The sequence below is a fragment of the Linepithema humile genome, chromosome 1, assembly GCF_040581485.1.
Source record: "Linepithema humile isolate Giens D197 chromosome 1, Lhum_UNIL_v1.0, whole genome shotgun sequence".
NCBI lineage: Eukaryota > Metazoa > Arthropoda > Insecta > Hymenoptera > Formicidae > Linepithema > Linepithema humile.
Genome location: NC_090128.1, coordinates 33,086,962 through 33,577,879, shown reverse-complemented (window position 1 = coordinate 33,577,879; position 490,918 = coordinate 33,086,962). Strand labels below are relative to the sequence as shown.

Genomic DNA, 490,918 nt, shown 5'->3' with positions numbered 1-490,918 from the left:
GTAGAAGTATATTAACACGTATATTGCTGTGTTCAAATTTCCAATCTTCATTTCGTAATATCATTTCTAAATAATTAACATTAATGTAATAATCTTCACAGCAAGTTAAGTATTCTAAAAATATATGATCAGATGTTGCTCTCCATTTTTCCCATACATAGTGCCAAATAGTGAGGTTCGCTGACTTCAAACCATTACAATACACCCATTCTTTTCGTGCCGATTGCGTGATAGGACTGCGTTATAAAAAAAAGCGTATTTTTTATAAAAATGTAACTCATATTTTGTATTTTAATAATAAAGTAATTCAGTCTAGTGTTATGATGCAGCAAAACTTGTTTATAGAAATATCGTGGTTTTAAAACAACTTACTATTCTTGTGTTGAACTATTTTTTGATCTGAACTTTTTTCAATTCAAAAGAAGCTGTTTTTATGCGTTCAAGTTCATAGAGAATACATGCCCATTTTATGGCTTCTTCTCTTAAATACTTATTAAAATCATCTTTGTTCGGTATTTCATAATATGTTATATTTTTCAAAAGTCTGTTCAATATATTTCTTATATCTGCCTAAAAATTGTTAAATTGTTAAATATGATCTTCAAATTCATTGTTATTTACGAAACATATTGTGTGTGTGTGTGTGTGTAAGGGGGAGATATTTACATGTACAATGTGTCCCGTATCGATAAAAATCTTAATACTAAAATGTCGAGGCTATAATAAAATAGTTTTTTAATGGAAAGTGTTTAAAGTTGATCAATAGAGGTGCCTCATTTTTTATTATACATAAAATTAAAAGCAAGTTGATAGGTGAAGGTACTTTCATTACTATACGATGCAACATGCCTCAACGCATGAATTTGGAACAATCTAATTCATCAAAAAAACTTTGTAAGATATTTTATTCATACAATTTGTATTTTGCGTCAATATAAAAGTTACGGGGTCTGAAATCATTATTAACAATTTAATAATGTCGTCCCTAACGCAACCGACAGTTTGAAAGTGCGGTCGCTATAAACAGACTGAGCAGTCTTGTAAGGAATCTCCTGCAGATTGAACAGTGTATGCTCAACCAAATTACATTGTTAACATGTAAGTAAAAAGGTTGGTTTGCAGACCTTACTAATATACATACCCTGTTGATTGGTTCTTTAAGTGACTTTGAATAAAACACAACGCTCTACAACTTTGAATGCTTCCTATTTAGAAACTATTATAGCTATTATAACTATTATAACTATTATATCTTCGACATTTTGATATTAGGATTTTCATCTCAAAATGATCTCAGAAACGTACCATTATCGTACAATGCGCTCAATGCGAGACACCCTGTATGCACATTTATTTGAATTTTTTTTATATATAGTGTTTTAATACTTAACTCCTCATAAAAATTTATCATTACTTACCCTTACATTTTTAGCATGATTTATAATTGGAAAAATAGAAATCAAGTGTTCAAAAGCTTTAATCATAGGATACCATACTATATAATTCGTATCTCGTGATAAAAAGCTTGTGATATTCCAAAACATATTTATGCCAAATTGTCTGTTTATGAAAGAGTCGAACGCATCATCTATGATTTGGGACCGAGTGAGAGCAGATATTTTGGTATAATTCTCAGAATTTAAGTATCTCGCGAGTTTAAACCAGTTTTCACGATTATATCTAACACGATAATTTCCTATTATACACAAAAAGTTTCTTATTATTAAAGTTTTTGTTAGAATTTATTAAGAAATAATTTCTAACATAGTTTTTTTCGAAACAATTCCTCAAATAATTTATTTTTTTATCAAATGTTTTCAACAATTTCTTTTAAGAAATGTTTATTGTAAATTATTGATTACAATGTAATTTGTAATGATAATTTAATTAATTTTTGAGATTTTAACTGCGGAAGAAATTTCGCAGCAATCTTAAGTAACAGTGATTGCATGTATACAATCGTCAGTTTTGAATAATATGTAAAAATGCTTATAATTAACAGAAAATGAAAAAGTCAAAATTAAAATGTTGTAAAATCTCAGTTATATAAAATAAAGAATGACACATAATATAAATCTAATGTTTTATATTTACCAGATTGTTGTAGGTTCATTACAAGCCAATCATTTTTGTCAAACTTTTGGATTATTTGTATTTTTTGTTTTTGTTTTAGCCAATAGAAATCAAAATAACTTTTTTTCTTAAAGTTTATGATCGATTTCGTCTTATATGAAATTAATATTGGATATGGTACTTCAAGATTGGTAAAATTACTTATTGACATATCTGATTACTGTTATATTACTTGAATAATATGGTTTGACGTACAGTATAGGACAGTACAGTTTTTCCCTAATCCAAATAGTCATAAATTCTTTTATATTAAATATGAGTTTGTTATCACTATCATTATCTGAAGCAGATTGCATATTGTCCCATAATTGATCAAAATTTATCATATATGACTGATTATATCTGTAAAATGGAAAACTTATTCTTAAGAGCATACACTGTAAGAACTTTTATTAGCAAACACAAAATTATTATTTAATTTATTCAATAGTTAATTTTTATTTTTGTTTAATTATACAGATTGCAAATAGTGGAAAAGCAACATCATCAGATTTTCTCCATGTCGTAGAGAATGATTCTCAATTTTTAATAAAATCTAAACCTATAAGTGAAATATTTATAAATAATTGAGAATTAGCGTATACGCTAATTCTCAATTATTAACCAATAAATAAAATCTGAAATCTTAATTGTCAATGATCTCATATGTGGACGTATCTCGAGCACTTATTGTCTTATAACGTAAAAAAATTCTTTTCTCAAATATATGTATGTCAATTATTGTGTTTGTTTAGTTGTAACATTTAAAAAAATTAAAATAGAGCAATACTTTTAATCTTTTATAACTTTTATGACGTTTATAAATTTTTTGACCTAAAAAACTATTTTTTTGTCTATATTTACTCAATAAATGCTCAAATCTATTTGGATTTGTGAACTTCACTGTATGTAACTGCTCATAACGATTGTGATATAATGACTATAGCTTGCGCTATGTGTCAAATAAGCAACTTATATAATATACAGCTTATATAAAATTTATTTATATAAGCTTATTTAAAAACAAAATTCTAAAAAAATACTCTTTTTGTATATTATGTATTGTATAGAGCAAACATAAGTAAAGAAAAAAAGATTAATTTTTTTGTTACATTGGTTCATTGCAGAGTTGTATTTATAGTTTAACGATTTCAGCCATAAAAACATAAAAATTTGTTGATATAAAAGTGAGAATAAATAGCTGAGAAAATTTATTTCTGAATTTGAATTATTCTAAAATTGTTCTACTACGCCTATATATCGAGACTAATAATTGCACTATATATAAATTGTAGAAATTATTTCTAGATGAATTCTAGAGATATTTTGCTATCTAAACAGGTAGGTATACGTAAAACAATAAAAAAACGAATATTTGTTTTCGGAATTAGAAATAGTCTCTTTTCATCTAGCCTAATATTGAAAATGGATTAAACTTTTTCCTAATAACATTGTTGATAGAAATTGTTAAAGCATTTTACTTGCCTACCTTTACAATTACGTTTTTATAATTTATTTTACAATTATAATATTATTATTAAATTTAGATCTGTATGAAAAATAAAATTACTTTATTTGGCTTTGTTTTGAATATTAGTTCAGAGAATATTAGTTTTTAAAAGACTATCAAAATTTAACCGTTTAAATTTGAAAAACTCATTACTTAGTTAACATTGATAAGAATAATATTTTAATTTTGAGAATCAATTATATGTTAATTACAAATTTGTAAATAGAAGATAGCTCGATAGATATTTGAAGCAGTTTATATTGTCTGACAGTAAAATTTGAAATATGTAATTTTTTTTCCAAATGTTTAATTTTTCTACGCAATTATTATCTATCAATAAATTCTAAAAAGTATTACTTACATCATGTTTTTATATGTGCGAATACCAGTCCAAAACGATTTATCAGATACTAAGAAATGTAATATGCGCCATATATTGGATGCTGTAATAATTAAAATAATAAAATACTTCTGAAGTATGAAAGTACTCAAGTTGTTGACGCGAAAATTTCTATGTTTCATATGAAAACTATAGTTTTGTCTACGTAAAAACATATTAAATTAAGTACATTAATCTCATTTTCGAGAAGCAAAATATACGAATTAAATAGGAAATTATTGAAGGAAAGAATAAAGAATAAAAAAAAATATCAAAGAAATTTCGCATCAACAACCAGTGATGGCTCGATAAGCTATTATCATATAAATTTGATAGATTATCATACGAGTCTTTCTCTTATATATACATATATGACGTATTAAGTAGTTTGAGATATATTTTCTTTTACTTTTAGAACAAAATTTATATACACATATAAATAAATTGTATTTTAAACAATCTGTATTTGAGTTTTTTTTTTAAATATTTCTTGACTTTTTGATAGATTTTTATAATTATGTATAATTATATGTATAATTATCGATAATTTTAAATTCTATTTACATTAATCATATATAGTTTTGTAGTTATAATGACTTAAACTTACATTTGATGGAATGTGGAGATGACGTAAATGAATTAATTGTAGGATCGTTTTCATCGTCTAATAGAATATTGTTCGTAACAGCAACAGTATTCAAACAAAAAGATTCTTGTTGAGTTTGAACGATAAATAACTCCATTACACTGTTATTCATAATCTGGAAAGTTTTATATGATAAAATACATATTTAATCGAAAGAGAATTGTATTTGCATATTAGCAATACGCATTTAACGCTGATGACCGCTGTTATTAAAAACTTGTGATTCCTTTCATAAAATTGAAAAAAATAATAAATAATTAGTAATATAAAACAACCTGATCTAAGATATATGCTCCAACAAATATAACGAAACCTTCTTTTGACCACAGAAACAAATCATCGAACCAAGCAGATGTCATTTGACGTGCTATTAAGTTTGACACTTGCATTTTGCGTTTGTAGGAATCTAATGATTTATTATAAATAATATCTTCTTGTCTAAAAATTATTTTCAAGTAGAATTATACAATTTATATGTATATCATAATTATAGTACTAGTTATTACAAATAATCAAATAAACAATTAATTTTAATTAAAATTTAAAAGATTGTTAAAGCTAAATTTATAATAAAGTAAAAACTTAATATTTAAAAAATCTTGTGTTTTTATATATTTTCAGTAAAAAACATATTTTACTTTTTTTATGATATAGTATGGTAATATTTGTTGACTTCCATACACTTATATTTTAGAAAAAAGACAAAAGCAGTATTTCGAGCATTTGTGCATAAATAAGACCATGCGTAAAAAAGCGCGTAAGTATGGAAATGAAAAGAAATTTGATGGATTTTTTTTAGTATCATTGATGCAGAGTAAATCTAATTTTTTATCTAAAAATTAGAGTATGGATTCTTTCAAAAGGCGTGATGCAAGTAATAATATAGTACACATTATTTTTTTTTAATTGACTTACTAATTGACGAAAAAATGTGTACATTTTTCAATTTTGAAATTATATAAATAAATTAATTGTTTTTTTTTTAGCTCTAAATGTCGTTCTTAGTACCGAATATTACCGTTGTGGAATGAGTCCCCATGTCTCAACACTATGGTATGGTAAACCCTTAATTGCAACATAATCTATTTTTGGTAGTTTTGATGAATATTTATGTTTCAAGACAAACATAAATTGTTCGATAATGCCACGTGCATACTGTGTAAGTGCAATCTTTTCTGTTGCATTTTTACATAAAAATGTGATATTCGATATTAAAGAAAAAGTGTATAAATTAAATGTAATTATCACAATTGTTAAATGTTGAACGGGCATAAATGGTGATTCGTAAAATGTGTCCACATCATGTTGCTTTTCTCTTCATATTCTGTTGTTTGTATGGGCATATTTGATAAAACTATATAGTTTCGATGATGCTTAATAGAAATGTTAAAGGTGACGTTGTATGCTGATGCGTACCAACAGGGAAATATTTGTGAGGCTTTCATTATCTCAACACCTGTTGCAGTCAATCTATTTCATGTTAAATATATAATTTATATAAAAATTTTAATATATTTTGACTAAAAATTGACTATTTTAACTTACATTTTATCTCATTTTTTGCTGAGTAAATGGCTGAAAATGTTTTCATCATCATGTATGACATCGACGTATATCATCCGCAAAATGTATATATCAGGAAATGAAGTTACTGATAAGATAAAATTAAGTTCAATGTATGCTTCATCGATAAATAAATATTCCGTAACATTAATTGTGTAATTATTACTGTTATTAATCAGGTCAATGTTAAGTATGCCGAAAGGCCTTGAAGGTATCATTATATTTGTTGTTGGACGTGTTAAATAAAAGGTGATATTGCATTCTTCGAGAAGAACATTTTTGTTGAAGTTTAGATATACTTTGACATTATAATGCTTTGGTAATATAAGAGTTTTACTTGATAAATAATAATTATTTATAGTATTATTTTTTATAGCTTCAACAGTAGAAAAAATTATTGCAATTAATATTACTCTGACAATAAAGAAAACATGTCGGAATGCCATTTTAATTTCTTGGTAAAATATCTGCAAGAAAAATTTCTTGATTAAGAAAAGACATATATTTGACACACAATATTTAACTTCTATATCATAAAAGGAAGCAAATGTAACAACAATTGCCACTAGTACTAAAAAAATGTACAATTTTTATGAAAAATATTCAAAATAAGAAAAGAAATATTTTCTAATATGGTAATGGTTCACTTTAAATTACACCTACATAAGTTTTATTTCTACTAAATTTTATAAACATAAAATTATATACTTGAAGTTTAGGCTCGCAAAATTTAAATCGATGGAGCAGAAGGAGGATCTCAAGCCAAAGAAGATTGTAGTTCTTGATATCTTTTATTATAACCAATGTTTTTCGTAAGCAGCAAACGTTTCGCTAATCATTCAGTCATCTTCAGTACTATCGTTACAAATCTGCTTGTTAGAAGACTGTAGATTCAATTCGTCATTATTAAAACTCTTTTGGAAGTGAAGTCACGTATGTGATTGCGAGAAAATCTTATTTATGTAGGTATTAGTCGAATGTCACCATGTTCTCAACTGTCCTGTCATCAGTTAGTCTTCTAACAAACAGATTTGTAACGGTGGCACTGAAGATGGCTGAATGATTAGCCGAAACGTTTGCTGCTTACGAAAAACATTGGTTATAATAAAAGATATCAAGAACTACAATCTTCTTTGGCTTGAGATCCTTCTTCTGCTCCATCGGAATAAAATTATGTGTATAATTAATGATTTTTTCGGTATAAAACAGAAACTATATATAATTATATTTTACGTAGTCTGCATTATGTCGCGCTTACTTCCCTAACAGCACATGTAGATACTGAGAACAATCTGAGAATATTGCAGAAGTATAATTGTAATATTCTCAGAACATTCTCAAATGTACTGCAATGTACGTAGTACGTTCTAGGAATCATCGTATGTCCGCGGTACCATCTTCCATAGAATTTCGCAGGAAGGTCTATAGTTTAAAGACAGTATCAAGATGGGATAAAAATGGGAATGTTGCAGTAGATCACATATACATGCACACATTTACACAGCCAAGCGCTGAAACACGCGCGCGTTCATATATTGTATAGGATAAATTAGATTAGGTTAATTAATCAGTCAATTTCTTATTAATTAATATTTTTATTTCAAAATTACGACCGTAAGCGTAAAAATATTTACATAAAATTTACAATATAAAATAAAGTTCTAGAAGCCTAAGCTAGAGAACTTCAAAGGAACGATACTGCGAACTGAAAACAGTTTTATGTTAAATCATCTTTTTAAGACATTGTTTAAAAAATAATTAAGAAAATGTATTATATATTTAACCAAGAACCAAAGAGGTGAGAGGCAATTATAATGCAAGTTTACGAACATAACCTTAAAATATTTTAAGCAAAATAATTTAACAAATACATAAAAAATAATAAAAATATTACAAAAATTATATACAAACACTATCTAATTCTTACACTTTATTTACTATTTTGTGAAATAAAACTTAAAGGAAAAAAGGATTACCTTCGATATCAGTAAAACCTCGGATACGTGGTGTCACTTGATGCCGGGCAAGCGGGAAAAGGAATTACGTATGTAAATGGCGCAGGTTAGTGCTGGTCTCGTCAAACCTGATAGCGTTTTCGATTATACAGGATTTGAACGACCCAGGGTTGGTTAATGACGTCATTGCAACCTCTCCACCAATGAAAGACTTGCATTTATAGTAAAATAATGATTGATCAACCCTGGGTCGTTCAAATCCTGTATAATCGAAAACGCTATGAGATTATACGCGCGCGATAGAAGTGTGTACGTATCACTTCCGTACGTTTGAGTCAAACCTGAGATTATACGTGTGCGAAAGAAGTGCGTACGTATCACTTCCGTACGTTTGAATCAAACCTGAGATTATACTTGTGCGAAAGAAAACCGAATAATACTGCAAAAGATATTATAGGATTGATCTCAGTATTTAACGGATAATCACAGTAGAATGAGTATGAAAATGGGATGATACACAGGATATCGTGTGCTGTTAGGGTTATTATATTGTGATCTTTTTATAAAAACGCATCAGAAAAAATCAACTAAAATCGAAAATCAAAAAACGAAATTAACAGAGAATGTGAAAAATATTTTCTTAAGCAACTTTTACTTGTAACATAATCTGCCTTTATACTTAAGCTGCAACAAAATTTTTTAAAATTTTTTAAGAATATCCCAGTAAACATCGAAATCTTGTAGACATCGAAAAGATATTTTATTCAAGATGTCTTCAAGATATTTCTAAAAGATATCTAGAAGTTATTTAAAAGATGTCTAAAAAAGTTTCGTTGAAGATATCTTTATAGAATATCTAAAAGATATCTATAGACATCTAAAAGATCTCTTAAAAGATATCTTTAATATATTTTTAATAGACATATTAAAGATATCTAAATGATTTCTCTTAAAATATGTCTTTAAGGCGTTTCTAAAAGATATCTATTATATCTTAAAGACATCTAAAAATATGTCTTTAAATTATTATTTCTAGTAAACAAAATATAATTAAGTGTTATATAATACAGATCATACGTATAATACAATAGATGTGTTGCTCTAATTATTAAAATTATGCGGGCATAACATTTATTTTGATTCCGATTCTGGTTCCGATTTCCAATTTTGAGGTGGCGCGCGACGGTGCCACGATGGTTCGGTCTCTATTTCCGCCGACCACGATCCTAGGCGGACGCGTATTCGATAGAGAACAAAAGTAATTTTCTTTTTTAACATAACTTTTGTAAGACATTTTATAGAATTATATTTCATTTTTATAATATTTGTTAAATATTCATAAAATTACACACACATACACACACACACACACACCATATTCACAAATTTGAGGTTATATCTTGTACAATGCCAAAGCCGCATAGCAAATTGTAAGCCTTGTTCATTTTGTCTCTCGAGGACTGCTCGGAGTTTTACATTACATTGATTGCTTACATTTTAATTTACTACGCAGCTTTAGTATTGTACAAGATATAACATCAAATTTGTGAATATGGTGTGTGTGTGTGTGTGTGTGTGTGTGTGTGTGTGTGTGTGTGTGTGTATACGTGTACATATGTATAATTTTATGAATATATTTAACAAATATTATAAAAATCAAAGTCCCCTTAATCATATTTTGTTGTTATAGTACAACACAACATGGCTAATGTCAATATGAGAGTATTCTTTGACATCGAAGTGGGTGGATTGCCTATGGTCTGAATAGTCTTAGAGCTTTTCTCAGTTATCTATCCTATAACGTACGAAAATTTTTGCGCTTTGTGTAGTAGAGAAAAAGGACTGGAAAAACAACATACAAACCGTTGCATTATAAAGGCATTGTATTTCATAAAGTTGTGAAGGATTTTTTAATTCAAGGTGGAGATTTTTCAATAGATAATGGAACAAGTGGCGAATCAATTTATGGTGAAACATTTGCAGGTAATTTTATTATTTTAATACCGTAGACTTGATTTAATGTATGAATTTACAAAGAATACAATTAAAGTATATTATCTTTGATTACTACTTAAAAATTGCAATTTTTGTAGATAAAAATTTTATCGTGAAACATAATAAGCCATTTTTATTATCAATGGCAAACCGTGGTAGAAATACTAATGGATCATAGTTTTTTATGTAAGTGCTTTGAAATAATATTTAAAAATACTATATTTTTAAACTGTTAGTTGCATTGTTATTTAAATTTATAATCTGTGAAGTTTAATAGTGTATATATCTGTTAAATATCAATTAGTAATTAATATCAATTAGTAATCAATTATAAAAATTACAAAGTATAATTTATTGTTGCACGATATTATGTCTGTTTATGTATGTAGTAAACTTTGCAGGCATCTTAAGAAACAAGATATTCAACATGGTTATAATTATATAAGTTCCAACTGCTCTTAACAAATGACTGTTACCACAGTTTTGATAAATACGTTTTGGACACACTATATAATCGCTCTTCCTAACAACCGTTGCTCTCCAACAGTCATGACAAATAAAAGCTGTTTTTGGGATCTTCTTTTCCAGTCGTTCTTCAGACGCTCTACATTTTCATCACAAGAAAAAAATATTTTAGTATCGAGAAACAAAGGTATTTATATATGTATAAAGTTTAAAAAATTCTATTGTCATGGATATTATAAAATAAATATTATATATATAAATATTACATCTATATATGCAGTCTGTTTCACAAAAGCGTGTACAGAGAAACTCGAAAACGATTTGGGATAATGAATTAAAATTGAATATTTAACTTAATTGAAAAGAAAAACACAGATTGGCCATGATATAGATTATGACGCTTTATTAATAAATTGTCCTATCACCTCCATTATCAATAATTGCCTGGCATCTCCGAGGTATACTCCGAGGTATACTTTCTGCCAATGTTATAGCACAATTTTAAGACAAATATTTCTATATAAATTTAATCTGTCGAACTAACTGCTTAACAGTATAAATATTCTTCCCTCGGAGCTTAAACTTGCACGATTAATAGAAGAATTTGCCAAAAAAAAGCTTCATCCGAAAAAATAACATTGTCCTAATCACGGTCCAAATTTTCTTTCGCCCAAGCGAGCCTTTTCTCGACGTAGTTTGCAGACAGTAGCGGTTTCTTCACTGTCCTACGAAATTTCACACTATGAGCCTGTAAACGCCTTCTTGTAGTATCACATGACACTTTTTTGCACAAAGCCGTTTGTCCGCTATGCAATAATAAACGGGGATTCTTTTGAAACATCTTTAAAATCATTGCGTCTTACTTTTTCATTGTTTTTTGCACAGAGTCACGATCCAGCAGGTCAACAACGTTTTTTACATCGAAATAGCGTTTCATTCACTTATTTACAAATGTCTTCAATTTTTTTCATGTACTTGGAAACCGTTCCGTATGTCACTTTTGGTCCTTTCTATGAAATTAAAAAAATACACTCAACCGCAAAAAAACGGGCCATTCAATCTTAACACAATTTTTTGATATTTTTGATATTTTTGAAAAGTTGAAAGAAAAATTTCTCTTTAAACTATTGCGTTGCTCTGGGGAATCGATTGTCTGACACAAAAATATATGAGTATTTGACTGTATATGTACATGTATATACCAAAAAATATTATTTAATTCCTCTATAAAACAAAAAAATAGTTTTCGATTTTTTTATTACTCAGTTCTATTGGTTACATTGTTTTAATAAAAAATATTTCTACTTGAATATATTTAGCAATAATAAAAAATAATTTTTATTATGTATTTTCTCGCTTCTGACATTACAATCTGAAACAGTTGTGATGAATGAACAAGAGACTGTTATATTTAATGAGAGAACTTTAACTTTTTTAACTTTAACTTTTTTTTATGAGAGAAGAATTTTAACGATTTGTTGAAAAATTAATTTTGGAAAAATTTTTATTTTGTAAACACACGGTATGAAACATTTTAATTTTGTAAATACTCTTTTAAGAAATATTGTGATATGCCGAAGAGGAAAAACTATGAACATTTGAGTCGTTCCCAACAATGGCGTCGACGACAAGAAATAGACAAGAAGTTTACAATTAATGAAACAAATAATAAAGAAATTGAGAATGAGAATCCTCAAGGAGAGTCTCACAAAAATATTGATATTCGTAACATTTCGATGGAGAATGATGTATCTCAAGATGTTGAAGATTTTGGGATTGATTCTTATTCTGAAGATTCTGACGTGGAGTCAGATTTAGATGATAAACATAACGATGAAGTTTTGAATTGTTATCCACAAAAAGAAGCAACACTACGAGAATTTCTACGGAGTTGGAGTATTGAAAATAATATTACTCATGTAGCCATTACTAAATTGCTAAAAGGTCTCAAAGCTTATGAACATGAAGATCTTCCAACTGAAGCTCGAACGTTGTTGCAAACACCACAAACAACATCAATGATTAATACTGCTTCTGGAACTTATTATTACCACGGATTGAAAAGAGCATTGGAAGATCATTTGAAACACACTAGATCTGTTAATATTGAAAATCCAATCAGGATCAATTTAGGCATTGACGGTTTACCACTGGCAAAAAGTTCCAAAGCACAGTTTTGGCCACTTTTAGGACAAATTGTTCACATAGATTATAGAGAAGAACCTTTTGTCATTGGAGTTTATCATGGATATTGTAAACCTGGAAAACCTGATGAAATTATTGATAATTTTATTGAAGAATATACTGAAATTGAAGAAGAAGGATTTAATTATGAAGGAAAAAATTATGAAATTTTGATAAATACCGTAATATGCGACGCCCCGGCAAGAGCATTTATGAAATGTATAAAAAGCCATACCGGATATTATGGATGTGATAAATGTGAAGAAGAAGGTGAATGGATAAATGGTCGGATGTTATTTTTAAACAAAAATGCTCCATTACGTACTGACGAAACATTTTTGTTGCGGCAAAATGAAGATCATCATTTAGATAATTCACCTTTTGAAAGCATAGCCTTGAAAATGGTTACACAATTTCCTTTAGACTACATGCATCTGGTTTGTCTTGGTGTAATGAAAAAACTTACAAAATTATGGATTACAGGTATAAGGAATGTTAAACTGTCTGCTTCTGAAATTCATAAATTGTCAGATGATTTGAAACAGTTAATACCGTATATACCTAAAGAATTTTCAAGAAAACCGAGAGGATTGAATGAATTGGATCGCTGGAAAGCGACGGAATTCAGATTGTTTCTTCTATACACAGGCTTGGTAACTTTGACGTCATATTTACCAAATGATTACCTGAGGCATTTTTATGTTTTACATTGTGCAATTAGTATTTTGTGTAATCCTACTGATTGCAAGTATAATAACAAATATGCAAATGAATTGCTAATACACTTTGTACAAGCATACAAGCTTTTGTATGGTGAACAATACATTACTTACAATGTACATAACTTGATACATTTGCACAAAGATGTTCAAAACTATGGATGTTTAGATATGTTCAGTGCGTTTCCATTTGAAAATTATTTTAAAGAAATGAAGAAGATGCTTCGAAAAAGTGCACAACCTTTACAACAATTACACAGACGTTTAATGGAAAAATCATACAATGGAAGAGATATTAGATATGAGTATCAACAATATCCCATTCTTCTGAATTCCAGGAATAAAGAATTATTATTTGGATGTACATATTCCTACCGGGAAATAAAATTCAAAAATTTTTCATTGTCTTGTATAAGAGAAGCTGACGCTTATTGTTATATTGATCATAAGCATATTGTCATGATTGAATATATTGGTAAAAGAAATGGAGAAATAGTAATAGTTGGAAAAACATTATAAAATTCATCGAATATTCCTTTATATCCATGCGATTCACGACAGTTAGGAATTCACATCGGAAATATATGGTCCGAAATTGGCATATATCCAGTCAGTAAAATAAGCGCTAAAGCAATGCGACTTCCTTACAAAGAAACTTTTTGTATAATTCCCATTATACATACTGATAATTGAAGTAAGCAATTGCTGTAAAATAAAAAAATATTTATAATAAATAATTATATTACATAAATAATATCAATGATAATTATATATATATATATGATGCTAATGATGTCACGAAAGATAATTTCTAATTTTTGAAAATATTTAAAAATTTTTTAATTTATTATAAATTTATAGTAAATTTTATCGTTATTAAAAATTCTAAGCACAACAATATTTTAGAAAATAAAATAATGTTTTAATTATATATTAAGAAGATTACTCCTTCTATTTATCTCTTTAAATACTTACTATTACTCAATCAATATTTTATTTTAGATGTATTGCGTTGTATTTTGGGACCAATATTGCCAAATTGTTCCTAACTGTTGGATAAACTTTTTGCAAAAAACATTTGCATATCCATCATCTAAATATAATATGACTAATGCAATAAAAAAAAGCTGAAGCCTGGAAATGATTGGAACGTTTCCAATTATCATAAAATTTTGGGACCTTATGATACTTACGATAAAGCTCGAGAAATAGAAAAGTCATGCATTAACATCTCGACTTCAGATGAAGTTCAATTAGCTACATTAAATGATTCTGAAAAAAACCAAACATTACCTGCAAAACGTTTGATAAAACAAAGACAATTTTATGGCGATTCTTCTGACGATGACAATCATAATCGTAAGTTATTGGATAACATAAATTAATAAATATTAATAGATAAATATATATAATTAAGAAATATTATATAAATATTGAACTAAATTAAAATATTGAATAAATATATATAATTAAGAAATATTATGTAAATATTGAACTAAATTGAAATATTGAATTAAGAAATATAAATATTGAAGAGTCATAAATTTATTTACAAAAAAATTTTATGTATATTATACAGCAAGTGCTTCCAAAAGAAACAAAACAATAGAATTACCGCCAGGAAATTATAAAAATCGCTGGGGAAATGCTACACCTAAACAACTTGAAGGAGCACCGGCTAATCCAGAATATAATAAGAAGCAAGTGAGTATTAAAAATAATAATGAATAATATGGATTAATAATTCTTTACATTGATACGTAGAGAAATAATGAATAATAAATAAAAAATAATTATATATATATTACAAAATATGTATACATTATATATTTAGATATATATATATAAATAGATTTTTATTTTGAATTACTCAGGACCTCATATGTGATAAAACCTCAAGTGTTAACAAAGACAAGCCAATCATTTCTGATGTTCCTTCATCTTTGAAGGACCATCTATTTTCGCTTCAAGTTTTCCACGAAGAGAATGAAAGTGAAGAAATGGAAATAAATGATGATATTGCTGACTGTTATCGAGAAATCGGTAGTAACGAGGAAAATTCTAATTATAATATAGAAATTGACAATGATGATAAAGAAGCTGAAGACGAAACTATCGGTAACTTTTTATGGAATAATATAGTATAATACAAGTCAGTAATTAATAAAGAAATTAAATAAAGTATGATTATTGTTATTTGTTACAGATGCAGAAGTGAATCTTCCAATAGTGACAGTGAATATGAATGAAGAAATACATGCATCTCTGAGTAAGTAGCATTATTTTCTGAAACAGTTCAAGAAATTGAAACAAGAACTGCAAATAATATATATCAATTGTATATTTTATTGTATCATTGTTCTCTTAAACACTGCAAATAATATACACAAGTTGTACGTTTTAGTACATTGTAGTATTATAATCTTTTATATATAATATTTTTATTTTCTTTGAAAAATATTTTTATTGTATTGTATATTGTACCATTATAGCATTATAAATTATAGTATTATTATTATATTATAGTATTATTATTGTATTTTAAAATTATTTATAACATTGCAAAAATTTGCATCTCTTCTGATAATGATTATATTAAATTTTGAATAGTAAAATATTAATAGTTTTTTTGTTTCAGATTCTTTAAGTGAAAAGCTAAATATTTTATATGAAGGCTTTGAACAATTAAGAAAAGAGATAAAACAAGAAGCAGCTAAAAATAGTTCCAAACTGAGTGCAATACTTGCTATTTTAAGAGATAAATTTCCAGCAAACGAAGGAATTGATGAAGTTACTATGGATTTGATGCCTCAATTTCCTTTGACATCAATTGAACAATACCTAGAATTCAATGAAACATTAAAAAATAATGAAGCATTTCGTAAATGTTTTGTAAGTATCACATTATTCATATAAATCAATCAATGGATTAATTTAGAAATGATAAATATCAAAGAGTCAAGAATACTTGTAAATAATGTTTTAATAATAGCACTTACAGACAATATTTTTTGTAGGACAAAAGAATTAAATGTATTGGTGGTGACTCCATACAAAAAATGGTTTCCAATATTCTAACAAACTGTATATCATTTGACCTTGGTCATAAGCTATCTTGGACCGGTGCAAAAAATACGATTGCAATAGAAAATTCTACTTTTGCAAACATCATAGTTGGTAAGTGGTACATACTTTTGCATACAGTAAGAAATTATCTATATGAGCTTTCAAATTTTTGCAAATGTTATTTTTTAAACAAATGAAGAGGAAAAGAGGGAATCTTGAGCCCAAGAATTTTTAGTTGTTATTCTTTTAAAAATTTATGTAATATTCGAGTAACATTTCGTATAGGTTTTGGTTAAAATTTAACCATTTTTAGTACATCTTAAGCAAGATTCAATCCATTATTTATTATATATTGCGACGTGAACTAGCCTCGGAATCACGCCAGATCCGAGGGAGCACGCCCAATGGAAATCGGTACTCGAGGCATCGGCAATAACTGCTCAACTCGGTAACTTACGGTATCAGAAACAGATGCTTAATTCGGTAACTCGCGGTACTCCACGCTCGTCGGGAGCAAGGTAACTCGCGAAATCGGCACTAACTGCACGATTCGGTAACTCGCGGTACTCCACACAATTCGGGAGCAAGGTAACTCACGCGATAACGGTAACCGGAAATGGGCGCCAGGTGCGAATAATCGCACCGCGGTATCGGTAACTTTAATAGTTCTCAAAATTTGCTCGGCCGCTCCCCGCTCAGTATGGCAGAGGGGCGCAGTTCTTTTACTTAACGTAGATATCTGGAGTGAGAGGTGAACACAAGGACAACTCAATCATTAATATTTAACAATAATGTATTTCCATAATTCGGTTACAAGGGTAAAGATGCGTAGATCGTTCGGCCTGAGCCGATACGGCGGAAATAGTCTAGTACGGTAGTAAGGTAATTCGCTCAATCAATCGATAACGAGAACCAATTTCGGTAACCATATGAAATCTCGGAAACGCGATCACGATAATTCGCAGCTGATCCGACGATATTTGACAAAACAAATGACTTGTATTACGACCATCCGATACGGTCGGTGAAGGCCAAATAAATATACTTTGAACGACGGTAGCCTAACGGCCAGAAATGCGATGTCGCGGAACGGCTATTTTCGCGGGCTTTCACGTTTCTCGCCGAGACGCTAACGTGGCGGTAACAGCGGTCTCGCGGAGAACGCTCCCGAGCAAAATCCGTCCGCGGACATCCGCCCACGGTACTTTCGGTACGGTGATAACGCGACAAAAAACGGTAACAAAACGATATCGTAAGGAAGACTGTAGCAATTAATCAGTATCCTACAAAAAGAAACGGTAACGGAAAAACGGTAGCAATTAGTCAGTATTCTACAAAAAGAAACGGTAACGGGAAGACGATACGGTAACGAAACGAACGGCAAACGAAACGGCAACGAGAAAGAGACTGTCGGCGCTTAACTCACGCAAGACGGAGAGACTTTTACGCGATATCCGGAGCCGGCTGGACACGCGGTAATTGAGCGTCAATACGCGCTCACGGTATCAAAAATCTCGGTTAGTTGTGTGAGAGACACTAAATACAAAACAGACTCACGCTACCAGCCATAACCGGACGGAACTCTACGGCTACCCGAGAGGCGGCTTACATCGAGTTGACGTCTTCGGCGTCTTCGGCGTCGTGGGGTTGAGTCCTCGTGTTCGTCCTCACGCACTCGCGGCACACCGAACAGTGACTCTTCTCGGTTCTGCCTCTAGGTCCTTCCAGATTCGCGTCGCCTTCCTGCGCATCCTGCCGATTTTCCGAAAAGGGGGGCCCCTGAGAACCGCCCACAGTTCATCCAGGGCGCCCCCTTCCGCTCACTGTGGTTTCCTCAGGTCTTTCGGCTGATAGTGTGTCGGTAAGTCGATGTTCCCGGAAGAGACTGGTTAGGCTGGCCGGGCCATACTCCGGTCCTTCCGGGTGCAGCATCTTCGGGGTCCTCGAAGCCGTCTGCAGCCGGGCGAGGTCCGCTGCTGCGTGTCTTTGTGTTGCTTTTGACTTTGTGGCTGAAACCAAAGCGGAGTTAGAGAGGGCTTGGATGGCGGAGGCGACGGAATCGCGGTACCTGACCTTTTTCGTGGGGTCACTAACGCGTGGCCCCTGCGGATGATCCCCCGGTGTCCGGCTTCCCTGGCGATGCTGTCTTCGCCCTGAGGCACAAAACACGCAACGCCGCCCGCACGGGGTCTCGCCTTACAACTCAAAAACAGTATTGCGGTACAAAAACAGGAATTACAATACAAACGACGCGCAAAAATGGTGGAGTCTCGCGGGTTGCTCTCTCCACGCGAGGAGCAACACCAGGGCTCCTTGCTCCCTCGGCCGGGCTATCGCCCTTGTGACGGCGCTCGAAAAGCGTCACGTCACAATATATATAATATTTGTAAGAGCCACGTAATGCAACATATCAAATCTTTAAAATACTTTCATTTATTTAATTAATTAGTACTCATTGTGTTGTGATTATTTTATGATTTCATACATATTTTTTACAAAACAATCTTTTAATTATTCCAATTGTTAAATGACAATGTATTATTTACGGCTTTTACAAATAATTATATATATAATAAATAATGGATTTAATATTGCTTAAGATGTACTGATGGTTAAATTTTAATCGAAACTGGAATATTAAATAAATTTTTAAAAGAATAATAACTAAAAATTCTTTGGCTCAAGATTCTCTTTTTTCCTCTTCATTTGTTTAAAATTACATGAGTCTTGGTTTTAACATTGTTATTTTTTATTTTATATTCTTTGTGAATGCACGTATGAAAATACTCATTGACATTTATAATGTATAAAAATTATATAGAAGTACAACTTGCTAGCTATTTTTTAGAATAGTAATATTTTTATTTATATAAATAGAAATTATACTATGACTTTGCGTTTGCGATACTAATTTATTATTATTTTAATTTACTTTGTATATTTTATTTTACAACGAACTTTTAAAATTTTGTCAACCGATATGCGTTAGCCTTGCGGAACATACTTGTTTTTATTATTGCATGTTTCTTTTGTAACGTTTGTTTATTTATTTTGATATTATCACTGAAGATGGCCGAAATAAATGTGCCGAAACGTATGAACTGACAATTTAGTTACTTATTATTTTTTGAGCATCTAACACCCGGCTCTGGGTCAATACAGCCAATTTATTTTTTAATAATTTTTTATTATGATGGCCCATGATTGACTTTTCTTTTATAATTTATTTATTACGCTAGCTCTAAAATGCGGGATACTACTTTTTTAGATTTTATTCGTTATTCCTTTGGTTATCATATTTGTTTTGAATTGAAGAATTGTATGAAATTGTTTAAATCTATTGTAAACATACGTAATCGTATTTGGTTTCTTAAAAACTGCATTTATCACAAGATCATACCACCTCATCTTTTCTATGCGCAATCGAAACATTTAGTATTTTATAATATTAGGCAACAAAAAAGATATACACAATTTGGTCTAGTGTATGCGAACAAAATATTAAGATTAGAACTCAACGACTCTTATTCATATCTAAGAACTCTAAGAAAGAGAATGTATGACACTCATAAGCGCCTTTCTAATCTTTTACCTTTGAACATAGTTTGTAATTTCTTCAACAGACAGGAGAGACGTGCCGAAAGAATTAGATTTATGGAAAACAAAAAACTTAACAATAAATTACGTTGGTTAGTACAGAAACACAATAGGAATCGGAAGATCCAAATTAAACCTATCAACTACTCCCTCCACACATCCGAGGACAAACATAATATTACTAATGTTTTTATTCCACCTGACTCCTTTACATTAGAAACCACATTAAACAAAACACAGGACAAATGGTTTTACAACCTCTCTGGATATCCGATTCCTACTGAAACAATATTACTTTTACAACTAGGACATCGTTTTAATCTGCCAATGACCAATAGAGAAATTACGTCTTTCGAATTCATTAAAAGCATTGAAAGAAATCTAGAGAGATGCGATGAAGACTTACAAGTTGCCGTTAGAAACGAATCCATCCAGATTATCAACAATTTAGATAAAGTTAACAACAACAATAACCATATTCAAAAAATGCTATTCAACTGGCTCTTTCACACAAAAAAGTTTATTAGGGAAAACAAAAACATTTTATTTACCAGAGCCGATAAGGGCAATTCCACAGTTGCATTAAACATAGTTGATTATAATAACAAAGTACTCTCTCTACTTTCTGACAGTTCTACATATGATATTGTGAAAAAAGATCCTACCAGAAAGATTACTGACGGGTTACGCACTCTCTTGTCCGGATGGAAAAAAAGAAAACTTATCGATGAGTATACATATAAAAAAATCATGACCACCGATGGCATTTTACCTAGAGTTTATGGGTTGCCAAAGATTCATAAATCTGGCTGTCCTTTGAGATTAATTGTCTCATCTGTTAACAGCCTCCTGCATTCTCTCGCGGTTTACTTACACAACATAATATATAAAAGTTTACCGCGTCCTGAGAGCAACATTACTAATAGCTTCGATCTGGTGAATAAATTGAAAGATGTAACACTCGATCCGAGTTGCATTCTTGCCTCTCTGGACGTTGTTTCTCTTTTTACTAATATCCCTTCTGAGGCTGTTAACATTAGTTTGACCAAGAGATGGGACCTTATAAAAAAGTATACTCATCTAAACAAAAATGATTTTATGACTGCGGTGAATTTGGTTTTGAACTCCACGTTTTTTACGTTTAATCAAACTATTTATAGACAAATTTTTGGCACACCCATGGGCTCCCCTTTGTCACCTGTCTTGGCCGACATTGTTATGCAGGACTTGGAGGGGGAGGCGATTGGTCGATTAACTTGTAATTTGAGGTTTTACTATAGATATGTAGACGACATTTTATTATCAGCGGATGGGGATGAATTTGAGAATATTCTTAACGTTTTTAACTCAATACACGAGAGACTAAACTTTACTTTGGAAACTAGTACGGACAACCAGATTAGCTTTTTAAATATTTTAATCATTAACGATAACAACAGACTTATTTTTGATATATACCATAAACCTACTTTCTCTGGAAGATACCTAAATTTCCATTCCCAACATCCTTTGATACATAAACAGGGTGTCATTATAAATCTAGTAGATAAAATTTTTCGACTATCACATCCTAAATTTCAACAAAAAAATTTAAAACACACAATTTCGATTTTGCTAAATAATTGCTACCCTTTAGAATTTATTTTTTCTACTATTAATAAAAGGATTCAATTCTTACTACATAATAATAAAAATAATACATCTCAATTTAAAGAGAGAGGAACCAAATTTTTTATAATTCCATATGTCAACAATATTTCCGAAAAACTTACGTCCATTTCTAAAAAATACAATTTTAATACTGCCTACTATTGTAATAACCGATTAGACAAATTTATAAAAACTGGCAAAGATTTTCTTGATCCTATGCAACAAAGCGGAGTGGTTTATAAAATTTCGTGTCATGATTGTGATGCCTCTTATGTAGGCCAAACAAAGAGACAACTTCGAACTAGAATCAAAGAGCATCGCAATGACATTAATAAAAGATCTGGTTCTCCCTCTACCATTTCGAGCCACAGATTAGAACACAATCATGATTTTGAATGGGATCAAATCGAGGTTTTAGATAGAGAACCATCTTATAGCAAAAGGTTAATTTCAGAAATGTTACACATAAAAAAACAACAGAATAGCCTTAATAAACAAAGTGACACGGATTTCCTTCCTAACTTTTACCTACCCATCCTTCGCAAATTTCCCTCCTTTTAGACTCTTCTTAGATCCCCCTCCTTTTCTCCCCTCTTCCATATTCCTTACTTCCCTTCCCCCTATTCCTCTAATAGATCGGCCCCTAGTCCTTCTACCAAAATTTTTGCTCATTTCAATTTCATCATTCATTCATCTGACATATATCCGAATTGACATATCAAAGTTTTATTCCATCCTTAAGGACTTCAACTTCCTAATGGGACACCAAAACATTTTATCAAACTTTATAATCTTTGGACCTTCTTATATTCAACTGATATTATGATCAAAGGTAAATGTTGCTCTGTTTTTCTTGCAAATTATGTGACTAACGTCTTTCCATTCGTGTGTTGGGTTAAATTCGTTTCACATTTTTATAATAGTCTCTATTTTATTTCTTTTATTCATAATTTTCATAGATTGACCGACCACTCGTCGACTTCTTATTTTCTTGCAATCCGTTAAGCATAGTGAAGGGGTGGCAAAAAGAAAAATGTCTTCAGAGCGTTGCTGTTGCATGTCGCATATTAGAACATATTGACTTATAATTGGTTCGAATTTTGAAGACACATTTACTTCTACATTTTATCATGGACACTCAAGTAAGACCTTCTAACCTGCATTTATTATACTATGACTTTGCGTTTGCGATACTAATTCATTATTATTTTAATTTACTTTGTATATTTTATTTTACAACGAACTTTTAAAATTTTGTCAACCGATATGCGTTAGCCTTGCGGAACATACTTGTTTTTATTATTGCATGTTTCTTTTGTAACGTTTGTTTATTTATTTTGATATTATCACTGAAGATGGCCGAAATAAATGTGCCGAAACGTATGAACTGACAATTTAGTTACTTATTATTTTTTGAGCATCTAACACCCGGCTCTGGGTCAATACAGCCAATTTATTTTTTAATAATTTTTTATTATGATGGCCCATGATTGACTTTTCTTTTATAATTTATAAATAGAAATCTTCCTCAACCCCATATTTCATGTTGTTCAACCATATTTATCTACTAATATAAATATGTATATATTTGCAGCGGCTGTAAGTTTTACAAAAGGCAAAGGACCTGACTGCACCGTTACATCCATTGTAAAACATATCAAGAGCTGGTTACAACATGCTGGTGATAAGATGAGATATAGAATGAAAAAACAACAATAGAGGACTGCTTCATCAATATTCTCGATTGAAATACATTTGGCGTCATCTTTCATATATGTATATTTGCTATTAATAAAATATACTGTGTTAATAAAATATCAAGTGAAAAAATTGTTTTCAAGTTTCTCTATCAGAGAAACATAATATGACAATGTTAAGTATATTAATTAAAAGTTGCAGTTTAGAGCAATTTGCACTTATAATTAATATACTTAACATTGTCGTGCTATGTTTCTATCCATTTTTCCAATATAGATTTTAAGATCTCTCAAAAAGATATCTAAAAGATATATTCAAGACATCTAAAAAGACATATAAAAGATATCTAAAAGATATTTAAAAGATATCGAAAAGAGATCTGTAAGATGTCTTCGAGACATCTTTTAGAATCTGCAAGATATCTAAAAGACAACTCTAGATATCTGAAAGATATCTTAAACTGTTGCATAAGATATCTTTTAGATTCCTAAAAGATATCTTTTCGTTAAAAATGTAAGACATCTCAAGACATAGCAAGATATCTTTTAGGGATCTAAAAGATATCTTTTTGTTCATTTGGGTATTGATTACCTCACGAATTACAAAAACCACCAAAATTTTAAAAATTTTTGAAGTTTTCAGATTTTAATTGGATTTACCGAAATCCAGTAAATTGTAGTCTGTAAAATTGAAGGTCCACTGTATTTTGATGTTTGTAATACTTATTTCTTGAAAAGATTGATTATGTTTTATAATACAATAAAAAAGTTTTTAAAAGAGTACATGTGCCGCCATAAATATGACGATAATATTCGTCAATATATATTTTTAAAAATAATTAATGTAAAAAAGTCTAGTGATTGACAAAATTAAATAAATTTAATAGGAGCGTAAAGAGCCACAATGTAGGTTCGTCGTGCGAAGGTTACTTATATTCATTTAAAATTATTTACATTACAAACGTTTTTGCCTGACATCAAGCAGGTTTCTTCAGTGTACAATATTAAAACGAAAGAATCACTCGCAATGATTACATAGCTAATAATATGTGGAAGAAGTATTTAAAATCCATTTTAACCAAAATGTTGTTTGATACAATAACAAAGTTAGGTTAGTAATAATTGCATGATGACAGTAAATTCAACCACGCAGAAGGAACGAGGTGGAAGAGTAGAAAACTATTCGTGTTAGCAAGTTAACAGTTGAAATCTTAACGTCCCGGTAAAAAATTTCTCATACATAATTAGACAAAAATAGTACATATCTAATTATACAAAAATATATACCGAATTTGTCCATACATAAATAGATACATGTATGATACATGTATGTATATGTATGTACATCTATGTAGATACATGTATCTATTTATGTATGGACAAATTCGGTATATATTTTTGTATAATTAGATATGTACTATTTTTGTCTAATTATGTATGAGAAATTTTTTACCGGGACGTTAAGATTTCAACTGTTAACTTGCTAACACGAATAGTTTTCTACTCTTCCACCTCGTTCCTTCTGCGTGGTTGAATTTACTGTCATCATGCAATTATTACTAACCTAACTTTGTTATTGTATCAAACAACATTTTGGTTAAAATGGATTTTAAATACTTCTTCCACATATTATTAGCTATGTAATCATTGCGAGTGATTCTTTCGTTTTAATATTGTACACTGAAGAAACCTGCTTGATGTCAGGCAAAAACGTTTGTAATGTAAATAATTTTAAATGAATATAAGTAACCTTCGCACGACGAACCTACATTGTGGCTCTTTACGCTCCTATTAAATTTATTTAATTTTGTCAATCACTAGACTTTTTTACATTAATTATTTTTAAAAATATATATTGACGAATATTATCGTCATATTTATGGCGGCACATGTACTCTTTTAAAAACTTTTTTATTGTATTATAAAACATAATCAATCTTTTCAAGAAATAAGTATTACAAACATCAAAATACAGTGGACCTTCAATTTTACAGACTACAATTTACTGGATTTCGGTAAATCCAATTAAAATCTGAAAACTTCAAAAATTTTTAAAATTTTGGTGGTTTTTGTAATTCGTGAGGTAATCAATACCCAAATGAACAAAAAGATATCTTTTAGATCCCTAAAAGATATCTTGCTATGTCTTGAGATGTCTTACATTTTTAACGAAAAGATATCTTTTAGGAATCTAAAAGATATCTTATGCAACAGTTTAAGATATCTTTCAGATATCTAGAGTTGTCTTTTAGATATCTTGCAGATTCTAAAAGATGTCTCGAAGACATCTTACAGATCTCTTTTCGATATCTTTTAAATATCTTTTAGATATCTTTTATATGTCTTTTTAGATGTCTTGAATATATCTTTTAGATATCTTTTTGAGAGATCTTAAAATCTATATTGGAAAAATGGATAGAAACATAGCACGACAATGTTAAGTATATTAATTATAAGTGCAAATTGCTCTAAACTGCAACTTTTAATTAATATACTTAACATTGTCATATTATGTTTCTCTGATAGAGAAACTTGAAAACAATTTTTTCACTTGATATTTTATTAACACAGTATATTTTATTAATAGCAAATATACATATATGAAAGATGACGCCAAATGTATTTCAATCGAGAATATTGATGAAGCAGTCCTCTATTGTTGTTTTTTCATTCTATATCTCATCTTATCACCAGCATGTTGTAACCAGCTCTTGATATGTTTTACAATGGATGTAACGGTGCAGTCAGGTCCTTTGCCTTTTGTAAAACTTACAGCCGCTGCAAATATATACATATTTATATTAGTAGATAAATATGGTTGAACAACATGAAATATGGGGTTGAGGAAGATTTCTATTTATAAATTATAAAAGAAAAGTCAATCATGGGCCATCATAATAAAAAATTATTAAAAAATAAATTGGCTGTATTGACCCAGAGCCGGGTGTTAGATGCTCAAAAAATAATAAGTAACTAAATTGTCAGTTCATACGTTTCGGCACATTTATTTCGGCCATCTTCAGTGATAATATCAAAATAAATAAACAAACGTTACAAAAGAAACATGCAATAATAAAAACAAGTATGTTCCGCAAGGCTAACGCATATCGGTTGACAAAATTTTAAAAGTTCGTTGTAAAATAAAATATACAAAGTAAATTAAAATAATAATAAATTAGTATCGCAAACGCAAAGTCATAGTATAATTTCTATTTATATAAATAAAAATATTACTATTCTAAAAAATAGCTAGCAAGTTGTACTTCTATATAATTTTTATACATTATAAATGTCAATGAGTATTTTCATACGTGCATTCACAAAGAATATAAAATAAAAAATAACAATGTTAAAACCAAGACTCATGTAATTTTAAACAAATGAAGAGGAAAAAAGAGAATCTTGAGCCAAAGAATTTTTAGTTATTATTCTTTTAAAAATTTATTTAATATTCCAGTTTCGATTAAAATTTAACCATCAGTACATCTTAAGCAATATTAAATCCATTATTTATTATATATATAATTATTTGTAAAAGCCGTAAATAATACATTGTCATTTAACAATTGGAATAATTAAAAGATTGTTTTGTAAAAAATATGTATGAAATCATAAAATAATCACAACACAATGAGTACTAATTAATTAAATAAATGAAAGTATTTTAAAGATTTGATATGTTGCATTACGTGGCTCTTACAAATATTATATATATTGTGACGTGACGCTTTTCGAGCGCCGTCACAAGGGCGATAGCCCGGCCGAGGGAACAAGGAGCCCTGGTGTTGCTCCTCGCGTGGAGAGAGCAACCCGCGAGACTCCACCATTTTTGCGCGTCGTTTGTATTGTAATTCCTGTTTTTGTACCGTAATACTGTTTTTGAGTTGTAAGGCGAGACCCCGTGCGGGCGGCGTTGCGTGTTTTGTGCCTCAGGGCGAAGACAGCATCGCCAGGGAAGCCGGACACCGGGGGATCATCCGCAGGGGCCACGCGTTAGTGACCCCACGAAAAAGGTCAGGTACCGCGATTCCGTCGCCTCCGCCATCCAAGCCCTCTCTAACTCCGCTTTGGTTTCAGCCACAAAGTCAAAAGCAACACAAAGACACGCAGCAGCGGACCTCGCCCGGCTGCAGACGGCTTCGAGGACCCCGAAGATGCTGCACCCGGAAGGACCGGAGTATGGCCCGGCCAGCCTAACCAGTCTCTTCCGGGAACATCGACTTACCGACACACTATCAGCCGAAAGACCTGAGGAAACCACAGTGAGCGGAAGGGGGCGCCCTGGATGAACTGTGGGCGGTTCTCAGGGGCCCCCCTTTTCGGAAAATCGGCAGGATGCGCAGGAAGGCGACGCGAATCTGGAAGGACCTAGAGGCAGAACCGAGAAGAGTCACTGTTCGGTGTGCCGCGAGTGCGTGAGGACGAACACGAGGACTCAACCCCACGACGCCGAAGACGCCGAAGACGTCAACTCGATGTAAGCCGCCTCTCGGGTAGCCGTAGAGTTCCGTCCGGTTATGGCTGGTAGCGTGAGTCTGTTTTGTATTTAGTGTCTCTCACACAACTAACCGAGATTTTTGATACCGTGAGCGCGTATTGACGCTCAATTACCGCGTGTCCAGCCGGCTCCGGATATCGCGTAAAAGTCTCTCCGTCTTGCGTGAGTTAAGCGCCGACAGTCTCTTTCTCGTTGCCGTTTCGTTTGCCGTTCGTTTCGTTACCGTATCGTCTTCCCGTTACCGTTTCTTTTTGTAGAATACTGACTAATTGCTACCGTTTTTCCGTTACCGTTTCTTTTTGTAGGATACTGATTAATTGCTACAGTCTTCCTTACGATATCGTTTTGTTACCGTTTTTTGTCGCGTTATCACCGTACCGAAAGTACCGTGGGCGGATGTCCGCGGACGGATTTTGCTCGGGAGCGTTCTCCGCGAGACCGCTGTTACCGCCACGTTAGCGTCTCGGCGAGAAACGTGAAAGCCCGCGAAAATAGCCGTTCCGCGACATCGCATTTCTGGCCGTTAGGCTACCGTCGTTCAAAGTATATTTATTTGGCCTTCACCGACCGTATCGGATGGTCGTAATACAAGTCATTTGTTTTGTCAAATATCGTCGGATCAGCTGCGAATTATCGTGATCGCGTTTCCGAGATTTCATATGGTTACCGAAATTGGTTCTCGTTATCGATTGATTGAGCGAATTACCTTACTACCGTACTAGACTATTTCCGCCGTATCGGCTCAGGCCGAACGATCTACGCATCTTTACCCTTGTAACCGAATTATGGAAATACATTATTGTTAAATATTAATGATTGAGTTGTCCTTGTGTTCACCTCTCACTCCAGATATCTACGTTAAGTAAAAGAACTGCGCCCCTCTGCCATACTGAGCGGGGAGCGGCCGAGCAAATTTTGAGAACTATTAAAGTTACCGATACCGCGGTGCGATTATTCGCACCTGGCGCCCATTTCCGGTTACCGTTATCGCGTGAGTTACCTTGCTCCCGAATTGTGTGGAGTACCGCGAGTTACCGAATCGTGCAGTTAGTGCCGATTTCGCGAGTTACCTTGCTCCCGACGAGCGTGGAGTACCGCGAGTTACCGAATTAAGCATCTGTTTCTGATACCGTAAGTTACCGAGTTGAGCAGTTATTGCCGATGCCTCGAGTACCGATTTCCATTGGGCGTGCTCCCTCGGATCTGGCGTGATTCCGAGGCTAGTTCACGTCGCAATATATAATAAATAATGGATTGAATCTTGCTTAAGATGTACTAAAAATGGTTAAATTTTAACCAAAACCTATACGAAATGTTACTCGAATATTACATAAATTTTTAAAAGAATAACAACTAAAAATTCTTGGGCTCAAGATTCCCTCTTTTCCTCTTCATTTGTTTAAAAAATAACATTTGCAAAAATTTGAAAGCTCATATAGATAATTTCTTACTGTATGCAAAAGTATGTACCACTTACCAACTATGATGTTTGCAAAAGTAGAATTTTCTATTGCAATCGTATTTTTTGCACCGGTCCAAGATAGCTTATGACCAAGGTCAAATGATATACAGTTTGTTAGAATATTGGAAACCATTTTTTGTATGGAGTCACCACCAATACATTTAATTCTTTTGTCCTACAAAAAATATTGTCTGTAAGTGCTATTATTAAAACATTATTTACAAGTATTCTTGACTCTTTGATATTTATCATTTCTAAATTAATCCATTGATTGATTTATATGAATAATGTGATACTTACAAAACATTTACGAAATGCTTCATTATTTTTTAATGTTTCATTGAATTCTAGGTATTGTTCAATTGATGTCAAAGGAAATTGAGGCATCAAATCCATAGTAACTTCATCAATTCCTTCGTTTGCTGGAAATTTATCTCTTAAAATAGCAAGTATTGCACTCAGTTTGGAACTATTTTTAGCTGCTTCTTGTTTTATCTCTTTTCTTAATTGTTCAAAGCCTTCATATAAAATATTTAGCTTTTCACTTAAAGAATCTGAAACAAAAAAACTATTAATATTTTACTATTCAAAATTTAATATAATCATTATCAGAAGAGATGCAAATTTTTGCAATGTTATAAATAATTTTAAAATACAATAATAATACTATAATATAATAATAATACTATAATTTATAATGCTATAATGGTACAATATACAATACAATAAAAATATTTTTCAAAGAAAATAAAAATATTATATATAAAAGATTATAATACTACAATGTACTAAAACGTACAACTTGTGTATATTATTTGCAGTGTTTAAGAGAACAATGATACAATAAAATATACAATTGATATATATTATTTGCAGTTCTTGTTTCAATTTCTTGAACTGTTTCAGAAAATAATGCTACTTACTCAGAGATGCATGTATTTCTTCATTCATATTCACTGTCACTATTGGAAGATTCACTTCTGCATCTGTAACAAATAACAATAATCATACTTTATTTAATTTCTTTATTAATTACTGACTTGTATTATACTATATTATTCCATAAAAAGTTACCGATAGTTTCGTCTTCAGCTTCTTTATCATCATTGTCAATTTCTATATTATAATTAGAATTTTCCTCGTTACTACCGATTTCTCGATAACAGTCAGCAATATCATCATTTATTTCCATTTCTTCACTTTCATTCTCTTCGTGGAAAACTTGAAGCGAAAATAGATGGTCCTTCAAAGATGAAGGAACATCAGAAATGATTGGCTTGTCTTTGTTAACACTTGAGGTTTTATCACATATGAGGTCCTGAGTAATTCAAAATAAAAATCTATTTATATATATATATCTAAATATATAATGTATACATATTTTGTAATATATATATAATTATTTTTTATTTATTATTCATTATTTCTCTACGTATCAATGTAAAGAATTATTAATCCATATTATTCATTATTATTTTTAATACTCACTTGCTTCTTATTATATTCTGGATTAGCCGGTGCTCCTTCAAGTTGTTTAGGTGTAGCATTTCCCCAGCGATTTTTATAATTTCCTGGCGGTAATTCTATTGTTTTGTTTCTTTTGGAAGCACTTGCTGTATAATATACATAAAATTTTTTTGTAAATAAATTTATGACTCTTCAATATTTATATTTCTTAATTCAATATTTCAATTTAGTTCAATATTTACATAATATTTCTTAATTATATATATTTATTCAATATTTTAATTTAGTTCAATATTTATATAATATTTCTTAATTATATATATTTATCTATTAATATTTATTAATTTATGTTATCCAATAACTTACGATTATGATTGTCATCGTCAGAAGAATCGCCATAAAATTGTCTTTGTTTTATCAAACGTTTTGCAGGTAATGTTTGGTTTTTTTCAGAATCATTTAATGTAGCTAATTGAACTTCATCTGAAGTCGAGATGTTAATGCATGACTTTTCTATTTCTCGAGCTTTATCGTAAGTATCATAAGGTCCCAAAATTTTATGATAATTGGAAACGTTCCAATCATTTCCAGGCTTCAGCTTTTTTTTATTGCATTAGTCATATTATATTTAGATGATGGATATGCAAATGTTTTTTGCAAAAAGTTTATCCAACAGTTAGGAACAATTTGGCAATATTGGTCCCAAAATACAACGCAATACATCTAAAATAAAATATTGATTGAGTAATAGTAAGTATTTAAAGAGATAAATAGAAGGAGTAATCTTCTTAATATATAATTAAAACATTATTTTATTTTCTAAAATATTGTTGTGCTTAGAATTTTTAATAACGATAAAATTTACTATAAATTTATAATAAATTAAAAAATTTTTAAATATTTTCAAAAATTAGAAATTATCTTTCGTGACATCATTAGCATCATATATATATATATAATTATCATTGATATTATTTATGTAATATAATTATTTATTATAAATATTTTTTTATTTTACAGCAATTGCTTACTTCAATTATCAGTATGTATAATGGGAATTATACAAAAAGTTTCTTTGTAAGGAAGTCGCATTGCTTTAGCGCTTATTTTACTGACTGGATATATGCCAATTTCGGACCATATATTTCCGATGTGAATTCCTAACTGTCGTGAATCGCATGGATATAAAGGAATATTCGATGAATTTTATAATGTTTTTCCAACTATTACTATTTCTCCATTTCTTTTACCAATATATTCAATCATGACAATATGCTTATGATCAATATAACAATAAGCGTCAGCTTCTCTTATACAAGACAATGAAAAATTTTTGAATTTTATTTCCCGGTAGGAATATGTACATCCAAATAATAATTCTTTATTCCTGGAATTCAGAAGAATGGGATATTGTTGATACTCATATCTAATATCTCTTCCATTGTATGATTTTTCCATTAAACGTCTGTGTAATTGTTGTAAAGGTTGTGCACTTTTTCGAAGCATCTTCTTCATTTCTTTAAAATAATTTTCAAATGGAAACGCACTGAACATATCTAAACATCCATAGTTTTGAACATCTTTGTGCAAATGTATCAAGTTATGTACATTGTAAGTAATGTATTGTTCACCATACAAAAGCTTGTATGCTTGTACAAAGTGTATTAGCAATTCATTTGCATATTTGTTATTATACTTGCAATCAGTAGGATTACACAAAATACTAATTGCACAATGTAAAACATAAAAATGCCTCAGGTAATCATTTGGTAAATATGACGTCAAAGTTACCAAGCCTGTGTATAGAAGAAACAATCTGAATTCCGTCGATTTCCAGCGATCCAATTCATTCAATCCTCTCGGTTTTCTTGAAAATTCTTTAGGTATATACGGTATTAACTGTTTCAAATCATCTGACAATTTATGAATTTCAGAAGCAGACAGTTTAACATTCCTTATACCTGTAATCCATAATTTTGTAAGTTTTTTCATTACACCAAGACAAACCAGATGCATGTAGTCTAAAGGAAATTGTGTAACCATTTTCAAGGCTATGTTTTCAAAAGGTGAATTATCTAAATGATGATCTTCATTTTGCCGCAACAAAAATGTTTCGTCAGTACGTAATGGAGCATTTTTGTTTAAAAATAACATCCGACCATTTATCCATTCACCTTCTTCTTCACATTTATCACATCCATAATATCCGGTATGGCTTTTTATACATTTCATAAATGCTCTTGCCGGGGCGTCGCATATTACGGTATTTATCAAAATTTCATAATTTTTTCCTTCATAATTAAATCCTTCTTCTTCAATTTCAGTATATTCTTCAATAAAATTATCAATAATTTCATCAGGTTTTCCAGGTTTACAATATCCATGATAAACTCCAATGACAAAAGGTTCTTCTCTATAATCTATGTGAACAATTTGTCCTAAAAGTGGCCAAAACTGTGCTTTGGAACTTTTTGCCAGTGGTAAACCGTCAATGCCTAAATTGATCCTGATTGGATTTTCAATATTAACAGATCTAGTGTGTTTCAAATGATCTTCCAATGCTCTTTTCAATCCGTGGTAATAATAAGTTCCAGAAGCAGTATTAATCATTGATGTTGTTTGTGGTGTTTGCAACAACGTTCGAGCTTCAGTTGGAAGATCTTCATGTTCATAAGCTTTGAGACCTTTTAGCAATTTAGTAATGGCTACATGAGTAATATTATTTTCAATACTCCAACTCCGTAGAAATTCTCGTAGTGTTGCTTCTTTTTGTGGATAACAATTCAAAACTTCATCGTTATGTTTATCATCTAAATCTGACTCCACGTCAGAATCTTCAGAATAAGAATCAATCCCAAAATCTTCAACATCTTGAGATACATCATTCTCCATCGAAATGTTACGAATATCAATATTTTTGTGAGACTCTCCTTGAGGATTCTCATTCTCAATTTCTTTATTATTTGTTTCATTAATTGTAAACTTCTTGTCTATTTCTTGTCGTCGACGCCATTGTTGGGAACGACTCAAATGTTCATAGTTTTTCCTCTTCGGCATATCACAATATTTCTTAAAAGAGTATTTACAAAATTAAAATGTTTCATACCGTGTGTTTACAAAATAAAAATTTTTCCAAAATTAATTTTTCAACAAATCGTTAAAATTCTTCTCTCATAAAAAAAAGTTAAAGTTAAAAAAGTTAAAGTTCTCTCATTAAATATAACAGTCTCTTGTTCATTCATCACAACTGTTTCAGATTGTAATGTCAGAAGCGAGAAAATACATAATAAAAATTATTTTTTATTATTGCTAAATATATTCAAGTAAAAATATTTTTTATTAAAACAATGTAATCAATAGAACTGAGTAATAAAAAAATCGAAAACTATTTTTTTGTTTTATAGAGGAATTAAATAATATTTTTTGGTATATACATGTACATATACAGTCAAATACTCATATATTTTTGTGTCAGACAATCGATTCCCCAGAGCAACGCAATAGTTTAAAGAGAAATTTTCTTTCAACTTTTCAAAAATATCAAAAATATCAAAAAATTGTGTTAAGATTGAATGGCCCGTTTTTTTGCGGTTGAGTGTATTTTTTTAATTTCATAGAAAGGACCAAAAATGACATACGGAACGGTTTCCAAGTACATGAAAAAAATTGAAGACATTTGTAAATAAGTGAATGAAACGCTATTTCGATGTAAAAAACGTTGTTGACCTGCTGGATCGTGACTCTGTGCAAAAAACAATGAAAAAGTAAGACGCAATGATTTTAAAGATGTTTCAAAAGAATCCCCGTTTATTATTGCATAGCGGACAAACGGCTTTGTGCAAAAAAGTGTCATGTGATACTACAAGAAGGCGTTTACAGGCTCATAGTGTGAAATTTCGTAGGACAGTGAAGAAACCGCTACTGTCTGCAAACTACGTCGAGAAAAGGCTCGCTTGGGCGAAAGAAAATTTGGACCGTGATTAGGACAATGTTATTTTTTCGGATGAAGCTTTTTTTTTGGCAAATTCTTCTATTTATCGTGCAAGTTTAAGCTCCGAGGGAAGAATATTTATACTGTTAAGCAGTTAGTTCGACAGATTAAATTTATATAGAAATATTTGTCTTAAAATTGTGCTATAACATTGGCAGAAAGTATACCTCGGAGTATACCTCGGAGATGCCAGGCAATTATTGATAATGGAGGTGATAGGACAATTTATTAATAAAGCGTCATAATCTATATCATGGCCAATCTGTGTTTTTCTTTTCAATTAAGTTAAATATTCAATTTTAATTCATTATCCCAAATCGTTTTCGAGTTTCTCTGTACACGCTTTTGTGAAACAGACTGCATATATAGATGTAATATTTATATATATAATATTTATTTTATAATATCCATGACAATAGAATTTTTTAAACTTTATACATATATAAATACCTTTGTTTCTCGATACTAAAATATTTTTTTCTTGTGATGAAAATGTAGAGCGTCTGAAGAACGACTGGAAAAGAAGATCCCAAAAACAGCTTTTATTTGTCATGACTGTTGGAGAGCAACGGTTGTTAGGAAGAGCGATTATATAGTGTGTCCAAAACGTATTTATCAAAACTGTGGTAACAGTCATTTGTTAAGAGCAGTTGGAACTTATATAATTATAACCATGTTGAATATCTTGTTTCTTAAGATGCCTGCAAAGTTTACTACATACATAAACAGACATAATATCGTGCAACAATAAATTATACTTTGTAATTTTTATAATTGATTACTAATTGATATTAATTACTAATTGATATTTAACAGATATATACACTATTAAACTTCACAGATTATAAATTTAAATAACAATGCAACTAACAGTTTAAAAATATAGTATTTTTAAATATTATTTCAAAGCACTTACATAAAAAACTATGATCCATTAGTATTTCTACCACGGTTTGCCATTGATAATAAAAATGGCTTATTATGTTTCACGATAAAATTTTTATCTACAAAAATTGCAATTTTTAAGTAGTAATCAAAGATAATATACTTTAATTGTATTCTTTGTAAATTCATACATTAAATCAAGTCTACGGTATTAAAATAATAAAATTACCTGCAAATGTTTCACCATAAATTGATTCGCCACTTGTTCCATTATCTATTGAAAAATCTCCACCTTGAATTAAAAAATCCTTCACAACTTTATGAAATACAATGCCTTTATAATGCAACGGTTTGTATGTTGTTTTTCCAGTCCTTTTTCTCTACTACACAAAGCGCAAAAATTTTCGTACGTTATAGGATAGATAACTGAGAAAAGCTCTAAGACTATTCAGACCATAGGCAATCCACCCACTTCGATGTCAAAGAATACTCTCATATTGACATTAGCCATGTTGTGTTGTACTATAACAACAAAATATGATTAAGGGGACTTTGATTTTTATAATATTTGTTAAATATATTCATAAAATTATACATATGTACACGTATACACACACACACACACACACACACACACACACACACACACACACCATATTCACAAATTTGATGTTATATCTTGTACAATACTAAAGCTGCGTAGTAAATTAAAATGTAAGCAATCAATGTAATGTAAAACTCCGAGCAGTCCTCGAGAGACAAAATGAACAAGGCTTACAATTTGCTATGCGGCTTTGGCATTGTACAAGATATAACCTCAAATTTGTGAATATGGTGTGTGTGTGTGTGTGTATGTGTGTGTAATTTTATGAATATTTAACAAATATTATAAAAATGAAATATAATTCTATAAAATGTCTTACAAAAGTTATGTTAAAAAAGAAAATTACTTTTGTTCTCTATCGAATACGCGTCCGCCTAGGATCGTGGTCGGCGGAAATAGAGACCGAACCATCGTGGCACCGTCGCGCGCCACCTCGAAATTGGAAATCGGAACCAGAATCGGAATTAAAATAAATGTTATGCCCGCATAATTTTAATAATTAGAGCAACACATCTATTGTATTATACGTATGATCTGTATTATATAACACTTAATTATATTTTGTTTACTAGAAATAATAATTTAAAGACATATTTTTAGATGTCTTTAAGATATAATAGATATCTTTTAGAAACGCCTTAAAGACATATTTTAAGAGAAATCATTTAGATATCTTTAATATGTCTATTAAAAATATATTAAAGATATCTTTTAAGAGATCTTTTAGATGTCTATAGATATCTTTTAGATATTCTATAAAGATATCTTCAACGAAACTTTTTTAGACATCTTTTAAATAACTTCTAGATATCTTTTAGAAATATCTTGAAGACATCTTGAATAAAATATCTTTTCGATGTCTACAAGATTTCGATGTTTACTGGGTTGTTCCCTTCTATTAGTCTATAAAGTCGAATGTCTACTGTTATTGATTTCTAATATACAACATGTATTTAATTAATAAATTTTACATTAAAAAAATCAATAGTTAATGTTATACGTATTTTAGCTCACTTAGTATAAAATATAAACAAAAAAAAGTTTTTTTTAATGTTAAAATTGTTATTAACGTTAAAAGAAGTAATTTTGTTTTAATAAAGCTATTATTGTCATGCATTGAAAATTGTCACACAGTTTTTATGATAAATACTTTGCGATAACTCACCTATATTTATTAGTATTGTATGTCAATTAGAATACAATATTTTGTAACAAATAATAATTTGTTACAATATTACTGTGAACACTGTCTCGAATCACGATCTCACTATTTCGAACAGTCATCTGATACTAACTGTAAGAAGGATATTGGCTCATATTATAAACACATAATGTGATACAATCTATTTTTAGGGCCACGGACAAAGACACACTTTACTAATCAATAAGAAGTAAACAACTTTTGATATATAATTCGTTAAACTTGAACAAATATAAATAGTAAATTTTTAAATTCTTTTTATTTATTGTTATACGAAATTTGAGAAAAATGATCTTAGGATCTGCTAATAATGAGTGATATTGGTTGGTCTTAGACGCCCTGTATCATTTATTGATATCAAAAACATTGATAAAATGTGATAACTACTATAAAGATTATGCTTAATATGCTTTTATCTTATTATTGTGTGCAGACAAGCAAATCTTGCTCTTAACGAAACTGTTGCACGGTCGTTCAAAATTAGAAGTAGCATGTTACTATTGGAAGTATTCCGATATCAGATATAGACAAATGCATATAGCGTTAGTACACGTGTGCAGTGGCGTAGCTAGGAAAGAGTTTCGGGGAGGGCTATAGCTTTAATTTGTTACAAATTATCACTATTAATTAGACACATCTGCACGGTATATTACCCACACTTAGCGCGACCCAGAGCCAACGACGGGGACGTGATGGGTTCTGGCTCCATTTTACTTTTTTTTTGTTTTTGAGTAATTTTATTTTTTTTTATTTTTTATTTATTATTTTTATCTTTTTTTTGTTTTATATTTATATATATATATATATATATATATTTTTTTTTTTAATATAATTTTTATGCTATGCTCACGACTTTGTTCATTTGAGTTTGATTTTAAAAACCAAATTTTATATTTAAATTAAAACAAAATTGTAATAGAACTGTGAATGTTTTTTAACATTGAAATTTTTAACATTTAACAAAAAAATTTAAACGTAGAATGCCAATTTTTATATATTATACTCGTGTGAAGTTAATGTTATTACAATCTATAATTGTATTCGACGATTCTTTTTAGTTAAAAATTTATTAAGCAAAATGTCATCATCGACATGTAGTTCCCGATGAATGCTCATTAAAGCAAGACCACTAAGTCTCGTTTGTCCAGTACTATTTCTTAAATAGGTTTTTAATCTTTTTAATGTTGAGAAGCTGCGTTCGACTGTTGCTGTAGAAATCGCTAAAGTTGCTAATATTTGCAGTAGTGTGTGCAAATTGGGCAAAAGTCATTGTCGGATCTTTATTGTATAAAAATATTAGATTTTATTTCCACGGAAATAAAATAACTATAATAAATAATAGTCGGAAACTATATTAAACTATAATAAAATAAGTCGGAAAAAATATAAACTCGATGAACTGTAAAGGTAGTAAAAGATTTTGACGACTGGACTACGAAGGAAAGCGAGGCATACGTTTCTGAGTGAAGCATATTAAATGCGTGAAACAGCATATATGACAGAAATTCACTTTTGTGATCAGCTATGAAATTATTAAAATTATTAAGAATTTCGGGGGGGGCTGCAGCCCCCACAGCCCCCCCCCTGGCTACGCCACTGCACGTGTGCATCGATATACACAATTGCGTGCGAAATTGCAAAACGCTTTTCGTCTACCGCAGCACGTACGCCTCTAACAATCCATAAGCGCATTGCACTTTTTGCCCTAGTATGGTAAAGAAATAACACAAAAGGAACGCCGAAACGACTGCCTTTCGCTCGTTTGGAAAGGAAAAAAAACCATCACTAAAATGCAGAATTTTTTAATCATAGAAGCAGAGCATACATGAACTAGTGCATTATTTTTCTAACAATAAATCGAAAGAATTTGGTTGGCAACGTTATCAAAGTATTGTTTAGATACTAGAGTTAAATTTAAAAGCTATCTTCAATATGTTATTAGTCAAATCTGTTTCCTGGCGCTTCGGAACCGTGGAAAGGGCGGAGGGGACAGAGGGGGCGATTGTCCACCCAGAGATAATTCAGAGGAGGCTACGCCCCGCTGAAATTTTTCTGTTTTCTTCAGGTATTTCATGACCGAAAATATTGAGCATCAAATTTTGTTATATTTACATCAAAGCATATTTACATCAAAGATAGAAAAATGAGTTTTTTTTTCTTTTCTTTTTCTTTTTCCTTTTTTTTTACTACTTACTCGTTCAATTAAAGTACACTATATAACGAAGAAAATTAAGCGCATTAAGTTAATTGCAGCAAAAAATCTGTGCATATTTTTCGCACATTTATACTATCCACTGAGTGGCCTATTGTATGGTGTTTGAATGGAATTATATACATATACATATACATATTATGAATGTATTATGTATCCTCTTTATAAATTTTGCCCCCTCAGATGAAAAATACTTCCGCGACGCCTGTCTGTTTCCATATAAAACAAAAAGTTATCACACTTTATTATACATTTTATTGGGCGCAAAAGACAGCAATGTCATTGGCACTAACTATGCATTCACAGTCTCATATTTCCGGTTGACATTGTATCCAAGAAATTCAATGTTACAGTCAAACAGTCGTACTAACGTTTTGATAAATGCAATTTTCCGTCAGATACGGAGAAAGAGACGAAGAGTTCGATGCGCGCATGCACGTATGACGATTGAGTACGTTGTCAACGCAATTGCTTCTACTAGATTAGAAATCAATTTGCAATGTTTTCAATGGAATCGCGTTTGTGCAGAACTCTTACAATTTGGAGAAATGATTAAAGTAAGCTTCTTTTGCGATCAGTCAAGCTGTAATAATTATTATAATCACTAAAAATATCTTGTAATAACCAACAGAAAAAGCGTTATTTTATAACAAGATATATTATGTATCAAAAAAATTATTTTAAAAAAGTAAGAAAAATGTATTAAGAAACAACTATACAATTACTATATTTATTAAACATAATGCTTTTATATTATTTATTAAATGTTTAAATCAATAAATATTCTTTAAAAAAATACAATTTATCAAAGTGTAAAAATAAATAGGTACATCTGAATTTTGTAACGTTAAATCAGGAAATTTCTATAAAAAAAGTATTAGTTTTTAGGTAAAAAAAAATAATTAAATTAAAAAATTCTATGCATTACAATGTTTATTATCCGGTATAAAAAAATATCACAATATCTTATCTTATAATACAATGCTCATAAACCGTGAACAAAATTCACTAGGCAATCAATGAATGCAGTGATACCAATAATGTATTTTGTGTGGTAAATCGCAAACATAATAAATAATCACATCGGAGGAAGCGTAGTTATCAATGAAGTTTTACATTTCATCATAAAATAATCTCAGTACATAATAAAATTAAGGCTCCAAAATTAACAAAGCAATGTATTAATTTTTGATAATGAAATCTATAGTTTTTGTTTTTAAATAAAACATGTATCATATTACAGTTTTGATTCGTTTGCAATTTTTTTTTCATATTTCATGCTTAATCTAAAATATATATATATACATCATGCTTAATCTAAAATATATATATACATATATATGCTCTATATTCTAAGTCGAGAAAAAATATATATTATTTGTAAAAAAACTGTACTTTAAAACTATGTTTATATAATATAAAATTTTACATTTATTATGTATATGCATATAAGTACGTATATGTGTACTCACACACATTTTGTAAGGAAATATATATGTATACGTATTACATACGCGCGTAAACGCATACACATATACATGTATCATGTAAAGCGTATTATTATAAACTTAAAAGTTAATCTTAGAGCTTAATGTCGCCATTAGATTGTTCACTGATGTAACATTGTAAGTAGATGCTTGCTGTGCATCTTTTCTAGCTATGACTAAATTAAGAGATATGTTTGTTATGTCGTTCAATGTTGAGAATTTAGTGTTTTTTACTCTATTATCAATGTCATAAACATTTTCAATCGGCTTCTGCTGGTTTTCTTCGCTCGACAATGCCTTCTGCTGATTTTCTTCGTTCCATCGCTTTATGTAGTACTTCTTCATTGATATCCAAAGTGGATTGATAATGTTTTCAATCGGCTGCGCTACTGGAACGTTTCGTTTAAACGCTTCTAACTGATGTTTCTTAGCAAAAGTTGCATTCTTTCTTCGCAAAAGTGTACGCTTTCCATAATGTTTAATTATTTTGTGGACCCGTTCTCGGTGCATATGATAATCCCATTTCAGCGAAAATCCTTTTCCTGAAAAGATAATTTTGTCGTAAAAAATAATTCATCAAAATAGAACAAAACGGTTTAAAACACAAATACTTATTTCATATAATAAATAAATTCTTATAAAGATTAAATGTTTTCATAATCATACATCTTTAAAGCATATATGTAGTACAAATATAAAATAATTATACATATATGTTATAGACGCATATACGGATTATACTTATATGTAAGTAATTATGTGAAAAATGCATTGATTTTTGACTTGTTCAATTTAAATATTATAAATAAACTATAAAACAATAAAAATGTAATTGTAAAATAATTAGAGAATCTAATTAAAAAAAAAATATTTTTGGCGAGTTGAAATCTTTCCAATCTAATGGAAAGTGGGAAAAATTAATAGAAGTATATATATGTATTATCTTTTTCTTTTATCACCCCAGATATGTATAAGTAATATTTTAAATAGATTTCCACACACAATATATTAAGTTCATGGTAATTAATAATATTGAAAATTGAGAACCTGCAAAACCGGTTATTAGTTGCTTATTAATCTTCTTTATTTTAACACTTATACGTTTTGGTCAATTTTTTGACCATCTTCAATACATTATTCTAAATTTGATACTAATTCCATCAATCTTTTAATTATATAAGTCAAAAATAAAATTTTATTTTATAAACATATCTCAAATTTTAACAAACCTGAATCCTAATTAATATTGATTTCATTTATAATTACATATAATCAATCATTAACATAATTAACTAAAATAGTTAACTAAAATATCGTACAATTAATATTAATCTATATTTTTGTTTAATGTTTTTATCTATATTAATTTTTGTCTGTAAACATACCTCTGAGAATGCGAAGCCAAATTCACACTTGACTATTTTTAATGTGTACAGTAAGACCTACTGCGGACAACTGTGTTTAACATTTCATAATAACGTTGGTAGACTAAAAGAGGAAAGGAAAAAAGGAGAATTGGAAGGGGGACAAATGAGAAAAAAAAATCAGAAAGAGATTAAGGTGATTGAATTTTATAACTTTGGAAGTAAACTGGAGTACCGACAAATAAGAATTTGGAAGGAGATCAATGTCACTCTGTTTATTAAGTTTGCAGTTTTATCTTTTTATATGCAACATTTTGGATGTGAGTCTTTTATAATAGGATTTTTCATCGTCAAGTATCTCAACTTTGTTCCAATTGAATTAGTGGTTTAATTCTAATCTATGATTGGATATCACTGATGGCGACAAACTCTTTTTTATATCATTTTATGTTCCCGGATTCTTGTCCCTAATTGTCTCTTTCGCTGTTATATGTCGCTTCACAATTGTTGCACGAAATCTTGTAAACTACTCCGCTATAGAGCATTCTATCCAATTTATCTTTCTGTGTCTTAATGAATTTTGTGTCGTTATTGTGAGAGAAAGCTAATTTGAACTCATGTACTTTTGTTATCTTATGAAATTTTTCTGAGACACCTTTCACGTATGGTATGATAAAAAATTTTCTTTCAGAACTCCCCTCTCTATGTTTATCATTATTAATATTGCCTTTATGAAATATGTATTTTAATTTTTCTTTTATACTGAATTCAATTGTTACAGATTTTTTATTCCTATCATAAAAGAATGCAATTCACAATTGAGATAAAAGAAAGTGCTTATCTGAATTATTTGTGATTGGTTTAAGAAACCATCATTTTCTGGGGGGTTCTTAAATTTCTTTTCACAACACCCGATTATCCAAATTTAATGACCATATGTAATTATAAACGAAGTAGTCAACATTAATGTAGGATTCGTGTTCGTTAAAATTTGAGGTATGTTCATAAAATAAAATTTTATTCGTGACTTATATAATTAAAAGATTGATGGAATTTGTATATCAAAAGTAGGATAAGAACTATGTACTGAAGAAAATCAGAAGATTGACCGAAAGGTGTTAAAATAAAGATTAATAAGCAACCAACAACCGGCTTTGGCTCCAGATCTTCAACTTTCAATATTATTAATATTTTAGAGTTTAATTTTTAATAAATCGATCGATGTATTCAATTGCATCAATAAATCATGATTTATCTATGATTAAAGGAAAATAAGTGACTTTTGATTCATTTTACAATAAGTAAATAAAATGTACTTACCGCATTTCTTACATATTATCGACTCCTTCGGCAAATGGAAACGCTCATAGTGACGCCTAGCATTAAAAAACCTGTTAAAGATCCACAAGCACTTTACACATTGATATTGCTGTTTCTTGAGTATTTTTATTGTGGAAGTATTAACTGGATTGTTTTTATCTGAAAAATACAATTGTTATATATATTAGTACATTTGTGTCAAAAATCAATAATAGAGAAATCAATAGTTTCTCATAATTTCTAAAACAATGAATATCTGAAACAGAATTGAGACCGACTCTGCATTTTATATTATAGAACATAGAATGCGACAACACTCGTAAAACGAATATTTTACACGCTAGTTAATTAGAATCTCACTTTTTCGGAAAAAAATATACACGAAAATGATTCACACAGTATTAGATTATCATCATGTTAGTCGTTTCAATGTAGCCTAAAACTCTATGACATCCCTATGCAATTTTCATATGAGCATCCCTCATCAATATCATAGTGGAGAAAGAAAAAAAAGTGTTTTTGAAAAGCGTCTCTGACGCCTTTATGTAGCAAAAGAGAACGCTCTTGGATAACGTTGCTCCTTTTTACAAAAAATCAGACACACTTTCGCAGAGCGTCTTTTAAGGTTTGTCGCGTCGCAATACCCCAACATGCTCCTACTCGCTCCTACTCGCTCCAATACGCTTCAATCTATAGTATATACGTAACGTAAACTACTTTAGAAATACTCCTGTGCAAGGACATAGCTCGCGCGCGCGTCCGCGCTTCTCCCTCTAAAGCCAATCTTATCTTAATGTATCTTTTGTCTTGGATGAAAAGCGCAAGATAAAGTCGATATAAGTCCTTTGAATCGTATTGACAATTGTGATTGCAATTGACTGCGCCAATATATTACAAATCCAATTAATTTATTGTTAATTTTGTTATCAAATGCTCGATATGTTTTATTATTAAGTGTAACTTTATTTCATTTCACAATCCCGATGTTTGCTTATTATTTTGCTACGTAACTACATGACCGGATATAGCACGAAAATGTGTGTATTACGTAAATTACATATTAATGTAAATTTCGTAAAATTAACTGCTTATATATGCCACTAAAATATTCTCAGCTCGCTCAATTCTCAATTCAACTGTGATAAGATGAGCGTACAACGTAATGAATAAATACTATGAATATTACACTAAATATTATGAATATTATATTATATCACGCACACACACATACCGCATTTTGCTCGTGGTTTCGCCATTGTTATATTTCACGGTTCACAATCGAATATGAATACGTATAATCACGTTGCTCCATCAAAATCCTCTTACGAACTAAAGTATTGACTGCAGAAAACGCGTTAAAAGCGTGTAGTTTTCTCCCCACTCTTGGTCCTTTTGCGTTAGACTTCTTTCAATCAAAAGCCTGCCGCGTTTTGTCGGTTCCTTTGATTGTTAATTTGTTATGAAATCGGCGTTTTGATCTTGTTTGGTCGGTAAAACACTGAGCAAAACAAATATAGCGGTGCACACACGCATATCTTCTATTCATGACAAAATGGTTCCCGACATTAGGGTCTTCGCAGAATGAGTTATTTATAGGAAACTGACAAGACAAACTGACAGTGATTTATGACTTAATAAGGGTCAAATAAGGACTGGTCTATAATGTACTCCTTGCTCTCTGTTTTTCATATTCTTTTGCTTTTTATGTATTGTATTTGTCGCATGGAGTCAAGAAATTGCGATTTAAGAAAAAGCGCATTTTAACGGCCGGTTTATAAGCACAATATGCAAACGAAGGCAAATATGCGCGGATGCAATTAACGCTGATTATTATTCGGGAATGGTGTCTCTTATCGAAATTCTCTTGGTGTTACCTCTCAGCAGACAGAAACCGTTTAAAATGCATAGCATCTGTTGACCAAATAGCATCGAAAGTGTTTCGAGAACATCGCGGATGTTACATAGGAAATCTGTGAGTACATGCGATGCGGCGATTCGTGAAATTGACAACGATAACCATTGAATAGCATCGCCTAGCTGCCTTGCATGAAAAGTAGCGCTTGATTTTGCTGATAATAGAACGCGTCGCAAATACCTTTACATATAAAACATAAAATTATTGCAATTGCAAGTAACAAATTATAAAATTATAAATTGCTATTTAATTTTTTCTTTATATATTATCACTTTTATAAATCAGTCTGTTAGTGTTACCAAAGTTGTAAACTGATTTTGGAGTAATGCATGCGTAACACATAATTACAGATATTATAATTACACATAATTACGGAATACTACATAATTTTGACTTTAAAAATATTGTTCACATGTATTGCGATTTATATATTAACTGAATTTAAAGCTATGAAAAAAATAATCGAAATATGAAATATAAATTTTGTGCAATAATTATTGAGAAATTAATTAAAAAGAATTGATGACTAAGCACACGTTTTATGCGGGAAGATTGTGAGATGTACATATGTTCTAGGCGTGTCAGCGGCGAGTATGGCAACGAAAAGTTCGATGTGTGGCGAGGGATAACATAGATATTGTTAAAAACAGAAAAAAAATTTAGGATCTCTCTGTAATTGCGCAATCGAGTAATTCGGATTTTTCATTATGCAGCGAGAAGAACCGCAATTATCCACGGACTCGCTTTCCCGCGCAGCATTTATCAAGTGCGCAACGAGAAACGGTTGATTTCCCAAGCGAGTTTGCATCTACAATCGCGCATGCAAGCGTAGTATTTTGCCCATATTCGTGCAAATATTGTGATAGTAAGCGTTCATAGTTATCTCTTTGATCCACTAGTCATACAGCAGCTCTTATTGTTAATATATAATAGTAATGATTATTTTTACAACTTGGAACTAATAACTTTTTTTGTTGCCACTGTCTCTCGGCTGAAAATATTAAAATATTATTTCACCGAATAATCGATTGAAAGAAAATGCTGAAAATGTGTGGTCATCGGTCCATTTGTGAGCGTTAGTGAGCCAGGAATGAAAAATGTGCGGCTATTCTTATCAGTGCGCCATAATGTAACGGACGTGTTCGGATGCATGTGGAAAACGTTCTCAGCCATTTCCTTGGAAGGAATATAGCGGCGAAGGATTCGCTGCGGGTTGGTACGAAAGAATTATTATGCGAAAAGTTCCGTGTTCCTCGTTTCTTCCCTGATGGACGATTAAAAGTTCCATCCGAGTCGAATTTACAAATTCCTTCGGGAGCCTTCTCGTCGGAGCGTCGGCATTAGAGTTCTCGCCGCCGTCCAGCTCCGAAATTAACCAACCTCCACTAAGTCGTCCAGCTCCGAATTAGAATTTAAATCCGCGGAAACCGCCCGCATCTAATAGCGTGCTTTCTTTTGACCGTGATTAAGAGTCGGAACACTGATCCAGCGTATCTTTAACCCATTGTTATTTACAGTTTTTGTAATGAAATTACTTGCACGAGATATTTTTACACTCCAACATTACATCCTTATCATCAGTATTTTATTTCATATTTTTTGATGAAATAAAAATTGATATTATTTTTTTTTATTTATATAATTTTATTAATATTATTTTAAATCCTATAGAAAAATAAAAAATAGTTATTGTACATTTGTAATAGATTAATATCGTTAGTTTGAGAGAATATTCAAACCCCCCAATAAATGCTAGAAATTAGAAAGTCAGTAATAGAAATAATTAAAATAAATTTTTAATTGAAATAAAAGTTTTGCAAAAAACTATCACCAATTAAATATCAATTAAATATAAAATGTGTTATTATAAAATAACGTTGTTATATTTTTGTTGATTCGTACAATTTAACTTTAAACTCATAATTTTTACTTTCTCATACAAAAATCTGTTTACGTAAACAAACAAATAATGTTTTATATTATTTACTCATGTTTAGCAATGTAATCATAATTCACGATTCTTGTGATTAAAATTTGAATATGATCACGTGATTATTGCATGACCGTGACGTCACGATATCTATTTTGCAGCAGCGTAGGATTATATCGACAAGGATAATATCGAATGTATGTCGGTGGTGCGCAAATTCTTTTGTACGAAGTAAATCCATATAATTCATATCGAGAGAATCAAATTCAGCGACAAGCTGAATGTTCGTGGAATTATTAATTAGCGGTATAGTGGTAATTATTAATCTTTCGATATTCACATAACCAATTGCATTTATCCCATCATATAGGATATATCTTATTTAAATATTCGCATTTGCGAGCATTCGCAAAATTGCTATGTTTTTTGAAATTTTTAAATGTGTATATTTTTATCATGATTCACAAATAGTCGTTATTCCAGTTTTGAATAGATATTTGAACATAATCACATGATCTGATCAAGTGACGTCACAAGTGCCGTTTAGTACACGGTAAGATGGCGAGTGTTTCGTACGCGAGTGAGTATCGTCTTGTATTATGCACGTGTTTTCTCTTGTTCGGAGAGAATTATGTGCGCAAACAAGTGTCGGTAGTGTTGAACTGGGCGATGAGCGATCGCCTTCGCGTATTAATTACTGCGTGCGGTCACGATTACTAATCTTTCGACGCTCGTATATCCAATTGCACCGACCTGTCGCGTTGAAGGCAATGGCGAAAGCAACGGTGCGAAGTTGCTCCGTCTTTCGAACTTCTTAAGTGTATCTCGGGAGTGTCGATCAAATCGGGCGAGTATCGTGTTTCGCGTTAGAAAGTGCATCGCGTTTGTACGGTTTGGGACTGCTGCGTGAATTGATTGATATTGAAAGCGCCGCACAAAAACATGCATTTGGAGCGATTGATGGACGCCGAATTGCAACGGCGAGATGCCAACTAGTGAGTTTTGATATTATAATACAATGATTAACTGCGATGAAAAATATATATTTCGATTTCAAGGTTACATTCTTTACAAAAAGTTACATTCGTTTTTCTAATTATGAAGAATGCAATTCGATGTAAACATTCGTGCACACTCGATGATCAAGAGTGTTTGTCAGGGTTGCCCGCCGTCGATCGCAGGGCCGATGGACGCGCCGCGTAGTACGAGCGAAGAGGTGAGAGAGAACGCGAGGGGAGTCGAACGCGCATGCGGTTAAACATCAGCGGGTCGTCGCGGATGGATCGTGACGGTAGCCGGCAGTCGAAGCCGGTCGCTCGTCGTGTGAGCGTTGCGTAGTTGGCGGTTCTCGCGCAGCTGATTGACGCGAACTATCATCCGTTGTCGCGTTTTAGAAACGTTTGGTTCCATCACGGTTGAAACGCGCGTTCGCGACTTGTGCTTTATTGGTGCGCGGTCCGCAGTTGTGTCCAGTGTCAAGTGTGTGATAGATAAGGAGCACGACAGAGAGATAAAACTGCGTCCGTTCAATTCAAGCGACTTCGCAGCGACGTCGGTGAGTCAAATGTATTCATTGATTGTACCGTCATTCAAAACATTCCAGATATTTTCTGTTATTACACAACTTTTTATCCTTGAAATTTTTTGGTCATTTGTATCCTTCTGTTTCCTGTGTTTTCTCTTGTTGTTTTCAAGGTCTCGTTTATTGTTCCGGAAACAAATGTGTCAGAGCTAGAGAACTAATTTTACTTCGATTTTACGTCAGACTTTTGTTAAAATTTACTTTATATTAGGTTATAAAATAGAACTGCAAGATTATTCCAAACATACATTTTTCTCTTAAAATAGAATTTTATAGAATATTTTTATCATGCATAATTATATTTGTTTTTAAATTAGCATAACCACGTATTATAATCGTTTAATGTGAAAATATCGGTGACATAGTTCTTGCTGTTCGTTCATTTGAAAAGTATAGTATTTTTTACACGATCGAGTGGATCTAAAGCGAAAGCTACGGCGAAAGTCAACTTGTCGCGGTCTGAAAACGCAATGCTACGTACGATCAACCCTTATGTCACGCTGCATATAACATCGCAAGCATGCAAGCTTCGAGCGCACCTGTTTATGTAGGTCGCGTATAATGCGTTATCGTTTGGATGTCAAAAGTAGCTCGTGGATAGGAAATTTTCTATGATTTTATGTCTCTTATCGAATGATCCTTGAACGAGATGGAAATCCAGTGGCTCTTGAATGAGATCTCTGAATGAGAGGGGCAGAAAGTGTTTGAATGCTGCGTTAAATCCGTCGTTGAAAAAAATCGAGAAGAGATATTCGGAAAAGTGAAAGAAGTTTCACTATTTTTAGTTACAAAATTCCTGATTTTTTTAATTAATCGTCCGTAAACGAATTTACCTGGAATGTTTTCAACATTACACAATTGCTTGCATGTTCATGTTATAGAAATGAAAACATTTCTTAAACTTTTTGTGATTATAAAAACACTAATCAATTTAAGATATTTTTTGAACAATGAAGAAAAATGCAAATTAAGAATAATATCAATTATAAACAATTGCTACAAATGGTTAATTAATTTAAAATATAAATGTATTTTAATTAAAAATTAATACAAACAAAAATTCTTATATATATATATATAAAATTTTTCATTGATTAATATAAATAATGTATATATACAAGATAATTTTAATAAATTGTTTATATTTGCCATTATTCCCATATTATGATAAATAACAATTGTGTGATTGCTGTGTCGTTTTACGAAATATATGAAATTGAAATATAAAGGAGCAAAAGCGAAATATAGTTTACGTAAGATAGTTTAAAAAACGTTAGATATAAATGTTTGCATCAAACGATAACTATGTCTCTCCTGAAAATACTATTTAATTTCTTTGAAATTTTATTTCTGACTGATAAGATAGCGTATTATTGATTTGATACACATATTGATTGATAAAATATCATAAAATATGGGAAATATAATATATATCTATATATATATTATAGGGGATTGAAGATACGCAATATAGGTAAGTCTTTAGCTCTAGTATAACGATTGAACGCACACGACGAAAGGCTTCGATCGAATTTATGAAACGTGGCGCGGAATGTTGCCTATTATACTTTGATAGTGAATACATTGTATTACATGAAAATCAGTAATTTTCATAATCAATAATGCTATTATTTCAAAATCTATATGCTGCCAACTTGTGTTCTATTGAAAACATGGGGCGCATATGTAACACAGTATTATTCACGTGTCCGCTGTTTTCTATTTTCAATTTGTGTTTATTGCTTGCAAAGAAACGAAGAAACATAAATTACTTGTGCGATTAGTACTGGATTTTCTCATTTAATTTATTTAAAAAATGATTTATTTTAATTAATTAATTTTAATAGAAATTAAAACAAATAAAATTTTACTTTTAACTTTAATTCAGATAAAGCTTTTGTTTTTTTGCACTTTCTTTATTCGATTGCATATTATATTATTTTGAAATAATGTTCTTATTTTATAGAATATTACACTTGACTGTTACTTTCTCAGCGATAATGTAACTATTTAAAAAATGATAATAGTATAAAGAATCTCATTGGAAATTCTTCGTTTCTTTTTTATTTCTTGCGCGGATATATGCAAACATAATATTTAGATAAAGACGTTTAAGCTGCGTGTATGGTAGTGAAAAATTAGAATGGCTCCAGGTACGATCGTAAAGAAAGTCGTGAAACAATTCTAACGACCGACATGCTCGAACTTTACCTCTCCGCGCCAGCACGTTCATGACCTACTGTCGTTGATGCTCGTACACAGTACTATTATGTTGCGTTGGTGGGAAAATAAAAAGGACTGAATAAAATACACACAAGCTTGATGATTAATGAGGAATCGTTAATTTTACTCCTTCTTTCATACGGTCTTAACTTTCGAAATTTTTGAAATGTGGCACACATTATGTTTATATCGCATTTAAAATCTTGCTTTTTCCACATAAATTTCAATCTCGGATCTAACACTTGGATATAGTGGACGATAAAGAATGGGAGCAGTCGATTAATTACGTTGATGAGCCATTTCATTCAATTAGAGCGTGTTAAATACAATATAACGACGACTATATGCAACGTTCATGCATATCGCGTTGCGAGGTGCTGATTATGCTACATTTTATGTCAACGAGATGCGAATTGCCGAATTTTCCTTGTAAAATTCGTCAAAATATTGTATATATTGTAGTGCAGAAATGTTAGAGAAATCCATGCAAATCGTTTGATTATTATGCATAGCTCGCGCAATGCGTCCACTACGATTGCATGCCCTTTAGGATTAATCGTAAGTGCACTCGCGTGAAAAACGCCACGTGGACAACACAATCGCGCGGCAATTTCCAACTCCTGCATATTTATTCGAGCGGCATTTAATTAATAGCAGGCGTTTAATTAATCTAAGTGGACTCGGAAACACGTGGAGTGCAGTCAGACGAGGCGAAGGAGTACGATAAAAGCACGGCTAAATTTTCTCAATTACGCACGGCGTGCACGCTCTTTTGAAAGTTCATTGCTACGATAATCCCGGAAATAACTGCTGGCCAGCCGATCGCAATTAATTCGCGGCAAGAGCAGAGAGCGTAACCTCACGGGATAAAAACAAAGTTCGTGCCCCGCTTACGAATTTATTCGGCCAGATTGTTTACGGTGATATTTTAAGGGCAAATGGCAAAAAAAAAAAAATTTGTTGATATCGCGGCTACGACACTGGAGAAGATAAAAAACACATATTGTGATAGAACGTAAGTAAGGACAGTGCCAAGTTCGCTGCTGCCGCTGAGCTTCATTCAATTTTAGAAATTGAGGCACAATGCATCTTTAATTAAATCTCCGGTCGGCCGACGTTTTCAGATTGAAATATATTTCACAAATATCTCGGCTATATTCCGCCCCACAAAAGATAGGATCGCGATTCTGATAATCGTCTTTCGTTGCGGACGCGATTAAAATCGGGATCACGAACCTTGATTATACGCACGGCAAGTCTGCTTGACCTTACGTAGTGAGAATCTTCGCAAATTAGATTTGAAGTCGCAGGTGCTGTAATTTAAAAATTCATTTCCAGCGATCTTTCTAGGTAATTATTAGAGTGCTCCCGTTTTAATCATTGATGAGTGAAATTATTAAACCAAACGAGCTAGCAGTTTCGAGATCGGTTTTTTTTTGGGGGGGGGGAGGGGTCGGCTTGCTTTATAATAATAGCATCATGAGAATAGTAGAATAGTACGTAGTAGTACAATTTAGACGAATAATAGGTAGTTTTGTCGCAGTCTTCAATTGTCGTCGCACGTAACATGATTTTGCGGCGTAGAAAGACGAGATATGCGTCGGAAGCGTCGTTTTCCATTGAACGTTTTCTTCATGCACTAGAAATTCTAAATGCACAGTCGGAGTTTGTGGGAATTTCGAAGCGGATTCCCGTGTAGAAGGTACAACAACTTCATTTTCCTCTTTTCGTTCACGATGTGGCTTAGGTGCATATGTGTATACCTGTTCGTAACAGTTTGTTCTGATACAGCCGCATGCTGAACTATTACCCTCCAGCCTCTCCCTCTTCTCCGTTCTCGCCCCTCGGGCATCTTTAGTTTCTCTGAGTTTATACCATTTCCGCTTTTCCATCCCGATACCTGATGATTCGTACACGATAATGTCCCTCGTCACGATCGTCCTGCATGTTAAGCGAGTCTTGACTAATGATAAAGATGGATGTATGAGGTGGATTGCAAATTATACATCTCGGACTGGCGAAGCGTCCTTGCGGACAATAATGATTGGTTGCGTATCGATATGCATATGTATTTTCCGCGAAACTTTCATTGATTTCAATGCAAACAAAAAACATCGCTTTACTGGATTTCATGCACGACAAAATCAAATATCTTTTTCTAGGCTGCGATTTTGCGTGAATTTATGGAAGAACTGTCATAATACACGTGTATTAATGATTAATTGATACTTTGGATAATATCACTGTAATTAATACCAATATGTGTTAACAATTATTTTTTATAATACTAATCTTAAACATTTTATTGCTACTAAAATAATTACGTGATATTTTTGAAAGTTTTGCATGTACTCCTTTTTGAGACATGATGAGAGTATTGAGCGAGAGATAAAAAAGAAGCGGTGAGGTGAATCAAATTTTGTGTAACCAATCATTCGTCGCGGACTTCCAATAATCCATGGGCAATATATCCGGTCGAACAACGAAGCTGCGCGAGATATCCGAGTGGGCAAATATCTAGTCCCCATTCCGGATCCGATCGAACTTTAAAAACGACAGTTCGAGGGGTTTCCTCCATGTATGTATTTGCGTGTACGTGTGCGAGGAGAAGGGGCGTGTGGGAAATACAGCGAATTACAGCTATTCGACCCGGAGCGTACGACACAGCGCGTGCAAGTACAACGGTATGCTGTCTGATAATTTAAAATTTAAATGTTGTGTGCTCAATGCACTGTAAATATGACATCGGTGGCCTTTTGTGGCTGGCAAGTGCTCTCTCCGTCTGCGTATAATATATGAATATTGCAAACGCAAACTCTGGGATGATTTCTTTCTTCATTAAGACGCATGCGTTATTTATGAGCGATAATGTCTTAATCTTTTAAATTTACCGAGGTTTGTTTGCATTTTGTTCATGTCATTGAGAAAATCAGAACGAGTATATTTGCGTAAAATTATTAACATTTGACATCTCTATAACAATTTTTAGCCAATTTATATTTTCTTGCTCATTCCATCAAGAAAAGTTTTAAAGCAATGGTATTTCAAAGTGAAATTTTCAACTCATTTTCACATGCAGACATAGTCAAGACTTTTTAAAATTGAGAAAGTAATTGTTTAAATAATTTAATAATATTTAACAGACGATGCAAAAGTGTAATTATTCTTTAAATAAGCAAATTTTTAACTTTATCAAAGAAAATATTATTTAAATTATCCGACATCCTTTTTAGTAAAACATATCAAGTGGTAAAATTGAAGATATATACAAGATATTTACTAATGTTTCCTGCTATATATTGATTCAAGCATAGAATTGAGGAAGTACCTTCACTTTTCTTCAATGCGCCTTCCAGCTGTTACATGAAAGTCGATAAGCACTACATAATTATTACATTTCTATTCCAATAGCATATACCTTACGGTACTTTGATTTATATAGAATTTTAATTAAAGATTTTTTATTAGAGATTCTTTTATAAAAAATTGCGTGTTCGAGTAATCTCGCGGAATAAATCCAAATATTAATAAATCTATTTCAGTTTAACAATGGAAAAGATTATTGCTGTTTTCATTGAATTTTCTCTTGTATTGATGAATCGCGATACGCGCTCTTAAGAAAGAGAGAAAGAGAGGGGGGGGGGGAAGCTTCGCTTGTAGTGCCTTAAGCGTCATTCATACGTAAACTGCTCGTTATGTGATACATTCTTGCTTGACGATTTCCTGCTTCCCGAGAAACTCTAAATCCCTTCGTTCAAAGAATCAATTTTGTCCCACATTCCCGCAGGTCGTATTTTACGGATTACCGTTCAGCTTTTTGCTCCATCGTTCTTCTCTTCTCTGCCGATAGCAGTTGCGTGTCTTGGGCAATGAAACAGTCAGGGAGTGCAAAGGATTATATCGAGGACCACACCGGGCGTTTGCAAATGCGGATGTACTAGTGTGTTGAGGGTCCTTTTGTCTGCGGTACCGATCACGAATGAGATGAACGTCGTTCCTATGCAAGGATCGATCGATTTGTTCTTTGGTGCAAATGCGGCTTAACGGAGATTGCTTACGGTTCTGGGAGAATCCCATCCGGTTGCATAGTAACTCGATAAACATGTGGTTAGACCGGTTGTCCAGATCGCTTTGGTTCTTGCTTACCTCTTCTCTCTCTCTCTCTCCGTTCTTCTCTTTCCTTCTCTCTCTGCTCCTCTCTTTCTCTTTTATCAACTCTTCTCTTTTACCCCCTCTTTTTCCGGCTTCTTCTTCCCTAACCATCTTTTCAGCCTCCTTCGGGTTTCTTCCATTGGATTCTCGATAAACATTCTACCTGAGCCACATACTAAACGCGAAGAAAACAGAGATTTTGAATGTTTACAAATGGCGTTTCCTAAGTGTGAGATGACCATGTTTCATTTTTATCTTAAGTAAGATGCTGTTCTTCTACTACAAATTAGTGCTTGAAAATTTTTTAAATTGTCAAGCAATTCGGACAATTCGCTTAATATTTCGATATAAAACATTAAATAATTCGTATTTTTCGAGTTTTTGTGTATGCCATTGCTTTTATGGTAGCTGAAATTAATTAATTTAACTAATTAATTGTTTTAGATGTTAGCGAAAAATTGGTGATCAAAATTATACACCAATGTTTACTAATTCTAGGACATTGCTGTAGAATTAAAAAGTTTTTTAAAATAATATTCATTGATGCATTTAATGCATTTTTTCTCATTTTTTAATTAATTTCTGGATGTATAATCAATGTACGATACTAAACATCTTATGTACGAAGTTTAAGAAGTCTTTTGCAGCATAAAAAAATTCTTTCTTTGAACTTTATCGAGAATTGGATTTGAATCTTTATCAATGTATCTGATTATTTTTTATTCACAACTTTTTTATTCTCAAATATTTCAATTTACGAACGACGGTCTTCGGAGTGCACATATAGATATTTATAATATATTTTTGTTATACCAATGATATCTTGTACTACCAATGTCTATAAATTCTCCGAGGTACCAGATAATACTTTCCAGGAGTTTATCTCCAGAGTGTCGATAAAGCTCTGAAAGACTGTAGGTGTGTGACTTATACCCAGTGCTCTGACTGTTAAGCATATTGATTAGCTATCGTATCGCGAGTCGCGCGTATTAGTTTGTCATTCTTTACCGCACTTCATATAACTGGGTTATCGATCGCATCGGCCATATAAAGATATCTTTGAAATACTTTAAATCAAACGTATAGTGGTCTTTTGATTTATGTACGTATATTCGCTTTTCAGAGAGTGGCATATCGTACATTATGTTTGATATTTTGGTAGTGTTAAATATTTTGACGTTTCCAAATTTTAATCTTCACATGCGTTTATATTTAAAGAGATTTTATTGCTCTAAATTTAGTAATTAAAAAAAGTTTATTTGTTTAATAAAATAGTAAGTTTTATGCATGTAAATTTAGCTACGTTTTATGGACGAAAGCCGGTGCAATTTTGTGCGTTTTGTGAGAGGTAAATTTGCATGGTGCTTGTGTACAATAATTACATGTAATTATCATACATATGAATTCTCGGCTTTATTATCTATCTCTAATTGAGAACTTTACCATCCTATCGCAGCAAATGTATCACATTAAAACGAAGTCGCGTGCACGGCTATTTTTTTTTTGTTCGGAATATGATTTGTATCAACGACATTTTTTCACGCGACTGAGTTTATGAGAAACTATTGAGTTGATTCATAAATAAGTAATTTATTTTTTCTAAGAATCTCACGGCACTAATCTCACTTTAGGATTTTTACATTTGTTAGCACATAGTAAAGGATTTCTCGGTTACAAAATCAATTTTATATTAAGATTTATTGTAAAGTTTTTTGTAAAAATATAAATATTTTTAAAGATAACGAAACTTATTTATGAATTGACTCAATAGTTAATATATTTCTCGAGCAAAGTTTTCGACAAAAATTTTATATAATCGAAGCGTTCGACGGGAAAAAGCATGAATCAGAATTTGCTTCTCTTGAAAAATAAATTTTGACCAACAAAAGAGTTTGTTTCTCTTCGCTATTGATTTCTAAAGAATATTTTATAAAAAATTCCGCTAAATTATTTATCTAATTATACCCGCCATTACTTCTCGTAATTAAAATACCTGTTTTGTGTAAATATTGTTTTATGGGGCGTTTTTTCAAAATGAGAAGTGTACCAAACTGTATGAAACAGTACCGACCGCTAACTGACCTAGCGGTCCATTTCACTTCACACATATTGTAGAAATGTAATTGCGTGGCGTTGCGTTCGATCAAGTATAATCGAATCCGAGAGACACAATAGCCAAGAAAAAGGAAACGACATAGTCTGTGGTGGGTCGACGACCTTGTTAGACGTAGACGAGTAGTCGCAATGAATACCTCTTCACGGACCGCTCTCGGCTGTAATGATCATTGTCCGCTTCCCGCTGGGCCGCTACCAATATCCTTATTATCGGTCCGGCGCTTCCCCAGGCGTGACATGATACGCGTCCAGAAATTATACCGCCTCGCAGTATTATCGTCGCGTATGCGTGCGCGGCCGATTGCACGGCTGCAAACGCGCCTGTTCGCAGAACTGCGCGGTGAACTTTATAATTAGCAAAGTACAGTAATCAATGGCCTGCGGTTTATGTCGCACCGGCGCGACACATCGCCGCTATATTGTTTCGCCTGATTTAATCTTGGAGCTATTGAATTATAAGCAACGAGCAACTTAAACGAGTAGCTTAAAATATTGATCGCGACGCGTCAATGTATACGCGCTAAGAAAACAATGGCTCTCTTGTCAATGTACTTTAATCGATTGTCGATTGTCACGTTACGTAGCTTAGCGAACTAGATTACACAGACGCGTATTTCTCTCCGTAATAAAAATGTTGTCGTGTTCGGCTGCAACAGCTGTTTCGTGACTATGGCGCGCATTCGAGTCGCGTCGATTTTTACAGTTAAAAAGATCTCGTTTCGCTTGGACGGCGTTTCGCTTATATTACGGTGCGCGTTGCCATGATGCGTTACCGGCAAAACGACCGGAATCATTACCTAACGAGGCTATCGTTTATCTCTTAAAGTATGCAAATGTTTACATTTATTCCCATTACGTCGAGAAATATTGCATCGAGAGACTCTCATTTGTGTCTACTCATATATCGATAAATGTTCGCAGCTGCTCTCAAGTGCACAATATATTCATTTGGATAATGTCGCAATTTTAGCAGTTAAAATTTTCTTTTTTTACGTACGTCATATATTTTGTATTTTATTTAAAAGCACATATTCGCTTTGTATAATTATTAGATATTATATACTTGATTTAACATTTAAATTTTTTAATTATTTATAATTAATGAGTACATATGTTTATTTATTTATATGATATTTGTGTATCTAAAGATTTTTTCTCAAGAACGATAAAAAAAAAAAGAGACGCGATCGAAGAGAATTCTCATAGTCCATGTCCTGCCTCCCGTTGTTGGTCCATTCGTTCTTAACAGGTAAAATCCAATTTTCTATCTACTAGTAGCATCTCGCGTACCTTCGAATTCAGTCTGCATTCCTTTTTTTCCCCGGCCGATCTTTCTCCTCGAACGAATTCAATTCCAGACCGTTAAACTTTTGTCATTGCGAATCGACGAGCGTTAACCATCTCCGAAGCGGGCCATTTAATTCTAGAACAAGCTTTTCGAAATGCATCCCGGTTTAAATGCAACTTTTTGCAGTGGGGAGTAAGAACAGCTGGAAAACATCGTTCAATTAGACACACTTGATGAGTGCATCGATACTATCGCATGTTCTGAATTAAATTCATGCTCGTAACGTTATTCGAGAAAAAAGAATATTAATATCAATGTGTATCATATTTAATATAAAATGAGGAGTTTGAATTTTTTCATCGTGAGAAAACAGTTACGTTTTCTTATCTCTCGCGCTTTTGCAAACGAAAAGCTGGCTATGTACCCGTACACATTATTGATAAGAAATATCAGATAAATCCGGAGTACGAAGAGATAGATGAGCTCGTAGCATGTGATTACGATTGACTTTATCATGATTGACGCTGTAATCAATAACTTCTTCGTTTTTCCCCGTCTATCTATCCACACTGCATTACGCTTAGATCCTGTTCGGCGGGACGGACTGCATTCAGCTGCGAGCCGCTCTTATAAGGACATGTACTGAGATTTCTCTTTTCGATGCGGCCATACGATAATGGTAATTAATTGGGTTAATAGAGGCTCTTAATTTCAGAGTATGCCGTCGATCGATATTCTCCATTACGGCGTTGAAATTTTTAAATCCGACGCATTTTGCGATGAAAGGAAAAATATGTTCTATTAAAAAAGTTACTCATTCGATCGCGGAAATTTGACGTCAAAATAGTCTGAAAACTATCGATTTTTCTAATAATATTCTTGGATGTGAGCATTGAATGAAATTTTCGAAAAAAGTTTAAAAATTTGTTTTGAACAGAAAGTTACTTAATATAATTGAAGGCAGCATATTTTCCTATAAAATTCTACCACGACAATGTATGCGCGGTTTTTCGTTTGGTTAAGATCGTTTATCCGGCTATAAGATTTCTAACATTTTTCAAGGCGCAGGGACTTGTCAAGCTTATCAAGGAAGTCACGAAACGTTGGCTCGAGCTAACAGGAAGTTAAGCATGATTGAACGTAGCTCGAGATGAAAGCGCGTCGCGAGATAATAATTACAAAAAAGATTGCGATGCAAGCGATCGGTAACGTGATGAATGCTCCAACTTAGAGATAATTATGTATCCAATTTTGTCCGTTTTCCGTGACTAGAAGATTTCGATTTTGATTTTTTTTCAGTGGCTAAATAATTTTGATGATACGCGCGCCGCCCGGCCCCGTTTCTCTGCTGCGGAACAGATGGAATTTTAAACGTAGAATATCGGTCCGGGCCGTTGCCCCGACCGGCTACACATCTTTCGGTATAATGGGCACTCATTTATAATACATTCGCGGATCTATTGCCATAATTTATGTGGGTTCTTATAATGGATGAAGAAGCAGCCGCGCGCCAGCGCGATCTTGCCCGATTTCGAAGAACAAGGAGAGAGAGAGAGAGAGAGAGAGAGATCGATCGCGGCCCAGTTTACATGTCCGGCTTGTGCGCGCGCGCGCACGATCACGTTCGATCCGATCCCATACAATCCGGTACACATAACGAGATTGCTATCGGTCTGTCCTTATCCCCCGTCACAGCCGATGCGACGCTGTATACACACCGTACGGGAAACTTTATCCCTATTTTTATGCCACTCGGCGAACGATGAAAGTTATATCGCGGGACTGTGCGCGCGACACTCGTATAAATTTTTCTTCGGTCTCGTCCTACGCAGGTACGCGGTCGATGGCATCCCCGTGTGAGTGCCTCGCTGTTGTTACCTTGCATTGATTTCCAACTGTTCCAAACTTTCTGAATGCGCCTGTGAGCGAGCGGAGAAGAGAAACGGCGTCGAACGGGGCAGAGACGGGGAGAGACAGAGGAATAAAATGACGAACGTAGATGGAATGCGAATTTACCTCTGTTCTTTGTGTGTGTGTGTATGTGTGTGTATGTGCCGTGCCACCTTTCTCCACCTCCTTCCGGAAGTTTAAATTTTACATCGCGCTATACATCACTCACTTGCATGGTCTATTGTTCCACTCTCAGATAATGCAGCGTTATTATCAGCAGTACCATTTATTTTTTTCTGGCGATAATGAGCACGAGACGCGATTCAGCTCGCGCATTGTTCACGGCACTTGAGAACAAAATTATTACTCGGTGCATATGCAGGTGGCTATATCGCTGGGGGAGGGGGGAGGTATAATGTATTGCTTTTCGGGTGAAAGATATTGTTAATTATTTATCGCCGTCAAAAGGATAAAATTCGAAAATAGCCGAACAACACTGAATACGATTTCATGCGTATTCATACGAGATAAATAACTTGTTTGATTAACTTTCCAATAAAACACGTCGAACAATTTATATTATATTATTTTAAAGAATCGTAAATCAGTGTACAAATATTAATAAAGCAATATTAATATTTCCATAATTTAATATCCGGAACTGATATTCTCATTGAGATTCAAAAGGAAAAAGGTTAATGTTGGTCGATATGCCAAATTGTAATATTTCATTGATATGTTTCGTTATTAATCCATGCATAGAGGCAACACGCGATACATCATTGGTCGATCAATATATTAAACTAAATTAAAGCATAATTGCGGGGAATTTGAAATTGTGTTCAATTATAACGTCATTTGCACTGGACATTCGTCGCTTATAAAATTTTGAATCGTGAGGTGCATTATTCCCCTGCATTTTGTAATTTTAACTACAAATTTAATACAGAAGGATCACGCATTAATACTAATCAAAAATTCCGTTAAATAATTAGAGGTAACGGCAGTGATGGATGCGCGTCCATTATGCGAATCGCGAAAGCGCAGCCGACTCATTTGTAATTCCGCTACACGCTTGCGCGCGTAATCCATGCGACACGGAATCACAGTAAATATGAATGAAAAATTACAACTCGCAAATGTCTTTCGCTACCGTCATTGATGAACGTACTCGACCGAAAACGTTGCGGTTTCGAGCGACAGTCTAACGGGCACACGATTCACGCAAAATGAAATTTTCAGCGCAACGACTCCAAAATCGGACATAATAATGACATGTTAAAATCGAGTATCTAATAGAAAAAACACATATAGACGTATTTGCAGACGTATGATTTTTTAAATGAGTTCCATATATAAAAATAGCTGAAAATAGAAGAAGTATTTTTTGATGTGTGCTTTATTTCTCGAGCTTAAAGATTAGTGTAATTTTCTGAAGCTAATGTATAAGATAAAAAATTTTCATGGCAGAAGCAATTATCATTAATCAAAAGTTATTACTAAAAAATATATATTCTTATTATGAAAATTTAAACAAAAGCTATTTTTCTATTGTTATCACATTTTTAATAGATTTTTTAAATCAATGCAGCAACTTTTTAATGTGTTAAAATACAAAATAGATTTTTTACATTCTTTTTATTTTTTCTTCATGTCTGTTGTGAGTATTATTTTTAGATTGCGAAAATTATATTATAAAATAAACTTGCATATACGTGAAATATGTTAAGAAAGTAATGAGACTAAATTTTACATGTTTAGATGGTTTTTTTTTTTTAGTTTTATAAACTTGATTACACATGATATTGTCCCATATGTTTCTTTCCTATTTTAGGCACCAAAATATGCACTTGCAAAAATGATTGTAAAACTACACATATTTAAGTTAGCGAGTTAAATTTGCACAGAAGAGCGGAAGTAAGATGTAGTTCTCGGCACGATGCAGGCTTGTTTTTGCAATATTGCCAGATTTTGAAAAAAAAATTTTGTTTTCTTACTTTTCTAAGACACTTTGTATAAGGCATATATAAAATTATACGTATCTCTTTTATCTTGAGCTATTTGGAGAAGGTTAGCGATGGATATTTTGTTGCCAAACGAAACCGGAAGCTTTTCACTAATACCACGAGTACATACGACGGTGAATGCGTCCGCAGGTTAGAAATCCGATCGAACGGAACGTCAATCGATCATTCTCACGTGCATCAGTCACGGACTGAGCTCAGATAGGATAAGACATCGATCGTCATCCAATGCGCGGTGATCGACCTTTGATGTATGCTCGTTACGTCACGTGGTGGTATGCGTGATAATTCTCCCAAAGGGATTGCATAGCAGCAGTTGATATTCGACTTCATAATCAAATATACATATAGTTACGGCCGGAATGAGATCGCAAAATGAATCATATTAAAGTTGGGAAATCGCCCAAAAGAAAAAAAAAAAGAAAGGTAGGTATATAGCGACTGAGAGTAAAAATAATTGCTTCTCGGTTCACACCAGATGGAGTAAAGTGAAATTAATGGAAGTAAAGCTGAGTTTTTAATTTAAAACTTGATTCACTCTTTAATCTTATTCATCTTGGTCTTAAATTCAAGGAGGACACCTGAGGGATCTCCGAGGAATAGCGAGGAATAAAGTTAATCTTCTGATTCCTGAAACTTTTATATTTTTTTTTTTTTAATCGGATTTCTACTCGATTAGATTGCGAAGTTGATACTCGCGGACGTTTGCTTGGCTTGGCGTCGCTGATTTCATTGCGAGCGGTTTCATCTTTAACCTTTACCTTTACTATGTGCCATCAATTTACTCGTTTGCTAGATGCTTGCGCAATGATCGGACGAAGGTGAAACACCGCGGCGTATTAATAATATTACCCGGTACTCGTTTAGCGAAACGATCGTGCGGCGCGGCCACGCAATTACGTGCGTTGTCTTACGATTTGTAATTCATCACCGTGCGTGTTTTTCTCAAGGAAAAACTTTTACGATTTCCAATGTTTTACCTCCTCTTTCTTGTTTTACCTCCTGTTTCTCATGAATGACGCAGCGCGGCATTTAACCGCAACTTTATTTATGCAATTGCACCTGGCATCTTTTCTCTTAGCTCTTAATTAACCTACACCTGTGCTTTCTTTATTTCTATATTAATTCTTATTCTTATTCTTTCTGATTCTTATTGTATACATTATTATTTTCTTTATATAGCAAAAGCATTTGTACAGTTATTTAGATATATTATATGTAACTTTGAATATATTTATATACAGTACATTGATTTTTAAAATTAAATAACTTTAAAGATTTTAAAATTACTAAAAATTAAAATTTTAATTAAATTTTAATGTGTGTCAATGCATTGGCCATTAGCATCGGCATTGGCCTAGTGGCGAACTAGTGACATTTAAGGCATCTATTGTCAGTGAAAGGTTAGCATCAGGTAGCACGATTACCGTGTTAATCGATCCTTGTGCATTGAATAACATTTTTGAGCCAACTCTAACATTAAAGTTAATCCTGAACTTTTGGAAATAATCGGCAATATGTTATCAAAATTGTTAACCATTAATAGAACATTTGTAAATAGAGATGGGGTGTGAATTAAGAAGAAGACGAAGAGAGATGCCAAAGATAATTGAAGTCGGGATCGAAAAGAGGCGTGGGATGATGAGACACCGTTGAATTGCTGAGCCAAATAAGTCACGCGCGTGCTTCAGAATCGAGATTCGGATCTTTCTTCGTCGACTTTCACGGAAGTGAATTATGATTCCTACTAAAAGAGATCTTGATTGGTTTCGACGAACGTGACGAATTGCGAGCATCGGGAGATTTCGAAAGATTGATTTATCGCAACTTTCCTGGCACGTAATCGCCAGATTGTGATCGCTAATTCGGAACACCGGCTTCGACCGGATTACTTGTCGTCGATCCGATTTATTTTTATGCGTTTGCACGGCGTGTAATCTTTCTCCATGATCTCGCGACTGGATCTTTTTTTTCGCGACGCGATAATTTCGCCGGCCGTAGGTCGGTTTACTTAGGCGGAAATAAAATACAGCGAATTGGTCTTCCGACTTTCCTTTCCTTCCATTTTTCTCATTTCTTTATTGACTTTCATAAATAAAATTGCTTTGTGTCACAAAGAGCCATTTTTGAGATTTTCATGCATATAGAATGTGCCAGGACTGTAAAGGTGTTAGCTTCTCTAAATGAAGGAGGAATCCTATGTAGGAATAGCTAGTCGTTACAACAGAGCCAGGGATCAGCCAACGGTTGGCCAGTCAATGGCCAAAAATCTGTTACTAGGCCCATATTGGACCATTCGTAAAACTCTACATGGGAACTTTACCTGTTCGAGGTGTGTCGAAGTTTTCTCTTTCTTTCTTTATATATATGGCGTAATTTTCTCAATTTTATTAATACAATAGAACAGATAGTGTATTTTCTCAATCTTTGCTTGCATTTATATAATAAAAAATCGAAGAATATATTTTAAAAATTAGCCTTTTTCTATCCGCATTGTGTGGCAATATTTACAATACAAATAAATAAACAAAGAGCGTGCAATAAATTAAAATTTTATAGTTATTAGAGAACAGATCGCACAAAAGATGAAACACTACAAAACTGCAATTATTTTTATTTTTGTAACATTGAAATCGTAATTCTGGAAACATGGTTATAAAGAAATATGAATTTCGTTTGTCGAATTTAATTACATTATAATATAAAATTTGTTGCATTAAATTAAGTGAGAACGGAGATTGTAATAAATCTGTATTTAGAAGTTAATGATCAATTTATTTTTTCGTGATATATTTTATAATTATTCTTCACAATAAATATTTTATAATAAAAGAGATGGGTGGTAGAAATACATTGCACACACACACATGTATACGTGGCTAAGTTTCTTATGGAATAATACATGCAATAAAAGCTGTCTTATACTATAATGTCCTCGAAAGAGGACGAATACAGGAGATCGCGTAAAGTGCTACACGCGGTGCTATATTCCTTGCATCTTACATGCACGTTACATTAACGTTAATATCAGAGGAGTGTCTAAACTGAAAAGTGCAGAATAAAATATATCGCTTTACGAGAAGATTACGCGGAATTGGCGCGTTGTGACGCGCTAGTAAAGTTTTATGCGGCGGCAGTCATTAAATCCGAAGCGCGCCCACCCTCTTACTCTACTATCTTCCTCATCCCTTGTCCACCGAAATCCGCTCTATCGTAAAACTGACGCGGATAATTACAAGTTCCGGGCGTAAATGGAACCAGACGGCCGACTACCGGAAAGTTGCGAACTTCGCTCGCGTAACACATTCCAAGCGGGGTTTACCGGGCACAAAAATGCAGTTTGCACTCTTTTTTTGAAATCGTCGTGCGGATTCCGAGTCGCTGACCTGTCCTGGTAGAAAAGCTTTTCTTTCGGTCTGCTCGGTCTTTAGGTATCTGCGCGAAAGTTCGTTTAGGAATTCTTTGAAACCGAATCATATATATATAGAAATTAGAACTTTCTTTGTGCTCACGCTATTTGCAATATTTACAATTTTTATTCCATTTTATTCTAAACTATTTTTTATACCCATTTACTTAAATAACTTAATCTAGCCCTTTATTTTTGTTTTTCACGTACTTTCTATTTTTCAAGAGCAAAGTAAACTTTCCAGTTAATTTTCTAATAATATTTAAGAAGCATTTTTTATATAACTAATTGTATGATTTAATAATATATCATGCTTGTAAAGAATAAAAAGTATTGATTAGTCGCTTATCATGAAATGTTTGTATGGATGCGAACACATCGAACATCATCAATACATCCGATTGTACGCATTACATTCTTTTCTGTTAGATCGTGATGAGAAGACTTATCAATCGTGCATCAATTTCGATCGATCGCGAAGACACGCGAACATGATAAATTTGCGCTACAATTGACGAAGCCGATGATAATAAATTGAGAGCGACGGAATTTCGTTTGTTTAACGATTGCGCGCGTGTTCCGCCTGAGACGAATTTATGTCGTTTATACGAGTCACGTCGGTGCATTTCTATTTGACTTTACGGCTTTGCCGAAACGGCACCGATCGCCGAGGCGAGGATTTGCCATCCACCCGTCGCCACGAACCGCCGGTTTAGGCGAGACCCACTTTTTTTATATTGCCGCCGCGGCTGCGGTCGCGTTGCTGCTAAATCTAATCGAGTCCGCGTTATAAAGTTGGCGCGCAAGTAAATCGAATCGTTGTACTTTCGTAGCGATTGCGTTTGCTACTTTTACAGCAGATATTTAATTAAATAAATTTAAAACGGTACATTTTTAACTCCCTAGAACTATTCTCACGCGGCAGAACAGTTTTAGAAAACAAAACTGGAATATTTTATCTCTTGAAATGTATATTGGCTGTTTAATGAATCTTTTCTCATTAATGAACTTATGTATATGCGGCATTCTTCTTTTCCATTGTAAAATTAAATCGCCCGATGTTTGGCGTAGAGCTATTAAGAGAAATAATTCCGCGCGCAAAGGAACAAATCTTCCAATTACACCTTCTCGACTTCCAGAGTCGAGCTATCGAATCAACCTTCCATTCGACAAGCTCTTTCTATCGGAAGAAATTGAAGACAAATCGATAGCGCGATCCGAATCGTTTAAGCAACCGTGACGGTCTATCTCGCGATTAATGACTTTTCCTGGACAATTGCCATCAAGCGATTGCAATCGGCCGCCGGTCCTTTTAACACTATCTATATGTATGCGCATACGCTTGTGCAATGTATGCGTACGGGACACATGGATGTTCCCGTTTGTATAAACGCGCGCGCGCGCGCCCCTTCGCTATGCATGCTGTTGGTTATACATATATACGTACGTGTGTGACTTGGTTAACGTGTGTGGCGGCTACGATTCACGTAGACAAGAGACAATGGCATTGTGCGTATATACTGGCTAGGGGTATATCTGTCCTAGTAGGTAAATAATTGCACGATGGCGAACGGCTATTGTCTAGAGCCTATCGGCATGTTGCCGGTGGAAGTGGGACAGATATATAGACGACGCTCTCGATGCTTAGCCGCACGTTTGATCGACGTCGCGAAGTCACGTTGTCCGAGCTAGTGTCGGTTTCGAAAGCCGCTTCCTCTCTTTGCTAGTGTTTTTTTTTTAACGATAATAGAGGAAAATAAGGTTTAACAAAAATTGAAACCTGCATCACAGTCGGGGAGTTCTTTGGGCGGTTCCGTCCGACCTTTGGTCGGCCATTCCGAAGGATTAGAATCAGGATGCGTCGCAGACGCAGAAAGAGGAGAAACGAAATGAGAGGAGCTCTCTGCTACCTGAATAGCCGCGGTATGAGTTTCGTTTTCCACCATTTTCTTCGCAACTCGCCTTGCATTCTCTTTTTCACGTAACTTTCTTTTTCTTTTTTCTCCCGCCGTTGCTGCCGTCACCGCTTTCTCTTCTTCTGCTTCTCTCCTCTTTCTCCCCTTGCACTTTCATCCTCCATTTACGTCCCACTGAGCCGCTCCGCTCGTTCACCACCTACTCCATCCGCGCCTACCGCATCGCCATTAATGGTTTCCGCTTCCGCTGTCTCAATCTCGCATTTTCCGTGCTCTCTGTGATATCCGTTCTCTTCCGCGCCGGACCTCTCTTCGGGTTTTCCACCCGTGGCGTCTGCATCTCCGCTCGTTGCGCCCGACTCGGGAACTCGCCGCGCCATAGATCTAACGAGTTTCCTAAAGGGTCGGTTTCCAGGTCAATAATAATGTAGGCCGTTGAATTCCGTCGCGATCGCGGATGATTATCGCGCTAGCTTTGGCCGCTCGGCAGCGACCCAGCCAAATTCCTTCCGCCGTCATTGTCCGCCGTAACGGGGGAAGTGTGGCGGAATAAATAACCGTCGGCGCGAGATGGCCTTTTTCACGGCATCCAGTCTCCGTAAATTACCGGAGCGGCGTTACCCGTACCGAGTCCAGCGTTTTAATTAACCCCGACGATTCTTTATGCTGAAAAAAACCCGGGACGGGTCCGAGGATTCATTATCGGCGCGGGACGAACGCGCTGCAAAAATCTGATCTAGTTCCGCGCACCCGAAAACTCGAACGTTTCCATGGAAGACACTGATGGATTCGATCTGCTATCGTCCGGCAGCGAAAATGTTCCCACTTCGAATTCGTCGGGCATTTGCATTACGACTAAATACTTTATGCGATGCAGTTTTTAAAAGTATGTTAATTGAAATTTTTTTTACAATTAAAATTGATATTTAGACGTTACCAGTGCATTATCAGCGTGATTCGTAACTGCGCAAACTACAATTTACGGTTAATCTTTCAATTTTTGGCAAGATTGTAGATTGTATGATGGTTATGCACTTGCTCAAATATTTGATCGCGCGCTGTTTACGCAATCTCAACACCTGATAACGCGCAAGAATTAATTCACAGCGACTAAACAATCTTCTAGCCGCTGACCTTAGTTTGACAGCAACCGCAGTATCTAGTCATTAACATTCAAGAAGTGCGGTTTCTAGTTCCAAGACCCGCGCCAAATCAAATCAACCCTTCGCGCGCCCTTCCACCTTCCTTTTTGGAGCATCCAACGGGGGATACTACACGGATAAGTGCTAAAACCAACTTTTGTTCCGTCGACGAGACGGGGAGGGAGTTTTATGGAGAAGAACGGGGGGAGAAGAGGCGGCCGAGGGACGAAATAAAACGGAACGGCTCGGCAGCCGGAAGTAGCGCGGCTGCTACCTCTGTCTTCGTCTCGCGCGTCTCACCGACTCACTCGCTCGCGCGGGACCGCGTTTTCTCGAAGGGTTCGCGTTATCCATACGAGTTTGCCCGCTCCCCACAGTTACTCGGATGATAAAGTGCTCCCGGATACCGGATCTTCGGCGGATACGATATCCTCCTCGATATCGCGGGAGAACCTCGTTTTTGAAGCGACGCACGGACGGCGATGTGCGGCGCCGCAACAATTTCTGCCGGCGAAATTGCGCCGCATAGTGCCATTCCGTAGTTTCGATCTAACCTCGCCGCAGTCGTACGTTATGCGTTAATTATTTTTTTTTTTTGTTTTTATAATTATATCTTGTTTATTTATTTTCATGAAATTTTATGATTTCCAGAGAATAAACATAATGTGCGTGCGCGAAGCGTAGATAATTAAAGAAGAAAATAAACGAATGTTATAATTTTTTAGTCGCGCATTTTTTAAATCACGAAATTATCTTGGCGCGTGGGATATAAATGGCCGTCGACAAGATTGATACAGCAAAGAGCGGCAGTACGACAGTTTAGTGATGGACAAAGCGGTGTCGATAAATAAAAGCGATAACACCACGATTAAATGTTCTTTATGACAGTAGAATCGATTTGTAAAATAGTAATTGCACGCCCCGCGCATTTTTATCCGAATCCTATAGCCATATATTGCGAAACTGATAGTTATTTGCCATCTATGCGTGCCATTTTCCATGCTTATTTTTTAAATAGCGAACGTTCCGCACGTAACAATGCAAGCATTTTATATTGGTATGTTTGCTATCCCCTCTTTTTTTTTCTCTTTCTCGCTTGTTGTATCTTTGTATGTACATTTTTCTCGTGGATTTGTATTTTATGCATTTCGCTCGCATTGCGTTCATTGTTTTCAGATACACCTGCAGCCAAAATATATAGCGCATAAATGGCTCGTTAGTTTGTAATGTATTTATAAACTTTTGTTATAAGCGCTTATTCCTTTACGTAAGCGTGGAGTTTTCTTGCGCAGAAAATAACTAAGTTAAAAAAAAGTCTATAAGCTGACTTATCGTGACTAATTGACTTTGAAATGAAAGTGAAAGCGTATAATGAAAGGCACGTAAATAGTTTTTTACTTTTTTCGTGAAATGCTCTATTTATTTTTTTCGGTGCTACACTTTTTATGACTCATTTGCACAAAGAATTGCGTTATAACTGCTTTATTTGCCGTCGTAAAAAGAGTTCTTTTTTATTACACAACGAATTATATTCTTAAAAAAAAATTTTGTTTTACATTTGTCTTGAAAAAAAGTCAAGGATATTTGTCGGACACCCGAAAGGAAGGTTTTCTTAACCGAAAATTTTTGTTTTCACACGTGTATGCTTTTGCCTGTTTCGAATTTTGTATATGTAGGTAGAGAAGCATGAATGCGAATGACAGATGAAGAATGCGTCTCGGATGCAATTGTGATAGTGAGGTCGCGTGTTTTCCGAAAGGATGCCTATTCAGTCTTCCTTTATGTCACCTCTATCCCGTCCTGCGTCCCTGAGCGCCTGCCCTTTTTGGTTCCTTCCTTGCGGTACATCGCTGAAATTTATGGACTATTCGCAGCGAACGCGAGGAGTGAGAGGAGCGGGGGCGGAGGGGGTTGAGGGGGTGGAGGACAGGCGGAGGGCTGGTTCGATAAATCGCTGCTCGTAAAACGTCTTCCCGACTGTCGCGAGAGGGACGAGCAGCGCGGAGGTGGCGGAGGGGCCGGGGGGTTGTGATCTACGTCCGATGGCGGAATTTTTGTCGGATGCAGACTGCTCCTGCCTGTTGTGAATGGTTATAGCGGGGTTCTCTCCTTTTCCGAGAGAAAACGGCGGCAGGACGCCTTGGACCGTGAAAAGAAATCGCGACCAATTCTTTAAAGGGGAAAATGACGCGGATGCTGCGTGCCTTTTGCGAAAAACGCCGCGTACGGGAATCTTGCAGAGATTCAAACTATGCCTTGAGCGTGACGGTGCGCGAGAGATAGACAGACATAGAGAGAGAGAGAGAGAGAGAGAGAGAGAGAAAGAGCCGGAGGGCGAAGGGGGGAGGGGAAAATTTTCGCATTTTGATGAGAGGTTAACGAATATCGATGATACCTGCACCGCATCCGCTATCACGTAATTAGATTCTTGGCGTTCCTTGTTGAGCAAAGTATAATAAGGTTACTAACCACTTCTTATTTGAAGGCAACTTTATATGTTTCCCAATTCTTCTCATTCCGCTAAGCGTGTTTGAATCGCTCTTTCAAAATCTTTTCTGTTTCGTCTTAACAGGATAAATCTTATACAATTTATGGTCGTAAAAATAAGATTGGAAGTTCTTTTCTCCCGGCATCTTTAACCTTTTTGCTGCTAATTACATTTTTCCTCCACTATCCGCTACAAATTGAAAGTCGTTATTTAATCAATAATAGCGCAATATACTAACTAGGGCGAACAAATTATCTGCTTTGCCGCTGAAAGCATTGAGTGTACGCAATCAAAAGTTTTTATATGTGCGTGAACTAAAGTCAGTTTATTCGACCAAGGCACAGGAGCATCGAGTAAATATGTATGTATAGTCGACTTATGTAGCGAAGAAGTTAATGCTATTTATCTTACCTAATGACACATTAATTGCGTTCTTATTTGTGCAGTTGCATCGTTGCGCGTGTTCGGTCCGCGTCGTCCTTTCGACGGCAAAAGTATCTGGGTTGAACTAAGCTGAGAGAGAAAGAGAGAGAGAGAAAGAGAGGAGAGAAGCGCTTGGAAAGGCAGACGAGATAATTGGAACAATTAGAAGCGCGTGTAAGCGAATAGCATCTTATACGGTTCTACGACTGACCGCGATAACCGCAATAAGATCGACCGAGGGCGAACGAATTATCTCGCAGTTCGCGCTAAATAATTGGCGCGCATTATCCTAATCGAGGCGCTCGTAATTCTTCCATCTGTATCCCGCGAAAAGACGAGCCGCGTTTCTGCAAAGCACGTGCGACAAGTAATCTGCAAGTTCCGCGCGTGCAACGAGTAATAGCTCTCGTACAGATAAATCGTAAATGAGAAAGAATTAAGTAGTTACTGTACAAATCGATTCTCTTTTACCTTCGGTGAGCCACTTTCTTCTCTTTAATTAATTGTCTTAATAATTAATAAGGGAAGAAGCATTTATAGGCTAAATAAAAGAGTAGATATCTCGGATGTTTTACGAGCGAGTTTTTTCGTTAATTCCTTGTGCAGAACGAGCGTTTCAGCTGTCATGGCGGCCGCATGCCGGTCAACGATGCAACGCGGAAGTGCCGTTCACGGAAATATATTCGGCGTTAACCTGTCGGCGGGAATATTGCACGGGCGGTGAGAAATTTGCCATTGCACACAGGCTTACGCAAGGACATGGAACTTTATGCGCTGCAGCGCGAGCATAAATCCAAGTTTGCCAGCGAGCCCTTCGGCCTCTGTTCGTATTAGGTGCCTGCCAAGCGGATATCTATGTGCCAGCATCGTCCGCGTACATATGTACTCGCTCCTTAGCTGTTCTCTTTTCGATAACATCGATTCCGGCGCCGGCTTCGCCGCCGGTCCACCCTCTCCAGATATCCGATTGTCCCGTCTAAGACAGCTCGACACGGTTTTTTGTCCGACTTTACATCCGTGTCTCTCACGCGGTATCACTCTGCGATAACGCAGTATTGTCCGCAGACTTTATCGGCTCAATCAAAAGAGGCGGTTGCTCAAGATATTCAGTTATTTGTGTGTAAGATATTCAATTGTTGATATTCCGTTGTCGTGTCTCATTCTGCAATTAAATTTCGCTAGTTTGTGTCTAATTCTGCAAATAATTAATATTATTATATTAAGAACTTTCTTCAAATAATTCTGAACGTGTTTTTGTCATTTTATGTCGAATTTGTAGTTACGGTTCTCTTTACTTTTTTTTCGATTTGGAACAATAACTCTAAACTTATCAGATTCGATTCTTTCTCTCGTGGTGACAGTTTTGTTTTCGGAATCGAATAGTCTGTGACATGACAAATTTATTTGTCCACGGCAATCGATAGATGCACCTCTAAATTTTTTTCGTTCACTATCTAAATCGTTAATGTTTCGATTAAAAGCCTGTATGCCGTTCGTAAATATATTTATCCGCGCGAGCGGATGCCAGTGCACGTCGATGCCCCCACGTCTGCACAGCAACGTTGATTCGTTTAGCGCCGCGCCAGTGTTAATTGAAATGCGATACTGTAATAGCTAGACAATGTCGCACCATTATCGGAAAATGTTGAATGTACGAATCCCTTGCCATTAATTCCGTTGATTGCTCTCTTCGAAACTCGGTTACGGTGTGGACTTATCAATGAGACGGTTATTGACTGACCCGTGTCGGTGCCCTTCCGGCGAAACGCTTCGCAACCTTCGCTCGCAAGGGCCCTCCAATATCCCAACGTCGGCCATCTTGGGTTATGATGTCAGAAGCGAGGAAATTGCGAGGAAATACACACGAGTAACTCTTGCAATTTACGTCCACGCAAAATGGCTTTCACGTGGAAACGTAGGATGATTAAATGTGACTGCACCTGTCAAAATAGTTCAGATCCTAGACGCGGTATGGTAAATTGCATTTCACATGTTCTGACATCGTGTTCCTAGACAACTGACGTAAGTCAGGGATTTTTTAGGGCTTTCCGTCGCCGCATTGCGCACGGAATTTTCGTTATTAGCCGACATTCTGCGATAGTTAGGAAAAGAGGGTAACTACTTATCTCTAGCCTGATTCGAAGCACATCCGTCCGGAATTCGCGGACTTCGCGTTCATTTAGTCCGATTTACGTTCCCGAACTATTACGAACTCTAACGTTAAGTTTTGCAGAGACCGACCTATATTCGGAGTTCTCGTTACGCAAACCGCGGCTCAGTAGTTAGGATCGTCGACGGTTCGTTCTTCCCCGCTCACGAATTCCCTGTCCTTGAATGTTTCACAAACGAGTTTCTAGTTTACTCTTCATCCTTCTTTTGTAAAATTATATTTGGCCTCATTCATTATTTTATTATTTACAAACGGATGAATTCTGTCGAATTAATTCCGAATGATTAATTTAGTACGTACACGCATTAATTGCATAATATTAAATTAATTATGCACATGTATAACAGCATTGTTTGAAGAAAATTTGAAGAGAATAAAATACGCGGTATATCAATTCTTAGAACACCGTAAACTCGGCTTTTCGTACCGTGTCACGGATAGTGGCTGATGTTGGCCGTGATAATTCCGGGTGGGTTGATGGCCGATAAATCGCCGGTGATTTAAACGCGCACTCAAGTAATTGGCGAAACGCCGAGTAGACACGACAAATACGCGCATCGATCGACTTTTGGTCGCTCTGATCAATGTGACTCAAATTATTCGATGTGGCTGACGCTCGGTTGCACTTGCGTGGGTGCTACGGCAAACAGAGGGTACGCTATCATACGTTGATACACGCCGATTGTGTGCTATCTACACAATATACTCTGTTCTGGATAACGGAAATCAGTAACCAACGCGTTTCACGAATATATGTATTTATTTTTCGAGCGATGGATTTTTGGATTATTGGATTACCAGAAATTATCTGATTCTCAAATTGTTATTGCTATATCGATTCCTTTTAAACGTTTATATCTTTTACTTTCAAATTTCAGCATTTTGGCATTTTCGATCTTTTAATTTTGTAAAACTTTTAAATTTATTGATTATCCGACGGAGTGATATATGTGCATAGAAAAAAACGATAGGGAAAACGATATTTCATCGTGTCACGTATCATTACGTCGCTATAGTTTTACGATCGCTCCGTTGCCAGAATATAATGCTCGGCAGGCATATAAACCCGCTTAGAAAACTTTCCAAAGCCGCGTTTTGACAGTCAGCTAAAGCGCGATTTGTTGGGGCCTGCGCAGGAAACGTTAAGCTTGCGTGTCGTCGGTTCGTGCATACGCGACTACGAGCGCATAAACCGCGCAGCGTTTTGTCGTAGCTAGCCGTCGGCTAATCTCAGTTCGCTATTATTATTATCACCGCGAGCCAGCGCAGGCCATTAATTTAATTCTTATTAATTCTTTTTTACCTGTTAACACATTCAATAGAACATTAAAGATAATCTTTATATTTGTAGCAGACGTCGATTTAATCTTTTTCAATCTTCATTATCGTTTGATAGACACTTACTTTTTATTGCCGCACTTATCGGACAAAAGTTCACATAAACTTTATAAGGTTTTGTTTTTTTATATTTCTAACATTATTCTGATGTTGTCTAAAAAAATTTTATATCTCACAGAGTAAATCTACATTACTTATAATTACAATTTTGTGAATTTTTTTACAAAATAAATAATGATTTTATTATAAATAATGTCTATAAGTGATACAAGAATGAAGATATAATGAATGGACTGAGAACTAGGTTTATGCCATTAAAAGTCGCCGTCTTTTCTTCTGAAACGTTCTGTTCTTCTACAATGTCTTGGTAGAATTGTGTTTACTCGATTGCCCCCCTGTCAGTTCGTCACAGCATTTATATAGTATTCGGAAAATAACGTTTGATTATTTCTACTAAAGAAACACCGAAAGTTTTTTTTATTCGGACGTGAAAAAGTCAGCAGAATCTCTTTGCAAAGACCCGACAAAGGAGCCGACAGCTTTGTTTTTATCGTGCGTTATCTGCGTGCAAGATTTGACAAATATTGTCGCAGATCCTATAACTTTATATTTTTTGTTGCGACTAAAATAAAATATAATTCATCATTCGAGTGTGATCGGTTATAATTATAGTCGATTAACGGGAAACTATGTAACTGCGTGTATAGTTCTGCGTTGCGTTAATGGTGCGCGGACCCTCGAGACGGTGACTCGTTGCGCAGCGCATCGAATGACAGAGCGTCGGTGTACCGCGATTGCCTGACGGATAGTCGCGTCAAAACAGTCACCCGTGCGGTTTAGGCAGTCACGTGTGTCCCGTTTGCTGACACCTGTCGCAGACCAACACATAGCGTGCGCTTACCCGAGTAATGGGATCACATTCATGGAACAGGAAGTCGTGAGAATTTATAAGGCTCGAAAATCCGTCTGAATGATATATACATCGGCGAAGTAACTCCGATGATATATTCTTATGTAGCGCTATATATAATAATAGTCGTAATGGAGATAATTTGTACCCATTATTAAGTTCACTGTCCGACTTACAATTAGCGTCGGAGAGACAGGAGAATTTAGAGTCACTTATATATTGAGGAACATTATCTGTCAGAGTCAGAGAAGCTACGCAGAGAGATGGGTTGGACAGTTGATGCGATAATTTGACCGCGTTTTAATTTAGATGTGCTTCACCAAAGATTTGAAGTAGTATTTAATTAATGAATTCCAATCATCATAATTTCTTTAATTATTTGATTTTTTATATATTATGTTATTTTTTAGTTTAATTTTTTCTTTTTATAAAATTTGATTAAATATTCTAGATTTTTATTTTAGGACCGTGACGTTTGCGTTAAGCTATTCTCATAAAATTAACATTTACCGCTGATGGTTTTATCATTTTTATTTTAAAATAAATCGCACTTATGATTCTATAAAGAAAATTATTTCGAGTTTTCACTTAAATGAAAGTGGCGAGTATTTAAATTACTCGTGCCGTGTCGCGGCAGTGTTGTTGCGTTCAGTAAAACGATTTTTCAGATCTTCTGCTTTCAATTTTACGACAGTCTGGACAAACATCAATACCTCGTCGATCCATCCGTTGACCGACGATAAACATTTTACGCGACACGAGAAGCTCGTTCTATCGCAGGTTGCGCTTCATCTACCGTGTTTTTCGATGTTACGGAACTTTTTCATCTCACCTATTGCAAAAGGCAGAGAGATCGCGCGACTTCATTACTTCTACTTCATCGACCTCGCGTTTACGACAAATTGAATCGCGTGTGTTCATTAGTTTAATGAACACAACGGTCGATAGAGATGTTTGAAATACTTGTAATCGCGGAAATATAATTTTGATCTTTGATAAGTGCTTCAATATTAGCAGCAATATACATATCACAGCGAAATACACGTATATATAGTATATACATATTAACGGTTATTGCGAATGTGCGATGGATTTTTGCAAAATATTATATTAAAATATTAATATTATAGCTGAAATGCAATTTTGATTTTTACAGTTTAACTAAATATACGCTACATTGCGTATGTAGATTAATGTAAGCAAATATGTATACGCAGGCGAATACACACGAGAACGAATTAACGGTCATGGCGGATGCGGACAGCTAATATTTTTGCAAAATACTAATATTATAAGAGGAAAAGGACAGGTTTGCGATTGACGCGATTAAAATTATAGCGCAGCTATGTAAACCTTGTATACCTTGTACAATTTTTTTTTTCTTTTTGCACATGGAAGAGAGCAGTTTATTACCTTCCTACGGACGCAAATAACGCGTTTGTCGAGCGTCAGTTTCCTCGTTGTTCGCATATCACGGTCCCGGGGCATCTCTAGTAGCCGCGCGGAAAATAACATACAAAGCCGGACGAAACAGTTGTGCGGTTTCCGCGGCTCGACTCCGCTGATCCCACTTCCGCTGGCTTTGAAGCGCGCTGTGTTTCAGGCAGGTAGGTCCTCTCTCACACTCCCCTGTTCGGCCTGCAAACGGCCAACATGCCGCGGCAACTGCACAGGGGACTCTTATCGGGGGCGTTACCGAATTATCACGTCGGCAGCGAGTTAACGCTTCGACTTCCCGACTTGCCGAGGAGTTTGCAAGTCCCGCGAGGATCAATACCACTCCGCGGTCGTTATTAAATCGCCCGACATTACGAGCCGCCCTCGTGAGTCAAGGTGCAGCTCACCCACTTGGACACACACACACACATACACACACATATGTACACGAGCGTTTCTTAGTATACATCGTATGCGCCGAGACGAAATACGGGCACTCGAAATTGAATGTAATATATATACGTATCGTGTTTTGGCGAGTACGCGTACGCGCGGGGTATGTTTTCGGAAAACCGGATTGAAGTCTTTCCGTACATTTCTCGATTCGTGCTCGGAGGAGCAGGGTTCTCATTAAGACGACTCGGAGGAATGCACACGAGACACGTCGGACTATAAAAGCGGGGAAGCTGAAGTCGAAGCGAACCTCTCTCAAGTCGGAAGAAATCATTACGAGTGCATTGGCACCGCGCGGGTCAGCGCGCTCATCGCATTTTATCCGTAATGAAGAACTATCGTGGGAGCGACGAGTTTAGATGGGTTTCTTATTATACTGTAAAGTGCGTCTCTTCAAAAACAAGCAATGACAGAGAAGGCAACAAGAACTGGAAGCGCGGTTGTCGGAGCGCAAGAGAATCACTAATCATCATCAATCAATATGTAAAAACGTTTCGGTCACAGTTTCGGTCACAGTTTCGAGTTTATTTTAGTTTGATAAAATACAAGAACGGAAAGAAGACTCAAACAATCGGTGGAACAAAGACTGTATTCACTGACCGTCTGCATGGTTAGATTTGCATGAGCACAACCGACCGTTTGAGTTAAACTATATTTATTTTTTTGTATTTTCTGTGTTATTAGTTTGAAAAGCTTTTCTTTCTTTTATTGTATTTTGTCAGAGAGTCTGAAAGTGTGTTTTTTTTTGCATATTGATTGATGGCAGCTAATGGTTTTTACGATAACTATTGTTCTAATCTAAGTCGAAAGATTTGGTTGAAAGTAGTATTCGTTTTTTATACTCGCGCTTGTGTGCCACTTTACGAAAAATATGTAAACTTTATAAAATAATAATTGGAGAAGAGAAGTGAATGGCGGTGAGTAATTTCTTCGTCAGCAAAATAACTCACGGCCACTCGGGATCGTTTCTTCGCAAAGAACCGCAATTTGCAGTTACTTATCTTGCGTTTTTCCCGACTAAATTGCGGGGAAAGAGGCAGTCCAGCTTCTCCGCGATTGCATCGCGGTCCGACGAGCATTATGACTGCAAGTAGCGAGATACGAATCGAGTGAAAGATGGGTGGGGCACGCGCGGGGGTTCGAGGAAATCAAACGTTCGAACTGTCTTGGACTTGTTCGCGGTCGGTAACAGGCGCTGTTCTTCAGGTTCGAAACGCTAAAGCTATTTCCAATGAGAGGGCTCGGCGCAACGGCACGAAAAGGAGATTCCACAACCGCGAGATTGCCCGTTCCGCCTGCGAAAATCCGATACACGCATTCCCGACGGGAGCTTCCGCCCATTCTACGAGTCATTCTCCTTACCTCGAGAGCTGTCGTTGTGGATGTAAAGCGCTTCGCGGATAAAAAAAAAGAAGTTGTGTTAGTGCTTCCCGCGATTCGGGATAAGCACTCATCGACATTGGAATCCAATTGCTGCGGGTTGCGGGCGGATATCGATCTTTGACGCCTTAACTCTTCGCAACGTGAGATAAGTGCTTGTTGAATGCAACTGTCGAAGAACTTTGGAGAGATGCGAAATCGCGATGTCAGCCATAGCGCTTCGTGAGATATATAAATCTGAAATATTATTCGAAAAAATTTTATCAAATTATACAAGAGTAAATTGTTAATTTTACATTTTTGTCATTTTATCAGATCTATATTGATGTGCCATGCAGAAATTACAGTTTAATCGTGGAAAATATGCAATATACGTTGGATTGAATAAATCGGAGCTGCGAGAGAATTGAATGTTAAATAACCGAGCTTTATACCTCGCAATAGTTCGCCATATGAGCGAGGGGGGAAAAAAACGCGGTAACACCGGATCGCAATATCTCGCGATATAAATGCAATGTAAAAATATAAAAATAGCAGTACAAAAATGGCGTAATACAATATGCGATACAAAGTATGATCTGGTGGGCATACGGTGCCGCATTCGCTCTGTCTCTGATATTTTCACACCGCGCACTCGAATCCTTTTATAAATATTGAATGCTGCGTATCGGAGAGCGGCGATGTTATCGCTGATATAAAATGGCAGCACAGCGGTAGAGCACCCGCGACTCGTAAAACTTCGGTTTACGTGTTCGTGCAAGTTCATTTTGCTGCCGCGAGTTAAGTGTGCTTATACAGCTTTGTCGATGTCGAAGGTGAAAAGTTTTACCCGTTGAAGTTCACCGAAGAAATGTTGATTTTAGTGGAATTTTCGAGCGGGGATTGTGTAACGTTCCCGTTCGTCGTCGGTAAAAATCGGACAGCGCGCAACTGGCGCGCAAAAGTGCTCCAACAATTTTCGCCGTAATTTTATGTACCCGAGCGGGAACGGATTTCGAAAGTCAAAGTACGCCGCGAGCGACCGCGCTTGTTAATGGGCGGAGAAAAAGAATTTTCGCGTTGAAAGCGCTCGCGAAATTGCATTTGCGCAATCAGATTTCGGCTCTGTAACGCGATTAAGCCCGACCAAATGCGTCGGGCATGCCCTGCGGAGGATATCGCGCTTGAATTTGTCGGTGATCGGCTGACGCTCTCATCCAGAATAATCGTCTATATTGTTTGCGCCATTATTAACCATTGAATGGGACAAAATACGGTTTCACATAACGCGAGCGCTTTAATTACTCGCAATGCTATTAGATGCGCCATATCGTACACCTTTCTCGCGCGTTAAATTACTTCGATTGCATATTATATTGCGAGCGGCAATATTATACGCGTGAAAATAAAATAAAATATTAATTACACAAATACAAATTTATACGATATTTGCACTTATGTTTATTATGATAACTGAAGTGTCGTGAGTGAAAACCAGATAAGTAACATTTTTTGCAAAATAAACGTGAATGTGAAATGAATATGAATAAATCAAGCAAGAGACGAAGAAAGTATTCTAATGTCATTTTGATGTATTTGACACTTGACCGTTAAGTATTTAAACTTTAGCTTAATTAAATTAATCTTAAGCTGTGTAAATTTTGTATTATTTCCATTTATTTTTATTTTATGTGTCTCGCTTTGTTGATACAACGTTTCTTTAGTTTTTATTATTTTTTTTATTTATTGACCTCTTTTGGAGAAGATTAATGCACAACACATTTTATTTGGGACAACCGGTATCTCTTAGAAGGTCGGAGAAAGTTCAAATAACTGTGCAGCGTGTAATTATTTTTGTGTTTTTATGTTTAACTTTGTAACCCATTGTTTGTTACAATATTTTTGTATTTAATTTTTATGAACGGGTTTTAATGCCAATTCTATTGTATTGATCTTTTTTTTGTCGTTATTTACAACCACTATAAATTAATAGACTCTTATTGACTTCTAAAATGTTTTAGTTAAGCGCGTAATTTTCTTCAAAAAAGGTCAATCGTAAACAAAAAATAATAAAGACTAAAGAAAGACGTATCAATAAAGTGAGACACATAAAATTAAAATAAATGGAAATAGAAAATTTATACAGTTGAAGCTTAATTTAATTGTTTTGAAGCTTAATTTAATTAAGCTGAAGTTTAAATACTTAACGGTCAAGTGTCAAAAACGTTAAAATAATGTTAGAATACATTCTTCGACTTTCATTAACTTCTAAATTGTTTTAGTAAAATGGTTAGGTATTTATTGCTGCCAGCGGTAATAAAATTGTTGTAAACACGATTTTACGAAATATCTAAAAAAATCAGGTTATTTCGAATTTCACAGGTCATCTTGTCGTAAAATTAGTTCGGTCGTTGTAAAATTAGTCGATTCACAACACATCTATATTTGTTCGCTTTAAAATAAAGGACATTAGTGCCAGCTATCGATAATAATTCATTCCGTTGAATGATTGATCTGTGTGGATTTTACACTTAACTTTACAATTACTTTTTGTGTTTACAATATTCTTCTTGTTCACTTTACGTGTACTGCTCTTTCGGTGTTGTGATCATGAATATCCATTTCAAGTGATTTATAGTGTGTTTTTATCTGTTGTTTGTATCAAATCGAAGCCCCATGAAAAATTACTCCACTCAGATATGTCAGCCTTCTTATCGGCTAAGTCCCAAATCGATTTGTAAACTTCCCGAAACTCATTCCGTCAGCCGCCGGCCCGCAAATTGAGCGGTTTGTTTTGGGCTGGCAAGCTGGACTCAAAGATTCTAAAAAGCCTATGGTGGAACGATATAGATGTCCATCGTTTGTCTAGTTAAAAGAAGAAATTTTCTTGCCCCTCTCGACATGTTGGCGAACACCGGGAAATTTCGTTATTGCCGCGGGAACTTTTAACCGGGAAAAGTTACGCGAGTCAGTTTTTTAGTTTCGTACCTCTCGTCCCGGAAAGTTTCATTACATTATTTCGGAAACAGACGTCCGAGATCTCTGTTGCGAATAAAACTTTCGATATTTTCATGTCAATTAGAGACTGTTTAAATTGCTCGTGATATTCAAAGAATGTAATGACTATTTCATGTTGAAAACATTTGGAGAACTCCCGCAGAAAGCGATGAACAAACGAATTTCAGCCATTTATATAATTATGAACAAATTTACAAGTTACTAATTACGAGTAATTTAAATGTTCTGTTTAATTTAGTATTTTATAAATGCTCATACAATCTTTCTTTGAAGCAGATGTCGACAATGACATCGGAATTCAATTGCACGCTTTAATTGATCGTGTTTACGCAACGGTGTTTCCCATTAGACATGTATGGGACAATTAAAGTTAATGCGAGAACAAATGTTTGCGCTGCCTCGCGCTATCGTCGACTGCCGTCGACGCGCAGTCGAGATCGAGGCGTTCCAGAATCAGCATGACACTCTTCCAGATATTTGACTCGAATTCGAGGCACGTAGGAGACGCGTCGCCAGCCAACCTTGACAGCGAGCGTGGATGGAAGATCCTACGGGAACGGTGTGACGTTTATCTGTGTGCGTCGCGGAAACATGGTAAATTATGTCGATTGGGTGTGTTGCTGTATTCCGTCTGATCCCGCCTATCGATACCGGTGCCGAATCGACAACGAAAACGCGTATCCGTGTCCTCGCGAAGGTGTGGGAGAATCGCTGCTTCATTCCTTGCGCTTCTCGCTTCGCGTCGAAGCCCGAGACAGATTGTCTGTCTCGACGGGAAATCACATGCACATGCACGAGGAGGAATTTCGTACCTGTAGATTTGAGAGTTTGGTTTATCTTTGGAAATCTCGGATTTTAGTGTACGGTAGTGGATATGTTGTGCGCAGAAATAGAATTAAACGTGTATTTTTTTGCGATCTTTACGTGTGCTATATTATGATGGTATCAAACTTTAAATTAAATTTAATTAAATTGTAAATTTAATTTAATTTAATAAATTACTTGTATTTAATTTAATTTTTATTAAAGTAAGCACTACAGTTAGTTAGTCGATCATTAAATATTCTCTGTTTTAACTTTCCATATTAGAAATCTTAATGAATGAAATATATCTATAGATTTCTATAGATTAATTTATGGCACAGGAAAATTGATCGGCCAAATAGCAATATGTTATTACGCAATAAAATTGACTATCTGTATAAACCGAAACAAATTGCTACGCTTAAAATCGTGAATCTTACCAGAAGGCAGGCAAGAGGCTGTTTGCTGAATACGCGAGAAACTCCGCGGCAAAATCGAAGGTCGATAGAGAAGCGATAGAGTGGAAGGGACGGGGGTGAGAGTACGATTTACGTTTTACGGAGTTAATTGAATAGATTTCCTTTCTCTCTCCCACGTACGTATATTCCCTCTCTCGATCGCGTACACATACATATACACGCGCACACATACAGATTGTACTCTGTCGTAAGATCGTTCGCTACGATGTGAGAGGACACAGCCTATGGAAGCGCAAAATGGTTATTATCTCCAGGACCGCAGACATAGCTGGCTGAGCTTCTGATTTACGAGGTGCCCTCTCGACTTAATCCGCACATCGACTACTCTCGTCCGACCCCCGCAATCAGCGGAATAGACCCTCGACGTTCAACTCTATCGGCGAAATTAACGCAGACGAAAGACGCCCGTTTTGAGATAAAGATCCGCGATGGGGACTTAAGCGGCCAGTAGGAGAAATAAAAGTGATCTTGGTACATTCGGCAGCTGATTAGGATTCCCGCGAGTTCTCTTGATACGATCGCACGAAACAGGATACTTTGCACTTAATTATTATCGATTTACTTTGTTCTCTCGTCCTCGAAATTGTATCATATTCGAGAAAATTAATTTTATATAGGAAATTTTGATTTTACAGCGTTGCACATGTTCTCTTAATAATTAATTGAAGTTAATTCAGATAACGATTTAATTCAGATTTCTATAACGACGTGCTTAAGAGAGCAACGTCACATTCGCCTGGCGTGATAAGTAAAGCTGCTGCGTTTGAGACTGCAGTAAACAGTAAACAGTTCGTTACAACCGTGAAACTTAAACATGTTATTGCGCGCGTGTGCACTAAATTTAACCGCGCTGCAAATTTTCCGCGCCGGCACGGCGCAATTTGTCAGTGCTTAGAGATACGCAGAATTCTCAGTGTGGCATCGCGAAACGACCGCGCCACGTCCCGGTATCTCACGATTATGCCGAGTTCTCGGCTTCGCGACGTCGTAAGTACCCATTACACAGTAATCTGCTCCAAGAACGTGAGGAAGTTTGTGACGTGGAAGCCCGCGGGATGAGAAATGAAAAAATGGATGAGAAAAATTGCGCGTCTCGATCTACGTAACATATTTGGACGTTTCCTTCTGCTCCTTAAATTGAGGCTTTCGACCCTTTCGGCTGGCGTCTTGCTCTCGAGGCAAGATCTAAGAGCGACTTGGTGCAACGTATCGCCGTGGCTAATAGCATCGACTGCGGTAGCAGCAGCACCTACTACTACTCACCTATCGGAATGGCATTTCCTTCGGGAACGGAAAAGGATACGCCTTAATGGCCGACTAGACTCGAATGCCAATGATCTTAAAGGCACGTGTACAAAGACTGCTATGCATCAAGTGTAGCGGTGCCGTTAAATAAAGTTTGATATCAAAGTGGAAATATACGCAGTTAATGCGGTAAAAAAAGATTATTTAATCTTGTGCACGATAGTTATTTTTAATATTTAGTTAAAAATTTTAGATATTTTTTGATTTTTATTTATTTTAAATATTTAATTTTAAGTTTAATTTACTATTAAAACTTGGAAGATATTTGTCGAAAGATCACGCGTGCTTTTCCGTCTCCGAGCATTTCCAAAACTCTCGTACGATTAAGTTTTCGAATTTTCACGCTTATGCGCACGTATGCAAGCGCGAGCTTGCAATAGCGAGCGCCAATAGCAGTGGCAGAATAGGCGGTTCTTGAGACGCACTCGTGCACGCACACAAACGTTGTTGCTTAATCTCGCTAGGAATGCGCGGAGACGTTCTGGAAGGATGCATCTGTTAAGACGCTTCGTTGGTGTTGGTTTCGGTTTAGGGTTGCTGGAAGCGGCGACTATGGTGGGGTCCTGCTGGATCCCTCGGCCGCATATCAAGCAGCTTCAGGCATGGCGCAAGATTAATGCGAGCTCGTCCCGATGGTCGTTACGGACCTAAGACGATTACATCCTCCTTAAGTTCAGGAGCCGTCGTCTCTGCCGTCTTAATCGTCCGGGCTGTCGTATATACGCCGTTCTAATTAGTTAATCCACCTTACCTGCGCGTCAGCGTCACCGTCGTCTCGTACTCGCCACCCCGTGTAGCAGATGTTAACAGCGAAACGCGCACCAATTAGAAAGCCGTGACCTGTTACGACAGTTTAGGAATTTCCTATATTACGCGTTACGCATCTTTCGCCATGACGCGCCGCGTCAATATTTATTTGCAGTCAATTGAAACGTGTATCATCTCGTCGAGGTGTCGTTAACTAGTGAGTGAAGTAGGTGTTCGCGATTTTGCTCGCTTTGCTGCTGATGACCTGAATATACATATACGATATATTGCGAATTGCTTGTTCAAATGAATATCTTTTTGAATGTGCATATTTTTGGATAGACATTATAAAATATATACTTGGATTTTTTTACCATGTACGAAAGAACTTAATTTTCTAATTAAATAATTAAGAATGGCTGTTGAGAACCAGAGCATTATAAACGTCGTGCGAAAAAAAAATTTATTTTTAAAACGGTGATATTTTTCAAGCGTTCTGATTTTCTTTTTCTGTGCGACTCCGTGGAATCTTTCTAATGTGTTAGAAAATATCCGAAGTGGTAGTAAGTAATTTATATGTAATCTGAAAAAATAAGTGTTTATTGCAATCCTTAAATATCGAAAAATACTTTGTTAAAGGTGTTTTGAAAGTCACTGACCCACTTTTCAACACTCCATTGTCTCTTATGTACGTTGATCTTCTCCGCTTTCTTTGTTTTTCTTGTCTCTGTTTGTCCTTACTTTGCTTTTTCTCCAAATTTCTTCGTATTTTTAGGATTTTGTAAAATTGACTGAATTGACAAAAATCTTTTCGAGGCAAACTTTAAAGAAAAATAAATGTATCCTTAATCCGAACGTTTGTAATAAACGGCGATTTTTGACAAAAAATACTTTTACATAAAACTGAAGGTACAATACTTAAATTGGCGCTTACATGCAATAAAGCACAATACATTGTAATGTATAAAATATTGCAGGATGCTCTTCCACTGGTGTCCGGACTCTCAGACTTTTTCTATAGAGAATCTTGTATACTCTTTCACTTTCGCTTCTCTAATGCTGCGCATTACATACACATACACATATAGTAGTGCTTATTTTCGACGCTCGTATGCATGCATTTATCTGATATACAATATGTATTGATAAAAATTTTTGTTTGTGATCACGGCGTAAAAGTTTTGCTTTATTTTGTCTTTTTATTTCCTTTTTCTGAGTCTCGTCTGGTCAATTTAGCGATTGTTGTTTTTGCGATAATTTTTAGCATAATTTAAGGTGCATTTTCTAACTGACATTACTTGAATTTTAGATCATCCATTAGGTTCAACCATTAGATCAACCATTAGGATCATTCTTTTCACTTTCTTCTTTTTATGTTTGTCCGTGCCTATATATTTTCTTTATTCTTTATTCCGTGGCACTTTAACAATGCAAGTTTCCACGACTGTCATTAATTTTGTTTTTATGGCATAACTATTTTTATTCAAGAGGATTGGAACGGGAATCGAAGTGCTGCGTTATTATTTTATAAGAACCATAAATAAATCACTCAAAAAAATATTTCGCTGATGTAGTTAGATTTCTAGATATCGCAACAAGAATGTATCACTATTTTTCGTATCTGTGAAAACATTGTTTGTCACATATAGAATTTATAGCAGTAATGTTCTAGCAATAGCTTCTGAAAAATTTAGGTACCATTGCTAAATGTTATTCATTGCATGATCTAACATGTGATTGATCTTATATAGATAGGCGCTTTAGAGAAACTTTCTTTTTAAAGTTCACAAACAATACAGATATATATTCTAGATATATATTTCTGTCATCTAAACTGATTAAGTAATTACATATGCAATATCACAACAGTTGCTAATCATTTATCTGTTTTAGTTAATTTTTTACGCCTAGAAAATTTTAGCTATTATTGTGAGATCATTTTTTTGAGTGATGAATTTTTATTTTACGTAGCGCACTCAGATTCTTAATAATTAATTCTCTTCTTACTCGTCGGACTTTTTATTGCGTATTAATTACGGATTGCGTATTAATTACGTATTAAAATCGAACTTTCATGCGTTAATCGACGAGCGAGAAGATGCACTCGCTGCGCAGTGAAGAATGTATACGCGGGATAAATTTATGGCGCTTTCGCTAAACAGATGTATTGCGTGTTGTTGCGCGAGCACGGAAGTGTCTCAGGAATGGCTCGCTTTCCTGCAATTTTTAGTTTTCATCTAGTCGAGATATGTGGCGCCCTGACCTCCTCTATCTTGTGCGCGATGGCGGTAGCGATACGGCGATATTTGTTTCGTTCAACTTATCCTCCTCAAGCGCGCAACGTTGAGAGGCGCGCGCGTCTCATACTTTGCAAATTTTCTATTCTCACGGAGTGATCGATGCCTTGATAATACCCTCTTTCGCACGAACTCGTACAACTGATAAAAAAACTTAGACAAAGAAGGACATGATGGAGCGGAATAAGGAATAGGATCAGCGAAGTTTTTCCCTGCAAAGGGGCTAGAAAAATCGAATTTGCCGGTTATAACGAAGGATTTACGTGCAGGATTCGGCCTTGGCGATATATGCGATGCACGTGACGCATACATCGCCTTGCCGAATCGCGTAGGAATGAATATAAAGGGATCTCGACAACGGGTTACCTCATGTTGAGAATTCAAACGGTTCCAAAACGGTAAAAAAGTTCAATTAATTAAATTCCAAAGTGACTTATTATCGATTGATAAAGCGCGAGGAAAAGGAGCGCTAAAGAAACGCGCTAGGAGAAAACGCTTCGTACGAAAGCGAGCAAAGCGCAATTTTCTCGCGTTTCTACCATTTCTCGTTTTCGCGTGGCGAAAATTTATAACGGTGCATAAAACACTTGTAAAAAAAAAGAAAGAGAGGGGAAATTTACTATTAACGTAAATCCGCGGTACAAAGCAGGCGCTATTTTTAACCGAGGTTTTATCGTTCTATCAGCCACAGTGCCAACTCATCCACTATTCATCCTGATATTCATCCCGGCGAGAGAAAATGCGGTACACACGGCTCGCTTAAGTTCCCGACGCGGGATAGGGTTTCCTCCGTTTGTCCGTCGTCTGTTCGTCGTCTGCGAAACTGCAGACGTCGGGCGGGCGCCACGAGACGCGCCACGAGAACTACGGCCGTTACCGCTTTTTCCCAGGGACGATGACTGAAGTACGTGAGAATTGCACCTGGTGGAGATGCAGCGCGCGTCTCGCCTGCGATTCCGATTAAAACTTTATGAACGCCCGCCGTGAAACGGTCCGGGCGACGTGTCGGGGTCGGCTGTGAAATTCCCCGAGGCGCTTCGACCTGCGCGCGCTCGACTTAAGCATTTTTGCCACGACGCGAAAGACGCTTTATCTCCTCGGCCGTCGTTCTCGCTTATTCGCCACTCATCTCTGTCCGTTTATATGTATCGCGAAGAGAGCATCGCGATCACTCTCGCGAGTGCGATATCGGTCGCGACGAATCGCGGGTCGACATCCGGGGGGTGAAGTCAGACATTTTGCGACGTTTGACGAGTCGCCGTTCCCGCCGACTCGCCGCGGGGCGACGATATTTTTATTCCCGCGTATATCTTAGGTCCGAGGGAAGGGGCGATGTATACGTAGGTATGCGTTACCTGTCATGAAGATATCCCACCGGGGAAATAGCATCTCCACCCATTACGCGGGAACACGGATAGATTAGGTGTACCTTGTTCGTCTTCCAACGACCGAAACTCCCCCTCGTTCTTCATCCGCTTTGGCTCGCTTCGCGCATCTTTCTCCGCAGCCAGCAGCACGCGCGTTCCTATCTTATCCTCGCTTTTTCACAACTTTATGCCTCCCGCTCGCGTACGCGCCTGCTCGCAAACGACGCATGCAGTTTTTCTTTCCGGAGTGACGCCTCGCGCGCCCGCGGGACACGAATTTTTCTTTATGCCGTTTCGCATTCGCGTTGCCGCGATCTCGCTTTCCCGACGGCGGTCTTCCTGCGCCGCAGCCTGCAAGTCGCAATTAATTTTCCGTCTGCGCGAGTACGCGGCCTTCGCGCGTCGTCCTCCCGACGGCGATAAATCAAGCAACGGAGTTTCAATTTGGCGCAACGAGCCGTGGCCACGCTGAGAATTCTCATTACGAAACGCATGTCGTTAATCAATGAAATCGGTCGCCCCTGCGTCCCAGGCGGAAAAACGCTTCGGGTTTTGTACATCGTCACGATGTGTATTCAATGCGATGTGATGGATGTGCACTTATTTCACGCCGCTTGACGATTTCCGAGGTCGTGTGAAACGGTCGCGTTAGGAAGATATCCTCATCGTAATTCGATGCAAATCTCTTTGTTAATAAACGACGTAATTTATACCTTTGCTTGCTTCGAAAAATTTGTATATAAGTTCGTGATGTAAGCTTCAGCTATATTATGCGGTTTTTAAAAGAAGTTATACTAAAAATTAAAAAAATTCGTATCATATAGTGATAACTATGCAGGAAAAGCGTGTGAGAACATGCCATTGGGCGCATAGTTTCGATATTGCGACAACGGATTTTGCGGCGCGCATTGTTTAACCTCGATATCGGCGGCGGTGCGAAGAGGTCAAAAAGTTTCGCACGTAGCGCAGTGTCAGTCGAGTAACGAGGCCGTTTGCGCCCGCTTGCTCGCGCGCTCGTACGACGATCGGGATGGGTTACTCGGCATTTTGCTTACAAGACACGTAGCGTCGGCAGGGGTTATCGAAAATTTAATAACGTACGGATTAATAATGCCGGTGTTGCCGCGCGCGGCAGTTGTGAGAGACGGGACACACTGCGCCGCGCACACCGCGCTTAGTCGGTGGAGCAATCGGGCTAATAACGCACCGGTTGGAACGCGGTCGGATAAATTAAATTAATCATGCATCAGGAGTCGGACCGTTCGATCGTACATTGACCGGATAAGCCGCGCTAAATCTCTTCTTCGCCGGGCATAGCTGATTGAAATGAGAAAGCTCTTGCGGTACTGCGCATGGAATTTATATCGGTCAGTAATTCCTATTTTGATATTTAGGTCACTCGGTTACTGATCTAAAATTTGACTAAAGATCTTTTATATTATAATATAATTTTATTATAATGATATGTCGCGAAAGGTCTTTTTATTAATGTTATTATGTGTCAATTTTAATAATTAATTTATATCAAATACAGTGCAATTTCTTTTTAAAAAATGCTGAAATATTAAATTTTTTATATAAAATAGATTTTTATATAAAATATTTTTATATTAAAAAAATTGTATATAAATAATAATTTTATATTTTTTATATAAAATATATTTTTTTGCAAGTAGATTTTTAACAATCATAAATTTTGGAAGTCTTTTAAAGCGAGCTCAAACTTTGTAATTGGACAAGATATAATGTTAGCTAACTTCTCAGCATAGTAAATCATCGGGGAGAGTCACGCTGTGTGGGTGATAGTTGCGAAAAAGATATTCCGCTGGTCATTAACGTCCGAGCAGGAACTTCTCCATCCGGCAGTCGTTATCACCATTCGGAGGCTCGCTTCTGCTATTTTCGTGGATGCGCTGTTACGCTCGCCGCGAGAATATAGCATTTAAAGTGCTTAAGTTTTGCAGCAATTTCAACTTTAACCACAACTTGTTCAAGCTCCGCGGACGTGAATCTCTCATGAGAACCACCGATACAAATCTCATATTAGAGCGAAGAAAGTGCGACAGTAGCTATTGAGTTTACGATCATTATGTCGTAAAAAGTCATATCATATAATCATAAAAAGTAATCACGTGAATTTCCCTAGAAATTAGAACGCCGGCGGTAGAGTTCCAATTTTCAATTACCATACAGTTACAAGCCAAAAGTCATTTCTGACTGGCGCTTAGTGGTAATTCGGTTTTAACATTTCCCTTTTGTTGTTAATTTCGAAAACACAATTTTCTAGCAAAGTTAACATTCTGTAATTTGGATTTTTAATTATACCAGAAAGCGTGTGACAAATGTGTTTTTATTTAGCAAACAAGTGGAGCCAGCCAACTACAAACCTGTTATTTATTAGTCCATCTGATAACGGTCGACGAAAAGGGAAAAAGCAATTTCACGTGGTAGGAATGTAGGTTGTGAAAATGAACGAGGTTTACATATATATTGCTGCACCGGCCTCGGCGCTTCCGGTTCGGCAGCAAAGTTATCTACGAAAATTTTAATTGGACAGCGCGCGTATATGAATATCGCGTATATGAATAACGTCAAACTAATGAGGTAATCTATTCGTCTCGCTGAAAGAATCCACGTGCCTTTTAGCTTAATTGTTTCTCCGAGGCTTGCCTGCTTGCGCTAATACTATTAGCTCCTTATAGTCTTAACCATTAGAAGCTGGTTCCGGCAGGAGGGATGATAAGGATACCCGGCGTCTAGGCAGAGACAATGGCGCGTTGTACCGAAAGGAAATAAGAACGTCTGACTTTTTCAGTCGCTCGATTAGTCTTTTCGCTACTGAGTTTATTTCTTCCAATCACGCGATGGAGAGAAGTGTACGGTGTACGCGTAGAAGACAAATATTGTTTTTATTTTTAGTACAATTGTAGCGCAAATAATATTAAAATTAGTGATATTTTTTTTTAAAGCATTTTTTTCCTTTACTGATGCAGATATTTTTTCTTTATCGTGTGTCTTGATTGAAATCGACACGTCGGCTTTCGATGTGATAGCAATCTACAAGATTGCACAAGTTTGACAATCTGTGGCTCCTTTAATTGGTCATCGTAGTAAATCTGTGCAACCCGACGATCATTTAATATAATGTCCACTGTGCTAACCGAACGCGGTCACGTTTTCAACAAGACAAGCTATCGACTGAGGCCTTGGAGGGCGTCCAGCGTCGAGTCACTTCTTGAGACATTCCAATTGTTCCAAGTTCCATTACTGTTCAGGGTTCGGACACATTGCGCGCGGAGGGGCTTGTAACCCGATTCGTCCCGGCTATGGAGGATCTTTAGCTATCGGGTCTTTTCACGGCCCGACAAAAACGAACGTGTCGCGACTCAAGATCGCACGAATCCTTGCGGGACTCGTGCGTTGCTCGAATTACACGGAATTCTTAAACTCGCCCGAGGTCACTACGAAGGTGGCGTGGCGGTGTAATTACAAAAACGCGATACAGCGGTAATTAACAAGAAATTGCGCCGCGATGTTGGAGTTAAATGAGATATCGTTTTTCGTGCTCACATTGTGCCATTTGTGTGGTGCATTTCGGTTTTTAACGGAATACTGTTTTCAGCAGCTACGAGTAAAATGAGGATTTTTTTTTTCCAGAAAAAATTTTTTATTGAAACGGATTATTATAATCTAATCTGGAATAATTTTCTGATATATTTATTTCACAGAAAATGGAGAGAAGAGTCTTGTTATTTTCGCAAAAATCTACCATTACTATAATAAACGTATTTAAAATACTTTTGAAAGACAGATTTACTGAAAATATTGCCAGGTGTCAGGTGAAATTGGAACATCACAAAGAAAGTGTGAAATGTGAAATTTAAACAAAATTATTTGTTGAAATAAATTTAATTCAATTCGAAATATAGATGCATCGAACCATACAATTATTAGATTCTGATGTAGAAGTGTACATATTGACGCATCATGATATTTTTTGTTATTCTACCAAATTGTATTAATATTAGCATTAATATTGTGACATATTGAACATCGAAATTATATGTAACTCGTGCCGAAATAGTATTAATTTTGAATTTACGATAAATATATTATATATTCAATTCGGTGATTGCTTCGAAACTGCACACGTGTTTGTTTGTCCACAAGCGACAATGATGGAATATGAATGTCGCTTAATGGAGTAGAAAATTGATTACTACCGATCATATAATGGATCGTATAGATTGTGACGGAACGGAGCGGAGAGCTTCGCAGGAGAGCGAACATATGAACCGATCGTTATTAATCTGCGGGAACAAGGTGGAGCTTCTAATCTGTCCCTACCGCGGCACGTTTACGGCGTAGATTTAATCTGCATCGGATTTAATTAAAATCAAGTGCTTCCACAGTGGCATACTCTCGTTGACAATTGCATGCAGATTGGATTAAGCTTGGAATTAGAATGGAGGGCGAATTCACGCTGCCGCGCAAACCCAGGAGTGCACATTTGTCCATATTAATATTCGAATACGTGAAACTGGGGCGAATCACGTTGTAAATTTTCGCGATAGTGATTGTCAATGGCGGTGAGATAATTTGCTACGAGTTCGGATTGCTATCAGTCTCTCCGTGCGGAGTATCTCTAATTTATTTAATTGTCATGCATCTCTGTCTCTCGTTGATTACACGCCAAAGCCGTTTTAATGCCCTTTATAATTGTTCGCGGTTAACGGTGTCTTGGATTTTCCTCATTGGCGCGGGTCGCTTCGCTCTCGCGGGCCGCTTCTTCGAGAGATTCCCGATGACGTTTTCGTGGCCGCAAACGTCGCCACTTACGCGACATTTAGCGATCAAAGTTTCCTTGAACTCGAAACTTTCAAACGATTTGCCCGTACCTAATCGGAACTTTCATTTCTGTTGCAGATCGCGGCGGCTGCCGGTTTGGAAATCTTGGAGATCTCTCGCTTTCCCGTGCGTATCCCCGGCGTACGTGGCAGGTCGAAGTTTTCGCCGATAATCCGACTTAGCATCTGCCGCTTAACAAGGCGAGTATAATTATCGGGGATACGAGGAGGACCGTTTCGTGAGCAGATATCCGCCCCGTGAGGAGCACTCCCGGATAGCCCTGGCTCTGCTTCCTAAGGTACGTATCTCGAGTCTGCCGTTCTCTTGATTGCATCCATGGATAACCGTGCCAGATACGAAGTCGTCTTTGTAAGGTATCACACCGATCGAATCTCCGCCAAGACTCGCTAAGACGCCACCGTGTTATCTACGATAATAAAACTTATCTAGGATGACGTCACGTCTATAGATAGCGAAATTGAGATTGAAGATAAGAGACGTGACGTAAGTATATTGTTAACGGGTGCATCTTGTTACAGATGACTTTGAATACTTAATTTATTAATAACGAACAAGTTTGGTGGGAAAAGTTTCTCATAAACATTTGTGCATGACATATTGACCTAATTTTTCAAAATATTATAATCTCTTTGACCTGTGAATGCATTTCTGATAGCGTAAGTGTGATAAGACATGCGCCGGTTTTGTTCTCGCCGAGCACATAGAATCGCTGGTGTGTGCTAGGATAAAAAGGCATTATCATTTTTTTTTCGCCAGACCGTATCTTTGAGCTGTGTGACGAACCCGAGCTTTACAAATAGAGGGAAAAAAGATTTATGCACTCGTTACCCGTGAACGAATGTATGAAAAATGCATGACGCCGAAAGAATCGTTATGCTAATTCGCGAGGAATACGACGCTTTTGGTACGGCTGTACGCAATCTATACGTTATACGTACTTTCACAGACGTATCATTCATGCATACACATGTCTATTGTAATCAAAGCTGTCCATTAGATCGACGCGGCGAGCCGTTTCTTCGTTTGCTCGATCCATTTCCATCGCGTGTCACTTTGGATTCCGCTGATAGAGAAGTTTCCAAACCCGATTTCAGGTTGCAGCCAGTCGTAATAGGGATAACTATGCGTAATGACGACATAAATTTGCAGTCCGTTAACTCGGTATACGTCTTGGGTAATTAATTATGGATAATGGATAATGGGTTTGCGAATTATATTTTATATCACCCGACACTTCGCGCCGGCGATAAGCAGTGGTAAATGGCATTTTTACATTACTCCCTTGGCACAGTCAAGCTCTCTCTTCGCTCTTGATATATGCGTTTTCAGCGTTACATTCGGTCGCATTTCACAACGAAATTTTTTATTCGTTTGTGAATATTTGAGTTCTCATATATGCGACGCACGTGACGCAGCATTAAAAAAGCTGTTTTCTAGTCGGAAGATTTGTCAAGGTTTTACGATTTTATGCTACGCAAAGGTTTATATTCAATTATTACTAACCAGCGGATTAGAATTAAAAAAAATTATAGTTTCAAAATTTTTAATCATGCAACGAAAAAATATTTACATTATTTATTTCAATATAGCGCGAATATTTGTACCAATTTTTACCTTTATTTATTTTATTACAAAATTTTGTTATTTTTTTTATTATAAAAATAATTTTTTTAATTGCTGATACCAAATTTTATAAGATAATTTAATGATTATAGTACTTAATTCGGAGATATACGAGTATATATCGCTGATTTTTGACCAGCCGCGACTGTGATTCATATTATTTGTTCACCGTTATTGCTTATTATGCATGAGTATATTATGCATGACGTGGAACACGAAAGGGGCGATCGATCGCTTTTGTAACTCAAGCATGTAGGCCTTGAAACTTCTAGACTTCCTTTTCGCTCCTCGCGATTTAAGTTGGTACTTGGCGAGACTAATGATTCTTTAATTATCCACTTTTAATTGCGAATGCTCCTTGTTACTGAAACGCATGCATTATATACGTGTAACGCATGTTACATCCGTTTTCATGATACCATCTACAATACATTTTCTCGCTGCATCCTAATGAAATATAAATATCAAAAGTGCACGCACGCGTTTATTAAACATTGAAATATATAGCGACAAAAATATAAAATATACATAACCTTTTTGCGATAGACTTTCTTCACGTTTGTGTTAACAATCGCTTTTAAAATAATATTTATAGTTAATTAAAAAATCATTTTTTTTTTACTTAGGTGAATCGAGTGCGACTTTGAACGTTTAATTGTTTAATTTGGTTAAAACATTTTTATACTAAATTGTATACGTATCGGTTAAATTTGTTTGTAGCAATGAATTTGTCGAACGTAAATATGAATTTTTTTTTTTTAGTTTAGTTCAGTTTAGTTCTAAAATCGCTATCCGCGCCAATATAGGCACTGTGAGAATATAATAAAGAAAAATTTCCGCCTCGGTCCATGGCATCGGCACCAATGTATAATCGATTTTATGATGCGACTTGATTATAATCTCGAGCGATTTTACGATGCAGGTGGTCTAGCTGAATTATCGCTTGGATTTTTTGTGGTCCACGATAATTAGATTTATTTAATGTTTTAAGAGTTATAATATATCGAATTTTTTAACTGTTAATTAATTTTTGATTCGCTTTGATGCATGGTATATGATTAAAGCGTAATTATTCGGGCTATGCATTATTAATATCCGTCACGTACATTAATGACAATTTATTTGCGTATAATATCTATATCTTTTTCAGAGGAACTATAATAAATATATTTATTCGTGATATTACCTTGTATTACTGCTTTGTTCAAATCAATTGGACGGGTGAAAATAGTGAAACAGAAATGGGAAATATTTTTCTCATTTTTAGTCACATTCTGATACGATGTGGGGGATCAAATTTCTATGCAATTGTTACGTTACTAATTATAATATTTGATAAATTATCATTTATTATCGCGGGTTATTATCATAATTATGTTTATATTTAAATATGTTAATAATAATGTTTGAATATTATATATAAATGGAAGATGAATGATACCATAGAAATTGTATCAAAGCAGTATATATAATTTGCAATATTCTATTAACGTTTTCTCAATAGTAATTCTATTACCGCGATTTTTCTCAATATGTATGCTTTTATTTTTTACTTACGCAAAACGTTCACTTTGGAACGTTTTGTCGCAAGTTAGTCTCTCGAAAAAAAACCTAAATCGTTCTAATTTCAAATTTAAATTATCGTCTCTCGTTTTATGCGGAAGGATTCAAATTGAAAGTACTTTTTGAGCGTGAAGTCGTGACGCGGAACAATGAGGCGTTGTGTGCGTGCGCGCTTCTTTTCACTGGAATGCTGTGAGTGACCCGAGAGTGACGGAATTGTTCGCACTTTATTCCCCATTCCATTATTCGCGGATCGTGGAAATCTCATGCATCACAAAAGAACGACCGACCAATGAATTTACCTTGCGTACCAGTCCGCCTACGTATTACTAATTCATCATTCTTCGATGTGCTCCAATCCTCTCTCGCGCGAAATTGCAAAAGTCCTAAATACATGCATTCGAAATGCGACACAATGTTGAAATTGGAAGGGAAAATTCCATTTACTGGAATAATAATTACTTTACACAGTACAGAGTTTTATAAAATAAAACAATAAAAAATAACATATAAAAATTGTTGGCATAATAAAAGCTCTGTATGAAAAATTATTTCGTACATTAACGAATTAATTACAATATAATTATAATACTTAATTAGAATTAATCTGCATGATCGATATCATTATCATTGACTTCACCTCTCTATCTGATTAGGCGTTAATTTCCGAGCCGTATGATTCATTCCTTTTACTTTTTACATCTGTCATATTTTATTACCGAGCTCTTCGAGCACTTTCATTTGTCCACTCATCAATTTCACGTCCGTCGTCTGATGTCTCGTTCGAGGAGGCGGACACGAATAAGCGGAAGTGATTCCGGCGAGACGGTGAAATGGGTGACGGAGACTTCGCTTCGTGAGTTTCGATTATCCGCCACTGTAAATTCGTGAGGATATGTCGCAAATGTACAACGTACTATCGATTCTTTGCGGCCGAAAAGTGCTTTCATTCCGATTAATTATTTCGCTGACTATAATTTTACGCGCGTGTCGAGTGGCGACTTAATCTACCTATTTATATAACAGTATATTCACTTTTGCGCGTCACTCATTTCCATTTTCCTTCTCACAAATTCAAGTGATGTCTAATATATTAATCAAACGAGATGCTCACGTGAAGCATACACGCGAGTAATATTTAAAATCTTCTATGTTCTCAAGCGGTAAAATATATATTTTCTCAATTAATATTCAGACGTTTGACAAAATGAGGGGTACGCTGGACTTTTGGAGAGGATTATTCATTGTCTTTTTACCTGTGCTTAAAATTCTTGAAGCGCGACGACAGCGAAATTAGATGGCTGAATCAAAAATCGCGTGAGCGGAATAAGAATGTTTATGCAAATCTGCTTAAAAGCGAGCGCAATTAGCCGCCTTTCGGCATTGCAGTCATGCCGGCCAATTAATAAGCCGCAACGCTGCTTGCAATGCGTCGCCCTCGGCCGCGTCTCGTCTCGGTTTTATATTAGTTGTACGTAGCGATAGAGCCATTTGCGTGGCTAACGACGTAGTTATGTGTTCGTTGCGTTTCAATCCGTTATTGCACCGTCGTTTGATTAATATAAAGGACGCAATCGATGAAAGCGACTACTGCCGCAGGATTGCAATTGCGCGTAATGGCGAGCGGCGCAATTAAACATACTCCAAGGGCTTCTGAGAGGAGTGCGATAATTCTCTGTAAAGGATACAGTTGTGAAAAATACAACCGTGCGTGTTTCAATCTGTTATTGCAAGCGCCGTTTGATTAATACAAAAGATACGTTCGACGGTAGAATGACCGCCGCGGAATTGCGCTTAATAGCGGCGTGGCGCAATTAACATACGAAGAAAGAGAGTGGCCGTAAAAAGAGTTACGAGTCATTGGCCGCTACGTAATTGCTTCTGAATAGTCTCGATCGTTCATTCTCACGATATACCGCAATATCTATAACGTGTAATTACATCGTTTTATTGTGACTATGAAGAAACTTGAACGCGGTATGAAGTGAAAAGGTGTATACAAACGCGCGTAAATCCGTCCATAAAAACTTTAACGCACTATGCAGTGCGCGTTACTTCCGACTTCGTCGTGCAATTAAAAAGAGTCTATTTGCCGAAAATGGCAGACGTATCGAAAGATAACGAACGGACTAACGGTTACACGCCAACGATAACGTTATAACGATGAGCGTTACGCCGTGTGCATGCTAACGATAGCACTCGCGCGCGCGCATAGTAATTATTATTTCCGACCTAAGGTTATGTTGCCAATTAGTTTTTATCGTTGCGCGAGCCTGTATCGCGAATTTTGCGATTAAACGAACCGTTAACAATGATGAAATCGCACCGACACGCCTGCTGTACGTGTGAAAAACCTGAGTTAAACTTCATAGCGGTGTTATTTTTTACCTGAGTGATTTTATTAATATATTTTATATTTTTGTTTTGCAAATGTATTTTCGAAAGCTTTGAACGTTGAACATATAAAAATTGAGACAATGGGTTTAGATTTCCAAGCTCTGCTTTTGCAATAGCGAAACGCGGTAATGTCGTACGCGAACTATAAAAAAAGGAGTGCGAATGACCGGCCTGTCCATTTGTACAATTATTTCCCGCCACGGTGAATTAAATTACACGTCGCGTATGCTGTGGAATTTAAACGAATTTCAATACGCCGCAAAAGCGAAAATAGCGTGGATTCCCGAGTCGAAATTTAGCGTCTCTTTTAATGCTCATACAGCCTATATGAACCTATTTTTACGGAATTAGAACCTAGAACTCCTCTTTTAAAACTTGATCTCCTATAATTTGACGGTGAAATACTACTTTAAACCTATAGAGCTTCACAAAATAGATTGTATTACTGCGAGAACTCCTCCATTAAACCTTGAACTTTTATCTAGTATATAATATTGTTAGTTTTTGAAGAAAATCTTATCTCTCTAAAACCACTTTTCTCTAAGAGTCGAAAAAATTAATAAAATGCATATAAATAATAATAAATTAAAGATTTTCATTACATGCTCTAATTATTAATATAAAAAGAAATAAATGCAATATTTTTTTATTCAAGTTCTTTTTTATTAATAGGCAAAGCAACAAATGCTTGCTCTTTTAATTTTACATAAATACAAGTTGTTGTTGTCAGTGCTTCAACTGAAATAGCTTTCACGATATTTGTTGCGTGACATTTGTGTAAAAATGACTCACTTGTATATATAAAATGATCACCTTGCGCAACAAATACTTCATCGCTAACAAATTCTCGAATAATTACATAATGTTGACTATCGCATTCACATACAGCTCGCATACAATTACAATTTAACAGCTTGATAAAACAGTATATCGATGCAAACTTTATTTGATTATTATCCAGATACTGTACAACAGAAGAGTGCGTTTGTAAATTGTCTTTATACATTTCAGATATATATAGATAATTTTCTTTTAAAAATCTAAAATATTGCCATATTGAAATGTTATTAATTACTAAGCCAGTACGTTGAATTGCATTAAAAATATAATCTGGTACTTCTTCCACAATTTTATAAACACCTACGCTATAACAATGTTCGTGTATTCGTTCTATTATTTTTACTTGTCTTTTTTTTCGCAAACAAAAATCTCGAATATTACCATGAGGTAGTGACTCTATAAAACGTACCATTTTTATATATTGATATTGTGATTGTGCTATTTGGCTATCAATGTGGCTTGTTCCATGTATTAATTTTAACAGCTTTCCATTTAAGCTCTCATATTCATAGCATGTGTTGGCCCACAACAGTCCAAGATTCTTTACACAATCTGGTAAATGCAATAGTTGATGTAAGTTAATAGAACAAAATTCAATACCATATAAAAATTGAAATTCTCTTACGAATCTATGTAATAAGTCTCGTGCTATTTCTATCATATGGTTAGTAATCGAGTCTGAACTTAAAATAGCTAATGCTACTATCAATCTTAAAAAATGTTCAAAATAATCTAAACGCATGATTCCTTCAAAGATAGGTATAGAATAATAGAAACAAAACATCTTTAGTTCTGACGCTTTCCAATGAATCAAATCTGCAACTGAACGTGGCATACGATGAATAAATTTTGGTGGTTTGATAGCTATTAATCGACTATTTACTTCATTAATAACAGCGTGCAATGAAAAAACACAATTCTTATACTTAGCATCAGATACTAATGTTAAAATTTTTTTAATGGTACCACCATCAGCACAGTGCATACGATCTATACCTATACCTTTAATGAAATCTGGCATAATTTTTGAAAAGGCACTATAGCCTTTTACTCCCATAATTGGGTGATCTGGCGTCGCTAAATTCGCATATTCAATAGTTTGTTCTGAGGTTCGTAATTCTATTTGATTTTCATATGGATATACATGAAGGAAACCTTTTGAGATTGGAACTCTCTGACCTTTACATAAACATGATGGACAACCAAAATCGCCGTTGAATTGAATAAAATTTAAACATTCGCTTTTTGCGGGAAGATCACATATTCCCATTAGAGATACTCCTCTAACAATAATGTTGTTGTTGTTAGGAAGATTAATTTCGATTCCATTAGCAATTTCTTCTAATTCTGGTCGAAACTTGTAAATAAAAGAATTCATGTGTGGTTTTTTATCGTCAAACCAGTAACCTAAAAGTAGAGTATTTTCTCTTTTTTTACGTTCGTTAAATGATAATTCATTAATTGTTAAGTATACAGGCCATAAACTAATTTTTGATGACTTAAACACTGGTATACCATCAGTATACCAACTAAAAGAAATATTGTGAGGATTAGACAAGAAACCATTATTAATCCATGCTTGATATAATTGTCCATCATAAATATCTGTGATAACATCGGGAGAAGGTATTGGTTTTTGAAATCGCCATTGAAGTTTTTCATAAAAACCATTCCTCATGTACATTTCTTTCAGCTGATTCACAATAGGTAATTGAGCAAAATAAGAATTTTTTTTTCTCGGGCATGATGGACACTCATCATACAATGTTCTTAATTCTCGAGTACAAAAGTTACAGTAATAATTTTTAATAATATTAGTTTCACTAAGATGAAAATATTTTCGAAATTTATACAAACTATTTTTTTTTTAAATTTTCCTGTAAGCAATGCAATTGTAGAGCCAAAATGATATCTTCTATGCATGTCATTGTCAGATTATGGTGTAAAAGAAGAGTTAAAATTATTAACATGCTTCCTCTAACAGTTATTCCGGCACCACGATATAACGGTTGATCATCATTTCCGATATCGTTATTATAGAGTATCTGTTCTTCGTCATCTTGTTCTTCATTACTTGAATCACTATATTCTTTCTTCACTTATATAAAAATTTTCTTGTTCTATTCGATTGCGCTCTTCTTCATTTTCTAAATAATCTGCGTAATCATTATCGCTACTCTCGTTGCTGCTTTCTAAAGTTGCGTTGTTTAGATTTTGATCACACAATTGATTGCTATAAGAAATTAAATTTTTTAAGTCATAAAAATTTATTACAATGTACATAATCATTGCAGCAATATGTTTTGTACATATTTTGTACACGAAAAAAAAAAGATTTACAAAATAATACAATAGCAAAAAATTAATTATTACATGAAATCAAAAATAAAATAATAAAAATACTTTACTAAGCTATCAAAATTCTTATTGTGTTTACAAAACGTTTTGTTTTAATGTTAACAAAACTTCAGTAGATTCAACAAATTTTTCTTACTGGCTACACAATAAAAAAATTTTTTCCGTATATTACTTTAGTTACATAATATTTGCATGTCTCAATGAGAATATAAAAGCATATTTTATTCAACCATAATTTTTTATTGCAAACTTTATAATAATAACTAAATTAAAAAATAACTTACCAATTTAGATTATCCACATTTTCATCGTTAATGTTATAAAAAATTTTGTTGAGTCGATTACGTTGTTGTCTTATACCCACTTCTTGCAGCGATTTATACGACATATTGTTTAAATATGTATTTTTTAATAATACAACAATAGTGCCAGTCTGTTTTTGCACTAAATAAGCACAAAATATATCAAGAGACACGGTAGTGTCTCGCGCCAAGTTCACGCGTAGCGCAAGACCGACCGTGTCTCTTTATAAGATATACAGTGAAATGTGTGCCACGTTAGGTTAGGAGACTGCGCGGCGTGCCCCCGCAACAGACTTTGTGCGCGTGGAAGAAGAAGATTCCCCGAACGCGGCGTTGTAGATATTCTCATTTGCCGCCTTTTTCGACCCATTCTTTTCTGGCAGTTTTGCCATTGAACATTTTTGATAGATCCTGCGCGAAAATGTGACCGAAATTTTTGGTTAGTTATTCATATTTATAGTGATTTAATAAGAGTTGATTTATATGAACGTTTTATTTATACGAACTGTGCAAATGCGCGCGCGTATAGAAACATGCCCTAGCCTAAAGTGACGCAATCACGGTGAGCCGGTGAGCTTTAGCAATTGCTGTGCAAGTCTCGTAATACTAAGTGTTTGTAGTGTGTTTATGAATACATAATTCACTGTTTTGTTAATAAAGTGCAATGCCACGTCCAAAAAAACAATTTGCGCTTATCTGGTGGCTTTCCAGTGGCCAAACAGATGTCGTGTCCTTATCAATTATTCCAAAAAAATTTCGACAAGTCAATGCAATCGCCACACTTGTTTGGAAAGATTTTAAGACAAAAGCAGAAACAAAGGAAGAAGCCAAAGTGATTGCTATAAACAGTAAGTATTTATTATTTTGTTTAATTAAACTTTTTTGGTTATGTAATTGTGTTTTTTGGTTATGTAATTGTGTTCTTGCTATTTAATCTTCTGCACTGCAACCTTTGAAAATCCAGGCGAAATTTTCATCGTCATTGTTTAATTTCTTTTATTTTTTTCTACTTTTATTAAAAAACGACTTAAACATTTCACTTATACATATTACTTGTACATTAAATGAGACATTTCAATATTTCAAAAATTTTTCAGATTTTTTTAAAGCTTAGAGCAATAAATAATATAGCCTGGGAATAAGAAGGCACAGATTGCGCCCCGGCCACGTTAGTAAAAAATAATCTTGCCGGCAAAAAATTCATTTTTATAATCTTTTTTTTAAATTGTTAAATTACTAATGTTTAACATACATTTTTTGTTATATATATTTGCCAGTTGTTATTAGCTAAAACTACATAATAAAATAATAAAATATATTAAAATGTTAACATAATAAAATAAATTAAAATAGTAAAAAAATTCAACATTTTTGGAAAAAAAATCGATTATTTTATATTACTTAATGAACTTGTATATATAATAAACAGTTTGCCTTTATAAAAAATACAAAATTTTTAATTTTAATCTTAACTAATAATATGTATGTACAAAAAAATTTGATTTTTAAATATACAATTTAAATATATAAAAATAAAAATATAGATAAATATAAAAATGTAAAAATAAATGTAAATGTATAAAATATATAATTATAAATATATAAAAAAATAAAAAAACTAATATTATGTATATAACCAATATTATATATACAATAAAATGTAGGCATTTTCTTTGTATTAGTTATTTTATCTTTCGTTACCGGGTCTGTGCCCGCCTTTTTCTTCCGCGTGAGTATTGTTATGATCACGTGAGATGGGGCCGCGAGTCAATCGTGCGACAGAGAAGGAACAGTCGAGTCGCTCACGGATCCTAAGAAATAAAGCATTAAGAACGCCCTGAATATTGTAGTGTACGAATTGTAAACTGAGTGCCTACAAAAATGAATATATTCTATCTTATCAATTTATTTTTTTTAGGCGATGAAAATGAACTTCACCGACAAATAATAACAAGTTGTGGAGATATTCATGATTCATCAAAACAAATTTTCTCCGCAGAAGTATTAAACAAACAAAAAACCATTTCCAAAAATCAGACTGTGACAAAAAATATAAAAAAATCCGTTAAAAAAAGAGTTGAAGAAAACATTCGAAAGAGTGATCCTATATTCAACATTGAAAATACTGAGCCCAAATGTTTGCAAAAATTGATTACACCATCAGTTTCATATCATGATATGAATCATGTTTTACCATCATTGTCTTCATGTACCACTAAATTTGATCTATCTCAATGCAATAATAATGATAATCCAAAACGTTCATGTCAACCATTGCAATGTTACTCAAGTATGAATTCATGTTCAAGAGAACAATATTCTACATCAGTACCAGTTACTACAACATCCACAAATTTATTTCCTTCAACTACTATTTTACGAAAAACAAGTTTTCAGTTTTCACCAAATTTGACATCAAATTACAGTCAATCTAAAAGTCTATTACCAAATAAAACACAAAATAAAATCATCTCACCAATCTCTAAGCATTCTACACTTCCAAATTCTTTTCCATCAACATCTGCTAATTCTGAACCAGAACTTATTAAACAAAATGTGAATAAATTATGCACAACAACAGAAACTTCTGATGAAGAAAAAAGTCTCGAAGGAGATGAGTTAAATAATGAAAACAATTCTGTTTTCAGTTCTAATACTTCGGATGATGAAAACAATAATGTTGGTTCTGAAATTTTTTCTCAAATTAAATTAGGAATAGGTAAGTGTTTAAAATTTATCTTAATAACAACTTTATCATATAATGCAAAAATAATGCAACTGTTTGAGTAACATTTATCACATTTGTTTGCGATTCAAATACAATAAATTTGATACAAAAAATTATGTAAGAGAAAATCATCATTGCTATTTTACACTTTACACTAAAAAATTTTTTAAATAGAATTGATTATTATTAGAATGTGTTGAGCTTATGGAAGAGTCTTATATACTGTTAAATATTACGTGATGTCATAATATTATATATAATTAAAATTATTTTTTGGTTACGGTAACACACAGAGATATTTACTTTCAACAACAATTATTGAAAGCAATGATTGCATCGCACGAAAATCGATTAAAAATGAATATAAATTCTGAAAAAACATTTCCGGTAACGCACATGCATTATAATAGTTAACATTTAAATAAAAATGAAAAGTTATACAAGCAATATACAAGTAATATGTAATTGCATTTTGATTGTTGCTTTGTTAAATGATATAATATTATCAGACGTTTTGGTCTCAATTCGACCTTCTCAAACAGACCTTTTTCAGTGTCTGTTTAATTAACAAAAATTGGAATTATAAAACGCAAAATTTGAATGAGTCAAAAAAGTTATCAGATATTTAGTCATAAGTTGCACTGATAAATTTTTTAAATAGATATATTCAAATTTATCTTCAGACAGAAATACTTATACAGAAAAAGGTCCAAATTAAGACTGAAACGTTTGATAATATTGTATCACTTAATAAAGCAATAATCAAAATACAACCACATTATGCATATTGCTCGTATAGTTTTTCATTTTTATTTGAATTTTAACGAGTACATCTAAAATAGTTAACATTTAATAAAAAAATTAATTTAAAAAAATTTTTTTACGTTGAATCTTTTTTAGATATCATATCACTATTTTGAAGAAGGAAACGGAAAGGTATTAATATTAATAAAAGTTGGAAATGCAACGAATCAAATATTTTACTTTATAATTAAACATTATAATAACTTTTATAGGTCGAAATCGCACCAAATTGTGGTTTTTATTTATCAAAAACGCGAGCATCAATGATTGAGCTTGAAGCGCTAACTCGGAATGATTGGAAAATATTGGTTCGAGAGACACTTTTAGATGTTTATGGTGCAAGTATTGTAAACTATTCGGCAACTGGGAAAAGAGGCTCTCGACCAGGAATAGATTACAAACTATTTAAAGGATTACATGGTATGCATGATTTTAAAAAATGATTAAGAAATGATTTTTAAAAATCTGAAAACTTTTTGCTAAAAATTGAATGTTATATTAATATATTTTATTGTTTTTTTTTTGTAGAATGGGTAAATCAAAAATCATCAAAACCTGTTTCGACAAAAATGCTTATTGATTATATTAATAAAATGGCGTCAAATAAAAGAAAATATCAAAAATCTACAGAATCGCATCTAAAAAACAAAACTCAACAAGTAAAAAGAAAAAAGAAAATATCTGAATCACCATACAAAACAACTATACAAGACCAACGTCCATGTACTAGTAGAAATCATTACGAATCACAAACTGACCGTATAGGTAAATATTTTATTTTATTGAAATAGTTTTTCCCCATTTTATTATTCTTACTTCTTTTTATTTTAATATTATTGTTATTAATTTACTGTCTAGATAATCTAATGTCACCAAACAACAGAGAAATAAACAATCCATTTTATGGAGATCAAGAAAACATGACAAGACGCTCGGTGAATATTTTTGGAACAGGTAAAAGTCAAGAAAACAATTTACAAATATAATATATATAATATATAATATATAAAATTATTAAATATAAAATTATTATTTATAAAACTAAATTTAACTTTTTAGTATCGACAGATGTATTTCAAGAAAAAGATAACTACACGTTAACATCTCTGTAATTAAAAATACGATTTTTAATGAAAGTTTGAAATGTAACAAATCGATTATTTTTTTTATTTTTGCAAAAATACGATTAAAAACGTCCGAACTTGTGTTAACTATACTTAATATATTCTTAACTATATGTATTCTTAACTATATACTTAATAAATAATATTTAATTCAATAAATATTATGTAATGTTTTTAATATATTATTTTATATTTAATATCTTAATTTAATATTTTAAATATAATCACAAAGGTATATGGATTTTCAGCACTAGTTTTATGATATTATCAAGAAATTCTAATGATTGCAAAAATCTTCACAATAATAAAGAAAATTACTAATTATATAATTTTAATTAATGATAATTTTTAATAGCATACAATTTTTAAAAATATCAGAAATCAATACTCAATAGTTGAATTTTGATATTATATTTTGATATTATCAAGAAATTTCTAATAATTACAAATTTTCAAAAGATAATAAAATTCAACTAAATGGTATTGATTGATGATATTTTTAAATTGTATGCTATTAAAAATTATCGTTAATCAAAATTATAGTTAGTATTTTTCTTTATTGTAAACATTTGCAATCATTAGAATTTCTTGATAATATCATAAAAGTAGTGCTGGCAAAAAGAAATCTATATATTTTCAGGGTCTAAAGCGGGTCAATGGAGGGTTTTAACTAAACCCTACTTTGAAGCTTTAGCAGGAAAAAAGGAAATTTCGGACATATTGTAGCGCCAAAGTAGGTGCTATTATATACATACGATACAATGCATAACATCTACTTTGACTCTCTTATGCTACCTCAAAATAAAAGATTAAGGTTCAATATAGGTGCTAAATTTCGACTCGGGTTATATACGCCGGACGCGATGTCAACCTTTGTACTTTACATCGTCATACCGCCGCGGATCCGCAAAATTACGAGCGTTATCGAGATATTAAGCGGGACGCGCGTTTGTCGAACCAGGACCGAGCGCACACATGTTAACTCTTTAAAATTAATCCGCGCGACAAATTTCACATCGGTTCCCCGACGATGTCGTATTTATACAGCGCGCTATCATCGGAACGTTACTGGTTGCGGCAAAACAGATATCGGCGCGGCACAATGATGACGATTAATATTGAGTTATACGAAGTCCATATTGAAACGTCATGGTTGATTGTAATATTGAAACAACGGCGTCGCATTTTACGACCCTTGTGTACGGAACGAAAATTGCAGATAAAGAATTAAACCGCGCGTGCATATAAATGGATAGATTTTATTTGTTCAGGATGCCATAAATTAATACGACGTTTTTTTTTCTTTCTTTTATCGATTCGTGCTACTTTGCGCCTGTTTGTGATACCTCCCGGTCTGTCCAGTGGATGTTGGAACCGAGACATTGGCGACAGCTGTCGATAATCGCCGCTTCTCGTTATGCTGAGAGTTTCCTCGGTTCGTTCAGGTTTTCTTTTCATCCTCTTTTGCTGTCACTGTCTGACATTCATGTCGACATTGATACCCCGTTAAAAATTACGCGACATTTTATCAACTTAGATAAGTTTATTTTTTCTTATTTTTTTTTTAGCTGGTTGGTCGTCTCTTTGACTATTCGCTCGAATCGCACGATTTACTTAGTTTTTTTATTAGTATTAGAAACAATTGTATTATCGATCAAACGTTTGTACACAAAATTTTTTTAAGCTCTGCCGATTTACTTCGCGATCGTCGACATGTACTCAAAATAACTGTGTTAGTGTCTCTCCTTTCACAGGTAAGATTCTTAGAAGTTACGACGTTTAGCAGGCTCTAATTGAGTATGCAAATTAGAATGGCGGTGTAGCGGTTATTAGACTTTCTCCCGCAAAGTTTCAGCTATTTGAGCTGTTCGATGTAAGAAGCTTATTTCTATTCTGCACGTAAATGTCCGATAGATCCATCTTGTTTCCTCGAAGATCTATTATATGTATATAGATTATGGATATAATATTATGTCAATAGTTTGCAACTGGATTCGATATGCGAATATCTCCCTCGCTTCCGACGTCGAGGGCGAAGAACGCGATAACATGTAGGGTTGAACGAGGAAAATCAAATCTCCTGGGGTCCATAGAAGAGAGCGGAGAGCGTCGGTTGTCACGTCCCAGCGAGGTCAGGGTCGCCTTTTCATTGTCGATAAAGTTGCATAAACGCTGTCACTTTTTCCCTTGTCGGCTTCTTCGTATTCTGCATGATCCGTTTAAAATTTTAAGACGCGACGGACAGGAAGTAACCGAAATGAAACTTCCGTTTTAGTGCCGCCATGTTGATCGGCGAAATCGAAATTCCGAGAGAGAACGGTTTGCGCGATTGCATAAAAGATCGCGAGTTCTCGATTGATAAAATATTCTCCGGGAGAAATACATGAATGCTAATAAGAAAATTTTATATTAAATGGGGATATGATGATTTGCTCGCAATAAGAAATAAAAATTAAAAAAAAATTTATCGCTTTCTTTTTAATTTAGATGAGAAATAAAATATTTTATGTAAATAGATTGAGTTTAAACGACGTATATATTGGTTCCGTAATCAGAGCTTTAAATAGTAATAGAAAGTAATTTTACGTCGATCAATTTATTGCTTCATTCCAATCGCATAAATATTAAGTTTCCAAATATTATTCTACTTTGATTTTCAGAATAATTTAAAATTGATCGCTGATCGTAATCACAGCAAGTTTGATTGAAGTAGCAATATCAAGTTTGATTTGTAAATCTTGTTTAAATTTTAAGGCTGCGTAAATCGGTCTCGAAAATCAGCAGCCAGCCTATAAATATCGTCATGCCGTCGTTCATGCGCGCATTGCGTCACGGAGTCGAAATTTTCTCCGGTTTACTCGCTTTTGATAACTATGTACCGTCACAGAACTACGCTTGAGTGGCTTGCCGAGAGAGATAGAGTGAAAGAAGGATAGGTAGATAGAGTGAGTGCGAGCTAGAGAGGCTGCGAGGCGGTTTTCAGCTCGTTGGGCGCTTTTGTGCTCCGAGGTCAAGAGAACAGTGCGGGTAAGATTATCTTCCTCCCCTCATTCTCCTCGCCATCACTTTGCCTTGTGTACAGCAGCCCGGCTGAAGACGACTCCGCTGTTCTTCAGCCATCATTTCTACGGATTCTCATCGCGCTGCCTCTCTTCTCTGCGCTTCTTCCATCATTCTCGAGTCACCGATTTATCCTTACGGTGCCGTATCTTCTTAGACTCATTATCAAGTTCTGCGAGCATCGTTCGCCGCGCCTTTGTTCGGATCGACTGCTCTTCACCCTCACACTCGCGTTTTCCGATCCGTCATACGCAGCCACGCATCGTTTACGGCGCCCATTTGCATTCGCGATTTACGGACGCGAAGTCATCCTCGCTTCTGCGTCCGTCGCTCCTTTTCGCGTCACGCGCAATTTCCACGTTTCACTTTTCATCTTCCGTTCTTATTCTTTCCTTTTCACCCTCGACCTCCTCGCGCGCGACTCGATTTATGAAAGCGGGCGATACGACGGGGGTAAGCTCCACGGTTATTTGCCTCCGGAGACTTATAATGGCCGCTTTACTGCTCTTGTGAATAAGTGCTTCCCACTAAATAACATCCGCGAGAAAAGAGACGGCGCGATGCTCGCGGTCCATTACACGCCCGCACAGCTCTCGCCGGGTTAGACGCGAAACCGCGCGCCAGGAGAGATCCGGTTTAACCTTTTCTTGTCGGACTGCATTTTTACGGAGAGTTAGCGGAAATGCGGTTCGTAGCGAACCCAATGGTGCCATTATGATCAGACGATACGGATGTGTTTGAATGATCTTTCTCGTAAATTTCCTATTGAAATTTATTTAAAGATAACTTGAATTCCTGTATGAATTTCCTGTAATTTTTCTAGGAGTCATAAAAGTCATAAAATTGACAGTTAATCTTTGTGTAATACAGACTATTAATATTTATTTATATAAATAATCTATGAAAGTTTTGAAAAGTCTATTATAAAATCCGTTGAAAGCAAGGAGAATAATTTTAGATCATTTTTTTCTTTTGTGCTAATTATTAATTCCATGTTCTGAATGCTCTTGGTTCAAGTATGTATATTAGGTTAGGTTAGGTAATATTATTCAACCTAAACTATTAATACATGCGCCGAATTTGTGCTGTCCGTTAGCTCCGACAAGACCATGTCTCGTTAGAAATTCGGCAAGTTATGGGCAAAGTACAAGGGCGCGGGAAGGAGAGCGTTTTATCAAACTCCGTTTCAATCTGTATGCTTGACGCATAGTTCACGGGATCACAAACGCGATCCATATTGTCGGAAGGACATGTCCAAGTCCGCGATCCCGACGTTTCACAGACGAAGAGGAAATCACACGGTCTGCGGCTGGTTACACTAGGAAAATCCAATTTGCGATTCCCTCGAACGCCGGCCCGGGATTGTCTTCGCCGCTCTCCCGGCTGTGTAACAATCGTCTCGCCGCGATCTTGGGGAGTTTCGATGCAAGTTGCGCACCATATTGCGAAGTTATGGAATACGGGGTTACGAACGGCGGGGTGACATCATCTATCACGTACTGGGACGCAATTATTCCGACCGAGATTAACCCGAGAGGGAAGGGTCGTTGTGCGCTTGAAGGCGCACCGCCGTCATTTCGTAGCCGCGTGTCTCCCGTGAAAGATGAACGCCGATGATATGGAAATGTCGAATGATATTAATGTCGCTCTCCAGGCATCGAATTTTATAATTAAAGAACATAATGGATACTTTTCTTCGTAGCCTCTCTTGGCGTCACATGACACAATATCCATAAATAACAAGATCCTATTTTTATAACGAAATGAAGGTGCGCAAATATTTTTCACATTTTTTTATATATATATGTAGAATGGCATTAATTCTATTAATGCAGTTTTGATTTAATAATAATTCAATTTAAATTGTTATTATATGCAATTTAATGACCGCAAATGCAAAGGAATTTGCTCGTGAAATGACAACGCGCATTACGCGGCAAGATTAACCAGAGTAAGTGCCGTATGCATTTTCAACGAACATTTCGCGCCGCAAAAGGACTTATGGAGGCAAAAAAACTGGACATTATTCTGAGTTAAAGGCCGACGGAAAAACTGATTGCTCGTTTCAGCCCGATATCTTCGTCGTTCCATAACGATCTTTGTGCATGGCTTTTTGCAGGAATATCGTTTTGTGCCGATAAATCTGCATTACCGTCCCGATTTTGCGGCGTAGTGGGCGATGGCGAAGCCTCAGTCGTCGGGGTCGTTAAGCTTTCCAACGTCGCACGTGTGAGCTTAAAAGTGTTATAAAAACGGCGTTATATTTGATCGATCGCGAAGCATTATTTATCATTACCATAGATGCACAATGCGGTAGTCTGCGGTGAGCCGAGACGCTCAACCTGTCACGACCCAACATAGTCGATTAAACATCGTTACGTGCATCGTCTGAGGATCTGCCAGACGACATTTATCAATACGCGTAAATGAAATTACACAATCAACTCCAACTTCTGCACGTATTCACAAAGTGTTTTTTTTTAACGAACTTACGGAAATGAAAGAAATTGAATTACTTAATAATGTTATTCAAGACGCTTCTGCGCTAATTCTGATAATGGCGGTGTTTTTAATCACTTTGCATAATTGGTAACACGCGAACGACGTATTTGCAGCTTGTTCGCTTGAGAGTCGCGAAAATAATCTTCGCCGACGTTCGCAGATAAAATTTCGACCGTCAGCTAACGACTTTCATTTCCCGCGAGCGGCAATGCGAAAAGTTGATAAAGTCTACGGACTCGTCTGTCATGTCGTATTCCGGTTATGATGATCGAGGATATCCCTGCTCCAACGCCTTCCTTAACGCCGATAATATTTCAATGCTGGGTCAGGTGGCGAGTACGGCGGCCCTGGGAGGGCGAAGGTTAGAAGAAATTGCGGGAACTGTCGATAGTCATTGCCCGGAAAGCTGCCAACGAATCGACCGAGATTAATCGTCGAGCGACGTAAAGCAAAATTTCATCGCGGTCATATCAGCGAGTGTGAACGCGACATAACGTGTATTTATAGGATGCACAAAATTAATAGTAGAACAATATTTTATCGTGAATTGTAGCCGATAGAACATTGTGCTTCTTTTTTGAAAAAAAATCTATCTACCGGAGAATACGTACAAAAATATCGTTTTAAATTAAAATTATATAAACTTTTTAATTAAATTTATATCAAAATATTTATAAAACGTTAGGAAAAATTGTATTTTTTAATATATTAGCGAATACAATTAGAAAGATTAATCTCTACGTACGTAGCATGAAATAGAAATTTTTAATCCATCATACATCATTTCTATCTAATTTTTCAGACATGTCGTATCAAATACAGTATTACGACTTCATTTATAAACTCGTGTGCGTTGCTGTTTTGCTTTTTCATTGGAGATAAGACAGATATTAATTATTACTTGGAGAATAAAAGCGCGGTAATCTCGTGAGATAGCTTTTAATCAATATAATGGAATGCCAAAGAATTCGTTCACGTATATGTGAAAAGATGTTTTTCATTTCGCAAAAATATAGGTACGAATAAATTTTATGATAATTGAAAAACGCATATACAAAAAATATGAATAAAAAGCAATAGCAATATTTTATTGAATATAAAATATTCTAATAATATTAACATTTATTGAAATTGCTTTAGTTTTAATTATATTATTATTCATTCTTTAATTATTATTCATACTTTTTTTGAAGAACAGCTTTTAGCCGATTACTTTAATTATTACATTTCTAGTAATTACCGGCGAGAGAAAATTGCATAGTCATTGAACAGAATTCCATAATCTAATGAAAAATATAGTTCGTGTTAGCGAAGATTGCGTGAACTTTTTCGAGGACGACGCTTTCGCTCGGTTCTCGTCAAATTTCGCCGTAAATAATGCATCATTCGTCGGACCGTTTGGCCGGTTAGAAATATGGCGCGCATAAAAGTGATGTAAGGTCGAGGAGAAACGGCTCGTTCGATCGGCGGCTGCTAGCTCGACGCTTCCTAGGTTGCGTACGATAGAATTCCTGGGATGGGAGGCCCTTCCTTCCTTCCTTCCTTAGAAGGGTTCCTTCTTCGTCGGCGAATTTAACTCGTAGGCGGCAACCGATACGGATCGACGGCTATGATCGTTTCGTCAGACGGGAAAAGGCGTTCGGGGAAGTATGGTAATTTTTTAAAGGAGACAAGCCTACGAGCGAAAAATACTTGAATGGGTTATTTTTCACAGCGGTCACGGGTGACTTTGAAAAAAATACCTCGATCAAGAACGTACATTTTTAACGTAGTTCAATACTTAAATGATGCTTCGTTGATAAATATTTCTATCGTGCTTATCAAAAATGTAATTTGTTAGGAATAATATTTTTTAAAAGCGTAATTAACAGCCTTAACAGTTTTCGCAGAGGAATATTAATTAATCTGAAAATATTTTGTAATGAGAGTGCAGCATATATTTCTTCGAGTGAAACTCACAATTTGCAATTATATTATATTATGTACGAGATACATGAGAAACATACGTACACGAGAGATGTTTAAGTGCTTCGAGGAGTACTTGTTATTAGCGGAGTAATGATTACACGAAGAAACTGCTTTGCTTCTTGCCGAGGCAGCATCTGCAGACAGACTACACAATTTTTGTTGCCCTTGGTAGTCGCGGTGAAGTTGGAAATAAATTGCTTTTACCGCCGGCAAATTTAGTTCCCAACGGCGACCGATGCGGATCGATGCCCATGATCGTTGCACTTGTCGGGACCCTTCGGAAATGTAGTAATTTTTCGCGGAGGGGAAAGCTTGCAGCCAGCCATCGAGTAGAGTCTTCCGAGGCCATTTTTTACGTTACGCGCTGAGCGAGCCGGAATGGAGAGCCTGAAAATATGTTTTCTTTTAAAATAATCGCTTTCTTAATTCTAATCGGGGCGGTTTGTGTTCCATTTTGCAGCGACAATGAATTATATCGCGGCGTAATGCGAACGCGGAAACCCGAGTCGAAATTTAAAACCTACTATAAACCTCATACATGGTTATTTGTGCCTCTAATAATGTTCCTTGACCTACAAGTTCTATCTTGAAAGTGTTATGTCTTCTTTTGACCTTTCTTTAATCTTGTTGTCCTAGAAAACCCTTATTTTTATTGATGTTAAATGTACAATTCCTACTTTTGTTCTTACAACTCCTACCTCTTTTGAATCTCCAAATCTTATCGAAATTTCTAGCAATAAAAATATTAATATTTAATCTATAATTGAGTTCAATTTCTATTGTTTCAGATTAATATAATAAATGTTATAATATAAAATAAATAATAACAAATAAATAGTAAAAAATATTTTTAAAAATTAAGTGCAACTCAGTATTATATTTAGTATTATAAATAACTAAAAATTTATTCGAATAAACAAAAAACAATTGAAATTCAAAATTTTATTTAATATTTTATTACATATTTGACCTATAATTTGAAATTATTTAATATTCTGTTACCACATTTACTTGTATTTAATGCATATCTTAATTTCAATAAGCGCAATACATTAATTATGTAATTTACTTAACTGCAGATAGATGTGTAAGAGATAAGTGAATATTATTTATATAATATTTGCTTATAGTAGCCTATTTACAGTTAAGCAAATTATAATAATTAATATATTGTTTATTGAAATCAAGATCCATACATTAAATGCAAGTAGAGTATATGAGATAATAGATTATTAAGTAATTTTGAATATTTATTTTCTAGAAATACATATTTATAGAACCTGGAGCCTTTTTAGAGGTTCTCAGTAGGTACTCTTTTGAGCTTCCACATGGAAAAAACGGCAATAAGTAACAATTTTTAGTATCAAAGGAGGGCAATAGCCAATGTAATGTTATATCTATATATATGAATTAAAGCTTACATTGGTTCTCCAAATTCGACAAAACTTGTAGGTTTAATCTAGGCTAAAAATTTCGACTCGGGAAGGTGCGCTGTTTTTTCGGGACGATCTCGTAATTTCGCGCACTGCGATCTCGCGCTAATTTAAGACGCGACATTATTGTCGGTGCGTAACTGCGCGCGAAAATATCGCAATATCTATCTACGAATCTTGCTAAATGTCACAATCCATTACTTCGCGCTCCGCTTGACACGTTTGACATCTACTACATTGCCCTCGATATTCCTGATATTCTCGTGTTTCCGACGTGTGATATTCATGGTAGAGTACCTACGAACAATGCTTGCACACCGACAAGGTATTAAACCGCTGTTTGCCTATCGATTACGCTCGCAAATCGCAAATGACATCCGAATCTTTAATTATTTACGGTGTTGCGATGAAAAATGTATTACTCGTCGCAGCATAATGTTCCGACTTATGACATCGGTGCAATGACAATCGACAGTTACGATGGCTCAGCGTGCTGTGCCGTATATACACTGGTTGTACGAGCGTGCTATCGATCGGAAAATAATTTGGACGAAATCTGGATATATTTTTTTCTTCCACGTGATTCGTTACATCATTATTGAGTAACTATTAATTATGAAACAGGCAGATCGGAACAGGCACGTTTTAGCGAAGTTGCCGTAAATTCTGATGCTCAATTATTTCATCCTCGTCAATCTGCGGTTTAACAGATTAAATTCTCGCTGCGACCTCGATGGTGCGCGTGATAAGGTCGATTGACGTCGGCTTAATGTAGCATCCAGGAGAGTATCGACGAATGCACATAAAATTTTTATTCAATTTCATGTCAACTTTCTTTATCCTAAGTGTGGTAAAGTTTTTAACAAAAAGAACTGAGCAATATTCGGCATTTGTTATAAATACACTAAAATAAAAAGAAGTGTGTCAAATTGTAGAATTTATGTCGACGTTATTAGTTGTCTACGTTCATATTCTTCTCTAACAAAAATATAAAAGAACTTATGTAAAATTGCAAGCACGTTAAAATTTTCACTTTGACCTGATTATTGAAAAAAAGCGCTAAAAGTAGATTTAGACAAAAATCGTGCAGGACGTACTGTATCAGAGTATATCAAGCTTTGTATCGAACGAAGTATAAAGTGACATAAGATAGAAGAAAAAGTCGGGGAAGGCGGAGAGGAGGGGGCGACACGGTCTCCGATCGTGATTAAATAAACGTCCCGTTCTACCTGAAGCACAAAGGCGAACCTATTTAAAGGGCCGGCGCACTCGATCGAAACGACTCACAAAGAACACCGGTGTACCGGCGACTCTTTCGCGTGCCTTTTTAATGATTTATTAATTGCTCTCGCGGGAATTTAGAATTTGTATGCATCACGAGGGTAATTGCAAATTCGCCGAGTGTACTCGACTGAGAAACGTGATGTCGAACTTTCTTTGCGCTCGGCCGGAAGTCTCGCTGAGAAGTTCGAACTTCTCGTTTCTTTTTTGTAGGAACGAATTATTTGATTGAGCTTTTACGAGCGCCGCAAAAATGGCGAAAGTAGTGTTGTATACTTTAATTAAATCTGGAAAGATGCATTCCAACTTTGATAAAGTGTAGGTTTCGTAAATCTTCTAAACTTTCTAGTTTTACATATATGCATAGGTGTCTTGAATGTACAGGGTGTTGCATATACATATTGGGCAGTATGACGGGTTGCGCAGCATACTTTGCAGGGATAGGCGCGGTTCAGTGAGTAATGAAATATATATGCTGTCATATATGTATATGTCATTATTCACTGAACCGCGCCTATCCCTGCAAAGTATGCCGCGCAACCCGTCGTACTGCCCAATATGTATATGCAACACCCTGTACATTGTAATAAATTCATAGTAACGGGCAGAATATGACCATGTTTAGCATTCGTAGCGGAAAAACATGCTTCGGTAAACAATCTCGAGTGAGCCGCTGCTATTGTTTTTATTTTTATTTCTAACAGGATTTTTCCTTCTATACATATATGTATATATGCTGTCATTACTTACTGAACCGCGCCTATCCCTGCAAAGTATGCCGCGCAACCCGTCGTACTGCCCAATATGTATATGCAACACCCTGTACATTGTAATAAATTCATAGTAACGGGCCGAATATGACCATGTTTAGCATTCGTAGCGGAAAAACATGCTTCGGTAAACAATCTCGAGTGAGCCGCTGCTATTGTTTTTATTTTTATTTCTAACAGGATTTTTCCTTCTATACATATATGTATATATGCTGTCATTACTTACTGAACCGCGCCTATCCCTGCAAAGTATGCCGCGTAACCCGTCGTACTGCTCAATATGTATATGCAACACCCTGTAAATGTCTCGTAATGAAAGGATACGTCTTTATTACATGTTTCATTAATGAAGTCCTGGCTTCTTCCTGTCCTTAAGCGATGACAACGATCCTCTCGGAGCTGCATACTACTTATCTCGATGTGCATCCAAGTTGAGAGATGCATATTCACAGATTCGCATATTCAATTATCCGTGTTGTGATTTATGGCCGCATTAGCGGAAAGAAAATAAAAGCCAACGTCGCATTTAATCTATGAATCACATCTTCAACGTTTTATATTCATGATCATACGTACTGTAACGAAAGCGACAGTCGTGCACGACCTATGCGTCCACACATAAAAAATATATATATATACACATATGATGAATCTACAAAATATACTACACATGTATATCGGTCCCTCTAATGTTAGCGCAAAGGGCTGCCGCTGAGTTAAAGAGGCTTTCGGCATAGATCAGGGCTCGATAGAAATCTTCGATAAGTAGCTAACGTAATGTTTTTTGGTGTTATTTGTTTCGCCGCGATATCCTTTAAGATTTAACCGCACCAATGAGATCATTTTATGCCATGGTGGGGATTTGATGTTGACGACGGAAAAATCTCCTCTTGAGCTCAATAACTCAGTGGCCTCTGTAGCGAATAGACGATAGATTGATTGTAAGCGAGAATTCAGTGACCGATAGACAAGCATATATTAAAGGCATACGACTCAGGAATAATACCCTAGGCGTTGTCGTGTGCAGTAATTTTGGTAGCCGACTCAGGGAGATGTCCCCAGGCGATGTCGAGCTGCGCGATAATTCACATAATAAAACGTACTTCGATGAACATATAGTGAGATTGAATAAACTTTTACGAATACGAAACTTAAAAAGTGGGTGTATATTATTTGCATCGAAACCTCACGACACGTACAATATAATATATCGCATCTTATAATATATTATACGTGGTATTATACTCGCGCAAGTATTCACGCGGAAAATGCAAGGGGTATTCGCGATGAAAAGTCTCAGAAAGGAATTTGCAATGATAGTTGCCGTCATGCCGGATATAAATGCGAAGTCCGCGCAGCCATAGATCAAAATCGATACCAGGCAGCGACATATGTAATTTCGCTGTGGATATTCGACGAAAAGCGACGTCCATTTAAACCGGGGACCAAACTTTCAAATAGCGATCGCTCGGAAAATCCCCTATCGCTGATTAGACCTATTCTATTCTAAATGAAACGGAGAACGGCCGAGAGACCGCTTGGAGTATCGACGGTCCACAAGCACATCCTTAATTCTGATTAAACGCAATCTTTGCCAGAGCTGCGGCACAATCTCGCCTTACCCCTGGTCTCGCAGCGAACCGACGAAAACTTTTAGAATTCATAGAAGATGAGGGTTCGCGAAATTGAACGGTGCACTCGAGACAATTCGGAACATCATCGATCGAATATTCCGACTAAAACTCTCTCCACTGTTTTTATTACAAGAAAAAATATTTCAATTTCTCTGCGCCATTATGTAGCAAATATCAAATACGACTGTGATTTTAATCAAAATTATTTCAAAATAATACGACATATAAAAGTCTCGTATTTATGACAACTTTTATAATTATATATTTTCATGTTAGAGCAAGTTAAAGGGTCGAGCAGATTATTTTCCAGAATTAAATACATATGTATGTGTTTGATTTAAATTTAAAAAAAATTCCAAAATCTCACATTTTTATAAAATAAATCTACGAATTATTTCCGTCTGAATGCACTTAAAAGATGCATTTAACGCGTCACCGGCTTTTTTTTCGCACGCCGAGCGATTCCGTTCCATCGCTGTGTTGCAATATTGTATCGGCAATCGAACAAATTGCTTCCTTCCATACAGCTGGTTTTCGAATTACGAAGCCCATAAATATGGTCATACCTACGGGGAATTTGTTGGCAGGAATATCGGCTAGCCGCGACCATAACTTATCAGCGCGAACAGAATTCAATCGCCACGAAATAAAACGCCAGATGAGACGATCGTCAGTTGACACTCCGCACAGCTTCGCGCAGGTATTCATCTCAGGAATAAAACTGTTTTCTATAAAAGTGAGCTTTTTATATTGTTTTTTTGTGAACGAGCGTAGGTGGTTTAGAGTTTGATATTGAAAAACATTTTTCGTAGCAGTGACGGAATCGATTCGCATTCTTGACATTTTGAAACTTAAATTTCTCGCTATATATTTATCGTATATTAATGTAATATTTAATTATTTAATAATATATCATTTAATGAAATAAATTATAAGACGCTTTTTAATAGAACTAGAACACACAAGCGCGCATTTTTTCCCGTTATATAACAATTTACATTTTTACGTAGTAACGCGCAACACGAATTGATCAATTGGTAACGTGGAAAAGAGGTCTCGAAACTAAATAACGTGCCTTTTTTAAGATAGGATTTTTTTGCAGTCATGCTGAAAAAATAGTTAATTAAATTTCTAAATCATATAATAAACGATAATATAAAAAAAACATGTGTAATTTTCTGCGTATCACGACATTGGCATCCGATACTTGTATTCATTCGCGCTTCACAACGATACAACAGCCTTACATCATTACACGCTAATCACGCGGCTCGAAGGCCTATAATTTGCGAAGAAAAGCAGCCGTTTTATGGCACATATCGTTTAATCTTGCAGCGTCTTTGATTTGCAAACGATCACTGCTAGCGATTATTTTATTCTGTACGCTTGCCAGTCGCTTCTGTGTTGACAATGTACGGTAAAGTCGCATATACGCTCGCGTATTCCTGCGGCGAGATAATTGACGAAGTTAAGAAAGTACAGATGTATACATAAAAGGTAGAGAGAGTAGCTTAAAAATGATTAATTAAGATTAGATAAACTTCTTGTTGAATCGTTAAAGTGATTTGCAAATATCGAAACATGTTTTAGAATGTGCGAATACATTTGCTAATTTTATTCAGATTAATATTATAATAATTTGCAGTAATTAAATTGATAAAATATATTAAAATTATTTTTTTTGTTTAAATAGTTTTTGAATCAACTTTTGATATCACGAGTTAAAATTGTGACATAAATTGTTTGCTATCCAAAGCATTTTTATTTTATTTAATTCTCAGATTAAATTGTGACAAATTTTATTTAGATACTTGTTCGAATGTTCAAATTTGTGTCATTTTCGTAGTATTCAATCCAGGTCAGAACACCAATCTGGTAAAAATTTGTTTGCATTTGTGGAAATAAAATGATCAATTCCTTAACTGTCATATTTGCTTTTTCGAAGACGATTTCAATTGCAGTTAAATGAAACTGCAGACAAATGCACACATCATTGAATTGCTTATCTTAATTTATGGATAAATATCACATTGTCGTCGACAAATCGTTGCAAATATCATTGCTATAGAATTTCGAAGTAAAGATAATATATATGGTCGTATTTCAGACTTTACTTTATCCGGCAACCAAAGACGCGAAATGCACTTTACGATATATTCTAAGAGATTGGCTTCCGCGATTTCCCGAGAAATTGGAGCCGCAGAAGCCCGAGACGGTCGCGGACGTCCTTTCACGACACAAACTGCGTTTCTTTCGCCGCGGAATAATTCAACGGCGCGAACGTTTCCTCAACAGGTGGACGTGTTTCGCTACTCACAGCTTAATTTCAGAAAGTGCAGAAAACGCGACGTAGCATACGAGCGTTTCGCAGCTTTCCGCGAGGGGATCGCTGGCGCGTTAAGCAATCGCTCGATGGACCAGCCGAAGAAGGCTCTGCTTTCGCGCAAAGGCCATCAAGTGTATATTTCCACTCCTTCTTTACGGTTCACCTTCTCCCTCCTTCCGGCTCACCTTCTCCTACTCCGTTACCTGCCAGGTCGCAGGTGTACGAACCGGCTATCGGCACCGCTCGGCGCCTGTAGAGTCTTTCAGTCACCGCCTGGTCGTCACCAGGTATTCGGCATTTTTTATACGGATTCTTTAATGTGACGTGCTCACGTGGCAAGCATTTTTTGTCGATTCGTACAATGTTATGTTATTTTTAGCCGTTGATCAATAATTTGTTTGTCTTTAATTACATTATAATGATAGCATACGGTATTTATTTTATTTTCGTGTAATATTATTTTATTTACTGATCTCGAAAGAAATTTCGTAGACGAAACCATATGAGAAAAAGTGCTAGCGTGGTGCCTTTCGGTGATAAAGTGATTTTGGATACGCATTCTTATCTTGTATCTCGGTATTGGTGTATACCTGTGCATATGCAAATGAATATTTATATTTATTCATCGTAGGTGCAATGTTTGTATAAAAACGGTAAGTCTTACGGTACATATCTCTGAGAACTATCATTCTGGACTTGAAAGAAAAACTTGAATATTTTTATAGTACTTTATATCGTAAAATCTTGTTAGTCTTTATTATAAATGCAGGATTTCTCGCATAACTGCATAAATAATTTTAATTAATTCTGCTTTTTTCGGATTATGATTAATAAATCAAGTATATGTGTATCTATTTATCACAATTTTTTAATTTTCGGTTATTCTCACTGTAGTTTATCTGAAACTGCTTTCACCAATATGCGCGCTCATATTATTGCACAACAAATAACGACCTTTTCTACTTTTGTAGTTTTGTTATATAATTTGTACAATTCGATATTGCCGCGACAACTTTCGTTCTGTTGCCCACTTTAACACAGCTGCAAATTATCGTTATCCTGGCTAAGTACACGAAACTTGAACCGTGTTGGGCGAATCACGCGAGAAAACGACACGCTTTAAATCAATTTTTATTGCCTTAAGTTTCGGTTCAATCCCAGCGTAGGTAGCGAAAACAGTCGAAAGAAAGCACTCTCACGATCCATTACGAATACTTGGCTATCGTGATTTAATCACGAACAAGATGTACTTTATTCGAAGGCCAGTTATTTAATTATCGAAACCTCGTCACTTTAACAGCAACTGATCGCATACGAAGAAAATTGAACTGGTTCCAAATTTAGATTTGAGCGTTGTCATATTTCTGATAGCAACGATGAGTGGCAGGTTGTCAAAGCTGTTATTGATCACAGTTACAATTTGAGGTGCAAATCATACCGAATAAGAATTGTATCACAAGAATAATTAATGCATTCTAATTACTGAATATTTTCGCACATTATCACGTTTTAACGATCTATTGAAACTTTATTATTTTCAATTATTATTATAACTACAGGAATAGACAGACAAAAGTATTAAGTTATAAGGTTTTAGCTCAGAAGAGTGCGATCTGTTTTACATTTCAGATTAATTTTAAATTAAATGGTATTCGGTTTCGAGAATTAAATTACTCTTTAATAAATTTTTCAATCTGATATATATATATATATATATATATATATATATATATTTCACATTTATATATATATTTTGTTTCTTTTTTTATTTATATATGTGTTATATATGCACTGTAATTTTATATCCTCGAAACCGAGTATGGGTTATCGATATGTTAGCGTATGAATTAAATATATTATCTGATTAAATTTCAATATCGAAACAATCAAACTCGTCGGTTGTTTCTCTTTCTCTCCGACCATCACGCTTCAATATCTCATAAAGAAGTTGGCGAGCGAGTCTGGAAAATCAGCCCCGGCAAAGCCGGAGGAATCCAAGCGGTCTTTACGTGTCTGCCCTTTCTATCGCTACGCGGTTGCTTCCGGTTACGGCGCAACAGACCACGAAGAAACTGCGCGATGCGAGGCAACGAAACGTCGAAGGAAGGAAAAGAAGGCGGAAGAATATCTCAGTAGCCAAGCTCTAGTAGTCAGTCGCGACGTCGATGGCTTATGACCACGTTGCCTTTGAAGCCGTACTAGTAGCAACGAGCGCGATCAGCGTTCCGAATTACGAGCTCCTCGATACGCTTTTATCTTCTTCCGTTTACTTGCTGCAACATCCATTCCTCTTCTCCGCGAGCTTTCTATTTATATCAGAAATATCACTGGAGCACATCGATATCGATTCGTATAATTGAAATAAAGTAGATATTTAATAATAATTGATTAAAAAATTAATAGATGACAAGTTTGACGAATAAGGATACGATTTATATCACGTAAATATAAATTATTAGTCAGATATTAATTACGATTCATATTTTTAACTGTTGAAGTTTTTTTGTGATAAAAATATTAAACGAGATCATTAACGAATCATTTGCTTTAATAAATACTTATTTTCAGTTAAAGTAAAATTTAGTATGATATGATCACTGAATTCTGCGGAAAAATGTAATTACATTACTAAAATGGATTCAGTAACCATTTACTGGCGAGCGGTCGTTCACTTCGCTTATCCCGTTCGTTAAATTCCGTTTGCTGCTGTTCGGCAATCTGTGACGATCTGTAACGAATCCACTCGGATGGAATTTAAATTGAAGCGCAACCATTGGCATCGCGATAAACTCGGGAGCGAACTATGCGCGTAGAGAGATTCTTCCGCGCGCCTTTATTCGCACCACCGTCAAAGTATGCGGCGAGTTATGTGCGAGCGTGTGTCGGTCGAAATCAATCAGATCGATTGAGCGGTACCCGCGAAACCGACCGACGTATCCGACCGCGTTTTCGACCTCCGTGCGAGAGAGCCACTGTTTTCTCTGTGAACGTACCCGGATTTGCCGGGTACGGGCGCATTTCGTCGGCCGTGTTCCGCGGCAGTGATTGCGCTCGCCCGCTGCGAGTCCGTACACCGACGTAGCGATAAATAAGCCGCTTATGCGGTAATCTAATCCCGTAAGTACGGGCTTCTCCTCTCACGGACGCGCATAGCGGTGCGGAATGCGCGTATTCACCGGGTGCCGGGAAAGAGAAAGGACGACGAGCCGGCGAGATTGTCTTGGATAAGAGCGTCGGTGAAATGACGATGACGCCTCGGCGAGATATCCACGACGGGGGGGGAATCGGATAAAGAGGTGGGACGCGAGTAGTTGGTGAGTCGTGGAAACGGATACATATACATACATATATATATATATATATATATATATACACACATATACACCTACCCGACTGTTACACCGGATTTGACTTGATCGCGCGACGACGACGACTCGCGCTTTGATTTCGCGCCGCAGCTTGTTTAGGGAATCTCGCCGGGGGATTCGCGCATTAAATCTCATTCGACGCTTTCCCGTCCCGAATAGCTTTAAGCTATGCAAGTTCCGTACCGTAACTACGCGTAAAGCCCGTACTATTAATACAGGAGATGGGTAGGAATCTGAGATACGGTTGAAATTTAAGACATTCATAATTCAACGCTGACCGACTATATTGCACCTTGGGATCTGAGAACTAATTTACGACCGCTAATTAATAATAATAGCGATTCGCCGTCCTTTCTCGAGAATCGCGCTGGTCGATAGGCGGATAGTGGGGTCAATGCTATTTGCATGCGGAATTAGTTGTCCTTTGTTTTTTTTTCTCTCTTTCTTTTATTCGCGACTGCACTGTGTATGAACGCAGAATTTAGATTGCTTCGTTCGAGCTAAAGCCCCGAGATAGGTACGTGACACGCGTGACTGTTGATTCCGTCTATCGTAAAGTCGCGGTCGCGCTGCAAACTGCGCCATTGCTCGTTTTGACCGCTTCCCGTTGCTAGGCGAGATCACTTAACCTTGCACTTCAGCCACTGGCTTCCTGGCCCTGCGATATTGGCACGGCCAAGCGCAACACAGTCATGAAGCGCGCGCGCGGATATATACTTGTGGCGGGCGGACAGGGAGCAGCGCGAAGCTGCCGTTTCATTACGGGTTTATTACACTACCGAATTAGGTCGAGGCTTTACGAGGCGAACTTTACATCGCGCAGCGGTCTGCGGTAACTTTATGAACATCGTTCATCGAAAAGGACACCGTCCCGCCGGCGGCATGCGCTCGCCGCCGAGAATGCACGTTCGAGAATCTTACTCTCTCTCTAATTTTCCTGAAAAATTATTCCTAAAATTTAGAGAAAGAAAGCCACTGATATAATTATTTTTTTTTTATTATTAATTCTGCTTTTGAGTTATCCGGAAATATCTGCTTTTCTGTCCTTTTATTAATTTGGGGAAAGCACACACTCGCACATCGCACTGCAATGTAGATGGAAAGTTAAAATTAATTAATTTATGCATAACTTAAACTATCGTTGGAGAAATTAGTTCGCGAGACCGTGGAGTGAATAATATTAGTAAATATTACTGATCAATCTTTATTCATCGCACGCGCGTTATCTTCAAACTTAACGGGAATAAAGTTATTATTTATCCCGTTATATAGAATTAGTTATTTTCATTGAAAGTCAGTCATTTTGCAATATTCGTTTACTATCTCGCTTTGATATTGCCTTTTCCTCCTTTGTCGCATCGATTTATGTCGGCCGCGCCGACAAGGCCGAAGTGCTTCATGAATATCTCATTGACACTTTCGCGCACATTTTCCAGCAGATTCCTCAGAATCTCCCGAAATGAGAATAACATTTATGTGAAATACGAAGTGTTTGGCAATAACTCCTAATGCGTAAAATCATATTCAATGCGTAGGAGTGCAACTTGCAGCGCTGCACACTCTATAATTATTCTCATATCACATTGTATCATTATCGTTTTTCACGGTGCAATCGCTGCGTGACGGAAGCGGTTAGTTATCACGATCAATTATTACCGTTTACTAAGTCATCCTGTTAAATCAGGTTTTATAATAGATTCGAGAAATACAAGCCATTATTAATGTTGTATTATGGTTAATTATAATAATTTGCAATTCAGAACATAAGTAACGTAATGACGCATAAAATATTACGTTCACTGCTACTTGATTATCATTAACTTGCAAAATCAAGAAAATCTTTATCACATTTGACAAAAATTATCGTAATATTTATAATTATTTAGACGCAGTACAAATATAGAAATTTTTAAATTAATTTGCTGATTAAATATATATTATTTATTGGCTGCATTCATGAGCGATGAATTATTCATAATATAATTACCATACTATTATATTATTCGTTCTCACCACTGATCAGACTTTATATCATCATTAATATTTATTAGCTTTTATAAATTTTAACTGATGAATTAAATGAAATTGTTAACAAATTAATATATAATTAACTGCATTGTTATATTCTGCTCTAAATATGTCAAGAATGTTTTGTTTTTAATAATTTTTGATATTGCATTGCATTTTGATATTGATATTACATTGCATTATGAGATAGATTTTGAAAGTGGTTGGTTACGAGTTTTAAATTAAAATATCAGCAAAATTGAGAAAGAATTTATTAAAATTGTTTATCATCAAAGTTATCAATTTCCATGAAAATTAGAGATGAAGGGCTTATGAATATCTCTTGTTAGCGAAGATACATATTGGCGTTACACGCGAGATTGCTGGTGATCATTTCAATTAAGCCGTAGATTTATGTCTCGTCTCATTTGTGTCAATGTTCGGGCTTCATCGCCGGAGTTCACAATTACATGCCTACCCAAGCGCGATCAAACTATGAAATAATCCATCCTGGCGATGCCAGATAGCGGACTTTTATCGCGCTTCCAGCTGCGCCGATCGATTCGGAACGGGAAAGTTCCGCTTCTTCGTACCGGCAAACGAGATCATTACGAGAGGTGCTTTACGTAGATTACTCGATTCCCTAAGTAGATTTCTCAAATTAGGCGGTATAATCAGATGGAAGCTACGTACGCGCCCGAACGTCCCCGCCATTCCGTACCTTTATTCCGTACTGTTTTTACAGGTACTTTTTATTATTTTCGTGATTTAACTGGTCGCAACGTCAATTGCTCCCTTAAATTAAAGATCTTCGTAGACGTTTCTTCTCTAGTATGGTTCTTACACAGAAATGTAATCAATGTTACCCGAGATGAAGTACAGATAAATTATTTCATAATCTTTTACGAAAATTAAAAAGAATATTAAAGACAAAAAAAAAAAAAAAGAAAGAGTAAAGTGCAAATTTTGCGACACTTGAAAAATTTATTTCTTTCAGATGAGTTTTATAATTGAATTCAGTACGTATGTATGTATACAGAATGTCGTAAGCACGCGCAAAGTGCATGTTTTATACATTTTTTATTACCGAGATATTCTAAGATAAATTCATGCCGCTTTGCGACATTACTACAGCTTAAGCTTTCTCAGGTTGTTTCACGTAAGAGCATTTGAAATGCAAAGTTGTCCGCGCGCGTCCGGCGTTTACGTGACATACGATATACATGAGCCGCGATTAATCGATAGGAGTAATTTCTCTCACGATGTTTTCCCATTAGGAGAAAAAAAAATTTCCTCGCTCGACCGCGGACTATCGGAAAAAGTCTAAAATACAGTGAAAGGAAGCATCGGAACAAACAGCGGTAGCGGGACGCGTCCGTTCGTCATGGATATAAATTCAGCCACTCAATGTCACGAAGGAAGGAAGAAAGAGAGATAAAAGAAGGGGAAAAAACAGCGCGCGGGTAGGCTTTTTGGATATCTGCCAAAAAGTCCGAACTCGAGTGTGGAACTCCGCAACGGAGTTCGTACACGCCAAAGGACTTTTGCGATGCGCATGCAGCGAAAGAATGCGGACATCGCGATCGTCCCATTTCGGCGATGCCGCAGCCAGCAGCGTCGCGAAGATTGGATTATTATTTTTCGGTAGCCAAATCCTAGTTTACTCTATTTTAGATACGAATTTGGAAAGCTGCATTGAGGATGTCGAGAGAAGAAGTCCTCTAAAAGAAATCTAATTGGAAAGGAGGTTGTTTCGAATCTGTCAACGAGTTCAATAAGTTCTCTAAGAGATAGTTATGAAAGAAGGATAAGAGCATACGTAGGCTAAAAACATGTCGCACACAAACCGTTTGATGTAACGAACACTGGGCCTCATTATGGATACGTACTCATTAGCTGCTGTATATAGAAACGTCGAATAATTTATCGCGCAATGTTATTTCGCCATAAAATACAATACAGACAGGCAGTCTTCCGTCTTTGAAAGATGTAAGAGAAACGTGAGAATAAACGCCTGTAGTATCCAGAGGCTCTTTCGAAAGCTACAGTCGTACGTAGTGTTATCGGTTGACGTATTAGAAATGAGAATGAGGGAAAGTTGAAATTGCTTGCACTTATCGGTGGTCAAGTCGAGGATATTGTTTGCGCGGCAAATGTTTAGAAAAGTTTTTGACGTATCGATAATTTGAAAAGGAAGATTTACACCGGCAAGATATTTTCACAGACTTTATCTGCAGAAAAAAAAGGGCTCTCAACATCGCAATCTCACTAATGACTGTTTTGTTGCGCGTAAAACTGGAACATAAATTATCCCCGGTTGCTCAAAAATGGTTGGCAATGACTGCGGAGATTGATCTGCTTGCATGAAGCGAAGGCGCGCTTCATTATACATTTTTCCGGCGCAGCGAACGAACAAAAGAGAGGAGGACGCTTCTGCTATTTATTCTTATGAAAGAGAACGCAGGGTGGGCAAACATTATTTAAATTGGGCAATCTCTCCGGACGATTATGTCTGCGGTTTCGCTAATTGCACGGCCGTTGCATCGCCATGGTGAAACGTGTCGCGGTACGGAACAAAAAAATTCAGGCACCGCGTGGAAAGCTCCGAAATTCGCGTCGCGAAATGCCCGCCATTAATAAAGCGCAACGGTGGTACTTTCGCGGTTCCGGTGATCATTGGATAATAACGATAATTAGGCGGAATTCATCGCGGACGGTTGTGAACGGCAACGGCGCGAATTCACGAGAGGCTCGTTCAAGAAGAGAGAGATGTCGTTTGACATTTAAATATGACCAGTCGCTTCGAACGCGTGTCCATGATAATTTCTCCTCGCTTGCACAATCGTTCATGGCCGTTTCGCAGTATCCTGGTTGGTCTTTCTCGCGTCGATGGTGTCTTTCTCATCGATTATCTTGTTAGAATAAATTAATGGCTCGCTTGTGAGGAGAGAAAATAATTCTCATTACGTTTGAAGGATTTATAATATTCTTTTTTTTTTGGGGAAAGATAAAAACATTTGCTGATTTGACAGGTAATACGTTAAATTTTGCAATCATTTTGATATCATACGCGTACCGAAAATTCCCCGCTCTGTGGATTAATGTTGCATTATGCATAATATTACACGTGATCCGTATATTTGCAATTCCCTTATCAAATCAATAATACCATTCTACATACGTAATTAAGTTACGCATTTCATATTAACATATGTATAGTATATGTTGCTTTTCTATATTATCAATGCAAGATTATCAACTGTAATTTCATTTCATCCCATTTTCGAAGAACAAATTCCATCCGACGATTGATCAATTGTAATTTTGTGAAGAGCAATCTGCGCAAATAATTAAATTGATAATTTGAATAATAGGTAATTATCGCTGTTAATATAGAAATTGTGTACACGCTTTATTATTACTTCTGTATTAAACTAGATATAATTATATTCCGTGTTTTGTTGTCAGATTGCAATGTGTGATAACGGGATTACGAATGATAAAACCGAATGATAAAACCGAATTTAACGCACGTGTCAGAACCGCCAGCGATCTCATTGCTCGATTCCTACGACCCTCCTCGTTTGTAATGCCTCGCCGATCGATAGATTGAGTACATCCGACTTGAAGTCGTCGTCGTTGTAGTACCAGCTCGCTATTTGCAGTAACGTAAACGTTTGCTCTGGCGACGCGATAACATCGAAGATAACGAGCCCGATCGCAGTTAATGCCCGTCGGAAGCATGTACGTGACTTCGTGACCGATGCCGCTTAATTTCACGGGGCCATCGATCGTCACGCGTAACTATCGGGTCACCGTGTATCCGGTCAAACGAGGGGATACTCGATATCGATTATTGTCGATTGGCACGAAAGTCAATAAATATTTGCCCATGTTCGGGGGCTGTGTATCACGTGCTCGCGTTACAACTCGATTGCATAGCGCTTTTCCGACTAGTACGAAACAAATTTTCAAATGAGCGTATAGCTCACAATACGATCGCTAGTTTTGAGCTCCTTTTTTTTCAATAGTTTTTTTTTTTACCGTTAAACTGTCGGCGGGACAAGGACTCTAATTTTCGCGACAAACGGCTGGCTCGTCGGCTTCGACGCGGTCTCGCGCGACGGATCGTCGGATTTGCGAAAGCTCGCGCGTCTCGTTTTCATAAAACTCGACGGTCTCATAATATGCTAATGCGCGAACTAATAAAAATTCAGTAGTACGACGAAAGTACCGAGAAATTTTATGCGGCGATTGCGGTGCCGGTGGCGGCGGGTACCTTTTCGGGAATGCACAACGCGTCTTGAAGGGGGGTAGTGGCTGCTTAAAGGCTGCTTTTGCATAAGAGAGCGAGAACGGGCGGACGCGGAGAGATGTCAGGTTTTTATGTTAATCCTCACGCGAAGGAACATTTTTGTTTGGCGCAGGGTAATGGAATGGAATAAAGTCGCAGAATTTAAGATGCTCTTCCTTATTTTCTCTTATTTGCGCTGCCGCTTTTTCACTTCGCGCCACTCGTTGACCTTTGAAACTGTGATGAAATTCCGGTGACGTAAAACGGCACGTCTGCATCGTTTGTCGAAATGATCGTACCGCGGTATGCAGCGCGGATTATGTAAAGTTGCCGAAGCGTTTCGAAGGTATCGCCTTAAACTACGAATTTTAATTTCCCAATAATTACACCGTTCGCATTTTAAGTGACGGCTACGGTGAACTCGTCCGCTTTATCACGCGCTATATATCTCGACTTCAATCTTCCTTGACAGCGAATTACACAACCGTATTTTGCAACGACCGAAGAGAAACCACACGCGTTGACGCATCCGCGAAACCCCGCAACATTCCACGCGACACCTCGCTCGAATGTCACTCGAGCGTTCGTGCGAATTATCGCGGAACGCGAGGGCTCGGATCTTGAACTATGCGCGCCGCGCGACGATGATGCGAGAAAGGATGCGAGAGGTCGCCCACGAGAGGGAGGAGAAGGTCTTCTTCGTCGCCATTGGGAAAGTATGCCGTCGAAAGGTCAACGTGTGTTCGCCGCTATGGCACGAGCTATCCGCCGCTTCCTCCTTCCTTGCTTCTTCTCGCTGCATAACCGATCCACAATTATTTTTTAGTATTCAATTATATTTTAGTGTCTAAAACATAACTTATTTGCCATTATATTTGAGTATGCAAAACAGGAAATTGCGGAATGTTTTGCAGTGCAATCCAATTGTTTTATCAACTGCGAGGATCATGTAATTATTATTGAAAAAATACACGAAGAATTTGATGCTGATAAATTTAATTTAAAAGAAATATTCACATATTGTTAAGCTTAAAGTTCTATATATCATACTTTCGTATATTTTTTCTGTTGGAGTAACGATTTTATGCTTCTTCACATGACATTTTTATTTCGCCCGCTGTTCTCTTTTCCTTTACCTCTGTGCGCATTCGGAAGATTTGAGTTTTAGCAGGACGCAAACGATTCCCCTCGCCGGCAATAAAACAGTTTCCCTCTGCTTTCGAGATGTCGACTTGTGCGCATGATGGAGTCCGCGGATTATTTACTCCAGCCACAGAGACACAAAGATTGTACCGACGAGACGAAAGCAAATCTCTTTCTTCCCCCCCCCCCCCGTTTTTTTTCTCCTTTTCTTCTTTTGCTTGATAGTTTGTAGAGGAGAGTCGCATTTTGTTTTGCTTCTTCCCGTGCGCCGAGCGCTTTATGGTTGAACTTTAGAATCTCAATGCACCGCTTTACTTGCAGGTTAATATCTCTCGTCGAATTAGTGTAATGGAATATCGCGGTCACGACGTGATATCGCATCTACATGCAAAAATAAACATTTCAGAACTACGTCGACCGGAACAGAGTTAAATTACAAGAACGTCCCGTTCGATTTCAGTGTCTTTTACGTTAATCCGATTCGCAGATTACATTTTCTTGCGAATCGCTCACAAGCGAATTTTACGATTGAAGTAATACGCGGAGCTCGAATTGAAAATGATTCAACAAAATATTAAATTTCTATTCTATTTCCCGCATTAAAGTTATTCTTCCGCGAAATCAAACCCTACTTGGTATCGACATCCTTTTATAAATGTTCCCACGTCGTCGACACGCAGCGGAATTACTTGGAATATCGCGAGCCATTCGCGTATTCTGGCCGATCGCCAAGGTCGATCGCGCTCGAGTGGATTTACACCGGGAAGCATTCGAAGTCCTTAACGGACTCTTCGCTCTAATCCCACATAGTAGGAAGAAGGCTCGCTAAAGTGCTTACTATCGGTTCTCTGCAAACTGAAACTGTGGGATTTATTTTTCAATATTAGATAACAATTTATATGGAATAAACATATAACGTGAATGATATAAATCAAACTTTTTTACATTTTATATTTGTAATAATTCACATATTTTTCTAAAATGTAAAACTTATGCTTTGATATCTCAAACTTTTATCTTATGCAACGATTCTGTTTTTTTTTTTTTTTTTTTTTGTTTGTAATACGTACGATTTTATTTTACGTTTTGCAACGTATGTTGCCGCCTGTGACGACATTTTCTTAGGAAAGTCATTACGTAAATGCTCGATATCCGGGACGACAGAAGTCTTATTACAGCACGCAGGATCGCGCAATTATCTTCGCGGTTAACGACTCATCGCGGCGCCACTCGATTTCGCAGTCGCGCACAAGTCGCTTTAACTTAATTTCGCGCTCGTCCGCGAAATTAGACTAATCGTCCTGCAATTTGTCGCTCTGTCGCGTGCGATTGGCCAATCCGCCGTCTCTGCCAGTCACGGATTTTCGTGATTTTCTGCACGTCTCTTCGGAACACCGCAATCGCCTTTTACCCAGTCGTAACGATAACCGCGAAACCGCAATGGACCGCGGATTTATTCATGTACGCGGTATAATCCGTGGCGCGAAGCGTCCACTGCGCTCGATAATAATTTCAGCGCGCGCCATTTTTCTGAGGAAACCAGTTTACTTTCGATAATAACTGAAGCGGGAAATGCGCATAATAAGGTAGGTATTACGGTTAGCTCTCGATATTGCCTGGCGTTTTGTATTATTGCGTAGAATTTAATCCGATTCGGATTATGATTTTGCACTGCATTTATCTATAAAAATCTTCTCGGTTTTTTTGGGGGGGAAAGGGAGGGTAAAAATTGCCTTTTTACGATAAAAATCTCTTCTAAAATATTGATCTTAAAAGTCTATGAAAAACAGGAAATTGTACATTATGCAAATTGTATTTGCATAATGAGTCTTATTAACTGGTTCTTGGCATTAAATGCACGAGTTAAGAAAGCGTAGTTTTCTATCAGTTAATTTGAATAATATATTCGCCCGCAAATGTCTGTTTGAAGAAAAAGGATACTTATGTAGATGCATATAAAGATAATTCTCGCCGTTTTAACACGGCCTTTCGTTCACGTCCAGATACTCCCGGTGGAATTTATCGTCGGACCCCTTCCTCGCGCTTTATCACCCCCTTCGCACCGGTAACTTTTCGAAGATAAAAGCAAAGTTTTGCGGGTCTCCGGACGACTCGAGTTTCTGCTCGGTGTCGTCTACTACGCACACGCATAAATCTGCGATCTATATTGCGGTCTCGCGGAACTTATTTCCTTTCGAAAGATATCCGCGGACCGTGCGCGGGGAGGCGCTTCCGTGTGACCAAGGACAATTTTCTCTTTATCGCGCAGACATTGCGAGCAATCGGGATTTTCACGAAGAAGAGTTTCCGCGTGTGTCGGATTATGTGGCAGCTCCTCGCGCGCTGCGCGCCTTCCGGTACACGATAAACGTAATCCAATCTCGCATTTTTTTTTTTCCTTCATCTTTTAATAAGATTTCCGTGCGAGTCGCGAGTAGCACAGACTTCCGTTCTCACGGACGGAGTCGCTAACCAGATAGCGATCTTCAAAACGCGCCTGTCTCCCGGCGCCGTTTTCGCTCTTGTTTCAAGTAAGCGAATCTCAAATCGATTGTGTCGGCAGTCGTTCAGCAGTCGTTCATTCGCGGGGTCTCTGCGAGCGGAAATTACGCCGGCGGTGATAGGAGAAAAAGCGCGGAAATTGCGACAAACAAGACGCCGTCTTGTTTTACATCGCCTTGCGCATGCACGCAGGTGATGAACAACCTCCGCGTAACTCGCGCCGCCACGGGCGAGCGTCCCCTTTCTTCTCGCCTTCCGCGCCGCGTCGTCGTAATATCCCCATAATTCATACGGGAAGAAAGAGTAAAGAGATTACGTCGTCCGAGCGGCGCAGCGTAGAGCAGCTTTCTTCCATAAAGCTGCAGCGCCTCGCTGCAGTTGCAGTTGCATTCACAGTCAATTATAGCCCGAGATGCGCTATCTTGACGAGTGAAAATATAGTCTTGTCATCGCCAAAAATTATGATCCCGACTTCTTCTCTTCGCTTATCGCAGTAAATCATTACAAACTAGATTTTTATGTATCTTTTAAATCGTAAAGATGATTGATATTTCGAAGAAATTATTATGTAAGTGATATGAATGTCTTAAAGATGGTGAATATCTTTTTAATGATAGATTATTTGATTTATTTTTCTTTGTGAAAAATGTCGATCAATAGTTTCCAAGCTGGGAGCAAAAAGAAGATTTCTTTCGCGAAGTAAGCTTCGACACAACTAAATAATATAGATATATATTTTTAAATTGATTTTAAATAGATATTAATACAATTCTATTTTGAAGTTGAATAAAGAAATATGATGTTGAAAATTGAAATAATGATTAATATTGATGATAATTTGTCTCAATATTTTTGAGAGGATCTATATTAGAGTATGTATTTTTAAAAGAATATCTGGAGTTCTGGGATATTTTAATGTATTTTATACGAGGAATTATTTATTAAAGAGAGAAAATAGGAAATTATATAAATATGCAGAATAACGATGGCTTTCCAGAACTATCTAAAGACTTTTCTGGTCATTCCGGATGTGCTATGTTACGTTTCGGTTTGTCCTCGATTGCAAGCTGTATTTCTAGCGAGCTGTATTTCTAGCGAGCTGTATTTCTAGAAAGCGATAAATGACGAATTGGCCATTGCGTCATAATTTCGAAAGCGATTGTTTCCGGTTTTTTCAACCATTACCGAGACAATGCAAGTATAACTCTCCCCTTACACAATGTAATATCTCAATTTCTAAAATCTGTGCGAATTATCCGAGTGACCGGCATTCTGCAGATTACATCCGGCTTTTCAATTCCAATATCGTAATTGCGACATTGTGCAAACACTGCAATTCGATATATTTAAATTCATATTTATTTCCTTGCACAACGCAACTTCCCGCAGTGCTGAGATTAATGATTAATGACAATTTTCACTAGGGGTTATTCAACGTCGGACTGGCACCTCGATACTTTCTAATATAATTACGCGAAGGAAAATCGATGTAACAGGCTGCGCAATTATGCGAATTAAAATCATCAAAATATAACAGAAGTATAATAATTATTATGAAGATTGCTACAAATGTAATTTCAGGCGTAATTTCAGATGTAAGTACATTTTCAATATTAGTCTTCCAGACGGAAGTAGTCGGTTAATTGTTATATATCTGACTTTTCGACGTGATTCTGTGCCGTAGTAATTTGACGTTGATTAAGACAAAGTATCGAGGCGAATGTCTCGAATTTCCTCCGCGTCTCTTCCGATGACAAAGCTAGTTTCGTGCATCAAAGGGCGCATTAGCTTGTAGCACTGTAGATCAGGGAATGAGATGCACCCTGAGCGTCCCTGATTTTCATTTCGCGTGCTCGCCAGCCGTGGAGCTCCACCGAGGTCCTTTACCTCGTCCTGTGCAATCCCTTAAGTGTGACGTAGTTAATCGCTGATGTGATTAAAACAGACACGCTATTCTACAGTAATCTGCTTTTTCACGAATAAGCTGTTATTTTCTTTAAATCATGCATATCAAAGTTATGAACAAGAAAAAGAGAGAGAGAGAGAGAGAGAGAGAGAGAGAGAGAGAGAGAGAAAGAAAGAGAAAGAGAAAGAGAACAAATTACGATAATAATTTTTTATGTTCTCACGTTTTTATATCTAAATTTACTTTTTACAGCAGTAATATGTGTAGAATCTTTAATTCAATACAATTCAAACACTAGGTATTTAAGTTTTTAGCAAACCGTATCCGCTAATCGTATTGATTACGGTACTAAAGTACAAAATTGCAGAGACACAAATGACGTTAATGAATTACTTATTCTTTTAGTCCGCAACAAAATGCGCCAGGTGGAAAAAAGCATTGGTATCAAGAGATGGAACGCGATAAGCGGACTTGCTCATTAAATCGTACAAAGAGCATTGACAAAGCCGCCGCGAGAACGACGAGCCGGCCCTCAAAGACAAGCGTTTTCTCTTTGCGACGATAAGCGCGTCATGTTACCAAATGCGCTACGTAGATCCTGCAACGTGGAAAACACTGCCAGACAATTCCGTACTTCACTAGTCGATTTTTTGTCCATTTCCGTTATCCGGAAGTACCATCGTCCGAACTATTATATGCACTCCCACATACTTTGTGGAAAACGGTAAACTGTAGTTTCTAAAATTAGTTGCAATTACCGGACTTCTAAAATTGTATTTTATAAGTACCGGGCTTCGAAAATGTGTACTGAAGGACTTTCCCGAGCTGGAATCAGTGCTTTCCAATTAACGTGCTACGAAACCGTAATGTACCGTAAATATCGTAAAATGTTTTTCATTGGAGAATTATATCTTTTCACATTTTTTAATGATAAAATTATAACGCAAATTTGCACCGCGAGATTGATTAATAATGTGTAATTATTTTACGCCCTTATTTGTAGATACTCAATTTTCGTAGGTATCTGATTTTTTTGTCAAAAGTCTTCCGTAACTCGCGAAAGCTCGGAAACGCCGCTTTGAACGGGTGGAATGAAGTCTTCTGTAAAATATCTCGACATTTGCTGGAAATATCTGGGAAATGCTCGTTCGCGAGAAAAAAAAAAAGAGTCTTGCCTGCAGGAAATAGCACCGTTCTCGGTCACGGCGATGCGCTCTCGGAAGCAACGTCTCAGGGTCTTAATTAACTCGCTTCATTGGCGAATTCTGCGAACATCCTCTTCTTTTCCTCAACCTCAGTGCCTTATAAATCCCTCTTATATCCCAGGCATTCTTCACCGGCCACTGGAAAGACTTTGCACCGATGGATTCGTCCAGCTTTTCCGCTCAGCCGTTAAATCCATTAACCGCAACCCCTCGCCGTCGGCGGAATAAAAAAGACCCGGCGAGATCACACAGTGGTAGATAGTGGTAGAATTGAGGAATCACACGTGCGTCACGTAGCAGACCGTAGAAGAAACTTCGTTATGAGAGAACTCGTCGTCACGTGACAATCCCTGTCGGCCCGGAGGTTTTCCCGTTTGAAAAGTCCGTGGGACGTCATCTCGTTCCCTCCCTTATTTCCTCTGCCACTTTTATTCGTTCTTCTTCGCATCTTCCTCTCTTGTCCTTTTGTAAGAGACTTTTCAACTGCTCAAATCTTGTTTCGATGAAATTTGCATTGATCGGCTCTCTGATCGTCGAAATGGCATTCTGGAAGTAGAAGTGGTCAGGCGACGAAGAAACTCGAGAAGAAAATAAAACTGAAAAGTTGTTCGTTTAATCTTTTACTGCGTACTTCCGAGATTTATAAAGAAAGGGGACCTGTCTCGGTATCGTTTGGCACTTTCTTTTGTAAAAAGAAAGCAGACGTTCTCAAAGAACGTAAATGGAATAAATGACTTTTTTCCCCCCCTTTCGTAACGAAGATATTGAACATCTCTTTCTTTATTCATTATGAGATATTTTTTTCCTCATGTCGCTTACATTTCGCTGCCTCTAAATAGCTTGTTATAAATTTGCGTTCGTAATGCGGTCAATGTATTATAAATTTGTAGACTCAACGTCCGAGTCATAATGTTGACTGTTCATCATGTGGAACTACATGCAAACGGATCGCTTCAATTTGGTCGAAGCGATTACACAAACGGCGAACTTGCGTAGTTAGCGAATTTTGGAAAATAATATTTGCATAGGAACGTTCCTCGTGCGCGATACATGTGCCCACGCATATCATGTGAAGGAAGTTATCGAAATTTTCTACGTATAACGTTTCGTTACTACCGTGCCCTCGAGCACAGTTATGAAAAACCGACGCGGATCTCTCGTTTTAAAGCGCCACAGTAATTGCACGGTATGAATTAGCGGATATTGTATAGTTTCGCAGAAAAAGAATCGCTCGCACTCGAGATGTATCTGTTGGAAGTTATCATTTTGACGATCGAGTCGAAAATCAACTAAAATAGTAAAGTTGATTCATTTATTATAAGTTACAGAAATATTAATTAATATGCGCGATATTATTATGACGAAACAAATAGCGCGCTGAAATAATGAAAGCACTGGTGCATTATTTTCTATTCTTTCTTTGTTTTATTTTCCGCACAACGCTGAAAATACTTCTCTCGGGATATACATTTACGCGAATTCATAGGTGCTAAATGCGCTACTCGTCTTGCGCGCAAGACAGCAGATCAGTTCTGAGGAAGTAGCTAGAGACGGGCGACAATATCCTTGAAAATTGCTGCCAAGTACGTGTAAGGGCCGCTTCGTGAAACTTGGTGGAAATGAGTATCAATTTGCTGCTATTAAATTTCGTAAGAGAGCCAAGATTCCTCATTTACTTCGTTACATCTTTCAACTCGTTATCGTGAAACGCGTACTGTTTCGAGCTCGTGATTTATAACGGCGCGATGTCGACTTAATTCCATCCGATGAAGAGAAGAAATATGAGATTCGCATCGCTTTAGATATGATATTTGCATCGTTATTTGAAATACATTTTCGCGAAAGATAATACATAAAACAAAAATATAATTCAAATGCTTTTTATTACATGAATTATTTAATAGCTCGTAGTAAAATAAAATAAATAAGGTATAAAATATTTACGAGTATAATCCGATAAATTTGATTTTGCGCGATGGATGGACATTAATAATTAAATAAATTAATTCCAATAGCTTTTAATGAATTAGACCATATTTTTTCAAACTTTTTTTAATTCTTGCTAATTTCAAAAATTACAACGCTTGAAAAGTTGGAAAATCTCGCGATATTTTACAAGTTGTAGAACTGTCTTGGCACTTTTTAAGAGAATAATGAGCAGTTTTGCTCATTATTCTCTTTTCTAACTAACCGAAGTCTCGGTACGTTATTGTGCAGCTTTCGTGTAAGTGTTTGTAATGACCGCGGTTAAGATTATTCAAGCTTTTTTCCAACCTAAGCATTCAGACTTGGTTGCCGTCCCTTTTTTCAAGCGCGCTTGGCAGGAGGTTAATTTCGCTTGACAAAGTGGCAGGACTGGTTGTAGACTGCATCGTTCGTGTCGCGTCGATTGCGTGGAGGGTGCGAGTTCTCATTGCGTTTAAGGGAAAAAGGGGCAACTTGTGCCAGCGTGAGAAAGAGAGAGAGAGAGAGAAAGAGAGTTGAGCGAAATCGCGTAAAAGCAGACGTTGTTTGGCGAAAATTCTCGCACCTCCACCCAGGTCCAGGCGTGCAACTCCGCGACGGTTTTACGAGCTTGTAAATGCTCTCCACTCGAGCCCACGGGTCGGTTCGCTCGAGAGTGCGTAAGGTGAACCGTTCCATGTTACACAGTCTCTACGAACTTCCATTCTCTCGTAATCCACTTACGGAAATTGACTTGCTGTAATCCCGCTGTAATCCGAAAAAAGGCACTTCACTCCGGTTTCATTAAAATCCGGGTCTGTTTACAGCGGTGAATTAAAATGCTCAAAGATCCTCAGATATAACTCGATTTTGAGGTCCCTCCCGAGATGCAAAAAGTTTTAAATCAGAAAAGTTTCGAAGTCTTTAACTCTTTTGTGAGGAAATTGCATGTTTTTCTCGCTCGCGGACTATATTGTGAAATTAAGATCTATGCTAAGTGAGCAAGTATTTTTATCGGCCTCTCTTTTTTTTTTTTTTTTTTTTCCAATTTCGGAGAAACAGTAACGTGGAGCATGTGTTAATTCGTCAAATTCTGAATGGGATAAAAATGTGGACGGAAAAGTAAGTGGCACATTTATATTCGCCCGTCGCGAAAAAAGTCAAATATCATTGTTCTCAATGATTAACGAGAGACCTTTTGAGGATGAGAATATTTTACGCTTGTGTAGTAACTCACCACACCGTCTGTTTATTTTGCCTCGACGAGAGGACCCTCTAATGAACACTCTTGCTGCATGGACCGTCAGCCGCATAATCGTGGCCATTGATCGCGCCCATCGTGCTCCGGCAACGGCAGCCCAGAAAGGATCATGTCCTTGGCATAAGGGCGCGCCATGAAAAACGACATACCTGTCACAACCCCGCTTACCTTAATCGATGGAGTTAGCGGCGTGTTACCGGTAACGCGCGTACAAAAGCGGCCTTTCCGGTATGCGACCGGCGATCAAGCCGCTTCGATAGAACATCGAAGGAGGAGAGAAAACGAGAGAGAGAGAGAGAGAGAGAGAGAGAGAGAGAGAAAAGGACAAAAAAAAGTGCCGAGTGGAAGGAAAGCGATAAAACGGAGCGCGTGAGAGAAAGGCAATCGGATCGGATGTAGGCCTTACAGCGGCGCGAAAGATAGAGCGGAAATAGAGCTCGCCGGGAAAGAGTTTCGTCGAGGCGGCATTCTCAAGGAGCACAATGTCGAATTTACACTGTCGCGCGAGAAAGGCACGGCGAGGACGTTTCATTCATTAGTTTTGACCCGTGGCGTTTACTCAACGTCCGGCCAGGCTCCTTTGTAGCCTGCAGGATCCGGAGGCATCCTTTACTCTCGGACAACACGGGAATGCACGCTCTCTTTCTCTCTTTTTCCTCCCCCACCCTCTACTCCCTCATCTCTTTCCCTCTTTTCTCCGAGGGAAAAAGCTGTGCATAGTTTTTCAGCTGGTTCGATTTATTTTAACGAGAAACCGATGCACACGTGTGTGCAGCAAGAAAACAAACGAGGTTGTTATAGCTAAATTGATTTCTCGAGTGAAAAATACAGGCGTGAAAAATAAAACGAAACCGTTTTTCCGGACGATACGTTTCCACGACTTTGCAACTGATTATATTTAATAATAATACTCAACACACGCGTCACAAAATTTATGAGATTTTCTTTACTGTGAACGTTTCATAAAACGGAAATTTCGACGATTAATAAATCATCTCTGACGTAATATTATTGTGCTGATTTTAATGCGCGCGCACACGCATTACAGAGCGGGTTTCATTAATATCCCCTCCCCGCCCCCTCTTTAATTTTCACGTTAATAGCAAACATAATATTCTAATCGCTGTTGCATTGTTGATATTTGTCGTTGGATTACCAGCATTGTCCGATCTATGCGAACACTCGCGTGTCCCATTCGCTAAGCGTCCCATAAACCGTCGGCAGTTGACAATTGCAGCAAAACGCGTCAAATATAACGCCTCGACTTTTCCGATTGTGCCCTGTTGTTGTCGAGCACAACTGTCCGGGCGGGAAAATATTTTCTCTGTACACATTGCGCGCGCGCGCGCGCGCGCACGTACGTATTGTACGTGTGTACCCGTAGCACGATGAAACGCGAACGATCTTTGTCGTCTCGAAGGCCTGGCGTGCACTGTCCTCCCCCCTCCTGCGCTCGCCGCGCAAAAACATACCTCTCCACTGTTTGCCAGTAGGTACGTACGTGCGGAAGATCGCGAAGTTGCGGAGGTTACCGTTACAAAACGTTCGAGGCTATTAAGCCATCAGCGGCGGGATTTTATCCTCGTTTCCACGACGAAAACGATGCGGACGACGGCGACGACATTACCGTTCTTTCTGCCGGCGTTGACGTTCTGCTTAGACGACTATAACTACTTCACCTTGGGCTCTCCCTCTTTTTCTTTTTCTCTCTTCTCTCTCTCTCTTTCTCTCTCTCTCTCTCTCTCTCTCTCTCTCGTCTTCCTGATACTGTCACAGATGATTTACGACCTCGTCTTTAGCTTATGTCGGAGCTGCTATCAACAGGTATACGAGAATATGATAGAATCAACTTATTGATTTTGATAATGTCATTTTCTGTCATTAGACGCCGCAGAATGATAATCTCATGAGGTTAGACATGAATTAATTAAGGCGTACATAAGACGACATGTAATATTTAATCCTCGTCCGGACAAGCTATTATTACATTGTACTCCGCATATTCCGGAGAATTTGAAACTCTGTATTATATTTCAAATATTTTTGGTAGTAATATAGTGGTACGTTTAATAGTAGAAAAATGTAGAGAAGTTTAAAAAAATATACACATTGTTTTAGAATATTGATAGAATATAGATCGGTATGTCCAACGGGCACACGTTACGCCCGGATGAGGATTAAATGAAAACCAGATAAATGAAACGGGAAGGAAAATTAAAGCAGAGTATATTTTCAACGAGACAGTATCAATATCAGAATTTTCATTATTTTTAACAATAGTAGTAAAACGCGAGAATCAGTGATGGACTTGTTAGGAAACTCGTGTCACTTTTAATAAGATTGTAAATGTGAAACGTGTTAAAGCTACTGCGAAAATTTAATTTCATTTATTTATGCACCGTACCGCTGATATATATCGCCGTTTCGAGCATTTCCACGTGTTGTCGCGACATATGCGCCATTGCGTTTCTGTTCTCTCTGTTTTATCTTTTTCCTGACGATATTATCTGTTATTCAAAGAAGCTCGGAAGGATTTGCACTGCTGACAGGGAAACGTTTGAATTTTTGTTCGCGTATAATCCCTGATATTTCTCTTCTCTTCGTCTTCTCCTTCTCTCTCTCTTTTCTCCCTCTTCGTTTTTTTTCCTTTTTACGTAAAATGGTATGTTTTATTGTTGATTTACAAATCAAGGGCCAAATTTATTCATAGACCAATAGCGAATTAGCATAAATTTTTGTATTAACAGGGTTATTCTCGTTGAATAATTCATGTTAATTGCATTGCATTTAGCTGTTTTCCTCTTAAGTGATCATTTTCTTAACGATTTTCTAATTTTTATTCTTTCTCTACAATATTGCTTTTTCGATAAAGGAGGCAAAAGTCCGAAGTTTAATAAGGAGTTGAGCAATATACAAAGAAACAGTCGCCGCCGTTTTCCGATATCGCGAAGATTTCAGAGAAGTACTCAGAGCGCACGAGAATCCTTGCAGTTTTTGTATTATGTCGAATTTTCTGCGACAATTCCTTAAGGAAAGGAGGTTTTTTTTGCTGCCGATGATAGAGGAGATGCACTTCTGTTTCGCGGGAAGTTATTGTCTCGCAAGCCGATGCAGCTGCATTTCCCATGGTGCCATTGTCCGTCCGAGCGCGGATTATTACTACTGTTTCCTTCAGCGAAACCTGTAATAGCCTGGAAGCGAGGTTACGAGACGCTGAGTCACGGAACGTTTGTGTTGAAGATTGCTCGCGAGATCTTAATGGATGGATTTTCTTAGCGGATTTCCGAACGCGCGATATTTTCAGGGAAAAGGGGATTTCGCGCGCTGGAAGTCAGAATAGAAGGAAAATACGATTATTCGCGTTCATTATCGATTTATGCTAACTCTCCGCTTTGACTCGGAATCGTAGCGCTTCCGAAGAAAACCCGTCGCGGCGGAGGAGATTTCGCCGTCATTTCGGATATTATCGCGAGTTGTTAGCAACGACGACACTCGTATTCCCGCCCGCCGTCATCCTTCTTTATCTCGGCCCACAATTACTCATTGTTCGAAGCGGAATGCATTCGAAGTTTAGTACCGTCACGTCCTTCCGTTTCGCCGACCTCGGCCTTTGTCTCCTTTGGTGACGACGGTGCATTGTGTCAACGCGCGGGCCGGCCCGCGCGTTGACCAGCGCCACTTACGACTACGCGCGCGCGAGCATATCGATACGGCGGCGATGGTGTCATCCGTGTTTGTCGCACTGCGGAAACTTTCGCGGCCCATCGCGGATGCTCGTGAGAAATTATCCTGAGATGCGGAGAGAACGCGAGCCGGTGAATCGTGAACGGAAGTCGATCGTCCCGCGAGATCGAAAACTCGGTAACGAGCCGCCGGCTCTCACGGCGGCCGCAAACGGTTTCACTCTTGATGAAGGAATTCTTCCGTAATTATCGAGTCCACCGGTGATTCATCAAAGAGTTCCGATGAACTCATAGACGTGGTGCGCGATAGTATTGCAGAATCTTTTTTCACTTTTTTTTTTTCTGCAATATTATTTTATTCAATCTAGTCGCTGTTTGAAAACTGAAAAACAAAACGCTGCAACGTAGAACGCAGCGATGCAATTGTATATTTGTATATGTCTATTTTTCTTGACGTTAATTAGTTATATTACGTTGTCTCGTACGTACCGCGCTGTTTACAACCAGGAAGGCATCCCGGCGCAATAAATTTGAGCACTTGTACTCGCGCATATGTGCTATTATTTATTGTATAATTTATTGTTGTCATAGTTAGCGTCCTGCACTTAATGTATGACACGGTATATCGTGTCGCGAGATACTTGGTGAACAGAGGACTGGGTTTCCTCAGTTTATTCGTACCTTAAGTTGGTTGAATTACTTAGCCGCATAATAGCCAGCTTACGTGGTTCGGTGACATTTATCTTGTTATTTAGTATTCCGTTTTTCCCCTCCCCCTCCGTGCACGCTCGTTTATTGTTGCTCTCCGCGGTCAGCCAAAGGGAATATTTACACGAAACTCGGCTCGGTTTACAAGATTGGATAACGAATACCAGTAATTACGCACTCCGCTTAATTAATGACGTATTTTGTCGCAAATTTTACTTCCTAAGTCTTTAATGAATTATTTCCCAAGCTCCTTACTCGCGCGGCATACAGCGCTATTTCCTTAATTAATTTATACGCGCAACAAGCGAGAGAATTTGCCAAGCAACAAAGCACCAAGCACAATATTTGGCGCTCGTGTACTTGCCCACCGAAATGCAATTAACATATCGCTTTGAATTGCCGCATGCTGCGGATTGGAGAAATTCATCAAGGAAAAATACACAACGGTCGCAAACAGCGGTGGTAATAGTTCGCGAGGCAAGCGCACTGTCAACGTGATTTCCGCACAATCTTTTAGTTTGCGCACAACATCAAAATATCAATTTAATCAACGAGATTGGATCTGTACGCTCATGTCGCGAGGAGAACTTTTTAAGGGTAAGCGGCGCTAACTGCTCTCGATTCTTCTCCGTGGTTTCAACTTAATATCGCGTCATCAATTACACACACTATCGTTTATGTGTCGCTATTGACAAAGTGTTCGTGCGCCAAGTAGCAGCTTGTTTTTTTTCCTCGTTCTCTTTCGTTTTCTTGTTCCGCGAGGCGGTTAAATTATTTCGAGCATTGGTGCTTTGATGACGCCTGTGTTATCTCATTTCCATGAATTGCAGTGGATACACGAATGTCCTGAGACACAATGGAGCTGCATCGTCTAGACGGCCGCGTATCCAAATTCACATGCAGGTGTATTCAGGTGCATCGTTGTTGCCGTTGTCTCGCGCGTATGCGTGTGGAGATGCGCACGATATCATGTATGTCGTTAGGCCGCGTTTGCACGCCTAACCTACCCCTTTGTGCCGTGTAGATAAAGCAGGCGACGAGGGATGAAAAGAGATTTCGCGAAAAGAAACTGAGCGCGCGGTATCTTTAGATCGTCGCGTGTGCGGAACGGCCCGTTTCTCCGCATCTTTTAAGCATGACGACGCTGTTGCCGCATGAGTTGACTATTGTATTATTAACAATGAAAATAGACTCGTCACGTTCGTCAGCTATATATATATATACTTGCGATGGTGCTCGACTGTCCACGACAAAATTAATCCAGCTGTTAACCCGAAGCAGGTTCAATCTCTCTCTTCTATGCACGAAAGGCAAACATTTGGAAAGGCAACACGACGATTATTCTGGGTTGTCGCGTGTGGGACTCGAAATAATGTCTTTGATTATAAAATCACTGTTCTCTCTATAGACACAGAGACATGTACCAATAGATTCTGCTAATGACTGATGTATTTAGGGAAACATCTATATTTCAAATCCGTCACCAATATTCTGCGAAATAATGCCGCAGTTCGCGTTCGCTGAACGTTCACGATTCAAATTCTCATTTGCGCGAGAATAAAAATCACTCTCTTTTTTTCTCTTTCTCCTTTCCTATCGAAGCTTCTGATACTGGTTCTTTCCGCACTCTTCGGTTATCTGCGTTTCCAATTAACGCTTGACGTTGCGGACGGCGGCTTTTAGGCGGCCGAGGCGACGTTCCGCTTTCCTCTCACGATTTGCTCGGCAAATTACTTTTTAAGTGTCCTCGTCGGCGTTACCGGATGCCAGTGTCGCTTAATGACTGTTCGATTCGTTAGCATGTCCATGAAGCTAGAAGGGAAGATCGTAAAGTGTCTGGGAGACCTTAGAGTGAATGCTCTATAAAGCGTGAGGAAAATTTAAGAGAGGATATTACACTTCCGAATGCTGAAGGCTTTAAGCGTTGCGGTGACATTTTCCCGCGCATTTTGTTGATTTCATCTAAAATTTAATGTAATGATAAATCGATGTGTTAATCTTCAAGCGGCTATAACGCGCAAACGTTAACTGCAGAGATCCGTATTTCGGGCATTTATCACAGAAATAATCCATTTTTATGCTTCGCTCGTCTGGAGTTCGTAATTAATTCGGCGTGATTGCACGCCCCAGAGGTGAGGCGGTCTTAGCAGTCATAAGCAGACTCCGCTAATCCTCTTAAACGTGAAGAATGGCATCTTACCCGCGCGAGGCGTCTTCAAACGCGCTGACTCGCCGGTGATAAAAAAGCGCCCTCAGAGCCCTTAGGCTCGGCCGGCCGGAATCGTTGCTAGCTCATTGACTCGTTGAATACTCGGCTTGTCTAGTTACGCCGTGGAAGCAATTATCGCGCCCCATTAGTCAGCGCGAAGGAACGAAGAAGGATGTCTTCGAATCAGTGTCAGTCGAGTCGACTTGGCGCGAGCCAACGCCAACGGTCGATCCTGAACTGCAGTCTAATCGCGGATGCGCGGGTTCGCTTTATCGCCGAAAGAGAAAGCAACTGCTTTTAGTGAGCGTGGGACGGCAATGATAATGCCGGTGATGCATTCGCCACGCGATAACGCGATGGACGGAACGTTAGGCGCAGTCGACTCGCAGCACGCACGGCCGCGAACGTATGCCGCGGCGCCTACGCCGTTGTGAAAGTCCCGGATTTCGCATCGATGTGAGTGTGCGTTTTTCGACGTCTGTGGTACAAGGTCGTCCGGTAAGCGAGAGAAACCGAGGCCAAGTTCGCTAAATGTTATCTACGAGGCGAGGTTGATCGACGGAGATATATTTTTATCTTGTACACGTACGTTCTTTTCACGATGAAAATAAACGGCGTCTGTCGTAGAACTCAATTCATATTGCTTGCCGAAATTCGGTAAATAAGTAATATTTACAGAGAAGATTAGAAAGTATTTCTATAATTCTATTTATAAAAGATACAAAGGTTATAGATTTTTTCTAAACTAATCTTTTTTGGAAGAGATGTTTTTTTGAAAGTTGTTTTATGGCTGAATAGGTAATAAGCTATTTTTATAATGGAGATATTTTTACAATATAAGGTTAATCGGTACGTTGAAAATTATGCAAATTAAAGGTTAATCAAAGCAGTAAATTTTGTGTAAGATCAAGTTTAATTGTAATGCATTATATTTAAATGTATCTGAATCTAAATTGGTATCATCATTTTTATTTAATTGTCTGACTCTTCTTTCCTATAAAAAGAACCAATTGTTTTTATCTTTTTTTAAATTTCTTTTTTTTTAATTTCAATGTATTTTGAACATTTTAATTTATAATATATTAAATATTCGATTTTTTTAATGCATTCAACTGATTTGCAACACGCGATAGAATGTTAATTATTGGATCAAGTATGCAATGATTATCGACTTTTAGTGGTTTTTCAGGAATTCTAGTTATCTCATATTTTATTGTCAATCGTGCTTGTACAAAGAGGAAAATTACAGCCATGATAAATTGCATATTAATGGCATATAAATTACAAAATATCGTTTATTTCTTGTAATTGACATAACAACTGTTGTTGATTCTATTATTAATTGCATATAATATTATTTGGATGCAATATATACATTTTCTATATAGAAAAAAGAAATAAAATTATTTATAAAATATGTAACTATAGCGAAGACAAGAAAAATTGTAATGAAAAAATAATGTTTTATTTTCGTAAAAATAATGTTATAATCCCGTGACACATCGGAATCAATAAGATCTTGTTTCGGACGAATATAATTATCAAGTATCGGTTGAAATCAGCTCAAAATAGCGCATTTAATCATATTATGTGTCTGCGATTTATTGTTCTATTATGAGATGATATTTGTCTAGTTCTTTTTGTGTTAAAAATAAAGTCATTAAATTTTTCTAAAATTGTCTTAAATCAGATTTTTTTCATCATTAATACAAATCACGCAAATGTACACATAATTCGGGATGCATAGCGCATTGATACTCGTAATGAAAACACCTCAATTGTTAACAAATGGTCAATAATGATTTTATTCTCTCAAGCTTGAAACTTCACGATGAGTGATTTATCGGTGCTAAATTATATTCGCTTTCGTCCTATTTTCAATTTTTGTGTGCAAATAATATCTCCATATAAAGAAGTAATTTCGTATAAAAATAAATTTATTAATGTCGATAGAATTAATTTTTTTTAGATTTGAAATTATAGATGTTAATAAATTTAAAAGATATGTATATCGGTGCAAAAAAAAACTTTATTTTTTAAATTGATTAATATGAACATAATTAACTCTTTCGCGACCGTTATATATTCAGCTCTGCTCAACGCTTGGAGCCGCTCTATTGAACTGATGTAAACAATGTATGCGCAGTGACTAGCATGATGCGACTACACAATTCTTACGCGTTAAATGTTCATCGAACGATAAGTATTAGGTCGTGTAATATGAAATGTCGGATCTGCCGACTTATACCAAAATATAAGCATAAAAATAACGCGAGCGGCCGCGAAAGTGTTAAAATTAGCGACGCAGCATAAATGACGATTGCCGATTATGTGCAAATCGGTCTACCGCTTTAACTCGACGCGGCCTGATAGCGGTGGAAAGTCAAACAACCGGTACGATACGAAGATTCAAAAGTTCCAGCTTGCGGCGGCGGCGGCGGCTTCTCGGCACCGCGCGAAAGAAGACATTTCGCCCGACTTTTGCCGCGTAATCCCACCGTTATTCATAGCCGCGGCATTATCCGAGTTCCTAAGTAGGATTACCGGAAGGCGGGGTGTTAAACCACCGCCAGCCCATCCTGCGGAATCGTAGAAAAAGCTCCGAGGAAAAACTTCTTAACTGCGCGATCTCGGCTGGAGGCGGTGTGCACAAGCGGCGCCTTCTTGTACTTTCACTCCCGAGTCCCTCCGTCTCCCTCGTTTCCTTTATCCTGCGCGTGGTGGTGATATCCGTGAAACATCACGGTGCGTTATAACTGCCGAGGATTTCTCTCTCGCGCTGCCGCCGCCGTCGTCGTCGTCGCTACCGCCGCTGCTCGGCCATCTCATCAGCGAGGCGGAAATGAAGGGATCGCGTGGGCGAACGCGTGTTGTTGCACGACGATAGGACGGCGAGTCGACAAGCGCGACCGCAATCTCGCCGACGAGGAGATCAGAAGAATTAGCCCGCGACGCGAATGGAGACGTCGCGTTACTCCCGTCGCGAATAAAGCGGACTGTTGAGATCGAAAACTGCGCTCGCACACATATTCCTATACGAAGCATGCTCTTGTCGTTTTATCATCGCGTTTTATCATGCATCCTGTAATTGTGCTTTTTAAAATATTTTATCGTCATTGTGTGTGCTCTCCGCGACTGTGTGATTACACGCGACTTCCATAAAGCGTGCAACGTCCGCTATGAATGGTCACAGAACAATTAAAAGGATTCGATCCGACACGTTGGTCGTTATTTAACCGTCAATTGTGTTTATATCGTTATAAAAAAAAAAAGCATCACGGAAGTCGCGTACAGCGTGACTTCATATATACGACCGTATTGCTAATCTGCGCGGATGTTCGTCAAAAGCGCCAGACACGCGCGTATAACGATGCGAATATTTTGCAGCCATCACAATGCGTGAAGGACATATGACATTGAGGCTGGGAGGGGGGGAGGGAGGGATTCCGAACTAACCTGCCGCAAGAACTTGACGTATTGTTTGTCACGCGTGCGGCGAGCCGTTGACATTAAAGCGTCGCTATTAATGCGCGGAGAGTAATTAGAACGGTTTGTCGAACGCGATGTCACTTCGCGGTCGTATTTTACGACGGAAGTGACGCGTGGATGTCGTAAATGTCGTTAACGTGGCGCGACTAATAAACATAATGTGTTATCACTACTCCAAGTACGACACGCGACTTGTTCGTCGTGATAAAATACGTATCATTTATGAGATACACTTGAGTGTGATTAATCCCAGTTGTAATTTATGGTTGACGATTAACTTGTGAATCGTTCGGAGACATCTTGTTAACGAGTTGACTTTTTTTTGTCTGCGTGAGTTTGTTCACATTTTATAAAGATACTTATTTATGAAAGAAAAAAAATGTATGATGTTTATTGATAATAAAAACTATTGCGCCGTACGGCAGAAATATATTGCTAATTAGTTGTTTTCGTGACTATTTTCGCAGCAATTATATTAATCAAACAATAAATCTAAAAGGTAGAAACATAGTTCTGGTATATCTTTCGAATCCGTTAAGCGTCATTTAGTATCACAATTAATCGACGGTGAATAGCTATGCAGGATGAAAAATAACAGAGTAATTTAACAAAATTGATACGATTGCAATTTGATTTGGCTTAATCTTCTCTATTGAATATAAATTATCTTTAATTGCTATCTATTAGCATCTGTCCTGCTCACTGAGAAAAAAATACTGTTTACGTTCAACAGTTATTTTAATCATTTATATATATTTTATTTCAATATATTTGAAGCGCAAAATCAAATGCAATTATCTGTATTACCGCTCGCTGTTTGCACGGCTTTCAACATATTCATTTATATTGAATGGCGTTTGTTGACACAGGAAACAGTTGTTCTACTCCGTAATACTATTATAATGCTTCGTTACGCGGTTCTCGTATTAAGACGCCGTCGCGAGCTCGCGCAAAGTCGTGAACGGCTGCAAGAAGGTCGCGATCTAGATCTTGACTTTTGCTAAACCAGTTTGCGAGGCCACGGAGTCGCTCGTTGCAAACACGCCCGAGGCTACTGACCCTTCGTGCTCACGAACGCGCTACGAGACCTCGGTGGTGGCTGCGCTTATAAGAGATAATAAAGTCTCAACTTTCTACTCGACCAGAACAATTCTTTTCGAGATCCAAGAATATTTTTTATTAAAAAAAAAAAGAAAACATAAAGAAAGAGAAAAATGAGACAAAAAGTCGTATAGAATGTTGTAAAAAGTTTCAATGCGAATATTACACATAATTCCGTTGAATATATCTGAATCACGCTATGCAAATTTACATGAATCAATGATGGCATATCAAAATAGAAACATACTTTATTATGCCTAATTATTATGCTTCAGCATCATACTTGTTCTACAAATACATTTTTCAAATTGGATGATATGAGATTTTTTGGATTTTCGTTGAAGTTTCGAATATTCTGTCATTTGTATGATTGACGTAACTAAAATGTTATAAAAAAACTGTTTACCATGCACCCGCGAATTTGGCTGCATCATCAAGCGTTCTAGATGGGGACCCTCGCGCGGGGACATGTCGCTAGATTAAGTAATGCATGTCGTCGCCGCATGGCCGGTATTGACTGAATTGACAGTCTTCCGCTTGCGTGCGCGCTGTCCGTCGGTGCGCATCGCTCGTGAGAGAGAGAGAGAGAGAGAGAGAGAGAGAGAGAGAGAGAGAGAGAGAGGGAGAGAGAGGGGGAGAGAGAGAGAGAGAGAGAGAGAGAGAGAGAGAGAGAGAGAGAGGGAGAGAGAGGGGGAGAGAGAGAGAGAGAGAGAGAGAGAGAGAGAGACTGGCACGGAAAATGCGTGTGTTACAATGGCGTTGATAACGAAGATGTCATCTGTCCGAACAAACTGACGTTAGTTGACCCTAGAAAAATTTCGAGCATACGCAACACACGATCTGTTACTTCGCATGTACGTCCTCATTGATTGAAATAGATGGATTGTCATACACACGCACGCCGACGACCAGCTAGTTCATTGATAATACGTCTACATTAGTATGCTGACAATTCTGCACACGTCCCGCGATCGATATTATATGTTGCACTGTGTATCAAAATTAATTTAACATGCACATTAATGTAACACACATACACACACGCGCATCTATAATACGGTCCAATATTATCGGTGCAACGATGTTTATTCCGGCTGGAATACACTGTGATTTTCACTTCTCATTTGGGATTTACAACAGAACAATATTATTTCTATTTTTTTTTCATTTATTATTTGGAATCGCGACCATTAAAGATACTCAGGTTTTTAAATATTCCTCTCGGGGCTGGAATAAACTCGATAGATTCAGATGCGCGGCGTGATTGTTATGATTCGAGCGTTCCTCGACGTCGATAAAAATCGATGGAATCGACATCTCTATTCCGCTCTCACGTCCATGAAATCGGCCTCTGGTCGATGACCATTAAGTTCTTTTTTAGAACGCCAGGTCCTATAAGTCGTGGGATTGGTCGCTCCCATGGAGAGAGAACGGTATACGATCAGAAGGCGTTTTGACCGTCGTGTTTCTCATCCTTATGCCTCGTCAGAAGAGATGCTATTACCCTTCGCTCCAGGATGAGGGTCATGAGGTTAGGTCGATCTTTCTTGCCTCCGCTTCTTTTTCTTCTCCTCTTTCTCTTCCTCCTCCTCCTCCTCCTCCTCCTCCGTCTCTCCCGCCTCTCCTTCTTGCGTTTCGTTCCCACTCTATTGCTCGCCAAAAGCGACGTACGTTAGAAGTAGTTAAAAAGTTTCGCTCTCAATCTCACGATCCATTCTCGCAGTCGTGTGGATGCTGAAGGACGGGTGAGGCGAAGGGGGAGGAAGCGATGAAGAGAACACGGGTGAACGGGCGGCGGAAGGGTATACGGGAATCGGGCATGGAACTCTGAACGCAAACACGACGATTGTATTACATCGAACGTCCCATTTCGACGAGCCATCAGGCATGCATACGAAACTCTTTTAACTTTATACAGCGCACGTTCGTTTTCGACCGGAGCTCGTTTCCATGAAATTTTATCGAGGCCGGCGGTTTTCGAGAGTAATCGAGAATAAAAATCTACGATGGTTTCGACAGAAATATGTATAAACGATTAAATGCGTAGTTAGGGCGCCTTCGCTAAAACAGATCGGTTTTGTTGCACACTGATTTCGCACGCGTAGAAAACTTAATGGTATTCGAAATAGTTTACATGATACAATTCGTGGATAGATCGAAATTTATGTTGAAGGAATTATTAGAGTCGCATCATCGATTAATCGGCAGCTTCCGGCGGTCGATTTGCATATGGCGGATCTAGAATTTATTACAGCAGCATATTCAAATAGGAACGCAACCGACATACCCTACTTCATAAAATATTAAGTTCGGATGATTAATATTCCTAGTTTACCGCTGTCACAGTTAACCCGTTGCATTTTAAGCTCTGAATAATTTATTATGCACCTATACTAAGCGGTTATCACTTATCTTCAAACTTTGATGGACTTTTTACATTTATACCTGGTTTTTATTTATGTAATAATCCGTTACACTTATTATATCTATTATCGCAAAAATACGATAAAATTTTATTCATAATCTCATTAATAATTTGAAAAATAATATTATTAACTTGCTTATATTAAGGGGATGCTGGAGTTACCGGCCGGACATTATATTTTTTCGAACAAGAATATCTTTTTATTGGTTGCATAGAATTGTAAATCCTTTTGCAGGAGTAAAGTGTACACAAAAACGGAATTCGGGCTGCTCGACTTTATTTGGAAAAAAAAGAATTAATAACAAAATTTGTTTCTATTCATTAATTTCTATTCTGCTCTTAGGATAACATATTGTATAGAGCTATCTATTTTCGTTTTTTATAAAAGTTTAACAGTTTTAAGACGCTGAATAAGAGCAGCCCGAATTGCGGACTGCAGAATAGAATGTTACGGAACTATTAAAATTGGGCTGAAAAGTCTAATGTAAAAAATATTCTTGTCCGACTATTTTTACATACGTGTGCGTCCAATATCGGTATAACAGATGAAAAAATAACAGAAGATTAGTTCCAGGATAATATCAGAGGGCACTATACAATAATATGCGAATATATACACGCACCACACATACGCATACACAATACATTCATACTTAGATTATGATTTATGCCGATAATATCACTCTTATTTTTAGTTCCATCGAAATGATGGCGCTTTCGCGTCGGAGTTCGTCAGGCACTCCAGCATCCTCTTAATGTTGAAATGATTGAAAATACGAGTATAATATTAGGTATTTTACAGGAAAAAAAAGCACAGATATGCTTAATTAAAATATATCGCTAGTAGCTCAGTCGCATCGGCACTTGGCGCCAGAATGTATGCAGGAATTTGTTAATTCGAATTGGTTGGCAAGAATTTGCTAATTGGAATGTCGCAGCTTGCCTCCTAATAGAATCAGATTCTCCCGGGATTTCTGGTTCTCGATTCCTTTTGGCGCAACAAAGATATGCACTCTTTATTACGGTGCGCCACCTGGCATCGTCATTTATTGTGCTTTTGATTCTGACGTATTGGAATTTATTGCAGAATTTAAATGTTAAAGTGTCGGGTTTTGTTTGGAGGGATCAAACGATATCTGAATGCATTTGTACCGTCGCTGCACTGATGACTGTGTTAAATGCAAAATAAATCATCCGAGTAGTTTTTAATATGCTATAAAGATTTAAAACAACCACACTGGAAAAAAAGTTTTGTTGTATTATAAGAAATTCTGGTTGATTCTACTAGTACGTTTGTTCAAAAATGGACGAAACAAATTTGTTGTTGGAATTACCAAAAGATTCTGTTAAATTTTATCCTGTTTAAATCTATCAGAATTTCTTGTAAACCTTACTACATCGTGTTGTTAGATTTACAAAACTCTACCAGAATTTCTTGTAAACCTTACCACATTGTGTTGTTAGATTTACAAAACTCTACCAGAATTTCTTGTTAACTTTACTATATCGTTTCGTTAGGTTAACACAACTTTGTAGTTAAAAAACAAGTTCGGATAGGTGTGGTTTTTGTAAAATACTAACAATATATTTTGGTTTACCGAGACGTAAAAACTTATGTATGTCGTAGTCGTTTCCACACATATCCAATAACCTTTCACGACTTACGTTTTTCTCTGCCTTACCATACGTCCACGACAGACGTCTACGACAGACATAAGTGCTTACTTCTCGTTCTCTGCCATCGGCCTAACTAATATTCCGTAATGGATTCCACGACGCGACGTAAAACTTTAGCGAGCTCAGTTGAGACTGTTCCGACTGCTTAACGCCATTGCTTCGCGAAAGATCTAATGCGCGCGATACACGCCGCGAGTAGCGAGGCGCAGTAGCAGTGTAACAAATGAATGCGGCGAACAGTTGATCAACCGTTTAGTGAGTAATGACGAAACTGTTGCAGAGCGCTGCGATTTATGTAAATATAACAAGAAGTTTTGTAGATCCAACAAGAAAATACTTATTCAAATCCTTATAGTAAAGTTAACCAAACGGTGTTGATATAAGGTGTAAAATTTTGTGACGATAACCAGAAATTCTGTTTCGTTCGACTAAAATACAGTCAACCAGAAGAATTTTGTTAATATAATAAAACCATTTTTCTCAGTGCATGATTTTACAATTGAATGCCAAATGTTACGCATTGAAAAAGTAATACGAATAAGAATAATTTCAAATTGTTACATTTATAATAAATCGCTAGTTTTAGACCGCACAATTTTTAATGCAATAATGTGAGATTATATATTTGTTTTTTCATTTGTCTGCAGAATATCGGAGCGATTTGATATTCTACGGAGATGCACTCATCGAACGTAACTAGGTAAGCAAAAATTTGCAAACATATTTTTAACAAACCAAATTATTTAGTTATTTATGAATAATATGTAGTCAAATGAAATTTGCAAGAAACCCACCACAAACGGCTCATTGGAATGCCAATTAATGTTTTCGCGCGATGCGTTATTACGCCCACCGCAAGCGGCCTTAATGAGTAATCAGTTGGACGTACTGCCGATTAATACACCGTCGGTATTATTAGAACGGAATGCGACATATTGATCTCTGAATGTAGGCTCGAGCCCGTGCGTTTCCGTTCAGTCCGCGAATTCTCGCGGCATGCCTTCGACATGTGGAGCGTGAAGATGCCAGCGGCATCACGCAAACACGCGGTCCGTAGCGATTGAAATTAGCCGACCGTCGTGCTTACGGCTAGTTGTCTTGCGAAATATTTGCCTGTGCATACTTTTCATCTCTCGCCACTCGCTCTCTACGTGTCAGAATTTCAATACGTCACTGTCAGAAATAAAAGAGACAACAAACCGCTTTATATGCAATCTCTCATCGTCCTAATCTTATATGTAAATTTTACTATGAAATTTAATGAGATGAATAAAGTGAATAAGATGAATGCCGGTTACGTTGCCTTAAAATTATAAAGGCTCTTATTCCAATTGTTTTATCGGATAAATAAGCTTTTATACGTTGGATTATATAAATACATACATGTATATGTAAATTAATAACCATAAAATCTATTTATAGTTAGGAACATTGGTATCGATATTCGTAAGATAGAAATATCTGTAAATATGGATTACGGATATTGGTAAACTAATAGAATTATCGTATTACTGCAGTTACCATATAATTGCAACTAGAATATAAAGTATTTCAGCATAATTAACGCTTATTAATTATTGAAACTTTCTGCGATTTTAAAATTTTAATATATAATTTAATCATAATTTAGCAAGGTTAAACATTGAAATTGAAAATCCTTATTGTTTCTTTTTTATATAATTTTTTTTTAGATTTGTATGAAATTTTGTAGAAAAATTTCTTGTGTGTACAAGAACATGTTATTGTATTTGCATAAAACAATAAAATACAGTTTCCTAATTAGTGGGCGCGCACTCCATTAGTAAACATTCCAATAATAATTGCATTATGAAGTACTTTTTGTTATGCTGGAGTGGTCAACAAAACTATGATTGCACGTTGAATTTCATGTTTAATTAAATGTATGCTAAATTTTACGTAGATTTTACATCAAACTTCAAGTAAAGTTGATAATTAAAACTGATTTTTGAATGTGCTTCCACATACTGCAACTGACGTTTTCCAATCTCTATGGTGTGGTTTAATTGATTCAGAATAATTACTACTATTGTAACAATTGTTGCAATATTTATTTCGCGTTTTTGGACCAGTACTGAATCAACTTTTTTTTATATATTTATTGACTTCGCAAAATTGTCCACTTTAACTCGCGAGCAAATTTATATCTCAAATAAATGACACTTTTTTTGTTAAACAGTAGATACAAATCAAAATCGTGATGTCAAAATGTGCACGCGATATACGACAAAACGCACATTGCGTGCATTTGTTTTCAGCAGCGTGGAATGTCAATATTTGATTAACTTTTACTGCAATTTTATATTGCTTATGAGATTGTATAATTTATCTTTAAAATATTGTAAACTGTGCGTTGAGGGAGCAATTTTTTTTCTGAGTTTTGTGAGAACTGTCCCAATTCTTTTATTTGCATTCACGAAGTAATCTGTAAAAAATTTTGCACAATTATGTCACCGAAATTTACAGATTTGTACACACTGTATATAGAAATTGTAAAAATTAAAAAGCGACAAGCGTGCTGAAACTGACAACTTTTCGCATACAAGGAAGGTGTTACATTTAATTCCAGAACGCGTACACTTTTTAGTAGAATGCATGCACTTTAAGAAGGAGTTGTCCGGGTTAAATGTTATTCTCACTTTATGTTTATTCGCGCGCTGCTGTCTGCTTGCACAAGAGCTTTGCGATTTAACTTTGGAGTGTTCTATTCTATCGGTAACTTTCGGATAGACCAGTAGTAATGAAGCCGTATAGCTCATGTAAATTTACACCACATCAAAGCAACAGCATACCTTTCCCGAATGAATTCGTGATTGTAAACGAGAGAAGTGTATCTATCATAGCGTGTGATAAACGTGTGATTCAGAGAGTAATTTTTTCCCGAGTTTTTTACTAGGACGTTTCGATTTTTTTCATTTGCAAATTTTTCAGCGACAAATAATATTATCATTAAACGCTCCCTTGCTCGGCGTGCAAATCGTGACGAAAGAATCGGAGTTTATTTATAATTCATATTTTCTTAAATCAATGTAGAAAAGGTGCCATTTGGACTCGCCGTTTAAAAACTAGCGCGATGCCAAATGCAAGCGATAAATTTCCTGGGAAATTGCAAGTTTGCAAAATAATAACGCGCGTGAGCGTAGCGTCGAACCGGGAACGGATGTAAATACTTGCGAAATCGCTTTACCGAAAGAAGAGCTGGCTCGACGCCATACAGTTAACGATCGCACCGGTAATCAGAAACAGATGCAAAGCAGGCAATTAACGGGTACGGTGATCGCCGCGCGGAGGAAAATCGCATCCGCGATTGGCTCGCCGGTGAACGATCTTGGCGAATTCTTTCTGTCGCGCGCACGGGCAGCGCGCATTCGGGTAAATTGCATTTCGATCGACCCAGTTTTTATTTCAATTTGTCGTGAATTTATGTGCGAATTATCGGAGAAAGAACACGGGGGAATCGAGAGGCGGTGGCTGTCGCGGGGGACGGAGCTGGGAGAGAGAAATCGGAAGCAAGGGTGCGGGAAGGAGGGCACGATTTACTCGCGTCGTTTCTCGGCGCTCTCTCGCTAACTACAATTCAATTTGCATTTCATCCAATAAATCGCGCCCCTCGTCGCGATGCCTCCTCGGCACACACGCCGACGTGTTTTCCCGTGAATTCTTCATCTTCTTCCGACGTGGCACGGAATGCGCCGCGCAAAAGGGTCTTCGATACCGACTCCCGTTCTCCCTTCGATAACGAGCGATTTTCTTATTTTCTTTTCCTCCGTGAAATGTCCCGGAAAATCGATAAAATTACTTTTCTTTGTCGTTTGTTTACGAGATTGAAGTAACTGTCGGGTGTTCGACAACGCGTTCGCTTATGATAAGAAACACGAGATTTCTTGACATCTTAGCACGTATATTTTATTTATCAGATCTGATAGGTCGTTAAAGATACTACGTGTATCAAACGCAACCCTCGCTCGCGCGATAACGAGCATCAAGTTTACGCACGCAAGAGCGTGCGTGTTTTAATTGCTATCAACTTTAACAGATAGATATTAGATGATTTTTGTGTGTGTTAAAGTAATTACTCTTACATATAAATATTTAAAAAATTAATTAAAGTATGCAAATAGATAAGGAAATCTCGTAGAATTTACGGCTTGCGTAGCTGGAAGTCTTGAGATTGCATATACATTACGAGCGATAAGTATAAGAACTCGAAGGTTAAATTTCAAATATGGCATATATATAATTAAAGTTACACAATTAAGTAGAAATTTAAAGCTTAACGACAAGGTTATATTAATGATTAAATAACATTATTAGGAGCATGTATCGATGCGAGTGCTATTACGAATATCGCGATATTTCGATCTTTATTTTTACAACACTTCCCAGAATACAGGAGCCTCTTAAACGGCGTACAAATAGTCAGCGTTCATTCTTCGCGTGACATGAGCACGCCTAATACTTCACCGACTTTCCAAGCAACGACCCGTTCTCTACCACTTGTTCAACTATATTGCAATCGTAACCCCTTTCCTCCGTGCGTGCGACACGGAAGAAGATCCACGCCGATAAAAAGCGCCGTTGTGTCGGGGCGCTGCAACAAATGCATCCACCGCCGGTCGATCGCGAATTTTCGTGGCGAACGTTTACCACGTAACGACGTTACGTCAGCCAGGCCCACCAGCGATAAATTAAGGTATCTAGAGACCACAGACTGAAAAGGATTTTTGTTTAAATTAAAGTCTGTCTCTAAAGTCCCTGCAGTTTTTCCGCAATATGAAAAACTGGAAAATAAAATAAAAATAAGATAAAATTGTGCAAAATCGATGAAGTGATAAAAAATAATTTGCCTTCTTTGAGGATATCTCTCTATCGTTATTAACTCGATAATTTATGAATTCACGATCGCGGAATAAACACACGCGGCGAAATCCGCATGAGTATCTTCTCGCAAAATATTTTTCCAAACAGATTCCGCGTAGCAGATTATCAAGCAGCCCAGAAATTTGTCATAAATTTTACTTAGCAGTCACCGTATGAAAAGGAAGAGTAGCTAAGGAGCGCAAAAGACATCGCGTCAACTTTGCGTCTCATCCTTTCAAGCGTTTTCCTTTTGCGAGCGGTGGAAACACGGAGAGATAGCCACGGTACCGGTCATCGTACACGCACCGGAAATATTTCGTCGTCATGCAAGCCGCAATCTAGATTACCGGGAGGCTAGCGCGCCTGGGAAAATGCTGGGACGTTGAAATAGGCAATTTTTCTCTCCCATCACACACAGCGTCGCGGCCACGCGTCGAACATTTGCAAACACGTCGATTCGTCGTTTCGCTCGTGTATCTTTCTCTCTGTCCCTCTTTTTCTCTTCCACTCCACTCCTCTCTCGCGCTCCCACGCTTTCGACGATATGAATTTTCGCATGCGTCGAATCGAAAATTGTTTCTGCCTCCAGCATCTCCTACGCGAACTGGAAAATGTTTTTTACCCCGTTCGACAAAAACGACCGTTTTCTCTGATCCATATATACATGCGTGCATTCGTATCCGGCGCGCGCACGCACGTATCTTCGTGCGAGTGTATCTCGCTTTTTTTTTTCCTTTTTTTGTTATTTTCACTCTCCATCGTCGTAAATCCGAAGAGTACATTTTATATCTCGCGGCGCGTCTACTCCAAGCGGATTTTTTTCGGGCAAATAGACGCGTCGAAAAACGCGCGGATATGCGCGACCGTGTCTACTATACGTGAGTCTCGGGCTTATTGCAAAACTTTACGTTTGGTTTGGCTCGCGGCTTGTATGCACCGCGTGCGTGCGCAGAAGATAACGGAGAACGAGTCGTCGTGATGCCGGCGGTATCACGGTTTCTCTTTGTCTCTTTTCTGTTTTCTTCGAAACGAGTTTTTCCACTTGAGACTCAAAATTTCTGTCTGGAATGCACCTCTGTTTTCGAGATCTATTTGATAAAACATATTTAAGATAATGAAAAATTTTACAATACAATTTATAAAAGTTTTACATTTAATTGCAAGAAACACTAACAAATTTTTAACTTGATGAATGCATATTATAGGATAAGTTCTTTTTAATTGTAAAAGAACTAATTTTATATATATTTTTATTTTTCCATTTATTTCTATAAAACATGAAGCTATACTTTACATAATAAAATAACGAAAAGGAAATGAAAGACGAGACGTAAATTTTCTCATTAGAGTAAATTTTATTTTTCAAGAGCGCACGGGCGACTTACCTACTTTTCTTTATTCAGTGAAGGCGCTATGTCTTTTTCCATCTATCCCTATGTTTCGAATCCTAATTTTAGCATAACAACGGAGGAATGTCACCATAGAGAATTTCTACGGCTTCTTAACGGCAGTAGCTTCGAGGGTGAATTGTACCCTCGACGTGAAATACCAATTTTCCCGGGAAAACCGACATTTTACCCTGTACAGACATATTTGCCTTTTCGTGAATACATCTTATGCGATATGTGAATCTAAATGACAAATGTTTTAAAAATTGATAAATGTGCCCGTTTTATATGCAAAAGTTTCAAAATTTTTTATTATGTAAGATGTAATAAATAAATGATTTTGAGAATACACTTCGAACAGTTAGATATAATTAGATATTCTTTTTGTGTCAATCAAAACTTCTTTTGGTTTATGATAAATTTGATAAAATAGTCATATTTTTGAGAATATTTTACACACTGCTACATGCAATTTTACATAAAATCTATAACACATTCGACAGGTACATGGAAATGTATGATTTATAGTCTATGACTTCTCGGACTTTAGCTAGATTTCCTAGAATATCCTGTTCCTTACATAACATCGTGTTTCTCTCTGCTCCGAAGAGCATTTTCCACCGCGCGCGTTCTTATCTCATATTCCAGCTCAGTTGTTTTAAATCCTTGCAACGTCTTTGCTTTACAAGACTCTTCCGCCACTTGAAGTAGTAATAAAGCGCTGAGTGTGGTTAGTAAAATAATTTTCATTAAAATAAATTAGTGCATAATTATTATACTGTTTATTTAATAATGTTAAGTGAGTAATTTACGCCACAGAACTATTTATCTTTTATATTTTTTAAAACACATTACATGCCGAATTCATCTGTCATAATTGGAACAGCTTCTAAATTGAAAACAAAATTGTTATGCATTTACTTATGTTTGTAATATGTTTGTAGTATGTTTGTAAATTATGTGCGTATATGAAAGGAAAATGATGAGAAAGGGAATTGTAGTTGAGATTGTTTCATCACTTTGCGAGCTATCTCGTTTACTTCGGTGACGTCGCGAAGCTACAATGTGCGCTCTATAGTTTCATTAATCGGTACTCCATTAATCGACGATCCCGATTTAATGCATCGAAAACGGACGCCAGATCAGCGCGACGTCAGGATGCAGTCGTTCTGAAGACAATGCAGGCGCGCGACGATGTAACGGCAATGTTGTGCCAGGCGCTTACCTCGAGAACAATGAAGTTTATGCGATACCGAGTGCCGTTATCTTATGACGTCGCGGAGGATTAAGTTTCAAGCACCGACGGAGCTTGCACTCCGAGCGGCTGGTTATGGTGCACCGTGGCGCGTCCGTGTGTTGGAACACGTTTGCTATACTCACCCGGCTCGCCCTCGCAAATTCTGTCCATGCGCGGTTTCCGACGCGGCACTTGCGATAACAATGTATCCGTACGAGCATGTGCGAATGACGTCATATTAATTTCTTTACTCGTTATCGTCGCGGCCACCGCAATTGGTACTTTAACCGCGGGAAGTATCAGGCTAGATTAAAACCAAAATTTATGTTTGTCAAGATAAAGCTCGTGGAAAAAAAATCCGGAGAATTCGTGAAAAGGTTAATTATATTTCAATCTATGTGAGCGAGAGTACAATAGTATATTGTGTATCAAGTGCGGGAAGTTGGCAATTGCCCACGAGTGGGTAGGGAGGGGAGAATGGTCGCACGAGCCGAAGGCGAGTGCGACCATTCCCTCCCTACCCACGAGTTGGCAATTGCCATCCCGCACTTGATACATATGCTATTTTGTAGTACACGTGCGTCGAAAGTAGCCTATTGTAGTATAAGTGCGGGGTAAGTGTAATGATAAGACGCTTTACCTTACCAGTTTCTTACATGTGTCACTGTGTTGGGCGCAATTGACACAGGGAAGAAGTAATGGCTATTTATTTTCTATCGCGCTGCAAGATGGCGTTGCTTTGTAATGAAATAATAAGTGAAGCGTGCGGTAATTGCGGTATAAAAATACCCGACATTTCCAAAGAATATTCAAATAATTGTGAATTAAAAAAAATACGAACTTTGCATTCTTTTAGATCTTGCAATGTGAGACTCATCTGGAGACAGTATTAGTCGCACGTGATACACACTCAGTTCACGTAAGCTTCTTACCTGCAAGATTGCCGCGCCTTTCTAATACTAGAGATCTCGCCGCGATTATTAAATAAGGCGCGGCGAAAGTGGCGTTGACGCGGATGGTTAGCGAGCGACCGAGGGCAGGAAATCATGCATAATTCAACGGCGAGAACTTCGTCCACGGTGGCACGATGCTCCAGGAGCTCTCCGTGAGTATCGCCGTTGCATCTTTGGCGTGGGGAATAACGGTACTTTGTTCTTTGCCTCTCTCGTCGCGGCCGGTCGTGCCGCTTTGCGGTTCACGTAATCGTACCGACCCATTAACATCGGCCAACTTTTTGCGACATTTCGAGGACTCGAATACTCCGGCTGGGTTGTTGGAGGATGTTTCAGCTGGAAACTCCTGGGAAACTTCTCGAAGAATTTTAATGGCGCAAAGACAAATTGTCGTCCATCGGGCGAATGTTAATCCCGTTGACGTAATTCCACATCGACGAACTTCCGAAATGTTTCCGCAAATTGTGAAGAAACATAACATCGACGGAAGTTTCGGTCTAACAATTAAAACGTTAAATTATTTAATGGCAGAATTTTCGAGTACCTCGCAAACTTTTATTGCGAATTTTATACAAAATCCGGAAGGGAATTTTTTTTTAATATATGACGTGAATATTTGATAAAATAAAATAATTCTATTTTGAAGTTTTACAAAAATATTTATAGAACAGTGCGAAAACAAAATGCGTTGTCGGCATGTGTGACGAGCGATGTCTTTCATTTGGTTATCTGTAAAATCATCTAGATAGCCTATCAGTCAGGAAACACTCGCCGATCTGAAAAATTGGAAAAAAATCACGAGAAACTATAAAAGGGATTTGATTCGTCCGCGTTGTTTTGCCCTGCCACTCGGCGCATGCATTTTCTCGATGCACATCGAACATATTCATCGTGCTTTCATGCGCTTCCGTTGTACCATCCATAAAATCGCGCGACGCAAATACCTTTAGCGCAATCGCACGGAAGAGACAAGGAACGACATTTCCGATATGACACGAAAACGGGAAACGGATCCTGGAAATTCATCCAAATAGAGTCCATATGACCATTAACTAGCGCGTTACATGAAATGCATGAATTTGCTTGTTGTTAAATATCCAAGGTAAAAAAAGGCAAAATTTTTTTAAATATGTTATATTTGCATTTCCTCAGGCATTTGGAAAATTACCACGAAGCAAATAAAATTAGATTTATCTATAGATATAAATTAAGAATATATAAAAGATATCAAATATTTATATTTACATATTGTTTAGATTATGCTACGGAATCGACAGAAAATTATTTAATACTGTAAGCGATAACGAGCGTTTTCGAAAAGTTTGAGCGATAGACGGCGCTTCAGAAACAGAGCGCATATAGAGATGTATTAAACTACGTATTTTGGGCGAAAGAGGGAAGTCCGCTGCCAACACTGACGAAGTGAAGTCAAATACCTTGTACTGGAAGACTTATACCATGAAATATAATATTATCCTGACAGATTAGTTATCTTTATTAAGTACTGATTTCAAATTAATTCACTACAAAATCTCTTACAATGCTGGACACAAAATATGTTTTTTATAGCTTCATTAATTTTATTAATAAACTATACTATTCTATCAATAATTATTTAGTCTATAATAATTGTAGACATTTATCATGTCTTAATGAATGACATTTGAAATCATAACTATTATAAATGATTGACATAATGATTGACAGTCAATATTTCTGGAAATATAATAGAAGTGATAATAATACAATAATTGCCTTTGAATATTAATAACTGTTCTTAAATAAAAAGCTCATATATATCATTATTTTTAATATCAATATATATTTGTAATTATTTGCGAATGATATACGACTCGGAAACGACGTTCAAAGACTTTTAAACTACTCTTAATAAAGTAATTTAACAAAGTACAATAGCTTTAAAAGCGGATGCTTTGCAATCAGGGGCGGATTTCCCATTAGGCTGGACAGGCTATAGCCTAGGGCGGCAGATTTTAGGGGGCGGCAAATTTTTAATTTTTGAATTAAAAAAAAATTTATTAACTTGATTTATTATCTCGATTTATATTCGAAATACATTCTGATTTTTATTAAAATAATCATAATATAAATATGTTCGTGATTATTACTGGTAAAGAGCGTGTAAAGTGCTATTTTTTCCGGCGTTTTCGGCGAAATTTATTTCCTGTTTTTCTCCTCCAATTCTCAACCATTTTTGCTAAAATTTTTTCTTTGAGTTTTTTTAATTTAAAAAATTTTTTTACGTTCTTTACATTTCTGGCTTTATATGCTCGGGGTAATATTAAATATCATAGAAAAAATATCAACAAAATCGGTTGACAATTGGAGAAGAAAACTGGAAACGCGCGCGCGCGAGAGAGAATGTGTTATTTATTATTATTCAAAGAATCCTATATATAAGATACCTGTTTCCTATTTTATTATCTATTTCTTATTTAATTAATAAAAAAATTCCCCCTTGCTCCACTGTCATTAAGGGGTGGCAAATTTGATACAGCCTAGGAGCGGCAGAAACCGAAATCCGTCCCTGTTCGCAATACTACACTTAATTACTATATGGCGCGATATGTGATTTATTGGTCGCAGTTCACTGATGATGACAAAAAAGATCGCGTGTTATTAACGTATACTGTTCTCGCGGCTCGGCGCAGCTCACGTATTCATAGACGCTCTTAATCTCTTCGATCCGCAGCGAATGTACCGCTGCAACAAATTACTAGAACCGTGCGCGAAGCTGAGGGACGCCCCCACAAATCCGCTATCAAACGATTCGACGAGATATCGCGGCACAATAAAAAAAAGAAGCAATGAAACTAGTAGCGCGGAATGTCAAGAGTGACCACAAAAATATGAGGTACCAAATTGTTCTCTATAATTCTCCTCTCTGCAGCATTTTGGAAGCGATTTGGGGGAAATTAAATGGAGGAAAGGGGACAGGAAAATAAATTAAATATATACGGTGAAAACAGCACGTAATGTAATAATTTATTCATCGGATAATAATGACGATAATAATCCGGGATTACCGTATAACAGGCTAGAATTTATATTGAGGTTTCAACGCAGGAAGTAGTTTACACTCTAATTGAATCCGGCAAATATGTTTGCCCCGAAATCCGAAATGAAGCTTCCGCCGCGTGCAATCATCTCTCTTCCTCTTCACGCGTTTGCCGACTTCAATTTTACAATTCCGTCAAAAATCACTCCGTAAATTAGAGCGTGACACAGAGAAAGGGGAAGAGAGAGAGAGTGAGTGAGAAGCAGTCGGGGAAAAAAGGGAGGATAAAAATCCATCCGCTTGTGCCTGCTTTAACCCGACAGCGAGCTCCTACGGGATTTAGGAAGCGAGAAAGTTTGCTCGGACGATGCCGCGTTAAATTAAATTACGGCGAAATTGCATCGCGAATTTGCGCGTTGCGAGCTTCTGTACAGGCGCGCAGAAAGTAAGAGGAAACGAGGACGCGCAATAAGAGGCATGTGGGATTGCTCGCCCGGATAAGGTACGAATCGCTTATTTTTCCAATTATTTTCAAGAGCTCAGCCATCTTTCTCGGTCGGATGACATTTGCGCAAATTAAAGATTAATGAGATTTCTAATATAGAAATGGAAATTTTTCAAGCCTTCAGAGTAGATTATTTTTTCTGAATATAAAATCAAAGAGAATACGCACTGAGATATCTTTCAGTTCGCAAACTTGAAAACGACTTTTTATAATATCGAAAACTTGTGAATTTTCTTTTGATGCGTATGTACATCTTCTTACTCGCATTGCCGAAGCTCAGCCAAGACCTTCCTTGGGATATCTTGAACTCTAATTAGCAGAAAGTTAACTACCACGAACCTTGCAACATGCCGGAAACAACGGGCGAGACGTCGCGTACGTTTTCGTTGAAGCGAACAGTCAACGCGTGCATTTGCTCTTTAATAGTCTTGCATGTATCAGTTTGCAGTGAAACCGAACTGCTGGATTCTAATTCCGTGGTCTATTACTTTCCACCGAGCTATCTGCCTTTCATTTGTAGAAACCCTCCTCGCGTTCTCGATATTAATGACATACATAAGAGCAACGCCGCACGCCGTGTAATTAACCGTAAGAATAATTCCACGGAAGCAGATATGACTCGAGGCTACTATTTTACACTCGAGTAACGCGGGAAGGAAGTCGAACGGCAAAGGACGCGATATTCGTTACTTGCTTCCGTACTTGTCGAGTGGTACTTACTGGCAACCGCTCGCTCATTACCACAAGTTACTTAGTGATGCATTAATGCGGTGCCCGAGCACACTCAGCGGTCCATTTCCGCGCGCTAACGGTTCGCCTCTCGCCTCGCTGGACCGTCTGAATGCGACGGGGGGAGAGAGCGAGAGAGAGAGAGAGAGAGAGAGAGACGCGCTTGTATTTTATATATATTTTCCTCGGTGGCGCGGCGCATCGCAACCGGCGAGGACATTATGCATTTCTTGTATATTACCTGTCGTTCTTACGATTTTCATCCTTTTTCTCGGCGCGCACTTCTCTCTCCCTTCATCTCCATTTGTCTTATCTTCTGCATTCCCTCCTCGTCGGCGCCATTCTCAAGCTCGCTCCTGTCCCTTCCGCCCGATGCGAAATTGCAGAAGTCTGGCGAGAAACTACGGTGGCACATGCACGCTACTGGCGCCGGTGTTGGTGCCGCGGAATCAGCCTCTCGGACGTACTTAAGAGATGGAACATGCGCAAACGCAATTTTTTATTACAGCCGGAAAGTCCGCGAAGGGTGCACTCTGCGAAATCAGGTAGACACCCGCCACAGGAATTACTTTCGCGTGTCGCGCAGGCATAATTCCGTCGTCCTCCGTCTTTCCGTATCTACCGTGCTTTTTACATTTGTAAAGTGCAAACTGCCGCATCACCTTTATAAATGCCGTTACTTAAAGTACATCTCATTTTATGCGAAAGGTATTATTTTTAATGAAGAAATTTTTATATTTTTATTTTTTTTTTTTTAATTACTTACCTACCATATTTCACCATTCACAGAACAGTAATATTGAAAAAAACGTAGTAAATAAATGTTTATGTGGAAACCGCAATCTACTCTCAACGTAATTCGCACGCGCGTCCCTCGTCACGTTTTTTCATTCTTTAACCCGGTGAGGCCGTCTCGCCGGGTGCAATTGCGTGGCGCGAGACTGCCACATCTCGTCGGCAATTTGTCACGATTTGTTTTATCACCGGTTTAGTCGAACGTATGGCGATGTGCCCGTGTAACCGACCGTACGATTACGCGCGCGTTGCATATATATATATCATCACGCAAGAATACATTTCTGCGGCATGATTCCGAATAGCAAATTACCGGCCATTGTTGCTAACCCTTTAATATCACATACACGGCTACACACCAATACACACATACACCAAAATGAATTACTTCCGCCTTTTATTCCGAACAAAATACCGCGAGCGATACGATACAATAACGATACAATATTTCCATTCAATATTGTAAAAATTTATCTTTGTCTAACTTTGACAATATCTTTTTCTCTTTTCAGACCGAAATAATTGACCAGCGAGCGTGCAGAGAAACCAGACGTCGAAGATTTTCTCTTATTCAAGAAGCGGAGGCTCTCTAGCTGGAGCGAGCCACGACGCAGCGCAAGTGGTATGTACCGGAAGTATCTTGGGGTTTTGCAGATTTCAGCCGCAAGTTTGCCGATGTTAAAATAGTGCCGTGCTTGCCGGCGCGCCCGCCGACCCATCGCGCGGCCTGAATGGTCGCGCTTGATAACAAAACTCGTTGCGACGAGGATATTAATGCCCGCGCGAAGACGCCCTTAATAAGTCCGCGACGTAATGAAAACCATTCATATAAAAGTTTTCCGCGGACGCTGACGCTTTAATTGAACGAGGAGGTCGCGCCGCGACGCGACCAGACTTGCCCCCGCCCGCCCGCCCGCCTGCACCGGCTTCCGCCGGCGCTCTTCTTACACCGCGCGCTGTAACAAGATGTCAGAGATTACCAGGGACTCTTCGCGCTTCGTTGGCTCCTCCGTAACTTTCCCGCATCCTGCCCCTAGTAACTTTCATTAAAAATTTTCTATCGGGCGAATCCCGCGACGGAGCCCGCCAATTTGATATCGAGCTTTTGCCACTTCATCGGGAATGGAGTAGAAAGTTATTCACTTGTTCCGCCCATGGTGGAGCGAAAGAAAAAGGAAAAGAAAAAATAGAAATTTGCCGGAGAATGAACAGGAAACTCTTTGGGATGATATAACGGAATTTCAAGCGCGCGGCCAGAAATTAGTTATTTCTGGATAGCAAAGAGAAAAGAAATGCTGAAATTAAAATGAATTTATTATGCGGGGGGGAAGATCCACGCTCTATAGTCGGAATTCACAATTGATGTCATCGGAACGTTGTGGAACGTTGTTTTTCTTTTTCTTTCTCGCACGTAGGTAATCCCCACGATGTCATTTAATTTTATCAAAGACGTCGCGGACGCGTCGAATATCGAAGACGGTCGTCGATACGAAGAGAGTTTTCCTTCCCAGCCAGGTTTAATTTACTTATTCCGATTGACGGACGTCACGCTCGCGCTGCATTTAATTTCGTCGCGGTCAGACGCGTAAAAAGTGGAAGAAAAAAGTCCGATACGTTGAACCCGCGGGAAAACTGTCATCGTTCGTTCTGTTTTCGCAGATATTCGCCATTCTCCGGCGTTCTCACGCGCTCTTTTTCGTCCGCCGTCGAACTGTGGCAACCAGTGGGCTTATTAATTTTTCATCGCTCGTTCCCGTTATATAGTGCCGATTTCAGCGCCGGCCGGAATAAACGAGCGACCAATTTTTGCGGCGCCGCGCGGCGGCCGCTTCGATTTAACGAGCGTGATTTAATCGCGCCCTCGAGCTCACTCACCCTGCCGAGCAGCGCCCCTATCACCCCGGGCTGGCCCCGTTTAGGAGCAATTAATTCAGCGGAAACGTACGGGTCGATCGTACTCTCGACACAGCATAGTAATTGCTACCGCGAGCCTTAAACGTACGCGATATATCTAATATTTACGAAACGTATTTATCGACCATGCGTTCTATTAGACTCGAGTGGATATACATCGCTTCTACATTTACAATATCTTTAATATTAGCGCAAATGCGTAACTAAAAACGCTTGAGTGGAAAGAGTAAGAAATTGAATTGTATCGTAACTTTTATTAATATTTTTCCGTTTTATATTATTTTAAGAGATATAAAAATATCTTTTATCTTTAAAATGCTTGAAAAAATATCAAAGCGACTTCAAATTAACTAGAAAAATACCAAAGAGAAGACAACAGTATTAAATTTTCCAATGTCTTTGCGCGTTGCATGTTTTAAACGTGGAATACGAGAGAGTTACGCTTTGTTTGCTTTCACAAGCTGTTTCATTTCGTAAAAGGCAAATTTGTCTCGTGAAAGTTTACATAAAGCTATGTATTATTCGCGCTTCGAGCATCAAATGTACGCACGTAAGTGCCTGTGTGTCTCTCGCTAATTCGGAGCACGCATATTCGCGTTACAATTTTCCATCGATACACGACGCCCTCCACCGGTCTGCAATTCAATATGTGAACTGTCTAGGGAGCATTCGTTACCTCTGTGAAGTTGGCCCCCCATTTTTCAAAATAAAAAAAAATGATTAGAGTTCTGGATGCCCCCCGAGGAGTTCTAGAGTTCTCAGACCATTTTAGAAAGAGTTCTGCCATTTAAAGTAAAGAAAACACCATTTGAAAAATGGGGGGGCTAACTTCACGGCGCCCCCCATTATGTAAAAAATCCAAATTTTTTTATAGTTCTGAGTAGATTTTAAATAGTTCTATAGTTCTAGATAAGATTCAAAAATAGTTCTGCTCGAAATACTACGTAAATTAAGTTTGAAATTCTCGACTTAGAAAACGAAAAATAGCGAGAACTCGTTCAATTTTGATTTTAGCGTTTCGAGCCTTAAGGATAATCGTTAGAACTCGTGAGGGGCTATACAGAACTCTCAACAGAACTGCCGGTTACCGAAAAAAAAATTTTTTTCCTGTAGGACTTAAAAATTTTTCGAATCCGAACCTTCAACCATCGAAAACTTTTTTATTTCGCCTCTGAGCGCTTCGAGTGTTAATAATTATTGTTACAACTCTTCGGGGGGCGTACAGAACTCTCAACAGAACTGCCGAATACCAAGAAAAAATTTTTATTAGAAATTTTTCGAATCCGAAACTTCAACCATTGAGAACTTTTTTATTTCGCCTCTGAGCGCTTCGAGTGTTAATAATTATTGTTACAACTCTTCGGGGGGCGTACAGAACTCTCAACAGAACTGCCGAATACCAAGAAAAAATTTTTATTAGAAATTTTTCGAATCCGAAACTTCAACCATTGAGAACTTTTTTATTTCGCCTCTGAGCGCTTCGAGTGTTAATAATTATCGTTAGAACTCTTCGGGGGGCGTCCAGAACTCTCATCAGAACTGCCGGTTACCAAGAAAAAATTTTTTTTCTGTAAGACAGAAATTTTTCGAATCCGAAACTTCAACCATTGAGAACTTTTTTATTTCACCTCTGAGCGTTACGAGTGTTAACAATTATCGTTAGAACTCTTCGGGGGTCGTCCAGAACTCTTATCAGAACTGCCGGTCACCGAGAAAAAATTTTTTTTTCTGTAAGGCTTAGAAATTTTTCGAATCCGAAACTTCAACCATTGAGAACTTTTTTATTTCACCTCTGAGCGTTACGAGTGTTAATAATTATCGTTAGAACTCTTCGGGGGGCGTCCAGAACTCTTATCAGAACTGCCGGTTACCAAGAAAAAGAAAAAATGGCAGTTCTGATGAGAGTTCTGGACGCCCCCCGAAGAGTTCTAACGATAATTGTTAACACTCGTAACGCTTAGAGGCGAAATAAAAAAGTTCTCAATGGTTGAAGTTTCGGATTCGAAAAATTTCTCTTATAAAAAAAAAATTTTTTCTTGGTAACCGGCAGTTCTGATGAGAGTTCTGGACGCCCCCCGAAGAGTTCTAACGATAATTATGAACACTCGTAACGCTCAGAGGTGAAATAAAAAAGTTCTCAATGGTTGAAGTTTCGGATTCGAAAAATTTCTGTCTTACAGAAAAAAAATTTTTTCTTGGTAACCGGCAGTTCTGATGAGAGTTCTGGACGCCCCCCGAAGAGTTCTAACGATAATTATTAACACTCGAAGCGCTCAGAGGCGAAATAAAAAAGTTCTCAATGGTTGAAGTTTCGGATTCGAAAAATTTCTAATAAAAATTTTTTCTTGGTATTCGGCAGTTCTGTTGAGAGTTCTGTACGCCCCCCGAAGAGTTGTAACAATAATTATTAACACTCGAAGCGCTCAGAGGCGAAATAAAAAAGTTCTCAATGGTTGAAGTTTCGGATTCGAAAAATTTCTAATAAAAATTTTTTCTTGGTATTCGGCAGTTCTGTTGAGAGTTCTGTACGCCCCCCGAAGAGTTGTAACAATAATTATTAACACTCGAAGCGCTCAGAGGCGAAATAAAAAAGTTCTCGATGGTTGAAGGTTCGGATTCGAAAAATTTTTAAGTCCTACAGGAAAAAAATTTTTTTTTCGGTAACCGGCAGTTCTGTTGAGAGTTCTGTATAGCCCCTCACGAGTTCTAACGATTATCCTTAAGGCTCGAAACGCTAAAATCAAAATTGAACGAGTTCTCGCTATTTTTCGTTTTCTAAGTCGAGAATTTCAAACTTAATTTACGTAGTATTTCGAGCAGAACTATTTTTGAATCTTATCTAGAACTATAGAACTATTTAAAATCTACTCAGAACTATAAAAAAATTTGGATTTTTTACATAATGGGGGGCGCCGTGAAGTTAGCCCCCCCATTTTTCAAATGGTGTTTTCTTTACTTTAAATGGCAGAACTCTTTCTAAAATGGTCTGAGAACTCTAGAACTCCTCGGGGGGCATCCAGAACTCTAATCATTTTTTTTTATTTTGAAAAATGGGGGGCCAACTTCACAGAGGTGCATTAGTTGCTTTCTTCCATTAGTCACGTAAAAGATTAAACCATCAACTTCTTAACATCGAACGAGAAAAAGTATTCCCTTCCTCCTAATTTTTCCCCACGCAACCGTTAATAGCGATTGAATCTATTGATGAGGTAATCGACGTTGTCATTGCGATATATTTTGACCGCGCCGCATCGCCGAAATCGCAGGACAATATCCCGTGTTCGGTATATTAATTTCAGGCGCGATGTTTTATGTACGTACAAGGGCAGGGGAATGGGAGGGCGGAAGATCTAGCCGCGTGTTAAACGTCCCTATGAATATCGTGTACGGGCACGTACATACGAGGCATTACCGCGGAACGTAATGCAAACGGACGTATACTCTCTCTCCGGCGCAAAACGTTAAAGTGACACGACACGGTCGGTACGTCGGTCAGAAACGAAGCGAACAGCGGCGTGGCCAGCGCGCGCTCGCCTCTCCTCTCTTCATTATGGCTGCGGCTTAATTAAATATCCCCGCGTACGTCCCCATCAGAATGTCAAACAATAATTCAGAAATTCCTACGCTTTCTCTCTCTCTCTTCTGTTACGCGTACGCGCTACGTCGCGCGGAGATATACGTGCGTGGGCGCAGTATTATCGTCGTAAAAAAAATAGATATTCGCACGATTGTTACGCTCCGTCGAGAAAACACGCGTGCGAGAACACGCTCATCGCGTGTACGTTTCAGAACCGTATATACGCGGGTGCGTCCTCTCAAAAGTTCGTAATAATATCATTACATCTTACCGAATACCAGGCACGAAGTGCGAAGGGTATGTACGGAAATATTACTCGGCGAGTTCTCGGTATAATGTTATTCACGGTAATAACTCATCCACGGACGTTAACGCGTACAGGCAACGCGAAATTTCGGCTTGCGAGGACTTTATAATTTTCGTTCCTAGACGCAGATAGACTCAATTCCTTCGTATTTGTATTATTTCGCTCAATTTGCATTTTGCTATCGGTGCGCAGTCTCGCAAGAATAATAGTCTGGCGATTAATTAACGAAACTATTTCTAATTAGATCAAGTGACGAGACAATTAGTTTCCCCGGCTTCTCCATATATCTTTGAATCTAAATTTCAGATTGCGCTGTTAAAAAATATTTCTATATTGTACGTATTACGCGTATTATTGAGGAAACAAACATTTCTTATCTTACAAACGTAAGATAAATTAAGTTTGATGATTAAGTAATGATTTGAACGTATAGCTGCTAAAATTGTAGGACGCACTTCGACGTTATCGCAGCACGCCTTATCGATCCGCGTATTGCAGATAAAAGCTCTATTCGATACAGGATGGGCTCACGATTATCGCGGCACTTCAGTCAGTCACGCGCTGTAACGACGCGGCGAATCAATCCAAGCGGCAGCTCCAGGCCGTGAATGTCGTCGCGGCACAATTCCGCCATAATCCGCGAGACGATCTTGCGCTACAAAAAGGCGGGAAGTACCTGTTGAAAGGGTGTCCTTACCGGAGACGGAATTCGATCGCTCGGCTCCGCTCGAAGATCCCTACGAAAGTTTTCAACGAGAGGTTGACGGTCTTCGGGAAACTTGCGAGAGGGATCGATCGGGGGTCGTCGGGGTTTCAATTCGCCGCATCCGCCACGAAGAACGTCGAATTGGATACCGTCGTAATTCAGTAAACGCTTGCATGCATGATCCGCGATGAAGTGACGCATTGTGTGTAGATAATCGGCGTGGGTGTTGCAAAAGAAAGCTTGGAATATTCTCGTGTGGGTGTCGCATTCTCTGTGTCGCATTCCTTTGTGTCGAAATGACCGATCGATGACGATTGGCGCGCGATTGTTGTGCCTCGAACAAGTACACGTTCCATTTTTGATTGTCTATGAATAACACGAAGTAGGTGACGGAGAAAGTTTCCACACTCGCACATGCATAACCATTTATTTAATTAAATACAAGCATAAATATTAATCGCTGTCAATTGCCGTTCTACTTCGTCTATTATTATCTTGAAAGTGAGAGACGGAGACTCAATTAAACCTGAAGTTAATTATTTAACAGTTAATTATTTTAGAAAGGCTTTAAATAAACATGAAATAAATAATATAAGGTAAATAGAGTAATGAAATATTTTACACATATTGAAGTTACTTTCCCTCTGTGTTGTCTCACCGGTATTTTTATTCCAAGCTCATTATAATCGCATAAGGCGCTAACGTAAGAGACTCGTAAGCCGTATCTCTTTTCTCAGCCGGAAACGTGATAGAAGAAGAATACGAAGAATGTTCTCATGCTCGGCGATAAGATTGAAATTTTGTACGGAGCATATCTCCTCTGCTGCCTGATGCACTGCTGATGGCAGTACGATCTCATATGTATTGTAATCTCGCCGGTAGCAATGCATTCGCTTAGACGCGTGTTATGTCCATCTCGGCTTGTTAAAAATTTTCGCTCTTGCACAATATCGCTAGTTATTCCATTAATACACATTTTATAATTAAAGAATTACTTGGAAGAAGAGTTTCTAAAACCGTACAATATATTAATTATACCATTTTATTTTTTTATCATTTTTTAAATTTTACTCTTGAAATATTTTTTTCCCAGATTATATTTTAATTTGCATTTTAATGTTTTTCCTTCTTTACAAAATAATAAACTTGATTTTTTTAATTCTGCATATTTAAAAAAATATTAGCTTGTGTATTTTTTTTTTTTTTAAAGAAAACTTGTGAATTGTCCGCGTTATCAGACTTATAATTCAAGCACTTTGATAATATTTGACCTTCTGTTGTATTCCAGACATGCTATCTATTGTTCCAATGTTATGTACGTTTTTAATCAAGTTTATATTTTAACGAGAGTTTATATTGTAACAAAATCATAATTTATTAGTGAAATTTTTTAATTACAAAGAAATAAAATTAGATTTATGTACATGCAATTATAACGTGCAAAATTAATTGACGTTCTTTGATAATGCACAAATCGATGAGTGGAATATTTTAGGCAAAATTTAATGATTTTTGCTAAAAATGAGTCTATATATGTGTTTCTAAGGAAAAGATATAAATTAAAAATATGCATAAAATATTCTTTACAAAATTTATAAATTTTTTATTTGTTTTTCTCTCCGTTTCACACACACACACACATGATAATCTAAAAGCACTCAAAATACGCCAACTTCAATTCTACGTCATAATTAGAAGACACGGAAATAACTTTGTCGTTACACGGTTCGCGACGAAGGCGAGCAGATTAACTCTTACAGCTTGCGCTTCTTACACCATAATTAAGGGATTTCCCAGCAGGGAATCGTTTCTCTCGCGAGATCGCTCGGGGTTTCAAGTTTTTGCAAGATCCAGGAACGGCGGAGTCGCGCGCGGCGCGGACCTCGACTTCCGCGGACGAGCGGCGAGAAGCGGAAATGGAAAAGTTCCGTTAACTGCTGCCGTTTTCTTGCCGCGGTATTCCCCGTGTTTATTTGAAAACTTTCCGAACTTCATGCAAATCCGCGACGAGCGGCGCGTGTGCCGTGTTCGTTGCGGGGAATCGCTCGACTATTTCTCGGGGCGAAGAGGCCCTCGAGGGCACGCTCGCCATTGTTTCGCGCCGGTAATAAAGAGCGCAAGGGCGAGACGGAAGTTCTCGGGTGTACCTTCATCCGGATTAATTAATTACCCTTATCCTTTCCTCGCTTCTCTCTTGCAGCGGAAAAATGAATAGCGGTGCGGCGCGACAGGGCGAAAGGCGTCTGCTTTCTTCTTCCGTTTCTGCACCTTTTCGCCAGGAATTACGCGATTAATTTTTTAAGCATCATCGTCGTCCTCATAGAGTCGCTTTAACATTTAAACGACATCGGGAGAAAACTCCGCAAATTTTTGATGGCGATTGTCGCAGAGAACGCTATTTTGATACCTAATCAGACGAATCATTTCTTCGTTACAAATTCAAAATTAATTTTTTTGAATCACTTATAAATAATTAGATTGTGAGATAACTTTAACCTTCAATACGAATAACACGAATCTTACCGTCTCTGATGAGAATTAATTTTTCCACAAATATTAAATCTTTTAATGCGCGAATATTGGGCTAGCGTTTGATCGATAAGTCGCAAAATTATTTACCAAGGCAGCTTTTGCAATGTCGAAGCATCTTTTTTTTTAACGGGACAATGGTGAATAATCTGAAAGATAACTTCTGCAGAGATTATATCTTTGTTTTTTTTCTCTCTCTCTTTCATTCTCGTCTCTTCTCTTCCTCATTTTGTAAATGGTTTCCGTGCTATCATGCAGATGCAGCCACGTAGACTCCGGGCTACGGAGTGCTACAATGTGCCTAGCGGGCTGTAAGTCGTCTCCGACAGAAAGATCGCTTGTTTCGCCGACTGCTATCGTTATTCTTTTTTCTTTGTCGCCTGTTCTCTCTTACGTTCCGCTCTCGCAACGCCGAGGTAATTCTTAACTCTGAGATCTCCGATATGCAAAGATCAGACGATTATCCTCGTAGAATCCTCGTTCCTCCGCGTCGGCTTAATTAACACAGATTGCTCCGTTTTAGCTCGGAATGTTCCTCTACAGCGACTGAATTACCAAAGTTTTGTTATCTCAAGATTTCTATTATCAGTTGTTTTAAATTAGAGAAATATTTCGAATCTGATTTAGTATATTGTGATGCTAAATAATCTGATTGCAATTTTTTATACATTTTTACGAATCTATTGTAAATTCATCTAGAATATTTTGTTTATAAAATCTGCGCCCCGGCTGCTCCGTATTCTGACGCTGTTAGAAGTTGATTGTGTTTGCCTTTGTGCAAACAGGTACGACAGCGCGAGGCCGTAGCGTGATGTCAGATTTTTCCGGTGCTTTTTTTTATGAACTAAGCTATATAAGCCCGATGAGATTTTTGTTTACGGAAGATTATTACTCTCGCTGTCGATATTATGTTCAACCTGTCAATATGTCCCATCTGAAGAAGAAGAAGACCGTTTTATAAAGGCATTGCAAATTGAGTCTCAGCTGTCAAAATTAAATTTCTATTTGACAGTTAAATTTTGTACTTTTTTTAATTTTAACTCTGAAAATGCTGAATATATTTGCTGTGTTTTTTTTTAAATAGAAGAATAATTTGCGAATTATATTTTTTGTTCACGAGTCTTTTTTATTATGTGTTAACGAAATGGTTCTCTTATTTTCGAATTGTACATTTTACAGGTCATTATTAGATAAAAAGTAATTATTTTACATTGTACAAATGTGACGTCAAATCTGTCCAATAATTCCAAGTAATTCTTGCACAAAGGTGTATATTTTATATTTTAATTTTTTCAAAGACTAATTAGTGTACGAGTATATCTCAACTTTTACGCGAGCGCAATTAAATTTTTTGAAATAAGTGAAAAATAAGCTTACACTGCAGAATTTCAGCCTGATATCCGATTATGTGTATAAAATATTTCTAATATAGAAAGTGCATTACTAAAGCTAAGCTGCTCATACGAGCTTTCCCAGGATTTCGTGCAGATTCAAATTTCCTAATGGGCAATGCATGTGCGCGTTCCCCTTTAAATTATTAATATTCTCAAAGGAGATACTAGTGGGATATAACATATTAATAGAAAGACTTAAGTTGAAATTAGCTCGGGAAATATAACGCAACACAGAGTAGATAACCCCAGGGAGGGCGAAAGAAAAACACAGAAGCAAACAACTGATGGTGCGCAAAGACCGGAACTTTCATAAAGGCGATGAAATTTCACAATCGAATTCATTAGCGCTTCCGACTCTCGAATGAGAGAATTATGTTAACGCGATCAGTGTAATTCGTTTTCCGCGATTTATCGTCACCTTGTTTTTTTTTTTTTTTTTTTTTTTTGTTTCGTTGGCAGCGCAAACATCTCCGTGATCTCCCTTTCTCTGCGGCATTTTACCTTGCATAAAGTCATTTCTGCAGCGTCGTCGCGCCTTCTGTGTACGTTAAGTCATGCGGACCTGACAGGCGCGTTGCGGAATTACGGCGTGTTGCCCGAAGGTACCTGCGCCACGCCGTGGAGTCTACCCAACATCGTCCCCGCCCCCCTACGGTTTCCCCGACTACCGTGTGTAAACGGCAGGTTTCCCACTCTTCTCGTTTTTCTTCCCTTTGCAGAATGTCAGACTAACAATGATCACGCGAACGCGCCGCACGCGTTCTCTCTCTCTCTCTCTCTCTCTCTCTCTCTCTCTCTCTCTCTCTCTCTCTCTCTCTCTCTCTCTTTCTCTTTCTCTTTCTCTTCGCGTATCAGAGCGGAAAGACGCGTGTATAACGTCGCGCGTCGGGAATCTAGTCTTGACGTAATGCGCTGCTGCCAGGCTACACACAAGCGGCAACAGCAACAACCACTAACACCACTGCTGCGCTGCATTTTTCCGGCTTACACTCTTCATCCGCGCGCGCAGATGAGACAAAGCGACGAAGCCCTTAATGAAAAAAATCGCAACGGCGCGCTTGAGCGACGTAAACACGCGCAGCGAATATTCGCTCAGCGCTCGCGAATTTCTTACGGGAAATATCGCTTCTCTTCCCCTCTCCCTCGTGTTTTTCTCCATCTTCTTCTTATACTTCCGCTTTACGCTCTACATGTACAAAGTGCGAACGCCGTTCGCTTTGATTTCACGCTTATGACGCGCAGTTTGATATTCCGAGATTCGCGGAGCGTGAGCTAATTTCGACGATTCGTTGATGGCCCGTGACTCGGCGAATACTTAAACTGCGCTTATGCCACATGTGGCATTCTAATCTATTTCTATCCCTACCAGCGCGCACGTTGCTTCGCTACACAGCCAGTGTTAGGCAATGCGAAACGGTCCGTCTCACAAAGGGACTCGCCGCGGTTCGCGCGACGACTCTAAATTCAGTCCTTTGTAGCGCTCCAGTTTTACTTCGGTACACTCAACAGGAGTTCGCACGACGCGCGTTCGCGAACCGCACTTGTCGAGTGCGGGTCACTCGGTTGCAGGAACCCCTGGCGCGGAACATTTGGTCGGGAGATGGGCCGCAGTTGAGAACTCGAACGCTGCAAATTCGAACACACCGAGTGTGCCGCGCCAGTCGACGTGTATTTTCGGCGAGACGTGACCGGGCTACAGTTGAGCGTTTCCTTTTCAGCGCGAAAACCGGGCGGACTGTGCCACCCCTGCTAGCGCTTTTGAGAAACCGCATCGCTTTTAACGGCATCGCTCTGAGCATTGTTCCCTGTTATGAGAATATTAAATGGCCATCACGACCACTCAGTGAACTCGTGCTGGAATTTTGATGTTTCGGTTGCGTAACATGATCTGACGCTTCGAAGTTAATTAATCAAAGTGAAATGGCGTGTTTCGGGAAGAGCGGAACAATTTTGGTTAATAATTGAACGACGAACATACGGTGCGTGTAATTTTACTTATTTTTAACGATCCATTCAATTCCGCGTGTGGGGAATGATAGAATCAGTTGTTGCCGCGAGTCACTCTATTTTCGCACGCGTGACACGCGTGATATGAGGATAACGCCGGGTACCGGAGCGTGATACCAGAGCAGATCCAACGCGACGCGCATGTCTCTGTTTTGAGACTGATCTATGCGCGTTAATTAAAAGGCGCTTTGTCCCACACGCTCGTGGCAGCTGTGTAAACGCCATATTTCCACGTCAACCGTTCGTGGCGCACACCGGCGCTGGTTACGTACATATATATATCTAACCGGAGAACGCCGGAAGCGTCGGAGCGGTCCATACCGCAACAGAGAACGTCGTGAAGTTCGCGACTCCGATTTTGCCCTGCACGTCACGTTCGCGATTCCGATCTCACGAGTAATCAAAACGGGCTGCCGGCGGCGCTGATCGAAGCCACCTTGCGCGAACGGGCGCGAGACATCCATTCGATTTCACGAGCGTTTCGTCGAAACGGTCCCTTCGTGACTGACGCGAAATTTTTCGACCGAAAGAGACGAGAGAATAAGAAGACGGCGTTTTGTTTCGCGAATAATACTGCGAGCCGCGGAAGTGCCGCTTCCCCATTTCGATCTCGAAATTCGACGAACACGTCGCGCAAAATGTCAATCGACGCGACCGGTATTCTCGCGCCGGTGTATGGCAGCGCGGAATCCTCAGAATTTTTCTCTTTTCCGAAAAGTGTCAATTCCGCGTGATATCGAGTCTCGCCCATCCCTTCATCTCCTTTCTGCTGCCATACGTCACCGTGGATATTCAATGACAGTTCTCGAAAGAGAAGCGATCTCTCGAGAAGAGAGAACTCTTTCTCTCTCTCTCTCTCTCTCTCTCTCTCTCTCTCTCTCTCTCTCTCTCTCTCTCTCTCTCTCTCTCTCTCTCTCTCTCCCCCCCCCTCTCTCTCCTTTCGATCAACGCCGCTCCTCTCGCCCGTGCGTTTCCACAGACATTAATGACGCATTGCTCCGCGCTATTGAAACTTGATTTCGTCTCGTCGAGCGTAAAACGTGTATTCCGCGCTATCGCGCGCGCAGTTGAATTCGCGGGGGAGGCAGACCTCTTGATTTACGACGCGTGCCTCGCGTATCGATTCTCTCATTCATAAACATTCCACGTATGTAGGAATCGCAGCGGTAGCAAATGTCGTCGCGCCGCGCACACCGCGCGCGTCATTAATTGCAGCGAGCTGATAAATACAGAGCGCGTCTTTCACGGCCGCGTCTGAATCGCGCGCGGCTTTACCGAAGCCGCCGGCAGCGGTTTCCTTTGGCGTTGGTGCGCGCGACTCAACGAACATCGGCGTTAATTCGATGAAAATTAATTAGTATCGGCCTGCAGGAGCTTCGGCGCTCCCGATCCCGTGAAATCGAGCGCAAATCGTCCCATGGGTGAAAATTTGATTAGCCGCGTCGCGCCGTAGAGCGTCGCGCTTGGCCGACCTGAACCGAGTTTCCAGCGAGTCGCGGAAATCCATGCCTTATATGCATCATTAAAACACCGATCGATTCTAATTTTCTTGCTGAAGATGCTTACATAGATAAAAGATGCGATAAACTTTTAAAAGAATAGCGTTTGTATTAAATTTGCACGCATATTTTTCTCTGCTGATATACGATTAAAAAATAATTTTTTAAATTTTTTTCTCGAGAAATTAGACCAAGCCGTTTGAAATATTTTTCTAAATGCGTCAATAATGCACTGGAAATTTAGAGGAGATCGATAATAGTTAATTGAAAATTATTATTTAATTTTAATTAAGAAACAAAGTTTTATCTAAGCATTCAGCGAGCACCATTGTACGCTTGAAATAATACCGCTTCTAAACTTATGAGCGATCGATCGTGGGAATCTAGGCTACGGTTTCCCATAATCGGCCTTAAGGCGACCACGAAGCGTCCCGGTTCACTGAAAAATCGTTAGCGCTTTTTGCGCGACCGCCGTCGCCATTAGCGTGGAATTACGGTAGCGCGTCGACAGGTTCGTAAGGGTCCCGAGTCACGTAATGATTTCTTGCGGTACGGCCCCACGATGGCCTCGTGACCTCTGACCCGACGAAACAGGTGCGCGTGACTCTTCACGCATCGCGCCCGAGAACGCGGTTTGCCCGGGCCGATCGTCTGTGTGCGAGTTAGTATCCTCCGAAATCGTGGTAAGCGGTCATTTGTCATGAGATCAGACGTGGTCGAGGCAGCAGCGTGATAGAAGATTATTGCGGCCTCACGTCGGTTGTTTAAACGAAACGACAATTAGCGAAGCTCGATTAGCGCGCTGCCGAAATTTTTTCCCCAAACTACGCTATTTTACATTAAATTGTTTCAATGTTAAATTATTAATGATTAGTTTCATCAATCAACTTTAACCTGAATTTCGCCGTCTTTTTTTTTGCTATTGTTTTTTTAAATGCCAGCACCAGAGAAACAAAAAATAGAAAATAGTTAAGTAACAATTTGGAAGTGGTATCGCAAACCAGATTGAATTTTCCTTGCGCTATCGCGGCTAGGCTTTAACAGTAGTTTAGCGCCAGTTTGCTAGTTTAAAAGCGAATCAATCATAGTCACGCGCACTTGTTTACTCTTTACCGAGTCGTAATAATCTTCAAATCATACGTCCTCATAAAGCGGCCTCCGTCGCTAACACAGATTCCACGGTACTTAGCTTCGCAATAGATTTCAAATCTATTTTTCTTTATTCGAGGATATTAGTTCAATGACGGTGCTCCGTATGAGATTGCCAAGATCTTCACGGTTTAATGCGACGAGAGAAATGGGCAAACGCACTCGTCGTGAAAGATAAAGAGAAGAATCGGGAACGGCGAAGTGTGTCCGGCGATATTCTCCAGAAGAACGTTCTCATTTGGCGGTAGTCCAGCCGATGTCCGCACGCTCGGAACGTCCATTACTCCATTAGCGGTTACCGTGTTAACTCTTTATTGCTGCGCGCTATATGAGCCAACTGTTCCGCTATTGTCGCGATGGGGCGCGCGGGCTTAATGTCCACATTTCCCCGGGATTACCGTAAAACCCGGCTCGCGCGCAGTCCTGTAACAATACCGGATCGCATTCTGGGACGCGCTCTTACGCGTTATACGATCCGTATTATCACGTTTGTCCATCCTTCCGCGCTGCCGTGCGTATGTCTGCAATAGATCTAGATAAAACTGTTGCTCTGCCGGTGAGATACGCGATTTATACGTGCACCAGTTACTGTAGCATTTTATTGTTAACTTCCAGCGGCTTAATGATCTCTGGAACATATATTTTAATAAAAATTATCTCTACCATTTCTAAAGTTTCTAAGATGTTTATCTAATTATTAGAGAAAATGTAAATTATATTCCTCGTTGCGATTAAAAATACTAAATATTAATAGGAATAATTGTTTTCTCGTTTGTAATTATTATAATTGGAATAAATGGCTCTAAAAACCTGTCTGTTCACAGGCTGGTGCCACTAATGACGTAAGTTTTCTTTAGTTAAGATACAAAAAGTGCATTATTACATTAATGGCAATATAATATTTGTTATTTAAAAAAAATGTTTGAAAGTTTCTAAATTAAAAGATAGAATAGTTATAAAAGTTATATATGGAACGTAAAATATATTTTTCCAGTTTTATTTGTTTTTACGAGCATGTATTTCTCAAGTCAGAGTATAAGGAAAAAGTTTTGTTTTAACGATTGAGAGCTCGCTACGCGAAGCGCTCCGGTAATCCGTGACACGGGGCAATTATTTTCCTGATTATCAGATCGCGACACGTAGTCGTTTCCGGCGACGCAATTTCGTGCGCCGTCGAGCTCGGAAAATTTCTTCGGCGTCGAATATGTTCCTTTCGTCGCGCGGCGACGTGCACAAGCAGATCCCGCACTGAGTTTTGCATAATATATGAAGTGATGCATCTTAAGAACATATAACGGCGGTAACGTTCATGCAAATTTTCATCGCTAAGCGGCGTGGCATGGAATTTCAAATTTTCGCTTTAACGGAATTTTAACCATGAACGTTAATTCCGCATTTGTAAAGCGCGGTTTTCCGCATTTAACCAGGATGGATACCTAAAAAAAATTACACTGTTGAATTATGAATTTTATAAATTTTTTTAAAGCAAACAAACTTTAGAACGCAACGGTATTAAATAACCAGCCCTTGCTTGCGAGACATACGTTTTCATTATTTTACGCGGCGTCTTCTAATTTAGCCTTGTGTAATTTAGTACAGTTAAAACAGGACAAAGAGAATTTCCACTGTCTGATTTGATTACTTAATTGCATCAAAGTGCGCTTTCGTGGAAAATTTCTACAAATATTTCAGTGACGCTATCATTAGTGTTCTCATTCGTTAACTGTTTACCAGCGATCGATGGAATCGCTATCGTTTTTTTTTTTTTTTTATGGCGATTCGTTGTAGAATTCAAAAGCTTGTTCTCTTTTAGAGAAGCGTAAATAGATTCGACATCTACGGCAACACCGTGCATCAGGAGTGCATTTAAAGTGCTTCTCTCTCTTCCAATTGTTTTTCCGATCGTTCTTACGCCGGATACGTGTGTTATCGGTTCGAGGGCTCATGCAGATTTGAAATCCCCCTACATCTTTCCGCTGACTCTCTTCCGTCATGCTCGCTTCTGTATATCCCGCGCTCGCACGGTATTGCCGCAAGGGATTCCGGCCGGCTTATTTTCCTGGTACCGCCGCATGCGGACGGGAATGTCGGTTCTGTCGCCCATTTCGCGGATATCCTTGCCTCTATTTTCTCGCATGTCCACGTTTTCCGGCTGACTTTTGCTTCCGTTATTCTCGAGCGCGTATATGGAGAAGCATTTAAATGCCGCGTGCGATGGTGCTCGTCCGCACGATCGAGAGAACGTTTGAACGGATTTTCGTATCCTCGCGGAAGCACGAAAAAGGTCATTAGCTTTTCAATCTTAACCGACTTGTGGGAGTTGAGTTGCATCTGTGTTGCTTTTAGCGGGGAATTTCAAGTTTCATCATGCAGCCATTAGCGATCGATATTTGATTAATCGCGTTTGTCGGACGCGCTTCGCAATGGGCTGTCTGCCGGTGGAATTATTCAGCAGCGAACCGCGGTACGGCTGTAACTCTTATCGACTAGTCGGTCATCGCGCGGCATCGTTACGTAAACGTGAATTGTTACCGAAACTAGAGCGAAGCGGTAAATAAACGAAGGCAGCCGTGCGTACGAAGGCAAGAAAATATTATTTTCCATCGCTCAATCGCGAGGAAAGAAATTAGTGTTTGGATAGAGACGCGATAAAGTGTGTGATTTGTGCGATAAAGCGGATTGTCATTGCGCCTAACTATAAACCCACATTCATCACGCCAACATACACGTCGATGTTGTACGCGCCGTCGATATTATCGAACGTGATTGACACTCCTTTTTCTTCGCGCGCCGAGCATTTCGCAGACGTTTCTCGCCTTCCTATCCTAAGCAATTCATTTAACGACGGACAAAGAGTCCAGCCATTGTGCTCTCGTTTCATGTCGGCGGTAGAACCCGTAGCGAAAATAGAACCTAACCCAAATAAACAGTGACACGCGAGCTCGATGTTATCCCCCGGTAGCGGCTCGGTGTAACTTCGGTTAACACGAAAGGGCGATGGCGCTTACGGCGAAGTTTACGAAAGCGGGCTCTTACAGATGATGAATATACTCTTTTCTTCCTACTCCCGTCCGGCGTTGTCGACACTCTTAATCAAGAGGTAGGCGCGTTCAATTAATTTTCTAACCCACCGTTCAGCTCTTCGCGCGCGTAACAATATTTTTTACAAAAATCGGAAAATTGAAAACATTTTTATCTCGAATAACGCATTTGCGGGATTGTGTTTTTAGTCAGTTTTCATATTTGTACAAGATATTATAAAAATAACACGGTACGAGTACGAAGAATCTGGGAAACAAGAAATTCATTTTAGTCTGAGGATACATTTCAATTTCGTGTCACACACATGCCGCTGTTCGTTTCTCTTAAAGTTTCATCTCGAGGGTACATTTAATTTCGTTGTTATCGGAGTTTTTTCTTTGCCACAGCACGATAAATTAAGTCCGTCATCCGCAAGCTATATACGTTATTTTCGCATCGCAATCATTGCTTTTTGTTCTCTAGATGTTGCGTTTATGTTTAACCGTATTCTAACAATCTTGTCTTCGACGTCCGCGAAAGATCTCATTTGAGATCGTCGCGACAGTCCATTCCGCAAGAAAATAAATCGTCCGTCCATTTATTTTTACTGTTTTTTTTCTCTCTTTATTTTTTCCTCCTTTCTATTGCCGAGACACCGCGACGGGAGATGCCACACTTATGCTACTTACAGTATATTTACTGCGAGATCGTAAAGGAAGAAAAGAGGAAGTTTTTCAGACCGATACATCGCCCGGCGTTTCAAAGACGAGAAAGAGGGAGGGAGAGAGAGAAGCAGTAAACTCTTTTACGGAAAAGTGTCTCCGATAGTAACGACCACTAAAAAGCGACCATGCCACTTCGCCACGTACGGTTCTGGCAGAGCCAGACACTACTCTCGCGCGCTAACGTTTCTCCCGAGCGCACACACTGCTTTCGCACGTGTGTCTACTCGAGACAATTCTCCACTCGCGCTGGAAATGGAAGGCCTCTCGTGCCGTCTGAGGAAGATAGGATGGTATGATCCGCGAAGTTCTTCTCTCACTGTATCCTTACCGAAGGTTTTCTCAGCAGTGCCGCGAAATTACTTTTTTTCGCGGATATCTCAATTCTACACTTTGTTTACGAAGAGTTTGAATTACGACGATTTTCAGGACCGATGTTTTCGTTGCGAATTTTTCAACGGAACACGCACAATTTTATTTTTACCGATGAAAACCTTCGTCGAAATTCTAAATTTGTTAATAATTCCATTTATCCAGAGTATATTTACAAAAATGTACATGTATTTTAAATTTTTTTCCCCTTTTTCCCGCGATGTTATTTATAAAACGACTCGATGGTAGATGCAATTTTCCGCGAATATCGCGATAGTCAATCTCACGTTGAAAAGCTGGGCTTAACTGTACTTCTCTCGTCATAACATCCGTCGATGCATCACGCCGGTCGATCCGCTATAACGCGGCAGCATTTCGCAACTCGGCGGCGCACGGGCACGGTTACGGTCGTCGAAACGGCGACGGTAAAACGTGCATCCACCTTTCTCCGCCTATGAATAGCAAACGTCTCCGGCGCCGAAAAGAGCGCGACACGCGCGAACGAGCGAGCGAGCTTTTCCTCTCCCGTCTCGGGGCTTTTTCACCACTCTCCCGTCCGGGTGGAGAATCCTTCCAGAGATGCGCGCGTGGCGGAGCCTTTTCATCGTTATCCCGCCCGGCTCTTACGAATGCAGCCCTCGATTCTCCGATACGATGCAGACAACTTTGCGCAATCTGCGAGATTGCGTGCACGCGACGACGGCCAACTTTTCCGTAGGGGCGATGCATTGCGCATAATGCAACGGTCGCACCGCGGTACACGTTCGCTTATCTGTGCCCGATCGCGCTTTACGTCGAATATAATCATCCCGCATAATAGACCCGGTGAAAATGGCGGACAGCGCCTAAGCGATCGTATCGCGTGTGTCGGTTTAATTTAACGAGTGCCTCGCTTTTGCGCCTGTTTACTTCCGCGCGGTTTCTTCAATCGATACTTTTTTATGGGACGGAAAAAATCATTCAACCGGTAACTGTATCAAGTGTGCGACATGTCAAAATCACACCGACACCGTTGGCTTCCGTGTACGTGTACGTGCGTATACTTAGTGTCCATCCTAACATCGTTAGCAAGTGCGCCGCACTGCGCCCCCCATCCTAGCCCCCAAAAGTTTCTAATTTCGTAATTTAATACAAAGTTAATAAAGCCCCGGGACGCGCGTATTTTCCGATTACTTGGCGCCGGGTTACTCGCGAGAGCGTATTTTAGACACGCGCGTTGAACTCTGCATTGTAGATCGCCTAACGAGCGCGCAAATTTAGAATGATTCGCTTAATTGAGAAATCACCAGCTGGACTATATTTCCAGATTATCTCTTGTTAAATTTATCTAATAAAACATTATTACCATTTTACCTTCTTGTTAATGTAATAAATAAATGTGATATATAAATAAATCGCGAAGTATATTTATTACAAGAATGTAATAAATTATATTTTTCAATAGTCTTTATTTTCATATTTATCGCATATTTTTATTTATTATATATTTAATAAGAATAGATTTCCAGATTTATTCTTGATATATCATGTAATATTAAGATATATATGAATAAAATATGTAAAGTATTATTCGTCACGATAATCAAATTTGTTGGAAAACGGATTTAATTTGAAATTGCTTAAATTAAATTTGTCAGACGAATCACAGAATTAATAAAAAGGCGGAAAATTATTGATGACATCAATGTATTACGAATGTCCATTATCGTGTCATTTTCGATTTTTCAGAGACTTGAACAATTAATAATCGCAAAAGTAGAATTTGCGTCCTTATTTTCTCTTAGTGTATAAAAAATAGAGCAATTTTTTTACAGCGCTTCTTAAATTACTCATATATTTTTACTAAAATATTTTTGTTTTCTTATGATTTTAGGTGACAAGAATGCGGTGACGTTGAGAAACAACACAACCCGAAAATATACATATCCTAACAATACATATTATATCGCGAATTAATAGAATACCCAAATCCATATCCAGTCTGCGACGTTTATTAATGCAAGACTTCTCAACGCCCTATATCGGAGCAAGAAACAAATGCGACATATCGATTGCCAAACGTATCATAATATTATCATTGACTCCGTTATTAAAACTTGAGGAACGTCTGCTGGATATTAAACCGCGGCAGATTTAATCCAGCGATTTACTTCGTCTCGTTTAGTGAAATCTGTCCTAACGGCACCGAGACCGAACTTCAAAGAGCAGTCGCATTCCAAAACGGACGATGACGCGTGGACTATCACGGCGAGTTATCGATTTTACACGTCAGTGATTGTCAGTCATCTCGATTAGACTAAGGAATAGCTGCTCTCGGAGCGAATCTCTTTCGCATCGTGAAATTCTCGGCACGATCAGCTCGCGCGAGAGGGAAAAGGACGGGGAAGACGCGTTTCCTGTGGATCTTCTCACCTCATACTCGAACGTTTAATTAGCGTCCTCGATCGCGTAGAAAGGAGGAACTAGCCGAGTCGCCCGGACCTTCGACGTCGTTCGGCGAGTGGAGGGAGGTCGAGGCGGGAGCGGGAGGATGTTGCTGAGGTAACACGACATTCCGAGGCCGCACGAGAAGCACGATAATCGCAGCGCGCGCGGCGCAGGACGCGACGGGGAAAGGAAGTGTCGATCGCGCAGCGGACGTACGAAGGAAGGATCGTAGAACGGTGGATGAGCAGGATGGGCTTCCCCAGGAGAAGGTCCTTGTGGCTGAAGGTGGCTGTGCTGGCGACCGCCGTGTGGGTGACCGTCTGTTTTTTGCTCTACACGGAGGATCGAGCGGCGGCGGCCGCCGTACAAGGATTGGCGCCGTCAGGCATCGCGGCACCGCAGCAAGCGGCGAACGGCTTTGCGCCGGCCGCGGCGGCGCCGTTTAAAAAGGAGACACCCGGTAATCCGCTCGGCAACAGGGCGAGGATCAACCAAGCCGGTCCGGAGCAAGGTAATTTTAGAGAATTAATTTTCCTTGATTTTGTGGTATCGTTAAGAGTGACGTAAATTAACGCGTCCGGTTTTTGATGTCAAAGAGAGACGAAGGGGCTTTGATCCCGTTTCTACACAAGAGTATTTTTCTACAAAAACTATTTTGGCCGCTTAGCTAAACAGCGTGTATTTGGTTTTAATTATCTGGACAAATATGGATATATAGATATCTGGATATATAGGTATTAAAAATTAATATCTCATTATTAATAGCTGCTTTGTCTCTTAGCGATGCAACGTAGGTGCATTGTGGGTGTCTACGTGAATCACTGCCTGTTAGGAAATAGCTTAGCAGACTGACATAACGCGCGGGTTAGATGCGAGTTAGGTCTTAATAAGCTGATAGATGTGTCCCTTCTGGAATATATGGTCTGTGCATGGATCATGTCGTGGATGTTAGGCTAGTTCGCTGTGGCCACCTGTGGCTCAACGTGTCCGATATTCGAAAACATTTTTCAAAAAGCATAAATGAAAAAGTCATTGATTCTTTATATACATTTATTTGTGATATTATAAATTTTTTTATTAATTGTAACATTGGATCGTTTAATCAATAACATGCTATATTGGTGTATAAAATTTATAAAGATTGTGAATATAAAATTTTCACATTTTAATTATATTCTATGAAAACGGTGTAACTGTTTCCAACATTTTGTATATTTTGCGACAGGTTTTTAAATTCTATAAAAGTAAAATTAATTCATGTTTAAAACATTTTCTGCTTTTATATAACTTGTTGCCGAGGCATTTTAATTTAAGAAAAATAATGTAATCTAGAGAGAAAAATTGGTTTCCACGTTTTATAAGTCTTTTTACCTCGAGAAGACCCTCTTACCGTCGACTGTTTATATTTCCTACGCGTGCGTGTGTATGTGCGCGTTGATCGCGGAAAAGGAATGGGAAGAAAAGCAAACCGCATCGCGGAAGAATATAGAGCGAGATACGACTCTGTATCCGCGGGGAAGATCCTCAAAGACGAAAGTTCGTTCTCTCGGGCGCTGCCACGAGCGTAATAAGGAACCTTTGGTAGTTCACCGCGCATCCTCTTATTGCCAGACGCGAAGTACGAATAAGGCTCTCATAGTACATGGATCATCCCTGGCGATATTGTCGGCGTCTCGCGGCGACGAGCAGCACGATATATATTACGTGGAGGGTTGCTTGTCTGTAAGCGAGGATCTTGAATGATGAACTTAGTCTGTCGTCTAGGTTGAGTGCCTCTCATGAGCTCTCGCAGGAACTTCCCGTACGCCAGCGCGCGAAAATGACGTGCTAATGAATTTAAACATCTTCGCTCGCGCGCGCGCGAATGCGCGAGACTCGACGCTCGAGGAACAAACGAGATAAACGTGCGCGGATGAAGGGAAAGAGGCTGGCGGGCAATTCTCTCTCGGAGAAAAGCCCGCGCAACGGTACGGCCGTCGTTGATGCACGACGCGAGTTTCACCGCCGAACTTCGTGGCGCGGCCGGGTCCCGGCACTAAAGCAATTTGTCGTCTTCTTTATTGTCGCATCGTACACACCGGGGCCCAACTTTGTCGACTAGGGATAAAATTATTTTCAGGACAAGCGAGCGGGCGACCGAGCCAAGCCGGAGTCGACCGTATCGCGAGGCGTATTCGCCCTCGTTTGGTTTTAGCCGGGCCGGCGACGCCGCGGCAATATGGCACCGACAAATAAAACCCAAGTTTATGCGCGAAAGCTCTTAGAGGAGGTATACCTCCGCCTCCGACGCGATATGCCCAGCGGATGTGGATGTACTGAAAATTCAATTCCCAATGCCCCTTTTCTCTAACGTCGCGTTGTCGTCGTCGCCGCCGCCGTCGCCGACTCGTTCCACCTTGCGCTGACGTTAAGCACCACTGCTCTTGTTCTGGCGAAACAAGAAAAGCAACGGAAATTAGCTGAAACTAAAGCGGAGCGTAATCTAATGGAGCACGAGCGGAGTAGCAAATTCAACGCGAATCATTACATCGTTTTATTTATCTTTTCATTTCGTCGGCGCATAAGTTACACGATCGCGACTTTTTTGCGTGACGACTTTCTTAAATCGTAATAGCATTTTAATTTTAATTGCAGGGACATCTCTTTGTCACATTAAGCTGGACGTTAACTCTATTTTTATTAAATTTTGGGACGTAGCACGAATTCTTCATCGTTAAAAATAATATCAGTTTGCTAAAAAACGCCACTTTAATTTTTCCACTTATCGCTCGCATAAGGGCGATCAGAAATTTTAATTAGATTCCTAAGCTCTCTTAAAGGATGTATATAATAATGAATAAAAATAAGATAAAGTTAAAAAAATGATTTATTAAAATGTAATTACGCCTCAAGATTTAATATAATTTGTATTATCGCAATAAGAATATTTCACGACATTTTAATTACGCTAGGATGAAAAAGTAGCATAATTATAATATTTTCGTAACTAAAGTTAATCGCTATGCGAAGTCGCTATTAATCTTGCGACTCCCGTCTAATTTGATGATAAGGCAAATTCGACGCACAATCTGCAATCTCGTTGTAATCAACTCATTTGCCAAACACGTCACGACGTCACTCATTTGTGATCTTTGGTGGCTTTAGATCCCGTAGGAGGTGGCGGTGTGCTGGCTTTACCACGGGAACCGGATGCTTCTGCGCCCGGCGAGATGGGCAGGCCCGTGATACTGCCGACCAACATGTCCGCACAGACCAAGAAGCTGGTGGACGACGGCTGGCTCAATAACGCGTTTAATCAGTATGCCAGCGATCTCATCTCTGTGCACCGGTCCTTGCCCGATCCACGCGATCAGTGGTAAGTAATATTCACATCATCTCAACGTGCAGCGGATCGTTAAGGTCAAACTAGTTCGGCCTCTATTCGATATTATTGATTTTTCTTTTTTTTTCTATAAAAATATAAGTAACTTTATTAGCGATGCTTTATGACGGCAATAAAGCTTTTGTCACAAATTGCCCTATAAAAGACACATCTTTCATAGGATGAAAAATATTTTCTGCAGGAACGCGCGGTTTATTGCATTTTGAAACATGATCTCCCTTCATCAGTATGATATTTGTCATCTGAGAAATATACACAAAGTGAATGTGAAAAAGAACGCGCGTTTAAACGTAACTAAATGTCCCCCGGGGGGTGGGGGGGGTGAAGAGGCGGGGAAGCGTTATATCCGGTATAAAAAGGATATAACGTGCGCGCGCGCTCGTCTCCCTGGAGGGCAACGAGAGTAACAACCAGCGGCGCTTCGCCGATCGAAGTGGATGGGCCGCGGTAATGCGTTAGAGAATCGTGATCGTAAATGTCTCCTGCCATTTCCTTTTATTGCGAACAGTCGCATCATAACGCGGTCGTTGATAAAACATGCGGGTCAAAGGTCACGCGACGTCGTGAACCTAAAAGCTACTACTCTTCATCCGATTTCCCCCCCCCTCATTCGTCTTTTTTGCGAGAAAGAGGATCGCGTTGAAATTTGATGCGCACATAGAAATGAATCATGAGAAACATTGGTACGTTATGAATGATTTTGGGTCAAGAGGCTTCGCGAGTGCATACGCGTCGACGAGAAGAATTCGGACGGAGTATCGCGAGCGCAAGATGCACTCGAGAAGAGCAGCAGCTGTGCGTGGTATCGTAAAATTAATTTTCTAATGGCGAAACTTGTTACTTGCGTTCGCGCAACTTGACTTCTTCTATAAATAGGATGACCAGATGTTCTTCTTTCTCAAGGATAGTTATCGTCGACAAATATGTTTTCCCTAGAAATTCTATTTCACTCTTGTTAGTTAGAAATATATTCTTTTTTCTTACTTTATGACTAAAATATAATATTTATTTTCGTTGGTTTAATATGTCGTACATTCATTTATTTTATTTACAGACGAACAAAAGTGTTTGCATTCAATTAAAATTGGTCTTGCGTTTATTTTCACTGGCTGCAGGCGGTATTGTGAACGGTATCCATTAATAAAGTTTCTGTTAAATGTCGATATCACATGTACACGATCGGAAATTACTTTTCTTTATTCTTGCGTTCCGTTGTAACAAAGTGCAGTCCGTTCAAGCGTAATGCGCACGCGATCGCTGAGGATATTAAAATCGGCTTTTGCGGGAAACATTTCATACGAAGTGCGGAGGACGCCCTCGCCTTGAGTAAAATATGCAACGGCGTTACGAGGAGCGTTCTTCTAGTAATATTATAACGCAATGCCTCATGTAATTTGCATCGCGCCATTATTTTAATTACGGCACCAAGTTAAACGCGCAGCTATTATATATAAACATTTCCCTTGAACGAAGAAGAACAACCCCGCTAATGTATGTGTACGTATACGTGCACGCTATATGTGCGCCCGAGTTATGCTAATGACTCGCTATTCCGAATTCTTGTTAACGTTGCAAATTATTTTCCGTCTACGTCGCAAATGCAATTTCACGGAGAGCGTCCGCGCCCGCTCTCCTGCGCGAAGTACTACGGGTACGTGTTACGCGTTGTTTAATTAATTGCACTGTGCCTAATTTGTTGCGCGAGTTGACCGTAATAGTCTACGGCGAAAAGAGTACGGCGGGCGACGTAGTTCGGAAATTTAATCATCGGAAAATGCGTCCCCGGAAATTAATACGTAGCCTCCGCTGTTCTTACGTCATGCGGGAATACTGAGGTTTCCCGCACAGGGACGTTTAAATTATTTTACTGAATATTGTGTGATTTTTTTCATCCCACATATTCGATTTTTTTTTTCGCAGATGGACATAACACTTGTGTAGATTTTAAATTACTTCTATCGAAATTTAATAAGAAAGCAATACTCAAATCGTATATCGACAGATATTCAGATATGCGAACCTGTTTGCGCGACGTATCATTTTTTAATATTTCTTATCCCGGAGTTATATTATTCGCTGTGAAGTCTTAATTATGCAAATGACGCCAAACGATTGATCGAGAATTCCGTTTTATCGTAGATCGACGTGATTTATTTGACCGAGATTGCGCAGATTGTCTGTGTACAATGCCTGCGGTACGTCCGAAATATGTTTCCCGGTGACCGTAAATTTTCGCTAAAACTTCGTCCCGGAGGCGACGGCGGCGTCGGGCCGACCGCGGCAGCGAATTAACCCCATGAATATTAATTACAATTTACATGATATTAACCGACATTATCAGGACAGGTGGGCAAACTTCGTGGGTGCCTGTTGTTACTGACACTCCGCGGAGTCGCGTCCGTAACTAACGGCTGGGATAAAGGCACCGTCACACCGGCACCGGCGCACAGGTGTGCTGTATGGTGCGCGTTTGCAAACAGGTGCCCCTAATTTAGAGACGCGAGGACCATTCGGAGAGAGTCGGTGATCATTAATATCACACGAAGCGGAGTATGGGAGTTTCTTGTAATAAAAAATAATTAGAGCGCATTATGTTTTCATCGAGCATCCTGTCGTACCAATTTGTCGTGTAATAACTCTGAATACATTCCGTATTTCCCGTATACGAAAGCGTATCACCATGTTATTAAATTGAATGAAATACAATCGATCCGAATAGATAGATTTTACACAACGGATAAATTGGTGAAAAGAAGGAGGCGATAAAATAAACGTTTTATCTAATTAACAGACAATAAAGAGAGAATAATAATCCGATGCACTGATAACGTACGTCCATTCGTCCAATATACGTGTCTCTGATTTTAACACAGCTTTCTTTGTGCAATTTTCTTGTAAAATATTTCTCTTTCAGCGAGTGCGACGCGAATGATCGCCACGGGCTTTTTCGTGAAACAGAATATAAATATTGCTTTTATCGTGTGCGCGCGTTACGTTTAAATATATGTCGTAATTGGAAAGTACATTCTTGACGGCTTAAACGAATTAATTGTGAGCTTTTGTTGAATTAGCGGTCGTAGAGTCGAAATAATTAGCGATTACGATCGCGTTACTTAACAAAGGTGCAACGCGTCGGCAGTTATTAATTAATAATTTAAACACCCGAGGGTGAGTATAATTACCGCGGTGGACCAATCATTTAAAGTGGTCGTTATCTCCGTTACGGTATATTGTTTTTTGAATATTCAATTAAGCGACCTTCAGTAACTCTCTCGATATGGCTCATCGTACGGGGAACTATCTCCCGTAACGAATCGTTTAATTAATTTTACAGCCGATATAACAGTACCATTGTACAAAAAAAAAATACCAATCTCACTGGCAACTAGGATTATCGAGATTATATGGAAAGTTGATGAACCAATTTTCAGTATCTATGCATCACTATTCCACCGATTTGTAATATAGAATATAGAAAAAACGGAAAAGAATTTAAATTATTTACTTATTTGTAAAATCTGAAGTTGACGATTTTGCCTTTTGTTTTGTGTTATGTTGCCTTGCGATTTTGTATTAAATTCTCCAATATCACACTCTTATTTCGATAATATTATGTCACATTTCGATGAAAGAAGTATTAAAAGGAAGAGAAATTTCTCGATATTAAATGAAGAAATTGTTGGACGACATCGTTCAACAAGTCAGAGATTGATTCTCATAAATTGTGAAGATAAACAGAGTCAGTTCAGTTGATGTTGCGCCGCGAAGAGTGGAAAGATCGGATCTGCCCGCCGTGGCGATAAGGGATATGAAATGAGATAAAAGGTCGCTTTTCTCGCGGTTTCCCCGATCTGGCGACTCCGCCCAGGCAGAGCTCCGCGGAAATGGAAATTTAAATATGCAAATGGCGAAACGGTCCGGTTTAATAAGCTGCTCCTTCAGCGACTGTGAAATTCGCTTGTGAGGTTTCGCTTAATTATCACGTTACCAAACAGCGCACAGGCTATTCTTATGTTTGCGGTATTTGATTTTCCAAAAGTTATTATGTGCAAATATAATAATTTAACGGAGAATTGTGCTTCTTCGAAATTGCATATTACGCTTATTATTTTCGATTTATATATAATCATATTTTATACCGCAAAATATTCAGTAAATAAAATTATACCTTTTACATTATAGTAAAGTTAAAATAGTAATTAATTAATTTCCAACGTGTTATGCAAAGCTTTTGCTCAGTCGTCTATTTAATGTTGCTATTAATGTTAATTTAAACGAGCATATACTCAAAACTGCTTAATTCTTTCGAGAGTTACGTGATTACGTGTAAATTATTGCACACGAGTATTTTACGCCATCTCTCATCTGGCCGCAATTAAGACTTAATCCTCTTAATCCTGAAAACGAATTTACGATGAAAATTCGAGTTTTCAACGGTTAATTTCCTGCAGGTAGCGCGTAGCGGTCCGTTTCTCATTAGCCGAAAAGTTTTCTTGTCTCGGGATGTACCTCCTTTCGAAGCGTCGAAGAGACGGGGGAAAATTGGTGATGTTGTTTCCGCCAGCTAGGCGAAAGGAAGGCAAGAGGTGTTGGAAAAAAGGCGATATCTAGCGAGAGTTTAACAAGGACTTATGGCCGGCGTGGCTCGCTATCCGCCAGCAATTTCTTGGAAGAAGCTTGCATCGCTGCAGCTGCCAGCGACTGTTGTCGCTTATTGAAAGACATTAATCGGTACGCTGCGAATACTACGTGTGCGAATATTACGCGTGGTTTAATATCATTTTGAAATATATATACGAGTGCGGAATATATGCGAATCTCTCGATCGAGTTTATTTGAGATTCCAGTCCATAATTTTGTCCGTCTGTATTCACCGCCGGATCAAATTATCGCTGTGCATACACACATACACACATTATAAAAATTTAACTGAAATATTACATTTTCTCTTTTCATATTAACGATATTAAGCGAGACGCACCGGCGGATTTCCGTACATACGTACTCACGGATTCATTTACCGCGATTACCACTCAATAGACGCTTTTTTTTCTCTCTCTCTCTTTCTCCCCGTCTGCGGAAGGGCCGAGGCAAACATAATGTCGTAATGCGATTCCAGCGAGCCGTCCGCCGCATAGACGTACCGTGCGGAAACACGCGCGCGACGGATAATGAAAAAATATGTGTTGGATCCGGCCGGTTTCGCCGCTTGATTTCCGTATTCTACGTGGCGGGTTAACGCGGGCCGCCAATATTTTTCAATTACCAGTCGGCCCGGCTTTATTTAGTTTGCTTATCGTCCTGTACACGCGTTCGCACTTAGATTAAATCAGGCGTGTGTTTTTTAAACGTAGACTGGGATTTCAGCCGCATTCGCAAACACGAATGCAACGAACGGAACGGACGATCGCGATTGATTATTCTGCTATTATCGCGGGATCGGTTTTCAGTAGACGCGCGGATATAACGCCCGAGGAAACGATCCCGTTAGCTTTCACCGTTCGTCAGATCGCGAAACAATGGCCGCAGTGTGTTTGTCTTATTTTTGCCGATACGTTTCGATGGTCTTGCAACAGTTAACTCCCCGTATAATACCGCGATATATCCTTTAAATATTCTTAATACTTTAAATTATCAATTACATTACAACTTGCAGAAACTGAAATCCCTCTAAAAACATCTCGTAATTGATATAAATTAATGAAAACAATTTTATTAATTTATTTGAATAATTTGAGCCAAAGTCGTAATTTTTAAGTTATCTCGTAATTGATTACAGTAAAATTAATAACGGATACGCCGTTGATAAAATCTTTGTAAATGCTCGCAAAAAAAATCCATTATACAATAAGAATGAATAATAAATTTTCTTGAATCACTATGCTAAGTTATATCGAGAAAGAAATGACGCGTACAGTTCGACAAAATTACTTTCGAGGCGGAAGGGAAGAGTTCGCGAATGTCTCCGCAAATGGCCATGGCATCATCCTTGACCGGAAGGAATAAGTTGGCGTAGGAGCCAAATCGCGGCAAGAGTGCAAAACGATTTTGACCGGCGAAAGGGCTGCGGGACCATTGTGCGCCGGCTGGAAATCCACTCGCTAGGATCTATTGTGGCCTGGCCGGCTTCCACTGGATCTCCCGTCGCTTCCGCAGGAACGCCGGAACGACTACCGTTAACGTGACCGTATTCCGGACCCCGAGCGAAGACCGAAAGAACCGGTAGTTGTTGCTGGCACTACCGCAATTCGTTGTCAGGCAATGCGCCGAAGCTGCGCGGATTGCTGCCAGTCGATGTTTGCGCGGCTTTTATCGCCCCCGGGCATTTCGTGCTTTGCTACAAGCTGGAAAACGATCGGGGTGAGCGATGGCTGGTGAGTTTCCTATCGCCCGTCATTTATAATAATAATATCAGCGCTTCGGCTTGAAGTTCAGATCGCCAGTTTGTTTTCGGATTACATCGCTGAATAATCTTCGATAACGTTCTCCGAAAAAGGAATAATATATTATAATATTGGAAAATTAATAGCGGAAAATATATTACGTTGATAAGCGCATCTGCAAATCCATCTCACGTTTCAAGTTCCGCACGCATAATCGGCATTTCGCTGAAGTTAGATCCGCGAACAGCCCGCAAACCGATTCCGAGTTTACTCCGGGATAAATGTAAGGTTGGCAGGATATGTGGAAGAGGCGCGCCGCGAAACTTGCGACCGAGGAAAACTTTCCGAGTTACGCGGCGGGAGTAGATAAGGGCGCTGAAGAGCGCAGAAAAGCCGGGCCGGGTCAGGACGAAGGGCGGGGACTGAATATCGTCCCGGGGAACTGGAGTGCACTCACGAGGACGTCCGACGGCCCCGGGTACTTTCGCGTCCTTCCACTCATCGGGCACGCCCGGGTCACGGATTGCGGTCGTCGCCGGCTACCGCGCTCGCGTGTCTATCACGACCGGGACCGAAAAGTACACGGCGGTTTCCGGAAACGCGTGCGGGCGAATCCAACGGCCCGGCAAGTTTTACGATCGCCTAACTACCAGCTAATTTTCGTGTGCACGGCGCCACGTTGCACACGTTCGTTACGCTCGCCGAGCCCGATGTGGCTTTGTGCGAGGAAGCGCAGAGAGAAAGAGAGAGAGAGAGAGTTAACTTTGTGCTCGCGCCATCGCGACGCCGTTGCCCCATGGCGAAAAATAGACGCGTTGCAAAGGGACTGTATAGTTGAACTTGTTAGACTCGATGTTATTGGAGCGCCAGGTTTCGTGTTATGGCCACTGCCGCTGTATCACTGGAAGTCTAGTAGAGAGTATCGCGCACCGTTTCTACCTCTCGTGAATGTATTGCAGAATTAATAGATTTTAATAATTGGAGCGTTGATTTAAAATTTTCCGTCTGAATTGGAAAACCGATAATTGACTATAAAAATTTGTTGCGAATTAAATAGATTTTGCAATTTCTCGGAAAAACAATTTAAATTAACTGATTGCAATTTTTGCGCGGCGCGCGCCGTGTATTTCTTACAAAGCGGAGGGAAATCAAAGCGTGATCCGCCGGAACGGGCGAAACGGGTTACCGCACTTGCGTCTTTAGTTTAGAACCATATGCCAGCTGGGCCAGATTGTGTCTTCTCCAATATGACGCTCCATCCCTAACGAACTAGTTCACCTTAATACCTTTTACTCCAAGGATTAAGTTAAGTGAAAGCGCCTTATCGCCTTAACGATGATCGACGTCCACGATCTCGCTCTCGAGATCGTTAAGTAAGACTCTCCGCGCATCAGCCATCGAGATCCCGTCTTTGTTTATCGAAGGTTAAGGCCGGCGACAACTCGATTATCGGCGTTTTCCCATCGCGTTTCGCAAAATTTGTTAGACGTTTGTTTCAAGCAAGAAACTGGTTTAGTCGTCCCAGCATCCGGCTCGAAGTTATTAGGTTACAGAAGGGGCTGCATCAAGAGCGGCTTGCTAGAATAGCAATTACGGCGATTATTAAAGAAAATTAGCCGACGTTCGTTCGTCGATCACTTAAACGCATCTGCCTCGCCGTTTAATCACAGTCCGAGATTATTCTCGTCGTAAATTGAGGGAGGAAGAACGGCTTTTATTTCGTTCATGAGCGTAACTACACGGAGAAAATGAGCGGTACAGAGTGGAATGAACTTTAATCAATTTTAAGATGAGGAAGAATGCGTCATAAAGTGAAATTTACATCTAGTTTCTGTTAAAAGCTCATGTCGGGATCGTTGAAAACAAGAGAGAGAATGCACGCCGGCCGTTAAAAAATGAGTATACTCGCATCCCTGCTTTTCACAAGAAGGTTTATACTTTTTTCTTTGGCGTCTGAAAGCCTTTCTTTATCATACGTTAAATACATATTGTTTATACATTTTCCGGATACTGCATTTTAAAGTATGTAAACCAGCATTTGTGTACAGTAAAATGTGAAATGGGATAAATGTGTAACAAAGTTCAAAAATCAGAAGAGTAATATTTTATTATATATTTTCACGTTTATAGTAAGAGAGAGAATTATATTTTTATTTATAAAATATTCACTCTTAAATTGACATATTTCCATTTTCTCGTGCAATTTTATATTTAAAATCTCTATTTTATTTCTCATAATAGCGTTTAGAGTAATTTAATTATTTCCTCCTTGCATAGTTTTAGCAGCTGGTTTATCATAATATAATGCCGCTGCATGTAATATGAACCATTTTATGAGAAATTTATGCGATGCGCTAAAAAAAAGATAGTTTCATTAATTATCATATATTAGTAATAAAGATTAAATCTTTTCCCTAATAATAACTGACAAAATTTGCTATTTTACGAGCGCAATTATTAATTACCGTCCATCCATTGCATTCAATTACGCAAATTCTGGGACTATCTATCGTTCTAATAAATGCCATCATCTCGCTCAACTTAACGCCCGGTGCCCGCGCATTCTCTCGTACCGCGTTCAATCACATCAAGCTCATAATCACGTTTCATCATTCCACCGCAAGTTCTTGATGCCCGCGCCGGTGACAATCCACGCTCTCGGAGCACGCATTCCGGAGATCCCCGCCGAGTCGTCTTCTCGTCAACAACACGATTGTGCCGCGCGTCGTGACATCAGAAACGTTCCAAACATTCTCTCTCCCTCTCTCTTTGCAGTTTCCGCGTATCGCCTCTTCTCGCTCGATGTAAACCCTGCGCTCGGCGCACGAAATACCGCAAAGCCCGTAATTCCGACAGGAATCGGTAGGGACTTTAGACTTTTTTCCCCTTCTCTCTCTCCTGTATTCCTCGCGAAATGTCTCGTATACATCACCTCCAGGAGTCTCGGAAGTAATTGGATTTAGTGCGATTCCCTGAATCCTGTCTCAAGCTTACTCGACCTGCCTTTGCCCCGCCGCTTCGCGCGCATCCCGATTTCAGGATCCGAAGACACTTTCGAATCGATGGGCCACGTCGAGCGCGAGGTATCGTGAAATTCTCTCGAGACACGACGGCCGGAGGGGGGAGGGAGGGAGGGGGAGAGGGTAAGGAATACCGGCAGAGCAGGGGTCAGACTCGAGCGGAGGATAACGGAGGGGGGGTGACGGGCGGGCCAGCCAGGCTTGACAAGGGTATCTCGTATCGCGAGTGTCCGTATCCGAAGCTTTGCGCGGTGGCAAGTGGGCGAGAGCGGGTTTGCGAACCTCGGGAGAAGGGAGAACGGAGCGGTCGGTTCGATCGCGCACGGATTCGTGAGCAGACGAATCAAGATAGCCGGCTGAGAAATAAAGTGTTGCGACCCCCGCCGGCTGTCCCGGAGAGCTGCTCCTGTCGAGCCGCTTAGGGGCGACCGTGCGTTGCAGGCGGTCGGGCGTTTTTGTTCTTCTTCGTGAAGGATCGCGTTTTGTACGCCCGAACGGAGTACGCGCGAACCACTTGACAGCTTGCTGCGAGAGGGCGAAATTATTCCCTTTGTTCTGGAACGAAGAATCCGGAAGAATGGAATTTTGTCGGATGAAAGTTTAACAATCAAAAATGATCAAAAACAACGTACACGTACTGCAATTAATTATAATATCGGAATATTTTTCAATCGCAAGTTCAATTTTGTGACTATTTAAACGGAAAAATTGCACGAATGGTATTGAAAATAATAAAGAATTGGACAAATTGATATTTCAATAAAATAATGTTTATACTAACGAAATGATATAACACTTAATAACGCATTAAGCGATCGCCAGAGGCGATCGGCAGGAACGCGAAACTCATTATTTGCGCAAACGTCGATCGCGTCTGACGATATCAGCGATGCGGTGAAGGATTTCTTCAAACTCCCCAAAGTAAATTGCTGAGAGCGGCAGAAGAGCGGGAGGGGTAGGAGGGGAGGAGCCTCAAACAGTTTCAGACCCGCAGAATTAACCCAGACTGCGGGGGCTAATTAGCATTATCTGCCGTCAGGCCGGGAAATTTACTTTGCGAAACGTCCAATTAAGCCGGCAGGACAAGACAATGGTCCGTGCGCCGTCGCGGAATTGCGCCTTCAAGGACGCAAACAATCTTACGTATGCCCGACGCACTCGCGAGTCGAAATTGCCAGAGTGGCCAGAGATAGAGACTACGCGGTGGAGAGATGAGGGGGAGAGAAGGGGTGTCGTAGTTGAAAGATACCACGAGTGGAAAGGGGGCTATTATATTCGCGCTCGGGGAACGAAAGGAGAGTGACGCGATAAGACAGCTGGGAGAGCGCTAGTGGGATAGAAGACGAGACATGTATGATGAATAAAAAGGACTTCGCGATGCGTAAGATATATCTTTCCTATTGCTATGCGCGAAACGAAAAGGAGGGAGAGAGACGCCGGGCAGAACGGATGGATATTCCTGCCATCGTTATTTGATCTCGAGGACGTGCATTGTGTTGCTCGTTCGTGCTGGCATTTTCATCTCGAAATTAGGACGTCTCGCTATGCGTCTTGCTGTCACCGAATTTGCCGTAACGGCGATCCGTGGCGTGGCGTTGCGCGTTTTCAGCGATCGCTGCATTTATTTACCGTTGCATGTTTGCGAATTACGGAAAAATATCAGATGTATGTGAAACATTTTTGTATATTATTCTCCTCTACATAATTATTGCAGTTTTACTGCGACGGAAAAATAATATCATATAAAACACATTTTATACGTATTTTCCAAATAAAACTTTGAAAATATAAACAGATTCTGTTTGCTTTTGATCAAATTTATATTAAGTTTATCAAGTTAATTTCATCGGGTTATATTAAGTAGAAAATTTCTCTCTTGACGCACTAATGAATATGTATGAAATGATGTTGATTTTTACGTAAAAAGTATTTACACATTTCTTTCTATTTGATACCATTTTCAATTTGTAACATAATGTTTTATCATGCAAAAAATATTCACTGTAGTTTACTCAGTTCGAAAACAAATCACTCTTTTATCATATTTTTCTTTGTTTTCGGAGAAGATCGCTAGCACATTCAATTTTTTTTCAGAACTAATGAAAGCTGTAATAATCTATGTCACGTTTGTTGACATCGGGAGATTAATTTTATAACGTTCGCGCTTCGATCTCGCCATTATCCGCGATTACACCATCAACCAATTACAGCACGATGCACTGTGTACATAATTATCGTCGAAGTGGCGATTTCGCGTTCCTCCCGCCGTCGATCGATCATGGTTAATCCCGCGGCAGAAATAACAAGAGCAGCGACGTTGGCGGCGATGGTGTTGGTAATTATAACGCGGGAGTGTAGGAGGAAGCGGAAACCTTCGTCGCGTGCTCTCCACGCATGTGGACGCACGCGAAAGAGGCGGGATGTGAATACTTGGACGGTGATTCTTTTAAGACCGCTTTACATGCGACAATCTAAACATAGAGAGTTGCACGGCGCACCGCGCGAATTTCCATAATGAAATTAATACGACGATACGGAGAAGCGCGCAAAAACTCGACCGTAAGCGGGTCGAGTCACCGAGCAGGGGATGATCGATGGTTTACGGATGCGATGACCTGTACGACGAAAGCTTGGCGTATAGAACTATTTGCCAAATATTTATCTTTTATTAACATATTGTTAACGTGGAGCGAATGACGGTAAAAAGTGATTGTTTTTGCGCGAAAAATTATTGCGCATGTATGCAGCGTTTTTTAACCTTGTTGTTTTTTAATATCATAAAAGGTTCTCTTTTTAATTATTGCGACAAATTGTAAAAAAATTTGCACAAAGCAACTGGGTCAAATGGCAACGTCTATATCGCGCAATAATAACGCGACGGGACGCGGATGCGTTTCGTGATACGCGGTAGTATCGCGCCCCGTGATATTTTCATAATGATCGTACTTTTTTTTTTCTCCTCCCTTTGACACACGTTTCCCATGTTCTGGAATTCTACGTTTGTCGTTTTCAACTCATTTCACGATGATTCTGGTCGCGCGATATGTCAAGATATGGCTTGTTTTTCAAAAGAAGGAAAAAAAATGAACGGGAAAAAGAGAGCGCGCGCTCTGTTGGTCATAATAGTCCTGTCAGAATGGCCGGCGTATCGTATCGTATCGTGGCGAACGGTCGTGGAGCAGCGCGACGGGCGGATGCAGCGCGATAAGGTGAGTGCTCCGTATCCGCAAATAGATCCGATGTCCACTTTTGTGTCCGCCGGGATTCTTCCTTTAATCTCACATAGAGCCGTTGTGTCGCTAGCTCCTGTTTCGTCGAAGAAAGTTTCCCCTCGAATCCTTAGATTCGCCTTTTAATGATCCGATCGACCGCGCCGCGAAGAAAATCGATCGATTTCGCACGGGAAAAAAATCCTTGAATCTTTTCAGCGATTGTTTTTTTATCGCTTGCTTTTTAATTCCTAACCGTCACATCGTGCAAAACTCTCGGCGAAAAACTCTGTGGAAGGGGAAGATGGAAAAGCCGTCGCGGGACATCACGGAGCCAGAAACGGGTCGCGGATTCCTCGTTGGTCCACTTGGAATATTCATGCCCGGGTTTCTCGTTAGACGTCGTTATGCGCCAACTCCTGAAAGTTATTCTCATTCGTCGTCTGCTCGCCCGTGGAGCCGGATGCCCTTGGAAGCGGATATCCCTCTGGGTGTCCAATCTTTATCTTCATTATCCTTATTATCTCTCTCATTCGCGATAAGCAATTAGCAGAGAGCACTTGTCGATCGGAGAATTGTCTGCCGTTAATAATAATTTAATTCGATTCATCGTAAGTCGCTTAGAAAGCTTTAATTAGCCCTTGTCTGGACTCATCGTCGCGAACTCAATGGGAAGCGAAAGAATTGTTTCAGCGCGCGAGAGAAGTGGGAAAATCTCGTGGCTCACAAATAATGCGTGATAATGATTATTAAAGCACTCTCGGTAATTACTAAATTAGAGGTTAGGTCGAATTAATTGAACGAAATCGCGTGACAGCGCCGCGTTTCAAATTAGAAAAATTTCCCGGCGACACGCTATCCCAAACATCGCACCCTCGAACATTTCGTTTGACGTTTCGTTTGCGCTCGTAAAAAAGGAGAAAAAAAGAGGAAACGGTTTTTCATAGTATTAGATTACACGGTCCGATATTCGCAACGGTCACGTAACTGTCCAATCATCTTTCTCAAACAGTATATTCACGAGGAACGTATGGACGTATTCCCTTTTCAATTATACGCGGCCGCGAAAACACAGCTATCCGTCGTTAAACCGGCCGGGACTTAACGCGACGCGGCTGACGATAATGAGTTACTCACCCGCAAACGCGGCGGTGATTACAGACCCGGCCAGGATGAAAGGACGACAGCGGATACGCGGAAGTTTTTCCAAGCGCAGCACGGACGTCCGGGGAGAGTAACGACGACACCGATGCGCGTGGCCGTTATACGGCTCAGCGCTAAATTACCCTTGTTGAATTTCTCGCGAGAAGACGCTTCGCTACCGCCCGATTGAGTTTTACGAGGCGCGCGCGTCACGCGCAGACGAAACGATAGCAGCCCTGTGGTTACGCTTCGAGGAACCTCGCGGACGTCTCGTGAAAGCCGAGCGGGGATGAAGATTCCCGAAAAAGAGAGTGAGAAAGATGAGAGTTTACCGTAAGAGAGATCGCCCGGCGTGAAATCGGATATGCTTGCTGCAAAAGTGTACATTTTCCTTTCTCGTTAACGAAATTGTATGTTCGCATTAACGATACAACAAGTGGAGCAAGTAATTTCTATTTAATTTTACATCTATCCCATACAGTTCAGATAATTTCTATTTAACAGAGAAATGTTAATGCATAATTGCTTAAAGCTTCAATAATATTAACTACAACGATCGTTGTAATTTTCTTTTACGGAATTACGTCAGTACAAATTATAGAAATTTCAGGAATATTCGCATCTCCGCTCATTACTATTCTTCCCTACTTTAAAGCACTATTTGTATACTCTCCTTTCTATCTTTGACATATGCGCCGGAATTCGCTCATTTAATTGCATTTCAATTGCAGCCTCATCAACGTATGTTCTTAATTAGCTAATGTTGGAATACATTCATCTTCACGGTCCTTTTCATCTCCTCGTCTATTTTCTCTTTTCTATCTGTCTTTTTGCATGGCTTTTTTTTTGTTGCATCTCTTCTTTTCGTGCACTACTATATACGGACTTTCAATGATGCTTAAAAAAAAATTGTCCGCTTTCGGCCGGGCGAGTTAATCCCAGAGCGGTCGCGACTTTTTTCCCTGCGTTAACTCCAGCTAACTTTTGATTCGGAAAATTATAGCGCGCGACGAAGCCTGAAAGCGTGTTTGGCGCGCTTAATACAGGCGGATGCTTTATTCTGCGTAGGAAAATTACTCCCGAGTTTACATTTCAGGCCAAGGAGAATAAGCGCTTGCTATGGAGTTTATGGCATGCCGATTAAATTCGGCAAATGCCGCTGCGTCCCTATAATATACGACGCGAGAGGAAATCTATTTGCGACGTGAGTTCACGTCAATATGAGAGTAGTTCATATATTTTTACAATTTTATAGAATTTTTTAATATAATTACCAATAATATAGAAATATTTTTGAATAAAATGCAATGTATTCTAAATTAAGTAAAAATACCATCTGTCGATAATTTGTTATGAATATAATTAAATTGTTTGCAATTTACATAGATTTGGAGAGTGGAATTCTCTGAAAGATTACAGGTATTTATTTATGTTCCCTTTACACCGTATATACAAACTCGTGTCGAATGTCATTCCAAATTAATAATGGTAATTTAATGGAATATAAACAGCGCTGCCATGATTAATATTTTCGTCCTGTAGGAACATAATGGTTATATTATATTGTTTTCCAATATGCCGGGTACGCGAAACATTGCGACGTTCATTTATCATACAGCTTTATTCCGTTCGATATTCAATGTGAAAACGCGGTAGTTCCTACAATTTTGCGATAAACACGCAGGACTTCAGGTATTGTTGATTGGACATCAACCTTCATTCCGTGACTTTGCCATATTTACAATTCGTTACGTGCGTAAATAATGCTGCACAATCGGCGCTTTGGCAATGCAAAATATAATTACTACCTAGTTAATTTGGCGCGGTCTGCTGTTTGACGTTTGCTAGTTAACAGGGCTACATTGTATATTCTTACAATCTCACGTTTTCTAATGATCTACCGGCGAAAATAATTAAAAATTCGCCGTTCCGTTTCCATTGTTAGGGAAAGCAGATTGTAACTGATCAGCCCACACCGACAAATCGCGGCGACTGCGTTAATAACATGATTTGCAAGGTAAATAAACGATTTATGGGGTGCCAATTAATCGCATGTACGTATACGCATGCATATCCGCATTCATCAAGCCCCCTCGTTTACACGGTAGGTCTCATCGCGCTCTAGCTTAATCAACGAGTTAGGGATCATTGAAAAGAATAGAATAGAATAGGAGCAGAATTATTATTGGATTATTCTTGTAAGAGTCGCGTCGCGAGACTCCGAAAAAGCAGCGGAAAATTGACAGTGGAATACAAGTTTAATATTGCGTATGCAATATTTTAAATTGCGGTACAGTTATACATTTTTTTTAATATGAGCAACTCATCTGAGTAATTCAACTTTTCAAATTAGTCTGTAATTGAGAAAACCCGCAGTTTTCTTTTATCGCTCAGAGATTTGTGTGTCACGACACGCGACAATAATACAGCGTCCGTTTGAAACATTGGCATAAATAAATAGTAAAATTCGTTGATTTGATATTCCCCTACCCTTCCCTCGGCTCACCTCCACGAGCTCAACCTCCGGTTTCTCGCTGTCGGTACGACCTCTATACAGTTTTCCATTATTCAACACACATCGCGGTAAAACGCATGCTGTAAGCTAGATACATCCAGTCATCTTAGCGGGGAAAACAGATGCTATATCGGATGTTATCGATGTAGGTGTCACGTGGTGGATCATCGACTGAACGAATCTCGGCTCGTCGCAGAATGCGTGATGCGCCGCTGATACTTGCAGTCAACGTTTTCCTCAAGCCGCAATGTTTTTCCACGGCTAAAACAAGACTCTCTATGCATAGAATTTATATTGGTACATTTTTTTGCGATACAATAAGCTATTTTATAATTTTTATATTTTTTAAGGAAGTTTTTAGAAAATAAAAGTTATTTTCACGTAAACTATTCATGCTAAAATATAACGTCGAAAAGAAAGAAAGAGAATATTTTCTCTTCCAGCAATTGATTTTTAAACTACGAGAGATACTTGCTTCTGAATTTTTATATGCTACATCTGATATAACGGATAAAAAGTATATTTTACTAACGTGTAGAATTTTCCGCGGAGATGGGCGGAAAATTCCATGGAATTGTATAGAGGGTTCTTAATATACAGATCGTGGCCACTTCAATTGCTATGCTCTAACTAAATGTTACGATACTAAGTTTCACGACTCGTTACAAGAGTGTAAGAAGAGTCTCGTCGAAGTTTTAACGACCCCCTTATTACAAATTTCCTTTATTTCGTGGAGAAATATCGCGAACACGACGGAAACTTTCCGCGGCTAGTAGAATATTTTCGCAGGTTACGAGCGTGGTTTATGACATTTGGTCGAGCGGGATAATACATACATTCAATTTAATAAAAATACATACCGAATTGTCTGAATATTTTCCATCGACAACAAGAGCAAAATGTAATAATAATGCGCTACAGTATTTATAGAAATTAATTCTGTGAACAAGTTCGTAAAATTTTAATGTTCGTATGCGCGCATCGACAACAAAAATCCATTGTGCATTTATAATCCTCGAAATTAATAACTTAATACTACATATCGAATCTTGCAATCGTTTAATAAACTCTCTGGAACGATCGCTCGTATCCCCGCGCGCAGTATCGAATTTCTCACAGATAAGAAAGGAGAATTACACTCGAGGAATTTCGCTGATATTGTTTCCACCAGCGGTTGCCGGCCAATCACGATGCCAGACATCGCGAGTAGCGGCTTATTAAGGGTGAGCACGTAAACCCTCTCGTCGAACTTTTAACGACCTTCTGATTAACGGTTTTCTTCATTTTGCGAACGATACGCGCAAGTATCCCGTCTGTTGTACGAGCAAAACTCGCACAACTTGGGCAACGCTCACCAATTACATCAGCTGACTTTTCCCTTTGCGAAGGAACGAAAAATTATTTTTCTTGGGCGTTAAAAAACCGGGCGCGAAATCGTGCGGCTACGCGAGAAAGGGAGTGATATTTTTCGACGAAATAGACAACTTTATCACGGCGGATTTTACAACTCAATCGGGACGAGCGGAAATTTCCGGAACTACGATAGTTACGCTCGTGATCGTATTTCCTGAATCTTCTGATAAGGACGAATTTTACAGCCACGTAGGATATCATTTTGTTTCGTGCCGCGGAATTTCAGACATTTCGTGTAACTTGCGAAATTTTTCACCGGGGAATATCGCGTTTCACAACAGAATATTACAAATTGCAGCGACGCGTTGGTTTCTTTTTTCGAATGTTACTGAAAAGGTTACGCGATAGGAATAGGAGATGCCCGGTGTTTTTCACGTATCAAATTAGGTTAATGACACATGTGTTACGCAAGTGCGCGCGCAAAAATTTCTGCCGTGATATCGGCAAAGTGGAGCACTGAATAAAAAATAATATCATTAGATTGAAGGAAAATAAAAAGAGTGAGACAACACTCGAACATTTAATTATATTTATTTGTTCTTTCGTACATATCAAAAAGAATACAGCTTGCTCGAGCAATGGCTATATTACATTCCCCGCAGCGATCGGTAGAATAACTGTGCCTTCTGTATCCTAGTCATGGCTCACGTACTTTGCTGATCAAACGGAACGCGACGGACACTCGACGGACTTCATCAATGAAGCCGAAGCGAGGTCTTTGAGCACGTGTCGCTCTAATTACACGATACCGCCGCGATGTATCAGCCTGTGTATATGTGTACTTGGCATCATGTGCAGAGTACAAAAGGGGGAAAGACTCGATGCGGAATAACCAAGAAACGTCTGAGGTATTAATTGACACGAAGAGATGCAATATTGATATTGATTCAATTAGGATAATAATATATTTACAATTGTCGCAGGCAATCCTTCGCTTCCCTTTTCACTTCCTTTTCCGCTTTCGTGGGGAATTCATCCGATTTTAATTATAAACTTTAGTAATCGAGTGTGCAAAGTGGATTGTACTATATACGGTTTCCGGTATAACATACGCCGCATAGAAATAATTGCATAGGAAACTAATAAATAGAAGGGATGTGTAGCGCACAGAGTTAAGTACGTTGAGAGCACATACTGCTTACATTTAACTGCGGAAGCTTATTGAGAGCTCGCGGAACGTTTCCAGATATGTTAGTTTGCGCGTCAAAACGCGGAACTGCGCGATCATCGTCAAAGGGCGTGGATTAATTAATTTCGGCTCGAGCAATGCAGGCGGCGACGATCAGGGAGAGAGCACGATTATACTGCTAATTGTCCCGAATATGGAATTCGCTTTAATCCGTCATCAATGATGCTTCGTATAACGAGGCACGACTACGGGACGACGCGTTGCGAATGTTACATACTAATTAGGTCAATACACTTTACGTTTAATTAGCCTTTGTAAAATGGGCAGTTTAAATTGATGCCGCAAAACTCACGTACGGATCATATACTAATGAGAACGCTGCGTATTAATATCTGTTGGCGAATAAAAAAAGAGCACACTTCAAATTGACAAAACGTGGATGTACATAGTACATTTGATATCGCGCGACGCTAACAACTTCCTTCTTAATTTTGTCCGATATTGGATGCGAGTAATTGGATGGTTAACAACTACATTGCAGGTAAAATTTCTACGCATCGCGGAGGCGAACATTGTGGAGCTGCAGAAGATATACATTATAACGTAGCGCAGCGAAGAGAGAGTAGAAAGATAAACTTTCCCGCGTTGCAAAACAGCAATCTCGTTAAAAACTGCACGACCCGCACGAAGTATCGACTTATAGTGAAGTCGAAAAACTGGTTATCATACATGCGTCCCATATTCAGCGCTGGAAGAGAAGTTTTAATTCGTTGTGAAACATTGATGAGAAAGGAAATCTTTTTTTTACAAAATCTCTTTGTAAAATTAAGCTTCTCTGGAAATTTTTGAGAAGGAAAGTTTTAGCTCGTAAGTTGCCGGAGAATGCATTTTCAAAATATTTCTAAACAGGATCTGTGTGTGTGTGTGTGTGTGTGTGCGCGCGCGCGCGCGCGCGCGCATGTGTGTGTGTGTGTGTGTGTGTGTGGAGCACGCCGCGCGGACATGTCGCGTGGAAATGTAGCGAGGATGCATCAGGCTGCAATTAAATTAGCTCGCACGAACCGGATAGCAGCGACCGATGCAAAGTGATTTGGATAGATTCTTCTACTTGCTTAATTGATCATCGCGAGTGTCACGTGAAGTAGGTGTCGTACATTAACACTCTGGATGGAAACTCGATACACTGAATTTCTATCGTCTGCTCGGTATTAAGTGACTTCTCGCGTTATCAATTTCTGATTGAATTACATTTCTGAAACGAGAACGGAATAAAATTCGCGCGGCACGCAGGAAGCATTATTAACGCGGACAATGATGCGGAGGAATTTGAAGAATTTCTTAACTCGTCGGCAACTTAATATAATCAACATCGATGGTAACTGAACTATAATAACTTCACCGACGGAGGGTCGGCGCTTTTATTTCGCGTTCTATTTTTCATAGCTCTTGAAGCTCTTTTACGGAGCGTGTAACTCGTACACCATCGCTGCTATACTTTTGCCGACTGAATTGCATTGGAACTCATCGCGGATGTATATACGAGCGAGACGATCGTTTCACTTTAATCGAGACGCGTAACTTCGCTTTCGACACAATGGAACAAACGCGAGAAATCTCTCACGAGAAACGGGATGAGTTTTTTTTTTTTTTTTTTTTTTTTTTTTTTTTTTTTTTTTTTTAATCACAGCTCACGGCTGCACGAACATACTCGTATTTCCTGGTTGTCATCGAAGAGGATATCGAGAGGAGTTTCGGGTTTATCTGATAACGAGTGCCATTGACCTTTTCCCTCCGATTATCGGGCGATGGCGCGATTCAAAGGATCGCTGTATTTTTATTCTGTATTCCGCGCGCTGTGTACTCTGCGCTCGTTTGTTCCCCTTTGACCGATCGCTCCGTCGACGATTTTATGAAGCAGCCTCGCGGAAAAATCACGGACGAAACGCCGCTCTGCCGGTGCCGTCGTAACGTCGCGCGCATAGCGAGGCGATGCACGCGGCCGTGGCGTCTCTCCCGACAATAAAGCTCGAAGATAAAGCACGCTCGCGAAAAAATTAAATTGCGATGCTCGCTGACAAGGAGAAGCAATTTGCGAATCATCCTATTCTCGAGGCACTTTTCGTCCATTAGCGCCAGCTGCTTTATTATTGCGCGCATTCTGCAAGTGAAATCATAAACTTTATCATCCGTAAAAAGTGTTATTGCTCAAAGCTGCGATGTTGTGTATTCCGGATATTATTTGTAGCGATGTACAATTAAGCACATTTACTGTCATCCATTTAATTACGCGAAAAAATATTACACTTTATAACTTTATTTTCCAATGATGCACAAAGTGGATATTTTATTTATTTATTTATTTATTTTATCTTTCGCGTATACTTTATTTCGTTAATTTAAATTCGCTCTTTATTATACACAATCTTTCTCTCACACGCGTATTTTTTTGATACTTGCCGTTACAGCATTGTGTTAATTATTTAATTAAAATCGCATGCATTGTGTTACGCGTTTGTTAAACGCGCACTCCGCAAGTGAGAGAAGCTGAAGTAAAAGTCAAAAACGCATTTGCCACTTTTGCGGCAGCCCGGAAAGATCCTTTCCGCGAATACAAAGTCCATTCTGTTTCCCGTACTCGGCAGCGACACATCATAAACCGTGGAACGGAGAAATTTTTTTTCATTGCGATCCACCGACGCCATACGTCGCTCGTACCGCGCTGCGCCAATCTCAAAGAAAATTGCGCAACAAAAATGAAGCTCATTTCATCTGACAAAGAGGGAAAAGCGGCAAAAGTGGGAGAACGATGGCCTGGGCGTATATGGCGAATATATATACGGCCGTTTGTTCCTTTTTTTATTTATTCTCTAGAATAAACGAGGCCATCGCGCATTTGGCCGTCCCTTTTCATCGTCGCATTCGGAGAGAATAATTCAGCTATGATGAAATTGGTCCACGCGAGGGAGGGGGGGAGGAGGGCAAAAAGAAAAGGGAGAAAAAAGGCGAAAATTGCCCCGATGTAAATAAATAAAAGCCAGCGGAGTTCTGGATAAGGCCGTACTTGTTCGTAATTGCTTTGAGATTAATCGCGAAATGGTAGATACTTCGCAGAGGTCGGGAACTTTTATTCATATACCGTGGTATATCTAGATGCATTAGTTTTTTACGTCCTTGCGCCTTTTCGTATTTCCGTGATCTGTTTCGGAGCCAGCGATTGCGAGTGATAATTAGCGCGAGCACAGATCTTTACGCTATACAAAAATTATGTACGTTTTAGCATAATATATTTTCGACAAATTCTCTGCATCAATAATTAAACCATTTAAATTTATGCTGATTTTTATTTTTATTCGTACCACTCGACATTAAAATAGCATCAAATCTATCGATTTTTAAACGTATTGCTCCGTTATTTGGTATTTTATATGCTACTTTATTGCGGCTATATAAATTTATGTAGTTTTGGGTTTATATATAAAAATTAATGTATTTATAATTTAAATCGTTATTTTTGCTGCCGCGAAAATTGAGTCTAATGGAAATATGACCTTTTAACATTAAGCAATTTATTTGGACTTTCTTGCGGAACTTTTGTAATCGTATCGGAATTTCGAAGCGGGTGCATATAATATCGTAGAAAACAGTTTCGATAAGACGGCTTAATGTCGGCCGCGCTCAGATTTCACGCACTCCGCCAGATCTTGTTGAAAGTTTCTCCCAACGCTACACGCTTTTGAATTTCGAGTCGCGGTTGTACGAGTTTAACGCGGACTACGGGCGAGCCCGTGGAAGTAATTTCGTTTCGAAATTCCGGCGTAACCCCGCGCGGCGACGTTAAGTTCCGTTCATAAGTCAACGCGCTTAACGAGCACGAACAATTTCCATACATCGGGGCGCGCGGCGACGTTTCGTAGTTCCCGGTAACCAGCGACGACGTCGTGCTTTTAATATGCAACCATCAGATCCACCCGCGCAATTTCGTAAGTTCGTTAACGTTCGTTTGAACTTGTCGCGCGGCTGCGACGCATACTCCGCCGATGGATGCACGCGCCTGTCTTTGCCGAAATAGTTTTGCGCGTGTTTACACGTGGCGAGGCACCGTGGTGAAGGATCGAGAGCGGACGGTAAATCGATACTGAAGGGATCGCACACAGTTTGTTAGTCGGATTTCGTGTTCGTAATTCTCTCCCTGCTCCCTTCATTCCTTCCTGCGTTCCGCTTGAATTAATAACGTAATTATGTTCGTGCTGGCATTAATCCCGACCGGAAATTTGTCTAATGTAAGTGCAATATAATTATCGGAAATGCAGCTTAAGTTGGTGCAACAATATTAGATTGGTATATACAAATCTAGCGTGAAATAATATTATTTGTAATAAACATTTTCTCTTTTTTATGTCATTTCTTCAGATACGACGTTGAATTCAGGTCACATGCTTTCTAGCTACGATTGTATTTTTTAATTATTTTTACAATTATTTGTTACAAGCAATATTTGCGATATGTATTATATGTGTACTATGATTAGTATGTTTGTAAGCTTTTGTGATATCTTTAAATTTGCATTAGGCTTAGATTGCATTAGTTTGAGTGCATATTTTACATATTTACTTACATATTATGTGTCTTGAAGACGCGCGAAATAGGTCTTATAATTATAGTTACTTATGTATCTGCGAGCGTATCCGCAAAATTTCATTGCGAGAGACGCCGTTTGAATAGATAAGAAGACGAGTCACTAGAGAGAAGAGGGAGGGCGGAATCATTTCCTATTTCCGCAAATCCGCCAACGATGTCGACCAGACTCAGCGAAATCGGTCTCACGTGCAGCACGAATACTCGGATACGCGATGCGGGTGTTGAGAACATGCCGGATTTATCAAATATCGAATGGAAGTACAATTTTTAGTTTGTGTTGAATTTGGAAATTTTTCATGCTGCGGGCCAATTTATAAAAAAACTACTCAATTTCTCAAAATTTAAGAAAATATGAAACTTTTTCTCTATCATTTAACAATAATAATATTAAATAAAAATATTATATTTGCGAAAAATAGAAATTTTTATGCATGTTTTTATCACAATGTTATTTCAAATTTGAATTCCACATTGGAGAAAGGACGCATATTTACGATATTAAAAACTTTGCGGCAAGCTAAAGAGACAGTAGTACGTGTTTTGCGGCTGGGAACGGAATCGACCCAAAGTCGTAATTAAGCTGCACGAAAAACACGAAACTCCTTCGAAGACGAATCGAAATACAAGTTTCACTTCTGCTCGGAGCCGTCACGAGTCCCATTACATCTGCGTCTGCGACTGTGCCTTTGAGAGCCCGTGTCTCCGATCTCACCGCGACGATATCGATATATTGTAATCTTTTGATCTTCCGGGTTTGCCCCATGGGGTTAAATGGAAAGAGAGACACCTAACTTTCAAACTAATGTCCCCGCATCGATCTTCGCCGCGAGCCCGCCCGCCGCTTTCTCGTTTCTCGATACGCGGAACACACGCCTCCGCATAAACGCCGGAATTATGCAAACGGCAAACAATATCGGCGATAAATAATGCCGCACCGCGAATAAGAACGCTCGAACGGGGAGCTAAGAAGAAATTTGACCGAACAATGCCGAGTTCTCGCTGTATCGGAAAAGACCGAGGCAGATGCAGCGAAAAATACCGGCGGTCGTCGACCGCGTTTCTTGGTATTGCGCTTTTGTCGAAGTGAAAAATGCATCGGACTCGTTTTCCGTTATCCTACGTATATGCGCGCGAACAAAAGGCACATCTTATCGACATTGCTGGATATCGACAGTGTAGTCACCGTTGGATAGAAATGACGGAGGTACAGATGCTATTAATGAGCCGTCGTCGATAATTAACAGGTTTCCTCTAGAGGTCGTGATACATCGGCGCTTAGCATTGAGCCAACTGATCTTCTGTCGCTATACACGTTTGAATAGGCCGAAATGTATATGCGGAAGTGAATACGTAATGCACGCACCTAATGGGAATTAATATTTTTGATCCGCTATCGAAATCCGCTATGAGCTTAAAGGTATCTAATTAATTAGATACTCGCCTCAATATAGATACTTTTTAAACAAGAAAACAAATATATATATAAGAAAAATATATGAGCGGATCGAGATAATGTGATTTTAATAAAGGGCAAAAAATGTCAAACAAATAACTAAAAATAACAGTTTATATCACAGATAAAAAGAAAATTTGTCGGTGAGTGATTTTCTGGAGTTTTGCAAATTGTATGCATATAATAAAATAGTGGCATATAATACAATAGTGGCATAGTAATATTGAGTTTTTTTTGCAAGGATAATACTATCGGAGTTCCGCCTCTCGCGAGTATAAAATAACATCCCCGAAATTTTGCCGCCGCACGTGCAATATAATGTTTTTAAAATCCTGCTACACTGTATTTATCTATTTCGATATCACAGTTTGTTGTACGAAAGCACAGCTTTTAAATCTTCACCAATATTGATATTTGCCAGCTCGACCATTCGTATTGTTGCATAAAGCGGTATATAAAACGGACACACTTTAAAATATCATTTTTAATTAATTTCACGTCTTTTTTTGTCTCACCTGTCAGCCCGCTGTAGCAGACTGCGCGGCACAATACTCGGGAAACGTCAGTATCGATTAACGCCGCCACCGGATGCTGCTGACATTATTTATTTTTCTCTCTGTGCCGAGGGATTAATTAGCGTGCCGACGTTGATTTAGTGACACACTCCTGTGATTATCTTTGGTACATGGATGGCGTACTAAAGTAGAAAGGGCTAATACTTCCGGCACACGTGTAGCCTTGTAAAGATTCGACTGTATCGTTAGCGTCATATTACTCACGTTATTTTTACAGCGTCGACGCGTTGTTGTCCAGAAACATTCCGAGGGTAGTACTTCGCGAAACAACATCTGTTTTCCCGCTTTAAAATTGTTTATCGCGCTACACACGAGTTCATTCCAGACTCCGATGAGAGCTTTATCGGCGATATAAACGTGAATTATACATATATCGGCGATATATCATACGTAACATCGCGATCCCGGTGCGACGCAATTTATAAACTTCTGTTGGATATCACGCATTAATATGATCGCGTGCATATTTAAGTGCACGGATGAATTTCGCGCGTTGCAGTCAGTCGGTTTGCAGTATCTACCTGCGATGCGTGTTACGCACATCGGACCCCTGTTTATGATTAATGCCATGTTTCTAGTGGCGCATACCGCACCGGTATGCCACCGCTCTGCAGCGGTATAATGCATACGTTAATTAAATGCTACCGCTTGCGCCGTTGACCACACTTCTACGAAATGTCATTGGGGAGAACCGGTTACGCTAACGACGCGAAATAATTTACCGTGTGTCTGAATACCGCTTGTCGAGCTTTCACGGGATGCGGTTCATCTACGCGTCTGGCCCGAACCGGCTGGGCGACATGAACTCGAGGCTCGCCACTTCAATTTTAAGGGACATTTTAATGTAAATTTGGCGCCGTTCGCGCGGTTTGAAAGCCGATGATGTCGAAATGAGTTTAGCGGGAAAAATGATCGATGCTTTTTTCGAACCGACGGCTCGACTGCATGGTAGCAAATTTAGAAATGCTATTTATATTTGGCAGTTCCTCATTTTAGCATTTAAATTCTTGTTGGCAACTAAAAATGGCAACCGATTCCCGACTTTAAGAAGTTATATTTCATAAATGATATTAGATCCATGAAAGGCAATTTGTTGTATAGTTAATTTTAAGTGACAATTGGGGGGCGATAAAAATGCTTTTGCATATTTAAATCAATATCCGATAATTTTGCGATTATAAAGTGTGAGCGAAGGGTATTTAAATTCAATCGGGAATCGATACTGCTTCAACCTGCTTCAACCTTTAAAGTGAGCTTTTTCCGACATTCATCAAACTTTAAAGTAAGAACCTAAAGTATCTAAGGGAGGTATAATATATTAATGCAATGCTATTATCTCATTAAAATGCTGCTGTGACCGCAATGGGTAACTTACACTATTTTGCAGAATTATTTTTATTTCTTTTTGTAAAAATGTCACAAAGTTCCAATAAAATTTGCTTCATGAACTGATAACGACATTTTTGTAATTGTTTTATATAACATCACGTTCTTCTGCACAATAATGCAGAAATATTCGTGGTTCCGCGAAAGTTTTGTTAAGCGTGCGAAAGTTCTGTCGTTCGCACCTCCTCTTGAGGATCGAATAAACTTTAATTTACATCTAGCAAACCATATTTAGCTTAACTTTAACTTTATATTTTTAATGATGATTATTAAAAATTGCAGTGATGTTTAACGAGGTCACGAAAGTGGCGGAAGTCACACGATGCAATTTTTAGTCTAGTCTATAATAGCGATGTTTTATATAATCCTAGATTTCTCGTCTTTTCTTTCGACATTTTATACTTTATTCGCCTCGGTTCCCTATATTTACACGTCAACTGAAAGGTGACATCTTTATTAATTTCATGGAATAATGTCAAGGTTCATACTCTTAGTGTATATTTCACGTACCATCGGCGTAAAAAGTACGTGGTGCGCCAGATCTGACCAGAATGCGAAAATATCTCGACCTCGGGGAAAATCTCGAATTTCTCATACGGCTGCGCACAGAGACACCGCATCCGATCAAAATATCGTCGACGGTTCCGCGCGAACTTTTTGAGAAAGGGTTATACACCTGTGCGTGACAGGCAAGGTCGGGATGCCGGCTGCGAACGCAATAGAGAGGCAAGGAAATATGGGGATTCGGACGGCGAAATTCTGCGGTGACAAACCGTCGCCGCTGTATTAAAACTCTCCGTACGACGGCATCTCCCTTCGGTCCCCGCCGTCCGTCGCCCCTACCTTCCCACCGTTTTCGCCGTTATTAATCTTCCACGCGAAAGTTGGCAACACCGGGATATTAATCACAGCGGGGCATCGCGGTAATTCCGTGGGACCTACTAATCATGGGGCAAGACCAATTAATTCGCGGCCATATTGCGGCCGAGAGCGAGACGAACGCGAAACGGTGGCGGCGCGCAGTAGTAACGGACGACGTGTACACCGACGCGCTTTTTCCCCCGAGTTACAAATCCTCGCACTTAAATCTTGGGCCTCGTAATGGCTTACCCTTGTTTTCTGTTATATGTCGAGACAATGCATTGGATTGCGCGACAGATCCTTCAATTTATACCGTTTGTTTGCCAAATAATTGCATAAATTATATATTATAACTGTGTGCAAAAAAAATGAATATTTTTATTCGAGTATGCGCTATCACATATACATGCGCTGTGCGGAGAAAGTTTTTTTTTTTTTTAAATCTAGATCTTCCAAGAGTTTCACGATTTTTAGAAGAAATCTCGGAAGAATCGAAATCCGTTGAAGAGCATTCCGTTGAAAATGAAAAAAAAAAACCTTTGTAGAAAGCGGCGCATCTTGATGTCGAGCGTGTCGTATCTCTTTGTTCAATTTAATTAATCGAAAATACGCTGCATTAGTGATTTTTACATTTAACAATTTATATAGAGACCAAACATATAAAAAAATAATAAAAAATAAATTTTATATAACGTCTATTCAGTTATTGATCATACTATTACACTCACCATCGCAATGTTACTTTTTAAAGGGAAAAAGATAGGAAAAAGAAATCGGAGAAATAGACGAAGAGTAGATAGACGAGGATATGTTCTTCTGCTAAACAGGTAGAAACTTGGACGACATCCAAGAAGGAAGTAATACCGGCTATCGCGAAGACTAGCGGGATATTCGACAAACCGAGACCTGTCTTGAGCAATAGTTTCGCCGCGGCTAACGAGCACCATTGTCTGAAGATGCCAATAATTATGTGAGCTCGTCCACTCCGATGACAGTTTCGGACAACGGGTAACGAGAGCTCTCTTCCTCCCTCTTTAAGCCGATCGATAATAGGCGCAAATTTTCGCGAGCAACAGGATACGATGAGATTCACCGGCGAATTTATCAACCGTACATCGCCTTCGGCCGCTTCTCAATACAACCAATTAAAAATGTATGTTAATTAGATAATGAAAAAGTTGTTATTAAATTTCGTTGCGCAAATTATCCATGGAATATTATGGCCTTTGTTTGCGTTAAATATATATCTATATTTTTTTGAAGATTCAGATATTGGATTGTAATAAAATAGTAAGAATAATTTTCATATAATTAGCATGTATTATTTATTATTTTTTATAATATAAGAAAAATAGGAGATCAAGGGTCAGGCTGGTTGATCGTGCCAAGAGTTATTTTTTGAAGTGATATTTATTTGACGTTTCGGTCAATAATTTTTGACCATCTTCAGAATAGTTTAAATCAGAATGAAATCTCAAAACATAATTAATGGTCAGTGTTTTGAGATTTCATTCTGATTTAAACTATTCTGAAGATGGTCAAAAATTATTGACCGAAACGTCAAATAAATATCACTTCAAAAAATAACTCTTGGCACGATCAACCAGCCTGATCCTTGATCTCCTATCTTTATTAAACAAGTTTTAATTTATTGTGGGTCTTCTTCTCAATAAGAAAAATAATTATACGTACTGAACTGTTGTATGGTAAACGATAATTATGTCCATGGTTTAACAAACCATTCTATCGAATGTACTTTTCTAAATTTAGGGCATAATTAGATAACAAGCTTCCGAATTATCGCAAACGCGCCGTAGGCGAGAAATTAAATAGTATTAATATCGCGTGTGGCGCGTATCGTGCCGGGAGCGCATCAAAACCGACCGGCTTATTTGAATCGGCAATTAATCACGCAGACGCATCTGGACATAAATAAATTGCTAATCATAAATAATATCATGGCGCGCCGTAATCTCGTCTCAGGGCGCTCCGGCTAGAATGTTTTATCGATAACGCAATTACCGAAACGTCAGTTATCAATTATGAATGTAACGTGACGTGATGAGAGTTGTGTATGCACCGGGTTGCTGCTTCTCACCGTCCAGGCTTTATGCGCGCCTGTAATGACGTTGTGCGAACGTCAGGTCCGTTCCTCAGCAGTGGTCCGGTTTAATTACATTCGGACGATGTTTCAATTTGAATACATAACGGCGGTATTATTTGCACAATACGATAATTACCATAGAACCGCCTGGAGATGAGAATATCAGCAGCCGAATTTCAACTGGCATTACTGATGCATCAGGTTCATAAAGTCCCGCTACGCTTCTAACCACACGTCTCTCCCTCTCTCTATTGTCTCTGAAAACAGCAGTAGTTAAGCTCGCAGATAATTCCGACATAAACCTACTGCCGCCGGTTGTGTACACAAATGCGTGAAATAAGCATTTACGCGCGTAGGCGTCGGTCGGAATTGTCGGATAATATGTCGCGGTAAGGAAAATAGATCGTACATGTGACAAAGCGACTGCACGTGAATCTGTCGCTTTTTAAAATATTTTTATTATTAAACTGCAGGAGATGAAAAGCAAACCGAATAGAATTAATTTTGCTTTTAGACGATCTATATATAGCAGAGCACATCCGAGGTAGAATTTTATTTATAATTTTACGTGCCGTGTAAATATAGAAAACAGAGAATACACACACATACAAAATATGTATCACTGTATTTTATAAACGTGTGTATTATAATTTTTTAAATATTTTCCATATTGTGCAGGAGATAAAGTAAGTAGAATTTTATCTCGAATTTTGTTGCAAATTACAGATTACCTAAAATGGGTTTAAAAGAATTTTAATTATATAATTTTTTAATATTTAAAATATTTATTTATGATATTTGTAGTATCAAAGGATTAAGATTTTTTTTAGCTGAAAAATAATATTGTAAAAATGATAATAATATTAATTTAAATAGCTGAGAGGGAAAAGTAATTAGGTACCTGAAAAATAAATGGATGTCGAGCCGCGTATAACAATAAATACCCAGATATATACTTGGTTAATCATAGATCAACGGTACCTTTGTAAAGTCGCATCACTTATTCAACATTCAATTCACTCTATCTGCGTGTGTTTTCCTCTTACGCTCACGGGCGTGCAGCCGAGTATTCCTCACCGATGCATCTCTACGAGCGTGAATTCAACGACTGCTAACTCGGTCGGCGCTGATGGTAACGCGCGCGCATGCAGTGAGGGATTTTGCGAAGGGTATAGAAATAGGATGCAAACGAGGACGCTTGTTAGCGAGCCAGAGAGCACTGGCACGAACCATTCTCCTTGCCGACACTCACCACGAGTGATGGTAGCGCGCGAGGATGTTTACTCATTACAGGTAAACACAATCCATCATTCCCCTTCCAGCCGCTTTCAAGCCGCGATCGCGTCCGGCAGCGCGGCGGAGCTTGCCGTTACTTTTGGCGCAAAAATTCGGGATATGGTGACGTTGAATTAGTTTTTCACGTCGTCGTTATTTTTTCTCGGCTTTCGCAAGCTCTTTTCTCATGCGAGATACGTTCTGTGATAATTACCGTAATTTATTATCGTAAGAATTTTTAGGATAATTATCGACATAATTTGATTCATTATAAAAAGGGACAATTGATACAAAAGTATCGAAAACTAATTATTTTTAAGTTTAACTAATTATGTACACACGGTACTCTTGACATATTGATTTTATTAATAATTTTTATTAACTAATGTTTCTATTTTTTATCCTCTCTGGTAGAAATTTCATGCAGTTTTCGATTGGTTATTGGGCAGTTATATTGGCTTTTTTCTAGTAATTGAACAGTAAAACTATTTAGGAATCAAATCAAGACGTAACGCTTTTCGCGCAGTTACTACATAGAAAAAATGTACAAAATCTGAACTCAGTTATTTAGCAGTAAAAGGGCAATAAATAGATAATTGACAATTGTCACTTTTAACCTCTCTTGAAATTTTTATAACAGAATTATGTGAATTACGTATTCTAAGCTGTTTTAATTCTATAAGTTTTTAGTTCTATTTAAGTTTTTTTTTCTTTGCCCTATATTTTTGCACGCGTTTACACGTTTTTATTAATTTTACACTTGATTATTTTACACATTACAAAAAAGTTTTATATACCAGCGCACAATGTATTATTACTTATTACTTACAAAACGTATACATGAGAACAACTAAACTGATCAAAAACTGATTAAAAACTTTTTAATATTAATGATATATTTCGTTAAAATATATTTTTGCTAAAATTAGTTAAAACAATTTTGCCTAGTTGCGATATAGTATTTTTATATATAAAAAAAACCAGTAATATTAGATAGTAACTGGCTGGGTGTTCAGTCAAACTGCACAAATTTCTACCAGGGCTGTTTGCTATTTACTTAATTTATAAAAAGAAATACACAAATTAATTTATTTATCCATTAAAATGCAATAAACTAACAATTATTTTGTGATTTATTTTAAATTTATGCAAAGTATTGATTGTTGCTCAGGAAAAAATATATATTTTTATTTCTATAAGAAAAATTATTATTTTTTTATAGATATCTAATATGAAGTTTGAGTGCGTCATTAAAAGTATAACTCAATGCTAAACTAAATGCAACGTTAAACACGGCCGGAGATTTTGTGCGAAACCAATTATTTCCAGTCGACCAAATAAACTTTATACAGTAGTAATCCGCATTATAGATCAGCCACCGCAAGTGGAGAGAAACAACCGTATACATTCCGCTATACATAAAATTATACGGCATGACGGAACACTGTAATAAACTGAAAAAGCAGGATCGTACTTGTGTGTGCGTAGAATTTCTTCTGCTGCGACGAAAATCCCCCAGTAGCATAAATCTGGAGAAGCACGAACAGCAATATGCGAGTTACCAGTGGGAGAGCAGGAAGAAGAGCATCCGCGGAGCCGCGGAGGCTTTCTCCGTATTATGTCTCCACGACGATCTCAGCGCTGTAGCGCGAAGCACAAAGCTGTCATGTTATCGCTGTCAACTATTGTACGCGGAAATTTTACGACGCACGTGCACGAAACTCCCGCTCCGCAAAAGCCCGCGTGAGCTAGATTGTCGAATTAAAATCTCGCACTACTTCACTTACAACGAGTCAAGGAAGATTTTCTCAGACGAGGTTAAGTAATCCTGTAAAATATTTAACTACTCATGATGAAATATCCGCGCGGTTTGACATAATTTTGCTTCGCGAAAATTCAAAGAGCGCGCACCTTGTGCGAACTTGTGTGAACTATGCTTAACTGCAAAGATTTCAGCAGATGTAAATCGGAGACGGAAGGAATCTCGGAGGTATTATCTATCTCCTTATTCTATACATTCCAATATCTTGCGATGGAGTCCGCAATCACAAATCTGTCAAACTTCTAACGAGTTCTTCGTGAAATTCCACGATGTGAAACATTGTATTTGAAATGCAAATATTATTTAGAGGGTAGTTTAAATTCCCGTCTGCGCTTTTCAAAATAATAGCTTTTTTTTTTATATATGCAGACGATGTTCTTCTGCAACAGATTGCAAATATGAATTCCTCTGGGAGTTACTTGGTAGCATCATATAAATATGACGAAGTCATTTTACAATCTGACAAGTGAAGAAACGTGATGTAAGAAATTACGACATTGAAATAAGTCTTGCAGAGAAAATACTTGTGAACTTATCTGCTTGTTTTTAAAGTTTGCTTCATACGATCTACATTTACGACAGACTGAAATAAAAGTCTATTTATAATTTTATGTAGAAAATATTTGAAGAATGGTACTAATATTTATTTTGCACACATGTGTGTTTCTGATTTTTTATGATTCTCATACTACACGGCGCGCAAAATTATAAATAGAATTTTATTTTGAGATTTATCGCGAATTATAGATCGTCCAAAGTGGATGTAAAAAAATCTCTACAAAATTATTCATTAAATTTGTATTATTTTTCTCAGAAATTTTTCTCAAACCCAATCACTTACAAGATTCAGACTGTTGCGTTCAGAGCTAAAATCCGATATGAATACAAAAGCCGAGAATTCTGGAAACCATCGCATATCAAGCACATTCTATTTCTTTTTTCGCGTCCCACTAGGGCATCCCAGTGTCACCGGCGCCATATCGAGATACAAAGCTGTCGTCGTGCAGCCAGGCTCACTTGGGATTTTATGACACGCATATATGGAATCTCTATGTCGGCGTATATCGCGCTCTTCGTAGAACTTACTGCGAGATCCCAACAGTCGTCATCGGCAAATGCTTCTATATTTCGGTAGAATATTCGTTTCTGCACGGTGCAACTTTGTCAAAGCGCGCCGTCAAGCGTGTCTCATTAAGATTAGATTTCAATCAGTTCCCTGTAAAAGCAACCGATGAACACAGCGCCGCGCGAGTCCTTTGATTCACGCGTATCTCGCACGTGTCAGGAAAATCTCTCTATTTAAACGATTGCGGCCTCGTACGATCTCGGTTTCATTCTGCCTCTTCCACTTTCCGCGGATTCGCGCTGAAGAACGGGCGAAATCCACGTTCATCCTTTTTTTCCCACGCTTTTGCCGCGTTTATCTCGACGCGCGAAAGTTAATGAGGAATGTGCAATGTGCAGATTTCGCTCGGAAAAACATACTTCAAATTCGCATTGTTAGCGTTTACGCGATTGCAAGTTCTAATTCTGAAGGGAGACGCGAAATCTGCTAATTTAAGGCGAAAGTTAACCGACCCTGAAGCGTAATAAAACAGCTTTCGTGCTCGAATAACATTCATTCTTTTTATCCCGGTCGGCGAACGGAGCTTTGACATACACGCACGCTCCGCGCGCGTTGCCGGGAACGTGCGCTCGGCACACGAAAATCCCACAAAATTAAATACGATGGTAAACGAGACAATAATTCGCGGGTTAACTCCGACGCTCGTAGCGTATATACAGCCGTACATTCCGTTCACGCTCGCGCGCGTGCGAGAACCGCCGTAACTTAGCGTCGGCTCCTAACGCGCGCGAATGTGTATAACGTAACTTGCCCGTGCAAAGAGGGAGAGGTGAGAAACGCTTCATTATGGATATTCTCGTTTACTCCGGCACGGCTCGAAAGTCCGCGCCCCCGCCGGGCCATTACGGATCTTTACGACACCTCGCGGAGCGGTGTACGAGCTTGCGAGTTCGCGATATTCTCGCACGCGCGGCAGACTAATTGAAACCGCGGCCTCTATTTTTCTCACTTCCGGCGCTCGACGACCCTTTGCGCGAAGCAACGAACGAGAATACACGGGAGATTACGAGGCGCGCATTCCGAAAAATACAACGCGTGTTGTTCTTCGTTAAGCTGAAAATTCGCGCGCGCGCCCGGTTTTTTCGCCAACGATGAAAAGCGCCTCATTGGTTGAGTAGCTTCTGGTCAACGAGGAAATATGCCCGCTGTATTTCACCCTGTTCTCGCGTCTGTCCGATTCTCCGGACGAAGACAGACCGGAATTGAAAAGAAATGTAGCGCGTCCATTTTTCATTAAAGGAGATTTGTGTAAGTTTCGTGAGTGCCGTCACTTACGGTGAATTATAACGCCTCATTCGTCGACAAACTTTTCAGCTACAATGCGCTTCGCTCCTTTTTCGTTTAATTAGGGATCGTATATTAGACGGTGCAATGAAACTGCACGGTCTCTCACTACAAATGAGTTATACGTTATTGCTGAAACCGGGCATTACGTTAGATTTGTGTGTATAGCTAAAGCTGCGTTATCGTAGCTGCAAGCGTAGAATTCAATTTGGGATATAACATACGACAATGGATATGACTCCGCGCCGTTATGTTGCGACTTCCAAGTAATTCCAACTTTCCCCGTATAAATTCTAAGCCCGAGTCCGCCGCGCCACCTCTTTTCGTTTTGTCGATTTTACCAGCAGATGTTTTTGACCGCGTATATCTTCAACGCGGAAAGTTTCGCGGGAGACTCTGTAATGACGGAATATCATCCGGGAATCGAGTTTACACCACTCGTGCATTTTTATCACGCCGTTTGCACTATTCCGAACCACCCGCGCCGTTTTCCTCTTAAAAATGTGGATCTATTTTCCCCGATGGTCCTATAACCACGTGCAAGAAAAGCACCCTTATCCATCGGTTATGACAGGAATCCCCGGCTATCCGGATTCCTTGGGTTCGAGGCCATTCTCCGAGGGTGGCAAATGTAGCGTAACTTACAAGGGATATCGCGAAGCATCCAATTTTTCCGCCTTACGATTTCTGAGGTTGGGATCAGTTTTTAATGCCGCGGTAACATTATATTGTCATGACTCTCGCGAAATATCATGAATTTGTGATATCGTTATAATATTAATTATTTGCGGTGATTGAACAATGAAAAGAAATTGCGCATTTTGTGCTTCTGACCTTTAATGGTCCTTTTTTTGCATCATTGAATTAAAAAAAAAAAAAAAAAATTTCTTACCAAGATTAACAAAATTCGCAAATGAATAATGTATATTCATGTTAAAAAGACAAGAAAAACGTTGGACTGTTTGTATGGAATGTTAACGTTGGATGTTGCAGCATAATCGGAAGATCCGTAGACAAACGATTCTTGAAAGGCAAGAAAGATGCTCACAGAAGCCGCAATTAGCTTTCACGAAACTTTCATTTATCTTTTTCTACAGAGACGCTGAAACAGATATTTTGCAATGCTACCTTCGCAGAAGTTTTTCTTTAAAGATATAATTACGCCGGGAAACTAAATTAGATTGTACATCCCATTCTGCATTTCCTGATTGCCTTGCAAGTTTTAAGATGTTTTTCTCGCATTTTATTGCGGTATCGAGCACGTAAAGGGAATGGGATGGAAACTTGGATGCTGCAGATCAATAAATTCCACTATAACACACTCCTCTCCGCAACTTTGCGGAACAGATATTTTTCCAAGCCTTATTAATTTTTTAACAGTAATGTAATCAAATTCAATAACATCTGGCGTATTGAAAATTTAATAGTCAGACGATATCTGAACTCGAATCCGTCTCTTCCACCGGGAATCTTCTCATTACGAAATCGGAAATTATGGAAGAGCGCGTCGCCGACAAAAGAGAAACTTGGGTGCGAGAAGTTGATTCTTCTTGCAATGTAACTTTGTTCTCTAAAACTCGATGTGCGCGCGCGCGTCTTTACGGTATTTAAGTTTCACTCACTTTACGCACGCCTATTTCTTTAATTTCCGCGAACGAAGACAACCCGAGTCGAAATTTAGCACCTATATTGAACCTTAATCTTTTATTTTGAGGTAGGCATAAGAGAGTCAAAGTAGATGTTATGCATTGTATCGTATGTATATAATAGCACCTACTTTGGCGCTACAATATGTCCGAAATTTCCTTTTTTCCTGCTAAAGCTTCAAAGTAGGGTTTAGTTAAAACCCTCCGTTGACCCGCTTTAGACCCTGAAAATATATAGATTCCTTTTTGCCAGCACTACTTTTATGATATTATCAAGAAATTCTAATGATTGCAAATGTTCACAATAAAGAAAAATACTAACTATAATTTTGATTAACGATAATTTTTAATAGCATACAATTTAAAAATATCATTAATCAATACCATTTAGTTGAATTTTATTATCTTTTGAAAATTTGTAATTATTAGAAATTTCTTGATAATATCAAAATATAATATCAAAATTCAACTATTGAGTATTAATTTCTAATATTTTTAAAAATTCTATGTTATTAAAAATTATCATCAATTAAAATTATATAGTTAGTAATTTTTTTTATTATTGTGAAGATTTTTGCAATCATTAGAATTTCTTGATAATATCGTAAAACTAGTGCTGAAAATCCATATACCTTTGTGATTATATTAAAAATATTAAATTAAGATATTAAATATAAAATAAGATACTAAAAACATTACATAATATTTATTGAATTAAATATTATTTATTAAGTATATGTAATACATATAGTTAAGAGTATATTATTAAGTATAGTTAACATGCGTTAAAACAAGTTCAGACAGAAATATTTATACAGAAAAAGGTCCAAATTAAGACTGAAACGTTTGATAATATTGTATCACTTAATAAAGCAATAATCAAAATACAACCACATTATGCATATTGCTCGTATAGTTTTTCATTCTTATTTGAATTTTAACGAGTACATCTAAAATAGTTAACATTTAATAAAAAAATTAATTTAAAAAAATTTTTTTGCGCTGAATCTTTTTCAGATATCATATCACTATTTTGAAGAAGGAAACGGAAAGGTATCAATATTAATAAAAGTTGGAAATGCAACGAATTAAATATTTTTGTTTATGATTAAACATTATAATAACTTTTATAGGTCGAATTTATCTAGTATATATATATATATATACTAGATAAAAGTTCGAGGTTTAATGGAGGAGTTCTCGCAGTAATACAATCTATTTTGTGAGGCTCTATAGGTTTAAAGTAGTATTTCAACATCAAATTATAGGAGATCAAGTTTTAAAAGAGGAGTTCTAGGTTCTAATTCCGTAAAAATAGGTTCATATAGGCTGTATGAGCATTAAAAGAGACGCTAAATTTCGACTCGGGAAGTCAAGATTCCCGCGGGCGAAATGCCTACGGCGGAGAGACTTGCAAATAGAATTCTACGCATTCGGGATGCGAGCCCCGCGACGGTGGGATGCAGTATGAAACGTGACGCGTTTGATCGAGTGCAACGTCTCGCGGGGTTTAGGCGATTGGGATGACGGGGGATGAAGGCGGTGATACGTGGGTAGACGTGGGGGGAGGAGGAGGGAAGTAAGGGTGATCGCCGAATGTGCTGAACGCGCGCGAAGGAGCCGCTTCTCATTCGATATCCGTGGCTGATTTCGAGGTACCCATCCCGGAGTGCCGTCCAACAATGGAGTCTCTTTTGTCGACGGGAAAGAGGATATCGCTGTTGAACGTCAATCGACTAGAAACGATCGATGCGTTTACTGGCTTAAGCGATTTCCCACTTTGTTCGAGCCGTGCCGCCGCTCACGCGATTTATATTCGCGGCCGCGCGCGCGCTCGCGATATTAATACGACTGTAACGATATTGCTATGATTTACTTTCGAGCTGCCCGAGCAGCATAAATACGCACTGATAAGTAAACTCGTTCTCTTTCTCTCTCTCTCTCTCTCTCTCTCTCTCTCTCTCTCTCTCTTTCTCTTTCTCTCTCTCTTTCTCTTCGTTTAGATAGTATAGAATAATTTATTCTATTAAATTGATGATATATTATTTAACACTTATTTTATCTTGGATCTTTATAATTTTATATACACATGGAATTATTGATTATCGGTCAGATTATAAATTAATTCTATATGTTGATTAAATTAATTTGATAGTGTTGATTTAATAATATATTCATTCGGCATTGGAGATTTTTTTTTTAACAGGTCAAAGTAATTTTATATTAAAACATCGTTTGCGAGCAGTTATATTGACTATTATAATTTTCAAATATAAGTTATGTTAATTATATCAAGTTACATTAATGTCATAACTTAACGAACGTCGTTGTTCATAAAAGGGATTAAAAATGACTTATAGAAAAGAGGATTAAGAAGCCTGTTATTGCTGCAAGAATTATGTGCGATAATAATGACAAACTGCGAGCAGAATTTTCTCCGCGGAAGCCGTTATTACTGCGAGATTTATCACGGACAATGTTGGAAATTAAAAACGCAGTGCTCTCCGCATTTGGAAATGAGAATTTCAGCTTTGCCGCTAAAATTGAGTACACAAACTAATGCGGAACGCCAGAGGAATGCAAATGCAAATAGCGTTGATTCAGCTCGTACATTCGCAAGCTCCTTTTGCTTTTCTAGCCGAAAGCTTATCTGACGCATGCATCAGATGCGATTAACAATGTAGAAAACATGATGTATATTGATACAATATCACCTCATATAATATTTAAAAAATCAATAACCTCTTATTAGATTTTTAATACACATTTTTATTTAGTTTACTTTCGTGGAATTATTTATTTCAGTTTGCAATATTATTAGAATCACATAAACACTTGTTATTTATTTTAATAATTACGATATATCACGAGCGACTGTAATTACGAAGATTTTGACTATTCGTATGTTAAAAGAGGACAATATTTGGTTGGTCTAGAATTTTATAAATAGCCTAAAATATTACAATATACATTTTATTTATCATTAGACATTGAAATTTTATATACTATAAAAATTGGTAGCAGTTTAGAATTTACATTTTCTTCACTACAATGTATTGATCTTATATTTTAAACAAAATAAAATAGTCTAGAATGTTAAAATATACTTTTTATTCACTTTTATCGTTTAAAATCTTACATCATGTCATTTGGTAGGTAGAACTTTACTGCGATGCATTGAAATTTTATATTTTAGAATTCTAGACCATTTCTTTATTTAAATTAGAAAGATCAATAATTAATCAGAAATGCCATATATCAACGTTCAAGTAAAATAACTTGCAAGTGCTGTAATATTCTCGTTTCTGAGTTCTACAAGGATTTTGCTACGATATTGAAGATTATGATCAATCCGCAATGATTGCATCCCAAGCGATCCCGATCTAGGGCGGAGCCGACGAAGCAAGGTCGCGTATACCTCGCTCGACCTTGCTAGGTCAGCAGCTGATCATCTGGTCCGTAGTACCGTAATAATTACGTAACTGTTACGCGCGCTATACGCGTTCGCATATATATGCTTCACGTTGATTCACATATGGCACGCACGTCGGATTTTCAAAGCGGCATAACTCGGCGAAAAATCGATGTAACAACATGCGCCAAAAACAGATTTTTTTATGTTTTGTGTTCCGCAGGTGCTTATGCTATATGTATATGCTTTTTTCGACAGGTATGTGCATACTTTGCATTTTATACTTTGCAAAGATATAAAATAGTCCATTTTTTAATAAAAAGGAGCCTTATTTGAATTATGGAATACTTTTTTCATTCGCAAATAATATTTATATTTAATTCTCGTGGGTTAAATTATTCAGTTTATTAAAAAGAATAATGAACTTAATGAAGAGAGTTATCGGCTGCATAACAAATGAAATATAAATACATTAAATTTAATAATGAATTCCGCATCAATGCAAAACATTTTTCTTTTTTTAATATTGTATTGTGAAAGTAACTTAATGTTGCATAACGTTCAAAATATATGTATTTTCACAAACTGCATTTTCTTTAATTTGCTCGTAGAACTATAAAGTGTGACACAGCATTATACGAAATAAGACAATAAAATTGTGAAAAATTGGAAAAAAAGTAATGTTTATGAAGATATTATAAATAAAGAAAGGAAAAGAGAAACAAAAAAAGAATGTTCAGCAGAGCTAACAAAACGATCAAAGCAATTCAATCAAAGCGTAAAATAATATTATTAATAGGTAATATTATTATTAAGTAATGTTATTAATATTACGTATCAAGAGGAAGCATACATATTTTACGCTATTATTATATACTAAAATGATTAATAATAAATCTGAATATTAATAATATCAAGCTAAATTGATAAATGAGATAAAGGAAGAAACAAATATTGAATATTTGATCGATTGTGTCTGCGCCAAAATAACGCGAATCACATTTTCTGAGGTAGATACTTCTAACTTTGCTAATCGTATTAAATCTCTGTTTAATCGCTTTCCATCTTAATTGAATATGACGTATCGTGCTATCTTTACGAATTTATAGCATTAGATAGTGCAGCAACCACTTGAGATATGAAAGTCTGACTGCTATGAAAACGTCCCCCGTTATTTCAGTACGCTCATCGCCGCGATGACATAAAAATTGTTACTTATTTATCACGTGATATTCTTGTCGTAGTGCACATATTATTGCGCTGGTAACAACAATTTTTCGCAAAATCGTCAAAGTGTGAATGGAAATTGAATGGAAATAAATTTGTGCTCAAATATCGGCGATTATTTTTGCGCAAATCAACACCGCGACATAATGTCACCTACTATCTTTTTTTATTTGGAATTTATTAAACGTTTGTTTTGTATAAACGTGCAACTATATGATAACGGAAACAATGCGAGATATTTGTTTCATGTCGCTTCTATATGCTGCATCGACGTCGAATGAATTGATATCGTTTTATCCTATAATTCCCCGTTGCAAACCTTTGTTTCCAAAATATCTTTATGTCCACAATCAGACTGCATTCACTACACAATGAAGGGCTCGACAATTTGATAATTCCTCCTTCATTTCGCTCCACTTGGTTTATTATTGTTTGCAATTCCGCTGTTTAACTATGTTATCCATTATACCATTCTCTTAACTGTTTCTCACGTTAAATCGATATCTGTTATCTTTACATTCTCCGCGCTATTCGCAACGTCAATGGGAAGACGTTTACGTAGATGCAGCTACGTTAAACTTTATGTTTGATCGAATACAAACGCATCTAATCCGAAATGGAAACTGATTATGAAGGGATTTCATCTATGAGTAGAGAGATACTCGCCCTGGTGCGCCATGGATGAATAAATCGGAAATTCGGCAAACACAGTGCCCTCATAGTGCAGCGTACGCCGGCATCTGTTAATTGAAATAATTCGCAGACGGTAATTAGAGTAATAGCCACTATTGAAATGGCACTTCTCGTAATCGCTTCATTAGCGTACATCACGATTGTAACATATACAATGTTCGCACACTCGGCTGCAGTTTAATGCGTTAATTGCAAACGAATACTCCACATTAATGTATGATAATCATCTCATGAATGAAACACGCGTATTCATTACGAAGATATTCGTTTTAAAACGGGACGTGTATTTATGTATCGAACACACATTGTGGGATAATGAAATCTTGACTGTAACATAAATGTCGAATAAATGAATGTACGATTGCGTATATTTGAAAGAAGTTCACGTTAATAAACAGAGACACGAGCACTCTCACGCATATCCGAGGAGGTAAGGAAGGCAACGTGGAAACTTTTATTTGCTGTATCCATAAACCGTGACGTTCCGCGATCCGCCCTGTGTTCCGTGGCATTAGCCAGGTCCGGGAAGTCGCAATCCCGCACCCCTGGAATTCATTTTGCGGTAAGCTTCGGGCGAATATACACCTCGTGGGCGTTTGGTCTGCAAACATTCTCCGCCCTAATCGTATTACTATATTTTCCTGACATATCTTCTGGTACGTATCGGTTCCGCGTAATCATCCCCGTTGCGGTCCGCAGATCAAGAACTTGATTCGACTGCGCTATAATATACCGTGCACACGTTTGCTCTGCAAACAATCGTGCAATCCACTATCAAAGCTAACTTCATTGGCAAAAAATTTCACTTTGCTCGTCATTTTTATACGTCAAGTATATGTTTGATAATGTTTCTCCTGTTCTCCATTATTAATAATTATTAACAGTTTACTTAACGGCTGTTTACTAATGTGTTACAGGTGTAAGGAGTCTGGCAGATATTTGAAGGACCTTCCGCCCACAGCGGTAATTATCTGTTTCCACAACGAAGCTTGGTCCGTATTGTTACGTACTGTGCATTCCGTGCTGGATAGATCGCCGGAGAGTCTCATACAAGAGATCATCCTCGTCGACGACTTCTCCGATATGCGTGAGTTACAATTTTTTCATTTGAAAATAACAATTTAACAAAGCACTATAATAATTATTTTCAAAAATCTAATCAAACCGCGGCAGTACAAAATATATAGACACTACCTTTTGAAATTATTTTTGTTCCAACTTTATTCTTGACAATGAAAATGAGGTCTATATACGAATGTTTATTAAAAAAAGTAAAAATTACATTTATAATGCTGTATATGTAATATGCAAATATTTGAAAGATTTCTTTCGTAAAGTTGAACAAGTTATTCCCGCGTTATCATCAGAACTGCACACGTACTTCGGATTCAAAACGGAATACCTTTTATGCGCGATCGAAGCGGAATAGCATATCGCCTCCGCAGCGTCATAAATCTCATCGCTGAGCGATGAAAAATCCTCGGTAGAACGTCGGGGAAACTCGTAAGCACAGAACGAACAGAAACCGCGGGCTATTATATTCGCGTACTTGCTCGTGCAACCGCGTCTCCATTCAGTACGGTGATTCGTTATCGCGACAGTGTTCCGTAGTTTCGCGATAGATCGATTAATTGCGATCCATCTCACCACTGTATCGCTACGACGTGAATAGAAGGGAAACTCTCTCTGGACCTGCTCTACAGACGACGCCCAGAAAATTACGAGAGGTCCATACAATCTCTGCGACTCGACTAGGTTTAACATTTCCGTATATTCTCGTTTCCCAAAGTCGACCGTGGACACGTTCTATCTACATGATAAATTTACAAATTTTGCTTTCAAGGAGATTTTTTTTTTAAATTCTTATATTTTTGACGATTAACGTTTTAGAATATAAAAGTCGACGTTTTATATGTTTTTGCCGAAAAAGTAATCGTCAATTATCGGTTTTCACATTTTTGTTAATCTGAAAAACTAATTATTTATTTCACGTTCATCTACTGGAATGTTTTTCGCCTAAAGGCATTTATACGCAAGGCTGATAGAAGTATATCAGGCACCCAATTTTGCGAATGCGGGCGAAACAAATATGTATGCCCATACGCATTGTTTGGGTGCGGAAAGGCAATTAGAGCTCCAATCTACATGTTTTTCGAATAAACTGACGTTTATACAACGGTTACTAAATCGAAATCTAAATTATAAATTTAGTAAAACTAAAAGCAAGGTTACCCAGAACAATCTGTAGTTATTTACAAACAAGTAAAATTATTTATTTGCAAAAATTATATTTGAAAACATGCGCTATCAATACATATATCCAAATCAATTTGGAAACAATTTTGGAATTTCGCGATTACACATTTTCACATTGAGAATACCACATCACTCTTTAATTTAATTATCACTACTAAGTGAAAAGACAATTCAAATCGCGCGAAATCCTACTGCATAATAAAGGCGGATGAGTATAAAAATCCTAAAAACAAAAAAGAATGTTCGAGATTAAGCCGGGGCTCAGGAAAACGCGACGTGACGGAAACAGTATAGCCGGGCTGGTTGCTGGCGATCCCTATTAAAAGCTGGAGATAAGCCCCTCTTCGTTCCGGCCGGAAGTTAAACCTATAAACATAGTCACTTGCTTCAGCGATCTCCTGGCCAGCTTGGTGTGCGCTATTAACAGGCAACTGATTACTTTATCACAGAAACGAGATCGTACCACTGCACGTCACATACACTTTTTCTTTTCATAGCGCGAAATCAGCTCGGAAACGCAAACAATAAACGGAGATCTATGTACGATTTTAATTTAAGATTACATCCCACGGCAATTCTACCATAATTCATGAGAGATGTTGATAGTTGTAATCATTTCCTCGTCATCTACGTCACACTTTATCGTATGCTTTTTCTTTTTATTATACCGCAGTATCATATATTTATTTTTTAATATATTTGAAAAAAGTCGTATTCTCTCCAGCGCAGAGCGGATTAAAATAAATTCAATAATTAATAAATTCAAATTTTATAGACTTAATTTTTCTGATTATTTTTACATCACTTTTTCAAACTACATTTCGATATACATAAAATATACTGCAATATTGTGATAATTTTTAAATCAATCTGGAAAAGAAATATATTCTCTCCGGCATAGAGCGGATTAAAATGAATTCAATAATTAATAAAGTCGACAAGAAAGTTGTAATGAATTTCACAGCGCGGGCTTTAGTCCTCCTCGGCAAAACACACGCACGATAATTAGCTTTTATACCGGGGATTGGCGACGGGGATTACGGAGTTAATTATGAGCGCTCTCGACGGCGACAGACTGGTGCTCTTTGAACGTTTCCATTATCTGCGCCTCATAGTGCACTCGGCAAAGTCATAATGAAATTTTCAATAATGGTCACGGCCGGCTTGTGCGTGCCTCTGTGTTCGAGGAATTCGTTAGAAATTAATTCAAGTCGGAATGCGCGCGGAATCCACGCGCGCCAGTTGCGTGCGCATTAAATGTCTGATCTCCGACCTCTTACGGTTTGTTCCCTTTCCATTCGAGTACGGTTAACGAGCCTCGTTCAACAAAGATCGACGTACATCCGAGAGAAATATTTTCCCAATTTGCCACGATGCCAGCGCGATCCGTACAATAACCCTCTGTATTTTTCCTGCCTTAGCAGCGACGAGGAGGAATTCTTTTCGCGAATCGATACGAGATTCCTAGCCGGGATAAGCGAGATAGAAACCGAAGTACGTCGAGTACTACCGGGTTTCTATTAAAGCTCATCAAGCGCCGCAACCCATCAGAAAAGGGGGGGGGGGAGGGATGCATAAAATCGGGCAGACGTCTCTATCGTTTCCAACTAACACAGCGTGTACCGCTCGGTAATCATTGCGCCTGCACGAAACACGCTGATCCGTAGAATCCCTTTATACTATCTATAGTTAACCGAGTTTACAGGGCGGAGGCTTAGGATTAGTGGCGCGGTCCCTCATAAAGCCATCCTAACGGAGAATAAATCACGAATGTCTGCTAATTGCTGCCCGGCGACCCGTAACTATAGGCGGATACGCGTCATAAATCTAAATCTCGCCCACGATTGCGAGAAGTAATGCGAAATAACAGATCGCGATCCCGAAACATCCGCTAAAGTGGCGCTAAATCTTTTAACGGAGATGGTGTCTATATGAAATCATGTTTCCACCAGAACTTACACATTCTAACGGAGTGAAGATTTAAGAAAAGGGTGATAAAATGGTAATAAAGTTGCGTTAAGTTTTCTCTCAATCTGATAGCAGTGGCAAATTGCTACTGGCAAATTACCAGTAGCAATATTAATACTCATTACGGCTAAATGGAGTAATCTATATTTTCGATAAACAAGCTTTACATGTAAATTTCGCGAGCCATATCCCTCCTTACGTTCGATCATTACTCAAGATACACTAATGGCGGATTACGGGTCGGTCTGGCACTTTACCGTGCACAATCTCTATTGAAACTATAATATAAGCGGTGACCATAGCTACTGTTTTATTAGGTCGGCGATAAAATGTTAATATTACGGATAAATACGGAGAAAACGCCGTTCTGCGGGATGTTTCTGTCTGCATACGATTAAATTGATTGTGGTCGGAAAATAGATCCAGGACGGGAGGCGTGATTGTTGTTACCGCAACAGCTTGCGAATGACATCGTAAATAAGCCGTAATCTGACGTTAAGAACGTAATCGGCGTTCGAGAAACCTGGAGAAACAGGCGCATTCGCGGCTTTATCGATGCAATATCCTTCGCCGAAGCATAGATCCTGCGGGCAACTTATGTTCCAAATCGGCGGGAATTTAGCAAACAACAGTATCGAGAGAAAATCCGCGCGGATTCTGCAAAATTAATATTCGAACGAATCCTGTATATTGTAGAGTGAGAGTTTCTCGTCAATAATGCTGCGACGTGTATTACGAGCTTATGCCGCGAATTATGTAACATAATGGAAGCCGACATTTTTTCTCTCTCCAAAAAGTACATCAAATACTTTTTAATTAGGAAAAGATAATGTGAAAAATGCTCTATACTTGATGAATTTAATAATACAAAGAAAAAGAGCGTAATGTGGAAAGATAGATGCGAAAATAATTAAGCTAGTGGAATATAAAATAACATACTTTAATTAATTATCTCGACAACATACGCCGTAGTGTTTTATTAACGCGACGTACTGCTTTGCGTGAAATGGCGAATGACAAGAGGAAAAAAAAATCGATTATTCCCGCAGCCCACCTGAAGCGTCAGCTGGAGGACTATATGATGAATTATCCGAAGGTGAGGATCATAAGGGCGAATAAACGGGAGGGCCTTATTAGGGCACGCCTGTTGGGCGCCGCGGCGGCCAAAGCTCCGGTGCTCACGTATTTGGACAGCCATTGCGAGTGCACGGAGGGCTGGCTGGAGCCTCTTCTGGATCGGATCGCACGCGATCCGACGACGGTAGTTTGTCCGGTGATCGATGTTATAGACGACACCACCCTGGAATACCACTGGCGCGATTCGGGCGGCGTAAATGTCGGCGGATTCGATTGGAATCTTCAGGTAAACGAAATCTTCACGCCGTTCCCGCGAGATCGGAACGACAGCGAATATATATCTGTCTTTGCGGAATGTAATTGAATTTGCATGTGACAGCGCGACATCCCATTAATTATCTGTCCAGAAAAAGAATCAGCGTCTAGATTTGCAATTTGTAAGATTATACTTTATAAAGTGCACATTTTTTTCAACTTTTAGAAAACACGAAAACAAGAAAGAAAAAAAGTTTGTTTTCCTGGAAAATGTGATTCGCGTTATAATTTTTTTATCACATAAAATTATACGAACTTATAATAATTTATGCTTATGAAAATCGCGGAAGTTTGTCCGTCGAACGAGTTCTTGATGTGCGTTAACGTTTGTTAACAAGTTTAATTGGCACGCGGTGCCGGAGAGGGAGAAAAAGAGGCACAAAAACCCGGCCGAACCTGTTTGGTCGCCAACGATGGCCGGCGGCCTCTTTTCGATAGATCGAGCCTTCTTCGAGCGGATCGGCACTTACGACAGCGGCTTCGATATCTGGGGTGGCGAGAATCTTGAATTGTCATTTAAAACCTGGATGTGTGGAGGTAAGCGATGAATAATATGAGGGAGGAGTTATATTTTCCTAATCTAGAAAATTGAAGCTGCTGCACTCAATGTAATGGAAAAATAAAGTATTTTTTAGTATTCCGGAAAATTTTCTATCCGTTTGTTTGCTCTCACAGCAGAGAAACGAATTGTTTTTTCTATCTATTACACTTTTATTATTATTTTACTGATATCAAAATAACTGCGCGTATCGCGATACGCTTATACAAATATTTTATGTTTATATTTGTACGTCGCATTTGCGCGATTCCTGGTATTAGCGGGCGACATAACAAATACGGAATACGTCTGTAAAATATTAATCTAATAACTCGGCACGCTCGCAGGTACTCTGGAAATCGTGCCGTGCTCGCACGTGGGTCACATCTTCAGGAAACGTTCGCCTTACAAGTGGCGCAGCGGCGTGAACGTGCTCAAGAGGAACAGCATAAGGCTGAGCGAAGTGTGGCTGGACGAGTACGCCAAGTACTACTATCAGAGGATAGGTCACGACAAGGTGAGTACTTGTGCATCGTCGCGTGCATAACCTTCCCGCTGTATAAGACTCCTCCGCTGTGCGGCAGTGCAGCGAGGGGACAATTAAAATGACGCTGTCTCTGGAAATCAATACTGGAGACTCGGAGAAACAAAACAAGTTCAAGTCTTTTTGCGAATTAATGAGAATAAGAATCACAGTTAGAGTGAAAAATAAATTAAAATATTGACGTATTAAGAATTAAATAAAAAAATGCGAACAAAATAAACGCGGCGAAATCTTTGAAACGTAAAAAAACGAATGTAAGGAAAAATTTATGCTTAAAGACATATTATAGTGCACCGCTCATTCTTTCTCTTTGCGAAAGAGCAAATAATTAATAATACTTTATCTCGGGCTATGAACTAAAGATCTTGCTCTAAGTTATGACACGTTGATAAAGCTTTGACTATATCTCTTTAATCCACGTTGCTCGTAAACATTGACCGAGCGGGTTAGTAAGAACGGGATGAAGGATAACGATAAAGGTGGCCGATGATGGAGAGGATCGTAGACCAGGACTCGTCGTAAAAAAGGGCCATAAACGCGCCGAGTGCTCTTAAGGCTCGCGCGCATGTCCTCGCTCCTCTGAAGGACGTTTCTTTCCTCCCCCCTCTCTATAACGATCTGTCATTTATCCTTGATGCTTGTCCGCCCCGGCTCTCCTGTCGAGATCCAATCGACGAGATAAATCGAAGCGTAGAAAATAAATCGCTTCCGTAAGCACGCCGCTCTACGTAATGATCGAATCTATCGAGAATGTCGTCTTCATGGATGGCTTCATAAAATAATGAGATAAATCGCTGCTTTCATATCTCAGTCTTTATGAGCAAACAATCGCAGTAGTAATATCAACGATTGGGCTGGACACAGTTTCTAGATAGCCCGTTCTATTGAACCAAACAATTGTTATCATAAATGCAATTTTTTCATCAAATTCTCTTGTTCCGCATAATTTAATTTTAAACACTTTTAGCAAAAGAAATGCAAAAATTCTATAAATTATAATTTAATTTTATTCTCATTTGTTTCGATCGATAATTATATAAATGCAAATTTCTTTATCTTCTTTATTTTTACGGTATATTTATAGGGTTTTTACACGCTTTTCCACAGTTCTACGGTTTTTATCCTTATTTTAAAATGTGATTCTGATCGCTTTTGTAGGGAAACTACGGCGACGTATCGGAGCGGAAGACTCTTAGAAAGAAACTGGGATGCAAGTCGTTCAAGTGGTACCTGGACAACGTTTACCCGGAACTCTTCATTCCGGGCGAAGCGGTCGCCTCAGGAGAGGTAAGACTACTTCGCATTCTCCCTTTGAACATTTTTTCAGCAGGCGCTGACGGCTAGAGAAATACCATCAATCAAGGAAGGGGAAGCAGAAGCGATGAGAGAACGACTGGCTCCTTTAACGACGTTGCCGCGGCTTTGATCCATCAAGGTGTCCGATTACGACATTCGAAGGCTCTTCGTGAGAGGAAATGTAGTCAGTTAGATAGATAGACTCGCTGAAAAAGCGTCGAATTGTTTGTATCATTCTTTTTTTTCTACTTTGTTTCCTAACATCGCGGAAGACTCGAATGTCTCCTTCGTCGCGACGGATATTTTTACTTCCAGCAATATTTTTAACATTTGATGAAAAATAACGGTTCTCCGTTAACTTTTGAGTAGTTTAAAGTGGTTAGAGTGCGAAGTAGTTCCAACAAATTAAACTCGAGGATCGTAAAACCGATAAAATCTTGCTCCTCCGGTAATTATATATATTTCCTCGGGCTCGAATGTTGACAGCAGAGGCGTTGATCGATGTCAACGAGCTCTCGCGACACTGGAAACAATGCCCCTTTGATTGCGAAACAATGTGCGCCGTGGTCGGGGCAATCGCGATCGGATCGCGGATGAAGGCTTGCCTGACATCCAATTGGAAATCGATTCCCATGGATCGGTATTGTGAATTCTTAAGCAACGTAGCGTGAGTAGTTTCGCCAATGCGACTTGATTACAACGCAAACTCTCTCACGGACAAAACTGTGTTTTATGTTTTTGTAAAAGCAAACGTCGAACGTTCCTTCGAATATTTCTTCGTATATTGGTACCTGATCCTCATCTCTTGATGTTTCTACACGAGCGCAATTTTTACGTTGGAGGAAAATAAAAGTTGCAATCACATAGTCATATTTAACAGTAGAATAAATAGGATGTAGTCAGACATATATTTTTCTGCTGGTAATAACAATTGATTTCATTATCGTGCAATAAGAGTTCATTTTTTCTTCAATTATTATCCATGAGAAATCTACCTTTTATGTGAATTTTATTTTTTACAAAAACAGGAGAAAAATCATAGCATTTGTTTGTAATTATACTTTAATTTTCCGCAAATCCAGCTTTAAATAAAGCATCAGTGACTTTACGAACCGATTGACCAACTCGTTCTCCACGTTGCCACCGTTAAGCCAGATTTTATGACAGTGCCGGCTGTCGAACTCCATATTCCGGGACTCGTCGACATAAAGAAAAGCGAGAGAACAAATCATAGGCGCCCGCAAGGGGGGGCAAGAAGGGGCATTCGCTCTCCCCCCCCCCCCCTGGAATATGACTCTTTGAATTTTTTAATGAAATATTACATTGCTCGATCCTCAAATGAAAAATAATAAAATTTTTATAATTTAAATAATATGAATCTTGAGCTACATAGGTTTCTCACTGTTTTTTTTATTATAACAAAATATTATGTGTAAACATAGCCATATTATTATAACAAAATATTATGTGTAAACATAGTCTCGAGGACTTCAGACTTGCCCCTACCTAGACAAATTTCTGCGGGCGCCTATGGAACAAATAGGTAAAGAAAAAAAGGACACAGAAAAAGCATCGTGTGCGGTAGAAAACACACGATTGTATCCTGACGCGGGAAATTTCAACCGGAATCTACCGATTCGTTGTTTTTTGCCGCCCGTAACCCTCGGTTCACACTGCGAAAAAAAACAAGCGCATATAAATATCGGTCAGAGGCGACGAGCGACAGAGTCGTCAAAGCTACACGCGCGGTACACGCGAGCCATCCGCGCGCAAGCCCGTCACGACTGATAGTGCATTAATATCGCTCGGCGCGCGCGCGATTCATGGCGGGCGATCAATCACGCGGAGATTTATTTCCGTCGTGTTGTCCCTCCCTCTCCCTCCTCCGTCTGCTCGTCCTACACCTCCTCCTTCTGCGTTCCGTCTCGATGAATCCATAATTGCGGAATGATCTCGTCGGATCGTCGATTATGAACATTGTCGCTGTTACACGCAGGGATGGATTCCAAATCGCAAACATCCGCCCGTAAGACTTGCGAGGGAGCGAAAGGGGGGAGGGGGGGGAAACAGTTTTATCAAATTTTGAAGCATCTACGTCACACATAATCATTTTGCACGTTGAAAATACAGAAATTTATTCGCAATATTGGCGGTTATTCACGTGTGATTTATTCGCCGGCTTTTTCCAGTCTCAGTTTACCGCGTCTGTGTTTAATCAATCTTTTATCGGCGTCGTCGCCGCCGATATTGTTGACATGTTTTATTAATCAATTCATTTCGATATATAACGCGACTCGTGGCAGACTGTTAGTTATTTTGCAATTTATTTTCACCATGTTGGCCACCGTCGCCGTTCCGCTGCATTCGTAATTGCGAAATAATTGCAAACATTGCCGGGAATAAATCCGCCTTCCCGGTGCCTGTTTGTGTACCTCGCATTTCCACGCGGATCGTTACATGTACTCTCTCTCTCTCTCTCTCTCTCTCTCTCTCTCTCTCTCTCTGTTCCTTCACATGTAGCACGCCGCCCCGTGACAAAGTCACGGTACGTAGGCACTAGGGGTATTAACGACGTTGCACCGACGGATAAATTGCAACGTCACGCGACACGAATATTTCATACTTCATCATTCTTTCTCTCCCAATTTTCTTTTGTTCCTTTAATTTTATCGTAAGCCAACAGTGCATTAACCCGGTAACCAGCGCGCCCGCTGTTTAACACAGTGTTAACGTAGTTCACGAAGAAAGTAAGACACTTGTGGCGTAAAGTCCGTTTCTCCGAGTTTTTACCCGGGGAAAATGCAAACTTCAAATAGGACACGTCACTCAGAGAACTCGCAGCGGAAAGGATATGAAGAAAATATTAATTATATGCACATCATTTACGGAGTAATGAATGCGCTTAATCATCTACATCGCGAAAATTTAGCTTCATTAATTTGATTGCAACGTTTCATTATCGTTGCGAAATATATTATTTCAACGTTCCCTCGCGCGCAAAATTTTGTTACGCTCCGCGATACGAAAATCGGTTACGGCGTAAATTAATCGCGTTATTGAATAATGCATTCTATTGTTCTTCTCCGCCTCCTGTGCGAAGAACCTCGGCGTTCTTCGACGGGGGTTAAACCTCGGCTTGCATTACACGCGTCGTAGTGTCACGCGACTCAAATATTTCGAGCCCGTTCCTCTTTCCTTCATTTATCTCTGTCTTCCTTCCACGCGCGCACCGTCACACCCCGGCCGTCTCCTTTTCGCGCCTGTGCGCCGCTGCGCCCGACCCCGTCCTCGTTATCTTCACACTTCACTTGAATTTCTCGTATCAGGATCATCGTCGTCCGCGCCCTATCTCTGCGTACAAGATAACCGGCCGCGCTGAAGTTTGCTGTACCGGAAATTCCGAGTAAGTTTCGAGCGCGCGCGACTCCCGTTGCTCCGTTATCGAGGAAATATTTTAGCTTTTAATAATGCCGCGAGTCACCGGTGACGTTCATCGTCCGTATTTTGTTTGTAATACACTTGACAGATCTGACGAATATTTACAGGACAGCGCAGTTTTGCAAAATAATCGTTCTCTTGACAGTCGCTCGACGAACCATTCGAGATGAATAAATAACATTTTTGCCAAAAATATTTACTGCTCTAAAGATGTTAAAAAATAATAAAATATTCAATATAAAGCTATCCTTTTAAAGTTTTTTTGATAAAAAGAAATTAACAGGGGACGTCAGATTTACACAACTCTGCGTCTGTCTGCGACCTATTTCGCGCGCGATATATTTGTCGAAAGAGACAGAACGGAATTGAAATACTCGCGTACAGCGTTTCGCGTGTATATACTCGCGCGCACAAATTGTGGCACCCTGTCGCGTTATTCGCGAGACGAAAACCGCTGATCACGGTATAGAGTTTCCGCGAATCACAATTTCACGCCGCCGCCGACACGGCGCAGCGGTATGTACACGCGCGCACCCGCCATGTGAGGGCAATATTCCGATCGAACATGATAATAAAAAGCAACGGAATCCGGAATAGTTCGGGGGCTCTCGGATGCTATCGACCAATCCCCCTTTTTGCCTCCCCCTCCACCCCCGCTGCCTGCCTTGTCGTTTGTTGCGATCCACTCACGTTTTCCCCGGGATAGGACAAGGAATGCGTTTTGCCATACTTTTTGTTTTTTTTCTTTCTTTCTTTCTTTTTTCTTTTTTTATTTCTTTTTCTCTCCAAGCGCACTGACACCGGCATCCACCAGTGGGCGGAATAGGGAAACTAAAGGGAAGCATCGCGGAAAAAAGCGATGGAAAAAGAAGGAATGTATAAAGGATGGATGCACATTTTTGCGAAGAAGCATTTACGCGGCCGCGCACTTTGGAATGCGATTCGCGCCATACGCGAAATAACAATTTCACCGCTTAAGCTACCCGGCAGGTGTCGGCGGGAGTGATATGCTTTCGCCGAGCCTGGATTATTCGGTCATTCGCTCTTCCACGTCGAGAAAATTGCTGCACTCATATTGACTTAAGAAAATAGGAGGAATACATTTACACGCATTTGTTGCAAATTTTCTCTCGCCATTATCGAATAAAGGTACTCGTTACAATTTTTACTTGTGTTACTGCACGAAGAATTTCTCGCGATTATTTGCAGAATTGATTTGATTACTGTCTACATTTTAATTTGTATTTTAATTACACTTTAATTATAAAATATATTCAAAGTTTTAACTTTTCATAGAATTCTCAACAATTTGCGGAATTTTTAATAAGTACATAAAATATGCGAGACACACTATATTGTGCAAGTTATATGTGCCGCTACATGTAGTAATATTTTACATAAATCTGTAATTTTTCCGAAGAATGCATATTCCAAGCTAGATAACAGTGTTCAGAATCTCAGCTATTTTTTTTTTCATCATAATTCTTTTACCGTTTTCGGTAATGGCGTCAACAAGTTGGCAGTGTCGCAATAAAAAAATCTCCGTAAGGAAGATTTCGGATGACTTGTTTCGCGTCGTACGCGAAATAACAATTCTGCCGGTGTGCCGACGAAACTTATGTTCTTACCGTCCCTCCGTCTGGATTTCTCACCTTCACCGCCCTTTACTGTGTCTCTTCGTCACTCTCTCCCTTTTGCTCTTTATTTGCTTCCGGAGAACCGGCTAAATCACGCTCGGTCTCCTCCCCATCGTAGGAGAGAAGGGATGACTGGATTTATAGTTCACACGGCTCTGCGACGGTCCAGAAATCGTGCACGACGTGAATAATTTCGGGTGAACGTGTTTCTACGTACGTGCGCGGGGCGGGCGTATATTTCTCCGGGGGGTATGCGCGATTTTTGAGTCGTTCCACGCGAACTGCATGGATTTCCTATGCAAAACCGCGGGTAGGATGATAAAAACGCGCGACACGGCGCGCGGTTTTGTTTAACCTCTGAAATCTTACGTCAATCCCATATCTCATGATTTGACTTTTAACGAGGCGTGCCCGTAATACTATTCGCGCGCGGTTTTTATGATTTTCCTAGAAATATTCTCAGAAAAATTGCCGTTACCAGGACTCCCCTCTTCCTCACGTATGGACGAAAGTGGGATGTGCCGGAGGAAAAACGAAAAGGAGATATTCCTCTCGTCGGATTATAAAATCACGAGGTATGAAATTCAGGAAATGTCCGAAATACGTGACTCGCCGCGGTATTATATTACTCCGAATTTCCGCTCTGCCACTGTTGGAGCCGGGACCATAAAGTTGTCTAAATACTAGATCACATTTCTCATCGAGTTCACTAAGAGCCTTCGAGCCGCCCTTAATAACGTCGACGGAGCGCGGAAGCTTTTGAAATTTTATCGACCTCCAGGATACCGAGTTATAAATCACGAGTTTTTATTCCAGTCGACCGACGAGGACGCCGACAACGAAGACGACTTCTACGAGCAGGAAGACGAGGGGCGGGAGGGCGGGAGGGAAGGGGGCGGGATAAAGATGTTCACGTTGAAACTGCAGCGACCACAGAATTCTTGCATGCACCGAAATCAGGACTGCTGACCGAGCTTTCGTAACTGAATGCACCTGTGCTGTTATACGCAGGCATATATGCGCACACACGAAGTGTATTTTCACGGAGGAAAAAGCGCACGCCGTACATTCGGTCGCGAACACGTGCGTCGGATCGAACAAAATACGAGTAGACCTCATTTTCAATTTGTTTCCGTCTATTTGAAAAATGGAGAACGCGATCCGCAGTCGGCGCAGTTCTGGCTTTTCCAGGCGCTGCTGGCAAACCTGCGCCAGCGGGGGGAAAAAAAAATATCGCGCGCAGCGGGAAGCCAGGTTTTTTGCCCTTTTTATATTCTATTTCAGAATTCGCCGTGAAAGGCGGGAAACGAATCTCATTGCCGAAGTGTATATGTAATTTATAGTTGTATTAATTCAATTATTATTTTCCAGGCGCAGAGGCGCGATCCGTATCATTGCCTGTAATTTTATACTGTTATTAAAATAAAACAGCGTCAACAGTTTTATAATGACATTTCGGGCAAAATATTCATCGCATTTAATTCATTCGACCAGGAATTATTTATCATTTTAATATGAAATATAAATAAACCAAATCGAGAAAATGTGACAGCGAGCACAGCAATTAGAAATGTCTGGCACATTGTTGACGATGTTTTTTTTTTTTTTAAATACGTACATATATTTTTCGAATGTATCGCTAATGGTGCGGGGACCGCCACTAATGTGTGAAAAAATTTACTAATAACAAACAGGTACGAAATCTCGGCGAGGGTGGTAACACTTGCCTGGACTCGCCCGCCCGCAAGGCTGACTTGCACAAACCGTGCGGACTGTATCCCTGCCACCGACAGGGTGGAAATCAGGTACAATAGTCACCGTGCTCGAAGAAATTCCTTGATCACAAACACACTGTCCCGCCTGAAACGCCTGTCCGTGCTTGAGTGAAATTGTGTATGCGCACAAAGTTTGAAACGGAAACGCGATTTTTGCTCAATTTTTGTTTGGCTTTTCAAAGTTTTCTTTATCGGCGCTTAAAAATACAATTTTGTTTCTATATTTTGAAATATTATCGTATGCTTGTAGGCTGCAAAGTAGCACGCTTTATATATATATATATATATATATATATATATATATATATATATCGCAGTATCAAAATTGATAATATACGCGAGAAGAATGGAAATACACGAAATTAACTTCAACTCGCGAAGAAATAATTTAGCCAAGAATTGGAGGCAATAACGAACTGTACATTTGTGATATTGCGGCAATGACCACCAATATCAATCCGCTGCAGATTATATGAGGCCGATCGTTCCGGCTCGCAGCCGCAGAACGACAGGCTCTTATTAGCAGCTGCATAGGCCACCGATATTTAGCTTAATTATTATCGTATAATCCGGCGTGAGTAAACAATGCGCACGGATCGTTCGTTCCGAAATGTGCGTCCCATAATTCCGGCGCTGAGCTAATCGGAGCTACATACCAAATTACTAGAAAATCGAGTTTCCGTCTCATCGGCGATATCGATCCGTTATATCGTTTCCCTCCAATGACGGCGGTGCGCCTAATCGCACGCGCCGTACGTTTATGTGCCATGTGTGTTCGCGCTTCCAGCTGCTTGGATCTCTCAAATACAAACGGCTCGTCCACAGGCGAAATCCGTGCGGCCGCGCACGGAATATCGAGTCGATGATAGCGGAGATATTCTTTAAACCTGCCAGTAATCGTGTGAATTTCTGTTGAATTCCGACGCAGATAAGGCAAATCGCTAGCGGGATGTGTATAGACTCACCGGGGAAATCCGAGGATCTGCATCAGCCGGTGGGGCTGTACCCCTGTCACCGTCAAGGCGGCAATCAGGTACACGAAAGAAAGCCGCGACAACATAAGCCGCGGGCGCAAAATAAAACAGCGCCAAGTCTGCCGAGTCTCTCTCGGGGCTTTCCTAATCGGTTCGCAGGACGGGTGGCATATCTGGTTTAATATATGGCTTCCGGGTCGAAGGTCAATTGCGACTTGTACATAAAAGTTGATCCCCGGAACGCCCATGCGCTCTCGCGTGCACGCTAACCTGGCGCTAATCGCGCTGCGCTTCGGGGTGATTAGCAGCGTCGCTAATCTGGTGCAGGTGCTCATCAATCCACGTCCCTGCTGCCCCTCGGTGCGATGACCTCAATTGCCGCCTTTTGGCTCGGTTACTCATGGGCTATCGTCATTTCTTACATTGATAAAGTAGGGCTGATCTAATCATAGATTTCGCCTCCCATGATTCGCCGGGAGGGCGAAAACATCACGATGCAGGCATTATCTCGAACGCATGCATTAGACACTTTCGCAATTTAATCTCTCTTTCTCTTTTTTTTTCCATTTCACTGTCTTGTAATTATTTTTCAGACTTAATCTTTTGTACTTTATATGTATTTCATCCTAATATAATCTTATCTTAGAGCAACGATTTGGAGCATAAACGTGTGATGTAATATATCAATATAAAAGGTGTTGTCGCTTTGGCGCAACAACTTCCCTTCTATCCGTGTCAACGGTATACAGTGATATACGCGCGCCAAATAACAGCACTAATTTCATTAGCGAGTTTACAGCTGCCACTCGAAATCGAGTGTGATCCCCGCGAGTCGCGTAAATTCGCACTTTATCTCTTGTCTTCAGCAGTCATTCGGTCGGCGCGCGGTCTGTTATTAAAACTCACACTCGCGCGAGATAGAGTCCCGCATTAGCACACACGCGCGAGCGGTGTCACTTCGTCCACAGGTACAGACATGTCAGCATTTAACAACCGTGGCAACCAGTTACAACCAAAAACACAATCAGCCGGTGCTTGCTTAGCCTGGTAAAGCGCTGCTTTAATTTAGCTGTTTGCTGTTGCAATTAAGCCGCGGTTTCACGGCAATTACGCTCTCGGTCGCGTCGCCCGCGTGACGCTGATAAAGTCGCGATCTGGTGCATGCGTGTATACCAGCGGATCGGCGACGGCCGGGATGCGCATCGCTGATCCGGGGATCAGTCGCGATCGCGGATGATGGAAGATGAATAATCGTATCATATCGGGGATGGAAGGTGAGTGCGTCGCAGGAGATAGCCGTTGCGGTGGCCGGACGATCCGTTTATGGGCGACTACAATGCGTATCCAGGCCGCGCGCGTGTACGGAATTATTATCAGCATTATGCTCGGGGATCACGATATGAACAACGCGTCGCGTCACGCTGTAATCATGAAAGCCGTGCGCGACATAATGCGATAAATGCATTCTTCAGGTTAAACACCGACGGCTACTTTATCGTTTACTTGTTCCACTACGAGGTATTTATTTTTTAAACTGGAATGATTTCGATTATTTTTTTAGATTGACACCCACTGCTTTTTTTTACGCAGTTTATATTTAATTCAAGTAAACAATTTTTGTTTAAATTCTTTGAAATATATTTTATTTTATTAATAATAAAAAAATAGATATATTAAAATTCTATTATTGATCATATATAATAATTTCAAAGATTCCTCTATTTTATTTGCTTGCCAGTATAATCATATTAGGTCCTTGAATAAGTTCTCGCTGTTTCTTAAAAGATGGCGTAGCGGCACTCTGTGCATGGAATTTCGTACGGAAACGCATCAGCTAAGTAGTACTATATGTAACCTCAAATTCTAGTAGATACAGTTTACCACAGTGTCAACCACGTGTTTAATTACCTATTGCGAAAATGTCTACTTTTGTGCCAAATAAAGTGTTTTTGCGGGGAATTTTATTGCACTGCTTTATTCAAAAGAAATCTGCAGCTGAAGCACACAGAATTCTTGTTGAAACATATGGTGACAATGCTCTGTCGAATACGACATGCAGAGACTGGTTTAGGCGCTTTAAAAATAATGACTTTGACCTTGAAGATAAAGAACGTTCTGGAGCACCGACAAAGTTTGAAGACGAAGAATTGGAGGCATTGCTTGATAAGGACATTGGGTGCCGTATGAGTTGAAGCCGAGAGACGTTGAACGACGTTTTCTCATGTGTGAATTGCTGCTTCAACGGCATAAAAGAAAAGGTTTTCTGCACCGTATCATCACTGGAGATGAAAAGTGGATACACTACGATAATCCTAAGCGTAGAAAATCGTGGGGTAAGCCCGGCCATGCATCAACATCGTCGGCAAAGCCGAATATCCATGGTTCGAAACTTCTGCTCTGCATTTGGTGGGATCAGCAGGGCGTAATTTATTATGAGCTGCTTAAACCTAATGAAACTATCCCGGGAGCTCGCTATCGACTTCAGATGATGCGTTTGAGTCGAGCTCTAAAAGAAAAGCGGCCACTATACGGGCAGAGACACGACAAAGTCATTTTGTTACATGACAATGCTCGGCCACATGTGGCAAAACCAGTCAAAACTTACCTGGAAACGCTTCAATGGGAAGTTCTACCTCACCCGCCGTATTCACCGGACATAGCCCCCTCGGATTACCACTTGTTTCGGTCGATGGCGCATGGTTTGAGCGAGCAGCGCTTCCATTCTTTCGAAGAAATCGAAAAATGGGTCGATTCATGGATTGCGTCAAAAGATGAATCGTTTTTTCGACGGGGGATTCAATTACTGCCAGAAAGATGGGAGAAAGTGGTCTCTAATGATGGACAATACTTTGAGTAAAGTTATTGTAAGCCTTATATTTTAAATTAATGTTTTTTTTTAACAAAAAAAACAGCGAGAACTTATTCAAGGTCCTAATATATATTTGAAATATGATTGTTTTTAAAGCAAAATATCTTGTTAAATACATACGTTTGGCAATTTTATTGCCAAAATGTCAGCAACAAGAAAGAGACGGTAGGTACTCGCAAAGTGCTTGCGGTCAAATCCCAACTCTATTCTACTGCGCCGAAATTAACAATTGTTGCAAAAATTAACATATGATATGTAAAACAAAGCGTTGCGCGCTTTAGATAACATGTAACACACTTGTATCATACTCCGAACAGCACGGTGCAACGCACTCTCTGATTTGAGAGTTTCAGGCAGAATGGAACGCGGGTCGTGCATGGCTAACGATGCTTGATGATGCATGTGTGCCGGTGAATGCTTGCTTCTCGTTATCCCGTATACCCACTATCCCCTAATTATACTTGTAAAGCACTTCAAAACACTATATTGTCGACCCGACGGTTCTGACAGCCGCCGTCCCAATTCATAGTCTCCGCCGCGCTCGTGCTTGCTATATTAAATCAATGATAATTATCACGAATATATGCAGAATTCTAACGAGTTCCAGCCTTTGTTTATTCATCCCCCGCGTCTTCCGCGTTTTCTCAAAAATTTCCATCAACTCTCGCGACTTACGATTGGTACGAATTCGCAATATTTGCCAATTGATTGATACCGAATTGTAATCGCGGAAATAAAGTTCCAGTTCGCCTTTACGCGGGCGACACGCGCGGCTTGCCGGCATCCGCTGTCAATTCCAGGTGGCTGGAATTGCACAGACGGTTCGGTCGGATATTAGCGCAATTTCAAGGATCACTAGACCGCGGGATTTATCGATGATCGCGCGCGTGCGCGCGCGTCTCATTATGGAACGCGGATCGCTTTGACGCGCCTCGGACGCGCGCGCGTTTGACTTCGCCGGCGAAACCGGCGCATCGCCCGCAGTGAATAACTGTTAGCTGCACTCTCTCGCGCTCTCGATCGTGCGAGGACAAGTTATTTTACAAGCGGCGCATGTAATCGATCGGCCCGTCCTGTTACCGCGAGAATTCGCATCTGTCCGCAGTCGCCACGCTACGATAATACTCTCGCGGGAACGCGTCACGCTTATTTTCATGTCCCACAAATACAATGCGACGGATTAAAAGCGGATCGAAACAGTTTTTACGTTTTTGCATTCCTGCGGTTTATCGCTTCCCAGATACCAGCGATTGTGAATATTGTTGTTTTCGCGAGAGAGCCAGAGAGATTGCAACAATACGGGCGCGAACGTTTTGTAAAATATATATGGAGAGAAATTTATGCATATTTAATGCATGTTTTATTCATCCGGTTGAATTTTTACGCTTGTAAAAATAAAATATTCGCGTACATCAATTTTATTAAAAACGATCTTTTTACCTCCGGTTGGTCCTTTTTGCAAATTCGTTTTTTTTTCTCCGTAATGGCGTCTGTCAAAATCATTGGTGATAGGCAAGCCTGTAATGTCAGAATCTTGGTCGTATTAATCGGGATCGTTTGTCGCAGTACTGGATGCTCAGCAAGACGGGTGAAATCCGTCGAGACGAGTCGTGCCTGGACTACAGTGGCAGCGACGTCATCCTGTATCCTTGCCACGGCAGTAAAGGCAACCAGCAATGGATCTACAATCCTCAGGTAATGGATTGTCTTCAACGTTCCCTCAATGGATCGTTTATAATAATATATTGCGAACAAATCTTGAATAGAGATTAAAAATTCATTGAAAAATAATGCTAAAGATTACGCTAGTAAAACTATTTTCTCGAAATTGACGCTTTAAATTAGTTAATAATTCAATCAAACGCAATTCGATGCTTCGTTTAAACTGTTCTTCGAAGGAAAATTTATTTGCTATTATGTTTCTATTTCCAGACTAATCATATCAGGCACGGCAGCAGCGACAAGTGTCTGGCAATCACGGAGAGCAAGCAGCAACTGGTGATGGAGGAATGCTCATCCAATGCGCCGAGGCAGAGATGGTCCTTCGAGAATTACGACCCGTCGAAGCTGTGATACCGCGCCCACTCGCGCCGTCATTCGCACAATCTCGGTCACGGTCCCGAGCGCGCCGGATCCTGGCTGCCAGGGAAACGTTACTCGATCGCTAAGACCCGCTTTGGCAGATAAATCCCAAATTGTCAAGGAAATTCCTGCGAAATCGCTCGAGACCACTCGAATCGAGACGAACTCCTAGACGAACTCGTCGAGAAACGAGGCAAGACGGTCTCTTTATCGGCGAGATCGAAATGTGGAAAATAACGAGGTAGATCGCGATGCAACGAAACTTTCGCGAGGACAATATTAGGGAATTTTGTACTCGAGAAGTCGCATTTAATTAGCATAATTTCCGAGCGTCGCGTGGCGCTCCAAACGATTACGTCTTGACTTTTATGTTGTAGTTCTAAGTATTAAGAATATTGCGAGGGATTGGCCCGAACGGGATCGTGGACGAACGTGATCGTATCGACCATCGAGTAGCTCTCGATCGTCACTTTCGTTCGCTGATCGTTGGCGCTTCCACGAGGATCAAGGAAGCGGAACGCTCGGTGCCATCGTGGGAACGGACGCGTGCCGCGCGTCGATCCTTGCGAGCGAATCGTCGATTGTAGACGAGGGAAGTAGCGAAACATTTCCCTATTTCTCTCTATCGTGACGCCGGCAATTCTCAACTGCAAAATGTCTTCGATGAGCCTGAACATGTGCAATGATTATCCTTTAGGAAAGTCAAGTGTGCCAAATTTGAATTGTATCCCCGTAATAAAGTATTCCCATCCCCGTTCTAACCGACGGCGGGCTGACTGGTGTGTTTGAAGTAGCAAACACGCATCGCCGTCAAGGGAAAGCTTGTAGTTGCGTGTGCCGAATGATTTAAGGAGATCGTATTGAACGATATCTGCACAGTCGTATGTTGACTCTCGGAGTGCGAGTTCGGAAGAAACGCGAAAAGAATTATAACTTCCTTAATGCGAGTTGCGTTCCAACAACTGCGTTGCTCTCACGCAACGGCTTGCGCGTGTAATTAAAGATGGTTTATCTTCAAGTTGTCTCGAATCTCCGGTGAAAGTGTGCAAGCGATTTTTCTCTGCTGATAATCCGTTATCCATTTCATCGCGCAAAGACGTATACGACAGTTTCAACCGATCACTAAACATCCATTCCAAATGTCAAAGTCAAACGACGCAGTGCGGCACACCGCCAGTCGACGATTCGACCATTTCGCGATGGCATTCGTTGATCGCTCATAGTCTTTTTCTCGCCACTTCTTCGAAAGTGACTCTTGCATTCCAGATATACGCTGTGACGATGAAACGAAGACGGCGACGTAACATAAAAAAGAGAATGTATTTTTTTTTAGTTTCTAAGTTAGGTATTCGATAAATAGTTAGGGATGCGCAAGGAGAGAGTGACGAAACATTCCGAAGGCACATGGACGTTTGATTCTGATTGTACATTCGTGTAAGATACGATGTCTTGATGCCAGTTCAGGATATAAGTACCGCCTAAGTAGATTTAAGGGAGTGTTAAGTGAATGTGAGCATATGCGGGTTATTAATCCGCGGGATTGTTTTCACTTCCCGCGAACTGCCGCGAACGATTCGCAATCGCTAATCGGCGATTAGTTGGATATGTAAATCTGCTGACGAACACTTCACGAAAAGTACGCTTTTATAAGGCATGGGTCCTTTGTTATAATTTTAAACTACATATCATTGTGCGAATATGATTGAGAATCGTGAACAGATAATAGTCTACGTATAGGCTATAAAATAGAGATTAAAATTTAAAATCATTAATTAGTCTTTACCTGTTAGTCACACGTTCAAAAATTTACAAAATGTTTTTCTTAAAAAAGTCTAATTTAAAACTACGAATGCGTAGTTTAATCATTTTTATCCACGTGCTTCTTTTCAGATGTTCACGTTTAAGACGCGATTCGTGAAAATAATTTTTGCGTGCCAACAAAATCGTAAATATCACTGCGTACGCAAAAACGTGTAAAATTATCAATGATTGTTATTTTTTATAAAGATACTCATCCGTAATGCCATAATTCTACGAGTTTCATCATGTGATGCAATTTTATACATATCTTTTTGTCCTCCGTTAAATTTTATAAAAAGATACATTTAATACTCCGAAAAAAAATGTAGCGAAGAAAATTTGAATTACGTACAGATCTTTTTTGAAAAAGAAGTTTTGAAAATGCGTACCACACAAAATATATGTGCTCTATGAAAATTAACCGAATAAGATGTTTAGAAGTCGCAACGAATAATAAGAAATTACGATGGCACTTTTCGTGGACGAAAAACGAATCGCGTATGGATTTGCGATTTCTCGTGTAAATTAATCGAGAGTATGTTACAACGTACGTTTAATTGCATAAAGGACTCCGCAAGAATAAGGGAGAGAAACAGCGAGCTAGCGCCAGCCCGTGTACGAGTGTGTGCTTAATTAGATACGATTAATTAGCAATTCTCATCTTAGGACTAATTAAGTTTTTCAAAGCCGCAACTTTGCCAATGCGAGACGGCGAGACACATGTCGAATAGCTTTAGGGAGTGTGATTTGTGAGTTGCGGATAATCTCACGCGAGGGAAATCCGCCTCGGTCCCGGCCGGCGTGAATGAATAGCGCACGCGAGTGCGGATCGACGCGGACGTTTATACAGATTATATATATGACATTTTCTACATTTGGTAAGGGATGTTGCATATCGTAAGGGAGAGAGAGAGACGGTTGATAGTAATAATAAACGTGAGCAACGCCGGAACAACGCATGTTCCCTGCGCACGGCGCTCGTCGCGCGTTTAATTAATGTAATATCGAACGTGCCTTATTTCGTGTATATATGAATATTATGATCATTATTATCATTACTACGAACCTCTATCATAACGTGCAAGTATTTGTGTTGAATAAATCGATGTTGTTTTATGTTATCAATATAGTTTTCAAAGCAACCCCGCCTACCGACCTTTCCTTTCATACTTTAACAATGTCCTAAATTAAATTCATTTATGACATTCCTCTGCAAAAATATTGGGAAATATCTGACGCGTATCTATGCGCACGACAAAACGCCTCTGTGCTCGTAGACACGAATATATGAAGCATCATATTTTTGAGAGACAGCGTATAAATAGGACGTAGTAACGGGGCCTAGGACGTTGCGTGGAAATGGAACGCGACACACTTTCAGTTAGCCCTGACCCAATTTTGGCCACCCACACGGGTTCCACTGTTTCGAGGAACAAGGTAAGCGCGACAGTTCCGCCAAGGATCAATAACGACGCTAGAAAAATCTCATCGCGGAATCGCAGGACGAGACGCCCCGAGCCGCCCCGGCGATTTCACGATTGGGGTGGGAATGGGAGTGATCGCAAATCTTTACGTTCCAAAAATATATCTGACATGGAAAAGCCCTCCTTGCTTATGAGGTTCCCGCTCGTAATAACCAACTGCTCCTCTCTATCGAACTGTTTGCCAATTATCGAGGGGCCGCTACGCAAACGAGAATGAAATCGCTCGTTATTCTCGCGCAGGCGTCCTTGGCCCCGCAAAAGGTGCACTTCGCTGTCCGAGAGACTCCACTCGGATAAAAGGGGCTGAAAAAGTCTGCAAGGGGTGCTTCGGCGCAATTTGAAGCTTAGATATTTTGAACTACGTTCACCATTAGAAATGTTTTAGTTTTTGTTTGTAAATTTTAATTTATTTATGAAGAAAAATGAAACAATAAGAATTTTAATGGATTTTCATGATAAACTGTTCCTTTAGAAAAGAATCTTGATATATTTTTAATTTCTTACTAGCGCATAATAAAAAAATAAAATGCAAAGCTTTTATTTGGAATTGCAATAGTGAATTTGTAATCATATTGACGCGATAAATTTTCAAACAGTTGTTGCACAAAACGCTTGCACATGATTGAATCGTTGAAATTAATGTAACAAACTTTATAATAAATTCAGATTCTGATTTGTTACATAGTAATTATTGTCCAGCAATTTGATTCATTTATTTAATATTATTCAAATTGCAACCAATATTTCTATTATAATCCAATTATATTTTTTATTTCTATATTTTTTCATGCAATATTATTAAATTTACTTGAAAATGTTTATAAATAGCTACACATGTATTGCAATCAAATTTAACTGTGCTTTTTTGCGTCTCCTGCCACGTTGCAACTTGTTGCCGTGTCGAGTAATATTGATTAGAAGAGAAAGATAGCAAAGTCTTACAAAAGAAAGAGACGAAAGTTTTTCCATTATATAAATGATTCCAGCTTAAAGTCAGATTTCGTGCTTGATTAGATTCACTTTTGTTGTTCGTGTTATACGGCTTGCCAAAAGTAATATCAAAGATTACTATCGATATTCAGAAAATATTAATATCTAAATAACAGATATTCGAGAAATATTCTTTGAACAAAATAAAATAAAAAAATAAAATAAAAAAATAAAATAAAATAATATATTTCTTTCTAAAATATTCATGGATTTATATATATATATATATAATATTATATGAATATTATATAAGTATTATATAATTATAAAATATTATATAATTATTATATAACATTCAATATTATATAAAAAATTATTCAATTTGAATGCACTATGCGAATTTTTATCGTTCAGAAAAGTTTAAAACAGTATTCAAAAATGTAAAATAAAAGTTACATATATCTGTATGTATTAAATCATCTAAATATGAATTACATAATATTACACAAGAGATATATAATCAAACCATACATTTTACAAGCAAGCAAGATTCGCAATTTAAAATAAAAATTCTTAAAAACTCTACATAATTTATTAGCACAGATCATTTAATTTCTAATTTAAATGTACTTTTTATTTCAGTTGCTAATACTCAAAAGCAAGGATGCCACAGTCTTGTCATAAGATTTTGAACCGAACTGTATCAGGCGATATCTGTGATCAAGGATATCTATTTCGCTTGAAAACATTCTATTCGGTAGGGGAAAGGTTCTCCGGGTCGAGCCGGCGTAGAAGCGAGGCGACGTCGACGTCCCCGCATGACGCAGGCGCCGCGACGCCTCTCCGACGCTTCATCGACGGGAAGCTCTGCGTCCATCCAGCTCTTTGCTCGCCCAGAGACTTCGCCCTGTGCTTTCTCCGGCTGTATATTCATTCACGAATCCAACCTCCGTCGCGTCCAGATCCTTCGAGTCTTCGCAGCCGAGGCGGCAGTCAGGATCGACATTCGCGTTCGTTGCTCTCTGCCGTAAAAACACTCTTCGTCTCTTCCGCAAGCAAGGGGCGGTGTACACGGACAGGGTTTATTCCTTGCGCTGGAAACTCCGCGATCAATTCCGCTACGTCGATTGCATCGCAAGCTCGATACGACAGACCTCTAGGTACTTGCACGGCCGGCAATTGAACGAATTCAGTTGCAATTTTTTATTAATTTCCGCTTCAGATGTTATCTCGATGTTGTTAAGGAATTGCTTTCCCTAAACTTTGTGTTTTCATTTGTGAAAATTATATTTTTTCACAATTCTACTCGCTGATTTGTCATACAATATTGCTGTGCGCGCTTAATTGATATTGCATTTATTAATAAGAAAAAATATGTTTAATGTTTGTAAAAATTTAATTCTACACGATTCGTCTTTCTTTGTCTACGTATTTCACAATCTTTACGTTAATAACTAATTTCTTATTATTCTCTTGCGTATTCAATTCAGCTGACGACCGACTAATTTTTTCGACGATATTCGAGAAGTGAGTCAAAAGTGTTTTTTCGGGGTAGAAGCAGCCCGGCAAGCGAAGAGGCTCCGGGACCAAAGCAACAGGTAATACATCGTTTCATGTCTCTCTTTCTATTTATTTTTCTTTACATACTTTTTACTGTCCTCTGTTTTTTCCTCTTTTCTTGCAATCTTTTACGCATAATTATTTAGAGAATTTACTTGTAATAAAGCAATTAAGCGAAATAGTGATAATTGTAGAACGCAAGAAAAATAAATTAAATATTTTAACGTTTTCTACTTATATTTTTAGCAATTATCGCAAGCTTTATTTAAACAAAATCTCGTAAAGTATCGAAAAGAACAAATTATTTATCTTAATAAAGAAGAATTGATTCCGATATTTTTTCCATACAGCAAACTGTTTCTGACCATATTGTTTTAAACAGATGTGTGACTGACAGATAACAGATTAATTTTCAGATTCAATATTTGATAATGGAAATAAAATTAAAAAAAAAAAAATAACGATGTAACGTAGGATACCAATAATGTTTCGTCGATACATTCCTTACAAATGTGCATTATTTGTCTTAATTGAAAAATGAGCAGGGATAGGCGACAGCAAACACAAAACATTATTGAGACGATTAAAAAATTGGAAGGCTTGCGTTGACAACTGAGAAATCTTTGTCATATTTCTTTAAACTTGATAACACATTTTTTTAGCAAATATTTTCTGTCACTGTATCGTGTGTGCAAATAGGAATCGTGTTTAACAAGGGATCGTTCTTTCATAAAAAGACGCTTTGCCGATAAGCTTGCAGATTTTTTCTTCTGGATAAAAGCGCTTACACTTTACAGCGTAAACAAAATTTCTAATATGAGAGTTTATCTCGGGTTGTTGATACCGCACGCATCCAGCTGTGCATCTTGAAGAGAAAAGCCATAAAGATATTGGAATTGTTATATTACAATAAATACTTCAAAGCAAATTAAGCAACGGAAAGATTACTTTTTAAATAATAGTTTATGGATGAAAGCGTTTTTTATGCAATCCCCTTACGTGTATTAAAAGGCCATGATATTTTTATCGAAGCCTGCGCACTACTTGAGTACGTAATAATTATTGAACTCATTTTTGCTTATAAACGCTATTGTTTTATGCGGCGAGTTAATAAATGTAAATAATAATGCATACGCTAAGACTTATTTTAGTGAGAATAAATCTCACATTTGATATAAGTAGCGTAATTGCGGCATTCGATAATTAAATCTAATAAGATTTAAAGATATAAAATAAGTGGGAAAATGCCAAAAATTTAATCTGTATTTATTCTACGTAAAATGAAACGCAGGAAGACATGGGCCCAATGCCGGAGGCTTCAGGATCAGGAATGGCCGACGAGTCGGATTACTCGACGTTTGAGAATAAAACCGGCCTTGCCGAGGACATGAAGTTCTTGGCGAGCATGCCGGAGCTCTGCGACGTGACTTTCCTCGTCGGCGACACCAGGGAGCCCGTTTGTGCCGTGAAAGCTGTGCTTGCGGCCAGAAGCAGGTACGTAGAAAACACCCTTGAACAATAACATGGAATAACGATAGAATTTTTTTTCTTTCGCACATTACAGAGTCTTCCACAAAATGTTATATCAAACACCGAGCCCGCAGCGCAAAAAAGAACCGCCACAACGAGAAAATAAGATCCGGCTTTTCCTCAAACGCAGCTCCGAGCCGTTGCTAAATTTGCAAAATGCGGCGCAGCAAGTATGTATAACATAAAAGTTAATAATATGTCAAACTCACACGATCATTCTCATACTGACTGATGAAGAAAATAAATGTGGCGCACAAGCTTTGACAGTGCAATAATTACAATATAACAAATTACATAACGCAAAGAAAAAATAGCAGGCTTACCTTTGATTTCACTTGAATATTTTTTGACGATTTATTCACAATTGATATGTGTATATATAAAATGCAATGCAAAGCAAAAGAAAAATAGTTGTGTTGTAAATAACACATGCATATGGACAATTTCTCAGACATAAGAGACAGGCACGTTCAATGTACAATGTGTTCTATTAATTTCATTTTTTTTTATCTACTCTAATTTAAGAAAGATTTATTAGAACTGTATTTTGTTAGCTTATTAATTAATATAATAAAACAAAATTAATATATATAATATATAAATTAGTTACAATTAGTCGAAATTGAAGACAATTTTGATGAAATTTTCTCCGCTTTTTCTGGGACACTTTGCATATTTATCGTGGCTGTCATCGAAACGAATCACCCGCTTTTACCAGGCTAGAAATAGTAAGTGTACATTTATATGTGTCGTGTAGCGGTCAGGGTTCACGCAGCAACTGGCCCCCATCCAAGAGGTACTTTGAACGTCACTTTTACGTACAGATATACAAGTCGAGATTGTTTCTATCCTATTTTCCCGTTCTTCCCTGCGCCTTTAATCCGCGACATCGATTTCTCTCTATCTCTCTGTCTTTCTTCCCCACTGCGATCTTCTGCTCACTGCACTTTGATCACGATTCTGATTCCGCGAAACTTGGTAATCTCGTTGGATCTTCTTAAAAGTAATTTCGAAGAAGTTCTCTGTAGGAGACCACTTGAGATTTGTACACTGACAAGTCGATGTTCCCTGCCTTGACTTGTCACTTAATCTAATGGCTTTTTAATCTCGATTAGCCTTTTCCGCGTTTCAGAAGATTCAAGATTCGTGCTCAAACATTTAGTAGAGTTTATACGATTATGATTGGATTGTGCATCAATTCCGTATTTGAACTTCTGCATGATCGATTGAATTGTGTTCTAGTAGTCACATCCACCGTAGTTGTAGATTGGCACGGTTACGGTATTCAGTATTCTAGCTCGTGTCGGCTTACGGTAAATTACTTTCATAAATCAACCGAGCGAATGTAATTATTATTGATGCAACTATTATTCATATTACCATATAAATCTTGAAATAAATTATGTAACGTAATTTTCAGCTGGACGCAGAGAAAACATAAGCTTATTTGAAAATTACCGAAAAAAAATGTAAAGCGTGGAATATGTGTTCGCTGGGTTATTATTATTATTTCAAATATTATTAGAGAAAAAAAAATATATATATATATTTATATATTTATCACCCTAATGATGTTAAACGCACAGTAGTTTGGCGCCAAAATCTATATTTTGCACCCCACAAAAAATCTTACTAAAGTATATCTATACCTAACGTCCGACTTTCTCCACCCTGTAATTAGTGAATTTGATTTATGCGCCAATCCTTACGGGCTCCCATGCAAGTCGCTTAGCACGGGTATTCCATTTGAGCTTCAATCTGAATATCCTTGTTTTTCTATTTAGATATTTGCATTTCACTTTTATATCGCAGCCGCAATCGAATCAGCATCACACGCTGATTATCGAGGAGTTCGAGCCCGACGTCTTCCGGCAGCTGATCGAGTATATTCATACAGGATGTGTGACATTGCAGCCCAGGACATTGCTTGGTAATCAGTTCATTATATAATAAAGCCCAACAAGCCAATTAGAACATTCATTATCTACCGAGTCGAATTAATCATTACTGACAACCATTTCCTGCTCTTATATCTTATCCGACGCTCGCGATCTAAACGTGTCAAAGATAATTTTATAAATTGAAACAGATACGTCGAGTGTTGTATTTTTAAATCGAATCGATGATTCGTAAATTTCGTTGCTCGATAATAACTTGTATCCGCAGGTGTGATGAATGCCGCCGATTATTACGGATTGGACGAGCTTAGACGTGCTTGCGCCGGCTTTGTTCAATGCTGTATTACTGTTGACACGGTCTGCGCTTTGTTGGCATCAGCGGAGCGTTACATTCAATATAAATGCACCAAGTCTTTGGTTCAAAAGGTACTTGCGTACAATCGCAAATATGTTTCTCGATGTTTAACGACCGTAATAATTATTCAGCAATATATCAGTTGTAAGAGTGATAGAATCTCGCAATATGATGTAACAAAATGCAAGCATGCAAAATCGTGAGAATATTTCTATTCCTATTTTATTATTGCGAAGGTACTGGAATTCGTCGATGAACATGGCAATGAGGTATTGAACTTGGGATCCTTCACATTACTGCCGCAACACGTCGTCCGGCTGATCCTCGCCAGAGAAGAATTACGCGCGGATGAATTTACGAAATTCCAAGTAATTCTTTAGAAATATATTAATGAGATTTACTCGCATCTCCTTTTGCGCAACAGTTGAGCGAACTAACTTTTCATCTTCAGGCCGCGCTGATGTGGAGCAAGAAGTATTGCGACAACAATCAAACGCCGCTGAAAGAAGTGATAGGGAATTTCATCGAGTACATCCAGTTTCACAAAATTCCAGCCACTGTACTGATGCAGGAGGTGAATCCGTTGGGTCTGGTGCCGCCGGAGATCATCATGAACGCATTGGCCTATCAGGTGCGCGTTGCTTTTCCCTATAATCCATTTTAGAGCTATAAAAAAATACTTTTAACAAATCTATCTTACTTATGAAAATTCTCGCTGTAATTCTACAGAACGACGCGATCAGACTCTTTATGAGAGTCTCTGTTGCAGGCAGACCCAACCAGTGTCGACCCCAGGAAACTCTCCCCCCACAGAGTGAGGCGGCAGGGTCGCAGCATGTCGGTCCAGTCGTCGCTGGATCCGTACGGCAGCAACACGACCTTGAGCTCGAGCGGCTCCGACGCCGGATCGGATCAGAAACAGCATTCTGGTAGCAACTAACCTCAGGCCACGGCCGCACCGACCGCGGCCGTTTCGGACGAGCCTCGACGAACCGAGGATACCTGCGGGCCCGACGATGGAGCGGCGCCTGCGGACGATGTTATTGCACGATTGGAGCAGATAGAGCGGCAGCAACCGCAGCAACGACAGGAGCAACAGCAGCAGACGCAGGAGCAACAGCAGCCGCAACAGCAGCAGACGCAGGAGCTTCAGGTTCAGGTGCACGCGGAACAAGAGCCGCAGCCGCCGCAGCGTCAGGAGGAACAGAAGCGGGAGGAGGTGCAGCAGGCGAAAAAAGAACCGGGTCACCTGCAGCAGCAAGTACGTCAGAAGATAGAGAAGGATCGCGAACAACGGAAGATCCAGCAGGAGCAGCAGCAGTTGCAGCGTAAATTCGAACTGGAGGAGCAGCAGCTGCGGCGCAAATTGGAGCAGGACGAACAGCAGCTGCGACGCAAGCTGGAACGAGAAGAGCTAGCGTTGCAGCAAAAGTTGGAGCACGAGGAGCAGCAGTTGCAGCGAAAGCTAAACCAGGAGGAACGGAAGAAACTAGATAAAGGCAAAGAGCAACAGCCGCAACCGTCGAAAGACGACAAGAAGCCGAGGGATGAACAGCCGCTGCAAGCGGGCGAGCAAGCGGAGACGCGTCGAGAGCCGCTCATGGAGCAAATGAAACAGCGGAAAATAGAGACGCCAGCGCAACGGAAAGAGGACGAGAAAGAGCAGCGACGGAAAGACGAGTCGCAGCAGCCTGGAGAATCGCAACAGCACCAGCAGCAGGAGCAGCCGGGACCTCGGCCGCTCGAGGCAGTGAGCGGATTTTACATCAGAATAGTGCTGAGACACGAAAGCCGCGCGAATTTGGTCTGGTTGTACAAAACGCACATATTCTAAATCCGGGATCGATCCGTCACGTCGCTCCCGTCTGGATGTTCAAGCGAAATCTTCGCGGCTACCACGGCTCTACGACTCATCCATCCATGTTGAAAGATAGCGAATTGATACGCGCAATTTTTTTTTTTTTTTTTTTCGAGAAACGCGCGATGCGTTTGCCACTCGGGACACGTCCGCATCTCTCGTGTGCCCGACAATTTTACTTTTATGTCTTGAAAAAAGCGTTGGCGTCTCCTTCCGACGTCACCGATGTCGACGAAAGGAGGTGCGTGTAATGAAAACGTGTAATCAGTTTCTTCTCGACTACTACTTCGCGCGCGGGCGAAGGTTTAACGGTGTATCCGGCGTCGCCGTCTCGGCCGTCTCGAGACGCGCGCACATCAGCCGTTTCTAGATGTAATAAATCAGGGGAATCCGTTAGGCTCTCGATTGTCCACGGTCGCGGAGCGAGACAATCGCGGGTCGCGTTATTGTTGCGAGAGAAAATATGTATCTGTTAAACGTAAAATGTGCAAAAAAAGATGTGCATGTAGACGAAAAAAAAAAAAAAAAAACGCATCCGTCGCTTCGTACACTACGCTTTCTCTATCGCCGACAGGCGATAGTATCTATCGCTCGATAGTATCGTTCAAATCAATCAAATGCACCACTGCAGGCAGATAATTAATTTCGATTAATCAAAAGTGTCTTTACACTTTTGACATGCTCTATTACATATCATAGCTTTTATCGTTTGCACTTTTGTGATCATTTATATATCTTTATATCGTGCAATTACTATTTCTCTAATTAGTCTCTAATTAGTCTCTAATTTGTTACAAGATACACTTAGCGTCGCTCACATACTGTACTTCATTATTCTTACGAAAACGATTTCGATAACTAACTTTCAACTATTTTGTCTAACTTGTCACTGAAGCTACATTTACATTTCATTAATTTTATTATTTATTCGACAAAACCGCATTATTGGCGAATTTTTCTTTGTAGAATATATCTAATGTAGTTACAATAGCAGAGAAATACTATATACGCTTGTTAAAAGTAGATTTGATACTGTAGCCAAGATGCGGTATACATTCTCTATCATTCCTAAGCAACGCGTGGACGGTGATCTGACAGTACCAAATGATCTGTGGAGTGCCACGATGTTGCCACAGGCGCTTCCTCAACATTATTAATTGTTTTATACGCGACTTAAAACATTTATTTTTCCAGTTGCACCATCACAATTATCAGAAATCAGAGATCGTAGCAAAGCTGCGGTCCGGAATAGTAAAAAAAAGTCTGAACACTCGCCAGATAAATTTTTCGCTAAAACGAACGCTATTGCCGTAGTTTTTAACTAGACGTAACTTCGATGCATGCGACTACGATAAGTTACACTTCAGTCCGTTGTAAATAAAAAGGAATGCACTAACATTCAGACAAACATACGTGTTCTTAACAACGTTAACTTGTCAGTCCGATAGAAATGATAAAGGTACTTTAATTTTTAAGCGAAGCTTAAGCGTAGATCAAAATACAAAATGTTTTGCAGCAGTTAAGTACGAAGCTAAATGCAGCTGTCGTTATTGGTGATGTTTCATTACTGTCGCATATACAGCTTGATTGCGTAGATGTCAAAGATATGTTTATAAATGTGGACACATTTATCTATCTATATATACGTCGTCTGTTTGTGCGATATTTCTATTGTTTTATACGCGTAAAGTGTATGTAAAAAAAAATATATATATATATAAATATATATAATATCGTTGAGCAGCCTAATGGCGCGAACTTCTCGTTATAACGTTAATCGATAATGCAGTCGAGCTGAATGTACGGAATAACACGAAATATTGTGCAGAAATTATTTTCGCTCATTCAAGGTGACTTTAATTAAAGCCAATTAACATGTTCACTGTCACCGACGCGCAGGCGCGTCCAATTATAATTTACGCTTGTGCCATCTAAGGCCACAATTCTGAGCGCCCAAAATTTTATACAGCCTGTCCTCGATGACTTTATATCGACTCGCTGAAATCACTTTTTAAGAAAAGTATATCAAAATGTTTCTGAGAAAAATAAACCGAAAGATTAGTGATAGTAAACGTGTTAATTCAATGACTTCTTCGGTTATTTTGCGATGGCTACCGTGTGCTTGAACAAACTTGCTGTTGCGCCAATATTTGTTAGTCTTCCGTATTTTAATTTTGTAATAATAAAACGAGAAATCTTTTTTAATATAGATTTGATAATACGTGTAAAAGTATTTATATATGTTACATTCAATTTGTCTAATTTTACACATCCCTCTTCCGCAGCAAAGTATACTATGATAATACGTTTCCTCGATTCGAAAGATAAAAAAACTACGAGAAAAAGGAAGAAGACGGGAAGTCTTGTGGAATTGTGTAAAGTTCAAGCCGTTAGTTCGCTGGCGATCGGTATAACTCTACCTAAAGTTCGATCTACTTACTGCTGTGATATACCGTAGCCAAATCAGTTCAAATATAAATAAAGCGAGACGTGATGTCAGAGGAGTTTTTCATTAATACCTTGCGTTCTTAAGACAAAAAAAGTAATAACAATTCCTGAAACTACATAAAATATGGAAATTCCATATCATATCAACACACGTATCTCTTCGACGACTGATACGCGGAAAAAAAATTACTGCCATGGAAAATTTTGCGCCGCAAAATATGTTAATATGTTAATTACATGTCATATATTATATATTATTTCATGGCCAGCAAACAGATTTGTTACGAATACTAATTTTATTCGCTGAAGTTTAAGTTTCCCAAATCTGCAAATTATAAATTATTTTGTTGTAGCAGCAAATTAATGTGTCTCGAACAAACTCAGGAAAAATTATTTATTCTATCCACAAAACGTATTTTTGCTGATATACCGATTAATTTAAAAAATTAGTTACAGTAAAGAAATTTTTCCGCTATTACATCTAATATGCAATAACAACGACAATTTTGCTGTGATAGCAAAATTCTTTTTTTCTCGCGTATAAAGCTTGCATGCATCGTACGTTCAACACCTGGATTACGCTATCTCACTCGCTCCATCATGTATTCTCCGCGCGGCTCGCGTGGCAAATGTTGGAGCGGTCGACGCGGTGATAAATCGCAGACAAATCATCCCAAATAAATAGCGAAAGGCGTCACGCTAAGGAGATCGATGAATATTATCATGACATTTCGCACTCGTGCCGACCTTGTTCTCCCTCTGTCTTCCCTCTCTTTGCTCTCCCCCCCGTTGATCGGCTCGTTACGAGCGTCAGATGGTAGGCGCATCACAAATAATTATGCTTCCAGCGTCCCAGCTACATTTATGACATAAGATATCGCGAGATTTAGTCTGTCCCAATCTATCAATCGCACCATCTGCCATTGACGACGCTGCCCGAGTGCTCGGTGTTAATGGCCTTTTAAAAAGGCTGCCGATCACGCCAAAATATCGAGCGCTACAAGCAAAAAACGCCTGATTGAATTTTTTTTTACAATGATTCTACACTAACAAAATCTGGAGACAAAGAATCAATCAAATCCTAATTAAATTTTGAATGTTCTTATGTAATTTATTCCACGTGTCGTGTTTCTCAGCGTTATCTGAAATATAACAAAACAAACACGGAAACGTGACAATGATTTACAGCACATATATCGTAAAAATAATAATACGTAATAATACAATCACCTTGACTATGAACAATTAATGTCACTCAGGAAAAATATCTGATGTAGCAACGATTATCTATTTGCTCTACTAACAATATGCATTATGATAAAGCGCGCCTTGCTTAATCAATAATCGTCGTAGAATCAACAATGTAACGTCTATAAATTAGATCCGTTCACAGAGTGGTCGTTAGTTCTCGTGTTTGGTTGGCTTCGTCAACATGTTATTCCTCGCTCTCGGTTTCACGACCATACTGGCGGCCGTGGTCGCCCAGAAGGATCCGCATTATGTGGACGATAGGACTACTATGGTCCATCTGTTTGAATGGAAGTTCAGTGATATCGCCAAGGAATGCGAAGACTTCCTTGGTCCAATGGGTTACGCAGGTGTGCAAGTATGTATGATAATCTTTATTATATAAAATAACAAAATTATATTAATATATATTAATATAATTAATATAATAATATATTAAATTATATATATATTAATATTATATTAATAATATTGATTAATTTCAAATTAATTTTGTTGCATTTTTTAAGATAAATGAAAAGTAGTCGACAGTGCTAACAGCATTTCACAACAGAAGAAAGGCAATTACAAAAGAATTCTGTTTTCTGTTTGCTCAAAGATTACAAAAGAATTTTGTTTTCGTAGGTTTCCCCGATTCACGAAAACCTTGTGATAAAAAATAGACCATGGTTCGAGAGATACCAGCCATTGTCTTATAAAATTGCCACTCGATCTGGAAATGAAGTCGAATTTCTGGATATGGTGCGTCGATGTAACAAGGCTAACGTACGAATATACGTCGACGTGGTTATTAATCACATGACGGCGGACGCAGACAACGCGATAGGCACCGGCGGTACGCGGGCTGATCCGAGAAACTTCGATTATCCGGGTGTCCCTTATACCATCAAGGACTTCCACACACCGCCGTGCGCTATCGACGATTACAATGACCCTGAAGAGGTCCGTAATTGCGAACTGTCCGGCCTTCACGATCTGGACCAGAGCAAGGAGCACGTTCGCGAGAAAATAGTTGAATTTCTCAACCACGCCATCGACAACGGAATCGCCGGCTTTCGGTAATTATCCCCAATCGCATTTGGCGTATAATCTCTTTCTTTTATCGAAAATTATTGGCGGAGCAATTGACAGAATTTATTTGATATAAAAGCGCAATTAAGTTGGCGGGAAATTGCTGAAAGAGCTCCGCGAGATATCGATTGAATCAGTGGCGTTAAATTTTTCAGTACTTTTTCAACCGCAATTTGCAGCGGTCAGTCCGAGTTTAGCTGCACGGAAAAAAACATAAAATTGATTAAGTCATTAGTAGCCGCGATCGCGTTTTACTGATAAATTCCTATCTGCGTGCAACGATCGACGCACGGTCGGTACATTCCGCGACAAAATATGCGAATGAAACATAAAATTCGAAGTGTAAAATCGCAGGACGAGACTCTCTATTCCAATGCATCTCTCTCTTTTCTTCTTGCGTCGAAGAGGCGCCGAAGAGTGATGATGTTTAACATTAAACCGGACGAGCGGTGCCGCGGAGCACTGACAGTGGCCGGCTCGTCTGGTAGCATTAATAAATGAGGAACATCAGGTTTTAATTACGCACCTTGCTCATAATTGTAACCCGCAGCGAAATCGTACCATCTCGTACCGAACCGGTGGCTCTACAAGCGGAAAGAGCGATATATGCGTCGGGAATGATAACGGGGCGGACTGTACTGTGCATCGCGAACTGCGAATACCTCGCATACATTCCGAGAAGGAATACGATGATACGCGCGCGTTAATCACGATTATTAAGAAATCCTGACGAGATGTACGTTGAATGTGCGCTAAAGTCATGATGTGAAAAAAAGTAGAAAAAGTTTGCTAGAACAGCAGCATTGTGAATTCTGTTGTAATAAAATTTCTTAGTTATCGCATAGATAACATTTTGCTTGCAAAAGATATTCTGATAAATCGATATATTATTTCGCTATATAATTACAAATTGATTCTTATTCCATTATAATAGTTAACGACAAAATACATTTAAAAACATTCTAAAAATCTGCTAAGAGATTATTTTTTCAGCAGTAAATTCGTATTTCTACAAAACAAACAAATTTATATTTAGAAAGATTATTTCTATTTTATTAACAAAACAAATTTGTTATAATATCAAATTATTGCTTATAGTAGCAAACCTTTTCCTTTTTGTTTAGCTACACGTTGTAGTAGCAGAAATTTTACTGCTGCGATCAAATTTTTCTTTTCCATGTACGATCTTTCACTCGCGCAAAATTATGATTGCGTCAAAAATAACGTGACAAAATGATTACAAGCACATATGCAATAATTTCACGAAATATATTTGACGCAGTATTATGATTAATAAAAATTCCGTCGCGATAAACATATTTCAGTAAATTAAAATATGCGACAATAATCCGAGGATTCCAAATAACTCGGTCAATTAATACGACGGTCGGCCGTATCTTGTAAACAAAATAACTCTCTGCACTAACTATCGCGTGTTACTCAGAAGTAAATTACAGCGAAAATAAATAACGTTACTCGGTCACATTATTTTCCGCGAAGTTGCAATGAACTCCGACCCTCGGTTCGTTAGCCACCGTGCTGCATCGACGCGGCAGCAAAAAGAAGAGTGCTCGACGAATGCAGTGATTATCGCGAGTGCGATTAAATTCAACAGGATTTGCAGCATCCGCAATATTCAAATGGTGAAAAATCTTAATTGACCAAATAGCGTAAATTAATTAACGAGCCGACTCCTCGGCTTCAGCATTCATAATTCGGCGCGGAAATAACTGTCTGGAATGTTGAACCAACGACCCGAGCCGCATTAGCTACCGATCCTGTCTGCATGCCGCATGCGAAATAAGAAGTATTCGGAATGAGCGGTCATCTGTAATAAGACATCTGTACGGCAAGGCAAAGACGCAATAAGACAAGACGCATGGAAAATTTTATATGCAACTTTATACCCGATGCAACCTTATACAACATGCGTGAGGAGCAGCCTGTTGAGAAAACTCATGAATTAATCATTTATTTGAGTACAGCAATTAATTATTGAAGTATATAGTTATCATATTTATCCCAATAAAATTTTTATCGCGTATTACAGCAGAGACAAAGTCGTCATCATTATAACAAATGGACACACGTAATTAGATTAAAGTAAAAAAAATACGTTTATATAAAAAAGATAACATTGTTTACAATTTTTATCAAGAAGTCATTATGTCTTGCTTGTTTTTTTATTTTTTAATGTGTATTATTGCAAATAACACTGCACAAAATTATCATACGTTAATGACTTTACTACAAAGGTGATGTTACAGTTTCATAATATTTTGTAGTGATAACATCGTAACGATATTTCGTATTATTACAAAAATATGAGTATTTAATATCACCATCTAATTACAGATAAATCTTTTTTGATTGCGTATTTTGCACTAGAAGACACATTTCAAGTAGCAATTGTTCATGATTATTAATATAAATATGCTAAATATATTGTTATCTCTTTCTATTCTATTTTTTTACAGCGTTGATGCAGCTAAGCACATGAGGCCGGAAGATCTATGTGTGATTTACAATAGAACGAAAAATTTATCCACCGAATTTGGATATCCCAGTGACACGCGACCTTATATCTATCAGGAGGTCATCGATCTCGGTGGTGAAGCTATCACCAAGTTCGAGTATCAGAATTGTGGAAATGTAATCGAGTTTCAGTATGGCATTATCCTAGGAACTATGTTCCGTAAACAAGATAACCTAGAAAGATTATGGACTATCAATGATCCGAAAAGTTGGAGACTGTTAGCTTCTAATAATGCGTTAACCATGGTCGACAATCATGATAATCAGAGAGGCCATGGTGCCGGCGGAGCCGCTATTCTTACATACAAAAATCCGAAAGAGTACAAGGCAGGTTTTAATGTTTTGAGAAATTATAAGTAACAAACAGAAGTGTTTCCGTTTTACTATATAAAAATTTTTAATTATCATATAGATGGCGATAGCCTTTATGCAAGCCAATCTTTACGGCCACACTCGAATTATGAGCTCCTTCGCATTCGAGGACCCGAGCCAAGGACCGCCGGCGGACGCGGACGGCAACACCATTTCGCCTGAGATCGTCGACGGCATGTGCGTTAACGGTTGGGTCTGCGAGCACAGATGGCCACAGATTTATCACATGGTCCAATTTCGCAATATTGTGAAAAATGAAAGCCTGGATAACTGGTGGAGCAACGGAAATAATCAGATCGCCTTTTCCCGCGGCGCTAAAGGCTTCGTCGCCTTTAACATCAATGGTGATCTTCACGAACGATTGCAAACAGGACTACCGGCTGGTACGTATTGCGACGTCATAACCGGAAGTGTCGTAAATTGCAAGTGCAGCGGAAAATCGGTCGTGGTCAACGACGATGGTACCGCTGACATCGAGATTCTGGCAAATGAGCCGGAAGGTGTGCTAGCTATTCATGTTCAGGTTAGTGGAATAAAAATCAAGAAAAAAATAACAAATATATGACAATATTATCTAATTTTTTATATTATTGCAGGAGAAACTATAAAATTGCGCCTTGAAAGCAATATTCTTTAAATCTGGATGTGGTTAATACAGAATTACGTGTAACTTCGAATGCAATACTATGCTGTAGTATACAAATAAAATTGCATTATAAAATTAATTGCATTTTCTTTCTTTGGCAATGATAAATATATTATGTATACGGTGTACGTGTTTCGTATTTATGTGCACATATTTTCATAAAATAATCCTTGTTTGTTCAGAGCTTCAAGCAGTCTCTATAAATACTCATCTAAGAACATACCGTAATATTTAAGATAAGCAGTATCCGTAAGAAATTTTTGTGATAATATTTACTTAATCTAAATTAAAATATCATTGATAAAGACATCAAAATATCTAATAATAACTTCATACACAAGATTAATCTTGGTAGCGAAATAAAGGAACATCCGGAAAAAATTTACAAAATTTTTTAAAATTTCGGCAAATTAATTCATGTTTTAAACCAGTTTCAATTTTATTTATCATTTTTTTAATTGAAGCGACGCTATTCAAATCCAGCTGCAATTATCGAAAAACGTGTCTCCTATTTTCCATACTTTTTAGTAAATTGTTATAATATCTGGACACACGACACCTTTTTGTCACATGTGTAGACGAATCTATCTTTAATGCTCTTCACATATGTTTCAAAATCATTATTATTGATCTTATTTTGCATTTTCCATTTTTTGAACAGGTGCATTTTTTGAACAACAAAACACGTGCAATGCAACACTTCATGAATAGATAACCTTATGAATTAGATGACCTTATTTTTACCCATTTAATAAATGAATAAACTTAATGACGTTGCGTACATACATTCACATGATACATTTGTTGACGCGCATTGTTGACAAAAAATATGCAACTGAGTGTAATTATAAAATGGAACAACAAGCATATTTCATAAAAATAATTACGAAAAATAAAATTGTCAGCACACAAACATATGTGTTTGCTCGAATGTTAGTATAAGAAGTATAACAATGGCACAAATATGTGATTATTAGAATGGAAGAAATTTATGAAAACAGAAATTATCAGTAATTCATGTAAACACAAATTATCAATAATTTATGTTTTCATAAGAGACAACGAACTAATTAAGGTCAACTATATAACAAAAAACAAACACTATTTTGCAATATAAAATATAAAATTACAATTATCATTATAGGATCAATATAAAAAACTACGTAATATTGTATTCTCTATCTTAAATTGTAATAATCTTTTATTTCGTTTATAGCACACAATAATATTTAATAAGTGAATTGTAATTATTATTAATAATAAAAAAAATGTGATAAAAAATATCGAATTTTATGTAATGTTAGTTATTTTCCTAAAATTCGGCACGTAAAATTTTCAATAAAGTTTCATTAAGTTTAGTTACTTTTGATTATCGTAATTATGCATTTTCCCGCTCTCGAGACAGCAACGGACAGATAACGCATTTATGCAGATGTTGTTACAGCTGCAACCTTGGATGTCAGTGCACTTGGATGTCAATTCAAATTTTTAATTGGAGAAATGTTACTCATTAATTAGATAACTTATAAGAAACGACGTTGATCGATCTACATTTTAGCGATAAATACGCATTTATCAGTGCGGTGACGTGATTCAAGCGGACAGGAATTCCTGGTAAAATGACGCATCGTCGTAAAACAACAACCTTCGCACGAGCGGTGGGTGTTATTATATATTCCCCGGAACGGATTTGAAGCATCATTGTGCGAACATGCGTATACTGGTATGTGCATTAACAATATTGTCGGCGGTAGCCGCACAGAAGGATACTCACTATGCACCCGGCCACGATGGCATGGTGCATCTGTTTGAGTGGAAATGGAATGATATCGCGGTAGAGTGTGAAAGGTTTCTCGGTCCTCATGGATTCGGTGGCGTACAGGTGAGAATATAACAAAATATAACAAGCAATCAATTAATTTTTTGAGAGAAAATTGTTGACCAATGCTGAACGGAGAATTGAATCTACAGGAATAATTTTAATAAATTTATAAATACGCATAAAGTAATAAAACATTTTTTAATTAGTTAAAATTATTAATAATAATTAACTGTTTTAATAAATCAGTTTTTGTTTCGACGCGGCAAAACGACAAAATAACAATGAAATTTGAGCGCATTCGGACAAAAAAAGACTTAGAAAAATTAAATCAATATTAGAATGATAAGATTAGATAATATTAGAACTAAGTTAACACATTAGAATGTGACAGAACACATATGTGTTGATCTGTTATGTATTAATATATCATCGCCTGTTTGTGTGCTATCGTGAATCTTCTCAAATAATACAATACATCCCGATGATTATATTATCAAGTATTTGTTTAGTATCTGTTCCGCCTGTCTTAAAAATTTGATGTACTATTTAAAGTTGTTATCATAAAATTAATATGTACATACGAAATCAATATTGCTTTAACACACAAAGTTGAATGAACTTTTAACAATTGGAGGCGTGTCTAATATCCATGCATCACGATTGAAGACTGTGTTTGACATTTTGTTATCTCACAATTCTTGACGTATAAGAGATTAAATGTAAAGTTAAAATATTATCACAACAACTCATACCATAAATTAATCAATAAAAATATGGTTTTTCCAACACTAAAACATAACATTGCGCGCGCTACGCGCGCGTAAAAAATTTAGCTCCTTAAAAATATGAAATATAATATAAAAAAAAAAATACAATTGACTTACAAGATATTCATTGAATTTCGTACAGATTGATCGAAATTCTATAAATTGCTGCAGGTTTCGCCGATCCAAGAAAACGTAATTGTACCCAATAGACCGTGGTGGGAACGTTATCAACCTATATCTTACATCTGGCACACGAGATCGGGTACGCCACAGGAATTCAAGGATATGGTTCGCAGGTGTAACAACGTCAACGTGAGAATTTTCGTCGACGTAGTGTTCAACCACATGACTGGCAATCATCAAGATGCAAAGGGTACCGGCGGCTCGACGGCGAACACTTTTAACTTCAGCTATCCGGCAGTGCCGTACACACACGCTGATTTTCACTATCCTCCTTGTCCCATCAACAACTACAACGATGAGTTCAATGTAAGATACTGCGAACTGTCCGGTCTGCACGATCTCAATCAGAGTAAGGAGCACGTCAGAGAGAAGATTGTCAACTTTTTGAACGAAGTCATCGACGCTGGAGTGGCTGGTATCCGGTTAGCAGAACCTTGCAATCTTATACGTGCTTTTGTCGTAATGTGTCTTTTTATGATTTCAATGTTCCGCGAATTTTTCATCAAAATCTAATTTTTTTCTATAATTTCTCGATGCGAACGAGTTTTAATAATAGTTCGAACTTAATCAAAAACGTTAGTGAATCAAGACGTATGCTTTTATTTTTATCTTGCCAATATAAAAAATCTCAAACTCCTAATTTTTTAATTTCAGAGTGGATGCAGCTAAACACATGTGGCCACATGATCTAAAAGTGATTTTCTCGCGGCTGAAAAATCTCAATACCGATCATGGTTATCCTGCAGGCACGCGGCCTTATATAGTTCAAGAAGTAATCGATTACGGTAGTAACGAAGCGGTCAAAAAATATGAATACAACAGTTTCGGCGCGGTGACAGAATTCACATATGGCATGAAGATCAGCAACGCCTTGAGGGGAGGCGATCAAATAAGATGGTTCCGTAATTGGGGAGAAGAATGGGGCATGTTACCGTCAAAGGACGCTCTGGTGTTCATCGACAACCATGATACTCAACGGGGCAATTCCGCAATACTGAACTACAAGTCGGCGAAATTGTATAAGGTTGTAAAATAGTTATCGAAAAAAAGTACAAAAAATAACGTTAAAGAGAAATAGACTACTAAAGAAGAATTTAACTAGTATATTATCAAAATGCGAATTCAATAGCGAGCGATCGTATCGTAGATGGCCGTTGCTTTCATGTTGGCGCATCCCTACGGCGTTCCGCGTATTATGAGCTCCTTCGCTTTTGACAATTTCGACGCGAGTCCGCCGCAAGACGCTTCCGGTAATCTTCTGTCTCCGATCATCAATTCTGACCTGACTTGCGGCAACGGCTGGGTCTGCGAACACAGGTGGCGTCAGATTTACAACATGGTGCACTTCCGAAATGCTGTGAATCAAACCAACGTCGGATTCTGGTGGGACAACGGCTGGAATCAAGCCGCCTTCTGCCGCGGAAATCGCGGATTCTTCGCGATCAACAATGACAGCAATGATTTGAAACAGAATCTCTTCACCTGTCTGCGACCCGGCACTTACTGCGACGTCATTTCCGGCAGCGTGGAGAATAACAAGTGTACTGGCAAAGTTGTAAAAGTGGGTCAAGACAGCAGGGCCTACATAGAAATTTTGAAGCACGAGGAAGATGGTGTACTCGCCATCCATGAATTGGTAAAAATATGCCTCTGCATAAATTTGCCGTTCGTTCAATTCTTTCTAACGTGATATTTTGCAATTTATACGTATTCGTTTGACATGACAATCCATATTTAAATTATACACATTGCTATAAATTTTAAAATTCCGAACATCTCGTGACTAGCAGTGCAATAATAAGATTTCTCGGAATAATAATAGAATATTGCTGAGATATTAACGTGAAATGGACGTTAATCATGTTTGAAGGAAGTAAAACGAATATTTTTTCAAGCATAATAATTTTGATTAATCAAAATTATTTACGCTTAATTACGCTTAAATTATTAGCAACATAATTTTTAATCATTGTTTTTTTGTTTGCAGGCAAAGCTGAAAGACTAACGACTAACTAGTTATGGATATGCAATATGTTAATTATTATATATTAATCTATATATAATATTTATATTATTACTTATTATGTATTAAAAATAATGATATCAAATATTATTAATAAATTTAAAAAATCAATTTTTATTTATTTTAAAAATTTTAATTAATATGTTAATGGCAAGTTTTGGAAAACTTTTTTAATCGAAAGACTATTTCATATTTATTTTGTCTTATTGATAATAAAATATAAAAATATGTCGATGGAGTGTGTTGTCTTAATCTTTTAATTGACTTAATCTATACTACTTTATCTTATCTTTTGATGTTTCAGAAAGTGTAATATTATTATATTCTCTTTTTTATCACCTTATCAAACCAGATAATATTCATCATGTGTCACGTGTGGCTGACATATAATCGTTACTAAAGAAAATCTCATAATTACACTTATTACATATTATTGAAAACATGACACAGTTAATAAAAATAAAATACTGAGATACACATGCTATTTTTCAACAAAGTTTATTTTAACAGAAACAATGTACTGTTTTTCCTCTTGTCACCATTAATTTCTACTATACATGATATGACAATTAATCGTAAGATAATACACGACGGACTCGCGATGGAAAAATAAAAATAGTCGAAAGGAGATCTCGGGTGAGAGATGGAGATGGATACCGCAAATTTGATTTTAAGGAAGTGAAGTATGCCAAAGGATAAGTGGAAAATATTTGGAAATATCACAAAACAATTACCTTATCGCTGGTTTTATCATTTCTCTAACTTTTTAATCCGTGTGCGATTAGATTATCCTTCGCTGAAAAAAATCTGTCACGTTATTCACCGCTGGAAACCTTTCTTTCTCGTCCGCTCGTTTCTTTTCTCGTCGAACGAATATGCTGCACATGATAATTAATGCGTAACGCTCGTAATACGCATTAAGTAGCGTGAAATCGACTAAGATACTAAATAAAATACTACGGGACATTTGTAAAAGCACGACATAAATAAATGCTTAAGCATTATGTACAGTGATCGTGTTTAAGTAAAAGCCGCTAACTCGGTTAGTGTTAGCGCGCCCGAGTTCGCCGTGCGATAAAAAGATACTTCATTCACTCAAGATAGAAGAGAATTCTTCTCAATGAGCGTTACGTTCGTTAAACAGCAAACAGGAAGAGATGTTACGTCACGTGTGCGCGCACATATGTACATCATATCGTGCGTACATATGTATGCTGAAAGATATTGTACTGCTAATTACAAATAATAGGCACGTAAACAAACTTCAGCCTGCAATTACCTTACTGCATGCAGAAGCAAGTGTAATACCATGTGCGATCACAACGTGTCCAATTACCATTGATAATTTTGCGCAAGTAGTAACAGACTTATGTAATCAGCCGTAGCGGAAATACAAAAGAATTTCCATCTTTCACAAGTGTCATTTTTAATTGTTCTCTCACCGATTAGATTGAATAGGCATAAAAGCAAATTTCGAGACGCACTGCGGTTTTTAACGGTCTTGCATCATTTTTTCTTTTTTTTTTTCGGCAAGATGCAAACTCGGGAGCGCAGACAGGCGGATAGCAACGCGCCTTAGACGCGCGCGTGTGTGTATGTGTGTGTGTGTATTTGTGTGTATACGTACAGTTATAAGTTTATATAGTCTGCAGTAAATTCAGGCTAACGTAAATCTAAAGAAAAAAAAATACTGCTCGTCTTACGAACTGATTCACTTGCCACGCTCGCTCTCTTTCTCTCTCGCGAATGGTGCGTGTGTGCACAGTTTCACACGCCGCCCTACCACCATTTACGCCTTAATTCGTTACGTGAATACAATAAGGCAACGGGGTTACTATATACCACTAAATAAATAAACGCTTGCGTGTTGAATCTTGAGAGTTAAAGGGGCGCTAATGTACATTTTCTTACAAACTACACGGGTCCATCGCACGAAATCGCCGCCGTCTCCGCATATCGCGCGCTTCGATGTGTGTATAATGTTTATGTGTATAATGTGTTATGTGTGTGTGCGTGCGCGCGCGCGTGTGTGTGTGTGTGTGTGTGTGTGTATGCGTGTGCTCGCACGTGGATCTTACTTTCTGCACGTAGAGCGTTAGCAAAAATATAATTTAGTTATATTTATCGTATAATAATTCATCCATATAAAAAACTTCGTTAAAATATATAAAAGAAACAACGATTTGAGCAAATACGTATCTCCTACGGTAGTTAAAGGTTATCGCGTCGAAACGTATTTATTGTTATTGCACGTAATTCATCCTAATTAGATCTCCCTTTTATACGTATACCTACACTTACATCCGCTTCGCACTCACGCGTAATCGCATTCGTTCCGATACATATGTACACATATACGCCTATCCTCCCGCGCACAACCTCTTTGTCTCTTCTTTCTCTTTTCGATATCGAAAGCTAATGCTTCGTTTCGCCGTCATTTTAAAGACACGACTTCGATCGAGAAAAATTGTCAATCGACGATCAAGAAGTATGATCTCAGATAATCGAGAGTAATATACACTCACCCGAAAAAAAAGCGGTACACTGAAAATGTGGGAAAAATTCATCAAATTTCAACTGACGATAACTTCGTAAATAATAAAGATAGAAAGTTCTATAAAATATGGAAATGAAGCTAAAAATCTCTACTTTAAGAATCAATTTATTTCAATGTTGCAAAATAAATTTATTGAAAATGGCGGATGACAAAGCGCGAGCATGCAAAATTGAAAAATAATGGTTCGAGTTTGCGACGGTGCACGGTATAAACAAAAAATTGTAGCTTATTGGGATCAAAAGCGTACGAAAGTACAGAGTCTCCTCTTTAAAATGCTTTTTTATGCATCTCGATACGATGATTTTTCGCCGAGAGATTCGCATTTGAAGAAAAAGGCAGAATTCTGTCCAAAGAAGACCTGGTTCGGGACGTCCTCGTTGTACGAATGAAAACGATGACCGATTTATTGTTTTAAATTCATTAAGAGACAGACATCGAACGGCTGTTCAAATTCGAAACAATTTAAGAGATGTCCGCGAATGTAATGTATCCGTTGACACTATTCGAAACAGATTAGCGGAGAACGATTTGCAGACTGTACTGTAAGTGAGAGGCCTAGAAGTAAGAATCTGCCTTTTTCTTCAAATGCGAATCTCTCGGCGAAAAATCATCGTATCGAGATGCATAAAAAAGCATTTTAAAGAGGAGACTCTGTACTTTCGTACGCTTTTGATCCCAATAAGCTACAATTTTTTGTTTATACCGTGCACCGTCGCAAACTCGAACCATTATTTTTCAATTTTGCATGCTCGCGCTTTGTCATCCGCCATTTTCAATAAATTTATTTTGCAACATTGAAATAAATTGATTCTTAAAGTAGAGATTTTTAGCTTCATTTCCATATTTTATAGAACTTTCTATCTTTATTATTTACGAAGTTATCGTCAGTTGAAATTTGATGAATTTTTCCCACATTTTCAGTGTACCGCTTTTTTTTCGGGTGAGTGTATGTGAGTCATTGCGCATCGCGAAAACCAAGCGCTACGATCCCTCGACAACGTCAGTATGGAAGACCTTACAAAAGTAGGCACTCGTGTTTGGTTAATGTTTTTTATTACTTTTTTTATTACTATCTCGCGATATTCCAAAAGAAAAATTAAACTTATCCATTATAATTAAATGACCGACATCAATACAATCGAATCTCGATCGAATCAATGTATCGATATCTTGATAATAAATAAAATTTGCCATTTTTCAGTTCACAAAATAGTTCAAAACTTTTAAAAAGTATCTAATATAAAAAAATAAAGAATATCTTGAATAAAAATCTATTCATTTTCAGAATTTTGTTGCAAAAAATTTTATTTCGTGAAATGTTTATATAAAAATGTTTAAACAAACGTATTCCTGACATGTTCGTCATCATCGTATGACGGAAGACTCATCTATGATGTAAAGAGAATTAAAATACAAATTGATAGAATGTTACTTATTCGGCATGCATTCCTAATTTCCTATCTCTTATAGTGCAAAATATTATTTTAAGTACTGAATTCATGGTTAATCACAAGTTTTAAACTTACATAATTTTATAAATCTCCGCATATCGTTCCATAAAGACCTGCGTCGTTGTACATTTATTCGCGTGTATTTTTTTTACAACTTCTGTCATTAAAATATTGAAATATGATAAGACAAATAATAAGAAATATTTACCTTTTATTTGATCCGCTGATTACGATTTCTCTTCAAAATTGGAAAATTATCAAGTCTTCTTTTTCTAAGTGTAAAAATTAAATTTCCTTCAAACCAAATCATTTAGTAGATCAGACGGAATATAATTTTGACAATGGATATGTCAAGTCTAGGAATTATTTTGTTAATTCATTTATTATCATAGCGTTATATATACATTGTCGCGAGTCAGTTGAACTTTGCAAACTTCTTTCCAATTTGTAACTATTTAACAATTTCTCCATTCTCATATAGAATTTTCAAAAATATCTTTCTGTTCGCCTATCTAATTATAAGCGTTACTTATTCAGTACGTAATCAAAGACCGAGCAGAGTTTACCTTAACTCTTCTGTCACGCGTTTCTAGTTTTTACAGTACGTAATTAAATTACATACCTTTCATACATCCCGCGTCGTCGGTTAAGTTCTAAACACTTTAGTCTCTAATTTCGCTATTCTGCTGTAGATCCTTCAGGTCTCTATAGTTTAGGCTTCAGATTATTCCGTTGCTCAACGGCTCAAAAATATTCCCTCCATTCCCGAACACACATCTCTACGCGCTAATGTCAACCAAAGTCTCTCATCTCTCTCTTTCTCCTTCGCTCCGGCCCAGTTTCCCCTGGACCCGATAGTCTGAATTTTTCTCTCGAAAAGTTCTTCCGAGTGCTCGGTTACTGACAACAGGCGGAGTCTCCATGCTCCCTAATGCATGAACGCCACTCAAACATTTCGGCGTTTGCACGGTTCACTGCTTGATGGGCTTCTTGAAGACGACTTCCGGCTTGCGCACTGGACGTGGTACGCGCCGTTCTATCCTCAGAGCCCGATTCGGGTCCGGCGACGGCGGCGCCGGGGTCACACCGACCGCCGCCGCCGCCGTCGTCTCGGACCCTAACGGGGGAGTCTCCGCCATTGTTTGTCAGTTCCCGGTACTGCTAGGCCGTCGGCCCGGAGTTTGTTGCTGTTGTTGCTGCTGCTGCTGCTGCTGCTGCTGCTGTTGCTGCTGCTGTTGCTGCGTTACCGCCGCGGCCGCAGCAGCCGCCGCGCTTAGAGCTGGATGAGATTGATGACAGTGAGCGCAGTGCAAGCACACTGTGCAGGCGCCCAGTTTCCGGCCCAGCATCGCGCGTAGCTTCAAGGCCGGACCAAGCTTCATGCCCATCGGTCCCGTCAGATGATCCTCCGAGAGTAGCGGCAGCGCGGCACCGTCTATGCGATGCTCTCGGAAATTCTGCAAGAAGAAATATGACAGTGTTATTAGCGAAATATACTCTGAGATGTATGAAACAATTTTCGTTGGTCTCGAAAATTATTTGAAAAGCGCAAGACAGAGGATAAACGAGAAACTTGAAATTAATTTTATATTAATTTAACGCATGATTTTTTTCTACGAATTTTTAAAATAATTTTATCGCACTCTAGTAAAGATTCATATAATTAATTTAATCTTTCGCGGAATGTTTCTAGTTTTCTATCAATGATGTATTCGAGCGTCAAATGATTCGTGAGCAATAAACTACCGACGATACGGGAATTGTTACTGGAATTTGCGGCATCTAAGCGCGGGTCGATCATTAACGCTACTTCTGTATTCCCATATGCACAAGCGGCTCTTTTCACGTTTGTCTATAAGCGGTGTGGCCCCGCCGACCTTCGGCCGACTCGAGTCGAGGGTCGCCCTCGCGCGGCAGCTGCGAGTGAACCGCGCGGAATCCCGTGAATTCGTTTCGCGCGAGACACACGATCGACGGAACGGCGGCCCGTCATTTCCGTCGGCATGCAAAAAGTCAATCGGCCCGAAGAGATGAGGAGAAGCCGGGAGAAAAGAGAAGAAGGAAGAGAAACGCGATGGGGTGAACGTGAAACGGAAGCAGGCGAGAAGAGAGGGGGGAAAAAAAAGAACAGCGCGGACGCGTTTCATTCACCGCATCGAGGGCCGCGCCTCGCGTAATTGCAGCTGCAACAACCGCGGGGTGCATGCAGCGCGTGTGCGCGAGTAAGTGCGAGATCGCGGACGTCCCCGCGCGCACCACACGTTCGTGGAATACGGTAATTGCTCGGCCCGCTTATGAATGAAATATTCAGCGCCGTAATGCGAGTCGCGCACGCAACGGCAGACCGGTCTCCTTCCTCGCGCGCATGCCGGCTTCCCGCCTTCTTCAGGAGGGGATCGGGGATCGACGTGGAGATCGGGGCCGTGCATTCATGCCGCTGGGCATTCAGGTCTCTCTCTCTCTCTCTCTCTCTCTCTCTCTCTCTCTCTCTCTCTCTCTCTCTCTTCTCTCTCTCTCTCTCTCTCTCTCTCTCTCTCTCTCTCTCTCTCTCTCTCTCTCTCTCTCTCTCTCTCTCTCTCTCTCTCTCTCTCTCTCTCTCTCTCTCTCTCTCTCTCTCTCTCTCTCTCTCTCTCTCTCTCTCTCTCTCTCTCTCTCTCTCTCTCTCTCTCTCTCTCTCTCTCTCTCTCTCTCTCTCTCTCTCTCTCTCTCTCTCTCTCTCTCTCTCTCTCTCTCTCTCTCTCTCTCTCTCTCTCTCTCTCTCTCTCTCTCTCTCTCTCTCTCTCTCTCTCTCTCTCTCTCTCTCTCTCTCTCTCTCTCTCTCTCTCTCTCTCTCTCTCTCTCTCTCTCTCTCTCTCTCTCTCTCTCTCTCTCTCTCTCTCTCTCTCTCTCTCTCTCTCTCTCTCTCTCTCTCTCTCTCTCTCTCTCTCTCTCTCTCTCTCTCTCTCTCTCTCTCTCTCTCTCTCTCTCTCTCTCTCTCTCTCTCTCTCTCTCTCTCTCTCTCTCTCTCTCTCTCTCTCTCTCTCTCTCTCTCTCTCTCTCTCTCTCTCTCTCTCTCTCTCTCCCTCTCTTTTTCTTCTCTCGCGGAGATAACGTCTAATTGGCTTTCGGAGGGTATGTGCGAGGGTTATTTGTCATTGAAGGGGGCGTTTGTCGATCGTGCCTTCACGCTGCGCATTCGTGCGCTCCGACAATCGATTTCGACAATATTAAGAGTGTTGCAGATGAAAAATTTGTTTCTCAATTCTTTTAAGCATCTGGAGGATATTATGCAGAAGTGAATTAATTCCGCCAAGTAGTCTGCAATAAATTCAGTTTATAACACGTTCGTTAGCGCGCTAAATTTATAAAACTCGCCGCGAACGAAGCTACATCTTGCACAGTATTGTGTATTATGTATTTTTCATTAAAAAAAAGATATCAGAGATCAGTTGAGATCATTCTTTTTTTTGGCGATCCATATTCTGCCATCTATGTATTATTTAAAAAAAATAGAAAAAATTATAAGAAAATAATTTCTAAGAGTCGAAAGCCGTCACAGCGCATGCGACGCTAATGGAAACGTGATCATGCAAACTTTTATGTGGTTGCATCAGTTGTAATTATATGTATAACCCATTTATAATATTTTTAATGCTTAGATTAACCTGTGTTTGCTCAACACCGTCCAATTGGCAGTGACACGCGTTATGAACACTTGGAATCTGACGGGTGTACACCTACTGACCGTTTCGCCGGGCGGCCTCTAATCCACAGTTTATCTACGTACGCATCGCGCGAAGAAATATCAAGAGAATTCATCGCGCAGCAGGAATCTATACTGTTAAGCGCGCGCATTTCAGGGATCTTGCGGTAAACAATGAGGCTTGCACAATCGCCGGCGATAAAGCGCGTAGTCATTGATTACGGTAAACAGGCTTACACACTGTTTCGGATTCCCGATGCATTCGCGGCTCTAACGGTACGAGCTCAGCCACGCGCGAGAAAAGCCGCCTCTTCACGGTCGCCTCGCGCAAAACGCTAATTAGTTAAGTCGTTCACACGGCTTGCGCGGGAGACCGTTCTCGCCGTGAAACCGAGCTGCGTACGAGTCGTTTCGTCGAGTGCAGCGAAATCTCAGATTTCGCACACAATTGTTCAAAACTAATGAAGCAAAAAACGTGCATCTTCCACTTTTTTTTTTCAATTTTTTGATTATAATTTTAAAATGTACTTTGAACTGTTATAAAATTACACCGAAATCGATTTCACAAATTCCACTTATAACTACATTAGTATTCGCATTATAGAAACATCTCGCAGATCCGAAGATATTGTGCTCAATACCTTGATGACTTTACGTTCTCTCTAAAAGGAACGGACACGCGAGAGCCGAAGATGACTTATGAACTCGACGCGCGTTGCATACATTAAAAAAAACCATGTCCACCCACAGCTTGACGAAGAGTACGCCTCATTGTTTTCACCAAGGCGGTATGCGCGGAGCGAGCGGTTTCGAAATCTCACGAAACAACCGGCGCGCGGCACGGCGCGTTCGACTCCGCGCGGTGCAGCTGCAGTTGCAGCGAATATATCATCCGCGTGTTGCACCGCGGGCGACCGGGCGCGCACCAAAGGCCGGGTAACGAAGACAACCTATATTTTCTCCACCCAGTTCCAAACTCTTAAGGGCAAACGCGATCTCCTGGCTGGTCCTGCATCAATTATACCTTCCACAAACACGATGTTAGGGACGAGGCCCCCCTCCCCCTTCGTTCGTGTACGCTCGTCGTGTTTCGAGTACGAGTAGGGGGCTCGCGGAGATACGTCGGCTCGGAAGCATGTGTTATTAAATTATTCTCGCGTCACTGCGTCTCTGCCACGACGGGGGCGGAGGGGCGCCCCCTCCTCAAAATTATGCGCATAGGCTTATCAGATGTGCCCCCCGGGCCAGGAGGCGTTAAGCGGAATTTAAATTGGTGAACATAGAAACGTTCGTGCAACGATATAAATGCACGTTGCGACGTGCAATATTTATTGTGCGTCATACGTTGCGCTTCTTTGTTGGAATCGGCTTACGAGTTTTCTGTCTTTTTTTTCTTCTCTGAGTATAACTTAGAATACAAGAAAATCTATTTCCGATTCACTGCACAGAAGATTGCAATGTAATATAATATTTTTTAGTAGAGTTAGCAAAAATGAGCACATTATCAAAATTGCGATAAAGTTTACTAGATCGATCAGAAATTATGTACTCATGTGAGCCTCAAGGACTGCGATTAATAAAACAGTCCCTTAATTAATTGCCGTCAAGGGAAGCGTGTAGCGGTCTAAGAATACGTCCACTTATGCCCGGACATTTACTTTCTTAATTGCGTCGGTCTTTAATTTTCTCCGCTAATATTAATGGACCGCGCTGCAGGAAGTCAACGGCGAATGAATTCGTCGTAAGTGTTTGGTCTTAGAGATTCGCCAGGAGTATTAGCGAGGTTGCATTCGACCGTGACCTGGGAAGAGATCCGGGGGAGATCCTCGAAAAATAACGGCTCCTTTCTTGCTCGAATCCCTGACCCGAGGAATTCAGAGTGTACGCCGCGGTTATAATCTCGGAAGATCATTCAGTCGAAACACGTCACGCGGTTAAACTTACACGCAGCGAGCAGCGAAGAATTCGTTCCTGATCGGCTTTTTTTGCACCCGAGGCGCAGGTGCAGTAGGCGATGCCAAAATTAGTGCCTTTGATATCAGTCTCTGTAATTAAACCTACTATCGTAATTATAGCAGGTTGCAACAACGATCGTAGTATTTCTAAATTACGATCCTATCTTCCAATTAAGCGTTAGAAAATAGACCGCCGTTTAAAATCCAGGCGCAACTAATGGAATCATAATTGATTAGAGCATTAAATAATAAAGAGCAACGTTTGTCATATCTGTTTGGTTTACATTCGTCTTTACGACTACTAATTCATCGATTAGGCGCGCGCAAACCGATACCAGTGTAATACGCGTCACGCGATAAGTCAAGCGTAAATAAATTGTTGCGACATTTCGCGCTATCATTTGCGAACGGAAGGGGAAAAATTCACGTTTAATATCACCTGTCGATGGCGGAGCGATATTTATGGTACACTTCTCTTTTAATTATTGAACAACATTAAGTCGCGTAACACCGGTCTGAAACAAGCTTCCAGCAGTTCTGCCATAAATGTCGCATCTATTCCCGTAGCTGCTTCTGACTGTCCCAACCATTACTACAGCTGTCATACTACGAAATGGCAGATACATAGGTATAAGCGACATTTCAGAATAGCTTCGCACGATCCTCTCAGATGCAACTAACATCTTCTCCAGATGACTTTTACATCAAGCTGTTCCTAACATTCGCAATTTCTTCACCGATAAAAATATATATTTCAAGAATACTTTTCCATCGTAAAAATTCGATCGACTTGGTAAATCAAGCTTTTTTATTCAAACATGAATTACTGTGTGAATATTACTTCCCGCAGAATAGAGAATAGAAGCACAGCCAGCAATTAGAACCAGATTGGTAGCCGCCATTGTTCGAGCCTACTCATCGCCTGCCTTGTACGACCTATGGAGATTACAATACCGTATCGCATTGTGTTTCAACTTTAACCCACCATTCTTTTAACGCGTCGGATTATACGTTACACGTGTATCTCACCTACGCAACGCCGGCGTAACATCGCGTCGCAGCGCGTCGCGCTGCCGAACGAAACCCGTTTGATGCCGTACGGTCTGCGAGCGTGAGGAATGAAGCATTAACCAATATAACCGACGAGCGCGGCAGTAACTTTTGTCGGCCGCGCTACTGAGACCACCGGCTGCCGCTTTCGCGCGAGATCCCTTATATGGCGAAGCAGCGCTCGCGCGAAGGGCAAAGAGCGCGCGCGCGGAATTCTGCACGGGGACGTACCGAGGTTGAGAATTTGCGTTGGCGGGCTCGCGCTAGAAATTCCACGCGCGTGTTTTCGTTCCGCCGCGCGACCTCGCGCGGAATTGTTCCGTGAGAAAGGGCGATGCCGCCGGTGTACAAACAAGGTGCGCGCACGCCGTGCGGTAAGGACGGAGGCGATTCGCATCGCACGCCGTAAGCGATCGGCAAGCGTAAATATTGTCCGATGAACACGTAGATCGGTATTACGTAATCTGTTCGTGCCCAAAGCTGAAAATTTGCGCGACAAAAATGTGAAACGCGAGAATTACAGCGATTATTTCGTTACACGATTACGCGATTACAAGTTATAAATTACAAACAAGCGATGGTTTATAATAAGCTCTATTAAAATAACGAGGCACGAAAAAAGTAGCTAAAATTTCATGCGTGTAAAACATTAAAAAAAAATAAAAGAACGCTATATTTTATTAATATTTTTTAAATCTTCTGTATGATTAATTTTATAAAATATTTGATATAATAATTTTATAAATCTTGTCCGTCATTTAATAATATAATTTGCTTCATAAAAAAAATTAGTTGTTGAAATTCGTTGTCCCGTCTTTTTTTTTCAGATTCAATTACACTCAATTATTAATTACACGCAACATGCATAAGGAAGCCTTTGAAAGTTGTGCGCCGAGAATCCAAAGCAAACCCGTCTGACATTCTGCGCCACTGTGCGAGAGCGAGCGAGGACCGGTGACCCGCCACGCCCTGTCGAGGTCGTCGCGCGCCTCTCTCGCCGGCGCGGCCGATCGGCGTGCCGACGACGACCGGTCAACCTAACCGTCGACCGGCACGCTGGCACCGGCCTAACCAGATCAACATCCCCCCGTCGGGCAGCTTCCTCCGTGTTTCCAAGCGCACGCCTCCTCGTTCCTCCTTCGGTATTTTCTTCCTTCCTTCTTCGTCCTCGCGGTCGCGCCTTCCATTTGCTCCGATTCCAATGAGTATCACCGATCGCGTCTCTTTCTTGTTCTACCTTCGCTTCTTGTGATACATCGATATACGATATCCTCTTTTTTTGTTAGCAGCAGCAGCAGCAGCAGCATCACTAAGTCGCCTGGCGCATCTTCTCGCGAATTATAGATAATAAATATGCATCTGGATGAAATGCATCCTGCATTAATGTTTCCTGGTTAAATCGTTGATAGGTCTGATCGTTGCTCTCTCGAATTTGTTCAGCTTACCCCGTTATCGCTATCAACAAGTACGTTTTTCTCCTTTCCTTCTGTATCGCGGAACTCGTGCAATAACGCCGATGCAATAACCACACCCACTTTATCGCGTGACCTCGTACATCGGCGTCTTGTGTTCCTCGCGCGCGAGTTTTCTCTTCGTTACTGCCAACCGGAAACTCGCAAGGTCGCGCTTATCTCGTAAAATGTATCGTCTTGCCCTTAGGTTACATCAAAGTTCATTAAACGGAGTTAAAGAGGCGCATCGTTCCACCGACAATGTTATCGTCGCTGCGCGACAGAGCGAAAGAAAGCGATAAGAAGGAAAAAAAGCGGAGGAAAAAATTGGATCTCCGTCAATCTCGATCGGTACGCGGCCTCGCGGACAACGGTCGCGTCGCCGCGTAATTGAGAGACATTCAGAGTGCATTCACACCATCGGGCAAGGGGCAGGCAGGCGTATTAATTGCTCATCAGTGGTAATGAAGGGTTTGTAAGTCGATATTAGCATAACTAACAGGTTTCCCGGTAATGAAGCCACGCTCACGGCCACGGTGCTCGTCTTTATGTCCACCCGGGAATCCACCCTCCCTCCCTCCGAACGCACCGCGAGACTCGTGGAGCGAGCGAGCTGAAACAGAACGACCCCAGTCCCGGCCCGACGCGAGCGGCGATGTTTCCGCGATGAAAATCGACGGGGAGAGATAACGAGGACGATCCGACGCGGCGCCATCCTACTTGGCTGACTCGCACGGCTGGGTGGAAAAGGTAATTAAGGAAAATCGACGCGAGCATCAATAATGTGCAGCTTTGGCTCTGAAACGTGACATTTGCGCACGGACTCGCGATAACGGTCCGGCTGCAACGCCATTTAATTTTTTTGTCATTTCCTAATCATATATGTATATAATTTACCTTCCGCGAAATGAAGGCATTAAATCACGCGAATGACAGTTTTCTTCGCGATTAACTTGAAGTTAACCATATAAATAATGTGCAATTACTATTAAAATTTATCATTAAAAATAGTATGCTACATTAGTTAACAATTTTCTATTGTTATATAAATATGCTAACAGTGAGACGCGATTTAATGACTGTGATCATTCGCAGAGAAAGTAGTGGTATCACACAAAAACACAACGCTCCACGTGACCGCACTGCATAATATGATATCACGATCTCGTTTATCGAATCGGCCAACCTTTCGCGTGTACTTTTTTCTGCAACCGTGCGCGATACTTTCTCCGATTGTTCGACTCGCGATCAAGTTTGCTTCGACAACAATTTATTCCGCTCGCGTGGGCTTTACAAGTTTCTTGGAATATACGGGATCGCAGTTGTTGCAAAACTATTCATTCTCAAAATTCTCACCCCGCACCTCGAGTAATACTGAGAATAAAAATGAATGAACAAAATGTTAATTGATATTGCAAATAAGACTTAGAAAAATTTGAAGATTTTTGTATTTTGAAAGGGACATTTAAGAAGTCCATGCGATTTTCCACCACGTCCTGAATGAATTTAACTTTCACGGCTCGCGGATGAACCGCGAGTTTTCACCGGAAGCAACGAGGCGAGGTTATTACGGGAGATCCGAGCACACCTATGAGAGAGCACCAGCCGAGAATTCAAATTAGCTTAGAAAGTTCAGGGTCAGGCGGATACGAGCGCGCGTGTGCGTTCAACGCAGTACAATGAAAAAAAAAGAAGCGACACGGTCGATTGGCCAACGGGAAAATAGCTTTTCTCGAATGCGTAAACTGCAATTCTGAAATTGTTGAAATTGTTGCTATACGGTACAATTTACTTTTTATCGCTTCATTATCATGCATTAGTAACTTATAACTAAAATTATAATTATTTTTAATGGGAGCAATTATGATATTATCGTAGAGATAACAGAAACGGAAGAAAAAGCAGTCTATCATCTTTTGATTTCTAGTTCATCCCCTGAAATGATCCCAGTCATGCAACATGCGACTCGCAACGTCTTTAATTAGCTTTACGGTGCCGCTCATTAAACCTTTATGTTTTACTCAACGACCCGTTACAGTTATACGGCAGGACGGAGATGAAAATCTATAGTGCCGCCATACGATCGTTTCGATTCGTTCCAACGCAGATTAAAACTTTAATGCTTATTATGCAAACAGGCTTGTAACAACATTATTTGAAGGCCTATAAAGCTAGCGCCTTACAGAAAAAAAATTAAAATAATATCTGTATCAAAATTTAGTGAATAAAAATTCAATTTTTTTTGACGATGAAAATGTTAGCCTTACAAACGTGTTATTTGAAAGTAAAGAAGCATGAAATTAAATATTTATCATTTTCAAGTTCGAGACACAAATGTCGCTAATCGAAAAAAAAAGAATATAGATTGTCCTTTTCCTGTTTCTTCTTTACACTGCGATGCCGATCTCATCCCCACAGTTGAGAAAAGGAGCGCGTGGGTGGTTATACATTATTATCGGCTGCATACAAATTGCCGCCTCCGTACGTTGCCCACAAACCTACCGCTTTCTGTTATTGGCTAAACCTCTGATAAATTCTTGTCCGCGGCGCACTAGCCCCTTCGCGGGTAACTTGCTATTAGTGTACCGCCCGCGATAGAGCCGATAAATCCATCCGATTCGGCACGCTCGCAATTAATATCAGAGATATACGAAGCGCGCACGCACCTTGCCGCTTCTGCTTGCTGCGAATAAAGTGAGGAAAAAGTTTCAAGAAGCGTTGGACGTTGCAAAATTTGTCAGAAACTTGATAAATCTGTAAATTTTTAAGTCTCTAAATATATAAATATTTCTATTATCAAAAAAATAAGTAATGTATTCGAAAAATGTCGAACAGTTAATTAATCAGTTATTTGCATAATGAATAAATTAAGAGACACGCGTCCATTAATCAGAAGGACACAATACATTTGTCTTCTTAATAACAAATGAAGGTAGCATCGAGTTAAAACATGTTTCGATAAAACAAAATTTAATATTAATTTGTAAGCATTTAGAATTTACAAATTGTGTAGCAAGTTGATCAGTTAATGTGTTATAAGATAACGCGTGTTTATAAATAGCTACAAAATGCGAAAAATATTTTATCAGGATTATAAGATAAATGTCGGTTGCTAAAAACAATTTATGCACCGACAGATACATCGCACCCATAGCCGAATAATCTCTTAAGTTTCGTAAATATACATTTCTTACGCCTGAGTGAGACGAAACTCACGGCCAATTAGATTTATGTGCACGCGGCAGACAAATGAACGTCTTGATGTCTTATTTGCGTACACCGCAACGTCGCGTTTGTATGCCATTTCTCTCTCCTCGACAGATTTGCCTTCCATTTTCGACTTTATCAGAGATCAGCGTTTTAATTTAAACACGATTGCCAGAGTTATGAATGATCACTCGGACGTATCGCACCGTTAAGGCAATATAATCAGTTGGTCATTTGTCATACATTCTCATCATATTTATGCGAAAACAGCTACTATTTGAAGCGTCGGATGTTTACACATGAAAACTGTTATGCACATAAATAATGAAGCATCCTTCGCGTGAAATCGGAGCCTCGGACGAGCTCAGAAGCTCGCGGACTTTTCTCACTTAACATTCCTGCGGCATCAAGTAAACAATTTCAAGAGCGCATCAGGGCGTTCAAAACAGAGAAAGTGGAAAGGAAACATCTTTGCGGAGCTACCTTGCAACGACCTCGCGTGAACCCGGGTATCAGGCGCGCAAGATATATCTACACGTGCGACGAATATCCGCGGAATAAACGGCGATGAAACGTTTCAAGAGCATCCATTTGTACAAAAAGATACATAAAATATCGAACATTTAAATTTTTGCTTAATTTCACTTCTTTATTGTTTCATTCTCTCTTCTCCAAAATCCAAAATGTTTATGTAAACAAATGTCATTCGGAAAATCCGGAGCTCCGTGCAGATTTGATATTTTTACACTATTTCCATTATATATTCTTAAAAGTATCTTAACATTTTCCGCATTATTACACACGCGAAGGTGGGCGCGCCTACGGTGGACCTCCACGCGGTCGGTTAAGTTATCTGTAGAAAATCTATTCTTGTAGGCATGCCGCGGACGGGCGGGAGAGACGCGAGGGGAGACCCGAAGAGGGAGCGCAGGGTGAGGCCGCCACGTCCTCGATGTGTCCTCCGCGCGGCTTCGGCGGGATCGCCGCCACTGCCATTCGCAGCGAATGGCATAGAGGAAAACACCGTGCTACCAGCGGGGCATCCGATACAAGATACCGCCACGTGTTACACGCTGTTCGCCACCAGAAGAAACCTTCGTCCTGCTCCGCGCGGTTATTCCATTCGACGGCGATAGCGCATCACGGCGGAGATAATAGCGGAGAGTTTTAGCGGGCGGGAGGGGAGCTCGGTACGTGGAAACCGCGAGGAACGCGGGAGTGCTCTCGCGACCGAGAGAAACCTCCTCTTTCATCATGCACCCCCTTCGGCGAGCAAGTGGCGTGGCGGTCTAGGATTCCTCACGCTAATGCAAACGTGAAGCGTTGCGGCGAGGATAAGAAACTTTGCGGTGACCGCCGGCGTCCGTGAAACAGAGCTTCAAAAAACGCGACTGACAGTGCATCGCGTGGAATCAAGGGTTCGAAATCCTCCTCGATGTCCAAGTGGCTTGAACAAGCTTTCAGTATTTTTAATAAAGGTAATTTGAGGATCAATTTGCGTCTGCGACTTAATTCATCGCTGACAGTAAAACCATCGTTCGTTAATTAGCTGACATAAAGGACGGTCCGTAAAGTGAGGAATGTCGAATAAGATATTCCGAGCGAATGTCGCGACGAAGTGAAAACATCAGGCGTGCGCGCACGCTCATTACGATACATAATAATTCGACACGCGAAGGGTCACGGCGGCGACGGAGGGAAAAGAGCACGTCACTGGTCAGCGATACCAGCGGCGCTGGCTTTCTCCTCTTACGCCGACGAGTTGTCATTATTTCGTCGCCCCGATTAAATTTCTCGTCGTCCCTCCTTCCCCCCCCCTCTCTCCCTCGCGCCTTTGCGGCCGGTCGCGAGTGAATGGCGATCCCCCGATATCCGATCGGCCGCTGCCTGGCGCGCGCTATCGCGGTGCCATCGGCGTATCGCCCGTATAAACCCGGCGCATACCTCGCGCAAATGCCTTTTAAGATTATGCAAATGCTCCCCGATGCTCTCGGTCTCGCGCAGCACCGGCAGCATTTTAAAGAAATTGCCGCGACCGGGTATTCCGCGTGCTCGGAATTAAGATATTCGGCGGAGAAGGCGCGCGATGGCCGCCGTTCGCCGTCTTTTTATCGCTCGCGCAGTCCCTTTCACGCGGCATCGGGACATTGATATGCTGATTTCAATTTATCTGGATGCGACTTATCGCGCGCCGGGTTTTGAAATTCGTGAGTTAAGACGGAGCGAAATGAAGTCCGAATTCAAGTGAAATCTCCGAGGCTTTTCTCATCGGATCGAATTTCTTTGTTAGATTCAGAGTGCGCCGTAAAGATATGCCGTGAAGATATTTAATATAAAACCGGATTATCATGTTCAGACGTTTCGCGTTTGATTATCTCAGTTTGGATTGCATCAGTGAGGTATTTTGATACGTCAGCGCGATATTTTGATACGCATGATGATTTTTGCTGAATGGCGAAATTGATGCTTGACGCGCGATTCGATATATATTCCCGGCGAAGAGATCGCTAAGTAAAACAACCTCCTGTCGTCCGATGTTGTAGCTATAGCGATTTATAGGGATACCAGTATTCATCCCTTTCATCCCGTGACAGGCATTCACCGGGCACACGCTTTCTTTGAGTCGCGTGTACTTCCTGCAGGGAGCGGCTCTCCCGTTGTGCATTATAATAGGTAGATGTATACGCGTACCAAGTGATTAGTTGTGATTGTGATCGTACGTTAAACTTTATCAACAAAAAAAATAGTAATTTAATCTATAATCTGCAATAGTCTTTGTTATTTTTTTCTTTTTTTAAGACTCGCATCCAAACAACGTCAGATATTATCGCGAGGAAACTTTGAAACTATTCCAAATCGGACGATGAATAAACCGCAAAAGCGTGCGGTGCATAACGCTCCTAATTGCTTCACAAAGAGACAAGACGAGTCGGTTAGAAATGCCATTCTTTCATTAACGTCGCGAGTGCGGTAACATAGGTGTACCGGTACTCCTTTCATCCTTTGACAGGCATTCACCGGCGTCAAGCGCGCGCGCGCGCTTTCGTAGATGCCGTAAGAACTTTATAAGGACCGTGGCTGAAACGAGGAACGAGCCACATCGATCACGTGTTTTTTTTTCAGGGAGTGACATTTCTCGTGGCGTGGGTGGGCGGGCGCCGAAGAGGAAATGCCACGGGACGAGGTAAATATCGCCGGTGGACACACGCGTGTGTGGGAGAGAGAGAGAGAGGGTTGATATACGTAAATTCGCCGGTGGACATCTCTATGGCACAAGCGTCGTAATATTTCCGACAACCACAAAAATAGCGTCCGGTTGCATATTACATCAACAAGTTTAGATAAAGCAAGCGTTGGTAATTCGCCTTTTTTTTTAGATTACAATTGTAATAAACAAGAAAATTTATACGAGTCATCCGATAAGTAAAATATTAACCAAAATAAAAAAAATATTTATTCTAAAAAGTATGAAAAGATACAACGATAATTATTTAATAACATTAATTTGTTCATAAAGTTATATTGTAGAATCAAGATTTAATCCTGATGTTTCACGAGCACAATTTCTTTATAAGAAAATTATAAAATATATATCTAACATAAACTGCAGTTTTAGATTCATTATCTGCAATTTTTTCTGAATAAAAAATGTTCCAATGCGCTGAAAAAGTGACAAAATCGCGACACAGTGAATGCAATAGAACTTATTGCTAGTAAAATTTAGATAGAAGCTTTATCGTGAAGGAATTTAATCTCCTAAAACGTCAAGATACTTTAATTGTTACAATAATTGTGTGGAAACACTTACGTGACTAAGAAGTTGTCATTATCGTTTCTTTATTTCTTAAAATAAATATTTTTGTGAGACTTATGTGTACTTTATTAGTCGCTCTTTATATTTAATTTAAGTTATCTCTCATTTTGAAATTTGTAATTTTCTGAGATTACCGGAATTGTAATCATGATATGATTTCATCATAGAAATGTTACGGCAAGATTTTCGATGAGAAATATATGAAATCTAATCAATTCAAACAATAGACTGGAAAAGTACATTGATGCGCTGACTGAGCTCTCTTATCGCGAGCAAACGCTCTTCCCGACGGTCGATAGTTGATCGAACAGCGAGTTTCGTTCGCAATGAAGAAACGCTCCGCGTTCGATCTAGCGTGAAGCGCGTGATACCGATTGGACAGTTAATATCTCACTCCAGTGGCACCGGCTCTCGGCTCGGCGTGTCACGGCTCGCGCGCTACGAAGGATTGGAAAGGTTGAGTTTATGTATTCATTTCTCGACTGCGCGCAAAGTCTATCTCTTTCTCATTCTCTCTCTTTCGCGTGATATATGAACGTATGTGGGAGCAGATCGTTACGTCAGCCTCCGAGCGCTGTGGAGCTCGGCTAGAGAGCTCGGCTCTGCGCCACGGTGCGCAGCTGTCCCGTTTTTATAATCCCGCAAAACGCTTTACACGCGAATTCGTGTAGCGCCGGTTATGCGCCGGTCGCGAGCTCGAAAGCACCTTCTCCTCTTTTGTGAACCAAGTCCGCGGGGACTCTCTCAAAGACCGCATGCACGCCGGCGAGAAGTCACGACGCATTCATCACCGCCGTCCGGAGGTGTTAGCGTTTAGTCCATTATTCCGTGTTGTATCGTGTTTCGTAAGTGATATCGCATTGTACTATGTTTTTACTCGTGTCTTCGCTAGTGGATGCAAATGAAATGAACGCGCTAGTAATGAGGACTTTCCAACGGCGAGAAGTCGATTTATCTCGCGTCGAAAGAGAGACAGCGAGATATCATCTTATGCGCTTATGCAAAATTATATTAATTTCATTTGACAGTTGTATTATTTTCATACAATTTTATATATAAGAAGATAGATAATTATATGTATAATATAGTAAATATGGAAAATACAATTACATAACTTATGGTTGTTGAGTTGAAACCATTGCTATTTACGGTACTGCGAATATTATCTCGCGCTGGAAGATTCATCATCGCGTGAATGACGCGCCCACGTGTTGTTCATCGAGTATCGGTTCCTGCGCTAAGCAGCGGGCGTCACACTAATGAGACAGCTGCCCTTTTCCCAAGCGAATCATCATTTCGCAGGTAATAGAGTCTACGCGACATCGCGCCGTTAAAATGGCAGCAACGTCAAAAGCATGAAAGCGCTCCCGCGCTCCTTGACGGGGTCGCGTAGAACAGGAAGGGAGACCGAGAAATGATAAAGCGGTAAATCACTCAGCTGTCTCGTAATTGTCTGAACAATCATTGCGACGAGCGGCGCGATCGGAAGCGATCGACTTCGAAACCGAGTCGAGAAGAAACGGTTGGTAAATGCGCAGTTAAGCTGATGTATTTGGGTCAATAAGATATATTCGGGATATCTACCGATCTGTATCGATTGCAATTCGAAAGAGATTGATTTCTCCGTTGCGAGTGTTGATTTCCAGTATCATTTTTTCCGATCCGCCGATAGCGACTCGAATTTTTCCCGTTTCTACGCCTATGATCGTCCAGTAGCCGACATCGGTAGTTTAAACTCAAGCAGGCACTTCCAGAGCGTCCTCGCTTTATGGCGTAATCGTTCGTTCATTCCTAAACCGCGGACTTCTGCATTCCGCGGTTTCGCGTCGTGTTCTCCGATGGAGATGCTGCTTCTAACCTTCTCTGCCGATTCGATTCAATCCTTTCGCGACGAAGAAACTCAAAATAGTTAATAATAAAAAAAAAAGCTTCAAAAGTTAACATGATCATCGATATTGTTAGTGGGAAGTGATGCTAATTTATAACTCCGAAGAAACGCATCATTAGATATCAACAGATACCTCGCCGCGATATATCTACGATATTCAGAGAGTTATCGATGACGCGATACATCGATTCTGATCGAGAGAAATTTCGAAAGAGATCGGAGGGGACTAGTGAACAGGCGCTCGCTCGCAGAAATACCGGAGAAAACAGCGGGCGAGGGAGGGAAGGGGGGGGGGGGGGAAACCGCGGGTTAAAGGAAGATAGAAGGTGGAGAACACAAGGGGTCGAGGGTTCACGGATCGTTCGTGTTGTGATAGGCCGCGATTCCCGGCTGCAATAAGAGCATTAGACGACCGCGACCGCCGAGAGAGAGGAAGCGAGAGAGCCGGTGAAAGAGTGGAAAGCGCGGAAAGGAGAGAGCGAGAGAAGAGAGGAAAAAAAGTCAATCGGGCCCGTCCATTACCATATGTTATTGGCGGGGCCGGTCAGTGTTGTGTTCGTGTGCGCGCGTGTGTTTGCCATAACTCCAGATAAATAAACCTCGGAGTCAGATAAATCTGCGTACGTAGCCGCGGCATGTATAATGCAAATGCAATCATGTCCCGCGAAGCGCAACTTCGATGCCGCGGACCTTAAAACTCGGACGCGCGCGCGCGGGACCCCTGAGAGCATCGCGCGCCTGTAAAGGGCACGCAAGAGCGAAGCCCCACACGAATTTACAGCGCGCACCGCGCCGACAACAAGCTCGAAACCTTCGGCGCGGGGTTAGCCGGGATTATCGTTTACGACGAAACGGGGCACGACGGTAATTAAGATAAGAGGACTTTGCCTCGGCGAAATACGTCGGCCATAATTATTTCGAGCGCGAGCACCCTCTCCGAATTTACCGTCATTGCCGACAGCTTTCGCGGCGAAATAAATAAAGCGATTCAGAGATGTTTTTCACGGCTGTTGGCTGGCTGTTTCTAACAACATGGATTTTTCGCCACAAAAGCATTCGCGAAGCTGCTTAATCTAAAGTCTCATTATTCTCCATCGCGTTCAAATAATTGTGTACAAAAATTAACGCTAACTGGCGCAATTAAACCGATCATTGATAATCACGTGATAATAGAAATGAAATGCAACGAGCATCGCGGCCCCCCGCTGGAAACCAGAGCGAAACGTGGAACCGGCCGGGTAACGCGCGACCAGTAGAAGTAACTCACGATAGGATCGGACGGTCCGGACGATTTATGGCTAATTATCGGCCGTGATCAAGCAACGGCGGCGGGGAGCCAGCAGCGCTTTCGATTACGCGGTTAAATGAGAACCCGTATTGCGCAACAGACAACGCGAGCGCGGCCTCCGTGATTTCTCGGACGGTGCACATCCACGGTAAAACCACAGTGACCTCTCCTCATCCCCTCCGGCTCTCTTTCTCTCTCTCTCTCTCTCTCTCTCTCTCTTTCTTTTATGGTACAATTTTAACGATGACTCGAGAGATTGGGGTTAAGACCCGCGAATCGTTTCAACGACGTTTGCTCGCCTCAGCGTGAGAATCAACGAAAGTGAACTCCGCGCGGCGGCGTGACATTTATCTTGCGTCAACTGCGCGCGGAAAAGCGCCGCCTAACCCACTTTAGATTCCCCATCGCTCATTGCAATGTATCATAAACGCGTCGGCAGAGTTATAATGTAATCGGTTATTATACAAATAATTTTTCTTATATTCCGTATACATTATTATAATGCGTTCTTCACAACGCGGTAAATTATTTTGCAATTCATGCTGCACATTGCTCCAAGTTTCTTGTTGCCGTTCGCGTAAATAATAAACAAGTGATACTTTTAAACGGTTGCTGCTCACACATGTTTTTTTTTTTATCATATTATCATTTTTATCATTATATTAAATCACGCAACACACGCCGCAATCTTGCTAACAATGTGTAAATTACGATTCTCGCGCCGTATGATTTTAGATGCAGGAATTACGTTCGGATGTATCGATTTAAAGTACTAATGCGCATAATTAAACGTCGCGTCGATCTCGCATTGCGATGCGATGGAATGTCGCGCACTCGCGCATTTCGATTCCCCTTCCCTCGACGCGGGGCGTCGTACCAAACGATCGCAGCCGATCGTCCTTTACGCACCGTACACGCTGATGAACATCGTGCGCGATAACGGAAATGTGTGCCGTTACTTACTCGACAATATGACATTCTTTTTGTGTCGATTATTCCTTCCTCTCGCTAACTCTTGCTGCCGCCCGCTTCGCGTGCGTTTATCTCTGCGCGCGTGCCTCGAGGTGAGTGCATTCTACCGGTCGCGCTATCTCCGCCTCGGGAATCACTATGATTATTAATTCTTTTCATCGCGGCCGCGTATTATCCAACGGCGTCGCCGAAAGTAGGTGATAGGCGAATTCTATAGAACACAAGGCGGATGCGAGCGCGGGACGCTGATGCTCACTTTATCTCCCTCGATTATCTCCGGCCACGAGAGGTGATCTCCGAGGAACGTTTCTTCGATTACGCGTTTTTACCACTGTCTCTGTGGAAATCGTTTCATTACCGCGCGCGGCGCATTCAGATGTTTCTTTCATCGCAAATTTTTCCGCCCGTGGTAAAAGTAGGCGGTGCCAGAGGTTATCCCGCTTAATTATAGACGTGGATACTCTTTTTTTCCCCCTTCCGTTATGCCGAACGATTTACATTCCTCCGATTAAAGGCGCGCTTTGAAAATTTTCGCTAATATATCGAGTAAACGCTTTGCCGACGTGAAACTGTTGCTAATTTCTAGTTGTCGCCGTTGAATTTCCGCTGAACGGTTTCCACGGGTATCGCAACGATAGATCAATGCCAGACGTAGGATCAAACACTTGCGCTATTCAGACTAATGGCATCAATTATTAGTTTTACGATGTTGCGCGAGAAAGGAATGAGAGATCTATCGCGCACTTTCATTACGTCTCTCATGAGCTCTGAGCGAACGGACAATTATAGAGTTATTGATTAAATCGCGATTCACGAACTTGAAAAGCGTTTTATCGCCATGGAAACTCTCTCCCGCGCGATCTGTCGACGCGGCCCGTTAATGCAAGATTCTATCTTATGTGCCCGATGCGTCACTTTTACGTTAATTAAGTATATCAATGGCAGCACTAATGATCTCTATCAATGTATGTAAATGCTCGTTGAATAGAGTTATGAAGACCGAGTTTGTTGCAATTAGAAGATAACGGGACAGTCGCGCGGTGTTTAATACGTTAATTAAGTTCTTGTAAGCTTTTAAGTCTAATTAAAACCTCGTTTATTCCTATTCTGAATAATGCAAACGCGCTATAGTGATCCCATACTTTGTAATAGATCCTATAAAGAAAAACTGCAGCCATCTGCATTAATGAATTAATGAATTACCTACCATTTAATCTAGCACATGTTTCTTTCATTAGAACATTCGTTTCTAATAAATTATGACGTTACATTAAATACCTTTTGAAGACCAACGATGCGTTTTGTAATTAAGATAACACTATGTTATTCGCCATGAAAGAATGCTTACCTGAAACAAACAGAAAAATACATTCGTTAGATAAGAAGCATAAAAATTATACATTTTTTGTATGTTTTATATACTTTGTATGTATTCACAAGAAGCAGCTAATTGCGAATGTAAAATATAACTCTTCTTATGACTAAAGAATTACAGTTAAATAACACCGATCTATAATATCGATAATAAGCAACAAGCTATGCAGATTACAACAGCAAGAAAAGTATCAATTATAAATTCTAGGACAAACTTTCTTTGCATGACTAAAAAAAAAAGATCTCGTCGATGCAGTGCGATGCAGTGCGTTGCAGCCAGATCAGGAATGTTCCGGTATTGCATCCTCTCGTTGATCAAATACAACTCGAATTGCAACATTACACAAAAAATTCCGCAAGAATGTTTCTCTTGTAACATTGGAAAATTCCGCAATATGTCAATCGTATTAAAAAAAAAACGCAAATATTTTTTCCGTTCTGTCATTCCGAACAATTTACATTTATTTCTTATTATTTAATTATATGATGTAGAAGACCTTAAGTAGCAATTATGTCAATATAAAAAAGTCTTGATAACGAAAATATGACGGGCATGTTCTTTGCGCTCTCGATGTGACGTTCGTTTTAACGCAATCACCTGCGAGAATCATCTCGGTCAATCAGACAGTAATAACCAGAAAAAAAATTCAATCGGCTCCCGTGTGCTTTCGAATAAATTAGTTTCATTTTCTCTTCGGTCGCCCGTCGATCCCGGGCTCACTGTCAGTTTTACAAGTCGCGATCGTATCGTATTACTTAACATACACTCGTTAATTCGATGGTTTCGAGGCACGTTTTCTTGCTGCCTTCTTGCTCCCTCCTTCGCATTACTTCTTTTATTCTATGACAAATTCTTGCCACACAAATTGCGCAAAGCAAATTATTATTAATTGCCCGATGATTTAATCTCTCAAAGAGCTTCGGGAAAGAAGGAATAATCGACCGTGGATCGGACATTAAATTTTTTTTTTTCCATCACGTTGTACGTTTTAAATAGATAAAGTCCTGTTCTAAAAATATATACATGCTTTAATGTAAAGCGGTATTGAAATAAATATACCTAAAATTATAAAAGCCGGAGGGCCGACAAGCGTTATAAAAAAAATGGAGTTTCAATAATCATACATTCGCGTGCTACCACACGCTACGGGAAGATAATTAACAAAATAAGATTGTAATACATAAGCGACGGAAGGTATGTACACTGTTCGCATGTAATAATCGTTCACGGCTTGCATAAACACGGGAACTTCGCCGGCTGCGATCCTCGCCGGTGTCGCGTCGCTCGTGCGGGGGGGAAAGGGGGTCGCGGCGATTAAAAATGCATACGCGCTCCTTTGCATGCAGATCACCGCACGCACCGGCCGGTCATTGCGATATCGAATAACGACGGCGCGTCGCCCGGGAGTAGAGAGCCCCCGGCGCAATTAATGCCGATTAAAAAGGCAAGAAAACGCACCGCCTCCGATCATTACGCTCCGGCATCCGGAGCGCCCGACGGCGCTGGTAATTCCGCGCGCTCGAAAGTAAGGTAGCTGCCGGAGAGCCGCGCTCGCTTGTTCTTACCCTTTTCATTTTTTTACCCTGCCTGCCTTGCTCCCTTCACCCTCTCTCTCTCTCTCTCTCTCTCTCTCTCTCTCTCTCTCTCTCTCTCTCTCTCTCTCTCTTTCTTTCTCTCTCTCTTTCTCGAGTCCTTTCACTCTCCTCTCCCGCCGCTCCCCCCCTCCGAACACGATCTCGGAGGGCTGCCGTCGCAGGGCCCTCCGGGGGCAAGTAATTACTTCTAGTCCGGCGCTGAGCTTCGCCGGCGCGCGGTTCGATAGCCAAACTTATAATTTAATGGTTAATTATATAAGGGGTCCCCCGCGATTCGGCGGAGCCACTGGGCGGACACGATGACGTGCAGGAATGCTCACTGCCGCCTCTGCCTCATCCCTCTCGCCGATCGTGCACGGGACTCGTTTTCCGAGCCTCTCGTCCCACCCAGACGCGATCTTGCTCGTGCGTCCACAATGAAATCTATTACGGATTAAAAGAAGGCTCGCATATCGATACCGCACACAGAAAACGCCTTCATACGGCGGAACAATGTTTTAAAGCTTTCAACTTGAGCTACTTTTAAGACGCCAAGACGTTTTCCATTAATAACAAGATTACAGAAGTGCGAAATAACATTCAAGCAGCCGAATTAAGGACGTAATGAGAAAACGAAATGTTTCTCAAGCATGGTTTATATTAATCTCAGCATTTATTCTTCTGCTTCGGACATAATTTAAAAATGTAATAGTTCCGCCCTGATTGATCTTTGCTGACTCGTCCACTTTGTTCGCCTCGGTGAAACCTGGCTATTCCGATCGGTATCTCGAATTTTAAGCGAACTCGAGATACGCTCTTTGTAAAAGCACTGTAATTAAAACGAAATCTGAGGCAATTCCCGATGGTTGCCAATTTAAACTTAATTGCATCTCACTTCTAAAACCTACGTTACTATTAAGTTTAATGTAATTTTAGGAAAAGAAATTTTATGTACTAAATAATACATTAAGAGAACAATATAATTACAAATTTCGCAGCAGAATTTTAAAACCCCGCACGTACGCGCTGTAAAATTAATACTGAACAATCGCGTAACGTATTTAGCCGTCGAATTGCAGACACACAGCCAATCGATGCAGCCTCACGCGTTATTTTTCGCGTTAAACCACTATTTAGTATGTACATTGGTGTGCGCTCGTTCGTTATAAATATTAATAAGCACTTGGATATTGCTTTGAATATCTATCGCGCATAAACCCGAAAGCTATTCGCGTGTGCCATTTAATACTGCACAAATCAATATGTCGTAATATTTTTATAATTTCCGCAAAAGATTAATAACTCCTCATGCGACTTTCAATTAACATTCTTTTACATCTATCAATTAGCTACAGAGAGGAACAATAAAAATATCATTATGGAAATTTTTTAATTATTGCCCACAATTGAGCAAATCAATTTTGAAATATATGCTAATTCTGTACAGGTTTAAAAGTATTTTCATAAGATAAGCATGTAAATGCGACCAATATATAGATAATAATTGAGCGATTAAACCATCTTTTCTTATAAACGTTATTCGAAAATGTCGAACTCATCTCTCATATCTAAGCTCAATCGGAAGCAATTTCGCTTGGATCGTATGCAGTTTCCCGTGCAGGAAGTAGATCGCGTCCGGTGCGAATAAATTACTCGATCCGAGGAGTAACTGTACCCGCAGTTAGGAACAACGACGACGACGACAACGATGACGACGACGACGACGACGACGACGACGACGACAACGGAGCCGTAGGGGCGCGGCACAATCAGAACGGGAAAAATCGCCGTCCGCGCGGAATTACGTAATGAGCATCCGCGCGGATTAAGATCGCGGCGGGTGATGCCAGCGTAAACGGTTCCGTCCCGCAACGGAATCGGAGTGTACACGGCGTGCGCGCGAAGCCGGGCGAGCCGTTCCGCGTCCTCGCACACCAGGTGTGTCTCTCCTCTCTCGGTCCACGCAGCAGCCCGAAGCGATCGATGATCGTCAAGCGGACTTCTTTCTCGACATCCGCGTCCACCGATAGCCTGACGTTACACGTATGTGTATCTTCAATATTCTCGTCCTGCGCCCGACTCTTCCTATCACGCCATGCGGAAATTTGCCTCGCCGGACGGCAGGACGCTGCGCAGTATCGCGAAGTGGTAGTAATGCAAAACTCGTACTACTTGCAAAGCGAAGCGCAATTATCTGGTTATCGTTTGTGAATGAGAAACAGATAGAAGTTAATAAGGCTAAGTTACATTGAGAGATAAAGCTAATTGGCCTACGGCTCGAAATCGACGCAATCGTTAAAGAAACATCAATTCTCGTTTAAACCGGTAAAATATGATACGTTTCAATTTTAGAGTAGAATTCCTTTCATCGAGCCTTCACAAAAACGATTTTATCGGCATGAGTGTAAGCTACCATTCTGAATTGTTGTGTTTGGGAAATAAACAGCAGGGAAAAGGACGAAGCGATATGTACGCCGTCTAATAGCGGCTCCTTGGGAACTCGAATTCAGCGTGTAATCATCGTCATTGTCGCGGTAATGACAGTGAATTTAGAAAACGAAACACTTCGGCGCTACCTTAATGATGTGAAAATCATCGGCGTGCTGCGCAACGCTTTGACTAGCTGAACGAGACCACGGGAGTGCAGTTTCGTAACGCGAGAAACAAGAAGCTGCCCGTTAATCAGACAATTAGAAGAGTTAGAAGGCAACGATGACGTCCGGCGCAATATAATGCGCAGTTGAAGTGAGAATTGCAGAGATGGTATCGCAGGCGGCAAACTTATCTAGCAATTAATTAATACACTTTTTTTTTCCGCGCAACACTCACGTCGAGCGGGTTGCGACCGTCGCGATTTATGATGCATAAGTAGCTTTTCCCAAAGACTCCGCTAAATGTCGAGAGATCGTCTTATCTACTTGCATTCCGCGCAATGTTCAGAGAAATTCTTGTTATAAAGCGGAATATACCATTAACAGAGAGCGGAGTTAATTAAAATTTTGTCATCATTTTCAGATCCGCCTCCGTTGCAACCACAAATATTGCAGGAAATATTGATTTTTCTCTCCGGAACAACAAATTATAAGTTTCTAAATAAATTTTTATTTCAAATAATAAATTCACGAAAATAAGGAAACAATAAATTTGGAGATAACTTCTCCGAAATAAATTTGCATTTTATTCAGGAGGGAAATGTGCTTGTTAGCGTGAAAAGTGCATCGCTCTTCTTCTCGTGAAAACGCGTCGTGCGTCTTGGCGCATGCAACCAGTGGCAGGCGTCGAGAGTGTTGTTTCTGTTTATGAATAATGCATTCGCGATTGGCACTGCTGATACCGAAACTCGCGTATATAATTACAATTGGTGCGGGTGCCGTGATAATTGCGAGGAACGCGCCGAGAGAGATTCTGCGATTCCGGATTGAGCAACATTCCGACGTTCTGGCCGACTTGAGTTAATCCGAAGGAGAACGAGTATATAGGAACTCTACTCCCGAGAGAGAGAGAGAGAGAGAGAGAGAGAGAGAGAGAGAGAGAGAGAGAAGAGACCATGAAGAACATTAACACTGACTACTAGTTGCTGGTAATATCCTATTATTTCTTCTATATAGGCAGCGTCGATCTCGTCACGAAGAAACTAAGTGCACCATGAACTTTATATAATGTGATTTCACTCTGTTTGATTTGGAAATAAACGTGTCGCACTTATTCACTGAGCGAATAATTGTAATGTGAAACAACAACTATTCAAAAATATAATTAATATTACATTATTAAAGCAAGACATTTCTTTTTTCGATATAATTCGCGGGAATATTGCTGCAGCAACGAGATAAAAAATAGGCTCAAATTTAACAACCAAATTAACGCAGCGCGCAGGTATTTGTTTACTGAATTATGCAAGCGAGTCATTACGCTTTCTTTCGCCGTCGTAAACGATACTGCCTGAAGTTATTACTCTCGATCGGACTCGTGAATTCAACGCGACCCCGTTCATAAAAAAGATAATGAAGGAAGGAAGGCCGTGCGGAGCTTATCCGAATCAATCGAGAGAGGTCGTTAAATGGGAAGCCGAAATGCCCTAATTGTCGATACGGGGACCCCCTATTGGCCATGCGGTACATATAATTACAAGGGAATGACTCGGCGCGACTTCGAGGAACGCTCCTCTGTTTCTTATCGGTTCGTATTGGCTCGCCGGAGTCATTTAATCCCGTGACGACGTCGAGAAGCTTCGTGTGACTCATATCTCGATAAGTTTTTTTATCCAAATCATTTAGGAGATGAAACTTCATCAAAACATTATCACAAAAATTACGAAACGAGTCTCCATCTATTTATCGGAAAACAATTTTTTATATATTTATATTGTACAAAATTATTATGTAATATATTAATAATTTTATCTCTGATTTAGCATGATCTTTCGTTCGCGGCTGAAGAGATAAAAATTCAAGTTTTCCACTGAAGAATCGGATATGAATAGCAGAGTCACTCCATCGACACTGCGCTAGGTTAATCGTTTTCTTCGTTGCAAAAAAAAAAAAAAAAAACCATCGTCTCAGTCGCGCAGCGCACAACAAAAGGTCTGTCACTGTGGCAACTTGGTGCATTGTGCGCTTCCATCGATCCCTCGGTCTCGGCGCTTGATCTCCGGCATGCACGGGCAGAGGTCGGTTAAAGGCGTATACCAAAGCCACGTGGCGTGCGCGCTTCTGTGATTGCAGAGTTCGGGCCGTCATTATCCGACCTCACCGTGACCTTTTCGCGAGGGGCCTGCAGGGTCCACGCCAAGTACACACGTACCTGCGGGACCGTGTAACGCGGCGAAGATACCGGAACGCGCGTTCCAGATTGCGAAAAGTTCAGATCACGAAAAGATTAGATCGTCGAATAATACATTTCGCGAGTGTACTATAATTCACTACAATTCGCGAATTAGAATAAAGCATAAATAAAAAAAAACACACAATTGAAAATAAAAATTGGAAGATTTAAAAATTTACTATTCGAGATTCTATTCTATTGAATTTCGTAAAAAGAAAAGATAATGCTTTCATTGAGGAACGCGCTTTTCAGGTGTCCAAACTTCTCAAAGTCTAAAACTTTCAACGCCAGGTACATATAAATCCGATCCTGGGTAAGAACTTAACGAGAGAACATTCTATAACAAAAATTCTCATCGAAAAAGTGTACAGGCGCGCGCGTGCGCGAGCACGTATATAGTAGCAAACACCGGTAAACCCGTCGGGGTCCGTAAGGCCAGCGGCGGGGACCCCTCGTACGAGCTCGTGCACGGTGAAAAATTAATTTCGTGACCTCGTTCAGGAGGAAGCTGCGGCGGAGGAGGAGATGGAGGAGCGGAGGAGTCCGTGGGTCGACGCGGGGCGGCGGCGGAAGAGGAGTAAAGAGAGTCATGAGCTCCCACAGGGGCTGACCCCGCGACCCTATCAGCCGGGCTCCTCCACGGTATTGTTTATAGCGCTGAACCGTGCCCCAACTGTTACGGGGCCGCCGCGCCATTGTTCCGCCGAGGACCCCATTGTCTCCGGTACCTCTCTCTTACGCTCTCCCCTCCCCCCTCGGTTCCTTTCGATCCCTCCGTCGCGCTGCCACCGTGCCGTAATTTACGGAGATATAAAGCCGGGGCCTAATTATCGCCGCGTAATTGCTCAATTCGGATCGGACGCGGCGTCAATGAGAAGACGGCACCTGCGAGGAGAAATCCGCGAGATCGTGAAACGGGGTGCTGAGAGGGGAAAGGGAAAGAAGGAAAGAGCATCATCACACGCGATGGGGAGCTTCGCGGGGGTCTTCTTCATCAGCGGAAAAATTCAACTCTCATCCGTCGCTCGTGTGCGCCTCGCGCGAGAGTGAGTATCGACGTGCGCTCTCGAGAGTGCGATTTAATTTCGCCAGCCGCAATAATTAAAGGGAAATAAGTCGTCGTTAAAAATTAAGACGCGCCGTGGGATAAATTGCGCACCTCCGCCGGGTAATGAGCTTGGAGAACGAGCAATAAACGCGCGCATGCTCTTCTACCTTGCTCCTCTCGGATTTGCGAAGCTGCGGGACTTTATTCCGCGAAAATACGTTGCAGCTGTAATAAGAAATTGGCGGTAAAAAGTCTGCGACATATTAAACTCCACTCTTTAAAACACCAATGTCCGTTTTTACGATGGACATACTTTTTGTTACATTATCAAAACATTTGTAAAATCACTCGATTCAGTCCAACTTATGAGTTTCTGAAGCTATAATTTATAGAATTCAATATTTATTCACACACTTCTTTCCTTTCTAAGATCGGCAGGCAACAGCGATGCTTTCCTCACTTCCTCCAGGTATGAAACGGCAAATAGTGAACGCATGAACCACTGTCTATGCGTCCAAGGGGCGGTATCGATCGGGTTCGAAGAGCTGTTGCCGTCGCCGATCAAATGACAGCGTAGATGTGGATCAGGGTAATGATAATGGCCGGCCGCGCACAATTCACGGTTGTGAGTGCATCCGTGCGTAAATCTCAACGACAAAACCTTTCTTCTGTCACGCCACGACTCTTCGGCTCTATGACCCGCCCGTCACTCACAATGCAAAATTCTCCCTCGCTTAGACGACTCTCAGAAAGAGAAAAGTTCTTTCAAAAACGAAGAGACATCTTTTAAAATTTTTTTCAGATTTAAAACATATTGTATAATGCATGTATGTGTAATAAAAATTAAAAAGTACGCAGAAGATGCAATATTAATAATATATTAAATAATACACAAAGTTCTAAAACTCGCAGAAGTTTTTCGCGAATTTTTGGATACTCTAAATATATCTACATTTAATCATTAATAACTTGAAAAGATTTCAATACAGCTTTTCTGTTGTAATTATTTACTAGTTAAATATATTTCTAAAGATTCAAATCAAATTCTTCGTAAAATATTACAAATATTACATTCTTTAGCGATTCCCAGTGTCGATGATTCCACGAGCGCAGAAGTTTGCGTTACGCGATACCGCGGTGGCTGGCACAGCTATTAACCCTAGTAGGAGTGAACGCAGTCGCGGCAGAAATTGCGCTTTTAGTTTAATTGCGGTGAAAGTTCAGCGTGCGCACTGGCCTCCGCACTTCGGGACGAGCGGGTCTGCACGTCTATTTCCGTGCACCAATAGACGTTCGGAGACTGCGGGCTCGCGACTCGTCGGTCGCTTAATTGTAGTGTCGCTATGTTTTCGCGTTTTCACTGTGCTATAAACAATCGTGCGGAGCAGGACATAATATGGCGAAAGCATTGTTTGTAGAATGTCATCGCAATTATGTTGACGCTTAATACGATTGAAAATTGTTGTGTAAAAAATAAAAATGTAAAGAGTCAAAGGCTTCTAATGAGAATTTTAAAAATTAAGAAAAGTTATAAATATACATGCAAAGCAGTTTTATCATAAGAATATTTCGAAAACATTTGATTAACAGATGCAAAACAAAACTGAACAAGCTAAAACAGTTAGTAAAAAAGAATAATAAATGATCGAGGCAGTCCTTCTACATATTCATTTATCTCTGAACTGTTTTGTTCGTTCGATCAACTGTTTTTACTTCATATTAGTTTTTCTCTTTCATTAATACTCACTTTTTCTCTTATCGTCTTCTTTGTTATATAAAATATATATTGTAAATAAAGAGAGAGACGATGCTTATATAAAATGCAGAAAAGTATGGAGCAAAGTGTTAACGGGACGATTAACACAAAGATACCGCTAAGCAGGAGAGATAAATCTTGCGTTTGAGATCTACGCGCACGCGGCACATTCTCCATCACCTCAATTTCATCCCGGACACATACATAGATGTATATAGCGTATTTCTCCCGCTCGGTATCTCCGCGATATCCAGCTTCATAGTCCAATAAACTCTGACTTTTTCTCGCTCGTAAATGGCCACGACGACGACCGGGGAAATCGTAATAGAGCACTCACGATTTTCCAGCGCGCGTTCCATCTGTAATTGGACTTCACGCTGGATCGACGATACGTTTCGACTTTAACGTAGCCGTCTGTCACGTCGGGAATAATACGAACCGCAAACGAGCGGTTGTCGCGCGTTCGCGCTGCGTAACCGATCCCGACGTTAATCGCCGCTCATTTTCTCTTATCTCATGCAATACTGCGTTTCTTACGGCCCATTAAAATCAATCATTGTTTTTACGAGTAACGTTCGCTCCGCATCGATGTGCATCGGTCAGTTGTATTGCAACGTTAGGACGATTCCTTTTAAATCTTTCTTTCGAACACGCGATTTTTTTCAGATTTTTTCGATTATATAAAGCACACTATTTTGCTGGACGGAAAAAATTATAATTATATTTTTTTTTTTTTTTAATTAGAGATATGTCACAGGCATCCCACAGTTATCATCGCGGAAATTGTCCATTGTTTTAGCGGAATTGAGACGCATTTTGCGTGAAAGCGGACGAAGTCCTTGAAGCCACCTGACATGGCTAGAGAACAGCATCCTGCTTCCAGCACGACGGCGCGGCGTTAACGTTCCTGACGATACCAGAGTACCGACACGCTGAAATCCAACGGTATCCCCCGGGGGCCGTGTTCCAGGAAAGGTGAAACCGGGAGGATTGCACGCGGAAAGTAAGAGGGGAGGGGGAGGGGGGAATGGTCGATCTGGACGCACGCGCCGGGGGCAACCAGAGGCTCGCGCTCTGTAATCACTTCTGCCTCTTTCATCCTGCCCCCTTCTCGCCTCCTCCCGCTCGCCTACCACCCTCGGACCCCCTCGCGTTTCATACAAGACGCACACGTGTGCTCGCGCGGGAGGGCAGAGAGGGATGCTGCGGCTCAACGTACACGCATACGATCGCTCTCGTCGGAGAGTGCATACTAATTCCGGACGCGCAGGGGATGGGATTACATTATGTAGGTGTGTCTACGAACACGCACGCGCGACCTGTGAGAGGAGCGGGCGCGACGCTGAAGAGCAGAGAATCGACCCTGCACGCCACACGCTTTTGCGCGTCCTCCTCCTTCCTCTCCTCCTCTCCTCTCCGCTCGCAAGGCACACATCTGCGTAATTGTCCCCGCCGGCAGCATCCGACCGACGCCGGACCGACGGACGGGCTTTTATCCTACAGTACGGCTCAAAAGTGCTCGATTGATGCCGCGAATTTTTAGCGCAAGTCCGAGGCTCGTAACTTCTCCACGCGCACCTCGCGTTTAATATTGAACGCGACTGTTTAATACCTTTTAGCCAAGGTATCCCGCTCGAAGTGTTATACGAGCGTATAATGAATCGTCCGATGAGCGTCAGATGAGCGAAATTTCGGGCAGCGAGATAACTCGTGCGCAGGGGTTAACGCGAACGGTAAATCTTCTGGCCGACGATCGCCTTTGGCCGGCATATCTCCCCTCCGTTAAATCATTTCATTATCTTGGCGAGCGATGATGCCGGGGCCCCCCTTCCTGCGCCGGGAAAAGAGCGAAGCAAGGAGGCGACCGGTTCTCAGACCTTCCTAAAATACGCACGATCATCCTAGACGTTCCTTCCGGGCACGAAGCTCGACTCTGCGATCGGACAGTCTGCGCCGTTGCTCTGCGTTCTTATCTCAACGCGAAAGTAGCTATTTCCAAAAGTAAATCACACGACTAATCGCTGCTCTGCCTTCCGAGCGATCCAGACGCGAACCGCTTCGAGGAGTTATTCAAATTTTGTCTCGTCGAAAGGTTGAAATAGCCAGAATAATTACGATAACAAGGTGCAGAATGTTTTAATATAATTTTTGTTTTCTAGCTTTAAATATATTTGTCAAACTTCATCCACTTTCTTCTCGCGAAAATCTGAATTCATCAATCATCAACTACGACGACTACGGTGGGGAAAAAATGATATTCTGCATCATAATTGCGTTACGACGTGGCACTGAAATTAATGAAATCGATTTAGAACTTAATGCTGCGAATTTATTCAAGAAGGAGCGACGTTCTCCGAAGCGCGATGTTGCGATTCTTTATTCACGAATGCATACAGTGCACGAAACCCCGAAGCCGCATGTGGAAAGACAAACTGCAGTCAGTTCGGGGCGTTCGCGGCATCCGTCTCGCTCGCGAGTTAACACATGTTACGATTTCGACACAACGGGGGTGCCGCGTCTCGTGTACCTTTCTCAATCACGCAGTTGTTGACATGCTCAAGTTACCCGCGTAAATCTAGTTCAGTCGTCGTCGCGATTATCTGATTGTGTTCGTGCTAAATGCGCGAAATAATATCATCATCTCGTACGTTTTTCGTGCGAAGTACATCAAAAAATGATCTCAAGCATAAATCACAAGCAGTCAGCGTTTCAGGTTTAAATATTCATGACTGACGCTGCGATAGCGTCATCATTAATCATCATCCATTCATCATCAAACTCCAAGCTTGAACCGTGTAAATAATCTGGATTAATAAATCTTGACAATTATTATTCTTTAAATCATAGCTTTAATTGCGAACAGACAGGCAAGGAAAATTTAGTTAGTCATGCTAAGTTATTTTATGCACTTGCAAAGCAGTACACATGTGTGCCAACTTCTTCCGACTAATAATAAATTTTGTCGTAAAACGTGCAACAGAATCCGTGCAGTGGGAAGCACGACAACACGACGAGCTTAGACGTGGGAGAAACAAAGCGGGAGAGCCAATCGACTGGTTGCGGTTCCATCGTCTCGGTCTGGTTATGTCTCTCTGGGAAAGTCTGTAACTCGCGCCGGGTCCCAACACAACTCGCGCGAGTAATAAATCTTCGGCACACTCGGAGGCGGAGAGACCATCCATTCGGTCCGCGGGCTCAGCTCGTCTCAGTCGCTTATGACAATGTGTACTACTAGCGGCGAGCACCGGTTGTACGCGGCGCATAAGAGCGATCGCTAGCGCGAAGACGTATGAAAAATATCTCGACGTGTTGATGTTACGCGCGCATTACGATTACTGCATTCTGCAATAGCGACGAAACGAACAATTCCGTAATCGCGAAAAATTGTCTTTCATCGAATCATGATAAAGTTTTGTTGATAAATAGTATTCATGAGACACGGTTGCTCATATTTGCTTCGCGTCAATTTCTCTCCTTGTCTCTGCATATTATTAAACTTCACTATTTAACGATTATGCAATTAGTAAAATCGCATACAAACGATATGATTGATTCTCGTCGTGAAGCAACGCGGTCTCGAACAGTCGCGTCTATTCTGACCCGGCACAATCGTGCGATTCGAGACTGTGTACGTCGGACGGAGATTAATAATCCGGTTAGGATTGCGATAGAGGGATATTTAAACATGATGTCGAGTTTCATCAAAAACGCGCTTTACGAAACAATCGCATCTACGCGACGAACAGGGATACAATGCGTAAATCTAAATAAAATAATTATTATCCGAATCAGTCATCGAGAAATTACTAGAAGACACTCGTTTTTGTCAGACATGAACCAATGTTGCGAAATCTCAAGGCAAGGTAAGTGAAAGACAATGAAGAGAATGTTACAATTGTATTAATACGCCGCGAGCCGCGCTAAAACTAGAGTCGTCCCACGATCTTGGGAAAATTCTCGGAAGAGAATTGTATATGCAAAAAGACATGGAATCGCGTGCCGATTAATAGGAGTTAATAGTGCAGTCATTGCCAGACGTGACATTACGCTGGCAATCTCCCGCGAGGTGTGTTCCGAGAAGTGAGATAAAGCGCGAGATCGCGCCTCGTCGAGAAGTACCTATCACCTTCGATCTGCGGTTAGAAAGATACAGTTGTAATCTACAAACGCGACTACTCGCGCAACGTAGCTCGAGGCTGTTGCGAGAAAATTGTTTTCAGCTTTCAGCCTGCCTGCGAGGAGACCATGTGTGATGAAGGAATTTAATTATGTACGCTCGTGTTGGAGAACTCTGTAAGTGATTATTAACCGACATAGACAATCAATATTTACCGTATGTAGTAATATCGAATGTCTCTAGAGAAAAGAAAAAAATTTTTATTTCAAAAATCGTAAGAATTTTATCGAAAGTTTTATTTCGAAAATTAAGATTATTTGAAGAATTATCTGATTACTCAATAATAAAATTTGTAATAGAATGAATCATCGATCGAATTGATGAGGCTCCTTGTGAGAAAAAAAAAAACGATATAACTGTAAAACATAATGCGTGAGAAAAATAGAGAATATTTTCATGTACATAATAATTGTTGGATTATATGTTGGATTTGTATAATATAATTGGCAATTTCTCACGTAATCATCACGCAGTGCATCGATAAGATCTACCTGTTAATCTCCGACATACTCTAGCGATTTTCCAACGGCGAGCAGTGCGTCCTCGAGGGTTATAATCGCCTAACCCGCGCTAAAGCGGAGGGTTCTTCGAACCCGGCCTAGCTCGCAGGTACCGTTCGTCAGGGTCAACGCGGCGAGGAGAACCGGAACGGTAACGCCGGACTAGGTGACGTTATTAATTGGTTAATGGGAAGAAAAGAGCGACGCGGGTCGGCGAGGGAGGCGGGAGGAGGGAGATCGGTATGAACGGCTGAACGAGATGGAGGAGCGACGCGGCCCGGCCGACCCGCGGCGCCCTGACGTTGACCGTTGGCGTGGCCGGGCTGAAAGGAGCGGTCCCTGGATTAATTATTATTATCCTCGCGCAAGGAATGAGATCGTGCGTACCCCACCTGGCCTCACCTTCGCCGTGACTGGCTACCGCGCCCGTATCACGACCCACTTCCGATCTCCTGGGTGTAACGACAAGCCGGAGAAGGAGAACATGTGGAAGACGATGGACGGCGATATTTTAGACGGCCGCAACTTTCTTGGATTGGAAGAATTCTTTAACGGTATAATATGTATATTAATCTGCATCAATATGCGATATTAAAATATACTGAATTAGGAACTTTCTAAACATTTCAAGCCTAAGCCTTACATATTTTTCTAAAATCTGAAATTAATCAGCTGCAAAAGCGGTAATATTTATTTAATCAACTGAAAATCTCTGCAGATTTCCTTTCGAGATTTTCCACGATAAATCTGCGCTGCGGAAAAAGATGTTGCGCAACGGCCGCATCGCTCGCAGAAGTTGGAAAAATCGGTCAGTCGCTATCAAACTGAAGGTAGAGAAAAAAGTATCGGGAATAGCGCGAATTCCGATGGACGTAACGAGAAGCGGCGGTTAAGCGGCGCTCATTAGGCGTCTTACGTCGCATCATTCTCATCTGAACCGGCGACGGCTTCCTCGTTCGCCATATATTCCGCGTTGCCATGAAAGGGGGTAAAAGCCGCGGATGACGATCGTGGGACGATTAGCCGGGACACTCTTTGCCGCTCTCGCCGGGAGACGCCGGTGTACACCGCGCCGTGACGTCTCCTCGTCAGTCTCCCGCTCATCAGACTTGCCTCTCGCGTCGTTGCGCGAGACGTTAACCCGAGTTAGGGTACGGAGCAGGCCTCTATCCGCGTACCGACACGCTCTCTTCTCCTTTACCTGAACAGCTAACGATGCCCATTAGAGCACGAGGACGCCGAGTCCGTCTGACTAATCGCAACGCGCACGACTCCATACCTCATGCAGATCGGCTATTCGTCTTGCGGTATCCTCCAGTTTGTCAGCCGAATCGATACGATAGAGATACCAACTGTCTATGACGTCGCGGAGCTACGGAGAGCGCCGCGTGTGGACCCTAAAGGAAGACGAGGGAGGCGGGGGGACGCTCAACGCACTGCGAGATGCGTTCCGATGTGACAAGGACGGACGTGCCGTTACGCACTCGGAGGCGGATAAGACGAGCGCACGAGGGCCCTTTAAAGGAAGCGTCTGTTCGTTTCCCGCTCGTTTCCAGCGCGTCGCGGCCACGTCGACGAAAGTCGGTGCGGCCGCAATCGATGAGTTTTAGCGAGAGACGATTAGCGAAGGACGTAAAGCCGGAAAGTGCAATTTATAATAAAAGTAAATTCCTGAGACAAAGAAAATATTATGTATCAAGCACGTCAATTTTGTACATATTATAATAAGAAATTTGCAAAGAAATAATTCTCTATCCAAATTTTTTATCGATTCTCGCGCGATGACAGATTTTTCGCGACGTTCACAGTCAAGTGACCGATGACAATCAATGAAGCGAACGATGCTTCAAATTATCTAGACGCGTCGACTACCTCAAGAGCGAAATCTGCGGTTCGCGCGACCATAACGAGCGTGTCGTAAGCGCACGCTCACGGGGAAAGGTGAGAGCAGCCCATGGCGAGCTCCGCTCGCGCCGGCACTTCCTTGACGATGATCGACGTGGATCGAGTGAGACAGACGGGCCACGTGGTGCGGGATGATCCCGCGGGCGACGCGGGTCTCGTAGAACGAGGAAGAGCTGCCTCGCGAGTTCGCTTGACGAAGTGACGTAAGCGCTGGCAACCCAGATCTGTCACCCAGACGATTACGAGGGAGGATCGACGCGCGGAGAAAGCGGGTGGAAGAGAATAGAAGAGGGCCAGCCATTCATCAGGCTGTAACACGAAGAGGAGCGTATCGAGGGTGAAAGAAGAGGTCGCACCGCAGGAACGTCGTTGATGATTAGAGCAGAGAAAGAGAGAGAGAGAGAGAGAGAGAGAGAGAGAGAGAGAAGGAGAGAGAAGAAGAGAAACGGCCGTGACGACCACGTCGCCGATGTTTCGTGATTCCAGACCTCATCATCGCGCAATCATCTTCTCGAAGCAGCTCGTGCGCAAGCGCGCGCGCCTACCATGTTTCGTAATCAGCCTTTAAACGATAACAAGATACGTGGATCCGCTTCGGGGAAATGCGGTACCGGGCCGTACGCGTTTACCATACACGCGTTCGATCGCAGGTAGGCAGCCAGACAGGGTAGAGTTTCATGAAGTCGAAAGATCGCACTACTATAATATAGCACGAGCACGCACTATCGTGGAAGCTCTCAATTTACGCTACATAATCTAAAAATACATGTGAACTTTTATCAATAGTCATAAATTAGAGATGATTGCTAAGGTATATTAAAAAAAACAGACGTCAAAACAGCTATAAAAGTGACATATTGAACATCTTTTTTTTTATCGCTCCGAACAAACCTCCATTTGTCAATGAAATGAAATAAAAAATTATTAAATTAAATTTATTGCATTTCTTCACAAAGTTGCAAACACTACGTATATATTAGCGCGTTAAATAAAACATTGTTCGTAAAAAAGAATCATGGAAATTCGCGGAACGGATCTCTTTTTTGCGAAAAGACGGATGAAGATGCTTATGATCGTGCGTGTTGCAAGTGACTGAAGATGTCTGGGGTAAAGAAGGAACGGCGAGCAGGAATTTAATGAAACCGAGAGCGCGCATCCGTGTACCACTTTGCAATGCAAGGACACGCCATTTAAGGATGGATGCGTTGCCACTTTACGCGCGTGTCCATGCAACGTAGCGTGAAGCAAAAACTCGTGTGACTTATTTCCCTGATACGGTAAACTGAATTGCTTCGAGATTATTCTATATTCACAAATTAGTAAAAATAATCCGATGTTAGTCGCATTTACATCTTGAACTATCATTTTCATTCTCGCTCATTAATATTCTTCAGTATTTCACGCTCTCTCTCTCTCTCTCTTTCTCTCTTCCACTCAACGATCGTAATGTCAACCGAGAGACAGCTTGAAATTTAGCGGGAGCATTAATTTCGTTTACCGCACAATTAATTATGCTCATATGGCGGCGATACAACGGAACGCGTGCATGTATAAATATAAATTGGTAATTCTCGTTGCACCGCTCGTGACACGTGAATGCGCGGTGGGGTCGCGGCGGTTCAACGATATTCGGAGCAGAAATTATGGTGTTCGTGCATAAAATCGAGGCGGCGGGCTCCGGCGGAGAACCTGTTGCCGCTTCTAAGATCACGAAAGGCGATAAGACCGAAAGCGGAGGTGGAATCTCGCCCGGCGGTGTAATTAAGCATTGACCTATAACGAGCTATAATTAGTCATAGCCCTAACGAGCCATGCGGGAATCAATCGATAGAGTCGGCGGTATCGCGCCGAGACATCTGAGTTGCTGATCTTTGATCTCGTGGGGAGCCGGCACATAAAGATGTAATCGCAGACATTATCTGTTAGAATCTATATCGTTCTATAATTTCGAAGTAATATTATGACATTCTCTAGGATTTGAATAAATATCGATATATCGACACAAAAAGTAATTGACGATGAATAATTGACATATGCATCAATGTCTAATTCATGTCAATGACTATCGGACAATTAACAATTATCGTATCACTGTATTTGCTTCATATGTAATATTATCATAATTCAAAGTGATTAAATCATTAGAGAATATCCATGGATAATCCCGCTTTTAACATTATCATCGCGAAACATTGACGAGATAATGCGACGGTAAAAAGCCAGGCGAGTTCCTAGACGAACGACTTAACCGCTGACACATATCATTATCCCTAATTCAATCAACTCTCAACATTGTTCATGCGAGCGTGCGCTAACGAGAGCGGTAGCCGGAAGAGATATACCGGGACGATCGAGCGCCGAAGAAGGGCAACGAGAGTTATAGCAAGGCGAAGACACGCGGTTGAGGCCAATAAGATGTTGATTACAGCTACGTTGAGCGACTACGCCTGTCGATGTTGCTCCGCGTGTGCTTTGTACACACTGTCTTTCTCCCGTTGTTAGAGCAGCCGCCCGTACAATGTCCATACATAACGACGCGTAGGATGCGGGCAGCCTCAACTGGAATATGTGGTAACCCGATGTCGAAGCCGGAGGGGTTCGATGACCGTTATGTGAAAAACGTGAGCGATAGCTCGCAAACTCGAGTCTTAACGATCAACGCACTGCAACGAAAAACCAAAAAAAAAAAAAAGAGAACACGAAAGGGTAGAATGGGATATATGCGGATACCTGATTGTTAGATCGCGCACAGCGATTAAGGAAATGTAACGTATTATTGTAGCACCGATATCATTCAAATTACGCAACAGTCTGTAACGCTATTTAGCTCTTGTTCGAGCAAGCTACTTCGCACCGTATCCGGAAACGCTGTGTTCATTAAATACTGCGTCATATTTTAAGCATTCCTGGCGGTACTTTTAATCATAGAACAATATAGAAAGTTTAACAATGTTGCAAGTTTAAAAGAAATTCTTAAAGTTCGAGAAAGTTTAAATACAGAATATTGCTTTGGAATATTAATAGAATACGGTAAGTTCTAAAATTAGAAGCGCGGTCGCATGTTATTTCGTTTTTTACGAATAGAATTGACGGCTTACTTGACGCCGATATTGGTTATATGATTGTGATTCTCGTTGTTTTTCTCAAGTTAATTGGAACAACTTGGGAAATAACTGACTGAGAGCGTCCGTAATCGTTCTGCTTTCAGTCGTGGCGTAATTAAATACGCCTTTGATGAACACGTCTCGAAATGTTCACTGTAAAAAATTGCCTAAAAATTCAGACACATTTTCTGTCTGAATTTTCAGATTTGGGTGCCTGAAAGTAATTTCAGACAATTTGTCTTAATTATCAGAGTAGTTTCTCTGAAAGTTCAGAATAGTGGCGCGTCTGTCCGAAATATTTAGAATTGGTGTCCGAAAACTTAGACAACATATTTGAAAAAATATGTTGTCTAATTTTTCAGACACCAATGTCTAAAATTTCAGACATGCTGTGGTTTTATAACCCGATGTGTGGATGTTCTCTGCGATTTCTCTGCTTTTTTTTTAAATTTTGATAGCAACGTGTTGATTTTGATGTTTCATGTGTCAAAGCAAATTATTATTTAATTCAAATTTAAATTACTTTTTGGTATACTTTTTGGTCAAAGCAAATTATTATTTAATTCAAATTTAAATTACTTTTTGGTGGAGCCATGTTTAAGTGTTACTTTTGTAATTACAAAGCTCAGAATCTCAAAAGTCACCTGAGGCATCGGAAATGTCATCGTCATCTCACTTCTATCTACCGTTGCGGATATCATAATTGCAAATCAGGATTTTCAACTGAGACTAGCCTCCGCTCTCACCTTATACGATCACACAAAATCTACGTAAACAGATTAAAAGACAAAAATATCACCTGTGTGTCCAACAATGAAGCAAGATTTGTGTGCACTGTAGAAATATGCAGGAAACAAGTTGACAGTTACAAAGTTTTAGTTAATTTAATTTATTTTAATTAATTAAATTTATTTTAATTAATTTAATTTATTTTAATTAATTTCTATCCGTAAATGACAGAGCGCGAGATGGAAGTCGAGACTCCATTCACGGTTATCGGCGCGCACGGTCTAAACGCACGGTAGCGATCTGTCAGGCGGAGAGAAAAACGGTGTTAAACTCGAGTAAGAATGTACGTGTGTGTCTTTCCGTGCCTGGCCAGTGCACGCCTATACCCACACTGCAGGGTGCAGGAGAAAGCGCGCACGTGGCCCCAGGTTAATTAACGTTCTGGCGATTAGGTAGGCGCTGACCACACGTGGCCGGCTATTAAAACGATCGTCGAATCGTGGTAATTCCGCGGCACTTTGGACCGCTGCCCGCGATAAAAAGCTACTTTCTAAGCGCAATTTGCGTGCACCATAGCGAATTCGGACTTATTCGCCTGAAATATGTATTGTTATTCGTATAATAATGCAATTATTGTTTGCCGAGCAGAATCGTGTAAGCAAATTTATAATTTGATAATTTGTTTCGAACGATGTAAAATATTGGTTAACTCTGATGTTATTTTGTAAATTTCTGTTAAATAAAAAATTATACAGACAAATGGATCGCAAAAGTCTGTGCCAAATTAATTCGTTATCTAATAACGTTTTTTTACTTTTATATTTAACTCTTTGAAGTTAAAGGTGAATTCGATATAACTTAGGATAATTTTTCGCACATTCTTCACAGTTGAAACAATGTATGATCACAATTAGCACACATGCACATACATCCAGACTACGTTTTTCCAATCTTCATTAAAATTTTTTTTAAACAATAGAACTGATTCGTCTTATCTTGATAAAACTAAAATTAAAGAAATATATTTAATGTTAGCTTATTTATCGAAATTAATTCGAATCGCAAAACGGTAAAAATATTTAATTCATAACAATAACTCAGAATAAGATTTCGACACAAACCGTATCGACTTCGAGGCTCCGGAAACTGTAAATTAGTTTGCCTTTTTTCACGGTGTATTACCTTCTAATACGCCGACACACTCAGCTCGCCGCAAATCGACCACGGGCCATTAAATTATCAACGCGATTCATCGATATCGTGAAGCGAAGGAGCCGTCGTTCTACCTACAATCACATCAAGGTATCTTGGAACGGCATCTAAGCGACCGAGCGGGTCGCATTAGCGTCAGTCTCGATACGCTTTTCATCATTAATTTCGTAAATAGTGTAAACGCTCGCGCACAACTGCGCGCCGAGCTATCATTAGAATGCTTAGGCAAGTCTACCGTACAATCAACGCATAAAGGCAGTTCGCGGTATGGCCGTCTAAAACCGCCGCGCACGATAAACACACTTAATAAACTTAATTAATTCATTAAACCGCTTTTATCGTTAGATTATATGTTGCTCCTTCGTAAAAAAAAGGAGGTTAATGATTATGCGTATCAAGACGAGATCGCGATTATACTAATTGAGAAGAGAATTATCTTCCCTAATCTTATACCTCAATTAACTCAATTAATTTGTCATCAACATTCTTTCATTTCCGCGGCCCAGAGGCCCACACTTTCGATATTAAAATTGAGAGATTGCGATAAATAATGAGCTCCGATTTGAAAAAGCGGCCGACGGATAACGCAAACCTGTACCGGGAAACGTCCAATCCATCCGCGCAACAATACAGTCATTTTTAACGATCTCTAATTTCATCGATCATCCATCATAGAAACATCACACGATCCTTTCCCAAACATATCCGACGTCCACGTCGACGCAGCCCTCGGCGCGAACCCGAGCGTGCCCGACGGAATTATAGATTGATCGACATAGAAGGAAGCGTTTCGACTTGTAAGCCGTAAGAATCTGGAACGAGAACGTCCCGCATCATTCGACGCGCACGTCCGTAATCGGCGCGATACGCGGTGGGTATTAGCGCCTATTAATGATTAATTGACCGGTGCCGGGAGGCGCTTTACGTGTGTGAAGGTGCTACACGTTGGTAACAGCCACGCGAGAACGAGGGGGAGAAAGAGAGAAAGGTCGACCCGGGTCAGATCATGCCTCGCGCCGAATCGTTAGAAAGTCCATGCGCTCCGGGTCTCGCCGCGCCGCGCCGCGCTGCGTAGTACGTTCTGGGTTAAGGAAAAGATCCATCCATCGGGGCTCGATGGCACGTCCCGATTGCGAAGCGCATTGTTAGCGCGAGCGAGCGAGCGAGCGATGAAAAGGGTCCGCCGAGCAGTTGAGTCGGAAAACTCTTGCGCAATTGAAGATCTCAGAAGGACTTGGCCGATATCTCTTCAACAGCTCGCGTGAGCGCAAACATTCTAAATCCTTTTTCTGCCGGTAGCGGCTTACAGCAGTTCGTAATTTATCATGATTCATCGGCTATAATTTATTCGTAATAATTATCAATTTCATTACGTGACAAGAAAAACATAATTTTTAAATAACCAGGAGCTGAGAAGAATACGACTCTCGGCGACGGCAGACAATTAACGACCGTTTAACAACGTTTCACGAGTAGGTTCGAACAAGTTGGCGACTGGAAGTAAATAAGAAAGGTAAATAACCGTTCAAAACGACGAGTTTCTTTGGTCAACCTTCATCGTCTTGTTAAGACAAAATCCCGAATCGAATTCCTGATATCCATTCCTGAACGATCGACAAGCTTCGAACCGATAAAACGGGCGACGATGGAGAAGTATGCGTGGGACGGGAGGACACAGTATCCTTCGTGTATCCGCATTGCGGAAGACGTAGAGACCGCGATACACTTTCTAACGATCCGGACGAAGTAATCTTGTGCCGGTGCTTGACACGAAGGAGCGTTTATGTGTGCAAATGGTCGCTTTTTAAACTCTTCTCAGTCTTTCAGACTTACAAGCTGCTTTATATAATTATTACAACGTTCTTCCATTATATTATAAGTTTATAAAATAAGTTATCGTATCACTATGCATAAAATGCATCGCTTTAAATTGCCCTCATCGTGAGAATAAACAATCAGTCTTAATTAAGTACTTGAAGTTTCGCAGTGATCATTACTTTCATTTTTTTACTTTCGTAGTTTCACACCGGCTTGAACGAAAGTGAGCGCGCAATTCGCCGCAACATTGCAAGTCCGAATAAGGATCGCCGCTATAATTTGAGCTAATCTATGGAAAAGATCTCACTCTCACTGTTGATCGGCACTTTTTGCAAGATTAAAATCGATGCCATAATTCCGAGAGAATGTGCGTCTCTTTATTTACCGAGCCGAGCATCGAGATCGCGCTCTGTGCACTAAAAATTCATCGCGGTACATAATTTGATAGCGAATCGAACACAACACGAGATGTTCCGATGCAAATGGACGACCGACGAGATTGGCATGTACAGAGAATATAACGATTCTGCTTTATGAACCCGGAGCGATTTGTTTGGGTAGTTTCACTTTTATGTGTTTTAATGATCCGATATTGCGTATTCGCGTGATCTGCTATACCTGCATTCGTCGGCAGCTGCGAAGAGACATCTGCTCACACTCGCGCTCACATTAAATCGGACATTTATAACAAACGCAAACGCGTATATTGCCACATTAATTATCTTTACATGAGACAAAATTTATTCCTTATTTAACCTGATAAATTGATTGCAACATGGCTGACTCTACATTATACGTCAAGTATACTACTACCTATATTTTAAACTTTTTTTGAGAATCCAAATGTAACACATCAATTTGAAACAAAATTAAATCTTAAGTTGTTCGTATATTAATTCTTTTTTTTAAAGAAATTACTTCTTGTGATTGTTTCTTCATAAATACACGATAATAAATAATGTGTAAAAATAATTTTTTCAATAACGCAATCTAAATCCGGGACTTAAATGATTAATATACCGCGCGGAATTCATAAAATTCACTTGCGAAATCGTTATCAGAATTTATTTAGCGCGTGTATTGCTACAACGCGAGGAATATGACGGTATCAGGGTTCCTCTCGAACGCTGATCTTCGAGAAGTATAGCGGGGTCCCTGCAGGCATGTCAGTTTCGATTATACACGGCTATCGTTAGGCTCCGCTCAGGCGCGTGCTCGCTCGCGCGAACGCAAGTCGCCGGTCCTCGAAACGTCAGACTGTCACGGCCGTAAATTTTTGCGCAAGCGCCCACCTTTCTCTCTCTCTCCCCCGTCATGCATATTCATGAATACTCGAATGTAATCGAACGCTAAGCCGCGCGTAGAAGGAGACGGCAGGGTCCTCGAGTGCTTCGATCAGCCGTCGACTCGATTCAAGAATGACGAGGGCCAGCCACGAGAGCGCGTACACAGATAAGAGAGACTCAAGGACCGCCCCCTTCTCCTCCTGGCGTACCTCGTCGCGGAATACCGAGACGGCAGTGTACTTTATGCGATCTCCTCCCGAGACGACACGCACGACGGCGATTCTTATCTCGCGAAGGATACTCTTGCGCTGACGTGAAAAATGCGGCGCGATGATGTTCCCGAAACGCGACCCTTACGGTATCGCGACGCGATCGAATTTATCCGATTTATCGTGGTATTTGTCCTGAAAATTTCAGATATCGGCAGATCTTTTCGTTAAGGTGAGTATAATATATCGATGACCGCACGTAGCCGGACGTCAGCCATTTAATGCGAGAATTTATAAAGAGCCCGTCATCGATGCCTACGTTCACCTTAATTAATGACACGGAATATTCATCAGGTATAAAAAGAACGTTGTGTCGCATCTTCATTTCTTGCTGCGCACTGGCTTTCCGACGCTGAAGCGAGAGGAAACTGCGACTCTGACACGGATGAAAAATTTTTCTACCACGTTGCCCGTGGCGGTGCCATGGGTTCTCGCTCTCCGTCAGGTGTGAGTGAACGATGTGACAGCCGGAGGAATAACTTCTGTCACGAAGCCGAGGCGAGGAGTGGCGCGCGTTTCGCGGGCTCCGGCTCCGTGACACCGGCGATCCGCGAAGATCGTATCGCGCACCGCGCGAAATAAGCGTGTCGGGCTATCTGTAATTAATCAATTTGCGTCTACCAGGCCGGCAGCGCCCGATAATTACGGGCTCTCCGGTTTTATCGCGAATTATGAAACCATTCATCGTGCGGTTCCGGGCGCGCGCGGTTAAGGACGGGAGGCCATCCGGGAAAGTAGACCGCGCCCCAGTTTTGCGACGAAAGGTCGTTACCGCCGAGCGGTAATGGTGCGCTTCTTGAAGGAGGAAAAACGAGCGGAAGCAGCTTGAACGGGGCGGACGACTGTATAATCGCGGATAATTTCAGTGGACACTCGAAAACCCACGGGCCACGCCCACGAGACTTGGCCGACGTAACGCGAATGTCGAGCGAAACCGTAAAAACTATCATTGCGAGCGACCGCGAGCGGTACGATCGTGTGCGCGGACGCGTTTCGCCTCGGGACGATAAAGAAAGAGAGAAAAGGCGAGAGAAAGGACGGGAGAAGGAAGGGAGGAGAAAGTATAGACGCTACGAACTGAAGAGGGATGGTGGGCCCCGACGCTAGCTTCGAGGGGTCATTACAGAACTATCCTAGTTGGCGCGCCGTCTCTCCCTACTCGCTAATGCCAGACTGTCCGGATTGACTGATGTCAGGTCATTCAAAGCCTTCTAGATCGCCTCGTTGCCTCATTGACGTAGGAGTCGGGGAGATATTGCGCGACGGCGAGCATCGCGCGTCATTACGGCGTCGGCTTTCAAAAGCAATTAAAAATAGCGCGCGTTAACCGGCGCGATTCACGCGTGACGACCGTGTCGAATTATCCATTAGATTGTCTTTTTTACTTTGATGAATAAGCGGATTGTTGTGTGCTCGTTGTAAGTCATTAAACAACTTCTGAATAGCTTTCGCCTTTTTTAAATGCGCAGAAATTATTTTTCGAATAGAATTATCGCAAAAAAATGTGTGAGAAAATGGTCGCTTCTAATGAAAGTCGTTGCGTAATTTTGCGCCTCAATAACGTAGGCGTCAGCGCCATTAGATACACGAACAGAAGAGCGTTAATGACGTAGAGTCTGGGTAGTTTAATAATAAGAGCAATCGCCTAGAAAGCGTAAAGTCCTGGCGTCAATTTCCAGTCCAGTCATCCGCGTCTGATATTTTTTTCGCTCATGCATGCCCTTACAATAAAAATATTGAAATTTACTCGACACGTTCGATCGCGCACATGAACAGTGTGACGTAAATCATGACCAGGACGCATCTATCATCGCGATTTTTCCTCGCGGAAAACCGCAACGTGGTAAGAAAATTTCTCTGAACTCACCTGTGCGTACTCGGCGCAGATGTCGATCGACGAGACGTAATTGACGACGTCCTCGATGGTCCAGCGGTTCACGGCTTGCCCGTCGCCGCAAGGCATGTGGCCACAGAGCGACGGACACCTGACTGGCGGAGGTGTGGTCGGTCTCGCGGTAGATTTCGGCTTGGGAGACACGCTTTCGGATCTCCTTGTTTCCAGCCTCTGCCGCTTGCGAGGTGCGAAGCCACCGGGACTCGAGAGGTCCAAAGGACTCGTCACACCCGCGTCTCTTTTATTTGCGCCTGTGTTCCAAAGCAAGACAGAATGTTATTGCCTAATGTTTTTCGTTCATGCCAGATATAGACGCATAAGATAACATGTGGAATGCCTCGAGTTTTACACAGTATGTAATTTTCACTTGTAAATACTTTGATCAATCCAATACCAATTTTTTTCTTCATAAAAAAATATCGAGATATCCACTGTTTTTAAATATTAAATAATTTGAAAAATCCTAATTTTTAATTATTTAAATATTAGATAATTTGAAAAATAACACATTTCATAAAAATTAAGCCAAAACTCTGCAAATAGAAGATATAATTGTGACTTTTTTTTTTACTACAGAACAACATTTATCACTTTTTGCTTACTTTGTTAGAAATGTAAGAAATTCTTGTGTCACACTTACCTTTAAGATATGTCTCCAATTCCGCTGCGTTCTGGGCTGCGTTGGCAGTTCGTACCATGTGCAGAAGAGCCTGAGTGGACGACATATCGATCATAGGCGGAAACACGGGATTCCCGAAGAGACTTTCCTGCTTCTGCTCCTTTAAGTCTTTGTTGGAGAGCGGCGAGGTTGTGGGGACGGTCGGTGGCTGCGGAGCGCCTAAAGACGATATCAGACCAACGAACTGCGCCCCGGTCTTGAAGGTCGGAAACCTCGGATCTAAACCCGGAGAGTAACCGTTCCTCGGCGTGCTAAAGTATCTGAAATGATCAATTGATTTGTGATCGTAAACTTTCTATTACGTATAAGGAAAGGGTTCAGTAAAGTAGTACGATTATTATTGTACGTGCGCTTCAATCTTGCCCGGTCCACATCGAGAATATATTTCTCTTCAATCTTTTATTAGATATATAAAATGCTACTCTCCCATAATGTATAAAGATATAAATGACATTGCTATATTGCATCCGGTAATATCTTAAAACGACTCGACGTCAAACGATAGGATACGAAGTACGTTTCTCTTCAATTTCCAAATTCGATAGATCAACAACGCTGATTAAATATGGCAGGATGCAAACAGACGTGCAGTAAATTAGAGTGTCAAGCTTTCTCCTTCAAACGCCGACGATCGTGAGCACCGCTCTGCGTTTACTGCTTAAGTGAACAATTAAGTGTTCATCTGATCTGTTTCTAACCACTAGTGCCAGAAGGTACAAAGTTGAAAGTCAACGGACCCGCGAACGGGCAACCGGTTTTATGCGAGAGTACATCGAGTCTCTCGAGTACTCTTTGCGCCTTACGAATCTTAATCACTCGAATCATCTATTTGCAGCCTTCAAGTCTTAATTTTTTTTTTTCACGACAACCTCTCGCGGTCTTCGTCAATCGACGAAAGTCAATATACTCGTACGTTACGTCTCGGCAAAAATATTTGAAGACGTTTTCGAAATCCTTCTTCCTTAATTATACATTCTAAGACAAATTTATGATAGGATTGATATCAAACAACATTCGATATTTTGTTACATAATTAAATTTAAAAAAAATTTAAATAATGTTAATACTGTAGTTTTATATTTTTCTCATAAACAAATTTTTAATTGCATCAATTCTGTATTTTATTCATGGAAATCTAAGAAATTGAAAAGAAGTAAGAAAAAGTAGACGTACTCGTTGGGGTTGGTGTTGTTGTACTTGGCGGCGAGGCTCCTCATGAAATCGCTATAGTTTCGTCCCATCATATGCTCCACGTTCTTGAGATGATGATGAGACGGCAGTGGACCGTCGGGTCCACCTAAAGGTGTAGCATTCGGCGGCGTCCCCGGATGACTCGACGAAGGCGTCACACTCCTCGACGATGTCGAGTTATTGTCAGGCGTGAGTCGTTCCGTTTTAACCTGCAACGTGACACGAGCACCTTTTTTAAACGAGACCGTAACTGGATGCGATAACAGCGAGAAGAATGCGGAGCAATTAACCGACAATAAAGAGAACGAGTATAAGCGGAAGTGTTAATTAATAAGTGAGAGCGGCAGGTGTAAGAGAAGTACATTATTGCCGCATTCAACGCTGAAAAGTAAAAACTAATATTACTTTCGTGCGTAAACTTTTCCTTATTAAATGTGCTCGATTAAAAATTCTCTGACAAATAACATTCTTCATTCTAATATTATTTTTCTTCGTTTTTAAATCTACTATTTTTAATTCTACAAAACAGTCCGTGTATATGTTTTAAAGACACGTACGGTTCATAAAATTAGAATTGTTAAGTCCTCACGTTGTTCAGCCATCGGCACGTGTACAAATTACTCATTTCACCTGATTTACGGCGACAATAATTTCACTATTTTTACTGCCGCTGCGTGTTCAAATGTTGAAGGCTGTGACACAAAAGTAATATGTTTTTTAAAGAATACTTTAGTCTCGCGTCGATACCGACTCTTTCTTGAAATTCTGGAAAGGTCGCTTTACTACGTTTAAAAGTATACATTTATGAAAAATGTGTAATAATTGAGGATTCATCAGTAAGCAGATAACTGGCCTTTTCAATTATCGCAATTAACTACGCATATAGCAAATGTTAATTATAAGTGATAGAAACAATGTAACAATAGACAATAAGACAACAAGACAATGAGATAAGACATATAATTATCGATGATGATTGTTGTTGCAAATTCTTATTCGAAGAGAAGAGATCTATTTCTCCATTGCGCCACCGATTACCACACGCTCGATATCACGCCCGCTCGCGCGACTATTTAACACTTAATAAACCGGCTTTATCCGCGTGCAAAAAAATCATTCCGCTCATCTCGCGATGGAATCGATGATGAACCACGCCTTCGACCGCGAGAAACACTCATCGGCAGCTGCAGCAGTGCGCGATACGTTTTCGCTCAGGCGAGATCCCGCGGAGGCAAGGAATATCTCGGGTGCATTAATTCCCGGGAACAGATTGCATCTGAGATATGGTAATGAAGGCAACGCGTGGCGTAAGAGTTGACTCCTCTCCTCGGCGCGGCGCGACGAGAGAGCGCGCGCCGTGACACCAAGAAGAACGAGAGTCGATTGGCGTAGAATAGGGTCCCCGAGAGCGCGGTCCGGGGACCGTAGCCGCGCTCTTGCAGAGGCCACGGTAAATCTCTTTCTCGCCTCCGGGCCTCTTCCTGACAGGGGACCGCTTCAGGCTCACGACGCGGACGAACTCGTATATATACTGCCTACGTTTCGAATGATCTCGGCGCGGTGCGACCGATAGACCGCCGGGTCTCGATAGAGAAAATACGCGAGAACGAGTCAGCTGTGAGAAATAACGATCGAGGCGAGGAAGCAAGGGAGCTCCGACGCGCAAAATTAAATCGATTGTTTCAATAAAACAGCTATCTGCTTGATTATGGAGCGATAAGTCATATATAAAAGATAAGTCAATATAAATAATGGGCATCATACATCAATTCTCACATGTAATTTTTATACGGAATAAAATATTATTTAATCTAAAATAAAATATATGATATCTATGTTTATAAGTAAGAGAAAATTAAATGCTTACAGTAGATATTTTTTCCTTGCAGATTTATTAAAAAAAAAAAAAAAGACTATAAAAACTAACAAAGCAGCCGGATTACGTTCCGAAACTAGCATCTCGGTATCTGAATGTTAAATTTTAGAGTATTGTGTACACATAACGTTTTCTGTGCTAAAAAATTCCTCGTTATCAAGCACCTCTGATTTTTTTCTAAATAATTCCAGACGAGGAAGATTAATCCCTCTATTCTTATTCATCGACTCGTCTGATTCACTCCGGCAGATTTTCAATATCGAAAGTTAATAAGTCAGGATAAAGCTCGCTGTGCGTCGAGGGATTAATCTTTCGAGATGCTACTATTCTTCGAAGACCTCCCTATTCATATGGCCCGCGGACTTGAGCTAACAGCAATTCTTGCGCGTCACGGACCGGCCGTTCTTTCTAACGATGATCATCAATTTTTTTTTTATCATCGCAGTTCTAAGCGCTGCTAAGCAGACACCAAAGACTTCTCTTTCTCCCCCCCCCCCTTTTTTTTTCCTTTTTTTCAGTCAAACCGTTTACAGAAGCGTTGAGCGGGTCGACGGATGTCGACGGCAGAATGACACTGCGGCTTTCGACGCGGTTGACATAGTTGCTGCATGCTTAGTTTTGAACGGGACTCCTCGTGTACACGTGTACGGGCTACCGCTCGAGCTCGACGGACTCTCTCGTCGAGGATATCTCTCCTCTGGCTGGCGCACGTGTCCCGTAGTGGTACATACGAACGCTCAAACACTCCACTTCACGGAAGAAGCGGTGGGTCTCTCTCGAAAAATTTATACGACAAATCTCGCATCCTCGCGGCAATGACTCCGTGTCGTTTTCTCTCTCTCTCTTTCTCTCCCTCCACGGAAAGAAAAAAAAATAAATAAAAATTCCGGACGACGTTTAGTCATGCTACGTAAATATATTAAGACGTGCGTTGTGTTTGCCTATATATGAATGGAAGTTTTGTGTGCACCGTGTCAAAATTTAATTCCAAACAACCGTCGTTTTCGGAAGTGGATGATTGAGCAAACGTAAACCGAGATATAATATGAAAATTAAATATATCAATTGCGCTGTTTATAAGAAAAATCGACACACCTCGATATTCATATAATTTCATGATATTTGACTTTACAAAATATTAATTTATAACATTTAAAACAGATTTTTCAAAATAATGGTTCTTGTACTACGATCTCGTAATTATATTTCTTTATCTCAGTGTAGTTCTTCATTAATATAGCATATGCGAAGTTATATTGAATCGCAAGACTTGCTTCAAGGTAATTTTCTTATAAACAGTGTAATTAATGAATAACTATGGGCCACTTTTCCCAACGTCTGTTAACTCTAACCGACTAGTAACTTTTCAGAATAGTCAACTTAAAACTCGAAACTTGTATATGTCGTCAATCCTAAAATCTTGGTATATTGATAAAAAGTGTATAGAAATTTGTAAAAAAAGATTTTACAATACTAACACCATATTATTATATTATACTGTTGCGCCCGTACTATTTCGCCGCTGATGCTGTGTGTGTTACAGCTGACGGACCGATCGATAATATCGATCGGTCATTAGAGAGTTGAAGCCAAATGGCATTTATTAATAATCTTTCTTATATTCGTTGTCAAGACAACGAATATTGATTAACAGTTTAAAGGGTCTCTATGACAGTTATAAACAAACTGTCATATGTCAGATCTGAGATAGCTGTCTGCTCGGGCGGACGTATACGACAGCTCCGGTCTTTAAATCATATTTCCGGTTTCTTATTGTAAGAGTTACTGTTGAGTTACTGTTCTTATTAAAGTGTTCTCTGTTTATTCGAAGTGTTGTGTTGTGTTGCTTAATTTCGTGAGTTTCGTTGTTGTGCGTGAAATACCGGTTCGCGGACGCAACAATACATAATATTTAGCTTATAAGAGAAATTTTCTCCTTCAATTGCAATATTTTATTCTTCATGTTGGCAATCCTCTAAGTTAGAGTTCGAGTTTCAAGTTGGCTATTCTGAAAAGTTACTAGTTATTGGAAAAAGTGGCCCTATAGAGCACAAAAAAGCCACTTGCAGAGAGAAAACAATTTCACTTACTTGAGTAGTGTCGAGACCATTCTGATTCTGCCGCCTTCTACCCCTCGGAGGTCTCGGGGTTGCCGCACCGGACAGGTGAGCGCCCTGAGGGCTCCCGCCCCTGGCGTCGACCGCTGTGTTTGCTGCCAGGGTGGTCCCGTTGTTGTTTTCCGTGTGCGTACCTAAATCCGCCGCCTCTCCACGGTCGCCGCCACGTGGTCCCGTGCCCGCGGATACGTTTTCGCCCGACACCTCACCTAAAAATGAAAAACATAATACGTAAAATCTCGATCCACTTGTAAAACGTATTAAAAATATTATTGGCTAATTGATATTAATTTCTTAGCGGCGATCGTGTTTGTCAGAATGGTATAAAAAAAGCTAGTCAATTGATGGATATAAATTATTCAAATTATGTTTATTGCGAGAGAGAGAGAGAGATATATATATGTATATAATGGAGAAATTATTTGTCCAAAAAAATATATTAAGAGATGTTCCGTATTTCAATGAATCGAGTATCTCTAAAATACATTTGTGATGATAGCTTAAAAGATTCAGTGCTAAAAGATTCAATAGTCAGGCAACAATCCTGTCAGAGTGCTCAATTCCAAATGCGAATCTCCGACGAAAAAATAAATTCGCCGTGAAAGATGGTTTAGAGTTTCGTAACGAGGCGGCAGTATCGTAAAGCTTCCTTAGCATCGCGCTTTGTAAACAGCCGTCTTTCGACACCGAAAATTCAGATAAAATACGTTGAAAGAAATGATTGCAGGAGCGCGATTGCACGGTGGCAGGAGCGTGCAATCGTATGCAAGATTTACGCTCAGTAAATGATTATCTTTTAGCTTGATCAGAGACGTGTATTTGATGATCAGAAGCGGCCGAAAAGCGATAGAGCAGATGCGAAGAACGGGGAGAGAGAATCGAGGGGGTCACTGTCCACTGCGGCTACCAAAGATGTCCGATAAATTTTTGTCATCATTAAACGCGCGGAATTTTATAGAGGCAGTAACTTGTCCACGCCGCCGAATTTGCTGTTCGATACGATCGGTCGCGATTAACGTTAACAGCGTGCCGGCAACGGTGCCAAGAGATTCGCATTTTTCTTTTTTCATTATAGCGCATCTTCGTATCACGCGACCAAACGGTTTCATCAACGAATAATTATTCCGCAGCGAATATTTTTTTAAACGGCTAATAATTTTTACTGATCGCGATTTACCGTGTATCGAAGCGTGCCGAAGTATAACCGATTTTAAATAAATTAAATCGTTTGTCGAATTTCTTTCGACTGCTGTCGATCGAAGATTGGCAAAAACAGAAATAGTATAAATTTTACACAGATGAAATTTCGCGTCAGCAGACATTTTCTGAGACATCTAAAGCGAAATTTATCGTTACGTTTTGCGCAGATAAATTTTATAACCAAAGTCAAACAGATCTTCAACCGTTTTGTTATCTGAATGCTATCGAAATATTCGCAATAGCGTAGAATAAATGTTTCAATACAAACGTTCCTGCAGTAAAACCGATAGTATCGGAAATATGCGCAAACGAATATTGTGATGATTTTTATAACGCCTAGAGTTAACACATTCGACGTACTCTCTCGACACGGTCGCTATCGCGCTACAATATTCTCCAATCCGGTTGTGGAAGCGATCTCGCGGCAGCATTGAATGGAACACAGACAAGAGAGTAGCGCTCGTAAAAGCCATTTCTATGACACTCACTGCCAAATGTCTTCATTATTTCAACTTAAAATATTTACAGCCACCCATAAAAATTCCATTAGACATCGTTTGCGATGCGGGGAAAACTATTCCCCGTCTCGCCGAGATGTTCGACGATACGTTCTACGCGTCTCGCTATAAAAGACGTCCCAATAGTTGTAAAATCGAAGAGTATGCGGCACTAAACACATTGTTCGATGTAGATTTAACCGCCAAGAAAAACGATCGAAACAATTAAATGAAACATTCGACGATAAGTCCTAAAAGACAATTTAATTAACTTTAACGAATGTCGACGAACGTACCATTTCAATAAATTTCGTCGGGTCAATGATTTGTGAACTATTAGACATTATAAAGTCTCTCCCAATTAAATATGCAGCAAAGCGAGGAATATAAAATATATGTTGATGAAAAGCGCAAATGCTATTTAATGAAGCTGTTGAAATCATGATGTGGCGGAATTTCTTACATATAAATTTCTTATTAATAGAAAAATAAAGAAGTCGTACACTGAGAAAAAGAAATCGAAATTCTTAGAAGCAAATGGTTATTTGTGACATTTCCCTCCATATTTATTTGTAATAAACAAATTTGATTGTGATAATTAAATATGTATTTCTGTAAAGTATATCTCATTTTTCTAATTAATTGTAAAAAAAATTTCGTTTATTTCTTGCTGAAAAAGTAAATTTATTTGAGACAAATTAACATTTTTTTATAGCAAATAATATTTAGTTACAATAAGATTGATTTGTATAGACAAATGATATTTATTTCTTAGAAACAAATCTTTATTTCTTTGAATTAAAGGTTTCCACTCTATGATATGCGTAACCAATATGGCTGCGGTGTGCATGCACAAGCACGTGCGTAGTGTGCTGAGTGAAGCAATAAATTATTTCTCGTGCTTCTTTTTAATTGTATTGTATTTCACTATGGAAGATAAAGTTGCAGAAGTGTTAAAATTGTTGCATTTAGAACGCTGGAGTGACAGTCTAATAAGTAAGTATGCAATATCTTATTTTTGTCTTATACTTATTATATTATCATCTGTCTTATTATATTATCATCATCATTAATTTCAATTTTTAGATAATGATATTAAGTATGATACTCTAAAATACATGGTTATTAATCGATGTCCAGAATTAAGTGATGTTATACCATCAATAGGTGCAAGAATTGCACTACAAAATTATTTTTCTAATTATGATGCAGACAAAGAAACAGAAACCTCTTCTCACATTTCTGTAGCTTCTGTTTCGACGCCTTCTGCGACTCCATCTCTGACACTTGCTCTTTCGCCACAAGAGATATTTGATGCAATAATCCCTTTTGATAAAGAATCAATAAATAGTGAATCATCTACAGAACATATTGAACCTAACATTCTAAAAACATCTAATTGTGATACTCAAAGTATTGTAATATTAAATTGTAGTTCTGATAATGAACCAGTGAAAAAGAAACAGAGGATTGAAACGGTGGACAATATGGTATGTACAGTTCTTCAGAACTTTAATTATAACAAGTGTCCATTTGCTAATATGGTTATATTTAAAGTATAATAATAAGGAACAAATGAAGAAATGTTTCAGAAAAACTGCATATAACATGCATGTTTCAATATATGATATGTAATAATATATGATAAATAAAGAATTAAACTATTCCGTACAGCATTTTGTATATTATTTATTAATATACAAGACATTAATTTATTAATATACAAAATGCAATACGGAATAGTTTAATTCTCTATTTATCATATATTATTACATATCATATATTGTATATTAATTAATATATTGTTAGTATATTGTTTTGTATTGTTTGTCATTTTATTTTGTTATATTGTCCAATAATTGATTCATTTATTTGATACATTTATCTTATATTATAATACAAGATAAAAAATCAATATAATTATTAATACTATATTTCTATTTTTTTTATAAATATGTTTTCAATTCACTTTTTTTATAGTTAGAAAACTTTGATTTAAAAGCATTGCTTCAAAAAACAGTAACTGGACAAGCTATTATAGCTTCATACGATGCAAGGAGTGGATTATCGCCAAGATGTCAACAGTATTTGGCAAATATTATTATCTGCCACTTTTTTGATAATAATATTAAGTAAGCATATATTCAAAAACTTCAAATGTATATTTATATACTTGTAGATGTTCGGTGTATATGTATACAAGAGTATGCATTATTCTTTTCTATTTTTTTTTCGAAAATTTGTTTTACTAAATATGTTAATACGTTAATATCCACCTTTGCAAAATTATTTATAATATATAATAAAATAACAAATATAATGAAAAAAATATAATAAAAATATAATGAAATGTAATAAAAAATAATATTATTTCTTTTGTAACAATACTTCCTTTTTCAGTGTTCAATTAAACAATGAAATATTGAACAAAATTGCGGATCATATAATTACTCTCTTTCCGGCTGAATGTAAGGAAATATATTATTGTCCACCAGTAAGAAAGAAAGATTCAAAAAATGAGAAATCTGGTATTGCAAAAGGAAAACTAATTGATAAAAATATCGAAATATGTTAGCATTTTTAAGGAAATGTCAATTGATTGCATTGAATAAATCAACACATAATTTTAATGAAGAAAAAATTGTTAATGAAGGTTCGTGTAAATAACATTTTATAATTTATTTTATACAATACTGGACAAAATAAATCATACACCTTTTAAAAAATTGAATTTATTAATGTAACTATTTTTTAAAAATAGTAAATAATATTTTTTTAAATAGTTACATTAACGAATTCAATTTTTTGAAAGGTGTATGATTTATTTTGTCCCGTACTGTATGTAATTTGTAACAATTTTTTTATTTGTAATTTTTTGTTAGATAATCGCGAGGAAGCAGAGCGGAGTCGCTATTGGCTTAAAAATAATTTTGAACCTTGGGAAGAAGTTTTGCATCATTGGGAAAAATCATTTGAACTGAGAAGAAGTTTATTACATGACCATTCGACTTACCAAAATTTATCCTCAATCTTTGACGATTGGAATATTTTAACATTTTCACAGGGCTATGTATTGGTAATTAATTTGTAGCATATATGTATATAGGTACAATGTATCTTATAATGTGATTGGTCAAACAAAGAAAAGGATACAAGTCATCAAAATGAAAAGTCATGTTTTGTAAAATTTGCAATAGTTATTTAATTAAAATATCTGGACAAATATATTATTTGCTAAAATTTATTTAATTTAATTTGTATCTTTTTTTATTACAGATTGAAAAGGATTACTTACGGTTATATAATGAAAAACATAAAAATGTTGAAGAAAAATTTCATTTTTTATTCGATGCTGTGTTGGAATTGAAAGGCAAAGAGTTAGATTGTTCCAACAAAGTATTACTGGACATGTTAAATGGCAATATTCCAAATGGTAATGAAGAATGGAATAATTTACATAAATATCTACTAATGTGTTTCTAGTATCTTATAATGTTTTGTTATAATGATTTTTTGTTTTAGATTCAAAAATTTTAATTAAAATTTATCTATTATTTTCACTTTTGCCAAATAAATCTTCAAAAGCAAAAGTTGGCAAAAACTTTTTTAAACCAACTCAAGTTGAATCACAAGAAGCTGTAATACTTCATGTTAAGGTATTTAAAATCTAAATAAATTAAAAGTTTTCTCTCTCTCTCTCTCTCTCTCTCTCTCTCTCTTTCAGAAAAAAATTAAAAGTATTATATTATTTCAGATTCCTAGTGACATAGAAGAAGAAATAGAAAAAAAAAGGAAATGGCTTAAAAAATTTAATTTGACTTTGCAACCTTTTATTCTTATCGTTGGACCTTCTTTAACAGAGATTGAAACAATTTTTGTCAGAATCGATAACGTCTCTTATAAGGTTAAAACACTGTGGAAAGCCGTAGAAATTTGCTTTATGGTTTTCATCATTTTGGACTTGAAGTATCCACTAGCGGCAGAACACATCTGGTATTTATTTCAGAGAAGTGTTTTTGATATAGAATTACATGGAGATAACAAAATTCCTGTGATTTGTGATGCGATTAAAAAAATTTCTAAATAGTTACTTTACAATTTTCAATATAGTATGTTAAATTTTTGTTTTCATATTCTAAAGTGTATTCTAAAGTGTACACTAAGTGTTTATAAACATTAAATTTTTTTATTTGTTTATTGATAATTTTATGAAAAGCATTAATTTTTTCTTTTAAAAATGCTTTGTACTATTTGTCATAGACAATTTCAAAGTATCAAAAATTTAATAAAACATATGAAGGCAACTCATCCTTATGAAGAAAGTTTTCAATGTGGTTTTCCTACGTGTTTCAGGAAATACATTAATATTGAATCTTTAAAGAAACATTTTAATACTTCACATAAGGAACTGTGTCATAGTAATGCATTACCTACATTTACTAAACAATTTACAACTATTCATACTGATTCATTATCTTCAAGTAATACTGTTCATATTACTGATGCGTCTTCAAGTAATACTAATTTAAATAATATTATTAATAACAAATCTAATGCCGATGATAGAAATGTTACAAATATACAGACAGTCGATGATACAATATTGAAATTTATTGCAAAGTTATATAGTAACAGCTCAATTACTAGGAATATTGTGCAAATTTTAGTTGATGATTGTTCACAACTTGTGCAAGATTTACTATCGTACATTAAATGTAAATTACAATCTGAAACATCTTTTTCTAATGATAGTAATATTTGTAAAGTGCTTGATAATGTCTTTGATATAAGGCCATTCGAGAAATATTCGACAGAATACAAACGTTTACAATTTTTCAAAAAATCTAAATGGCTTGTACATCCGCAAAAATTTCTTCTAGGAGAAATGTTTGATAATTCTACAGATAAAAACAATTTTACAACAGTAACATCAAAAAGGTGTGAAGGACAATTTATTCCATTACGGGATTCACTAAAGCAATATTTAGAATTACCTGAGATATTTATGTCAATCAAAAGTTACATCGAAACAGAATCTTCGGAAGAAAAAACTTTATCTAGTGTTTTTTGTGGAAATATATGGAAAAATTTAATTACGAAATTTGATAATAAAATAATACTGCCTTTGTTATTATATTATGATGATTTCGAAACGGGAAATCCCTTGGGCTCAAGAGCATCTATACATAAATTAGGAGGTCTATATTATACAATTGCAGGTATACCAAAAGTTTATGCTTCATCTTTAGAAAATATTTTTCTTGGTGCACTAGTATATAGCGGGGATCGTGAAACCTTTGGTAATAAAATGTCTTTCAAACCGATTATTAATGAACTGATTTATTTAGAAAATTATGGTATTACTATATGCGTAAATAATAAAGAATATCAAATTTTGTTTTCTTTGCTTGCACTATTAGGAGATAATTTAGGGTTAAACGATTTACTTGGTTTTAATAAATCATTTTCGGCTAATTTCTGTTGCCGTGTATGTCGAGCTTCTAAATTAGAAATGACATCTCAGTCTGAAGAAAATGTGGAATTATTAAGAACAATATTGAATTATGAAGACGATTATAAAAATTTTAGTTACGGTATCAAAGAAAAATGTGTTTTTAATGAATTACCCAATTTTCACTGTATAACAAACGCTGCATTTGATGTGATGCATGATTTGTATGAAGGCGTTTGTAGATATGACATGTGCAAAATTATAAATTCTTTAATAAAAGAAAACTATTTTTCTCTTAAAATATTAAATAGCAGAATCAAATATTTTAATCATAAATGTAATACAGATGTTGGAAACTCAATTCCACCAATTAATGAACATCATCTTAAGCAAGGTTTTTTAGTGATGTCTTCTTCTGAAATGTCAGCTCTTGTAACATATTTCGGTATTTTAGTTGGTGATAAAGTTCCGGAGGATGATCCATACTGGCATTTGTATCTACTTCAAATACAAATTATTCATATTGTAACAGCTTTTGAAATTAATACTGAGGAACTACATCTCTTGCAAAGATTAATTGCTGATCATCATAAACTATATATGGAATTATTCCATGAGCGACTAAAACCTAAATTTCATAATTTGCTACACTATACGAGAAAAATAAAAGATTTTGGTCCATTGCGCTATTTATCATCTATTAGATTTGAAGCTTTCCATAAATTATCCAAAATTAATGCACGTTTAGTAAGCTCACGTATAAATATTGTATTTACATTAAGTCTTAACTTACAACTGAAGTTTGCACATCGCATTTTAAGTCAAAAAGGTTTTTATCCAAAAATAAACTTTGGTAAATATATTTGTAACATTTCAAAGTTGCCTGAATATCGTTTTCTAAAGCATTCCATTAAAAATGATGATTGCTATATAATTTCTTGGGTTAAAATTAATGGTTTTACATACAAACCAAAATTTGTATTCTGCCTGAATGAAAATGAATATAGCGAACCACAGTTTGGAATAATTAAGTACATTGCTATTGATAACTCTAAACAGTTTTATGTTATTTATAATTATTGCGAAAATATTGGCTTGGATTCTCATAAATATGCATATGAAATATCATTCGGGTTAACAACAAATGTTGGAATTATACAACTCGATTTTAATAATCTTTTGATTACTCGAAGTATCAGTTACGCTGCTGATGGCAGTAAATTAATTACAAAGTTTGTATAATTTTGTTTTAATTATTTAGTCTTATCTTATTTTGTCTTTATATGATACGCGCAAAAATGAGTCCGGATTTCTTGGAACTGAAATTTTAATTTAATCCTTATAATTGTTATATGTTTCGAAAATTTTGAAAAACTATATTTATTGTAAACTTTTCCGAAAATAAGAAAATAATTTTGTACTTTTCTTTTACCTCAGTAAAATATATATTGTATATATATGCAAATTAAATTAAGGTTTTTACATTATTATTTTCAACGTGCCTCAATCCTTTCGATAACGTGAGCGCGTTTTGTGTGTGTGTGTGTGTGTGTGTGTGTGTGTGTGTGTGCGCGCGCGCGCGCGCGCGCGTGTGTGTAGAAATTTAATATTGGAAGTATTAAACTGATTAGCGATTAATTATTTATTTTCTTAATAACGATATATTTTTATACTCAAAATAAATAATTAATTGCTAATCAATTTAATATTTCCAATATTAAATTTCTATAAGAAAAATGTTTTAAAATATATTCAAATAAATATTTATTTTAATAGTACAAAATATATTTTCAATTCAAATAAAATAAATTTGAAAAGAAATAAATGCTATTATTGCGCTAAACATAATTTATTTGCTACAAATATATCGATTTATAAAGATTGAAACAAATTTAATAATGACAATTAAATACTTATAGCGAAGAAATAAAGAATTATTTGCAATTAATAAAACTTATTTCAAAAATAAAATAAATGAGTTATTTGCTACAAATAAATCTTTATTTCGCCGTATTTAAATAAAACATTTATTTCAGTGGAATAAATTTATGTCTCACAAATAAATTTTTAAGTACTTTTTTCTCAGTGTATAATGAGCGCGCATTGCATCAACATTTATCTTTCGACAGAAGATTCTGCAGCCGCACGTTAGCAGGCGTCACGTTCCGCGTAACAATATTTTTTTCTTCACGTTTTCTCACGTTTTTCGCGAAGTTTTATGTTAGCGGTAGCGCGTCGACGGCACGTACGACAAATATCGTAACAACACTTCAGGAACTTCCAAAGTAGGGAGCTATTGTTTGAAGATCGTACGAACGTGTTTTGTTGTCCAAGTTTGACTCAACGACATATATTTGCATAGTCGCGCAAAAATAATCTACAGTTGCATTCATGGAATTGATTAAACTTCGCGACTGACGCAAAACACGTAGAAAAATGTTTTATCATCGTCATTTCAGAAAAAAGTATTTTATAAATAAGACGATATGTTAAAGCTAACAGTATTATAAATATTTTCTGGAAATACGAATTACATTGTTAATTGACGCGTTGAAATTTTCAGATGAGAGTACAAAGTAAAGAGTTTGCTTCGTTATATTCTTGAAACAGCGATATATTCCTGAACATAAAGGCAAAACATCGCGCTCATCGACTCTATCGACTGAAAGTTTCGCAGTCGGGTAGTTCGCAATAAATACTGCGCCCTGAAAAGCTTGCCAGAGACTTTGCATGTGAACGAGGGAGGTTAACAGCAACGGAATATCTACGATGAATACTGAGAACCACGCGAGGTCCGAGTGTGAAATATCGTAACGACGTGTTAAAACGAACTAACGTGCAACGCACGTATCTCCCGCGACAACACCCGCTCCGCGAAACCCGCACTTCGAGGCTGCACTCACTCAGTACAACGAATGCGCGAGTCACGGTTGCGCCGTGACATTTTAGCGTTAGACAGAATAATATATTGACTTATAAGAGGCAAAAATAATAAAATTAGAAATCCAGTATTTCAAAAATTTGTAAATTAAAAGATCAAATCTAAATTCGAAGACAAGTAATGAACTTTGCAGATGATTATTGTCAAAAGAAGCAGGACGATTTATATTGACGTTAAAATAAGTAAATATTCACGCATGAATATCGAACTGGCTCGTTACTTGTTTCCGAATCTAGACTTAAAGATTAAGAATGTCCTTTTGTCCGTATTTCTAATCCAGCGCAGTGCAATTGGCAGAAAGTAGAAAGCATAGCGTGCAAACGCGCAAGGAGGGAAAGAAACGATCCGTTACCGCAAACAGTAGTTTGCTTCTGATTTTATCCAACACATCGCGTATCAGGACACGCGTGTAATTTACCGGTTCCGCGCGAGCGTGCAGCGAAGCCGCTCGATTAACTATTTCGTTCCTGGACGAGACAGGTTCGTGCGAAAAAGAAAACCATCGAGGAGACAGCGAGATGGGACACCAGGAACTCGTAGTAATAGCGCACACCGCAGTCATAAATTATCCGGCGCGACCGCGACTAAAACGAATTGACCTTCGAGGTCGCGTACCGCCGCGACGCGAAAAAAGCCGGCGGGTCTCCGCCCCCCCCCCCCTTCCATGGACTAGCGTTAATTATTCCCGCGCTAAGAGTTTAAGGAATTTCACCGGGCTGGGAATTTTTCCACGATCTCGTGTACGAGATAGAGGCGGACCGGGAAAATTACGTAACGCGCCGCGTGCGATCTGGGATCGATCCAGCATCCATCCGGCGATGCTTCCTCGCTGTGCATTGTTCGACGAGTGACCCAAAAATCCATCAACCCGAGTTCCCACATGTGTGAACGCATGTGAGTTAACCGTTTTGATGCGGCAACGTCGGCACGCGAAATGGTCACAGTCTGACAATAATGTGCTATAAAAACAGTCGATGGAATTTAATGTAAAATTCAAGACCTTATTTTTCGTTATAAATAAAAGTGATGTCTGAAATTGGAGATCTTAAAGATCTAGCGTGTATATTCCACCAGAATATAGATCTTTAAAAAGTTTGATAAATTATTAATTTATGTTTGAAAAGTTCTTGCAACGGCATTATCGCAAATGTTCAATTTTTGCAAATGAGAAATTTACATAAAAATCAACATTAACGTTGGTCTTTTTTTCTACATAATTTTTTTCTCTTTTACTCTCATAACTATAATAGTCTCACGATTTTCGATCGGCTAGCTGAATACCGGATGCGGGCGCATACATATCATATCTTCCGTTCGCGCTCAGCCTCGGCAAGGCTGGCCGAGTCACGTTTGCGAGCTCAGCGAGTGAGCCCTCATATGTGCGCGTATGAGTGAGGTGCGCGTGTACGCACATCGTATAGCCTCGTACATCCGCATCCGGGGTCGGCTCGCCGCTTAATGAACGATCAAGCCAGCTCTGCGCGTCGCGCGGCGCGCAGCCCATCATTACGAGCTACCGCAGCGAGAAGCCTCATCATATCCTTTTGTACTATTTTTTTTTTTTTTTTTTTTTTATACGCTCGACTTTTCTCTCGCAATCTCGCGTGCCGGAGCTCCGACAAGATGCTGAATGGACGATGATTCTATTTTTTCTCCACGCGCGGATTGACAATCTTGCTGAGTTAAGCAAGCCCGAATGTCGCGAGCTATTTTATCTTGCTTGCGAAATAATAAAATACTTTGGCGTTTTATTTCCGCCTTATAATGAGATGAGTATCAGATCTTTAACGAGAAGAATACTGCAAATAAATAATCGTTATTTTTCCATTTGTCACAAGTTTTTCAGCAATTTATCCTTTCATTAGAGAGATTGAATATTACGCTGCAAGAATTTTTCTAAAATAAATTAGTAATTTAGTTAACGTCGTAGCACTTTGTATTTCGCAATAACTGATCTTTCAATATTAAATAAAATTATGTCACAGACGAAACAGCTATTGGTACGTAGAATTGCAGCGTATTTGAAATATTCTACGTTATCGTCGTCATTAATTACCGCTGGTTTACCGCAACGATTTATTGTCGTCTAGTTTATTGCTCATAGCGGATAATGATAATTGTAATTGACTTCGTCGGCCTTTAAAGGTCGCGGGTGACGGCTCAGAGACAGACCAGGACTACCGTCGCGACGCGAAGCCAATGCGATCATTATCATCAACTATTACGATCCTGGCTGGACCGTAATTTTTTTAAATCCGACTGAAAGTTATGCGCGTGACTAGCAGGACCGGTTGTACAAGATAACATTAGTTATAGTCACTCCAACTTACTATTAGCAAAAGATGAAGATTTATATTCCATTCCAACAAAATAATACTACAAATTATTTCAGATGAAACGATAACTATCAGAGAGAATCATAACGTATGCAAAATATTCTTCATAACCAGTCATTAATTATTACTAGCTTATCGCAGCAATTTAGAGTCATTCAGTTTATTGACTTCGAAACGAATGCACATGCTTCCTTTTTTCATATATTTTGCACGAGTTTATTTAACTATGAATAAAGAAAAAACAATATCACATATTACCAACAAAAAATTTCGAATAATAAAATAATTAATGATCAAATATGCTGATCTAATAAAAAAAACAAGATAAATTGCTCAGGTATTGTCTAAAAGAGGAGCCATATAAAATGTTGCTATTTTTTTTTCACCGTCAAACGATCCTTCACAATTAATCACCGCGTGAGGTACACCGCGACACGAGCGACCGTTCGCAAGGATAATACCTGTCGTCCGTGACGACCTTTAAAGGCCGGACCGGTACGCGCCCGCGTGCGCGCGCGCGGCCGAGAGAGCGCAAGGAACCGAGAGAGAAGGGAGGAAGAGATTATACTGTCGTGGCGTTAACACGATCAACGCCGTCAGCAACCACCGGTCGCGCGCGGTCGCGTTGCTGGATCTCTTCCCCGGCCGCTGTAAACCCGGCTGTAAGTTATGCGGCGACCGGGAGGGCTGCCTCGCGCGCCATTAAAGCGGGTTATGCCCATTTCAAGTGGAAAATCATAAGCACCGCAAATACGCCGTCATTACTACAGACGCGCTACGAGCTCGCCACTTACTTTGTAATCATGACTAATGCATAATGCAGTAGCAAACGCGGCCGTACGCCGTCCGCACATGCTCCTCGCTCTATCTATCTACGCACGTGTGCTTACGGGAGTTACGCCTATGCATATATATGCACGCGTTGGGCGCGATCTCGTTGACGATTACCGGGGCGCATCCGAGTCCAGATGGACGAGGAATACCCTCGAGAAAGGTGTTTGGGGGGGTGGGGGGGAGGGAGGGAGCGAGCGTATTGCCTTCGACGCGCGCTATCACGCGGAATTGGATCTTGCGGTGCGACATGTAACCGAAGCGGCGAGGTAGGAAGATTATGCGACGACGTTATGAAATTCCAGACGCGTCGTCTACTTGCCTCGTTCGGCAATGTCGGGGACGGTGTTTCGGCCAAACACCATATGATGGCTATAAGACTTGGAAAAATTAAGAACCGCGAGGCGGCTAGAAAAATCAATAGCATGGAGGAATAAAAAGAATTGCGATTTCTCGCTTTCGATGTAATTTGATGACTGCAGCGAGAAATTGGGAATCTTAGCAACCCTTTGAAGTCCTGATCGCGCATGATATCAACTTTTTCTTCTCGCTCGTCGATCCGGCTGATCGATAACGGCCGCGGCGTCTAATGAAACCGCGTCTTTGTCCCTTCGATGCGTAACCTTGGTCGTGCGGAGAATGGTCGAAACAGCTGTTTCAAGTGGGAGGCCTCTCGCGAAACACAATGGCGTTCACGTGAGGCGCAAACGTTTATTAGCCGACGTCGCTCGAGGGGGGCGCGGGGAGGGGGAGACAGCGCGATTTATAGCCAGCAACACGTAAGTAGCAGCAGCAACGGCAATAGCCCATCGGCTCGCCATGGCGCGGCCCGAAGGTCGCGTGACGTCGATACGATTGCGTCTTATTAGGAGTCACCGCGTGTTCGACTTTACGTAGGAACGCGATGCCCGTGCATGCCGACGCATTCCTGCAACTAATTAGCTCCCGTTGTATTTGTCGAGCCACTCGCGCTACGTGCCTCGGCGGGGTCCGCCACTTTTCAGAGACTCTTCTTCGTCCTCTTTCGCGTCTATCTTCGCGTTTTCGCGTGTGCTGCGCCTCAAGCGTGTGATTTATAGGTCCCTTGCTTTCAGCCTCGCATCCTACACCTTCCTGCAATCTCTTTTCTCTCACTGTCCGAGTCACTATGAATCTCTATGGAGAGATAATATAATAGATCTTGAATTTTCGGACAAACCGTCAAGAAACTCCGCTGGATAATTCTGCGTTCAATATTTGTAATTTTTTTAAAATATTCTTAGCAAAAAGAGTAAATTTTTTAAATAACCACTTGATAAGTCGACAATTTACCTAGGCAAGATTTTTATTCGCTAGCGCGTACAAGTATTTGTTTTACAACCGGAAAATTTTCAACGCCATTTCCATATAGAAACGCACACACGCACGTATTATACTGGCACCTTTTATCTTCTCTTTTTACGATCCGCCTATACGTTTCCCCTGCCTCGTCTCCTTTGACGCGTGGTGTCCGGTCTTTTATGGTCGCTTGCCAAGATAGCGCGGCGATGGTGACACTGTACGTTCGTCAGGGTCGCGCACCTGCAAGCAGGTCAAGTTGCACGACACTGCGCTCGACCGCGAAGGACTGCATCGAGAGGATAGCAGATAAACGTCGATGCATGCTTAGCATTGATTAACGCAAGTAGCGTGATCTTTCTTTCTGTCTTGATGAGATTACATTTACATATCTGAAAACCTTTTTTACGCAACAAAACGAGTAAAATTTTATAATTTTACTTTGAAATAAAGAAATATAATTTTTTTCATTGTAGACGTATTATAATGTAAAAGCGAGAAAATTATGTTTTCGTGTTATGTACTTAGCGAACGTTTTGAAAAGACAAATAATCGATGCGTGCGAGCAAAACAAGACACGACCCGTTTAATTGTCCAGGCATCGTTGATCGTTTCGGACAAGAAAGAACGATGTTGGAGACCGACGAACACAGACTGCAGAGCATCCTCGCGAGTCGGCTTTTCCGCGGAATCGTCGGCGAACGGCGTACCCGATCGGTCATATCTCACAGGTTTGAAGAGTACCGCTTGCCTTTCTCCTTAATTACTATCTTTGATCGCTTTACTCATTTATATCAAACATACATTTATCCTGACTAATGACATTTAATTTATTTTATTTTATTTATTCGTTTATACTGTCGTGACCTCAAGACTCATCCATCCTACATCATATTTTATGTCATAAACGTTTAACGATTCAAAAAAATTAATATATATTTATAAAATCGTAGCTTCATCACAGTTTCGGGATTGAAATTGTTAAATTTTCATATACATATATAAAAAAAAATTCTTTTGCGGATCACATTAAGGATTAAAAAAAAACCTCAAGAATACGAAGAAAAGCAGATCGCTGACGCTCTCCTCGCGATTCGCTGAATTTCCATCTGGTTTCCGCGTTCACTTCGAAGCCAAAGCGTCCGACGCGAGGACCTAAAGGTTGGGGGTACAAGAAGAAGATATTCTCTTCCTGCGGTTCGCCGCTTGTTCCGCCGGTGGCAACGGGCGAGCGGTGACCTCCGTACCCCTTATGAGAGGAAGAAAGACAGAGGGACGCCGAGAAGAGAGCACACGTACCGAGAAAGGGGCAGGAGAGGAACAAGAAGAGAAAGAAGAGAGAAAGAGAGGGAGTCGAGGTGCGTTCCTGCGTGACGTAGCTTTCGCAGGCCATCACGCATATGTTACCCTCCGCGAGGGACACGTACGCGCTTACAATACGATCCGCGGGGTCATTCCACCGAGTCCTCTCGGACACCTCTTCAGCTTTGCCGTCGCCGTCGTTGTCCCCGTTGTCGTGAACTTTGTTCCCCGTTCCCCGTTCGCTGTCTTTTGATCGGTCATTCCCGCTAAGCTGCGCAATAGCGCGTCACCTAAAATGCACCCGTGAGCGAATGCGCGACAGTCGCCTCTTTATTCGGTCAAGTTCAAGTTCCCTTTTATATTTAAATCTTGTGAAATTAAAGTGTCGACCGTTATTTGACTTGAAAAAAAAAATTAAAAACAGATATATCATAAAGTATTTTGAAAATAATTTGTCATATATATAAATGTTAAGGCTGTGCAATGCATAAGATACGCGTTACTCAACACAGAGTGTGTAAGTTTCTTTTACAACTTTTCACAGTATAATCTTCTAATTTTCTACGGGGTCAAACTTTGTAACGTAAGAACGTAGGTGTCACGAACACCGGGCGTGACTTGCGTGCAACTTCTGCCGGATAAAGATTGACGACACAAGCTTCAGATAACGGCCCAAGTAAAACTAAGTAGAACAATCTTCACGAGGCTATGCAAACTTTCGTAATCTTTTGTGCCGAAAAAAAAGGTGGGAAAGAAATTCGCGAGCAAATCCAATTTTTCAGTGCTCCTTCACGTAAAAAGCGCGATATTCTTCCTTGATATGCGCGTCAAAAAGAAAGTTTTTATTCTCGCGACGAGGAGGATAATGCTCATGCAATAGATCGAATCTACATGTCGAACGTGTGCTGGAAACTTTCCACACGCAATTGCATCGAGTCGTACGTCCTGGCACCGTTTCTCTCTGTGGTTCTCTGTCTTTTTTCTTCCCGGCCGTGTACGTTTAACAAGAGAGCGAAGCAGGTTGCGGGCAGATGACAAACAAAGAGCGCCGTGACCTCGTCGCCTTGCGCGAGATGCGATTAGCGTGAACGATTCTCTCTCGCGCGCGCGCGAATGAGCGAGCGAGCGAGCGAGCAAGTCGACGGGTCGCGAAAGATGTAGGTGGAAGGCGAAGAGAAGGAAGCGCGCGAACGAAAGATAGACGAAGGAAGGAAGAAGTCGAGTATACGTAAGCTGACCAAAGGTCGAGTGCTGACCGCGAGTCATCTCGATTGCGACAACTTGCGCTGCTGCTTATTTTTGCGTATCACATTTCAAATCGCGCAGAGCCATATTTTGTATAAAGAAAAGAATAAGATAAGAATAAAAATATCTCTATGTAAGAATTCGGATTCCAAAGCTGAAAAAAGTAAGATTGTATTGCAAAATATAATAAATTATGTAAATTAGTGTCAAATTATTTTATATGTATACAAAAGATGATTCATTTTATTTCTTTAATGTATTTGTCACAAAGAATCAAATTATCGCGAAAATCTCGCAATTAATTGCAAGCATGTGAATAAACAGATTTTTTTATTATTATTCTTAATGATTCAGTTTTATTTCCGACAATGGATTGCCGTCAAGAGATACCGAAGAAGCAAATAACTGAACGAATGTTTTTCGAACGCAGACGAAACACGTCGCGCCCAAATGAAAGATAAGACGGTCACGCGTCACACTGTGCGATTAATGTTAGATTATCTCACCTGTAGAGTCACCGAGACGGCTGGAGCGTGACGGTAGAAGAATAAGAAAAGACGCGACGGACTGGAAGCGGGTACTTTACTCGATCAAAGGTCGAGCCTCGCGCATAACTCGCCGTGGCATCGATAAATGCGTTCCCTATCGCGCTTTCCATTTTCGCTCGTTGGGGATGACATATTTCGCCATATGGCAGACGAACAAGGCACTTACGGGGAATTAACGTAAGAAATTATTGACAAGCCGATAGATAACAAATAACCAGTCTATTATATTCCCATTATTCGACGCTGAGAAATGTTTTGACAATCGCAGAAAGAAGGTACCAACGGCGGAGTGAAGTTACAATACAATGAGGCCGGAGGATAAACAGACGATTCGGAGAGATACGAAGTCAACATCAATTACGCGGTGTGACAGAAAAGGCGAGTCTGGCGATGAAAATCGTGTCTATCGCGGCCGATTATAACCGTTAATTAACGCGCTCTCGCAGCATCATCAGTTTGACTTTTTTTCCCCCCTTCCAGCCGTACATATGCGCCGCTAATTGACACGTGGCGCAGGTGACTGGAAGAACGGAATATCTCGACAATGAAGCTCAACAGGTTGCCGGCGATCGTGGCAGCGGGTTTGACTTCTGCCGCACCAACGGCAATTAGCACGGGCGATTCTCTCGCGTAGTATCTCGGAGGAGCGACTTCATCGTGGCGAGAGCCTGCTGTTAAATCACTTCATCGCTAAATTCCACGCAAAGAGACGCAAAAGGCGCCGTCTCGAAAAGACAAGACGAGACAGCCAGAAAATAAATTAGAGGTTGCGTGATTTGCATATTGTCTATTAATACCCGATCGTTTCCCATCGATCATCTTTCGATATCGCGATGCTTACGGAACACCCGAGACTTTTGCGACGGACTGTACGCCGTCGAGCCTCAGCGAGCAGTTAGCATTAGGCACGATGACGAAGAAGGCCAGGGACTCGGTGAGATGATAGCGAGCGCGTTCGCTGACGGCTCGCATCGGTCACACCGCAGGTGACTCGTCGCGGCCTAAGTCTGGCCTCTGCCCGACCCGCGTGCCTGATTCTATCCGCGCGTCCTTCTCCGACCATCTCTGACTCCCGTTTTCTCCCCCTTGCGCAGAATGCGAGAAGCGTCTGCGAGTTCTACTAAACAGTAGACTTGAATTCCTCGTGCGAAGGAATTTATATTTCCTTTGGTTCTCTTCTATCTTTGTTATCTTGGACATAAATTTTTTTTTTTTTTTATAATTGTTGATTTCAAGTAGCATACATATTATGCAAGTTTCTAATTAGCGTCGAAAAATTCTTGCAGAAACCGTTACAAATTGTAATCTTGTTCAAGCTTTACACGCTTGTGTGCGTGTATTTTCTATCGGCTTCTCGAATTCTCGTTATAAATTTATATATTTAAACGGCCGCTGATTACAGACTGAATATATTGCGCGTATAAATTCCCGGTTGACACGGGAAAACGCTGCGCTGTGCCGTCGAACGCTGTCGAACGTCGCCGCCGAAGGACCTGCGACCTCTGCGGAGTTAATGATACGCGCGAGTGGATGATCCTTATATAGAGAGCGACGGCAAAACTCACCGCGTGTGTTCGTCAGCACGCATCATTTCGAGTGATGTATTACTCACCGAGTGTCATCAGAAAACGGTTATGTGACCCTGGATAACTGCTGACGGTCGTATATTCGCGGCCACCTCGCGCCACAAGTCGCGTGTATTTCACTCCGCTATCAAGTATATTCGCCACGTCAGCCCTATCACAATTGATGCGGCTTTGCAAGCGATCGCGCGCCATCGCGAGCCCTACGAGAGCGCTTTATCCCCGCGCGCGCGAGAATAAATAAAGCCGAACGGTACAACGTGTGTCTTTCACGTCCCAGGATTTTTTCCCGGCCCGAAGGAGTCGGGATGTCGCCTTAAAGAAGCTCTTAACGAAGCCATAATAGCTATAGACAAAATACGTAACGGCAGTTACGGAATACCGGTTCCCTTTGTGATCTTATGATTCCCGTTCGCGACTTTTAGACAGACTTGCGATAATTAATGTTTTATTGGTCACTGAGCTGGAACAATGTGAAATATACAAAGCAGGTTTTCGCAGAAGAGAATCAGCTATTCATCCGTCATAATCGTTAATGTTTCATAGCATAATATGATTTAATTTTTACAAATCAGTTATTTTTACCAAATCTATTTTCCTGTAATCTTTGTAAATGTCTATCCGCGCTTGAAAGTAATAAAAGCGAACAAAGAGTAAATCCGGCTGCGTTGTCGCCGAACGTCGGCTCTTCTCGTCGGATGGAATCTCGCGGGTCGTGGCCACATCCCGAAAAGCGTGACCGATCTCACCGATTGCAGTTTCGTTATCGCGGCCTGGCTAATTAATCGCGAGCATGTCGCACGTCCGTTGGCTTCTCGAACGGGCAGGATATACCGTGCGCAACGCGATCGTCGTAGAACGACGGGCCACCCACGACAGGCCGGCACGGTATCGTCGGCAAACGTAAATTAGCGACTTATCGTATCACCGAGGTCGTTAAGGCCTTTCGACGGCTAGCTGAACTGCACAAAACTCAAAGACGAGATTTCGTGACTACGTTTTAGAGCGAGACTACGAAAATAATGATAACTTATGCATAGCTGTAAAATATTCTTCGAATTCTTTTCTTAGCTGCTGTGTTTTGGTATCATTAGAACTATAATATTGAAATTATAGTCAAAATTGTAGAATAAAACCCTGATTAAAGTTCTAGAATTCTTTAAAATAACGACTGTAAAAATAATGTTCCATGTTTTCTTAATTCTTATTTATGTAAAATTTTTTTTTATAAAATTGTAATCACGTAATAATTTTCGAGAATCACTTTCATTGATTAATTCAGTTTTATCTGTGAGAAAAATGGGTTCGCGACAAGAAAGAAGTGCTTCTGTGAAGCGTGGGCGTGTAGATAACTACAGAAGCGACTGAATCGATTTACTGTGTCGAAATCACGGGCGTCCCTTCGTGAAATAAATCACGCGTAGTAAAGTGGAAAGACTGGTTTCTTTTACGTAAGATTTCGGATATACGCGATATAAAAGTTACCTGGAGAGCCTCGGGTCTCGAAATTCTCTCTGACCCGCGGAGAGGTCCAAAGGTCGACCGGTGAGGAATGTCGAGACGAGATTATACTCTACTAATGAACTTCTATACCTTTTCGGCCGTGCGTGCAAGGTACAAGGAAAATCAAAACCATCGCCCCGACGCTTACTTTCTATTGCGGCCAGGAGCGAGCAAATAAAAACTTAAATACAAAAGTTAGTCAATAAATTTTCGAATTCTTCTCATTTTTACCGGTCCGTTCTGAAGAGCTCTCCACTTTTTTTGCAATATGAAACTATGAGAAAAGAATCAACAGATTTTTCGGTAAACTCGTAACTTTGGTAACTCGCGAGATGAGTTGAGAAGAACTTCAATCACTAACAAATTCGAGATTAGAAATTATGTAAAATTAATCTTCTATTCTTAAATTATTTGTATAAATAAAAAATAATCATTGATTTCGAAATTTTTTGTTTCTGTGTGAAAATTTTTGAAAATTATAACGCAGTCTGTAATACAAGACATTTTGAAATAAGATAAATTGTATTTTAAGCAAAGCTTCCCAAGCAAGCTACGTAAGCAAATTTCTCATCGGATGATATCAGACGATCGAATGCGATGAAACGCGGATGCCTAATAAAGAGCCAGTTAATCGGCGAATTCTATACGATACAATGATCAGTATTATTTTTAATTATCGCAATGACGCAAGCCGTCTCATTATAGATGATGCAGCAAAGACGCTTCATCAGATACAAACATATGATACCAGTGTGGTCTCGTTCCGATATCAAGAGCTGATATCTAGCGGAATGTGCTAACACACTGTTCACATATCTGCATGCAACGTATTTAATGTCAATGAAATCAGCAATAAATCTGACGGAAAGATACACAAATTTTAAAAGGTCTTATAATTATTTAGTCTGTGAATTATTTATATTTCTAGGAAAATTGAAGCGCGTTGGCATCATCGGCAAGAAAAAAAAGACAAGGATTAATTACCGATCATTCTCTCTCACTCTCTCTCAATACGAAAGAATCATGGAGGATCTCCAGACGGCATTAGGCAAATGAAAGTCCGAGCAATTAGATGCTCGCTGGAAGCAAGACACGTGTTACCGCGTGTCTGACGCGGCGGTCACGGCGATCGCGACCTCGAGATCGTTGATATCGCGCATTACGCGACAAATCGCCGACCTTCGTATGCACAGCTCTCCGTCGTAACGAGGGATTTGCCGATTCATCCATTGTATCGTTGCATCGAGTCGCATTAACCGCGTTCCAAGGCCCAACGATGTGGAATTTATTGCCAGGACGCGGATGCGAACGGCGGAGGCCGTCGTAGTAAAAGAAACGCGTTTGTCTTGCCGAAGCGATTGTTGAACGGATAAAATAAGTTAAATGGACAAGATTTAATTAACATAAGTTAACGAGGAAATTTTAATCGTACATAAAATTATTTTCGTTTCTAATGTTGCAATGTTGTTTATACAAAATTCGAAGAGAATCGAAGAATTTTAATAACTCGTACAAGAATTCCTTATTTTTTTTTTTTTTAAATCTTTTTAGTGAAAGCGGGATCCCCTGAGTTTCACCGGGTTTTTAGAAGACCGGCGGGTCTACCAAAGGTTAAAGGAATTATTACCGCGTCCCTTCGACGCGAGCGATTAATCTTGCCGTGGTGGGAAGAAGACTTTTCGTCGTGCAACCGTACTCTATTCGCGTTTCCTACCCGTCTTCGTCCTCCGCGACTCTGCGAGAGAAGGCTGCCGATCGAGAGGAGGAACGTTTTCGCTCGCTTATCTCGTCACGATGATCTGCCGACAGACACACCGCGTATCATGACACGTAACAATGCATGCATGAATTAATAGCGACCGCTGCTGCGCTCGTACTTCTTCTCGCTTACACGGAGATTTACATCTTTATCGCGGGAGGATCGTCGTTGCTGGATAACGCAGTTAGCATCTCCGCTTTCTTGGATTTGTCACCACAAGTGATTACAATACAGAATTGAAGCGCGGAAATCGATCGAATCTATTTTTCCAGCAAAACCGAGTTAAATTTTGCCAAAATTTACCAAATACCTTGCTGTATTTGAATCTAAAATTAAAAATGTTTTAAATAATCAGTTCTGTTTATTCAAAATTATTGATATTTGTAAAATATCTGCTTCTCTTGTGCTATTTCAGAAGCGTATTGCGTAACTTCCTCGCAAATCCAACACGCCGACGGACTCCGCGAACTAGGACGCTATTCCGCGGATTATTAGACGTAATTGCTGTCCTGAGAGAATCTCTACGCGGAACGAAGGAGAAAAATTAAAAAGAGGAGCGTCGTACCTCGTGACGAGAATCAAATCCCAAGGGAGGCTAAATATAGAGAAATAGGGAGAGAGAGACAGAGCGCACACGGTGAAAACGCGAAAGGTTAGCACTTCAATAAATTCTGACGATCGGGACGAACGTGCTGCGGCTTCCCGATCGATCTCGTTGTCGATTTGCCGGTCCGCGGCTCATAACGAGTCCGGTGAAAGATGGAATGCACTGAAACGCGATATTAATGATACGTTGGCGTGGCTTATACTGCTCGAGATAATTGGCTCACGTCGCCAGATGTGGTAATTAGCGTTGCGATCGGACATGTCAAATGTTATGGAACAACTGTATAATAGGGATGCGATTGTGAAAGCGGCCGCCTCTCGCGCAATTTATCATCGCACTCGACCCTTTAGCCATGAATCCTTCGTAATTAGGTGATTATCGTGCGCTACCGATGGTAATATTTAATACGCCTCTCGATTTCGCGTTTTCACTGCGCTCTATTTGTTTATATAATTCACTGCGCGTCTGCATTTATATATCTCTGTCCTTTTATAGTATTTCTCAAACTCGGTAAGACTGAAATATTAATTCGCATAAATCATCGAATTAATTACGTAAGGATAAAGCAAGATCTCATGCCGTTATATTTTATACGCAAACGTGCGTCTTCGCGCGTCGTCGTTGAAGGAAGAAAAATCGCGAAAGGTCAACGCTCTCGTAAATCTTTCAATCTACGTGTCTTTAGGCGCTGCACTTTCAGCGTTTCATTTTAGATTTCCTCGCGATCGAGGCTCACCAAAGTGTGAGAATTCCTCGGGGTACGCGGCCGACAACGTGGCAATTCGAGACAAAAATACGGCCATCGACGTATACCACCGAACTTTGTCGATGCGATCGGATCATAGTGAATATATGTACCTTGGACACGATTTTCACGAGAAGAGCAAGCGCTCGTACGATTCTCTCTGTTCCAGATGTTTCTCAAGTATCCGCGCAAAACATTGTGCTTACCTGAAACAAAAATAATAAAGATTGGTTAGTGCAACGTTCGTGATTTCGCTCACAAGACATCAAAGAAATATATTCCCGTGACCTTTGCACGAAATCATAAGTGTTTCCATGTTATATTGTTTTCACAATCGTTTATTTCATTTCAGAGCAAATTATTAACGACAAAGCTTGTGGAAAAAGTGTAAAAGAGTAAAAAATTTTTTATAATCTTTAATGGCTAATTTTATTATTTAAAAATAGCATATATATATAAATCCGATAATTGGATCGATTGATCTCAAACAGTTCTACGCGCAACTGATTAGAAAACCACGTGTCAATAAAAGAAGAGAAATAAAAAGAGCCGAAAGATATATCCATAATTCTAGCTACTCGATTTCAGCACCGTATTCACAGCTTTATGAATTCAGGAGCCTGTTATGATATTTATGAGGACAACAATTGCAGATATATCTCTTTGTCCAATAAGATCAACCTTCCACAATAAGGTCAGTGGTGAAGCGCAGAGAGGTCCATAGCCTCATGTCATAACTTTGAATGATTTCTCGTGTAGAGAAACGAGCCGACTACAACAATTTGAAAACTTATGCGATTGAAATTTCATAACTTATGATAGGTCGTTGCAGTCACGCAATAATCGATAGTACGGAAAGCAGTAACATAAGTCGCAACCTTTTCGCGCAGCGATACTTGAAACGATATATCCATTCAGACCGGTCAAGTATGAGAGATCGCGTAGGCGATACAATGCAGGGTGTAGCTCACTTCTGACATGGTAATCGAATTAATCAATAATCTATGATAATTAAGTTAATACGTCTATTGAAGAAAGTGATATATTTATTTATGTTTTGAACGATACTCGTCACTGATTGATAGATTATGTCACCTCTTGAACCCTTCGCTTTACTCCTTTCTAACAATATATATTACTGCAGCACAACTTAATCAAAATTGCACTAGTCAATGAAAATACAAATTCCACGTATATCAATTTTTCTACACTACTACATTAATGCAGACTATCATACGGCGATATTATAATTGCGCACAATATACGTTTTCTACTTCAATTTGGACATCAAAGTTTGGGCGTCGAAATTTTTCCGGTCAGAGCGGATTCACGCTGACACGAATGACGACTTGCACGACGGTCACGTGGGCAAGACACAATGCAGGGTGCGGCTTCACCTCTGACACACCGGGGTCTCGACCTATTCCCGTATACGCGGCCCGGGATATATCATTGTGTTGAGGGCTCAACGTGGTGCCCAACCCACGTGCAACGCCAACACGCAACGAGGACTCTAAGCTCTGAACCTCGTTGGAATTTCACCGCTTCAGGAATACAACTAGGAGGCGGGAGACGAGATAGAGATAGAGAGAGAGAGAGAGAAAGAAAGAGCCATACGCGCCTCGTCTCGTACGTGAAAAGTCAATTGTCTGAGCGATGAAATTTACACGAATTGCAAATAGTTGGATCACGACAAAACAGCGTTGAGTAATACAATGTCAAAATACCAAACTCCGTAGAATCTATTTCAATAGAGTGATGTCACATCGTGTAGCACAAAATATTTTGATGATTCGGATCAAGGAACTCAAATATTATCCATACTTTAACGGCAGTGTTTCTATGAAAATCAATAAGCAGCTATTTACGGTCATACTATTCTAAACTGACGTTTTATAAGCCGTATATATTCACCACAACGCACAGCTGTCATTTAGAGACGTTTCGTTTCTATATACAACTAGCGAATTTAATTTTAGACTCACCAGATCGAAACATATCGATTTGTACTTCGTTCTCGGTTTTGCTCCTTTTGCGGAAATTGATATATCGCGATGTGCGAAAAATGGCGTGCTTTGCGCATAATTTACCAACAAAAATAAAAATAGTCGGAAACTCTGCGACACAATTTAAGTATTTTATGAATTTTACCTTTGCGTATCTTTGGTGCGAGATGCCCTTTTGCCTTTTACCCACCATCTTCCACCTTCCCGGCTCTTTCTACGGAGTATAACACGTCCGAAAGCGGTCGTCCACGCGAAGGTCCGCGCGCACGCGGACGCCCACGGCATCTCATATCTTACGGATGAAGACATTTACGACAATTCTCGCACGAGACACCCCGCCACACACACACACACACACACACACCTACTTCGTCCCCTGAGTCGTGCACAATGCACTCGGCCGATGTCACTCTCTCGCTTACATCTATTCCTTTCTTTATTTAACGCAACGTCTCAAAATACCTAGCATTGATGCCGCACATTAAAAACTTATTTATTATGAAATAAAAAACTAAATAATGAATTAATAATAAAGTTGAAGTAAAATAAAAAATTAAACAAAAAAGAGCTCTAAGAATCAATATAATTATTCGAATAAAAATAAGTGCTTTTGTTGAGCATATTAGAGAATGAACGAATCCGCAACGATCTTCCGCTGAAACGAAAGTCTGGGAATTAGTGAAGGAACGCGGGAGACGCCCGTGCCTGAGGCGATAAAAAACAGAATTCTGACACGTGTTCATGAATGAGATAGAGATCGGCGTAGTCAGCTGTGAATTATTCACCCAACACGCAATGATTACGGCGCTTAAACACAGTTGCTAACAGTCTATATGTGATATAAAGTACATCTGATATTGTGTAACAAATTTCTAGAAAAATCGTAATAGCAAGTATATCATATGAATTGTCACAGATAATGTAGGTAATACAAAAATTTAATGCAAAAAAATTTTTTAAATATAAATTGAAATAATATTTTGTAATATGTAAATAAAAAACAGAAATTAAAGAATTAATGTGAAAAGAACTTTTTAACAATAATAATATACTCATAATGATGTGTCAGTTATAAAAATATTGATTTCTGATTTTCTATTATGTTAATTGCAAAATCTCCATGTCGATTTCACTTATGTAAAAAACCTAACCTTGAGAATAAAATTATTAAAGTATGCGAATAATCATGCAAAATAAAATAATGTATCGTTATTTATATATCTTGTGTATAAAATTATTTTATTAAGTGCAACATACATATCTATTATTCTCTAAGAATATTCTCACCAAAATGCACTGCGCAAGGTTCTTCGCGATCCTGTTCACACATCACGGTCCGTCGTGCGGAGAATTTGCATTTTACAAAAAGAACACGGCATTCTATCGAGGAATACGTGCGAGTAAGCTTTAAGTGAACGTCACGGTCGTTGGTCTATGAACCATGCTGGACCGACCGCATGGTCACCGAACAAGAGGCTGTCTGCCAGGGTCGAGTCGTTGCTTATTTACGCACGCTGCATCCTCGAGAACAATTGCGTAGGCCAAGCCATTAAAGCTTCGACCTCCTCATAATTATGGCCAGAGGTCAACTAGCGTGATCCGTTTATAAGGAAATCGCGCGTAGAATAATTCCGCATGAAAGCTCGCAGTCCGTTTACATCACAATACGTATACTTACTGTTTGTTATCAGATCTTTGCGTACGTGCCAAAATTGCTATTATTCCGATATAAAGTATCTAATCTTCTATCAAAATAGCTAGTTTTAGGCAATGAGTTAAATTAATTCTAGATCGATATAAAGTATCTAATCCGATCCGATATAAAGTATCTAATCTTCTATCAAAATAGCCAGTTTTAGGCAATGAGTTAAATTAATTCCAGATCGAATCAATTTTCAACACTAAAAAGGTATAAAAAAAAAATGCAGCTCACGCTAATTGTAGCGATCTTTTGAACCAAATACCAGTGAGATTACTATTAGACCTCTCGATCTTGATAGCGGAGCTCGCGAGAAAATCAAATAACAATTGTCACACTTGTACAAAGAAGTTCCGTGATAACTGATAAGTGAAAATAGTTTGTTACTCGACTACCATGATTACCGTAGCTGCTGACATATGTTATCTACAGAAACACGCAACCGACCATGGATAGGCGCTTACCAGCTCCGCGTCTCCACTTTTGATCCGATGTTTCCGCGCGAGTTGAAAGAAGAGCCGTAACTCGGAGCTGCGTCTCGGTGTATTCGTGGGATGAAAAATTTCCAGTGGGAGAGATACGTATCCGCTGCGCTGGCGAATATGCAACCGTGCCGGAGATTAGGTCATTTCGAGAACGCGCGCCGCGATACGCGGCGGGCACGTATGCCGCTCCTCGCGAGGCGGCCGGCACGTTTCTCGCGGTGCAAAAGTCAGAGGTGACGTGTCACCGAAGAAGGTGACGGCGACTCACCGCGGTCGGCCGTTAGCGTTGTGTAATCCAACAACCGTAGCAAAATAGCCGCGCGCACAAAGCGACGTTATGGTGCTATGTGCGACGGAGAGCCCGGCAGTGGCCCGGTCGGTGACGTGTGTGTCTTTTCTTCTTCGCTTATTATTCGCAACCGCGCTACGACCGCGCGTCCGTTTCATTTCGCCCCCAAGGCACTGATATTCCATGATGTACTATTATATAACAACTTACGTAAAAGCTCATGAATGTTTCACGATTATTTTTGTGAGCATCGAGTTATTTACGAATCGTTAATGATATACATTTTTGTATTGTAAACCGCGGAGTCAAATCAATTCAGATTAATGCGCCGATTAGGCGTTACGCGTAATAAATATTTAGCTGTACGCATCAAACTTTCTTATACTCTGTAGTACACTTCAACTCTATCGCAAATAAAATCTCTCCGGAAAAATTGTATTCCAGTAGAGAAAATATTAAAAGATTGTAACATTTTTTATTGCGAAACAATATATTTTATCCATTATTGTTTTATTTTATTGGTATTTTTAGTTCTATTTCGAAAATATTATTTATCATTGCTCTTTTGTAGATAGTGTTATATCTGGCATGGGTGTGAAGTAGGTCGGACCATATATTTAGACCACTCTAAGTAAACACTCAAACTACTGCAGCTTGTTTATTCGTAGCATGAATGATGAAGAATGACTTATGGAAATTCCTGTCATGAAGAATCACGTTTTCCGCGCGAATAACCGAAGATAATCATAACGTATTGATGCGTATCGCGTATGGATGAAAGCTCGACTGATAATCTTTATGAGTTATGCGAGAGATAAATGCGTGAAAATTCTTATCTGTCGGCGGATAAGCGAAACATCCGGAACGTTCCGGTGAATATTTCTCATCTGAAACAGAAGAAGCGAAAGCACGCTACTTCCGCGCGATCGTAAAACGATTACTTATGTACGAAACGTTGCTAACTATTGCGGAACGGCCCCGCGTTCAAAGTGCATTAACCTTCTAGAGAAACTCGTTATTTTTACGACACTCGCATTTCATCGAAGATAACCGCCCGATTTATACGAGTATATCTCCCAACGATTATTTATTCTGGTGAACGTAATGTTGTATCTTGTTAATTAAATACCGTTTAATATTTAGCTGATCATTAATATTAATTGTATAATATAAAGATTAATGACGTAAACAGATATGAACGTGCGATAGTATCCGGCAGCGTAATAACTTGCTATTTCCTCGAATGAGAGCAACATTCTCGAAAGTAGCTACCGTGCCAGTCACCAAGCGGGCTTTAGACCGCTTTAACTCCTATTCTATAAGTGACTGCGTTACCCAATATGTATTATGTAGAAGTCTCTAGACGCATTTAGTCTGCATTGTGTCGAAACGTAAGTTCGCGGCTACTGGTGAACTGCTGTTTATAGCAAGAGCAAACATGCACAGACCGGTAGCTGTTCCCTGCCGTTACCGCGTTTCGCGTTTCCAATCGATCCTCGATTCCACCGACAAACCGAACGTTAACGATCCCCGTAGCTCGTAATTTAATTTATCGCTACGAAGCCGATTCTTTCTCTGCCGATCGATTGCCTCGCGAACGCGGCCACCGATCGCGCTCATCCGCAACGACTTCCGGCGTACGCGATATGAGATTCCGTTCCGAGCGAACCGCAGTTTATTGGCAGGATCTGGGGTGAATCTTATTGACCCTCGCGCGATGCATCGCCGTAGCAGCTCAAAGGAGGCGTACAATCGCTTTCTGCTTGTGCGAGTTGCAATACAAATAGAAGTAAAATTTTACATGCGATAAAAATATAAACAGAATTTTTATCCTGAGGAATTCGTAATACAAGTAATCATTTTTTCAATTATTTTAATAGATTTTAGCGATATTCGTTTATTATATCGATTATTAGTTTAAACAACGTCGCGCTAACTGGTTCCGACTTTGATAGAAAAGAAAGATTTCATTAATTGAAGATAATAGATGTTGACAAAATCGATTCTTGAAAAAACAATCAATTTTTTCGCATACGTGTGCAAATTCGATTTTTTCTGTCTAACTCATTGTCAGTTCTGCTCCTCTAAAGCTGAGAACCGCTGATCCGCATAGAACGATCGCAAGGCGGACCGGTTCGGGTCATGGAAGAGGCTTCTCCCTCTGAGGTCGTATCTTCCACGAGCCTACGAATGAACGTGGGCCCCCCTTTTCAACCTCTGTCCTTCGCGCATTTATAAGATGACGTTTCTTCAAAGAATAGAAAAAAAAAGTCGACAGAATGCGGGAGAGTGAGTGGAAAAGTGGATCAACGAGACGCGTAAAAAGAGAAGATGTACGCCGTGAAACGACGTCGATCGATATTCTTTTAAGTGTCAAGTCGGGAGATCAAGATAGGGATGTTGACTGGTGTCTTCTTTCTCATAACTCCATCTTGTAAAATGATATTAAAAGATTAACGTACCTTGTTTGTGGGTCTCTCGGGAAACCCACGAACGATCGGTGAGACATATTTCACCGATATTGAAAGGCAATCTTATCGGAATATATCGAGGAGGAACGAGACAGATGATAACAAAATGTAAAATTTGAATTTTTAAATCTCTCCGTTTCATCGGAGCAACAATATTAAAAATATCTAGAATAAAATATATGTAAAATAATAAAATATATGTGTATTTGAAATTTGCTTACTTGAAAAATCCTGTGATATTTAATTTTAACAATCAAAATTTTTTTATACAGAGAACAGCAGAGACTACGCGATCGATTAATTTTATTTAAAAGTGGAAGATACTGTTTCCCCGTGCATTTCCAAAACTCGTTGAATATACCTATCCGCTCAGCGGTAACTTTCGGGACCCGACACAATCGGGCCGCGGGCCAAGAACGAATAGATTCAACGATGTCGACACGCGGCGGCAGAAATGCTGTGGGAGATAATTGAATCGCTCCGAGTCACACCCGAGTCAAAATCACCCGACAACGTACGAATTACCGGGACGCTCTACGATTAGCTCCCTCCTTTCTCAGGCCAATTACAGCCGGCCGGCCGTCCCGATGCCCGAAATTCGGCCAACCGAGACACGCACGCACGCACGCATGCACGCGCTATCGCTGTACGCCGAGCAGCATTACCCGCACTTTGGACGATCGTTAGTCTCATTTTTGGGGCCCACGTCGTTTGGGACCGACGATTGCCCGGGCCCGGTGGGCAGGTTTGAGCTGCCACGACCCCGAACGATCCGGCCCGTCCGTTTCTCTTTTCCCTCCAGAGAAAGGTCACGTGACCCCACGGCGTAGACGCAACCGCAGGCTTCCAGGTTCAAACTCGGCACTGTGTTTGTGTGTGTGTGTACATATATGTGTATGTGTAGGCCCCGTGCGCGCATAGGGTTCCGGATGTCGGTGTGCGTGCGACGCCTCGTAAGGCGATGGAATGCGCCCGTCTTCCCGACCAGCTCGGATGGATGGCTTTGTCTTCGTGATCTGACGTCTCGTTCCGAGAGCCTCTCGTACGGCACCGGTGCAATATCGGTTCTAGAACGTCACGACGACGATCCTGCATCCGGACTAATCGGCCCTAATCGAATTCCTTCGGCTGCAACGAAGTTGCGGGAGATCGGCAGATAAAGGAAAGCAGTGCGTCGTTAAATATCAACGCTCTCGCGATGCTTCAAAAGAGGATAATTACTTTATCCGAAACACAATTAATTTAATTTGCTTTCAATGTACCTCTTGTCAATCGCGTCTTATGTTGATTAAAATTCTGAAATAATTTTCCGTTTCTGAATTTTGCGGCAAAGATTGATTAAAAATTTTTCCACCAAAATAATATAAGATATTCTTTTCATCAAATCGCTGAATTCGAGGCGTGTAAAATCTCCGTCGAATTTGTCGTGCAAGTCTTTGAGAAATTCTGCTGACTGACGACAAAAGAGCGAAGTTCAGCGGAACAATAGAAATGCAGAGCTAATCGCTGTGAATGCGTGTTTATCGCATTGTCTCTCGCTGTCGACACAAACGAGCTGTAGGATATCTTTTCGCGAAGCGCTAAGACACGTAGATCTATTCGCGAAGTTGATAAACTGTTCTCGGACGACCATGAATTATCACGTAAAGCGATTGAGTATCGACTGTACGCGCTTCGTTGGCGTCATATCCTGCTGTCACCGGCGACGACGAGGTAGCCGGTTGGAAGTTGAATTATGAAATCAATTAGAAGTATCGATTTGATCACCGTAGAAAATGACTGGAAACTGTCGCTCGAGGTGCTGTGCGTCGTAATGATCGATGGTCATCTTCGAGTAGTACATCCGCGAAATTCGTTTGAAACATATTGATGGAATTAAGCTTCTCTAAGTTCATTCCGTCGCATAAATATCACAACTTTAAATATCCCAAATACATCGAAACAGAATTACTTTAAAGTCCAAAAAAAAAATTTGATACAAAAATAATTTTAAATAAAAATTGCTAAAAATCAGAATAAATTCTGAAAATATTGTAAATTTTAAAGACAATAGAAGGCACAAGTAATTAGAGTATTCAGATTACACAATGATGTAGAACGTAATCGAGCCTGTGCAGCATAATTAATGGATTGTTCACACCTCCCACGTTTTCTTAGTCCATCTTTCTTAAGTCTTTCTTATCTTGGCGCGCACAACCCTCCTTCACAGCGCTGTAACGTCGCGAGCCGTCTGCAATTAATCACCTCGTGGCGACCACTAACTGTCCGACAATATTAACGAAGCAATCGTCTGCGAATTCTTTCTACACAGCGCACTTTATCGATCCACTTGCGAGAAAATAATACACAATTTATCTCCTCACTTCTACCTCATTTGACTGCCGTGCGCTCTTTTAATTCGCCACTTGTTCCTGAGGACGTATTCACAAACGTCCAGCCGGATGACTTGTAGTCTTACATAGAAACATAACAAGCGACACGCGTCGGTGACAAACGGAGCCCCGCGACTGAAGCTCTCGCTGGCGTCGGTCGCGAGGTGGAAACAATTTGTTACGCGCACGATAATGAAAGACCCGTGTCCCATATTCGCGTGTGCGACAATAACGAAAGGGAGTCATAGACGACGACGACAGGCGGGTGAGGACGACGGGGCCGCCGATGGCGGTATAATGAATGGATCGTTCGCACCTCGCCCACGCCACACGTCTCTCTCTCCTTTGCCAAGCGCGCCACGATCGGCACGATCGCCTAGGAGGTAGTGCCCCGGCCGATAATTAATTACTCTGAGTGATCGAGGGCCGTCGATCCCACCGACTGCGGCGTCTCCGTTGGGAGTACCGTGCCAATTTGTCAGAGTAGTCACGCGCTTTTCTCCCAACTCACTGCGATCTGTCGATCAGTGAAAAGACTGTCCTGTCTTATTAATATTCTGCGAGAAACTCGTCTAAAAGGTGTCCGCGTTGCGATAGAGCAACAAGAATAGCTTTATTTTTGGGTCCTCGTCTCTTTTCAGACTTCATTTTCTGCTTTATGTGCCTATATTTCCATTCGATTTGTCTAAATAAATAGCGACGTAAACTTTCTACAAATGTCACAGTAGATGATTACGTAATAATATTCAGAACATCTGATTAATCATTCAAAAAGCGCGACGAATATATTTGAGAGATAATCTTCAGAAAATTAAAATTGTAGAAATATCTCTACGATCGCATTAAAGTTTCAACTAATGACGGCGTGAAAATTATATAAGACAGTTTACAAATAAATATTTCACTACTGATTGATTAAATGGTTTTAAATGTTAATTGACCACCGCGAGCCAAGATCGTGTATAATGTCTCTTTACAAATCGCACTCGTCCTGTTGAGGTTTTAATTCATGAGAGTTCGCGGCGCTCTTTTTCAGCGTTCCATCTTAACACTCTATCCATCCCAAAGGCGCACTTTATATTCTCTTCAAGATACATCGCGTCTTTATGTCGCCGCGATGCAAACCGCGGCGATAATGTAATCGCAGTCGACACGAGAGGAACAGTTGGCGCATTGATTACGATTGCGAAAATCATTGCATGCTGTCGCCGTCGGTTGCGAACTCGAAAGAAAATGCGAAATCAAAATAAATGTATTTTCTTACGGAATAGCGATCAGCTGTGTGACAGCTTTCCTAATTATCATTTGCCTGCAACAAAACGAATGTAATCATTATTGTATACGTAATAATACTGAAATAAAAAACGTTTGTACATTTTCCATACATTTTCTGTACTTTAAACTAATTTCTTTTTCCTTGTTGCAAATATAATACATTTCTTCGCCGCATCTGCGGTCTGACGAATGTTTACTTTCAAAGGTATTTTCATTTTTCGAACAACTTTCCTGAATCAACTTTCCTGAAAATGACGCGTTAACGCGCGTTGATCTCGTAGACCTTTTCGGCGGCGTCACGTACCGGGTGGCCCCGTACGAAGAGGGCACGCCGGCGCCGCACCTGCCAGGTCATTAGGGTATAAACGGCAGGTAGAGCGTAAGATCTCCGAGAGACTCTCTGGGAAGGAGAGACACGGATCTTTGTCCCTCTTTCGTTCCTATTTTCTTTCCCTCTCTCCCCGTCTTTGTCTCTCTCGCCTCTCGAATGAGAGGAAACGTGGTAGGGCGAGGCCGCAAGAAGTGGAGGAAAGGCCGTGACGAGGAGGGGGCGAATCGAGCGAGAAAGAGGAGAAATTCTGGTCAGTCGAGGAGAACGAAGGGGGGAGGGGGCGAGGTCGGAGAAGAAGAAGAAGAAGAAGAAGAAGAAGAAGAAGAAGAAGACGAAGAAGAAGAAGAAGAGGCAGAAAGGCGCATCAAGAGAGGACCCAGGAGGAGGTACCCGTCACGAACTGCGGGCTAATTGTCCGGGAGATTGCTCCTGCAGCCTGCTGTGCGCTGCTGTTGCTGCTGATGTTGCTGCCGTCTGTCCTGCACGTTGTTTCCTCGACCTTAAGGCAACCTCCGGGCGTCCTTAAGATCTTGATCCCGCTGAAGATCGACCGAGTCCCCGTCGGCCGCGCCGCGCACCGGGGATGGGATTATTGTTTTGCAGGGATGGATTTACGTCGGCGATTCCCGGCCTGTCCGTAATTGTAATTGATGGCGGTAGAAGCGTAATTAACCCCCGCTCGGATTCGCGATTTTCATTAGGCGAAAGGTCGCGCGTGACTACGGGAGAAGCAAGTGAAAAACTTGCGTTCCGAGTGCCGGTAATGCATACTTACAAGGAAGTACACGCAAGTCCGTCGATTTTGCCTGAGCTTTGAGTACATTGCAGTTTAGGTAAATTGTTGTATTGTTTTTATAAAAGGATAAAACATTCCCTTGAACAAAATTTATATTTCTAAACAAATGTCATTGAAACGATGAGAAATATGAAAAAGATAACTTAAACGAAAGTTTATGTCTAAGCAAATTACAATCCTACTAAAGAACTTTACAACCTAGAAAAATTTCTGCTTAAAATATATTTTCCTCTCATTATTTCGACGATAATAACTCAGAAATAGAAATATTCAACTTTAAAAAAATTTATTATTTATTCTAATTTATTTTCAAACTTCATGAAAATTAGAAGCAGCGATACATATGAGGAATTGATAAAAGATTGAAAAATACTAAGCGCATCCGCTATCAAGTTAGCATGACGCTAACAAAAATAATTTCGTTTGATTACGGAGAAATTAAAATAAACTAAAAGATCGCGACTTTTGCACTTGCAACCTTTTGTTTTCGGGTAAGAGCGAGAGTACTCGCGTGTCGCGCATATATCTTCGTCTATTCGCGCGCGACGGCGCGCTCTTGCTCTCCGTCTTGTCACCGAGTGAAACAAGGAGAAACGCGACGGCAAGAAATTTCTCTGCATCCCGTGCGAGACGTCGTGCGATCGATCGACGTCCTTTGATCTCGTGCTTCTCTCGAGATCGCTTCCTGGCGCACGACACTGTTCTATTTCTTTTTCTAGATCCCATCTTTCTTTCGCAACCGCAAATGTATCTTTCTCGATTTCCAAACGAAAAACATCGCCGAAGTGTATTGCGTTTTAAAAATTTATGCAGATGTCATTTTTCATCAAAAAAGATATTTGTATTGACATTTTTATCAGTCAAAAATAAACTTTGAATTTTTTAATCAAGAAACTTGTTATTAATTAAAAGCAAAAAGTTTGAAGCCTACTATACTAAACTCAACATTAATGTAAACCGGATATGCTTCTTTGATTGAAGAAAATACTACGTACATAATTAAGCTATTGCCTTACTTTTTATGAATACCCTAATTTATTGTGTCTTATTTGACGGAATTGCAACTTTCTCGTCGTACATAAATCTCTACTGCGAGTTTCGCAGGTGAAGAAAGTTATGACAATGCGAGAATAATTTGATCCGCACCGGTTTAACTTTTCCGTATGACTTACTGCGATTCACTGTCTTCACTGTCGCGGTTATTTTACTGCGGAATCGCATTGTGCTTGAATGTTTTGTCCATAAATTTTGTAAGCATTACGCATACCTTTCTGACGGGAAAAATCATGACAATGCGGAGATAACAATCTATGCGAATAATTTGCATGACAAACACGATAATAAATCTTAATTTAGAAGCAAAACTATAAATGGAAATCTTGTCAACAAAGTCGACCAGTGTATTCTTATTCGTATCCCTTTTCTCTGTAAATCTGATAAGCTAGCTCGCATTCACTTTTTAATACAATAGACGGTCAATTATTTTAACGCGATAGACATTGTGTGATTTCAATTCAAGTTTCGAGCATACAGCTGCGATCTAGACGATAAAACACTTTGGTTCGGAAATCAACGGACACGTCAGACTGTGACTAGCGTCTAATCGCCTAAATCTGTCCGAGCAAACCGGCCGAAATAAAAGCCGCTTATGTTTGCCGTCGAATTATCGACGTGCCGCGAACGAGCCAGTCGGCCAAGATATACATATATCGGCCGCTTCTCTCGACGAATCGAGCAACGCTCGGCTACCGGCCCGTGCAAATACACAGTAAAAAATAAAATGTTAATTTTAACATTTTTTGCATGTCCCAGAAAGTCCACTTTAAATTTTAAGTTAAAATAACTCTTATTCATTGTGTTACTTATTGACAAATTAAAAATGTTAAGTAATTGACACAATGTTTTACATTTAGTTTTGTTATTGTGACTTTAAATGTGATGTAAAAATTACATATAAATTATTTAAAAACTACATAAAAGAGTATTTACAATAATTCATAGAAAATGTTAATAGAACATTTTCGTTCGTATAATATGAATAAAAAAATTGATTCATTTTAACATAATTCTTTAGTTATCTAAAATAGTAACATAAATAATATGTTAATATTTTTTGTGTTAAAATATTAACATATTATTTATGTTACTATTTTAGATAACTAAAGAATTATGTTAAAATGAATCAATTTTTTTATTCATATTATACGAACGAAAATGTTCTATTAACATTTTCTATGAATTATTGTAACTACTCTTTTATGTAGTTTTTAAATAATTTATATGTAATTTTCACATCACATTTAAAGTCACAATAACAAAACTAAATGTAAAACATTGTGTCAATTACTTAACATTTTTAATTTGTCAATAAGTAACACAATGAATAAGAGTTATTTTAACTTAAAATTTAAAGTGGACTTTCTGGGACATGCAAAAAATGTTAAAATTAACATTTTATTTTTTACTGTGTACTTTCCCCTAATATTTGGATATTAAAATATATAAATTCAACTTTATGCAAGTATTTTAGAAAAGGATACTATAATAAGAATAAAATATACTTTTATTTTTATTTTTTTTATTTTTATATTGCATAAATCTTTACTATACATGTACATACAACCTTATATAATCTTGTACATGTACATACAACTTTATACAACCTTATACATATACAATCTTATATATGTACAGACTTAGATAGCTAAGGACACAAAAAATATTCTGTAATTAACATATTTGTTAGATATTTCGTACATATTTCGTACATCTTGTATGATTTTAAATGTTTTAATTGTAATAAAGAAAAAACAAAATATTTATTATCATTTTCTTTTAAAATTATGTACCCTAAATATTTTTTACAAACAGAAAAAGTTTTGTAACTTTGACACACTGCATAAGGTTTTGAATCAAATACAAATAAAGAAACTACCTTAGAAAAATTAGGCAAATGCTCATGAAAAGAAGTACATATAAAATTATTAATTTCAATCTCATTTCCAAATAATTTGACAGAATTTCCAAAACATATTTTTACATCAGATTTTAAATTTAAGAACTTTGAAATAACATTAAAATATGTGGTACTTCCTATTGCAGTAACATTACATTTCTTAAGAAAAGGAAAAAGTTCAAAAATATTGCAATTGTTCCATTTAAATAGCATATCTTGTTGATGACGGAAAGCAAGAGTTTTGCAAACATTTTTAAAATTTTTTAATTTGTTTGAAAGATCTTTCAAGTAATTATGTTTGCTTTCAAACCTCATAGTCCAAAAATGTCTTGGAGGACCCATTCTTTTAATAACAGTTGGCAAGTGTGTAATCATGTGATGTTTTGGTCTTAAATGAGTATTATATTCAGTTAAAAATAATTTATGATGATTTTCGATTAGATTTTCAAAATCAGTCATCAAAATATTATGAAGTATAGGAGCAAATGCTATTTTGACAATTTCTATTAACAAAAGAATTACTTTCCATTTATTGTAATTTGTGCTATGATCAAGTTTTTTTGTAATATCACTGATTATTAAAGGAAAAAATATTAATAAGCAATAAGTTTGGGCAGCTCTTTGACCTATTAAATGGCCTGCTTTATTAAGATAGATTGGACTAGGTTTATTAGCTCTATTTTGAAGACCGTAATCAAAAGTATTTATTTTATCATTAATTTCTTCTATCGAAGTTAATTTTTCTTGTATTAAAAATTTTAGAAACAATTTAAGTTCAAGTTGGCAAATTCCTTCCAGAAAATCATGCATTATATCAACTGATAAATTTATTCCAAATTTAAAAAATTCTAAATTATTTAAAGCACTGCGTAATTTAATTCCATATACACTATCGTCGTAATGATTAATCGCAAGTTGAATATGATTTTTAAAATTTTCAGGTGTTCTCAAAAGAATATCTTCTTGTTTGCAATTTATTTTAGTAAAATTTTTATGCATGAGACATATTCTACAAAAAAAGTTAGCTTGAAATGATTCAACCATGCCATATAACGTTGCTCCTCCTAAATTGTCATGGCTTAATGTCGCTAAAGTTCCTTTTATTGGATATTCAACTCCTTCAATGTAAAAACCTTCTGTTTCCAAAATTCTTAAATCTTTTACAATTACTTCCAAAACTGAATTTATACCAAAATCTTTTATGTATTTACTATAACACAAAGTTAATAAATGAATATTGTTTAAATTAGAATTGAAATGAGGAGGTAAATTGCATATTACAAAATAAAATCCCCCAATTTTATGAGACAAAGCTTTACTACCTAAGGGATTACAAATTTCAAAGTCGTCAAAAAATATTTCTATTTCAATAGTTAATTTTTCTGAATTATGGAAAAGGTTATTGGTTTTATACATTTCACCATCTACAAGATTATTGTATGTACTACAATTTAAGGTCTTTTTATTGAAGGAATTAAATATTATTTTTTTAAAGGAATTATTTTTAAATAAAAATTTTAAGGTTTCAATAATTGGAACATAAGTAAATGTGCAAGTTAGAGGAACAGTTTTATACATTTTAAATTTTGAATCAAACTTTTGTTTCATGCAAACCCCACAACTTTTTTCTATTGGTTTTACCATACATTTTTCGTACTTTTTTTTACGTTTATGTTTTGTTAAATACCTATCAAAAGAATTAAAAAATGTTGATACAATTTCTCAACAGATAACGTTTGATTCATTTACATTATCCAAAAATTTTTCGAATACAGAATTTATCAGTTGAGATAAACATTGCAATATTTTATCAATCGATGTATCAGGTATGCCAAAAGAATATAAATTTTGTATAAAAAATGAAAAGTTATTATTGATATCTTCCGAAATATCATCAAGAATATTTGTACTTATATCTTCATCTGTATTTAAATTCTTATTAATGTTTGTATTCGACTTATTATTATTATTTATATTTAAATTTTCATCAGTATTACAACTATAATTAGGTGGAATTTCTGTCAAATTATTTGAATCATCTACAGTACAAACTTCTTCAACATTTAGTTTACACTTAGCTAAATGCTTTCTAAATCCCGAATAAGTTTTAAATATAAAAGGACAATTTAAAAAACAACATTTTAAATTTAATTGTGAACCTTCATAGAAAGAATGAATTATTCTTAAATGTCGACATAATTCCTTAATTGAATTTCCAACATAAGTACAATTTGTACACATATAAGGCATCTTAAAAATGAATGTCTCAATTAATAAAACCAAAAAGTTCAATTTTAATCAGTATAACTTATTCAGAGTACCTTATAAGTGTACAATTCAATAATAATACAGTTAAAATATAGAAATAAAATTAATTCATGTATCCATTTGGTTTCGTAGAAGTGTATATACTTCTCTTATACGTGGAGTTACGGGACCATTGTTTATTTTATAAAAATATGTTTCTATAAATCTGTAGAAACTTACCAGATTCGAATCGTATTCTGTATGAAAAACGAAATGACTTTTAAACAAAATGTCAAAAGCCTTCACGAAATTTTGCGCATGAAGTAGAATGAACTTGTTGTCTACGTTTAGAAAGTATTGAGCCACAGCTGCTTTGGTTGAACCTACGGCGACTAAACGTGGTTGAATCTTTTCTCTTGACTCTGATTCCCTTGATTCTAAAGGCGTACCGTTCTAGAACAAAACAAAAAAATGTAGCATTATACCAATATGTAATGACTTTTCTGACATAACTAAAATTATAAAGTATATAAAAATATATAAATAATTATTATTTTCTATATACCTTTTTAAATAAAATAATTTTTTCCAAAACCGCAGTGGATTTTTCTCTTGCAGCTTTATTTTTTCCTCTAGCTGTTGGAGGAAGAAGTCGACATAGTGCTAAAATAGCTCGTGTATGTTTATCCCAAGCTGAAAAATTTCTCAAATTGATAAATGTTGCTTTTTATACAAATTATTAAATAAAACAAATTTACATTAATTGTAAATATATATTATATTAATTGTAAATAAAATTGTATATAATATAAATTAATAAAAATTAATATAAATTAATTGTAAATAAAACAACATTAATTGTAAATATACTCATTACCTTCTCCCAATTTATCTACTGAAGGATGTATTTCATAGTCAGGCTTAGAAAAAATTCTCAAAATAATTTCACAAAAGTTGGTAAATTCTTTTAAGAAGAAGTCATCATATTTGGGAAATAATAGTTTGTATTCTTCTTCAATCTAGAAAAGTCAATTAAATAAAGAATTATTATAATAAAGAATTTTAACTATTTTATTTATATATTATAAATTAGATTAAAAATATAAATATACGATCAAATATATTATATTATGTTATATATTTCATATTTTACATATGTATATAACATATTTGTTAAGAAATTACTTACCAATTCAGGTGTATCTATGAATCTTGGAAATGTGTCGAAGAAATTAGTATTTAAACAAAATTTTCTTCTGTACTGAAATATGTCTTTATGTTTAGAAATAATTTGTAATTTTTGATCCTGTGTGGCACTTTTGAGAAAAAGAATAATATCATCTATTTCAGCTTGGGTTAAGTTTTCATTTTCATCCTGTGTAACGTTTAGATCGTTTCTATTGTTTTCAGAATCTTCATTACACGTTCTTTTTCTTTTTACACCTCTTCTTACATTGGAAAGCCTATTTGCTAAATAGCCTGTTTTAGTTTTTGGATCATAAAAAGATTCCTAAAAAGCAATAAACAATAAATGTAAAAAAATTTTATCTAAAATTATAGAATATTTCAATACTGTTTAAAAAATGTGCTTTGTATTTACATAGCCTAATGCAGTTTCCGGATCTCGTAATTTTGGGAAAATTTCTACTATAATTTTGGCAAACTGACATTTATCTAATGAAGTTAATGGACGCTTTAATTTTTGTTTCAAAGTAAGCATTTGAGTAACCACTATGTTAATTATCCGTCTTCTACTTGTCTCACTTAAAAATCCCTTCGTATTATATTCTTCAAAAATGTCTTTTCCACACGGATTCTCTAAAATAACTTTTCTGATGATCTAAAAATTATAATATAAGAGATCGTATTAAATAATCTATCTTTAAATATTTTTTAATATATTATAATTATATAAAATAATAATGTTTTAATACTTCTTTTGTAATAATTTCTTCTTTCATTGATTTCTTGTTGATGTAAAAATGATAAATTATATATATTTTGCTGAACAGGTCCTGGCGCTTCATCTTCTTCAGAAGTATCGATAGTTAAATTAGAGGAAGAACTTGGTATTGGGGTTGTTGAATAATCTAAATCTATAAAAAAATAGCCGTATATATGAATAATAAGATTTATACATATGCATAACTTATATTTAACATAAAAATAAAGAACTTACCTTGTACAACTGGTTCATCTACTTCAATTATAATAATAGCACCTCTTCCGGAAAACTGAATGTGTTCAATTAAAAATTCACCTGTTAGTAAAGCTTTCTTTTCATCGTAGAATTTAAATTCATTATTCTTTAAATTCGAAAATATTTCTTTTGCTAAAAAAATATAAGAAATAAAAATTGTAAGCAAAAGGAAAAATGTTATCAATCCAAATAATATGAAACGTGTTATATTATTTAAATTGTATAATACCTTTTGCCTCAAACATTTCATAAGTATATGGATAAAGAACTTTTACCCAATGCCTTTGATTTTTATATTCAAAAATAAAACTCATTCCATTTGATGGATTATAATAAGTGCTTTGTAGCAAAGGCTCAGGGAATGAACTGAGATCGTTATCCGCCATTCTAATAATTAATAAATAAGAATTAAAGGCTTTTGAATATTCATATACTGAACTATCATCAGAGATGAAAAATGATATGAAATTTTGCATACAATTTTTAAATAAAAAGATATTTTAATAAAAATATAAACTATAAATTGCTTAATAGTCGAAAAATGAGAAAATCGTACACACAATATATTTCAATCCACAATACTAACTTCAATGACACCTCAATTTTATTTGTTTCACTTTATTCGTTTCACGAGTAATTGCAAGTAAGTTGCCTACTAAAATCACGAGATAAAATGCTGCCGAGAATGTAGCGTTTCTTCTTCTTTTAATTAATACCTTCCCACAACGAGCGAGATATGGCCAGAAACAAAGTCTAATATAAATAGATTCACAACTAATAACGTTGCCCACGAGGAAGAATGTAGCGTCGTATGTTATCCTGCTTGACCTCACACGGAACAAAACAAAACAGAACTGACGAGTCGTTAGAGACGATACGGGCAGACTAACGATATACACAACTGCCATCTTTCGTAGACCAATGTATCGAATAAATAAAATGTTGTATTAAATATTTCACCTGTTAATATTACAGCTTTTTATGTTAATATATTTCATATAACTTTTTTTAGTGTAAATTAATACATTTTATTTTGAGTTATATTAACATACGAATACTTAAAAAGAAAAAAAATAACATTTAGTTTTTATGTTATATTAACACAAGACAGTAGTTATTTTAACTTAAGCTATTTTTGATAGAAACATTTGATTTTAGTAAATCTGTTTACTTTCAAATATATCAAATAATCATTTTTATAACATTTTTATGTGTTACATTTATGTCAACTTTATAAATTAACACTTTGTGTATGTTTCAAAAATGGAATATTTTTGTGAGTACTTTTAACACAATCATTTTAAATAATTAACATGTGTCAAAGTTAATTTAACATGATTATTTGAAGATTTACTTCAACGTCTTTTAGAATGTTAAATTAACTTTGAGACATGTTGATTATTTAAAATGATTGTGTTAAAAGTACTCAAAATAATATTCCATTTCTAAGAGACATACACAAAGTGTTAATTTATAAAGTTGACATAAATGTAACACATGAAAGTGTTATAAAAATAATAACATATCAGTGGTATGTTAATTTTACATTGAAATAGTAATCAAAACATGGTAACACAAGAAAATTTTAACATATGGACGCACAAATTTTTACTGTGTACAGACACGACGAGCATCACGTGTAACGAACGCGTATGCACGTACACACGCCTCGTCATCCAGCGGCACGCCGCGCTTGTATACGCGGCGCGCTCGCGAGTGATTCACGATGGGCGCAGCGGATAGCCCGACGCGCGTAGCAGGAGTTCGGCCCAATGACGGAGCTCACGGCCAGTCAGCCAGTACTAATTAACCGTGGAATGCTGTATCTAGATTGAAATCTGGGTGACCCGACGCCCCGGGGCCGTCACCTTGGCTCAACCTCTCGGAGCTTCGTTCGGAGCTCACGGGGTTCACCGGCTCGACGGGCAGTCACCGTAGGCAGTAGACTCGCTCTTTACCTATACACCCTGTCTACTCCGTATATATACATATAGTTACGCGCGCGATCCCGTGCGCTCGAACACGCGTACAGCGTGCGCGAACGCGTTAAATGCAATTCAGACCAGATCCATTTGCGTGGACTGTTATGGAACCGCTCGCTCCGCGATATATTGACGATGACGATGGTCTCCGGCTGGCGGAATGCGGTGATACGCGTCGCGTATTCGAGTACGGATGTACGAGAGAGAGAGAGAGAGAGAGAGAGAGAGAAGCGTGACTTAAATTGATTTAGACTCAAACAGATATAATACAAGTTTAACTTTCGAAAGAAGTCAAGATGTAAAAAACTTATTTCAGTCATATATCAAACGTATAGTCAAATGTTGACAATGTTGGCAGATTGACAGCAAATTCGATCAATATGTCACCATTGATAATAACTAGATTAGCAACGAAATTGTATTAAAAATGTATTAAATACATTTAAATATTTCATTCATAAATAAATAGAAAAAAATAAGTATTTTATTTTTCTTTTAAAAGGCATCTCTTGCACAACGTTATATACTTGTTTATAAAAAAAAGCGCTTATTTATCAAAGTATCTGTTTATGCGCGGCGATGCGACGATTGTGAAAACGCGAAGGTAATGCGATTGATTATTGCGCGGAAACTCGGGAAACAATGAAATCCACATGGCGGAACGGGCATTGCGTAAGACGAGCGTGCCGATCGCGGTGCATAGATAATTCCGTTTACACGGAACGGGTTTAGAACGTTAAAAAAAAAAAAAAAAAAAAAAAAAAAAAAAAAAAAAAAAAAAAAAAAAAAAAAAAAAGGGTATCGTAATCATCAGCGGTACTATACTGGGGCCATTACGTGTCGGTATCATATACGCGATCGTAAAGGTCACGACGTTATTTTAGACCGCCGCTATCTGCCACCCTGTAACCTTTATAATCGATATCAGTGATCTCATTAAACGTTAACAATAAAATGTCGTGATACCGTGACCTATTAGCATATTGCCGCGTCAATATTAACTCCGCGTTTATAGCGATCAATCCGTCTTTTCCGCGCGCTCGATAGTATCGTTCGCCGCGAGATTAGCGCGATGCGAAACATCGATAATGCACGTAAAGAGACTTTTACACTCTTTACACAGTGCCATTTAATTAGTCCGATTGCCGTTCTTTCGATGCTCGGCAAACCGGCACGCCAACGCTGACGGCTCGTATTAATCCGCTCGCCCGACATAATGAAGTCTTTTTATCGCCAGACCGGTATTCGAGATGGCAAACGTGCAACCAGAGGTTACCCGCTAAGGTAACGTCACGAATAGCATTTTTTTTCGTTCACGCGTCGCCGAGCACGGATCAAAGGTCGCCGGACAGATCGAGGAATCCACTTAACATCGGAAAATGCATCGGCGCGCATTCGCGTTCTGAAAGAGAATTATTCTCAATGTGTCCGCAATAAAGTCTCGTTCCGCCGGTCGGCTAAATCGTCGTGGAAAAGGGCAATAGATTCACGTAGCGACCCGACGGCATTCGCGACATAGCGCAAAAACGCGATGCGAGGTATCGACTAATCCGATACGCCATAATTCATACGCCGAGCCAAGGTGAAAAATCAACCGATTCGAGATGTAATATAATTTAGATAATGACGTGATACACCACGGCACATCAATCTGATCGGTAATAATCGGCTGCCACTTGCTCAGAAATCCATTACCGCGCCGCGCCGATGATTTAGTCCGGATCATTACAAAAGCCGGTATCTCTCTCGTTGCACCGTGACTTGTCCCGAACAGTATATAACACAGCCTGTTTGAGAAAATCTGTCAAGCGTCGCGCATATAAATTCGAAGATTACTATGCGAGTTATTTCTCACGAAATCACCGCCGTGCCAGTAAAAGCGAAGAAAATTGGTATCGTAAATGGATAGAGATGTAAATTAAAATTTTAATTTGTCGAACTTTACTATATAAAATTAAATTATTCGAGAAATCGATTCGATGAATGAGTAAATAAATGAGAGATCTCGAAATACTAGATATGTGCCACAGTTCGTATTTTATAACGCCGCCAATAAAATGATTCGATGGCCGTGCTGTTAAATTGTCGCGAGGTTCGTTAAAAACATACGTTCGGCTGTTGCGCAGCTAATAATCCTCTTGGCAGAAATATTTCGATCTCGTGCGCAGACATGGTCTGCTAATTCCGACGAGTTAACCGGTACGGACGATCGTGGTGCACGCACTTAACAGTATTTCAGAATCGTAAACGCGGGCGATAAGCACGAGTGTGCGTTTAGGCTCTCCATACACGCCCAAAGAATCTGTCCTTCACGATTCACGTACGTTCCCGCAGAAAGCTATCACTTTTGCTTCACGCTAAATTATGATTTGAGTTTCCAGCGGAATTATCGACACAGGGATTAAGTATGAATTCAGCAACAAAGAGAACTTTTTATTGATATCTATAAAACAATTGTGCTAGTTGAGTTAAGCAAGTCGATTTTTTGATAAAAATGCAGTGAAATATTAAAATATCTTGTAGGTTAAGATATACTTATCATTTCATTAAGCCCTTTTCGCCGGTTCTCTGATTATACATAATAATCTTTCTCTTTCTTTATCGTTTTTTAATCTTATTTTTAAAGTAGCACACTTTCTGTTATTCATTTTACTGTGATGGCGAGAGTTGTAATAGAGTTACAATATTATTGCAAAGGGTTAAAAAGATTTTCTGGCCTTATGCACACGTGACATGCCACGAAGTGGGCATCCCCGCGCGGACGACGGTTCGACACGGTCGTAAAGCCGCAGCCATGGCACCGTACGTGGACAACCGCCGGGTTAAGTTGTCACCGTGGCCGCGGTATCGCCTCGTAAGAGGCGAGGCGGGCTGACGCGGAACATTAAGCGTGGAATCATCCTGAAATATGGCCAGATAAAAACAGCAGGCTACGACCTGCGGGACGTGCCTGTAGTCAGGTCGGGTTACGCATCGACTTTACAAACGACTGACCTCTGGTCCGTGTCCACTCGAATCGATGGTGGACAACGGCGGGAGATGGCCAGCGGGCCTGCGAGCAGATACCTGAATCCACGGTAAAAAAAAAAAAAAAAACAATCGAAATTTCTTCGGAGAGAACTTTGACCTGATCTTCGACTATGATCGAAAGAAATAAAATCAAGGAGCTTATACGTAAAACCGCGCTGCATTCGTGACGTGCAAAATAAATTGTTGGATTTCTTTCTCAGTCAATATGTATCTTGATGTCTACATATACACTAAAGATTAAAAAAACCTTGTATGAAAATGTAAAAACATAAGAAAGCAAATTTATGTTCCGCAATTCTTTGGAGCAAAACGGCCGACGTAGCGAACACGACGACCAAAGTTTCAGATGATACTTGTGTGAACTCCAACATCTCCGTCCGCTCGCTCTATTTCCGCGAGTGCTTAAGGGTCAGGGCCCCGTTCGCTGGCGGAATAACGCTCAGCGGGTACGCTCGCTCGCTCGCGTATTCGCGACGAGGGACGGAACGAGCGTGTAAACGTCGCGTATTTCACGCCAATGGAAACCGCACGGATTATTACGGCCGATCGCGGTGGGACGAGGAAATTCTCCGCTGCGGTCGGCCGTGCGCGAGTAAATGTACCTAGGCAAGCGTTACCGTGCGTGATACGGTAGAAGAAAACGAAAACTGAAAAATTGATGCGGATTTAATGAAGCTATCAAGGCCCGAAAATTGTTTGCACTCGAGAGAATTCGCGAAATTTTCTACGTCATTTAATTTTGATCTAATCGAGAAATGAAATTCAAGCTAAAATAATTGCAGTAAAATATTTAACGTGGATTCATAAATTTAAAATTTAATGATGCGTTCCTTTTTTAATTCGATTTATTCGGAAGAATAAATATAAAACTTAATGGTTTTAAATTATAAAGTAAAATCGATATTTTGATAAATATATTACGCTGGCAACACAGCAGAAAATGAACTATCGAGAATGTAATTAATTTTGGCAAAAAAGTCAGTGTTTTTTATGAGGATTCCCGAACGCTTACTGCGCGCAAACAGCGCGATCTCCGATCCCCCAGTTGATGACGAAGAGGAGCAAGAAGAAAAAGAGGCAGAAGAAGAAGCGGTAAACAAGAGAGGTCGAGGAGAGCGTTACGTTTACGCCCACCGAATCGTACCGAGCTTCGAGCCGAGAAAAAGGTAGAGAGAGATATTAGGGACCCGAACAGGTTATGCCTTTACGATACCGTCCTTCGCCATAAACGTCACGTATCTTTGGCTAAAGAGAAACCGTAGTGGCGCCCCTCGTGCACTCACCGTGCCTTTATTAACGACGTGACTTCGCCGACTTCCGGGGCCGGGAACAGAGGGGACCCGGCACTTCAGTGCCTCGGAAACAAAAGCTATCGTTCCGGCGCGGGTGCCATAGAAGAGAGGCGGCGCGCGCGCGTTTGTTTCTCCTCCCCCCGAAAACAATTACGTCGCTAAAAGGGACGGCAGAATCCTCCGGAGAGGACTCGTCCAGGACCGGTTTCAGAAAAACTTTCGAAAGCGAGTCGTCGTCGGCTCGAGTTTATTTATCGGGAGTGCACGCGGGAAACTGTTCGACATTACATCGCGATGGTGGAACAGCGAGATGATGAAGATAGGCAAAAATATGAAGAAGCGACGAACGGAACTGACGACGATTGCAGCCGAGCCGGACTTGTTAGATAGTTAGATAGTTAGATAGTTGATTATAATTAAGTGATTCTTTTTTAAAACATAAATTGTACAATACGGTCGTAAATAAAAGATAAACGGTGATATCTGATAAGCAACGATGTTAACAAACATTTCAAAATTCTTCAAGTCATAAATTTTGTTCTCCTTTCCATCGTTTCCAAAAAAATCTAGATAACGCAAGTATATTTCAAGATTGATCTTCTTTTTATTTTTGTATTTTTTATTTAAAAATGCGTGATCAGCAGCTGCGTTTTCCATCAATACTATGTATCAGCGCGCCGTTATCGACGACTTCATTTTCGTTACACTAGCGCGCGAGCCGCTTTCACCACGCGGATACGAAAATAGTCCGTCGGAGTGAGAACACGCCGTCCTCCGGCGAGAAGCTCTGGACAGGGCCCGGTGTCGCCCGATTAAGAGCGAGCTTGCGTTCCAAGGTGCTCGTAACGCCGCTCTAAGAGCCCGTACCTGTCCACGGGCCGGGTAATACCTGAAAACATGTCTCTATCACGCAGGAGAATCTCCCTCGTCCGGTAACGCCTTCGCATAAAACCGACGTTTTATCCCGTCTCCGGCGGCCGCGACGTGTTTACGGCGTTTCTATAGTCGACCGCGCAATAACGACGTGAGGGCACCGGACGACGGACGGAGCGGCAAGGGGAGCGGATGTGGGGTGGAATATTTGCGCGGGGCGGCATCTAAGTTAAGAGACAGCCGGAGAGCGAGAGGCGCCGCGCGGGCTTTTTCTGCCCTTTTCCGCTTTCTCATCGGAGATTTCGCGCGAACGCATTAATACGAATCATATGACGTCTTCGGGTAGGGATGGGTCTTAAGTGCTCTCCTTTCTTCCCTTTCTCCCTTTCATCTTTTGTATTTCTGTTATCTGCTCTCTTCCTTCTGCCTTTGCATTGCTTAAAACTCTTTTGCATTTATTCGATCGCATCTCGGCCGAGTCGGCCTGAACGACTTCTTCGATCAACGTGGATCATCTAATCAGATGTAAGTTAATGGCATATGACTAATTATGCGGGATATTTTAAGAGATGAGAAGAAGAGAATGGTTTGCGAGTCGGCGATCGGTTATCAATTTCGTGGACTTATGATTATTGCCAAGATCCAAATTCTCCAAATTGAAGAAGTCAAATCTGTGAATTAATTAAATAAGTTGATTTCTTTAATTATTATGTATTGAATACTTTTAAATTTATATACAAAAGTAAATTATTCAGTAATGATAAAATTAATTTATAAAAAGCAAAAAGTGTGATAATAATATATAATTATTGAATTAATATCTAAAAAATAATAGAAATTTACTAAATATATAATGTAAATTTACATAATTTCATAAATTTTATACTATTTACTTAGTATATTTCTGTTACTTATCAAATAATTTTTATCATCTTGATTGTGCAAATTTATCGAATTTTTTTACAGTGTATTTGTAATACTTTTTTCGATATTAATTCAATTCAATAGCATCTGAAATTATTAATTCACAAAGTTGATGCCCATAGCCGAACACACGTATTCCGATTAAACTTGACGTGAATGAACTTAAAAACACACGATACGATGCGTAGCGAATCACAATCTGCGACGGATTATCTGGTTGCACTCGCAAAGAAGGACGATACTCTTTATATTCCATCGACGTCTCGTCTGGGTCGTCATACCGACACGCCACCAACGATAACCATGCCAGAGGCTTCGTACTTGGTAGGCAGACGTGCCAACACGACGTCTAAGTATGCTCAAAGCTGCGGAACCATCGATCGCACGGCTCGACGCAAGCATACACGAGAGAGCGAGACCTTTGGCTCACATCAGCCGTATTTTCCACATGATTTCGTTTAAGCAGATCAAACCCTGTCGTCAAAAATCGTATGAATCTGCATTTATTAATATACTGGAAGTTAGGTAAAACTGAATTAATTTTAATATTTCTTAAAATCTTGATTAATAAATTATTATTAGCGTTTTTAAAATTTTTCTTTCTATTTTTGTAACTCGATCGTAATCCGCAAGTATTATTACGCTACATTTATATAAACGAAAGGTCAATCTGAAATATAGAAAGATGCAATCGAAATCACTGCGAGAATGGAATTAAAAGAACTTCGCCAAACTTGTTTTTATTCGATCCGCCTTTTGATCGATAACGATCTGAGAGTGAGATTTGCTACTGTGATTGGGTGTCGTCGTAAAGAATGTTTATCCGCGCGAGAAATCCCCCCATCATTTGCATTTTCATAAGTCCACGAAGTATAATTTACTCGTTATATCGGCATCAATTCAACGGAAGCTATCCGAGGACTCTGCGTTTCGCAAATTTTATTTTGTTCTCTTTTAGAATTTTATACGAGCTCACAAATTAAATATGTTCACTGTTGCGTATTTTTTTTTCTCAATAACTGTTTTCAGTGAGAAATCTATAATTAACAGATAATTTATTATATTTTTTTGACGTTGACGTTTAACGATAACTCAAAACATCCTTTAGAAACTATTTTTATTTTATATATTTTGTGAAATAATAAAGTATATTGTTAAAACTTTTCGTTGGAATATTCATCACTACGTCTGAATTTTTTAAGCGTGTATCAGAAAATAATATCGCGTTTCTGTTAAACTAGATTAGGGAATTTAAGAGAATTCTCGCACGAATGCTTTATCGGGGCAAGCAGAAGTTCGCGCAGTAGTTCTCTCTATCTTAATGGTAATCGGAACCTCGCAACTGCGGTAGACGATCGAGCATGGACTATTACTTCGCACGTACCTCTTTTTCGAACACCGTTCCGGCAAACACCTGTAAACTGTTTTCACAGATCACCTGAGCAAATGGTATTACGTGGGCGAGCGGTAGGATTATCGAGGCTATCTTCGCTTGATCTGTCGAGACTTGGCAGCAACGTTGCCGTTAATCTTCATTCACGGGCACGCATTCCTGTTGCTAATCACCGTTATCTCGATAATTATTCCGCGCCATTTATCTCGCGAGTTCCGCCAAAAACAACGTTTGCTATTTTTAACTCGCTTATCGTAAAATTCTTATGCACGTAGGAAAGAAGCCATCTATCATCGTTATCATAAGACACAATTGGTTAGCGAATTTTTAAATTTTCGATTCGTACGGCATTGTATTATAAACATCTAATCGTGGAAGGAGAGCCTAGAGAGATTGACTTTTAAAGAATCTCGAAGAATATACATCGCATAGTGAAAATGCTAACTTTCATGCATAATGCAACATTATTATAACTGCCATATGTATCGAGGAGCCGTGCGCAAATAAACAACGTGTTGATAAAATAAACAAACGTGATATTTAATAGAGGAAGGGCTAGACTTCCTCACTCGTCATCGTCCTGACGTTCGTAACATCGACCTATATATATTTTTACAGTCAGGCGAATAATGCCCGTGAATTGTTTATTGTACTCCGGGCTCCTCTCATCCGTCGGTTGCCCCCCCCCCCGCCTTTCACCCCGCGATAGATTCCATTCCTCTCCATCGTGGAGAGCGCCGTGACCATCTGTCATTTGTCGGCTGAGATTTTTCGAGGCATCCGACCGTTCTGAATGGAGGACTCGTCTTCTCCTCGATGGCTCGTTATCGACAGTAAACTCGCCACTCGTCCCTCACTCGTCCTGGCGCGTTAATAATAATGTCAGGTAGACTACGCTCTCCTTCTCTCTCGTCTCTCCGATTCACGAGTGCGCCGAAGTGTTTCCCGAAAGATAAACGCGTGCCGTGCGCGCAATCAGCCGGCCGGCCGGCCGGCGCTCCGGCATTCAATAATTCGCACGGGCAATTAAGCGACGTGACTCGCGCGATTCCCGATATGAAAACGTCATGACGCGATTAAGGACTTCTCCTGTCACCTGTTGGAACGACAGAGTGCCTGAAGATTCGTTGGCGCGCGCGTGTCACTGCGGCGGAAGAGGGGAAGAAAAGAGGCGCGGATAGCATCGTCCATTTGCTTTCGAGAGCGCGATTCGGAGGTCGACCGATCGGAAATGAAGCAATGATGGATCTGAATTCTGTCGATATGCACTGTAAGTTTATTTTCAATGAAATTCTGTTTCGTTTTTATCGGTTTTCGTTAATCAACTTTCAGTGGAAGCAGACGGCCATCAAAAGTCAATATTTTATCGACAACTATCAATAAAGCATCGTTCTTGAATGGACATCTGCTGCAATATTGTTATTTATTAAACACATAAATGCCTGAAACTTTCAATTGAACATGGTCGAATGCATTTTCGCACATTAAGACTGCTCAAAAACTACAGATTTATTTAAATAGTACATTAGATGATGAAAAAATTGGTAAGAGAAGTTAGAAATCTAAAGTAGGAGTCTTAAACTGAAAATGTAATAATACAATTGTTGATAATCATTCCTGCGTCTAACTTTAAGCACCCCATCCCACTTCTTCGCCTTCGGTTTCGCGGCGATTGCCGTTCGCTGTTTATCAAATCGATACCTCGTACGCACCCATCGATAAGCGGCGCCCATAATGATCTCACCGTTGCGGCCAATTCGACCGACGATGGTCGATCAAACGAGAGCATCATTCCGACGCGCGATTCTGCGGTGTGCCGGTCGAAAAAAGAAATCAAGCCAAAAGACGGAGCTCCAGTGAGGGAGAGGGGGGGGGGGGGGCAAGGGTAACCAACAAGAAAGTAAGGAGAGAGAGAGAGAGAGAGAGAGAGAGAGAGAGAGAGAGAGAGAGAGAGAGCTTGGTTCCCGTGTATTACCTGCTTACGGTGATGCGGGCTGCTCCGCGGCCGAGAAGGGAGAGAAGAGAAACCCTTCCTCCGTGTTCGCGGCCGCGAAATAACGTCAGCGGTTTGTGGTTTTTCATACGTGCAAGAAGTCACAATGGTGCGGAGATCCCGGAGCGATCCCGCCACGTAGAGAACGCGAGACCGAACGCCTCTTTCTCTGGCTCTCTGTTCTCGCGGACGAAGCAGGGCTCGTGTAAGAAAAGCAAGAAGAAGACGAGCAAAGAAGAAGAGGTGGCTTTTGTTCCCACCTCGAGCGAGAGCTCGACGCGGTCTCTGCCACTTTTTCACGTTTCCCCTTCGGCCCCCCTTCGACGCCCTTTCTCTGCCTTTCTCTTTGTTTCACCTTCTTCCCCGCGCGCGCGCGCGCGCCCTCATCTCTCTCCCTTACACCACTTCCTCGTCCCTCCCTAGGTATATCCCTCTTGCACAGCCCTTTGTCTCGGGGAAACGCGATTAGAAACCCTCGCGGTGCAATTTTGAGGCGGGCTGCCGCTTCCGTCATAATGGCGCGTCTGTTAGTCTCTCGAACAGCGGGGGACGCTCTTAACGAACTTTGCCGCTATTTTCTCTCCGATCTTTCCGCCGGTTGGCTTTCTCGCCGCAATCTTGGAAACACGCCGGTTTGTGTTAAGATATAAAACTTCTAGAAAAAAAAATGAATAGATCGCATGGGGCTAAAAGATAAATGTATCTTCCGATTGTACGTAATCTAATTTGTATAATTACTTGTAATTACAATTGTCACACTCTCCAAGTTCTTAAGCATTCCGACCACTCGCACTAAATTAAACGTGCGATATGTTTAAAGCATCAGGAACCGAGCAACTTGTCCTCATCGGAGTGGCGGGCATTATTAGTTGTCGGAAACAATGAAAACGAAACGAGCCGGTTTCCGCGCACGGGAGCGGGTCCCGATGACAGGTCGACGGAGAAGAGAGGATCGCGGGGATGATAGTCGGAAACAGAGAACCGATGCTTTGTGGCCCATAAATAAGTCAGTGACCGACGGCGGTAGCGGGCGCGGAACACCAGTTACACTGGGCGCGAGCGCAATTGCGTTTGTATTTTGAACGACTGCCAATATTTAACTCCAGCGACGGGCAATCCGTACGACGGCGGCGCCGACGACCGCGACTGCGTGTCGAAGGGACTACCGGAGCCTCTTGACAAAGGACGAAGGTCGCGGTTAGAAGCTGCACAAGCACGTGATCTCTCTTCGATCCGTCCTTCGACGCACCGGGAGACCCTACATAGCGCTTTTGACGAGGTAACCGGAGATTCCTGGAAACCCGGTCGGGAAGACCTAGCCGACGATAAGTCACGAAGGTGACAAGGCCACCTCGACGACACGGCGTGGCACACCAGACATTCCAAATTCCAGGGAATATTGCGTTTCTCCGCGACTGATCACGCTTTCCAGCGGTTTCTTCGGATGAAATAGCTTATCGAGTGAGATGGTCAGGTGAGAAATATATCGCATCCCGAGGGCAGAAAGAGTTAATTACACTCGTTAGAAGATAATAATGTGGTAATCGCTAGTTTAGGTTAATCGAAATTTAAGTGACACGATAACAAGAATACGATTACTTAACTTAACGATGATAATATCGTTGAGAAGTCGCGAGAACCGTTAGCATCGATAATTGTCATAATTTATAACTTTCTCCTTGCGGCTTCTACGCGTCGCGGTTTCAACGAAGAAGCGAAAAGTCTTGAAGAACTGCTGAGAAAATTCAACAGTAATGAGTTAAGAAAAGGAAGATGATTATATGATCATTGTAACGTTGCCGCTCATATATGAGTAGAGGCTCGATTAAACGATTATCACTTTATCAATGGCTAATTAGACTGACAGTATATCTCTTATATTTCGCAATTTTTACGATAAAATGTTATAGAGATGAATATAGTTTCTCAAAGGAACAAAAAACAAAAATCAGTAATTGTGACAGAAAAAATATACTCACGTAAAATTGATAAACGGATTAAGAATCTATGCGCGCAATTAGTGATTAATAAATAAATAAATTATTCATTATTATTTAATATCGCGAGAGAATAGTCAAACATTTTCCACTTACATTGTACAGATGTTAATTGAAATAAATAAAGTAAGGAACAAAGTCGGCGGTAATGCATAACATTTTATCCGGAATGATAATTGTAGCTCTTGCGCTAATCGTAGATTCGGAAAATGGATTCTTGCGGCGACCCTAGATGATTCGTTTCGCCAACGCGAAACAATGTCCGTTTCCTTGTGACTCTGGCGAAAGAGCGGTAATCGCATTAGCGGTCGCGAGCGGAGTGGCGCACGTTCGTTGCACGTCCGCAAAGCGTCTTTCGCCATTACCGCGACTTGTACCGTAGCGAATCCGTTCCGCGGGATCGGTTCTGTCACCAAATCACGCCGGCTTTGCTACGCTACTCCGAACCCGAGAACTCGGCACAACACCGGCTAACGAACGGGCGCACACAACCGCGCGCGCAATGCTGCGCTGCGGCCGAGATATATAAAGCGCAGCGTACCAAAAAAGTTTATTAATATCCTGACTGGCAAAATAGCGTTTTAACCGAATGATTCGAGACGGATAGCGTGTTTTCACGAACGAACCCGGCTACGGAGTTAATTACGTTCAATATTTTTTGTCGGATTACTCGAAGCGGTAAGTACCGAATCGTGTATCGATTTCTCAACGTTCATCGCATTAAGCAATAAATTGAGATATTAAGAATACATCGATATATACGGCTTTCCCCTCCCGCCTGTTTGAAAATTCATCGCTCGACGATTAGCGGCGACATTCTCGATCGCTCTCGAGTCCCGAACGGGAAAAAAATTCGCGGTTTCCTACTTAATTAGAAGACACCGACGAGTAACGCGGCGCGATTGGGCGAGATAAAGCTGCTGGAAGTTGCGGGAGCTAAGTGGACCCCTATTCCGCTACCGACAGCTACCAAGGGTTCCTAATTGTCAAGATCGAGCACCATAATTACACCCTCCGCGATTCGTTCTCGTCTCTACGGTGCTCGTCTCCCTGTTAACGGAACCGGACGAATTCTCCGCGTGGCAAAACGACGCCGCAAACTGTCGAGCGATTCGGCAGGAAGGTAGGTAACCGTAGCCCGTGAATTAAGCAGTCTGGCCTGATAAGGAACGATAAAAAACCACTCCCGAGAACCTATGACCTCTCTCGTCGCGTGTGTTCATCCTCATTATATTAAACATGCGAAGAATCCATTAGAGACCAAACTAGCGAGACAGATACTATGCGATGTCAAAAACTTTGAAATTGTCCTAAAGTATTGTACATAGTGGAGAATAAAATTAATAAAATTGACAAGGCAATGTGCGCATGAAAAATAAGATTTGCTAATTACAAGTAAAGGCAGAGCTCTTGAAATTTGTAAGTTTCAATTCTCGAGAAGTAGCACCGATGAATATAATATTTTAAGAAAATAACAAAAACTGACGAAAGAGAAATATATATGCAATAATATTCCGTAAGTATAAAATATTTCTTCAATATAAAAATATCCTAATAATGTAAAAGTAATTTCTATTTTTATATGAGAATAATATTCTCTACAAATCCTTCAGAAATTAAAATATTCTCGAACTTCACACAGCATTGAAAATTTATACAACTCGACATTGAAAGTCATGTCATGTATAGCATTCAAAATGTGTTTATTGACATATTAGAGAGATATCGCACGGCAGTCTGCAATTTCCGAGAAATTAAGAATCCACGACGATAAAACATCGTACGTACGTCATGGAATTTTTTATTGCCATATTTTAAAAAAGCAGTGTCAATTTCCGGAAATACGCACACTCATTGTAGTGCTTAAAAGTTGCAATTTCTTCCCCACATTTTGTCCTTTTCACAATTACAAATATAATCGTTTAATCCTAAGATATAGAAATAAATACGACGATAAAAGATAAACATATCACAGTCGTCAAATATAAATTTATGTATTCTTCCAGTCATTAGGTAAATTATCTCGATGTCGTAAAGCTGTGATTAGATTATCAGGAACAGTAATTGCCTTTGTATTATATAATTCACGCGACTCTCATGACATACCCTCACACTGTCTTATCTAGGCTTATGTTTGTTTCTCACTCGTCATTCGACCTGTCGATAGAGTAATGGAGTACGAATTCCATAATCGCAGCGTGACGCCTACTCGGCCGCGTGTGTTTCATAACTTTCCGCAAGTCGTTACGGCGATTTGTATCCTGTTACACTGCAGCACGTTGTGATTTCGTGCTGACTACCTACTCGCGCGCAATCGATAAGCTGATCAACAACCAGTATGTTTGCTCAAAACATCGCGCTCGCGAATCAATTTTACGTTGCGTTCCGAATTCGAATGTGAAATACTTTGGAAATATTCAACAAGAAATGCTGCGAACATTATTATATCAAATCAGAGCCGCGAAAATCACTGAAAACGATTGTATTATCACAGTTTTTTCAAATTCGCAATGATCTTAAAAATGTTTTGTCGAATATTGAATTAACAAACGTAGAGATGGAATAGCCGCGATGAGGCTGCCGTAATGAGATGAATTACGTGCGTCAACTTGCGACTCACCAGTATAACACCAGGCCGGCCAGACGACAGGGCTCTCGGTGTCCAGTTCCCTCATTCTCTCAGCGACCCGCGGACATCTCCACTCCGTTCTTCCCGACGTGGCGGTAAGAATGTCCAGTTTGGCAATTGGTGTCGACCTCCACCTGAGCGAAAACTCTTCGGTTCTGCTTGGCGAGAGTCGCAGGCGAACCCTCGTCGTCGTTTCGACGATTCTTCAGGGAGAACCACCTGTTGCACGGCGTTCCGCGCGTCTCAAGCAGTTTCAGTCGACGATCTTGTTTTGATGCCACTCGACTCGGCTCGGCTCGACGAACCTCTGCGCGAACGCAGGTCGTCGGATACGCGTTATCGCGAGGCTGTGTGCACGTGCAAGTAAAGGATTCCGAGAGACAGATAAGTCCTTAGATGAGTCTTCGCCGTCACCGCGCTCTGGTTGCGTTGCTGATAAGGCACGGAGGGCGCGTCATCAACTCGCTCTTCGCCCGTCGTCTCGCTTCTCAGCCGCCGTCGTACGTACGATAACGCGCTCGCCGCGAGCAATGCCGGGTTTTCGCCGTGGGCAGCGATAGAGACACGCGTGTTACACGGGAAGGTGTCTTGACACTCAACTCGAATCGCGCACTAAATGTCAGGGAAATGTCAATGAGGTGCCGCCGACGTTTGACACCTTTACCGAATGTTCCTTTCCTCAGCGCGCCTCGCCGCACGTCGTTGCGACAGATGTATGCGGGATCGCGCGAATATCACTTCGGATACAATCTCGCAATCTCGAGTCTTATCATTGAATGACTCTCTCTCTTATCCTTATCACTCGGAACGTGATTATTAGAGCGTTCACGCGGTTACGAAAAATTGCATTGGTACGCAAAATTTCCAATCCGGCAACTTGTTCAGTCGCATTTGTCCCCTGTCACCACAATAAATTCCAACGTAAGATCTGTCGGATCTTACGGAGTCGGTCGAATAAATTCACCATTAGACTTCTTATATCCGAATACATCAACGAGTCACTTGTTCGCTGCCACCTGCGAAACCTCCGCTTGCCGATGTCGAAGGATCGCGTGTTTTCATTCGAGCTATCACTCCGTTTCACCTTTGCGGTCACCGCAGAATCACTTTCCTCACCCTGTATATATCGCCCGGTGATCGACCGGTCTCCGATAATCGCAGAGTATACCCTCGACCCGATCGCGATCCCTGCCTTCAGTCCGGGAGGATCGTTGACGTACCGCGGGATGACACGACACTACAACACGGCACTGCTGCGTGAGGTGATGTCGAAGAGGATAGACGGATAAACAGAGACGGTAGAGGGGGAAAGAGCAAGAAAGAGAGAGACAGAGAAAGAGAGAGAGAGAAACAGAGACACAGGTAGGGGGATATAGATAGAAGGAAAAAAGACGGCAGAGGAGATAGTCAGCAGGGGAAAGGAAGAGAGAGAGAGAGAGAGAGAGAGAGAGAGAGAGAAGAAAAAGAGAGAAAGAGAGAGAAAAGGAAAGAGAAAGAGAGAGGGAAGAACCTGACCACCGGACACACTGCTCTGCCTTGGTAGGCACGACACACAGGTAAGCGGAGTGGCACTTAGGTTGGTGCACCTGCCGCGAGAGTCCGCGCCGTAATGGGAGCGGGGCAACGGGCGGCAGGTAGGCAGGCCCACCGTTCGTCAACCTGCGGAGAAGGGGAATCAGTCACATGGTGAGGTGGCCCGCCGCTGCCTGCAAAGGAGGTGGTAGCCCGGAGTAGATGGTGGTGGATGAACGAAGGTGGTGATGCTGGCGGCGGCGACGGCGGCGGCGGCGGCGGCGGCGGCGGCGGCGGCGGCGGCGGCGGCGACGGCGGCGGTGGTGGTGGTAGTAGGTCGTGGTAGAAACGCAGGAGTAGGAATCATCGGGGAAGTTCTGAAGAGAAGAGAGCTGCGACTTCGACCGCTACCGGTGTAACCTGTCGCAACGATCAGTGTCGGCGCGACAATTCCGTCGAAGAAAAAATTTGAGATAATTTTCTCGTGACGGCAACGAGATAAATATAGACAGAAAGGAAGGGGTTGAATAAGATTCCAGAATTTTTACCCGGGACTCACAGCCCGGTGACAACTGACAAGTTATCGAGAATAAGAACGGTGCATAGACGTTTACAGTTGAAGCGTTTACGTTGCACAATTTATACTTCACTGCAGAATTCAAGATAAGATTCTATTTATCATTTTGTATATACGCCGTATGTGTGATATGGGAGATATTTAAAAAATTTAAACATACGCAAAATTTGATATGACTCATGTATGTTTCTGTTTTTCGAATATTTTCTATTATATAAATTCATAAATATGAAAATCAGATAAAAATAATATTTATAAACCAAAGTGACATATTGTTTCTTAAATAAAATTAAAAATGTGATAAATCAGGTGAAAATTTGCGATGGGGGAAGTTAGCAATTTCTATTGTTAGAAAGAATGGGATAATTGACAATAATTGAAAACACAATGATACAGGAAGGAAGACTGCAGTCTCATAAGAAACCGTGATTGAAGGCAAGGTAGAAAAGAAATAGACTGTTGCTTCTTTTTGTTTGCAGTGAAGAGATATTTAGCCGACATTATTATCAAGAACGTAGAGCCGCACAATCTTTCCCGCGTGCTTCGGCTACCGATTATGGTTCACCGGGATGCTCAGTGCTTAGATTCCATATTTGGATTCCCTCGAGAAGGAACGGAAGAGTTACCCATTGAATTCCATGCATATCCCGAGATCGCGGTGAAACTTGACATTAGATTGTCCCGGAAAGCCTCTTTCGAGCGCGTCGCTCAATGTCCAGCCATCAATGCTACGTCTTCCTTCGCTCCTGTGGCCAGCCGCAGCTCGTATAGCCGTCTAGATAGACATTACGTCAAGGTGGAACGAGACGCGAACACCTTGTTTGCTTGTACGCCATAGTTCTTCGCGGGATCGGTCGTAAAACAATATCATCGGGTTGCATTCCGGGTAGCGCGACTGTCTTGTAGATACTTGGATTTTATCGTTCATGTCGTTAATTATATATTAACGATATATATTTTTTTATGTTCATTAAACATAGAGTTGAAAGAACAAAAAATAATTCATAACCTATGCATAAATAAATGATGAAGCAATTGCTGATGAATTTTCTGTATCATTTTGTAAAATTAAATTTAGTGTTTAATTGTTAAATGACGTTGCGTTAAGAAATATAGAACAAAATATATATTTTCTCGTTTAGTTCTTTGAAGTTTCATTATAAATTTTATCAGAAGTTTGCTAATATCTAGATTAATTATAATAACGTTAATTAATTTTGTGTTAAACTTTGTTAAAGGTATTTCACTTTGTTAAAGGTATCATCACACTGTTTTCGCTTGCTTCACGGCAATTAACATAATCCTCTAAAACATTTACAAATTTATTATTGCACAAACTTTTATGCCTGTTTTTAACATTTAATTAGATTCATAAGTTTCTCAAGATATAGCTGAAGAAACTTGCTACTCTAATTTTAACCAGAAGTTGGACCTTATTCATCCATTTAAATTAGTAATTACACGGCACCCCGCAGTAATCCTGTAACACTACCGGAGAGAGCACGCAGCACGGCATTATCCCCCCGATTATTCTGGAAGCGTCGCCTTAGGTGTCCGAGCATGTTCAGAATCCTACGCCGCAATGGGATACCTAATGTGCGCGGAGTAGTGCGCTATACTCCGAGATGAGAGCTTGTTAGGGTTAACCATCATATTGTTTCGCGAGGGCGAGACGCCGCTCCAGCCGCGCGGCGAGGTGCGTGGCGGGGCAGCGAGTGGTAGAGCGCGCCCCGGCTACGAGGTGTACCATCAAGCACGATATATCGCATCCGATATATATCACTCGGGAGAGAACACTCCACTTCTACACGTCGGGTTATTATATGTATGTATATACATCCCGTACGTGCGCGGCCGCGGCCGCAGGCTACGCTCCGAGCTCCTCGTTTAGATATCCGCTCCGCGAGATTATTCGACGAGCGTACGACGAAGCCTACGCTCGTCGAAACGTACCGATCGGACGGTGCATTATATTGGTATCCTATCTGGCGTCGATCGTCGGGCTTCCGCAGGTAGCGATTACCACCTCGGCCATTTTCCTTCCCGGAGAACTATCGGCGATTAAACGGTCCATCGACCTCCTCCGCGCGGCGTCGCGCCGCGCCGCGCGCAACGGGATATATTAATCGTTCGACTGGATCGACGCGACTCGTCCCACTGCTGATATCCATCAGCCTACTCGCGGGAATTAATTAGTGCGCTCTCGCAAAGCCGTCCAGCCGGTTGAAAATTTCGCGACTAGCCGGTCGTAATGATGCGACGCGAATAGCATGAAAATTGCAATCAGCGTACTTATTATAAACATTTTACAGTTAAATACACATTTCCATACGCGTGATGCAGTTTTCACTGATTCAAAAGTCGACAAAATATTGAGATAAACAATAAAATATGTATCTTCATTTTCTTCTTTAATGCAATGTGCGTAAAAAATAGAATTTTTCTTAAGGCAAGAAAAAAAGAATTTTTCTCGTCTCAAAGGTATGATAAATTACACTGAATAATTTACTCGTATACATATACTGTAGCAAGTCGTCCTCAATTCATCCGAGCAGCTTAATACCACGGTAGATTGCTGCCCATGCCTGTTATCCAAATCCATTTTCTTCGACGATGAACGACGGGAAACGCGTATTTAGACGCTCGTTTCGCACTGCGTTAAATCCCGGAATACCGTACTCATGGCGCGTATATTCAACGGGCGGAAGGCATCCCTCGCGTCTCTGAAACACCCAGTTTTTCCGATAGCGACCGCGCGCCAACGGCTGAAGCGGCCTTCCATCTGGCCGCGGCTCATCTCCAGAGACGAAGTAACCGGTGGCGTTCATGAATACGTGTTCATTATTTATGAGCAACGCCTCTCGGCATCAACTGGACCGGCCTCTCTATCTACCGGTAGGCACCCGGGAGAGAGGAAGGCACGACCGGATAACGTATTACGTCTTCATATTTTTTTCCTCTCGTGCACGCCCGGTAATTAAAGGTGCCCCGCCAAGGACCCGGATGATTTACCGGCGATGCTGCGCCGGTCTGATAAGATGGGACCGGTTGATAACGAGGGCTTCTTTCGGTATATCGAGAGCAGGATCGAGCACTAGTAGAATATCCCGTCCTTATAATATCGTGCAACTTCTGGCTACCGCGCGATCGAGTTATCGTGTATTCGCGTATTCGCGCGCGCGTCGCTCAGGAATTTTACATCAACGACATAGCGGACATGTATCAAATTAAACTACGGCATTACACGGCCGTCTTGGGAATAAATAAAATAATGTCTTATGTATAAACAATTTTTACTATTATTGTTGGAATTTCTAATATTCGTAAAAATGCTATAAAATTAGTTTGTCGCGGCAAAATATCAAACTATAAATATCGTTACTATCTGGCGAACATATGCGCCGATCGTTATATTTTACTGCAACGTTTACGCTATTTTATACATGATTGAAGATACTTCTCAATTTTTGCTGATAAAATAGTTACGTCTAGCCGATCAAAAAACATCGTGATTCTGAGGTAAACATCCGCGGCATCGTCGGCAGGCAGCGCCGAGAAATCACGATAAAAAAAGGCAACTCGCGGCATTCCCTTTTCTCATTACGGTATGCTGGATCAAAAGTGCTCATATTTCATAGACTTGTTCTGGCGTGCCGCACGAGAACTCCGATGGCCTCCGCGCGCGCGTACGGAGAAGTTACGGTCCCGTTGAGTGGAGAAATTTACGTTCGTCAGCAAAACGAGAATCGCCAGAGGAGAAGAACGACGATGACGATGGCGAACGAGGTGGACGAAACCGGTGCTCGATGATGATTTCGACGATTTAATTGAAACGTCCAGCCGGCACTAAAATCCCCCCACTGGCCTCTCTCCCTTCGCGCGCTATCTCTACCGCACTTCTCATCTCCTGCCACTCCTTTTCGCGCTCTCTGTTTCTCCCGACGATCCGCGCGATCTCTCTCAAGGAACATCTTGTATTAGTGTTTTTTTCGAACGGAGCCATAACGTTGCGCCGAAATCGGTAAACTCGCCGATGCTGATGTGTGAAATCGATTAGACACGACTTTATGTGCGTGTGTCGCCTTAAAAGAGACATTCTCGCAAAGCCATAAAAACCGAAAAGTACTTTTTCGGCTGATGTTTTCGATAAAATATGTAAATAGGAAGTACGGTCTTCTTCTAAGTTCCGGGATCATGCGGTATCGTTAAGTGTTACAGAAGATACAACGCAATCGACCAATTCAGTGTTTCACTATAAAAATAAACGTTTGATAAAGATGATCGTAAAAAGAAACGGATTCCTCGCCTCCGGATTCCCGAGATCGATAGGTTCGAGAAGCACCGCTGCTCTCAGAATAATCTGAGCGGTGCGGCGCGCGGCGCGGCCCCGATGAATTTTTCTGGCCGAAGGAAGTTTTATTAGCCGTTTGATTTACGGCGAGCTACGGCCGGCACGTAATTTGTTGCGCTGTATTTAATTTGCCTTAAAAACGAGCATGGGATAAAGATGGCGCGGTGAGCAAAGGACGAGCCAGCGAACCAACACGCGACTCCGCGAGAGGCATAAAAGAATGATAACGGGTGCAGCTGCTTCACCGGAATTTTTATTATAATGTATGTCGGCAACAAACGCACGACGGATGTTCCCTGATGAACCGCGCATATATCGATTTTCCCTGTATCGACGTTAACATCGAGATAGAGCCCGGAATTCATTTGCCGCCGCAACCCGATTTACTCGTCAACAGCTGTCCACGGCGAGTCGTCTTCTCTCAAGCGCAGGAAATCTCAAAGCCAACGAACCGTCGAGGAACCGATCGATAATCTCCTCGAGCTACGTCTTCTTTTCTCTTATTCTCGCTTGTTCGGCCTGTTTCTCTATCGCAATCGATCGTTAATTGAAAGGGATGGCATGAAATTTGCTATTTTCAACGATTCATCGTCCGCAGTACGTCGGTCGTCCGTATAATTATCGATAATCCCAGTTAATTTTGTGTAATTATCTGTGATAGCATAAATATTGTTGCAGTGGTCGACTAGTTAAGATGGTAGTAAAGTTGACATTGTTTTATGCGATCTTGCAACTTCTTATTCGAAGTTTTTTTTGAAAGACTGCAATTAAGTCAAAGAAAATTATTTCTCGGTATTCTGTAAAAATAATATTGAGAAATGATTGACCTTTTTATTAATTACAACATTAATAAATAAAATAGTTTTGATTAAATATCGGTTTAAGAAATAAAATATAAAATTCAAAAAAAAGCTATAAAAAAGCCAGAGCTAGAACTCTCTAGTTGCTCAATAAATTATATTAATCATTTATTGAGCAACTAGTCTCTGGCTTTTTTATAGCTTTTCTTGAATTTTATATTTTAATTTAGTTTTTATATTAAATAAAAGTCCAAAGATTTTTATTTTTATTATTATTGAAATAAAATATATTAAGTATTACGATCTTATTCTTTTTGTCACAAAATTAACTTGCGCAATAAAACAATCGAATGTTACAATATATGGAGAAAGCAGCGAGCGAGTTTCTATCACTCTACAAATGTGAGTTATAATATTTTAAAATAGAAGTTATAGCCAAATTTAATAAATATTAATCGTAACAATGTGTTAAAGATTATCAAACAACGAACCAATGCCGCGCGCCCAATTCCCGAGATACGCAATAACGATATTCGACATCGCAACTACGATCGGTAAATTAAGATGGAAGAGGGGCTCCCGAGTTTTTCGGATCGTCGAAAGGCCGTGTTCGCGCCGATTAATATCGCCGGCTGTGCGCGATACGATAAACGAGATGATAAATACGAACACGTACGATTATAAACCCGCGCGCGCGAGGTTACGCCGCGAGAGATACCGATGAATCAGCGGTGGTAAAGGTCAGACGGATGAACGTGCACTTGAAAGGTCAAGGCAAGAGGCAGGTGTCGAATGGTGGCGTCGGCAAAAAAATTTATATAAGCGGAACGGTCAGTCATGCCAGCTTCAATCTGACCGCTTTAAAAGTTCCGCGATGATGAGTTCATGCAAAAATATCTAACTACACAATAAAATCTGCTCGCGATGACGTCACACGGCGAGAATTTGAAGATTGAGACATGTATCGGGTTTCCACCGTATCATTCTCCGACGATTTCTTTTACGTTTGTCTAACATTTCGTCGGCTATCATCAATCGTATTCCAAAGAAATAAAAATTAATTTACGACAGATAAACAGGCGACATTTTAACACGCGGAAGAGTCTCCTGAATTCGAAGAGATACGGTGACGACTTATTTAACATTCCTGTGAGACGCGCGAGACGACCTCATTCGAGCAATATATAAGCGACATTTAATTAAATGTTAAAACGTGTTATGACAGCGCGATCATTTTGCATAGAATATGTCGTCGCGGTTCGTCGCGCGATGATGCTTTTCCATCAGAACGGGCGTTGGAAAGAGGTGAGTTGCATCGTGCCAACGAAATACGAACACCGCCGGTGCTTATCAAGTATTTTTTCGGCGCTTGAAATCCGCAATTTACGGCGCGATTTTTGGCATTAATATTCCGCCGGGCTCACATGACGCAGCGCGCTCTTCATTTTCGTTTATCGCCCGCGCGCCAACGCGCACGGATATTTAGGGCCTAATGTAATCCAATAATTTATCCGGCGGGAGAAGCGGGAGAGCGTAGGTAGAAATGTAAAATCCTCCAATTTAGGCTGGTAGTTTATATGATGCGGAGAGCGCGTCGCGTCCGATGGAAACGTCCAAATCTCTCCTCTCGATGTTAGATCGATAATTTATACGCGCTCAACGCGGACACCGAGGGAAATTTAAAACGTCACACTTAACGAGTAAATTTATTTCCAGAAATTAAGGAAAAGATGTGAGCATCATCTCACGATCAACTCGCAGTACCTTAAAATAGATATATTACGTATCAATAAATTACGTATCAATTTCGGGAAAGTCGTAATTGAATGGAAAGCGAATATGAATATAAATCAAGCATGAATATAAATGGGAGGCTAAATATTTGTGAAAAGCCCATTACATAAGCACGTTTGGACAGCGACACATGTAGAAAACGGTCCGTCAAGATTTTTCTAATGCACAGTTGCGACTTGTAGAATAGAGAACACAACGACTTACATAAGTAAACTGTCAAAAATAAGTGTTTCTTCTGAAAAGTAACGCTAAAAATTAATAATTTATAACTGCAAGAGATACTTGGTTTGTAAGCCAGCAAGATGTTATGCAAGATCTTAATATCGGTATCTTGCGAATCTTACTGTCAGATATTATTTTACTTTATTTTACTAATTTATGATCCAATTATTCTTCTTATCGTTAATCACAAATTGCCAAATTACAGTTTCATTTTCTTACAAAAAGTATGCGAATACATAGGCTATTTATATGTCGTTGGTCGAACATTCACCATGGGAACTCGAACGCACCGAAAATCCTTGAGGAAATCGTCGGTGCTTATCGGCGTGACGAAACCGCGGCACGCATAATCGCCGCGGGAAAGAGGTAGCGGAGCGCAGAACGCACGGAGGGTGGTGAGCGGGCGAAAGGAGAGGAGCGACGGGGGCACGCACGGTGCACAAAGTGCAATTTCACAATTTTTGCCTCGTAAAATGCGAGCAATGAGCGATGTAAAAATGAATAACTGGAGAAGCGTTCACCCGCGGAACGCCAACGAGTCGGTGGTGTACCTTTCGCGTTTTCTCTCCGGCTCCCTCGATCGTCTGTCTCGCTTGTGCCAGTTTCGTCGGTGGTGGCTGCTAGAACGATTTTTATCTTCCGGGTAGAAAAGATTATCTTTATTTACGAGCAATCTGCGGTATGGGCAAATTGTTTGGGAACGAGTTGAGGGGCCGCTTATTTAAAAGCCGTAAACTATTCAATACGCGGACTCACTGAGGTCCCTCCGCGCAGCGAAAGTGTGAGAATGCGTATGTGCGTCGCGGTCGGAAGTGATCTCCCGCGGGACGAATGCCAAACGTGAACGAGAGCTGAGAGAAGCGGCACTTCTCGGCGTGGCAGTTTTTCTCCTGCGCTTGTTTAAGAAATATGATAGCATTGAGCGTGACAAATAAGTACCTATGTATATGTGGTAGTAAAAAAAAGTGCTCGTGCAGCTCGCCGGAGAAAGATGAAAACAAACGGAAACGCAGTCGAGCAGATAAGTGAAGCATCACGCGCGAAGAGGATTCGATGAAAAAAGTACGCAAGATCGCTGGCCGGCGCGGAGATTTCTATATCTGTGTAACACTATCATGACTCCAAATGACATAGCAGCCAACAGCGGCGTTTGCAACGGCAAGACATTTTCCGTTTTTTTAAACAAAGATAATGCTCCGCGTCAAATGCTTCCACCGTGGAATTTAATTTTTTTTCAAGCTACACTGAAGTAACGGCCAATCTAATTTCGAGTCAAACGAGTAAACAACAACTTTAATACTTCAAGAACGAAGGTAGGAAAAACTTGCATCGCGTGAAATGCCATTTGAAAATTCCACAATTCTGAATCAATTTCAATCGTTGGTCCAAATTGTCCATATTCTCGACGTATTCTCTGTCGTAAGACAAGCTGTCGTCAAAAGAAGTGCGGCGGAATTGCAATTCGAAAGCTGAGTAAGCTCTAGAAATGAAATACAATTAAGGAAACCAGAAAGAGGCGTAACGTCGTAAAATGCGAGACGCGCGAAATGCTACATATCGACACTCGCGAACTGCACCCAGGATTAATAATGTCGGCGTGCCGGTCGTCGAGAAACGGGCGAGAGAGAGGGAAATGCAGGAAGAGACGAGAAGGAAGATGAAGAAGAAGAGGCAGAAGAAGACGAAGAAGAAGAAGAAGAAGCGGGAGAGGAGAGGCAAGGTAGAGAGAAGAGCAACAAGAGGTGCAGCCTCGGGTGCCGGGCGGGGCTCAGATGTTTATCCCGGTCGACCTCTCTTCCCCCCGGTGCCCCTCTTCGTGGTCCCCGATGTTGCCCCCTTCACCTCCGATTCTTGCGGAGAAGGAGCGCGCCCTCGGCAATCCGGTGTTGCGGAGCGTTGCATCTACGTTATGCGTGCTCTTGTTGCTCGGATGCACTCACAGTGGCGTCGCAACCGTCTCCGTTCTCTCCGATCTGGCGAACGGAAATATGACAGGCTCGATTGCGAACGAAAGCTCCTATTGCACGCATTTTATAAACACCGGTACATCGTATAGAAACTCGAAAGATTAACAGTCGGAGAATTTCGATGCACAAATCGAAACTGTGAATAAATTAGCGAATGTTACCCCCGAATATATTATTTAATTAATATACTAATTTCTGTTGTTGTAATATTCATTGATTAGTAGTTAATATTGCGCGGTGTATATAAATTCTAATTATAAGCTTTTCGGTTTTAGTAGAGTTTTAAACAGTTTGGTATTCTGCCTGCAGCTAGCATAGAAATCTTTCATTAACACTTCTATGATGTCAAACAGGCTATTAGTTGCGTTATTTTAAGAAGATGTAAGGCTGCTGAAATTAGCGCATTTTTGAGCGATCTTTTTCTACCGTTAAACGCTAATTAACTCAATATACAAGTAAATTGATGCGATAATATCGATTATGTTTGAGGATATTTTCGGAATGTGCAAAAATTTTCAGGGAAGGAGGTCAGCTCGAAAAACTTGGGCATGACATCGCGGAGAATGATGTAGAACGGCTCGGTTCGACAACCGTATCGATCGTAATCGAAACGACCGGAAAGGAGACCGGAGCAGGCTGAGGTCTTCGGCTTGTGACGAGGCGTCGGACGGTCGGCACACTTGCAAAAAAGCAACGTTAATCAGACACTTCGTATCGCCTGTACTCAGCTCCCGGTGAGCCGAGCGATCTAGCTCACAGCAGGTTCTTCGCGGCAAAAAATCGATGAATGAACTTACGCCAGAGCGGATGCTTCGCGCTCGAGTTGACCGGCGACGGCGCGGTTTTACGAGTGTCCATCACGCATATCTTCATCGTTATTTGTTAAAATACGATGCTTTTCGCTTCCTCGAAGTTAAAACTTCATACGTAAAATGTAATCTAAATTAAAATAATTAAGAAGAAAAGGTGGAACTATATTAATATATTGCACGCGTTTTACGTCTATAAAGTTAATCGTTCAATTATAACTTAATAAAAATAATTGTTTAGTTTTTTACGCTTCTTTGAGTTCTCGAAGTAAATGAAATACTTGAGATATATCACTGATCGTAACTTATCATCGTCCGATAGCTTTACTTTCTCTGTTTGTGTTAAAACTAAGTTAATTTCTGTCAAATAAATTATATTCTTCGTCGAACAGTAGTCTAATCTTTTCAATGCATATGTATGAAACACGGCTCGCAATTATCGCTTCGCAATTAACTTCAGCCACCACGAGTTAATCTCCTTTCCGACCGCATCTCTTACTTTATCTTTCTGCCATCGTACCTTCTCGGTATTAACACAATAATACAATTATTCTTCGGCGTTGGCGATTCCTTCTGCGCGGACCAACGCGGCGATCGGCCGATCTATCGATCAATGACAACACCGTCGCATACAAGCGCAAACGAATCGAAGCTAATCATCCGCCAACACCGTGCGCGCGGCGGTTCCATCGCGATAAGCGCCCCGGCGGAGAGTTCGAGGCGGAGAGCTACGACTCCGATCGTGAATCTCTCTTTCTCTCTCCTAGAGATTCGTCCGTAGGATGGTTTCATCGAGCACGTATTCCGCTGATGACGCACTTCCGGCCAAGTGAACCCTCGCGGTGGCCCCCGTGATAATTCCGGAGGATCGAGAGAGGAGCGAGAGAGATCCATCCACCGTGACTCCGTGGCCCCGTGACGACCCCGAAGAGATGTTTGCTCTTGTTGCGGTGCTATGCGCCGTAGCGACCGGCGGCTGTATGGAAGTGCAAGAAGAAGAAGAAGAGAAGATGAAGGAGAAGGAGGAGAAAGAGAAAGGGAGCAGAGAGAAGGAGAGAGAAAGAGGAGGGCAAGGCGAGGAGGATCAAGGAAGAGCAGCGAAAGGAGCAAGAAGTCGACGCGGTGATGAGGTGGGGCAGGCCAGGGAGGGGGACGAGGGGAAAGAAGGTGGAGGACGGGTCTTGATCCAACGCCTAGCCTCCGAAGGAGCTCGCTCGAGCGCCTGATGTGGTAGCGGTTCGCTCATCATTGTAATTACTTCGCGAGGATGTACCAGTATATTGGATCATTATCGACCGCTCCATATCTACCACCTAGCTCATAAGTATAGACTTATGCTCCCGGTGCGCCCGGGCGGCGATCTGCGCGTCTCTCCTCTCTCTTTTTCTCGCCCGTATGTGTACGCGCGTGTACCTATATACGCGAGAGTGCGTGCGCGGGGACACCGAAGGAGAGGCGAACGGAGGAGGCGACGGGGGAGGAGGGGAAACGCACGATCGGGGCACGTACCGGCTAACGACTCGTTCGTACGGCTCTCTGATCAAACAACCGCGGCAACCGGAGCAGCTTCTTAAAGGGCCCCCGCGAGTGTCGGCGGAGAGACCCCATTCTCGCGAGCATCCGTTTTCGCGGAGGGCGATGACAGTGGCGTAAACGGATGAGCGACGTTGATAAATTTCGTAATATTTCATCTACTGCTCCGCCCATCCTAAGCTCCGCGGCATTTCTCGGTTACAGTTCGAGGAAAAGAAAAATTGAAAAAATCATGATGCAATAAAAACATACGGAATAAATCATTTTTTTAAACTTGTCTACAAAAAACGTGGATAATTTGCGGATGAAAATTTCCGAATGTAATAATACTTTTATTGAATATAATTCTCTTGTTCTCAAAATATATTTGAATATCATATTTTATCCCGAAGAATATTTGATTTATAGATTTATTTCAAGAATGCCTGTAACATCGATCGATAGTTTGATGAGCTTTTAAAGAGCTATTAATATACATAAAATTCATAAAACATTAATGCGTGTAAAATTATTAGTTGCGAGATGAAGTGTGCATCGCAATAAGTATATGCCGCACACCGGAAGCGATCACTTGTACCGTGGCTGATCGATTAAAGGATATAGCGCAGTAATTGTCGTTACGCGGTGATCTATGGGCTATAAAACAGAGCTATAACTGCCTACTTTTATTGAGAAAAAAGAGAACTCTTATGCTTTTAATGTTGTGCTAGGATCTACATCCAAACTCAAAACTCTAACCTTAGCGAATAAAAAGCTATATTTTTATCAAGTTTTTATTTCCATTACAATTTTCTATTGTATTTATTTTATTATTTATAAATTATCACCTAAGATCAATAATTTGATTCGTTTTTTTTTTTAATTCTGTTAAAGATTTTAATAAGGGAAGAACAGTTTTAACAAATTATTTTTCTGAATACACAGGATATACATTTGCGTTAATCGTTTATAAACTAGGAGGAAATCCGTTTACGCAAGTGTACTCAGCGTGGAAGTAAACGGAAGAAATTTGAAGGAAACATTAATCGCGGGGGAACGTAACGAGGTTAGTTAATTGCAGAATAGAATACGTTATATGCGCCGGAATCGCCTGATTATACAAGCGTTGATCTATTAATGTATATTGAACCGCAGTTATCATTACGCAATGATTTATCGCCTATAAACTGGTACAGTAATATTTATTTAAGCGCATATCCGCGACAACCGAAGAAAATTACTTTATGTCATATGCACTCGCGGACATTAACGGACATCCATTATCCTCTCTCTTCTGAAATAAACAACCTAAACTAAACACCTCGCACGTTGCCTGAAAATCATTTCGCGTCATAGAATCGGCCCTTTGGAATGCCGTTGAAACTTGATAGCGAGGCTGTCGGTCCATGCGACGCGACCACGAAAAAGGACTAGGCTTCCACTCGAATGATAATCGCCGCCGACACACGGTCAACACGTCTCGAAGTACGCCTTGGCGTCTTCTTCCCCCCTCGCTTCCCTAAGAACTTTGCAGTTTACTTGACTTCTTTATGCTACGCCGTTTCTCGATTCGATGCTTGGTCGCATCGAGGAAACATAAATCTCGGCGAATGTCACGCACGCGCGAAAATTATGGCAGCCGGAAAAAGGATTCCTCGGCATTAAAAGCATCGAATTTGCATCAAAATAAAGCTTCGTGGAAAATAATGCTGATGTGTGTAACAAAGCGTTGCTGTTAAGAAAGTTACGATTACGATCTAGATGTACATGAATCAAATAGCAAAAAATTTTAGATGATTTGTTAAACACAGAAAGTTGATCTCAGAGATACATATTCCAAGTATGAAATTAAAATTGCTGCTCGGAACAACGCTGTTTCGTTCAGTATTTATTCCGTTCAATACCGCCGATAAATTGCTCCGAGTTAAATGCACGTACGAAGATTCCCGACGAAGATGTGTCGTCCGTCTATCTCGTATCTCGAAAAGCAACAGGCGCAAGAGCCAGGCACTCTCGCATTCCCCGGGACCTGCCAACCCCGCGACCCGGCACGACCGTTAGACCGGAATCCAAATCGAGGATCAGAATCCTGCAGGCCGGGACGGCCGGTCGCGGGATCGATCCGGGACGCGCAACGGGAGCCCGCGGAGGAAGGAACGGGAGCGTATCGAGAGATGCAGGCTTCGATAATCCTTCAGGGTAGGTCGGTGCACATCGTGCTCGCCGAGTCTTGCCTATCGGAGAGGTGAGGCGCTCTCGACACGGAGGAAGGAAAGGGGCATCCTTCTCCCCGCTTCCCTCCCGCTCCGTCCCCCCCACCGCCCCCCTCCTTCTCGCGCTCTCATCGTCCGCGTTTTCGCTCCCGCTCGCTCTCCCGCGGCCGACCTACGTGGAGATGCTCAGGTGTAAAACCGTTGATTGCCACGGCGCGGTATTTTCTCTTTGTACGGCGATGGTAGCGGTGGGCGTGCCGGGCACGACCGAAGGGAGAGACGGCCAAGGCCTTCCTCATCGCGCGCTACCGCGATTATGTTTATTATACTTCGGCAGACGCGTGTGCGTACGTGCGCGTACTTACATACGGTCCTCCCCCGGCCCTTCGTACGCGCGCCACGGCATCCTCCTCGTCGCGAACGTGAGGACGCACCGTGTTCTGCAGTCGGAGTGAATGGCGATAGCTACCGTGAGGACGTGCTCGCCCGGACTCGACTTTGTTTTAGAGTCCGCGAAGGCGACACGCCTCGCCTCATGCGAGAGAGAGAGAGAGATCACGCCTGATTGCGCGGGTTTAGAGAGGATTGGTCGCGCGCACACGTAGGATTAACTCTCCGTACTCATCTAATGAGTGATCGTGTGCGGAGGACGAGGCTTACAAGAGAAACACAAAGGCGCGTCAACTATAGCGTTAAGAGTTTCGCCCAGAGTGCAATCAATCACAACATGATTAACATTTTAATGTTATTGTGCGAGACACAATGGGTGTAAGTCTCTCGATACAGAGGATCGCATATTTAATAGCAAGTTTACCTCCTCTTCTCTTTGTTATATAATAAACATGTGATATTAAAAAAATATTAAAATACTTATTTCCTCCGCTAAGGAAAAAAATTTAATTGTTTTCGAAGTATTTTTAATTTTTGTAAGAAACGGCCGGAAGTGATAATATTTTATCTCATTAAGTTGTTAACGACTTAACAGATAGAAAAAAAATATTAGAATATTATTAGAGGCAACATCGGAGTACACTCGAGGCGACTTGCTAATCACGCGTTACGTCCTTTCGTGGCTTCGAGAAGAGATCGATCATCGCGATTCATAGCGACGGTAACGAACTCCGCTCCCGTCATCGGCAATAACGCTTGAGCGTGTACGCGCGTATGACGCCCGAGCGACGCGTCGTCGTCGAGGATGAGGCTGTGTTAGAATTCCATCGAGGTGGAGCCTTGACATTTCGTGGCCTGGAATCGACCGGCATAATTGATCGGCTTCCGCGGCTCCGACGAATGACCATGCTATTCCATTCCGTCCGTTACGGTTACGATGAACTGCGCCTTACGACCTCGCGCCGAGCGACGGAACGCGGCCGCGGCCGGCTCCGTGAACTGGATTCCAGCCTTTCGCGGAACGAAAAGAAGCCGAACCGATCAAATTGGACCCTTAGGAGGTTTCAAATTGCGCGACACCGAGTAACGGCGAAAGAAGAAGGTCGCGAAATTATAGCGAATCAAAGTAATATTGCGGAAGTAACTCCAAGAGTCATAAACGACGTATATTAGATTTTATGTATCTCGTAATAGTTCGTGCCATACAAGTTATATGATACAATATTGACAGGACGGTATAAATGGATACTGCGAGAGATAAAGATAAATTTTATAATAATAAAAAGTTAGATACTCCTATCATTCGTACATATATTATTTCAATATTCGAATATAAAATTATCGAGCAGTTAAAAATATCGTTCATAATTTGCAAAATTTACGTAAATTATCTAAAGGAAGAATGTTATTGCAATATCGTGCAGTGCACCTGATATTCTTTTCGATCCGTTGTCCTGGTATTTCAATGAGCGTCGACGCGAATTCAAGGAGTAACGAGAAAAGTGCCCACAATTTTCAAGCAAAGTGGGCGATACCTATTATTAGAATTGCTCCCACAATGCGTTCCGGCTAAACGGACACGCAGCACGGCAAATATAACGCTCGACGGCGGACAAACGACAAACAAATGCCACGAGTGCTGCAATTTTCTGTCGTTAACGACCGACAGTGCCTTAAATCCGCGTGTGCAAGCGCACCAATAACGGTCGCCTTGGCGTACTAAAAATTTTATAGCGTCGCGTTTATCGACAGGGGAATGGCGTAGGCAAAATCTTGTTTAACAAAATAATGACTACAATTATTCTACTTTACATTTGCCCGCTGCATAGCGCAAACACGATACTCTCTCGCGAGTGGGAGCCGTTGCCTCTCTCCCCTCGGCAATTTACCAGAAGTAATCGTCGATCAAGAAGAGTTATAACTACCGGATTGTCAGCCACTCGCCAGCATTGAACTCGCGTTTTTTTTCCAGCTTCGCCGGCGGCGCGCTGACTAGTTAATGTTTACCGGGCCTAATTGCCCATCTATCATACTACGTATTTTGAATTTCTCACATACTTAGATGTTAAAGTGTTTCATTTTACGAAGTCTAAAAAAGTTACGATGTACACTTCATTACAGTGAGTTAATATAAAAAAAAAAAAAAAAAAAAAAAAAAAAAAACATGTAGGCATTTATGATGTCTCGCTAATGGCAATCGAACGCGTTTATGTAGCTCAGAAAATGCACGGATATAATTTAAAGTAGCGCGAACAAGAAGGTCTGTCGCGTCTTCCAGCGATTGAAGATGATTGCACGCGTCTATATTCCTCTCTTCTTCCAAGACCCGCTAATAAAACTCATCTAACCCCGTGCGCGCGGCGCCTGGGGTGCATGGTATAGAAAAAGTCGCTCGCGTGGTTCGTGTCTCGACTCGTTCAATTTACATAAACATGTACTCATTGATTGCCGGACCAGATTGTCCGGCGCGTTATTACTTCTACGACCGGTTAACTTCACCGCGGGACCGCGAATAATCGTTAAGCCCTAATCGCTACGCACGTAACGCCGACCTCGCCCGATAGATACGTGCGCGATGTACGCTCGGTGCGTATGAGCTAGCGTCGTCGGCGCCCACATAATCGCACGAATCAACGGACGATGATTCTAACTTCCGACATTCGAGAAACGACGGCTGTTACGTTACTTTGCTTACATTGAACGCGCGGCCACGATTATCGCGGTGGATTATCGCGGAAGAAACGGCACATCGGCCATAAAATAAATCAAGGATTACGCAGATTGCATAATGATATTTAATATTGCATGAGGAAAAAGCAGCCGTATAGCAAAGATAAGTACTCACCGAAATCATAGGCAAACGAGCCTCCGTCGGAATAGTTGTACAATCCTGAAAAACGAAGAAAACATAAATAGTAGATCCAAAAATTCATTTTTATATCAAGACTTTAGTCGCAATTTCTTCTCTCTTTTTTTTTTACTACTGCATTTTATATCTTTTTCCGACTTCTCATTAATCAAAGTATTCTTATGCATACGATAACTAATCAAGAGCACCCTTTAAAAGGATGGAGCGCGCATCGATCGATCGATCGATCGGCGAGTATCGCGCGCAAGTACCGCGAGTGCTAGATGGTAGTCCGGAGCACCACCCACGAAGCGGGGCTACTTAGCATGCACGACCAGCCAGGAGGTACCTACCTACCTATCTGACAAGGTTAACTAATACAGCTTCCACCGATCGCGCGCGGTCTCTTGATTAGAAATACGTCGATAAATCAGAGAAAGGAAAGACGCGCGGAAGAGCACGGTGCACATCGGAGATAGCCGCGCGAAAGAGGAAGGCGAGGAGAAGAGAAGGAAGAAAGGAGGAAGGAGAGTCACGGAACGTGGCATTCCACGTAATTGTCCCGCTTATAAGCCTGCGGGATAAAACAATGAATATACACAATGACGAACGAGCCAATTGTAAATCCGATGAATTGAAAATTTAGCAAATAAATCATTGATATCAATAAATTACTCAAATAAAAATAATTTACTAATTATACAGTGCTTGCTGTACGATTTTCTACTAATATCTGTACACTAAAATTTATCTCTAACATTGGAATGTATTATTATAATTTTATATCCCTTATTTTTTCGTACATTTATGTGCTTTGAAGTTAATTACTGTGATATGAGATTACTTATTATACGATCCTTTATTATATAAAATAAATACTAAAACATTCGTTTAAACTATCTTAATAATTATAGTACTTCTTCTAGTAGCTCCGACTATAGACATACTGCTTGTTCTGTTATATGCAACTGCGCTTCGTACAAGCACAATTTTATGCGGCGGTAACGAGATAATTAAATGAATATAATCAACGCGCTGCCCCCTGAGTCGTCGTTTAATTGGACGTTACGCCCATCAAAGCACGTTGCTTCCGCTGCGGCGCGGATGCTGCGCATCGCAAATATTTCAGGAAGAGGGAATTTCACAGCGGGAAACTCGCTACTGTAGTTTCTAACATTTACAAATACTTTTCTTGATGTACATAAATGTGATAAATCTGATAAATAATAATTAGGGATCAGATAAAAAGTTTGAATATTTTGTCCGAGTTGCTGGAATAATTCAAATGTAAGCAATTAAAACAGCAAACAGAAATATCGCAAAACATTTATAGAGATATTTCTCTCAATTAGAAAATTACTTTAACAAAGATATGAAAATTTTCCAAATCGAAAAAATGTTATAAACTAATATAACTGGCGTCCTAAAAGTTTTTTTATTATTAAATTAGAATAACTTCTTGCGTGTAAAAGACTTTGTGACTAGTATAGTATGCAAAATAAAAATATCTGCAATTTATTTCTTATATCTCTAAAAAGATTAAAAATTTATATAGCAATAATGGCAACATGTCCACGCGATTTCACCGCGATCGCCACTGATGCAGGTGATTTTCGCGCTTTTTCCGCCGTCATACTTCTCATCGCCGACAACGTGCGCGCAGGACGAGCGCATAATCATTCGCGCGGCCTGGAAAGGCCGGCGCGAATACGCGCATCGAGCGTCAGCAGGCGAGATTCCGCTCGTTCTTACGCGGCGAGAGCATATACGCGAGAGGCCATAGATTACTGTTTTATGCCGCGATGAAACTATCTCTAGGCTAGGTGCGGCCCGGCACGTTCGCCAGCCTAGGCCGACGAAAAGGAAAAAGCCACCGCAGATTTCCCTCGCGCCTCGCGGCGGAACCGCTCAGCCGCGGCGGGCGAGCAACGCTCTTCTAGATGCTTCGGGGCCGCGCAGGTACCATTGGCGGCGCGGCACGGCACGGCGGTTTCAAACTTCAAGCCGCGGTTACGTTCCTTTATCACGATGGTTTTGCCACCTCGCCGCTAGAAAGGAACGCGGCCTCGTGCACTTACCCGCGGATCATAAAATACGCCGTAACCGTAGTATTCGCAGCATGCGCCGGAGGCCTTGCCGATTTATTCGAGATAAAAGAGCGGAAAAGCGTTTCAAGAGAACAGAAAATCTAGAAACATCTTAACTAAAAAAGTTAAGTACTTTATGCATAAGCTACATGCGTGGAACCGGTTGAAAATTATAGAATCGTGACACTTGTAATTCAGCGCAAGTAAATAACTAATTTATTTGTTGATTCTATCTAAATAAATAAAACAAGACTGATCATACTTTACGAAACTTGAATTTCTAGATTATAATCATGATGAAATTGCATTGATAAAAGATAAAATGACTGACAGACATTTCCTCTGCCTGTCCGAGATGTAACATCTAATATCTTAACAGCATAAATGGTTCTATCGAGATAAAACATAATTGATTTTACCGATAATCCAATTTTGCATAAACCACTCAGATAACTTGATGTATCACTTAAGGCCGACCTCTGTACTTAAGCCTTTATCTTATCGCCTATGATGAAGTGTGCGTAATACAGTGCGTTCTATAGACGAGAAATTTATTTCGTGAAAGCAGTACAGTTAGACCGAATCGATCCATAAATTCCTACGCAAAGAAAAACACGCGAGAAGAAACGCGTCCGTCTCTCCCGCATAGCTTCGTACGAGCGTGAAATAATCGCGGGAACGATCACTCGCGATAAAATAGATTTTCTTTTGTGCCGTGACTCACAGTTACGGAGCATTTACATTCGCGCACCGCAACATCAAGAACAAAAGGAATTAGAGCGAACGCGCGAGCAATCGACCCTCTCGCGCGAAGCTCACCCTTCGCTGTGCGCGCTATTCGCCCTCTTGCCGCTTTTGCATGTTTTTGTTAACAAGAACTTTTTTAGTCTGCTCGCGCGTGTCACGCGGGAACAAGAGACACCCACTCGGCGCTCATTAACATCGGCAAAAACGCTTGAAAAGAAAGCGGGCGTCTACATTAGTTACACTGGCATTTGTATATTAAGCACCGCCGATCATAAAGTCAAATATTCTCGTGCCACGCGCAAGCCCGGTAATTTTCCGCGCATTAAACAACATGAGTTTACGTCCCGCAATTCCGTATGAATCTCACGATTTTTGCAAACAGCCTGATGCTCGTAATAATCTGAAAACTGGATAATATTTACTTTTACAAAAATAACAACCTTTATCAACATTACTTCTTTAATTATTATTTTTAATATCTTAATTTTTTTCTCATTTTTATTAATACTAATGATCAACTAGCATTGACATATTTTAAACATTTTTTATTATCTATTTTAACAACCGTATTTTAAATATATTATTTTATTGCAAATTTCTAAAATTCTAAATTGAAAAACAACTATTTAAATAATTGAGATTTACATTCATTTCCATCGAGATTAATTCCCGATAATGTATGAGGTCGGAGTGAAAGGTCAGAGATCGAGGACTGAAGTCGAGAGAAACGTATCGTAACGGATGAAAGACTATAGACGAGAGAGAAACAAGCACGTGGCGTGGGAGTCCACGGGGATGGAGCGAAGGGAATGAACGAGCACGCGTTGTGGGCGGATCTCAAGGAGGTGGTGGAGGTTAAAGAGGCGGCGTTGGTAGGAGCTACCTCAATATAAAACCAGAACTACGAATACCGATTCGTGTTTCTCGTCTTTTGCATCGTGCACACTTTTGTCCGTAATGTGCACATTATGCCTAAATTATCGAAAATGTCAAATTCATTGACGGATCCTTGATTCAGGGTTTCACAGTATAACCGATTGTTAAAAGGCTTGGCAAATTTTTTTGGCTAATTTTAAATATTTGTTTTGAAAATTACATAATGCGCAGAAATAGTACTTTCCCTTTAATATCTTGACGTGAGACTCCGAAAATTGTTAGCTGTAAGCTTCGAAAAGTCACCGCTGTCATACCTCGTAATCAGTCGTTGATTATAGGTTATCAAGATATTCTTTGAAATTTCGATGATCCGACAAAGTATAGAATTAATAAAATTACGCTCGGCGTGATAATTCAGGAGGTGATGGAATCGCACATTGAAACCTAATTTACATTTTCCTACGTATTGAGAGATTGAGGAGGTCTGTAATTGGTTCGTGGAGTAACATGTAATTTCTACGCGAGTTTCACCTAACGAGACCTTTCAGGCTCCGTGGATAAACGTAGGGTTAAGAAACGTTCCGCGTAGCAGGAAATGAAGTACTCAGATAGGGCCTTCTCCGTGCACCTGCGGATAATGACGTGTCGCGACAATTTTCCAGTTATTATGTCTGCCACGGCGTTTCCGGCGAAATCAACGGCAAAAACTAACGAGGTAAACCATAAATCATTCCCCGTCGCGTCGTATCTGGCGGAATCAAATAGTTAAGTTTATTGAGTTAACCCTTTAGAATCTACAAGTATGATGACGAAATAATGTGGCCATTCTATCGTGTCTTAGATAATTTCATCGCAATTTATAACTAATTTTCGGAGAAATTCAGACATGAAAGTGCGTAGAATTTTGAAATCTGTAATAAACAAATTTTATAATAAAAAATTATAAAACGTGATGCGGTTATCGTCAATTCGCTAATCCAGATACTTCCTATGGCTACCCTTTCGAGACGAGATTTACATACGCTTGGCACCAGCCGCGTCTGATTGCTCGTAATTAGCGACGCGTAGCCCGCGCCCACGCCGGGTCACCGGCGGTACGGGACGGACGAAGAAGGAGAGAACGATCCCCGTTAACGAACCGTGGTGTAAGGTCATACACGGACCGGCGCGTGACCCACAGTGTACCTACGCACGTATGCACCTACGCGCGAATGAGATGTATACGCAACCTTCCTCGCCGCGTAATCAAGGGAACGATTCACTCCGTGATTGTAATGCAAGCCGAGGCTACCGACGCGATAGCGATCCTCTTCATTAGCGGCGGTATTTACAAATCTAGGTGGGAGTGGGACACCCACAACTAAATATTAATATTGTTTGCATTAATCGCGTTTATCGCCAAGTCAGTTATATATATTAAAAAAAAAAAATTGTATTTCGCAAATTTATAACGCTTGATAAAACATTAATTAAAAAATTGTGCGTAGAAACTTTGATGCAATTGCCAACAAAATCGCTATTCGTTCTCGAACTCAATTCTGTTTGTGTGTAATTGGTGCAGATGCATGTAGTAAATTATGTCATTACGATTAATTTTTATCGCTTATTTAAAATTCGTTTACGGATCATTAAGCGATTTGCGAGGACGGCGGCTTGCCCACGATTCCCTGGAAAGGCGCGCTTGATAGCTCATCATTCCCGCTTTATTTACGATTAACTCGAGAGAAACGTCGCACGACACGGATAATTAAAGCGGTAAACCGGAGACGCGGGCTTTCATAAGAGGAAACGTCACGCACACCCATTACGACGTTCGTCTCACGAATATTTAATCACGCGACCATGCGAATCAATATCAAACCGCACGACACTGACCCTGACGGACGGCCGATAACGAGCATAGCTGTTGTTTAATCAGCGCTGCGATATCAGTCGCAGCTTTCAGTCGAGGTCGAGTGAAAGCTTTGACCTGGCCATTAATGTGCGTTTCAAATTGTGTCGAAAAGATCGACGGAATCGATCGACCGAGCGTCGGCATCGTTTTGCATAGAATAAAAGAGCCATGATTCACACATACGTGCGCGAGCGAATCGATCGAACGTCTTCATCGCGGCGCGTTTCGCCGCTCGTTGCCGGCGACCGATCTCGCAAGCGATTTAATTCCCAACTCGGTTACGTGCACGCGATAAAACGAGTTTATTGCCGGCACTCGGAATAATTTATCGTCATTGTCTCCGTCGGACTACGGCCGTAATGTGCAATAATGATTTTCAAAGGGGAGAAGAAAACATTACGCGCGCCGCGCCGTTATTGTGTAGTAATGGCGATTTACGAGCGATTGCCGAGGCGTCAAAAGGAGCGTATTCTTATTAATAGTGAGTAGGATAACTCGTCCGACAATGCGCGCGATAAAGCATGCTTACGTGACAATGCGCGTCATCGCTGTGACGACCCATGACATTAATAATATAGACGACAAATTTACAATTTAAAAGTTACGATATTAGAGACTAATCAAACGTATAAAAACCGTTATACGGTTCTACGTCTGAAGTATTCTAGGGAAATACAAGTCGAATCAAAAGAATACTTATTGTCTTTTATTTAGATATAAATAAATAAAAAAGATTATCACAAATAAGCGAATCGGTACTTTTCTACAAATTCCAACTTGATTTTTTAATCCACAAGCTATTGACATTTTTTTAAATAATGTGCAATTGTTTTTCTCACAATAAAGATATTATTTAATCATCATATTGATAACAAAGATGAATATACATTATCGTTGTTAAACATTTAAGTAATTAATTATCTGGATAATATTTTTTATCCAACATTCTAACAGCTATAGTAAAATTCATATCAAGCCATGTTTGCAAAAAAATAAAATAAAAAATTCAAAGATTGTCGTCGTGTATACTCACTTCTCCCAGTTGTTATCCTGATTAAAAAGTCGAGAACTATATCACACTCGTTGCGTCATTATTCAATATCACACTCGATATTAAACACGCGATGCAACACACGCGTCCGCACCAGATGTACTCGTGAAATGCCGAGCAACATCAATGCACCAACACAAAGACACACCGACGCGCGACAAAGGCACTGTCTACCGCACGACACACGCTGTAGAGAATTGGCGAAAAGCCCGATAACGTCCTTTACCGTCCTTTACCGAAGCTCGCACCCTCCTTTTCTCACTCGTATTTTTCCGAACCACGGCGCGACTCTCATTCGTCGCGAGAGTCTCGCACTCGAGTCGGTCACGAAGTAGAGTCGGGGCTCTAGGTACGCTTGGTAGGGGTCTGCACGGGGTCTCGAGAGAAACTGGAAGGGGGATAAGGTCGAAGGTCAGGGCTATGCCGTACGACCCGTGACCCCTGACCCTCTCGATCCCTCCGACCTGGCCGACCCGCTCTTTCTCTCTCTCTCTCTCTTTCCTCCTCCCACGTCCTCTCCTCCTACCACGTCGTTTCCTTCTCATCGTATCCGCACAGCTCCGTTTCTCTCTCTTTCTTCCTTTCTTCATCTCACCCGTCTTTCTCTCTTTCGCTTTCTTTTTCTTCTTTTTCCTCTCACAAATGTCAGCCGACGCGGCAGCCGCACAATGCGAGTTATACACGTGTGCAAAACGTATATATATGAGTCGCGTAAAAGTCGACGCACACGTGGAGAACAATCCGGCAGAAAAAAAAAAGGCAAGCGTGTTCTCTCCACCATCACGTCTTTCTCTGTAATACCGCATCTGACGTAATCCCGTTTCGTGAGGTGATCGAGTCATGACCATGTCGTGATATTTTTAGTTTTCTAAAAGTCGTGCTTCTTTTGTGCGTGAACCGAGAGAAATAACTCATTTAAGTACATTAATATATCTGATTGAACGTATTCCACTAATGAATATAACAAAAGATAAAAGAACAGAAAAAAACTTATTTATGTGTGTTTCTAAAATAATATTGCTAAGTGTTGCGTAATGTGTCGTGAGGCGATTTGTCCGTAAATGTTAAGAAATAAATTATTCTCTCAATTGTTCTACATGTAAGTACTTATAACTTCTTACGAGTAACATCATTTACAATGCGACCCTCCGTTTGACTAGAGCGGATGTTTTCAACGACGATAACTGCGTTTGCTCGCCCGAGTGCATGAAAGTGAGCCGCTTAATATGGATGTGTGCGGAAGACCCCCGCTTTGGACCTCTGAACTTATGACCCTCCTGCATCGAGACCATCAGCAGTAGCGAGCCGCTCCGCCGACTCGTGCAGGCTGAAAAATTTCATGCTACGCGCGTGAATGTGGCCAATTACAATCGAAGTGCCCATTATCTCATCAAGACTGTTTCGGCTTCGCCTTCGTCGGCGTGCAATGTGCGCGCCGTTACAAGCGTTAAGATTGATTCATTATGCCCTTCGTACGCCGCGCCTGCTACGCGAAAGATATACTCGTTAAGACACTTCTTCGGCGCCGCTTTTCCGTGCCACGGCCGACGCCGCGACGGAATGCGGCGTCGATCGTAATTAGGGTGTTGCTGTATGGAAGTCGTGAGGGCCCGCATAAAAAATGAGAAATGGGAAATTGAGCGTACGTTGCTGAATTAACTCGAAATTAACTCGGCGCGGGACGATGCGCCGCGTGCGTTAGCATTTTTCTAATGATCCGGAATAATTAATAAAAAAGTCGAATCGCCTTGGCCGTTGACCGGCGACCCCGCGTCCGTAGCAATAGACGCGAAGCCGACCGGCTACTTTGATCGGAAGGAAACTTTCGCGCTCCGCGCGCGTAATTGTGGCCAATTACCATGGAACTGCCCATTACATCACCGGGATTTTTCACGGCTGCTTTCTAGCCGCGTTCGATCGCGGGAGTGGGCTTGACATTTTTATCGTTTTATGCAACTAATATACATTATTAGCTCCACACTCCTTGTATTGAGCTTTGATGAAGAATGAATGTCTTAAAGAGAAGATTTATTATATTGATTGTCGATTACAGTAAACAAAATTTTGAGCTTTGATGAAGAATGAATGTCTTAAAGAGAAGATTTATTATATTGATTGTCGATTACAGTAAACAAAATTTTAATTTAATACCTAAATTAAAATCTTCTTCAACTGAATTCTTTCCATTTCCCTAAAAACTTCAACGATAAATAAATTTATAAGTACATAAAATTTTGTTAAAGAAAAGAAAATTAGAAACAGAAACAAATATAATAATTGTGATAATTTTTTTAATGAACGTAGACAGTAGAGCGAGTCAGTATGTAGCCAGACACATTGCTCAAGTGCAAAGAGATATTATTCGTCTCCCCATAAAGTTTTCTTTATTTCATACTCTCAGATTTCTACGCATGATACACTGATTTATACTATTTATTATTATTATTTTACGTTTTCAATATCGCAATTCGCATCGCGGCTGCCGACGGTGCTAATTTCGAAAACGAAATGAATCGGGCTCGAGCGAACGCGTCGTAACTTTATTAAACAGGCGATAGCGATTAATACACCCCTATAAATACTCCCGGCTAATATAAATTGCGGCGAAAAGGAAAAAGCGCAGACATGCGGAGGATTCTTCTTTGAGAAATCACGCACGGACTCACGCGGCGAACACGACCGCACGCGCTCGGTAATGCCAATTCTCGAGTCACGAAAGCCAGAAGGTGAGTAAATCCATCGCGGAACGATGAAAAGAAGGAGCATGATCAAGCTCGTGTTTCAACCACACAATTATGGTTGCTATAATAATCTTTATTAAGCGTTCTAATTTTCAAGAATTTTTCTCTGTTTTAAAAAATACTTCAAAAAATATAGAAATAATTTCGATATTTTGTCTCATTATTTTCCTCCAAAATTTTCACTAAATATATTAATCAATCTTTAAATATATGTGTGTGTGTGTGTGTGTGTGTGTGCGTGTGTGTAGACTTTTAATTTTGTTGAAATTCGGGTCCACGAAGTAGCGTTGTACGAACTGTAGACAACCGGCCGTTTATTTGAGATTGGATTTGGCCGCTTGAGTATTCGTTCGGTGTTTATAAATCCAGTCATCCGCGAATGCGGTTGCCCCCAGAATCTATATTTACGACGAGCTCTCGCGGGTCCCAAGTTTCAAGACGCCGTCCGGCGTTAATCATATACGGCGGGTTACCACGTAAAAGCGCCGAACTCCGCGAATTGATGATTCCTAATTAAGGTCCGGCGGCACAATTAATGAGACGCGCTCCGTTAATTGCGACGATCAATAAAAAGAGGGTGGGGGTGCGGTGGAACGGGAGGACAGTGTCGCTCGATAAATGTTTTCGTGCTACCGTACGTATGTACGCGCTCTCCCGCGGGTCCGCAATCCGGGGCCGAATGCCCTCCCCGGCCCTGCCACGACGAAAGAGGCTACGGAGAGCGCCGCCGGAATTTCTCAATTCGATTTCCGTCCTGAGCGCTCATTAATTGCGGCCAGCTCCTTAAGAGGCGAAACGAAAGCACCGCCGCGATGCACTCGAGAGTCGCGCTTTCTTAATTGGATCGCGAGCACGGTGCATATTCGTACACCAACAACGGAGACGTATGGTTTTTTTTATGCTCGGCGTGTTTTGCGAATTCTCTCTCTCTCTCTCTCTCTCTCTCTCTCTCTCTCTCTCTCTCTCTCTCTCTTTCTCTCGTGGAACGTGATGATCTCACAGCGAATTCAGGATCTTGAACTCTCGCGCGCTTATAACTTGTAATACTACCATCGTGAAATCCTGAGAGCATTTATCTCAGCAAAAGTAAATTTACAGATTTCGACGGCACACGAAAATTATGATAATTGTGTTTTCGGGTAGAATTCAAAGCTTGAAATTGAATTCACCGAATTGTTAGTAAAAATACCACTTAATCTTATAATCTTTCCCCGCGGTACAACATCTGCACGGCTTCATGATTGACAGCGATCTTATCGCCGTCTGCGAAATATCGGCATTCAATAGCACATCTTTGGAATCGGGTGACGTTGAGTGTGCAGAAGGCAATTCTGCACGACGAGCGCATCGGGAATTTGAAATCGTCGGCAGGTCGGAAGACCGGAGGGTGTACCGTCTGGGACTCCGCGACAGGTCGGCTTCTTTTTTGACGAGAAGAGATTCCGCCGAATCGAGACGAATAAATTCCGACCGTGACAAAAGGAGGTACGCTCTTATGCGAGCCTAATAGCCTCGATCCGGCTACCGCAACGGACGAGCGGACGGACGGACGGACGGACGGACAAACGCCGAATCCACGTATTCCCTGCTCCTGGAAGCCGCACCTAAATAACGACCGAGGCTCCAAGTTTCTGCCTCCGACGCAGCCAATCGGCAGGATGCGTCGTTTGTCAGCATCCACGCTCGCTCTCTCGTCCCGCCAGCGGCGGAGAAAGAGAGCACGGTACGCGATCTTGTCTCGAAACGTTTCGCGGTACCGGACCATGTAAATGAAAAAATGTAAATTGGCCCAATTGCCCTTATGGATCGCGTGGCCCTTCGGCTACCGAGGGAGCACACCTCCGACACCGAAAAAAAAAGATCCGCGACTTTGCGCGCGCACCTGCATAGCGCAGATGTATTCTGGAATTCGGCAGTTAATGACACTTGTATTCGTCGCGGTTGTACGATGAAGACATGCATTAGCGTTTGATGTGGTGCGGTAGGTAGCAACTACCCACATTCGGTTACACTGCTCCCATTCATACATGCAGCTTATAATTTCGCGCTAACTTAGAATCATACGGGAAAGTAAAGCGATGTAAACGCGGCACTTATGCTGGCTGTTTGCATACCCAATGGCCGCTTGCGGGCGCGGAGAATGCAGAAATTTGCGTGAGTCGAAAAAAATCTTTCTGAATGTCGAAAATTGGGAATCGAATGCATCGACGATCGGAGCGAAATCCGACGATGTAAATGAAAAATATAAATTGGTCCGATTGCCGTTACCGATCTCGGTCTCTCGATCCTGCGGGGGACCTTCGGCAGAGCGGAAGAATCTAAAAAGCAGGGCCGACCGCGAGGCGACAGGGGGAGGATGAGAAAAAGAGAGAGACGCGCGGCCTTTCGCTAGACTGAAGAGACAATGCCATTGTTTTTAGACTTCAAAGGGACCTGGCCGCTCGCGAACTGGGCCTTTGCTCTTGCCGTCGCCCCTAAATTCTTCTACGTCAACCCGCGGTCCCCGTAAACCGAGTCTCCCGGACCGCTCTTCTTCTCCTCCTCTTTCTATCCGACCGCCACACGCGCTCCCTCTTTCCACTCTCTGCATTATGTACGAACGCGGCTCGAGGGGACGTTCGTTAACCCTCCCAAGAGGGACACGAGTTCCGTCCGTACCTTCTTGCAATTCCTCCTATCCGCGGTTCCGTGTCCTTCGATGGGATGTTAATCGAGGCCGCTTAATTGATCGTCCGAAGGAAGCGCCGAGGGTCACCGAACACACAATTGTGCTTTACATTATCGAACAAATACAGAACTTCCAGGAACAGCAGCCGGCAATTATTGAGCAATCTCAATCTCTTCGAGAAAGTAAAATTGATAAACTGAAGAAAAGAGATGCGAGCGCAATTATCCGCGTCGCGCAAATGTATCTCATTTAAATATAAATTTTCAACCAAAACGTTTGACTAAAAATTGACATCTGAATGAAATATAGCTTTATAATATATTTAAATAATTTTGCGCTGCACACACGGATAACTGCGTTTGTTGACCATTAATAGCTTCTTTTTTAACTTTTTGAGAAAGTCATTTCGAGGCAAATTAGGGGAAAAAATTACGAAAGAAATATCGCCGCTGTTAATGGGTGTTTCGAGCAAACGACCGCTGTACCCGCGCAGTCACAGTAAAAAAAAAAAAAAAAAAAAAAAGATATTCGACGACTTTACACTCAATCGCTGCTTTTCGCAAACCGCAGCGAACAAACGCGTTTATGGCACACTTTCGCCGCTCGCACGCAACGCAACGGAGGGACGCGTTGTCCGAGCGAGCTGCACCGAAGGGAGAAAAGGGACGCGAAGCGGACTTCGCCATGCATCCGCAGAAGCCGGCGGGCAAAAGCACGGTAATTGCTGCGCTGGCGCGGCCTTCGCTCCAATAAGCCATACCATATGCTCTTTCGAGAGCCGCGCCGCGCGATGCGGCAGCGGGGCGTGGAGAACCGCGGCGACGGCAAACGGAAGATGCGAGTCCCGGGGAAGAAAGAGAAAGACGCGCTCCTCTTCTCTCGCGCAACAGTCTGCTAACGCGAGCGGCGCGTACGTTCCTCTCTCGCGCGTATGTAAATGCGTATTGTCTTACGTCGCCGATAAAAAGACCTCCGCCGCGCCGGCTGCATTACCGGAGCCCCGCAGTATATTAGCCCTTTGATTTATGCCGGATCGCCATATAAGACCCACAATGTCTCTCGGCGAGGCGGTCGGAGGCGTGCGCGAGCCTCGATAGCTGCGAAGAGCAGCTATGAACGTGTTCGGTGTTTTCTAGTGCTTCGGAAATCATCTCCACGGCTCTCAATTGATTCTTTCTTCTCCCGCAACGCGCGTAAATGTCAAGACCTTCCTTTTAATCCTTTCCACGTGTATAAGTTAATTTTTTTCTAATACTATAAATAATATTATTTATTTTTATATCTAACTTTTACAACGTTTAATTATTATATCATTAATATTATAAAAAGGTTTTAACGCGCGAGCATTATTACGCTTTGTACATATAGCGGGTCTTTGTAGAAATGCCGATTATGACCATCTTGATGAATTTTACGACTGGAAGATACTCTATATAATTTCTTGTTTAAAACAGCGCATAAAATAGAGAAATAAATCACGAACAATATAAAGAGTCGTAACGTCTTACGGTTATGCGGCGAAACGACGTTAAAATTCTTATCTGACTAATTTCAAGAGCACGCTTTTCTTTACTTTCCAAGGTAGATCTATACCGCGCTCAATATGGTCGAGAAATAGCACAGAGAACAATACCAAACATAATGCGTTCTCTAACCGATTTGCATGTTCGCGGGAATATCAGCGTGTTTGCATCGCGCAATTAATAAATTTGTCCGGCTACTGCATTATTCATAAGTCGCAATTCTCGGTTCGCTACAGTTATTATTTTTACTCCAGCCTTTTCTTCCTCGTTCTATACGTAATAACACGTATGCTCGTAATGTCTGTATAATGACCGGCGATCTAGGATGAAAGCTGTATGTAGGTAATTTTTATCGCGTAGAAATATTTGTGTTTAAAGATGGAAAAGGGCCATTAAAACAATTCTGGTTCGTATATAAATTAGTAATTATATAAAACTGGCCATTATATAAAAAAGTCATAAAGATAATTATAAGCTCTTCCTTTTTTTTACATATATAAGGAACAATTATGCTCCGTTCTTCTGGTTCCGTTATTCTAAGAATTATCAGAAGTGTCATAGAACAGCATGCGAAATGTCTTGTTAACCAGAGACAACAGAGTATCCTGAACAAATTTAGAGATTAGGTGATAATAGTAAATTAACTCAATCCCGTTTTTCGGCCGCTGGAATAAAGAACGCTGCGCGGCGTGTCTACAAGTGTGAGACAAGGGAGTCTCGATATTGCCGCCTTATAATAAGACAGTATCGCATTGAACGAGAGCGGCGTCGGCCTCCGACACAGAGGGCGGTCCGAACAATGGGCCTGAATATCCCGGAGGGCTCCCCCCCCCCCCCGGCAGCAACCCCGCTCCGGCAGCGGTGTTACGTGTAACAAGAACTGTTCGCTCTCTCTTCCTTGCCGCCCGACAAGGTGGACGCGGGGCGTGGATGGAGGAGCAATGCACGCCATATATCAACATCGTACCGATAACGAGGTCCCCAGGAGGCTACCGGTCGCGGTAGACGACGACGACGACGACGACGACGACGACGACTGAGCCGACTGCCGCCGCTAACTCGGGTCGCCGCACGAACTTCGAGTTACCGGGACCCTGCTTTCAAGGGGATCCCTGCTGCGGACTCGGGCGATGAAAAAGCGGCGGATGCGTCCCCACGAAACGCCAGACACGTCGCGCAATAATTTATAACGTTTACTTTGGAATTCATCGAACGCGCGCTTCGCTATCTATCAGTGTTGATTTTGATACAGGTCTAACTGCAGTTTTTGTGCTTTCCGAAGACTTTATTATCTTCGAAATATTCAAATTCTGTATAACTTTCAGTAAGAAACACACGAAGCAACGTAAGAAAATACTTCTCAATCGAGCAAAATAAGGAAAATTGAATTTTCAATTTTCGAGCGACGGTGAAATCGCTCGAGTCAATCATCGGCGCGGTCAGCGTGTAAGATTCAGGTGAGCAATGAAGGGAGGCACGAAACAACGAAGAACAGGGGTAAGAAGAGAGGGTGGAGAGCAGCGAAGGACAAAGAGAGACACAGAGCAGCGGAATCACCTCTGCGTGGCAGGCAAGGCAGGCAGGCAGGCGCCCATCCATTCGCTCGAGTCGAGTCGCGGTGCAGCGGGGCAAAAAGCCGGTGTTGGTTTAACCGGCTCTCGCGGGTTATGATGAGAAATGTAATTTAAATTATCCACGCTTTTTGCGTGCGACGGCTTTTTTCTGACGTAACAATCGCCGGCGCAAGGGCACCGCGCGACGCCCCGAGTCCTCCGCTCTGCCTCGGTGCGACAGGGACGAAAACGCAGGTGGAATAAAGGAAGCCGGGAGGGTCGGGGCTCCGGGAACCCGTCGGGAGAAAGTGAACGAGGGGTACCGCGGTAGCGTGAGCGAGACGGAGCGCTCCCTTCTCTCGTGAATGAAATTGTAACCTGCCGCGTAACTACGATAATGCGCGGTTCTTACGCAACGCGTCGCGATTTCCTGTCGGCGGGTGAACGAACATACGCGCGAGGGGGCTTCGGGTGATCGATGAGGTTCCGGGAGCACATTTGCCGTTTCATAAATTCCATATCCTGTACGAATCATTGGTGATGTAAAACATTGTTGTACGGACAGGTGTAGCTTTTGGTTTCGACGACTCGATCGAAAGACGTGACCATTGATAAATCTGACAACTCCTTCTCATGGAATTTCTAACGTTGCGAAATATTATATAATTATGATGAAAATATTTTCTGGTATTAGTTCATAGTTACATCTTGCTTATAAAATATAACCTAATATAAATTATATTATTTGATTAGGATATAGGTATCCTACGATACGATTTCTCTATAATCTCTTATAGAAACAATTTATACTAAGCAGCGACAAGTTTTCTTATATTTACGTTCGTCATAAATGCTGACACTCTAGATAACGCATGTCCGTGTTGAGTGTAGCAGATGGGGCATTACGTTAATGACTTTCGCGGAGATACGCAGCGTGCGGCTCCGACGATTACGAATATTAACTCGATCCGTATTTAAAATGGAACAACACGAGGCCTCACTCCTCACGGATCTCGCGCATAGGCAATTAATTTCTCAAAGCAGAAAATGTATGTGCGCCGCCGCGCGCCGGCCGTGTAACAGCGCCGGCACTGACCGGTCGCTAACTCGCGGCCGCCAGGTAATGGGACTTAATGCAACGTGGAAAAGCTCGTGAATGAGTTGCGTGACACGTAGGAGGTTTGCAGGGCCCCCATGCGAAGATCCGCGTGACTCCGCGCGTCTTGGTAACATAGGGAACCTGGACTTCCTGTCCGCGCTCACATGTCCGACTCCCAACCATTATAGCATCATCTACTACCGCTCGCCGTTGTGGGAGAGTAAGCATCGCTCACACGTCACGTTATGTGACCACTCGAGTGAAGGTGGAGACTCCTCTTCTTCGTCTTCACCGTGTTTCTTCTTCTTCTTCTTTCACTCCTTTGCCTCTTCTTCCTCCTCTTCCGCTTCAGCCTCCTCCCCTTCATTCTCCACCTCTTTCATTCAGCATTACGTTCCACGCCATTCACGAGACGCCGGCACGGCGTGTATGCTGGCCGCGATTTTCTTGCCAGACGGACGCGGAGACGGGACGCGATGCGGTCATTCTTTTTGAGAATTGCGCGCGCGGGAAATAAATTGCGAAGGCAGATTTGTGTCCGGGAACGACTGCTGACTGCCCGTCACGCAGTCCTCGCTTTCGGATGTATCGGGAGACTCGTGTGAATCGAGACACACCGCTGACATCGTCGTGTCTGTAACGAGCCAAGTACAAAGCGCGCGTAGGAAACATCAAATCGAAAACAAACTACCATTCGTCATTAAACAGGAATTTGAAATATATTATTTCTTTTTTTTGCAAGTTCCTAGAAATCAGAGAGGATCGAGACAGATTTGCTTTCATAGAATATGAGTTATTAGATTATTATTCATTCAGCTGGGTTACGCCTGATCGCGTTCCACGTCTCATAATTTACTAAATAAATTACGACATAATAAAATGAAGATAGAATTATAATAGAGATGTTAAAAAGATTAAATAGATACAAGTTTGTTACAATGACGCAGTTCGATCTTAAATCATATTCTAATTGTATTACACGGTTGACGATTTACACATGTACCTTTACGATACACACCTGTCCGTAATTACGTTCACATCGGTGACACCGTGGCACAACAAATTTTATTTTATGATATGCTGACTGCGTCGCGAAAATGACCACAATGGTGGCGTGTATACCTTACGAGCGATTAGATTTATTATGCCGTGTTCTCTATTTCTTAAACGCTTTTCCATGCTGGTTAAATGTCGCGTATGTCGCACATGTCTTTATACGAGCCGAGTTAAATACACTTTTAACGATAAATTGCGCTGATATAATGAACACAAATATTTCTCGCAAGAATGTATTTTTTCCTTCGTTTAATGATCAAAGAAACAAAGAAAATAACTGAAGTGTATTATTGTAGCACGTAATACGCAAGCTATTAGATTTATTACAAGCGGCTTTATTAAAAGCAGGTTTCAACGGCGCTCGTAGAAGGAACGTAACAGAAAAGATGTAAAAAAATATATTCGCGGAAATAAACCTACTTCTGCATGCATCAGTAGTTCTTGTTCGAGCAAAATGATTAATTGATACGTTTTGAAATACAAAGGCAAGTTAAACATTTTTCTACGAAAAATCGTACAGCTGCCAGATGGTTAAAAATATATATTAAAAACACATAATTATTATTTGAATTTTCATAGTGTGTTTTTAGTAATAGCTTTTCAGAAATTTTTTAATTTTTTCTTACATTTTTCCTTTTCTTACCCGAACTCGAAAATCGCGAACTTTAGAGATTAGTTTCTCTCTCTCTCTCTCTCTCTCTCTCTCTCTCTCTCTCTCTATTTTATTCTCTTTTTTTTCTCTATTACGAAGGAGTCGTCGACACTCCCTAACCATAGCACCGTTACGACAACGTCGTTAATAAGACAACAACCCGCGACTCTAGATACACGTAAATGCGAAAAGAGAACCCACGCGAACAAGGGTCGCGGTTAAAGCGCGCCAGTAAATGCGTGCAACATGTCGACGGGATCGGTCGTTACTTTCAATCAGGCGTTCTCGTTCTTCGCACGCGGCGCGTAGCGGTCCGCCACGGTTCCGAGCGGTCACGTACAGGGATTCGACCTGAATGCGTGATATCGACTTATTCGCCGATTTCTAGCCAGTGACGGTCACGTCATCGCCGGGCGTTTACCCACACGGTTCGCCCGTCGCTGCGCCAACATCGCTAATTGCCGCGACGGTCGCATAACTAGTAGCCCGTTAATTGCCGCAGACCGGTACAAGTACACGCCTAATAACCTCGTGCACTTTACATTTTCCAGGACTGTGTAAAACCAACGAGTTTACTGGAATAGAATGTAACAGAGAATTATGCAGAAAAATTTTATGAGCATTCTTCGGATGGAAACTTGAGAGATATTAAACTTGAGGAATTTTTTTGGATATCTAAAGAATTAGGTCGTGTGTAATAAAGGCGTAATATAAATATTATTATACAAATCGCGCTTATTTTACAAATAATTTAAATTTTTTATACGAATTTCATCACAATTTTCAGAACTTTAAAAATAGATTAATAAATTTTATTATCAAATTACTGATGAAAATATTCAAGTGACTTCTTTTTATCAGATACATATTGTCCGCAAATATATTTATTTAATTAATAGAATGCAGTTCAGTGTGTTTAGATAGTAGAAACTAGCTGGTAGATAGCACAGAAAGATCTGAGATCTCGGCCTAGTGGAAATTTATTGAAACGATTCAACTTTGTTCTCCTCTATTGCATCCTACAAATGTAACTAACGATTAAGTCAAAGACACAGAAACAAACCGCTCTTATGTAGTGTGCGAGCAAGAGAATGGACTATCAAATACAAACTATCAAACTAGAAACACAATTTCTTTGTGCATTGTATGCCGATTAATCATAAAAAATGCTAACACTAAGAAATTAAAAAATTGCATAATACATTTTTCATATTGATTATTAGATATTAGTTTTAATTGTTAGATATACACAATTATTCCACAGTAATAATACTTTTCTAAATTAAAACACTACTTCAAATGATGAATTCTAATCTTCTTGAACAATGTTGATGTAAAAAACTATTCTAACTTTCTTATACTTTTCACACATTTCAGGTGTATCCAAATATTAGACATTCAATCGAATACGAATATTTAATTTTGAAAGTATAAGGTTAAAGATTTCCAAACATTAAAGCAGCATGAAAGTAGAGTAGCAAATGACTAGAAACATTCTAATACGCTCTCTAGTAGTTCGTGTTTCTGTACGCTTCTATCTTAATTATATGCAAGTAACTCCACCGTAGAGAACTTTGTAGCGAAATATATGGAGCACAGAGGCGCGGTAGGAATAAGCGTGTACCAGCTTTCGTATGCGACACGCATGCAGCATTGCGTGGTGCGTTATGCGTGCGGCGCGCCGTAGAAGGCAGCCGGTTTCTGCCGATCGTCCAGTAACGAAGTGCGTTAATGCCGTTCATTGTGGGAGCGGCGACGACTGAATTACGGTCAGCGGCAATATCTCTTTTTTTTTTACGCGGTCGCCCGGCTTGTTAACGATAGAAATCGAGAGACACAATGCCATTATTTAGCTGCCATATACGCCGCGCCATTAGTGGCGAAGTCCGCCCCGCTCCCGCGCCGGCTAATGATTTCATTTCGATGTCGTTGAGCCTGCTCTAAGAGTCGCATGCCCGTCGGCCGATCTCGGTGAACGTTTCATCTATCTCGATCGCACGAACGCGCCTTTGCGTGCGCGGCATCGATAAGTATCGAAATTCTCGTCTTCGCGCAGAAAAGCTCAATTAGACCGTTTACGATCATCGTATTGCGAAACGTAGATAAATTGCACTCTGATTCGCGATTATAACGCACGGGACTAGGTCGCTGTTTTAATGTCAAACCGTTCATATCCGTCTTACATTCCATACTTGGCAGCCATTATTCGAGTGTTATTGTTTAAGTTTCTTATCGTATCATTCGTGAGAACTGAAGATTTTTCACTAAGCGTAAAAAAATATAGAATAAAATAAACCAAAATACAGTCCACTCGTAGAAATTGCTTAATTGTTACATATTTTGTAATTTTATATTATCAAATAATATTTCATATTTAATAAATATCATCATATTTTTTATAGAATTATTATATTATGAATGTCACTATCTATAATAAGATCTAATTACTGTAGAATATAAATTTCAGTCGACCTCATCAACCATAAAATTCAGAAAACCCGGCCATGTACTCGACGCGTCCTTCGTTACTTATCTGCGAAAGTGTGCGACTCAATTAAACTCGGACCGTCGCGGAAGAGAGACCACGCTGCATCCTCCCGGCCGAGATTCGCACGAGTATGCCACGGCAATCGTTAACCAGGATTCGGTCAGAGATATCGCGTTTATCGCAGGGCTATGAAAGTCGACCCGCGCGGCCGGAAACGAGCGCTTACAGCGCCGGCGTTCCTCGGATAAAACTCGGCTGCGTCCTGACCTTTAATTAGTTACCGCGAGGCTGCTGGCAGGGAATTAACGGCTTCCTGGCCTGCTAAATAAATAAAAGAAGGCGTTGCGCGCGCGCGCGCGCGCGCGAGCGCGAGGAGTAGGCAGGTATACCGAGCCACGACTTTTCTGCGCGACGATAAACAAGAAAAAGAGATGGAAAAAAAGAAAGAGAGCGGCGAGAGACATGGAGCGAGAGAAAGACAGAAACGAGGGGAAGAGGAGAGAAACATAATCGAGCTTCAGACCTCTGTCTGATTATATGCGAACGCCACGCTCGGCGGCTCAAGCACATCGCGAGAGATTCGCGTGGAAGTTCAAGCGCGCCTCCTGCGTCCGTGATCTCGGGCTTCTTCCTTCCTTTCGCGGTAATTAATTGGCCGGCTTCTCTAGTCCGACCGGTGGCCGCTGCACTCGACCGAATTTCAACTCAATCGTAAATCGCTACTCTCCAGAGATATCAGCCGCATCTAAAATTGTATTCGTTTTTGCGATTGAAACTGGTGTAATTTCGATGTGTTCTTTCGATGCTGTTTATTGATGATAACAGAAAAATGACGACTGACGTAAAATAAATTTTTCCTGCAGCATCAAAAAATGAACATAATTAATAATTAACATGATCAGATAACCGTGTGTTTTATTTTCTGCTTTAATTTGTATTTATCGCATTTCGAAATGCATGTCGCGGGCAATTCGCGTAAGATAGAAATCCAAAATTCACGACATCGTGCTACGTTATTCAAATCCTGTGACTTACAGAATTAATTCTGAAGAGATAATTTCTATATTAAAATATTGATATTTATTAATCTACGAGTATAACTGTTTTTAAAAACTTCGAATAATATATACAGATAATATACCTACTATATATAACTATCGTTTCATCTTGATTAGGCTGCGACTACTAATTGCTCCATCCACGCTTTAATATTTATAGCAAGTATTTGTACGTTTCCATTGCGCCATAATTAGCTACAATTTTAACGCGGCTCGTGACTTCGGCACTTCCCCGGCTGCAGCTGCAAGGGGTCGAAAGAGAATGCGGCACGATCAGCTTCCGTGACGACGAGGAAGGCTGCGCGTCTTAATAACGCACGCCGACATTTTCTTACCTCCGACTTAGACCTGGCCTATTGCTAACCGTCACGCTGGCGATCCTAATTAAATCGCCGCCAATTAAGATCGACCTTAATGCACGCTTTCGCGAGATATATCGACTAGTACGAACTCATTTTTCACGCGATACCGTCGCGTCTGCGAGCTCCGATCTCCGCTTCCATGCGCAAATCGAATCTAATCTCCGGCCGGCAACAACGATAATGATATCGATGAAAATTCACATTTAACGGCAGCTCACCACCGTTATTTTGTATAATAGAAATGCATAGAAATAACAAGATAAGTACAAGCCAAGTTAAAATATCTTTTCAGCGAGCGAATAGATCTAATTACTTAACCGACAAGTATAATAAACAACTTTAGATCGAGATTAAATCGAGTGTTTATTCTAAAAATTATTTAGCAGAACTTAGCTACATCGAAATAGTACAAGCTATCTCGGCGTGTTCAAACATGTAGGTACACTAATTCTAAACAAACGAGAAAAAAAAGAACCTCGAGCGTGGAGGCGAAGGTTTGTGTCTCTCGACGCATGATAAATGCCTGCGTTTACGCAGATAATACATCTAAACGACTGTATGCGATATAAGTATGCATGAACATAAGCGCGGAGGATCACCAGCGGGATTAGCATTCCCCGACATCATGCGAGAACGCGCTAATCGGATTAGATCGTAATTAAGCCTCGCGATCGAGAGTAGTCGTCTCGCGAAAAACGACGGGGGACCGATTTGATGCGTGCGCTTCGCGGGGTTCCTAATTACCGCGAAGCCGGAAGCTCGCGCGTGATCGTCGAGACGAGCACGTGGATAGGAGATGGCGGGAAGAGGTATACGTAAGACCCGTACTTCTGGGTTCGCTCGTTCGACCTTCCTTCCTCTCCCGAACAGCCGCCTTCCCCCCTTTGCCTCTTCTTTCTCGTAAGACGAGAGGAGAAGGCACCCGTTCGCGTACGAAGGGAATGAATAGCGTGCGTTCACGGTAAGACAATCCCCGTAATAGTGGCACACGCCGTTACCACTACGCGGAAAGGCGGCCGCTCGCTCGCGCGCGCGGCTCTACTTATGATAATTAACATGATTGCCATTATACGTAGGTACGTGCGCCGCGGCCGGCGTGCGTCGTAATGGGCAGCCGGCGACCACCGTTGCGAAACCCCACCGGTAGAACGCCTCCTCGAGACGGATATTCTTCGAGACCGAGGATGTGCTGGAGGTCGCGCGCACTTCCGAAAGGAAGTTCGAGGGGGGAAAAAGAGCGCGGATGCGGTTCGGATCATAATCTCGGCGCGCATTTAGCGTTACAGATGATCGTTTGGGATTCCGACTAAGGATATTTTATGTATCTTTCTCTCCGATTTTTCGCCAGATTAAAAAAAATATCTTAACAAAATTAATTATCACTCGTTAATGTTCTTTTTTTTTATTTTTAATGTCAAGTCGGAGTTTATTGAAAATAGAATTTATATAAATTCTTAAATTTTTTTTTTATTGGGCGCTTTTAGTTGTACCTATGAATTAAACGAACTACACCGTTTCTATTCTATTTCCCCCAGCGAAAAGTTATTTCGCGACCTTCTTATTTTCGACAGCGCGGGTGCGCAGTATGTTACGGATGCCCGATAGCCGGTTATCCGTCCCTGAGGTAGGTGTATCGGGCAACTTACGGGCGAGAGAACTTAGCAGACACGAGCCATTACCGTGGTGGGCGAAGAAGGTAGCGAGGTAGCGGAGTCCGGACGGTAATGGTCATTACGAGCACGCTCCGCTGATTGTGCACCGCCACGGGACCGAGGCGGAGAGGGCATCATCGCCGACCCGGAGACCCGCTCTTATACACCGCCGGCCGTACTATAAGGCGCGGCGCAGCGGCGTGGCGGAATATTCTTTTATTAAGCTAGGCGCAGTGCCCACGACCGGACTCGTTCGTTAGCTAATTTAATGCCGGCCACTGAACGCCGCCGCCGATGCCGCCGTTAAGCCTTCCCGTATATCACTTTAACGCACAGGCCCGGATGCGGGTTGCGGTAGGTACGATGAACTCTGGCCTCCGCAATCCGCATTATAAATAGAACAAAATTATATTTAAAGAAGAAATTGTAAAAAAAATTCTATTGATTCACCGATAAAGAAAAATATATAGTAAGGAACTGCAAATACTTATTTTTATTCACGCTTTGACGTCTTTGATTTCGCTCTTATGACTTATGATTTATTATACCAATGTCAGATTTGATAAATATGACTGTTTGATCGTGCATTTAAAATTTTGTTTCTTACCAAAAAATTGTTTAGTAAATCATTCCAATTTTAAATTATTGATTTGTCAAGTCTTCATACATTACATGTTGCGCGCAAGAAAAAGAAGCAAATTCCAAAGATTCAGAATGGCGTGACAAGTTTTCTTAAATCCACGAAGCAGTCCGCAACGTACCGGAGACGCGCCTGGAGTCACCGGTGACAGTGCACGCCTATAATTCTTCGAGTAATCGTTACGGTTCAACCCGTTAAGCGATTATAAACCACGTAACGTTCGTTAGCGAATTTAATGCCAGCCTATACAGTCGCTGCTACGGTCTTATATCACTTTAACGCACTGCCGTGAAGTTCAGGGTTGCGCCAAGTACGATGAACCCGCCTGACCGTTGCCGTATCATGATATCGAGTATCAGAAATTACATGTAGCAAGATATTAGTTTCTCTTTCACGTTACTTCGTGTAACTCGCAGAGTTTTTGTGTTTCTCGCAATTCTAAAATATCATTTTATTGCTACAAATATAATTAAAGAAAAATAAGAAAAGTATTAAAAATATATTGCAATTTTGAATTAAAATTAAATTAAACTAAAAACGACTGGCAATTGGTAAGAAAGTAAAATCAATTTTCAGCAAATTTCACACGTGTGTGAAATTTAAATGACTGTGAAATCACACAGAATGGTGACATATAATACTTGTCGTACATTCAATACATATGAGAGAGAAGTCTATGTGATTATACGGGAAAGTTAATAACACCTAGCTACTCTTTGCACTCGCGGCAAGAAGTGAGCTATAAAATGTCTAAATGCGAACCAACGCGAGTTCAGTGGCGTATTCGTGACCGCCCGTCATGCAGCTGCGAGAGAACGCGCGAGCAAGCGAGCGAACGGCTGCTAGTCGTGAGGTTTAATAATGCAAAGAAAAAAAAGGAAACGAAACTCACACCCGTCGGCGGGACGTTGCGAATGGTGCTCTCGTTTTCGCGCGGCTCTCGTCGTAAAATGCATCACACCAGGACCTCGCGTGGCATGGAAGATCGGAGGAGTCCTCGCCATATAAGACCCCCGTTGCTTTATGGTGGCGGGAACAGGTGGCGGCATGGCACGTTCTAACCAGACCTAAACGGAGAACCGGAGTGCACCGAGCTTGCCAGAGGGGCGGGGAGGAGTTGAGGGACCAAGGGGGAGGCCCAGGCGAAGCGAGCGAGCCTCCATAATTACGGCCCAATATGCAACCGGGGGTCCGTCCGGGTGTATCGGCGGCGGTATGCACGCCGCTTAAAGCCGCGGCTGATCGCGAGATAGGCGTATTATGGATACCAGTTTCGCGTACAACATCCAAGCTGCAGCAGCAGCAGCAGCCTCTAAGAGCAGCCTCGCTCGCCCCATCCTCCGCCCGTTCGCGCACGTACATTCAGAATGATTAATACGCTTCCCGGACCATCTCGTAACACCTGATCTGTCTCGGACTAAAATTACGCGCTGCCTTGATATACGGGAGCTGCGCGGCCGAGCCGTGCCCCGGCCGGGTCAGAATGACACCCGGAAGATCGGGGATCGATCGCGGAATCGACCTTCGATCGTTGAACCTAAAGAGCATCGACACGACCACGGCGATAAGGCGCGAGTCTCCTTTTAAGAGTCGCGCAAACGCCAACGAGGGATCTTAGAAAGTCGATCAAAATACGCGTACAAGCGTATTACATAACAAATTCAGATTTTTTCCGTCGGCGTTTTATACTTTTGATGTATAACGATTGACTGCGTCGTTATCCACAACATTTGTTACCACGCGCGTTATTTATCGTCGAACACCTGAACACCAGCAACTATAAATTACACTTACACGCACGTGTGCATACGTACCGCGTCCGGAGGCAAAATATCTTATCGAGGCGTTATCATTAAGAAAGTGAGCGGTCTCGCGGGGGGTAAGGGGGATAGCGATTACGATAATTCTGACGGAAGGTTCGCGACGACAGAGAGAGAGAAAGAGAGAGAGAAGTACGCGAGGTACGTATCTCTCCTGCGGCGGAACAGGGCCCGGGTAATAAAACACTCGCGGGATTCACGAGAGGAGACGAATTAATGGTTCTCGGTCCACCCTGTAGGCAGCCACTGGCGATACGCCCACGCATCCGCCGTCGGTCACAATGTAAAACGGGTCGAGATGTCGGAAGATACGCTCGGCCGCCGTTCTCGCATCGTAATTAATTATCCGGTTCGATATTACGGCTGCCACGAACGCGGAACGGCGATCCGACATTCGCGTTACGCCGAACAAAGTGCGCGCGTGCGGTTCGAAATGATCATCGTAAATTCATAATATCGATGCTCCCTACAAAATTATGTTTATTTATAGCAATTTGAAAACCCGATACACTTATGGAAATAAAACAATCTGAAGCGAAATAATGATCTTATTTTATCATCTCATTTTCATAATTTTGCAGTAAAATGATAAATTAAGCAATTTTGTATTAAAATAATAAATATCACGATTTCGTAAAGAGTGTTTCTAAATATCTCGCAATTATTAAAACTATTAAAAAAAATAATTTTTCTATTTTCTATTTAATTCATTGAGATGTCTATGAATTTTTTGGCTTATCAACTTCATCGAGAAGTAAAAGAACAAAAAAATTTCAATGTACATATATTTTACTATTACGGCTATAACTATTATAGATGCTTAGATTCCATTACGCTGTAAAGAGTGATACAAACGATCAAACGATTGAATATTACGTAGATAGGAAAATTGAATATCATGCAGATAATATCGCCGGAGAATCGTGCGGCGCATCTCGCAAACTATTGCGGCTACGAACGTCACCTACGCGGCTATTGAGCCCGGCATCATCGTGTATCGCCTACTTGTAAAGCCGCGCGACGCGATGCAGGCACGCTGCACGCTGGCATCGGTATGCACGGCGCACACACAGCTACGGCGCTGCGCGGCCGCCGCGAGCTGGCAAAGAAAATCGAAAGTAAGCCGACGGCAAGGAGAGACGGCGGCTCCGTTGCTCGCGAACGCATCCAACGTTTTACTGTATGCAAAGCAGCCATTTGCAGGTAAGTATCCCACGGATGCGCCAATGCGCCGCTTACCTGTCCCCGTTGCAACGCGCGGCACCTACACGCGCTCAAGAGTAAAGTGTGGCGGGTGTTTAAAAAGGCGGTTTTATTGGCTATTATTTTATCGCGGTGTTCCCTGCAAATCCCTTTGCGGGAACCGTTTGAAGCCGTCACGGCGGAGCTACGCGGGAATGAATGAGATCGCGCGTATTCAAGTAGCACGCACTGCTGCGCGAGCTACGAGAGATACGAAACTCGTGACTATGAATGAAGACCGCCGTGGCGGACTCGGCGGCGCTTACGCAACAGATAGATAATGCTCGACAAACGTTCCGCGAGAAGGATAGTCATTAGTGCGAAACCATCGAAAATGATTGCGGCAGATAGCCCGAGACGACTTATTCCGTTTACCGATTATTAAGCTCTATTACGGAATCGTAAAAATGAGATCGCTCGTGCATCCCGGTTTGATTCATTCGGGATGAGCCGCGTGCTGCTAATTCAACTGCGACTCGCCGTGCATTCACCGACCGCATACATGCATCGCCGTGCCGCTGAAACGTCGCGCAGCACGTGCGTCGGGTGCCGGCGTAACATCGTGTGCGTGCGATTGGAACGAAGGTAGCGGCGCAGCGCACGAGAGGAGTCCAGATTGTGAGATTTCATTCTCTGAACCTGCAATTTGCAAAATTGACGGGGCAATTTGTTTACCGGTAATTGCGATACAATCGAGCGGGAACTCGTTATAAACGGCTAGAATCGGCGGCGTTACGCACGGAAGGACCGATATCGAGACGATTTCCTTCTCGAATCTGCCACGCGCGTAAGTTTCGTGATCGTGATCGTACCAGGTGTGAAATTACGAGGCGCGAAGGTAACACTTGATTTTGCCGAACGAGTTATTTAACTGTGAAATTGCATATCTTTCGCAACAAGATCATGTCATTGTGATCTAGATATTTCAATACTTCATTTTCTATTGTTATGAAGAAAGTCATAATTCTTTAAGCCTTGAGTTTTAATCAGCAAATTTATTATTAAAATATTATCTATATATGTACCGTAAGATATAGAATATAAATATTTATCTTTTCTAATATTGCTATAAAATTAAATCTATATAGCAAATTAAATGATATAATCAAAAGTATAACTAGTATTCATTATTTCTCTAAAAACAAGTTGATACATCATGTTTTGAATTACGAATTAGTCAAAGAAATTTTTTTTATTGAAATATGTATGTATACATCGTGATACACAAATAATCACACATTGTCTAATAATATTATAAAATCACTAAAGTAAAATAAATGGAATCAAAAATTTAATGAAAAAAATATTAACGTTTAACATTCGTTAAAATCCAATATGCAATCTTTTATTTCTGTTTCGAATATATTACGAGTTATCTATTTTAAAATAATTAATTTAAATGTGAATTTAATCTTCTCTTTCTTTCGTCATTTTCTAATAAAAATTTTCTGTTAATTAAATATTATATATCGGTTATTTTTTGCTCTTTCGAAATTCGATATATGACAGACACAGTATCATAAAAAATGCAGATCATAGTCGCGAATAGCGAGCAAAGAAGCGTGTATAAGCAAGCACATTACTTGGATCGACACTGTAGATCGACCTTTGTTCCTTCGTGCCGGCATCGCGGTGGCCCGAGTGTAGTTAGCAGGGATATACCGGTTTGCATACTTCGCAGTGATCAAACGTCACCGTGCTCCGAGGAAGAGTTCCTGCTTCGTGTATACGAGCAGCATGAGAAGCCCGGGCAAAAGAATGCCGGCCGGGGAGCGAGCGATCGTTCCGTCGGCGAGGTCATCGTCAAAGTCATCGATCAACCTCAAACCGAGGTCACCCCGTCGCGACCCGGCAGCAGCTGTTCGGGCGGCGTGGTCGGTCAGTCATCGATCTACGGATCCCGCCGTAGATCACCGCTCTTGATACTCCTATCCTTATCCTACGCGCTACAGATACGCACATATGCGTGTGTATACTGGGTGCCCGGAAATTAAGGCATCATCGTCCACGTGAATTCTTAGTTTGCCTTTGAATCGAGATCATTGTTGGAGATTCGACGTGAAATATTTCGACAGAAAATGATTAAATTAAGATTTCAGATATAAGAAATGTTAATGTAAGCATCTTAAGATTGAATACAAATGATTGTTATTCCATGACGTTACTTTAAAAGAAATTAATTTAGATTGGGAGAAATGTGCGTCATTTTGCTCTAAATAGAGAGAAATATGCAAATGAATTTTGAAACATATAAAAATTTATATACCAGATAGAAATCAATTCTCGCACACCCTTTATACAGACAGGTAGACGTGGACGAGGATACACACATCGAAAATCACGCGGCCATTATTTATGCGCTCGTAATCTGTCATAACCGTGGGCCTCCCTTATGCAACCTGACGATATCGTTACGGTCTAACGGAAACGCCTACCAGTTCTCTCTTTCTCGAGCGACGACAGTTATCAGCCTCTGAATCGCCTTGAGAAAAATAACCCGGCGCTTACTCTGGCTGTTTCTGTATTCGTTTATCGAAATCAGCGATTTATTAATTCGTATAACATTTTTTAACTTGAAATCACTCCGAACAACAAAGTATCATTCAATTATTAAAATATAGCGAGCGATATATCTAGTATAAATCTCTAATAGCGGGGAAATTTTAAATTATGTAAAATGATAGATCCTAGTTTAGTAATGACAGTAATCAAAACCAAGCCAAGTTCAATAATTATGGTGATTTATACAAAATTTCAAAAAAAGTTACAAAGTTCACATAATTCTTAATCTTATGTCTCAATCTTCTCCCTATCATTATAGAATTAAATAAATCTCAATAAATAACTAAATAAATATGTTAACTAATTAATAAAATAGCCGTTGCATTCGCATTTACATTTAATTATTGCCTACAAATTCTTATTTCATAAATAATTATATCGGATAAGATCGGTTGACAATTTGTCGAAGCAATTCGTCGACCCGTGAGGTCGAGGTCTTTGCTCTCGTAAAGCCGATCGGCATGTCGCGCCACCCAGCGTACTCGTGAAATTTCAACGGGTTTTTATAATCCGAATGCGCCGAATTGCACGCGGGCCTAATAAACGCATCTCCCAGCGCTGTTCCGCACCGTGTACCTTTACAACACCGGGTTATAAACGCATAAAAAAGAAGGAAAATGCGAAACTCGTCGTTCACCTAAAATCGTCACGACGGTCGTTTTACTGAATCGTAAAGATCGCGCTGAAACACGCGGCTGCGCGAATAAAGCGACAGTGTTCAGTCACATCTCGCGCGAAACACGCGGAGATTTCTCTCTTCCTTTGTTAGAATTTTATAACTGCGTAGCGAATCTCAGACGATATAACGATTTCTAAATAAGGAATGAGAGAATCTTTCGCGATTTAGCAGCTGAGAGCGTTACGATTCATACAATCGGTCCTCTCTTGAATAAATTTCGGTATCTGATTGATCGATCGACAAGACCGGATCGTGCCTGTCGTCCTTTGTCATTCACGGCCTCGCATTCTTCGCGGCTACGAAAGCGTCGCAAGAAGAAGATGTAGCGCGTCGATGATCCTGCGGAACCGCGCAGAAGAACACGTTTGCCGCGATGCGCGACTTCTACTTCGACTTCACACTCGAAGCGACGGGAAAAACAGCGATGCCCATAAATAACGGAAGTGGCGAGTAGAAATTCCAATTGGCACAACGCGGCGGTGAAGCGCCGCAAACTCCTCGATGACTAACGCATGCCGTTTCCCGCCGAGAGCGCACAAGGATTTCCTCTTATCAGTGCCGCGGGATGCGCGCGAAGAATTCGCTATGACGACCAGCGTGTGGAAACGCCTCGAATTCCCGCGGTTCTGTTCCGTCCTTTCGACCTTTGACCTCGCGGGTTGCGCGCTGCGGAGGGGCACTCAATCTCCTTCGAGGATGGGCTCGTGCTTCCAGGATTACGGGAATTCCGGGCTTTCCCTTCCTACTCGACATCGCATCGCGATTACGCGCGGTACACGGCTCGTGATGAGGCGATAAAAGTAACTCCTAATCACCGATCCGCGCAGGTAAAGCGCCGCCGCGCGCTTATGATTTAAATATTTTGAACGATTACAACCTTTTTCGGATTCTCGTTTGGCAAAGGATTTTGCTAACGTACGCCTGCTGGTACGATGGGTTGTACGATTACAAACTTTCCTGGCTAAATCGCCTTAATAGTCGAGCTTCAGGGAGGCGCAAGGCGAATTTATGCGGAAGTAATTATGTGAAGTGAATTCGCGATTCACGTTGATAATTCGCGACATTTCGATTATTTCAATAACAGCGTATCTATCCGTATTAAATTTCCATATTTAAAAATGTGTAATCATCTATCATAATATTATAAATATGAAAAATATTCACGTTAATGTATTGTCATGCAATAGTCTTCTGTTAAGGTTATAGATCCGGTTTTTGCGCGGGACGAACAATGGGCTGGAGCGCTTAACGATTCCGCTACAGATTCCGCTATCTACGGTGTCATGTTCGTTCATCGCGGGAGATGTAGGTCCGGCGACTTTTTACGCCCGACTTCCATATAAGATGGCCCGATACATCGCATAATACTTTCAGACGTGTCGTAAAAGGGTTAACTACCTCGCGTGTAGCGAGTCGCGACCCTTCGGATCTTTTTGCGGGATTATCGCGAAACAGAGGATGCGATGCGAGGAAGAAGCCCTCGGTATTATGTGTCGCAGATGCGGCATCGTTAATATTTAACTCCACTCAAGTCTTACTTTTCGCTCGCAGACGTCTGCAGAAATGGTCACGACTGTTGCGCCGCGCGTCCCGCGTTTATTTTCTCCACCGCGAATTGGTTATTCAATTTCCCGGCGTAATTGCTTCTATCGCTCACCGGTCGTCTCTCCGGTTGCCAATCCTCGCGATCACGCGAGCCGATACGACCGCTGCCGCTTCGGGATTGCATAAAACACGACGGCGCGCCGGCGTCATTACTCACGATTATACAGACGCGCGAGCGTCGGAATACGGCTAACGCCGCCGCCGGCCTCATCGATCTAACGAAGGCGCCCGAGAACCCATTGTTTCCGTAATGAATCGCGTCAGGCCCCGCGCCGCATCATACGTCATACGCGCTACCCCTGTATAACATAATCGCCGTCGAATCGCACGGCGGCATTAATAACACTGAGCACGGGCCGATTGTCCGTTCGGCTGTCGGAGCGTCTCGGGGGCCCGGCTAATTTATTATGTCTCTCGTTGTACGCCAACCGCACACCGGACGATTCGTACTCAACGTAATCGTACGAGCACCCACGAGGAGTAACAGCGCCTATCATTAATGTCGATTTCTTTCGCGACCTTCACTTCCTGCCCACCTCGAGCACGTCACTTCGACCCAGGCGTTCCCGATTGATGACGCAACGTGATAACTGTACTACAGGTTATTATTAATCATAGGTTTGATAACGATAGTGCGCCACGGAACTGTGCGACGAATCGCTCTCTCAGGAAGCCCGTTCACTCGACGGTCAAATTATTCCACAAACCGTCGCTCCGTAAAATCGCCATCACTGCTCAATTAACGTTTAATCTTCACGTCGCTCAAAAAGGATTAATTGGAGCGTAATAAACGTCCTATGCCTGCGCCCGTGAGAAGTTGTATTTACTCTCTGTAAGCCGCACGACGGAGATCCTCATTTAACGAACTTTCACCCCAACACACACGCTCTATGATATAATCCGGTTGGTACTCTCCGTGCTTTACCGTGTTTTCACGCTCACCACTTTCGTGGCAACCTGCCGGCCAACTTTCGCTCTGACATTGACAGATGGGATTAAGTATCGTCCGTAACTAGCGGGTCATTAATGCGAAGAGGCAAATCGCTCCTATTCCGCGCTTTGGCGGCGCGCGAGCGGCGTTTGCGCCGCGAAACGGTTCAGCAACCAACGTACACCGGCGTCGGGAGCTACCATTAACGAGCGGCATTGTACGCGCGCGCGTATCGCGCCGCTGTCCTCATATTTCAGCGTGCAGCAGCGCGGCTCGCGAGCGTTAAAAGCCGCGGTGCATTAACCCGCGCCCGTGTGGGTGCAACGCGATATTAATAGGACGCGTTCGGTAGCGCGACGTCGAACGAGAAACGATTCGAGCATTCCGTCCGCAGCCGCCAACGCGCGAGATGAGGGTACGAGGAAGGGAAAAAGGGGGAAAAGCAGAAGGAAGAAAGATCCACCGGCACGCAAGTGCGGCGTGGAGCGCGTGCTGCAAATTACGACGGCCCGCTGTCGATGACTAATGAGAAATTCACGCGGCCGCTAATGTACCGTATCGTTATCACCTCCACCACCAGCCGGGACTGCGGGAGTCTATTCGAGCATCCGGGTGCGATTTACCGGCCAGACGGCGCGATTCGTGACTCGGGAAACCGTGAAGCGGCGAGGCGAGCGACAGTAACGCGAAGGCAGGCATTTGTCGCTAGAATCCGGCACACGATCGTTTAGAAGAGCCGGAAGACACGCAGGAACGTCGACTACGAGAATATAATAACACGCATTATTTTCACGTAAGCGCGCTGCAGATGATACGACAGGAATCCATTAAAATGAATACTGACAGATGCGCAGATGAAACCGAGTTAAATTTTCATTCAATGTCTATATTAATTCAAGTAATTTTATATGATTTTGAAATGTCATCTAAATGTTGGACAGAATTGTTAAAAGAATTTTTCTCCGCCGGCGTACAATTAATATCCGAGGAAAATAAATCATATAAAGAGGAAGTTAATGATAGTAGAATATCAGTCAGGCGGAGAAAAATATGATAAAGTATGATCCTCTGGAATGCATTGCGAATAGTGCGCTGTTGGCACTGATGCAGCGAGAAAGTGCCGCGAGGTCTCGATTATCCACGATAGTGGAGAATAATTTAGTGGCGATCGCTTCGTATTTATTTGACGGCGGATGATTTGAAACTCATTTCGATTAAAATCGCTTAGCGGTAACCGCGCGAGCTTCCGTTGCTTAACTCCGTATCGAGATTATCTACACACATCTACACCTACATCTGATAACATTAATTACACGCGATATCTAGTTCATATTTCAAAGAATATCTGTATCTGTCGGCACCAGGTGGACAGCTGATAAATTAATTTTTTCCCGCATATTATCTCAATATAAAATTGTTAGAAGTGACCAATTTTTCAAATCAATCAAATCAATATTTAAGCTATGTGACATCTTGATAAAGCTTGAATAACAATTTGTGTAAATGCTAGTGACTGTAACGTTCACAAATCAATCAGCTGGCAACAACTAAAAAAATGCAAGGCTTGACGGCGGCGAGGACAAAGGCGGCGGAACAATCGCGAAGGCGCCTTAAGAACCATGCGTGCGAGCGAAATCAGCATGCGATCATTCCTTGATTCCTGGAGGTCGTTGATAGAGAATGGAGGAAGGGGAAAACGGAAGAAAAGAATCCGCATAGTGGTGTACGGGCTACCGATCACGAATTAATTAAAAGCCGTGTAGCAATATGCGCGGTACACAGTTCCGCGTGCTCATACACGAGAGATAGGGATTTGAATTGTTCGCGATCACGCGCGCTCCTTCGCGTATAACTGCCTGCGATATATCGCGATTATCCGCGACAGCGCGGCACTTCGCCTGTCTCTCCTACGAGAGAGAAATATATTAGAAGAAACAGAACTCTTCGACAGTCTCCCTTCGACGACACGGTTCGCCGAGTCGCAGTTATTCGCCCGTCCCGATTGTTTCAAAAATTCAGTCAATTGACTTTACAATTGTCCCGAGATTTATCCGCGAACATTGAGAAAATTCAAGAAAGCCAACAATTCTCATTAAAGAGTCTTCACTGAAATACAAAAAGTTATAAAAAAATATTTGATTTTGTAGAACTCGACATTCTCTTTAAATAAAGTTTATATTTTAAGAGTATTCTATAATTCAAATCCGCTAAACATTTCATTTACATCTTGTTTATTTGAGCGAGTTCATCAATCTTTGCTTTAGCACCTTTGACTTTACTATAACTTCGCAGCGCGTCTGTGCGCGTTTCGACGCGACGCTGTAATCCTCGGCGGTATCGAGGGAGTCAATCTCGATTCGATGTAGGACAGAAAACCACTCGTATCATTTCTAGCGGGAGACGTGCCACTCCCGTCGGGCTTAAGAGGGTCAAATTCTTGACTTGTATCTCGAAGCGGCGGCTACGGCGGCGGCGACGGCGGGGAAGATACTTTATAATCGAAGTAAGCCGACGGCCGTGCTCTTTGACATGGAACGGACAGCAGAGCGAGGAAAGAGAGACCCGTATATAATATACACGGTGTCATTTTCAGAGCAGGTAGGTAGGTACCAGCTGACGCGCGCCAACGTTGTACTTTCCTTTCCGGATCCGACCTTGAATAAAAGCGACCGGCCGCCCTCTTTACACGCTTTGCTGACCCACGTTAAGTACACTCGCGCACGAGTCGATCGCACGAGATATGTAGAAAAGCGGATACGCTTATCTAGAATACATCGCGCGTGGCAGGTCAACATTTCACGAAAGCCGACTGCATTGTTGATAGCACGAGACTTTTCGTCCTGCCGCGCCAGATTAAATCGCGATTTACAGTTCGCCGAGAGAAGCGCAGAATTGTGATACCAAAGGCGTATGCTGTTACAAGTTTAATAAACCTTAGCTGTAAGGTTCTCAAATAAAGCAACACTGGTATCAGGATGTATAAATTAAATGTTTAATGAATGATAGAAAATTAACATAAGCGGATAAACAAGAGTTATTATACGAGAAAATAATATGACGATAGCCGATAAGTTTTACCGATTGATCTCGCCAACTTCGCACAAGAGCTAATGTTCTCACCAAAAGTTCAACAATGTTCTAAATCGTTTTCGTAATCGAATATTTTGTCGTCAAGTCGCCTTTTACACAGTCTTCTCGTTTTTCTTTTTATTTCAGGAGCTTCTTGAGTACTTATGTTACAAGGCTCTAAATTAACAATGTTATGTTATAAACATAAGCGTCGATAAATTTTCATAAAGTTTTTTTGCTCTCTAACTACATATTTGTAACGTTTATTTTAGGAATGAAAAAATTTCACTTAAAAAAATATTTCACACCAAAAGTATCATCTACGAATACATATTCAAACTCGCCGAGTGATTAATGACTCATACGCTTTTTCGCGCAAATGTCACAATTATCACCAAGGCGTCATAAAAGATACGAGAGTCATGAAGCCGCTGCCGTTGGACGATCGTCTACAGCGGCGGCTTTTTATAAATCATACGAGATGCACCGAGCAGTTGACTCCGCCAGCGAGAATGCATGCTTGTTTACGGCGTGTCGCGAATGAAATTTAGCGTCATAAAGCTGGCTGGCTAGCGAGGCTCATAAATATTTGGACGATAAAGGCTTGATAGCGCGACTTCGCGAGGTTGCGTGCGGACAGCGCGCGATGCACCGTCACATCCGCGAGCGCATGCAACCGGTCGACGATGGCGCACACCCGGCCCCAATCTCGAATTAATCCGCGGGGAGGTTAGCTGCCGGCGCACCGGTAACTTGACCGAAGCACGACCGCGAAAGCCGAAGGGAAAGAGAGAGGGTGGACAAAAAAGAGAAAGGGGGCAGGCGTGTTCGGCTCGAAGGAAAGAGAGGAGGATTAGAGTGAGAAGAAAGGGCGGAGGGGGACAGCGAAAGAGCTGGGTCCACCGGCGAGGAATTCTTACACGCATCCTGTCTGCGGTTGACGAAAACTTATCCAGACACGAAGCTTCCCAGAAGCTCGTTTTCGACACGTAACGAGGGCGACTTTCGGCTTTTTGCGACCGGCCCCTACGCGTTTCGAGGACCCCAACGACGCGAAACCGCATTATTACCTGCCGATCGTTAACGCGGAGGAGCGTTTTCGCGGGAGAACATTCATCGGAATAAATCGCCCGAAAGCGTTGATTGCTTTTCGGAAGATGCCGAAAATTCTTGTACCCACAGCTTACAGAGGTATCGTGTGCTGCCGGCATTTCTAATTTACGCAGTACGCTTTTATTGCATAAGTGCGGCTTCGTACCGCAATTCTCGGTCCGGTCGCATAATACGGGCGCACACAATGGCGCGACGCGATGCCATCGCGTGCCCCGGCATGATAATCGTCGTCTGATATTTACAGCGACGCACACACAGTTCGCAGCGAAATGTCAATCCGGCATCGTCGAAAAGCGAACGTCACGAAGTCGTGGCGAACGAAGAAGAAGCCGCGGACGAAGACATCGACTCGGCCATGACGTGTTGCTAGCAGCTACCAGAGTTGCCCTTAGGGCAGCCAACCTATCTGTCAGAGTCCTGTCTAACCACTGGGAGCTACTGACTATCGCATCCTGCCGGGTTGCGAGCAAATTTTACCTTACTACTGCCGCAAGAACTTCAGAGTTACAATTAACCGGTTTAATCAAGCTCTTTGACTTTAAAATTGCGGATGTACTATGCTAAATAGAGACTAAAAAAAATCGAGGTCAGATAAAATGGCTACGAATGTTTTATGCAATTTATAAGATTTGTAATTCGTAAAATAGACTTCGATTATACAACAAACGCTATAGATAATCAAGCACTTTGACTTGAAAATTGCAGATGTGCAATGCTAAATAAAAACAAAAGAAAAATCGAGGTCAGATAAAGTGACAACTTTTTACAAATGCGCAATATGCGTTACACATACATTAAAAATTATTTCTACATTTATTTTAGCAATAAAAATGCCATAATATAGAAAATTCAAGTCTTTGAAATTATGCTAACTTCAAACTTCTGCTTTCTAAATGAATTGTAATTAAACGGAACTAAACTACTCTCTTTCTCTTTGTAACCATAATCGCATAGCAAGGAAACGTTTTAAACACGCCTAAGAAGCGTGAGCGAAGAGATGGGCTTCGTAAAGACGAGGATAAGGAACGGCAACTTTGCGTGTAGCTACTTCAGGAAGCTGAAAGGTAGCCGCGTACTTGTCGAGGTTCGCCGTCGAGTTGCCGCTGCATGTTTGCTGATCTTTTATCACATTAGATCGCATGGTTGTATTTTAGATTCTAAAAGCGAATAACGAAACTTAAGAAGCAAAGAAGAGTAAATAGAACAAAGAAGTAGAGATGAAAAACGGAACGGTTGTGGCAGCTGTGCGCATTGAAATATCGAAGCGATGATTGGCGGTTGCATGTTCGTACGTTCAACTCGGCAACACAAATTCGTTCCCTACACAACCGACAAACTTATGAGAATCAAAGCAGCTAAAAAGAAATAGCAAAAGTTCGAAGAACCGAGAAAAAGCAGAACGAAGCAGCAAAAGTGGTAAAAAATTAGAGCCAAAAGGATTTCATCCTGCCGATTTCATCCAAATTTAACCAAGCGACGAGTTAACTTCGGTTCGATGCATCGAATCCTCCTGCTCGAAACTTCATCCTAGAAACATCGAATCGAAAGAAAAAGCGCCCCTAAAGAAATTGCTGGGAAAAAAAGAGAGTAACTTTGCGTGTTGCTCTCACTATTTTTTGGCCCTTTATCCATCTGCCTTTTTTCGGCTACTTGCCCATCTTCGACTATCATTTAGTCCCTATTACATTCGCAAGAGCAGCTTGATATGCAGGATTAACGCGAAAAGCACTCAAGGGTCCGCGAGACTTGCCATTCCGTTCTTTGAAATTCCGAAAGGCACGGCTCCTACGAGCGAGTTGTTAAATGAAGATTTATAGGACCTCCACACTTCAGCATGCTAGTTAGAGAGTGCATTCAGCGATTCAGAAAAACGAACGTTTCGTTCGTGAACTTCGGGCGTAAGCAAATAACGCGAGACGCGATGCCGTCGATTATTCTGCACGGAAAGTAAAAAAACGGTTGCATGGCAACGGTTGCAATTTTCGAACTCACCCGACGTCTATACTTATACCTGATGATGCACCGAACTCAACATGTTTGGCAACATTGTGTTTGTTTTAATGACACGCGAACTTTGTCAATGGTTAGGCTAATCTTCGAAACTTCGAAGAACGACCGATGAGTGCAGAATGAGCACGACACAAATTTCTGGAAGCGCTTATTAGAGGCGTGATTGGCAAAGTTAAAAAAATTGGCTGCATTGTGGACAAAAATAAAGCATGAAGTATCACTAAAAAACTGTGTTTCCAGAGAAGAAAGCAGAAAAGTTTTTTTTTACGAGTTTTTTAACGTAACTGTTATTTGTATTTCTTTTATTACGTTTGCGAGACAAAAAAAAAAGAAAGTATCCTGAAAGCGAATTGAAACTACAGAAAACTGCCGTTAGACAACACCGTAAGCTGCCGCGAGACACTCGCACGGAACAATATGCGGCCTTAGGTTTCGAAAGTAGCCGTAAGATTATTGCGAGCGCAATGTCCCTCCCTTCTTACGCTGGCACATAAATTCTGTTTAACTACTAGTAGCGTGAGTGGTCAAAATAATCGCCGCCGGTGATGTAGCGGTCGTCGGTGCTGCACGACTTTTTAAAATAAAATTCTTTCAGAGAAGTCAAAGGTCGAGGAACCGCGCGAAGTCGAGATCGATTGATAGTGCGCTGACAATGAGTATTGCTACTTTTTATAATCACGTTGTCTCGTGACTGTGCGGGTATTAAGCAATACTAGACGTCGAGTAAAATTAACGAATATAATAATCGAAAGTAATCAAAATAAAGATGCTTTCGTGATAATCATTTAAATTAGAAATACAATTGTTTCGTAAGAATTTAGATTCGTGTGATATAAAATTCGCTTTAGACGATCTGTAATTCGCGAGAATCGCAATTTAGAATTTAAAATAGTGTTCAGGAATAAGTATAATTTTAAAGTATATCTCGTCAAATTCGCTGTTGATATTCTCGTTCGAAATCTCACTCATTATTTTGTCAACACAGAACGATACGCGGCGGTCGCGCGACGCGGATCGCCGGCGCGATTCCCCTAAATGAGCGCTCCGCGCATTCGCTCTCTTTCCGCGAGTGAGTAGGCTTCCAGACACCAATCGATACAGATCGAAATACTGTTCGCCTCGCTTATAACACCTTACGTATAACTGTGACTCGGATAATAAAGATTTAATTTAACGAATACAAGAGGGATTCTTCCGAAAATTACCGCCTTGGTGTGCGAGCCTTTGATACAAGGTTTTACCAACGCAAACCGAAACATTCTGGTCCTTCGAGCCGGATCGTCGCCAAGGAGAATTACTGGCCTTCCGAACACTCAAATTCCGAATCACGATCGTCGATATGGACACCTCGACATCTTTCGAGCAGCTTTTGTCTCTACAAACCCAGAAGATGGGTTTCGTATCCCGGGCGCTCGCCAATTACAAGAAGCTGGGGCAAGCCAAAATGACACCTGCGGTAACGCGTCAACGTCTCGTCACCTTGAAGGAAGCCTTTACCACTTGCCAGGAGCTCGACAGTCGAATCGTGCTTCTTGCGGACGATGAAGACAGAGCATCGCATGCCTACTTTACGAAGAATTCGCTTCTGGAATGTGAGGACTGCTACCACGAGGCTGCCGACTACATGGCGGAGGTATTAGAGAGCTACGAATCCCGCACCCCTCCCGCTACTTCATCACAAAACGTAAGTGGCTTTCGTGATGTACTCCGAACCGCGTCGCATCTTCCGAGGATCAACCTACCAACCTTCGACGGGAGCATCGACAAATGGGAAAGTTTTCGCGATAAATTCCAATCGATGATTCACAACGATCATAGTTTGTCAAATGTCGATCGCTTACATTATTTATGCTCATGTGTAAAAGGGGATGCAAGTGACGCGCTTGACCACCTCGCGGTAACCAATCATAATTTCGATATCGCGTGGAAAATTCTGGTCTCTCGTTACGACAACACACGTCGTCTCGTTACCACACATTTACAATCGCTGTTGAATTTGCCGTTGCTCACAACAGAAACCGCTCATGACCTTCGTCAGCTTCGCGACCAAACCAACAAAGCGATACAAGCGCTTAGGAATCTCAACCGTCCTGTCGAACATTGGGATGATTTGCTTGTTTTGCTCGTTGCACAAAAACTTGACAAATACTCGCGTAAGGCTTGGGAACTCAAGCTCGGTGATACTGTAGAATATCCGCGTTATAATGAACTCGATCAATTTCTCGAGTCTCGAATTCGCGCGCTCGAGGCGATTGCACCACCTCCAAAAGAAAAGCCATCCGCTACCTCTAAAGGAAAAACTCTCGCGGCGCATACCGCGTCTACCGTTTCGTTCGCATGTCCGTGGTGCAAAGCCAATCACTTATTATACCAATGTTCTACATTTTTAAAACAAACACCCTCCCAACGTTTCGATTTTATTAAACAGCAAAAACGATGTTTAAACTGCTTTAGTAGTAAGCATTCTGTCAAAGATTGTTCAAATTCTCGCGTATGCCGCCAGTGTAATAAACGTCATCACACGTTGTTACATTTCGATAACTCGACTCAGCCGGATAAAACTGAGTCACCACCGGCGATAAGCAAAATTGTAAACGAAGTCACGTCGCATTTACTATCGAAAACCGTCGCGCCGAATTCTAATATTCTGCTCGCGACTGCCCGTGTGAAAGTCTACTCGCCTGTTGGACGTTTTACGACTGTACGCGCACTTTTGGATCAAGGCTCCGTTTCTACGTTTATTACCGAATCGCTCGCGCAACGTTTACGACTCCCAAAATTAAATCGTTCGATTTTCGTCACCGGCATCAGCGAGATGCAATCCGTTGTCCGGCATGCTGCCCACATTACCATTACGCCGGCGAATTACGACGAACCCGCTTATTCAACGACCGCGCTCATTCTTCGATCGTTGACAAAATATCTGCCGAATCGAATAAGCACTATGTGCACGTGGAACCATGTCGACGGACTCCAATTAGCTGATAGTGACCCCATGAGTACCGACCCGATTGATATGATAATCGGAGCGGACTTATTCGGCATGCTTGTTCTCGATGGTGTTCGAAAAGGTTCCGAAATGGAGCCTACCGCGCAAAATACCACTCTCGGTTGGATTATTTCAGGTCCAATCGCATCGTCTTCGACCAATTGTTCGATTTCTGAGATCGCGCATCACGGAGTTGTCCTTGAAGCGTTAGATCTCGACCTTCGTCGTTTCTGGGAGACTGAAGAAGTCCCTCAGCCCCAACGCCACAGCCCTGACGAGCGAAAGTGTGAAGAGCACTTCCTCGCTACCCATTCCCGCACTCCTCAAGGACGCTACATTGTTAGATTACCGTTTAAAACCGGACCACCAATCTCGTTAGGAGAATCTCGTTTCATTGCCGAATCGAACCTCTACCGCCTAGAGCAACGTTTCAGACGCAACCCATCTATCGCTTCCGAATATCACGACTTTCTCGCGGAGTACGAAAACCTCGGTCATATGATTAAAAGTCCACCGACAGAAATTGTTCATACGGATCAAAGTTATTATATACCGCACCACGCTGTCTTACGTGACAGCAGTGCAACCACTCGGCTGCGGGTTGTTTTTAACGCCTCCTGCCGTACCACTAACGGAACCTCGCTAAACGATAACATGTTTATCGGACCTAAACTTCAAAGGGATTTGGCCGCTGTCATAATGCAGTGGCGCCAACATCGTTACGTATTTACCGCCGATATCGCTAAAATGTATCGGCAAATATTAGTTGACTTCCGCGATACTGATTATCAGCGCATTCTATGGCGCTCTTCTCCCAGTGAACCTGTTCGCGACTACCGTCTTCTCACTGTGACGTACGGCACTGCCGCCGCTCCATATCTCGCTCTTCGAGTGCTCGACCAACTCGCTGAAGATAACGGTGCCCAATTTCCATTAGCCGTCCCGGTTCTCCGTCATCAGACATACGTCGATGATTGCGCGTTCGGAGCCGATGATCGCATCCTTGCACGGCAAACGCGCGACCAATTAATCGCGCTTCTCGCTAAAGGAGGCTTTCGTCTGCGAAAATGGGCAAGTAATTCCACAGATCTCTTGTCAGACCTCGATCCTGCCGATCATGGACTAGCCACTCACAAAGTCCTTCAAGACGATGAGCACCTTAAAGTATTAGGAGTCATTTGGAATCCGAAGCTCGATGCGTTTCAACTTCGCGTATCTCTCCCGTCTTTGCCGGGAAAAACCAAAAGAACTGTTCTCTCGACTATCGCTAAGTTTTTCGATCCGATGGGATGGGCTACTCCCGTCATCATCGGTGCGAAAATATTCATGCAACGATTGTGGTCGCTCCAATGTCAGTGGGACGATGAAATTCCATGTGAACATTTCGACTACTGGGCAAATTATCACCACCAATTACCGTGTCTCGAGGCTCTCAGTATTCCGCGCTGGACGACGCATGGATCCCATACTCTGCACAGCGCACTTCATGGCTTTTCCGATGCCTCAACTATGGCCTTTGCAGCAGTTGTTTACCTTCGCGTTGTTAATGTCGATGGCTCAATTACCATCTCTCTTCTCATCGCAAAATCGAAAGTGGCACCTCTTAAAACGATCAGCGTTCCCCGATTGGAATTGTCAGCTGCGCTTCTTCTCGCTCGGTTAGTTAATTATGCGCGTTCTGCTCTTCAACTTCCGAGCATCGAATGTCACTGTTGGACCGACTCAACGATCACACTCGCTTGGCTGAGGCAGTCTCCGTCTCGATGGAAAACTTTCGTTGCCAATCGCGTTTCGATCGTTCAGTCCTTGCTTCCTGGAATTTATTGGCGTCATGTCCCAACTCAGGACAATCCTGCCGATTGCGCTTCTCGCGGTCTAGCTCCCGATGCTCTCGCAAATTATAATTTATGGTGGGCAGGCCCTTCATGGCTTTGTCAATCTCCAGAGTCTTGGCCGACTTTCGATCTCTCGATACCATCTGATACCACCCTTGAACAGCGTTCTCAACCACCTATTCACTCCTTACATTCGACCCCTCGTTGGAATCTCGCATCACGTTATTCCTCGTGGCCTCGATTGCTCCGAATTACCGCTTACCTTTACCGTTTTCTTAATCGACTCCGATCCTCTAAAAGCGCCTCGCCTACACCAGCGAGTCTGCTTCCCGAAGAGATTCAGAAAGCCAAACATTACTGGCTCCAGGTTATGCAGTCAGAGATGTTTCCTATTGAAATCTCGACTTTACAACGGCAACTTCCGTTACCAAAAACCAGTTCCTTATCTGCACTCAATCCTTATTTTGACGCTGACAGACTTCTTCGTATCAGAGGACGGCTCCGTCATGCATGCCTTCCAGAAGCGACAAAAAATCCGCTCGTATTACGAGCACACCCATTGTTAATTCTTATTATTCAGCATCATCATCTAAGAACGTTACATGCTGGTCCTCAATTAACGCTCGCTTCATTACGTAATGAATTTTGGATTATCCGATCTCGCGCTACCGTCCGTGCCGTTCTGTATCAGTGCGTACAATGCACTCGTGAGCGCGCTAAAAAACCTGTCGAACTCATGGGCGATCTACCGGACGCGAGAGTTAACCGTGCCGCTCGCGCATTTATACATACCGGCGTTGATTACGCTGGACCAATCGCTGTCCGAACCGCGCCCGGCCGAGGACACAAATCGCAAAAGGCTTATATTACGTTGTTCGTATGCCTGACGACCAAGGCTATACACTTAGAACTTGTTTCCGATTATAGTTCGCCGACCTTTATTGCGGCGTACCAGCGATTTGTCTCCCGCCGAGGACTACCGCAGTCCATGTACTCAGACAATGGAACAACATTTCATGGCGCTAACCGAGAATTGTCCGAAGCTCACGCAAAAGCAATTCGCGATCCAAGTTTTCGAAATCGGCTCGCTACCGATGGAACCGCGTGGCAGTTCCTACCCCCAGCCGCACCCCATTTCGGCGGACTGTGGGAGGCCGGTGTTCGGAGCGTGAAACACCACATAAAGCGTTGCATAGGCCTCCACACATTAACCTTTGAAGAAATGACCACACTTCTTTGCCGCATTGAAGCTTGCCTAAATTCCCGTCCGATAGCTCCCGTTTCCGATAATCCTGATGATTATCACGCGTTAACGCCTGGTCATTTCTTGATCGGTACCCCTCTTATCGCTCCCGCCGAACCAAGCGTGCTCGATTTAAACGAGAATCGATTGTCGCGTTGGCAAATGATTCAACGTCTGACGGAAGAGTTTTGGCGGTCATGGTCAAGCGATTACTTGCACTCCCTTCAACAACGCCCAAAATGGCGCGTTATACAGCGACTGGCTAAAGTCGGCCAAATAGTCCTAGTGCGCAATCCCTTAGCCCCGCCAAGCCAATGGGAACTTGGACGAATTATCGCTTGTTATCCGGGAGATGATGGCCTGACGCGAGTTGTCACGGTCAAAACTTCTCGTTCCGAATATAAACGTCCGATCGTGAAACTATGCTTCTTACCTGTCGCGATTAATACCGAAGAATTAAAAGATTCCGTCATGGCGGGCGGAATCTCGTCTTTATAAGCGATACCATAACGTTCTTTGTTAGTGAAATCTCAACCGGATACCGATATTCATTGTACAGCGTTTATTTCATTATGTATTCTATCGTTGTCAAAACCATTTCTAACTCCTTTCGAATGTATACATTCGAGGCGGGCGGTATGTTCAGGAATAAGTATAATTTTAAAGTATATCTCGTCAAATTCGCTGTTGATATTCTCGTTCGAAATCTCACTCATTATTTTGTCAACACAGAACGATACGCGGCGGTCGCGCGACGCGGATCGCCGGCGCGATTCCCCTAAATGAGCGCTCCGCGCATTCGCTCTCTTTCCGCGAGTGAGTAGGCTTCCAGACACCAATCGATACAGATCGAAATACTGTTCGCCTCGCTTATAACACCTTACGTATAACTGTGACTCGGATAATAAAGATTTAATTTAACGAATACAAGAGGGATTCTTCCGAAAATTACCGCCTTGGTGTGCGAGCCTTTGATACAAGGTTTTACCAACGCAAACCGAAACAAATAGAATATAACTTTATGCGATAAAAAGTATTTAAAGAATTGAACTTTGCACATGTGTATTCTGACCTTTAAAAATATTTTGTGCATTACACGGTAAGATATATATAATATTATAAATAGAATTTTACCTTGAATTTTATTGTAAAAGATTGCAAAGTCAACGTTATACTGTGCCGCTTCGGAAAAAATAAGATTGCTATCTAATTGTTTCTTTCTTGCTTGTACCGAACTTAAAATTATTACAAAATTATCTACATTATAAAAATATAATAAAATTATTTTATATGTTATATAAATCTTATACGATAAGTAATTTAAATTTCTAGTTGGAAATGCGCAGGTTAATTTCGCCCGCACGTCGCAATGCAAACGAGATCAGCACGAAACTAATTCAGAGACTGCGACGCGGATGGAAGATATACGCGACGCGCGACGTGATTTATATTTCATAAGACTTGGTAAATTAGAAAACAGGCCCGACGCGGAAGCAATCTCAATTATATCGGGGTCGTAAGATAGATGAGAGTCATCGGGACAGAGTATCCTTTTCGTTTCCGATCGGCTCCGCGATCCGAGACCTTGAAGGGGGGCGTCGTCGTATGATTTTTCTTTCTCGCGGTGAGATACCACCGTAAGCGAGGCTGCTGCGCGGGCAGTTATGACGTATCTCCAATCGGTAATTATTGCTGATTAACGACTTGTTGAGCCTGTTATCTCGGGCACTGTCCGGCAGGGACCCGATAGTTCGCGATTGCCTTCGATTTCGGTCCGTCGGACACGTCGATCTGCCTTGATGTATCTTAACGAGCCCGGGAAGGCTGGCGCGTCGATTCGAAGGGAAGTGTTTTTAAATTCATTTTCGCATGTTTATTTTGCTGCGTATGAAGTGTCGTTCATTCGCTCGCAAGAACCATTTTACGAGTCGATCCGCGAGTCTGAATAACAACGTCCAAATTTCTTTCTTACATTTTTTTTCTCGCGCTCACTTATACGTACGCGCTCGCCCTGCGTTACGCCGCGAGCGAAACAGATATCAGCGAGAAGAATAAAACGAGGAATACTCATCAACTCTATGATAATCGCAAAAAGCCTGTTCGATAAACGAGATTGCACCGCGGCGTAGTGACCGAGCACTGATCGTCCGGAGCACCTTGCCCGGCTCCTTCTCGTCTCTTCTATTTGTCTTCTTCGTCCTCGTGGTGAAGGGCCCCGCCCGGAGTTCTACTGCGGTCACTCTCTTTCAGTTCGCTTCTTTTTTTCTCTCTCTTCATCTCTCCGTCCCTTTCCGTCTCCCTGGTTACCTTTTCCTCCCCTTCGCCCCGCTCGCAGCCGCATTTCTTGGTGGCTTCCTCTTTTTGCCCCGTTCGGTCGGTCCTTCTCTCGCCTCGTCACTCTCTTCTTCATCGTCGAGAGAGCCCAACGACTATCACGGGTCGACGTGATTACTTATGGCAACTTCGAGGGAGAGAGGAGATATAACCTTCTCCTCCGGATGCCCCCGCGCTCCCCGATAGAGAGAGATTAGCGCCGTTATAAAACGGGCACAAGTTTGTCGAGGCTGATCGATCATCAGTCGAGATCGACGACGACCACGACGACGACGACGACGAGCTGATCTTGCTCTTCGAATTCCTTGCATTTACGACTGGGGGATTACTGTCAACCGGTGATCTGGACGCGATACGTGCTCACTGTAATTATTGCCCGATCTTCTTGTTCCACATAAATCGCCCGCGGTATTTTGGTCTTCATGTATTTATTAATAATATCAGAAACACGTGCATATGCATATATATTACATATATATATATATATCAAATTTATTTATTTGTGTAAATAAATGGATAATTTTTCAGTTGCGTTTATTTTTCAGATTCGACTGAAAACATATTGAATACACTGATATATATTACAGGAGATTCCAAGCGCGCACGGAGCCGTGCACTCGATGAAGTGCACGCATAGAAAGTAGATGCTGCAACTTAATGGATCGAGCGAGAGGCTGCAGAATTTTTAGCGCGCGCCTCCTCGACGAGGAGTTGTAATGAGCTTGTCGTTATATCTAAGCGTTCCTTAGCGCATGTAATTAGTTAATCGCCTGTCTAGTTCGGTCGATACAGTTACTTGTCCCTTATCGTTTGCTAATCTTATTCCAGTTCCGAGCTGATTAGATTTTAATTGATAAACTTATTAATATATCCTACTTAAATATACACCTTACACTAAAAATATAATTACAAAACTATTAAAAAGCGCACGCGTGATACAATTTTATCGCTGCAGTTTTACTTATAATTTATTCGATTCATCGCGTAATCTGAATCAATGTTTCACATATCAAGTCAACGATTTACATTTTTTTTGCAAAAAAACACATTGTCGTAATTTAACTGCCGTCTTCTGCCACGTCGCGGTTAACGTTACAGGTTGAATTTCAGTAATAGCCGCCGTTTTCTTGCACTATGCGAGCGAGCGCGGAATCGATGGAAAGCATTCCAGGCATTACCTTGAACACGCGCCACGTGGAGCGTGTCGCTTAATCGGCCCGAACAAAAAGTTAATTGCACACTCGCAGGTAGCGACGAGCATGATTCAAATGCTGACCTATAATCAACGACCGATTCTTGGCATCCGTTCGCGGTGCAATCGAAGGAATCAAATTCAAACGCGCTCGAAAGATTGCAACTATCTTTTGCTATCAGTGTACGAGATTACGATAAGCTATACTTTATCAGCATCCGGTAGGCACACGGTAGACGATTGCGTAGAGAAAACAGACGGATCAAAGCGGATGAAATAAGTATAATACTTAACAAATTCTGTTACGAGTAATAATAGAGAATCGCATTTCCGCGTCGAATATAATATTACTTTCTTCTGCTTAAATATACGATAACAACTAATCATTTATATTTTAGATTTATAAAGTTTTTCTTTAAATTCGTCTTTTATATTAATAAATTTAAAAAATGTAATTTTTGGTCGAATATAAATTGCGGAAAGAAACACGCCCGTTGTGAGAATGTTCTTTCTTTCTGAAGATAAAATTCTTTCGTCAACGCTCTTCCGGGTTAGACTCTCTCGACGCGGTCATCCGGATAAATCACAGTCCCCTGGAATTCGTGTTATTTTAACGGTGCCTCAAGCGACGACACTTAAATAAAACCATAATTTGCACAAAACCACATCGTGTTTGATCTCATCAGTGGACGCAGGACCTAAAAACTGTAGTCGATAGCCACTGATGGCTATCGACTATCGACCACGTGGCTTCCCTAGAATCCGAGAACTATTATATGGAAGCTGTAGCAAGCAGGTAGGCTTTTGTACCGTTCCGTCTGCTTGTATGCGCGCTCATACTACTACCAAGAACATCGTAAGAATCTTTACAACATCACCAGACAATGTCGCAAAGACAAGTGGGTCTTTTTCGAAGTCACCTGCCTCTGTGCTAGGCTCTTACGACAAAACAGTAGCCGTAACGACGGACATGCCGCCCGGTTCAACCGTGAAGGAGAGTCTGCAACGTGCGCTAAACGACAAAAACCGAAATGAATATGCGTATTCGGCGCGAGTGGCACATACCGTAACGCATAAGCGCGACGGACGCACCGCAGGTATTTAACGGCCGACATGGCGAGCGACAATGTAACGCGTAGATGCGACGTCACGGAGGCCCGCTTCAAGAAATTTTATTGTAAAACACAAGCATCTTGCTGGATAAATGTTGAGCGAAAAACAGCGAAGTTAAGAAAAAATAAGTCAAAATGAGAAATAAAATTAATTTCAGTTTGCCATGTCCACTCAGACGACACGGATTACCAAATATCATTCAAGGCAAACTCACTCGGTACACTGAATTTAGCTTTAGTTTTTAGTAGTATTTAAAAAAAAAAAAAAGAAAGTTAAATACACGAAAACTACACAACATGATGTTACTGCTATGCATTGAGAATAATTGCAATCAACCACAAAGTCTCAAGTTCTTAAGAGTACATCGCGTATATTAATAATGCAAAATACGACATCGTTTTCTTCCTAATAATTTAAGGATTGCTGTTGTTGGAAGGGGCATGACTTTGAAGAAATGTTTTCCATCTAAACTGTTTTAAAAGTAACGAATGTAAGAAGATTTTTATTGTAATATGTTCCGAATTGACCTAAACAATGTTTTATATATTTAATGTAAGAATTAACGAATAACTACTGAAGATGACCACATCCGAATGGTCGAAACGTTTAAAATTAGATTTTTATAATTTGTTATAATTGTTATAATAAGTCAATAAACTAAGCACGTAAATCTAGCTTTGGCTCTGTAGCTTGTTTCTAATAATTTAAAATTAATTTTGCCTAGAATCTAAAATCACTTGATTTTAAATATATATTTGTAAAAACGCGTCCAAACATTGCACATTCTAATATTCTATCAAGATCGTGTTAATCCTCAAGAGATTGTAAGTGAATTCCATCTAAACGTAGATATTTATAATATATTTCTCAATTTTCTGCACGAAAAACCCTTTATATCAATAAAAAAATATGCACACAAAAATCATACTGACCTTTTTTCATCGCTACAGCAAAGTGTAACAAATTTCTTGCTCACGCGTAATAAAGAGAAAAACGTGAAGCGTTATTGTGGACGCTTCAGAGAATCGAAGACTGAACGAAGTAACGTCCTCGGAAGACCAACCAACAATGAGCAGAAGAAAACTCTTCAGAACTCAGGTCTCAAACATCTTGACCCGTTTTCCCATCACCTGTTCTTAAAGAAAAGAGCAGGAAACTGGTCCGGAAGTGGAATGTCCCGAAAGATTAATATTCATGCTTTTCATTGAAAAATGTATCTTTTCGACCTTTAGATCAAAAAGTTCTAGATCAAAATAAAGAAGAAAAGAAACCAGAAGTATCTACTGAAATAACTAAAATTTTAACCGTATTCAATCATTTGTTCTTTGACTATTGTCCTGAAATCTGTAGCTCGGTCAAAGCTCGTGAAAAGAAAGCGAAATGAATTGAACAAATAAAAAAGTCTTTAAGAAAGGTAGAAAGTTACAGTATAACAGGTCAAATTGCGATCTCCCAATTGCATTCGTTGTCAAACAAGTCGTCGTTGTCTTGGTTACTAAGATCTCCTCCCTGCGATACCTGTACGCTCCTGCACGTTTTACCTTCGCGCTTCTGCCTGGCTGAATAACTCCGCGACAATCCCACGCACGAAACGTTAAGTTATGCGATACCGCAAGTTAATCGAGTCCGCTGACATTTGTCATAATACATTGCTAAATTAGTTTGTTGAGATAATCGTGCCTAATCGACTTTCTATGTTCGGGGTTATTGCGATCGTTTACCGAAGAGTGAACAGTTAGTAGATTTCACTTCAAATATTGTACTATTATTTAATTAGTATGTCAATTTAGGACAGGTCTGCGGCCGGTTTGCACTTTTCAGCCGATTTTGCTTACTATCATCTCCATTCCTTTTGTTTCCATGGCATCTAGACTGCTCGCGGAGACGTAAGACGCTCGAGCTCAGAGACGGTATTAGCTGTACAGATCCTGTATATGTTAATATATGTGTATGTATGTATATCGTTTATATACACATATATATACATACATACACAATTAACATACGTGTTCTATTTTAGAGTGTTACTTTTAACTTTATAACATAATAATAATCTGTAATAATAAACAGTGAACAGCGCGCGGAGCAATATGTTTCAAAGCCCCAAACATTTACAACTAATACTGAGCGAAAATCGTCTCCGCGAGCAGTCTAGATGCTATAGAAAACAAAGAAATCGAGGATGACAATAGGCAAAATTGATTGAAAAAAAGATCAAAGACCTTTCCCAGTCGCAGACCTGATTTGGAATATACCTGCTAATTTTAATAAATGATTTTCCTGTTACCCACAATTGAAATTAATTTCCATGATTTTACACAAAATCAACTTAGAATTATTATTCTACAAATAGATATTTCTGTTCGCAAATTATTAAAAACAATAAATAATACTACCAATTTAACAATAATGTACAGTAAACTTTTTATGAGCAATTTATCTCCCGATAATTTCGTATCGAGATGCGCATATTGCTGTACGTCATTATTGCACCATTACTCGGTAACGTAATTGCCGATGTCGGGATAACAAAAGCGTGTCAATAATTAATTGACGCCGAGGCGAAGATTAATCAATTTGGTTAACACGTGGTGAATGCGCTACCCGTTCCGAACGCAAGTTACAGCGCGCTCTAAACCGTAGCCCGAGTCTCGTCTCGCCTCCGCAATTGTCGGTTCTCTCTCGTATTAATTAACCCTATTGAGATCCCAGTTAAGATATCATTGTCTCGCGCGGAGTTTACGTTTCGACGAAAAACAAGACGGCTCGACGTTAAAGCCGCCGACGTTTTCGCGAAACCGAGGTAATCGGTTAGATTATCACCGGTAATTTCACGACGCAAACTTTGTTTTTGTATGCTCGAAATGGCGTAACCATGTTCCTATCGTTGCGCGTTGAAAGAGATTATTGCATCATGTTTTAAAGAGAGACACAAACCACAAAAATGCAGAATTAAATATATCTACAGCACTCTATCGCCATTACGATAGAAAAATAATAATAAACACAGGTTTTGCGAATCGGCTTTTTTCTGCGAGTTTAACAGCTACGTAGTTACATGCCACTGTGTCCAATTGAATATTATAGGTTCGCTATTCTCTGGTACGCACCTAATGTTTATATCAGGAAGCGTGCATTTCTAGACTTGAAAAATGTATCGACGAGTTGTATCTTTAATCCGAAATAAGCGCGGCAATGTAGATTGCATGATGGACGGATCAGGCAAGAGTAATCGCGGAACAATTCTCGTTTCGTTCTCTCGTCATCGCGAGAATGAGGTGCCGAGCGCTTCCAATAAGTCGATAAATGTTCGTCAAGCCGTACACCAAGAGCCGCCAATCGATTACCTCTACTTTGCGGCTGATTTAAACGAGCCCGGTGAGAAACAGGATCGCCCTGAATACCGTCTGTCACGGTCAATGATTCCGCGGCGATTTCCGTAATAGAGGTAAGCAGGCGAACAAACGATCTCCGCGCTGTCTATCAATCCTAAAACATGCGCCGCGCCAGTGAGAGAGCCGTGTAATAAAGAAGAAGATCCCGATGATCACGATCGCCGCGGACGATATGTTATTACCAATCATCGTAAAACAAAAGATCGATAAGATCGACTAGAGATAAAGAGATAAAGAGAGAGAGAGAGAGAGAAGAAAAGGATCGTTAGAGCGCCAGCAGTTTGAGAAGGAAATAAACTCACAGCGGCGCGATAATATAATTATGATCAGACTCGCGAAGCTTCCTGAATGTTCATCAGACTATTTACGGTTAACATAAATCCAGCAAGCGGCACGTGATCTTTATTGCAACCGGCGAATTTATGAGTGGCAGTATACTAACACGATCTCAATATAGCTTGCAATAATTGACTCGAGCGTGCACGGCTCGTGTTTTTAATTTGGTGCAAACAAATATCAAGCGGCACGATTAGAGTTAATTATGCGATATTACGTAAAGTCCGCGTTCTAGGTAATCATGGAAGCGTGTCGAGGTGGAAAACAGGAGCGGCAAAAAGTTCGTCGAAAGATCGTTGGACGGATCGAGGCAGTCTGGGACCCCGGATAAGGGTTAACCGAGCGAGGCACAATTACGCTCGGACGCCGCGTGAAATCGCGCAGGTGTATACACACTCAAGAGCACCTAATTAAAGGCTTAACGACGACGATGCCTACATTAGCACTCTCTAACCGATTACGATCGTCGCGATTGAATTTCCGAAAGTCGTAGCGAAACGTCCGAAACGCGCGCGCCAATTGCACGAAAATGTAATTGCATAAAATTACTCGTGTAAAAAAATGTTATATAGCGTGCGACGAGATTACATGTACAAATCGTCGAAGCGTGTGCAAAGGCTTAATTAACTTTATTAATTTCAGAAAGCGGAGCTCGCACGAGCGTTGAAGCGTTGATTGGGATAATCTCGGAAAAATGTGACACCGTTTTCCAACGTATAATTGATTAATCATCAATTCTGTATTAACCTATTAAATAAATAGTTATTATATTTAATAATTTTATGATCATTACACATATTAAATTTCCAAATACAGGATTATTTCAATGTAAGAATTATCCCGATTAACTTTCTCAGATTACCTTACACATCGTAACTAGCGTCGGCGAAATCATGCAAAAACGCGGTAAAAGAGAAAGTCACGAAAATGCCGCGATAAATTACTATACTTCGTATTGTTTAACGTGATATTTCGCTAACGAGTAGTTCTCGTAACATCTGTGTGCCGACGTTAGACAGGTGCGAGCGATAAGGAACGAATTTCATCTCTGTGCCGTGGCAATTGAAGACCACCCTGGAATAACGCGCTGGAACCAGCAACAAGCGGTTGATGACAGTCATCGGGCTCGTGATTATGCACTATTGTGTAAACGATGCACGCGCAGTAGTAGCTAGAGATCTCCAGACACTTGTTCTAATATCGGTGAGGTGCAACCGATTATTTTACGCGCCAGTCTAACAACTTTAGTGAGAACGTCCGTTTAATTTGATCCTAAAATACATCTCCCGATAAAGATACGCGAATAAATAGAAGGAAAGCGGAAATCAAATTTTTGAGAAATTTTAATCAAATTATTTAGAAAATTTAATTCATAAAATTATAGAATTTCAGATTTATCTGAAAAAATCAGTTGCATATTATAAGAAGTTAGGTTAGGTTACGTTAGGAAGGTTAGATTAGGTTAGGTTACGTCACGTCATGAGTAGTTACGGCAATAAAAAGAGATGAGAAAATTATCCTGGAAATTATAGCAACAAGTGTCAAGTGATTTTTCGAAAGATGCTTCATATCGTTGCATTAAACGTCCACTACGACTCGACTATGACTGCAAAAAGATCGACTCCACCGGTAATCACTCGCTGCTCTGCTTTTCTCTCCCGGCCAACGTATAATGACGACCGGCATAGTCTCTTTTTTTTTTTTCTCTCGCGAACGGAAAGGACGAGCTTCCAGGAAACATGCGTTGCACGTCGTGCCGGGTCCCTCGTGGCCGAGTGAAATTATTATGAGAGCCGGTTACGTATGTAAGAGCCGTGGCGAGATGGTGTTCGCTCGCTTGTCGCCGCCCCGAGCAACTAACCTTCCTGTTGTTGCATGACCCGTGCCTTCTTCAGCATCTCTCCTTGTTCGCCTCCTCTCCGCCGCGTCTCTCCTTTTTATACCGTCTCCACCGCTCTCTCTCACCCGCCGAAGACACATATCCGGCTACGACCACTCTTGCACGAAATACCATTATTCGCGTATACATACAGCGACACGCATCGCAAGTTGGCTCCTCTACACGACGCACGCACGATAATTATATCGGGACAAAAGTCTCGATTCACTCCGCCATATTTATCGACTGTGCAAACGTCGGTTGCCACGTATGGATGTTGAGAAGTAAATTTTAAAATATATAACTGTGTTGCTATTTTATTCAACATTGCTCTATTTTCAATAACGTAAATTTCTTAAGTAACAGAAAAAGTTATTATAATTATTTCTGTAGAGCTTCTTTCATTTGACAAACTCTCTAATTAATTTTTGTATGAATTTTTAAAAATGCACTAAAGAGATGTTTGACTTTGTGAATTATTAAAATCCTTTTTGCGTAAAATATCACAAAGTTGAAAACAGATACAAATTATGAATCGCAAAGGAAACTTCTTTATCCGGAGGAAGCGGAAAAAGATGCATCAACAATGATGCTGCGTGGATGCGAAAAATAGCGAGAAGGATAAACCGCTGAACGCGAGTGACCTCGTAATCAAGAAGGGCTGCCATCATTATTCGGGAACGTTTCATTGAGAGGCGAGTCTCTCTCTGTCCGGCCGACGTGCTCGTTCCTCTCGGCTCTCGAACCCGGTTATTCGCTCCTCGATGTCATCGGTGCCTTGGGCAACCATATCCTTCGCGCACACAGCTGACCTCGGTGGACCTCTAAGAAGCCCAACCCAGTCTACCAACCCACCGACCCACCAAGCCCACCATTAGTAACCTACTCCGTTACCGCCGACGATCAAGACGATTTCGATTCGCCGCTCGTCCGCTCCGTCCTTCCTCGCGAGCGGCAACGATGCATTAAAGTAATGATACGTCGCGTCGTAAAAGAAGAACACGTAAAAATACTTATTTCACGTTATTCCCGTACCGAAATACCGGGGCGTCGTGACTACCAGTTTTTTTTACAACGCGGTTACTCGTCGATGACCTCGCGCGTGACATAGTGCGAACGGCTAGAATTTCTAACCTGTCAAGACGGAGATCATTAAGATCGATTGTAATACATTTCGCAAGGCGTACGCGGGGCCGTGCAGATTTGTAACTCGGTCAATCGCGTGCGGTTCTCCCGACAAATCTCGAATTGGATCTCGTAGATGAACCATCTGACCAGTTCACCAATTTGGAGAATCTAGTTTGCCCGTGTCTGCGCCCTGACGTAATCATCAGCATGATCTGATTTATGTAAATTTAAATTGTCGTTGACTCACGGACGTCACGCAACGCGAGATTAAAATATCCGACGCCGTAATTTCGAAAAATTGTTGATTATGTCATTAGATTCTATTATACCAATGCGCAAAGCTGCACTGCGACGTTAACATTCGTGTTTTCTGTTTTTGCACAAGCAAAATTAATTACTAGATATTAATATATGACATTATGTTAAAGCAAACTTCGCCGCCGCGGTTCACGCAACGCCGCGATTCGAGGACGAAGGTGAAGAGAGCACGGAAAATATTCATAAATCTATCCCGACGCGCGGGATATCTTAATTATACGCATATGAAGTCGCTATACGTAGAGGATCAGCGTTCGTCCGGTTAATTTCGACACGATAAATAACGATTTACTGTGATAACGCTACCGCTTTTCTCTATAATTTCACATTTACATAAGCTTACTCCGCATCGCGAACGCTCGAAAGTAGCTATTAGCGATAAATTAATATAATGTTTAGCATGTAAACATTATATGAAAGAAGTGCTACTGCGAAATGAAGCAGCTAGACAAGATATACTTATTTTTACACACGCAGCACTTCCCCTTCCCTTTTCCATGCATAAAGTTGCGATGGAATGTAAATTGTCACGGCAGATTTCTCTACTTGAGAATAAATACCTCATCATCGCGACGCGGAACATCCTCGGGGATAAAAACACGAAAGCATTTGCCAATCAAGCGTATAGCAATATCTTAATTTCTTCCCAATAGCGATAACAACATATAGAACGTGGTTTCATTTATTTCTAAAAAAATAAATGTTTATATTCGTCATATAATAAAAAGAAATGCGGAAAATATTCTTTGTAAATATGTTTTTCAATATGTGACATTTTAAATGTTAAAATTTATATAAATTTACATATTTGACTCTCATGTGTAAACAGAAAATATATCTTTTTATTTAGAATTTAAAATTATCATTGAAAAGGGCTAATTATCTACGCGAGCAAGATCTCCCTCATCCGGATAGTTCAGAGATAGCCAAAGGGCAAGAAGCAGTAAAACTTGATTTCATGATTTCGCATAAATTATCGGCAAGGGTATCTTGTGTGTGCTCACAGAGAGCACGGTACGAAGAAAGGCCGCGCGAGAGAGAGAGAAGCACAAGACGGGAAATATTAATAATCCCATTCACGAGGCGTCCGATGTATCCCACATCTTTATTCCCGCGGAATTTGATAGCTCGAGGGAAGACTATATCGGCTGGCACCGAGTTTCCGGAGATCCCGAACGTATAATCGTAATTCTGTTAACAATGTTAACTGTACATAAAATTTGACAATGTTCACTTTTTAATAATCAATATACTTTTAGCACAAAGCACAAATTGAAACAAATAAAAATGTAATCGAATCCCACGCACGTTGCATTGTTTTAAAATATAACATGTTAATCTTCGCGAGGGATTCGCGGAGTATCCACTTCTACGGAAGTGTATATACTCGTCATCGTTATCCTGTCACAGGTACTCCCACGTGCGACTGCGGAAATATTGATCGTGCCGTTTGACCGCGACCCTCGATGCTATCGATATACGCATTCAAAGAAACGGCGTTACACCGAGGCGACCGGCGCTCCACACCGCCTTCCCCGAGCGTACGACTCTCTCATTTACATCTTACGCTTACATTTCGCAGCGTCCTCGCGCGCAAACGCGGCGGAGGCCGCGCGATTGTTATCCACGAACAGTTCGTTGCGGGCGCACCTTTGTGCGTCGCGATTTTCTCGCGTATACCGAGCGGGACTCTTAGAGCGGATAACAGGATGCGGAATATTAATCATTCCATTCACCTGATATCCGCGATCATTTATACGGCCCCGTTCGCTCGCTCGTTCGCTAGCTCGCTTAATGCCGATCGACTATACACGCGCACGCGAGATCAAATAGTCGCGATCAAAGGCGACAATAAAATTTTCACGATTTCGAATAAATTATCGATACGGGCACGGCCGACCACGCGTACAAATAACGGGTGTGTCCCCGAGGATGACACTATCCGCGCCGTCTTAACTCCATTCGGCGGTAGTGCGGGCCGCTATAAAACGGACGACAAGACGCGCTCTCGGGCCTTCGAGATCGACGTGGTTCAGAGGTCATAAACGCCAAAGTTAATAAGCGGACGATACGGGTGAAATACAATGACGGCGGTTCTAACGGTGCGATTTGCATATCGGCGCGGCGCTGGAACAATGCGCCAACTGCTCTTGTCGACAGCCTGTTTATACGATCGCTTCCTAGTCGTTTCTGCGGAATATCGCCGTGGTATATTTGTTCGCGCACCTCGCGGAAGCGTGTACCATACGGAAATGTATCACAGACACGCTCGCTCCCCACTGAATTACATAAATAAACGAAAATCTTCGATCGCGATCCTAAAATCGATATTAATTTTTAAGTTTAGTTGCAAAAACTATATCTACTTCAATTTTTTTTAGTAATAATATACAAAAATCGTTCCTACGGCATAAGTGTCTAAATTTTTACGACAATATAAATACGCAAAAAAAAAGCTTTAAGAAAACTGCAGAAAAAAGAACGATAAGCTCGTTCTCCCTCTCCGGATATCTTAATTCCTCGAAAGTGTTGAAGGGGTCACGTTACAAGTCCGGCTTTCATTGCACCGTGGTTTCTGAGTTCCTCTCCTCTGGAAGAAGAGAAAGAGGCTGCGCGTAGCTGACACCGACTAATGGTCGACCGGGGCTCCGCGAAGGGTACGCGATAAACTCAACTGGACACGAGTAAACTGGCTCGTTCCGTTTTCTCGTTTACACGTGGCCGGCAGGGCGGTTTGTCCCGCGAATTGATCGGTACACAAAGCCGAGGCGATGCGGGGGCGACGCGGGGATCAGTCGTTAAGGGAAACCGGACCCCGGCCGATGGCTTCAATGAACCGCGCTGATTCGAGTATACCGTTGAAGATCGAGCTTTCTACGTTGCGAGCAACGATCGAACGGGTATCGAGAACAATAATTACAATACATCAATCCGTCGTTTTCGGTTTCAAGTTGATCGCTAATAAAACAATCTGCTTAAATTACTAAAAAGTAATACGAGGACAGCTAAATGTAACAAGATACATATCCGAGAGTTTCGGAACACCCAGCATAAAGCTTGGATGAAATGTGAAATCAGATAAAATAAAAAGGAGGAGTTCTCAGATTCGCTAAAAAGTGTTCGCTTCGCTTCTTCGAGATATCTTACGACAACGAAGCAGCGGTAAACAATGAAAATTATCGACTCATCGTTCTCAGGAGGGGATAATGCTGAAGCCGCGAGAGGATTCTTCCGCTCCATTTTATATTAAGACCACATCATCCGCCTGGTCTCTGTTCCGCAGCATCCGTATCAATGCCGCGCGGCCGGCCGGTTGTTTTTATTCGATGCTCACGATTGCCTGGCCGATAACGCGTATATCTGAGTAAGCATCAGAATCCCAAGATAGCACCACCATCTGGGGCACCATCGTCCGTAACACCATCCAACGTCGGGGCAGCATCCATTACTCGAGACCCGGCTACGTATTGTGTTGCACCGGGAGATCCCGGCCGCGCGCTCCTGCGTTCCTCCGTCGCCGTCGTCGTCACGAAGCGCGCTTTATTAATGTCTTTATTCGCGACGTCCGCGCGAGGATAAACGTATTATTATTCGCCGCCGAGTCGTCGAGAGCCCGCGCGCGCGCCTTTTCTCAAACCTCGCCGTCGTTAAATCGCGCGTCAATCACGCAGTGGCGTGCACCCGCGCGCGTTCTAACTTTCGCCCCATTAATTGCATTTATCGTGCTGAATGTTGCCGGCATTACGAAAGCGTGAACCGAACAATCCGGAATGCAGTCGAAGGTGTGTATAAGCAATCCGTCCAGCGGAATTATTCATCGCAAAGATCGCGGCTGTATCGCGATTAGCATACAAATGCGTTGCGCAGGAATATTTCGCGAATAATTTGTCGTAGATCGATCAGCCTGACGTATTGCTGTTTAAACAGCACGACGCTATTACTAACAAGTATGTCGACAACGAAAACAGAAATATACCGATAGAATTTCGCTACTGTTTGCGGAACTCGCCGAGAGACTCGTAATTTCATAAAAGCTTCAAGAAAGAGATTGTAAAGAGATAGAGACCTTTTTTTTTTAAGAGAAGGCTAATAAATACGTGATAAAATGGATCAGACACTTTCTACAAACAACTTGTGGAAAGTGGAAGAGGCGCGATTTGTTATTTATTCAATGTATAACGCAGCGTATAATATTTCTCATCGCGTTGTCCTCGATCTGTCTAGTCTCATTGTGCGCAGAAGCATCGGCGGATCGTGATGCAACAGATGCACCGTGCGCTACCTTCAGATGCGGTAGGAAAGTGCAGAAGGCACGTTCTCGGGGTAATCAATGAGCGATTATCGTAATTACGCTCGCGATTAACGGTTCGGGCTCGGCTTCGCCTCCTTGACGCCCGCAATCGCGCTTGTCTACTTCACAACGCTGCGGAAGAGAGACTTTCTAATATCTCGCCGATGTCGGATCTATCACCGACACTGATTCACCGAACAAATGTTTTAAATATAAATCCAGAAGTTATATTTGTTATGATGCAATAAAAATACTTGAAAGAAAGACATATTTATTAGATAATAAAATATCATTAGCTTCTGTTAAATCTATTTATCAAATATTTATTAAATATTATATATTTTTAGAAAATTCTATATAATTAATATTAGACTTTAAGTCTTTGCGCATAAAAAGATATAAGATAAACAGATATAATAGATGGATATAATATTTTAAATATAAATTTAACAAATTTTAATTATATAATGACAGCTGCATGCAACAACGACGCAAAATTGCAATTTAAAGCAATTTTACTTTAGTGTGAAATTTTTGTGCGAAGAAATATCCTTATTGCGAGCCAGCTATGGATACTCTAGTAGCGCACAGGTGGAGGTCGGAGCTCATCCAAGCTACCTCTCCCCATGCTTCTTCCTATATGTTCCCCTTTAGCACGCTCGTCTATCTGGAGCACGTCACGGTACCTTCGCTGTCGGAAAGCAGTTATCGATTTTTCGATCGCCCGTAAAAGCCGCTGTGAAACGAGCCGTGCTCTCGATTTCGTGAACGAGCGAGCGAGAAGCTGCCCCCTCGCAAACTCCGCACGCAACAGGAATATTGAAAATCCCTGCCTCTCCTCGAACACGGAAGGTGAGCCTTATCGAAAGTGATTTATGCCCGCACGCTTCGCGATTAATCTCCGCCTCGCGATTGATTTTAATGTCACGATAACACTCGCTAGGTTACGCTCCGCCGACGATTTCGCGCGTGTTTGTTTCTGCTTCAACAACCGCACCGCGGCTTTTTTTCGCATTTACGTCATTAGTAACGATTAGGACATGTGTCGATTAATAACGATGTAAACGTGTGTCACACACAACGCCGAAAGCGTGTAAAATGATGTATGTTGCTGCTGATTCATCATCTAACTTCAACAAGTGTTAATCCTTCAGACAAACAACATTTAGAAATTAAAGCACTTTCTCTTAAATACTTTAAATATGTAAAACACATATTTTATAATTAATTTAAAAAACTAATTAAATTTTAATGCAGCTTAAGATGCAAAGAAAGAAAAAACAATGCGTCGATTTAATGTATCGGCGTATAAAGATGCATCCGCGAGAAAATGACCGGGTAGGCGAAATTTACGGGACATTTATCGATGTGCGGTCGTAGTGCAAAATCAATGAAGATGGACACGGATAAAAGCAGCGACAGGTGAAGACGCGGATCCTCTAAAACGCGCGTTAATCGTTACCGCGTTCAGCGGTAATGGGAAAAATGCGTGGTTGTAAATAACCGCGGCCGCTCGCGCGAAGAATCCTCATTAGCATCGTAACGCCGATGTAAGTTATAGCGCTTAATAATAGAGGCGTCCCTGGACTACGAGGCGGGAAGGCGAAAAAATCCATTTAGCGCAGAGGCGGAAGGAGGCTTGTAGGAATTTCGAAGAGAGAAAAAATATTTAACGCGCGCGAAATCTACCAACATATTCTGCTATATATTTTAATCCGTCAAACTTGCGCTAAAATAATTTCACTTGTGCAAAATAAGTAAAGTAGTAAAAGAAGTACAAAATCTAAAATCTGAAACACATTTGATAACTTTAGATAGGTAGTATTTTAAATTTCTGCGATTATTGGAATGCTTAATTACCTGAAGATCGAGAGGTGATGAGTAGAAAAATGAGAAAAGGCTCTCGCCACTTGCAAGGAGAAACGAGCACGAGCGAGCGGACGCCATTGCCGCGCCGGGGAGCGCGTTTCGAGTCCGGATCCGCTACGTAAGTGTACGACGAAGAAATAATGAAAAGCCGAGCGATAAATAATGCATCGGCTACCGCGGGAGGCATATAACTCATTCCACAGGAATATAGCCCCCGTATCGGGGCCCGACGGTTCACCGCGCCGTCCTTCTCTTTCTCTCTCTCTTCCTCTTTCTCTTTTCTTTTACCTTCTCTTTCACCTCCGCCTTCTTCTCTTCTTCCTTCGGTCCAGTCGCCCTCCGCCTCTCCACGGCGGATTCTCTACCTGCCATAAATCCGAGCGCTACCATCCGAGGCTCTAATTGCATTATAAATTGTGTATGCCTCTGCACATCCTGCGAAGCGCATAGCGCAGCGCGTTGCACCCGCTCACCGCCGTGTTGAATCGGCGCTTCCAGGATACCGAAGCGGAATCTATCGGAAATCGAAAAGACCGAACGCGGAAATCGTCGCGGTTTCTCGACCGAAAAATACCGGTTTCAGATGGAAGAACAACGAAAGTCACGTAGTCTCGACTATTAACTGCAATTTCTCGTGATACGCTTTGTTAGCCGCCGCTCTCGAGCGCGCCGCGTAAGAATGCGGCGCGGATTTGCGCATAGCGTTACGCTCGCGCGCGTTATCATGTTGCGACTGACAATTATCATAATACAAGACAATGGTATCTCACAGCGGAAAACGCTGTCGAAAAACCGATAAATTCACGCGAGTTTATCGGGATCGCGTATTACAAGCGATGTCGCAGGATAATGTAATAGACAAGCAGATAGAGATAATTCACGACACGACTCACAATGGGCTCTTTCTCGCCCATGCATGCCGACCGGCGACTCATTGAAATAGTAGCGACTATAGTCATTTGCATATTAATTTCGTCGGCATGAAGATTAATATGTAAATCAGCAGACCGACTGGAGGCGAGTGATTTACGTCGCTCGAGAAGCAATGCACGCACTTATCTACTTTGACAGGTGAAGGAAGGATTTTGAACAACAGCGTCTGTCGTCTGCAAATGATTTACGGAACGATGCTAAACTATAAAATAGAGTACATTGTTGTGCGAGCGAGAGCGAAAAAACTTTAAGCAAAACTTTGAAGCGAAACGTGAACGCCTGTGTGCTGGAATCAGTCAAGCAGACATTTCGATCGGATTGAAATCATCAATAATGACGAGTAAATTTTTAGTGGATCATTGTCAGTTTCTTATTAGGAGGAATAAAATGTCAGGTTGCGGCAAAAATAGGAAGAGAGAGAGAGAGAGAGAGAGAGAGAGAGAGAGAGAGAGAGAGAGAGAACGGTATTGCCTAGAGCAGAGCGGCGTGATGTCATCCAATGTGAAACAGGCGTAACATAATGACACATCACCGATGATGCGTGGCTTGGCGATTATTCTGGAATAGCTAATCGACACGATTCAACCGCGAATTCCCGGTATCCCGTTGACGAGGAAAAAGAACAAAAAGATTCCTACGCGGGCGCGAGACGATTTCCTTCGCATTTGTCCCTGAGCTGCGCTCGTTTCTATTGCACAACAAGTGACTCGCTCGTAAACTCCAATTGTCGTTTCGATCATGTCCTCGAGAAAAAAATGTAAGTCAATTGCTCATGTGCATTTTAAAACCAGTACAGCAGATCGTTTCGATTCGCTTCTTCGAGATTTTGAAGGATTCATCTATTTTCTCCTCAAGAAAACTGATCTGAATTCAACTTTCGTTTCCAGATGAAATCTCGCAGAATTGAAAAAAAAAAATTGGGTTAGGTCATTGTTATGCTTTAATCTTTCAATCGTCCGCATCTGGCGCTGCGTGTCGATATTGCGCGGAGTTTAATAAGCCTAGTATTTTCTCCTCCACGGAGATCGTGATCTCAGATTGCGGGGCCTTCGCTCTCTGCACCGCACGAGAGTCAAAAAGCCGGCGTTCGTGCGCGGAATTATCGCGGCGCACCGAGAGGAGGTCCCGGTGCTCTCCTGAATGAATCCCATTGCCGAGGCGGCGCGGCGTATCTCCCCGCGTGCGCTTCTAGGCTGCCTACTCAATGGGCAGATCGTTAGATAGGATCGGGGCCTCGGACCAGCTCTATAAATCCTCCGCGGGCACAATTATATAGGGGATACGGGGATTATTGTTATAGAGGTCGGGGAGAGAGCCGCTCGGCGGCTCTCGAACGCGCACGGCCGCGGGGATTACCCTCATAAATATATTCAAGACCCATTATACGAACCCGGGGACGTTGATAACGTAATAATGAGGGCGTGGGCTAATGAGACGCGCGTTGAAAACTCATCCCGTAATCGCGATTGACGTCGAGATTTCACCCCGCCCGCCCGTGTGTCTGCCCATCAAGCTCTCCCGACCCCTTGTCCTATTCCTTTTATTACGGATCATGTCTTCCCTGTTACTTGCCTCGTCAATTTCTGAACCAGGAAATTATTTTTACTATTTTAAAAATAGTTAATAACATTATCACATTATCGATATTATGTTCTACTATAATATATTAAATATAATTGAATGATAAAATTGTGTATTCGCCAGTTTATAAAAATAGACATGTTTACATATTTTTTAAGATATCACATCTTCCTTTCGCTTTCCGATCATGACATTTTGCCACTACCACTCCTTATCTATAATTAGCAACAATATCGTCACTTGTTATATTTTATCTCTCTCGGTTTACGACGTAAAACTCGTAACCTCTCACCACTTCTAGGATTTTACGCGGCATTCTATCGTGTGTGTTTTATTACAATGGCATGTTTACCTTTTATTTCGAAACTCTAAAAGAGGCACTAGCGAACTATTTTTTTCTCGTAAACAACGTAACGTTGCGTTATCGCAAAAATATATCCCTCTCCCGGCGGTGACATTTCACGAGCGCTGCCGCCTCTACCTCGATTATTAGCGGACCGACGATATCATCGTTATTACTTTTAACATAACCGTCGCCGGCGATACTATTATTACTGTCATTACCATCGGTGCATTGGTACGTTCGTCTATAATTGCATTTTATCTCTCCCGCTTGAAATCCTCCTTTCAAGGTCGCAATAAACTCTCGACTTGCATAGTCGTCCGCCGGTTCCTCTGTCTGACCATCAATGCAACCGCAACATCCTAGATGCAACTTTATTCCCTTCCCGTCCCTGACTTTCCTCGCCCATCCCATCGCGTGCTTCCACCCGGGATACCGACGAACGTCGCGATGTGGAAAAGGCCGCCGTCGGGAGACACTTGTTTCACTCGAGAGAATCGGCGCACACACATAAGCGCGCTCCGGTATGTACGTCCCGCTTATGCGCATCCGTGCCTCTAATTACCCGGGATGAAGACATCACGAAGGAGAGTCGCCGGGGTCCGTTCACGCTCGCTGCCGAGCGACGCACCGCCGTTCAAGGGAGTGGAATCGTATGCGTTTTGTTAGCCGATATTTCGCCGATTATTTATTGTCGCTACGAGAGCGCGCGGCCGATCATTATCATCGTGTTTATAGCATAGGCGTGCTCATTACTCCTAATAGCGTCCGTATCTGCGCCATCGTGCGTCCCCGTCGTGCACGGATTAAGCGTATCGGGATTCTTGCGCGCCATCGTCGCGAGTATCGTAATGATTCCCCATGCAAATTGCGTCGCGGATTTGTTTCCAGTTCGATGAGCGACTTTCTTATCTCTCTATGCACTCGCACAAATATTGTCAGAAACATAGCGACTAATTATTGCAACAATTCATCGCCTTATAAGTGTAACATTGCGTATTTTGTTTTTGATAATTTGAACAAACTAAATGTGTACCTGCAAATGCAGCACAATCTACGATATTGCTGAAGATATTATTTTACAAGCGACCTGATAACATCATCGTTGAATTTAACGACGGATGCGCCGACAAATTTTTCCGCAGAGATAAGATCATTACGGCAAGCATAAAATATCGGAAGTCAGAGTAGTAATTTAAAATAATTAACTTTATGGGGTATTTTTCGCAGAATATTAAAGCCTGATCAATTAGTCAACTCACGCACATCTCTGTGTACGTAAATGCACGTCGACACGCGATCGTAGCATTCTCTAGAGAAAAGGATTCCGTGCTTTCAATAAATAAAACCAGTTTTGTCGCGTTTCGCCGCGTGGCGAAACGCTCTCAGTCACCTCGCCGAGACAAACGAGGCGCACGAAAGGGACGAGAGAGAAAACTTTTCATTCAACTCCCTGCCTAACGCAATACGCGGCAAGAAATGATACGCGTCGGGAGGCAATGATAAACATGCTCGATGTTGCAACTCACCATTGTGAAGTCTGCTTTTGGAGGTGCGTAGGTGTTCGATAATGGAGGTGAGGGGTCTGCGGCCACCACCGCTACCACCCCCACAACTCCAAGGGGAGTCTCGCTCCGAACTGTCCGCCAGGTTGTCACAATCCCTGAAAAAAAAAAGAATTTGGTTAGAAACAATTGAAAAATGTATGTAAAATTATATCAAAGTAAGAATAACAAATAATAAGTGCATTTTAAATTAAAAATAAATAAAAAATAAAATATTTCGAATAAAACAGCCACTGATGCATCAAAATCAGAATGATATTGAAAATGGTATTGTAAAAGACACGCAAATAATTTTATTCTGACAAATACAAAATATAATTCATAATATACTGATGATTGATTAAGCTTCGAAGCCATTGATGAGTGAGAAATTAAATAACTGTATTAGTGGATGCGTTACAACGATGTTACACGCAATCATATAAAATTATATGTAATTACATTATTATGGAGCTATATGTAGTGAATAATTATAGCGTTGTAATATAACTGTCTTATATCTTTCTTAATTGAAACAAATGTACAAAAAATAATTATTATTATACAAAAAGCAGATCATCCGCGTCATTTTATCATTAATTGGAATATTATTAATCACATTAATATAATATTACATACAAATAAAATATATTAAATAGAATTATTATCTTATTTTGCTTGTACCTTTGTATGCGACAATATAATATCTAATAGTAAGCTGACAACAAACTGTTTTTTCTTCGTTTATCTTATCGTAGCTCGAGAAATCTCGCGATGTACTATCAACAGCAGTTCAGAATTAAACACTAAGTTTATTGTCGCGTAGGCACGTCACGGGAAATTAAGCAAACCGTTACAAACCGGTACGATCTTGTTCAAAAAACAGTGCTGACCAATGATGACACGCTCATCAAATTACCATCGTTCGAGAAATTCCTAGCACGAGAAGCCTAGATAGTTTGCAGCGCGAAGCATATAAATAGATAATACGATAACGACGATACAATGTTGCAATGCGTGAATACGGGATCGCCTACGCGAGGTGTCGCAATAAGTTAAACCGACCAAAGACGGATATAATGACAGTTACGATGTAACCGTTCAGACGAAGCAGCGAAAGCGCGACAGCTTTCTTCCCGGGAATTCCACGCACGATTCTTTCCGAAGTGTATCGCGTGACAACCGATAATCACGATTGGCAAAACCTTAATTATTTGCGCTGCGCGTATATGGAGAGAAAAAGTATCGCCCACCGCCCCGCCGTTGAACCCGGATATCTCTCGCGTCAGGTGCCCATTAAAACCGCGCGTCCGACAAGCCGGACAGGCCTGATAAGCGCTGTAATTAAAACGGAGCCGATTTCGTAAGAGCAACGAAACGGGGAATCCGCGAATCACGCCCGCTTCCGCGCGGCTCATCGTGCACGCGCGAGCGAGTCCTATTTCAGTCAGGACGAGTCAGCAGCTCCGAGTCGGAGCACCGATCGCCATCTTTCCTGGCTTCATGAAGAATTCTCGCATATCACGCCAGCCGGTCCGGCGAGCACTGTATCGAAGACGTTGAGCGAGCAACACCTGCGCATCTTTGTAAAGCTATTCGCGAGTCAATAGATAGAGAAAAGAATAATGGAGTATTGTATTTCATATCTTTTTATACTAAGCTTTGAAAAAAAAAAAATAGATTTAATTAAAACAGAATTAAATACAAAATTTTTCTTTATGCGAAACTGTTAGAACCATGTGTGTCTGGCAACATCATTTTTTGCAAAAAATAAAATTAAACGACTCGATTTATAGAATAACAAATAATTCCAAGCACTCGGATACAATGGTCCATGAATCTGTCGCTAAGCCTCGAAAGATTACCATATCACTATTCTCGGCGACGAGACCAACAACCTCAGAGCTTCAAGGAATTGAAGCGCTGGAATATCGTCGCGAGGCGAGGTGTCAACAGGATCGAGTCTTTAAGCACCGCGGATCAAGGCGTCGCATTTTATTCGGCTTTCCCGCATGCAGAGAGCCGGACACTCTTGTTCGACGAGCACGATCCGCGGCGGACTTATGGTTAGGTCGGCTTACAACCGGATCGGATCGATTCCCCCCCATGACACGTATGGAGGTGTCGCCCGTGCACTATAGAGCCCCCGACCGTCGTCTTGATCGTTCGGCCAGCGGCGACAACGACGCGAGCCCTGCGGACGGGGCTCAAGTTTAGAATTCCCGCGGATCGTAATGCCCGACGACAGCGAGAGACCGGCGAAACCGTTACCGCGAAGTCGTTAAGGCCTCGTCGTTAAGTCGATTATCCGCAGCCCTTGACGACGAAGATCTCGCATCGAGTTTCCTCGCCGTCGCCGCGATCTACCAGACCCAGACCGGTCGTGCGATAACGTGTCGCCGTTGAAAGTGTCTCTCCGCGAGATTCCCTGTAGAGCGTCGTTTTATTGATCGCGCTACAAAGTGGCCCTACCGACGATATCGCGGTTTAATATAGTGCTAATCTCCGATACCGTAGAGTACCACGCGCGTTTATCGACTGCTCACTTCCGCACAGCTGCCAGCTCTCTCATCGTGTAATCGAAACGATGGAAATATGGAAAATTACAAACATTTGCGAATATATATGGTAAAAAAATTTCTGCCGCATTCGACGTTCAAAGTAACAATAACAATTATTTATTTCGAATTAAAAATACGCTCATAAAGCTGCTCTCGGGTAATTTCATTAAGTCGTCTTGTTATTAGACGGATTAATAGGAAAGTTAGAAAGTACTATACAACAATGATACATGATAGAATATTCGCATGAGCGAGCAGATGCCGGATTGATCGCGGCGCGGTAAATTTTCTCGATACAACACTAGTAGCTGGAAAATAATTAATTAAGAGGAACGATGACTTAAAACGGGCCATCAGGAGCCGAGTGGTTATCTCGAGGGATAAATACCGCAATATATATCCTGTCATAAATTTACGGGAGATACGACGAAAAAGAAGATGAAAAGAGAAGGAAGCCAAAGATGGCGCGCGCGAACGACCCGATGCAGCTTACCACCTGTCTCTTACGGTGCCACTTGAGCTGTAATTGCCGAAGAGAGAACGTCGTAATCACCGCCATAGTCGTCGACGGCGACGACGACGACGACGACGACGATCGCGACGGCCGCCACGGCGACAAGGGTCGACCCTCCTCGAGAAAACTAAGCACCGCAACAGCAGCGGCCCCGCTCTCAAGTGCCGTAGAGTGTCATCAGCGGCTTGCAACGTCGCCGACGACAACGGCCGACAGTTTTCGCGAGAAGCCGAGGATAGACTCTCGCAGCGTGTTTGCCATTTACAAACCGCCGCGCTCTCGACGCGCAGAAAAGATTCGTCGAGGTTGCCGCTCGTCCTTCGAGGACATTGCTCAGTAATCGCAAAGGAACCGTGATGCGGAAAAATAATCTTACAAAAAAACTAATATGAAAATATAATACAAAAAGTCATTTTTAATTAATTATACGCAAATATTATTTAATTGAGGACAAAATAATACAAAATCACACGATAGTAGTTTCTAAAAGAGTCATTATAATGTTTAATAGCCGCGTGACATCATCCTTTCTAGCAAACAAATGTATCTTGTTACCATAAAGGTCAGGTTTTAATTAATTAAAGCACGCCGTAACGAGCAAAGGTTCTTTGTTCCTCGAGGACACAACCACAGCTCAACATTCGAATATCTTGGACACAGTAGGAGCCAAGTGCGGCTTTAAATGAAAGAGAGAATATGCCTTCTTCAAATAGGTACCCGGTAGAGCTCCCGCTGGCAACAGCTGCGAGCTACAC

At 39.9% G+C, this 490,918-nt stretch overlaps 11 protein-coding genes, 1 long non-coding RNA gene and 1 pseudogene across 41 annotated transcripts; 7 read left to right on the top strand and 6 right to left on the bottom strand.

The window, feature by feature from the left end:
* Positions 1–9,325: 9,325 nt before the first annotated feature.
* LOC137001735 (uncharacterized) lies at positions 9,326–17,320 on the top strand. Of its 10 annotated transcripts, none has more exons than XM_067360868.1 (9): positions 9,326–9,423; positions 9,856–10,148; positions 10,259–10,346; positions 10,562–10,812; positions 15,108–15,232; positions 15,403–15,646; positions 15,735–15,797; positions 16,167–16,420; positions 16,546–17,320. In XM_067360868.1, the coding sequence occupies exons 4-9, from the start codon at positions 10,626–10,628 to the stop codon at positions 16,789–16,791; spliced, it is 1,119 nt and encodes a 372-aa protein (XP_067216969.1). In that variant the 5' UTR covers positions 9,326–9,423; positions 9,856–10,148; positions 10,259–10,346; positions 10,562–10,625; the 3' UTR covers positions 16,792–17,320. The 10 variants fall into 10 exon arrangements, 3 of the variants coding, with proteins under 3 accessions (XP_067216969.1, XP_067216974.1, XP_067216978.1); XM_067360873.1 differs by having other exon boundaries at positions 10,550–10,812; XR_010891609.1 differs by lacking the exons at positions 15,403–15,646; positions 15,735–15,797; positions 16,167–16,420; positions 16,546–17,320 and adding exons at positions 12,185–14,222; positions 14,531–14,887 and having other exon boundaries at positions 9,856–9,967; positions 10,086–10,148; positions 15,108–15,228.
* An 11,578-nt stretch (positions 17,321–28,898) lies between these two features.
* LOC137001752 (uncharacterized) lies at positions 28,899–37,319 on the bottom strand. 10 transcript variants are annotated; one of them, XM_067360907.1, is made up of 9 exons: positions 36,792–37,266; positions 36,071–36,363; positions 35,873–35,960; positions 35,407–35,669; positions 30,987–31,111; positions 30,573–30,816; positions 30,422–30,484; positions 29,799–30,052; positions 28,899–29,673 (listed from the first exon to the last, which is right to left on the bottom strand). In XM_067360907.1, exons 4-9 carry the CDS (start codon positions 35,591–35,593, stop codon positions 29,428–29,430), a joined length of 1,119 nt encoding a protein of 372 aa, XP_067217008.1. In that variant the 5' UTR covers positions 35,594–35,669; positions 35,873–35,960; positions 36,071–36,363; positions 36,792–37,266; the 3' UTR covers positions 28,899–29,427. The 10 variants fall into 10 exon arrangements, 3 of the variants coding, with proteins under 3 accessions (XP_067217008.1, XP_067217002.1, XP_067217016.1); XM_067360901.1 differs by having other exon boundaries at positions 35,407–35,657; positions 36,792–37,265; XM_067360915.1 differs by lacking the exon at positions 35,873–35,960 and having other exon boundaries at positions 35,407–35,657.
* Positions 37,320–40,283: 2,964 nt separating this feature from the next.
* Positions 40,284–45,348, bottom strand: LOC105678655 (uncharacterized). Its single transcript, XM_012378159.2, has 3 exons — positions 45,261–45,348; positions 44,030–44,188; positions 40,284–41,887 (listed from the first exon to the last, which is right to left on the bottom strand). The coding sequence occupies exons 1-3, from the start codon at positions 45,283–45,285 to the stop codon at positions 41,427–41,429; spliced, it is 645 nt and encodes a 214-aa protein (XP_012233582.1). The 5' UTR covers positions 45,286–45,348; the 3' UTR covers positions 40,284–41,426.
* A 3,079-nt stretch (positions 45,349–48,427) lies between these two features.
* Positions 48,428–263,228, top strand: Pgant9 (polypeptide N-acetylgalactosaminyltransferase 9). 8 transcript variants are annotated; one of them, XM_067347563.1, is made up of 15 exons: positions 48,434–49,429; positions 95,137–95,356; positions 159,362–159,414; positions 167,074–167,322; positions 172,731–172,840; positions 193,289–194,353; positions 196,987–197,197; positions 240,456–240,625; positions 244,812–245,125; positions 245,493–245,691; positions 246,040–246,209; positions 247,395–247,523; positions 254,302–254,412; positions 259,792–259,920; positions 260,158–263,228. In XM_067347563.1, the coding sequence occupies exons 6-15, from the start codon at positions 194,083–194,085 to the stop codon at positions 260,296–260,298; spliced, it is 1,845 nt and encodes a 614-aa protein (XP_067203664.1). In that variant the 5' UTR covers positions 48,434–49,429; positions 95,137–95,356; positions 159,362–159,414; positions 167,074–167,322; positions 172,731–172,840; positions 193,289–194,082; the 3' UTR covers positions 260,299–263,228. The 8 variants fall into 8 exon arrangements, with proteins under 8 accessions (XP_067203670.1, XP_067203664.1, XP_067203663.1 ...); XM_067347569.1 differs by lacking the exons at positions 167,074–167,322; positions 254,302–254,412 and adding an exon at positions 255,311–255,415 and having other exon boundaries at positions 48,428–49,429; XM_067347562.1 differs by lacking the exon at positions 167,074–167,322.
* On the bottom strand, positions 100,900–104,689 carry LOC136997146 (uncharacterized; annotated as a pseudogene).
* Positions 106,901–109,112, top strand: LOC136997149 (uncharacterized). Its single transcript, XM_067347576.1, has 6 exons — positions 106,901–107,277; positions 107,791–107,826; positions 107,907–108,114; positions 108,223–108,459; positions 108,553–108,648; positions 108,754–109,112. The coding sequence occupies exons 1-6, from the start codon at positions 107,218–107,220 to the stop codon at positions 108,804–108,806; spliced, it is 690 nt and encodes a 229-aa protein (XP_067203677.1). The 5' UTR covers positions 106,901–107,217; the 3' UTR covers positions 108,807–109,112.
* Positions 263,229–265,217: 1,989 nt separating the features above from the next.
* gprs (speckle type BTB/POZ protein) lies at positions 265,218–274,221 on the top strand. The gene is given in 10 exon segments (XM_012364395.2): positions 265,218–265,681; positions 266,012–266,119; positions 267,373–267,575; positions 267,646–267,781; positions 268,369–268,407; positions 269,424–269,541; positions 269,778–269,935; positions 270,101–270,232; positions 270,316–270,495; positions 270,634–274,221. Coding segments are annotated over 8 exon segments (2,025 nt in total). The 5' UTR covers positions 265,218–265,681; positions 266,012–266,119; positions 267,373–267,378; the 3' UTR covers positions 271,699–274,221.
* Positions 274,222–275,571: 1,350 nt separating this feature from the next.
* LOC105670713 (alpha-amylase 2) lies at positions 275,572–280,121 on the top strand. The gene is made up of 5 exons (XM_012364392.2): positions 275,572–275,776; positions 276,043–276,476; positions 278,967–279,351; positions 279,437–279,919; positions 279,993–280,121. The coding sequence occupies exons 1-5, from the start codon at positions 275,603–275,605 to the stop codon at positions 280,002–280,004; spliced, it is 1,488 nt and encodes a 495-aa protein (XP_012219815.1). The 5' UTR covers positions 275,572–275,602; the 3' UTR covers positions 280,005–280,121.
* A 1,614-nt stretch (positions 280,122–281,735) lies between these two features.
* LOC105670714 (alpha-amylase A) lies at positions 281,736–284,948 on the top strand. The gene is made up of 5 exons (XM_012364393.2): positions 281,736–281,924; positions 282,803–283,236; positions 283,469–283,838; positions 283,962–284,450; positions 284,802–284,948. The coding sequence occupies exons 1-5, from the start codon at positions 281,754–281,756 to the stop codon at positions 284,817–284,819; spliced, it is 1,482 nt and encodes a 493-aa protein (XP_012219816.1). The 5' UTR covers positions 281,736–281,753; the 3' UTR covers positions 284,820–284,948.
* Positions 284,949–289,208: 4,260 nt separating this feature from the next.
* On the bottom strand, positions 289,209–470,526 carry LOC105670711 (uncharacterized). 3 transcript variants are annotated; one of them, XM_067347570.1, is made up of 8 exons: positions 470,404–470,526; positions 419,585–419,629; positions 365,466–365,558; positions 341,460–341,695; positions 337,476–337,702; positions 336,264–336,562; positions 335,597–335,874; positions 289,209–290,302 (listed from the first exon to the last, which is right to left on the bottom strand). In XM_067347570.1, the coding sequence occupies exons 1-8, from the start codon at positions 470,411–470,413 to the stop codon at positions 289,991–289,993; spliced, it is 1,500 nt and encodes a 499-aa protein (XP_067203671.1). In that variant the 5' UTR covers positions 470,414–470,526; the 3' UTR covers positions 289,209–289,990. The 3 variants fall into 3 exon arrangements, with proteins under 3 accessions (XP_067203671.1, XP_067203673.1, XP_067203672.1); XM_067347572.1 differs by lacking the exon at positions 365,466–365,558 and having other exon boundaries at positions 470,404–470,520; XM_067347571.1 differs by lacking the exons at positions 365,466–365,558; positions 419,585–419,629; positions 470,404–470,526 and adding an exon at positions 400,584–402,733.
* On the top strand, positions 341,917–350,708 carry LOC136997148 (uncharacterized). Of its 3 annotated transcripts, XM_067347575.1 has the most exons (7): positions 342,323–344,673; positions 345,164–345,315; positions 345,584–345,836; positions 346,066–346,259; positions 346,460–346,616; positions 346,706–346,839; positions 346,938–350,704. In XM_067347575.1, exons 3-7 carry the CDS (start codon positions 345,752–345,754, stop codon positions 347,268–347,270), a joined length of 903 nt encoding a protein of 300 aa, XP_067203676.1. In that variant the 5' UTR covers positions 342,323–344,673; positions 345,164–345,315; positions 345,584–345,751; the 3' UTR covers positions 347,271–350,704. The 3 variants fall into 3 exon arrangements, 1 of the variants encoding a protein (XP_067203676.1); XR_010887962.1 differs by having other exon boundaries at positions 341,917–344,179; positions 344,270–344,673; positions 346,066–346,839; positions 346,938–350,708; XR_010887963.1 differs by having other exon boundaries at positions 341,917–344,179; positions 344,619–344,673; positions 346,066–346,839; positions 346,938–350,707.
* LOC136997147 (uncharacterized) lies at positions 379,638–384,068 on the bottom strand. Its single transcript, XM_067347574.1, has 5 exons — positions 383,880–384,068; positions 383,469–383,789; positions 383,157–383,298; positions 382,845–382,972; positions 379,638–382,732 (listed from the first exon to the last, which is right to left on the bottom strand). The coding sequence occupies exons 1-5, from the start codon at positions 383,997–383,999 to the stop codon at positions 382,409–382,411; spliced, it is 1,035 nt and encodes a 344-aa protein (XP_067203675.1). The 5' UTR covers positions 384,000–384,068; the 3' UTR covers positions 379,638–382,408.
* Positions 384,492–397,896, bottom strand: LOC136997151 (uncharacterized). Its single transcript, XR_010887964.1, has 3 exons — positions 385,066–397,896; positions 384,709–384,866; positions 384,492–384,611 (listed from the first exon to the last, which is right to left on the bottom strand). It is a non-coding gene; the product is annotated as an uncharacterized lncRNA (long non-coding RNA).
* Positions 470,527–490,918: the final 20,392 nt, after the last annotated feature.

What these genes read in the sequence shown, in the direction of transcription:
- LOC105678655 (XM_012378159.2), bottom strand. Translation starts at nt 45,285, where the DNA reads ATGGCGAAACCACGAGCAAAATGCG. An exon ending in GAAACCACGAGCAAAATGCG is followed by an intron (nt 44,189 to 45,260) that starts GTATGTGTGTGT and finishes TGTATTTTTCAG; the next exon opens with ATAAAAACAATCCAGTTAAT. An exon ending in GATAATATGTAAGAAATGCG is followed by an intron (nt 41,888 to 44,029) that starts GTAAGTACATTT and finishes TTATCTTTTCAG; the next exon opens with GAAAAGGATTTTCGCTGAAA.
- LOC105670711 (XM_067347570.1), bottom strand. An exon ending in ATGGTCTCGACACTACTCAA is followed by an intron (nt 337,703 to 341,459) that starts GTAAGTGAAATT and finishes GTCACGTTGCAG; the next exon opens with GTTAAAACGGAACGACTCAC. An exon ending in TCTGCGCCGAGTACGCACAG is followed by an intron (nt 290,303 to 335,596) that starts GTGAGTTCAGAG and finishes TTCTTCTTGCAG; the next exon opens with AATTTCCGAGAGCATCGCAT.
- LOC105670713 (XM_012364392.2), top strand. Translation starts at nt 275,603, where the DNA reads ATGTTATTCCTCGCTCTCGGTTTCACGACCATACTGGCGGCCGTGGTC. An exon ending in AACGGAATCGCCGGCTTTCG is followed by an intron (nt 276,477 to 278,966) that starts GTAATTATCCCC and finishes ATTTTTTTACAG; the next exon opens with CGTTGATGCAGCTAAGCACA. An exon ending in AAAATCCGAAAGAGTACAAG is followed by an intron (nt 279,352 to 279,436) that starts GCAGGTTTTAAT and finishes ATTATCATATAG; the next exon opens with ATGGCGATAGCCTTTATGCA.
- LOC105670714 (XM_012364393.2), top strand. Translation starts at nt 281,754, where the DNA reads ATGCGTATACTGGTATGTGCATTAACAATATTGTCGGCGGTAGCCGCA. An exon ending in GCTGGAGTGGCTGGTATCCG is followed by an intron (nt 283,237 to 283,468) that starts GTTAGCAGAACC and finishes TTTTAATTTCAG; the next exon opens with AGTGGATGCAGCTAAACACA. An exon ending in AGTCGGCGAAATTGTATAAG is followed by an intron (nt 283,839 to 283,961) that starts GTTGTAAAATAG and finishes ATCGTATCGTAG; the next exon opens with ATGGCCGTTGCTTTCATGTT.
- LOC137001752 (XM_067360907.1), bottom strand. Translation starts at nt 35,593, where the DNA reads ATGACTGTTACCACAGTTTTGATAAATACGTTTTGGACACACTATATA. An exon ending in TTTAGTATCGAGAAACAAAG is followed by an intron (nt 31,112 to 35,406) that starts GTATTTATATAT and finishes TATATTATACAG; the next exon opens with CAAGTGCTTCCAAAAGAAAC. An exon ending in AAGCATTTCGTAAATGTTTT is followed by an intron (nt 29,674 to 29,798) that starts GTAAGTATCACA and finishes TATTTTTTGTAG; the next exon opens with GACAAAAGAATTAAATGTAT.
- LOC137001735 (XM_067360877.1), top strand. Translation starts at nt 10,626, where the DNA reads ATGACTGTTACCACAGTTTTGATAAATACGTTTTGGACACACTATATA. An exon ending in AGCTGAAGACGAAACTATCG is followed by an intron (nt 15,647 to 15,734) that starts GTAACTTTTTAT and finishes TATTTGTTACAG; the next exon opens with ATGCAGAAGTGAATCTTCCA. An exon ending in AAGCATTTCGTAAATGTTTT is followed by an intron (nt 16,421 to 16,545) that starts GTAAGTATCACA and finishes TATTTTTTGTAG; the next exon opens with GACAAAAGAATTAAATGTAT.
- LOC136997147 (XM_067347574.1), bottom strand. Translation starts at nt 383,999, where the DNA reads ATGCTTACTTTGAAACAAAAATTAAAGCGTCCATTAACTTCATTAGAT. An exon ending in AGTAGATAAATTGGGAGAAG is followed by an intron (nt 382,973 to 383,156) that starts GTAATGAGTATA and finishes GAAATTTTTCAG; the next exon opens with CTTGGGATAAACATACACGA. An exon ending in AAATTATTTTATTTAAAAAG is followed by an intron (nt 382,733 to 382,844) that starts GTATATAGAAAA and finishes GTTTTGTTCTAG; the next exon opens with AACGGTACGCCTTTAGAATC.
- LOC136997148 (XM_067347575.1), top strand. Translation starts at nt 345,752, where the DNA reads ATGTTAGCATTTTTAAGGAAATGTCAATTGATTGCATTGAATAAATCA. An exon ending in AGAAAAAATTGTTAATGAAG is followed by an intron (nt 345,837 to 346,065) that starts GTTCGTGTAAAT and finishes ATTTTTTGTTAG; the next exon opens with ATAATCGCGAGGAAGCAGAG. An exon ending in TTTCACAGGGCTATGTATTG is followed by an intron (nt 346,260 to 346,459) that starts GTAATTAATTTG and finishes TTTTTATTACAG; the next exon opens with ATTGAAAAGGATTACTTACG.
- LOC136997149 (XM_067347576.1), top strand. Translation starts at nt 107,218, where the DNA reads ATGATTGCATCGCACGAAAATCGATTAAAAATGAATATAAATTCTGAA. An exon ending in ACTATTTAAAGGATTACATG is followed by an intron (nt 108,115 to 108,222) that starts GTATGCATGATT and finishes TTTTTTTTGTAG; the next exon opens with AATGGGTAAATCAAAAATCA. An exon ending in ATCACAAACTGACCGTATAG is followed by an intron (nt 108,460 to 108,552) that starts GTAAATATTTTA and finishes TTTACTGTCTAG; the next exon opens with ATAATCTAATGTCACCAAAC.
- Pgant9 (XM_067347565.1), top strand. Translation starts at nt 194,083, where the DNA reads ATGAGCAGGATGGGCTTCCCCAGGAGAAGGTCCTTGTGGCTGAAGGTG. An exon ending in GATTCGATTGGAATCTTCAG is followed by an intron (nt 245,126 to 245,492) that starts GTAAACGAAATC and finishes TTTGTTAACAAG; the next exon opens with TTTAATTGGCACGCGGTGCC. An exon ending in TAAAACCTGGATGTGTGGAG is followed by an intron (nt 245,692 to 246,039) that starts GTAAGCGATGAA and finishes GCACGCTCGCAG; the next exon opens with GTACTCTGGAAATCGTGCCG.